The sequence below is a fragment of the Balaenoptera musculus genome, chromosome 1, assembly GCF_009873245.2.
Source record: "Balaenoptera musculus isolate JJ_BM4_2016_0621 chromosome 1, mBalMus1.pri.v3, whole genome shotgun sequence".
NCBI lineage: Eukaryota > Metazoa > Chordata > Mammalia > Artiodactyla > Balaenopteridae > Balaenoptera > Balaenoptera musculus.
Genome location: NC_045785.1, coordinates 118,118,607 through 118,589,249, shown reverse-complemented (window position 1 = coordinate 118,589,249; position 470,643 = coordinate 118,118,607). Strand labels below are relative to the sequence as shown.

Genomic DNA, 470,643 nt, shown 5'->3' with positions numbered 1-470,643 from the left:
TAAATTTATGTAAGAGAATGCATTATTGCCATAATTATATTTCTGATTTTGTCCCATAGTGCTAACATACAATCGCCCTTTCCTCTATATTGCCTACTCCCTATCTGTTGAAATTACTGCTCAAGATGTAGCATCTTCTGGGATATCTCCTTATATAAAATAAAGCTGATGACTAAGATTAATCACATATATTATGCTGTGTAAACTTTATTCATAAATATTAGTAAGAACCAAAAATAATTTGCACTGAGGAAATGCACCACTAACCTTTTTATAAATACAGGACATGAAAGTCTAATCAGGCATGTTTGACTCTTTGAATGTCACCGTGGTTTTAATATGCATCATAATGCACTCTCTAAAACCTGGCACAGGAACTCAACAACTAAAAGGCAAGACCTTAAGTACTTCATTTACATCTCATATTCCCTCCTGAATTTAAAAAGTCTTCTGAACTCCAAATGGCCTTTTTTTCTAGATTAACTTGGGTCCCACTAGACTGCTACATTTACCAGAATTTCATATCTAACTCTGTAACACATTCTTTGTAGACCAGACACAAAAAAAGCTAAAGCCCCAAAGATATTTCAGGATCTAGTATAGAGACTACTACATGGTAGACATCCAATAATTATTTATGGAATTGAATAATAATAATAGCTAATATTCATTGAGCTTTCTCTATGTGTCAGGCATTGTTCTTAGAGCCTTGCCTGTATTATCTCATGTATTATTCACAACAACCCTTAGGTAAGCCCCATTTTATGAAGAAACTGAGGCAGAGAGGGCCACATAACTTGCCCAAGGTCACACACTTAAATTAGAAAGAAGCCAGAATTTGAATCCAATTCTTTGTCAAGAAGTGTTTCCATCGGCCTGGATTGCCATGGAAATCTTATTGCAAACGACATGCATATCAAATGCAGGGTCCATGTTTTATTTGGGTGTATTTTGTTGCTAAGCTATATTTACTCCACTTCAGTTAGATGAAATCTTCCCAGAAGAAGAGGACTGCCTTCTGCTTTGGCCTACACCTAATATAACGTCAGAGCCACACAGGCACAAAAACACCCTTCTTCCAGAAACAATGGGCATCCAAAGTAATTTCCTTTTTTTTAAGCAGTGATTTCAATCTTGTTTTTGCACCTTTAAATACAAGTGAATTTCACCCACAGCATTTCCAAATTTTTTTTAAGTTTTATTTCTTAAAGTGAATGATAGGTACGTGTATCACTTTCCATATCCTTCTGTATTTTAAACATTGCATAATACAGTTTTAATCTGAAGTACATTTAATTAAAATATAAATTGCTAAAGCATACAATACTTCCTATGTTAAATTTTATTAAAACTTTGTTTAAAAATGAATTGGAAAAAATCCTAACACAGAACTTTAGAACTGGAAACTACTCAGAGATCCTCTAATCCAGCTCCTTTATAAAGCCAAAGGAATAGAAACCCAGAGAGGTTAAGTAATTTGCCTAATCATCACTATAGACTACATCTCCTAACTCAGTAATCTTTTCATCACATGAATATGGGTTAAAAATAAATTGCCAGCAAACTTTATTTGTAGCACACAGTTGGAACTGAGAAAATTAATTTGCTTTTGATCATAAAATACCTGCTTTTCTATGCTAAGCACTTCCTGTGCATTGTCTCACTTGACCGTAAGAAGTAGGTACTATCAGTATCCACATTTTACAGATGAAGAAACTGAGGCTGACAAGGAAAATAGCTTGTGTAGGTCATAGAGCGGTAAGTCCTAAGACCCCTTTCATGACTATAACCAACAAAGAATGAAGAGTATGTCAGCTTGCTCAGTACTCCTCAGATACACACAAAGAACTCACAAAATCTTTGTATAAATAATAATATTAAATATTAACAACATGGAATGATTTCTTTCCATTAGCTAACAGTTAACTCCAAAAAGCTCCAATTATTTTTTCATGGCACCATTTTTACCTGACACTGTTTCCCCAGGCATATAGATTTAGAAATCATTAGCCCATTCTAACAGGTGGCAGTAAAGATGTTAAGTGATTTCTCTGCCACACCCCCCCCAAACATCCTCTATCTCTAATAGTCCCTGATCCAAGGTTGTCTTATTATGATCTTTTCTTATGTAAGCAAAGATTAGGATGTTGGCCCCATAAAAAAGATTATTCTAAAAGGTATCACATATTCTCATGCTGGCCTACATATTTTTCCCCTTAATTGAAACTGACTCCCCCACTTAACCCCCTTTATAAGGTCAAGCCGCATTTCCTATTGAGTCATTTATTTCTGTTTTAAAGGTAAATCTTTCTACAAAATTATGCAAGTTATATTTTTATAAATTGAATACTCTTTCTAATCAACTCCCAGACAGGTATAACTTTTGGGTTCCAAGCTCTCCTCAACAGCTCACTAGTGCAGGCAAAATTAGAGGAAGAGGGAAGGCATGTTGAGTGGGAAGAAGTGGCAGGAGATCCCTCCCTCCGTAGCACTTTCCTCACACATCCCTGGACCAGAAAGGCATGAAACAAACAGATTGAAGGGTATGGCTATTTTCAGAGGGGCCGCACGCAGGCTGCTTAACAGCCTTCTTCCTCTTGGAACACCTGTGGAGAATTAAGAGCTCTAGAGAAAGGAGTAAGATCTGAAGAATTTTGAGTTGAAGAAAGAAAGTTGGGTTTCCCTTTTTCTTATACATTCTTCTAAGACTCTCTCTTGGATGGTGTAGCCATTCACTGCTTCTAATTCAAAAGATTCTTTTTCAAGTTAAAGTTAATAGCTGGGCTTCTTAGCCCTGCTTAATATTTCAGGTGAGAAATATTTATTGATTCGACAGCTTTTGGTCAAGAAGCCTTTCCATCAAAGGCAATAAAATAATATTTAACAAATATTCCTGCTATAATAGTTTCCCAGGAATAGCAGGGGTTATAAGAGAGGTATATACACCCTTAGTGCAAGAGACACTTTTAAGTGCAGAAGGTATTCTAAGTATGATCAAAGTAAAAAGTGAGAGGCACCATTTCTAAGTGTCATGGGAGGGAAGGGAAGGAGAAAACTCATTGGGACCAGCATGGTTAGGAAAGACTTCAAGAAAGAGGTGAGGCTAATTATTGGAAAAATGCAAATCAAAACTACAATGAGATACCACCTCACACCGGTCAGAATGGCCATCATTAAAAAGTCTACCGGGGTAGACGCCTGTGAAGCCCAGGCAGAGCCCCTGGTACACTGGGTGACGTGGGTGGCGCAGATGGCCTGGCTCTGACCTGGAGGACACCAGTCCACCCAGTGCATCTCAGGCCACTGCCCTGACCCTCCGGCAGCTCCGGGTCCCCATTGCTGCACACCAGCCAGGCGGTTCCAGGGATTTCGATGTCCATGTCTTTGGGGGACCATTACTTCACCTGCCACATGCTTGTGGGATCTTGGTTCCCAGGCCGGAGGTTGGGCTCAAGCTCCTGTGGTGGGAGCTCCAAGTCCAAACCTCTGGACTAACAGAGAACCTCAGACCCCAGGGAATATCAATCAGACTGAGGCCTCCCGGAGGTCATCTCAGCACCAAGACCCAGCTCTATCCAACTGCCTGCAAACTCCATTGCTGGACGTCTCAGGCTAAACAACCAGTAAGACACCACCCATCAAAAAATAAAATTAAATGACAAAAAAATATGTTACAGACGAAGGAGCAAGGTAAAAACCTACAAGACCAAATAAATGAAGACGAAATAGGCAACCTACCTGAAAAAGAATTCAGAGTAATGATAGTAAAGGTGATCCAAAATCTCAGAAACAGAATGGAGAAAATACAAGGAACATTTAACAAGGATCTAGAAGAACTAAAGAGCAAACAGTGATGAACAACACAATAACTGAAATTAAAAATACTCTAGAAGGAATCAATGACAGAATAACTGAGGCAGAAGAATGGATAAGTGAGCTAGAAGACAAAATGGTGGAAAAAACTGCCAGGGAGCAGAATAAAGAAAAAAGAATGAAAAGAATTGAGGATGCTCTCAGAGACCTCTGGGACAACATTAAATGCACCAACATTCAAATTATAGGGGTCCCAGAAGAAGAAGAGAAAAAGAAAGGGTCTGAGAAAATATTTGAAGACATTATAGTCAAAAACTTCCCTAACATGGGAAAGGAAACAGTCAATCAAGTCCAGGAAGCACAGAGAGTACCATACATGTTAAAGCCAAAGAGAAAAACGCCGAGACACATATTAATCAAACTATCAAAAATTAAATGCAAAGAAAAAATATTAAAAGCAGCAAGGGAAAAGCAACAAATAACATACAAGAGAATCCCCATAAGGTTAAGAGCTGATCTTTCAGCAGAAACTCTGCAAGCCAGAAGGGACTGGCAGGACATATTTAAAGTGATGAAAGGGAAAAACCTACAAACAAGGTTACTCTACCAAGCAAGGATCTCATTCAGATTCGATGGAGTAATTAAAACCTTTACAGATAAGCAAAAGTTAAGAGAATTCAGCACCACCAAACCAGCTTTACAACAAATGCTAAAGGAACTTCTCTAGGCAGGAAACACAAGAGAAGGAAAAGACCTACAATAACAAACCCAAAACAATTAAGAAAATGGTAATAGGAACATACATATCGATGACTACCTTAAGTGTAAATGGATTAAATGCTCCCACCAAAAGACACAGACTGGCTGAATGGATACAAAAACAAGACCCATATATATGCTGTCTACAAGAGACCCACTTCAGACCTAGGGACACATACAGATTGAAAGTGAGAGGATGGAAAAAGATATTCCATGCAAATGGAAATCAAAAGACAGCTGGAGTAGCAATTCTCATATCAGACAAAATAGACTTTAAAATAAAGACTATTACAAGAGAAAAAGAAAGACACTACATAATGATCAAGGGATCATTCCAAGAAGGAGATATAACAATTGTAAATATTTATGCACCCAACATAGGAGCACCTCAATACATAAGCCAAATGCTAGCAGCCATAAAAGGGGAAATTGACAGTAACACAATAATAATAGGGAACTTTAACACCGCACTCTCACCACTGGACAGATCATCCAAAATGAAAATAAATAAGGAAACACAAGCTTTAAATGACACATTAAACAAGATGGACTTAATTGATATTTTTAGGACATTCCATCCAAAACAACAGAATACACTTTCTTCTCAAGTGCTCATGGAACATTCTCCAGGATAGACCATATCCTGGGTCACAAATCAAGCCTTGGTAAATTTAAGAAAATTGAAATCGTATCAAGTATCTTTTCCAACCACAACACTATGAGACTAGATATCAATTACAGGAGAAAAACCTGTAAAATATAAAAACACATAGAGGCTAAACAATACACTACTAAATAACCAAGAGATCACTGAAGAAATCAAAGAGGAAATGAAAAAATACCTAGAAACAGATGACAGTGAAAACATGACGGGGGGCTTCCCTGGTGGCGCAGTGGTTAACAATCCGCCTGCCAATGCAGGGGACACAGGTTTGAGCCCTGGTCCGGGATGATCCCACATGCAGTGGAGCAACTGAGCCCGTGCACCACAACTACTGAGCCTGCTCTCTAGGGCCCACGAGCCACAACTACTGAAGCCCATGTGCCTAGAGCCCATGCTCTGCAACAAGAGAAGCCACCACAATGAGAAGCCCATGCACTGCAATGAACAGTAGCCCCCACTCACCACAACTAGAGAAAGCCCGCGCGCAGCAACAAAGATCCAATACAGCCAAAAATAAATAAATAAATAAAATAAATTTAAGAAAAAAAAAGAAAAAGAAAACACGACAACCCAAAACCTATGGGATGCAACAAAAACAGTTCTGAGAGGGAAGTTTATAGCAATACAGTCCTACCTCAAGAAACAAGAAAAATCTCAAATAAACAACCTAACCTTACACCTAAAGCAATTAGAGAAAGAAGAACCAAAAAAAAACCCAAAAGTTAGCAGAAGGAAAGAAATCATAAAGATCAGATCAGAAATAAATGAAAAAGAAATGAAGGGAAGGAAACAATAGCAAAGATCAACAACACTAAAAGCTGGCTCTTTGAGAAGATAAACAAAACTGATAAACCGTTAACCAGATTCATCAAGAAGAAAACGGAGAAGACTCAAATCAACAGAATTAGAAATGAAAAAGAAGTAACAACTGACATGGCAGAAATACAAAGGATCATGAGAGATTACTACAAGCAACTCTATGCCAATAAAACAGACAACCTGGAAGAAATGCACAAATTCTTAGAAAAGCACAACCTTCTGAGACTGAACCAGGAAGAAATAGAAAATATAAACAGAACAATCACAAGCACTGAAATGGAAACTGTGATTAAAAATCTTCCAACAAACAAAAGCCCAGGACCAGATGGCTTCACAGGCGAACTCTATCAAACATTTAGAGAAGAGCTAACACCTATCCTTCTCAAACTCTTCCAAAATATAGCAGAGAGAGGAACACTCCCAAACTCATTCTATGAGGCCACAATCACCTGATACCAAAACCAGACAAAGATGTCACAAAAAAGGAAAACTACAGGCCAATATCACTGATGATCATAGATGCAAAAATCCTCAGCAAAATACTAACAAACAGAATCCAACAGCACATTAAAAGGATAATACACCATGATCAAGTGGGGTTTATCCCAGGAATGCAAGGATTCTTCAATACATGCAAATCAATCAATGTGATAAACCATATTAACAAATTGAAGGAGAAAAACCATATGATCATCTCAATAGATGCAGAAAAAACTTTTGACAAAATTCAACACCATTTATGATAAAAACCCTCCAGAAAGTAGGCATAGAGGGAACCTACCTCAACATAATAAAGGCCATATATGACAAATCCACAGCCAACATTGTTCTCAATGGTGAAAAACTGAAACCATTTCCACTAAGATCAGGAACAAGACAAGGTTGCCCACTCTCACCACTATTATTCAACATAGTTTTGGAAGTTTTAGCCACAGCAATCAGAGAAGAAAAAGAAATACAAGGAATCCAAATCAGAAAAGAAGAAGTAAAGCTGTCACTGTTTTCAGATGACATGATACTATACATAGAGAATCCTAAAGATGCTACCAGAAAATTACTAGAGCTATTCAACAAATTTGGTAGAGTAGCAGGATACAAAATTAATGCACAGAAATCTCTTGTATTTCTATACACTAATGATGAAAAATCTGAAAGAGAAATTAAGGAAACACTCTCATTTACCACTGCAACAAAAAGAATAAAGTACCTAGGAATAAACCTACCTGAGGAGTTAAAAGACCTGTATGCAGAAAACTATAAGACACTGATGAAAGAAATTAAAGATGATACAAAGAGATGGAGAGATACACCATGTTCTTATATTGGAAGAATCAACATTGTGAAAATGACTATACTACCCAAAGCAATCTACAGATTCAGTGCAATCCCTATCAAATTACCACTGGCATTTTTCACAGAACTAGAACAAAAAATTTCCCAATTTGTATAGAAACACAAAAGGCCCTGAATAGCCAAAGCAACCTTGAGAAAGAAAAACGGAGCTGGAGGATTCAGGCTCCTGGACTTCAGACTATACTACAAAGCTACAGTAATCAAGACAGTCCAGTACTGGCACAAAAACAGAAATATAGCTCAATGGAACAGGATAGAAAGCCCAGAAATAAACCCACGCACATATGGTCACCTTATTTTTGATAAAGGAGGCAAGCATATACAGTGGAGAAAAGACAGCCTCTTCAATAAGTGGTGCTGGGAAAACTGGACAGCTACATGTAAAAGAATGAAATTAGAACACTCCCTAACACCATACACAAAAATAAACTCAAAATGGATTAAAGACCTAAATGTAAGGCCAGACACTATAAAACTCTTAGAGGAAAACGTAGGCAGAACACTCTGTGAGATAAATCACAGCAAGATCCTTTTTGACCCACCTCCTAGAGAAATGGAAATAAAAACAAAAATAAACAAATGGGACCTAATGAAACTTGAAAACTTTTGCACAGCAAAGGAAACCACAAACAAGATGAAAAGACAACCCTCAGAATGGGAGGAAATATTTGCCAACGAAGCAACTGACAAAGGATTAATCTCCAAAATTTAAAAGCAGCTCATGCAGCTCAATATGAAAAAAACAAACAACCCAATCCAAAAATGGGCAGAAGACCTAAATAGACATTTCTCCAAAGAAGATATACAGATTGCCAACAAACACATGAAAGAATGCTCAACATCACTAATCATTAGAGAAATGCAAATGAAAACTACCATGAGGTATCACCTCGCACCAGTCAGAATGGCCATCATCAAAAATTCTACAAACAATAAATGCTGTAGAGGGTGTGGAGAAAAGGGAACCCTCTTGCACTGTTGGTGGGAATGTAAATTGATACAGCCACTATGGAGATCAGTACGGAGGCTCCTTAAAAAACTAAAAATAGAACTACCATATGACCCAGCAATCCCACTACTGGGCATATACCCTGAGAAAACCATAATTCAAATAGAGTCATGGGGCTTCCCTGGTGGCACAGTGGTTAATAATACACCTGCCAATGCAGGGGACACAGGTTCGAGCCCTGGTCTGGGAAGATCCCACATGTCATGGAACAAATAAGCCCTTGAGCCACAACTACAGAGCCTGCGCTCTAGAGCCCGTGTGCCACAATTACTGAGCCCACGTGCCACAACTACTAAAGCCCACACACCTAGAGCCCGTGCTCTGCAACAAAAGAAGCCACCGCAGTGAGAAGCCCACACACCGCAAGAAGGAGTAGCCCCCACTCCCCACAACTAGAGAAAGCCCGCACAGCAACAAAGACCCAACGCAGACAAAAATAAATAAATAAATTTTTAAAAAATATAACAAAAAGAGTCACATACCACAATGTTCATTGCAGCTCTATTTACAATAGCCAGGGCATGGAAGCAACCTAAGTGTCCATCGACAGATGAATGGATAAAGAAGATGTGGCACATATATACAATGCAATATTACTCAGCCATAAAAAGAAACGAAACTGAGTTATCTGTAGTGAGGTGGATGGACATAGAGTCTGTCATACAGAGTGAAGTAAGTCAGAAAGAGAAAAACAAATATGGTATGCTAACACATATATATGGAATCTAAAAAAAAAAAAAGGTCCTGATGAACCTAAGGGCAGGACAGGAATAACAACACAGACGTAGAGAATGGACTTGAAGACACGGGGATGGGGAAGGGCAAGCTGGGATGAAGTGAGAGAGTAGCACTGACATATATACACTACCAAATGTAAAATAGATAGCTAGTGGGAAGCAGCTGCATAGCACAGGGAGATTAGCTCGGTTCTTTGTGACCACCTAGACGAGTGGGATAAGGAGGGTGGGAGGCAGATGCAAGAGGGAGGTGATATGGGGATATACATATGCGTATAGCTGATTCACTTTGTTATACAGCAGAAACTAACACAACACTTTAAAGCAACTATACTCCAATAAAGATGTTAAAAAATAATGTCTACTGGGAATTCTGTGGCGGTCCAGTGGTTAGGACTCTGCACTTTCACTGCTGAGGGCACGAGTTCAATCCCTGGTCAGGGAACTAAGATCTCACAAGCCACACAGCCAAAAAATAAATAAAATAAAATAATAAAATGTCTACAAATAACAAATGCTGGAGAGGGTATGGAGAAAAGAGAACGTCCTACACTGTTGGTGGGAATATAAATTGGTGCAGCCACAATGGAAAACAGTATGGAGGTTCCTCAGAAAACTAAATATAGAATTACCATATCATCCAGCAATCCCAATCCTGAGCATATACCTGGACAAAACTATAATTCAAAAGGATACATGCACCCCTATGTTCATAGCAGCACTATTCACAATAGCCAAAACATGGAAACAACCTCAGTGTCCATTGACAGATGAACGGATATAGACGTGGTAAATATATACAATGGAATACTACTCAGTCATTAAAAAGGAACAAAATAATACCATTTGAAACAACATGGATGGAACTAGAGATTATCATACTAAGTGAAATAAGTCAGAAGGAGAAAGACAAATACCATATGATATCACTTATATACGGAATCTAAAATATGGCAGCAATGAACCTATCTACAAAACAGAAACAGACTCACAGACACAGAAATCAGACTTCTGGTTGCCAAGGGGAAGGGGGGAGGGAGAGGGATGGACTGGGAGTTTGGGGTTGGTAGATGCAGACTATTACATTTAGGATGGATAAACAACAAGGTCCTACTGTATAGCACAGAGACTTATATCCAGTCTCCTGGGATAAACCATAATGGAAAAGAATATTTTAAAAAGAATGTCTGTATGTATAAAACTGAGTCACTTTGCTACACTGCAGAGATTGGCACAACATTGTAAATCAACTCTATTTCAATGAAGGAAGGAAGGAAGGAAGGAAAGAAAGAAAGAAAGAAAGAAAGGGAAAGAGAGAGAGAGAGGGAGAGAGGGAGGAAGGAAGGAAGGAAGGAAGAAAGAAAAGGCATCCAGATTGGAAAAGAAGAAGGAGGAGGAGGAGGAGGAGGAAGAGGAAGAGGAGGAAAAGGAGGAGAGGCTTGAGTCCGGCTTGAAAAAGGGAAAGTATTTAATAAAGAACAGAGCAGGAGGAGAGCAGACGACATGGAAACAGGGTGTGAAGAGACATTAGTCTGCAAAGTGTCTTCAGGGAACAGTGAGGAGATATGCTTGCAGGATGGAGTCCCTACTGGAGCACAGGGGTGATAAGACTACCAGCAGATCTGGAGGCAGCAGAGGAGGCCTTGACATGTGGCTGAGATGACCGCGCTCTGTGGGAAATGTTTGAACTGGGATATGACCCAGGGTGCTAATTCAGCAAGATTACCCTCCTCCCCCCAACCAAAGAAAAGAAAAGAAAAGAAAACAGCATATGTTTCCTGACCCCTTTATTTAAGCTACAATTGAAAAATGGCACTTAAAGCAAATGATTGGATTTTCCATATTATAAGAGCGTGTGGAGAGTTGACCGGACGGTCCTTGCGCTGTTCTCCTGCACCCACAAATAAAGGATGAGAAACACAGAAAAAGCTGCAAACAATTATGCCTCAGGATCGTGGGTTCCAAAGTACCTCCACCCTGCTCACTTCCAGATGCTAGTTTCTAATTCTTTTTTTCTTTTTTTAACATCTTTATTGGAGTATAATTGCTTTACAATGGTGTGTTAGTTTCTGCTTTATAACAAAGTGAATCAGTTATACATATACATATGTTCCCATATCTCTTCCCTCTTGCGTCTCCCTCCCTCCCACCCTCCCTATCCCACCCCTCTAGGTGGTCACAAACCACCAAGCTGATCTCCCTGTGCTATGCGGCTGCTTCCCACTAGCTATCTATTTTACGTTTGGTAGTGTACATATGTCCATGCCACTCTCTAACTTTGTCACATCTTACCCTTCCCCATATCCTCAAGTCCATTGTCTAGTAGGTCTGTGTCTTTATTCCCATCTTGTCTCTAGGTTCTTCATGACCTTTTTTTTTTTTTTTCCTTAGATTCCATATATATGTGTTAGCATACGGTATTTGTTTTTCTCTTTCTGACTTACTTCACTCTGTATGACAGACTCTAGGTCCATCCACCTCACTACAAATATCTCAATTTCGTTTCTTTTTATGGCTGAGTAATATTCCATTGTATATATGTGCCACTTTAGCTTTAGGCCTTCTCATTGGCTGACAATTTGAGTATTATTTATGTGGGCCATTAGTTTTGTTTGATTTATTTGTTTGTTTGTTCATTGGTTTGTTTTAGTGCTCCATAATGGCAAAGAGAATTTAGTTTAGCTGCTCCACTGGAAATTGATTTTAAGACCTTCACTTTTACCCTTCCAAACTTAGATCTCTGTTCCTAAATCTGGGATGACTTTTCATTAACTATCTATTTAAATCACCAAGTAAGCCCAGCTGTTAAAATTGGAGATTGTCTGCTCGACTAAATCTACCCTGTCATTGTAAATGATCTCGGTTCCTCTTTATAAAAGCCACATTCTTAAGATAAGATGACACAAGGGTTGTGAGAAGACTATGGAAACATTTGGAAATGCAATATAAGTAAATATTTTATTTTCAGCTCTCTCTTTGAAGGTGTAAAGATTTTAAGCAGCTTTGTAGCTGCTTAAAAAATAAAGCTTCCTCCAGACCCCCCACTAGTGTGCTTAAAAAAAAATAAGGAAGAAAGAAAGAAAAATACAGATGTGCAGTGCACCCAGGTGCATTTGGGCATTTAATTCTTCTTCCCAGGTCCTGGATCGCCCACTTGGGGCTTTATGTGTGAGATCTCAGTTTCAGTTACCCCAGACTTCGATTAGCATAACAGGTTCTTCCCTCCACACTCTGATGTTGTCTTTTGAAGTACACACAAAGGGAGTGACACAATATGTTTTTTAAAAATTACAAGCGTTTCAGGATAACTAGCAAATTAAATGTTCAGGCCTTATCCAGATCCAGCTTTAGCAGTTTTCCACCATTAGCAACTGCCCCATTCCCTTAAAAGGTCTTGTAATCTCTTTTATAAATCCCTTGACATCAGCAGCTGGCCCCTCTCCACACCACTCAGAGCATTTTTCCTGAAACAGTGCTGGAGGGGCCTCAGAATTTTCCACCTCTCTGAGCAGCCGTGCTGTGCCATTTACTGGCCAAAGGCAGCCTCTGTAATTTGAGCTCCACAGACATGATAACTGCAGCCAAGCTTAATTCAGAACAAATGTGCCTCAAGTCCATACCTTTTTGCAAAAGCAGCCCAGTCTAAGATCTAGAGCAGTGACGGGGTTGAGGTGAGGGTGGGGTAGGATTGGCTGATGGAAATCTGACTGTCCAGATGGACGTGCTGGGCACATTACTAATGTGTACTGGGGCCCAGTTACCTGCCTCCTGGTGGCCCCACGTCCATTCCTGAGACAGAGGCATCATTCCCTATCACTGTCTCGTGTCCATCCACCCCATATTCCAAGAAAGGTCCTTAGCAAGCCTAATGGTGGAATGGAGTATTCTAATTACTCAAATTTTCTGGTTAGTGGGAAGTTACCATGGATCTAGGGTTTACCAGTGAGAATAAGTCTATGATTTAAAAAACGACATATTTCTGAACAGGTATTTGTACACCTGTGTTCATAGCAGCGTTATTCACAATAGCCAAACGGTGAAAACAACTCAAATGTCCATCAAAGATGAATGGATACACAAAATGTGGTGTATACATACAATGGAATATTATTCAGCCTTAAAAAGAATGAGATTCTGAGGCAGGCTACAACATGGGTGAACCTGAGTACAACACACTAAGTAAGCCAGTCACAAAAGGGCAAGTAGTGTGTAATTCCATTATATGGGGTGCCTAGAATAGGCAAATTCATGGAGACAGAAAGTACAATAGAGATTACCAGGGACTGAGGGGAGGGGAGAATGGGGAGTTATAGTTTAGTGGGTATTGAGTTTCTGTTTGGAATGATGAAAAAGTTCTGGAGATGGATAGTGGTGATGGTTGTACAACAATATAAATGTGCTTAATGCTGCTGAATTGTATATTTTTAAATGGTTTAAGTGGTTTTTTTTTTTTAAAGAAATTCACGTTCTTTTATTTATTTATTTATTTATTTATTTATTTATGACTGTGTTGGGTCTTCGTTTCTGCGCGAGGGCTTTCTCTAGTTGTGGCAAGCGGGGGCCACTCTTCATCGCGGTGCGCGGGCCTCTCACCATCGCGGCCTCTCTTGTTGCGGAGCACAGGCTCCAGACGCACAGGCTCAGTAATTGTGGCTCACGGGCCCAGCTGCTCCGTGGCATGTGGGATCTTCCCAGACCAGGGCTCGAACCCGTGTCCCCTGCATTGGCAGGCAGATTCTCAACCACTGCGCCACCAGGGGAGCCCAAAGTGGTTTTTTTAAAGCATGTTTCTGAAGATATTGTATCTTTAAACAAGGTATTTGGGTTTCTTGACTACAGGGTCACTGCTGCAAATATCAGTGACCATTCTGCTGATGAGCAGAAAAGCTCTGATTAACCAGATCTTCTAACTGAGATGATCTTAAATCATCACACATGCACTCTACTTTGTGACACTTCAAGTTCTTCTGGAGGCTAGTTGGGATATTAAACAGACAAAGAAAATGACACATTTTGAAATATTAGAATACTTGAAACACCTTGAGACCATCTCATACCCTACCTCAAGGCAGTCTTTACGGTTATTTCCATGGAAGTTTTGCCAGATTTTAGGACTCAAAGGGTTGTGTGTAACTGGTTTCCACCTAAACATCAAGGGTAGGGTTAAAAAGACTCTTGCATTTCCCAGCCGTGGGAGATGGATGTTATTGCATTCAGTATGCATTTGCCGAGTGCCTACTATATGCCATTGTCATGAAATACATCATTTATTCAACAGATATTTATTGGTTGCTAATTGTGTGCCCTGTGAAGAGCTCTGAACAGTAAAAAGAATAGATGAAAAGATTCCTGTTCTCGAGGAACTCACTCTGATCTATCAAAGAGTTAAGACTGGTATTCAGATAGTACAGACATAAAGCAGCAAAAGTAGGTACACAGGTCATGTCATAAGGGTTCAGAGTGAGAGAAATCACTCTGTATGGCAGCCAGGGAGGGGTGGTAGTGGGTGGTAGGGTGTGACGTAGGGAAAGCTTTGTGGAGGTGGCAGGATGTGAGCTTGGCATTGAAGGCTTATATTACTTCCATGGGCACGATCAGCAAAGGGCATTCCAGGCACAGGAAACAGCCAGTCAGACTTGCTAACCATCGCTTAATGTACTTGAGGCTGCAGTGCCCCACTTCCCAAGCCTCCCCGGCAGATGCATCTTGAGGTTACCTGAGACTTCTCTGTGGTCAGTCAGTGAGTCCTGCTCAATTGTCTGCTGAGTTCTGCAGTCCCCAAATTAACTCCAGGGGACTGGCCACAGAAATTCCAAAGGGGATGAACAGGACTGGCCAAGACCTCCATCCTGTGGCTTTGTGTCCTTGGACCAGAGAATGACAAGGATCCCAACAAAGGGCTTTTCCTCCTGTTTTAGCCAAGAAGAGGGAAAGGAGATAGAACAAGTAGTTGCTTGTTTCAGGACACAATTCTTTATAGAAAAGAAAGTAATGTAATGCTCCGGGCAGAGAATGAAGCCTGAACTTTTCTACAGGCTGGTCTTACACACTTGTGCACGCACATGCACATGCATACACACACATACATGATTTCAGGGGCAAGAAGGAATTGCAACACCTCTGTTCTGCACTCACCCACAGCCCACACCACAAGGCCAAAGGATAAAATCCTTTATTTCACAACATAAATCCCCCAGAGGGATTACACATTGACCTCTGAGAGTCATACTCTGATAGAGCATGTTTTCTTGATGTTTGCTTCTGTGGAGAGAAGGTGGGCCTGGTCCCCCAAGGAGGGGAGGAGAAAGCACACATAATGCTCTCCTGCCACATGCTAGGAGGTGTCTGGCACTTTCACTGACTTTATCTCATTTAATCCTCACAACAACTCTGGAGGTTGGGGATCACTGACTCCAGTTGCAACTAAGAACTAAGGCTTCAAAGTCATGCCCATCTGTTTCAAATTCCAGGCAGCATCCAAGAGTGGGAAAAAATGTAGGAAGAGGCAAACTTTTCCAAATGCACTTTTCCAACTTGCCGGAATTTGACCTGATGTGTGTGTGTGTGTGTATATGCAAACACACACACAGGTGTAGCAAAGACACAAGTATGCGCTCAACCATCACGCTGCCTGAGTTTAAATCCCGGCTCCATCACTTAGGAGCTCTGTAATCTTGGTAAGATAACCTCTCTGTGCCTTTCCATCTGTAAAATGGAAACAAGAGTGGCATTTACGATATTAGAGATATTCTTCAAAATAATACGGGACGGAGAATTAGGTATGGATATAGATAAAACAAGAATGCCGGTGAAGGGAGTTCCTTAGCTGTCCAGTGGTTAAGACTCTGCGCTTCCAATGCAGGGGGCACGGGGTTTTATCCCTGGTCGGGGAACCAAGATCCCACATGCCCTGTGGCATGACCAAAAAATTAAAAACTTAAAAAAAAAAGATTGGCTATGAGTTGATAATTATTGTACATGGGGGGGTTTATCACATTCTTTTGGTCTACTTTTGTATATGTTTGGAATTTCCCATTAAAAAAGTTTTAAGCAGTATTACTCACAAGAGCCCAAAGGTGGAAACAACTCAGATGTCCATCAACAGATGAATGGATAAACAAAATGTAATATGTATAATACATACAATGGAATATCATTTGGCTTTGAAAAGGAATGAGGGACTTCCCTGGTTGTCCAGTGGTTAAGACTCTGTGCTCCCAATGAAGGGGGCCCGGGTTCGATCCCTAGATCCCGCATGCTGCAACTAAGAGCCGCAACTAAAAAAAGATCCTGCGTGCCACAACTAAGACCCAGTGCAGCCAAATCAATCAATAAATAAATATTTTTTAAAAATTTTTAAATAAATATTTTAAAAAGCTAAATCAATCAATAAATAAATATTAAATAAATATCAATAAATAAATATTTTAATAAATAAATAAATATTAAAAATAAATATTTTTTTAAATATTAAAAAAAAAGAATGAAATTCTGCTTTCTTCCCCTTGGGGGCCCAGTGTGCAATGGCTGCAAATAGCAGCCTCCTCAGTAGTGTACGCGGCCTATTGCCTGTACGGGCTGCCCTAACGGACCTTGGAGACAACCCTTTCCAGTGGACATTCATGACTGGCATGGTGTCCCCAATCTAGACTCCAGACAGGTATGCGCAGTGCCTTTGGAAAGCTCCAGGGCACAGTGGCCAGGGTTCACACTGGCCAAGTCACAATGTCCATCCGCACCAAGCTGCAGAACAAGTATCATGTGATTGAGGCCCTACGTAGGGCCAAGTTCAAGTTCCCTAGTCGCCAAAAGATCCACATCTCCAAGAAGTGGGAATTTACTAAGTTTAATGCAGACGAATTTGAAAACATGATGGCAGAAAAGCGGCTCATCCTGGATGGCTATGGGGTCAAATACATCCCTAATCACGGCCCCCGGACCAGTGGCAGGCCCTGCACTCATGAGAGACTTGGCACTGTCCCCTCCTTACTCACTCCCACCAATAAATCCTACTTTCCTGTCAAAAAAAAAAGGAATGAAATTCTGACACACGCTACAATGTGCGTGAACTTTAAAGAATTATGCTAAGTGAAATAAGCCAGTCACAAAAGGACAAATATTGTACGATGCCACTTATATAAGATACCTAGAATACACAATTTCATGGAGACAGAAAGTAGAATAGAGATTGCCAGAGCCTGGGAAGAGGGAGGTAATGGGGAGTTATAGTTATTGGGTACAGAGTTTTTGTTTGGGATGATGAAAAATTTCTGGAGATGGGTAATGGTGATGGTTACACAACATTGTGAAAGTACTTAATACCCCTGAATTGTACACTTAACATGATTAAGATAGTAAGTTTTATGTATATTTTGCCACAATAAAAAAAAAAAACAATGAGATCATGCATGTAAAGTACTTAGAGTTTTGGGTACATCGTAAACTCTCAATATTAGTTATTATTATCAGATGCACATCCAGTCTCTTAGAGACATGTTCTGGGACTGTGTTGCATTGTCTGGCCCCCAGGATTTCTCTTCCCAGACCCTGTGTCCAAACCTGTGCATGTCTGTATTACATGGGTTTGTCTAGCTTGCAAAGCCCTCTTGTTTTTATTCTCTCACCGAATCCTCATGAGAACCTTCTGAGAGAAGTGTGAGTATGGTCCCCATTATGCAGATAAGAAAACTAAGGATCAGTCAGGGAGTAAGTTATGGGGTTTTTCCAACAGCAGGTAGGCAGAAGCCAGGTCTAGAAGGCAAGCCCTCCACTCTTACTCCACACCTTCTGTGCATTCCTTCTCTTTAGTCCTTGACTCCCATACCCCACTCCACTGTAAACCTATCCGCCTGTGGGTCCTTTGATGGGAGGGGGCTTCCGGAAAAGGCACTCTTGCAAAGCCAAGACCGAAGACTTGGTTCTTTGCCTTCATTATGGCCCCTCAGGGGGAGTGAGGAACTCTGTAAACTGGGAGAGCAATGCCCTCCCTGAAAGGTTTCCAGGGATCCCCCTGCCCTAATGCCCCTCCCGAAGCAATCGCAATCTCCTTCCCCACACTTCTATCTTGCTTTACTGACCCAGTCCCACGTGACTTCCCTGCAAGCCGAGAAGTGAGATGTCTGGTACTGCCCCCAACAGAGTGATAGTGTTGTTTTCCCAGCGTTCAGAACATCTCAGGTTGCCTCGACCTCTACCTCTGGTGTTTACAACATAGGAGACCACTTTTCTCCATCCACCACATAGTCTCTTTACAGTCCTTTGTGACACCCTGGTCTCTGCGTTTAACCTACATACACGCACCATTGGGACAATGGACTAGACCCCATTGACCGACCACCACGCTCTGTCTGCTCGGGAGCCAGAGACTAACACTCTGAACAATTGTGCCTGAATCAGAATTGCCTTCACTATCCTCACAGCCAAGACTCTTCCCCTCGGTGCTCACTCTCTTTCAGTCATTGACTCGTTCATTCATTTCTTCAGGAACGACACTACATGCACGCATCTCATCTCCCTACCCCAATGACTTGTTGTGAACCAAAATATCACCCACAGCTTGGGTGTGGAAATGAATTGTCAGGGAAAGCTCATCTGTGCCTGAGAATACTATTGAGACGACCGCCCATGTTTCAACGGGGCTCGTGAGTGATACTCAACATTCCTGAGTAGGTCTGGGTTATCCTGTGCTTCATAGCTGTTATTTCACACACAGCTAGACTGCTTGGGATAGTTACAAAAAAAGGTTATCCAATCTTTCTCCAGATCCTGCTCCTAGTGTCGTCTAGGATCATGGATTAAGGAGACCTTGTGAGATTTCCACCTCCAATTTATCTGCTGAGCTTCATTCTCCTCTGTGGTCATTCAGAGCCCTGATATCACCCCCATCCCAGCCGTCTTGCCATACTTGCTCCTGGTCATGCTAAGGTCTATGCCCAGGACAGGAACACTTTTTTATTTTTTTATATAAATTTATTTTATTTATTTATTTATTTGGCTGTGTTGGGTCTTCGTTTCTGTGCGAGGGCTTTCTCTAGTTGCGGCGAGTGGGGGCCACTCTTCATCGCGGTGCGCGGGCCTCTCACTGTCGCGGCCTCTCTTGTTGCGGAGCACAGGCCCCAGACGCGCAGGCTCAGCAATTGTGGCTCACGGGCCTAGTTGCTCCGCGGCATGTGGGATCTTCCCAGACCAGGGCTCGAACCCGTGTCCCCTGCATTGGCAGGCAGATTCTCAACCACTGCGCCACCAAGGAAGCCCAGGGACACTTTTAAAGGTTCCAGGAAATAAGAATCTAGGCTGTTCTATCATTTCCCATTTTCCTTATTATTTAGAACGATTTTAATAAGCTGGAAGAACCTGTCTGGTTTCCATCTAGGCCCCATTCTCTACAGCAAAGCGGTCTCTGGTGCCCTCAAGGGGCAGAACCGAGCAGTGGCGAACAACTCCACTGACAGACAAAGCCAGGAAGCAGCCTGACAAATGAACCCTCTGATTCACCTCCACCCCAATTTTACAGAATACTTTGGATTCACCTTTTTATTTTAAAGATCATGAAACACTTTTAAGAATATCAAAATATGTTTGAAACACACACTGCCCCTAATACTCTCAAAAACATAGACTAGACCCAGCCCAGACCCCATGTGAGAATTGGGGAGTCCACAGGGCCATGCCAAATGCCTGCTCCCCAAAGAATCTGAACTTGAAATGTGTGAGCATAAGGGAAAAGTGATGAGATGACTCTCAGCTGGAGAAAGAGGTGCTCATTTCCTCCCTCCTGGTCCTCCGAGCCACAGGGCTGCCCTCCCATTAAGGACGGGAGGAGATGAATGCTCGGGGCACAGAGCACTTGATGAGCAGTGGGGGCTGATCATCGAGCAGGGAAATAGGCAGCAACATCTCCCCGGTGGAGGCCAGAAACCCTGACCTCCTTGAGCAGAGATGCTGGGAGGGCAAGTGTGAGGATACTGCAGGGATGTGGGCAGAGAGGAGGAAGGAGGAAAGGGGACCAGCAAAGCGGTGACCTGGATGGGAAGGACCGCTAAAGGAAGAGTCGGGAGTCCTGGGAGTTCCCAGAGCAGCAATGACGGGAGGTAAGACCCAAGCTGTGGGCTTCATTTCTAAGAGCTGTAAGGAACCCAGTGCTGTCTCTGTGTGTGCTTGTTCTGTGAGAGACGGACATCCAGAAACTGTGGCCTTTTCTCTACTAACCACTGACATAGACTATATGTAAGCAAAATTAGTTGTTCTATCATCTGTTCCCATAGCCCTGTTTGGGCACGTTATCTTGTGTTGTATCTTGTTTCATCTCTGACGCTCAAACTATCCAATTCAACAAACATTAATCAAGTGCCTCTATTTGGCAGGCACTGTGCTGCCACAAGAGGCTTAAGGAACTCTGATTTGTCTCTGAACCTCGTACATGGCCAGCACAACGCAGCTTGGTAAGTATTAGATTTGAGTACTGTTTTTTAGGCAGGATGATTAGAGATACGGATTCCCCATGTTAAGTATGGAATTCTTGGTACCTGGCTTTCTAGTTATGTGTGTTGTTCTTACAAATGTGACCAGTGGGGGCTTGTCCCCTTCTTCACCCCCTTTTGTGGTTGATGGTTGTATGAGCCAGGGTAATTGACTCTAGCTGCTATAACAAATCATCCCAAATCTCAGTAATGTAGCACACAATAAAAGTTTATTCCTCACTCACACTAACGTGAAGTGGATGTTGCTAGTCAAGCAGCTCTTCTGGGCAGCTGTCGTCTAAGGTGGTGACTTGAGATCCAGGCTCCTTCTGTCTTGGGTCCACCTTGTCATCTCCATTGGATTCTCTACATGCAGCCAGATGATGAAGAGAGAGATGAAAGGCCATGTACCTGGAACTTAACCAGCTCTGCCAGAGATGACACACATCACTTCTGCTCAAGATCTTTTGGTGAAGAATAGTCACGTGGTTCCTGCCACATACACTAGAAGCAGAGACCTGGGGGATCTGCTGGACAGCTTCTTGCCAACAGTTACTCTTCATCTTGGAAGTGAGCATGAATTTTTGGGCTAGTCAACCCTGCCAAAACAGCACTTTAGGATAATTAGGCATTAAAGTTATCCTCTGAGAGACAGAGAAATAAAAAGAAGGATTGTTTGACTTATAAGTACTTTATTCTGAAAAATCTAGAAGACAACCTGTTCCTGGGAAGATTTGTAAAAATAAAAAAAAGCAATTTTAAACCCAAGGATCCTCTGTAGCCCTCCCAAGATCTCCACAGTTGCTCGTCTGGATCACCACCATTGGTGCTGGAACCAGAGGGTACAAATAGAGAAGAGGGGGAAAGACCCAGATGCCTTTCAAGGCTGAAAGAGAGCTTGATGGAAAGACAAAGAAACTTTTTGTGTTATCCTCTGGGAAGAAGATTATCTTCTTTCTGGTAATGGTTCTGTTTCTTTATCCACTTCTAGGCATAACAGGGCATAAAGACAGGTCACAGATAAAAGTGTGCTCCCTGTACCAGAAATTCTGAGCCGAGAAAGACAGATGACTGTGTGAAACCTTTGGCACTAAAGGAAGAAGCAGTTTGAAGAATCAGCTAGAGATGAAAAGGAAGGCCTGGCCTCCTCTAGGTTCTTTCACTAGCCCAGGAAGAACTGGATTTGAGGCCTCTGGTGTCTACATCTCTTTCTTTAAAACATGAGACCTAAACATCAAAGGGTTTCTGGTCTGAGATGTAGGTTTGGCATAACCTAGAGGTAATGACTTGTCAATGATACATGTTAAATTAAGTGGCAATTAGGCTATAGGGAAGAGTGTAATTAAAACTTAGAGATAGTCCTAAGACCTATGTGAAGACCTGAAACAGTCTGTTTTGGATAAAAATGAATATTATTTCACTCTCCCCTCAAAACATAGATACAAATATTCCCCAAGTCTCAAATCCTGACCAACCAGCCCCTTTGTGTGGACCTAGGGGAGAGGGGACAGGGGAAGGGTCAGTTTGAAGATTGTATGATAAGTTTTGTGGGATGAACCAACTAACTAGTGAGAAGTGAGCCCCCTAGAGGTGAGGGGAATCCTACAGTATGCACCTTCTACCTTCCCTGGAGCTACCAAAGACAGAGAAAAAGAGGGAGGGGCCAAAATAGATATTGACATCACAGCATCATCACCCTCAGTGCTGAACCCTGGACCACTGACCTGTAGATCCTGAAATTCTCCTTTAGCAAGTGCAAGACTGATCTGAGAACGTAGGTGAGGATTGACCTGTAAGTAGGAGTTGGGAATCTGTAGCTACAAAGGGTATAGAGCAGGAACTTGGTAGGCATTACATTATCATCATCAGAGAATGCAGTGTCAAGAACCCTGTGTGGTTAGTGATGTTTAAACTAAGGTTACTAAACTGTCTTCTAGGCCAGTGATGCAAACTTAGCGCACATAAGAATCATCCTGGGGGCTTCCCTGGTGGCGCAGTGGTTGAGAATCTGCCTGCCAATGCAGCGAACATGGGTTCGAGCCCTGGTCTGGGAAGATCCCACATGCCGCGGAGCAACTAGGCCCGTGAGCCACAACTACTGAGCCTGCGCGTCTGGAGCCTGTGCTCCGCAACAAGAGAGGCCGCGATAGTGAGAGGCCCGTGCACCACGATGAAGAGTGGCCCCCGCTTGCCACAACTAGAGAAAGCCCTCGCACAGAAACGAAGACCCAACACAGCCAAAAATAAAATAATTAATTAATTAATTTAAAAAAATAAGTGGTCTTATAAAACCATATTTATTAAAAAAAAAATCATCCTGGGAGTAGGAAGGAGAGTGTATTAAAATGCAAAGTCCCAGGGAGCAAACTAGAAAAGAGGTTTGGGAGGGGACCAGAAGTCTACATTTTTAAATCAGCACGACCAGGTAATTCTCAAATAGGTGCTGAGACATAGCTGAAAACAGCTGTTGGCTAAGAGGCTACAGTGGATTTGACAGAAATAAAAGATTTCTATCACCATCCAAGAAAAATTTTAATATTGTTTTTTCTAAAAGAAAAACATTCTTGTTACTTGATATAATCTTATCATAGAGCTTTCAAAAATCGAATATGCATATTTCATTTATTGGCAGTGAACACTTTACATTTTAAAGCAGTGATCTATTTTTTTACTTCTTCAGGCTGATTTTGTATCTTGAGAAAGCTGAATATCAAGTTGTTCATTTAGGTGCAGGAGTCACTGCAGGTGAATGTTTCCAACATGGCAGGGGAATCGTGAGCCTTTTTTGAAACAGGTGGTAGAAGGTCAACCACTGATCCTATAAAACGCAGTTATACAAAATTGTTCTGTTTAACTAAAACGTATATGAATTCAAAGGTGGTAGTGATTCTAATTAAATTGACCTACAGTCAACTTTTTTAAAACTCTTGTTTTTAATTTGAAATGGTTCTTTATGCAGGGAGAATAGCATGAAATACTTCAAATGTTAGTTTTTGTAGGAATAATAAAGTTCTACATATAATAGAATAAAATAACAAAAGACTCTCTGAGTTGAAAAAGACCTTGAAAGTAAACTGTTCCAGCCACTCATCTGACGCTTATCAGCCTGTGGAAATGGAAATAATACAGGCCTTGGAAACATGAGACCTGAGTTTCAAATCATCTTTGCCACTTGGAGAGTAGCTGTATAATCTTAAACATGTAACTTAAGTTTTCTAGGCCTCAATTTCCCCATCTGTAAAATGGCATGTTGACCACCACGGTCTCTTTCATTCCTAATATTCTGTGATTCTCTTCTACAATTTCACCTTCCTCTTCATGTTTATTCATAATCTGAAGAAGGAATATGAGCTGATTTTCACTTTGCAAATTATCCTTCAATTTAGAATGAATGAATTAGAACATACATATGTACAAAGATTTTTTTAAAAATTAGACCTAAAATTAAAATTTCCTCAATTAAAATGCTTAAAATATGAATAAATTAACTCCCAGTAAAATCAGAAGGAACATTCTCCAATGTGATGCTTAAAGTAGACGGCGGCAATTACCAAATCAGTGATGCTACTCCATAGGTACAGCCTATATTTGAAGTGGAATTCTCCAACACAGATAAATAGAGCCATCAAGTGGCATAGTTGTTATTGCAAATTATCTCTGGAGACACAAACCCATGCTTTAAGAACAAAAACTCAGCATCTTTTTGATGCGTAATGGGATGTGCCATCCTGATTGAACATTATTTCCCATCAGTAAAGGGACTTCCTCTTATCTTTCTAAGTGAGCTGCACAAGATCCTTTTGCAAACCTTTCTTAAAAGATAACATGGGTATCATCTTAATTTTAAAGCTATTATTAATACAAATAAATGATTTTAGTTCAGTGCTTTGCACTTTCAAAACACAGCACACAGTATGAACTCAATAATTGTTTACTACATGAATAATTTAAATTGAATAAAGCACTAGGCACTTGACAAACTGGATCATTGGTACAGTTGAAATAGCACTGGCATTAGGGTCTTGACCACCTCTTGCTAGCTGCATAATTGTAGGCAATTTACACAACTTCATTGAGCCTCAGTATTCTCATCCGTAAATGAGATGATGAGAATTCTCTTCCCAAACACTAAGCTTAATGGGAGAATTAAAATAGATAATACCAAAAAAGGGAATCTATGAAAAACTTCAGCTCACATTATTCTTATGGTGAATGTCTGATTTTTTTTCTCCTAAAGCTTTCTAATCATCAATTCTAATGTGTGGGATTTTCTCCCCTCACACCAAGCAATTCTTGGCCACTAGCTGAGTGTCCAAAAGTCAACTCAATTCTGACACTATCTGCCTGGAGATAACAGTAGATTCCACAGATTAAGGGTTAAGTCCCACAGGACTGCTCCCCAACCCTTACCCCACTTCAGACACCAATCACAAGTCCAGGTTATCACTTGTGCTTCTGACCAGTTGGCTGTAAATCAGAGGTTCCCACACCCCCTCCTTGGGTTTGATTAATTTGCTAGAGCAGCTCACAGAACTCAGAGAAACACTTTACTTACTAGATTACCAGTTTATTATAGAAGGACATCACTCAGGAACAGCTAATTGGAAGAGATGCATAGGACAATGTATGGGGACGGAACATAGAGCTTCCATGCTCCTCTGAGAGGACCACTCCTCTCAAATCTCCACATATTCACCAACCCAGAGGCTCTACAAACCCTGTCCTTATGGGTTTTAATGGAGGCTTCATTACATAAGCATGACTAATTAAATAATTGGCCATTGGTGATTGATTCAACCTCCAATCCCCCCCACCCCCATCCCCAGAGGTCAGGAGAGTAGGAGTAAAAGTTCAAAGTCTCTAATATCATGGTTGGCTCCACTGACAACCAGCCCCATCCTTAGGTGGGGTCCAAAAGTCACCTCATTAATATAACAAAAGACCCCTTTAATGCATTCATCGTTTAGGAAATTCCAAGGGTTTTAGGAGTTTTGTGCCAGAAATGGAGATGAAGACCAAATACATATTTCTTATGATAAATCACATTATCACACCTCCTAAGACTGGGAACAAGTCTGCTCTCACGTCTATTCAACAGCATACTGGAAGTCCTAGAAATAAGGCAAGAGAAAGAAATAAAAGGCATACAGATTGGAAAGGAAGAGATACTGTCTTAATTCTCAGACATATGATCATCTACATAGAAAGTCCTGAAGAATCTATTTTTAAAAATGAACTACAATTTGTATGGAAACACAAAAGACCCTGAGTAGCCAAAGCAATCTTGAGAAAGAAAAACGGAGCTGGAGGAATCAGGCTCCCGGACTTCAGACTATACTACAAAGCTACACTAAACAAGACAGTATTGACAGTAATCAAGACTGGCACAAAAACAGAAATATAGATCAATGGAACAGGATAGAAAGCCCAGAGATAAACCCATGCACATATGGTCACCTTATTTTTTATAAAGGAGGCAAGAGTATACAATGGAGAAAAGACAGACTCTTTAATAAGTGGTGCTGGGAAAACTGGACAGCTACATGTAAAAGAATGAAATTAGAACACTCCCTAACACCATACACAAAAATAAACTCAAAATGGATTAAAGACCTAAATGTAAGGCCAGACACTATAAAACGCTTAGAGGAAAACATAGGCAGAACACTTTATGACATAAATCACAGCAAGATCCGTTTTGACCCACCTCCTTGAGAAATGGAAATAAAAAAAAAAAATAAACAAATGGGACCTAATGAAACTTCAAAGCTTTTGCACAGCAAAGGAAACCATAAACAAGACGAAAAGACAACCCTCAGAATGGGAGAAAACATTTGCAAATGAAGCAACTGACAAAGGATTAATCTCCAAAATTTACTCCAAAGTAGCTCGTGCAGCTCAATATGAAAAAAACAAACAACCCAATCCAAAAATGGGCAGAAGACCTAAATAGACATCTCTCCAAAGAAGATATACAGATTGCCAACAAACACATGAAAGGATGCTCAACATCACTAATCTTTAGAGAAATGCACATCAAAACTACAATGAGGTATCACCTCACACCAGTCAGAATGGCCATCATCAAAAAATCTACAAACAATGAATGCTGGAGAGGGTGTGGAGAAAAGGAAACCCTCTTGCACTGTTGGTGGGAATGTAAATTGATACAGCCACTATGGAGAACAGTATGGAGGTTCCTTAAAAAACTAAAAATAGAACTACCATATGACCCAGCAATCCCACTACTGGGCATAGACCCAGAGAAAACCATAATTCAAAAAGAGTCATGTACCACAATGTTCATTGCAGCTCTATTTACAATAGCCAGGACATGGAAGCAACCTAAGTGTCCATCGACAGATGAATGGATAAAGAAGATGTGGCACATATATACAATGGAATATTACTCAGCCATAAAAAGAAACAAAATTGAGATATTTGTAGTGAGGTGGATGGACCTAGAGTCTGTCATACAGAGTGAAGTAAGTCAGAAAGAGGAAAACAAATACTGTATGCTAACACATATATATGGAATCTAAAAAAAAAAAAAGGTTCTGAGGAACCTAGGGGCAGTACAGGAATAAAGACGCTGATGTAGAGAATGGACTTGAGGACACGGGGAGGGGGAAGGGTAAGCTGGGATGAAGTGAGAGAGTGGCAGGGACATACATATACTACCAAATGTAAGATAGATAGCTAGTGGGAAGCAGCTGCATAGCACAGGGAGATTAGCTCAGTGCTTTGTGACCACCTAGAGGGTTGGGATAGGGAGGGTGGGAGGGAGATGCAAGGCGGAGGGGATATGGGGTATATGTTTACATACAGCTGATTCACTTTGTTATACAGCAGAAACTAACACAACACTGTAAAGCAATTATACTCCAATAAATATGTTAAAAAAAATGAACTGGAACTAATAAGTGGGTTTATAGCAAGTCACATAGAGAACATGCAGGAGGAGAGAGTGTTATTGGGAAACTCAGAAATCTAAACAATAGGTGGGTAGTTTAGACAATAAAAGGAAGCTAGGCCCACCCAGTCATGGCATGTATCCCACACCCCAGTTTCACGAGAATTGTGTACACTTGGTATATTTTCATAAGCTTGCCTTGAAAGGAAAAATTTAAGCTTTTTGAATGAGCAAACATATCTGTGAGATAAGCTAGTTTGCAAAGTCAGTCTCAATAATGTCCACAATTTTACAATGATGGGTTCCTTCTGGAAGTCCTGAAGTTCTTCTTGCAACTTGGATAGACAAGAGAGGGCTTTTTTCTCGTGAAAGCCACTGAACTTCAGTATGAAACAAATGTTGCTTATGGACACCACCTATCTGACAAAAAAAGTCAAGAATGTATTGCCTTGCTCTTAACGTGACTGACAATTTAAACAGATTTGTTAAATCTTCATGCAGTTCTCTGGTAGGAAAGACTCCCCTGTGTTTACATCAGTAAGAAAATTTTCCTATTGCTGCAACAGATTATATATGAGAAACAAGTCTTCTTATTGATTTTGCAAATAACTGCGAGTTTATGGAAGAAAGACTTCACTATTTTCCTGAAAAGCATGCAAAAACTCAATATATGAGAATCCATATAAGTAATCTATATCATTGCTAACATCAATAATTTTACATAACAGAAGATTCGGTTACTCTAATTTGGAAACATCCATATACTTGGTTGAGCATATCCTATGTTTTATGTGTTCTGACTAAAATAGAATTTCATGGTTCTAACTACCTTAACCCTGTCCTATGCAAAAGCCTGAGAAATCAAAGTCTTGATGTATAATTAATTATATCTTTAAGTACACATTTAACTAATACAACTGTTAAAAATGTTTTCTCATTTATCACCTAAGATAACCAGACATATCACCAGTGGTTTGCATACCAACTTGGGAAACACTGGTATAGTGGGAAAAGCACTATAATTAGAGGCAAAATACTTACATTCAAATTATGGTTCCTTTGCTTAGTAGTTCTGCAACACTTAAGAGTCACTTAACATTTCTGAGCTTCAGCCATTTTAAAAGGAAGAAATGCAATAAAAAGTATACTGGGGGATCATCTGGAACGTGATCGTATAACCAAATACTACCACATATTTCCAGGCCTGTGTTTGCATTTGCATTTGCACAAAGTGGACTGCAATGCAGTCACAGTGAATAAAACCTTGCTAGTAGTTCAAACAGAGAAAAATGGGGGGAGGACTGAGTCACAGAGCACAGGCATGATGAACTCAAACTAATCTGCACTTTAGGCATCAAGACTATACTCAAGTGATTTACTTCTTTAGAAATATGAAATGCATTCGTGGCAAGGGTAGGCTAGTTGATGTTGTAGCATGAATTACCATTGCAGAAGAAAAATTTTGTCCTTAAACTGTTAAAAGAATTCAACATGGTAATAATAATGGGTCAATGATCATTTTGACATCAGAACATATCAGACTTTATTACAACACATTAAAAATCAAGCACTGTCACTTAGGGGATCACCAGTTGACAACACGATCATAAACACCAATGTAAATGTGAGCCCTGTTCTAGAATATCCTTATATCTGACTTTTAAAATATTTTCAAAATGAAAATATAAGATTAAAAATTGTGATGGGGAGGGAATTCCCTGGCGGTCCAGTGGTTAGGACTCCATGCTCTCACTGCCGAGGGCATGGGTTCAATCCCTGGTCGGGGAGCTAAGATCCCACAAGCCGTGCGAAAAAAAAAAAAAAAAAAAAACTGTGATGGGAAGATTTAAATACCACCAGGTTTTCCCTTATCATGACATCAGACCATCATCATGTCAGCTTTACTCTTGTCTTACTCTTACATTTATACAAGCATCTATGTGCAGGGTGTTTTGATAAAAACATTTATATATGAGCATATGGATTGATACAATCACCACACTAATTATGTGACCAAGAAAATAAATTAATATAGAAAATTGCAATGAGGTATCAGATCTTTAAGATAGTATCAGTTAAAATAGGCAATCTTCATCTTTATTTTGGTCAGAGTTTGCTGATTCATTCTTGACCCTCAAAAGATACATGAATATAGCCCAAGAAAGGGAAGTATGTCCCATTCCTACAGCTGTGACGAGTGAAAATCTGGACTTATTCACCTAAACCTTGTGCAGACCCATTCTATTAGTTAGAATGCTTATAGCGGCAGGAATAGAAAATCCTCATTCATTTTGTCTTTAACAAAGAGGACTTGTACTTTTCCCTATAATAAGCTGTTCAGTGGTTGGGAAATTCTGTGTACGATTCACCAGGCTCCAACTCTTTTTCTTTGTGGTTCTCCTGGTAGCAAGATGGTTTCAACAGTTCTAAACATGGTAGTTAAACACAACATTCAGAGATAGAAAAGGGATTGTCTCTCCTAGTGTGTCCTCCTTAGGAGTGAGAATAACTTTTCCCAGAAAAGTCTTAGTAGCACCCACCACATTTCAATGGCACAAATGTGTCACATGCTCACCCTTAAATAAGAGATTTGCAAGGGAAATGGGACTAATATGAGTGACTTAAACTAATCAGGACTTAACCCTGAGCAGGGGATGGGGTTACTTTCTGACGAGTCACTTGGGTAAAAGATAGATCACTGTGAGCACGAAAAAGGAAGGAAATTGGTACTAAAGGGGCACAAATACACTAACAAACAAACCATGTCTTCCATTCACCAAAGTGCCTGAACTGGACATGAAAAGAGTAGTTGGCCAGTTTATCTGTATAGAGATTTAACTATATTGTTTTTCACACCTGGGGAGGTGGTCTACTTTCTGTTCAGTCTCCACTTTTGGTTTTTTAGCTGTACTGGGTTGAATAGTGTCCCCCAGAATTCATGTTCACTGGAACATCAGAATGAAACCCTATTTGGAAATAGTATTTGCAAATATAATTATAGTTATGATTAGGTCATACTAGATTAGGATGGACCTTCACCCCATGACTGGTGTCCTTATAAGAAAAGAAAACAGAGACACACAGACACACAGGAGAATGCCCACTGATGGAGACAGAGATTGGAATGATGCATTTACAAACCAAGGAATGCCAAAGATTACCCTAAACCACCAGAAGCTAGAAAGAGGCAAAAAAGGATTCTTCCCCACTGCCTTCAGTCACCTTGACCCTGCTGACACCTTGATTTCAGACTTCTAGCCTTTAGAACTATGAGAAAATAAATTTTGGCTATTTTAAGCCACTCAGCTTGTAATACTTTGCTGTGGCAACCCTAGAAAACTAATACGTTAGCTATGTACCTCTTAATCTTATTTTTCAGGCGTTGCTTTAGAGTTTCCAATATTTTTAATTCATCATAGTCTACTTTCAAAATATTACACAATCTCAGCTATAATTTAAGAACAACAGTCTACTTAAAATTTCCCCTTCCCATCCTTTGTGCCATTCTTGTATTTCATTTCTATTTATGTTATAAACTTCAGAATACATTGCGGTTTTTAAAGATTTGCTTTAAACAATTACATTTAAAGATATTTTAAATTAGGAAAAGTCTCTTCTATATATACAATATCTCTTAATTCCTTTTTGTATATCTGGCTTTCCATCTGGTATTGTTTTTCTTCACTCTGAAGAGGTTTCTTTAGCATTTATTTTAACACAGGTCTGCTGGTGACAGATTTTCTCAGCTTCTGCTTCTCTAAAGATGTCTTGATTTTGCCTTCATCTTTGAAGGGTATTTTTGCTAGATATAAAATTCTAGGTTGATGGGCTATTGTTAAAAATTTCAACACTTAAAATAGGTCATTCCATTGTCTCCTGGCTTGCATTATTTATGGTAAGAAGTCATTAAATTCTTATTTTTGTATTCCTGCATATACTGTCTTTTTTTTCCGGTTGCTTCTAGGATTTTTCTCTTTACTACTGGTTTCCAACAATTTTTCTATTATGTTCTTTTGTGGTTTTTGTTTGTGGGTGTGTGTGTTTATTCTGCTTGAGTTTCATTTAGCTCCTTAGATAATTAGGTTTCTAGTTTTCATCAAAATGGAAATTTTTCAGTTATTGCATTTTGAAATATTTTTCTTCCCCACACTATGACTCCAATTACACATTTATTATGCCACTTGATATTGTCCCACAGGTCACTGTGGCTGCTTGTTGTGGGGTTTTGTTTCCAGCTTTTTCCCCCTCTGAGGTTCAAATCAGATAGCTTCTACTGCTGTCTTCAAGTTTACTAATCTTTTTTTCTATAGTTTCTAATATGCTATTAAGTTCATCCAGTGAATTTTTCACTTTAGATATTATATTTTTCAGCTTCAGAGAGTCCATTTGATTCTTTTTTCATATCTTTCACTTCTCATATTCATATTTTACAGTAAATCTTTTTTAAGGCTTGCTTTATATATTTGTTTGTTGTATGGTACAATCTATATATTTTTTTCCATTACATCTTGAAAGTATTTATAATACCTGTTTTAAAATTTTGTCTACTAATTTCATCTGAGTCTCTTTCTATTGACTGATTTTTCTCTTGGTGATGGACCACACCTTCTTGCATCTTCGTGTGTTTAGTCATTTTTATTAGATGCTGGATATTTAAAATATTACATTGTTGATTGTATTTTGATGCCTTTCTTTAAAGAAGATTTAATTTTGTTTTGAGAGGCAGTTAAATTAATTGCAGACCACTTTGAGACTTAAAAAAAAACTTTCATAGGGTAGACTTTGAATAGGCTTTACTCGGTGGTATTGAGAGGCTTTTTTTCTCCTGACACCAACCAATTCTGACTTCAACTGGGTGTCCTACAATGCAGTTCAGTTCTGACACTAACTACCTGCAGTTTGTGTCAGACTCCACAGGTTTCATTGCTTAGTCCCACAAGATTGTTCTCACTTCAGACACCAATTGCAAGTATTGGGTCCCCAGGTTACCTACACTTATGTTCATTTTGGCTATAAAGTTGAGGGTTCCCATGACTTCTCTCCCTTCGAGTTCAATAATTTGCTAGAACATCTCACAAAACCTAGGAAAGCACTTTACTTACTATTACTGGCTTATTATAAATGATACAACTCAGGAACATTCAAAGGGGAGAAAGATAGTGGGGCCCAGTGTGGGGCACACCACCCCCTAGCACATTAATATGTTCGCCAACCCAGAAAGTGCTTCAAACCCCATTATCTGGGGCTTTTATGTAGGCATGACTGATTAAATCACTGACCATTGATGATTAACTCAATCTCAAGCCCCTCTTACTTCCCCAGATGTTGGGTAGGGGAGCTAAAAGTTTCAAGCTTCTAATCAAAGCTTGGTCTTTCTGGCAACCAGCTCCCATCCTGAAGCTATCTAGGGGCCTGTCAAGAGTTGCCTCATTAGAACAAAAGACACTCCTAGTATTCTTAACACTTAGGAAATTCCAAGGATTTTAGGAGCTCTGGGCTAGGAACCAGAGACAAAAACCAAATGTCTTTCTATGACACCACAGGTATGCTGGTAAATGTTTAACAACCAGTTTTCCAGGGGAAAATAAAACAACAATCCGGATTTGTAGTGTATGCTGATTTCCTTGATGTAAATATTCCACAATGGCTCATGACCACCTACCAGCATGATGTCACTGAAGGTGGAGTTTGGAGGAGATATGAACAATTGGCTCCACAAACTAGTTTGAGCCAGCTCCAACACACCACTGCCTTAGTCCAGTTTAGCTCTAATACTAAAGGATAACTATCTTGGGGTCTCTACTGAATGCATAGGTGTTGGAAGAGGACCACTCTGAATGGTCAGAAATTAAACATCTGCCCAACCTGTGTGAGCTCTAGGAAATCACTCGTCTTATCTCTCCAGTAATTGTTCCTTCTCTCACAATTTTATTTGGAGAGGCTTCATGAAGTTTTGTGGGGTTTTTTAATTTTATTTATTTATTTATTTTTGGCTGCATTGGGTCTTCACTGCTGCGTGCAGGCTTTCTCTAGTTGTGGCGAGCGGGGGGCTACTCTTTGTTGTGGTGCACAGTCTTCTCATTGTGGTGGCTTCTCTGGTTGTGGAGCACGAGCTCTAGGTGCGAGGGCTTCAGTAGTTGTGGCTTGCAGGCTCTAGAGCGCAGGCTCAGTAGTTGTGGCGCACAGGCTTAGTTGCTCCATGGCATGTGGAATCCTCCCGGACCAGGGCTCGAACCTGTGTCCCCTGCATTGGCAGGTGGATTCTTAACCACTGCGCCACCAGGGAAGTCCTCTTCATGAAGTTGTATTCTATGTATGTAGATCTTAATGTTCAGCCAAGAATTCAAGAGGAGCCCTTATGCAGATTTCTGAATCTCTTTCTCTATATAGCTCCCTTCTTTCTGGTACTCTGCCTTGCATATTCAAGCTGCCTTGGCCTCTCTGAACTCTGTCTCCTCAGCTGCAGGCTGCTGTGATCTTCTTGGGTTTCCCACCTCTGCATCACATTCCAGAAAGTGCCTCCAGGCAGGAAACTGTGTTAATTGTAGGTTTCACCTTATTTGTTTCCTTTCTCTCAGGGATCACAGTTCTGTGCTGCCTGTTGTACAATGTCTGTAGCAGTTGTTTCACACATTGTGTCCAATTTTCTAGTTGTTTACAGTGGAAATACAAGTCTGTTATCAGTTACTCCATTGCAGCCAGAAGAGGGAGTCATTCTGCTTCTATTTCAGTGAAGCGGATTCCTTCCTTATGGGGAGATATTACATTTCTGATTTCATATTTGCCTTTTATGAAAAAAGGGAGCTTATCTTATTTCTGTTTTCACAGCAACTATCAGCTTGATACTCTTCTACACTACCTTGCTTTAGTGAATGGATTGTCCACGCACCCTGGAATAAGCCTTGGGAAGGCAGCATTCTGAAAGAGGCACCACTCATCCGGCTTACACTCTCTGAGCGACAGACTGACTGCTGTACTCTGGTGGGGACCCTTGGGTCCAGAATTATCCATAACAATATCAGAAGAGTTCTTTACCTTAGGAGATTATGAAAATGGCACGAGGACTAATTGCAAGTAACTGAACTCACATCAACAAAAGAGAATCAAGTACAATTTGTTACAATAAGTTCAGGATAAAATAATCACTTAACATCTGATGTATTTTTTTTATATTCACTTCAAATTTCTCCTATGAGGAAAGTAGGAAAAAATCTTTAGCCAGGTATGCCTAAGAGGTTTGTGTCGGTCCTGGTGTAATCTGGATTTCTCCTTTCTAGCATTGCCCAGGCTCAGCTGATCCTCTTCTGAGTGTCCCATACTGTTCTTTCTCCATTTGAGTCTGTGCTGGAAGGAGGGTTCTTTTTATCAGTGCCTTTCTTGCCAGATGCACAACTATTTTTCAGTCTCTGCCAACAATTGTCAATGTCTTGAAAACCAAAACCATAATGAGATTTTTCTTTCTTCCAATGTGATCTGCAAAATGTCCCCATTGGTTATTTGTCATCGGGGAATGGCTTGTCTTTTTAGCAGTGTGGTGTATTACTTTCCTGTAGCTGCCATAACAAATTATCACAAACCCAGTGGCTTAAGATAATAGAAATTTATTCTCTCGTAGTTCTGGAGGCCAGAGGTCTGAAATCAGTTTCACTGGATCAACATCAAGGTGTTGATAGGGCTGTACTCCTTCCAGAGGCTGTAGGAGAGAGTCTGTTCCTTTTCTCTTTCAACTTTTAGTGGATGCCGGCATCCGTTGCCTTGGGGCCACATTACTCCAGTTTTGAAGGCCAGCATCTTCAAATCTCTCTCTGCTACTTCCTCACATTGCTTTCTCTTCTGTATGTATCAACTCTCCCTCTGCCTGTCTCCTTTAAGGACATTTGGGATGATATTTAGGGCCTACCCAGATAATCCAGGATAATCTCCCCATCTCAAGATCCTTAATAACAACTGCAAAGATGCTCTTTTCAAATAAGGAAACATTTACAGTTTCCAAAGATTAAGATGTGGGTATCTTTTTTTTGTGCAGGGGTTGGGAATGGATTTTTCAGCCTACCATGTGGGGAGTTCTGCTTCATGTCCAAGTGTATTACCTCAATTGCTGTTGAATTCTGTGAGACAAGTCTTCTGGCCATGCTGTGGTAATTTGGGGACAACATCTGAAGAAAGAAAAAACTGGAAAAAATGAACTGAGTAGAAATATGGATGCTATAGTGTCCCTGTGTAACACCATTAAGTTAAATACTCTTTCTAGGGCTTCCCTGGTGGTGCAGTGGTTAAGAATCCGCCTGCCAATGCAGGGGACACGGGTTCGAGCCCTGGTCCGGGAAGATCCCACATGCCGTGGTGCAACTAAGCCCGTGCGCCACAACTACTGAGCCTGTGGTGCCCAGAGCCCGTGCTCCGCAACAAGAGAAGCCACTGCAATGACAAGCCTGTGCACCACCACGAAGAGTAGCCCCTGCTCGCCGCAATTAGAGAAAGCCCGCACGCAGCAGCAAAGACCCAAAGCAGCCAAAAATTTAAAAAAAAAAAAGTTTTCTGTCTGCAGTAACAAAAGATTTTTCTTTTTACCCATTTTGGACCAACTCTAGTCAGGGTCCCCCTACATCTATAAGAAGTACAATGACATAGCCCAGAGAGTGTTCAGATGACACTACTATCTCCTCTTGTTACATGATCTTCATTTATTCTAGAATTGTTCTGCACAATTAGCCTCAAGAGAACCTAGATCAGCCAGGCAGTGCTCACTGCCACCATTAGTCACCCAAGAGTTTAAATGGAGAAAAAAAAAAAAGAAACAGCTAAAAGAAAGATCTGGGGTACAGCTAGAAAGAGATGAAAAATAATAAAGGAGGAAAAATAAAGGAAAGAGATAGCGCCATCTGGAGAGGAACAGTCAAGCAATACGTGAACAAGCATTTAATGAGCAACCGTAATGCAGAAGAATGTACTTGGCCCTGTTGAGGGAAAGAAAACAGGTATGACATCATCCTTGCCATCAGAGAGCCTTCACTCTAGGAAGACAGAAATGTACAAATCTAACTATAATATAAGGTGTATTAATATAAGGACCATACGAAAGAGTCAAAGTAATGTGGGAAAGTTCACACCTGCTTAAGAGGAATCAGGGAAAGCTTAGTGAAGGAGACAGTGTTTGAGTGATACCTAGAATTGGTATAGACAAGACAAGAGAGTGCACATGCTGTGAGGCTGAGGCCTTTATAAATCTTCATGGTCTGAAACCTCAGTGAAGCAAGGCTGACTCTAGGTCTTCACAGTTCCTCTTTCATTCCCCTACAGCAACTATTTTAGACTCTCTTTACTCTCCTCGAGCTCCCTACCCCACCACCTCCCCCTATTTCTCAACAGAGAACTGTTGGTAAGAACATTTCCAACTTCTTTCCTCCATCTATGGGTCTAACTCCACCATTCTCATTCCTCCTACCTCAGGGAAGAGGTGCTCCTCTTTCTGTGTAAGGCTGATGAATGACCACTCCACCCCAAGCTTGGAATTATTCCCCCTTCCACCTCTTAAGGGACTCTGCTCTGCTGGTTATCCCCTCTCTCTTGTATGAAGTGGTTAAGTGTGCACACTTGGAGTTGAACAGCCTGGGTTCAAATCTCAGCTCTACTTCCTTCTGGCTCTTACATGAGTACATTTCCTCTCTGGGCCTCAGTGTCCCTATCTGTACAATGGGAACAGCTATAGTACCTACTTTGTAAGGTTGCAGAGAAGACTGAATTAATTATTCTTTATTAAACAGAGTCAAGACTCTGGCCCTAGGAGGTGTTCAGAGGGTGCCAATATATATATCTTTAACCTCCCCCTCAGTGAGCTCTTTAATCTCTGCCTTAAATCATGTTCAAGTCATTGCTGCTCATCAGAATAAAACTCTCTCTCTGATCATCTCTTTTACCATTTGCTCTATCTCTCTACTTCTCTTTATAACCAGCCCTCTTGAAAGAGTGGTTCATATATGTGGAAGCAGTGACTTGAGCTGCAGAAAGCCTGGAGCATGATTGAAGAACACAGGAATAGTGGAAAATGCCAGAAGGGTAGCCTGGGGCCAAGTCATGAACAGGCTGAGGTGTTGGGCTTTATCCTGCAGGTCATGGGGAACTATTGGCAGAGGAGTGATCCGATGGAACTATACTTTAAGAATATTAATCAGGCAGTGATGTGTAGGTGAGAACTCTTAAGAAAGTTATTGCACTGGGAGAGATGAATTTATGAGCCAAAAAGAGGCAGTGACAAGAAGGGGCAAGACACATAAAATCAACACAAGTCACACTGAGACACCTTGGCAATGGATAGGATGTGGGAGGAGAGAGGGAAGAAATTACTGGTGATGACTGTGAAGTTTTCAACCTGATACCAAGGCTGTCTGCACCCAAACAGGGGATTGAAGGAAAGGAGGAGAAATGGTTTGGGGATGGAGACGAAGCACTCAGACTGGGATTTGCTGGGTTTGAAGAATGACACCAGACACCAGGTGTCACTCTACTCCTAGCCTGAAAATCTCAAAACAGACACGGAGCTAACAAAGGGCCATAAAAAGCTGTAATGATTGCCACCTCCTGGCTCAGGTTCCTGTCCTGACTTCCCCTCCTGCAGGCCTGGTACAGAAACTCCACATGCATCAGAGACTGATTCACGGTGCGTTACAAACATCCACACCGCTGACGGCTCCTTGGGAACGCTATACTCTGAAATCCCACCGTTGAAGAACCAGTCCGTTGGGCCTTTAAGGATTTTGACCTTGGGGACGATAAAACCTCAAACCAGGGGTCACAGCCTCATATGCCTTCAGGAGCCTGGAGTTAAGAAGGATGGTGTTATGCAGAGAAGTGAAGTCTGAGAAAACTAGAGTGTGTCCTCCCTGAAGACATTCAAATTCAGAAATTAAAAACAATCACTGTGCTGGCCTAACTAAATACATCTGCCGCCAATCCCTTTGCAACCTATGCCTTAGGCTTCTCACTCAAGATACCTGACAGCAAAGCTTTAGATGCATAGGAGACAGGATGGTGGGGGTGGGTTAGATATTAGAAGTGGGATAAGTTGAGCTTTGGCCTATTAAGTCTTCTGTATACACAATTTGTTTTTCTCCATTCAGAGGGATCCAAATGCCCACGCGTTGGGGACACAGTGCCAGAGGCTCAGGGAGGCCATAGTCCTGCTCTGTCCTCATGGAACCAGTGAACATTGAAGAGTATTATCTGATTCAGCAGTCCTCAAGCCTCAGGTGTTTGTGAAGTTCCCATCTTCACAATTTTTGCCACATCACCTGGACTGACTTAACCCTTTTCTTAAATCAACTCACTTTTTAATTTGGACACTTCCTAAGCAATATTTAATAAATAGCAAGTTTTATGTGTGTGATTTTTTTTCTAACACACTTGCAAATAAAAAACATAACAGTTAGAATTAATGAATTACTGGGTACCATCTAAAATATCCTCAAGTACCCCTAGCAGTATGCATGTCACATGCCGGGAAGCAGTGGTTCAAGCCCTTCAGTCCACAGATGAGGATTATAGCACTGGTTCTGAATAAATAAGCCCAAGTTCCAATCCACAGTCTGTAATTTTGGTTGTACTACTTGTACTTTCTGAGTTTCTGTTTTCTCATCCATAAAGTGGAGAAAACTACAGCTGTCTCCCAGCAATGCTTTGAGAATTAGTGACAGTATGCGTAAAACCATGAAGAACTGGTACTATCGTGAATGCTGCTATTGTTACTGACTCTCTCAAGTTAGGACCCCAACAGTGGTCCTTGTGCCGGTGTCATTCGAGCCAGTAGAATGAGACTGAGTTTGGCTGAGAAGCAAAGAAAAGCTTTACTCTTTGATCAGAGAATGGAATGGTGTGAGCTCGTGCTATAGGGTCCACCCAACAGGCTGACAGACCGTGGGCAGGGCTGCTTTACAGGGATTGCCGGGAGGGAAGGGGCGGAGTCCTCACGGGGCGCACAGGCGAGCGCAGGCGTGTTGCTCACCCTCCAGATGGCAGTGCCGAGTGCAGCGTCTCTGCACGCAGACCACCACCGGCATCTCGAATTGCAGTGTCGTGGGCAGTGCTTCTGCACACGGTCCCTGAGCTGAGGTGCCAGGCACAGCCATTAGGCGCTAAGAACCCCGGTCTGAAGTGCCGGGTGCAAGGCCTCTGCACTTGGACCCATATGATGAAGTGAAACTAGACTAAGCACAAAAGGAAAGAGAAAAAAAGGTTAGACTTTATTTTATTACCCAGATTCTTTTTATTTTTCCGGGAATTGTTAATAAGCTTTGCTGGTGACAAATCCCTCCTCTATCTTTTGTCCTGCTCCTCATTCTTTTTTTTTTAATTAATTTATTTATTTATATTTTATTTTTGGCTGTGTTGGGTCTTCGTTTCTGTGCGAGGGCTTTCTCCAGTTGCGGCGAGCGGGGGCCACTCTTCATCACGGTGCGCGGGCCTCTCACTGTCGCGGCCTCTCTTGTTGCAGAGCACAGGCTCCAGACGCGCAGGCTCAGTAGTTGTGGCTCTCGGGCCTAGATGCTCCGCGGCATGTGGGATCTTCCCGGACCAGGGCTCGAACCCATGTCCCCTGCATTGGCAGGCAGATTCTCAACCACTGCACCACCAGGGAAGCCCCAGGCAGATTCTTAACCACTGCGCCACCAGGGAAGCCCTGCTCCTCATTCTTGAAGGGCGCAGGTCTGTCTTCTGTAACTGCTTCCTGCTGAGTCTGTGCGTGGTCATAACCCTGGGTGCCTGGGTGGAGGAGCAGAGCTTCTCCCCAGCTGCCTTTAGATGTGTCTGGCTGTCACCAGGCCTCAGCCCTAACTGTTCATCTCCTTGAGCGACCACCATCTGTCTAACCATTTGTCAGACAAAGGACACCAGACAATTTAGGATGCATGGAGCAAATGTTAGCAAGAGAATAATGCTTACATGTCAATTTTTTCCTAAAAATGCAGGTAGCTAGGTCTTTTACCTGTAGGCACAAGTGTGCCCTGATGTTGAGGCTCTGCGTGGCCTGAATATCCCTGGTCACACTTTGTTGTTTTTCAGAAGAGAAGCTTCAGGTCAGAGAGAGGTTCACGTGAGTAGTCAAGAGGGTTCATTGTCCCAGGTTGTCTCTCCCAAGGTTGAGGCTCCGGGGCCACTCACTTGAGTGTGATGTCCCCATGGAGCGACCCCTGTAACTTCAGGGCAGAGTGAGTGGTTAGGATCACCAAGTGGGGTCTCTTCCCCTTAGGACTGAGCTGATCTTGCAGGCTGCTGGTTTTCCAGGTTTTCAGGTACAACCAGTCTCCTGACTGGAAGCAGTGGAGGGCCAAGTCAGTGGGTGCAGGCAGCACCTGGTACCATATTCTGTAAGGGCTTTCATGGTTTCTCCTACCTGGAGGGCATACATGAGTTGTTCCATTTCAGGAGGGTTAAGGGTTCCCTTCTTCGGGCTCGGGAATGGGTCTACATATATGAACTTATCCCTTGGGGCTAACTGCATGCAGAGCAGGGCAATTGGAAGCAATTTAATCCAGTTTCCTTGAGTTTCCTAACATAGCTTGGCTAAGGCCCATTTCTAGGTCTGTTTGGATCTCCCTACTTTCCCAGTCTCCAGGCTGCCGGAAAGGTCCATTTTATGCCCAGGGCACTCGTTATCCCCTTTGTTACTTGAGACACAAATGCTGGACCATTACTGCTTTGTAGGGATCCCAGGAGCCCAAACCTGGGGGTTATTTCTTTTAGTAATGCTTCTATCCACCAGAAAACGTGTCTACTAGTACCAAGAGATACCTGAAATCGCCCAGAACTCTCGGCATGACAGTGACATCAATCTGCCAGTCTTCCTCAGGATATGTCCCTCTGGTCTGAATGGACCTTACCTGGGGGCCTCTGGGGGGTCTGGTGCTGGGGTTGTTCATTGTGCAGATGGGGAAGGTCTCAACTATCCGACTGATTATACTTTTCATGCCAGGAGTTACCATCACCTCAACTAACAAGTTATATACGACTTCCCTCCCATACTGAGTTCTTTGATGAGCCTCCCTGATGGCTTGACCAAGGTACAGTTTGGGGAAAGAAGTACTGCCCATGTTTATTAACTAGCCACACATAGCCTCCTAGATCTCTACTAAAGCCCCATTTTCAGGCTTTGTCTAATTCTTCCTTTGTGTAGATTGCAGAATAATTGTATAAATCTGGCCTTTGAGACGTGAGGGGTAGTTGCCAAGTTACTGGTTCTAGGGCAGTTGCGTCCACCCTGTTTCCTTTTATCACCTCCACATCCCCCTTTCAGTGACCCCCTGCAATGAATCATTGCCACCTTCTTTGGAAGCTGTACTGCTTCTGTTACCGAATGCATCAGGTCTCGCTGCTCACTGCTTACAAAATCAATTACACACACCAATGGTAGAAGGGAAAGGTGCCTTTAATCAGAATGCTGGCAATCTGGGGAGATGGTAGACTCAGTGGCCCCCAAAAAACACCTCCGAAGATCTGCTCAGCCATGAAAGTTTTAAAGGAAAGGAGGGAAGTAGTCTGAGTTAGCCACTGAGATAGGGGGTCAGAGTCGTCGCCATCCCCCACTGCGTGCAGGCTCGTTGACTTCTCGTGATCTTCCACTAGACGCTATCTTGTTCACACAGTTTGGTCACACAGTTTGTTCGGAAGATTACTGAAGGGCAAGCTAGGGAAGAGATCTGGTCATATGTTAATTATTTATTCTTCATTTTTACTTCTTTGATCTGCAGAAAGAGCCAAGTTAGGCAAGGTATTGTGTGATTGAAAGATTTGAAAGGTGTGCTTGGGTGGGAGATGAGTAGAGAGAGCATGGGGGTGCCTGGTATAAAAGTTGGTTACAGTATAGCTTTGCTAAAGCAACAAGAAAAAGGGCTTCCTGCTGAGGGTGGTTTCTTGCAAAGAGCTGCTTACACTTCTAAGAGCTTCAGTATGCTTAAGCAATGTTTTACCTGTTTCTTCTCTGCAGTAAGCATACCTCTTTCCTTTCAAGTAGCCGTGTGCATGTAGAATGGCATACACATATCGGGAATCTGTGTAAACATTTAAGATCTTCCCCATTCTGAGCTCTAAGGCTCCGGTGAGAGCTATCAGCTCGGCCTTTTGGGCAGAAGTCCCTGGAGGTAGGCTTTGTGCCTCTGTCACCTAGGTCTGAGAAGTTACTGCATACCCCATCAGGTTTTTTCCCTCTCTTATAAAACGGCTCCTGTCTGTAAACCAGTCCTCTTCGGCGTTCAGGAGAGGCTCACCTCCTAGGTCGGGGCAACTGGAATAGACTGTGTCTATTGTTTCTGTACAATCATGTTTCAAGGGCCGTGTTTCTTTAGGTAGTAAGAGGGCAGGATTTAGTGTGTGACAGGTTTTGTGGTAACCATTGGGTTCTTTAAATGCCCGTTCTTGGACCTTCCCTTGATACCCCCATAATTTTATAATGCTTGTGACCAAGTTTGCCTGATCTGGCATTCAGAACCAAGAAAGTGGCACCGGTGTTGACTAAGCATTAGACTGGCTTTCCCCCTTTGTCCAGTGTCAGCCAGGGCTTCTCGGGGACAACTGGAGTGCCAGCTTAGGAGCCCCTGGGCCCATCATTCTTCATATATTTGGACCATCTGCCTTCCAGGGGAGAGGCCAGGATGTGCCATTTCCATCCCCTTTCAGGGGCAGTGAGGGCATTCTCCCTTGCAGTGACCCTCTTGTTTACATATGGTGCACTGATTGGGTCCTAGTCTCCTTGGCTTGCTGTCCCTCCTTGGGGGCTGGGGGTCACTCACCAGAGTCAAGAGTCTCCGTGGGCACTTAGTCCAGATTCCCGTGACCCGTTGACATTGGAGGGCAGCAGTCAGTAGGTAGGCTTGCCTCTGGGCCTTTTTATCCTCTGGCTTGTCCTCCTCTATACCTCGGTTATTAAGCACCCAGTAGGCAACCTCGACCAGGCCAGAGGTAGGGGTATCTTGTTTCCAGTTTCCAAAGTTTACGCCTAATGTTGGGGGCACTTTGGGAAATGAAATATGACCTCTGGACTGCATTCCCTTCCAATGACTCAGGGTCAGTGGTGGTATAGATTCAGAGGCACTCTAGGAATGCTGAAGGGTTTTCTGATGGCTACCAATTGATTTCCTTTATTTTATCTGACTGACAGGTAGGTGAGGGTAGTGGGTGTTTCCTTCTCTTGCCAGCAGCTCAAGGGCTTCCCAATAATGGGGTTCCTAGTCTTGTGAGCGGCTCATGGGGCTCCCCAGCCCACTTAGCCTGGATTCCCTTTAGGACCATATTTTTATAATGAGTCAGCCTCTGTCTTCCACCCCATTCTCCATTATATTGGTGGTCCCAGTTAGGTTTGTTATCTGGGATCGTTTGATTCCCTGCATGACCTGCATTGTTTTTGTTCTCTTTGTCTGCTTCCTTTTGGGCTTTTGAAAAGATCGTGGCCTTTTCTTCCCCGGTTAGGAGTACATTGAGGCTGGATGTCAGCCCATGTGAGGTTATGGGTCTGAAAGATTCCCTAATCAGATTCAGGAACCCCTCTGGATTTTCCCTCAACCCCTTACTATGACTTTTCCCAACTACCGAGGAGGCAGTTGGAGTGATTTGCATTTCTGGTTTGGCAAATTTGGACTGTTAATAGACTCCTCAAGGGACCTAAAGAGGCAGCGTCCAAATGGTGTGGAGTCTGATATAACTGGGGGTCCCCCTTGAATTTATAAGGGTGTGTGCTTGAGAGAGTTAGTCCCTCCTCAGTCAGAATATCCCACAGGAGTTTAGACAGGACTGTCTCTGGCCCAGAGCAGTTTAGCCACGTTAGTTCCTGACCACCTTGGTCCCTTAGGGAGTAGCACAGCTGCCTGAGACAGGGGTCTTCTCTTTCTTCCTTTCAGCCGAAAAGGAGTTTTTAGACTTCCCACTGGGTGAGAGCTAAAAGCAGTAGGGATTCCCACAGGGTACTCACTAGACCGCTGGGGCAGCTAGTATTCTGTGCTGCTACCAGGAGGAGAGCCCGTGGAACCTTGGTCAACAAAGAATCACCCAAGTTTCGCCTCACAAGCAGAGGGGGAGGAGAGGTCAGGCAGTGGGTGTTTCCTGTTCTCACCAGCAGTTCACAGGGCTCCTCAGCCCACCAGCACTCCCCAGAGAAACTAGTGCTGACCGGAAGAGGTCAAGTCACCGGTCAAGTACCTACCTTGAGACCCTTTCACACTCAGGTGTCCCTGGTGCCTTTTCCTGAGCTTGGATCGAGCATCCTTGCTCCATTTTGTCAGGTGGTCCTTACTACCTGGGCCTTTTCCCAGTCGTGCCTCTTGGGCTCATGGGGCTGGCCACTTTCCTTTAACAAACTGAAAGTGACTACAGAGAATGCTACCATTGACTCCTGGAGATCAGTGAGGAGGGCACAAAGTCCTGGTGTGGCCGCTCCTGCCTTGTACAGGGGTCGAAAGGACAGCACTACTAGCAAGACAGTGGGCAAGACTGCTTTGGCTCTCTCGCGTCCACAGGTGCCCACTGTCCCCAGGGTGTCCGGCACTGCGGGAAGGCCAGCCGGACACCGTGGGCAGTCGTGTGAATTTCAGTCCCCGATCCCCAATGATGCCACAGTGTGATCCCCTCGAGGGGGTGCAGTCCCGATGACCCTGGGGCCACCGCTGTGTGCGCACCACACCAGGGTTCAGGTTGCTGGTCAGGGTCGCTCTGAATCTGGCCAAGGCTGCCGCCGTTCTACCCCGTCAGAGTGAACTCAAAGACCAGAGTCAGTCATCCTCAGGCAAACCTCCAAAGCCTTCGCCGTCCTCCCACTGGAGCAGAGTGGATAAGTGCCGGTGAAAAGGCCATGGTCCGTACCTTCGTGGTCACCAGAATTTTTGTTACCGACCTTCCTGGGTTGGTTCCCAACAAGGTTCCTTCTGCCCAGTGTCGTTCAAGCCAATAGAATGAGATGGAGTTCAGTTCAGGAGGAAAGGAAAGCTTTAGTCTTCGATCAAAGAATGGAGAGGGGCCAGCTCATGCTCTGGAGTACGTACTCTCCCCAAAAGGCCTGTGGTGGGGCTGCTTTATAGGGTTCTCATCAGTAGGGAGGGGAGAGGGGTGAAGTTCTCGCCGGTCAGGCACAGCTGCGCTGATCACAGCTCCAGATCGCGGCGCCAGGCACAGCGTCTCTGCACACGGCCTGCCATCACCATCTTCAGCTGCGGTGTTGTGCACAATGCTTCTGCACATGGTCCCCGAGCTGAAGTGCAGAGTGCAGCCATTTCCCACTAGGAACTCTGGTCTGAAGTGCTGGGTGCAAGGCCTCTGCCCGTGGTACCCTATGAGCAAGTGAAACTAGACTAAGCACAAAGGAAAAGGGAAAAAAAAAAGGTAGATTTTATTTTATTACCCGGATTCTACTTTTATTTCCTGGCAATTGTTAATGGGCTTTGCCCACTATTGCTATCACTATCACTGCTTAGCTTGTCCCCATCCCAGAGTGAGCCGATCTAGAACCAGACTGTTTCTCCTGCTGCCCGGGCCAGGACACATGCTCCACAGGGAGTGACCCACCACTTCTGACCAGACCAGCCAAATTCCCAGCAGCACGCCCTGGGGCAGCCCTGATGTTCCTCCCTCCTCTCCCACCTGTCTTCAGATACAGACTGCACACCATGGCTATGCAATCACCATGCTACAATTTGAGGAAACCCAGAATGCACACATGTTGTGGAATGTGTCATGAAAAACACGGGATGTCTACCCTTCTCACAACTCAAATAATCAACACTTTCTAGAGTGACTGATGGCCTTACAGAAATATACAAAACAACTATTTTTCTGTGGGTAGCTACATTCAAGCCAACTGTTCAGAACACAGTAAAGAAGTATCATAAATCAAGCTGCTTGGACCGAAGAATTCAGAATTTTAGGGTTGAAAGGGACCACCTTGGAAATCACTCAGTCCAACCAGTTCTCTTGGAAAATAGACCAAACTAAAGCCCATGACTTCCCAAGTTCACACACACAGCTAGAGTGGCAGCATTTGGACTAGAAGCCAGGTCTCCCAGATGGGACATCTCACTGCCCACAGCTTCTGCAGTCGGTTGTTTTTACGTAGATGCGCCACTTTGCCCCTAAGAGGTTGGAGAACCCTAAGTATGGAATTCTAGAAGGGGAGATGGCACGTGGGTGAGGAGATGAATTTGGGTTTTAAAAGTTAAATGTTGTAGGATGGGGTATGATGAACAGCATGAACCTGGAGTCACTGAGATCAAAAGCTAGCTTACCACTTATAAGCTGTGTAGTTTTGTCCTCTGGCACGTTTAATCAATCTCTCTGCTTCAGTTTCCTCACCTGCAGCCTGGGGGTAATAACACCTCCACTGCAGGATAGTTGTGGTAATGAAATGAGATGCTTGCACCTGGCCATGTTAGGTGCTCAAACTGTGCTTCACCCCAGAGGACACCATTTACACTGTATGGTTCCCCTGGAGTTATACAAAGGTAGTGTGTTACTGGACATACAATTCTAGGTCTAAAAGCAGTGAAGCTCAGACACTGAAAATCTTCTGTGAAGGAATGGAAAACTTCAATAGCACATGGCTGTTCAGGAACCCCTCTTACCACTTTCAGATAACAGAGCTCTGAATGGTTTTTTTCCTTGCAAGAAGGGAGGAAGGAGGAATAAGAGGAAAACAGAGCAATATCAACGAGATGAAGAAAGGCTGAGAATGATGCGGGCAGGAGGGAAGATCCCAGGAAAAACAGGAACGAACTTGGATTGGGTTTTCAAAAGAGAGTAATTTTTTAGAGGAAGGGGGAGAAGGAATGTTGGCAGGAGTTGGAACTCTGGGGTGGCACCACCCTCACTCAGTTGTGATGCTGCTATTTTAGGTGCCTCTCTCCTTGCATGGGAGTGTTGGCTTTCAGAGCGCATAGCTGGGTTTCCTCCGGTCGGAGTGAGGTGTCCCTTGGTTTTCACTCAGAACTCAGTGTCAGGCCAGGGCTGTTTGTGACAGTCTTGCTTTGCTCACCACCTTGCTCTGGGTGATGCTGTATGTCCCCCCAGACAAGCCCCCTGCCCTACCCACTTCCACCCCCATCCCTATTTCCGCATTAGAGGTAGCATGTCTCTGGGCAGCTGCAGCTGCCAGATATGCCTGGGCTGCCCTGCCAACAAAAGCAAGGGGCTGGCAGCTGGCTCCAAACACCTCAGGAATTGCTCAAACTTTAGAAAGTTACCTTCTTAAAGTTTAGTCCCCGGAATGAAGCAAACCCAAAAAAGGGAAAAATTTGTTTACGTAAGTCACAATCACCAAATGGAAGGAACAAAGAATCGAGAACGATAGTTTACTCTTTCAGAGAAGTAAACTGAGGCACAGAGGAGAGTTCTAAGTTCACATAGTGAGTCAGAGACAGGAGTAATAATATCCCCATTTAATAAATGGTTATTATTTTATCATTCATTCGACATGCAACAAATATTTGTGAATGTGGCAAGCTATGAGCCAGGCCTTTTTTTACATCTCTAATCTCCACAACGATCTAGCAATGTTAAAAAAACTAAGGCTCAGAAGACAAAAACTTGCCCGAGGTCACCTGCCAGATAGGTGGCAGGATTAAGATTTGAGCCCAGCAGAATATTTCCAACATCTCAGAAAGTTCGCTCATGCCCCTTCCTAGTCAGTACCTTCCACCCTCAGGGGCAACCACTGTTCTGATTTCCACCACGTTACTTTGGTCTGTTCTAGAACTTGATATGAGTGGAATCCGACAGCATGTACTGTTTGCCGTGTTTGGTTTCTTTAGCTCAGCATAAAGTTTTTGAGGTTTATCCATGTTGGTGCATGGATGGGTAATATGTTTCACAGAATTTGTATACTACTCAGCAGAGTGGTATTCCACTGTATGGATGTACCACAATGTGTCTTTCCATTTTCTTTTCTTTTTTTAAACCCATATCCTTTATTTTTTTTAATAAATTTATTTATTTTTGGTGGCACTGAGTCTTCATTGCTGCACGTGGGCTTTCTCTAGTTGTGGCGAGTGAGGGCTACTCTTTGTTGTGGTGTGCAGGCTTCTTGTTGCAGAGCACGGGCTCTAGGTGCGCAGGCTTCAGTAGTTGTGGCACACAGGCTCAGTAGTTGTGGCTCGCGGGCTCTAGAGTGCAGGCTCAATAGCTGTGGCGCACGGGCTTAGTTGCTCCGCGGCATGTGGGATCTTCCCAGACAGGGCCTGAACCTGTGTCCCCCGCATTGGCAGGCGGATTCTTAACCACTGCACCACCAGGGAAGTCCCTATCCATTTTCTTGTTGATGAAATATGGGTCATTTTCAGTCTTTAGCTATTGTAAATAAAGCTACTGTGAACATTCTGTACAAAAACAAACAAAAAAAAAGATTTGAGCCCAGGTCTGTGGTTCTAAAGCCCCCACAAAGCTCAGACTAGAATCATCTCTCCTGCTTACAAGCAAACCTTCACCTTTGTATCAGTGTCTGGCTTTCCTCTCGATGCCAAATCTAAGACTTCCCCTCTCAGTAAGCCTTTTGGGATCTTGATAGTCCTCATGATTTTTAGCCTTAGAATTGGGGCTGGAGTTCATTCCCGCCCGGGTCAAACAAGGAACACGTGGTGAGTGCATAGTAAGCAGCAGAGGATGCTTACATGACTCCCAGGTTAGAATGAGGGGACCGAGGCTCACAGAGGTGAAGTGGCTTTCCCAAAGTCCATAGTAAGTGTGGTAAATCCGGGATTCCACAGACCATCTGTCTGACCTGAGGCCCAGGCTCCTGCACGGCTCCAGGCTGCCTGACACGGCTAAAATTAAATGACATTCAGGCACCCCAGTGAACAGAAGGGAGTATCCTGAAAAGCAAATGTATGGATTACCATTTTCAGTGGCTCATCTACCAAGTGAAATGTCTACACTGAGCTGAGAGCTACTGTACATACATATACCAGCTTAAATTTATCATTGAATCTGGTGGCTGTAGGATGGTGAGAAGTCACATCTGGACTAGATTCAAGCCATGCTGGAAAAGGTATCACCTGGAGATGTGGACACATAGAAGAGTTGTCATTCTTAGATACTAATCTGGCTTGTCTCCTCTGTGGGTACATTTTTGCTTTTCTCTAAGATGATTAATTTATGCTAAGTAAGTGCATCTTGGAAGCAGAGGGGAGACAGAAAGCCAGCCAGCCATGGGCTAGAATACAGTGGATACCTGTCTATTTGCCTGGTCTATTAGCCCCTCCCTGGGACCTGCCCTTCTTCCCACTTCTACACAGTGACCTGACCCCCTGCACACACACCTTAGGTGATCAGTTCAGGACTGGGCACCTGATGCATGTTGCACCAGAGTCCCTTCCCTGGGCATTTGGAATTGGGCCTGAGAAGGAGAAAGCCTCACACTCTCTTCATGTAACTATGACCTGTACACCTTCTGTCTATTGTGTGGAGAAGTCCTTAATGACCCCAGTGACACTGCAGCCCTTGGGTTCTGTGAGAAAATCTTATATCCTTATAATGAAGTCCCCTTCCTCACCCCTTTTCTTTGATTAATCTGTATAAAATTGCTTTATTACTTGCAACCAAGAATTCTTAATAATACTTTCACCCTACTCTTTCCCCCATATCTAGACAGTCACCGAGTCCTATTATTTCTACCTCTTTCTGAATCTCCTACCCACCCCTTTCTCTCTATGCCACTGCCTTCATCAGAGCCTTCCCATCTCATGCCTGGAGTTCAACAACAGCCTTCATACAGGTCTCCCTACTTTAGTCTGACCCTCCGACCCATTCTACTGCCATGACCATCTACCAGAACTCAAGTTTAACTACTTCACTACCTTGCTTACAGCAATTTTGGGGTCTCCCTCCCAGAGCCTTTGGCTCAAAATCCAAACTCCCAGCACAGTACAGAGGTCTGGTGTGATCTGCCCACCATTCTCACCTCTGGACCTCCATGCTACGTCCCCTTCTCTTCTGTCTGTTGTAACCCCCATGCTCCAGCTTTGCTTGCATTTCCCAATAACTCACCGCAGTTTTACCATCTCTAGGCTTGTACCTGGAGTGCTGTCTCCCAGTCTTTACTGAACCAGCTTCTATGCATCTTTAATAATCAAGAATGAGTCCTCACACCTAATTTCTAGGCTAGGTGGTAAAGCATGGACCAGGCCTTTCCTTTCTCCACATTCTCCTCTCTGGCATTGTCCCATAATGCGTCCTTTTGACTTTGCAGTGTTTTCCCACTGCTGCTTCCCTAGCAAAATCTGTTATCAGTTATTTATTCCCTGGTATAGATTTAAGGCAATGCATTGCCTCTACCAGAAGTATTCATGTGTAAAGACTCATCACTGAAGGCAGAACTTATTAAAGGGACATCAGACTTCTATGAAAAGGCAGGGAAGGCATGTGAATGCCCTGAAAAAGCCCACCACAGGACAGCACATAATCTGTGCCAGCGCTGCTCTCTGCTTTTAAGCATGGACGTCTCCTGGAACCAGGAGAGAGGGAGAGGGAGTGAAGGAAGAGAGAGGGGTAGGGAAGAGAGAGAGAGAGAGATCATGGTGTGTAGAAGCCACAGGCTGTATGCAGTGTTCCTGGCCTGTCCCAGGACAGTGTTTGGTGGTTGCCGGTTGTACCTGCACAATTTTGGGGGGCTCCACTCACGTAAGCTATGATGGGAATTGTACCTCTTGGAGTTCTGCCATGTAGCAGCCATGGAAAATTCCTTGCGAAGGCAAAGGGCCTCTGCCTACCTACCCCTCCTTGGGTCAGCACAAGTCATAGAGGACAGGGGAGCTTCCCTCTGAGTCAGAGCAATGACCCATCCAGCACAGGACTCTGGCTTGGGCAGAGCCAACCCAGGAGGCCAGGTGATCTGCAAACAGAGAACTATAGTTATTGTATTGCCTTTCCCTCTGCTTTCTACTCTTCACCACATGAGTGATTCATCTAATCTGCAGATCTGACTATGGCCATTCTCCTGGCCCAAATCTTTTAATGGCTCCTCACTGCCTACCTCTCTTGCAGTTATGAACAACTTTGTTTTTACTAAAATACCTTTGGAGGGAAAAAAAGCCTTTTGTATGCCTCCCCGGGATTACATGTAATCTTTATAACATGAGCTCATAAAGGCAGAGGTTCTGTCTTCTTCATCTTTTGTGTTCAGCAGGCCATAGAGCACCTGGCCCATAATATACATTCAATAATTGAGTTAAACTGAATTTAAAAAGGGAGAAAACCTAGAAGATCAAAGGCAAAATAAGAAGCTGAGAAAGCAGCAAAGCAGAGTGAACAGGGGGAAAAAGACTTCATTTTCGGCCAGGCTTTCCATAATCCCTTTCCAGCATTTTATGGCAGTTCCCTGGCAGGGCTCCCACCCTGCAGTGAGCCAGGGAAGGGAGATGGCAGAATGATGGTGCGCGTGGGATTTTGCCCTGCTCTTTGATTCTGATGCTGTGGGGCAGGTGCCTTTTCTAAATTACACACTAAGGTGGCAGGTCATTTCTAGCCACCCCAGCCCCACCTGGCAAAGCCTTGGTTTTCAACAGACGGGCATTTCAGAGCAAAGTCTGGAGGCTCCCAGGTAAACTGGAAAACAGATGCTCTTGCCAGAAGGAAACTTGGCTGGGGAGGCCTGGTGGATACAGCAGCTGAGGAATCCCCAGAGCCCGGCAACCTGCCCACTGGCCAAAACCTATAAAGGTCCTGGGTCTCAGGTTGCTGAAGTGGCATGCTCAGGGCTTTCTGGGACCCTGTTCTTTGAACTTTTCCACAGTAAGTATGCCCCTCTTTGAGGCTGTTTCCTCATTTGTATAAGGGGATGATACTACTTAGCTCAGGGGTTTTTTTTTTTGAACATCAAATGACGCATGCACACAGTAAGCACTCAGTACAGAGCGGTCATCATACAGCTCATTGTCTTGGTGCCTCAATGATTTCCTCTGCACAAAGGGAGAGCAGTACTTACTTTACATGAATACGCTGAGGATCAAGTGAAGTGAGATCTGTAGGCACCTAGCAAAGACTGCACAGAGTTTATGTCAACTTGGATGCTCTAAAGCCAAACCGAGGTCATCTCAGGATCTTCAGATCAGGTTATCAGACTGGCAGGTGGGAGGAATGCCACAGTATATCTGGATTTCTAAAAGTCTGTCAGAAAATGCTTTTAGACATGATGAAAACACATGGCCTAAGCACCAATGCCTCTGACTGCCTGAGCAATCACCAAAAAAGTTAATACCAATAAGGAAAGATTTTTCCTATTATGGGTAGGGCTCTAGAATATGAATGAATATGACTTTTTAAAATTATTGAGTTGCATTAAGACAGAAACTAGGCTTATTGAATTCGGAAATTATCCCAAACTGGGACAAGAGCAAAAACAGCAAGATTTCAACAGAATGAAAAGATGGGCCAAAACCATCATAATATTCAATGGGAAAAAATGTAAAGGCTGGCATTTGGGTTAAAAAAAAAAAAAAAAAGAACATCTCTGGAGAGCACAAGATGGAGAAAACAAGTATAAAATTCATGTAAAAGAAAAAAGAACAGGAAAAAACTACATTTAAAAAATAAATCAGGGCTTCCCTGGTGGCGCAGTGGTTGAGAATCTGCCTGCCAATGCAGGGGACACGGGTTCGAGCCCTGGTCTGGGAAGATCCCACATGCCACGGAGCAACTGGGCCCGTGAGCCACAATTACTGAGCCTGCGCGTCTGGAGCCTGTGCTCCGCAACAAGAGAGGCCGCGATGGTGAGAGGCCCGCGCACTGCGATGAAGAGTGGTCCCCACTTGCCACAACTAGAGAAAGCCCTCACACAGAAACGAAGACTCAACACAGTCATAAATAAATAAATAAAAGAACGTGAATTTCTTTAAAAAAAAAAAAAAAGCAAACTGGGCTATTCATTTAAAAAAAATAAATAAATAAATAAATAAATAAATGTGAATCATTGGTGTAATGTAACTGCCAAAAAAACAAAGGCAATCTTTGGCTGTATTAATAAAACAACAGTGCCCAGAAAAAGAGAAGAAATAGTTTCAATATGCTCTAACAGATACTCAAACTGGAGCCTTTCTAGAGAAAAAATAACCAGAATAATAGAAGGTCTAGAAGGTCATGTGGTCTGAGAAACAGGTGAATAAAAAGGAGATAAAAGGTGAAGAAAGTGGGGGACTTCCCTGGTGGTGTAGTGGTTAAGAATCCACCTGCCACTATATGCCAATAAAATGGACAACCTGGAAGAATGGACAAATTCTTAGAAAAGCACAACCTTTCAAGACTGAACCAGGAAGAAATAGAAAATATAAACAGACCAACCACAAGCACTGAAATTGAGACTGTGATTAAAAATCTTCCAACAAACAAAAGCCCAGGACCAGATGGCTTCACAGGCGAATTCTATCAAACATTTAGAGAAGAGCTAACACCTCTCCTTCGCAAACACTTCCAAACTCATTCTACGAGGCCACCATCAGCCTGATACCAAAACCAGACAAAGATGTCACAAAGAAAGAAAACGACAGGCCAATATCACTGATGAACATAGATGCAAAACTCCTGAACAAAATACTAGCAAACAGAATCCAACAGCACATTAAAAGGATCATACACCATGATCAAGTGGGGTTTATCCCAGGAATGCAAGGATTCTTCAATATACACAAATCAATCAATGTGATAAACCATATTAACAAATTGAAGGAGAAAAACCATATGATGATCTCAATAGGTGCAGAAAAAGCTTTTGACAAAATTCAACACCCATTTATGATAAAAACCCTCCAGAATGTAGGCACAGAGGGAACTTACCTCAACATAATAAAGGCCATATATGACAAACCCACAGCCAACATCATTCTCAATGGTGAAAAACTGAAACCATTTCCTCTAAGATCAGGAACAACACAAGGTTGCCCACTCTCACCACTATTATTCAACATAGTTTTGGAAGTTTTAGCCACAGCAATCAGGGAAGAAAAAGAAATAAAAGGAATCCAAATCGGAAATGAAGAAGTAAAGCTGTCACTGTTTGCAGATGACATGATACTATACATAGAGGATCCTAAAGATGTTACCAGAAAACTACTAGAGCTCATCAATGAATTTGGTAAAGTAGCAGGATAAAAAATTAATGCACAGAAATCTCTTGCATTCCTATACACTAATGATGGAAAATCTGAAAGAGAAATTAAGGAAACACTCCCATTTACCACTGCAACAAAAAAGAAAAAATACCTAGGAATAAACCTACGTAAGGCATTAAAAGACCTGTATGCAGAAAACTATAAGACACTGTTGAAAGAAATTAAAGATGACACAGACAGATGGAGAGATATACCATGTTCTTGGATTGGAAGAATCAACATTGTGAAAATGACTCTACTACCCAAAGCAACCTATAGATTCAATGCAATCCCTATCAAACTACCACTGGCATTTTTCACAGAACTAGAACAAAAAATTTCACAATTTGTATGGAAACACAAAAGACCCCGAATAACCAAAGCAACCTTGAGAAAGAAAAATGGAGCTGGAGGAATCAGGCTCCTGGACTTCAGACTATACTACAAAGCTACACTAATCAAGACAGTATGGTACTGGCACAAAAACAGAAATATAGCTCAATGGAACAGGATAGAAAGCCCAGAGATAAACCCACGCACATATGGTCACCTTATTTTTTATAAAGGAGGCAAGAATATGCAATGGAGAAAAGACAGACTCTTCAATAAGTGGTACTGGGAAAACTGGACAGCTACATGTAAAAGAATGAAATTAGAACACTCCCTAACACCATACACAAAAATAAACTCAAAATGGATTAAATACCTAAATATAAGGCCAGACACTATAAAACACTTAGAGGAAAACTTAGGCAGAACACTCTATAACATAAATCACAGCAAGATCCTTTTTGACCCACCTCCTAGAGAAATGGAAATAAAAACAAAAATAAACAAATGGGACCTAATGAAACTTCAAAGCTTTTGCACAGCAAAGGAAACCACAAACAAGACAAAAAGACAACCCTCAGAATGGGAGAAAATATTTGTAAATGAAGCAACTGACAAAGGATTAATCCTCAAAATTTACAAGCAGCTCATGCAGCTCAATATCAAAAAAAGAAACAACCCAATCCAAAAATGGGCAGAAGACCTAAATAGACATTTCTCCAAGGAAGATATACAGATTGCCAACAAACACATGAAAGGATGCTCAACATCACTAATCATTAGAGAAATGCACATCAAAACTACAATGAGGTATCACCTCACACCAGTCAGAATGGCCATCATCAAAAAATCTACAAACAATGAATGCTGGAGAGGGTGTGGAGAAAAGGGAACCCTCTTGCACTGTTGGTGGGAATGTAAATTGATAGAGCCACTATGGAGAACAGTATGGAGGTTCCTTAAAAAACTAAAAATAGAACTACCAAACGACCCAGCAATCCCACTACTGGGCATATACCCTGAGAAAACCATAATTCAAAAAGAATCATGTCCCACAATGTTCATTGCAGCTCTATTTACAATAGCCAGGACATGGAAGCAACCTAACTGTCCATCAACAGATGAATGGATAAAGAAGATGTGGCAAATATATACAATGGAATATTACTCAGCCATAAAAACAAACGAAATTGAGTTATATGTAGTGAGGTGGATGGACCTAGAGTCTGTCATACAGAGTGAAGTAAGTCAGAAAGAGAAAAACAAATACTGTATGCTAACACATATATATGGAATCTTAAAAAAAAAAAGGTTCTGAAGAAACTAGGAGCAGGACAGGAATAAAGGCGCAGACGTAGAGAATGGACTTGAGGACACGGGGAGGGGGAAGGGCAAGCTGGGACGAAGTGAGAGAGTGGCATGGACATATATACACTACGAAATGTAAAATAGATAGCTAGTGGGAAGCAGCACATAGCACAGGGAGATCAGCTCGGTGCTTTGTGACCACCTAGAGGGGTGGGATAGGGAGGGTGGGAGGGAGACGCAAGAAGGAGGAGTAATGGGGATATATGTATATGTATAGCTGATTCACTTTGTTATAAAGCAGAAACTAAACTAACACACCATTGTAAAGCAATTATACTCCAATAAAGATGTTAAAAAAAAAGAAGACACAGACGTAGAGAATGGACTTGAGGACACGGGGAGGGGGAAGGGCAAGCTGGGACGAAGTGAGAGAGTGGCATGGACATATATACACTACCAAGTGTAAAACAGATAGCTAGAGGGAAGCAGCCGCATAGCACAGGGAGATTAGCTCGGTGCTTTGTGACCACCTAGAGGGGTGAGATAGGGAGGGTGGGAGGGAGACGCAAGAAGGAGGAGTAATGGGGATATATGTATATGTACAGCTGATTCACTTTGTTATAAAGCAGAAACTAACACACCATTGTAAAGCAATTATACGCCAATAAAGATGTTTAAAAAAAAAAAAAAAAGCTATCCTCTGGCTGGAGGTTTTACCAGGTTCTAAAGCTACCGCAGGCAAGCAAACTACCAATGGCGCTAAGTTCAAAGCTGCCAAATATCTTCCCAAAGTCAAGTCAGGGAAAAGAAACGTCCAACAGCAAATGTTCCTTCTCTCCTCCAGATGCAATAAAAGGAGGATGCTGGGGACCCATCCATGCTTGCTCGTGCTTGGAGAGAGTTCTCGGTGCCTACCTCCCATCCCAGAGGAAACTCGCTCCTCTCCGCGAGAATGGGCACAAGAGATCTCCAAATTTCAGGGATCCCGCTCGGGGTAATTTCTCTCCCTCTATCATTTGCGGTCAGATGAAGGAAAGGGGCGACCTTCCGACGCCCCCCCCCCCCCCCCCGGAGGGCGTGCGCAGCAGCTGAGGTCGACTGGGGTTGGGGGGGAGCGGGGTCGGCCGGGAACCCCTCCGCCCGAGCCCCGGGCGCTTCCCGGTCCTCCTCCTCCGCGCCGTAACTGGCTGCATCCCCGCTGCCCGGCACAATAGAGGCTCCGCCCTCCCTCCGCGCCAGCGCTCCGCGGCGCAGTCGCCCAGCAGCCCTCGCAGCTGCCCGCCCCACACGCCCACCGGGTCCCCTTGCGCCCCCAGGCTCCCAGCCGCCCGCCCCCGCGCGCCCCGCCCCGCCCGCCTCCGCCTGGACCCTTTCCTTCCACCTGAGCCCTCTCCAGAGGACGGCGCGCTCGGCTAGCCTTACCACCTCCACCTTCCCCGTCACCTCCTCCTACCCTGCGCCCCACTCTCTACCAGGGCCGCACGGTCGGGGCTGATCGAGTTGGGAAGGAGATGACCAGGGTCTCTAGGGAGCATCTTCCCGCCCCGCTCAGCCGCACCCAGCTTTAGAAGGCACTCTGAGCAGCCACTCTCGGGCTCCAGCCAGACACTCTCTCCTTAGTCCTTGCTGAGACACCCCCCCTCCACCCCACCGGACCCCAGCCATTCTCCGAGGGGGCCGAGCTCCCTCTTGTCGCGTCCCTCATGGCCAAGTCTTTGCTGCTAGTTCTCTGCTTCGCTCTGGTTATGGCTCTGGGCTCGGGGTACAGCACTCCCCCGACTGGGACGACCGAGCCCCCAGATGTACAGACGGTGGCGCCCACGGAGGACGAGACTCTGCAAAACGAAGCGGACAACCAGGAGAACGTTTTATCTCAGGTAGGCTGCGAGTCCCGTGCCCACCCCTCTTGCCCTGGGTGGTGGCAAGAGCCTTAAGACGGTCCTCGCTGAAGCGTTCGGAAGCAGCCGTTTCTCCCTCCATTACCAAAGCGCGGGGGGGGGGGGGGGGTGGGAACACTTGCTTTTCATTTATCAGAATATTTTCTTAAGCAAAGGAACATGGGTCCTCCTCTCAAAATCATAGGGTCTTTCAAGGTTACAGAATCAGGAGAAAGGAGAGGAGAAGGAAGGGAAGACACCACACAACTCCCAGAGAAGAAAAAAAAAAAAAATTCAAAACCTTTTGGTTGAAGGGCTGTAGGAAGTATGACCATCTCTTGTCTGTGTGGCTGGTTGTCAGAATTGGAATGTTGTCAGAAAACAGGCGGGCATGCTGGACAGGAGGCAGATGGCGTAACCCATGGGGAGATATTTCATTGCTCGGAGTGAGACACCCAGGGAGAAAACAGAACAGCAGCAAGCGTGATGAATATGAGGTGACCGCCAAACAGAGGGACTGATGACAAGTGCCCCCCATATTGAGGAGGTAAAATGGAAATGCAGATCTACTCAGGTCTGGCAGATGGTGGGGGGGTGGGGAGGGGAGGGAGTGACAGCTGATAGGGACAGGATCTGTAACATATCCTTTCACGAAGTACTTTCACTTGTTTTATTTGACTCAATCCCCACACAATCCTGATTCCCATTCTATAGTTAAGGACCATGAGGCTTAGAACGGTAAAGGGCCCTAGAGATGGGTAGAGCCGGCTCTTCTGACAATCTCATGGTTGTCCCAACCCAGATCTCATGACTGGAAAAGACAGTTCTCTCTAGAGTGTTTATTTCATGCTTTCCAGAGCCTGCATGATGATTGTGTGGTGGGTGTCGCTATAATCCTAAGGATGAGGGATGGCTGAGAAAGGGCTCCTATAATGCTGCCTGTACCTCTGCTAAGCCTTGGGACTGGGGGTCCTGGACTCCTTCCTGTAGAAACACTTGGCATTTATCAAACACTAGTCTCCTCGCCCTTCCTTTAATAATTATGCTAATACGTGCCCCATACTCACCCATAACCTCACACTGACCCCCAAATCGAAAAGACATAAAAATCCTTCACATGGGGCTCTGGAGGACCATCAACAAAAGCGTTCCTGAAACCCGAGCCTCCTGAAATGAAGGAATCCACCCAAGCTCTCAGAGCAGGGATGTGTAGGAATCTAGGCAGAGTTTCAGAGAGCAGACAGCTACGATTTACTATCAGCCCATAAAGACTGGCCAATTAAGTCACCCTGAACTACAGCTCCTTCCACTGATCCATTCTGCATTTGACAACAGTCCTAAAACAAATATTAGTATTAGCAGAAACCCAACCCTTGTAAGAAAAACATAACGAGACTTCTTCCCCCCTCCGACAGCATCCCAGGAACATATCCACTCCAACAAGCTCAAAGCTTGCCTGACAGTGTCATTAGTCAAATGAAGGGAACCCTTCTCTGTGCCCACAAAGGGAGCCCTAACTTCAGGGATGTAGGATGTCTTGGAGAGGAGCTGGGGAGGAGCCTTTTCCCCAGCAAGTGCCTAGGATCGTGGTTCCAGAAAACCTGCTGTTGCGTGTTTTCCTGCCTGGGGAGGCCGGCAGGGGAAAGCACTCAGAAGGAAATGTTTAGCACTGAAGAAGTAGCAAGTGCTGCCAGTGTGCTCTCCTGGCTTTGGCTTGGGGTTTGGGTGCAGAAGCTATTCTAGGAGCCAAATGAAGCCTTGGGCTGAGTAAACCTTACTGACATTTGGATCTGTCTCTCTCCTCCCAGTTTCTTTTCTCCAAATCTAACCCATCCTTTGAGACCAGATCAGATACCATTTCCTCCAAGAAGTCTTCCCTGGTGCCCGGCTAGAGCCACTCTCTGTGGCCCTCTGTTTGAGCTCCCGCTGCACTCCCACTTCAGGGGCACTTATCACTCCCTAATTGGTGTGACTGTTATTTATATGTCTCCTGCACCGTAAGCTCCTTGAGAGCAGTCTCTCTGTCTGGCCCATTGCTTTACCTCTCACAGCACCTAGCTCAGTCCCAAGGTGGCACTCAATAAATGGTGAATGAATGAAGGAGGACAGAAGCCAGTAGTCTTGAAATTGGAATGTCAGTTTTCCAATCCCTCCATCAATCCCTTCTCCTTTCCTTTTTAAATGTAAATCTGGATTCTAGCTAAGGCAAGGACTACCGGAAGAAGGATGGGGCTCGTTTGCTTTTTTCCTTTAAATGATGAAAGGCTAAGGCCCCCTGAGAAATGCACAGCTTTCCAAGATAAACGAAGAGAGCTGAACTCTGAGTGCCTCCCAGGAAATGCTAGAGTCAGCAAATTGTGTTGCGATGACCTTTTCAACTCCACATCAGAGCTGTCTGAGGTCTCTGGCTAGCAGGACATCTGACAAAGTGAACGGAGAGCCTTCTTCAGGACCCTAACTGATGCCTGTGTTTGCACACCCCCAACCTGCTCTCTCTCTCTTTGTCTAGTTGCTCGGAGACTATGACAAAGTCAAGGCCGTGTCTGAGGGCTCGGACTGTCAGTGCAAGTGTGTAGTGCGACCCCTGGGCCGAGACGCCTGCCAGAGGGTCAACGAGGGGACCTCCAGGAAGGAAGACTTCTACACTGTGGAAACCATCACCTCGGGCTCATCCTGCAAGTGTGCCTGTGTTGCACCGCCATCCGCCCTCAATCCCTGTGAGGGAGACTTCAGGCTCCAGAAGCTTCGGGAGGCAGACAGCCGGGACTTGAAGGTAGGACCTAGTGTGGGTTGATGCCTGGGTGAGAGGGTGCCTTAGGGACCCATGAGTCTGGCAAGGCTGTTGCTGGGGATTGTGGGCCTTTGAGTAAGTGGGCTCTGTTTTAGCCTTTAAAGGAGGTCAGGCCCTGGCCTGAGAGTGTTGCGTGTGGACCCAAAGCTGATGATCTGACAAACTGGTCATTTGCAACTCTAACGTCTGAGGGAGATGCCTAGAGCAAAGTGTGCCCGCCTCTCTTATGGAGCCAAGAAAGCTGGGCCTGGGAGCAGCTGCCCGACCCAGCCGGCCAAAAGAACTCAGCATTCTTCTCCAGGAGAGTTACTGCCACGATTTTTTTTTTTAATTAATTAATTTATTTATTTATGGCTGTGTTGGGTCTTCGTTTCTGTGCGAGGGCTTTCTCTAGTTGCGGCAAGCGGGGACCACCCTTCATCACAGTGAGCGGGCCTCTCACTATCGCGGCCTCTCTTGTTGCGGAGCACAGGCTCCAGACGCGCAGGCTCAGTAATTGTGGCTCACGGGCCCAGTTGCTCCGCGGCATGTGGGATCTTCCCAGACCAGGGCTCGAACCCGTGTCCCCTGCATTGGCAGGCAGATTCTCAACCACTGCGCCACCAGGGAAGCCCCACTGCCACGATTTGCTGTCAGCACAGAAGGCACCCCAAAGACACACCAGACACACAGAGAGAAGTGAGCCTTTAGTCCTCAGTGCAAGGGCTGGGTGACCCAGAGAAGAAGAGGCCTGGGGCCTGCTCTAGGTCCAGTCATCAAACTGCAATCCTGTAATTCTGGTCCACAGGGTGGGGAAGCTCAGGCCCTACCTGGGGCAGCCCAGTGGGTCAGCTGAGGGCTTCATCTGATCCCTGCAGTGTGGGGTCGTGGGATGAGCTTGGTTTGGAGTCAGACTTGGGTTCAAATCAGTGCTCTGCTACTGCTTGCTGCGTGATGCTACTCAAGTTACTCACCTGGTCTGACCTCAGTCTCCTTGAGTTAAACAGTAGGAAGAATAACATCTACCTTTGGGGGTTGTTTTGAGAATCGATGAGATGACAACTATTGAGTACTTGGCACAATACCTGACATATAGTTGGGGCTCAATAGGCACTAGTTCCATTAATGAATGACCATGTAAAGTGCTACTGCTGTACCGGCAGCTGGTACACACTCGGTAACTGGTCATCATTGATATTCCTTTAAGCAGAGTAGAGTTTACCAATAAAATGAGTGTCCCAGGATTCAGCCACATCACTCAGAACTACAGCTCTGCCGTGAAACAATCTCTGAACCAAAGGCATAGTTACCCAGTTATAGGATTGGATTCTTGGGGGATTCTGAAACAACAGTACGCAAAATTTTAGGAATCAGAAAATCATCACAGTACATATTAATCAGCTACCCTCCCTTGGCCCTTACCCAGGATTCAGCTATCTTCCTCTGAGGAGGAGGAAGGAGATCTTCTAAACATGAGCATTTCGTACGTTGAATTCTTCATCTAATAGAAAAGCTGTTACTGGAGGAGCAGAGTAGCACAATAGTGTACAACAAACTCTTCAGGGATGGTCCTTGGCAGGGAGGCTCAGTTAAAGCATCTCTCATCTGCTTCCTTAACCTGCACTTTGCATGCCTTGCATGTTACCAGTGCCTCAGCCACCTTCCTCCCAGTGGCTCTGTACTGGCAGGAAGGACAGTGTTGAAAAAACTGAGAGAGCTGGGTACCTACCCTATGACAACTTGCCGCCTCAAAGATGGGCCACTGGGTCTTGTTTACCCCAGGGGCAGTTTTGCTTTTAGTGCTAAGGAAAAGCTTGTTGGTGTCTTCCAGGGACTTCAGCAGACAATGCACGTGAGTGTTTCAGATCACTTGTTATGGGCCAAGTACTGTACTAGGTATCATGGGTAATCAAAGATGAAGATGACATAGCACTACTTCCAAGGCGCTCACAGTCTAGTATGAAAGACAGACATGCATGCAACAGATGGACTTAGTAAAAGAAGTATAAACAGTTTGGTGAAGCTCTCCAGACCTCAGCTGACTTGTTCTTGTAGGATTCTCCCATTTTCTTACCTGCGTATTCCAATAGACAGAATACACCTACGCCATTGGGTCTGCTTATGTGCCCACCCACACAAGTGCTGCTTTCTGAGGGCCACCTCTCAATTTCTGGCTAGTGGCTTCCCTGTCCAGCCTCCAACATGGAGATCTAAAAGGAAATGCCTCCCTCTGGACCTGTCTGCCCCAGCCTTGGACTAACGCCTGCCCTTGTTTCATAGCTCTCCACAATCATAGACATGCTGGAAGGAGCTTTCTATGGCCTGGATCTCCTGAAACTGCATTCGGTTACCACCAAACTGGTGGGGAGAGTGGACAAACTAGAGGAGGTAAGGAAGAGTCTGGGTTTCCATATCTTTCTCTTGATCAGGCCCCAAAGTGCATCAAAAACTTACCATACTCTTTTCTTCAGAAAGCATGTACCCTGGCTGTGTTTAACTCATTGTTCTTTGGAAAGAAAAAAATATACACAAAACATAAAACACTCATGCAAAATCATGCCAAATTGTTGGTGACAAAGAGAAATAGTGTAATATAAATGTAAATACCTACTTTTTTCATATATAAGAACCGTATAACCAATGTATATCTATTTTCCCCTTGACTTCCAGGGAACTCAGAGTTAAATAAAATGTAAAAGTGCAATAAGCATCTTACTTCCAGTTTTAAGGTGGAGTCATGTCTCTTCTGGGTATATGTTTGTTAATTTCTCTTTTTAAAAACTGTTCTGGTGCATGCCTCTGTGTGTGTGTGTTGGCGGGGGGCGGTAATCCACCTCAAATCCATTTTAGAGAAAGAAGACATAAAAATGATTACTAATAAATAATATTCCTTATTGCAAAACATTCAGGCTGATCACCCACAGGAAGAATACACTAGTAATTTAATTTTCATAGACAGAGATACCTCATTTGTATGACTGAGTTCTAGAGAGATGCATAGCTGGAGCTATGGTTTTCAGCTGGTGTGTGATATGGTGATGGGAGATAAAAGTCGTTATAAACAATCATGTTGACATTGTTTTGTTGCTGTAATGCTTTAACATATAAATAAGAAGTCATTTAGTTACCAGAAAAGGAATGATCATCATTCAGCCTGATTGGTAAGAAGCTTATGGATGTTTCTTCGACTGGCATCCAGTTCTGGAATGGATACTTGAAACAGTGACTCAAAGAGCTGCTGCTTCAAGTAGAAAACTATTTAATTTTTAGAATTTTTTTAAACATTTTTTATTGGAGTATAGTTGCTTTACAATGTTGTGTTAGTTCCTACTGTACAGCAAAGTGAATCAGCTATACGTATACATATATCCCCTCTTTTTTGGATTTCCTTCCCATTTAGGTCACCACAGAGCACTGAGTAGAGTTCCCTGCGCCATACAGTAGGTTCTCATTAGTTATCTACATTATACATAGTATCAATAGTGTATATATGTCAATCCCCGTCTCCCAATTCATCCCACCCACTCCCCTTCCCCCCTTGGTGTCCATACGTTTGTTCTGTATGTTAGAATGTTAATATAAGAGGTACATTTAATAATGGGATGAATGTAAACATATCAATATATTCCTCATGAAAAAGTGGGCTTTTGGGGGTCTCTCATGGAGGAGCTGAGGTCCCCTGATGGGTGATTAGTAGGTAGGATGAGAAAAAAGTAAGGATCTTTAGTGTGGCAGAAAGGGAACTCACTGGACTAGGAGTCAAGACAGAGGGAATTACTCTTTGTTTGCCGCTACCAAGGAACCATATCTCACTTTCTCCATCTGTGAAGTGGGAAAGGTCCCCTACCTACTGCGTATGATTGCTGAGGAGATAAAAGTTGAGCTAATCGTTTTGGAAACACTTTGAAATGCTAAGTAAAACAAAGCACTCAGGTTATGACCAAGGAGTGAGTGTGGGCAAATGTCCCTCTGTTGCTTTGCCAAGAGAACTGGCCAAAGGATGATGAAACGCTGTGATTTCAAGGATTGATTTCAGCACACTTCCTACACTCCTAAAGATGTTCCCTGGAAGTGAACACCAGATCCTTCTCAACCCACCCTTAGCCTTAGCTCCCCCGGTGCTGGGATGAAGTGTTTTCTGAACACGGCCATTTGCTCTGGGAGGGTTGGTAGGTCCACAGTCACTTCAGTTACGAGGTCTAATGAGCGGGGTCAGGACATTGGAGCCCAAGCTTGTAGGCAGATCAAAGTGGCCAACGGGATCATGGCAGTCCACTCTTATCACCCCAGTCTTCCTGGAGGGGCTCCCTGAGAGAATCAGGCCACTTGGCATCTCGAGTCTCTCCTGATGTTGACAGCTGGAATGATGGGATTCGGAATGGTCAACACCATCCTACTACCAATGGACTTCACGTGGGCTTGGGATTCTTTCTGCTATTTAAAACCACCTTCTGATTCTTTCAGATGGGTTCAAAAGGAATTAAACCAAGATCCCATTGGACCTTCAAAGTTGGAAAGTGCCTCTCTTTCTCTTGGCCCCATTGCACATCCCAAATGTGCAATGCCCCTTTAAAAAAAAAAAAAAGATTGATCTTCTACAGGAACAAGGGTGATAGCCGCCTCTCCTGCACCTGACCTTGGCAGCCACGTGATTTTCTTTCTGTCTGGAGAACACAGCCTGGGAAAGATAGCTCTGGGGGTACAACACAGTGTTCATGAGGCCAAGGTCAGGCACTCAGCCTCTGAGAAGGCCAGTGGGCTGAGCTTTGTTCAAGGGCTATAATGTTTCCAGTCTTGTCTAGCAGCTGAGCCCTCCCTGCTGGCAAAGGGTAGGAGTGTGGATGAATTTGGTGCAGTGCCACTACCCAGCAGGATGTATCTTCTGTGCAGTCGTACAGTCACTGGGTTTTTGCCCAAACCAACCTTAGTTATATCGATGAGAGTTACCTCTTTTTCAAAACTGTGGAATGATTAGTAGCAAAAACTGGACCTTTATGATAATAATCATCATCATCCCTTATATTTATATAGCATTTGTGGTTTTAAAGCATCCCATATACATTTCGCTTATTAGTTCCTGTGAGCTGGACAGGATATGAGGCCGAAGGAAATTAGATGACTTTCCTTCAGTCACAGTGCTAGTGAAGTATAGGCTGGAGCTCAGGCCTTCTGGTTCCTGGTTCCTCAGGACTCTTTCTAATCAACCTCATAAGTTTCTTCAAATCGTTGCTGGCTGCCCTGGGAGCATCAGTTTTTCCTCACCAGAACTTACAGCAATAGCTCTTCCAAGGGAATTTCTAGGCAGAACCATGGCCATACCCCATAAATCCTGTTAAACAGGATTAAAGTTAAGTTAGAGAAGGTCCCACCCAGTGAAAGTTTCCCCAAGCAGGCAGCCCAAGATGACAGGGTGCTTTGGTGTGACAATAGATACAGATGGGTCTGGGCCCTGGGCCCACAGACCAGAGCAATGTCTCTCAGCTTCAAGTCCAGCCACTCGTCTCCTGGCTCTTTGCTGGCTGACTCTGTCTGCAGTCTGCATGCAGTGAAGAGGCAGAATGTTGGGTAAATGGAAAAAACACTCCTTCTCCAGCCTGGCTCTGTAGGAGGAATAGGAGTGAAACTCTGCTCCTGGTCTTTGCATCTTCTTGAATCCCAAAGCGAGCTCTTTGGAGGTCAGACCAGACAAAAGGGTCAAATTAGAGGGACATTTTGCCCAGAGTAAGATCAGTACTTGGCAGAAGAAGTAGGCACGCACATGTGTGTACATTCGCCTCAGCTATTTAGGAGGATGTAAGAATGGAAACTCCATTTGCAGATGAAAGAGGGAGAAAGGAGAGATAAATGGAATCTGAACTGTTGAGAATCTCACCTCTTGGTAAAATCAGCTCTGGAAGCTCTTCTTGGTGGAGTGATTTCGGTTGAGCTTCTGTTTTAAATCGTGAAAAATAACACATGTGTAGAAAAGTGCATAAACAATGAATGTACAGCTTAGCAAATTATCATAAAGCAAATACCCATGTAACCAGCACCCAGCTCAAGAAACACCCCAGAAACACCCCAAAAGCCCCCCACATGCCCTCTCCCATTCACATCTCCCCCGAAGGGAACCTCCATCCTGACTTTATGTTAATCATCTTCTTGCTTTTCTTTGCAGTTTCATCACCTAAGGATGCATCCCTAAATACAACAGTTTTGTCTGTTTTTGAACTTTAAATATGTAGAATCCTACAGAAGTGCGTGTCTATGTGTGTGCATGTTGGGCTTCTTCCACTCAACTTAATGTTTTTAATACTCACCTATGTCATTTTTTGGCTTGTAGTTCATTCATTTTTATCCTTGTGTAGTATTCTAGTGTGAGATTATACCACAATTTATTGATCTGTTCCACTGATGGCGGATATGGGGGTTATTTTTAGTTTTGTAATTCATAGTAACCCCAGGGGCATCCCTCTATATGCACATCCCATACATGCCTACATTTCTCTATGATATATAAGTAGGAATGGAACTACTGGGCGATTAGTTATGCTTATCGGCAACTTTAGGGGATACAGTTGGCCTTACACATCCACATGTTTCTCATCTGTGGATTCAACCAATTTGAATTCACATGGAATTCAACATTTATAATTACTTGGATGTGACCGTGTATACATGTGCCTTTGTATATGTGTGGGTGTATATCCCAGGCTCTTAAAATAGATGCATGCCTACGATTTGATTCAACCACAGGAATTTTAGGGTGATCGAAAATATTCCCCCCCAAGTTCCAGAAAGCACCAAAAAGCACAACTTGAATTTGCTATATGCCAGCAACTATTTACATAACATTTACATTGTATTAGGTATCATAGGTAATCTAGAGATGATTTAAAGTATATAGGAGGATGTCTGTAGGTTTTATGCAAATCCTACACCATTCTATATAGAGGACTTGAGTGGATTCTGGTATCTGTGGGGAGTCCTGGAACTAATCGCCTGCAGAGGCCATGGGGCAACTGTATTGCCAGGCTGTCCTCCCACGTGGTAGTACGAGTTCATGTTGCCTCCAGCAGGGTGTGAACTCTCCACGCAGATTCTTATCGAAACTTGGTATTGGCAGACTTTCTAATTTTTATCGATTTGGAGCATGTATCTTAGTAGGACCCTTTCACTGTGTGCCGCAAACTTACCCCCCAAAACCTCTTTCCTATTCCCCTAGTGGAGGCCTGAAACCGCATGGGCATTCCTCTAGAACTTGTCCAAGTGGAACTAACATCCAAGGTGGTCAGTGGTCCGAGAACCTTCTATGGGGTAGATCCAGGCTGACACTCTTCTGAAAGTGGCTGGGAAGGGATAAGGGATTCAGGAAGGACCGGTATGTATTGGAGCTGGGGTGGGTTTAGGCACAGAATATAGGTGCCAGGAGAGATAGGAATTAGAAGTCTAGAAGGAAAATCTGTAGCTTCCAAAGGCAAAGGCAGACCCTATTCATTACATGCAGACCTGTCGTTGGCACAGATTCAGCTCAGAAGACTTTTGCTCTGAGCGCTGAGTGCGCCCAGAGACACAAAGACTTGTAGGCTGCCCAGGCCTAAAGATGGATTCTGATAGCAGCAGGACAAGAGGCAGAGGTACAGGCCTAATACCACGTACTGCTTCCAGGAGTAGATTTATCATCCAAGTAAAGAAAAAGACAAACAGAGGGGCAGGTCGTTGAAATGATTTATTCCAGCATCAAGGCTTTAGTTGAATTAAGTCATGCCCATAAAAATTGCAAATCTTTGTGAAGAAATGCCCTACCTCCACTTAGCTGCAGTACAACTGGCAACATTTATAATTACTTGGATGTGACTGTGTACACATGTGCCTTTGTACACGTGTGGGTGCATATCCCAGGCTCTTAAAATAGATGCCTGCCTACAAGCTCCCCAAAGTGTGATTTCTGTTGCCCAAGTGTGTGTGTGAGTCCTTTTCTCTCGCACCTACCCGCTGGAGTTTGCAAACCCCATCCGTGAGTACAGATGGCACTGTGGAACCTTGTGTGTCATCTGAAGCTTTTTCTTCTGATAATGTTGTGTCCGAGTGGGATTTAAAGTCTACAATGGATTTACCAGACCCAGAACTGGCCCTCTCCCCAGAATGTGCTGGCACAAGCATTACTGAGGGCTTCTCCCCCAGACGTAAGGATTTGGTGGCCTTTGTGTTTCTGGTCTGGAAGGCAGGATCAAAGGATCATTCCTGACTCTGGGGGATATATCTTTTTACCAACTAATAGCAAAATGTAATTTTTGTCTGTGCAGACCTGGCCATGAGTTAGGGGAACTGTCTCTTTCCAAGCCTCTCCTCTCTGCCCTCCCTCCACTCACATCAAGACCCCCCAAGTGCTCACTCTCTCTCCTGATCAGATCTGCACTCACAGAAGGGTTTGCTGTAAATCATTTCACTCTTCTCCTTACTCAAGTGCAGCCTTGGAGAGGAGTGTCACTCACCCTGTCTGACCATAGTGTCCTCACCTGTGAAAAGGGAAAGGGCTGGAGATAATATTTCTAAGATACATTTCAGCCCGAACGTTATTTAATTCAGTTTACATCTTAGTATGGGTTCAGGTCAATATATAACCTCTCCTGGGTTTTATATATACTTCAAATCTAATCTGTCACTGTGGCATGAAAGGTTTTCTTCTTGGCTAAAGGGATTTAAGGTGTGCGCCTCAGCCCTCCATCCGCTGGCCTAGGAATAGCTTGTAGCTGTCAGCATGTGAGGGAGCGTGTGGCTGTGTTTATGGGCTTCATCATCAGAGGCCTGGGACTTCTGGCTCTTTACTTGTTTGACTGTCTTCCAGGCTCTGGACTCCTTGAGGACAACCTGGGTCTCTAAGTTGTCTCTGTTTGCCAAAGTTTAGCCCAACGTGGATGTGGATCAGATGCTCAACAGCTGTTTGGTTGGGGGAGTGATTGAGCACGTCAGCTGGCCGACCCCTGCAGCCAGGCCGGCCCGCCCGTCTCCATCGTCTGTGGTCAGGGATCGTGCTGCGTCCTGCCTGTCCTGTCAGCTGGAGCGCCAGCTGTTTCTAGCTGCTCCCCCCATCCAGCTGTCTTACAGGGGCTGGAGACAGCTGTCGCCTAGGGTGTCTGTCCCAGGCCACCTGGTCCTAGTCGTGTCTTGGAGGGTTCTGAGCGGGGGGAAGGGCAAGGCGAGCTATGGGAACTCCGAGCCCTCCCACCAGGTCCGGTTACTCCCACACTGTCTCACTTCACTCCCGCAAGGAACCGTGCTCCCTCTGTCCTCAGGCTTGCCATCTGCCTCTGAGCCTTGTGCACACCCAGCCATCTACCAGTGGGGGCACATGCCTGCTGCATGACTTGGGGCCATGGTTTGGCTCAGCTGCAATCTTGCTTAGTCTCCTTCTACAGGAGTCTGTTTACAACACACCAGCTTTGGGTCCTCGCCTTCTCCCCTGTCCCAGCCACACCAAAGCTTAGCTCCCCTCCCCCTTTCCACCTGTGTATCTGCTACTGAGATCCCATGAGTCCGTCCCACTCCACCTTGGGCGACGCGTGTCAAGCCCTCTTTTGTGTGCTGTGCCACATACAGTTCTTCATTCGTTCTCCAGACCAAGGCTGGTGAGGTAGGTATCATTATTCCTTCCTCCTCTAACTGATGGGGCCTGGAGAGGTCCCATCACTTGCCTTATGTAGTTACATAAAACCAGGTAGTGACTGCGGTGTGGGTTTCATACCTGGTCTCCAGAGCCAGCACTTTGCCCACCACACCTCGTCCCTGGTCCTGGTTGGGAAAACAAGACCACAGAGAGCTGATAGAGCTTTGCACTCTGGTTGTCTTTCCCTCGGGTCCCAACGCTTTTGGCTTAAGCTGCCCCATGGTCTCACCCAGGCCTGCACACACTTGTCCAATAGCTGGACAAGGTCAGGACACAGTCTGTGCCCATGGAACAGCCTTTCTGCACATGCCCGTTGCACCAGTCTGCACATCTGCTTGTGTTGTCCCTCCATGGCTCGTTAAAGCTGTCCTCTGACCAACTGTGCTGCCCAGTGCTGACCGCCAGCTGTACCCTCAATTCCACCTACATCCAGTTCCACTTTTCCCAGGGACTTGCCTAGTTTGCACACTTCCTCCCCTCTGGCACCTGTGCATCTGACTGTGGTCAGCACAGGACACCTGTCCCCATCTGGCAATGTGGGCTTGCTCTCAGTAGGCACCCTCCAATGCCCTACTACATGCCCCCAGCACATGGCACCTGTTCTGTGAATACCTCTCAGTTCCTTGGCTCTGTCTAGCCCAAGGACCATGACACAGTTCCCAGATCTTTATTGCCCTGGCTGGCTGTGTCCTGCCTTCTGTGCCAGCCCTCTATCTACCTGCTCTTCTTCCCTCCTTCTTTCCCTCCTCACAGCACCAGGATCCTTGGCAGGGACCATGTGGTGTGCTCACCCCTGGCAGACAGGTACCCTTCCCACTTCCTCCGCCACGTTGCCAGTGCCATGCACAAGCCAAGTTGCACACACCATAAATGTCACAGTCACAGTTCCCCCAGAGGGGAAGAGCCAGAGGCATGAGGTCACGGGGTTCACCCTTCTCCCAGGGCAGGATCGAGAGCGTCTTGTGTGGGCACCATCCCCGGTGCCTCCTGAGATGTACCCCACAAAAGGCCCTTGGTGTGAGGAAGGCAGAGCCCCAGGGAGGAGTGGGGAGCCCTGCAAGGCCAGCACCCCTGGGGAAGAGGTGGCTGAGTGGGAGGCGTGGCCGCTGCTCTGCTGCCCTGGGGGACATCAGCTGGCTTGGCACAGCAGGCCGCTGGGGTGATGCCACCACCAGCCTGGTGTTTATTCAGGTGGCTGGCGGGCTTTGCTGTTCCCACGAGGGAAATAAAGAATATTGTCCTCTGGGGTCTCAGGGCCAGGCCTGTCTCAAACCCTCCTCTGTGGAAACTCAGAATAATGGCTCCTCACTAAAACCAGAAAGGGTACTGGCATTTCTAAATCAATGAGAGGGGAGCCTTCCAGGGGCCTAGAAAACCCAAAATCTGGAGGGCAGGGGCTAAATCTGTGGGGTTGCCCCTTTGCCTCACAGCGAGTGCAAGGACCAATGCTGACTCTTTTGAGGTGTTCAGGAATTGGGTGGGATCTTGTTTTAGGCTACTTAGGCCAAACCATTGGGTCCACCCAGAGAGGGGTCCTAGGGCCATGGCTGGGCAGCAGTTGTGGACATGCCTCAGTCTCCACCTCAGACAAGTGTCATTGATCTTGCCGATGAGCTAGAATCTGCATCTGTCACATCACTCTGACTTGCTTTCCTTCATTGCACTTTTCACTAGTTGATGTTTTCTTGTTTATTTCTTATTTATTGTTTACTTCCCCTCATGGAGGGTGGTCTTCATCAGAACAGGATCCTTGGTGGCCTGGCTTACCCTCAGTGCCCAGGGCTGAACTCATGAGTGCATTAGTGAAGAAGTACTATATCGAACACCTGAACCTTCTGGGGCTTCATTACCTGTCACAGGATGTGAGAGTTACAGGAGAAGACGCACAGGTGCGGCTCTTAGCAGGTGCTTATAGATGTACAGAAATGCTTGAATCCCACTCAGGGACCAGGAACTTTTCCTGTCGGCCCCAGAAAGAACCTGGTTCCTGTAAGACAGTCTCTCTCACACATTTGGGCCCCCTTTCCATTAGCTTTATCCCAAGCTTCCTACATTTAAGACAGTGCTTCTCAAACTTTAATGTGTATGCAGATTGCCTGGGCATCTTGTTAAAATGCAGATTCTGATTCAGCGGGTCTGGGTCAGGGCGGAGCTTCTGCATTTTAACAAGCTCCTGAGTGATGGAGTGATGCCTTTGCTGCTGGTCTCTTTGAGTAGCAAGGATTTATGGGGATCCAACATTTTTATCTTTCTCTGTATATGCATATCCTATTGTATATCCTGAAACCAAACTGACAGTGTTCGCTGGCCCCTGTCATGTGCTCAGTGCTGCTTGAGAGCTGGCTGAGTGCCAGGAACCTCTCCTGGTGTTCTTAGTGATCCAGCAAGTGAACTGAAGAAGCAAGGGCCAAGAGGCTGGGTGCTGGATTCAGTTCTGCCACTTTTTTTTTTTTTTTTTTTTAAATATATTTATTTTTTTTTTTTGGCTGCTCCAGGTCTTAGTTGTGGCACACGGGATCTTTGTTGTGGCATGCATGTGGGATCTAGTTCCCCGACCAGGGATCGAACCTAGGCCCCCTGCATTGGGAGCGACGAGTCCTACCCACTGGACCACTAGGGAAGTCCCTGCCACTTTTAAAAATGATCATGGGAAAAATCATATCCTTACTCTGGGCCTCAGTTTCCTCATTTGTGAAATGAAGGGTTAGGCTTGAGTTCCGGGGTCCATTCCAGCTGTGACATTCTATGAAAAATAACAACCACTCAGTACGTCCCATGCACTTCCACATATAGTTTAACTCATTTAATCCTCATAACAACCCATAGGGCAAGTGCTCGTATTAACCCCATTTTACACATGGGCAAAATGAAGCACAGGGTGCTTAAGTAATCTGCGCAAGATAACAGATCTAGCAGTAGCACCATTGAGATGTAAACCAGACAGTTTCCTCCAGAATTCACGCTCTTAACCACTGTACTTGACTGACCCTGATAACACTTATCAGGAATGACTGCACCCTCAGTAAAACCACCTATTCTGGGTATTCTTGAAACAAGACCTCTTCTCAAGGGCTTTGGCTCTCATAGTTAATTCTGTGCAGTTTAGAGAGGTTGGCTTGGCCTTAGCCCCACAGACACATTGAGCCTTTCAGTGCTCAAAATCTGGCGTGCACTGAAGTGCTGTAAGAATAGCATGGCCAGTGGTCTAGATCCTGGTTAGTTATAACTACCACGTCGTGGGCTCCTTTGGGCAGCCCGCGTAGGGCCACTGGAGCCACAGTGTCTGGGTGTCACCATCTGCCTACACACCCCCTAACTCTGAGCTACTGTGGCTTCCCTCTGGGACATGAGTAGCATCTTACCAGGCTGCAGACTGTGCCCGGCAATGCCTGAGCTTTTGCACTTCTCATGTCTGTCTGTCAAAGAAAGATGAAAAGTGAATGCATCTTCTATTCTTCCATGGTTACTTCCTCTATCGCCCTCATAAACAGGGCTCAAAGGAGAACATCCCATTTAAAAATTCAGATGCTCATGGAAACCTTAGAATGGGGGCCAAGGCTGGACAATGTTAGATCTCAGTGCAGTAAACTTCTCTAAGAATAACTGGAGGAGAAAGGATACCTCTACGCCTGTTGACAGCGTCCAAGATTCAAATCGCAGTCAGCTTCGTCTTCTCCAGGATGCTGCTTCTTTTGCGTCCAGTGCCCTCCCTCCCTTTGAACCCATGTTTGGCCCTTACAGAACCTGACATGGTCGGTCATCTTCTTTCTGCAGTGTGGACCCTGTCTCCCCCATTACAGTTGTCCTCCCACCGCGCCCGCCTCCGTCCCAGGACAAGAACCCCCAGGGGAATTAGAGGCTTTCTTTCTGCCATACTGTACCCTAGACACACAGGAGGCACTCACCAGTGTTGGTTGACTGAAATGTAGCTTTAGTCCTTTCTGGTATGAACTACGTCTGGAACATGCCTAATTTGCCAAGCCATTTAGGGAAACTTTTTAATGTGTGAATAGGAAAGTTTAAAGCCAGCCTATCAATTTCCTATATTAATGATGCTTTTAAAGTGCTGGGGAGCCATAAAAAGAGAGTGAAATATTGCCGTTTGCAGCAACATGGATGGACCTAGAGAATATCATACTAAGTGAAGTAAGTCGGACAGAGGAAGATAAATATGATATCATATCACTTATATGTATAATCTAAAAAATAATACAAAGGAATCTATATGTAAAACAGAAACAGACTCACAGACATATTAAACAAACTTATGTTTACCCAAGGGGCAAGGGAGGGGGGATAAATTAGGAATACGGGATTAACAGATGCAAACTGCTATACATGAGGTAGATAAGCAATAAGGATTTACTGTATAGCACAGGGAACTATATTCAATATCTTGTACTAACCTATAATGGAAAATAATCTGAAAAAGGTATATATGTGTGTGTGTGTGTGTGTGTGTGTGTGTGTGTGTGTGTGTATAACTGAATCACTTTGCTGTAGACCTGAAACTAACACAATATTGTAAATCAACTATATCTCAATTGAAAAAGAGACTTTTAAAAAGTGCTGGGGAATAGTTTGTGCTCATTAGAAAAGCATACTATGTAGATTTCTTTGGCCACCTCTTTTAAAATTGCTCAGAAAATCTTTCATTAACTGAGCCACTGGTTCACATGTGTGGAGGTGCAAGCGAATGGAATTTTTCTGTAATGTTACTCGTCACTGGATAAGAGCGTACTGTGAACAAAGGGTGGAAAAATAACAGATGTCCCAGTAGCCCAGGGACATGGCAGTGTTATTATTAGGAAAGCCGTGGTGGTATTGGGAAGCACTTCCAGCAGAGGACGTACCTGAGCCAAGCTGTCCTGGAAATGCCGCCTGGGACCGAGCTCCGGTCCTCAGCGCAGGGCTGGACACACTCGAGGGCCCCAGTTGTTTCTGGCTGATTTCTCAGCCTGTCTGTTGAGTCTCTGTGCTCTAAGCAGAGGCTGGCTGCCAGCTCCCTCCTGTTGGCCTTCAAAGCACTTTAAAGGACTCTCTTTTTAAAATTTTCTCTCTTCTTAGGAAGTTTCTAAAAACCTCACCAAGGAAAATGAACAAATCGAAGAGGACGTGGAAGAACTTCGAACCGAGATGAACAAGCGAGGCAAAGAGAACAGCTCCAGTAACATCCTAGACAGCATGCCGGACATCCGCTCGGCCCTGCAGAGGGACACGGCTGCAGCCTACACCCACCCCGAGGTACAGCCCAGCCTCCAGGGGCTCTGACCACAGACCCCCGGAAAGCATACTCCCAGCACCTCCCACGTGCATAGAGCTTGCAGGCTTCAGCCCTTCCATGGGCATGGTCTCGTTTCATCTACACAACAGTTCTATAGGTCTGATGCGGCAGGGGTTGACCCCATTGTACTTAATTAACACTGAAGCCCAGAGAGGTTCAGTGAGTACTGAAGCCAGGACTCAAATCTGGGTCTTTTGACTTTCAGGCCCCATTCTTTTTATTATACTCCATCCTGCCTTTTCGAGTACTACGTCTTTCATCATCATACCGTGTGGTCTTCACCACAGCTCTGGAAGGCAGGCTGGGGCAGAGATCAATATCCTCACTTTGCAGATGAGAAAACAGATCCAGGAATGCTCACAGTCTCCCTTGCTCAGCCGGGAAGTGGTGACGGGGGTCTCAAACCTCTATCTCTTCCCACTCAGTACTGTCTGGAACACAAAGTCACCTGTGCAATGAAATGAAACACTATCTAATGTGATTTGAGTGATGCCCGAGGACCTATTTGCTTAAAAATACCTCCTCATTTGATACCTGTTTCTTTTGGCTGTAGTTACTAAGTTACGTGTATGTGCAAATATTCAATAGTTGCGTGTGTGATTACTTAATGTATTGGACTATCTCGTAAATTGATGCCTGAAAAACAGGAGCTAACCCCAAAAAAGTGGAAGAGGAAACGGGTAAATTCTGGCTTCAGGACTTGAAGAGTGTGGGTGCTATTAGCAAGGCAGGTCTGGATGAAGTATCGTAGGAGGGGTCCCTGGCAACCATGGGATAGCTGCAGTTAAGAGGGGTCTTGCTCACTTCTACTGGGCCAAGGGTTGGTGGCGGACGACAGAGCTTGGATTCCAGGTGAACCATTGAGGGATCCCCTCAGCCTGGGGCAGGCGGGCAGGGTGTGGATGGAGCAGGGCCTGGGACAGGGGCTGTCAGAGCCCCTGAGCTGTTGCATGTGCTGTGACATTGCAAAGGGCTGGGAAGCATCGCTACGAAGGATCCCGTTGCCTGGGTCATTAAGAATCGGGGTAAGAAAGGAAGTGAGACTAGGCGTGTGGGCTTGGAACTCTTGAGCAAAGAAACTCCTCAAAGTGGCGCCAAGCAGACAGCAGCTGTGGGTTTGGGGAACCTTGGGCTCATGTGTTCCGAAGGCAGGAGAGCAGGCAGATTAGGACTTTGGAGGCAAGAAGCCCTGAAGAGAGTATGGTGCCTGCGCCCTGCCCCATTTGTAACTCAAAATAAAACCAATTCCAACCCAGAAAATAAGTACAAGGGAGGCCAATTTTCTGGCTTAGCCCATGATGACTACTTTGATGGGGTTTTTTTGGGAAATACCATATTCCTTCCAAAATTATTTTTATTCTCATTTTTGGGTGTCCCCAACATGCCAGCTACTGAGGGTGTGTTTAGTCTGCTTGGTGGGTCATCCCTGAGCAGGTCTGAGTTTGTCAACCAAAGAGCCAGAAGACATTTGGGCCGGAAGGGAACTTGGAGGCACCCTCGCATCACACCTGGGGCCCTTCGGCTCCCATCGCAGCCCGTATGGCAGGCATCCTCTGCTGGCCCAGCAGCCCAGCAGAGTTAGGCACTCCCTGTCCTCTCTGGCTTCCAATTTCCCAGTCGGCTGAGCTTGAGAGTTCCATCTGTTGTCTTGATGACACGTCATGTGGTATGTTCAGGAACCCAGCTCAGATTTCCTGAAGGCAAATCAACCACACCGAACTCTTTTTCTCCTTGCTCAGCAAAACTTTCTGCCTCCTGAAATCCCCATTCACACATTGTGGAAGTTAGCACAATCCACCCAAACCAGGGCGGTGGGGCAGAGCCAGGGCCAGGGTGCGACTGGAAAGGGGGAAGTGGTGAAGGAGGAGAGGCTAGGATCTTCCTCTCCCTTTGCATCCATCTGTCTCTTTAGTGAACCCTGTGCTGAAAAAGGGGGTGAGTGGGGTGTATGGGTTTGGCTGTTATTTTCAGGGTTCTTACAGATGATGTCAGGGTTTCTTGGAATGGTGAATGGCACTTTGTTGGAGGCCTCTTTCCAGGAAGGTCCTTGCCTGGAGGGTTGGCAGGGGGCTCTGGGGGGTGGGTTGGGAGTGGAGAGGGCAGGGTGGGATTGGGAAAATTGGGACACCAGCAGTTGAAGTCATACAACAGTTTAACAGAGAGAGGAAATCAAAGCTTGTGGGGGCCACTGCCTCCCAGTGCAGCCAGTGAATCCAAGGAAATTATATGTTCTCTGGCAGAGGCTGTCCATGGTCTTTCTCCATCTTCTTGGCTGGGAGAAGGAACTGCAGTTCCCGCTCGTCCCTAAGAGCTTGGATTAAAGACAGTTCCTGGGGTTTGCCACGAAGAAATGACAGCTTGCTTTTGCAATGCAGAGGGAAACCAGAGTCTGGCAATTAGATGGCCCGCGGCGTCTGAGTCAAGGGCTGGGGCCTCTTGTCAGCCTCCCAGGCAGCTCTTTCCTATGGGAAATGAGGGATCCCCAAGTCTGCTGGGCGCTGGCCAGACCATGGCCCTCAGGACTTGGGGATGTAGACAAGTTTTTGGATGGCAAATGAGTTAGTCCTGTGGTCACAGCTGAGGACAATGTGGCTTTAATGTAAGGTAGAGCACAGGCTCTGAAGGCAGGCAGCCCTGGGCCTATTTAATAGCCGAATGACTTAATAAGTGCCCCTCTCAGCCACTTAATTGACTGACCTTCAACCAAGTTGCTAAATGACTCTGAGCCTCTCCTTCCTCATCTGTAAAATGTGGATAATAATATCTACCTTGCCCCAGTATTTTAAGGGTTGAAAATAATATAAAGGGGCGTGTCTGGCCATAATAGGTGCTCTGTAAAACGTCATCAGCACCAGCCAAGCATTCCCTGCGCTTCTGATGGAGGTCACCTCACCAGCCAAGAATGGGAGGTGAGAGAGGGGCAGGTAGCAGGAGTAGGGGCTGTCCGGGGCACAAATCTGCCTGTTTCTTCTTGGGCAGCGCTCTGGCCCCAGTCAGGGGAGGCTGGCAGAAAGTGTCCCTTGTCTTCCAGGAGTCGGTCAGCTCAGGGGAGCAAGGAACCCATATTCAGGAACTGCCATGTCTGCTGTGCCATCTGGATAAACTCTCTTGTCACGGGAAAACCAGTACAGACTTGGGGTGTGGTTGGCAATGAGGACTCTAGGTTTTCTCCAGGCCAGATTTTAAAGGTCAGAACAAGAGCCTGATTTGCTTCTTCTTCCTGTGCAAAGCGAGAAAGTTGGCCGTGATAGCTGGATCCCTGCCAGCTAATGTTCAGTGAACCTGAAGGTCCTGCCCTGCCCCTCAGGACACTGGGCATCAAGGGACAGAGGTTTTGTTTCCAAGTGGACTCTGCTGTCTGGGTGGATTTCACCAAGGACTTAAGGGAGCTCGCCCACCTCCTCATGGCGAAAAGGGGGAGCTTTCATGGCTTAGATGACTACAGTGGCAACCCCTTCATCATTCAGCCACTGGAGACCTCACGAGAGCAGCGCTGGGCCACACCCACTTAGGTCCCTGCCTGCTTTACCGATGGAGCCACTGCCCCTCAGGAGCTGGACCCCCTGTCCAGTGGCTCTGACTTTCAGCACAGCTAGCTCGCAGGCCCTGTGCCCAAGGCCCTCTGCTTTCAAAGGTGGGCGATTTGTGATCCTGGGTGAGGGGACATGGCTAGATGGACCAAGGCAGGACCCAGAGACTCTGCCACACTGTGGACACAAGAGCTCAGTTCCCAGGCAGCAGCTCTGTGGAGGACAGGGTAGTCCTTCCATGTGACCAGAACCATCACAAGAGGCCTTCTGTGGTACCATCAAGATGCCCAGGTCATCGGCTACCTACTTTAAAGCATCATCTGATTTGACAAAAATCCCAGTGCTAGTCACAAATGTAGATGGTTGCTTGGGGTTTGTTATGATTCAGAAATTCAATTTAACCAGCATTTAACCAGGGGAATTAAAGATGAACAAGAGGTGGTCTCTGCTCTTCCAGTTGCTCACAGTCAACAGAGGCAACATCCTTAAATAATGCCTGTGGAAGGCAGGCTGAGAAAGGTGTTACAATAGAAGTACAGACTTGTATCCATTAGGAGTTGTGTTCCGCTTTGAGTAAGAGACCGAAATACAGTGCATTCAACAATAGAGGGGTTGGTCATTCTTTCATGTAGAAGAGCTCTGGAGGCAGGTGGCCCAGGGCTGGTATAGTCAGCTGCAAGATGTCATTAGTGATATCCATCCTCAAAATCCCCTCATGATCACAAGATGATTGCTCAGCTCCAGCCATCCTGTCCATAGTCTCCTGGCTGGAGAAATGAGGAAGAGTGCAAAAGATGCCTTTCAGCTGAGTCAGCCCCACGTCTTAAGAAACTTTTCCAAAAGCTCTTCCCACCAACTTCTACTTATACCCTACCAACCAGAACTTAGTCCCATGACCACTCCCACAAAACCAGTTTCTCATTAAGTCAGGAACAAGGAGACAGGGGATTTGGGTAGTCACTTGGAAGTCTCTGCCACGAAGTGCAAAGTGATGATTGAGAAAGAAAGATTAATTCTGAATGAAAAGGGCTGGGAGTATTTCCTTGGGGTCCTGAGATTTTAGCCAGGCCTTGTAAAATGGGTTGATTTCAAGAAATAGCTATATGGGGGGAAGAGAATGGCCTTCCAGACAGAGAAAACAGTCTGAGCAAAGACCCAGAAGCTCAGGAGAGCCAAGAAGTTCAGGAGTCAACCAAGTGCCTGGAGTACCGGGGGTGTCGGCGCTGGGGGGTGGAGCAAGAGAGAAGAATGCTGAGCTGGGCCAAGTCGATTTGAGTTCTGAGCGCCAGGCCAAGGACTTTGGACTTTATTCTGGATTCGTTAGGGAGGGCTTGGGGCAGTTTGTTCTAACAGCATAAGTAAAAGCAGTCATGATTCATCCTGAGGTATGCATCTTGGTCCTCAGCCTTCATGTCCCAGCCGCATGGACCTCACTAGAAACAACTGATACCAGATCTAAGTCACCCAGCATCCCCAGGCCAGAGCTGAGAGGACAACTGCACTCTCTGAGAAGTATAGCATGGAGGTTAGAGACAGAATCTGGAGCCAGACTGCCTGGGTTCAAATCCTGCCTCTACCACTTACCTGCTATGGCACCTTGGGCCATTTACATAACCTCTCTGTGCCTCAGTTTCCCAATCTGTAAATGGAAATGATTAAAAATGGTTCCTACCTCATAGGGCTGATGAGAAGATGAACAATGCCTGGCTCTTAGGAAGTGCTTTTAGGATTAGCTGTTGTTATTAGTATGGCCTTGGCTCCAGCATTGTCTCTGCCCGACCACTGCCTCTCTGACCAGTGACCTGACCTTCCCTTGTGTCCCCTCTGAGGAGCAGTATGAAGAGAGGTTCCTGCAGGAAGAAACCGTGTCCCAGCAGATCAACTCCATCAAGCTCCTGCAGACGCGGCCACTGGCTCCGCCAGAGGTGGTGAAGCCTCAGCGGCCCCTGCAGAGGCAGGTCCACCTGAGGGGCCGGCCGGCCTCCAAGCCCACCGTCATTCGGGGCATCACCTACTACAAAGCCAAGGACCCTGAGGAGGAGAATGACATCGAAGAGCATCGTGAGTTGGGGGTCAGCAGGGCCGTCCCCCCAGAGGCAGGGCAAGGGACGGAGTCTCCACTTGGACCCTGTGGAGGTGCACTTCCCGTGAGGCACACACCCTTTTTGCAGTTTGATTACTACTGTGGCCCCGCAGAGCCAGCTCGGTTACCTGAGAATTCCCTGCAGTTACAAATTATCCAGAGTTCTTACGGCCTTTCCTCACCACTTGCTGAGCGCCCTGGGGCAAGTCACTTGCCTTCTCTGGGCTTGCAGAGGACCACAAGGCAGAACATGGCTGAGCCAGAAGGGACTTCAGTGCCCTAGAGTCCAGTCCTTCCCATTCGCAGATGAGGACCCAGAGGCATAGAGGCGGATGACTCACTCCCCGCCACACAGTGGGCTTCTCCCACCTGTTCCTTCTCCAGGGGCCCTGGGCTTCCTGACCGAGACTCCAGCACATGCTGGACCCCTTTTATCTCTGTCCCTCTTATTTTTTCACAGAAAACAGATAACTCCCTTTCACCTCATCTTTATCTTGTTTCCCTAACACTTCCTCTTCCTGTGCTTCTCTCCCTGCCACCGGCCCCTCCCTTTTCTTCTGTCTCTTCCTGCCCAGCACCTCAGGAGACCCCACTCTTCCTCTCTCTCCACTGGAGTGCCAGTTCCTCCCATCAGGCCCTCCTCAGCAGACTCCTGACTCGTCCACCTGCTCTGCCTCGACCTCCTTACAGTTTCTGCTCACCCAGTCGCTGGCGTAATCATTTTCCCCATTTTCAACTGTTTGTAGCCTTTTTAAATTGTTAACTTGTGGGAGTTCCCTGGTGGTCTAGTGGTTAGGATTCGGCGCTCTCACTGCCATGGCCCGGGTTCAGTCCCTGGTCCAGGAACTGAGATCCCACAAGCTGCGCAGCGTGGCCAAAATAAATAAATAAATAATTGGTGTGTGGGGTTTTTATATTCTGGAACAAGCCCTCTGTCAGGCATACATATTGCAGATATTTTCTTTCTGCCCTTGGCTTGTATTTTCAGCTCCTTAATGGTGTTTCTGATGAGCAGATAAACTCCAATTGACCAATTATGTCTTTTGTGGTTAGACCTCTTTGTGTCCTTCCTAAGAAATCTCTGCCTCCTCATATTCCTTCTCTGCTCAAAACCCTGCAGACTGCCCCATTTCACTTGGAATAAAAACGGAAGTCCAAACACAACGGCCAAACGCCACGTGACTTGGCTCCCGCGTCCTCTCTGACCTCTGTCCACCTCACTGCTCCTCAGCCTCGGCAGATATGTTCTGGCCCCAGGGCCTTTGCACTGCTACTATTCCCCCCCTAGTATACTCTTCCCCTGATAGCTGCTTGGCCAACTCCCTCACTCCTTCAAGCCTCTGCTCATCTCTCCATCCCACTGAGTCCCATCTTGACTACTTTATCCATTACTGCAAGTTTCTCTTCCCTTCCCTTCTCCTCACCCTACTAGACTTTTTTTCATAGCACCTTCAAATGTACAATCTATGTATTGTTTGGTGTCTCCACCTCTAGATAGAAGCTTTGCGAGGGCAGGATCTTTTTTTTGCTCATTGTTCTTGTGCGTGCTCCGTAGATACCTACTGAATGAATGACTAACTTCCTCCCAGGTTTCGTAGCCCGTGGCTATGTGTCCTCTAGGTGGCCCCTGGGTCCCAGGTGGAGGATAGCAGTAGACTATTCAGAGAGACCCTCCAGGAAATGCTTCCATCTGTGCTCCTTTTCACCTGCTTCTCCTAAATCCCACCTGGGCTCTATCTCTAAATCAGGGCATCATGTTGAGGAAAGAAACCCTCATTAATCTGCCACATACCACATGCTCCCAGTTCCTCTCCCCCAGTCACAAATGCACCTGTGTTTGTTTCCCAGAAGACGAGTTTTTCAGCGGCGAGCACGGAATGGATTTGCTGATTGAAGATCAGCTTCTGAGACACAACCACCTGCTGACCAGTGCCACCCGGAGGCCAGTAGCCACCCGTCACAATGCTGCTGTGACAACTGATGCTGGCACTCAGACCACAGCCCTGCTTTCTGCACAGCCGCAGGCCTCGACCTCAGCTGCCAGCATCCCTGACCCTACTCTGTCTGCCTCAGTTGAAAAATTCTCAACACCACTCCAAACCACCTCAGTGTTTCCAGATCCCACAGGGGAGGCAGTCCTTAAACCTTTTACTCAGGTACCAGCCACGACCGTGGCCCACACAGCCACCCAGCGACCTCCAGCCTCAGCGCCTCCATCAGTGGCTCCCGAGGATGCATTTGTAGAGGCTACACACACAGCCCCGGTGCCTCCCCCGCCAGTCAGGACAGACTCACTGGGGAAAGATGCTACTGCTGGGCAGGGCACAGCCCCCCTTAGCCCCACCCTGAGCCCCGAGGAAGAAGATGACATACGGAATGTCATAGGTGAGTTCATTCTACCTGGCTTGGGTCTCCTGCTCAAGTGAAGGGCAGAGCCTGGAAATGGCTTGAAAGGAGAGGGAGGATTCAGATGGTCCAACTGCTTCATAAAGAAAGGCAAGTGGAGTTACGCCTTGGCCAATGATCACTTTTAACATCTAGGGTCTATCTATTCAAAATGTGCCAGTGATAAGAGTGGGAAACTCCTTTCTAAAATATAAGTAAATTAATGGAGCCAAGATCTCAGCTTCATTAATAAATTTTATAAACATTTGTCAAGTGCTGGTGTACTAGGCTTTGTGATGGGTATTGGGTATTTGGTTATTTAGTGACGACTAAGTTTTCTGCAGTATGTTTACCAGGCCATGAACTAACAATAGATTCTTATGTGGGCAGAGGGATCCCAGAATAATAAGAATGGGAACAGGGGAATAACCAGTGCAGTGGGCCCCGGGGAAAAATCTCGTGAGCCCTCAGCCTTAGAAAGCATGGAAACACTGTGGCATCATGTGATAAATGCTGTAACAGAGGAATGGAGAAACAGAGACATGAAAGAGGGAGCAGCAGCTTGGCCTGGCTGCTAAGAAGGCTGGGGAAGCTTTTCTAAGGAGGTATCCTTTGAACTGGGTTTTGAAGGATGAACAGGAGTTTTCTTTTTATTTATTTATTTATTTATTTATTTATTTTTGGCTGTGTTGGGTCTTCATTTCTGTGTGAGGGCTTTCTCTAGTTGCGGCGAGTGGGGGCCACTCTTCATCGCGGTGCGCGGGCCTCTCACGGTCATGGCCTCTCTTGTTGCGGAGCACAGGCTCCAGACGCGCAGGGTCAGTAGTTGTGGCTCACGGGCCTAGTTGCTCCGCGGCACGTGGGATCTTCCCAGACCAGGGCTCGAACCTGTGTCCCCTGCATTGGCAGGCGGATTCTCAACGACTGTGCCACCAGGGAAGCCCAAACAGGAGTTTTCTAAGTAGAGAAGTCTTCTATTAGGTCTAAAGGAGCAGGGTATGTTCCAGAAGCACAGAGAATACAGCCCTGTTCTGTGCCTGGGAGCTCCATGGCCACAAGATGACTCTGAGAACAATGAACTGTGAGACTGTGTGTGTGGGGTGGTCAGGGGGGCAGGAGGAGGGGGAGGAACAACTAGAAAAGAAAATGAGACCTGCCTACAGATGTCTCTTCCAAAAAGAACTAAACCAAACATTCATTACATCACCATCCATAGTGATTGAGAAATAACACTGTTGAATAATAATTTCATTAAAAATATACTTGATTTGACGGAAGACGTGATTTGCCTTATACCTGTCTTTCCCTTCTTCCTATTTTCTGCTCCCTTGGCAGCCTCTTTCCCAATTCCTCCTCAGAATAAGGTGCCAGCTACACCAGACAGATGGTGGAAGGAGCACCTGCCAGGAGCCAAACACCTGGTTATAGCCTGGTCTCTGCCGCTGACAGCTGTGTGACCTTGGCCAAATCTCTGCCCATCTATGGGTCTCAGAAATTTGCTAAAGACTGTTTTCTCCATTATATTCTGTGGTTTTCTGCAGTAAGTTTATCAGGCTATGGTATAGCAAGGGATTCCTATTGGGTGAAAAATCCCAGAATAATGGCAAGGAAATAACCAAATGGACCCCAGGGCAAAATCTCATGAACCTTGGCCTGGAGGAAGCTAAGCAAGAAGACAGTTCTTGAGCCACAGAGGTTGGGGTGGGAGGAGAGAATGTTTTTCTTTTCCTTTCTTTTGCTTCCATGACGGGAGCAAGCTGACCATAGAGCAGAAAAGGTCCATTCCTCACTGCATGGATAATCAATTCTAAAGCTGCGGGTCCTGCTCAATTTCTGCAGAACGCCCCAGGGTCTGAGCAGAGGTTCCCAGTTCCAAACTGGCTCTGGGCAGCCTTGACCATGTTCATGGGCCCATAGCCCCTGAGCCCAGCACTCCATCTCCTCTTCTGCCATGGGAATGAGCTCCCCGGGGGGCCCCCGTACCACCACCAATTGGGTGGGAGGGATGGTTCCTCCAGAAACTTAGACAGCTGCGTGCCACTATCCCTCCACAGATGGATAGAATACTAACAGTGAAGACAGGCTACGGGTACATCTGCACGCCTTGTATGTCCTCAGCGATGGTGTTTGCCAGCCTGGAAGCCTCTTCCCTTGGCGACTTCCTAGCCAGGGGTGGAATTCTCCACTGTCTCCACAATCCACCTGCCTACCCTGGGTGTTGCCACCAGTGGGCTTTTCTGGTGTTAACTCCCGACATGCACCTTTCTGGGGTTCTTAGGACGCCACCCCCTCCATTAGCCTGACTGAGATGCTGATGCCCAGACAGGAGAAACCCTGTGTCCTAGCCGCTGTTTACCTGGTGGTAGGAATGGGAGACAGGGATACATTTTCTCTTGTTGTTCAATATTCTATTCAACCAGAGTAACATTGTCACAGAGGATGTAAGCTTCTGCTTCAAGACTGGCCTGTAGGATTTTTCAGAAGAGCTGGGGTTCTTTTTTTTTTTAATTTTTATTTTATATTGGACTATAGTTGATTAACAATGTTGTGTTAGTTTCGGGTGTACAGCAAAGTGATTTCGTTATACATATACATGTATCTATTCTTTTTCAAATTCTTTTCCCATTTAGGTTATTACAGAATATTGAGCAGAGTTCCCTCTGCTATACTGTAGGTCCTTGTTGGTTATCTATTTTGAATAGAGCAGTGTGTACATGTCAATCCCAAACTCCCAATTTATCCCTCCCCCCACCCTTCCCCCCTGATAACCATAAGTTCATTCTCTGTGAGTCTGTTTCTATTTTGTAAATAAGTTCATTTGTATCCTTTTTTTTTTAGATTCTACATATAAGTGATATGATATATGATATGATATATGATATGTATGATATATGATATATGATATGTCATATGATATATGACATATGATATTTGTCTTTCTCTGTCTGACTTATTTCACTTAGCATGATAATCTCCAGGTTCATCCATGTTGCTGCAGATGGCATTATTTCATTCTTTTTAGTGGCTGAGTAATATTCCATTGTCTATACGTACCACATCTTCTTTATCCATTCATCTGTCTTACACAGAGGATGTAAGCTTCTGCTTAAAGACTGGCCTGTAGGATTTTTCAAAAGAGCTGAAGTTCTTGCCTCTTATGTCTACTGCAGAAAAAAAACACAGGGACGTGGACACAGATATAAGTGTTTCTTCAAATACCAAGGGATGAAAAGAGGGGGTGGCACAGAGAGAAGGGTGGCTCTTTAGGCAATGTGGAGTCTTGGCAAGTTTTTTCAGGAATCACTTTTTTTTTCTTCTTTTTCTTTTAAAATTTATTGATTGATTGATTGATTTTTGGCTGTGTTGGGTCTTCGTTTCTGTGCGAGGGCTTTCTCTAGTTGCGGCAAGCGGGGGCCACTCTTCATCGCAGTGCGTGGGCCTCTCACTATCGCGGCCTCTCTTGCTGCGGAGCACAGGCTCCAGACGCGCAGGCTCAGTAGTTGTGGCTCACGGGCCCAGTTGCTCCGTGGCATGTGGGACCCTCCCAGACCAGGGCCCGAACCCGTGTCCCCTGCCTTGGTAGGCGGATTCTCAACCACTGCGCCACCAGGGAAGCCCCAGGAATCACTTTTAATCATGTATCACTGTCAAGTGCTTCTCTCGGGCTGCTGTTAGTGTGGATGGGATTTCTTTTCTGGAACCTTCTCTGCAGACTTCCTGCCTGCCTGTGCCTGGCAGAGTAGGACTACATGTAGTCATCATTTCAATAAAAATCATTTGGCTGAAACCAACACAGGCCACCGATTTGTTGCCTGTGAAAGGTTGCTTGCTGTTTACTGAGCCTGGCAATTTTGACTTTGAGCTGTCTGAGTGCTTTTAAATGAGGCTGCTTTTAAAAGGAACATCCTATCCCATGGTTTCTAAACCTGGTTTTGTAATACCCTAAAAGGTCCACCATCTTCCTCAGGAGAATTGTAAAACTGTCAGAAAAATTCCCAAAACAAGCAAATTGGAATTAACTTTTGGCCAAAGCATAATAGCTCTAGGACAGGCGAGGAAAAATGCTGTCAGTGATGGGAGCCGGGGCTCGGGAAGTGAAGGGACGGGACAGGAGCGGTCACCATCCTCAGTGTCTGGGAGAGGTCTGCTCAGGCTACCGCAGAGGAAGAGGACACTTGTGCCACGTTGCCAAGGCTTTGCGGAGTCCCATACTTTAAGGACTGCAACTCCTGCTGCACGTTTTAGAAGAGGCTGCTTTGGGGCGGGGGTGGGGAGTGGGAAGGCGCAGACAAAGAGGACAGTCAGGATGACAGCACCACCAGAGAGCCTGCCTCATGGTCGAACCTAGGAAATACGATTGGCTAAAGACTGTCTCCTTCACAGAGTAAACCACCTTAACAATCCCCGAGGCCTGGCCAGCCACTGGCTGTGGGCACGAGATGGCCAGCCGGCCTGGCACATGTCAGCGGGCCTGGTGTGAGGCAGCCTGAGGAAGGTGGTGCTGACACGGGCAGGGGCAGGGCTAGCTAGATCCTCCACGGCACCCAGACTCGGGACCAAGAAGTGTGCCAGTTGGCTGCCCTGAGTCACTGGACGGGCAGCTTTCCCGACGCCCAACTCCACAGACACACTCTGCTCTCAGTCTGTTTGCTGGGGCACCTCACCAGCCCCCTGAAACCACGAGGAGCTTCAGTCAGAACACAGAGGCCGCTGGCCCTAGAAACAAGGCGAGAAAGTGGAGACGCTCCTTGTAAATGGATCAGGAATAAAGTCTGTGCCTCTCTACAAGGATGAAGCGCCCACTCCTAATTCACTCAGCCCCACGCCGTGCTGGCTGTGAAAGGGAGTGAGCTCTGGTCACTTCCGCAGAGGGGTCACCGTGAGGGGGATACGGGCGACTAAAGTGGCCAGGGTTGGCAAGCGGCAAGGTGTGCAGTCCAGTGGAGACTGTCTTTGGTTCTGAGGGTGGAGCTCCATTTCCGAGTGTGGTCCCCAGGGCAGAGCTGACAGCATGAGCCTGTGCGGGCATGGGGGGTGGGAGGTCAGGGGGATTAAAGAACGCCCATCGTCCTGGCATACACAGGGCGACATAAGGGAGGGGGGCCTGCTGATGAAGGGAGTGGGACGTTGGGACTTATATCTAAAAGTGGTACAGAAGGTTCTAAGCGGGAGGACTATATTCAGATTTGTCAGTTTAAGGAAAGTACTGGGTGCTGTTGATGCCCAGGTTCTGTAGGTGTTGGTCGTGCAAAGGCAGATGAGGCAGCGTCCCTGACCTGGAGTTGCCGCAAGCTTGTATATGAGACACATAAACACCATTTCAACTCAGGGTGGTGAGTGAATGCATAGGGTGCTTTGGGGTCAGAGACACTCTCTTCTGAAAAGAGAAGCTGACCTAGCTGTCTTGAGGGATGAGGAAAAAACAGCCAGGAAGGAAGGTAGCACTGCAGTGAGAAGGACCAGAGCCGGCAAGAGCCCCAGAAGTGAACCAGTTTGGTCAGGGCCAACTACGCATTTTGTATAGCCCAGGGCAAAATGAAAACAGAGCCCCTCGTTCCAGGAGCAGGAGAAAAGTGCCATTGAAGATAGTCAGTATAAAGCTGTTTCCTTTCTTCTCTGGCCTCTCTCTCTCACTTGGTTTTTTTCTTTGGATTTCATGCGATTGTAAGTAAAGGAATATTAAAAACTTGAATAGCATGAATTTTATCATATTGTGCACTGCCGGTTTTCAATGCAAAGGTCAGATTATTTAACTCATGCGGAATCCACCAAAATGACAGTTGGTATTTCATGGCTGCTACATTCATATGCATTTTGTGCCTAGCAGACCAGTGGAAACACACAAAACTAACTCATCTGTTTCTGTTTCACTTTTTTTTTTTTTAATTATTATTTATTTATTTTTGGCTGTGTTGGGTCTTCGTTTCTGTGCGAGGGCTTTCTCTAGTTGCAGCAAGCGGGGGCCACTCTTCATCGCGGTGCGCGGGCCTCTCACTGTCGCGGCCTCTCTTGTTGCGGAGCACAGGCTCCAGACGCGCAGGCTCAGTAGTTGTGGCTCACGGGCCCAGTTGCTCCGCGGCATGTGGGATCTTCCCAGACCAGGGCTCGAACCCGTGTCCCCTGCATTGGCAGACGGATTCTTAACCACTGCGCCACCAGGGAAGCCCTCACTTCTTAATATGAGTACACTTTACCAGCACTCCCTACTGAGTAAGGAAGACTAAAAAGGAAAGGAACTATGAGTTGCCCTATCTTTCCCTTTTCTATGTCATCTTCAGCATGAGTTGTTGGCTAATATGAGGAAATAACACAAGTAAGAAAGAATATGATAGGGTTATTTGGTTATTTATACTTCTTAGAACACCACTGCCTTCTTTCTGCGTTCAAAACAAGTTCGGTTTCAAATGGAAATTGTGGCCTCTGGGGCTGTCAGGCCCCACTTACTCAGTCATAGGGACAACACACCTGCCTTGTTTTCACTTTGAGTCTCTCTGGACTCCCACGCGCAGTGGGTCCACCTGTGTTCGCTGGGCATAGCAAATGCTGCAGAGGTGGAGGGAAAGGGCAGAGAGATGAAGAGGTGGGAGACAGCGACCAATGGGTGTGTGGGTGGAGGAGAGGGGGACATCAGGGAGGACCACAAGGTTCCAGGCTTGGTTAACGGTGTGCCATGCCTTTCTCCAGGACAGGAAGTACAGGAGGAACAGGCTGTGAATTGAAGCAGAGGAATTCCATTTTTAATCCATTCAGTTTGAGGAATCAGGAGGACACACAGGAGAGAGATGTCTAGTAGGGGTTGGATGTCTGGTGCTCAGAAACAAACGCCGGGCTGTATAAGAGCTGAGTGTGCCCAGGGAACACAGGAAGAACAAGAAGATAAGGGGCTAAAAGTGGGGCTCTAAGGGATAACGTCTGAAAGGTGGGCAGGAAAGAGAACCAGCCAAAGGCAGCATGACCAGGGCGGTGAGCGGGGACCAGGAGAGCGGGGTGTGAAAGCCCAGTGAGCGAGGGAGGTGGGGGGAGGTGGGCGGGGGTTTCGGACAAAAGCCAGGCTTGACTCGAATAAAAAGACCAGAGAGCATCCCTGCTGGACAGTGTGTAAGCATTTAAGGCAGCCATCAGGTGAGGAGTTGCGGAGTGTGCAGGAGAAGTCTGCCACGAGAACTGAGAGCCCCGGAGGGCAAGGGAGCCTCTTGTTTGCTGATTTCTTTGCGTTAGATGGCAAGATTTGAGCAGGTTTATATGCTGAGAGGAAGAGCCCCTACTTTTCAGACCCCGGGGACCTTTGATGCAGGGCCAGCCGTCTCCCAGGACTATCGATGGTTAAATGAGTTAACACATAGAGACGGCTTGGGAAGTGTTCCCCGTCACCATGCTTCGGGGGAACACTTCTAAGATGAGTTGCAGGCAGTACTCTTTTCTCTTCAGTGCCTTCGAACTATCTCCCTCCCTTCTCTCATTACCCTTGAAAAGGAGTAGACGTGCTGCGTCTTCTCTCCAAGGCTGACGGTTTGCTGCCAAGGGTGGGAGCATCTGAAGGGCCCCAGATTCTCAGACCTGGGTCTGGGCCTCATGGTTTACTGATCTCCCTTGAACCTGTCTTCAAATGCTCTCAAACCACCCTTGTCTGTCCCACTGTTCCTGCCTGGGCTGGACCACCCTGTGGGATGCCGGCATTTGCTCTGAGGGCGTGTGGAGATACAGCCTGAGGTCCTGGGTATCAGGACTTTGAAGCTATAAGCTGGGACTCCCCTCTTCCTACAGAAATAAAGATGCCAGAAGCTGACACCATCTGTATTAGTTTCCTATGCTTCCTGTAACAAATTACCACACACTTAATGGCTTAAACAATAGAAATTTATTCTCTAACAGTTCTGGAGGCCAGAAGGCTTAAATGCGTCTTATAGGACTAAAATCAAGGTGTCAGAAGGCTGGTTCCTTCCTGAAGCTCCAAGGGATAGTCCATTTCTTGCCTTTTCTAGTTTCAGGTGGCTGCTGGCATTCCTTGGCTTGCGGCCTCATCGCTCCAATCTTTGCTTCCATCATCAGGTTGCCTCCTCCTCTGTAGTCAAATCTCCCTCTGCCTCCCTGTCATGAGGATACTTGTGATTGCAGTTAGGACCCACCTGGATAATACAAGATAGTCCCCCTATCGCAACGTAGTCTCTTTTGCCATATAAGGTCACATTCACAGGTTCCAGGAATTAGGACCTGGTTACCTTTGGGAGCCATTACTTGGTCTACCATACCATCATCAGAGTGCATTTTCCAAGCGCTCTTGTGAAGTAGGTAGGGCATATATTATACTTGTTTTACTGTGGAAGAAATGAAAGCTCTGTGACCTTTTAAAAGAAACACAGACTTTGGAATCAATAGCAGGGCCAAGACCAATGCCAGGCCTCTGTCTGCCAACCTGGGGCGCGTTCTATAGCCTCACGTTAAGCCCCTCTCATTGCAGAGCCTTAGAGCTGAGACAGGACCCTGCAGGGATTTGGAGGGCTGCCTGGGGCAATGCAGTACATCGAAACTTAGATGAGTCCTGGCTTCCAGGAGCTCATCTGCAGTTTCCATATCTGGGCAGAGAGGTGGCATAACCATGGCAGAAACCCCTGGCCTCGCACAGCCATTTGTAGGGCTCTGGGCATGGGTTGGGGGCTGCCCCTCAGACAGGGAGTTGATGTCCTCACTGGGCTTTTCCAGGGGAAGGGGGCACATAAAAACGCCCCTCCCTGGGGATGGCACACTAGGGCTCACCTTAGTTCTAAGGAAGCACAGCTTCTCCACTGGCAAGCCAGGGCCCTGCTCGGCGCCAGGGAATGAGATATTTTCCATCAGACCTCTGTTGCCTGGGCTCAGCCAGAGCCTTCTATTTTATTGTCTTCAGCAGATGAACTCATGTGGGGGAATGAGGCTTTGGCTGGTAGGCTCTGTTGTTTGTCTTACAGAGGCCAAAACCCTCTCCTCTCTGTCGGACCAGGACCTAATAAACCCCACACGGAGATGCCTGAACCCTGCCAATTGCACCCAACTGTGGGCCCTGCCTGAGAAAACAATGTTTATCCTACTTTCAGACGCCTGGCTGCCCCAGGCATGGGGCCAAGGGCACAGCGCCTGCCCTGTCCTGCCAGCTCAGACCGCTATGCGGGAGCAGAACGGATGGAACAGACTGCAACAATTTGGAAGTGGGCGTGGCCTGGAGTTTAGAGAACCCTGAATCTGAATTGTAGCTCCTTACTCTTTGGTCCCACGTGAATGTCAGGAACGAATTACTCTCATCACTGTTGCCCATTTGTGCACCAGTCTTGATGGCAGTTGGGGGTTATTCTGCTGGTCCCAGCTGCCAGGAGGAGTAGGAGGAAGTTGTAAAGCCTGGATTAATCTGCTTCTCCCACTGCCCCCTCCATTGTCCTCTTCCCATCTCCTTCATAACCCACTATTGCAGAGACAAAAAAAGCACATGCTCTCTGTAGTCTCATGTGATTTCAGTATCCTTCAGGGCCATGTTCAATAATAATACTGCATATTAAGCATGCAGGCAGGCTTTCAACTTGATTTAGAACCCAGCATGGTTCTAGTGGTCTTTTAGGGCCTCTCATGGGCACCAGGTCTCTCCAAAGAGTCACTCAGGAGGACATTGCAGAGTTCCCTTAAAGCAGACTTGACCTTTGAAGGAGTCTCCTACAGCCAGAGTAAGCTCCTCATGTGGGAACTTGGTCCCCGGCCCCTCCAGTTTCCCAGAAGGGGGGCCCTGGCATCCTGCCCACAGAGGCATAGGTTTGAGGACAGCTCTCTAGGACCCAGAAGGTGGGCCTCAGGGACATGACATACACTGCACAGTCAGGGCTGGTCTCTGCTGGTGGCCTGGGCCAAGCCCCTTGGGGTAGCTCAGTGGCTGGTGAAGCTCCATGTTCCTGGTCATACCTGTAAAGTCCTCTCCTCTGGTCACATGTCTCATGCTGCCGTGTATTCATCCAAGTTTCAGAACATCTGCTCAGTGCCCGTGGCCTGCCAGACACTGTGTATTCTGAGGACTGAGGACACAAAGAGGAAAGCCACAGACCCTGCTCCCTGGGGCTTATGCTCTGGATGGGGATGGGCTTTGAATCAGGAGAGAGATGCACAAACACTGGTGAGACATAAGATGACATGTCCTGTAAGAGAGCTACATTCACAGTACTATGGGAGCAGGATGGAATCCAGTCAAAGGCTAGAATGGTTTTTCAGAGGAGGATGTGGTGTCAGAAAAGGGCATTGGAGCTTAGATCCTTGAGGGGTGAGTTTGTAGGATTGAGAAATAAGAGGACAGCAGGAGCAAAGCATGGTGGCATGTAAGTGGCCCAGGATGGTGACAGTAGATGGCTTCATAGGAGTAGAATATAGGATAGATGAGAGGAATAGCAGAGGATGATGCTGAGAAAATGTCTGGCGTCAGGTTGGCTATACAGGGCCGTAGAAGCCTGCAGAGGAGTTCAGGCTCCAGGTGGCGGAGCCAGCAAGGGTTTTAGGGGCGGGGTGTTCTTCGACCATCCCAACCTCTCCATCCACCTCTCCCCCATCAGGAAGGTGCAAGGACACCCTCTCCACAATCACGGGGCCAACCACGCAGAACACATACGGGCGGAATGAAGGGGCCTGGATGAAGGACCCCCTGGCCAAAGATGAGCGGATTTACGTAACCAATTATTACTATGGCAACACCCTGGTAGAGTTCCGGAACCTGGACAACTTCAAACAAGGTACGTGATATGGGTCCACCTTAGGGGGGTTCCTCCTTCCCCACTGTCCTCTGTTTTAATCATGGCCAGATCTCTTAGGGAGGAGACAGTGGACAGGAAGGGCAATGCCTTCTTCTGATGGTAAAAGGACCTTCTCTGGTAGCGGGATGTCCCTCTTCCACACTCCCTCACATTCTCTGCTCTCTCATCTCTCAGCCCTGCCCCTCCTTCCCAGTCCCTGGGACATGGGACAACCTGGAGTCTGGTCCAGAAAACAGTAGTGAGACATCCTCCCTTTCCCATGGCCTTTGACAGTTTACAAACCACGCTCACGTACATTAGCACTCTGGATCCTTGCAACAGCTCAGTGAGGGGAGTGGAAATCGTTATTTCTAAATGACAGATGAGGATGCCATACAGAACTAGGAAGTGGCAGAACCAAGACACAAACCGTGGGCTCCAGACCTCAAGCCAACGGCACGTCCCGTCTCTCTGGGCTGCCCCCTCCCTGCCTGGCAGGCTGTCTCTGCACCGTTGCCCTCAAGCCTTCTGCCTTCTCACTGCCCGCAGGTCGCTGGAGCAATTCCTACAAGCTCCCCTACAGCTGGATCGGCACGGGCCACGTGGTGTACAATGGTGCCTTCTACTACAACCGGGCCTTCACCCGCAACATCATCAAGTACGACCTGAAGCAGCGCTATGTGGCCGCCTGGGCCATGCTCCATGACGTGGCCTATGAGGAGGCCACGCCCTGGCGGTGGCAGGGCCACTCGGACGTGGACTTTGCTGTGGATGAGAATGGCCTGTGGCTCATCTACCCGGCCCTGGACGACGAGGGCTTCAGCCAGGAGGTCATCGTCCTGAGCAAGCTCAACGCCGTGGACCTGAGCACACAGAAGGAGACCACGTGGCGCACGGGGCTCCGGCGGAACTTCTACGGCAACTGCTTCGTCATCTGCGGGGTGCTGTACGCCGTGGACAGCTACAACCAGCGCAATGCCAACATCTCCTACGCCTTTGACACCCACACCAACACGCAGATCATCCCCAGGCTGCTGTTCGAGAATGAGTATTCCTACACCACCCAGGTAGACTACAACCCCAAGGACCGCCTGCTCTACGCCTGGGACAATGGCCACCAGGTCACCTACCATGTCATCTTTGCCTACTGACACTCCTGTCCCCCAGAAGCAGAAGTGCAGAGGGGCTACTGGCACCTTGTGTGTGTGTGTGTGTGTGTGTGTGTGTGTGTGTGTGTGCGTGTGTATGTGGCTGTGTGTTGTTTAAAAAATATATATTATTTTGTATAATATTGCCAATGTAAAATGACAATTTGGGTCTATTTTTTTTATACGGATTGTAGATCAATCCATACGTGTATGTGCTGGCCTCACCCTCCATGGTTTATATTTTTGTGCAAATGAACTTCTCCTTTTGACCAGTAACCACCTTCCTTCAAACCCTCAACCCCCTCCAGCTCCCACATCTCGATCGGAGAAGGTTTCTTCATCTGGGTCTTGCAGGCAGCTGGCACCAGGAGCAGGAGTGAAGGAGGCAAGAAGGAAGTGCTAAGGGGCGGGAAAAATTGTTTTATGTATTAGAGAAGTTTTTTTAAAAACCCGGAAAAAAATGCTTTTTTTTTTTAATAAAGAAGAAATTTAAAATCACCCCCCAGTGCGTTTTTGTTTAGCACTGATATGACTGGTGGGCTTCGATCCCTCCCCCAGAAGGAGGTGGGATCTGTGTCCCATAGAAATACCCTCATGCTGAGCTGCCCCAGGCAGCTCCCCTCCCCTCCTAATGAGGGGCTTCCTTGTGGCGGCAGGAAAGGGGGTGTTAGAGATTTGGAATGAGCTGACCCCTGCACTCGCTTTAATTTGGGGGCATTGATCCCTTTCCGTCTCTTCCACTGTCTCACCAGCTTCCTTGTGCTGTTCTGCTTTTTTCTAGTCATTAACCAAGATAGGGGAACCTGTTCATTCCTTATTCCTCCTCCGTGTGGCCTGGTGGTTGGCACTGCTGAAAATACAAAGCTGAGTGTGACCTTGACCCTGTCCTTCTTAAGAAGCTTACAATCCATCAATCAATCTTTCCCCTCCCCATGATCCTCTCCTCTGCCTCATCCTGAACGTTCACCTTCAGCCAGCCTTCCTTCCCAGCTTCCCCTCCAGGAGAAGGGCCTGGTTCTGAAGCGAGGCCCCTGAGGGAAGTGTTTGTAGGATGGGAAGACCTGCTGTCCCTCCCCATGCACGGCCCGGCCCTGTGCAGTGCCTGTTGCCCACAGCTTGCCCTTGCCTCCACGTTACACAAAACAGGAGACAGAAAAGTGGGAAAAAACCTGAATGGGCGTCTCCTGAGTTTATGGGTGGAGGGCAGAACCCAAGAATGACGTGGGAAGACAAGCACATCATGTCACCACACTGTCCCCGCCCTCTCCACCCCACGCCCCCCATATAGGGAACAGCTGCTACCTGCTGAGTCCTTCCGCACAGACACCCTCCCCCTCCACGCTCCGCAGGCGATCTTCGCGCTGCTTACACCTCCCTGCACGGTGCGTGGCTTCCACGCCCACCCTGCTAGCAGCTTCCTCCACTTAGCCCATTTCAAATAACAAACATCCAATGACTTCACTTTGTCTTGGGGCTGTTTCGGTCAAATTCTCCTGAGCAAGCGCAAGTGCCTGTCAGGCTTGGAGGCAGCAGGAGGGTTTAGAGGCAGGGAGATGGTACGTCCAGGGTTCAAAGAGGCTTTGGTGGGGGCTTCCCTGGTGGCGCAGTGGTTGAGAATCTGCCTGCCAATGCAGAGCACACGGGTTCGAGCCCTGGTCTGGGAAGATCCCACATGCCGCGGAGCAGCTGGGCCCGTGAGCCACAACTACTGAGCCTGCGCGTCTGGAGCCTGTGCTCTGCAGCGGGAGAGGCCGCGATAGTGAGAGGCCCGCGCACCGCGATGAAGAGTGGCCCCCGCTTGCCACAACTGGAGAAAGCCCTCGCACAGAAACGAAGACCCAACACAGCCATAAATATATATATAAATAAATAAATTTAGGGGCTTCCCTGGTGGCGCAGTGGTTGGGAATCTGCCTGCCAATGCAGAGCACACGGGTTCGAGCCCTGGTCTGGGAAGATCCCACATGCCGCGGAGCAACTAGGCCCGTGAGCCACAACTACTGAGCCTGTGCGTCTGGAGCCTGTGCTCCGCAACAAGAGAGGCCGCGATAGTGAGAGGCCCGCGCACCGCGATGAAGAGTGGCCCCCGCTTGCCGCAACTAGAGAAAGCCCTCGCACAGAAACGAAGACCCAACACAGCCATAAATAAATAAATAAATAATTTAAAAAAAAAAAAAAAAAAAAGAGGCTTTGGTGGATGTTGAGGGTGGTAAAGCTGCCCACGTCCAGAGGCCTTACCCGACCAGAGGAGAGAGAGAGCATTTCCTCCCTAGATCCTGGCCCTTCTGTCAGGCCCCAGTTGGAGACCACAGCAAAGTCAGCCTGAGCCCAAGGTAGGGCTGCTCCGAGGGAATCGGGTAAGCCGGCAGGAGAGTTGCTGGTGAGCAACTCACATCTCAACGGAAATGTTTAGCTACCTATCCATCCATCTATCATCGACCCAGTCATTCATCCACCAACCCACCCATCCATCTATGTAAAGTGATATATTTACAGTTGCCAGATTCCCAGACCAGGGCTTGTCACCCCAGGGCACACTCACCCCACCTGGGACCTCACTGCTGGGTGGCCCAGAGGCCAGGGCTGGATGTGTGCCTCTCTCCCACTTGTGCCTGACCCACAGCTTACTCTCTTTGCTGCTGTCCATATGACACCAAGGCCTCCCAGTCTGCCTGCTCCTCAGGTTTCTGCACGAACCTCCTAAAAGTTGCCCTGCCATGTCAAGAAAGGGAGTTCTCAGACTTCACGTTTCCAGAGCGAGTGACCTTCGATAATGGACCTCAGGAACAAGCAATCAGGGTCAGTAGGAAGTGGTCAGGGCTTGGTCAGGGCCCCAGCTGTCATGCAAAATAATTAGTTCTGGGAGGCCTGCCTCACAAGTGCGGGTGTAGGATCCCAGGCCATGAGCCGCGTCCCCTGAAAAGCCAGAACCCAGGCTGAGGAGCCTCAAGGCAGGAGGGGCAGAGCAAGGGCCAGGCAGCAGTACTGCCTAAGCCACAGGAGTGGCTGTCCTAGCCGTCCGTGGCCTGGATCCGTGGATCCCAGGACAGGTGGTCAGCAGGCAAGGAGGGCTGCCCTCCACCCCTCGGTGACTCTGGGTTGAGGCTCCAACATGGAAACTCACGTGGCCGCTTGCCCAAGAGTCAGTTTTCCTGCCCTAGCTCCTCAGAGCCCCCTCTGTAGGTGGTCAGGAAACTCCCCCCGCCAGGAGAGCCAGGGGGCCATGAAGATCAGCCTCTGCGGATGCCAGCTGCAGCCTCTCTGGGCGATCTAATTGCCCTGCGGCCGAACTGCCCACTCGGGCCAGGTGAGGATCCTCTCCCCAGGTACCTCCCACACGCTGCAAGGAGGAAGCAGTGGAAGGGGTGACCTCAGGCCTGAAGCCGGGTGGTGGGAAACAGTTTCCCCGAGCACATCCAGGACTTCTCCAAGCAGCTTTCTCATCGTGGGTTTGAACTTTGGAAACATGAAGAACTAGAGAACGAGATTCTCAGAAAGTTGAAGAGACCGAGCAACAGTCAGGTATGTACCCACCCTCCCTGGCCTTCTCCCCACCTGTGAAATGAAGGGGGATTTTCCAGCTCTCAGATTTGCTGAGGCTTCTCCGGGCTTTGTAACCTCACACCGAACCTGAGGCATTTTAATCACTTGATACTGACGGGAAAATAGATTTACTTTTGTTTTCCTATTAAAGTGTTTCCCAACAGTATCATTTTCAAAAGTGGAGAAAAATAAGACTAGCAATTTATCCTACATTCTTTTTACCTTCGTTTATTCATGTATACATGTATTCATTCAACAAATATTCATGGAGTCCCCCACTGGGGATCCTGAGGGACCAAGACAAAGTCCCTGACCTCAGAGAGCTTATATTCTGGAGTGGAAGAGAGAAAAGAAATAGATTTATATGTGATATGACAGGTGGCAATAAAATAAAGCAGGGAAAGGATATAGAGAAACACAGGTGGAAGAGAGGGCGTGGCTTTTTGTGTAGGCAGGTGAGAGAAAGCCTGTGTGATATGGGGACATTTGGACAGAAGCAGAAGATAGCCAGGGCTGAGCATGCAGACCTCTGGAGGCTGACAGCGGGGGACAGGACCAAGCCAAAGCCCTGCAGCGGTCCCACTCAGCCGTATCAGCCCAGAGTCCCTCCAGGCACAAGGTGAGGCTGGCCAAAGCACCTACAACCAACCCAGCACCCTGGGCAGTGAGCAAGTTTATTCTGCAGCCGCTCGATATGCTAACTCACCTGAACACAATTGGGTGATGGCGTGCAGGCCTTTTTCTCACTTGCTACCACCCAGTGAAGAGGGATGTCTGCTGGAGGAAACTGGGTCTGGGTCCTGACTCCCCAGCTTGGCCTTCATGTGACCTCAGACAAGGAGCACACACTGCCTACAAGGAGGGTAGGTGTACGGAAGGTTCAAGCAAGGCAATGCAGGTAAAAGTAAGTGAAGAATATTAGCCAAAGTCCTTATTTAAATTTCTCAAGCAAGCTCCTCCTCTTGACTTCCCTGATAGTCTCCTGATCTCTGGGATATAAGCTTTAGGCTCCTTTCTTAACTCTCCCGGACCCCACAAGATACTGTCCTTCCACCCGAGGTAATATGGGAGGCAGTGGGTACTTGTGGACAAATCTTGGCTCTTTCCTGTTCTGGCTGTGTGATCTTGGAAAAAATACTGAACTTCTCTGAGCCCTCAGTAATGGATCTGTCATATATGGCTGTTTGGGGACTTAGTGAAATAACATCTAAAGCACAAGGCAAAAAATAGGCACACAATAGTTTTTATTGTGACAACTTTCAATCAATCAGAAAAATACAGAGGAAAGTATAATGAGCCCCCATAACCCCAACACCAATAATATAATAATTATCAATATTTCATTATATTTGCTTCAGCTTTTTAAAAAATTTTTGCTGACGTGTTTTAAAGACATCATGACATTTTACCCAAACTTACTTCATTTGGCATATTTCTAAAAAAGGACATTTTTCTACATAACTTCAATGTAACAAGATTAACAACGATCCCTTAAAATCGATAGCACCCAGCTCTCATTCAATTTCCCCAGTTGTCTCAAAAGTGTCTTGTACATTTGGACATTTGAATCAGATCAGTCAATGTCTACACATTGATTTTATGGTTTTGCATCTTAATTCTCTTTTCTCTCTCTCTCATAAATTTTAAATGTTGGAATAATTTAAGATTTACAGAAAAGTTGCAAAGTTAGTACAGAGAGTTCCCAAATACTCTTCACCCAGTTTCCTTTATTTGTCAAAACTAGGAAACCAATATTGGTACGTAACTCCTAACTAAATTCCAGTAGATCTTTTAGTCTAGAATAGTTTCTTCCTGTTCTGCTCCCTTTCTTTCATGCTTTGATTTGCTGAAAAAAATCATGCTGGGTTTTCTGCAGAATATCACTTTCTGATATTATCACTTATCTGATTGCTTCCTTCAGCTATCATTTAATTTATTCCTCTCTCCCTTGTTTTTCCTTTAAACTGGAAGTTAGATCTGAAGGCTTGATTAGATCCAGGTTCAACTTTTTTGGCAAGAAGACTGCATGGTGATGCTATGACCTGGTGTTCAGTGTTTTCCATACTTTCCCTACTTCTTCCACGGCCCCTCTTCAGCCTCACCACCCCAGGATGGCATACTGCAAACACCCCCTACCATTTCTACTGCATCCTGGGTCCTCTCCCACAGATCTGTCAAGCCCATGGCTGACAGATGAATCTTGCTTTGATCATGTCCCTGTAACTGTCAAATTGAACAAGAGTGTCTCCAGGGCTGTAATCATCAGGCACCTTTATTTTTCCTACCAATATCCCTGTACATTTTTTTTGGTGAGCCTTGTCTTTTCCTGCTCTCATATGAAAACCTGGGCAGGCCCTTTGACGTTTCTGGGAACTCTTAGGTACCAAAAAGTCCTATGGCCGCCTTAAATAAATCAACACAGATTCAGCTGAGTAATTAAAACGTCCAGTCAATTTTAATAATCAAAATTTTGGACTTGACTTCAGCCACATCCCTGCTTCGGCCTGTTGGAGGCAGGAATCCTGCTGATGGTGGGGGGGGGGGGGGTCATCGACTCTCCCAGGTGGCTAACTTTGGTCCAGAGTTGAATAGGAGGGAGAGAGGGGAACAAACGGGGCAGGAAAATTATGATTTGACTGGTAAAGTCATGGTGGTCCAGCTCTGTTGGGAGGCATTTAAAACACTCTCTCTCGGGCACCTTTGTGTGTCCTTTGAAGAGCATCTTCCTCTTTTGATAGGGATGCTTTGTCGTTTTCTCTTCGCAAGGACTAAAGCATCTCTATTCTGGCTGGTCGTCCACCCCTTCCCCAGCCCCTAGGATTCTAGTGATACCTCCAGCAGCATGCTGATAAAATCTCTATCCCTCTAAAATGGCCACTTGGATCGAACTGAAGATGACCCCACGTATGACAACATCTGGTCCACGGAAAATTTTCACACATTATTTATTCTGACCAAACCTGGGAGTGCAGATTGGCCTCCAACTAAGTAATCTTTGCTCTACTGAAAAGTAGTTACCCAGCCCATCTTCCCTCTCTAGGTCTCCCAGATGGGAATCAGTCACTTGTCCACTGTGACCCCCCCAAAATACAAGGAACATGGATTAAGTGTCCCAACTGGTCCATTTCAAGCTCTCTTCCCTTAGCCTTGAGGGGAAGCCCAGGGGGGAGGGATGGGCCTCTGAAAAGCTCTTTCCAAAGGAATCCTCTTCCAACATTCTCTTTAAAAATATCCAACTCAATTTAAAAAAAAAATAATCTAATGTGGGTGAAGAGTTTAAAAGTCTCTACCCAGTTTCCAGACACCTCCTTGGTGAATACATCATGCAGACTTGCCCCTCCTTTGCAATGAGAGATCTAGTGTCTCCTGGGGTTTCGGCTGGAAGCTCTCACTTTCAATTCCTATAATACTTCCCAGGTTCCCTTCTCCTAGAATGCCTTCCCAGCCACCACCCTCCTTCTCTTCTTGTCATGTAGACTCTCTTCAGTGTCCAGGGTAAGGGAAGTCTTGCCCAACTCCCCAGCCAGAGCAACCGTAGCCCTGAATACCGTGCATGGCACCAACTACATTTGTCTTTTATTGCATTCATCTGTCAGCAGGTCTTGTCCGCTCAATGAGGCGTCCCTCTCCTGGAGGGCAGAGGCTGTTCCCTATTCACCTGGGACTCTCCACTACACTTAGCACTGAGTCTGGTTCATAATGCCTGTTCATTAGAGATCTGCCAAATGAGTAAGTAAATGAATGAGGAATTCATTTTTACTGCACAAAATCCAAGGTCAAATTAGTGACTTCACAAACAGGAACCTGACCAGATTCACAGGTTTCCCTGCGGTATATATTCAGGGAGTTATTTTTCTCAAGGTTGTCCTGCCTGCAGACTCTTAGTACAATGCTCAGCAGACCGGGTGGTCTGAATATGGTTGTGCTGAAGCTCAGGGAAGTTAAGACTCGTACAATGCTCAGCAGACCGCGTGGTCTGAATATGGTTGTGCTGAAGCTCAGGGAAGTTAAGACTCGAGGAGGGCAGACTTCTGGACACCCTTGGAGAGGATCCCTGCTGGGGCCACCAGTCTTCACCCAGTGGTTGTCCCTGAGCTCAGGACATGTCCAGCTCAACCCAGATTGTCAAGGCCTCATTGAGGACAATGGGTTGCTTTCCTTACTTTTAACCAAGAGACACAGAATTGTGCCCAGTTTCTCAACCAGTTATACAATTAACAGGAAATATGGTGATCTGGGTCTTTACTGAGCACAGGTGAGTCTCTGAAGGCTTGATCCTGAGTAGGTTGGTGAGGACCTCAGCCCTCCTGATCACAGAGCTTCCCCTGGCTGCCCACGCACACCCACGGCCTCAGAAACATCCTCCCCACCTCCTCCACTAACTGCTGACTTTCTCAGCCTCCCCTCCACCCCACTCTTGTGAAATCACAAATGGACAACAATAAAAGTCTTGGGATTTTCAGAGAAGGAAACTTGGGATAATATTTCCTTTTTTATTTTTAATTGAAGTATACTTGATTTACAATGTGTTCGTTGCAGGTGTACAGCATAGTGATTCAGTATTTTTGCAGATTATATTCCATTATAGGTTGTTACAAGATAATGGATAAAATTCCCTGTGCTAGACAGTATATCCTATTGCTTATCTATTTTATACATAGTAGTTTGTTAATCCCATACCCTAATTTGTTCCCCTCTTCTCTTCCGTTTGGTAACCATGAGTTTGTTTTCTATGTCTGTGAGTCTGTTTCTGTTTTGCACATACATTCATTTGTATTACTTTTTTGATCCACATATAATTGGTATCATGTAGTATTTGTCTTTTTCTGAACTATTTCACTAAGCATGATATTCTCTAGGTCAATCAACATTGCTGCAAATGACAATATTTCATTCTTTTTATGGCTAAGTAATATTCCAGTGTGTGTGTGTGTGTGTGTGCGTGTGCACATATACACATAGACACATACATGCATACATACATACCATATCTTCTTAATCCAGTTGTCTGCTGATGGGCACTTGGGGTTGCTTCCATGTTTTCATGTATTGCCTATTATAAATAGTGTTGCTATGAACATTGGGGTGAATGTAACTTTTCAAATTAGTGTTTTCATTTTTTCCAGATATATACACAGCAGTGGAACTGCTGGGTCATATGGTAATTCTATTTTTAGTTTTTGAAGGAACCTCCATACTGTTTTCCATAGTGGCTACACCAATTTACATTCCCACCAACAGTGTACAAGTGCTCCCTTTTCTCCATATCCTCTCCAACACTGGTTATTTGAAGACTTTTTGATGATAACCATTCTGACAAGTGTGAGGTGATATCTCATTGTTGTTTTGATTTGCATTTCTCTAATAATGAACAATGCTGAGCATCTTTTCATGTGCCTCTTAGCCATCCGTATGTCTTCTTTGGAAAAGTGTCTTTTCAAACTTCTGCCCACTTTTTGATAGAATTGTTTTCTTGATATTGTGTTGTATGAGCTGTTTGTATATTTTAGATATTAACCCTTTGTCAGTCGCATCATTTGCAAATATTTTCTCCCATTTTGTAGGTTGTCTTTTATTTTGTCAATGGTTTCCTTTGCTGTGCAAAAGCTTTTAAGTTTAATTAGGCCCCATTTGTTTATTTTTGCTTTTATTTCTTTTGCCTTAGAAGACTGATCCAAGAAAATATTGCTATAATTTATGTCAAAGAGTATTCCACCTATGTTCTCTTCTAGGAGTTTTATGGTTTCAAGTCTTACATTTAGGTTTTTAAACCATTTAGAGTTTATTTTTGTATATGGTGTGAGAGAATGTTCTAATTGCATTGCTTTACATATAGCTGTCCAGTTTTCCCAGCACCACTTGTTGAAGAGACAGTCTTTTCTCCACTGTATATCCTTGCCTCCTTTGTCATAGATTAATTGACCAAAGGCATGTGGGTTTATTTCTGGGCTCTCTATTCTGTTCCATTGATCTATGTGTCTGTTTTTGTGCCAATACCACACTGTCTTGATTACTGTAGCTTTGTAGTATAGTCTGAAGTATGGGAGGGTTATGTCTCCAGCTTTGTTCTTTTTCCTCAGGATTGCTTTGGCATACTGCATCTTATGTGGGTCCATATAAATTTTAGTATTATTTGCTCTAGTTCTGTGATAAATGTCCTGGGTATTTTGATAGAGATTGCATTAAATTTGCAGATTGATTTGGGTATTATGGTCATATTAATAATATTAATTCTTCCAATAAAAAGAGCATGAGATACCTTTCCATTTCTTTGAATCATTTTCAGTTTCCTTCATCAATGTTTTATAGTTTTCAGAGTATAGCACTTCCACCTCCTTGGTTAAATTTATTCCTAGGTACTGTTGGTTTTTTTTTTTTTTGGCTGCGTTGCATCTTCATTGCTGTGTGCATGTTTTCTCTAGTTGCAGTGAGCGGGGGGCTACTCTTAGTTGCGGTGCATGGGCTTCTCATTGCGGTGGCTTCTCTTGTTGCAGAACACAGGCTCTAGGAGTGCGGGCTGCACTAGTTGCAGCATGTGGGCTCAGTAGTTGTGGCTTGCAGGCTCAGTAGTTGTGGCTCGTGGGCTCTAGAGTGCAGGCTTAGTAGTTGTGGCCCACAGGCTTAGTTGCTCCTCAGCATGTGTGATCTTCCCGGACTAGGTATCAAACCCGTGTCCTTTGCATTGGCAGGAGGATTCTTTACCACTGTGCCACCAGGGAAGTCCCATAGGTATTGTATTTTTTAATGAGGTTTTGAATGGGATTATTTTTTTTACTTTCTCTTTCTGGTATTTCATTATTAGTGTATAGATATGCAACAGATTTCTGTATATTAATCTTGTATCCCGTAACCTTGCTGAATTCATTTATTCTAATAGTTTTGGGGTGGAGACTTTAGGGTTCTCTATATAAAGTATCATGTCATCTGCAAACAGTGACAGTTTTACTTCTTATCTTCCAATATGAATACCTCTTATTTCTTTTTCTTTTCTGATTGCTGTGGCTAGGATTTCCAATACTGTGTTAAAGCAGCAAGAGTGAGCACCCTTGTCTTGTTCCTGAATTTAGCAGGAAGGCTTTCAGCTTTTCACTGTTGAGTATTATGCTGCTGTGGGTTTGTGGTAAATGGCGTTTATTATGTTGAGATAGGTTTCCTCTAAACCCATTTGATGAAAGTTTTTATCATGGATGGGAATTTTGTCTAATGCTTTTTCTGTGTCTATTGAGATGATCATGTGATTTTTGTCTTTTCCTTTGTTAATGTGGTGTATCACATTGGTTGATTTATGAATGTTGAACCATCCTTGTGACCCTAGAATAAATCCAATTTGATCATGGTGTATGATCATTTTCATGTATTGTTGCATTTGGTTTGCTAATATTTTGTTGAGGATTTTTGCATCTATATTCATCAAATATATTGGCCTCTAATTTTCTTTTTTGTAGTGTCTTTGTCTGGTTTTTACCCTGGCCACCAGGGTAATGGTGGCCTCTGAATAAATTTGGGAGTGTTCCCTTCTTTCAATTTTTTGTAATAGTTTGAGAAGGATAGGTATAAGCTCTTCTTTATATGTTTGGTGAAGCTGTCGAGTCCTGGACTTTTTTGGCTGGGATTTTTTTTTTTTAATTACAGATTCAGTTTCACTTCTAGTGATCGGTCTGTTTAAATTGTCTGTTTCTTCTTGACTCAGTCTTGGCAGGTTGTATGTTTCTAGAAATTTGTCCATTGATTCTAGGTTGTCCAACTTGTTGGCATATAACTGTTCATAGTATTCTCTTATGATTTTCTGTATCTCTGTGGTATCAGTTGTTATTTCCCCTGTTTCATTTCTTTTTTTATTTGGGTCCCCTCTCTTTTCTTCTTGGTGAGCCTGGCTAACAGTTTATCAAATTTGTTTATCTTTTCAAAAAATCTCTTGGTTTCATTGATTTTTTCTATTGGTTTTTTTAATCTTTGTTTTATTTCATTTTTGATCTTTGTTATTTCCTTCCTTCTGTTGACTTTGGGCTTTGTTTGTACTTTTTTTTCTAATTCTTTCTTGTGGTAGATTAGGTTGTTTGTGATTTTTCTTATTTCTTGAGGGATGTCTGTATTGCTATGAACTTCCCTCTTAGAACTGCTTTTGTTGCGTCCCATAGATTTTAGAAAGTTGTGTTTTTGTTTTCATTTGTCTCGAGGTATTTTCTGATTTCCTCTTTGATTTCATCATTGACCCATTGGATTTTTTAGTAGCATGCTGTTTAGTCTCCACGTGTTTGTTCTTTTCCCATTTTTTCTTTCTGTAGTTGATTTCTAGTTTTATTTTTTATTTTTATTTTTATTTTTTTATAAATTTATTTATTTATTTATTTATTTTGGGCTGTGTTGGGTCTTCGTTTCTGTGCAAGGGCTTTCTCCAGTTGCGGCGAGCGGGGGCCACTCTTCATCGCGGTGCGCGGGCCTCTCACTGTCGCGGCCTCTCCCGTTGTGGAGCACAGGCTCCAGGCGCGCAGGCTCAGTAGTTGTGGCTCACGGGCCTAGTTGCTCCGCGGCATGTGGGATCTTCCCAGACCAGGGCTCGAACCCGTGTCCCCTGCATTAGCAGGCAGATTCTCAACCACTGCGCCACCAGGGAAGCCCGATTTCTAGTTTTATATTGGTATAGTCAGAAAGGATGCTTGATATAATTTCTATCCTCTTAAATTTTTTGAGCCTTGTTTTGTGACCTAGTATGTGATCTATCCTGGAGAATGTTCCATGTGCACTTGAAAAGAATGTGTATTCTGGGTTTTTTGGTTGTAGTGTCCTGTAGGTATCAATTAAGTCCAACTGGTCTATTGTGTCATTTAGGACCTCTGTTGCCTTATTGATTTTCTGTCTGGATGATCTGTCCATTGATGTCAGTGGGGTGTTAAGTCTCCTACTACTATTGTATTATTGTCAGTTTCTCCCTTTATGTCTGTTAGTATTTGCTTTATATATTTAGGTGCTCCTGTATTGGGTGCATATATGTTAATGAGTGTAATATCATCTTCTCATATTGATCCCTTTATCATTATTTAATGCCCTTCTTTATCTTTCACTGTAGCCTTTGTTTTAAAGTCTATGTTGTCTGGTATGAGTATTGCTACCCCTGCTTTATTGTCATTTCTATTTGCATGAAATATCATTTTCCATATCCTCACTTTCAGTCTATGTGTATCTTTCACCCTGAAGTGAGTCCCTTGTAGGCAGCATATTGAAGGGTCTTGTTTTTGTTTTTTCTTTAACCCAATCAGCCACCCTATATCTTTTGATTGGAGCATTTAGTCCATTGACATTTAAAGTAATTATTGATAGGATATACTTATTGTCATTTTATTCCTTGTTTTTCAGTTGTTTTGTAGTTCTTCTCTGTTCATTTCTTTTTTGTTTGTTTGTTTCTCCTGTTGTGGTTTGATGATTTTGTTTTGTAGTATGCTTAAGTTCCTTTCTTTTTAGCTTTTGTGAATCTATTGTTTATTTTTGATTTGTGGTTACCATGGAGTTCAAGTACGTTAACCCATAACTATATCTACTTACTTTAAACTGATAGTCATATGAGTTCAAACACATTCTAAAAGATCTACATTTTTCTACTCCCCTCCCCCAATTTTGTGATTTTGATGTCTTATTTTACATCTTCATTCCTGTAATTATAATCACTTTTACAATTTTTTGATTTTTTTGCCCTGGCTTATGTAAGTGATCTTCCATCCTTTTATATATTTGCCTTTCCTACTGTGATTTTCCCTTTCCAATAGATTCTTGCTTCTTTTCTATTCAGAGAAGACCCTTTAATATTTCTTTTAGGGTAGGTTTAGTATAGCTGAATTCTTTTAGTTTTTGCTTATCTGAGAAATTCTTTACCTCTCCTTCTATTCTAAATGATAATCTTTCTGGGTAGAGTCTCCTAGGTTGCAGGTTTTTCCCCTTCAGTATTTTGTATCTATCATGCTACTCCCTTCTGGCCTGCAAAATTTCTGCAGAGAAATCAGCTGATAACCTTATAGGGATTCCCTTGTAAATGACTCTTTTTTTTCCTCTTGCTGCCTTTAAAATTCTTCCTTTAACTTTTGCTATTTTAATTTTGATATGTCTTGGTGTAGGTCTGTTTGGGTTCATCTTGTTTGGTACCCTCTGTGCTTCCTGTATCTGGATATCTATTTCCTTCTTCAGGTTTGGGAAGTTTTCAGTCATAACTTCTTCAAAAACATTTTTAACACCCTTCTCTCTCTCTTCTTCTATAATGCAAATTTTGGCACATTTTATATTATCTAATAGATCTCTTATGTTGCTTTTGTGTGTTTTTGTTTGTTTGTTTGTTTGTTTTTCACTTGTCTTTCTATCTGCTGCTCTGATTGGGTGATTTCCATTATTCTACCTTCCAGATCACTTACACATTTTCTGTGTCATCTAGTCTGTTATTCATTGCTTCTAGATTGCTTTTTATCTCAGAAGTTGAATTATCTATTTTTGATTGGGTCTTCTTTATAGATTATAGTTCCTAGTTAAAATAATCTGTGCTTAGATTGATTCTCTTTCTTAATTCAGTTAGCATTTTTATTACCAACTTTTTAAATTCATTGTCTGGTAGATTGATGGTCTCTGTTTCGTTATTTATTATTTCAGGGGTTTCCTCTTGCTCTTTCAGTTGAGAGTGGTTCCTCTGCCTTTTCATTTTTCTTCACTTTCTCTGTCTCTCTGTATTTAGGTGAAATAGTTATCTATTGTGGTCTTGAGGGGATTTTATGTAAGAACATCCTTACGTAGGCTGTGTGTGTCCAATGCCTTTGGTAGGAAGGTTGGATTTGATAGGGATGCTAGTAACGTCTTTCCTCAGGGTGTACTGGCCACTATTACATTGGTAGGGGATGTGGCTGGTTTTGGAGGAGCTAGAACCTGTTCAGGGTGTGAGGTGGGACTTCCTCTCTGCTCAGTGGCAGTTGACACCCTGTCAGGAGTGGGATCTGATCTCAAGTCTGGAGTGAATGCCCTGAGGGTTGGGCTCTAGCTGGCTCTGTTCCCTTTAAGTGTGTGTTTTTCCTTCTCCCTGTACTGTGGCCTTTGCCCCAAAGGAGGGGAGTGCTGAAGCAAGTGGGGCTTGTGTGGCTTACAGAGATCTGATGTTCTGCCTGTGTAGGCATCTGTGGCTCTGCCCAGATGCAGCCCAAGGTTGCATCCTTCCCCCTGTTGTGGTGGCCCCAGATCTAGAGCAAGCTTGTAGCATGGAGTGAGCAGGGCCAGAGCATTTCCTTGGCTGGCACTGGGCTTAGCTGACACTGGGGATCACTGCATTGTGGTTGTGGGAATTGAAGTGGCTGTACTGCCATCAGAAGTCTGGGCTGCTTCTGTGGTCCTGTTTGAGTAAGTGCCAACAGTGGCCACTGTTGCCCCACCTAGAAAACACCCCAGGCCCCTGGGTCACCTCTGAGTCCCTAGATCGAGTCTTTTCCTACGTCCTGACCACCCTACAGCCAGTGCCAAGCTGCGGAGTGGAGTGAGTGGGGCCAGGGTATTTGCTCAGCTCGAACTGGGGAGCATGGCAAGGTGGCAGCCAATGGGCAGGCTTCTTTCTGCCCTGTCTCAGGATAAGCCAGCACCCATACCTTCCTCACAAGTGGAGCGTAGGCTTCTCCAGCCTTTCTATCTGTCCCAGTGGTTCTCCAGGCAGCCGATGGGGCTTGTGTCCTATGCATAGGACCCCAGGACTGGGATGTCCAGTCTGTGGCTCAACCATCTTACTCCCCAGGGTGAGCATCTGCCTGTGTGATCTCCCTTTTCCTCTTAGTCCCTCTCAGGGCCACAGGTCCTGACCTGATGCCATCCTACCCGCTTACATGGGAATCTTTCTTGCAGCCTTGGTTGTTTAGTTCTTCTGCCGGTTTACAGTTTTCCATGAGAATTGTTCCACATGTTGATATATTTTTGATGTGTTTGTTGGAGGCGGTGAGCTCCATATCCTCCTATTCTTCCATCTTGATCCCCCTAACATTTGCTTTTTGAGAACATTCTCATATTCCATATGAACTTATTAGCATCATATCTTTAGGAGTCCTTGGTTGTAAGCCATGGGAACAGATTTTTGTTAGCTTCAGCTAAAAGGAATTTATTGGAAGGATACTAGGAAGTTCACATACTCAAGGAAAACCCAGAATGAGAAGGACAGAACCAGTCCAGCTCTGGGGCTCAGGGTAGCAGGATGTTGTGTTGAATGGTCTTTTAAAGATACCCTCATGGGAGCCTCTGCTTTAACCATCTACAGTCTCCAGGTGTCTCCACTCAAGATGCAAATTTCTAGTAGAGGGTATGATTAGTGAGCTTGAGTTCCAAGCCTACCTCCATAACCATGGTGGGATTCTGTGATTGACAGCTCACCGTAGTCACACCACATCAGGAAAGGCCAGTGCCCCAGAAGAAGTGCTGCTGAGTAAACAAAAACAAAAACAAACAAACAAAACCCCAAAACCAAAACCAGATGTCTCTTAAAAAACGTTTCTTCAATAGCGACCTCTGCTAATGTATTTAAACTGTGATTCAGTTTGCCAAAATTCAGTTTATACGTGACTCTTTGTGTAACTAATCAAATTTCTCTTTCCATATTAGCTGCTGGAAAGTGTACAGCCCTATTGTGTTTTACCCGTAGAAAGCATGTAGAATTCTTATGGTGACCATATTGTCTTTGCCTCTCTCCTGGTTCTTTTTTACATTTTTGATGTTCCTTTTTCTTTCTCTCTAATTATGCTGTGGGTTTTTTGTTTTTTGTTTTTTTTTTCTGGAATAAGGCAGCATATAAATGAGTAGATTTATCTGTGACTCTTCAGGAATGTGTTATGGTGTAAAGCAAGGTTCATCTGTATCATGAGTTTTTCCCATTGGGAGGGCTTGTAATCTGAAAGCCAGCAGTTAGAAAGACATCATGGCACAGTATCCTTGGAGCTCTCTACTTGGAAAGCTTTCCCAGAGTGATTAGGTGCAAAGAAGTTGTATCAAACTTTCACAGCACAGCACTCCTATATTTAGAAGAATGCAATTTGACCTGGTAAAACAGGCCAGTTTCACGTAAGAGAGAGAGACAGAAAGAGCAGGAGAGAACAAAGGGAAGCCTGCTGAAGCAGCTTGGGGCCGGGCTCTGCTCATGGGTTATTTTCCGTGTGACCTCAGCTGAGCTCGCTCTCTGGAGGAGATTGCCTGGCCTGGGAGCACCAAGGAAAATTTGGCAGTGCCTGCGGGGGTTAAAGCGCAGCCAACAGCAGCAGGTGCCAGGAATGGGGTGGAAAACTCTGGTGAAATTCCCAGTCGCATAGCAGCTTCAGTTCGGGTTTGGAGAGACAGAGCTGGAGTTGGAAAGATGGGAGGTCTGCCTGCTGCCCTCAAAAGAACCCCAGCTCCACCCTCCAGCCTCCGTGATAAGCTGGATTTTCCTGCCTGAGCCCAGAGGCGAGGCAGGAGGGTAATGTTCTTTCATCTCAGGATCTCTTGGTTGTAGCGAGCAGAAACCCACTCAGGCTAGCTCACATGGAAGACAACTGTTTGTATGGATGCAACAGGCGGTCTTGCAGATATTCAGGGAGGTATCACGATCCTCTCAGGGGCTGGGACAGAAAATTCAGGAACTGTCAATCCTCTCCATCCCTTGGAGGCCCTCAGAGAGCTCCCTCACTTCTGCTTCTCTGGGCTCAGTCAACCTGCACGTGGCCCAGCATGGTGGCAGTGTCAACCAGCTCTCCAAGCTTGAGTATCCACAGTTTGCTGTCCCCGGGTCTCCTTCTTCAAGCCTCCTGATTGGTCCAGCTCATCCGTTCATACTGAGCCCATGGCTTGACTATGTCCACCCCTTGTCCAGCCGGCCATGGCTAGGAGGAACAGGTCTCAATAAATGTTAGCTCCACTGGAGGGTGTTGATACTGGCTTCTCCCCTAGTTGAAGGGCTGCTGAGGACCCTCCAGGCCTTCAGAGTCCAGAGGCCTCTTGTCAGGAGTGATGTGGAAGGAATTCCTGCACCCCAGGGCTACTGGGCCCAATGACTCAGAGGACCGTGAGGTGTATTCTGGTTGCCCAAGCACAGCAATGCTCATGACGTCCAATGAAATGCAGACTCACTTTTTTTTTGTTTTTAAATCATATTAGGTGTTTTTAAAAATATTTATTTATTCATTTTTATTTTTGGCTGCGTCGGGACTTAGTTGCGGCACGCAGGATATTTCATTGCGGTGCACGGGCTTCTCTCTAGTTGTGGCGGGCCGGCTCCAGAGCGTGTGGGCTTAGTTGCTCCACGGCATGTGGGATCCCAGCTCCCCGACCAGGGATCGAACCCACGTCCCCTGCACCGGAAGGCGGACTCCCAACCACTGGACCACCAGGGAAGTCCCCAGACTCACATTTTGCAGGTTGACACCTAACTCTTTCCTGCTAGGGAACTCCTCAGAGTATGACTCTCTTGAGATAGAGCTATCCAAGTTCAAGGAACAACTTGGGGTTATTCAAAACCAGCATCAAAGAGGTACTTTGAGATGCTGAAAGTTATCTACCAGCTGGCTTCACTCCTCCCTGGGCACAACAAGCCTTCAACACGTGAGGCCACACTGGCCCACATGCACCGTCCCTGCTTTTGCTCAGGCTGTTCCTCCCCTTGAAATGCCCTGAGAGGTGACCCTCCCCAGTCACTACCTGACTGAATTCTCCCTTCCCTTAAGGCCCTACCCCAAGCCCACCTCCTGCAAGAAGGGCCCCCCTGGCTCGCCTATCCTCACCTCCCCTCATCCCCTCTTCACCTGTGTCTTAGCACACACCACATCTGGCGCCTCTGAGTTGCTCTCGGCTGCACGTGTGTTCCTCCCAAGCCTGACCGTTGCCGGAGGACACCTCTGTGTCCCTGTGAGAGCACAGGGACCGGCTCAGAGTAGGTGGACTGGTGTGCTGACGTGTGTGCTGCCACCCGACAGCCCAGCTCCGGTCACACAGAAGGACTTCTGACCCTTCCAACAGCCCCTGGAATGCCCCAGGCTCCAGGGGTCCCTAGGTCACCCTGACACTCCCAGCCTTCTCTGCCAGCAGTGGACTCGCCCTTCCACAAACACCTTAGCCCCGTTCTGACTCCTCCACCCCACAGTGGCCACTTCTGCTATGGAGGGGCCACTGCCCTCCGTGCTGCATCTTCAGAACAGACAGGGAGCCCCTGGAGCTGCTGCATTCTTACGGGACAGACTGCCTAACCCACTGCAGCTCTCAGGAGACAGGGGCCTGACTCTGGGGTCCCTGGGTGCCCCCCACCTCCCTCCTCTGCCCTGAAAAATAAGGGCCAGTGGCTGGCTTCAGCTCCCAGGCTTGCTTGCTGTCTTTCTAACTCTGAGGAAGCCAGTCCACTTTTTGATCCTCTGCAAGGCCAGGCCAGTGGTCAGGAGGGACGGGAGGCCGAGCGGAGAGAGGGAGGCCTGCCAGTGAGTGGAGAGCCGAGGCCCCGGACCGCTCTCCCACAGGAAACCGCTGGCTGGAAACGCTGGAGCGCTCGGAGGCAGCTCCCAGCTGCACGGCTCAGAGCGCTGTCGTGCGCTCCCACAGCCCCCCCAAACTGGCTAGCGAGGCACTCCGGTGGGGTCAGCCTGAGCAGCGGCACCGAGGGGACCGCGCAGCCTGGCACGGCCCGCGGTGCCCAGGGAGGAGTGACACTGGCTGGTGGAGAACAGCCAGCATCTTGAAGCACTCGATGTTGGCACTAGTCTCCAATAACCCCACACGGTTCCTTGAGCCTGAATAGCACATATCTTGACGCTCTCCGATGGGAGGGACTGCAAATCCCGAGATGGGGTGCTGGGGGTCTCCGTGCCCGCTTCGTCCCGCGCCATCTCAGGAGCCAAGGTGGGACCCGCCTGCCCAACTCCCAGGGTGTGCTGAGCATCACAGGGGCCACATCACGTGACACGGCTGGTACATTTACTTGGTGGGAGGCTCGTCATAGGCATGTGGGTTACAGTCACACCCGGTCAGGAAAGTCTCCTGATTTTACAAAGTAGGTGTGAAATCTTTCATCCAGGAATTGAAGCGCCTGTGTCATTTTTCCTGGTTTTGTCTGCAAGGCTTTTTTCTCTTGGTGACTCAATATTTGGATGGCTCGCCCTGAGGGAAGCCATGAGAGTGAGATCTAAGAATCAGGGGCTGGTGCCAGGCTCAGGGCAGGGGAGATGCCCCCAGGACCTCCAGGAGCCACAGGCTCGGGTCCCTCAGGGGCGCTGCCCTCTCTCCCTCGGGGAAACAAGAGGAAGGGTCTGGCTTCCCAATGTCAGGCCCAGAGCTCCTTCCTCTGTGAGGCCTGCAAAGCCAGGAGCGGAGGAAGAAGGAAAGGGGACACACTGGCAACTGGCTGTGTCTTGTTCCTTCCCCTGAGGGGCTGTGTGGTGAGAAGCTGCCCCCTCAGCCTTCTCCTGGGAAGCTCTCCATCTGGCCCCAGCCCGAAGCTGGGTGGGTTTGGGTCAAACACTGTGTGTTTTTCTTTTCTTAGCGGTAGATCCCTTCTCTCTCTCCTGGCTTCTCTTTTCTTTCGTTGCTTCAGCTTCTTTTGGGTCAGCAGTTGCCCTCTTTAGCCATTCCTCATGCCAACCCAAAACACCCTCTCCTCTCCTTGGTGCATCTTTTCACGTCTTCTTGTTCTTTCTCCAGTTCTCCAGAAGCCTGAGAGCGAATCAACCTCCCGTGTTCCCTCTGGCCTGGGGCCTCCCCTCTCCCCTCCTCTCTCCTTTTTTTTCCCTTCCCCCCCCTCCCCTTCCCTCTCCTCCCTGCTCCCTCTCCTTCCAAGAACATGCGATTTCACAGAAAGTTCCATTTCCACAGCCACGGTTTTTTTCATGTGTTTCCTGAGTTCTAACATCGCAGAGGAATGTCTGACATCATCTCCACCAGTGGATCCAATGCTCACAAGCCCCCACCCCTACCTCTCTCCTCTCCTTTCTTCACCAGCTGTTTGCTAAGTCTGGAGTCTGTCTGATGATTCAAACACATATTATTCTTGTCCTTGGAACCCTGCTCTACCTTCCACCTTTAGAACTATGTTCCTCCCTAAACATTAGACACGAGCTGGGTCTTGGCCTCAAGAGAAATTGTTCATTGGTTCCCAAACTTTTGTGCACATTAGAATCACCTGGGGAAATTTTAACACTCCTACACCCTCTACCAATTAAATCAGAACATCTGAGGGTGGCAGTCGGGCAGCAGTATTTTTTAAAGATCCCCAGGTGATTCCGATATGCAGCCAAGATTGGGAACCACAACCCGGTGCTGTATGGACGGGGGTTAGAGCCTGCAGCCAACTGAGTAAACCTCATGGACCCCGGAGCTCAGACCTTCTTGTCTTCAGAGCTGTGAAGTCGAGAGATGAGGGGACAGGTCCCAGGTCCCCAGCGGGGCCAGGGGCAGTCTCTCTGGAGTGTCCCCGCACTTGTACTGGGGGCTCTCCTAGCCTCGAGGTGAGGACCTGCTCTGGCGAGGGCTGACAGAGGCCCAGGAGACCTCCCCCTTCCTCAGCAGAGGGTGCTGGTTCCAGGCGGGACCTCTCAGGAGCTCAGTCCCCAGGAGAGCCTCGTATCTGTGTGGGAGGCAAGCAGCTAGTTCTGTCCCTCTTTCCCCAATGCAGCCCTGAGCCCGGGGAGGCTGACACACTTCTGATTAAGGGCATGGTCCCGATTCCCACCGTGCGGGCAGCCCCGATTCCTGCTGCTCAGCTGAGCGTGAGGTCACCCAAGGTAGCAGGAGGCCAGGTGATGTGACAATGCATGCGAGGCTGTGGATGCTCAAGGTGTAACCTCTGTGGGCTTTCAAAAAGAGAGTGACAACACGGAAATTCTTTCCTGCTATTTCCCTAAAGCCCCAGTGATGGCAGTCCCGGGAAGGATCACCTCGGGCAGAAGTATGATATTCTCACTCCTCTAGTCTTTCTGACAGACATCTACATGAGTGGTTCTTAACGTCATATCAGAATCCTCTGAAGAGCTTGTTAAAACACAGATTGCTGGGCCCAGCCTCAGAGTCTGACTCAGTGGGTCTGGGTTGAGGCGGGTGGGTCTCTCAGTGGGTCTGAGAGAAGTTGCATTTCTAGCAAGTTCTGCAGTGCTGCTGCTGCTGTAGAATGAGGGCCACACTTGTAGACACCCCTGGTCTAACAGCCTCTCCCCAGGACACGTCCAGTTTGCCACAGACTGAAATCAGAGGAAAACAGTAGGAAGAAATAAAAAGGGAAGGGGAAAGCTGACGTTGCTTTCTCTGATGAGGGAAGGCAAGGCTCTCATCTTGTGTGTCCCTCCTGCTCAGCGCTGGGCACGGTGCCTCTGAGTCGTGAGAGCACCGTGAATATTTGCATATGGTGATGTACTGGTACATGCAAACGCAAGTGACAAATGCTGGTCTATCACGTATGCTCCCGGAAAGAAAATGTCTATCTGTGGCTTTCTAAGAGCTCAATAATTCAACTCAGCAAAAAACAGAGTTAGCCTAAAATGTCCGAAGGACCATATCCTAAGCACATCATGTCAGAACACTAGTGGGGATAAAATAGTGAATTAGACACTGACAGGGTTCCTGACCTTCTGGAGTTTATTGTCTTTCAGAGATGACATATGAAACAAGAAATTGCAGAGGTGAAAGTTTGGAAAGGAAGCTAACTTTCTAAGAGCAGGTTTTTCCCTCTTTGGACTGTTCACGCCCTGCTGACTTGTACCAGATTATAAATCTTGGGGAGATGGAATTAGCCCCAAATGTGCTGCTGGTTGTGTTCACCTGAGCGGTGACCCATACAGCCACTTAAAATAAGAGGTTAAATGTTTCAGCATCTTTCCTGCTCATACTGTTTAAATTAAGACGAATTTGCAGTTCCCCCCAGCTGAGGATTGGATGGAAACAGCCAGACGAGTGGTGTGGAGGTTGCTGCATTTCTGTCTTGCTTGAGGCTGCCAGGCTGGAGGGGGCAATGTGTTGGTCTGATGCGAACAAGTCGCTGAGCAGAGCATTCCAGCATGTTCAGGAAACCAGAGACAGTGCAGTGAAATGCGCCATTGTGTGTCTTAGGACCAGCAGCCAGGTGAGTGGGTGAGCCCTGTGGCCACGGCAAAGACATTGGCCAATGAATCTTCCATCCCAAAGCTCTCCTGAGAGCAGCTTGTGTCTAACTATTTTTCAGGCTGACCGGAAATCATGACCTCTTCTGGAAATTATCTTTACTCGTCTGTGGGAACAGAGGGGTGACCACACAGACCCATGGAAGAGACATCATTCACATGTCTTTGAGGACAAAGAGGTTGTCTGGTTTATCTGTATAGCATCCCACAGATCAGTGGTAGTTGCCAAAGCTTGGTCCACCACTTAGAATCTGTGACAAAGGTTTAAATTCTGGGGCCACTAGCTCTAGCTATGGAGAAATTCAGTCCAAGAATCCAAGTTCCACTGGGTGCTCAGGCAATGCACATAACCCCAGAGGCTTCGGAAGTCTAGAAGGACAACAAAGAAATGAGAGTCAGGGATGGCTTTTGAGGCTCTCAGTTCTTCCTTTTCAACCAGCTAATGTATGCCGAAACAGGGCTACGCCTGTAAACAAGTGGAAATATTTTTTGGTTAGCTTCACATGGTCCCCCCATCTAAATGAGCACAGTTTTTAGGAGTGACAGGGTTGCAAATAGTTAAACTTACAAGATGACCCATTTCTTAATATGGTGTGTTGCATCTATTTTAAAGATATGTCCTTCACTTCTGGACCAAAGCGTTTCAGTTTTGGATCTGGGGATTAGTGATCTCTTACAAAAGCATCTCTCACCATCTCGTAGTCCAGCATCCACACTAGAAGTTAATCCTGCAGTGAAAAGTTTCCAAAAACAACAGAACTTGTGATCAAAAGAGTAGTCAGTTGGATGCACCCAGGGGATGAGGCTGAATGGTCACACTTGAATGCTCTTGGACCTGAGCAGAGTGGGAGTATTGGCCGAGCCCGGGATCTTCAATTGTGGGAGCTCCCAGCTTGTCTTTACCCCACTGGGTAACTCACCCAAGACGAGAACTGCAAGGACTGAGGTTCAGCAACCCACCGTGGGCTCCACATGCAACCAGCAGTGAGTATATACTCCTTCAGAGGGGATGAATTGTTCATAGAAAACCCACCAGCATCATTGGACTTTGCCTCTTAGCTATTGTCTCTCTTTCCTGACCATGCCTCAACACCCTGGTTGCCCATGATGTGTGGCTTGGTTTCTTCCTCTCTACTTTGTCTCCTGTTGCATCCTTTATGGCTTTAAAGGATGAGTGGCAACATACTATAGTAGAAAGAATGTGGCTTTACAAGCAAGGTAGACTTAATTTCAAATCCCACCTCCGGTATGTGTTAGTAGTGAGTTCGTAGGCAAGTTCCTTATTCTTTTGTGCCCATTTTTTTCATCTGTAACGTGGATAATGATATCTATTTCATAAGGCTGCTGTAAAGTTTAATGAACTAATGCTTGCAAATGCTTAGCATAATGTCTGTTAGAGGTTAAGTCTTCAAATATGTATCAGCTGTTATCAGGAAGTCAACTAAGGGAAGGATTGTCTTCAGGCAATTGTACAGATGACACCAAATGTGATGGAGTGAATAATATGGTATAGATTTCCTATGGTTAGCAAAACATTGGAAGTGGTCTAAATTTCTAACAAAAGAGAACTAGTTAGATAAATTGCAGAGTATGCGCTAGAAGAACCCTCTATTTCGGGCACCATGTATTGTGTAATCCAAATGTCAGTTGTGGTTATCCTTTGAGATCCCAAAATTGGCTTGAACAGTATCCCACATACAGTGGGAAGTCCCGGAGGCACAATCCCATAAGGATTTGGTGGCAAGGTCCCATGAGGGCGAGGGTGTGGCGGGAGCGATATTTTCCTGGTCACCTCTGTTGCTTCACTGACTTTTCCATTTATGAATTATCTTGCTTCAGTATCTGCAAGCTTTTTTTCTGCATTAGTCATACCACACTGAATCCTACTCCCATTCTTTCACCCCCCCAAAACAACACTGATTCAAAGCTGTGTGTGCAACAGGCTTTTACTGACTACTTGAGACAATGAAGAGGATTTACATTTTAGCACCACAGTTTGAAGGCTTTTTTTGCCCTCCTGCCACCAGGGAGTCTTTTCACGAGTCCCTGAGAGGCTCCAGCATCCAGAGACCAAGCCCTGTAGCTTGGGTCCACTTTTCCTTTTCTGCTGCCCAGCCCCCTACCCTCCATTGTGTACTGACTTTCTCTGCAGAAGAAGGGATTTGGGGTCTTACTTTCTAAAGAAGCCTAATAAGGTATCTTAGGAAACAAATGTAGTTTTGCCTCAGAGAAAGAGAACCCTGACGTTACTGTAATTTTGTATATTTGCGTATTTGACCCCACAGGCCACTGTGAGCTCTTTTAGGGCAGGAATCTATGCCCGATCTCTGTCTCGCGAGGTTAGGAATCCATGTGCTGAAGCTAAAGTGCCTGGGTCCAAATACTGGGTCTATTATTTACAAGTTATGTGACCATTGTAGGAAATGAGTCGTAGGGAGGATTGAAATAAAAGAGCTAGTGAACTTCTTAGTGCCTGAGGCATACACCGGGTACTCAGTAAATGCCTGCACTGATTATTCCCAGAAGGATTCTTTGCTGTCAGTCTTCAGTGACTAGCTTCATGCTTGGAGACATGTCATTCTAAGCTGAGAAGAGGTTTTGGTGTGATTAACTCGGTTTCCTGATGTAGAAGGACAAAGTATAAGAAGTTTTTAGACAATTTTTTTTTCCCTTAGTAAGACTGTAGTTCAAATATTTGGACACAATAAAGGAAACTTTTACTTAACCAGGTTGGGAAAAAGAGTGGAAAAGAGCTCAATTGTTTCATCTAAACAGTAACAGGCCACAAAACCATTTTAGGCTTCCCTTCTCATTACTAATCACTTAACACTGAAGATTCATTTTGGGTCTTTTTTTCTCTTTTTACACACAAAACAAAACAAGGCAAGTTTAAAAATTCTTTATTTGAACTTTAGACAAGGAACAAGTATTGCATTATAAAGACTTGCTTAAAAGCATGACATAGTCTGTTGTCATTGTTTCTTTATGTGTTGTAAACCAGCATAAATATTAAGGGAGAGAATGGTACATCTTTCCTCTGCATCTTTAACCCATTCTTAACTGAGCATGGATACAACCCTCAGAAAGAAAACCCTGGTGAAATGGCATCTCTAACACTCTCTCCTCAGGTTCTAATGGCTCCAGGGGAGAAGCACTGTTGGTCTTAGCCTAACCATATTGGCAACATGACAACAAGAAACTAGTATCTCTAAGGCCAGTAGTGCACAGCAGTTTCCATCTAAAGTTCTATTTCTTTTCCCACCATCTTCTATGAAAATGACTGACCTAGAAATTAGGGCTGAGTGTGAGTTAAAATGGTCCAATATACATTTACTGTGAGAGTCAACCTGCTAATCTCTATCTGGGATGGTCCTATTGGGGGATATGCCAAACTTCCTGGTTTGCTTATTAACTAATGGTCACTGACACCACTGGGGGCAAGCAGCAAGACAGTGTGCTGTTTGTTGACCTTGGCAAATGATAAACTATGATTTATTTACTCCTTGGTTCCCCAACTTAATATAATGTAAAGTCTTTTAATGTGCTAAAAGTCTCTAAGGCAGCAAACTAATATGCTGAATACGGTGTCCACTATTTCACAGTGGCTAGCCATCACATGATTCGTACGTAGGATCAAGTTTCCTGATCAAGACACCTTTGTCATCCTTCTTTTTATAAATTCTGACAGATATCAACATAGATATTAACACACAGATATTAGAATAAACTGCTAAAAGTGCTAGTCTTACCCAAAATAAACTTTGTTTTAAGCTTAGTCTTTAAAAATATAAGTTAACAGGATACATTCTGATTTCTTTTTTCAGGTAAGAGAGAAAACTTTTTTTTTTTTTTTTTTTTTTGCATAGTTCCATCTGGACTCCAGCAACATTTTTGGGGGTAGTCCAATATTCTGTTTCCTAGAAAATTACAAATCAACCACAACCCCTAGGGAAACAGGAAATGCTCCATCCCAAATATTGTCAGGGGTAAGAATAAAAATGTCTTACATTTCATTTTCTTTCTTTAAGCTTTATTCTTGTTTTTAAGGTAAAAGTTATAATTAGTATTCCTATTAGCAGCAAAGATCCTAATTTCTGTAAATTAAAATGACTCAGGACTGACAGAAATCACATTTTCGCAAAGAATGAGGGATCCATAGGGGGTAATAAATGTCTATCAATTTGGTCATTAAGCAATCTTATTTGAGAGGTTAATTCGTACGAAAACGGCCAATAGTATGCAAGGTCTCATTTGAAGTTCAGGCCTATGACTCTGCAGCAGGAAGCTGAGTTGGCCCAGCAGTATGCAGTGGAAAGAGGGCTTTCATGGTGGAAAATTTCCATGTGGTCAGACTGAAGGGGGCATGGGCTCTTACTCTGGCTCGTCAGTAAAAGTGGTTACTTCTAATAGATAGTTGAAAGTGGAAGCTGCTTTGAAACTTTTCAAAGTGTTGTTTGTTAGAAAGTCTAGTACAATTACAAGTTTTTCTGATATTCTGTCAAGTTGCACAACCTGAGCTCAGTGAAATGGCAAGAATCAGAAAATAGTACAAAAATTGCAAGGAGCTTGAGAGTTCTCCAGTTTTAATCACTCCAAATGCCACAGCAGCAGCACCTTATCAGAGTGTCACTGCTGTGACTACTGGGGGTTCATTCCCAGGAGGAAGAGTCAAGCCAGGAAAGTTTGATCAGGACAGTGTCTCTTTTAAAATGCTAGAAAAATCAGTTTGAATCCCAAGTTTCTTGTCTGTTTCTAAGTAGTGTTTATTCAGAACACTCAAGAATGACTCATATAACACTGCTGCTTTCAAATACCGCCATGTCTGCTTCCTGCTAACAAGACAAGGCAAAGAAATGCCAGCTTTGTTCTGGGACTGTAGTCATTAAAAAAAAAAAAAAAATTAGAAGATGCTCTGAGCTTTTATAATCACAGGGGATTTTTCACTTGTGAAAAGAAAGACAAACCCCACCCAATAACCTAAACTGCAAGAATGGTAAGCAATACATTTGTTTCAAGATGACCCTTTCACAAACCCTAACTGTGGACAGAGGCGTTTTACACTGCTGCCCTAATGGAGCTGTGTCCCTGTTCTGCTGAGTGAGTTAACCCCACAGGGAAGAAGCTCTGACTCAGTAGACCGCATGAGGGAACATCCACTTCCATTAAGCCTTAAAAACTTGGAACTTGCAACCAGGTGGAAAAACCATTCCCAGCAGTCTCTGCCATCACCTCCCAAGACAGCAGTACTGGTGGCCCAGAGGGCACAGAGTCACCTAATAACAGGCGGACTTGCCTCCTCCATGAGCTTATCTAACAAACATTCTCACAAGCTTGCAAAATGCCACTTAAAAACTCAATAAATTAAAAAATTATACACACACACACACACACACACACACACACACCACACACACACACACACACACACACACACACACGTCCCCCATAATTCCTGGCTGCAATCCCCAAAAGGCCATCTCACCAAAACAATTAAGCCAAAAGACCAGCTTAATTTATTCATCAGGCAGAGCAACTTTCCGTTTCCTAAAGGACCTCGAGCTAATGTACAGACATGACAATAAAAACTACCCTTGTGCCCAGAGATTAACAGTAGCCTTGACAGCAGTTTAAAAAGTAGAATACTTGTCAGCTGCCTTTCACTCATTTCCTGAAACTTTACCCTGAGGAGAATCCTGTTCCCTCATCTCAAAAAGATCAGTTCAAGAACGGGTCATGACAAGGGGTGGAAGGGTCAGTGAGTGAAAAGAGAAGGAGGCAAGGCTCCCAGACTGCTTTTCATGGTCACTTCACAGGTACCCTTAACCCACACTTTCACCTGAAAGAGAGGCATTAACGTGACATAACATACTTAAGTCTTCAGTCTGACCAGTTGGTAAAATGCACACAGGAAAAGCTGGGAATAGAGGGATAAAGTAAAAGCAAGTGCCCCAAACAAGAAATCCACGTGATGGTTTGTTTTTGTGTGATTCAGTGCAAAGGAGAGGAAGGAAGCACCATCTACAGTCACTCCACACACACTGTATTTGCATCCACCGTGATAACTACGACAGTTGCAGGAGAAGATTGGCAGCTTGGGAATGACCGTGTTGCCACTGCCTACTAGCCATGGTAGCAGCCTCTTGTTTGGCTAATTCACAGGACAGAATGGGAAGGAGCAGGGCCAGGAGAAGACATTCCATGAGAAGACTGCCCTGCAACCTAAAGGTCTTCTGGGCACTTGCCTTCTATTCGTTGGCGCCCCTTAGAAGGAAGAGTGGTCCCCAGGGAAAATGGTTCTTGTCTGAAAACTGTCTGGGGCAGCCCAATCAGAGAGGAGTGCTGCCCTGACTTAAAATAGTTTGTACATGGCTAATGGATACTTTTCAAACTCCAGATTCCCAGGGAATAGAGCAAGAGTCCCCTTCTTCCCCTCACAAGAGTGAAACTGATTTCCTCTGAAAGCGTCTCATTGGCTTGAGCAGCGAGGCACCACTGTCCAGACAGAAGTGCTGGTGAGTCTTCAAAATTATTTAGGAGCCACGCCTAATTTCACAGGCAGAAAACTATCTCACTAAAGGTAGTCCTTGAGGAGTTGATATAATGTCTCTTTCCTTTTCTTGCAAGGAGGAAGAGATTGATACAGTGTGGAATGGAAGGGAAGAAATCTGACAAGAGCAAGTCCATTAGGACAGGAAGCAGTGTTTGCAGAATGAATTCTATGGAGAAATTCAAAAGTTTCGTAGGAGAGGGTAGAAGACTCACCTTTAGAAGCTGAAGGTAGAAATCACAGAGAAGACAGTCAAAGTACAGGTGAACAAAGTAAGATATTTTTCTGTTTTGTTTTTGTTTTTAATAATGGGAGGACAAAAGAGTTAATTCCTTCACTGCCTTTTCACTGGAGAATTGAAAATGATTGCAGTACTATGGGATGCACTCGACCAGCAGGAATCTAACTTGCCTGTCTGCATAGTCTTAAAGGAGTAAATACTTAACAATTCTCAAGAGAAAAAGCTCTTGTTTGTTTAAATGTAAAGTCACCTACATGCTCCTTAGCTGAACTGGGTATCATATCAATAGAAGGTGTGTAGTGTGTGGAGATTCACAATAAAAATGAAGTATTTGTCCTGTGGTCCTTGAGGATCTGAACCAGATTACTAAAGAGAAGACGTAAGTACGTGTGCTAACACTCAGTGGCCCATGGCCCTCAGAATAAACGGTAGCTGTGGCTTTAATCTTAAACTGCAATCACATCAAACTTTCAGTGTTTTAAACATATGTATTAATGAAGCTATCTCCTCTTTCACAGCCCGCCTTCTCTTGCATTTCATTCTCGCCAATTTGCTACCCACCTCCGACCCCAATACAGTTGTTCACATGTAGTCTCAGGTGTGAACCGCAAATCGCAAGATAAACTTTACCACCGGGGGATTTTCCCCTTTACCTGAGACTCCAAATTGTTCTGACTCTTTTGGGGATGCTTTCGGCTCTTCTGGTTTTGACATTTGCTTTCCAATAAGCACACATCCACAATTGGTTTTCATTAAGTTGATGAAAGATCTAATGAGTGGAAACATCTGGGTGCTGTTAAATAAAAGTCTCTTTACCATACCAATGAGTGAAATGGCAGAGAGGGGAAGTGGATCTTATTTGAAAGGATATGACTATTTAAACACAAAACGAATACAGAGGGAAAAGCAATTCAGAAAGGTACAGAAAAAAATATCTAAACCAGACAACAGTGGAGGATGCAGGGCTACACGTGCCTGTGGAGATATGCTGCTCCCCTTGTGTCTGAGTTCCAGTGCTTTCCAAGTAGATGGGCAGATGGTGAAAAATAGAGCAGCTTCTTTTCTTCTCTTCTATCTCTTGAATTCTATTATGAGGCAGTTCCCTGCTTGCCACCAAGGCAGAAAGAAGCATTTCTCTCATCCACTCACCGGTCCGGCAGGGTCCCACCCTTAGTTTTCCATTGTAGCCCCTGGGTGCTACTGTCGTGACTCAGGGATGGTGCTGACAACGTGGGCTGCCTCTGTGGCTGCTGGAGGGGAACCAAAGAAGCTGTTGGTTTGATTCCTCTGCTGATCTCGGAGGTAAGGAGGAACTGACGAGCTTTTGATGTGGAGGATCCTGGTGTCCATCACCTGACAGTCAATCTGCATCATCACTTCGTAATCCTGCCCATTGATCACATTCTCTGCAGAGAGAAATAAACACAAGGAATAACTATTCAACAGAATGTGCAATTCTGCTATAAGCTTCAATCCCAGAAAGACATCAACGCGCTTCAAGGGTGTGAACTGTCAACACGCTTTCAAGGGTACAGAGAGACTTCATCAGTCACCAAGCAGAGCTACAGGGCCAGGATGGCCTGTCCCCTCCTCAATTCTAGTTCCCAAACAACCTGCATTGGCTCAATAAAGACTGGGGCCACTGTCAGAGTTAATACCACACACTGTCTGTCCACAGATATTATATGTCTTGTATGCTTTCCATGCGGTGTATCACCATGGCTGGAGCAACTGGAACAGCAGGAGATTTTAGTTGGGGGAGGGGAGGGTGGAGAGGGAAGAATACTTAAGTTCTCCCCTTCCCTTTCAACAATGGGAAGGGATAATTGTCGAAAGGACCGCCATATCATGCGAAGGTAAGGAGACCTTGGCCAAGACTGCTTGGCTCCTGTTCATCAGTAATATTTCCAATTTCATTAAGACATTCCCAACTATGAATTTAAAGATTTGTGCTTAGGAACATAAAATACAGTGAAGACTGACAACAAGTTGTAGACATCTGACAATCATGCTCTTTCCCAGAGGCCACCGTCACTTCTGGTCCGTATTAAGGCAGTCCTTAATTTCAGAGTTCTGGATTCCAGGTACAAAGACAGCAATACATTTCCAATTTGGGATTAAAAGGAATGCTATAAGGACTTCCAGGTAAACTAGAGGCTATTGGCATAAGGGAACGGGAAAAACCATATAGAGCCACGCTTAACACATATGGGGTAACTTACTATCCTGAGTTTAATATACACAGACATGTACTACACTCCATTCTTCCTGTGAGGACAAAAGCTCTTTATTTTCGGGAGAAGGCCAAATTATTCCCCGATTTGTAATTCTAGGTGGTCATTTTCCAACTTGTGGTCAATGAAACTTGGGCATAAAACTGATGGAAGAATTATAAATAGATAACATCTTTCAAGACCAGCTGGACATTCATAGCAATGCAGTTAGAAGATGTGTAAACTTGGAAGAATGCGGGGAGTCAACGTGGCACCTCAGTTTGCATTTTCAACCATGAATCCAGAGCTGGGTGTGGGACCAGGAAGAATGCTGGCGAAGGCCTAGTCCTGTACTGCCTTTTCATGAAGATGATATACAGCCAAACAGTGATTTCAAAATTAAACATTTGGCTTCTCTAGGGCAAAGAATTGAATTTAAAAGTAGAATTCTTTCTATTCCATTATCTTTTCTTTTTTTTTACTACTACACCATGCATGCCAAGTATTACAAATCCAGAGGAAGAAAATCCAAAGTTTGACATTTGATCCTCAGATTCCATTATGTTTGGGAAAATTGAACTATGGAGCTTGTAACTTAACGAGGCAGGAAATGAGTTAAGGAGATCATCTAATCCGGGGTGTCTTAAATTAGGGTCTAATGCACAGACTTCAGGGAGTCCATAAGTTCCCTGAAATTGCATGCAAAGTTTTATTTGTATGTGCATTTTTCTCGAGAGGGGGTACATCAGATTCTTAATGAGGTCTATGACCCCCTAAATGTTAAAAACTATTAAATCTAATAATCTATCAACTTTAAGTGCCTTGAGCAGATCATATATCCCATTTTAAAGCCAATGGAAGACATCATTATTCCACTTCTATTGGTTGATCGCCTGTGTCAATCTCTAAAATAGTCTCCATTGATGGTGAATTTCCCATTACAAGTCTTATAAATCTCTTCAATTACAGTTGAAGCTAATTTCCTTCTTTCCCAGCCTTACCAGCAACGAAGAGCAGTTGGTTGCTGCTGCGTATTAACTAACCCTACCTATTCTTTAAGACCATTGCTATGGACACTTAACTCCAATATTACAACTCCTGCCACTTTGTAATGGCTATCAAATCATTTACTTATCTTTAGAGAATTAAATCTGATTGGCTGTAAGTTAGTCAACGTTTCCTATCAAAGTGTTTTCTTTTCCAAAAAGTAGGCAATGGAAGAAAGACAACCTGTTAATGTATTTGGAGTCACTACATTCAGAACATGTGACAGGGTTCAGATTTCAAGGTGCCACACTAGTCATTTCCTTTTGGAACCATGGTCCCTCTCTGTTTTAGAAAAACTGAAAGACTGTGTGCATATACACACACACACGGACACACTGAGACACAGATGACTAAATAATGAAAAACACATGTATAAAAGACATGTAATATACATTACTAATTTTCACTACTTTCCTAGATTAACTCGGAATCCAGATGACAGTTTAAGATCAAGACTATGTTCTGTCATATAGCCCATACCACCTGCAGAAGTTATTAGGGCCCATGCGCCTGCTACGGTTTAAACAGATAACTGGAGTTCTTTAATATCTTAAATGTTGGGAAGAGATGAAAAACTTGGTGATATGTGCTCAGATGCTTGGGGGAAAACTAAAGCTGCGACCTGATTCCAAAACCTGGGAGTCCCTAGTCATGGCTGAAATGGTACTGTTATCCTAAGCCCAACCGAAGGCTCATGCTAGGTATGGTTTGGGTGGCTTTAAAATGGATTCTGTTCTTCACTCCTTTCTGAACTTCTAGGCCAAGGAAACTGTCAGCATTACTAGAAGAAGATTCTACCAGATAGGATATGAATGCCTTAAACCGAATTTAGGAAGCCCCTTCTGAATGACAAGCTGGAAAATTTAGGTTTAAAGTGACACGCCATGAGGAATCCCAAGTTACCCAACACCTCTAGAAAATAGTTAAAGGGGCTACAGCAATTTCTTTTCTTCAGTCTACTCTGTGGGACCTTATAGAAGTCCTTTGGGTGTTTCAGTATTGACCCCCTTGGATAGTGAGTGAGGTGGTCTCTATTATGGATGAGGCTCTAATTATTTTAATTAAAGGAGGACAGAATGGGAAACAGCTTATGATCACTCGTGGGCTTCACAGGGCCCTCCCCTGCGCTGTCGGGCATCTGTTCACATGATCTGCTTCCAGGAGCAGCAGAGAGGCTCCGAAACCCCTCCCACAAGTGGCAGACGAAGCTCCCGTTATCCTTTACTTTCAGACTTTGAGCACAGTTAATAACTGACCACCCTTGGAAAGGACATTTTCAACTGTTGCCTATAATTTGTGCCTCGGTGTGAATAAAATAAACCAGAGGAGGTTCTAACTGGAGAGATGAGAACCTGAAAACTCTGGTGGCTCAGGCAGGGAGGAGAGGAACAGCCTCTGAAGGAAAACCCAGGCAGGGTGCGAGAGGCTGAGGACGGACAGCACACTTTCATTAAGGGCCAGGCCTCCATTATGAATGGGCAGTGCCCCAGTAATAAGAGAAAACATCACAGCTCATGGGCTTGCCGACAAGAGGGAACAAAGTAAACAACTAGGGAGTTGTTAGAGCTGAGTTATGTGAAAAGACTGCTGAAGGATTTTTGTGTACTTAATGAAGAAGACAGTGACTATTTGGGAAAAACAGAACCAAAAGTTACAGTATGGAGCCCAGATGTTAAAGGTTCACTTTTCCTCTTCTATTAGCAAACATTTGGGTACTGCACAAGCGATATAAATAATCTTATGTTCTGGGACTTATGAAGTAAACAGAATGAGAAGAAACACTGACCTGAGTCAGGAAAAAGATGTAAAATATGAATACTTCAAATTCAAAATTAATCAGGCAAATAAAAAGGAAAAGAGATGACTGGCTTCAAACATGAGCACTAAAAAGTGAGTCTGAATGCCCAGAAGAGTTGGGAAAGCAAGAAAAAAAGTGCCTGGACACTGGAGGTGGAAAAACTCTAGGCAATGTGGAATTCTGAACAGCCTGTAAACACACAATAACTGAATGAAGAATGGCCTGCCAAGAGGCTGTTAGCTGGGAGATGACTAACACGCACACCAGGACCTTAACCATAAACAGAATTTAAATACCCCCACATTTCACAGAAAGTTCAATTTTAAAAAATGACAAGACTTCACCAGTGCTTTGCAAAGACTGTGTATGATAAAACAAGATTTCTGTTCAGAATCAGACACCAATCCTAACAAGAGGCAGTTTGCTCTGTGTAAGCTAGGCTGGTGACAGGCAGTGACAGGCTGTCAGTACCTGTGCCTGAATCCTATAGGGTGTGGGGTATGTGTGTGTACATGGGGGAACATGGAAGGTAAATAAAAATCCCCCCTTCCACTGATCACAAGAGATACCTGCACCCAAAACAAACAAGTGGAAAAATCAGGAAAGAAATCCAAAAGGGTAAGAAAGAGGCGACAAAGGAGACAAAGGGAAAGGAAGGCGGGAATACAATGAACAATAAGGGGTAAAACATCACATTTTTTCGGTGGCTTTCAAAAACTTCCAAAGCTGACTTCACTATGTCTAACCAATCTTATCTCCAATTTTTAACCGGAGTCCTGGTTTTGACCATCCCAGAGCACCATGCATTGTATCTCTGCTAGTACTTTATCCTCTGCTTGGAAAAAAAAATAAAAAAGCTCTTTCTGTTCTTCTCTACCCAAATTCTCCATCCAGTCAATTTCTATTAACCCTTTAAGGCCCATTTCAAATCCCACTTCTAAGAAACCTTCCATGAAAACTCCAGTATTGATCTTTTTCTTTATAACCAATATATAAATGTTCCATGTCACTGAATATGTTAAAATACTTATAGAAAAAGGTTTGTCTCCTTTAAGAAACGTCGGGCATTTCTGAAGGTACCGGGTGGGGGATCAGTGGTAGAACTAGATAGAACCTCTCCCTCATCAGTGGGGAAGAAGACTGAGTGAGTAAGTACCAGTCGTATTGCAGATGGAAACACAAAATATGCTTCCGACTTGAACAATCTTTCTGGAGACATAAGGGAGAACACTTGCAGGAGCAAAGAGCTCCTAGCAACCACCATGTCTGCCCTTTGCCGTTTCCGGGACAGTGGAGAGATTTCAGGCTGTGAGTGTCCAAAGGCAGGGAGGGATGGTGGGAGGGATATTATTTGTTTAACTGCAAGACAAATCAGAATTTGTTAAATATTTTAAAAATACATGTGTATATTTTTTTATTGAAGTATAGTTGATTTACTACATTACATAAGTTTCAGTTGTACAACATACTGATTCAGTATTTTTATATATTTGACTCCATTTAAAATTATTATAAAATATTGGCTATATTCCCTGTGCTGTATAATATATGCCTGTAGTTTATTTACTTTATACATAGTAGTTTCTACTTCTTTATTCCCTACCCTTATCTTGCCTCTCCCCCTTCCCTCTCCCCACTGGTAACCACTAGTTGGTTCTCTGTATCTGTGAATCAGTTTCTGTTTTGTTATATTCAGTCATTTTATTTTTTAGATTCCACATATAAGTGATAACATACAGTATTTGTCTTTCTCTGTCTGACTTACTTCACTAAGCATAATACTCTCCAGGTCCATCCATGTTGTTGCAAATGGCAGAATTTCCTTTTTTTTTATGGTTGAGTAGTATTCCATTGCAGATATATACCACATCTTCTTTATCCATTCATATGTTGATAGACGCTTAAGTTACTTCCATATCTTGGCTATTGTAAATAACGCTGTCATGAACATTGAGGTGCATGTGTCTTTTTGAATTAGTGTTTTCGTTTTTTTCAGATATATACCCAGGAGGGGAATTGCTGGATCATATGGTAGTTTTATTTTTATTTTCTTGAGGAACCTCCATACTGTTTTCCATAGTGGCTGCACCAATTTACATTTCCACCAACAGTGTACAAGCGTTCCCTTTTCTCCACATCCTCTCCAACATTTGTTATTTGTGGTCTTTTTGATGATAGCCATTCTGATGGGTGTGAGGTGATACCTCATTGTGTTTTGATTTGCATTTCTCTAATACTGAGTGATGTTGGGCATCTTTTCATATGTCTGTTGGCCATCTGTATGTCTTCTTTGGAAAAACGTCTATTCAGGTCTTCTGCCCATTTTTTAATTGGGTTGTTTGTCTTTTCAAAGTTGAGTTGTATGAGCTGTTTATATATATTTTGGATATTAACCCCTTACTGGTCATGTCATTGCAAATATTTTCTCCCATTCTCCCATTTTCTCCGAAAACGCCGTCTTCTCATTTTGTCAATGGTTTCCTTTGTTGTACAAAAACTGAAGTTTAATTAGGTCCCATTTATTTACTTTTATTTTTATTTCCTCCGCTTTAGGAGACAGATCCTAAAAAATAGTGCTACAATTTTTGTCAGAGTGTTTTATCTATGTTTTCTTCTAGGAGTTTTATGGTTTCTGGTCTTACACTTAGGTCTTTAATCCATTTTGAGTTTATTTTTATATATGGTGCTAGAGGATGTTCTATTTTCATTCTTTTATATGTAGCTGTCCAGTTTTCCCAGTACCACTTATTGAAGAGACTGTCTTTTCTCCACTGTATATTCTTGCCTCCTTTGTCATAGATTAATTGACCGTGTGTGGGTTTGTTTCTAGGCTGTCTATTCTGTTCCACTGATCTATGTATCTGTATACAGTACCATACTATTTTGATGACTGTAGCTTTGTAGTATAGTCTCAAGTCAGGGAGTGTGATACCTCCAGCTTTGTTCTTTCTTCTCAAGATTGCTTTGGCTATTCGAGGTCTTTTGTGGTTCCATATAAAATTTTTAGAATTGTTTGTTCTAGTTCTGTGAAAAATGTCATGCGTATTTTGATAGGGATTGCATTAAATCTGTAGATTGCTTTGGGTAGTACTGTCACTTTAACAAGATTAATTCTCCCAATCCATGAGCACAGGACATCTTTACATTTATTTGTGTTGTCTTCAATTTCCTTCATCAATGACTTATAGTTTTCAGAGTACAGATCTTTCACCTCCTTGGTTAAATTTGTTCCTAGGTATTTTATTCTTTTTGATGCAATTGACTGTATTCTTGAATTCTCCTTCCGATAGTTCATTATTAGTATATAGGAAAGCAACATATTTCTCTATATTAATCTTGCATCCTGCAACCTTGATGAATTAATTTATTAGTTCTAATAGTTTTTTTTGGTGGACTCTTTAGGGTTTTCTATATAGAGTATCATGTCATCTGCAAACAGTGACAGTTTTACTTCTTCCCTTCCAATTTGGATGCCTTTTATTTCTTGTCTGATTGTTGTGGCTAGGACTTCCAATACCATGTTAAATAGAAGTGGTGAGAGTGGGCATCCTTATCTTATTCCTGATGCTACAGGAAAAGCTTTTAGCTTTTCATTGTTGAGTATGATATTAACTGTGGGTTTGTCATAAATGGCCTTTATTATGTTTAGATATGTTCGCACTATACCCACTTTGATAAGAGTTTCTATCATGAATGGATGTTGGATTTTGTCAAGTGCTTTTTCTGTGTCTACTGAGATAATCATGTGATTTTTATCCTTCCTTTTGTTAATGTGATGTATCACATTGATTGATTTGTAGATATTGAGCCATCCTTGCATCCCTGGAATAAATCCTACTTGATCATGATGTATGATCCTTTTTATATATTGTTGAATTTGGCTTGCTAATATTTTGTTGTGGATTTTTGCATCTATAGTCATCAGAGATGTTGACCTGTAACTTTTTTTTTTTTTTTTTTAAACTTTTGGGTTTATTTTATTTATTTATTTATTTATTTATGGCTGTGTTGGGTCTTCGTTTCTGTGCGAGGGCTTTCTCTAGTTGCGGCAAGTGGGGGCCACTCTTCATCGCGGTGCGCGGGCCTCTCACTATCGTGGCCTCTCTTGTTGCGGAGCACAGGCTCCAGACGTGCAGGCTCAGTAATTGTGGCTCACGGGCCTAGTTGCTCCGCGGCATGTGGGATCTTCCCAGACCAGGGCTCGAACCCGTGTCCCCTGCATTGGCAGGCAGATTCTCAACCACTGCGCCACCAGGGAAGCCCCTAACTTTCTTTTTTTGTAGGGTCTTTGTCTGGTTTTGGTATCAGGGTAATGGTGGCCTCATAGAATGAATTTGGGTGTGTTCTCTCTTCAATTTTTCAGAACAGTGTGAGAAGGACAGGTATTAGTAGAATTTGTTAAATATTACATGGGTGTTACATTCCTGAACAATGGGGAGGCAGATGAGAAAGAGCTTATCTAGTTAGAAGATCTATAATAATTTCATTAAAAAAGTGTATGGGCCTAGAACAATGTATACAAAACCCACCAACCCTTAAGGAGCACTTGTAGTGGTCATGATGATTGAAGGGAACTACTAAAATTTAATGGGCAGGGGCCGGGAAGCTGAACAGTCTGTAATGCACAGGGACAGTCCCATGCAAAACTGTCCTGTATCTCATACAATATTCACACAGGCTAAAAAAAACACCCTGATTATTACTATAGTAATAAACTCACTGTTTTACATTTAAATATAGAGCACTTTTACATGGGTTTTATATACACTAAATTTCCAGGAATAAACTACTGAATAATAATTTATTTATTTAATAACACTTCATGCTTCTGTATGCCAGACACTGTTCATCTAATTCTCAAAACCACCTCCTAATTCAGGTATTATTATTATTATTCCCCATTTTATAGATGAGAAAACTGGAACATAGAAACATCATGTGATTAGCCACTCAGCTGACAAATGGTAGAGCAGGAAGTTCGAACCTAGGCAGTGTGTCTTTACAATACATTCTTATAACCGCTCCACTATGCTGGGAATATTGTTTTTTTCTGAACTTAACCAAGAATTATTCATCATTTCAGAAAATCACATCACCAGTGGCAAATACAATCTTGGTATCTGGGTCACTATCAGGAAACTCTAGTATCAGTTTGCATTTGTAGCTGTTGCATTCACAGTGACAGTACATATTGGTTCAAGCACCTGACTTGCTCACTGTGTCTTCTAATGCAATATAAGCATAATAATATATAATGCCTGAACACTATATATATTTATTAATTCAACAAATATTTACTGAATTCCTACCATGTGCCAGGCACTGAGGAAACAGCAGTGAACAAAACAGAAGAAAAAACAATCCTTGTCCTCATAGAGTTTAATTCTTATAAAAGGTGAAAGTGAGAGGGTAGGGTCAGAAAATAAATAAAATAAATATGTTTAGTATATAGAATGTTAAATAAGTGGTATGGAGAAAAATCAAGCCCAGAAGCTGATCAGGGAATGAAAGTGGGGGTGTGGGAAGTGGTTTGCAGTTTTAGATGTGGTGCCCAGGGGAGGTCTCTCTGAGAGGGTGACCTCTGAATAAAGACCTCAGGAGGTGAGGAGTGAGCCATGCAGCTGTCGAGGGAGGAGTTGAGTGCACATATGTCTGAGATTCCGGGACATTTTAGTGCAGAGGACAGGCAAGCAGTAGGAAATAGGGGTAAGGACTGATTGGTAGGAAAAAACAGGGCTAGAAGACTGATTGGCAGGAGAAAACAGAGCTAGAACTGTAATTTTGGAGTTATCTGCAGACAAGACAGATGGAGTCCTGAAACCAAATGGTACTCTTGGGGAAAGAACGATGGGAACATGTGTGTTAAGAAGGATGGGCATGAACCCACAGAATGGAAGAAAATATCTGCAAACAAAGCGACCGACAAGGGATTAATCCCCAAAATATACAAACAGCAGATGCAGTTCAATATCAAAAAAACAAAAAACGAACAACCCAATCAAAAAATGGGTGGAAGATCTAAACAGCCATTTCTCCAAAGAAGAAATACAGATGGCCAAAAAGCACATGAAAAGATGCTGAACATCACCAATTATTAGAGAAATGCAAACTAAAACTACAATGAGGTATCACCTTGCACTGGTCAGAATGGCCATCATCAAAAAATCTACAAACAGTAAGTGCTGGAGAGGGTGTGGGGAAAAGGGAACCCTCCTACACTGTTGGTGGGAATGTAAATTGGTACAGCCACTATGGAGAACTGTATGGAGGTTCCTTAAAAAACTAAAAATAGAGCTACCTGATCCTGCAATCCCACTCCCGGGTATATATCCAGAGAAAACCATAATTTGAAATGATACATGCACCCCAATGTTCATTGCAGCACTATTTACGATAGCCAGGACATAGCAGCAACCTAAATGTCCATTGACAGAGGAATGGATAAAGAAGATGTGGCACATATATACAATGGAATATTACTCAGCCATAAAAAGAAACGAAATTGAGTTATTTGTAGTGAGGTGGGTGGACCTAGAGACTGTCGTACAGAGTGAAGTAAGTCAGAAAGAGAAAAGCAAATACCATATGCTAACACATATATATGGCATTTTTTAAAAAAATGGTTCTGATGAACCTAGAGGCAGGACAGAAATAAAGATGCAGATGTAGAGAATGGACCTGAGGATACAGGGGGTGGGGGAGGGGAAGCTGGGACGAAGTGAGAGAGTGGCATGGACATATATACACTACCAAATGTAAAACAGATAGCTAGTGGGAAGCATCTGCATGGCACAGGGAGAAGAGCTCGGTGCTTTGTGACCACCTAGAGGGATGGGATAGGGAGGGTGGGAGGGAGGCTCAAGAGGGAGGGGACATGGGGATATATGTATACGTATAGCTGATTCACTTTGTTATACAGCAGAAACTAACACAACACTGTAAAGCAATTATACTCCAATAAAGATGTAAAAAAATAAATAAAATAAAAATGAAGATGTGGTACATATATACAATGGAACATTACTCAGTCATAAAAAAGAATGAAATAATGCCATTTGCAGCAACATGGATGGACCTAAAGATTGTCATACTGAGTGAAGTAAGTCAGACAGAGAAAGACAAGTATCATATGATATTGCTTATATGTGGAATCTATAAAAAGGGTATGAATGGACTTATTTACAAAACAGAAATAGAGTCACAGATGTAGAGAACAAACTTATGTACCAAGGGGGAAAGCAGGGAGGTGGGGGGAATAAATTGGGAGACTGGGATTGACATCTACACACTACTATATATAAAATAGATAACTAATAAGGACCTACTGTATAGCACAGGGAACTCTACTCAATACTCTGTAATGACCTATATGGGAAAAGAATCTGAAAAAGAGTGGGTATATGTATATGTATAACTGATTCACTTTACTGTATGCCTGAAACTCACACAACACTGTAAATCAACTATACTCCAATAAAAATAAAAAAAAAAAAAGAATGGGCATGAAGGAAAAGGGTAGGTCTGTGGTTTCATCAGATCATTGATTACTTTTAACTGAGAAACCAAACTCAGTTTGTAACCTTGATTCATTCATTCAACAAGTGTTTGCGCACTGACTATGTGCTAGGCATGGTTACACTCTTATAAGCATTTAGATCCCATTTTCTGTATCCAAATTAAACAGAGGGTGAGTTTTCTAAAGAAAAATGGACACCATATGATGGGTCACAAAACTGTCAACCAACATTTACTGAGGGCCTTAAACTGTAAGGAATTATAGAAGAAAATGAGGTTTCTTCCCTTATGCAGCTTACAGGAGTGTTGCAAAAGCAGCAGAATTACATTTAAAATATTGGTAAAACATCAAACAAGTGCATTTCCTCAGAAAGGCCTTTTCTTACTACCAAAAGTCAAGTACCATCCCCAAATCATGTCAGTTCTTTTCCTTCATAGCACTTATTACAATGTATAATTAAACATTGGCTTGCTTACTTGTTTACTAATGTATGCCTCCCCACTAGACCATCAACTCCATAAAGTCAAAGAGTATGCCTGTTTCATTCAACACTGCATACCCAGAGTTAGCAAAGTCCCTTCTCAGCAGACAATGAAAAATACAGAACATGGTTAATAAGGCTGTCCTTCATACTTGCTAGTCATGTCATCAGGTAATTCTTTGCTTTATGAAAGTTCTACCATTCTTTGACCCAACTTGAGAAAGTGCCATCCTAGAATAGTTCCAGACATGGTGGTAGCAACAAAGAATTTCTAACATCCTCAAACAAAAAAATAATCCTATTAAGACCTCTGAAACACAGCCAAAGTCACTTCTCTTCAACCTCAAGCTCATATTTTGAATTCATAACCATCAACAGTGACTCTTTCAGAGATGACCAGATGAAATTTATCCCCTGGGAAATTTAGGGGCTTATGCTACAGAGGTCTAAGCTATATATGGTCAAGTGCCTACTTTTTCTCAAGTTCAGCTCCTCTAGGGCTTTTGATAGTTTCCTAGGATGATTTCAGGAAATCTGGCTAATTCCATAATTGTTCAAAGACTAATGGTATTAGTTTTGCTTTACCCTGGACTTGCCTACTCTTTCCCTGAAAATGCTGCCCACATATGTGAGAGGTTTTTTCATCAGATCATAGAAAAGAGTTACAGTTCACTGATCTCCATCAGCCCCTGAAAGGTCATTAAAATGGATAGGACAGGGGCTTCCCTGGTGGCGCAGTGGTTGAGAATCTGCCTGCCAATGCAGGGGACACGGGTTCGAGCCCTGGTCTGGGAAGATCCCACATGCCGCGGAGCAACTAGGCCCGTGAGCCACAATTGCTGAGCCTGTGCGTCTGGAGCCTGTGCTCCGCAACAAGAGAGGCCACGATAGTGAGAGGCCCGCGCACCGCGATGAAGAGTGGCCCCCGCTTGCCGCAACTGGAGAAAGCCCTCGCACAGAAACGAAGACCCAACACAGCCAAAAATAAATAAATAAATAAATAAATAAATAAATTTAAAATGGATAGGACAACATTATTACTTATTTCTTCAAATTGAATTTCTAAACTACCAAATTGAAATCTGATTATGTAATTTCAATTAGTGCCTCAAAAACTGAAAACAAGTGAACTTCAGGTATGAGTGGCAACAAAGGGACCCATGAGAAGACTGGGTTGGGGTTAAAATTCATTCTGAAAGCTGAGTGAACTAGACCTAGGACCTGATTTGCTGCCCTAAGACACAGTTTGGAGTTTTAGCCTAGGGCCTGGGCCCAAGTCTAGGGATGGCCAATAACTTTATCGCTTCTAATGATTAAATCACTGGCACCAAGTACTATAAAACTGTTTAGTGGTGTCACAATCTGAAATTTGAGAACCATAAGAACTGAACCAGTGTTCAGAAGCACTTCCCTATAAAACCAGAACACGTGGAATAACTACCCCGCAGGCAGATTAAGGACCAAACCTCTGCAAGTACTAACATTGGGTTAAAGAGCACTCTTTCTTCTGAAAAATAGTGGCTCTGTAATTGCATTTAAAGTTAATATGTGGGAATTTTACATTCTTCCCAGAGCATTAAAATGTCTTTCTCTGCAATATTTCTGCCATTGTGTTGGGCAGGCTCAGCTTCTAAAAGGAACCACTGAATCAGAATTTTAGAAGACCTGATACTGTCATTATTACTCTCAGCCTATTAAAAAGTCTAGCATACTTTTTATTCATAAGATGGAACCTTAAAATATTTTGGAAATGATAGTCACACAATACCAACTACATTCAGAAAAACTCACTCACACGCTAGAAACAACTGTCAACAGGTTAAGATGAATGAGACCTGACGTGGTATTGCAATTGCAGACTAAAAACCAGTCAAGTGAATCATTTATATATGGCCAGAAGGCAGTTTGTATAACACTGAAGGCAGCCGTTCTGCATTTTTTTTTAATAGGAGGAAGTGTCTCTTCCCTTCCACATTAGCTCAGATATAAAACCTGCTGGAGGGCACAGAAACAGGTTAGGGGGCTCTGTAAACTCCTGAGGCTTCTCAGAGACACCCACTCCCGAAGCGCCGTTCAACTTGGACACCTCCTGGGAGGAGCCACACTAGAATGTCAGCTCCCTGAGAACAAGGCACTTCTATCTGTTTCTTCATTGCTGAATCCCCAGTGTCTGGCACACAGAAGGCACTCAATAAACATTTTTTTAATAAATGAATGAATGAGGCCTCGGCTGTGTGGAAGTGGCCCCACAGGACGCTGACTTAAAGAGGGTGCTGTTAGTATTCCCTGCCGCCACAGTCAGAGAACTGAGCTAAACAAGAATTAGAGTAAGGCAGCTCCCTCAGGAGAGACAGGCTGTCCTATGGATTCAGTTTTTAACTAGAGAAGTCCTTCCCCCTCAGAAGAAGAGGCAGGAGTGGAGGTAAAAGGGAAGTGGAGACCAGGCTCACAGGTCAATATCCACAACATTATTTGCCATTCTGTGTCTCATTTTCTCCACTGAAATGTCTGCAGTTCTCAGTCTGCAGTAAAGCTGGCTGCTTTTCAATCACATAATGTTCAGAAAAACCTGGACATTTGAGAACTTTCATGTGTTTACTCCCCTCAGTTACTTACAACTGATAGTTTTGTAGGCTTACATAAGTGAAACCCAGGGAATAAGTCTTCATAAAGGTGTCTGCATTTATAAATAGTTCTATTGCGCTGTTCAAGCTCTGTAACATGCAGCCCTGCCTGCAGGCAAGTTTCATTAACAATAGCTAAGGCCAAATATATGTTGAGATTCTGAGATTGCTAATTCAATCTCATCCTTAGTCGAAATTTAAGCAAGTGTTGAGTCATCTAAGATTTTACTTTTTCAGAACTGAAAAAAATTTAAGTTTATCTTTTAGACACAGAGGTCTTTGATAACAAATAGGATTTTTAAAAAAGTCTTGGTTAAGAAACTAATGCAGATATCACTCGTAGATATCTGGAAAAGAAATAACTGCTGACTGATGCCTTTTTAGACATTCCCATAAATGACTGAAGCTCACTGTGGCATTTTCAGCGTTCACTTTACTCTTGCAGATGAAGTAACCAGAAAATTACTGGAAAAGATTTTTCCTTTTGCTACTATTGGAAACCAATCTGGAAAAGTTGTCTAACAATTGAGGAAAGATCGCTGTATTTATTTAGAGGAAACAAACTAGAAGACACATAACTGAACAGCTGATAGAGGTCACTGACAAGTACAATTAAGGCTCTGCTGTGAACTGATATCCTATCCCCATCCCCCCCCCCCCCCCCCGAAAAAATTAGAAATGGACTGGCTTTTCCTCTTCTCTCAGATTCTCAAAAGAAGCGGCTTAGGGACTATAGAATATTTTTGATTTCTATAACACAAAATAATTTGGAATATACTATTCCATGCATCGAGTAATTTTTCCATTCTGTGAATTCTGATACACTACCACATAAGTCTACAAATAGTACCACCTATGACTCCTACAACAAATACCTCTTTTCTAAGAATTTATCATGAGTTCTGAATTATTATAAAGTGGGATACAGACAAACCATCTCTTGCTATGATTGTACTGTTATTCTCTGAGCCATAAAAGCTGCTTCTCTTTTTTGGCAAGGAAGCCATTTTCTCTCAGTCCTATTTCTATTTCTTCCAGAAAAAGGAAGCAGTTGTATTTACAAAACTACTGAGTAAATCCCGGTACCATACAGGTCTTTGGCAAGAAGCCAAATGGTATTTTGGAAAATTTAGAAATGAATTAACCATAAAATGCTCTGATCAATAAATGTCATGTGACTTGCTGAGGAAAGAGTGAGAACAGGGAGTGAAGGATGATACCCAGGGATGAAGTCCAATGGAGAGAAGTCTCTTGCTCTCATTTTTTTACAAACTAAACTCACAAAAGCAAAGAGGTTGTTTGTTTTTTTAAGATAAGACCTGCTACATCGAAAATGACACTGAATGAAAAATGGGTATACTTGGGTAAATGTCACATTCCAGTGTTCTACTCAGCTGCGAAGATGACAAACTCTGCTGAAAACCAAAAACTAAGCCTGCTCTATCCCCCAAGGCCTGTGTGGAATGTATGCAACAGATGCTCTGAGAATAGCTTCAAGGCCAAATTCCCAGAGATTCCTGGTGTCAACTATGATACTCAAACCATGAAGAGATTTTTTATCAAGGAATTCATTTTGATTTTTTGAACTCCAGAGCATTTCTCATGCTGTCTCATGGAACAATTCCTAATAGGTGTCACTGCTACAGCCAAAGCATAATCTTCTTAAAGGATCTATAGTTGTTCTCACAGGAGTGTTAACATCAGGGATACAGGGCCCTCCTCACACTCCTGTTTGTTAAAGACTCTGCAGGTTTGCAATCAAGAATCCTGTGCTGTCTTATGTAAATACTTGGGTAGGAGACACAGAAAATGTGCTCATAAAAGCTACTGGCTGTGGGTTCGGTGGACCCAGAGTGGTATCAGGGCAGGGACTGCTTTCAGCTGAAATGTCTAACCAAATTCCTGATTAGCTGTGATCGTTCATAGAATCAGCATGTGTTCTGCTCCAAATGATTACATAGCACAGTTTCTATCTGTAAGTAGTTTACAATCAAGTTGGCAGACAAAATACATAAAGAAAACACTAATAACAGTTCAGAAGGAAGATATTAAAAAATTACAGAAAAATATAACAATTTGCCTATATGCAACAGAAATTAACAAATGGTAAACTTATTAGGATCCTATTTGTAGTTCTGTTGTGACAGATAATTATACTTTCTCCCAGTGAAAAGTCATTTAAGAATAAATACAGGGCTTCCCTGGTGGCGCAGTGGTTGAGAATCTGCCTGCCAATGCAGGGGACACGGGTTCGAGCCCTGGTCTGGGAGGATCCCACGTGCCGCGGAGCGGCTGGGCCCGTGAGCCACAATCACTGAGCCTGTGCGTCTGGAGCCTGTGCTCTGCAACGAGAGAGGCCGCGACGGTGAGAGGCCTGCGCACCGCGATGAAGAGTGGCCCCTGCTCGCCGCAACTGGGGAGAGCCCTCGCACAGAAACGAAGACCCAACACAGCCATAAATGAATAAATAAATAAATAAAAATTAAAAAAAAAAAAAGAATAAATACAGTAGTGATGGGTTGGTGTTTTGGAAACTGCAAGACTTATTTGTGAAATCCAAACACTAGCTGGTACGGCGACAAGAGTAATGGTTATAATAAATTAAGGAAACTTCAGTTCAAGCAAAGAAATTAACAGAGTTGCCTTTAACTAAGTGCAGCTATAAAAGTGCTCAGGGATAAGGAGAAAGAAGAGATTAGTTCCTTCTAGAGCAAAGGGAAACTGAGTAAGAGAAAGGTGACTGAGGATGCTGATGTTTTGTTTTATTTTCAAATAATAGTTTTGATTTGATTACCGATCAAATCCCACATTCAGTAATTAACTTGCCATTCTTACTTTCTCAGATTTGTTCTATCTTGTCATGGTTCATGGCAGGTTAGTCATAAATCATTGTGCAAGCAGTATAATAGGAGTGGGAATCACAAACCTCACTCAAGTTGTGCATTTAATAATTAATTAATATTTGCGAAGGAGCTTGGGAAGCTGCCTTCAGCTCATAAGGATATGTACACCACCTCCAGATAAATGTACTCTCTCCATAGAGAGAATTTTACCAAAGAAATGAACAGGGCTGAGATACACTGCAAAACACTGCATTTAACCTTCTTTGCCAAAACTGTTGTACAGAGTTGGACAACCACCAACCTGACTTACCAGTGCATTTCTTTTTTAGGTCTGACAGCCTGGTGCATGTCCTTAACTCAGAATGGCAACAGTGTGGGACCATGCTGTAGACTTACTTCCTTTCCTAACCTGTGTGTCACTGTACTATTCCTGATTTAGTTCCCCAGCCTTAAGTGGCCTTGCCTTCTGGTTTGCTTGCCCCTTTGATGACTCTGAGGAAGCACTGGTAGAGTCGCCCTGCAGCAGAGGCCGCATGAGAGGCCGGCATGCTTGCCAATCCTATAACGTAACACAGTGAGCTGAAAATACTAGGTCTATGTGAAGTTCGATACCTCTTCTCATTATTCCTGCTGTGTGGAGACAGTCCAAAGGAAGGACTGGTCTATGTCCGCTATGACATAGTAATTAATGAAACAGTTGTTTTAAAAGTACAAATTACATAGAAAGTATTCCTAATGAACTGGGTTTTATGTTATAAAATCACTTATAACCTCTTCTGGATTTTGGCCCGGCTCAGCTCCAAACTGAAAAAGCATGGAATGTGGATCAGAAGACCAGGGTCAGCTTAAACTCTTGACACTCTGGGCCGCAGCATTTTCTGGGGAAAATCACTTTACCTTTCTGATCTTCCACTTTCTAATTTCTTTTTCATTCACTGAATATTTTCAGGGTGCTTACTGTGTGCCAAGCCTGTTCTAGGTGCTGGAGTTGAGAAGTGAACAAAACAGACAAAAGCGTTTCTTCACAGCATTTTCTCACAGCATGTCCACTCTAGTGGGCAGGAGGAGGCCAACGATAAACAAGAGAAGTAAATACATAGTAGCTTTGAAAATGATGCACATTAAGGACAAGACGAAAGCATGGAAGGGGCATATGAAAAGCTGGGGGCTGGACGAGAACTTTACAAAGAGTAGTCTGGGAAGGCCTGACCGGGAAGATGATTTTTGGTGAAAAGGTGACTTTCTCGTCAAGACCTGACAGTGCTAAGGCAGCTAGTCATGCAGGTCTCTGGGGAAAGGGCATTTCAGACTGAGGAACAGCCACTATAAAGGCCCTGAGCATCTGAGGAACAGCAAGGAGGCCAGTGTGACCGGGGCAGAGAAAGGAGGAGGCATGAAGCCAGAGAGGGGCTAGGGGACCAGACTCCTTACGGGTCACACAGATTTGGGCCTTTACTCTAATTAGATGAGACACAACTGGAGAGTCTGAGCAGGAGGATCACTGACTGACTTAGGTTTGTTTTTTTGTTTTTTTTTAAATTAATTAATTAATTTATATTTATTTATTTATTTATTTATTTTTGGCTGTGTTGGGTCTTCGTTTCTGTGCGAGGGCTTTCTCCAGTTGCGGCAAGCGGGGGCCACTCTTTGTCGCGGTGCACGGGCCTCTCACTATCGCGGCCTCTCTTGTTGCGGAGCACGGGCTCCAGACGCGCAGGCTCAGTAGTTGTGGCTCACGGGCCTAGTTGCTCCGCGGCATGTGGGATCTTCCCAGACCAGGGCTCAAACCCCTGTCCCCTGCATTGGCAGGCAGATTCTCAACCGCTGCGCCACCAGGGAAGCCCCTGACTTAGGTTTTAATAAGATCATTTTGACTCGTGTCTTATTTATTGCAAAGGGTATAATAACCATTCATATTTTCAAAGATACTAAGAATTAAATGTGATAATCTTTGTGGAGGACTTTCAGGCTATAAAGTGATAAGATAATAAAATGTGACTTACTGTCATTGTGTGGAGTCAGTGTGGCACAAGGGAGAGAGGACAGACTTTGGAATCACAGACGTGGGTCTGAAGGCCAGCTTTTCTAATTAGTAGCTAGCAAGTTTTTGTAACTTCATCTGTAATAGGGATGGTGATACCTAACCTGTAGGGTGGTTGTGAGAGTTAAACATATTAATTCAAGTACCTAACACAGCACGCAATGTACACCTCTCTAAGTAGCAGAACAGAAAGGCATCAGAGCACAGGGAAGAGGCCTGGGAATCAGTGATCCCAGGGTCTAGCTGTGACCTTCCACTGCCTCATGGTCTTGTGGTGAGGAAGTCAACTGCATTCTCCATAGTTAATTCATTTTCTCCATCTCTCCAATGGATGGAGATTACAATGACTACCGTTTTCCTGTGGTGGTATCAGGGTTAAGGAGTTAATACTTGTGACACCGCTGTATGAAAGGAGATACTGCAGAGTGTTCCTATTGTTAATACAAGTGTGACTAAGACTTACTTTATGGAGACAGTGAAAGAATCCAGAGGAAGGTGCTGCATTAGAAACAATGTGGGATTTATCTGTTTATCTTAAAAACACTACCCAGAGCCTTTCAAGTTCTATGACTTCGTATTTTAAAAAAAAGGAAAAAAGAAAAGAAAAAGGAGACAGGTTTGCAACAGCAGATCTCTATCACACCGTAGAAATTGTTCCACAAGGGAAATTTTGGCAAGTATTAAAACCTTCTTTAAGTCTTCTTTTAGTGCTAAGAAAGCACTAGAAAATTTGGCAAGTTTCCTACCGCTTTTTCAAGATAAGTTTTCCCAACCTGCTTTTGGTAACTTGGTACTTCTCACCAGGATCCGTGACATCTTTCTGGGTTTCTTCAATGAAAATCTTGGGGTCCTTCCTGGGTAAAACAACTGGAACGACCACATAGTTTATATAGGTCACTGTTAGTCTCTACGGGAGCCAGGCTGAAGGCTGAAAACTACGCTGGTTTATGACTTAGAAAATGCAGGCCATAAACTCTCTTGAAAGAACCTATATTTCTTGGGATTTTTTAAAAAGCAAGACTTTCAAGCAGAGAAGGCCTGCTACCCAATCTCTTCCACAGACCAACAGTGACTTGCTACTTTTACACTATTAGCTCATCTCATCAAAATACCACCAAACACAGAAAGCTACGCTAGACTGCAGCTGGGCCTCACACATCCCAAACAACTGTAAAGTGTCGTCACTACTATGTTTTTGCATTAGTAGGCACTATGTAATCTTAACAGAGCTATGAATATGCTCAATTTAACCTTTATTTTTTAAGCAGGGACTAAAGTATCCAATTTAATATATAGCACAGCAGCTCTCGATTAATAGAGTGTAATAAACAAGGGCTTTTCTCAGATATATAAGGCAAGGCAGATGTTCTCTCAGTGGGAGTTTGTTCATATGATCAATATGATTCAACTACATAAATATTTACTTAGCAGCTGTCATGTGTTGGGCACTGTGCTGTGTACTGGAGAAAGAGAGATGAGTAAGACCTGGTCCCAGATCAAGGCGTTTACCATGAAGTAAGGGAGGCAGCTATGTAAACAGATAACACGCAGCATAAATGCTATACGGGTATACATATGGTGTAAAGAGAACAAAGAGAAGGGGTGCCTTCCCTGGCCTGGGGGGTGAGGAGGGGGCAAAGGACGGCTTTCTGAAGGAGGTGCCACTTGAGTTGAACTCTGAAAGATTCTTCAGCCTGGTTAGAGGTAGGGGAAATTCTAGAGAGGGATAAGCATTAGTCAATACATGAAGTCATGAGGCAACATTCTGTGCAAGGTGTTGTTGAAGTTACACTGTGAGGTGGAAAGTTGGGATGTGAGTCTGGAGAGGTGAGTCTGGGTGGTTCACACAGACCTTGGAATTTACCCCAGTGGCAATGGGGAGCCACTGAAGAGTTTTAAGGAAGAGAGAAACAGGGTCGGATATGTATTTTACTTAAATAAGTCACTAGCGGTAGTGAAGAAGATAGAGCTGGTGAAGGATGGAGACAAGAACAAAGGGACGATTCAATCTTAAATTTTATACATCTTGACTTTTTTCCTCTGGAGTGAAGAGGTCCATTAGTTTTGCTTTATATCTGCCAGTGAAGATAAAAGTATGGAACAAATATTTTTAATGTATGCCTAACATTCCAGAGCATATCCCGCTTGATGCACAAGTCACACTCTGTCCTTACTAGGTCTCCTTTGCCTCTAATAAAGATACATGAGCCCAATGTAAGAGGAGTCTCAAAAAGTCCAATATGGCTCTTAGACCCACAGTGAAAAGTCTTCCCTTCTTTTTTTGTAATAAAGTGGCAAAAACTAGTGCAAAATTGTTTCCCCTTAAGCAGAATTTTTATTTTTTTAAAACATTCAAAATAGACTACTCAAAACGGATTTGGAAAAATAAGGAATTATCGAGGGAATAGTGAAGAATTTGCTACATTTCCCACATTGCTTCCAATTCCTGTATTGTTCCCTATTTAACTAAACTAACTTTGGTTACACTATTAAAGAACACACAAACATATCAAGATACTTCTATGGCTATAGCTGCTCTAGAATTAACACAATTGAACCAAACAATGGCAGTAAATGGCTTTATTAGGGAGGAGCAAAGCAATTTAGAGCATAGGGAAGTGGGAAAGGATATGGAAACAGGATGGGAACTGTACCAAGGCACCTGGCATACACTGTTTCTTTTAATCCTCATGACAGCCCTGGGAGGTACCTACTGAATCCTCAATATTGACACATGGGAAATCTGAGTCTGAGAGATTTATATAAATTGCCTCAAAGCACAAAGCTAGTGAAGTAGAAGAATCACATTTGAACTCAGGTATGATTCCAAAGTCTGAGTATTTTTTCCATGACAGCAAGACTATGAGACCTTTCAAGAAGAGGTAGCATTCAAATTTTATCAACATATACTTAATTTGGGCTCAGAAAGAACTTTTAGGTTAATTAAAATGCCCTATATTTTAGAAATGTCTCCATTCCTTGTTTGCATTTTCTTTTCACTCTTCTAATCCCGCCTATCTCTAGCTGTGTGAAAGAGTAGAACGAGACACCACTAGTTAGGAAGGAATTACAGTTGTCCTGCTGAGATGATTGATGGTGGACAGATCAGAGTGACGAAGTGGAGATGATGAGAAGTTGTAGGACTTAGTGTTACTTTGAAGGTAAAGTTAACAAAACTTACAGATGGGATTGGATGTTGGGTGAGAGAGAAAGAGAGGAACCAAGGTGGTCCTACATTTCTGGCATGAGCAGCTGGGAGAAATAACATGAGAAAGGGGTTTGGGAAGAAAAGTAAAGAGTTCAGTTTTGGACATGCGGGTGTTTGGGGAGGTTGGAGAGGCAGTTGGGTAAAGAATCTGGAACTCAGGGCATAGGTCAAGGCTAGAGATACAAAACTGGGAGACATCAGCCCATAGATAATACTTAAAGCCACGTGTGGTAGAAATTGCTCCCTGTCCACCAAAATCCATTATCATCTTTTTCCTCTAGTAAAAGAATTGCCAATTTTTCGCTGGACTCCACGGCTATCTGACTAAAGACTACATTTCCTAGAGGACCTTCAGCAAGTTGTTGTCACGTGACTCAGTTCTGGCCAGTGGGGTGAAAACAGAAGAAATGTTTAACTCCTGTGTCCTCAAGGGTGGGGATGTGTCCTTCACTTCCTATCTTCTTCTTCCTGCTGGCTAGAACACAGACATGATGTAGAGGCTGGAGCGGCCATCTGGGACCAGGAAATGGAGGCAGCATGTTGAAAACAGCAGAGCAACAGGAAAGGAAGAGTCTGGGTCTCCAGCACTAACAAGCTATCATATCAGTGGGATCATCTACCCTCACTTTTATAGGAAAGGAAAATAGACTTTCACCTTGTTTAAGCACCTGCATTCTGGGGTCTCTTTGTTACAACAGCTTAACCTACACTGTAATTTAGATACCATGGGATAAAATGAGATCACCTAGGTGAGAGACCAGGGCGAAGCTTTAAGCCCTGAGATATTTCAACGTTTAGGGTTTGGGAGAAGGGAAAGAAAGAGTCAACAGATGAGACCGAGAAGCAGCTGCTAGTGAAATAAGGTGAAAAACAAATATCACATTAACAGTACGGATGCTATTGATATACTACAAATGGAAATGGGGGTAATTGATGGGACTCTTTCTTATTTGTAACTCAGTACCTACAATTAAAAAAAAACTTTTTTGATAGTCTGACAACTTTCGTCTACAAACTTTTTAAATCTACCTTATACATTTGGTACTAATGAATTAAAAACTTTGGTGTACTTTTTCCATTGGAGAAATCTGACCATTTCCCTGAAAATCCTTATGCTCTTGCATTCCCTTAGATTCACAGGGAAATCTCAAGTACTGTGCGAATCATTAACATTTGGTAGAAAAGGAGATGGGGGAGGAATCTAACTGTTCACACAAAATACTATATAGAGGCAGTTACTTCTTCAGATGTAATTCCAACATATTCATTTATGTGAGTCCAGAAGCCAAATCTACAATTGCCATTAGTCATAACTTCTGTTAGTACACAGAGTCTCATATAATATGTTAAACAAAGAAATGACAGCTGGAAATTTCACAGGAAAGATTCCCAGACAATAAAAGAGATGAGGAAAGTGCACTCTGGGCAGAAAGAATAGTAAATACAAAGGCCCTGATGTGGGAGTACCCTTGGCATGTTCTGGGAACAACAAGGAGGACACTGTGCATGGAGAGGAGAAAATGGGTAGAAGAGTAGAAAATGAGATCAGAAATGCAGCGCGTTTGTGTGTGTGTGGGGGAGGGGGGTCAGAATCATGTAGGGTTGTGCAGGCAGTTGTCAGGGCTCCAGCTTTTATTCTGAGTGAAATGGAAAGTGATTGTTTTGAACAGAGGAGGATTACTCCAGCTGTAGTATTGGGGAGAGGCTAAAGAGGGCAAGGGTAAAAGCAGAAAATAATAGGACTCTATTGAAGGATCCAGGTATGACGTGATGAGGTCTGGTCCAAAGAAGCAGGGCAAGGAGGTGAGATGTAGAAGAGGTATGATTCAGGATATGTTCTTAAGTCAAGCTGGCAGAATTAGTTGAGGGATTAGATGTGGAGCCTTGGAAGACAAAGAAAGGAGATGAGGATGACTCCAAGGTTTTTGGCTGTGCAAACTGAAGGATGGATAGGCCGTTAACTGAGATGGGAAGACTACGGGAGGGGAAGGTTGGGGGTGGAAATGAGGAAGCCTGGTTAAGTGTGAGCTGCCTAGGAGTCATCTAAGTGGACATATTAAATAGGCAGTTGGATAAATGAATCTGGAGTTTAGGGGTTAGGTTGAGGTTAGAGGTATATCATTCAAGTGTAGATATTGAATACATATTGAGGAAGTGCATAGCCAAGTCACTCACTGTCATAATCAGGACCCCAAAACAGCTTGATAGGCTAGGGAAAACATGAGCAAACTCTAACAAGATGAAATTATTAAGTCGAAATGTAAAATTCTGTACAAATACATGATGAGGGATACAGAGTGACTAGAGACATGTTTGAAAAAAGATTTGGAGGTCTTAATCAAGTATATAGGTTTGATACATCAAAGGTGAAATATAACTCTCCCCCCCAACTCATGCCAACTAAGGTTTTGTTGAGACCACAACCCAAAAAATGAGAGTTCTATTCTCTCCCTGTTGATCAGAGCACACTTACAATGTTGTGCTCCATTCTGGGTTGGTTTGAACCCAGGCTGTGACAGAGTAGATGAAGGAACAGGATTCCTATGAACTGAGGGGGAGGAGATGCAGGGGTACAAAGCAGCCATTTTCAAACATCTCAAAGCTGACCATGTGGGAAAAGGGATTAGACTTCTTCTCTGAGGTCTAAGAATACTGAATTAGAACCAATAATTGAAAAGTACAGATTCTGGAGCCATACAGAAAGTAATTTCTGACATTTATAGCTGTCTGAAAACAGAATGAACTGTCTCTAGATATAATCAATGCCCTTTTATTAGAAATATTTGAGCACTGTCACCATAACTGAGAATCTATTATAAATGCTTTCATATGCTGGATATATTATTAGGCAATTTACACAATACATTAAATCATTCTTTACTACAACCTCATATGAAAAAATTTCAACTCAGAGCAAAGTGAACAAATCACAGAGTTAAGGAAGAGCTGGGATTCACACCTATGTCCATCTATTTCAAAAGCCCATGCTTATATGCATGTCTCTCTGGATATTTTTCAAGCGTGCACATTATTTTTCAAGAGAGTATGCTAAAACTAACATGGAGTAAAAAAATATCCTGCCTAGTTTATAAGTACCTGTTAATCTAAAGAGCTTTGTGATAACTTCATACCAATTACTGAAACCCATCTGCATCTTTCTTTATAATTGTGTGCAGTACATATCAGATTTCTCTGTAAAGTCAGATTCTCTCTAGCTATCTATAATGGAAGGTCAATTGGAAGGAGGGTAGAGAGAAGTATTGTTATCTCTGGGAGGAAACTTCCTGGGAGTGGTTATCACAGTGAGTGATGATGCCCCAGGAACAAAGCCGAGAATGTGAAAACTAGTCATGACTCTTGCCCTGCCCCCAGGGAAACATAGGAACATAGTTTTAATTCTGTCAGTGGTAGAATGTGCTTACTCCCTGGAAAAGAAAGCATTTATAACATGCTAAGTGCCATGGAAACATATTTGTTCCTTCCACAAGCATATGAAAAATACAGGGAAAAAATAAATCACTGAGCTTAAGAACCAGAGGAAAAACAATTAGAAGAAAACACTAAATCATAACTCCTATTAAAAAAATGCACACTCCTGAGAGTTATGGGCCGTTACATAGAGGGTGTTGGCCATATATTTTCCTTAAAAGGCCTTTGGGGAAGTATGTGGTGCATCCAGCAAAAGCTCTGCCAATACCACGAGGAACCAAAGGAGTCTCGGGAGCAACAGAACTTTGAAGAACTCACTCCTTCCTCTAGCTGAGGCCCTACTTCCTCAGTGGGTTTTATTCCTGATAAAGAATTTCCTGCTGCTTCTTTGGCACCTCTTATTTTTATCAACCTTTTCTTTATCAGGCTTTGGGTTGTGAAGTGGCTCTGTTAAAGGAGTATGAAGGAAGGCAGCAACAATCTATTGACATTACAAACCAGAGGGAAGATCTGGTTTTCACAGGCCATTTGTGTAGCTTTACCCAAGCCAAAGGTGGTCTCACTACTGGGTGGCTCACCAGGGTGGGCTCAGATTCCAAGGAGTCCTCACGTGAAACAGACATACTTGCGTGGATGGAGCTTTTGCTTAGTACGGGGGCATTAAAAGGACATGTGTGTGGCTTCAACTACTGTGTCCTGATTAAAATTTTTCTTCATAGAGCAACATGTGTTATCTCCACACTAGCTAGTGAGTAATTAGCCACTAGCACTTACCCACTGGCTCAATCTGTGCTTAGCTTCCAACTGTCACTCTATACATTGTTTCACATAGTTTTCAGGTGACTCTTCTACCATTTATTGTATTGTTTTCGCACTAGTGTCTATGCTACTCCCTAATATATGGCCTGTATTAAAAAAGAAACCTTTACTTCCCTACATGATGATAATAATTGACATCATATTCTCACAGGTAATCACACAGATGATTGTGAACCTGCCAGGGAAATCCTAGCACAAAAGCTGGCCTCAATCAAGTTTTCACTAACTTCCTTTTTTAAAAACTGCATTCACTAACTTTCTATTCTTTGACATTTATTTTCATGATAGGATCAACTGAATTAAATATAAGACTGTCAAATTCATCAGTTTAGAGGACTGGAAGATTCTTCAGGTTGACCTACTCACCCACAATATCTCTGTGATCTTGAAAACATCCTCAGCACAGATGGGAAAGAAAAAAATATACACATATATTTATATATACATATATATATATAAAGAAAAACCTCACATATATTCCAGAAAACATGAAACCAAAATTAGCACAACAAAAATTGTCTAAAAGAATACCTAGGCTTTTGGCAGGCTATAGAGACAGGCAGGGGAGCTAGCCAAAATCACCACAGTAGCACTGAATACTTGACATGAACTCTGAAAAAATCCATGAGACTTCTCAAGTGTAGACGCAGGAAGAGTGGTTTGTAATCTCACTGAACATACAAAGATAACTGGATTGCCAGCTCAGGGAAGACTCACGCTGCTCATTCCTTATAATAGGTAAACCAAAAGGCTAATAGCAGATGTTTTCCATTTACATTCATAGAGAGATATTTCCCCTGTGCTAAATAGATATGATCACAGAGTAACCATGGAATGGAGATCCCAGTATCCTTCATCAACATGACACTTGTGTTCATGAGGGAAGCATTCCTCATGAACAAGTCTCCAAGGCAAAGGCAATAAAATGGGCAAAATTTATGCAAAAAGTTGAACAGGATCCTTTAAAAGTGAGGTCAATTAAATGGTCAAGAAAAAATAATGTGGTTTTGGCAGATTACGTGCCATCTTCTGTAGTGTCTTGTGTTCTGCTTACGAGTACATCATCCTAACCTTTCTTTCAGGTCAGATCATTATCAATTCACACCTGAATGAGTGTGAAAGTTCCTAACTGTAGCCTCTGCTCATCCATGTCTAATCCAGCCTCTGTCTACATACAAGTCATCTTGTACACTGTCAGGAGATTAATCTTTCTCCAATATCACTTTTATCATGTCCCTGACCTTTGATGGTCCTTATGATATTGTGAAGGGTGGTGAATGAATGCCTCTTTATGGTAATGATGCTGGAACAGAGAAGTAAATGAGGAGAAGGAGTGAGCCAAGTGATGATGTGAGGCAAGAGGTTTCCAGAAAGATGGAAAGGCCTGAGGCATGAACAAGCAGTCAGGCTGAAGACGAGCAAGGACTGTGTGATGGAGCAGAATGAACAAGAACAGGGGTGGTGGTGGTGATAGAGGAAATGAAGTTGGAGAGATGGACAGAGACCAGTTAAGCTATGGAGGCCAAAGTTAGGAGCACGGACTCCATTACAGGTGTAACTCACAATGAGTTATGAGAGTAACTTAATAAGCCCTCCCTGCCTGTTGAACAAATGAATGCTTAAAGTCCATGCAGAACTACTTATTTTGTTAAATTAGAACTGAAGTTTATACATGATTTAAGAGAAAGAAAAATCTTCTTTTGCATGTTGAACATGTTTAAATTAAAATCATCTTTACATTGGCCAAAGTTTTCCATTACTAAAACTGAATAATGTCAATCTTTCTAAGTCAAGGGAAAAAACGAAGTTACACATAAAAATTTCTAATTGTGTCTCAGAACTTCAATGTCATCTCTTGATAAAGTGGATTAATAGTGGATATGCACATTTAAGATGCTTTACAACATCATACATACATACACATATTTTAGGATGGAGAGACCTGCTGATAATATATATTTTCTGAAAATAAAATTATCACTTGTTTGCATGACAGAATCACATATGTCAATGTTCTACCTAAGAACACCATGACTTTGGGGTACTCCACGATTGGACAACAGATTCACTGAGTGTGATAGGTAGCCTCTAAGATCACCTCCAGTGAGCCCCACATCCTGGTATTCACACCCCTGGTACTCCCTCCTATTGAGTGTGGACTGTATTTAATGATTTCCTTCTAATAAGTAGAATATGGTAAAAGTGATGGGGTATCAACTCTGAGATTAGGTTACAAAGAGACTGTGGCTTCCACCTTGAGCACTCTCTTATTTGCTCATTCTGAGAGAAGTCAGATGCTGTGTTATGAGCTGTCCTATAGAGAGGCTCATGTAGCAAGTAACTGCGGGAGGCCTCTGGCCAATAGACAGTAAGAAATGAAGCTCTCAATCCAACAGCTCACAAGGAAGTGAATCCTGCCAACAACCATGTGAGTGAACTTGGACATGGATCCTCCCTAAGCTGAGCTTTAAGAATGAGACTGCAGCCCAGCCCCAGCTTGACTGCAACCTCATGAGAGACGTTAAACTAGAGGCACCCAACTAAGCTACCCCTATATTCCAGACCCACAGAAAGTGTGAAATAATAAATGTTTTAAGCCACTAAGTTTGGGGATAATCTGTTACACAACCATACATAACTAATACATTGAGCTACTTACACATTTTAATGGAGATGTAGATCAGTTAAATTTTTTAACAGTGGCTAATACAAAAGACATTTAGAATGTCTGAAATACACATTTAATTGCTTTGTAATAGCAAGTTTGCCTTTATAATATTTTTTAAACTTTGATTAATATTCGAATTAGTTTAAAAGGGCTAATTTGCAGGGAACAGCCAAAAAAATCCAAAGGTTATATTAATGAAAAAATTTGGTCAGAAACTAAGAAATTCCAGTTTCAAAGAGGCAGAAATCTAAGAGCAGAAGTGAATGACTGGGTTCCAACATAACTGAGAAAAATCTAGGGATTGTTATCGGATGAAAAATGAAGTTGTAAAATAATATTGTTTTTAAAAGCATGACAGTGGAATATAAAGACACAATAACCTGCACTGGCATTCCAGCTTTAAAGCACTGGCATTAGTGCTTATTGATTTTGTGCAGTTCAACTTCTTCATGCCTGTTTCTTCATCCATGTAACAGGAATAATAAGAAAACCTACATTTTAGGGTTGTAAAGCATTCAGCACAATGCTTGGTACATGGTAAACAAACAAAAAATTTTGGTTCCTATAACAATTACTATTTTCTATTACAGTCTTAAATTAGAATCTAGTTCTACTTTCACAGAGTTTCAGGTTACTCTGCTTGAGACATTTAAAAAATTTAGCAGAAAGTTCAGGAAACTAAACTTTAACTAGAGTTAAGAATAAGGCTTGTTCAAGAAAGTGAAAAGACAAACCCGTAGAATGAGTGAAAATCCTTGCAAATCATGTATCTGATAAGGGACTGAGACTTGTATCTAGAATATATAAAGAACTCTTACAACCCAATAATAAAAAGACAAATAATCAAATTAAAAATGGGCAAATGATCTGATTAGACAGTTCTCTGAAGAAGATACACAAATGGCCAATAAACACATGAAAAGATGATCAACGTTATTAGCCACTGGTAAAATGCAAATCAAAACCGCAATTAACATACCATTTCACACCCACTAGGATGGCTATAATCAAAAGACAGACAACAATAAGGGCTGTCAAGGATGTGGAGAAAATGGAACCCTTGTACACAACTGGTGGGAATGTAAAAGGCATGGTTTTTGGTGGAAAACAATTTGGCATTTACTCAGCTGATTCACTTTATTTTAAATGCACAATTTGCTACCATCTCTATCACTGAATCAATTGAATCAAAAAAGAAAAATAGCCGACCAGTGGATACAGAATGTCTACAAAATCCTCCACCTTATTTATAATAAATGTGAAGAATCCATTTTATAATAAACGTGAAAAATCTTGTATTTCATATTGAGACAAGACTATTTTTGAAAGAACATGATAACATTCTAATTCATTATCGTAAATGCAACTTAATCCACAAATGTTAAATCAGGTATGCTATGGCTTAAAATCTATTTGAGAAATAGATTACTGGAACTAGGAAACTAAAGAGGCTCTCATAAAAATAGAAGCCAAAAATAATGATGACAAATTCAATGAGTACTTCCCCTGCTGCAACTTGAATGCCTAAGCAGTACTGTGTGGGAAAATAGCATTGTCTTAAAATAAATAAATAAATTAAAAACTAAGTGGGAGTTGAAGATTTAATTATGTGAGGTCATGGAAATTTACCATCATCAAAAAATAAGCTCATGATTTATTTACCTTCTAAGACACACAATCCATTTAAGCAAAGACATTAGTTGTCACTAGTCTATTATGTAGAAGTTATAGAACTTTAAAGATCACCTACCTCAACCTTCTCATGTTATAGATGAGGGCATTAAATTGAACATCTGGTTAAGGGCTGAGCAGGGTGAGAACTAAGAGTTTTGGCTCTAAGTGTGGGTTGTTTTCCTGGGCATTATGCTGAGACCAACCCTTTCCAAAGAGATGATAGCTTCTGTATCTGCACAGAGATAATGGACCTCAAGTGGAGTTACATTCTTTAGGACCATATTAACTTCTGAGAATATCAGTTATCACCTAGAGTTCCATTTAATGAGTTTTATCAAATGGTTCAGGAAAACAGTTTTTTGTTGTTTTTTTTTTTAGTTTAATGATATGAAGTAAGGTCAAACTCACTATATTTCTCCTTTGGTTATTGTTTCCTTCTTCTCGCCTCCTGTGTTTAACCTTCTCTGATTATCCAAAATGTAGCTGATAGAAGTTTTTGCTCACTTAGCATCTAACTATCATCGTAGGTTTAGAGAATCTCCTATGTTATGAGGCAGAGCTTACCTCCCACTATATAAGTTTAAATTTCTGTGAGATAATAGAAAATATATATTAGTCTCTGCCCCTGGTTCCTGGCACAGGGCTCCTGAAACCCTTGGAATTTCTTAAGTGATAAAAGCACTAGAGCATCTTTTGTTCTAATATTTGGTCTTTGACCTTGGTTCCTGACACAAGACTCCTGAAACCTTTTACTAGGTGACAGGAGTGTCTTTTGTCCTAATGAGGCCACTCTGGATTAGCTCCTGGATGGCTCCTGGATTAGGGCTGGTCACCGGAAAGACTAAGCCATGACGAGAAGTTTGGAATTTTCAGCCCTGCCCCCCATTCTCTTGAGAAGGGAAAAGGGCTGAAAACGGAGTTAATGATCGATCATCATGCCTATGTTATGCATGAAGCCTCCATAAAAATCCCAGTAGTACGGGGTCTGGAAAGCTTCCAGGTTGGTGAACACATCCATGAAATGGGAGGGTGATGCATCCCAATTCCATGGGGACAGAAGCTCCTGTGCTCGGGACCCTCCTAGACCTTGCCCTATGGATCTCTTCATTTGGCTGTTCATTTGTGTCCTTTATCGTATCCTTTAACAAACTGGTAAACCTAAGTGTTTCTCTGAGTTCTGTGAGCCACCCTAGCAAGTTAATTGAACCCGAGAAGGGGGTCGTGGGAACCTCTAATTTGTAGCCCAGTTGGACAGAAGTTGTGGGTAACCTGGGGGGCCTACTACTTGCACTTGGCATCTGAACTGGGGTGGGAGCAGCCTTGTGGGACCAATCCCTTAACCTGTGGGATGTGACACTATTTCCAAGTAGACAGTGTCAGAATTGAGTTAAATTGTAGGACACCCAGCTGGTGTTGTGGAGAATTACCTGGTGTTGGGGAAAATCCCACACATTTGGTGACCAGGAGTGTTGTTAGTGTTGTGTGTGAGAACTAAAGGAGAAAGCCACAGGAAAGGAGAATCATAGGTTTTTTTCAATACGGTACCAGATACTTTATTTCTCAGACTTCCTTGTAACTAGGGTGTGGGCATGTGACCCAGACATTGCCTACAAGATGCACCAGCTCCAGACTGCAAAGAAGCCGTGGCTATGAAGACTCTTCTGGAGAGGGTGGTGGCCCTGGAAGCAGTAGTATCTAGTAGCATCAAGAGCCAGCTGTGGCACTGGTTCTGGAAGCAGAGTTAGGAAATCAGTGATCTCAATGGTGCAAGCTATGCTCTATGACCAGCTCTGTGGTGTAATTTGGGGCTTTGTTTTTGTTTAAGGGACCTCCAAGTCTGATTCTCTGGTTCTCCTAGAAATTCTGCTTAAGTTACCCAGAGTTAATTTCTGTTACTTGAAACTAAGAAAAATGATGACTAAAAGTAAAAAACAAACAAAAGAAAAAAAAAAAAAAAAAAAAGAAAAAAAGAAAGGAAAAAAACCACTCTATTGTGAGTTTATCTGGGGCAGGCACTGTATGTAGTTTTTTTGGGTTTTTTAAAATATTTATTTATTTATTTGGCTGTGCCGGGTGTGTGTGATCTTTAGTTGCAGCATGCAGGATCTATTTCCCTGACCAGGGATCGAACCCGGGCCCCCTGCATTGGGAGCGCAGAGTGTTAGCCGCTGGACCACCAGGGAAGTCCCTATGTGTAGTTTTTATATTAAATAGTATTTCTCAGCTCATAAGATAATGTCTAGCCTTAATAAATGTGGAATTGAACTGGCTATTTACAAAGGTAGTACTTATTGATTAACTGCATGCTGAATGAGACTCCCTGGGACAAAAGGGAAAAGAAAGCACCAACAGGATAGTACATTTGCTAAAGTGTGTGAGAACAGCTCAATTAACCAAACTCAGAGTAGGGGGCAGGAGATTTTTTTATGTTCATAGCTTAGCTCTTCTAATGGAACTTTCTAACTATCTTAATCTGAGTATAAGCCTGTTTTCCTGGGAAGATACATGGCTACATCTATAGAAATGTAGACAGTAAATTCATTAGTGAGCAGACAGACTGTTTATTTTTACTATTAAATGACATGTTTTATTTTAAATGTAGAACGGATCTGTTGGTCTGGGACAGACTAGGTTAGGGAAATGACTAACACTTACTTACTAGAAAATGTAAAACAAGGCTTTTGTATGTTTAAACACCATGGAAAAAACAAGCAAACTTTGAAATCAATGTTCGCTAAATTTGGATGGAATGAATTTATTTAAAAAGTGCTTAATTAGGTAAATGTATGATGCCGAGAAAGCTGGAACTTACAGTTTCTCAATTTGTTTCTTCACATTTCAATATATTGGTGAAAAAGTCTTTATGGCTTATCATGGAAATTCGGGGGAACTAGTTTGTGAGCATGTCTATCTTATTATGAACATAAATACTTCATCTTTTTGTTGGCCATCATACCAAATTATGTGCTTAATACTAAATATTTATAGATGACTGGAACATAAACACAGCAGCTGTTACTCTGAAATTATGGTAACATAAACTGGCATTTAGTTCTACTGTTTTCACTTAGTCAAAGTAGGAGCCAGTGCTTGGGCTAAAGGAAATATACTGCAAGGACTGTTCAGAAAGTTCAGTTATGGTTCTCTTAATTTCTCAGCCATTTCAGCTGTAAAAATAGGGATAAAATTATACCATGGAGACTGTGTGAGGACCAGATGCAACTATATATGTTAAAGAACCTAAAAATATGCTTAATATACATGGTGGGTACTCAAAAAAAGGGAGGAACTAAACCTGAATTTGCAATTTAAACTATTTAGTAGCACAGGCAAATCTATGTCAAAAAGCATTTTGTTTGGGAAAAAAAAATTCCAAAATATTTTAAGTTGTGATATATGCTGAATAAATCTTATAAATGCTTTATTTATTTTTACCCTCTCATTATTCTAACAGTTTAGCTCATACTTACATACTATTTTTACTCATGATTTATACCATAATTCTTACTTTATTTATTTAACCCTGGACATTATCATTTTAATACGGGAAAATTTACGTAAACATCTCACTGTCATTTGGGGTGGTCCCTGCTTCAATAAACTGTAAGGTATGTGACACTGCTAATTATTTTCTCTGGGTTTACTAATGTATTATAATTTAGCTCAAAGTCATATAGTAATCAGTGACAAAGTGAATTGGTCTTTTAAGAGAAGATAAAAATGTTTTCTAAGATATTTATGTCTCATCTCTTCCATGTCAAATACTAAGTCATTTTGCTTCGAATATAAAAATGGTTTATGTTCTCAAAGAATGCCCTTGGTGTAAATAAATCACCTTTCACATTTAACTAAAGTGCCGTGTCTGGGGATCTGGAGATCTGGGCTCTGGTTACAGCTCCATCAGTAGCTGGGTTGGATCAGCCATTTGCCCCCTTCAACCTGTTTTTCTTACCTGTCTCATGAAGCTGTTGTGCTCAACTGTCACTAAGTTTTCTTTCAGTTCTGAGATTCTCTATGATCTACATATGTCCTGCTTCCCAGAAAGATTATTAGTTCTCGAAGGCATAAATCACATCTTAGAGTTCTTTTGAAATTTGTACATTACTTAGCATAGTGCTATGCACTGAATATCTGTAAATCTGAACTGCAATTATATGACACTATAAAACAAATATGGAACAAGATTATTCTATCTTATAGTATAAAACTAAGCACTTATTGCAAGGTAACCATTATTTAACATTTACAATGGGGTCCTATCTTACATTTCAGGCAAGCAAATGCTTCCTTTACTTGCTCTAGGTAGTAGGAAGCTGGGAGGAATGACTAAATAGGATAGTTTCTATATGAAATATTTTGTCCTCTTATCTCCGTAAACCATCAAAATACTCCTGAGTTCTAGACTTACTCTTCATACACTGTCATACGCCAGTGTGGTAAGCAGCTTCAATATGTTCCTCAATGATCCCCACTTCCTGGTATTCACACCCTTTTGTAGTTCCCTGCTACAATGAACCAGGGTCAGTGTATGTAACCAGCAGCATGCAGCAGAACTGATGGCATGTCACTTCCATGATTAAGTTTAAAAGACTGACTGCTCTCTTGGGAGCTCTCTCACTTGCTCACTTTCTCACTCTCATGCATAACTTACTTGGAGGGAAGTCCCAGGGAGAGGCCCACATAGTGAGAAGCTGCAGCCTCCTACCAACAGTGCGTGAGCTCGGAAGCAGATCCTTCAGCCCCAGGCAAGTCTTCATCTCCACCAGTAGCTTGACTACAACCTCAGGAGAGACCTGGAGCCAGAACCACCCTGCTCCCAGATTCCTGACCTTCAGAAACTGTGTGAGATGATCAACGTTTGTTTTTTCAGACTGCTAGGTTTGCAGGTTCTACCTATCTATCTATCTATCTATCTGGCATCCTTTTTTCATATGAAGTATTCATCACTTATTTACTTCTTACCTAGATGATTATAACATCCTAACCGTTGTCCCTGTGAAAGCATCAGCCCCTCTAATTCATCCTTTCCACGGCTGTAAGGGAAATATTTGAAACATGAGTCTGTTTGTGCCTCTCCGCTGCTCAAAAAATTTTAGTAGCTCCCTATTATTGTTAGGATATTCGTAACTCCATACCATGTCATGCAAGGCCTTCACCAACTGGCTTCTGCCGTCCTCTCTAGCTCCTTCTACACCTCAGTTCCTGTGTTCTTTAATCCTACTTCAATCCCCCAAGTTGGCTAAGTATGTTTCTTTTTCTGATATCCCTATTATACTGTTCCCTCTGCCTTGAATATCTCATCCACTTGGCCAATCCTACTTATCCTTCAAGACTCAGCAAGTATCACTCTGTGTGTGTGTATTTATTTAATTAATTTTTTTTTTCCTCGGATACTCTATACAAGTGCCTGGCTTGTATAGATGCTTTATATATTTAATTCAATTCGACAAAAAAAATTTTGCGCACCAACTATGGTTAGGCACTTATTTTTTTTTTAACATCTTTATTGAAGTATAATTGCTTTTACAAGGGTGTGTTAGTTTCTGCTTTAAAACACCGTGAATCAGTTATACATATACATATGTTCCAATATCTCTTCCTCTTGCGTCTCCCTCCCTCCCACCCTCCCTATCCCACCCCTCTAGGTGGTCACAAAGCACCGAGCTGATCTCCCTGTGCTATGCGGCTGCTTCCCACTAGCTATCTATTTTACATTGGTAGGGTAGTGATTATGTCCATGACACTCTCTCACCCTGTCACATCTCACCCCTCCCCCTCCCCATATCCTCAAGTCCATTCTTTAGTAGGTCTGTGTCTTTATTCCCATCTTGCCACTAGGTTCTTCATGACCTTTTTTTTTTTTTCCCTTAGATTCCATATATATGTGTTAGCATACTGTATTTGTTTTTCTCTTTCTGACTTACTTCACTCTGTATGACAGACTCTAACTCCATCCACCTCATTACAAATACCTCCATTTCATTTCTTTTTATGGCTGAGTAATATTCCATTGTATATATGTGCTACATCTTCTTTATCCATTCATCCGATGATGGACACTTTGGTTGCTTCCATGTCCTGGCTATTGTAAATATTGCTGCAATGAACATTGTGGTACATGACTCTTTTTGAATTACGGTTTTCTCAGGGTATATGCCCAGTAGTGGGATTGCTGGGTCGTATGGTAGTTCTATTTGTAGTTTTTTAAGGAACCTCCATACTGTTCTCCATAGTGGCTGTATCAATTTACATTCCCACCAACAGTGCAAGAGGGTTCCCTTTCCTCCACACCCTCTCCAGCATTTATTGTTTGTACATTTTTTGATGATGGCCATTCTGACCGGTGTGAGATGATATCTCATTGTAGTTTTGATTTGCATTTCTCTAATGATTAAGGATGTTGAGCATTCTTTCATGTGTCTGTTGGCCATCTGTATATCTTCTTTGGAGAAATGTCTATTTAGTTCTTCTGCCCATTTTTGGATTGGGTTGTTTGTTTTTTTGTTATTGAGCTGCATGAGCTGCTTGTAAATCTTGGAGATTAATCCTTTGTCAGTTGCTTCATTTGCAAATATTTTCTCCCATTCTGAGGGTTGTCTTTTGGTCTTGTTTATGGTTTCCTTTGCTGTGCAAAAGCTTTTAAGTTTCATTAGGTCCCATTTGTTTATTTTGGTTTTTATTTCCATTTCTCTAGGAGCTGGGTCAAAAAGGATCTTGCTGCGATTTATGTCATAGAGTGTTCTGCCTATGTTTTCCTCTAAGAGTTTGATAGTGTCTGGCTTTACACTTAGGTCTTTAATCCATTTTGAGTTTATTTTTGTGTATGGTGTCAGGGAGTGTTCTAATTTCATACTTTTACATGTACCTGTCCAATTTTCCCAGCACCACTTATTGAAGAGACTGTCTTTTCTCCACTGTATATGCTTGCCTCCTTTATCAAAGATAAGGTGACCATATGTGCGTGGGTTTATCTCTGGGCTTTCTATCCTGTTCCATTGATCTATATTTCTGTTTTTTGTGCCAGTACCAAACTGTCTTGATTACTGTAGCTTTGTAATATAGTCTGAAGTCAGGGAGCCTGATTCCTCCAGCTCCATTTTTCGTTCTCAAGATTGCTTTGGCTATTCGGGGTCTTTTGTGTCTCCATACAAATTGTTAAATTTTTTGTTCTAGTTCTGTGAAAAACGCCTGTGGTAGGCACTTATTTTTGTAAGGCATTAGGAATAACAAAAAATATTAAAACAAACAAGGTCCCTAACCTTAAGGGAGACTACAATTTAGCATGGAAGTTAGACAATGAACAACTGATTACAAATGATATGAATGTGACAAAAATAAGGGAGTTCAGAGTATTCTGGGCAGATAAGGTGGGGGAGAGGCCCCAAACTTATTCTATGGTTTTAGGAGAGCATTTCCTAAATGTCTGCTGAGTAGGGGATTTAAGAAAAAACTCTATCCAAAAGATGTTAAGTCAGGATAAAAACACAGTCCTAAACTTTAGCCCACAAATCAAAATCAGCAAGCAAAATGGAGACATGACTTGGTAGTAATATATGTGAAAAAGAGTAATGAACTATATTTGACAGAAAGCACAATGTCTGATGTAACTGGAAAAAAACACTGTGGTTTCATGAATAGAAATACACTATACAGATCTTCCTCAACTTACAATGGAGCTGCATTCCAATAAACCCATTGTAAATTGAAAATATAAGTCAAAAATGCATTTAATACACTTAATCTACTAAACATCATAGTTTAGCCTAGCTTACCTTAAATGTGCTTACAACACTTACATTAGCCTACAGTTGGGCAAAATCATCTGACACAAAGCCTATTTTATAATAAAGTATTGAATATCTCATGTAATTTATTGACTACTGTACTGAAAGTGAAAAACAGAATGGCTGTATGGGTACAGAATGGCTGTAAGTGTGTCAGTTGTTTACCCTCATGATCACGTGGTTGGCTGGGAGCTGCTGCTGCCCAGCATCACAAGAGTAGTACATCACCAATATCACTAGCCTGGGGGAAAAATCAAAATTCAAAATCTGAAGTATGGTTTCTACTGAATGCATATCACTTTTGTACCATCTTGAAGTCAAAAAATCGTGACGTCGCACATTTGTAAATGGGGGACCGTCTGTATAGAATTTGGAGATACTCCATTATGCTCAGCATTCACAGTCTCTTTAAAAAAGAGGTGGGAAAAGCAGAGCCCATTCAGAGGAGAATGACCAGAATTGACGCACCTTGAACCCAGGTCACAAGAAGAATAGCTTCTGAAAACTGCAAGTCCTTGGTATGTGAAGACTCAGAGGGTACACAGTGTATACATAGTTAAAGGTCTGTCATGTAGAAGAAATATTTTATATTTAATCCTGTTGATTTATGGGTAGAGTAAGGAAGAGACAGAAAAGAAACAATTCGCAAACTGCCAGGGCTATTTAAAGCAGGTAGGCTTCATCCCAGGAGGTGACTGCTTCTAAACTTGTTGGCCACTGAGCAAAGCGCTGCAAAAGGGAATCCAAACACTGGAAGGGAGTTAGCATGTATGACTTTGTACTAAAGCCTTTTAAACCCTGATATTTTATGGTTTGAATACATGAATATTAATGTGTCTTTCTTTGTGCTAATCTATACTGTAGTGATGCCAAGTAGATCACATTTCCCACAAGGTTCTGTCCTACATAGTAAGTAGAATGAGAACAAAGAGATGGGCTTTAGATATCCTCAAAGAGTCTATCTATATGGCCTTCCTAGCAACTCTGCTCCTAGCAACGAACTATTTTATAGTTCATCTGTCTCATTATTTAATCTAAATCTTATGTTTAAGGCATGCATTTGTTTCTATAAAATCTGTAATAAATCTGGAGGAAAATATCTCTATGGATATTTGGTTGAGTTCAAAGGCAACTCTTGCCTGACATACTCAAGATCCCCAAGCAAAAGTTCTCTCTAATTAACTCTAATATCTGTATCCGTATTTTCAATTTCAACGTCTGGATTCAGAAAAATGAAATACAGATTTCTTCAGACTCTCTAACCTTTATTTGCAAAAGCCCAAAAGGAGGAGTATTTCCCAGTGTGAACAAAAATTACAATGTCTTTGACATGTATATCCCTGAGATGATGCTGGTCTTTCACCCTGTCCTCAGCTTGTGTCTTAAATATCAAAGAATTTACCATGCAAATGCTAAAAGAATGGTGCAACACTCCATAGAAAGTTATGATACCCAGTGTTTCCAATTGGTATCATTGCAAAAGAGAATACACAGAGGAGTTGAACCTATGCTTGTTAAGCAGGTCTTCTGAAAAACAGAAACTTGAGATTATGTGAAATGGCTCAATCTTCTGACACACTTACAAGGTTCTTAATTTTCCAGTACAAAGATAAATCCATTCTGAGTTCAATATGTGTACATAAGAAATATTTCAGATTTTGGACAGTCAGTAGGAGGTTCAAACCAATTTTGTTGGCTAAATAGATGCTGATCTGTAGTTTTTATTAGTTGAAAGCTAAACCATCTGTTTGAGTAGAAACAGATTTTTGCCACAAGGGAGAAAGAGTGAAAGTGATCTCACTGAAGCTAATGGGACTCTGAAGGTCAGTTAGGTACAGTGGGCTTGGCAATAGGCTCCTTTGGGTCAAGGAAGTCCTAATATCCTAGAAGATGCAGTGCAAACTGGTCTAATTTAAACCTCTGAAGTCTTGTGAAAGCTCCAATAGATTAAATGGTTGATTAGTAAATTACATACAAAAAAGACAAACTACTCATGGAAAAAAATTACCTGTACAACTGCCAATAAATCATCAAAATAATAATCATTCTTCACAAAGTGATAAGTATTCCAAGTACATAAAGGCAGATATACCATTAATCCTGGTTTTCTTCTATTTTAAAAATCTATTTTCAGATTTACTTTGTAGAAGAGGGTTCAGAAGAGGCTATACCAAGTAGGAATACCTAATGGTTTGGAAGGAGTTAAAAACAGATACCCTGATGACTTCAAAAAGTAAAAGAGAAACAAAGCCAACCAGAGGAAATGAGGGTGGCAAGAAACAGCAATAGGACCGCTATTTCAAGATCATGGAATCAGCTTTTACTTCTCTCTCCTTCAGTTGCCAAGCACTGTAGATTTTTCCTTTAAATTTCTTTGGACATTTTCTTTTCTTTCCATTCCAGGCCTTTAATGACCTCACCCCAAGATTGCTGCAATGTCTCCTAGCTCATCTTCTCTGAAGCTTCAATTTACCCTCCCCTTCTCCCTGGCTCAGCTTCCCTCTTATTTTTTTTTTTCTATTTACAGACCTCAGCCAGATCAACAGTCTCTTAATAGAGCTTTTATAGTGTTTTCTTAAATTTCGATAGCTTATTAAAGTCACTTCCTTAACTCATTAATGACCTAAATCATATAACTGTATCCCATGTAATAAATAAACACTTATTCCTCATCTCTCCTCAACATGAATCCTCTCTTTACTGTATCCTCCTAGACACCTTGCTCAATCCCAACACAGCGCATGATGGAGCGCTGCAGCAAGCAGCAGGGGCTAGTTTGTCCACAATATCCATTATTTCCGTACTAAGAGAAGTCCACATTTTTTTCAGATCACAGTGTGCCTAGTTAAAACATTACATTTCTGAGCCTCCCTTGAAGCTAGGCATAAGACTGTGACACAGTTTATATCCAATGAGACATAAAGTCTGCTAGAAATTTATAGACACAAAATCTGCTAGAAAAAAGGTACCAAATTATGTTAGTCACCAAGATTTTACCATCTATCATATTCCTCTAATTGTTGATCCTATACCATAGGCATTGAGATTTATAACTACCCAGTACCTAATTGATCTCTCTTTTAAAAAATCAATCAGCGTATTGTTTATGGTTTAGAACTGATCTAAGTCATCACTGTTGGTCTAGATCCACTTGCTAACTTAGCATCAGTGGATGCTATAAGCTAAAAAGGGACCTAAGGAATTGAACCAAATTTTACCCAAATTCTAAAGACAATTGGAGTCATACTCTGTCTCCCTTAAGTGACTCTCTTCTCACTAGAAAACTGCCAACTCAATCTGTGGCTCAAAAGGTAAAGTTAGGTCTTTACAAAGGTATTGCTTATCATAGTATAGTAAATGCTATTTACTGCTCATCATTTTACTTGTCAGTTATTACTGTATAATACATAATTAACAGATCTCTGTATATATTTTGAGAGAAAAAACTTCTTTTTGTTCAGGTGAATAGTGTGATTTTTCTCCTTGCCTTAGTAGAAATTCTCAGTATGGGAATTTTACTAGTGGTTTTAATACTGAGTCAAAAGTGAGAGAACAATTTGATAATGCATTTTAAAAAAATTGAAACACGGTTTCAAGAGATGACTCCATTTACTCAATTAGATACAATTACATAACACTGAAATGGAATGAACTGCAGTGAAAATGCAAAATTGTAAATATATCTAAAAAAATAAATAGCCTGTAGGCCTTTAAGGAGAAATGAATATATAAGAAGAAAAGGTACAACGTTCAGGCACAACTCTCTTGGGCAACCAGCCTGCTTGGGCAGAACAAGTCTAAAATAGGACAGTTTCCAAATATACTTTCTTTGGGATAGCACTTCTATGAAAGTGATTATCAAAAGCAGTTGTATCAACATTCTCATTATTAAAACCAATCCATTTATTTGGTTGGTTTGCTTCCTGCCCTTCTGTTATACCCTCTCCAACTAAAAAGATGTTTCATTGTTAGTGACGTCTCCTAGATTTTCTTTACATGGAAATTATTTTGAGATTAAATATAATTACAGTTTAGCCTTGTAGGCATTTCTTCACCCGCTCGGACCCTTAATAATGATAGGGTAGAAGTAGAGTTGCAGTTTTATTTTTATTACTCACCTACAACATTAACTTAGCTACATGGCATACAGAGGGAAAGAGAACAGTAAAAGCAAATCAACAAAAGCATTGGTCAAACTGTGAAACATATCTGCTAATGGCTGTGTTCATTCCCTGATAAAAGATGTCTACCAAGTAGCTACCATTAAAAAAATTCTTCTTTGTTCTATGTTCTATTTTGTTGAATTACTTATCAAGAGTGAAAGAAAGGTGGGGACACCCCTGGTGGCGCAGTGGTTAAGAATCCACCTGCCAATGCAAGGGACACGGGTTTGAGCCCTGGTCCGTGAAGATCCCACATGCCACGGAGCAACTAAGCCCGTGCTCCACTACTGAGCCTGTGCTCTAGAGCCCATGAGCCACAACTACTGAGCCCGCGTGCCATACCTACTGAAGCCCGTGTGCCTAGAGCCCATGCTCCGCAACAAGAGAAGCCACCACAATGAGGAGCCCACGCACCGCAATGAAGAGTAGCCCCCGCTCGCTGCAACTAGAGATAGCCCGCGCGCAGCAACAAAGACCCAACGTAACCGTAAATTAATTAATTAATTAATTAATTAATTATTATTTAAAAAAGAAAAAAGAGTGAAAGAAAGGAAATGAGCAATTTTACTATGAGTGGAAATAATTTAAAAGCAGGAAATGTTGACTTATGGTACAAGAAGACCTTCCAGAATCCTTTTCAAAAAAATAGCAATAGCTTTTAATTCATCACCAACTGCTCTGCCATCCATCTGCAATCATTTTTTTAAAAGCTTTTTCAAAGTATACCTAGAATTTCATTTTACTTCAATAATCTTCGGTGTGAAGACTTCCCCAAAGAAACACTTTCTTTCTTACAGCTTCAGTAACCTGTTTTCAACTCTCTTATGAGACAAGGGAAATTAAATAATAAAGAGAATTCAAAATGAAGAGTAATAAACTACAAAAATTAAATATGGCATGGAGAACACAGAATGATATGACTAGTATTTTCTAAATGGCATTAATTTCACACCCATATCCTACTCTCTTTAGCTATTTCTTTATATAGACTTTTTTCCACAGCTCAAAGCCACAAAGTAGAATCATTATACATTATAGTTTAAGGCCAGCCATTGACCTGGCAATCTAATTTACTTTGCTAAAATTGGAAAATCAAATTCCTCTTCCCAAATATCTCTATCCAGGATACTACAAAATCCAGTTGCTCAATAAAATCTGACTTTATGTCCTCTACACCCTCTCCAAAATTCTGCAGGCTCCACTTAAGTCAGAGAGAGGGATCAAACCCACAACTCATGTTTTCTTTCCAAGTTACATGTAACTTTTGAATTCAGAAATGGCAGAAAATATATTTTATTCAACTTCCTCAAGTCCTCATATTACTCAGGATGAAAAACTTTGATACTAGTGATGTCCTCACAATGACTTTGCTCAAATAAACAGGTGCCCAAATGTTTTTGAGCCCATATAACTTATACTCTTCAGATTATAAATGATATAATTATCTTACAGCTTGTCAAATTCATCGCCTAATAAGTCAAAGGAATCTATCTCTGAATCTTGGACAGTTTTATAGTTCAGTTTTTCACATGTGTTTTCCTTTGTAGAACAATTATTGAAAGGAGGTTAATAATTTCAATTCACTCTTTACTGTGAATTCCAAATTTTTAAAATAATGTGGTAGAAAGGTAACCTAGTACATATTTTAATTATTTTATATTTGAAAAGATTAGACTAAACTGTGCTTGCCAACTGTTTTTAATCAGAGTTAAAATAGTAAAGTCTTTCAAGTGACCACAAAGTAATGACCAAATAACATTTACCTCACTTACTCTGTCATTCAACAAACATGTGCCTGTCAAATCCAAAACATTATATTACATTGAATTATATTGCTCTCAATAAATGCACTTAACCTTTATACCACAGGGACAAAGTGGTATAAAAGTCTATCTGAAATTCTGGAGTCCAAATATTTTTAATATTTGCACATTCGTCTTTAATATTGATTTCATCAACAATATAATGATGGTCAAAATATATTTTATACAATGTACTTAGATCCTGGCTCTCCATTATGTAATGGTTGAATAAATGGTATGACTACTTCCATGAGCTTTAACATCTTAATCTGTAAAATGAAGATAATACTTAGCTGGCAGCTGAGCATTACATAAAGTAACAGAGATGAACATCCTGCAGTGTTTCCTGTGCCAGACACTGCTCTAGGTGCTGAGGTTATGGTCATAAGAGCAAACATAAGAAGCAACATTCCTGTCCTCACAGAGAAGGAGGAGCTGGCTAAGCTGACCGAGAAGGAGATACAGGAGGAAAACTAGACAAGCTGTGGTATCATAAAAGCCTACAAAATAAAGTGTTTCAAAAAAGGGAATATCAAAAATGAACTTGAGGTGACTGACTGCGAAGGGGCACAAAGAAACTTTCCGAAGTAGTGAAAATGTTGATATCATGATTGAAGTGGTGTTTCACAACTGTTTCCATTTGTCAAAACTCATTAAACTGTACACATAAAATTGGGTGATTTTTATTGTTTCTAAAAAAATGTATATGTCTGAAAAACAATTCTAAAAAGGCAGAAGAACTGTTCTAGATGAAAGGAGACTAAAGAGGTGTGACAAGTAGATGCCATGTATGACCTTGGACTGGATTCTGAATCCCTCCCCCCAAAAGCTATAAAGAATATTTGGGGGCAAGTGTGGAAATTTGAATATGGATTCTATATTAAACTCTATTGTATCAGTGTTAAACTTTGGTGTGGTCATTTTATTGTGCTTACATAGGAGAACATCCTTTTTTTTAGGAGATGCATATTCAAGTATTTACGGGTGAAGTGTTAAAATGTCTGCAACCAACTCTCAAATGGTTCAGAAAAAAACACATGTGAGTGTAAACAGATAGATAAAAATGAAGCAAATGCGGAAAAATGTCAACAATTGGTGAAATCTCGGTAAAGGTTCTCCATATACTCACTGTACTCATCTTTCAACTTTTCTGTAGATTTGAAGTTTTTAAAAATAAAAATTGGAGGACTGAAAACAAGAGGGAATAGTCAACCATGTCAAATACTGTTAAGAGGTCAGGTAAGATGAGAATGAAGACATGACCTTTGGCTTTGGCAAGATATTGGTCATTGGTGACCCTTTTGCAAGAGCATTTCAGTAGGGGCAAAAGCTAGGTAAGAGTGGGCAGAGGAGAGAATGGGAGATAAGCAAATGGAGGCAACGAGTGCAGGTAACTCTTTCAAGAGCTTTGCTATGAAGGGTAGCAGAGAAACAGAACGTGGAGTTAAGAGAGTCTCCCTACACCAAAAGGAATATTAAGACATTTTGTACGTTGATGGGGATGATCCAGTAGTGAAGAAACTGATCATTCAGGACAGAAAGACTAAAAATGCGGGAGCAAAGTCTTTGAAACTGTGAGAAGGACCGGAATGCACAATCCAAAAGGAAGGAGTCACCTTAGATAAGGGTGATGATGATGACAATGACAAAGGTGGTAACAGTGACTAACCTAACAGCTAGGCACTATTTAAAGCATTTTTGCTCATTTAATTCGCACACAAATCTAAGAGGAAGGTATTAGTAATATCTCCTTTTACAGGAAGCCAAGTACAGAAAAGTTAATTAACTTGCCCAACTATACTTATCCAATAAGTAGCAAAGTTGGGATTTCGAACTCCATGGAAGATGCTTTTCTCCCAGTGCAATAAGAAGGAAGGCAGAGTTTGTGGGTGTAGATGCAGCTGGTAGCGGAAAGATAAAGTAGCTCTTATACAATTACATCTATTTTCCCAATGTAGCATTTGGGTGAGTTCATCAGCTGAGGGGGTAGGGAGAGGGGATGTTGGAGATGTGAGAAGAGAAGGTGAGAAATTCTTGTTTCAGACGGAAGGCAAGTGAATTTACTAGCAATGACAAGAGGTTTTTTTTTTTTAACATCTTTATCGGAGTATAATTGCTTTACAATGGTGTGTTAGTTTCTGCTTTATAACAAAGTGAATCAGCTATACATATACATACATCCCCATATCTCCTCCCTCTTGCATCTCCCTCCCACCCTCCCTATCCCACCCCTCTAGGTGGTCACAAAGCACCGAGCTGATCTCCCTGTGCGATGCAGCTGCTTCCCACTAGCTATCTACTTTACATTTGGTAGTGTGTATATGTCCGTGCTACTTCTCTCACTTCGTCCCAGCTTACCCTTCCCCATCCCCGTGTCCTCAAGTCCATTCTCTACGTCTGCATCTTTATTCCTGACAAGCAGTATTGAATGCCCCTTTGGAATTCACGGTCATAAATTTGAAGTGAATCTACTTGTCCTGACTGGATGATATTTTGTAGCAATTTTCAGCTGCTTGAGAGCAGGCATAAAGAGGATAGCTGGGTTTAACTAGGGTGGGATTTTTACAGGCAAGTGGGACCTAAGAAAAGAGGAGCCAGGAGGGTGGTTTGCAAGAGAGTGGTGATAGTATGGGACATGGAATGTAGGCTGGGTAAGGAGGGGTGTATGGCCATGATGGATGTAATGGACACAGGAAAAGCGGTAGGGTCAGAGGACTGGAGATCTGTGAGGTCAAAGAGTAGCTGGAGTGTGGGTATTACAGTAGGAGAGTAAGTAAGAGTCAGAGGGGGATGCCTGAAGAGGAGATTTCAAATGGAGTGCCATTATGGATGATGATACGGTCTATAGAGTATGACCGTGTGGATGGGAGGCTGAGGTGGTGCAGAAATAAAAGATGACTGGATCTAAAGAGGCCAGAGTGCTGGATGAGTCCTCTCTGTGGATGCTGAAGTTTTACAGAGAGCTGACAAAAGCAGTGGTGGAGAGTCATCAGTGAAGGCGGGATAGAAGACAGCAACAAAGAAGGGTAAGAGGAGTGTTATAAACTTGAAAGATGTTAGGGAGACCGAAGAAAAAAGGAGAGGTCATTTGTAAGTTGTAGTGGGGAGCAAAGATACTACCCACCCCATCTGCAGGCTCAGAGGTATATGAGGTGGGGAAGAAAAATCAAGCTCTAATTTGAGAAGTAGCCCCAGTTAGAGCAAGAAGGTGAAGAGACGGTTCAGAAAAGAGGCTGAGGATGCAGCACAGTACTGAACACATGGTATATACTCAATCAGTATTTCCTGAATTTGAATCTTAAATTTTCTAATAGTATACTATATCCTAAAAAGGAAAACAAAACTTATTTACAAAGAAACCCAAACCAGATTAAAAAGGAAATGATCCTCTAATTATTGTATTTTTCAAATCCATGAAAAGGCTCATTTTCAAAAATTAGTCCCCTGGCCAAGAAAATCAGAATCAAACAGCATCTTATTGTTCTTGGCTTAATACAAACGGATAGCTCAGTGTTATGCAAGAGAATGCCTGGTTTTATTTTATAAGAATCTGAGATCAGAACAACAAAATTAAGTGAATTCTGCCTTGTTGAAGCTTAGACAATAGCCTTTCTGAGCATAAGCTGACCAGAAGTTAAATCTATTACGGTTCAAGCAGAGAAACCTAGGTACCTATGGAATAAGATTTAATAATATTCCCTAAGTATATTCTTTGGAGTGTAATATAGTACACTTTGAAATATACTGTTCCACTTGAAGTTGTAATATGATTGCTCCATGAAAGCTTCAGAGGTATGCCTTTACTGAAGGAAGATAAGTTCGTCTCAATGTTATAGTTTGTTTCTTTAAAAAATTTGTTGTCTTTGTAAGACTAAGAAAATGTCATAATTCTTTTATGCTTTAACAAAAAAAAAAAAAGTTTTATTTTGTGTCTATAACGTTGCCTCCCAAGCATTTCTAATAAGCTGTCTATATACAGCTAACTGAAATTCTATAGTCCTCTATGGTCTTAATATGTACAATGAATATCTAATACTTTTTCTCTAAGACTAAATTTTATTGGAGTTTATATAGAATCCCAGTGTTTTATTTTATAACTGTATTTGGTGGCTTAATCATGATCATCAATCAGAATGTGGATTGGTTCAACTGCAGGTTAAAGGGCTTTTCATTTTCGTCTTACTCATTAAACTATGAGGTTCCCGTTACTAGACAGAAAATTTACCAGTAGTTCTATTACACCAGATAAATGGACTTGAGAAGGATAGCCAATTCTCCTAGTTTCATTAGAGCCTAATATGATGTGTCAGAGGAAGTAATCAGCCAACAATATACACTGTGCTCATTTACGACACACAGCTGGTATTGGGAGTGAGAGATTTCTCTTTTCCATAAAGAACCCAGCTGGAAGTAATCTCTTCTTTACTGAATTTCTTTAGTACTTTCTTCATTCCTTATGGGACGTTCTCTTAGGGATACAGTGATTTCTGTGCTCATCTTATTTTTCCTCCTAGACTCTAAGCAAGTACGCTATGCCTTAACATCTTTGGATACTCTCAAAGTATTAATGGTATTATTTGTATTTTATCTAATACCCAGAACTAGTGGGAGAACAAAATGCAATAGTAATACTATCAATATCAAATTCATCAGTATTACGGATTAAATATAAATAGGCTTCTTAGGTTTGGTCTGGGAATCATATCACCATTTATTTGATATAGGAAACTGCTTTGAGTTCCAACAACCTAACTTACAAATTCACTCTCAGAACATAGCAGGGACTTCTTATACATCATGTATTACCAGAAAGGCCCCAGACAACAAGTGTATAAATCAGTAAAGATGTTAACTTTTCCAATTTTGTAAATAAAAGAGAATGATTTTTTTCTTTTAAAAATATAGTAATTTAAAAAGCAACTTTAAATTAAATCCTTTACTTTTTAAAAGAGCACAGGAATTTAAAAATAATATTTTGTGAAAACAGTGGGAAAATGTTTCAGAATTAATGCATGGACATATACCTAACCAACTGAACATTTTAAGTGTCTTTTAGTTTAATCCAGAGAATCTAGGTTAAACAAAGCAATTGCATGTCGTTCATAAACCAAAATTTCAACTTACCATTTATGTTTATTGCTGGTAATACAATTGACATCTTTGGTCTTGTAGTCTTGTTATGGGTGGTAGCTGGTAGCAGCAGGTGATCCTAAGAATAACGAAGAACAAGTTGTTACTCATAACAATTGGCTTAGTCCTATAACAAGCCAAATTCAGAGTTCCTAGGATGCCAACATTTCATCGCGATCATAAAAAAATGACAGTTTTTATTTGAACCTGGCTTTGGGGGTAATTAACTACAAACCATTTTACGATTCATTCATTCATAACGCAATAAACATTATGAATTACTGAATGACTATCATTACCAGGTACTATGTATCAATAGTATTCTTAGAATATTCCTAGGTTCTGATAACATATATGCTGCAGTCTATACTATAAAGAGTATTGGTCAAGCAGTCAGAACGGAGGGATTTTAATTCTAGCTCTGCCGCTGAATAGCTGTATGATCTTGGTCCGTTTCCAGTCCTGTAAAATGAGGAGGCTAGACTAGATAATGTCACAAGATACTAAAGTTATCTATCTAATAGAGTCATTTTCAAACTTCTTTTTTAAAGAAGAGGAACATTCCCTCCACCCCAAAAAAAGAATTTTGATCCCAAATTACTGATATATAAAAGAGAGATTCTGACTGAAGCAAGGCCAAGGCTGAGAGCCTTGCCTGCTTAGCCTCCTCTTCTTCCTTTGAAGCAGCCAGTGTTAGACTTTTCTTTTGGTAAGCAACAGGTATATACTGAAGAAGATACATAGTTCTTGCCCTTAAAAAGCACACAGCATAGTGGAAGGGTTAAAAAAATTACAAGTGCATGTCTAGCATAACTATATAATTCTAAATGTGATATTGCCAACCTTTGATCATCTATAAATGACCCAGGGCATTTGAGGTTTCTAGTTTCCAACCACACAAATACTGCAGTAAGAATGAGCCAAGAGGAGTTTAGCTTCAAAAACAGGGTAGTATGAGTGTTTTGGAAAAGATAAACACATCTGTAGGTATTCCAAAGCTGATTATGAATGACTTAATGACTTTGATATTAACTACTGTTTTCAGTAACTCCTTTTTCCTAGCAAAAACATGGGAATTGTCACAGCAAAAAGGAAAAAAAGAAAGAAGTATATATATATATAAGTGTTTCTATTTAAAGGAGCATGATTAAACTGAGATAAAGCTGACACACAGTCTAACTCCTCTTGCTTTCTTTTCTTGTTCGTTTCTCATTCATTCAACAAACTTGCTATATGGAAGGACTCATCAAAAAGTAGGATTTGACATAGCTGAGAGTGATAAAAATTCAATGCAACTTAATTCAAAGTCAATGTAATTATGAAATGTAAGTATCGACAAAGCTAAGAAAAAAATCTGTGAAAAACAAATTGAAATTAATGTACATGAACAGAACTGTACAGAAAACATTTGCAGTAACTGCTTGTGCTTTGTCTAATTCAAGGCAACATCTCCATGAGAACATACATGTTTTTTTAAAAAGAGGCGAAAAGATGAGTGAAATTGTTCTTTTAGAATTCCAGCCTTGCAGCATGAGAGGTTTTTTTTTTTTTTAAGTGCATTGTTAGACACAAAGATCACACGTTTCTGAGAGTAAGATAACATGATAGCCAAGACAAAACAAAACTTGCGGATCTTCATGCCATGAAAATTATAAATAGCTAAACTCCTATAATTAAAATACTGCTTCAGGATCCCCAAAATTGAATGAGAAAACAAACCAACAAACTTACAAGCCCCAAATTACGGCTACTGTAAAAATAAACACACTTAGATTCCATTGGTCATGGGTTAAGGTCAGGCTCAGACTTACAGCTGAGTTTCCTGCTAAGATCTTACGATTTTCCAAACATAATGCCTCCTACTTTCTTCATTAAATTTCAAACAAAGCAGTTACTTTTGCAGCAGAAAACCAAAAATCACATTATTATTTGTGAAAAAGAAGAATCACATCTTGAATGCATAAAAACTATTACAGTTAACCTGCCTTACCTCTAATTATTAAAGGTTTGCAAAATGGGAGGAAAACCTATAATTTAAAGTGCTTGTTTACCAAGAGGCCTACAGGTTAGAACGGCAGGGAATCAAAGCTGGTATACTACAAACTCTAATTGTGCTTATTTTATATTAAAAAATAATTTGTATACACACATGCCTGGGACAGCGTAGTTGTTTCAGTTAACATTTACTTCCTCTTCCTCAAGTTAAATGTTTCTTGCCATAACAATGAATTATCAATCATTTTTTTCTCTCCAACTATGTTCATTTCACTTTTTATGGCATTTCACTAATCCTAACAGTGACATCTCCAGAGAAAAGGAGCCAGTCAACAAGTATTTATTGACTTCTTACCATTCATTAAAAAAAATTTACCGAGCATAGTGACCTGCCACGTATTCAGCACTGTACTACAGACGATAGTTTCTTTTAAAGAACATAAATTCAAGCTTTTATTTTGTTAGGGAAAGAATGCTAATTGTGGCAGGAACAGTCATTTGTGCTCAATATCTGCTTTCCCTTCTATAACATTAGAATAGAAATAGGACCTTCCGTTTCCAATGGCATTTAGTTGGGCACAAAGCCATTCAGAAAAAGGACTATATTCCTTTGCAACCAAATGAAGCCATACATTCAAGTTCTGGTCAATGGACTATAAGGAGAAACGGTGCATGAAACTTTGTCAAGGTGGTGATGGTGGAAGGCAACCTTCCTCCTTCCCTTTTCTCTTCCCTGCTAGCTAGAATGCAGGTGTGACTGCTAGAACTGGAGGAGCCATCCTGGACCATGAGATAGAAACTGCAATCTGAGATTTATGGACCAATAAGATAAAGGAGCTAGGGATCCTGATGATCAAGGAGCTACTGTAAGATCTCCAGAACTTCACATGAGAGAGAAGCAAAATTCTAATTTGTCTAAGCCACTATCATTTTGGATTTTCTGTCCCTCGTAGCTAAACACAACCCTGATTACTTGTTATATTATAAATTTGTGAAATAATACTAATGGTATTTACTCAAGAGAAATCTCAATAAGGGTTAAAGTAATCAGAGACAGCTTTACTCTATTTTTGACAGCATTCCAAAAACCACATTTGTTATCTGATATTACCTGATATTATCTGATATTGTTATTCTTAATATTACCCCCCCCCCCTTTTACTTATTTATTAAAGAACCTGTATAGGAAATTCAATCCTGGAAAAATACAGGTACAATTAGATGAATCTGAACAAAACTCTTTCTTTCCTATTAAGTCAGTTAATATAATCCAACTGCAACAAAGGTGAAGCTACGTAAAAATAAAAAGGAAAAGTAGAAAAAAAGATGTTGCCATAGAGATAAATATGATATATTTTGTCACTGTCATTCAAAACTATGTTACTAACTTTAAGATATCTTCAAACGGACTCCTGAAAAGACTTTATAGGACTGAGATACCACGGGATATCTTCAGGGAGGAAACTATGTGCACAAACATTATAATCAAAGCTTTGTTATTTTTATTCCCAGAGGAAGTTAGAGAAACACTGGTGGGAAAACACCAAAACATTTCACTATGAGAATGAAGCATCAGTTTTCCAATGTTATGCAATATTGTGTTTGAGAAAATACACTATTTTCATACAGTTCTCCCAATCCCCTCTTCCAAGCACTTTGTTAGAAAAAGACAGAATATTAGTGTATAATACAGCATCCAAAGTTATCTGTTTCTTCTCTTTTTAAGACAGCTAAAGCATTGGAGACTACCTTATCAGAAGAACAGGACCACATTTTGCTCAGCTGGAGGTTATGATGGTAAAACACAATAAAACTGAGGTCCTACTAAGTTTTGCCAAATGTTGATTCTACATATCTGTGTAGAATAGAAACTGACCTTAACTTAAACTAACTCACTAGGATAAATGACCCTTCCCACTCCCCTCTAAAACTTACTGACTGATGCCCCTAGCACACTGAACATTCATGACTAGTTTTTGTATTTTGCCAAAACTACTTTTGCTAATTGCGTTTGTTACTAATTGTGTAATTTAATAAACTACTATGTAACTGATAAGATACAGTGTGAAAAGAGAGCACTGTGAGTGGAGTTTATTGCAAGAAAGACAACATGGAACTTTAGTAGATCTGGACCCAAAAGGAATTGGCCCTACCTCAAAACGTGGCGAATGAATGCACATTTATATAATTAACTGAAACAAAATAAGATACATATACATCTTTTTAAAAAAATGATCCCCTGCTTTAACCAATTTTGTTAATTAACAGATTACCCACTAGTCTCTGTTGTACTAGGTAAAACAGCTTTTCCTATATTAGGAAACTCTGACTCAAGGCTGGAGTGAGTGAGTGAGTGAGTTATTTATTTATTTATGCTTTTTTAAAATTTTTATTTATATTTGGCTGCGTTGGGTCTGCATTGCTGCACGCGGGCTTTTCTCTAGTTGCGGCGAGCAGGACCTACTCTTCGTTGCAGTGTGCGGGCTTCTCACTGCGGTGGCTTCTCTTGCTGTGGAGCACAGGCTCTAGGCCCACGGGCTTCAGTAGTTGTGGCACGCGGGCTCAGTAGTTGTGCTCACGGGCTCTAGAGCGCAGGCCCAGTAGTTGTGGTGCACGGGCTTAGTTGCTCCGCGGCATGTGGGATCTTCCCGGACCAGGGCTCGAACCCGTGTCTCTGCATTGGCAAGCAGATTCTTAACCACTGCGCCACCAGGGAAGTCCCTGGAGTCCTTTATTTTTGATAGAAAAGAAGGTCCTTAATATCTAATGATGCCCTGTAGGAATGAAGGAAACTCAATCTGCAACAGGTGGCACTTCTGACACTAAGCAGCTTTCACTTAGATCAACATGTCAAAAAGTTTTGCAAATCATGTCCACATTAATAACAATAGACTCTTAACATTTTATATTTGATCCATATACACTGGATTACATAGATGGGGTTGGTTTTCCAACACAGAAAACTGTTAAAACCAGACCAAAAATAAAAAGAGCATCTATCCTCATTTGAAAAATAGCTTTGTATTAAATTTTCTCTGATCTATGTTCCTACCCTAGAGAGCTTTTGTTTTCTATCACTCTACCTCATTTACCTTACCAAGTATCTTTCAAACTGCCAAATTGAAGAGCACATCAAATCTTAAAAATAAGAAGGTCAAAGTAGTAATTAAAAGTAGGCCTTTCACAGTTATTTATCAGATTCACAACATTCTGAACTAATGTTAATTTCTAGTAGTTATACTAATTGTTGATCAGAAACCAAATGTGTCCCTTCATTTAAAGCAATTAAAAAGCAAAAGCAATTAGAAAATTTGAAATCATTTAAATACACAGACACACATAGGGACATATCCTGAAAATAAGAATTGCAAAAAAAAAAAAAATTATAGGTGGTAAAATTAAGTAGAGTGTAATCATTTAAAAGCCTATTAAAATGTCTATGATGTAGGACTTCACATCATAGTAAAAACATAGGCAAAGTACATTACTTACCCCCAAACTAGAAACAGTTAATAGAAATAGCTATATGAATGCAGTATTTGTGCCACTAATGTATGCAATAAAACTACAGACCAATAAAAGGAAATGTAAAGTTTGCATCTGCACCATTAGCACACACGTCAGCCAGAGGCAGAATAAATCAAAACTATTAGTGCACAACAGATGGCCCAAGAGTGAGCCAAGGTTCACATTTTGACAAGAGGAAAATTTTGACACTAAATTCAAATTTGATAATGCAGGCAAGGTCACCAGAGGAAAAATTAGCTTGAAATCCTAATAAGTACAAACTCAAGTTTAAGAGATGGTTCTCGTATCAAACTCTATAGGAAGCCCCCAGAACTGCCCAACTGATCTTGAACTCCCCTTTTATTCACACAAAAAAGTGTATGACTGAAGCATACAAAACTGTCATTTTTGTGAGTCAAATCTCAGTAATTTCAGGGGACCGCGGCTGCGCAGGCCACACGAGGCCAGGTGCAGATGTATGGCGGCTGCCTTAAAAGATGCAGGTGTACAACCTGAAGAGATATCCTATATCAGTGCACATGCTACTTCCACACTATCGGGAGACGCTGCTGACAACAAAGCCATCAAACATCTTTTCAAAGACCATGCACACGCCCTTGCTGTTTCCTCTACCATGGGAGCCACCAGACACCTCCTGGGGGCTGCCGGGGTGTTGAGGCAGCTTTTACCACCCTGGCTTGTTATTATCGAAAACTGACACCTACTTTAAACCTAGACTGTAACAGAACCACAATTTGATCTCAATTATGTTCCACTCAAGACGCAGGAATTGAAAACTGAGAAAAGATGTATTGGACTCGCCAATTCTTTTGGTTTCGGTGGTACTAATGCAACACTTTGTATTGCTGGCATGAAGGACAAATCATTTGCAGTTAAATACTGATTTTTAAATGTTATAAACTGCATTAAGTTGAGAAATAATGTTTACATAAATGCATATTTTTATATATGAAAAAAAATCTCAGTAGTTTAATAAGGTTCGACCTAACAGTTATATATGTCTCTTTTTCAAACCCAGAATTAATTTTGAGTTTCATGGTCAAAACAAGTCCTTGTAAACTTTCCCAAGAATAAGACAGTAGCCTCCAAATCACTCTTCTCTCTTGATGAGAGTTTCAGGGAAAGTGTTTATAAACCTGGGTAGGATTGTTTTCCCTGAAGAAAGCTCTTAGACAAAATGTTGGTTACGTGCTTTGCACAGGTAGAGGGCTAGGAAGTTTTTGACTCTATACTTCCTATTACTTCATTCAATAATTTGAGCTCATCAAATTTCAAAACTTTGTCAGCTATAATACAGGGTTTCTTCAAAGGCTGGACCGTGTGTGATTTAGGAAAAATACATTAGGATTCCTGAAACTTGTTATCAATCATCATTTGTTGAGTGCCGAGAGTGGGGCAATCAGAAAAATGTCTTATTAAGCAAAAAGATCAAACACTAAATGCATAGAGTTTAACCATATGAGAATTTGTCAGACGTAATGTTTATAAGATGTTTCATTTTAAAAATTGACTTTACTCAGGACTACTGGCAGGAAGTGAATTTCCTGAGAATTAAATTGCATCCTACAGATATGCTACCAAAGCAAAGCATGGGGAAGGGACAGAGGGAGGGTCTGAGGCTATAGCAAACTGAGTCAACAAGTTTTCTGAAAAAAGAGATTAATTAGGAAACACTTCAAGGAAAAAGTTAGATATTGATATCAAAGAGAATTACTTTACTTTTTGTTGGAAAAAATGGGGAAAATGTTGGGTTGAGGCCCCCCAAAAATGATTTTTTAAAGTTCTAGGCAGAGGCTCTAGAAATGGGGTAAAGTTGTACAAGAGTAGTCTCAAATGCCCTAGGTGTGTAAGCAGGGGACGGGAACACAGGGAGACATTATTCTAGGTGATTCCTTTGTATCAATGATTCTACAACCTTCTAGAGGTGGAGGAAGAGGGGTCCTACTTAATTTATATTTCTAAAGGTATCTTTCCTTGCATGATTCTCAGTGTCTGGATATTTCCCCAGTCTTCACTACAGATCTTGATCCTTTTCTTTCCAAAGCAGTTTTTTTTTTTTTTTTTTTTTTTTATTTATTTATTTATTTATGGCTGTGTTGGGTCTCCGTTTCTGTGCAAGGGCTTTCTCTAGTTGCGGCAAGTGGGGGCCACTCTTCATCGCGGTGTGCGGTCCTCTCGTTATCGCGGCCTCTCTTGTTGCAGAGCACAGGCTCCAGATGCGCAGGCTCAGTAATTGTGGCTCACGGGCCTAGTTGCTCCGCGGCATGTGGGATCTTCCCAGACCAGGGCTCGAACCTGTGTCCCCTGCATTGGCAGGCAGATTCTCAACCACTGCGCCACCAGGGAAGCCCCCCAAAGCAGTTGTGATCTTGGTTTCACACAAAGAAATAGGGAGGACTGTAAAATATCCATAAAGAACATTTTAGGAAAGATTGGACTTGACAAGACAAACTACAAAGTGGAAAAAAAAAAAAAGTATGTCCCTTAAATTTCTTTTAATGCCCTTAAAATTTTAGTCCATAATCTGCAATAATCTGATTTATCTACCTTAGTGGACAACATTTCTCTTGAGATCTCACATTAGCAAAACAGCCACACTGAACACTTGCTCACACTAGAAGCTGAGCTTTATTGCCAGCTGCAATCCTTGCTAAGGACGGAGGTATGATACTATATAGACCTGTTCCATAATTCAGAGTTCTCTTTTCAGATCACACAGGGTACACTTTCTAGAACCTATTACAGTTCTCTCCATTCTCATCATACATGGAACAGCGTGTTCTCAGTTTCCATTCAGTTTTAAAGTGAATTTTTGCATTTAAATGCATTTGTGGCAAAAGAGTGAAAATTTTGTTTTCATTGGTCAGATATTATTCTAAGAAAGGATTTCAACTACATTTCAGGTAGAAATGATTTAACAAGACAACTATGGTACAATAGTATAAATTTTAAGTTCTGCAATAATAAGGTATCTCTCTGAAAGCATTTAATCTTATGCTCAAAGGAAGCCAGGATCAGAAGTGAACATGGTGACAGTACTAAGTCCTTTCGAAACAGAAGTTCTTAACAAAGGATACAGAGAATCACCTGCAGGACTTTACAATAGAAATACCCAGGTACTCTACTCCCTGAAAAAAAAAAAAAAAAAATGTGGCATGGTAAGTCTGAGGTGGGCCAAAATATTGCATTTTTAACAAGTATCCCTGGTGATTCTAATGCAGACCGTTCCAGGACGCTGATTTACAAGCACTGGCCAGCATGACACAGATAGAGGTAATGAGCATGGACTCTGGACCTGTACTGCCTGGGTCTGAATTCTGCCTCTACCGCTTAATCTCTAGCTGTAGGATCTAAACCAAGTTCCTTCATCTCTCTGTGCCCTCGTTTTCTCATCAGTAAAATGGGGACAGTAACAATACCTTTTGCATGGATTGTTCATAAAGATTAAACAAGTTAATACTTTAAAGCACTTGGAATAGTGACTTGGCACATAGAAAGCACTATTAGAAGTGTTTGGTAATTCCTTTTTAAACAAAGGATTCAAAAGTTTGAGGTCAGAGAAGTCCTTGAGGAAGTGCAACAGGTAACATGAGCATGGGCATTGACACTGCTGTCTGGGTTTATTCCTTTCCACCTCGCAGTGGAGAGCCACGGTTCCACTGCTGAATAAAGGAAACCAAGGGTGACAGGCACTTACAACTGATCCAAACTCCTGAGCCTAGGAATGAAAGCACTTTTATAATTTGAGCTGCGGCCTTTGTGTGACAGAAGAGCGACTGGGGCAGTGACTCTGTGTGTGTGTGTGGGGGGAGGGCAATGGGGACATTTTGCTGTCTGTTGTTTGATTTAATACTCCCTTTAAAGTAGCTTCAGTAGACTCCATTAAAGAGCTACATGACTTATCAAGTTTTGCAAGTTTGGGATTTGTATTTCTTTTGGATGTGTCAGTATGCCAAAATTAGTCTTTTAAAAGTGCAAGCAAAAAAGTCTAGTTTTATTTGAATTACACAGATAAAGGGTCTGTTCCTCTGTGGGGAGACTTCATAATGGTCTTCTGGCAGGGAAGCACCTTTAAAAATCAAGTTAAATCCTAGTACCAAAAAAAAAAAAAAAAATTTCACAGGCCTAGTTATCTGAAGAATTTGGGCAGCCACTATCTGTGCAACACATGCCTTTCTCTGCTTCCCTCCACTGATAATGTCTCCTACCCCACCCAATCCCTGGCCTGGCCCAGCCACTCAGCTTCTGCTGTGGCCCAAAGCACGTTTCCCCTAGCCTCAACCCAATTTGCTCTTCTGCAGAGTGGTATTTTTCTCTTTCCCCTCCAAAGGGTCACAGCTACTCCTAATATCCATCCAGGTCTAGCTGAGACTAATCTCATCCCTAGAAATGTGCTCCTACTAGTAGTTTCAGTAGTGTTGCCTCTATTTAGTGTGATCAGGCTGCCATCATGAATACCAGTGTAGGTTATAGGGGCCCAGAGATTTGGGAGAGAGGACACTGAAGGGCCTATACTATATGGTACAAAGCAGGAGAGATCATAGCCAAGTTTTTAATTTGATACTCTTGATATTTAATATTGGTAAGGCAAGCCATGGATTACATTCCTGAGCTGATTAAATAATTTTCATTTTGGTCATGTGAATTTCAAATTAGTTTCCCTAATCTTTAAGATTTTGTACTTAGTTTTTATAGTACTAGCTGTTGGTTTGGCTATCCAGCATTCCAATAGCTTTTCTATTTGTTGGTATCACCACTGAGTGTGTTTTTGTGAGGGAAATATCTCCAACTACAGAAGCCTGAAGCAATGAGACACAGCCTCTCTCCCAGCTCTCCGGCAACTAGAGCATGGACATGTGACCTAAGCTTGGCCAATCACATACTCCTTTTAAGTTCAAAGACTTGGGCATTAGTGAATAAAGACTCAGAGAGATACAGATTATTCACAGCTGTGAAGAGAGTCTGCCACTGGCAGCAGTGCTAGCAAGCTGTGGGGTGCTGAGTGGTTGGTGGTCCTAACCCAACTTCTTGAGCTGAGACAATGGCTGTGTTCTTGGCTGTGTGGCCTCCTTTGGTTCCCACCACGTTTCAAGCTGAATTCTCCAGCCTTCCATGGAGTCTGTGAACTAACAAATGGCCTTCCAATAAATTCCTTTTCTGCTTAATGTCTGCAGTTTCTGCTTTAAGTTACAGTAGGTTTCTGTTGTTTACAACCAAGAAACATTACTAGCACAGAGCTGTAATTTCATTTCTGACATATTTGATACTTCCAGTTAATGTCTGACCTAAATATTAATTTTAATTAGATTAATCATGGCATTATTTTAGGTAGATAAAATACAATCGAGTGAGTCATAAATCAATGGACCTCCTTATTTCCCATTTGATGCCCAAAGTAATGAAAATTGACTCTGTCACTACCATTCTACCGTAACCGTACTCATAAATATTATATTCTAATTGACAAAGCCACTTGCTTTTACCCAGTCCTCACCCTAGATTTTTCTCTGCAGCATTTGACATGCAACTTTCCCTTTTCAAAATCTCTTAGTTCTCATTCCCCTCCAATGTTTTTGTTGTTGTTGCCTTCTCTTACACCACATCCAACATTAATTACTCGTGTTTCTTACAGATGAATCTTTTTTCTTTTTTTAATTTTTAAAAAAATTTATTTATTTTTGGCTGCATTGGGTCTTCGTTGCTGCGTGCAGGCTTTCTTTTCTTTAGTTGCGGCGAGCAGGGGCTACTCTTTATTGTGGTGCATGGGCTTCTGATTGCAGTGGCTTCTCTTGTTGCGGAGCACAGGCTCTAGGCGCGCAGGCTTCAGTAGTTGTGGCTCGCGGGCTCTAGAGCACAGGCTCAGTAGTTGTGGCGCATGGGCTTAGCTGCTATGCGGCATGTGGGATCTTCCCGGACCAGGGCTCAAACCCGTGTCCCCTGCATTGGCAGGCAGATTCTTAACCACTGTGCCACCAGGGAAGCCCCCCAGATGAATCTTTTTTCAATCCATATTGTCACTTGGCATTCTCATCTAGTCCCATGACTTGAAGTATATGTCTGGCTCAAACCTCTCAAAACGTAACTGAAGACCCATATTTACAACTGTTCACTAAACATCTCCACTGAAATATTCGTTAACAGGGTATTTAAACTACAATTTATCTTCCCCCTGTGTTTCCTATTTTAGTTAACTCATCTATTTCTATCTAGTTATCCAAACAGAAACCTAAAATCATCTTAGACTCCTCCATTTTTCTTACCCTCAACACTAAATATGCCCCTCATTCCCAAGCATAAGCCCACATTAGCTCCTCTCGTATACCTCTACTCACTCCTTGGTAATCTCATTTAGTCACAGGGTTTTAAATATTATCTATATACTGATGACTCCCAAATTTACATTTCTAGTCCATCTCACTCCCTTGGCCTTGACTCCTATATACAACTGCCTACTCAAAATATCCCCTTGGACATCTCATGGTTAAGATATCCAAAACTGGGGCTTCCCTGGTGGCGCAGTGGTTGAGAATCTGCCTGCCAATGCAGGGGACACGGGTTCGAGTCCTGGTCTGGGAAGATCCCACATGCCGTGGAGCAACTGGGCCCGTGAGCCACAATTACTGAGCCTGCGCGTCTGGAGCCTGTGCCCCGCAACAAGAGAGGCCGCGATAGTGAGAGGCCCGCGCACCGCGATTAAGAGTGGCCCCCGCTTGTCGCAACTAGAGAAAGCCCTCGCACAGAAACGAAGACCCAACACAGCCATAAATAAATTAATTAATTAATTAAAAAAAAAAAGATATCCAAAACTAAGCTCCTGGTAGACCTCTCAAATGTACTTCTCCCATAGTGTTTCCCACTGAGTGGTAAGGCCATTCTTCTAGGGTGCTCAGGTCAAAAATATTGTAGTATGCTTCTCATACTCCACATCCAATCCATCAGCAAAACCTACTGATTCTACCTTCTAAATATATCCAGAATCTACCCATCAGTCCAAGCCATCTTCATCCATTGTCTGTATAATTACAGTAGCCTCTTAAATGGTCTGCCCACTTCTGCTCTTCCCTCCTTAAAGTCTATTCTCATCACAGCAACCAGAATGATCCTGTTAAAATGTACATCAAAATGCTCCAATGACTTCCAATCTCAGAGGAAAATTAAAATAACCTCAATGGCCTTTAAAGATGTATATGTTATGACCCACCTAATTACTTCTCTGACATCATCTTCTATGGTTCTTTCCTTAATTATGCTCCAGCTGCAACAGCCTCCTTTCTTGTTCCTCACAAATGCAAATGTTCTTGCCTCAGGGCCTTTGCACTTGCTGTTCCCCCTGGAATATCCTCTCCTAAAATATGTGCATGGCATGTACCTTCACCCCCTTCAAATCTTCACTCAAATGTCAACTTCTCAGTGAGGCCTTTCTTGGCTACCTTGGTTAAATTGTACAACACATCCCCACCAAACACACTCAAATCCTTTCCCTTCTCTGCTTTACTTTTCTCCCTAACGCTTACTGTCTTTATCCTTTATAAGCAAGCTCTACAACAGCTGGCATTTTTATCTGTTTTGTTCATTGGTGAATCCCCAGGATCCATTACAGTCTTTCACATGATAGATACCCAAAAATGGTTTATAATATAAATAAGTTAGCTACAGGAGAGTTTTAATAATAGCTTTTTAACTAGCTCTCTGCCTCCAGGAGGCAAGGGCCCCTAAGACCCTTTCAGCAGCTCTGTAAGGTCAAACTATTTTCATAATAATAAGAAGACATTATTTGCCTTTTTTCACTCTGTTGAAATCTGAACCAATGGTGAAAAGGCAAGGTAAAACTGCTGGGCCTTGGCATGAATCTATGTGGTAGCACCAAACTATAATAGTAATCATGTATTCTTCACTGCCACATACTCATAGTAAAAATGAATCAATGAATGAATAAGTAGATGAATATAAAAACTTTAAAAGCCAATTCCAATTAAGAATATCCTTGTCAAAGCAGTAAAAATTATTAATACTCTCTGTGACGGGAAAAAAAAAAACTTAAGTGACTAAGTTGCCAGCTGAACTACACACTTTATTTTTTTTTAATATTTATTTATTTGGCTGCACCGGGTCTTAGTTGTGGCACGCAGGATCTTTTTTTTTTTTGGTTGCAGCATGCGGGTTCTTTTAGTTGTGGCACGCGGGATCTAGTTCCCTGACCAGGGATCGAACCCTGCACTGGGAGCACGGAGTCTTAACCACTGGACCACCAGGGAAGTCCCATGAACTACACACTTTAACTTGAAATAGTGACTGACAAACTACTGTTACTCAGGCTTGGGTATTCACCAGACGTTTTTGTGAAAGTAAGAGAAGCAAGCATGTCACTTCAAAGAAAACAGTCAACAATATGTATTGCAAATGATAAAATTTGAGCTGTCAAGCAAAAATCAGAATTTTGGAAACATAGTATCCACCACCATGAGCATGACTTTCTTGATGTGATTAGTAGTGATATTAATGAATGTGATTTTTTAAATATTGTATAATGAAATATGTTAATATCTGGAAGATATGGATAGTTCAGTGAATCAATATTTTTCAAATGACCGGTGGATGATATTACAAAATCATCCATAGGTAAAAGTTCCATTCAAAGTACAAGACAGATCGATGGCTTTTAATGTTACAGAGTATACAAGTTACACTGATATGATGTCAGATTCCATCTTGAACTAATCTTTTAAGAAATGATCACTTGTTGAGCTTTGATGCTGTATCAAAAAAATAACCCACAATTATCTGAAAAGAGTATTAAAATACTCCTCCCTTTTCCAATTACATAACTGTATTTTCTTCATATATTTCAACCAAAACAACATATTACAACATAATGAATGCAGAAATACATGAGAATCCTGCTACTTTATTAAATCAGATTAGACATTTGCAGAACTGTAAAACAATGCCACTCTTCTCAGTAAAAAAAATTTTTCCTCTTTAGTATATAATTATTTTTCATTAAAAATGTTATCGACCCCGAATAGCCAAAGCAATCTTGAGAACGAAAAATGGAGCTGGAGGAATCAGGCTCCCTGACTTCAGACTATATTACAAAGCTACAGTAATCAAGACAGTTTGGTACTGGCACAAAAACAGAAATATAGATCAATGGAACAGCATAGAAAGCCCAGAGATAAACCCACGCACATATGGTCACCTTATCTTCGATAAAGGAGGCAAGCATATACAGTGGAGAAAAGACAGCCTCTTCAATAAGTGGTGCTGGGAAAATTGGACAGGTACATGTAAAAGTATGAAATTAGAACACTCCCTGACACCATACACAAAAATAAACTCAAAATGGATTAAAGACCTAAGTGTAAGGCCAGACACTATCAAACTCTTAGAGGAAAACATAGGCAGAAGAACACTCTATGACATAAATCACAGCAAGATCCTTTTTGACCCAGCCCCTAGAGAAATGGAAATAAAAACACAAATAAACAAATGGGACCTAATGAAACTTAAAAGCTTTTGCACAGCAAAGGAAACCATAAACAAGACCAAAAGACAACCCTCAGAATGGGAGAAAATATTTGCAAATGAAGCAACTGACAAAGGATTAATCTCCAAGATTTACAAGCAGCTCAATAACAAAAAAACAAACAACCCAATCCAAAAATGGGCAGAAGACCTAAATAGACATTTCTCCAAAGAAGATATACAGATGGCCAACAGACACATGAAAGAATGCTCAACATCATTAATCATTAGAGAAATGCAGATCAAAACTACAATGAGGTATCATCTCACACCAGTCAGAATGGCCATCATCAAAAAATCTAGAAACAACAAATGCTGGAGAGGGTGTGGAGGAAAGGGAACACTCTTGCACTGTTGGTGGGAATGTAAATTGATACAGCCACTATGGAGAACAGTATGGAGTTTCCTTAAAAAACTAAAAATAGAACTACCATATGACCCAGCAATCCCAATACTGGGCATATACCCTGAGGAAACCATAATTCAAAAAGAGTCATGTACCAAAATGTTCACTGCAGCTCTATTTACAATAGCCAGGACATGGAAGCAACCTAAGTGTCCATCATCAGATGAATGGATAAAGAAGATGTGGCACATATATACAATGGAATATTCCTCAGCCATAAAAAGAAATAAAATGGAGGTATTTGTAATGAGGTGGATGGAGTTAGAGTCTGTCATACAGAGTGAAGTAAGTCAGAAAGAGAAAAACAAATACAGTATGCTAACACATATATATGGAATCTAAGGGGGAAAAAAAAAGGGTCATGAAGAACCTAGTGGCAAGACGGGAATAAAGACACAGACCTACTAGAGAATGGACTTGAGGATATGGGGAGGGGGAGGGGTGAGATGTGACAGGGTGAGAGAGTGGCATGGACATATATACACTACCAAATGTAAAATAGATAGCTAGTGGGAAGCAGCCGCATAGCACAGGGAGATCAGCTTGGTGCTTTGTGACCACCTAGAGGGGTGGGATAGGGAGGGTGGGAGGGAGGGAGATGCAAGAGGGAAGAGATATGGGAACATATGTATATGTATAACTGATTCACTTTGTTATAAAGCAGAAACTAACACACCATTGTAAAGCAATTATACTCCAATAAAGATGTTTAAAAAAAATGTTATCTATTTTAAAATATAATTGTTTCATTATTGTTATTGTCAAGTGAATCATTAAATAAATACTTTAAACACTTCTTAGTTTTAATTTCTACTAATGGCTAATGATATTGAATATCTTTTTTTGTGTTATTAGCCTTTTTGTATATCTTCTTTGGAGAAATGTCTACATAAATCCCTTGCCCATTTTAAAATTGAGTTGTCTTTTTATTGTTGAGTTGTAAGATTTCTTTATATATTCTGGATATAAGTCCCTTATAAGATATATGATTTGCAAATAGTTTCTCCTATTCTGTGAGTTCTCTTTTCTCTTTCTTAATAGTGTCCTTTGAAGCATAAAAGTTTTTACTTTTGAAGAAGTCAAATTTATTTTGTAAAATTTTCTTACTTGTGTTTTTGGTCTCATATCTAATGCAGAGTGGCTATATTATCTTACATTCCCATCAGCAATGTATGAGTGATCCAATTTCTCCATATCCTTTCCAGCATTTGGTTTTGTCACTGTTTTGATTTTTAGTCAACTGTTAAGGTATAATTAAAGTATCAACTCCATTCTCAACCTTCTGGGACCAATCCTACCCACCCACTTCTCTTTGCGTTTCCATTCTCTACCACCTAGGCCTAGGCAAAATTAACTGCCCCTCATTTGTGTTTCCACAATCCCCCCCCATTAAATCGCTTAACATATTATAGTTTATGTTCATATGTCTGTTTCTACTGGGCTGCATTCCTTCAGGGTAAGATTCATAATGGTGGGCTCCATGGGCTTCCTTAAGTTATAAGAGACTTTCTACTTAAATATGTAAATACATTTTTCTTGGGAGAGGGAAGCGGTCCATGATCAAAAAAGGATGATGAATCACTGCTTTACAGAGAAAACATCTCTCAATTCCCAGCATCTCAGACTAAAGGTACTCAATAAATATTTTAACATGAATGATTTCTTTTTAGTGAAAAAAATTATCTCACTCAAAATTGTTTCATATCTTGTAAACAAATGACTTTCACGCTATAACAATTACTTTATTTACATTGAAACAAAAAGATTCACTTATAGACAAAGTGTCCTTAAATGGTTAGATTTCATTTACAGTGAAACACTGAGAAATCTTTAGTAAAAGCATTTTATAAGAGACTATTCTCGCAATTAATGACCATTTCATTTCAGATTATCATTTTCTAACATCCCAGACATGATTTAATAGAAAATTGTTGATTTAATAGATTAAATTGCTCTGGTCAGTTTGTGGTTATTCTATCATCATGGTTATTACTCACTCATATCCTTAGAAAATCTTTTTAATCTTAATCTCTTTCCAACAATTAAATGCACTCTTTTCCCAATACATCTTAAATTCCACCAAAACAAATATTATTCCCGATCTGTATTCTTAATAAGATGAGATACACTACTACGAATAAAAGGAATTTAGGGCTGGTCACTACAAAGATGACTTAGAATAGGCTGGTCACTACAAAGATGACTTAGAAGAGATAAGAAGTTTGGAATTTCTGTACCCACAGCACTAGAGTAAATTGGGCAAATAATAGAAACTCATTAAAACTTAAAAAAAAGTGAATAAGTGAATGGGTGAATCCTTTTTCTTATTGTTACAGGGAGTCAAGTCAATAGAACATGAAGTATACTCATTTTAAGAGACTTATATGTCTAGAGATGTTATAATGTTTCTTTACAAACTTCCTTAGTTTTAAAGATGGCAAAAACAAAACAAAGCAAAACACACATGCATAAAATAGAGAAAGGAGAAAGTTTAGGGCACCCAAATAGAAAATATCTTCCTCATCAGAAACAGTAAAATGAGGAATACAACTGGAGGAGATCACACTTATTGGAAACCACTTACTCTCCTCATCAGAGTTCAGCTGTTAAACAGATGCCTCTAAGAAACAGAAGCCATCATTTTAAGATACTGCCCAACACTTACCTATGGAAACACTCAAAACAATGTAACAAGAACCTAAGCTGGAGTTCACTCTGCAGTGTGAGACCTTCACAAGTGCTGATATGAGTAATTAATGGTGAAGCACTAGAGGAAATAAGATGTGCTGAGCCCTGCCCTGGAATGCCAGGTCACACAAAAGAGGGTTCCTCATAATCAGACTCTGAATAGATGGGAGACCTTAGGCAAGATACTATACAAAGATAATGTTCCTTATTCTAGAAGGGTTTTTTGGGTGGGGGCAGGGGGATTTTTTTCTCTGAGTTTTGAATCTTTACTCCCAATAAGTAAATATTTTATTAGGAAATATGGTTATAGATATGCTCTTTAGATCTATCAAATGGTTGTGAGCTCTGACATTCAAAGATTGTAAAAAATCATCTACCAACACAAAACTCAAAAGATGTGTAGAATGACAATCTGAAATGCCTGACTGAAGTATCAGGCAATTATAAAGAGGATCAATAAACTAAAAAGGAAAATAAAAGACTAACAATAAGGAAAACAAATAGGTACTATTTTAAAAAACCCACCAAGGAAAGTGTTTAGCAAGTGAATACCAAATAATAAAGGCAGGAAAAGACATTCAGTTGACTAATCTGACCCTTTTCTTTGTTTCAACATACTCACAATTATTAAGCAAACATACCAAACTGCTGCTTTCTAAAATGTTAAAAAAATAATAATAATAATCCAAAGCAATCTAACATTTTCCTGAAGTTTTTCTATTTCCCAACTTCTGCTATATATGGGACATTCAAAAAGCATATAAATATAGAATACATATTTAACTAAGAAGGTGATAGCCAATAAACTGAAAATCTGGTCCCAATTTCCTTCTCCAACCTTATCTTGTACAGTACTCCCTGAAATTTAATAAACGCAAAAGATTTCCTTTATTTCCTTTCTTTCCCACCACATTCTTTCAGGTATACTTAACTTAGCAGTGAGGGTCCTTGTGTCTGTATTGCCCTTGATCTTTATTATTCTGTGCTGGGATTACCTTTCCACCTTACATGACTTAGCTCATACATTTCTTTTTCTTTGAAGGCTTTATGATCATCTCCCTCCTGACCCACAAATCTCATGTCTCAAGTCTCATGTAGGAGATTTTCTTAAAAGTCTGCTATTACATTCAAAAAGTCAACCAAAATATGACAGAAATTTTATTAGCAAAATCACAGAGTCATAGGGCAGGAAGAGACCTCAGAGATCTTGCAGCCCATGCCCTCATTCAAAAAAATTGAGGCCTAGCTGGAACTTAGACCAAGCTCCGTCGATAACAATTTTATTCAAATATACCAACAATCACCACATCAAAATAAATGTTTCTAAAATCACCAAGAAAAAATGACGGTGAGACCTCCAAAGAAGAAAATACAATTCACTCATGAAAGGCAATTTATCAAATTGCTAAGGGTGCTGGATTCTGCCCATTACCTAGATAGGTTTCTGGGACGTCCCTAAATAAAAGGAAATCAATATCCATCAGCAATTTAACCAACATAATTATCTAACACGTCGTATTTGTCTATAACATAAAATTTCCACTCTTTCCCTTGTGTACTTCTCGTCTCTCTTTGGTGTGTGATCAGGAAGCATATGCCACCTGTAACATAACTCTGAATCATATAATATCAGGATGTTAAATACACTGGGAAAAAAATTTTTCATCAGAGATAATCTTTACAGCCTCTAACCTATATGAATGATAGATAATTATATGAAAGAAAGAACTAGGGATGATTATAAATAAAGGTGAGTATAATTATTTCAATATTATCAATAGGATCCTAAAATGCATTTGCATGAACAATTCTAACACAGTCACATATTAAAATGTTAATGTCAAAATAGGTATAGGCAATCTTATATGTTAGGAATTATTCTTGTATGTTTTAAGTCATGAGTAGTGGAAACAGTCCTATAAATCTTTGAATCTATTATTTCCACAGCTCCTAGGATATATCTTGTTCATGAAAAGAATTGAGAATTGTTAAACGATTTTCTTTGTTCACAGAGAGGAAATAAATGTGTGGCTATATTGTGGGCAGTCAAAGAATGATCAAAGTACAATTGGATGACAACTTTCAGAATATAAAACTTTTCTAGAAAATAAAATCACTCCAATATAAAATAGTAGGTTAAAATTATAGTATAGTGGTTTTATTTTTTTTATTTTTTATTTTTTTTAAGTTATACAATTTTTATTTATTTATTTATGGCTGTGTTGGGTCTTCGTTTCTGTGCGAGGGCTTTCTCCAGTTGCGGCAAGTGGGGGCCACTCTTCATCGCGGTGCGCGGGACTTTCATTATTGCGGCCTCTCCTGTTGCGGAGCACAGGCTCCAGACGCGCAGGCTCAGTAATTGTGGCTCACGGGCCTAGTTGCTCCGCAGCATGTGGGATCTTCCCAGACCAGGGCTCGAACCCGTGTGCCCTGCATTGGCAGGCAGATTCTCAACCACTGCACCACCAGGGAAGCCCTAGTATAGTGGTTTTAAACCACCAAACTTCAGGTGAGTATATACCTTAGCTATTTATTTATTTATGATCCAAGAGCAAGTTCAAAATCTAAAAAATAGCTGCTGTCTGCTGCACACATTAGTATTGCCAAAACTATGAACAGAAATCCAACTGATGTATTTCTTAAGTTTACTGGGGATGGGGGTAGGGAGGAATGTTGGGACTGAAGAATATGCTTGGTCATTCAAGAGTAACTGGCTTTAAAAATTACTTCGCATAAATACATTCAAACACTTCATATGTATGACAAACAGGAAAACCTGTTCTATGACAGTTAAGAATAATGTTTGTTGGTTAACAGGACAGAATAATGTTTGGGTGATTGACACAGTGGTCTCTCTACTGTAATTTTATACTAAAACATCATAACGATGTTACTAAGGTTATACAGCAAAAGTATTGCCAAATGTAAGTCAGTGAATGCATTAATACTAATGGTGAGCCCAAGATCATGTACAGAAAGAGTTTCATATACACTTGAACAAAATAACAGATCAGTAAATCCTCAGGATATGTTAATCAATGGGCAGGTACAATTTGATGGTTTAATGAAATAATACTGCTTCTTTAAATTACTGAGAAGAGATCAAGTTTGGGATTAACATATACACACTACTATATATACAATAGATAATCAGCAATGACCTACTGTATGGCAGAGGGAACTCTACTCAATATTCTGCAATAACCTATATGAGAGAAGAATCTGAAAAAGAGTGGGTATCTGTATATGTATAACTGAATCACTTTGCTGTACACCTGAAACTACCACAACATTGTATATCACCTATACTCCAGAATAAAATAAAAATTAAATTAAAAAAAATTAGCCATTAATCTGACAGTGTAGCTAAAACTTTCAGAACTAATTTCAGAGTAAATCTAGTTAATTTAGAAATTAATTAAGTTTCAATGAGACTAAATAATTAAAGGAATAACTATATCCTAGCATTAGTTCATTAAAAGGAACACCAATCTGCCTCTTGTATAAACATATACTTAGAATAGTACTACTGTGAAGTAATACTAAAAGTCTCAAATTTATTTTCTAGGCAGAACTTTTATATTAAACCTTTCTGAATAAATTTAAATAATTTCTGAGGTAGGAATGGAAGAGCTAAAAGAAATATTTTATATTTATTTAATATTTCTTTCTGACTACAATAATTCTTAATAGCCTTTGCTACGGGAATTATCAAAGTTTTCATTTTTCAAATGTCATTTTTAATTTTCAAATTTTCTTATGGGGCTAAAGTTCATTAGTTTTACACAAAAGTTTTACAGAATGAGCATGTCTCAGGTAATACATAAATTTATGTACTTGAAAAGCAAAGAATTAGCACATACTATAAGATTAAGGAGATATTCTTTTAATAAACTACAATTATTTGCTTCCTTTAATCAAGCTATTCTGACTTCATTTGTTGCCATTACTCTTAATTCTTTCTAAAAGTATAAACAGAAATTAGATTCTTAAGTAACATTTAATACTTCCTACCATATGAACTATGTGGTCTTTAGGACTTCTTATAATACAGTGCAATAATGTGGAATTTAAATGCAAAAGGTTATATTCAACTTATTGGTTTCTTATTGAAAATATTAACCCTCAGCTCATGAAACTCATAAAAATGGCCTTTTCATTACTCCTCTACAGAATAGCAAGCATATTAGTCTGTCAAATTTCTTCAGCTCCAGATGGGTGCCTAATAGAAGTACTGGAGTAAGCTATGAAATATATAGATAATGGGTTCAATAATTTTGAGCTTGTCTCACAGCATAAAATGTAGGAAAGAAGCAGAGAAAAATGTTCACCGATATTAAAAAAGTAGAGGAATAAGACAGTGATGGTTGAGTTCACTATACTTTTCAAATTGTTTAAAACTTATGAAATAATTTTTAACCAGAATGCTTTGTCTTTATATTTATTAGCAAATAAAACTTAAAATCTAAGAGAATTCTAATACTTAAGAGAATACTTTTTTAAGTATTTAATAAACTATGTAACTTTTAAGTATTTAAGAAATTATTTAACTTTTTAAATACAGAAGTCTGGAAGGGTAAAGCATTATGTTCATGACCACAGAGAATCAGTTTTGAAGAACAAAATTCTTCACTCTTTGATACACTAGACTTATTTCTCCATAACTCTTGGTTAGAAAAGTAGTAAGAGAATTACTGATGCTGTTAATGGGGTGAGAGAATTGTTTTCAAATGGGCTTACACAGCATGGGAATTCAGTACACATGTTTGGAATAACTTGCAGCTGTTGCAGGGTGAAAGGCTTAAGGAAATCACTGGGAATATTGAAGGAGAATTACCAGAAGTACTTTAAAACATTTATATTATTGTGATAAGAAAAAATGTTTAATTAGATGCCTAAAATTGGTCTTTGTTTAATTCTGAATCAAATTTTTAGATGTCTCTCGTCATTACATATTCCTGGGTATACATCCACAAACATGCTCAATTGTAACAAAGTGGCTCACTTACTATATGTCTTATGAGAAAACAATTTCCTTTAGTTTGATCCAGTTTTGGTTTAGTTCAGTGTAATTCAAAATACTTTATAAATTTACTATATGCAAAACACCATGAGAGATAAAGAGTGAAAGACCCTCACTCTTCTCAAGAAACTTATTTAGAGAAAATAGACATTATATATTATACAAAAATAATACAAAGAAACAGTATTACGGGAATTCAGTGTAATTTTCGGGATTTAATTGAGTGCTCAAATGCTGCTCCCTGAGGAAGAGCCTGATTTTGCCTGTAGGTATTTGTAGGTACCAGAGGTACATTATTCTTTCATCCAGGTAAAAACTGTTAGGAAAGTGTCTCAATCATCAAAATAAGATGCTAACCTTGTCATCTATTTGGTTTCTAAAGCATATGGAGTCACCCTGAATTAGCAACATAGAATATCAGTACTCTAAGCTCTCGCCGTAAGTCTGGATAAGAGATATGATATTTAGAAGGTATGCTTAAGGGGCACGCTAGCCAACCACTCCTTTAGGCATTCCAAGTTCCAAGATCAAGCTGAATTCTGAGAAGGCTTGATTCACTTTTACTGAATTGTACATTATGAAAAGATGACAAATCAATGTCTACGGTTAATGTCCCCATCATATATCACTGTAGGTTTTGGTTCAGCTTCAAGACTCATCCCAATTACTTTAGAAACCTTAGCTCTAGAGCATGCTGTCTAATGCAAATATACTGCAAACCATATATGCAAGCCACATGTAAACTTACTAGTACACAGTAAAAAGTAAAAAGTAAAAAGAAATGGGTGAAATTAATTTTAATAATCTATTTTATTGAACCCAATATATCCAAAAATATTATCATGCAACACGTATGTAATCAATGTAAAAATTACTGAGATATTTTACTTTTTCTTCTTCAAGCTCTTAAGTCTTCAAACTCTAGTGTGCAGTTTATACTTACAGCACATCTCCATTAGGACAAGTTACATTTGAAGACTAGTGGCTACTGTAGTGAACACAGTGCAGCTCTAGAGGATAAACTTCTTTTGGGAAATGGCCCTTTGAGCCTTCGTCTCCAACAAAAAACTACAGCTCCTCTGCTTTCCCCCTTTATTCTGTAGGTTATTAGGGACAGAGCCATGACAACTCCACTTAGCAGTTCTTTGGTGGTGAAGAATGAGGGTTGGGGTACTGGGTCAGTAGGATATTTTAAACCCATATATTCAAAAGTTAAATAAACAAAATCGTGTACTAAACTTCTCCAAATGCTCTAACAGCACCTCCTTCCAACACAAGTGGCGTAGCTGATAGTATAGAATAATGCCTCCTCAGAAGGAGAAGTGGAACTGGAGGTATTGAAACTCCTGAGTTTTGTTTAGTAAGGGTCATTTTTATGACCCAAATAAAGTTACAGTTAACATATAAATTTAGAGATTGTTTTAGATTTCTTTATATAATCTTTAATTAAGTAAAAATATTACAGCCCATTCTGGTTCAGAAACATTTCAACTTCTCTTAAATTTCACAGAATAAAATAATACACCAGTTCATAGGGATATGTTAATTTATGGAATTCTACTGGTTTGCACGTTTTTAGAACTCCCTTTTAACATAATCTCATTTATTAATAAAAAGGAGGTAGTACAATGCAGTGAAAAAAGCACTAGCCTGAAATGGAAGATGATTTGGCTTCTAGACTTTTGTCACACGAGTTGTGTGATGTTATATAATTCTCTGGATCTAAATTTCTTCATCTGTAAAATTAATGGGGCAAAAGTACATCCCTCAATCTCCAAAATCTTAATTGGAAACTATATATTTATTCAAGAATTTCAAAATGCTATATTATCTGAAGCAAATGGTATTTCCAATGTAACGCTGTAAAACTTTGTAAGAGTGAGATTAAATAACAAAGCCAAAATAAATGGCCAAGTTGTAAAAGGGACTCAATTCTGATTGCAGGTTTAATTCCTGTCCATTAGCTCCTGCTAGCTTTTCACCAATAAGTAAAAATAACACTTGACATTCTCTATGTGAGAGAATTCATTAAATTCAGTTTAGTACTGAAATATTTTAAATTTGAGTGACGGGGATCACTAAGCTTCACTGGTAAGATTCTGCTAATTGAACTTTAGGAACTTGAAGACTTATCACAATAAAGAAAGCAAAGAAAAAATATATACAAATGTATAATCATCTAATATTAAATACCTATTATTGTTGATGAAAAGAAAAGTCATGAAACTTCTATATTTCTATTCTGCTTCCCATGGATAATTTCAGTTCGAGGTAGGCAGATAATGTGTTAGCAGTACAGTGTTGTAATGCAGAGAACAAGGGTGGTCCAGCACCTGTTTCTGTAACTGACTGAGTCCTTTGTTTTTTCAAAAAGATCAGGAATTTTTAAAAAATGCCTTGATGTCAGTGCACAATAGCATCTTTCAGAAATGTTTAAATGTTGACAGAGGAAGTAGGGTTCCCTCCTACTCGTACCAAATCATGTAAGCAGGAACAACTCATCTAATCAGTATAAGACAATGTAATTGCTTTCTTGAACATATTTATAAGGTAATAAAAAAATTTTTGAGGGGGGAGGGGATTAACACTAAATAATAAAATGGCTAATGCCATTATGGAACCTCAACACAAAAGCAGAGTAAAATCCTAATATAAATATCTAGACATTCTCATCGTCGTCTAGGCAACATGTCTTCCTTGCTACTTGATCTCTATTTTCCATACTCTACTCAAAACCCCTGCCCTAGATGAATATCATTCTCACAGTTAGGTAACAGAGCCTTAAGAATCCTTGAAAGACAAAATGAAATGGGGTTTATTGCTATCTGGATCTGGGGATATCGGCCAAATGAAATTCTAATTAGTAAAACTGGGTTTATATATAAATGCTTATCTGCTACAGAAGTATGTATAATCTTTGTTGCAATAATATAAAGACATGTATGTATTCTTTAAAATAAATGAAACCCACAAATACATTTCAGTAATTTTGTTAAACTAGTGGGTTATGGATGATTTCTCCCGGTTCTTCAAATTTCTGAGCATTGAGATAGTCCTTTTGAAATTGAAAAAACATTTTAAATTGATAGCATAGTTATCTATTAATGGCTGAGGTCATTTGGTAAGAGTTCTGTAGAAATATGAAAACCTCATAAAGACTAGAAAAAAATGTTGCCTCTAGGGCTTCCCTGGTGGCGCAGTGGTTGAGAGTCCGCCTGCCGATGCAGGGGATATGGGTTTGAGCCCTGGTCTGGGAGGATCCCATGTGCCGTGGAGCAGCTAAGCACCACAGCTGCTGAGCCTGCGCGTCTGGAGCCTGTGCTCCGCGGCAGGAGGGGCCGCGATAGTGAGAGGCCCGCGCGCAGCGATGAGGAGTGGCCCCCACTTGCCGCAACTGGAGAAAGCTCTAGCACAGAAACAAAGACCCAACACAGCAATCAATCAATCAATAAATCTTAAAAAAAAAAAAAAATACAATACCATGTGCAATTGCTCAAAAAAAAAAAAAAAGGACTTTAGGTATAAACCTAGCAAAACACGTACAGGACTTGTATGTTGAAAACTACAAAACAAGTTTTCTTAAAAAAAAAAAAAAAAGTTGCCTCTAACAAAAGAATTTATAAACAATTCAATAATTTTAAAAAACCCTCTAAGCTCCAAAGTTTAAGAACTTTAAAATTAAACCTCTTCTATATCATTTATATGGCTTAAGAAAGGTATTTCACTCAGTTCTAAAAACCAGATCTACCAATTTTAGAATTTCCAATCAAATCTGAGTTAGTAGTTTTCATGAGTCACAAAAAGAACTTAAAACTAAAATTATTTAATTTCAAATGATTTTTTCAAACCATTTCCTAAGAACAAAACATCATTACACACATTCTTTCTCAATTCAGCTGACTTTTAAAAAGGAATTAAAAGGGGCTTTAAGTGCTAACAATTAGCAAATGATTCATATTGGATACCATGTTTTGACACCAGTTCCTATAATAGGTTTATTATTATAAAAGCTTTTGCAACCATTTGCAAGAAGGGGAAATAATAAAGGACTTGATTTTTGCAGAAGTAGGGACTTTATAAAAGCAATCCAGCTCCAATTTTGATATAGTGTTAGAACAGGGAATAAAATGCAAATACCAGAATTCCTTAACTACAAAGGACATGCATATTTTTTTAGTAAAAGACATGTTTGGGTATTAGAGACAATTTATTTCAATCTGGCATAGGGTTTGACAGCTTAAGAGTATAAGGAACAAGCAAAAGATGATGGTTGTATTATATATGGAACAGATATTTTAAACCTTAGATGATTAACTATGGTTGAAAAACAAGCAACAATTGGACTTCCCTTACATCGTCCACTACACACTGGCATGCAATTAAATGCCTGTCAAATGATATGAACTGATGTAGGATTCCTGGCACTTATCTGAATCAGATTTAATACCTTACAAGGAAAATAAAAAGAACTCTTTTTTAAATTTTTATTTATTTATTTATGGTTGTGTTAGGTCTCTGTTTCTGCGCAAGGGCTTTCTCTAGTTGCAGCAAGTGGGGGCCACTCTTCATCACAGTGCGCGGGCCTCTCACTATTGCGGCCTCTCCCGTTGCGGAGCACAGGCTCCAGACCCGCAGGCTCAGTAATTGTGGCTCATGGGCCTAGTTGCTCCGCGGCATGTGGGATCTTCCCAGACCAGCGCTTGAACCCGTGTCCCCTGCACTGGCAGGCAGATTCTCAACCACTGCGCCACCAGGGAAGCCCAAGAGAACTCTTGAGGAAGAATGTTAAATGCAAACAAAAGTCTTTCTATTAGGCAATATCTTTTGTTGTTTTATAAGGTGCAATGTGAAAGATTCAGGCTTTTCAGAAGTTCAATGAAAGAATAAACTTGTTTTACCGTGGCATCATTTTTTAGAAGTTCACTTTGAAAATAAAGCTTCCACTAAACCAGTTACAAATTTTTTCTAATCTATATAGGTCAGAATAGACACAAAGTCATATTCATTTTAGTAAGGACAGGCCCAGTTATAAGGTTATAAGTTATACAGATATAACTGTAAGTGAAAATTTTTAAAAAGGTGATTGAAACAGAATTTTATCTCTAATTCACTTCACTCATGAAGAAACAGTTGTTTTACTCCTTCAGGTCAAACAGATAAGGAAAATGAAAAAGCAAAAGAAAAGCCAAAAATCATTAGGCACTTCCTGGGTAGACTCAGGTGGTAGACACCACCTCAGAAAAAACTTAATGGGCATCACTATTCACCCTAGAAAAACAAAAAAACCACCCGCTAGAAATGTGGTGTGGTCAGACTAAGAAATATTTCTTTTTTTAAAAAAAGATGTAAAAGGGGCTTCCCTGGTGGTGCAGTGGTTGAGAATCTGCCTGCCAATGCAGGGGACACGGGTTCGAGCCCTGGTCTGGGAAGATCCCACATGCCACGGAGCAACTAAGCCCGTGCGCCACAACTACTGAGCCTGCGCGTCTGGAGCCTGTGCTCCGCAACAAGAGAGGCCGCGATAGTGAGAGGCCCGCGCACCGCGATGAAGAGTGGCCCCCGCTTGCCACAACTAGAGAAAGCCCTCGCACAGAAACGAAGACCCAACACAGCCAAAAATAAATTAATTAATTAAAAAAAAAAGATGCAAAAGAAAACATCTCTGCTTTCATCTTAAACAATTCTTGCTGTTAAATAGGAAATGCTTTCATAGCAGCTTTTAGAGTCAAGTCTGTATAATAAAGGTTTGTGCTGGTTTTCACCCTTGGCAACCAAAACGCATTGTTGAAAAGAAACTCCTAAATAGTCTCATTCAAAAGTGATTTCGCTCATTAAATGGGGAAAGGGGAGAGGGGAGGGATGATTAGGATCAATTAAAAGAGTAGACAAAATAATCATGTTTTGACCCTATCTAAAGCAAGATCTGAAGGTAGTTTCATTTGTAGCAAGAAATATATTCCCACAAAGATATTGCACAAAGGGGGAAAAAAGGTAGAATTATGTAAGTTTCAGTAATAGATTCTGGACTCTGACTTATATAGTTACCTAGTTTCAGAGGGTCTTACATTTTGTGGAAAAGAAATTTCAATAGGAAATAACATTCTCATTTCTCACAAAAAATAAATTTAATTCCTCATAATTTCCCTACCAATAACTCATTTGAGAAATAATTTATTGCATGAAAATACTACTATAAAAATACATTAAAAGATTAAGCTCACAACTTACGTATGTATACAGTCTTGAAAATATTATAAGGATTCAGGGTGCAGTTAGTTGAATAGGAAAAAGAGATGAAGCTGTCACTTGTACACAGGGATAATCTCATTCCTATCTATAAAAAGGCTCCCGCTCTCACTTTTTCTAAGTGTGTATTATGTAAGTTCCACAGGTGGTGTTTTTGAGTGATGAAGATCCTCAAATAATACTAAAACTGAAAAAAGAAATGTTTCAATAAATACACTTCAGCTGGCTGAAGTATCTTCATCATCAAAAAAGATAAAATTCTGAACAAAAATCACTACGGAAGAATGATTCATCATATCACGTCACAAGAAATTCTCTGATGCAGAAGGTGACTCGGGGTACAGTAATTTATCTTACCTGCAAATGAAATCTGAAAATGTTGGACTTGAAATATACCAACAGTATAGATCACTATTGAGAAGACGACAACAGTTTCCCCTCAACCAGGCAGCAAAAGCAGTCAGGAGGAAAAAACCCAGTCACATTTTAGAGTATTTAGATTTTTTAAATGACCCATATAATTTGAGAGGAAAACTCTTATGAGAGCCTATAAGAAATATCTTAAGAGACAAAAGGGGAACGGAGATGAAAATTGGTTGAGAAAAAAATGTGATATAAAGCTTGAAGGACTTGGCAGGGACTTAAGAGGTAAATGGATACATAGAAGAAATTCTAAATTGTGTGTAAAAGGAAAGTAGAAGACACTGAGATGGTAGAAGGTTGTGCGAGGAAGCCGCTGTCACAGATTTCTCTTCATTCTAAGGGAGGTATGGATGTCCATTTCTTTAGAACAGTTAAGACCTATGGCTCCTTACATGCTCATTTTTCTTACGCATCAGAGTTGAAAAATATCAAGGGTACGAGTCCAGCTGAGGAGAAGGGAAACTATACATCTGAAAATTAAAGTTCAGATAAGCACACTTAGGCCATCAAAATACGGTAAAACTAAGTTTTATTTCAATCTGTTAAATTGAAAGCATACAATGACCTAAACACATCCCTTTAAACTCCTTTTCTTGCAAAAAAGAAATGATGGTATAAATGGAGAATTTCTGACGTTTGAACAAAGTAACATAGAGTGGAACCTTAGGAAAACCTTCATTTAACTTTCTTTTAAACTTTAGGGTTTTTTTAATTAACCCCTGAAACCATTCAATGTCACCAATGCCATAAAAAAAGAAACCTTGGCCAACATTCATCTACAAAGCTACTTTTAAAAATGGCAGTCCTTTCTCCCTGTCCAACCCTACTACCTTCTACCAGATGGCTTCTTCCCATTCTCTCTCCTGGAAGAAAAATCAAATAAAAATCACACCAAAAGAGGATTCAGTATGAGGATAAGCTATACGAAACTGTCACTAAAGAGTAACGCACATTTCCAGTCGTTTCATCACCTGCAGAGTCATCAAGAACCAGCCTTCCAGCTGCCTGAACAGCTCAGCCAACTCCTGAAGGAAAGTGGGGTGGAGAAAGGTCCTCGGTATAGGTTGTCGGTGTTGGTGCTCCGAGGGGTCTCGATCTTCTCAATGTTTTTGAGGGTTACATCGTGCAAGGTGGCATACTGGTTCCGTACATGGAGCAGGATCTGGCGCACACTCTGGTACTCCTTTTCGTTGACCTCGGCTACAGTGCGGCGATAATCTTCCACCTGGGGGTATTTCACTGTCTTGGATACCAACTTGGCCTGGGTGTTGTAATAGGTGGAGAAGCGGCGTAGATAGGAGGCTGCTGTGCTCTCCACGGTCCACAGCTGGTCTGCGGTGTCTTCCTGGATAGACACTCCGAAGTTGTTGCCGTCCTCCGCCTTTGGGAGGAGCAGCTGCACCCACATCCGCACGGTGTTGCATTTCTCTCTCAGCAGCTCGATCTCGGGTTTTACGTGCTGAATCAGCTCCACCAGATGCTGGTTGCTTCGCAGAAGCTGCCCCTCGCCGCCTGGCAGTACTAGTACTTTGATGGAGGACTGGGTCTGCAGAGGCAGCCGATCCCGGTTGGGCCCATCCCCCGCAGTGTCTGGGGAGACGGGGGTCTCTGGGGCTGGCACCGAACGTATTATGGATAGGTCTTGCAGGCAGAGCTCCTGAACCCAACTATCCAGCTCTGACAGCTTCTGAGGGAAGAAGGTGGACACCAGATCCTCGGCCTCCTGGGCGATGCGGGCCCGAAATGAATCTACTTTCCCCTGCACGTCCTGCTCCAGCTTCAGCGGGGAAGCCATGACCTCCAGGGTCGTCGAGTGTTGGGGCGGACACGGCCTGAGTTCCTCCCTCCTCTGCAGGCTGGGTTTGCGCTTCCGCCGCCACCACCAACTCCCAACAGACCAGGCCCTGCCAGGGCGAAAAGACGTCCCGGAGGTCCCTGCGGGCCGGCGCGCGGAGAAAGCGGGAGCCACACGCTGACCACGCCCTCCGGACGGCGCCCTGGCCAAGAGGCTGGCAGACAGGCTTCGTGAGACCAACCTAGGCTTCGAGTGCCTTGCCGCTAGAGCACCGAAGACCACGTGTTAGGGGACCCAGCTGGATCTAGTTATCTGAGCTGCGCCTCCCCTACCTACTGGCCTGGCTGGCGGGAAGCCACTTTCAAGAACATCGTTAAACTTAAGCTGTGAAGACCAGGCAATGACAAGTCGGTGCGCTTTACATAGGAGTTCAAGGAAGTCCACAATCCCTGGATCCAGCAAACACGATCTCTTTTGAAAGGCATCTTACAAAATGGGCTCTCCAGAGCAAGGCTCACTTCTGGAGAGCCTCAAGTCACACCTTTACAGGTAACCTGGGCCTATCCATGCTTTCCTCTTAGAAAGTCAGAAGTGAGTTCACTTCACTATTGTATTTCAATCAAGTTAGTAGACTTCTGAGATCTTCTATGGCTTACTTCATACAATTTTTAGTTTAAATTACAAATGTTAAGTTATATGACTCTTCTTAAAATTCATCTTTTGGGGAACAATTAACAATTGAATCTGGACTGTAAATTAACGTAACACAGTCAAACTTCCTGAATTTGATAAGTGTATGGTTGTTACAGAGGTTATGTCCTTGTTTTTAGGAAGTACACACTACAGTATTAAGGGATAAAGTGACATGATATATTTAATCTATTCTCAGATGGTTCAGAAAAAGTGTGTGTGTGTGTGTGTGTGTGTAGAGAATGAGAATGCTAAATCATGTGGAGAAATGGTAAAAATTGATGAATCTGTATAAAGAGTGTATGAGAATTCAGTATTATTCTTCTAACTTCTCTGTAAGTTCAAACTTATTTCAAAATAAAAAATGAAAAAACTACCTTTTCCTTAAAGGTTTCCAGAATCATAGAGACAAATTCTGTAAACTTCTAAACTTTCACCCTATTTATTTATATTCATTTTCCTTTCCCTGAAATATTTTCCTTTTGTCCTCTGCAGTACCACAGAGCAAAATCCATGCCTTTGTGACTTTTATTCTAAAATTATTGAAGTATAGTTAAAAAAAGGATTTTTCTAAAGATGCTATAGTATGGTTTCAAATGTAATTGTCACCTCAGTCAGACTGTAAACTCCTTCAGGGCAGGGGCCAAGTCTTAATTCATTTCTTTTGCAGCTGGCATGGAGCAGGTGCTCAATACATGTCTGATGAAATGATCCTGACTTAGTAAGATTTTAGCTAACTATAACTTCACAAAATCTAGAACTGAAAGGGAAAAAAAATCAACAAGACAAACATGTTACAGGTTGGGTTCCCCAGCAAGCAGAGAAGTTGCTTACAGGAGGTTTATTAGGGAGTGCTCTTAAGATAAACACCTGCGGAAAGAAAGAGACAGAACAGGGAGAAGTTGGATTTCGATGCAATCTCAAGGCCTCAACTGACCCCATGGGGAACTGGGAAATGCCCTTCAGAGTTGTCCTGAGGTGGGGTCAAAGCAGTTCCTGAAGAGGGCTCTTTGGTAGCAAGACTTTTAGCAATTGGGAAATAAAAACTTTAGTCCTGAGGAGGGATCTGGGAAGCTCATCATAGCTTCAACTACACATGTAAGATATTAAGATACCTATACTAACAAACTAGCAATTAAGTTGTTCAGCCCCAGTCAGGAGTTGAAAATTCAAAGATGGTTTCTGTGTTCAGATCAATTCAAGTCTCTCAGGAATGACAAAGAAGGTTGTGGTGACAGTAATTATATGTTCAGAGGTGGGGCAGGGGAGATAAAGGTGTGTATGTATGTGAGGGAGGTAATGGGGGATTACTGGTAAATTGGATCTTAAGATATAAGGGAAGTGGCAGGAAATGAGGCAGGAGAAGTAAGCAAGGACCAGCTCATGGAGGCAGGGCCCTATTTGCCATGCTTTAGGAACCTGGATTTAATAAAAGCCAATGAAGGACATTTAGGCAGGGAAAAAATACACACAGAGATGTATGATTTCAATGGTGGAGGTGAATTTGAAGAAGAAACTAAAGGAAGAGAGACTGTGCCATAATCCAAATGAGAAAGTATGCCTCATTTTAAGTGGTGGTGATGGGGTTGAAAGAGAAGCATCAAGAATATCTTAGGAAAAAAAAAAAAGAATATCTTAGAAGTAAAATTAACAGTATGTAGTGATCGTTTTAGATGTGGATAGATGAGAAAAGGCAGAATTCAATACTATGTAATTTTTTGGGGGGGCTTAGGTAGATAATTTCTATTTATACTTATATTAAACCTCTCCTAAGAGGTGAATTAGATATACATTTTTACACACACATATTTACATTCAACTTTATGGAAATTTAGATAGGGCTATCAAACAGAAAAGAAAAAGCAAATCTTAAAACATGACCACAATTTCCCATATGTTGATTTTCTTCATAACTTTGGCTATAAAAGATTACGATGGTGCCAGCATGGAAATTCCCTCTTATACCAAAAACACCCTCAGTGGTATATATGGTTTAACAAATGGTTACTCTGTTTTCAAACAGAAAACATTTCTAGTTGCTCTTTTAAAGAAGTAGGGAAGTTTCTTTCTACTTAAATTATGACAGTGATTAATGAAGCCATTTATATGAAATTATTTTCTTTAGTTGTCTAATGATAAAATATAAAATCCTTTGGGGGATTCAGCTGCTCTTTTTTCTAGTGGGACGTAAGAGTTTTATTTTTTCGTAATGTTTCCTGTCCTTGTTAATGAGATAGCAGTTGGTAGGAAAGTAACAGCTCCTAATTTTTCTACCCCCATCAATCATCAGCAATCAGTGGTTGTTTCTAAAAATTATTTAATGCACTTGCATGCCTTGATTTGACCCATGAAATTAACACTGAGTGCCAACAGGTGGAGGAAGGCCAGGGACAGCTGTGTGGAGTATTGTCTTGTTCAGGTCAGTTTCTCCTTTCTCCACAGCCCAGCAGGGTTCATTATGTACTGATGCCAATAACTGACACCCCACTCTTCTTTTAGGAATGCCTACAGATTTATGGATTGGTTTATCCTTTAAATATCCTCCAACTCTGAAACTATGCCCTGTGAAGAAGGGATTCTGTGGTCCTGTGTATGGGTTCCATTTACCGAACTATTCTAAGCAACTGTTGTGTCAACTATCGGAGATACCTGTAAGCTTGAGATATGGATTGAAATTTAATCATTCAAAATAAGCTGTTTTTCCCACTGATTTCTTTCTATCTATAAAAGTTAGGAGAAATATAATCAGTGGTGCTAAATCTAGATAATCTTAAGGCTCTGGTGGATGGTAATATTTATCCCCTTATATTTATAAAATTTTTCATCTCTGGGTTGCAGTGGATCTTACGTTATCTAGACCCTCAAATGAGCAATTTCTAGGGCTGACAAATATATCACGTCCTCTTCCTTCATTCTTCCTCCTAGATTGCTGCACATAAAGGTACAGAAATAAACGATGTAGAGGTACTCACTGCAGTGCCCTTTTGTCAGAATCAGCCTCCACATCTAACATAAGCATGGCTCTAAATGAAGAGGAGTTGGCAATATAGCATTGTGGTTAAAGTTACGAAGTTAGTCATGTTCAAATCCTAGCTTTGCTACTTACTACCCATGTGACCCTGGCTAAGTTATCTAATCTCTCTGTGCTTTATTTTCTTCATCTATAAAATAAGCATTATAATAATACCTATAAAAGTTGTTTTGAGGATTAAATTAGTTAATACATGTAAAGAGTTTAGCACAGTGCCTCAAACATGTTAATTGCTCAATAAATGTTAGCTGTTATTGAAGGAGAGTCTATCAACAATCCAAAATCTCCCTTCACTCTTTGAAATGGAGTAGAACTGTGTATTCTAGACAAACCAATATATAATTTTCTTGTTCACTATCTTGTTATTTAGCAGTAGTGACTAATTGCACTACACAGTTGAATATAAGTATCTTTTTTTAATGGCTTGAATTTCTGAGATCATCAGTATTTAGAGACCATATCACAAAGGGCATAGGTGAAGCAAGCACAAAGTTTTACTGGCTACCTTGGCTGAAAAGTGCATTTCTGAATAGAACCCCTTCTGGCAAAAGCCATGTCTTCATCAAGTTCACATTATTTTATCTTACAAATTACATAATTGGGATAGTTTGGAAACAATGATGTCTACTGTCAAGGGTCCTTAAGATCACTGATTTTAACAAAAAAAACACTGATCTCTAGGTCCTAGATTCCTGACTTTTTAAGATGCTTTGGCCAATGACTCTCTACCCAAGTCACTGATAGCTTCCTTGTTTACAAAATCCCTGGATCAATAACGTACTGGATGAACAATGAATCTTTTAGTTCAGCATTTTTCAAATTGAAGTCCATCGGTTCCCTATAATTATTTGTGTGTCTTCATTTTGATGATTCATTAATTGATGTAAGCATATTCTGGGTCATATTATAACTGACATGCAATTTGGGCCAGCGATTACATTTTTATGATTGTGACAGCACGAAGTACATCTACCTTAATTGATGAGAGAGGAGCCTATTAGGTATGATTATCCTTTTTCTCCTTTTCCCAAATAACTGTAAATCAGATAGAACAAAGGTTTTCTTAGTGGTTCAAATAGAGAAAACTGGAGGGAGAATTACGTTATCACAGAGTACTCAATAATATGGAAATGTTTAATTAATTGAAAAGACTTGCACCATGAGAGTCAGTATCACCTTCACTTATCAGTAGCGACACAAAAACATGGTCTATTACATAAATTCAAGTTGTTGATTTGTATTTTATCTGTAATATTATTTATATTTAATTTATATATTTACATAAATAACATTTATATTATATAATTATTTTGGTTTTGTAGTTGCAAACTAAAAGTAGAAGATGTTTCAAGTTTTGTGTTTATATGTACTTAATAAACATAAGTCAGTGCTGGCAGATAATTTATTCCTTTAAAAGTAAAACCCCTCTTATAATGCCTTGTGCAAACAATTCCAGAGCTCTCTTCCTGAAATGCGTTTTTGATCATATTTCTATCTTCTACAGTGTCAGGACCAAATTCCTTAAGCATGGTCCACAAGTTCTTTCATGATCTGGATCCTGCCATCTTTTATTTCCCAGAAACTACTCTACATTCCAACAACAGTACTCTCACATGTCCTATGGTTTACATATTCACCTCTCTCTGCATAAAATGCCCATTGTATCATCTTCCTCCCGCTCTCTATCCTACCAATTCATCCTGCTGTAATCAACTCAAGAACTGTTTCGGAAAAAACCTTCCCTAATACCACCTTCTCCCTTCCTAGATGAAGTTAGTGCTCCTGGCACAAGTTAAATAGCATAATAATATCTACCTCATAAAGCTGTTGAAAGGATTAAATAACTTACATAAAACAGCTAGGACACTAAATTCTTCATAAATGGTAGCAGTTTTATTTGTATCTCAAAGTATTCTGCATAAATCTTTTTTACAGTTCCTATCACAGTGTTGTAATTTTGGATTTACAAGTCACTTTTCTCTACCATAATAAATTCCTTGAGGACAAGCATTTTAGTTTTTTCATTTTTATATGTTCTTTGGTAGCAGTGTGCCAGGTAACAATAAGTGTTCAATGAATATTTACTGAATAAATGAATTAATTAAAGAAATAGGATAAAATTTATCAGACAGGACCTGACTAGCAGAAGAGATGGGACTCTCAAGCAACTTATCTTTTTCTTATTTCCCCTGAAAAGTTGCTAGATCTAACAGCAGTTTTCTGGGCTGAATGCTTTAGGGATTTATAGGAAAAGTAGGAATTATATTTCTTTTTTTCTCCCATCAACAGCATGCAGAGTTTCACATTCTGCTTTTGACTCTGGTAATATTCCAGAATTCTACCAGTCACAGTATTGCTTAGTTCTGAAAAAGAGCACTCACTTAAATAACTGGAGTTGGTCTGCAGAACAGTAGTTATGCATTACTACATGTTTGTGCAAAGTGAACATATCAGGGAGTACCAGAGAGGTACACACACAAGAAATAAGGGTGGTGCTGGCTCTGACTCATGCTCCTACTGCTTATTTATAGCTTCTTATTAGTATGGGATTTGTTTTATTTGGCAAAAATACAAGATCTAACTGACTGAGAGAGGAAGATGTAAGAAAATGCCTAAGCATAAAACTTCTACAGCTGAATAATAATCTGTAATTCAGTGCTGTATCAACAGACTCCCCAGGGGCTGGTGCAAGCGGAAACCACTCCAGAATTACAGACTTCATGAGCTGCAGACTTTACTGCTAAATGTAAAATAGTGGTTAACTAAAGATTTTATTCCTCCATAGACACTTCCATTTATAAATGCTAAATTCACCAGTTAGGGCTAAATTAAGTTAGTATACAAAATATGTACAGTGAGTTTCTAATTTCTCTAAATAATTTTCACCAGCAGAAATAGTCAAAAGTAAATTTTAAAAAAACAAGCCAAAGAATTTATATGCTTCAACCTGAAAAAATGTACTGTCTCTGTATTCATTTAAAATTACTGACATTCACAGAAAGACAGACAAGATGAAAAGGCAGAGGGCTATGTACCACAGGAAGGAACAAGATAAAACCCCAGAAAAACAATTAAATGAAGTAGAGATAGGAAACCTTCCAGAAAAAAATTCAGAATAATGATAGTGAAGATGATCCAGGACCTCGGAAAAAGAATGGAGGCAAATATCGAGAAGATGCAAGAAATGTTTAACAAAGATCTAGAAGAATTACAGAACAAACAAACAGAGATGAAAAATACAATAACTGAAATGAAAAATACACTAGAAGGAATCAATAGCAGAATAACTGAGGCAGAAGAACGGATAAGTGACCTGGAACACAGAATGGTGGAATTCACTGCCATGGAACAGAATAAAGAAAAAAGAATGAAAAGAAATGAAGACCTAAGAGACCTCTGGGACAACATTAAATGCAACAACATCCGCATTACAGGGGTCCCAGAAGGAGAAGAGAGAGAAAAAGGACCCGAGAAAATATTTGAAGAGATTATAGTCGAACACTTCCCTAACATGGGAAAGGAAATAGCCACCCAAGTCCAGGAAGCGCAGAGAGTCCCATACAGGTTAAACCCAAGGAGAAACACGCCGAGACACATAGTAATCAAACTGGCAAAAATTAAAGACAAATAAAAATTATTGAAAGCAGCAAGGGAAAAATGACAAATAACATACAAGGGAACTCCCATAAGGTTAACAGCTGATTTCTCAGCAGAAACTCTACAAGCCAGAAGGGAGTGGCATGATATACTTAAAGTGATGAAAGGGAAGAACCTACAACAAAGATTACTCTACCCAGCAAGGATCTCATTCAGACTCGATGGAGAAATAAAAAGCTTTACAGACAAACAAAAGCTAAGAGAATTCAGCACCACCAAACCAGCTCTACAACAAATGCTAAAGGAACTTCTCTAAGTGGGAAACACAAGAGAAGAAAAGGAACTAAAAAAACAAACCCAAAACAATTAAGAAAGTGGTCATAGGAACATACATATCGATAATTACCTTAAACGTGAATGGATTAAATGCTCCAACCAAAAGACACAGGCTTGCTGAATGGATACAAAAACAAGACCCATATATAGACCTAGGGACACATTCAAACTGAAAGTGAGGGGATGGAAAAAGATATTCCATGCAAATGGAAATCAAAAGAAAGCTGGAGTAGCAATACTCATATCAGATAAAATAGACTTTAAAATAAAGAATGTTAAAAGAGACAAAGAAGGACACTACATAATGATCAAGGGAATCAATCCAAGAAGAAGATATAACAATTATAAATATACATGCACCCAACATAGGAGCACCTCAATACATAAGGCAACTGCTAACAGCAATAAAAGAGGAAATCGACAGTAACACACTAATAGTGGGGGACCTTAACACCTCACTTACACCAATGGACAGATCATCCAAACAGAAAATTAATAAGGAAACAAGCTTTAAATGACACAATAGACCAGATAGATTTAATTGATATTTATAGGACATTCCATCCAAAAACAGCTGGTTACACTTTCTTCTCAAGTGCGCACAGAACATTCTCCAGGATAGATCACAACTTGGGTCACCAATCAAGCATCAGTAAATTTAAGAAAACTGAAATCATATCAAGCATCTTTTCTGACCACAATGCTATGAGATTAGAAATGAATTACAGGGAAAAAAACGTAAAAAGCACAAACACATGGGGGCTAAACAATACGTTACTAAATAACCAAGAGATCACTGAAGAAATCAAAGAGGAAATCACAAAATACCTAGACACAAATGACAGTGAAAACACGATGATCCAAAACCTATGGGATGAAGCAAAAGCAGTTCTAAGAAGGAAGTTTATATATACAAGCCTACCTCAAGAAACAAGAAAAATCTCAAATAAACAATCTAACCTTACACCTAAAGGAACTAGAGAAAGAAGAACAAACAAAACCCAAAGTTAGCAGAAGGAAAGAAATCATAAAGATCAGAGTAGAAATAAATGAAATAGAAATGAAGGAAACAACACCAAAGATCAATAAAACTAAAAGCTGGTTCTTTGAGAAGATAAACAAAATTGATAAACCATTAGCTAGACTCATCAAAAAAAGAGGGAGAGGACTCAAATCAATAAAATTAGAAATGAAAAAGGAGAAGGCACAACAGACACCGCAGAAATACAAAGCATCCTAAGAGACTACTACAAACAACTCTATGCCAATAAAATGGACAACCTGGAAGAAATGGACAAATTCTTAGAAAGGGATAACCTTCCAAGACTGAACCAGGAAGAAATAGAAAATATGAACAGACCAATCACAAGTAATGAAATTGAAACTGTGATTAAAAATCTTGCAACAAACAAAAGTCCAGGACCAGATGGCTTCACAGGTGAATTCTATCAAACATTTAGAGAAGAGCTAACACCCATCCTTCTCAAACTCTTCCAAAAAATTGCAGAGGAAGGAACACTCCCAAACTCATTCTACGAGGTCACCATCACCCTGATACCAAAACCAGACAAAGATACCACAAAAAAAGAAAATTACAGACCAATATCACTGATGACTACAGATGCAAAGATCCTCAACAAAATACTAGCAAACAGAATCCAACAACACATTAAAAGGATCATATACCATGATCAAGTGGGATTTATCCCAGGGATGCAAGGATTCTTCAATATATGGAAATCAATGTGATACACCATATTAACAAACTGAAGAATAAAAACCATATGATCATCTCAATAGACGCAGAAAAAGCTTTTGACAAAATTCAACACCCATTTATGATAAAAACTCTCTAGAAAGTGGGCTTAGAGGGAACCTACCTCAACATACTAAAGGCCATATACAACAAACCCACAGCAAACATCATTCTCAATAGTGAAAAACTGAAAGCATTTCCACTAAGATCAGGAACAAGACAAGGATGTCCATACTTGCCACTATTATTCAACATAGTTTTGGAAGTCCTAGCCACAGCAATCAGAGAAGAAAAAGAAATAAAAGGAATACAAATTGGAAAAGAAGAAGTAAAACTGTCACTGTTTGCAGATGACATGATACTATACATAGAGAATCCTAAAGATGCCACCAGAAAACTACTAGAGCTAATCAATGAATTTGGTAAAGTAAAAGGATACAAAATTAATGCACAGAAATCTCTTGCATTCCTATACACTAATGATGAAAAATCTGAAACAGAAATTAAGGAGACACACCCATTTACCACTGCAACAAAAAGAATAAAATACCTAGGAATAAACCTACCTAAGGAGACAAAACACCTGTATGCAGAAAACTATAAGACACTGATAAAAGAAATTAAAGATGATACAAACAGATGGAGAGAAATACCATGTTCTTGGATTGGAAGAATCAACATTGTGAAAATGACTATACTACCCAAAGCAATCTACAGATTCAGTGCAATCCCTATCAAATTACCAATGGCATTTTTTATAGAACTAGAACAAAAAATCTTAAAATTTGTATGGAGACACAAAAGACCCCGAAGAGCCAAAGCAGTCTTGAGGGAAAAAAACGGAGCTGGAGAAATCAGACTCCCTGACTTCAGACTATACTACAAAGCTACAGTAATCAAGACAATATGGTACTGGCACAAAAACAGAAATATAGATCAATGGAACAGGAGAGAAAGCCCAGAGATAAACCCACGCACCTATGGTCAACTAATCTATGACAAAGGAGGCAAAGATATACAATGGAGAAAAGACAGTCTCTTCAATAAGTGGTGCTGGGAAAACTGGACAGCTACATGTAAAAGAATGAAATTAGAACACTCCCTAACACCATACACAAAAATAAACTCAAAATGGATTAGAGACCTAAATGTAAGACCGGACACTATCAAACTCTTAGAGGAAAACATAGGAAGAACACTCTTTGACATAAATCACAGCAAGATCTTTTTTGATCCACCTCCTAGAGTAATGGAAATAAAAACAAAAATAAACAAATGGGACCTAATGACACTTAAAAGCTTTTGCACAGCAAAGGAAACCATAAACAAGACGAAAAGACAACCCTCAGAATGGGAGAAAATATTTTCAAACGAATCAACAGACCCAGGATTAATCTCCAAAATATATGAACAGCTCATGCAGCTCAATATTTAAAAAAAAAAACAACCAAATGCAAAAATGGGCAGAAGACCTAAATAGACATTTCTCCAAAGAAGACATACAGATGGCCAAGAAGCACATGAAAAGCTGCTCAACATCACTAATTATTAGAGAAATGCAAATCAAAACTACAATGAGGTATCACCTCACACCAGTGAGAATGGACAACATCAGAAAATCTACAAACAACAAATGCTGGAGAGGGTGTGGAGAAAAGGGAACCCTCTTGCACTGTTGGTGGGAATGTAAATTGATACAACCACTATGGAGAACTGTATGGAGGTTCCTTAAAAAACTAAAAATAGAATTACCATATGACCCAGCAATCCCACTACTGGGCATATACCCAGAGAAAACCATAATGCAAAAAGACACATGCACCCCACAGTGTTCATTGCAGCACTATTTACGATAGCCAGGTCATGGAAGCAACCTAAATGCCCATTGACAGACGAACGGATATAGAAGATGTGGTACATATATACAATGGAACATTACTCAGCCATAAAAAGGAACGAAACTGGGTCATTTGTAGAGACATGGATGAATCTAGAGACTGTCATACAGAATGAAGTAAGTCAGAAAAATATCACATATTAACACATATACATGGAACCTAGAAAAATGGTACAGATGAACCGGTTTTCAGGGCAGAAATTGAAACACAGATGTAGAGAACAAACGTATGGACACCAAGGGGGGAAAGCCGCTGGGGGGGTGGGGGTGGTGGTGGGATGAATTGGGAGATTGGGATTGACATGTATGCACTGATGTGTATAAAATGGATGACTAATAAGAACCTGCTGTATAAAAAAAAATTAAATTAAAAAAATAAAAATAAAATAAAATAAAATTACTCTCTGTCCTCTCATTTTGATTTTCCTTCTTAGCCCTTATCACAAACTGATATTCCATTACATATTTAGTTGTATATTTGTTGTGTCCATCTTTAGAACATAAAAGCAAGGGCTTTTTTGTTTTATTTATTGGATTCTCTGCAATGAGGATAGCCTGAAACATAATGGCTACTCAATAAATATTTTGTTGGATGAATGACAGCAAAATTGTTTAAATCTCTTGAATAAATAATAATTCTTTGAGGATAACTGCATTTTGAAAAACTTTTTTTAATTATAAAAGTAAAGCAATTATTCAAATAGACAGTCACAACTTAGCATGAATAAAGTTTTTTGAATAATAAAATCAATCCTTAAAAGTTTGAAGAAAAAGACCTTTTATATTATGAAGATATCTCATACTTATGTTTTCTCTCAAAGAGCAATAAAGGAGACGTTACTTGTTTTTAAAAAAATTGGATTTTGCTATTTATCACTTCCATTCACCTTCTTAAAATACAAGTGTTAGTTTCAAAATGAAACTGAGATTCACATTTTGATAGATAGAAATTATGCCTTCTTATCTTTCTATTTTCAACTAATGTGAACTACACCAAATTGCAGTAAAATCAAAAAAATATAGATTAAAAACAATTGAGTCTGGACTTGTTTTGGTTCTAATAAGTATTTTGCTTAAGGAGATACTGTATTCTCCTGAATCTAAGCTGAACACACAGTTGGTAAAATAATCCTTGGAGGATAATAGTTTTCAAAAAAATCAGCAATCATATATGCACAGAAATTAGGTTGACCACTTCTTTTTGTATGGTATAATAATACATATTCTTACATATTTTACTAAAAAAAATAAGATAAACTGTATAGCTAAAAAGCTGATCCCAAAGCCTCAGTCTTAAGTGAAGCTGTTTCATCAGAATAGACTTGAATTATTTTATAATCTGAATTCAAATTATTTTATTATTAATTTTTGATCTACTTAATAGCCTATGAACTTCCATTATATATAAAAATGTCAGGTAACAGGCTTCGTCTAAAAATGAGCAACAGAATTGGAAGCCTGTACAATAACATCTGTTAATAATACTAAACCTATGCTGATGTAACTGTTTTAAAATCTGTGATTTTGTGTATGTTATTAATACTTACAGGAAAACAAGACTAGTTTTATCCTACAAATATGTAATGTTTATTATATCTTCTGGATGATCATATATACAACATATCAGTCATATGGCTCCTATCTGATATCAATATGGAAAGGTCAGATTAAAGACTACAGAGTTTCTTTTCAGTTATCAGCTGATGTCACTAAATCCATCAAAATGAATGTGACATAGTCAATTTGAATAAACCCTAAAAACAGCTGAAAACCTGGTGTCTTCTGTTACTTAGTTTTCTGTCTGTAATCTAAGTATCTAGTTTCTATCGACATCACATGAAATGAACATTGAAATAGAGTCAATTCAGGAAATCACTCTAAAATCACTTTTTAAAAGGCCACTGTAAGAGGTTATAGACTACTGAGGGAGATTCTGGCTATCTTTCTGTTTGGAAGAGCTCTTCCTTTCAAATTTATGATTCCCTTTACCCCAAAAAGGGATAAAGGGTAGGTCTAAATTATCTAAATAAAGCGTTCATAAACCTAATCAGATAATGGAGAGTAATATAAAAGTCACTTGTAAAATCTTGCACATTTCATACTCTTTCCAAATGTGCTAATTTTATGTCTGTTGATGGATGATAATGGCGTTAAAATGCATCTTTATGGGGAGTTGGGGCTGGGATGGGATCATGGATGATTGTGCTATATCTAATGAAAAACAAACTCTTTCCCCTTGTCCTATCCATTTATGGACTCTTCAAACTGTAGCCATAGGCTTCAAAAGGTCAGTCCCCTGATGACAGAGAAACAGACATATATTGAACACCTACTATGTGTTAAGTACTGTTCTAGTACCTGATTTATTATTTTATTATTCTGTTTAAATTTCTTAACCTATGAAGAGATAATTATTAATATTGCTGTATTAGAGATAAGACACTGAGGCTCTAAAAAGTATTTCCCTAAAGTCTGAGTTTGTAAGCAATAGAACAATGCTGGTTGAAATCCAACTTCATTTGACTCCAGAGCCTATGCTACATGATTGCCTACAAAAAAAGAAAAAAAAAAAAAAAAAAAGGAGGCTGTCTCAGCACCTCCAAAGTTATTTTCTCCACTAAACTAAAAGGTAATGACTCATAGCTGAGTGGAAAACCCTTTTTTCTTATTTCTGAATAAGGCTGCACAATGCTACAGGATAAACTATCTATACCCTCTGTCATTTTTCTATTCTTTAAGCCAATGCCTAAACTATGTGTATGTCATGTGTATGTAGGAATGTGTATGCACACACACACACACACACACACATTCATACACACATAACATATATTTTTAAAAGATTAATTCTAGGGTCTAATGCTGTAGCTCTCTTTTACTAAAAAAGGGGGAAAACACTAGTAGATTAGACAAAAAGTAGCAGATAGTTCTTTTAAAAACTTTATAGTTAGTTCCTCTTTCACTTACTTTTCTGTGTATTTCTTAGCACTGTGATCTATATAGGCACATGTTATGTGTTTATTTCGTCTGGTCTCCAGAACCTTGGTTTGGCAATATCTTCTGCTACCCATTACACTTTTGCTATAATTATCTACAGTATATGTTATGTTTCCAAAAGAATATATAAATAACAATTCATTGGTTAAGTATAAAGACGGGAAATTTGAGGTTGAAGGAGTTCAATCACAGGATACTGTTTTAAGAAGTTCCAGCAAAATGTACAACAAGAAAGTTTTAAGGATAACACAAGAAAACTGACAGCCTACCCTTTTAAGCTTGGCTTTGCTTTAACTCTATTAAAAGCTACGGGACACAAGGAAAAAAGTTTTTTTCTATTTATTTAATTTTGTATCTATATGAGATGATGGATATTCAATAAACTTATTATGATAATGTTTCATGATGTGTGTAAGTCAAATCATTATGCTGTACACCTTATATGGTGCTGTATGTCGATTATATCTCAATAAAACTAGAAGAAAAAAAGCTACTGGATGAAAACACAGCATTGAATATTATACAAAGCTGGATATCCATATGCAAAAAATGAACTTTGATCCATCCCTGCACCATATACAAAAATTAACTTAAAATGGATTATAGACCTACATGTAAAACCTAAAACTACAAAACTTTTAGAAGAAAACATGAGAAAATCTTTGTGACCTTAGGTTAAAAACATGATCCATAAAAGAAAAAGATGATAGATTGGACTTCATCAAAATTAAGATTTCTACTCTTTTAAAAACACTTATAAGAAATTGAAAAGAAAGCAACAGACTGGGAGAAAATATACCCAAATCATGTAACTGACAAAGGACCTGTATCTAGAATATTTAGGAACTCTCAAATCAATTATAAGAAAACAATTGGGCTTCCCTGGTGGTGCAGTGGTTGAGAGTCTGCCTGCCAATGTGGGGGACGCGGGTTCGAGCCCTGGTCTGGGAGGATCCCACGTGCCGCGGAGCGGCTGGGCCCGTGAGCCACAACTACTGAGCCTGCGCGTCTGGAGCCTGTGCTCCGCAACAGGAGAGCCTGCGATAGTGAGAGGCCCGCGCACCGCGATGAAGAGTGGCCCCCACTTGCCACAACTAGAGAAAGCCCTCGCACAGAAACGAAGACCCAACACAGCCATAAATAAATAAATAAATAAATAAAAATTTAAAAAAAAGAGTTCTCATCACAAAGGAAAAAACTTAAAAAAAAAAAAAGAAAACAATTACAACCCAATTAAAAATGGGCAAAAGATTTGAACAGACACTTCACCAAAGAAGATATATGGATGGCAAATAAGCACATGAAACGATGGTTTAAATTATTTGTCATTAGGGAAATGCAAATTAAAACCTGAGATACCACTACACACCTGTTAGAACAGCTAAAATCAAAAAGACTGGCCATATCAAGTGTTAGTGAGGATACAGAGGAACTGGAACACTCATATACTGCTGGTGAAAATGCAAAATGGTACAACCACTTTGGAAAATAGTTTGGCGGTTTCTTAAAAAGCTAAACACATACATACCATATAACCCAGCCGCTCTACTCCTAGGTATTTCCACAAGAGAAATGAGAGCATATGTCTTTACAGAGACTTGTACACCAATATTCATAGCAGCCTTATCTATAAACTCATGATGGTCAAAGGGTACAAGTTTCCAGCTATAACATGAATAAATTCTGGGGATCTAAGATACAGCACGATAACTACAGTTAACAATTATGTGTATTAGTCAAAAGTGGAAGGTGAATGGATAAACCAATTGTTATATCCCTACAATGGAATACTAAGCAATAGAGGACTGAACTACTAATAAAGCAACAATATAGATGACTTTCAAAATAATTATGCTGGAAGAAAAAAACACATAATGTATGATTTCTTCATATAAAATTGTTTTAAATGTAAATTAATTTATAGTATCAGAAGGAAGGTCAGTGGTTGTCTATGACAGGGGAAAGAATGGGTGGGAAGAAATTACAAAAGGGCAAGGGAAATTTAAAACTTTCAGGAATGATGGGCATGCTGATTATCCTGACTATGGTGATGACTTCACAGAGATATACATTTGTCAAAACTTATAAAATGGGCAATTAAATATGTGACATTTCTTAAATGTCAGTTATACCTCATTAAAGCTTTTTTTTTTTTTTTTAAACAACAACAATGACTAATGCACCATGGAAAACAATATGGAGGTTCCTCAAAAAATTAAAGATAGAACTACCATATGATGGAACAATCCCACTTCTGGGTATATCTGAAAAAAATGAAATCAATATCTTGAAGAAATATCTGCACCCCAGTGTTCACTGCAGCATTATTCACAATAGCCAAGACATGGAAACAACCTAAGTGTCTACTGATGAATGAATGCAAGAAGAAAATGTGATACACACACACAAGTGGAATATTATACAATAAAAAGGAAATCCTACTATGGAGAACAGTATGGAGGTTCCTTGAAAAACTAAAAATATAGTTACTATATGATCCAGCAATCCCACTCCTGGGCATATATCCAGAAAAGACAAAAACTCTAATTTGAAAAGATATCTGCAACCCATGTTCATAGCAGCACTATTTACAATAGCCAAGACATGGAAATGTCCACCGACAGTGAATGGATAAAGAAGATGTGGTATATATATGCAATGGAATATTACTCAGCCATAAAAAGAAATAATACCATTTGCAGCAACATGGATGGACCCAGAGATTATCATACTAAGTGAATTCAGACAGAGAAAGATAATACTGTATAATCGCACTTACATGTGGAATCTAAAAAAGCTGAAACAGAATAGAATGTTACTCATAGAAACAGGGTAGAATGGTGGTTGCCAGGGGCTGAGGGGTGGGGGAAATGGGGAGATGTTGGTCAAAGGGTACAAATTTCCAGTTATAAGGTGAATAAGTTCTAGAGATCTAATATACAGCATGGTAACTGTGGTTAACAATACTGTATTATATACTTGAGAGCTGCTGAGAGAGTAGATCTTAAATGTTCTCACTACAAAAAAAAAAGACAATTATGTGAGGTGATGGATGTGTTGACTAACCTTATTGTGATAATCATTTTACGATATATATGTGCAACTAATCATTATGTTATATACCTTAAACTTACGCAATGTTATATATCAATTATATCTCAATAAAGCGCGGGGGGGAGTGGAGAACGCTAATCTTCACCTTAAAAAAATGGCATTACGTGATATACAAGATCTTACTATCAACTTTAATTACAAACTATGTTAAAGAATAAGTCTTTGCTTCATATAGCAGAAAATTAAATTCAAACCAGTCACAAGGTTTTATTCTTGTTTTAAGAGAATTAGAGTCTTCCAAGTGGTATGGTTCCCTGATTGCTAATAAGGGTAACTCCTCAGAAGGCCATAAGGCAGAAATCCAAGTTAAATGCTAAATGTTCAAATATTCCTGATTACAACAGCATAAAATTAGTTAGAAAATGATAAAAGAAAAACACACCAAATAAAAACAAAACAGTATTATTAGGTTGCATCTACAAATTCTTGTAATTTTCTAGCTTCCAACAGCTGGAAGAAAGGTGTGAGGGGAAAGAAGAGGGATAAAGAAGAGAAGGACGGCCCTTTTTCTCACAACATCTCAAAGTGTTAATGAGGTGCCTGATGATGTTAGCAGAAAGAAAACAAGCTACTGCATCAAGATGTAATAATATAGTTGTGACTATCACACCGTCTAGAATATTCTTGTCACCATGAACTAAGATGTAATAGTTTTAGGTAAGGTATCTCAGAGCAGTCAGGTCTCAGCTCTTAAGTCTCCAGGAGGAGTTCCCTGCACAGGACTGTACTGTAATTATTTGGCTTTCATTCTCCAGATTATAAACTCCTTGAGTGCAAGAGCTGTGTCTTATTAATCAACTGTAACCCCACACCTAGCACCTTCTTGCAGAGATTTCAGTTATCGCATACTGCAAATTGGCACCCCACCATGGCCTGGCAATCCTACTGTTTCTCTGGTAGGCACACAATCCGTTAGTTAAGACGACAATTTCACACCTGCTCCTCTCTCCTCAAATCCCCTATCCCTCCTCCAACAGACTCACCTGCAGCTGATCACATTGTACTTCAGTGGGAAAACAGAAGCCATCAGAGATGTCTTATCTTCCTAGAACCAAACGTCCTACCTATAAACTGGCCTAGCCTCTACCACAAGAGAAGAAAGGTCTCACCTTCTAGTGCAAAGGGCAGTCTTTCTACTTTTGATATGAATTCCACCCTTCTGCCCCTCCTCAAGGACTTCATCACTTCTCCTATTTAACACTGCTCTCTTCCTATCCACTGGTTCATTCCTTTAAAATTTTAAATTGTTATTTGGGATTAAAAAAACAACAATTACCGTTTCTCTGTTCCCTTTGTCAACTAAAAAAAAAAAAGCCCAACCTAAAAGTTGAGAATTACGTTTTATTTGGCGGACAAAACTGAGGACTTAAGATAGCTGGGAGACACTGCTCCAAAGAGGTAAGGGAGGAGCCAGGATATACAGGAGTTTCTGCTGCAAAGACCAGGTGGTTGGAACTTCAAAAGACTACTGTGAATTAAAGAAAACCAGACATCTCAAGTTGAGAAATTTAGCGCTTTTCTATGTAAGGGAAGATTCAAGAGTCTGGGCTCACTGAAATCATTCCTTTGATATGCACTGCACCCTAGCCATCCAGGACCAGTATCCTGTGCTTTCCCATCCTGAGTTCCCTCCAGGCTCAAGGTTGGGGGGGCCATAGTGACTTGATGACTGCAACATCTTTTATTTACTGATACGGCAGGCAACAAATTTCATTCACACCTTGTATAGGCAGTTCTCAAAATAGTTATGCTGTCCTCATTTCCTTACCACCTAATCCATCCTTAATCTCACTTTCACTTCCATCTCATACCTAAGGGCTCTTGTGAAGGATACCAATGACTTTCATGTTGACACATCCAGGAGATACTTACCTTCATCTTACCTGACCTTTCAGCAGTATTCAAATCAAGTACTCATTCCCTCTTGAATCCATCTCTCTTGGCTTTCTTGGCTTTCCTCCTACTTTGCTGGTTGCTCTGTTTCAGTTTCCTTTGCAGGCTAGCCTTCTCTAATGGAATCTCTAATTCAATCCTGGGCCCTCTTCTCCCTCTACACTCTCTTCCTAGATGAAATTCGCACAGATATTTCAAAATTAAATGGTTCCAAAAAGAACTCAATATTCATATGAAATATATTATCCTGCCCTACACCAAATCGTTCTCATCTCAGTAAATGGTGGCACTATCTATCTAGTTACCCAAGCCAAAAATCTGAACATCTCCAATTCCCACTGAATCTATCTGCAAAATGTATTTAGAACCCATTCATCACTCCATTGCCATCATCATATTGCCTGGACTACTGAAAAAGCCTTCTAATTGCTCTCTTTGCTTCTACCTTGTCTCCTTCTAATCCTCGGCCCAGAGAGCAACTAAAACCATCCTACAAACTAAATCATTCATGTCATTCAGCTGCTTAAATCCCTTAATTGGCCCTCAGAATAAAATTGAAAATCCTTACCATAGCTCACAGACCTTGTGTGATACGGCCCCTTCCAGTCTCTCCAACCTCATTTTCATAACTCAGCCTCACCTCCCAAACCATTCATTAAGTCTTCTGGAGAGGAGTTTCAAGATGGCGGAAGAGTAAGATGCGGAGATCACCTTCCTCCCCGCAGATACATCAGAAATATATCTACATGTGGAACAACATCTACAGAACACCTACTGAACGCTGGCAGAAGAACTCAGACCTCCCAGAAGGCAAAAAACTCCCCACGTACCTGGGCAGGGCAAAAGAAAAAAGAAAAAACAGAGACAAAAGAATAGGGACGGGACCTGCACCAGTGGGAGGGAGCTGTAAAGGAGGAAAGGTTTCCACACGCTAGGAAGCCCCTTCACTGGTGGAGATGGGGGATGGGCGGGGGGAAGCTTCGGAGCCACGGAGGAGAGCACAGCCACAGGGGTGCGGAGGGCAAAGCGGAGAGATTCCCGCACGGAGGCTCGGCGCCAAGCAGCACTCAGCAGCCCGAGAGGCTTGTCTGCTCACCCGCCGGGGCGGGCGGGGGCTGGGAGCTGAGGATCGGGCTGCGGTCGGATCGCAGGGAGAGGACTGGGGTTGGCGACGTGAACACAGCCTGAAGGGGCTAGTGCTCCACAGCTAGCCGGGAGGGAGTCCGGGAAAAAGTCTGCAGCTGCCGAAGAGGCAAGAGACTATTTCTTGCCTCTTTGTTTCCTGGTGCACAAAGAGAGGGGATTAAGAGCGCCGCCTAAACGAGCACCAGAGACAGGTGCGAGCCGAGGCTATCACCACGGACCCCAGAGACGGGCATGAGACGCTAAGGCTGCTGCTGCAATTACCAAGAAGCCTGTGTGCGAGCACAGGTCACTCTCCACACCGCCCCTCCTGGGACCCTGTGCAGCCCTCCACTGCCAGGGTCCCATGATAGAGGGACAACTTCCCCGAGAGAACGCACGGCACGCCTCAGGCTGCTGCAACGTCACACTGGCCTCTGCCGCCAAAGGCTCGCCCCGCATTCCGTACCCCTCCCTTCCCCCAGCCTGAGTGAGCCAGAGCCCCCTAATCAGCTGCTCCTTTAAACCCGTCCTCTCTGGGCGGGAACAGACCCCATCAGGCGCCCTACATGCAGAGGTGGGGCCAATCCAAAACTGAACTCCAGGAGCTGTGCAAACAAAGAAGAGAAAGGGAAATCTTTCCCAGCAGCCTCAGGAGCAGCAGATTAGATCGCCACAATCAACCTGATATACCCTGCATCTGTGGAATACCTGAAGAGACAACGAATCATCCCAAACTGAGGCAGTGGACTTTGGGAGCAACGATATATATTTTTTTTCCGTTTTTCTCTTTTTCCGTGTGGATGACAGGGTCTTGGTGCTCCGACCGGGTGTCAGGCCTGTGCCACTGAGGTGGGAGAGCCGAGTTCAGGACACTGGTCCACAAGAGACCTCCCAGCTCCATGTAATATCAAACAGCGAAAATCTCCCAGAGATCTCCATCTCAACATCAAGACCCAGCTCCACTCAACGACCAGCAAGCTCCAGTGCTGGACACCCTATGCCAAACAACCAGCAAGACAGGAACACAACCCCACCCATTAGCAGAGAGGCTGCCTAAAATCATAATAAGGTCACAGACACCCCAAAACACAGCACCAGACACGGACTTGCCCACCAGAAAGACAAGATCCAGCCTCATCCACCAGAACACAGGCACTAGTCCCCTCCACCAGGAAGCCTACACAACCCACTGAACCAACCTTAGCCACTGGGGGCAGACACCAGAAACAACAGGAACTATGAACCTGCAGGCTGCAAAAAGGAGACCCCAAACACAGTAAGTTAAGCAAAATGAGAAGACAGAGAAACACACAGCAGATGAAGGAGCAAGGTAAAAACCCACCAGACCAAACAAATAAAGAGGAAACAGGCAGTCTACCTAAAAAAGAATTCAGAGTAATGATAGTAAAGATGATCCAAAATCTTGCTAATAGAATGAAGAAAATACAAGAAACGTTTAACAAGGACCTAGAAGAACTAAAGAGCAAACAAACAGTGATGAACAACAAAATTAATGAAATTTAAAATTCTCTAGAAGGAATTGATAGCAGAATAAATGACGTAGAAGAACGGATAAGTGACCTGGAAGATAAATAGTGGAAATAACTACTGCAGAGCAGAATAAAGAAAAAAGAATGAAAAGAATTGAGGACAGTCTCAGAGACCTCTGGGACAACATTAAACGCACCAACATTTGAATTATAGGGGTCCCAGAAGAAAAATAGAAAAAGAAAGGGACTGAGAAAATATTTGAAGAGATTATAGTTGAAAACTTCCCTAATATGGGAAAGGAAATAGTTAATCAAGTCCAGGAAGCACACAGAGTCCCATACAGGATAAATCCAAGGAGAAACACGCCAAGACACGCATTAATCAAATTATCAAAAATTAAATACAAAGAAAAAATATTAAAAGCAGCAAGGGAAAAACAACATAACATACAAGGGAATCCCCATAAGGTTAACAGCTGATCTTTCAGCAGAAACTCTGCAAGCCAGAAGGGAGTGGCAGGACATATTGAAGTGATGAAAGGGAAAAACCTACAACAAAGGCTACTCTACCCAGCAAGGATCTCATTCAGATTTGATGGAGAAATTAAAACCTTTACAGACAAGCAAAAGCTAAGAGAATTCAGCACCACCAAACCAGCTTTACAACAAATGCTAAAGGAACTTCTCTAGGCAGGAAACACAAGAGAAGGAAAAGACTTACAAAAACAAACCCAAAACAATTAAAAAAATGGGAATAGGAACATACATATCGATAATTACCTTAAACGTGAATGGATTAAATGCTCCAACCAAAAGACACAGGCTTGCTGAATGGATACAAAAACAAGACCCGTATATATGCTGTCTACAAGAGACCTACCTCAGATCTAGGGACACATACAGACTGAAAGTGAGGGGATGGAAAAAGATATTCCATGCAAATGGAAATCAAAAGAAAGCTGGAGTAGCAATTCTCATATCAGACAAAATAGACTTTAAAACAAAGACTGTTACAAGAGACAAAGAAGGACACTACAAAATGATCAAGGGATCAATCCAAGAAGGAGATATAACAATTGTAAATATTTATGCACCCAACATAGGAGCACCTCAATACATAAGGCAAATACTAACAGCCATAAAAGAGGAAATCGACAGTAACACAATCATAGTAGGGGACTTTAACACCCCACTTTCACCAATGGACAGATCATCCAAAATGAAAATAAATAAGGAAACACAAGCTTTAAATGATACATTAAACAAGATGGACTTAATTGATATTTATAGGACATTCCATCCAAAAACAACAGAATAAACTTTCTTCTCAAGTGCTCATGGAACATTCTCCAGGATAGATCATATCTTGGGACACAAATCAATCCTTGGTAAATTTAAGAAAATTGAAATCGTATCAAGTATCTTTTCTGACCACAATGCTATGAGACTAGATATCAATTACAGGGAAAGATCTGTAAGAAAAACAAACACATGGAGGCTAAACAATACACTACTTAATAACCAAGAGATCACTGAAGAAATCAAAGAGGAAATCAAAAAATACCTAGAAACAAATGACGATGAAAACACAATGACCCAAAACTTATGGGATACAGCAAAAGCAGTTCTAAGACGGAAGTTTATAGCAATACAATCCTACCTGAAGAAACAAGAAACATCTCAAATAAACAACCTAACTTTACACATAAAGCAATTGGAGAAAGAAGAGCAAAAAAACCCCAAAGTTAGCAGAAGGAAAGAAATCATAAAGATGAGATCAGAAATACATGAAAAAGAAATGAAGGAAACAACACCAAAGATCAATAACACTAAAAGCTGGTTCTTTGAGAAGATAAACAAAATTGATAAGCCATTAGCCAGACTCATCAAGAAAAAAAAGGGAGAAGACTCAAATCAATAGAATTAGAAATGAAAAAGGAGAAGTAACAACTGACACTGCAGAAACACAAAGGATCATGAGAGATTACTACAAGCAACTATATGCCAATAAAATGGACAACCTGGAAGAAATGAACAAATTTTTAGAAAAGCACACCTTCCAAGACTGATCCAGGAAGAAATAGAAAATATAAGGAGACCAATCACAAGCACTTAAGTTGAAACTGTGAATAAAAATCTTCCAACAAACAAAAGTCCAGGACCAGATGGCTTCACAGGAGAATTGTATCAAACATTTAGAGAAGAGCTAACACCTATCCTTCTCAAACTCTTCCAAAATATAGCAGAAGGAGGAACACTCCCAAACTCATTCTACGCGGCCACCATCACCCTGATACCGAAACCAGACAAAGATGTCACAAAGAGAGAAAACTACAGGCCAATATCACTGATGAACATAGATGCAAAAATCCTCATCAAAATACTAGCAAACAGAATCCAACAGCACATTAAAAGGATCATACACCATGAACAAGTGGGGTTTATCCCAGGAATGCAAGGATTCTTCAACATACACCAAATCAATCAATATGATACACCATATTAACAAATTGAAGAATAAAAACCATATAATCATCTCAATAGATGCAAAAAAAGCTTTCGACAAAATTCAGTACCCATTTATGATAAAAACCCTCCAGAAAGTAGGCATAGAGGGAACTTTCCTCAACATAATAAAGGCCATATATGACAAACCCACAGCCAACATCGTCCTCAGTGGTGAAAAACTGAAACCATTTCCACTAAGATCAGGAACAAGACAAGGTTGCCCACTCTCAACACTATTATTCAACATAGTTTTGGAAGTGTTAGCCATAGCAATCAGAGAAGAAAAAGAAATAAAAGGAATCCGAATTGGAAAAGAAGAAGTAAAGCTGTCACTGTTTGCAGATGACATGATACTATACATAGAGAATCCTAAAGATGCTACCGGAAACTACTAGAGCTAATCAATGAATTTGGTAAAGTAGCAGGATACAAAATTAATGCACAGAAATCTCTTGCATTCCTATACACTAATGATGAAAAATCTGAAAAAGAAATTAAGGAGACACACCCATTTACCACTGCAACAAAAAGAATAAAATACCTAGGAATAAACCTACCTAAGGAGACAAAACACCTGTATGCAGAAAACTATAAGACACTGATAAAAGAAATTAAAGATGATACAAAGAGATGGAGAGATATACCATGTTCTTGGATTGGAATAATCAACATTGTGAAAATGACTATACTACCCAAAGCAATCTACAGATTCAATGCAATCCCTATCAAACTACCACTGGCATTTTCACAGACCTAGAACAAAAAATTTCACAATTTGTATGGAAACACAAAAGACCCCAAATAGCCAAAGCAATCTTGAGAAAGGAAAACGGAGCTGGAGGAATCAGGCTCCCGGACTTCAGACTATACTACAAAGCTACAGTAATCAAGACAATATGGTACTGGCACAAAAACAGACATATAAATCAATGGTACAGGATAGAAAGCCTAGAGATAAACCCACGCACATATGGTCACCTTATTTTTGATAAAGGAGGCAAGAATATACAATGGAGAGAAGACAGCCTCTTCAATAAGTGGTGCTGGGAAAACTGGACAGCTACATGTAAAAGAATGAAAGTAGAACACTCCCTAACACCATACACAAAAATAAACTCAAAATGGATTAAAGACCTAAATGTAAGGCCAGACACTATCAAACTCTTAGAGGAAAACATAGGCAGAACACTCTATGACATACATCACAGCAAGATCCTTTTTGACCCAGCTCCTAGAGAAATGGAAATAAAAACCAAAATAAACAAATGGGACCTAATGAAACTTAAAAGCTTTTGCACAGCAAAGGAAACCATAAACAAGACCAAAAGACAACCCTCAGAATGGGAGAAAATATTTGCAAATGAAGCAAGTGACAAAGGATTAATCTCCACAATTTACAAGCAGCTCATGCAGGTCAGTATGAAAAAAACAAACAACCCAATCCAAAAATGGGCAGAAGACCTAAATAGACATTTCTCCAAGGAAGATATACAGATTGCCAACAAACACATGAAAGAATGCTCAACATCATTAATCATTAGAGAAATGCAAATCAAAACTACAATGAGATATCATCTCACACCAGTCAGAACGGCCATCATCAAAAAATCTACAAACAATAAATGCTGGAGAGGGTGTGGAGAAAAGGGAACCCTCTTGCACTGTCGGTGGGAATATAAATTGATACAGCCACTATGGAGAACAGTATGGAGGTTCCTTAAGAAACTAAAAATAGAATTACCATACGACCCAGCAATCCCACTACTGGGCATATACCCTGAGAAAAGCATAATTCAAATAGAGTCATGTACCACAATGTTCATGGCAGCTCTGTTTACAATAGGCAGGACATGGAAGCAACCTAAGTGTCCATCGACAGATGAATGGATAAAGAAGACGTGGCACATATATACAATGGAATACTACTCAGCCATAAAAAAACGAAATTGAGTTATTTGTAGTGAGGTGGATGGACCTAGAGTCTGTCATACAGAGTGAAGTAGGTCAGAAAGAGAAAAAAAAATACCATATGCTAACACATATATATGGAATCTAAAAAAAAAAAAGGTCATGAAGAACTTAGGGGCAGGACGGGAATAAAGACACTGAGGTAGAGAATGGACGTGAGGACACAGGGAGGGGGAAGGGTAAACTGGAGCGAAGTGAGAGAGAAGCATGGACATATATACACTACCAAATGTAAAACAGATAGCTAGTGGGAAGCAGCCGCATAGCACAGGGAGATCAGCTCAGTGCTTTGTGACCACCTAGAGGGGTGGGATAGGGAGGATGGGAGGGAGGGAGGGAGACACAAGAGGGAAGAGAAATGGGGATATATGTATACATATAGCTGATTCACTTTGTTATAAAGCAGAAACTAACACACCATTGTAAAGCAATTATACTCCAATAAAGATATTAAAAAATAAGTAAATAAATAAATAACTTAAAAAAAAAGTCTTCTGCCACATTGGTTTTCTTACAATACCTCAAATAACGCTTTATTCTATGAGGCCACCATTACCCTGATACCAAAACCAGACAAAGACAGTATAAAAAAAGAAAATTATAGGCCAATATCTCTTTGATGAATATAGATGCAAAAATCCTCAACAAAATATTAACAAAACAAATCCAAAAATACATTAAAAAGATCAGACACCATGATCAAGTGGGATTCATTCCAGGGTCACAAGGATGGTTCAACATTCACAAATCAATCAATGTGTTACACCACATTAACAAAAGGAAGAATAAAAATCACATGATCATCTCAACAGATGCATTTTTTTTAGAAAATTCAACATCTATTAATGATAAAAACTCTCCAGAAAGTAGGTATAGAGGGAATACATCACAACATTATAAAGGGCATTTATGACAAAGCAACAGCCAATATAACACTCAACTGTAAAAAGCTGAAAGCCAGGAATTCCCTGGTGGTCCAGTGGTTAGGACTCTGTTCTTCCACTGCAGGGGGGCAGGAACAAGACAAGGATGTCCACTCTCACCACTTCTACTTAACATAGGGTTGGAAGTCCTTGTCACAGCAATCATACAAGAAAAAGAAATAAAAGGTATCCAAATTGGAAGAGAAGAGGTAAAACTGTCACTATTTGCAGATGACACGATACTTTATTAAGAGAACCCTAAAGAATCCACCCCAAAACTTATTAGAATTAATAAATGAGTTCAGCAAGGTTGCAGGACACAAGATTAATATACAGAAATCTGTTGTGTTTCTATACACTAATGATAAAGTATCAGAAAGAGAAAGTAAAAATAAAATCACGTCAAAAAGAATAAAATACCTAAGAATAAACTTCAGCAAAGAGGTGAAAGCCCTATACTCTGAAAACTATAAAACACTGATGAAGACTTCTCTGGTGGTCCAGTGGCTAAGATTCCACGCTCCCAATGCAGGGGGCCCGGGTTTGATCCCTGGTTAGAGAACTAGATCCCACATGCCACAACTGAAGGTCCCGCATGTGGCAACGGAGATCTCGCGTGCTGCAACTAAGACCTGGCACAGCCAAATAAATAAATATTAAAAAAAAAAAAAAACACTGATGAAGGAATTTGAAGATAATACAAAGAAGTGGAAAGACAGTCCATGTTCTTGGATTAATTTATATTGTTAAAATGGCCATACTACCTAAAGCAATCTACAGATTTAATGCAATTCCTATCAAAATATCCAGGACATTCTTCACAGAACTAGAATAAATAATCCTAAAATTTATATGGAATCACAGAAGACCCTAAATTGCCAGAGCAATCTTGAGAAAAAAGGAACAAAGCTGGAGGTATAACCCTCCCAAACTTCAGACTATATTACAAAGCTACAGTAATCAAAACAGCATGATATTGGCACAAAAACAGACTCATAGATCAAGGGAACACAACAGAGAGCCCAGAAATAAACCCACACACCTATGGTCAATGAATCTATGGTAAAGGAGGCAAGAATATACTATGGAGAAAAGAGAGTCTCTTCAACAAGTGGTGCTGGGAAAACTGGACAGCCACATGTGAAGCAATGAGATTATGACATTCCTTCATATCATATACAAAAATAAACTCAAAATGGTTTAAAGACCTAAATGTAAGACTAGAAACCATAAAACTCCTAGAAGAAAACATAGATGAAACACTCTTTGAGATAAATCATAGCACTATTTTCTTGGATCCGTCTCCTAAGGCAAAAGAAATAAAAGCAAAAATAAACAAATGGGACCTAATTAAATTTAAAAGCTTTTACACAGCAAAGGAAACCACTGACAAAATGAAAAGACAGCCTACAGAATGGGAGAAAATATTTGCCAACAATGCGACTGACAAGGGGTTAATATCCAAAATATACAAACAACTCATACAACTCAATATCAAAAAAAAAAAACACAAACAAAACAATCCAATCAAAAAATGGGCAGAAGACCTGAATAGACATTTTTCCAAAATAGACATACAGATGGCCAAGAGGCACATGAAAAGATGCTGAACATCATTAATTACTAGAGAAATGCGAATCAAAACAACAATGAGATATAACCTCACACCTGTCAGAAAGGCTATCATAAAAAAGTCTACAAATAACAAATTGCTGTAGAATGGATGTGAAGACAAGGGAACCCTGTACACTGCTGGGAATGTAAATCAGTGCAGCCACTATAGAAAACAGTATGGGGATTCCTGAAAAAACTAAAAATAGAACTACTATATGATCCAGCAATTCCACTCCTGGGTATATATCTGGAAAAAACGAAAACACTAATTTGAAAAGATATATGCACCCCCAATGTTCACAACAGCACTATTTACAATAGCCAAGACATGGAAGCAACCCAAGTGCCCATCAACAGATGACTGAATAAAGAAGACATGAGATAAATACACACACACACACACACACACACACACACACACAAACAGTGGAATATTACTCAGCCATAAAAAAATGAAATACTACCATTTGTAGCAAAGTGGATGGACTTAGAGAATATTATGCTTAGTGAAATAAGTCAGAGAAAGACAATTACTGTATGATATCAGAAATATGTGGAATCTAAAAAATAATACTAGTGAATGTATACACAAAACAGGAACAGATTCACAGATAAAGAAGACAAACTTGTGGCTACCAAAGGGGAAAAGGAAGAGGGGAGGGACAAATTAGGGGTATGGGATTAACATAGATAAACTACTACGTATAATATAGATAAGCAACAAGGATATACTGTATAGCAGATGGAATTATAGCCATTGTTTCATAATAACCTATAATGGAGTATAATCTGCAAAAATACTAAATCACTATGCTATACATCTGAAACCAATATAATATTGTAAATCAACTATACTTGAATAGAAAACCAAAAGATTTGCTTCCTTAACCCTCAGCCATACTGTCTACAACTCAGATGCTGAAAAAGATAAAACTAACGTACTAGAGAATTCTGTGACTCATGGAAGGGCAGAATCTACCAAGAAACTGGTTGAAACTGTTAATAAGAAATGACCATATGCTGAAAGCTATCTTCCTCTTGCGTTATAGGTGTCAATAATCTATCTTATTGTCTCTTATGCAACAAAACATTTCAAATACTATTAGGGTGTCAGTTAAGTTCCAGTGTTATTCTGAGACCAATCATGTAGAGTTTAAAGACCACTGAAATATCTTACATGGTAAATGCTGACAAAGTACATTTACCTGAGAGACTAATAAAGTCTTGGATAGTTGGCCTTGCTCAGTGCCTGCTGGATGAAAAGTCAGTGAAAGAGATCATGGCACTGCTACTTTCTAATCATATAATAACCCATCAAATTAAAGATTAGCTGCAAATATGAAGACTGAATTAATATTTCCAATACAGAATTGTGCTTTTGTTTTATAAATGAAAGAACCTACAGACTGGATGTTTTGTTTGTATTCATTGAGTATGAGCACCAAGTAATCAGGAACAAAGATCTTATATCGGAATGTTTGGCAACAAACACAAGCAGTACTAAAATATTCAGTGTTGAATAATGTTTTTGAATCTCATCACTTATCCTAGAACAACTGTGTTGATATTTACACTGATGGTACAAAATCAATTCTGATACCTTAGCCTGAATCAAGACAGTAGTACCAAACTGTATTAGAGTTCACTGCATTACTCATCACCTCATGTTCAGATACACACACACATGCACACACACACACAGACACAAAGTCAGTTTAAGGATATAAAAATCATTAATTTTATTAAATCTTGACCCTTGAGTAGACTTCTTTTTAATATTCTGTGACAAAATAGGAAATACACTTCTGCTGCATCTCAAAGTTTTTTGTTTTGTTTTGTTTTTTGGCCGTGCTGTGTGGCTTGCAGGATCTCAGTTCCCCAATCAGGGACAGACCTGGGCCATGGCAGTGAAAGCCTGGAATCCTAACCACTAGGCCACCAGGGAACTCCCTAGCTACTTTTTAGTTAATGTAACACCACTTTTACTTTAAAGAATGTCAGATAGACAAATTATAGTTATTTTGACTTGGGTATTTGATAGACAAATGAATTAAAGGAAGCTGCCACTTGAAGGAAAACAACTGACAATCTTTTCAACAGTGACAAAATTTGAGTCTTCAAACAAAAACAAGAATTCTGAAAAACCTGCATCTGCTACCATGAACTTAACAGCTTCCTAATATTAAAGACTTTTCAGATAAGACTTGTGGTGGTATTAAACAATGTGATTTTTTTAAATATTGTATAATAAACCATGTCAACATTTAGAAGATCTCCATGTCTCAGTGAGCCAATTTTTTCCAACTGACCAAAGTGTGATGTTACAAAATCATGCATGGGGAAGAGATCCACTCAAAGTGCAAGATAAACCAATAGGTTTTTTTTTTTTTAAACATCTTTATTGGAGTATAATTGCTTTACAATGGTGTGTTAGTTTCTGCTTTACAACAAAGTGAATCAGCTATACATATGACCAATAGATTTTAATGCATCAGAGTGCTAAAAGTTCTCAGATTTGGCTTCTACACTGCAACTACCCTTTAAGAAACTATCTCTTGTTGAATTTTGGTGTAGCATCAAAGAAGAATACCCACAATTATCTGAAAAGGCTTTAAAAATATTCCTTCCTTATCCAACTACATTATCTGTGTGAGGTCAGATTTTCTTCATATATTTCAACTAAAAGGAAATGATTAATGCAGAAGCACATATAAGAATCCAGCTGGCTTCTACTAAGCCAGATATTAAAGAGATTCATAAAAATATAAAACCATGCCACTCTTCTCACTAATATTTCTTTGAAGTGTTTTGGAAAATATAAGGAGTTCTGAAACCAAAAAGTTTGAAAACCACTGATCTACATCAGCCTAAGGACCTCTACTTTCTTATTACTCAGTTGAGTCTGAAGCCTGATTTTTTAGGCAAAATAGAAGCCTGGAGATCAGAGTCAATTATATAGAAGATGAGTGGATAAATATCTGATCAGATAAATGTCTGACTGCAAAACTCTGAGTTGGATATTTTTTCATTCCAAAGCCAAGGAAAAATTATTTTTTGACTATATATCATTCTCTTTGTAATGCTTGTACCTCCACTCGAATAGATATCCGAAAGTTACTAATTCAAAGCACATTTAAGAGGAAGAAAGCAACCAGTCTCTTTAAGGAACTTCAAATTAAACATTTGACACCCCCTCCCAAGGCAGATTCATACTTAACAGAATAAAACTTATTGAATTTCTATTCAATAACAAATGGAACGAGAAGAAAAATAGCTATAAAACTTAAACTGAATAACAGAGGCCTTTTATTCTGTATGATGTATTTTAGTTTTAAGATTTATTTCTAGGTGTATTATAATCAGACATAGATGACTCTAAATTATTTGAAATATAGGTTATGGGAGATTCGTTTGACAAGCTTTTCTTGAACACCTTACATATTCAAATTAAACACTGTGCAGGAAATAAAAATGCTAATATCATCCCATCCTTCTAGGACACCAAAGACACACATTATAGATGGGTCTCTATACACATGGAGTTTATTCAGTCTGCGGCTTATTAATTCCAGTGCTTAAAATGGCACTACAGTCTGTTTAACACCCTAATTGAAAAAAATCTTCTCTATCCACGTACTACCAGGCTCAATGTTTCAACTCTGAAACACAGAGAAGACCTTACTGGGTATACAGTTCCCTCATGCAACATGGTACTTAAACTTTTAAAAATGCGTTTATTTATTTTTTTAATTGAATAGTTGATTTACAATGTTATATTAGTTTCAAGTGTACAACATAGTGATTTAATATTTTTATAGATTATATTCCATTTAAAGTTATTATAAAATATTGGTTATATTCCCTGTGCTGTACAAAATGCATTTAAATTTACTAATTTTCAAAGACTGATTTCTAGATTTACCATGAGACATAGATGGCCCTGATAAAAGTAGTTAAGAAGCTGGTCTGTCACAAATTGTCTATCACATCATGGTGATGGTATAAACTAATTTAGAATATGGCATGTCAAACTGATGGATTTTGTATCCAGTTTGTTCATTCATTCATTCAATATTTACTGAATACCTGATAGATGCCTGGTACTATGCTGGATACTAGGGATAGCATGATGACTAAGATAGAGATGGTTCTTGCCCTCAGGGTGCTTAAGGCCTGGCAAGGGAAACAGACATTAAGCAAACAGTTGCATAATTATTTAGTTAGACATATACCACACTCCTGGTCTCAGCTAATCGTCCATCCTGCTGGCTTCCAGTGTGATTCCTATACTAGGAATTGGAAAATTCCTCAAAGCCCATCCATAACAGACTCTTTCTAGATTAGCATCAATGCCTTGAAATAAATACCACATACCTATTAGAGCCTTAGGATCTTTCAAGAAAAACCAACTAAGTGTCAGTGCTCAGATTTGCTGATGGGGTCAAAGTTAAACAAATCAGAGTCCAGAAAAAGAAATCACTACATATGGGGGAGGGGAGGACACAAGCATTTCAGATCTTACTCCTGAGTCAGATGATAAATCATCAACTTTTCCTAACTATAGTAATTGCTTGCTCCATATTTAAGTTTTGTAACATTATCAAAAAGCTTGCATCAAATTTTGTTTAAACATAAAATGATTTAACAGTCTACTTTGCTAGTTTTCTTGACTTTATATGAGGAAAAACTCCAAGACCATCTATGTATTAATTAAATTAGAAATAGTTCTATCAACTTTTATATTTTAAAAACATTTTACCATTATTAAAAGCCAGCTCCTTATTTAAGATTTAGAAGACTTTTGATGTCTCAAGGAATACTTTAAATATGATTTTATTTTTTAGAAATCTGGTTTTAATTCCACATTCTCTTTTATTTTTTATAGTCCTACTGCAAATAAACAAAAATTTTTCTTTAACTTTCTTCATGTTCTGATTTAAATAGAAAAACATTAATATAGATGAGGAACAAACATTGACATGTTTATTTTCCTTTAAAACATCTGTCAAAAATAAAATATGCACTCCATTCTTACATTTATATGCATATAAATTAACCACAATAGTCTCTCTTTACTTCATACTTTACCTTTATAGCCCTCCTATCCTTAAACACACGCACACACGCACAAACACAAACACCTTACACAAAGGGTTCTCTTCCCTTTACCTGTCTCCAGGCTATTTCCCCTTCCCTTCAATTCCAAATTTACCAAGCCCACCGCTTTATTTCCTTCACAATCTCTCTTAGCCTCTAATCTGGATTCTGTTCTGATTACTCTACCATAACTGTAATCTCAAGTCACCAACGATTTCCATGTTTATATAGGCCAAATGGGCTTTTCTCATTTCTCATTCTCAGTGAGCTCTGTGACACCCAATACTGCTGACCACCTCCTTTTTGAACTCTTCTTCCTTGACTTCCATGTTTTAAAATAAAATAAAGTTGATTTTTTTCCCCTTTCATCTGTAGCACTATTCCAATTCTCCTTCTATATCTCTAATCATTTCCTCTGTGTTTCCCTGGTAGCTCTTATTCCTCCTACACTATTACTCTGCGTAGCATGGTTCTTGGTATTTTTTTCCACTGGGCTTTATCTTTGGTTTTGCCCTCTTTGGAAAATGAACCTAAAGCAACTCAAATGATGTTTTGAACAGACAGATCAGTGGAATTAAATTCCAAGTTGAATATTCTGAAGGATAAGGCAGCATTTGGACATAAAAGTGCTAGAAAGGCAATATAGGCAAGTGGCCAGAAACACCGACTCTGGAGCCAGACTCTCAGTTAAATTCTGGCTCGGTCACTTCCAAACTATGTCACATTGGACAAATTAATTAACCTCTCTGTGCCTTAGGCTCCTCATCTGTAAAATGAGGATAATAATCGTACCCACCTCAGGATTAAAGACTGGCATATTATAAGCGCTAAAAAGATCATTATTAAATAAATTACAAGACCACCATCTATTAAAAAATCAAACTCATTAATTTATAGGTCTACCTTGTAACTCGACATTTTGTTTTTGTTATGGTTGTTTTTCAAAACCCTTAAAATGTTGTAACTCCAACTGACTGAGAGTCACTCTAGTAACTTTAACGAGTTTTAACACAATACTATAGATTTCTAAGAGGACAGTGTTCACACACAGAAACATATATACACACATATACCTACACACACACACACACAAAGAGTTAGAAGAATACTATAAATTTCTAGAGATAAAAGGAAAATGTAAATCTGCTCTAACTTTATCATTTTACAGATCAGGAAACTGAAGATAGGAGAGACAAGTGATTTGCCCAAAGTCAAAGTGACAGTAAGTGACAGAATTGGGGCTAGAATGCAAGTCACTAAGGCCTGTATCTATGAATTATTTAAAAAACATTTTCCCTCACATATTTATAATGTGAAGAAATATCTTTTCTTAGAATGCAGTTTTGCTCTCAGGAAATGTTTTCTTCCCTCATTATGAAAAATCTGAAATTTTATGAGAAGGAAACTATCAAAACTTTAAACTATCAATTATTAAATCCTACCTGAAGAATCAGGGTAACTTTAGATGTCTTTCTTTAGAAGTCATTCTATTCTATAGCTAAAAGTTTGTCCACATCCAAGTAGACCATATATTTTAAATTTTTTCATGGTATTCAATATACAAAAGTAATTTTAAACATTCATTGAGAAAAATTTCCTTCTTTGTCTCTGCAAACTCCATCTCTACTAATCTTTTGAACAGTAGGACATAAAAAATAAGGTAAAAAGGCACAAACAAACAGCAGTTTGAGCCCTAACATTTATTTAGGACTTGCTCTGCACAGTCTGCAGTACATTGCAACAGACCTTGTAGAAAGACAAAACAGAAGGAATAGACTTTATCCCTGCCCAGAGAAAGCATGCAACCTAAAAAAGGAGCTTAAACAAATGCATATGAAAAACACATTATAAAATAAAGACTATTAAATAGAGCACAAGAATAACGAACAGTTGGAAAATTTTCCTGACTCAGATGGACTTGCCCACTATCCTGAGAATTTTGAAGACTTCAAATTATTCATGAGTTATAAGTTCTTTGTGCCCATGGCTATTCTACTTACAAGTCTAGTTACAGAGACTGTTGAACAATCATTTTTCAAACATAAAACAAGTTATATTACAGTATGCAATTGAAAAATCCAAATAACAGGTTGTTGTTTTTTTTCTAATGTTAGCTAGGAATCTGTTACAGAGCCAAGGAACAAATGACTAAATCCCCTAAAACCACACAACAGTAACTCATATTTAACAAGGAGCTTGAGATCAAAAGTTTCTGATCTCAAGAATCCGGCATGCCATATAGAGAATGCATAATAAAATGCATTTACACATGCATAAAAACCACTCTTCTCTATGAGAAGTTCTAGGGTACCAATCATTAAAATACTGTCTATTTTGGCTAAAGTACTTCCTTTTTAAGACACAGAAAAGATTTTTTTCCCTCAAATGTTTTAAAAAGAAACCAGAAACTCTCAAAGCCTATTTATTCTATTCTCTTGGTTTGAAATCTGAAGCTGTACTATAACCTTTCAGACCATTAAGTTATTCTTTACTATTATCAAAGTGTAACCTAATAAAGCACTTAATCTACAATCAGGTAATTAACAAACAAAAAATTTTAATTGTTATTCAATAACTCCAGCAAAAACTGTCCAGCAGATTTGGCAACAAAACATGGTTGGCTTCGGAGGAATAGAGTAATTTTGCTATTTAAATATTCTGCAATCTAAAATGCAGCACCAGAATGTAAAGGAAAAAAAAATCATTGTATTAAATTAGAACACTTCAATTATTGCCCTAGTTCTACTGCTTACCATTTTTGTGTCCTTAGAGAAGCTACTTACCCTCTCTGTGCCTCAATTTTTCCATCTGTAAAACAGGACTAGGAATACTTACTTTATTATATGTAAGGAACTAACAAGATGATATATGTGAAAGGGGTTTGTAAACTATAATGGCCGTATACATTAAAGGTGTCCGTATTTGTATATAAATGAAAGAGAAAATGGATATATAATGTTACTGATGTAATCATTAAGTAAACTCAGGTTAAGTGGATCCTCAGACAACTCTGTTCTATTTTTTACAATATGCTTAAGACCTGGATAAGAGTAAATCTCAAAGTAAGCTAACAATTATTTAGAAAAAGCCCTCTAAAAGAAGGTTTTTCAAAAAGTCTTTAAAAAGTCTTCTAAGATAAGGCTTTTTTTAATGCAAGTATCTTTCCAAACTCATTTAGTCACATTTTTTTTTCCAGCCAGAGAAAGAATCTGGCTAAAAGGCCATGAAAGCAGAGATAAGAAAATGGCCAAACTCCAAGATCCATGTGCACACTCAAGTTGTGAAGTTCCAAAACAACAGGAGCTGTATCCTTTTGAAGTAGACTTTATAAACTAATTTCCTTTGATTTCTAAGGAAATTCCTCTTGCCTCTGAAGATTTTATATAAAGTTATATATACTAAACAAAAATTTCCAAGAAATAAATAATATACATTAAGAAAATATGCCATTCTTCCAAGCATGTATTAGGTATTAATCTAGGCATTAATTTAGAAAATATCATTGCCATTCTGTGAAACTCTTTTATGGCCTTCCATGGGAATAAACCTTTGGCAAACCTTTTGAACCAATAACATCACCAGTCAACCTTTCTGCATTAATTAGCATCTTTCCTATTCTTTGTCCAAAGTTTCAAGTTTCTGGCCCATGCTGCTTGAATCTGTAGAGATACTAGACACCATCCTGTCTCCACAAAAGAAAGCAGTGAGGTCTAACAACAATCCACTCCAAAATGATTCAGCCAAATATTAAAAAACAAGGATGCAAGTACCTCAAATTTCTCCCTATTGACTATTAAACATTTCACAGTCAAACATTTCACCAAGGTGATTTTTTTTAGCTCTAAAGCTTAGATTCAGAAACAAGCGCAAAGCTGATGCATCTCTGGCTAGTACAACCATAAATAAAGAAAAGACAGGTCATCTCTAACTGAACTTTCTGCTGGACTTCAGCACTGTTTGTTACTTCTTAGATCAGTAAAATAGATTTAAATTTCTCCAAGCAAAACATGTAAATATACCCTTTAAATGATTATGGAAAACAATGAACTTCCATCACTGTGACTTCTCTTAGTGAATCATACTTAAAATTGTCCTGTTTAATAAGCACTGAGTGGCTAGCATTGTGCTGAGTGTCAGGAGTGGTAATAAAAAAGCACGTGGCACTTCCTGCCTTTCAGAGGCTTATGATACAGATAAGAAGACAAGCCTTTTAGATCAAACAACTAGGGAACAATACAAGAAAGAACTTTTTTTTAAAGCAGGTGTTGTGTAGCATAATAAACAGTTTATGAAGCTCTAAGGGCCCACCACAATCATTTTCTCAGAAGAGTGGCCCAGGCTGTTCCTTCTGCATAGCTGCTGGCTTACAAAGCAAGAGAATAATTTAATGAAATCAACCCTATTTCCCTGGTCACAAAAGAATGGACCACGGATCATGAGCCAAGGTTATCACAGCAATTCTACCCAACTATATATATAATCAGATCCTCTTTCTGCTTGGGGAGTCTGAATGAGCAATGCGTGAAAAAGACTAAAATGGAATTACTGGAGCTGCTGTTGAATCAGGAATGACAACAAGCCACTATTCCAATTCTCCATGAGGACAAGTGTACGTTGCAAGCTATGAAGCATAAGAGTTGGTTTATTAAATAATGGTATACTAAACAGTCAACAGCTACATCTACTTTTTTAGATATTAAAATATTTTGTTAAACACATGTCCAATTATACAATAAAACCACATGGTTTGCTTATTGGCTCTGTTAAGTCTGGTTTATACTAAGCAAAACCTTGAGGCATGAGAATCCCTATATTTCTTAATTTCTAATGTAATTGCACAGCATCAATTACAGTAACTTCTGTCAATGAAATTAAGAGCCTAAATGAAAGAAAAAGTCTACATCTTTCTACACAAGAAATGATGCCACTTGCCTTTTTGATGAAACTGTTAGAATATTTTATATGGAAAAATGAAAAAAAAACTAAGCATGAGATCATTATGTCTTTCATTTTCATTTTAGCAAGAAAAGAACAATCCAGTATTTAAGAATCAAATTCCTGTCCAATGACACAATTTATAGTCATGATGATAAAATTAACTTCCTTATCCCTACTGTTAAAACAAAATAAAGCAAGAAAGAAAAAGTGAAAAAGGATGCTGTCTCTCTCTCTAACTACTGTTATCTAGTTAAGTTCATGCTTATCCTCACTTTACCTTGATATAAAACACTAAGATATGATAAATCAGTAATTAGGAAATGAAAAACTCAAACAGAATGTGAAAGAGAGTCCTAACAGTTTTCTTAAACATGAGACTGTTTCTTCTACAACATCAAAGGATTGGAGGGAGGGTGATAAATAATTTTCTAGTAGCACTTTTCACAGCAAACTAATGAGAAGTAGCTTTTACAAATGCAAGAAACGCAATGCATTTATTTAAAAAAAGAACACCATTCATCTTCCTTTGTAAAAATACAGTCCCTTTAAGGCTAGGATAATTTTCTTCATAACAAATACTTGTTCTCTTCCCTAGAAAAATGTTACTAGTCATGAGGTCAATCTGTGGCTGGACAATTGCTACTTTTAATATATATTGTACTGTTTTCATCAAATAATAGAGAAATTATCCCAAACCTAAGAAAATGTATTCAGCTATTTCAGTGTTAAAAATATTCTTTTGTGGTAACTTCCATAACATATACTTCAACACATTCATTTTAACATCTATCAAGTCTCTTCTTCATAGTGCTGGATCCCGTCTTAAAAAGTTTACTCCCCCCCGCAATCCCCCGCCAACTTTAAACATGATTGTGTCAACCCAAAGCTTATACTAAGTTCTGGTCAGCCAATACAGTTGGAGCCTTGCTGAAACCCTGTTCTCAGCTGCCCCCTTGCTGCTGAAAATGAACTTGGAGGCTGGCACAGTATAGAAATATACCAACTGTGTCTGAGAGAACAGGCTGAACACAGGAAATTTTTGAGAAAAGGCAGAAATCATGAGATACCATCACTATAGTATTCCAAATCTCCTTAACATATTTGATTAATAACTAAAAACACATGAAATGTTTGGTTTCCCTAATCTTCAAGTGTCAAAGTTCTCTGGTCCAAAATTCTGAGCTGCTAGATATTTATACCTTAGGAAAAGCATTGAGTTAACTGAGAATTTCAGTGACAGTGAGTGGTGACAATAATCAGAGAATGAATCGTTTATTGTTAGCATATGCTTATTTCTATCATACACTCTCTACATTCTTTAAAAAAAAAGACAAAGAAAAAGAAAAACCTAGGATACAAACTACCAAGGAATTCTAATTCATTCATGTGTTACTGGATTAACATACAGCACTGTAACCGAGATATTCATATGGCAACTCTATGCAGAATGTATTTTCATTTTAGAGGAAAAGCAGATGGAATGAAAGTAAGCTATGCATTTTTTTCCCCATTTAGTCTCACATTTGTAACATTCAAAAGTGCTCGTATAAACATTTACTTTTGTATAAGCTAACTGATTATCTTACACATTCTTCACTAACAAGAGTAAATGCTTGATGAAGGACAGAGAAAAGAGGGATAGAAAGTCTCAGGAACATAGCCTAACAAGACATTTTTATGTTTTTACTTCTCCGTTGGTTATAAACAAACAATATGGCTATAGGGATAACAAAGAATAAAAATCAATAAGCAGCTTATATTTTCTAAATATTGCCTGACATCAACTCCACGTTCCTCTTCATAACCCTGAACAGCTCAAAATCAAGCTTGTATTATAGCACTTAGACTGTTCCACTCATACAATTTATTTTATATTGCTTCCTATCTCTCATATCTTTTTATCTTCCACAGCATTCAGCTCAGTGCCTCGTATATAGCAGGTATTCAAAAATATTTCTTTTATTCTTTCAAAGTGAACTTACCCTTCGAAACGACACAACATAAAACGTGTCTCCCCTTCTGCGGATGGCTTCAAAAAAGTCTTGATAACTTCTGGGTGAAGCATAATATACCTGTAGCTCACTCCCTGAGTTCCTGCTGAAGTGAGAAAATGGCAAAGTGTTCTTTAACTAATAAATTTCTATCCTCTCAAAAATGCTTCCCATTCTAAGGTAACATCTGAATTATAAGAATCTCTCTCAACCAAAATATTAGTAGCATTTTGGCAGTAATTTTTATAGTAACATTTTGAAAAGCTCAAGGTCAGGATATTTGTAAGATCCAATTCACTAAAGCCAAAAGTCTCATTTCTGTATCAAGGCTCTAAAATGTACCAGTCAAGTGCATTGCAAAGCATGTAAAAAAAATAGAAGTACCAGAAAATAGATTTCTGCATTGGTTTGCATGATTTTAAAATTTTGGTAACACAAATTAAGTCTGAGGAAAAGTTATTTTTCACCATTCTGTCAAATCTGTGAAGGCGCACTTGTCTATGAGGCTGTGTGAAAGGTGAAAAGCACTTAGGATTTGGAAACAAATAGACCTGGCTCTGAACTCCTGCTCCACCTCTCAACTGGGTATTCTTGGGGAAATCAATCTCTGAGGAACCTCAGTTTCCTCATCAATAAAATGAGGGTAACCACATAAACCTTTCAGGGCTGTTACTGGGGTCAGAGATGTTAGTACCAAGCATGGGTCCTCTTCCATGGGAGTCACTCAACAATTGCTAGCCATAGATATTAAAAGTACCATGTCAGTGCCTTGGTAAAATTATAACTAAAACTATATTACCTCAAAGCACATCTTATCCCCAAAGATATACTCAAATGATATTAATATAGTTCTTAATAATGTTTTCAGGGTCTTTTATTGTTTCGCACAATAGGCCAACACCCAAAAGTTAAGAGTTAAAAACAAATACTTCATTTTTCTGCAAAAAGAAAAATCATATATATTTCTTTCCTATATGTTCTTTTATGTCTTCAATCAAACTTTTATTAACTTAAGAGGAGGGCAAGATTGACCTAAAAGGAAATTATAACTGAGTCATAAGAACTTCCTTTGAGATAATTTCACGTGCTCAAGAGGCCATCTCTGACTATAATATTTTAAATATACAGTCAATTCTTATTCTTTATGGTAGTTATAGTCCTATAAAGTCAGTGCAAACACTGAATTAGCAAACACTGAACCATTCTCCTAAGGGAAATACAGGTTAGGTTCCTGTGAACGCTTAGTTACAGCATCTTTTTTTCCCTGAATTTTTTTTAATTTATTTTTTTATACAGCAGGTTCTTATTAGTCATCAATTTTATACACATCAGTGTATACATGTCAATCCCAATTGCCCAATTCATCACACCCCCACCCCCACCCCCATGCCGCTTTCCCCGCTTTGTGTTCACATGTTTGTTCTCTACATCTGTGTCTCAATTTCTGCCCTGCAAACTGGTTCATCTGTACCATTTTTCTGGCTCCACATATATGCGTTAATATACGATATTTGTTTTTCTCTTTCTGACTTACTTCACACTGTATAACAGTTTCTAGAGCCATCCACGTCTCAACAAATGACCCAATTTCATTCCTTTTTTATGGCTGAGTAATATTCCATTGTATATATGTACCACATCTCCTTTATCCATTCGTCTGTCAATGGGCATTTAGGTTGCTTCCATGACCTGGCTATTGTAAAGAGTGCTGCAATGAAGATTGGGGTGCATGTAGCTTTTTGCATTATGGTTTTCTCTGGGTATATGCCCAGTACTGGGATTGCTGGGTCATATGGTAATTCTATTTTTAGTTTCTTAAGGAACCTCCATACTGTTCTCCATAGTGGCTGTATCAATTTACATTCCCACCAACAGTGCAAGAGGGTTCCCTTTTCTCCACACCCTCTCCAGCATTTCTTGTTTGCAGATTTTTTGATGATGCCCATTCTAACTGGTGTGACGTGATACCTCATTGTAGTTTTGATTTGCATTTCTCTAATAATTAGTGATGTTGAGCAGCTTTTCATGTGCTTCTTGGCCATCTGTATGTCTTCTTTGGAGAAATGTCTATTCAGGTCTTCTGCCCATTTTTGGATTGGGGTGTTTGTTTCTTTAATATTGAGCTGCATGAGCTGTTTATATATTTTGGAGATTAGTCCTTTGTACATTGATTCGTTTGCAAATATTTTCTCCCATTTTGAGGGTTGTCTTTTTGTCTTGTTTATGGTTTCCTTTGCTGTGCAAAAGCTTTTAAGTTTCATTAGGTTCCATTTGTTTATTTTTGTTTTTATTTCCATTACTCTAGGAGGTGGATCAAAAAAGATCTTGCTGTGATTTATGTCAAAGAGTGTTCTTCCTATGTTTTCCTCTAAGAGTTTTATAGTGTCCGGTCTTACATTTAGGTCTCTAATCCATTTGAGTTTATTTTTGTGTATGGTGTTAGGGAGTGTTCTAATTTCATTCTTTTACATGTGGCTGTCCAGTTTTCCCAACACCACTTATTGAAGAGACTGTCTTTTCTCCATTGTATATCCTTGCCACCTTTGTCATAGATTAGTTGATCATAGGTGCGTGGGTTTATCTCTGGGCTTTCTATCCTGTTCCATTGATCTATGTTTCTGTTTTTGTGCCAGTACCATATTGTCTTGATTACCGTAGCTTTGTAGTATAGTCTGAAGTCGGGGAGTCTGATTCCTCCAGCTCCGTATTTTCCCTCAAGACTGCTTTGGCTCTTCGGGGTCTTTCGTGTCTCCATACGAACTTTAAGATTTTTTGTTCTAGTTCTGTAAAAAATGCCATTGGTAATTTGATAGGGATTGCACTGAATCTGTAGATTGCTTTGGGTAGTAGAGTCATTTTCACAATGTTGATTCTTCCAATCCAAGAACATGGTATATCTCTCCATCTGTTTGTATCATCTTTAATTTCTTTTATCAGTGTCTTATAGTTTTCTGCATACAGGTCTTTTCTCTCCCTAGGTAGGTTTATTCCTAGGTATTTTATTCTTTTTGTTGCAATGGTAAATGGGTGTGTCTCCTTAATTTCTGTTTCAGATTTTTCATCATTAGTGTATAAGAATGCAAGAGATTTCTGTGCATTAATTTTGTATCCTGCAACTTTACCAAATTCATTGATTAGCTCTAGTAGTTTTCTGGTGGCATCTTTAGGATTCTCTATGTATAGTATCATGTCATCTGCAAACAGTGACAGTTTTACTTCTTTTCCAATTTGTATTCCTTTTATTTCTTTTTCTTCTCTGATTGCCGTGACTAGGACTTCCAAAACTATGTTGAATAATAGTGGTGAGAGTGGACATCCTTGTCCCGTTCCTGATGTTAGAGGAAATGCTTTAAGTTTTTCACCATTGAGAATGATGTTTGTTGTGGGTTTGTCGTATATGGCCTTTAGTATGTTGAGGTAGGATCCCTCTATGCCCACTTTCTGGAGAGTTTTTATCATAAATCGGTGTTGAATTTTGTCAAAAGCTTTTTCTGCATCTATTGAGATGATCATATGGTTTTTATTCTTCAGTTTGTTAATATGGTGTATCACATTGATTGATTTCCGTATATTGAAGAATCCTTGCATCCCTGTGAGAAATCCCACTTGATCGTGGTGTATGGTCCTTTTAATGTGTTGTTGGATTGTTAGCTAGTATTTTGTTGAGGATCTTTGCATCTATATTCATCAGTGATATTGGTCTGTAATTTTCTTTTTTTGTAGTATCTTTGTCTGGTTTTGGTATCAGGGTGATGGTGGCCTCATAGAATGAGTTTGGGAGTGTTCCTTCCTCTGCAATTTTTTGGAAGAGTTTGAGAAGGATGGGTGTTAGCTCTTCTCTAAATGTTTGATAGAATTCACCTGTGAAGCCATCTGGGCCTGGACTTTTGTTTGTTGGAAGATTTTTAATCACAGTTTCAATTTCATTACTTGTGATTGGTCTGTTCATATTTTCTATTTCTTCCTGGTTCAGTCTTGGGAGGTTATACCTTTCTCAGAATTTGTCCATTTCTTCCAGGTTGTCCATTTTATTGGCATAGAGTTGCTTGTAGTAGTCTCTTAGGATGCTTTGTATTTCTGCGGTGTCTGTTGTAACTTCTCCTTTTTCATTTCTAATTTTATTGATTTGAGTCCTCTCCCTCTTTTTCTTGATGAGTCTGGCTAATGGTTTATCAATTTTGTTTATCTTCTCAAAGAACCAGCTTTTAGTTTTATTGATCTTTGCTATTGTTTTCTTTGTTTCTATTTCATTTATTTCTGCTCTGATCTTTCTTTCTTTCCTCCTGCTAACTTTGGGTTTTGTTTGTTCTTCTTTCTCTAGTTCCTTTAGGTGTAAGGTTAGATTGTTTACTTGAGATTTTTCTTGTTTCTTGGGGTAGGCTTGTATAGCTATAAACTTCCCTCTTAGAACTGCTTTTGCTTCATCCCATAGGTTTTGGATCGTCGTGTTTTCATTGTCATTTGTCTCTAGGTATTTTTTGATTTCCTCTTTGATTTCTTCAGTGATCTCTTGGTTATTTAGTAACATATTGTTTAGCCTCCATGTGTTTGTGCTTTTTACGTTTTTTTCCCTGTAATTCATTTCTAATCTCATAGTGTTGTGGTCAGAAAAGATGCTTGATATGATTTCAATTTTCTTAAATTTACTGATGCTTGATTTGTGACGCAAGACGTGATCTATCTTGAAGAATGTTCCGTGCGCACTTGAGAAGAAAGTGTAACCTGCTGTTTTTGCATGAAATGTCCTATAAATATCAATTAAGTCTATCTGGTCTATTGTGTCATTTAAAGCTTCTGTTTCCTTATTTATTTTCATTTTGGATGATCTGTCCATTGGTGTAAGTGAGGTGTTAAAGTCCCCCACTATTTGTGTGTTGCTGTTGATTTCCTCTTTTATAGCTGTTAGCAGTTGCCTTATGTACTGAGGTGCTCCTATGTTGGGTGCATATATATTTATAATTTTGTTATATCTTCTTCTTGGATTGATCCCTTGATCATTATGTAGTGTCCTTCCTTGTCTCTTGTAACATTCTTTATTTTAAAGTCTATTTTATCTGATATGAGTATTGCTACTCCAGCTTTCTTTTGATTTCCATTTGCATGGAGTATCTTTTTCCATCCCCTCACTTTCAGTCTGTATGTTTCCCTAGGTCTGAAGTGGGTCTCTTGTAGACAGCACATATATGGGTGTTGTTTTTGTATCCATTCAGCAAGGCTGTGTCTTTTGGTTGGAGCATTTAATCCATTCACGTTTAAGGTAATTATCGATATGTATGTTCCTATGACCATTGGGGTTTGCCTTTGTAGGTCCTTTTCTTCTCTTGTTTCCCACTTAGAGAAATTCCTTTAGCATTTGTTGTAGAGCTGGTTTGGTGGTGCTGAATTCTCTTAGCTTTTGCTTGTCTGTAAAGCTGTTGATTTCTCCATCGAGTCTGAATGAGATCCTTGCTGGGTAGAGTAATCTTGGTTGTAGGTTCTTCCCTTTCATCACTTTAAGTATATCATGCCACTCCCTTCTGGCCTGTAGAGTTTCTGCTGAGAAATCAGCTGTTAACCTTATGGGAGTTCCCTTGTATGTTATTTGTCATTTTTCCCTTGCTGTTTTCAATAATTTTTCTTCGTCTTTAATTTTTGCCAATTTGATTACTGTGTGTCTCAGCATGTTTCTCCTTAGGTTTATCCTGTATGGGACTCGCTACGCTTCCTGGACTTGGGTGGCTATTTCCTTTCCCATGTTAGGGAAGTTTTCGACTACAATCTCTTCAAATATTTTCTCGGGTCCTTTCTCTCTCTCTTCTCCTTCTGGGACCCCTATAATGCGAATGTTGTTGCGTTTAATGTTATCCCAGAGTTCTCTTAGGCTGTCTTCATTCTTTTTCATCCTTTTTTCTTTATTCTGTTCCGCAGCAGTGAATTCCACCATTATGTCTTCCAGGTCACTTATCTGTTCTTCTGCCTCAGTTATTCTGCTATTGATTCCTTCTAGTGTAGTTTTCATTTCAGTTATTGTATTTTTCATCCCTGTTTATTTGTTCTTTAATTCTTCTAGGTCTTTGTTAAACACTTCTTTCATCTTCTCGATCTTTGCCTCCATTCCTTTTCTGAGGTCCTGGATCATCTTCACTATCATTATTCTGAGTTCTTTTTCTGGACGGTTGCCTATCTCCACTTCATTTAGTTGTTTTTCTGGGGTTTTACCTTGTTCCTTCATCTGGTACATAGCCCTTTCTCTGCCTTTTCATCTTGTCTATCTGTCTATGAATGTGGCTTTTGTTCCACAGGCTGCAGGATTGTAGTTCTTCTTGCTTCTGCTGTCTGCCCTCTGGTGGATGAGGCTATCTCAGTTACAGCATTTTTATCAACTGATCAATATTGAATCTTTTTTATGTGTTTCTATTTAAAGACACTTTCTTTAACAAATGCTGTTCACTCATTAACACTGAACTCAGAGTCAATAGCACTATAACTCATGCGTGAATGAAGCTTACCTAACATGTGTATTTTCTCCACATGGCACAATACAGCTTTCTCAAGCTTATGAACACTAGGCAGCACTTCAGTACTATGCTTGGGGGCCATTTTAAAGGAAGAATTCACAAGCAAAAATCATAAAATGTGAAAAATATGGCACTAAATAGACCTCAAAAAGGACAACTGTTTACAGTATGAGAGCTGAAACAGGAAGGCAAAGTATTGCTTTGTTAAACTTTTGGGAATGCAAATGACCATGAAAGCACTTTCAGTATTGATTTTGGGGGTACAAATAAATTTTTGCAAGTATGTGGATTCATAAATACAGAATACATGAATAAGCAAGGTCAACTATAATTCACTTTAAAACATTTTTTAAAGACTATTTTTTATATAGCAGTTTCAGGTTCACAGCAAATTTAAGAGGAAGGTACAGAGATTAAAAACATTTTTAACTAATGAAGAAATAATATACATATATTTTTAAATATACATATAGTAAGTGAATGAAATATTCTGGTTACAGAGAACTGTTAGTTTCTACATATATCTGAATTATCTATTTCTACAAGATAATGATGAGAACAAGTTTAAGATGGAAGAGAAGTGTGTATTTCAACTTTACTGAAATCCTAGGTATTTAAAATTCCTGGGACCTCCCTGGTGGTCCAGTGGTTAAGACTCCACGCTCCCAATGCAGGGGGCCCGGGTTCGATCCCTGGTCAGGGAACTACATCCCACATGCCACAACTAAGAGCCCACATGCCGCAACTAAAGATGCCACACACGGCAACGAAGATCCCAGATGCCACAACTAAGACCCGGAGCAGCCAAATAAATAAATAAATAAATAAATAATAAAATTCCTTAGCCAAGAGCTTCCACACTTTCTTACCTGATACTAGTCGTTTCTGTGTATTGGACAGCCATGAGCTGAGAATTTGAGCCCTGTTCCAGAGCACCCTGAAAGAAAAAAAATGGTTAGATGTCATATAATGAAATTATATGAAAAGCTTCCTATATTGACTCATTCTACATTTACTAAACTTCATTAAAGCATCCATAAACTTTTTTTGGTTTTTTTTTTTTGGCTGCTTTGGGTCTTCGTTGCTGCACGCAGGCTTTCTCTAGTTGCAGCAAGCAGGGGCTACTCTTCGTTGCGGTGCATGGGCTTCTCATTGCGGTGGCTTCTCTTGTTGTGGAGCACAGGCTCTAGGCACACAGGCTTCAGTAGTTATGGTGCACAAGCTCACTAGTTGTGGCGCACGGGCTTAGTTGCTCCACGGCATGTGGGATCGTCCCAGAGCAGGGATCGAACCCATGTCCCCTGCATTGGCAGGCAGATTCTTAACCACTGTGCCACAAGGGAAGTCCCCATAAAGTTTTTTTCATGAATATACTGACATATTAAGTTCACATAACTAAACACCAATATAGAAATTAGAACTCTTTTGGTCACATTCTGGGCTGAGAGATGTGTCTTACAGACAGTAAGACATTTAAGGCACTTCCCACAAAGATTAAAGAAATAGCCCAAAAACTTAGTCCAAGTATCACAAGTTTTATGACCAAGTCATACAAGTTATTACTGAACATATAACAACTTACATTTGTCTAAAATAATTATTTTCCCAATGAAAATTTCCTGAAGTATGAAAGGTCCATAATGAAACTAGATCCCATTGTTTACTGAGTTAAACACAAAGATCTTCATGCTTAAATACACGTGTGGACTAATCCATCATTAAAGAGATCTCATCAATGATTCTTGGCCAGAGAACAGTCCAATCTGGAACCATTAGTGGTCCACACAGACGACACTGGAAACCTGTCTTCCACATAGCACCTGCTTTGCACTATGCCTTCTTATATACCCCAGCAGCTTTGTAAGCTGATCTTCAAAAGTTTTATAAGAGCATCAGAGTTCAAGAGCACATTACCAATTATTATGTTAGGAAGTGACCTTACTATTACCCTGTCAAACAGTGACTTGAATAACTGTTTAATCATAAGATTACTAGCATTTGTTCATAACTATATCCATCCATCCTTCCTTCAGCAATCAAACTTTCATAGAGTGCCTACTACATGTACTGGTGCTACAAAATTTAACATTTGACTTTCACCCTCTAGAAGCTTGCAGTTTAACTGGGAAGACAGATATGTGGAAATGATATAATGTGATGCTAAAGTAGAAGAATATACAAAGGGTTAAGGGAAGAGAAGAGGGAACAATTTTGTTTGGTGGTAGATGGAACCAATATGCAGGGATGAATAGAGGGCTTCCAATTTCTGGCTCTGTAACAAGTCAAGGGTCTAATTTTATGAAAATCTAATGTCGGTCTTACATATAGTAAGTTTAAAAATGTGTTAAACAAAAATAAAAAGAGCACAGATAAAATGAAAAGAAAAACAAATACATTTAAATAATAAAATACTGTATTTATTGATATGCTTATCAGCTAAGTAGTAAATCAAGCCAAAGTTAAACTACAGCTAGTGGATAAATATAAAATTTAAAATAAACAGATTAAATAGCTGGTGAATTTTAAATGATTTTGCTACTCTGGCACACATGAAATTAGCAGAGAAGTCTGAAAGAAGCCAGACTTCTTTCTCTAGGCTCAGAAATGAGTGGGTAGGCTTTAAGGAAAGCTGAGTTACAGAGACATCAGGCAAACAGCAACTGAATATGCCATTTACCTATCCAAGATTTACACCAATAAACAAAGGGACTTCTGAAAACTTGGCCATGAACTTCAGCATTTTTAGCTATGTGGATTTAGCAAAAGGTCACAATCAGCAAAAAAAAGTGAGACAGACATTTACATAGAAATGAGAAAGATGTTAAAATCTCCAATTATGTTGCAGATTTATCTGTTTTTCCTTTAGTTCTGTCACTTTTTTGCATTATGTTTTTGAAACTTTGTTACTTGGAGCCTATACATTTAGAATTGTTATGACTTCTTAATTTGTCAAAATATAAGGCAAAAAACTCATTTAGGCCAGTAATTTTAATCTAATTTTTCATAAAGCCCATTTTACCAGCTGTGTGGAATTCTCTACTGGCAATTATCTCTTCCTGCCTCCTTTTTGCTCTTCCCCTGTATAACAAGGGATGAAAGCCTGAAAACTATATTACCCAAACTTTTTTGCTACCAGGGTCTAGACATAATTTAGGTTCTACAAATAATATATACTTGCACCAGATTTGGAAAGCAGAAGGGAAACAGAGTCCATTTTTCCTCCAGCCATGGAGGCAGCTAACGTGTAGGCTTTGGCAGATTGGACACTGTATTCCAACGTCAGTAAACAGCTTTGGGACTCTGAGGTAACTGTGACATTAGTAATGAAGTACTAACAACCAATAAAGATGCCATAATAGGTGAACAAAAAGTGCCGGAGAGGCCCAGAGAAACACATACTGGATAATAATGGAATCTCAAATGTCAGAGCTTAAGCTCATTTAGACTAACCCTCATTATTTTATAGTTGAAAACAGTCCCTTAATGGTTAAAAAAAGTCCATGTTTCTCAACATACTTTTAATGTACTTAGGAACCTATCATGTGCTGCTTCCACTTAGTCTCCAAATAATCAAATAGCTAAGGAATTTCCATTAGTAGATAAACAGGTAAACCTGGTGAAAGATATCCCATCCCAAAATAAAACCTCTTCCTTGATTCTTACAGCTACTCCATTTCTCTGTTTCCATTAATGGGGATCATCCTGAAACAATTTTCTCTATTTCCTCATTTTATTTTTACTTCCTGAACCCACATCACTCAGACTTTTGTCATCACCACTCCAATGAGATGACCTTCATCAAAGTCACTAACAAGTTCTAATAATCAAATCCAATGGTAATTTCCCAGTCCTCATCTTAATCAACATCTCTTAACCTTTGTAACAGTAAATCACATCCTCTTCCTTAAAAACTTTCTTTGCTTGGGTTTTTGGATACAACTATCCTACATTTTTTCCTATTCTACTGGCCAGCCACTCCTCTTCCTTCTCAAGTGCTGATTTTTCCTTGTCTTTCAGCCTCTAATGTTGAAGTTGTTCCAGGGTTCAGTTCCTTACCTCTTTTCTCTTCTTTTTACCTTCTCTCTAGGTGATATCATCCCAAATTAAACTACCAGTCTCAACCTCTCCCCTATACTCCAGACCTGGATATCTGAGTGCCCACCTGACTTCTCCACTTGAATTTCTAGTAGCCATCTCAAACTTAATATATCTAAAACTCTTTTTTCTTGCCTCCAACTCCTCCTTCCCTACTCTCAGTCTCAGTAAATGGCATCATCATTCATCCAGTAGCTATAGCATAGGAATTATCACTGTTTCCTTTTTATTTTACAACAGCAATTTCTATAGTCTATACTTTCAAAATATATTTGGCATTCAAGTACTTTCCTCCACCTTCAAATCTACCGCTCTAGTAAGGGCCGCAATAATCTCTCACCTAGACTACTGAAATGGCTTAACTGGTCTCCCCTACATCCACTCATGTTCCCTGCTGTGGTCTACTCTGGGTAGCAGTTAGAGCAATCTTTTAAAAATATAAATCAGATCAAGTCACAGCCTTGCTCAAACCTCTCAATGCTGTCCTCTCACACCTAGGATGAAAACCAAAGTTCTCACCATTGCATGTGAGATTTGATATGATTTAGCCTCCTCTGTCTTTCTGACATCATCTTTGGCTACTCTCCCTTAGTCACTGTAATCCAGCCTTACTCAACTTCTTGATGTTCCTCAAATATGCAAACTGTTTCCTCCTGAGGGTCTCTATACTTTCTATTCCCTTGGTCTAGAAGCTGTTTCTCCAGATTTTCTCCTAGACCTTTACATTTTCTACTTCATTTTCTGCCTATGGCAAAAGCTATGCTCTCACCGAACCCCTTCTTCATCCCAAGCACATAGGAAGACTACATTTGCCTAACCTTCTGCAAGGGAGGCTGGGAAAACTGACAGAGTTTTAGTCAACTGAACATTGACTAAAGTCCAGGCCTGATCCCTAAAACATGCTGCATAATCTTCCAAACTTTCTTCCCCAACACCCAAAGCTAAAAGCAAAGGATTTCAAGTTGCTGGGCTACAATGTGGAAGAACCTGGATTCCTCAGTCACTGCTTGGAGGAAAGCCATTCTAGAGAGCTACCTCAAACTCTGGGTGAGAAACAAATTTTTATTCCATTAAACTACTGAGATTTTGAGGCTAAATGTTATAACAGCTGGTAATAATTACCTTGACAATACCTTACTCATGTGGCATCTCTTTAGAGAACGATTCTCTAACCACCCAATCTAAAATAGCCACTCACCTCTCAATTCGAACTCTAACTTCCAACCCTGCTTTTTCTTTAGAGAACTTCTAATTTTTAGTATATTTATTTACTTGTTTATTTATCTTTTACTTTAATTTTTTCCCTCATGATGAGAACTTTAAAGAACTTTAAAGTCTTAGCAACTTTCAAATATACACTACAGTATTATTAACTATGGTTATCATGCAGTAAACTACATCCTCATGACTTCTTTATTTCATAACTGGAAGTCTGTACCCTCCACCCACCACCTCTGGCAACCACAATCTGTTCTCTGTATCCATGAGTTTGTTGTTTTTTTTTTAAGATTCCACATGTAAATGAGATCATATGGTATTTGTCTTTTTTTGTATGACTTATTTCACTTTACTTGTTTATTGTTTATCTTTCCCATTAGAATGTAAGTTCCACGAAGGCAGGGATTTTATCATACCCTCTACTGTATTCCCAGGGTCTAGAACAGTACCTGGTTCATTATTACTACCACAGGTAACATTTGCTGGGAGCTTGCAATGTGTCAGTCTAAGTGCTTCAGAAGTAGTAATAAATAGTTGAATGACAGAAAGACTATAAATGGTGCTTTGTGGTAAACAATATTAAGATAGAAGCCCAATTTAATAGGTTCTAAATAAGAGCTGTCATTAACCTGTAGTGCTTCAAGTCTAAGTACAAAAATGCCCTCCATGAAGATGTGCCTTCACTTCCAAGCTGTCCTACATTTGAAAAGCTCTAAGAACAGGGGAGATAAACAGTATCATTTATTATATTATTTGTGCCAAAAACATGTCATACAGATGTCCATGCATAAAACCCCTGGCTTGAAAGCAAATTTGAGGGAGAGAGCAGGAAACAGCACTGTGCCTGAGCAGGAAATACTAGTGCTATAAAACCTAAATGAGTGCTGTGAAACCTGGGAGGAGGGCTTCAATGGCAGTGACACCTGCTTCAGTAGCAGCAGGAGGTAATGGGAAGTGGCTAAAGTTCAAGCTTCCCAAATGTTCCAAGGAAGAGAGCAACCCATCTGCAGGAAGCCTTCTAACAAATATGCCAACTATTGTTCAAAGACAAGCAGAAACAAACCTGAAGAATACGGGTTTTCTGTTGATTATTCGTCGTTCTTCTCGACTTCGTCCTTTCCACTTCGTGTCTATGAACCCACCCTCGAAGTTCATGATTTAACCTATAAAATAGCTTAATTAGTTAAACATATTTCATAGAAACAGATGTCTCACCTTTGGTTGGAAATGAATTTAATCATATTCTGAGGTTCCAGAGAACATTCCAAGTGCCTAATGGTTCAATGTTCTTTTTTGATTTGAGAAAGCTAAGACACTTAATGTTAAGTTGTTTTTAATGACATGCATTTTTATATGGTAGCCTCCTCAATCATGAGTTCAAATTCAAAGAAAATTAGAGCTAAATACCTGGCAAACATCAATATTGGATGCAAAGGTTTTTCCACAAAAAAGTATTTCCTGTTTCTGCTCTTGGACTATGTACACACAAATACTGGAGACACTGGAGAGCACAAAACAAGTCACAGGACTCCTAACAACAAATGGATTCATTAAAGCCTTTGAAAATCATGCTTTTTTTGGGAGTAGAAAAAGAATGAATCAACTGCTCAGGAGGAGAAATTTTAAGGTACTATAATCCAAATTTTCCAACACTGGAAATTTCAAAAAAAAAAAAAGGCCAGTTCAAATATAACTTCCCTTTATTCTGTTTACTCTTTAGAGCAGTTGTGAAGATGTCAGACTATACTTACTTAACTATAGTTGATTACTACGTATCACAAAAAAACTGAAGCAGTTTTTGAGGTTCAAAGATAGGATCCAAAATCACAGGAAAAAATTCAAGGGAAAAGTAGATAAAGAAAAGTACACTAATGTGAAAGTGACTCCAGAATCACATATCTTCAAATTATTATCTTCCTAATTTGAAGAAAAAGGTACTTTCCACTATGAATGTTACCACTGCAAGTCTAACACTTACCCTGAATTTTTATATTAATATCATTCTTCAGTTTTCAAATAAGACATATTTAAGTATACAACCCCAATACCATCACATGAAATAGACCCATCACCATCTCTATCAGGTTGGTGGGGAAACTGGACAACAATTAATATGCCTATGGTTATTCAATAAATAATTCAGAGTTTTCTCAACCACTTGGTTAATCTGAACAAATACTTTTCTAGGTTCCAAAGCTAAACACAGGAACCCACTCAGATATATCTGCAACAACTGACAACACTCACCTGAGAGATTCTGTTGTGTTAATCAGGGGCTGACAGGGAGGTGGAGGAATATAGAGTAGTGGTTCTTCAGTTAGCACCATCAGGGCTTTGTCATTTGAAACAGAATGATCATATCTGAAACACAGATTTACAAAATGTGTTGCCTTCTGTCTTAAATTCCTAAGAAGATTGCTATAAGAAAGTCATTGCTAGTATTAAGTTTTCATGGAAATAAAAATATTGTATAAACAACAAAGTCCTACTGTATAGCACAGAGAACTAGAGTCAATATCCTATGATAAACCATAATGGAAAAGAATATGAAAAAGAATGTGTGTGTGTGTGTGTGTATACATATAAAACGGAATCACTCTGCTGTACGGCAGAAATTAACACAACATTGTAAATCAACTATACTTCAACAAAAAAATTTTTTTAATATTGTAAATAGAACATACTGCAAGAAAGAAGTGAATGTAATTTAAAAAGCAGGGAAGTATAGACCACATAGCACAAATTTCATTTTCCAATTTTCTACAGAGATTATCATGGTAGTTCACATTTACTGCTCAATTATTATGTACCCGAAACTAGGGATACAATGATAACACATGGCTCATGTCTTCAATGAGCTCAAGGCATACACAGTGCTGCTGGAACAGAGGTGGTGACAAAGTAAGAGGGGAAACTGGGGGAAAGACCCACTGATTGATAGGAAAGACTTATGACTGATAGGAAAGTATTATTGTAACCAGGACTGAAGTTTTGTGGTCATTCTCAACTCTGTGATAACAGAACTGAATAGTCTCCTTAAAACAGTGTGTGTGGTAGGGGAAAGGAAAAGCATAAAATACTTGGCAGGAGAAAAGTAAAAGCCTTGAAAAGTTAAATATAAATTTTAGAATCCCTAATAAAACACCAGAGTGACATTAACCAGTTATTCTATTAGCTTCAAAAAATAAACTTTCCTAATCATCACAGTGATCTATATCATGCGAATTCATATCCAGGGTGTGATGTAGGGAGTAAAATCTGAGTTGAAAATTAGAATCTGAACTGAGAGCATTATTGTTATTTATTCCCTTCAGTTGGCTATTTTAACCTTTCTCACTAAGAAATCTTAGCTCTATCTTGAATTTCTTTACATACAATACTCTGGATTTAGAAAACTGGATATATTAAAATCCAAAAAGAAAAACTATAAACACAAAATTGGACATAGCTAGATTTGTGCTTTTCATTAATTCAATCAACAAATATTTACTGAATACCAACTGTGTGCCAGGTACTGTGCTAGGTGCTGGAAATCCAATAGGGAACAAGGGAAATGAAGTCTCCATCCTCAAAGACCTTAATGGAGAAGATGGACCAAATACAAGAAAACAAACACATAAAATAAATCCAAACTGTGGTAAGAGCTATGAAAGAAATAAACATATGGTTGAAATAGAAAACCAACAACAATGTCTACTTTAAATAAAATGGTCTGAAAAGGAGATGGTATTTAAGACAAGGCATAAAGGATGAGAGGAAGCCAGCCCTATAGAAACTGGGGTAAGAGCATTCTAGACACAGGCAGGTGGGGCAAGGGAGGGTTTAAGGAACTTAAGGAAAACTACTCACCAGCTGAAGAGTTGTGAGCAGTGAGGGAGGCACAAGATGAGGTTGGAAAGACAGAGACCAGATTATGATAAGGAATTACTAAATGTAATAAGAAGCCACAAAAGGGTGTTAAGTAGAGAAGTGATATATTTTAATTTACGTTTATGCCTTGCCATTGTTACCAAAAACAGTTTTGATAGAGGCAAAAGGGGAAGCTGGGAGACCAGCTAGAAGAGATCTATAGCAATCTGGGCAAGAGCTGAAGATACTATGGACTAAGGTGGTGGCAATGAAGATGAAGAAGAATGAACCAATTCAAGATAATATTTGGAAGGAACATCAACAGCACTTGTTGAAAGGGAGGAACCAGGGTTTCTGGCTTGAGAAACAGAAATGAAGAAGCCTGTTGTAAGCATTTTATCCTGGGTTGTCTGGTGGGCGAGTGGTGAAGCAGTCCTCTCAGAGATGAGGGAACATGGTGCTGCTCCCAAGTGCATCGTAGTCTCTGTGTGTACAGTGTCCAAACCACAAGGCTTGATTGATCCAGTTTCACTGTTTCCACCTGAGCTGATAAGGGCCTGCCTCTCTCAGGATCCTTGTGGAGCAGTGTGGCTGGCAGGGTCTTGGTGCTCCGGCCAGGTGTCAGGTCTGTGGCTCTGAGGTGGGAGAGCCGAGTTCAGGACATTGGTCCACAAGAGACCTCCCAGCTCCACGTAATATCAAATGGCAAAAGCTTTCCCAGAGATCTCCATCTCAACGCTAAGACCCAGCTCCACTCAACAACCAGCAAGCTCCAGTGCTGGGCACCCTATGCCAAACAACTAGCAAGACAGGAACACAACTCCACCCATTAGCAAAGAGGCTGCCTAAAATCATAATAAGATCACAGACACCCCAAAACACACCACCAGACACGGTACTGCCCACCAGAAAGACAAGATCCAGTCTCATCCACCAGAACACAGGCACTAGTCCCCTCCACCAGGAAGCCTACACAACCCACTAAACCAACCTTAGCCACTGGGGGCAGACACCAAAAACAACAGGAACTATGAACTTGCAGGCTGCGAAAAGCAGACCCCAAACACAGTAAGTTAAGCAAAATGAGAAGACAGAGAAACACACAGCAGTTGAAGGAGAAAGGTAAAAACCCACCAGACCAAACAAATGAAAAGGAAATAGGCAGTCTACCTGAAAAAGAATTCAGAGTAATGATAGTAAAGATGAACCAAAATCTTGGAAACAGAATGGAGAAAATACAACAAACGTTTAACAAGGACCTAGAAGAACTAAAGAGCAAACAAACAATGATGAACAACACAATAAATGAAATTAAAAATTCTCTAGAAGGAATCAATAGCAGGATAACTGAGGCAGAAGAACGGATAAGTGACCTGGAAGATAAACTAGTAGAAATAACTACTGCAGAGCAGAATAAAGAAAAAAGAATGAAAAGAATTGAGGACAGTCTCAGAGACCTCTGGGACAACATTAAACGCACCAACATTTGAATTATAGGAGTCCAAGAAGAAGAAGAGAAAAAGAAAGGGACTGAGAAAATATTTGAAGAGATTATAGTTGAAAACTTCCCTAATATGGGAAAGGAAATAGTTAATCAACTCCAGGAAGTGCACAGAATCCCATACAGGATAAATCCAAGGAGAAACACACTAAGACACATATTTTTTTTTTAAGACACATATTAATCAAACTATCAAAAATTAAATACAAAGAAAAAATACTAGAAGCAGCAGGAAAAAAGAACAAATAACATACAAGGGAATCCCCATAAGGTTAACAGCTGATCTTTCCGCAGAAACTCTGCAAGCCAGAAGGGAGTGGCAGGACATATTTAAAGTGATGAAAGGGGAAAACCTACAACAAAGACTACTGTACCCAGCAAGGATCTCATTCACTTTCGATGGAGAAATTAAAACCTTTACAGACAAGCAAAAGCTAAGAGAATTCAGTACCACCAAACCAGCTTTACAACAAATGCTAAAGGAACTTCTCTAGGCAGGAAACACAAGAGAATGAAAAGACCTACAATAACAAACCCAAAACAATTAAGAAAATGGTAATAGGAACATACATATCGATGACTACCTTTAATGTAAATGGATTAAATGCTCCCACCAAAAGACACAGACTGGCTGAATGGATACAAAAACAAGACCCATATATATGGTGTCTACAAAGGACCCACTTCAGACCTAGGGACACATACAGACTGAAAGTGAGGGGATGGAAAAAGATATTCCAGGCAAATGGAAATCAAAAGAAAGCTGGAGTAGCAATTCTCATATCAGACAAAACAGACTTTAAAATAAAGACTATTCAAGAGACAAAGAAGGATACTACATAATGATCAAGGGATCAATCCAAGAAGAAGATATAACAATTGTAAATATTTATGCACCCAACATAGGAGCACCTCAATACATAAGGCAATGAGAAAACCATAATTCAAAAAGAGTCATGTACCACAATGTTCATTGAAGCTCTATTTACAATAGCCAGGACATGGAAGCAACCTAAGTGTCCATCGACAGATGAATGGATAAAGAAGATGTGGCACATATATACAATGGAATATTACTCAGCCATAAAAGGAAATGAAATTGAGTTATTTGTAGTGAAGTGGATGGACCTAGAGTCTGTCATACAGAGTGAAGTAAGTCAGAAAGAGAAAAACAAATACCGTATGATAACACATATATATGGAATCTAAAATTAAAAAAAAAAAAGGTCATGAAGAACCTAGAGGCAGGATGGGAATAAAGACACAGACCTACTAGAGAATGGACTTGAGGACACGGGGAGTGGGAAGGGTAAGCTGGGACAAAGTGAGAGAGTGGCATGGACATATATACACTACCAAATGTAAAACCGATAGCTAGTAAGAAGTAGCCGCATAGCACAGGGAGATCAGCTCAGTGCTTTGTTACCACCTAGAGGGGTGGGATAGGGAGGGTGGGAGGGAGAGAGACGCAAGAGGGAAGAGATATGGAGATATATGTATATGTATAGCTGATTCATTTTGTTATAAAGCAGAAACTAACACACCACTGTAAAGCAGTTATACTCCAATAAAGGTGTTAAAAGAAATAAAAAAGTAAAATAAAAGGATCATACACCATGATCAAGTGGGGTTATCCCAGGAATGCAAGGATTCTTTAATATATGCAAATCAATCAATGTGATAAACCATATTAACAAATTGAAGGAGAAAAATCATATGATCATCTCAATAGATGCAGAGAAAGCTTTCAACAAAATTCAACACCCATTTATGATAAAAACCCTCCAGAAAGTAGGCACAGAGGGACTTTCCTCAACATAATAAAGGCCATATATGACAAACCCACAGCCAACATCGTTCGCAATGGTGAAAAACTGAAACCATTTCCTCTAAGATCAGGAACAAGACAAGGGTGTCCACTCTCACCACTATTATTCAACATAGTTTTGGAAGTTTTAGCCATAGCAATCAGAGAAGAAAAAGAAATAAAAGGAATCCAAATCAGAAAAAAAGAAGTAAAGCTGTCACTCTTTGCAGATGACATGATACTATACATAGAAAATCCTAAAGATGCTACCAGAAAACTACTAGAGCTAATCAATGAATTTGGTAAAGTAGCAGGATACAAAATTAATGCACAGAAATCTCTTGCATTCCTATACACTAATGATGAAAAATCTGAAAGTGAAATTAAGGAAACACTTCCATTTACCACTGCAACAAAAAGAATAAAATACCTAGGAATAAACCTACCTAAGGAGACTAAACACCTGTATGCAGAAAACTGTAAGACACTGATGAAAGAAATTAAAGATGATACAAAGAGATGGAGAGATATACCATGTTCTTGGATTGGAAGAATCAACACTGTGAAAATGACTATACTACCCAAAGCAAACTACAGATTCAATGCAATCCCTATCAAACTACCACTGGCATATTTCACAGAACTAGAACAAAAAATTTCACAACTTGTATGGAAACACAAGAGACCCCGAATAGACAAAGCAATCTTGAGAAAGAAAAATGGAGCTGGAGGAATCAGGCTCCCAGACTTCAGACTATACTACAAAGCTACAGTAATCAAGACAGTATGGTACTGGCACAAAAACAGAAATATATATCAATGGAACAGGCCAGAAAGCCCAGAGATAAACCCATGCACACATGGTCACCTTATTTTTGATAAAGGAGGCAAGAACATACAATGGAGAAAAGACAGCCTCTTCAATAAGTGGTGCTGGGATAACTGGACAGCTACATGTAAAAGAATGAAATTAGAACACTCCTTAACACCATACACAAAAATAAACTCAAAATGGATTAAAGACCTAAATGTAAGGCCAGACACTATCAAACTCCTAGAGGAAAACATAAGCAGAACACTCTATGACATAAATCACAGATCCTTTTTGACCCACCTCCTAGAGAAATGGAAATAAAAACAAAAATAAATAAATGGGACCTAATGAAACTTAAAAGCTTTTGCACAGCAAAGGAAACCATAAACAAGACAAAAAGACAACCCTCAGAACGGGAGAAAATATTTGCAAATGAAGCAACTGACAAAGGATTAATCTCCACAATTTACAAGCAGCTCATGCAGGTCAGTATGAAAAAAACAAACAACCCAATCAAAAAATGGGCAGAAGACCTAAATAGACATTTCTCCAAAGAAGATATACAGATTGCCAACAAACACATGAAAGGATGCTCAACATCACTAATCATTAAAGAAATGCAAATCAAAACTACAATGAGGTATCACCTCACACCAGTCAGAATGGCCATCATCAAAAAATCTACAAGCAAGAAACGCTGCAGAGGGTGTGGAGAAAAGGGAACCCTCTTGCACTGTTGGTGGGAATGTAAACTGATACAGCCACTATGGAGAACAGTATGGAGGTTCCTTAAAAAACTAAAAATAGAACTACCAGACGACCCAGCAATCCCACTACTGGGCATATACCCTGAGAAAACCATAATGCAAAAAGAGTCATGTACCACAATGTTCATTGAAGCTCTATTTACAACAGCCAGGACATGGAAGCAACTTAAGTGTCCATCGACAGATGAATGGGTAAAGAAGATGTGGCATATATATACAGTGGAATATTATTCAGCCATAAAAAGAAATGAAATTGAGTTATTTGTAGTGAGGTGGATGGACCCAGAGACTGTTCTACAGAGTGAAGTAAGTCAGAAACAGAAAAATAAATACCATATGCTAACACATATATATGGAATCTAAAAAAAAAAAATGGTCATGAAGAACCTAGGGGCAGGACAGGAATAAAGATGCAGATGTAGAGAATGGACTTGAGGACACGGGGAGGGGGAAGGGTAAGCTGGGATGAAGTGAGAGAGTGGCATGGACATATATACACTACCAAGTGTAAAACAGCTAGAGGGAAGCAGCCGCATAGCACAGGGAGATCAGCTTGGTGCTTTGTGACCACCTAGAGGGGTGGGATAGGGAGGGTGGGAGGGAGGGAGACGCAAGAGGGAAGAGATATGGGGATATATGTATATGTATAGCTGATTCACTTTGTTATAAAGCAGAAACTAACACACCATTGTAAAGCAATTATACTCCAATAAAGATGTTAAAAAAAATAGAAAAAAAAAAAGAAGCCTATTGTAGAGAAGTGGGTGGAAACAGAATACGGAGAAGGACCTCGAGTTTCACTGTGCAGGTGTTAAGTTTGAAATGTTAAAAGAGAATTCAAGGAAACTACTGGATATATGACTCTAGAGACTCAGAAGTCTGGACGGGAAACATAAATTCAAGAGTCATCAGGATATATAGAAATGGATTGTGTGCTAAAATATGGCAGAAGGAAAACAAGAAAAGTTCACAGTTCCAAGCCTTAAGATTTGGATAGCGGAGGAGCCTGCAAAGATGAAGCAGAGCCCATGAAAAAAGAGGAAACTAAAAATGTAGCAATACAAAAGGAGAATGCTTCAAGGAGGAGTGATCTACACAGCGAAGTGCTGAGGAAAGATCAAGTAAGATGAAAACAAGTTTTCACTGAATTTGACAGTGAATTCACTGGCCCCCTTGACAAAAATAATTTTGGCAGAGTGGAAAACTAACTTCAAGATAAAAGTCAGAGACTTCTCTGTATGCCACATACAAGGGGAAAAAAGCAACAGCTGAGGGTATATAGATGATTCTTCCCTGCAGGTTGCACCAGAAACATTCTTGATGTCCTTTCTTCTGCCTGTTAGGGTTAAGTTATTTGAAATAAAACAGAGATGGTGGTACACAAGTAACGACTGCACACACAAACGGAAATCAGCCTAAACTAGCTGTTGAGGGAGAAGAAAAAAAACTCTGCCTTGCACTTGGTAAATTCTGAATGCTTATAAGAAAAGGCTGTTTGCCACACTAAAAAAAAAAAAAACACTGCCAAGAACAAAGATCTGTCACATACTTGTTATTTTAAATATCAGGCCTGGGCTTCCTTGGTGGCGCAGTGGTTGAGAATCCGCCTGCCAATGCAGGGGACACGGGTTCAAGCCCTGGTCTGGGAAGATCCCACATGCCACGGAGCGGCTGGGCCTGTAAGCCACAACTACTGAGCCTGCGCATCTGGAGCCTGTGCTCCACAACAAGAGGGGCTGCGATAGTGAGAGGCCCGCGCACCGCGATGAAGAGTGACCCCCCCCCCCACTTGCCACAACTAGAGAAAGCCCTCGCACAGAAACGAAGACCCAACACAGCCAAAAATAAATAAATTAATAAATAAAAATTTTAAAAAAAATAAAATAAAATAAAAATAAAAATCAGGCCTAAAATAGAAATGCTTAAGTCCATCAGAAAAGTCTAAAACTACTATTGAAAATGTAATTCTGATTTATAATTTTATTTCCTTGTGATAAACTCTAGTAATGATTTCTGCACATCTGTGCCGACTGGCTTTGTTCTATCAGCCAAAAATATTCTTTGGAAAGAAAAAAAAATCTGATAGGAAAAATATCAGGAAAGGGACTGGGTGGAGTTGAAGGGGAAAGAAAAGGGGGAACCTCAGCCAACATGCAATCTGGAGGCAATTAGATCCACACTAGGCCTGAGATGGTCAGGGTTCTAGGCTGCCTGCAAACCATTCCATACCAACAGAAAACATTTCAACAAATAAATCACTAAAGTGAAGGACAGTATTAAGGAGCTAGAGTGAATGAGAATTCCTGGACTATAGGTTCTGGCTGATGCCTTATGTGTAGGGTGACTATCCTTTTCCCTTTATCTAAGACAGTCCTGATTTATGCCTGCCGTCCTGACATAAATATTACTAGCACCACCTTTCATTCTTAGAAGTGCCTCAGTTTGGTTGACAAACTATATGGTCATATTATTTATATACGACACATTTCTAAGACTGAAAAAATATATGCAGTTAATTATTAAATAAAAGGCAAATGCAATATTATAAATTACAACATCAACAATCTACTCCTTTTTTATTTGAACCAGTTCTCGTAACTCTCCTAAAAAATGTGACATAACATAAAATAAGCTGCATTAAAAAAATAAATACAAATGTCATGGCTGAGTATAAATACACCACCTAAAATTCAGTTTAAAACAAATTCATACTTGGTGCTTCCAAATGTTTCACAAACATGTTTTTGGTATCTGTTATTCAGTATCTATAATAATAAAAGAAAGAACATCAAATAATGGACCAACACCTAAATCTCCCAAGTGCCTCAATAATAACCTTAGATATTTCAAGAGACTTACACGTAACCTTTACAAGAATCGATAATCACATCCATTTTTTACTAAGACCAGTAACCCAGATTATGCACAGGCAGTGGTGACTCTGGGGTCAGGGACAGAGAGATGGCTTGCATTTCATGCACTACTTTGAAAGCTGATAAATTACAGCCTAAAAGTCATCCAGACCTCTAGTTTGAACTAGTACAATCAGTGTACTGTGCTTTCCGGGAACCACCATATTACCTTACTCACACATATAATGGACATGTAATAAGTGAAGGCTTCTATTTATTGTAGTTAGTGCAAAATAAGTAATATTCTTGTCAAGCTTACCTGAACGGTAATTTCTGGTGTCTAATCTCATTCCATTTTTAGCAACAAGCTATACAACCTAAGCGGCACACTCTCAACTCTCACACATCCAAAGACTATCTATTAAAAATGTAACCTTTGCTGGATCTCATGTAGACAACAACAGAACTCAAAATTACAGGACATGTAGGGCAAACTTGGAAAAATTATTTAGTAAATTAAAAATTCTATTAAACTCTAGCAATATTCAGGGACACTCTTATATGATCACTAAGATCAGTATTTCAGAAGTATGGTTAATTTCGGCACGTAAAAAAAGAAAGGCAGGAAATGTTAGGTTTTCCAACATCATGGCATCTATCACATTCTATGTTGCATTACAGTCACTACCATATAATTCTTTGGATCCTCTGCCACATTTAGCATAGTACTTTGCACACTGCAGCTTCCTAAAAAACAAAAAATGAATACTAGCATTTTTTCCAGGAAGACTAAATGAAGACAAGCCTGAAGGACTATGGTAATAATCTCATTAAATGGTATGGGTGTAACAAAGTAAAAATCAGGAGAATGATTCCCCTATGCCTTTGGCCTGTAAAACCTTAGTTAAGAGTAAACAAACCTTTAATGATTTTCAAGCATTATTCTGTGCCACAGTTGCCACACTATGACCTCCCTTTGCCTTGTTAGTCAAGGACCTAGCTCCATTTGGCTCTAATAACAATTACAAATAACACAGGGAAATGTTTATCAAATAGTATACAGGTCTGAAAAGGTCCACTATAACCTTCTTCTAGTTGACGTAACATAGAAATTGTATTTTCATAGAGTTAAGTCTTTTACTATTGACAAGCTATATGGAAATTTACCAAGACAGAATTAAATTATAACAAGGGAAGGAGATTCAACAAAAATCACAATAAACAAGTATAAATGATTTTATCTAATGACTACAAATAGGTTCAACCATATCATTCCACCAAATCATATCTATCACAGATGATATAGTAACAAATATTAAATACATTATATGTATAAACATATGATAGACAGATAAAATAACTATATTAAAGACATTATATACAATATAATATGTAATATTGTATGCGTTTCAATCTGTATATTAGTGCACACAAACTGAGATCTTTAAGGTCACATCTCTATAAGAATTCTGAAACTGGGACAGCTTTTAAAAAGTATACTTATTCTTAGAACTGATCTTAAGAGTAAAATTAATGAATGTCCTTGTAACTTGTTTGCTCTACTAGTTAAAATTGTGTATAAACAATTTAGATGTAAATCTAACCTGTAGCTGTTTTTCTGGATGATACCATCTGATGTGTCTTGCTCCTCTTTAGCAGAAAATTCTAGAAGATGCCTCCTTTGATTTGTAGGGTTCACACCAGGATTCATTCTCCTGGAATCTCGTTCCAACATACTGAAAAGTTTAAAATGTTAAGAAATAATTGAAATAAAAATATGTCATACATATGCATACGACATGTAGCTCTGAAGCAAATCAAAATTCCTTTTGTAGCTCTATACACACAGCAAGAATACTAGGCATAGAAGCAAGTCAAAACAGCTTACTGATATGGTCAAATCCCTAGCTTGGCATCCTGTACATATATGAAAAATAATTTTGAAAATAATTTTTATAAGTATAGAAATACCTTATTTATAACCTGTTTAGACAAAGTCAGTATTCTATATGCTTTAGAAACTATAATTATGTTATGTGTATATATATATATATATATATATATAAAGTAGAAACAGGTACATAAAAAGAAATAGGTACATATAAACAAATTCTAAACTCAGATAACAACTGGAATAAGAAGTCTTGCTAGATGCTGCAAACTGATTATTTTCAATGAGGAAATACTTCGAATGAAATGGGAATTTTTCTCTTTATCAACAGCCAAATTCTTTAGATTTTCACAATCCCAGAAGGCAGGCTATCAAATAAAGCTAACAGAAATTTTTTTAAAAGCCTATGAAAATTTCCTATTTACTTCTTTCTCCCCACTCTCCCTAATTCCTTCTTCATGTATTTGGGGCAAACATATGTATATCAATATCAATCAAATAATGCAATAGTTATTTAACACTTTTATTCATTCATTCATTCATTTATGGCTGTGTTGGGGTGTTGGGTCTTCGTTGTTGTGCGTGGGCTTTCTCTAGTTGCGGTGAGCGGGGGCTACTCTTCGTTAAGGTGTGCGAGCTTCTCATTGTCATGGCTTCTCTTGTTGCAGAACATGGGCTCTAGGCGCGCAGGCTTCAGTAGTTATGGCACGTGGGCTCACTAGTTGCGGCTTGCGGGCTCTAGAGCACAGGCTCAGTAGTTGTGGCACAGGGGCTTAGTTGCTCCATGGCATGTGGGAATCTTTCTGGACCAGGGCTCGAACCTGAGTTCCCCTGCATTGGCAGGTGGATTCCTAACCACTGTGCCACCAGGGAAGTCCCAACACTTTTAGCTCATTAATCAAGGGCTTAGAAATTTGGCTCATCAATAAGATATCTTGTGTGTGTGTTTAATTTTACAATGCCACACATATAACTTACACTAGTCATAATCTTCTTGAAATTCAACACAAAGGGAATTTCCCTAGAGAAGCACAAAAGAAGGGATACCAGATTCTATTTAGAGGGATGAAGTAGAGGAGGAAAATAAGGCTGACGAGAGCATCACAGTTAAGGGTCCTGTGATTCTTAGAGAAAAGGAGTTCTTTGAGGTTTAGTAATTTGCCTCCAAATTTGGGGAAAGGGATGTCAGGTGGAAGCAAAAAGCAGGTATACCTCTCTAGACTCTTTTTCTGATATCTTATTATGTTCCCTATTCTCCTCAATTCTTTACGCCCAGAATCACTGCCTTCCAGCGGTTCTCACAGGCATGCTGTGGCACTTTGGCATACTACAAACTCTTCAAAGGTGTACCACCAAATTATGACCACTGTGTAAAATTTAATTTTGCTACAACTGAGGCTACATTTTGTTACAATTGTATTTTTCAGACAGAATGTTTACCTGAGTGGTCACAAACAGTATAAACCCTTCTGCAAATGAGGTAAGAGGCCTAATGGAATGTCCAACTAAACTCAGGAAAACTTAGTTTGGTGATTATTTTAGAAAACATGAGATAAGCAGTAAACAAAACAATTTTGTCAGGAAGCCAAATGAAGAATGTGATGATAACTGCAGAATATATTTTTTCTTTTCGAAACTTATGTTTTTGAAAAGTGTTTACTTTTTTTTTTTTTTTTTTTTTTAAAACATTGCTTTTATTTATTTATTTTTGGCTATGTTGGGTCTTCGTTTCTGTGCGAGGGCTTTCTCTAGTTGCGGCAAGTGGGGGCCACTCTTCATCACGGTGCGCGGGCCTCTCACTATCGCGGCCTCTCTTTTTGCGGAGCACAGGCTCCAGACGCGCAGGCTCAGTAATTGTGGCTCACGGGCCTAGTTGCTCCGCGGCATGTGGGATCTTCCCAGACCGTGGCTTGAACCCGTGTCCCCTGCATTGGCAGGCAGATTCTCAACCACTGCGCCACCAGGGAAGCCCAAGTGTTTACTTTTTAATCCTTTCAAGTGTAATGCTAAAAATTCTACTTAGGAAAGTATGCAGTGAACAAAATCAAAGTTAAGACCTTTCCTGGCAGTTTACAGCATCTCAATTAATTCATCCCCTACTGGCCCACCCCTCAATTGCATTAGTGAAATATCCACATAGTAACATTCCTGTTTGGTGGAAGTACCTCCCTCAACCCCGCCAATCCCTAGGAGAAGCTCTATCACCCTAACTCTTTAAGAATTGCATATGCGGCCCACCCACATTTTATTTCCATTGGACAATGTTGAGCTAAAGCTCCTGGGAAGGAACGGTGTTTGGGAGGGGAGCAAATTCTGGGTGTCCCTCCCTGGGATTCACTTCAATAGGGTCCTCTTTTTTTTTTTTTAACTAGAAATGCTTTAACTAGTACCACCAGTCTTGGTACTAGTTCTGGACTCTGTGGCTATTCAGAACAAGTCTAAGCAAGCCTTCTTCCAATGTCCAAAGACACCTAACGTCCCCCGCCCCTCACTCCAGGCTTTCTTTTTCAAGGTTTTAGTTTCTTCCATACGTTCCTCTTTATAGTACAGTCTTAGGTCCCTTCAGCATATTTGGTCACTCCCCTATCAATATGTTTCTCAGAGATGGGTCCAGAACTGGCCACACTTCTGAGGTAGTATGACCATTATAGGATGGAACAGGGTAATTCCTTCCCATGTTCTAAATATTATTCTTCCACCAATATACCTAATATCAGGTAGGCTTTTTTGGCAGTTACATCATACTCTATATTGAGGCTGGCTTAATTAAAACTCCAACTGTTCTCACAAACTGATTTTGGACTATTACCTCCCCTTCTTTTCCTCTCTCACTTCCAATTCTGAAGTTATATAATTGAGCTTTTTGATCCAGCTGAATAATTTACATCAAATTCCTCTTAAAATATCATTCAAGAACTTTTAGAATCCTAATTAGCAAAAGAAATTCTCCTTCTAAGCAAGGAACAACATACCATCAACATCCTCAACTGAGTTGTTATTAAGATATCGAAAAGAACAGAGCAAAGAAATTGAGCCCTGCAGCATGCTCCTAGGGAGCGCCTTCCAAGTTTGTAAAAACATAAGTTAAACCACTTATGAATTAATTGTAATATATCCTAGACCAAAATTCCCTGTCTTGACCACAGAGATATTACAAGACTGTTAAACATTCTTCTAAGATGCAAATACAGTATAACAGCAGCAACCATTTTTTGAGCACCTACTGTGTACTAAGGAATGAAAGCTCAAAGAAAGTTGAGGCTCAAAGAGTTTAATCAGTTTGCCCAAGGTCATGCTGTGATATGGTGATTTCTTTAAGAAGAAATATATATTTGGTCACAACATTTTCCTGGCACAGAGCTCCTAAAACCCTTGGAATTTCCCAAGTGATAAGACCCATAAAAGGTGCCTTTTGCTATGTCAATGAGGTGACGCTGGAAGGCCCTTAGGTTACCTAAGGATAGAGAGTAGAGAGAACCATAAGAATAGAGAGTTGGAACTTTCAGTCCCACCCATCACCCCCCAACTCCAGGGAGGGGAAAGGAGCTAGAGATTGAGCTCAATCACCAATGGCCAATGACTTAATCAATCTGTCTCTGTCAAGAAGCCTCCATAAAAACCCAAAGGGAAGGGATTCAGGGAGCATCTGGGTTGGTGAAGATTCAGGGACAGTGGTGAGCTTGAAGAGGGCATGGAAGTTCCCTGTCCATTCCCCCATACCCTGCCCTATGCAGCTTTTCTATTTGGCCGTTCCTGAGTTATATCCCTTTATAATAAAAAGGTACTCTAGTAAGTAAAATGTTTCTCTGACTTCTGTGAGCCACTATAGCAAATTAATTGAACCTGAGGTCATGGGAACCTCTGATCTATAGCCCGTTAGCCAGAAACACAGGTGACAACTTGGATTAGCGATTGATGCCTGAAGGGGGTGTAGGGTAACTCTTGTAGGACTGAGCCCTTAACCTGTGGGATCTGACACTATCTCCACACTGTCTGTGTCAGAATTAAGTATAACTGTAGGACACCCAGCTAGTGTCTGAGAATTGCTTGGTGGTATGGGAAAAACCTCCCCACACATTGGAACTGGGTGATCAGAACCCTTAGAGAGAACTGTTTGGTGGTGTGGAAAAACATACACTGGAATTGGTGTCAGAAATGTACGTGCTCTGAGTAATTAACAAAGCCAGGATTTGGGTCCAGGATTAGAACATCATCACTGCATTATGTTGACAACATTTCCCAGAATGACTGATTGATTCACTCATTTATTCAACATGTACTAGATACCTATTATGTTCCAGGAATCATATTTGATGCTAAAGACTCAAAGATAAAAATCAAATACAGTGTGTGTGTGTGTGTGTGTGTGTGTGTGTGTGTGTGTGTGTGTGTGTATGGTGGGGGGGGGGAAGAGTGATACAGACAAAAGATAATAGAGGGATTAGCCGCATAATAGGGGTTAATGCCGAATGTTATGGAAGCATATAGCTAGGGCATTTGATCTTTACCAAGAGGATCATGAAGTTATCTTAAATTACAAGCAGTAAATAAACAGGTGGAAAGGAGGATGTGAGTGAGAAGGCATTTCATGTAGATAGACTAGTATATGAAAAAGGACACAGTCATAAGAGAGTATGTTTTGCTCAGGGAATTGCAGATAAAGCAGGAGAGGGTATGTAAGTGGACATGTGCATGTGCAAGCACAGTGAGAAAGGGATCATCTCAAGAGAGAAGGAAAAGAAAGGAGACTAACCGTATTGCAAGGCTAGATTATTTATGGATGGCCCTGTCTGCCACATTATCATTAAGTCTAGCAATTTATTCAATAAAATAAACAAAACTGGTATGTTTTGTTCTTGTTTTAATTGTGGCTCCCAGTTAACATATCCCTTTCTATATCAAAATCTTCCCTATGAATAATATTAAATTCCCTGGTCTAATGGGGAAAATCTACCTTCTTTCTTTTAAAAACTGGTATTACATTTGTCTCCTATTCATCTAGACTACTTGATGATTACCACTGCCAGAAAAACAGCAGATTACTAGAACGGTTCCTCTGCTTTCCTATTTCCTGGCTAGGGATCTTAAAGCTGTTTGCAAGGCTCTCATAGTTAACTGCCAAGTCAAAGTGGCTGCTATGGCTGCTAGGAGTAGCTTCTACACTTTTCCTTTCTTGAATCCTACTGTCAACTAGCAGTTAACACACTTTGTTAGTTCCTCTGGGTCAGAATGCACCTTCCCCTAGCACAGTGATTCTCAAAGTGTGGTGCCTGGACCAGCAGCATTAGCATCACCTGATAACTGGTTAGAAATGCAAACTCTCAGGCCCCATTCCAGACCTACTCACCCAAAAACTCTGGGAGCGGTGCCTAACGATCTGTTTTAATTAGCTGTCCAGGTGATATACGCCAATGTTTGAGAGCCACTGTTTTAAACTAATCTTGTTTCTCATAACATCTTTCCTACCTCAATTCCCTAAAAACTACACGTTGTCCACAATAAATCCAACAGAAGTGGACAGTTTGGGGAAAAAGATGGGGAAGTCAGACGAGAGGGATGTGGAAGGACACAATCAAAAACGATTTATGTAGGCTTCCCTGGTGGCACAGTGGTTAAGAATCTGCCTGTTAATGCAGAGGACACGGGTTTGATCCCTGGTCTGAGAAGATCCCACGTGCCGCAGAGGAACTAAGCCCGTGTGCCACAACTACTGAAGCCCACGCACCTCAACTACTGAAGCCCGCGTGCCTAGAGCCCGTGCTCCGCAACAAGAGAAGCCACTGCAGTGAGAAGCCTGCACACCGCAACGAAGAGCAGCCCCCGCTCACCACAACTAGAGAAAGCCTGCGCGCAGCAACAAAGACCCAACACAGCCAAAAATAAATGAATGAATTAATTAATTTTTTAAAAAATGATTTATGTGGTTTATGGATGATTTACGGAGTAAATTACAAGAGTTCACAATCATTAGTACTTGGAAGTTTTTAAAGAGCTCTTCTACTGATCATTGTTCTTTTGATGATTTTATTACCACTGTGAAAACTGGCATTTCAACTCACAATTTGTGACTGTTACAAGCAAATGCCTTGAGTTTAACTATCAGTTTAGGTTATTCCTTCTGTAATTGGACTGTGCTATAATCACTTAGCAGCTACAATTCCTAGGAATCAGTTTTAATGTTGATTGGTTTGGCTCATAAGTGATCACTATTTTTTCCCACTGCCCAGGTGAGTAATGATTTTCACAGTGTAATGACAATATATGTTTAACCATAGCTACTTTAGTAACTTTTACCCTTTTTTAGCCTGAAGGGTCACTCAGATCTCATTCAATGGACTCCACAAAAAGGATCTTCACAACACTTTTATTATACGGAGTCAACAAAGCATTTTAAACAAGGAAGTGGGTCAGAGAAGAGGCAAAAATAAGGATCCAAACAGTCTATAAGTCTCAATTTTATTATCTACCCATTGGGCCAGAATGTATTTTGAAAAGGCAATATATTAAGAAATTTTAGAAAGAATCTTTTAAAGTTTTTCACTTTTTTGTTTTTGGTTGTTGTTGTTGTCATTTGGTCCCAATTCCTTGTAAATTTTTTTTGAAGTCTTAAAATGAAATTTCTAAAAAAATAAATTAATTAAATAAAGTGAAATGAAATTTCTCTTAAGCTAAACTACAGAGAAGCTGACTGTCCAATTCAGCTCAAAACAACTATATATGCTTGAACCTATGAAATGACCTATAGAAACTAATTTTAACCATCTAAATAACTGCAAATTTACATTTTCCTTGTTTTTATTAATATCTGAAAGACATAAAGGAGCTTTATTTTACTGCCAGAATTCAAGACTGTCTTAGTACAATTTGGACGACACAAATATTAAGAAAGGAATTTGACAGTCCTTATAATGGCCAAATGTACAAAAGAGTATGAGAAAATTACTGTTGATATGAACTTTTAGATTCTTGGCATGAGTGTTTTACATCATTCAATGTCCCTTTTTGTTAATTTTGGGAAAAATAAATTTCCAAGAACACAAGGAGATGACTCAGAGTCACAATAAGAATTAGTATAATGATTAACTGTTTATAGATCATATATTAATATGGCAATCTAATCACTTTTCATAATTAGCTTAAATCAGATTCTATTCAGTATTTTTAAAGAAACTAATAAATATTTTTTAAAATAGAAGTCTCTATGACCAGAAACATGCTACCCTGTAAGAATCACAACCGTTTTAAGCCTTAGAATAATCATTACACCAATAAACCTTGCTCATGTTGTGGGTCAATGGGCCTGAAAAGCACAGATTAATAAAACACAAGTAATTTCAATTTCCCCAAAAGTCTGGAAAAAGTGTTATAAGAACTGTTACTTTACTGTTTCATTTATGAAATTCTAAAAGCCAACAACTGTTTTAGATTATTTATGAAGCCAACTTAATCCTTAAGATATGATTTCAGATACCCAATGTTCATACCAAGTAGCTGAACAAAAAATGGCAAATCCTCCAAATCTATTCTTCCCTTTGCAAACCTGTTTCCTTATGGTACAAGTTGGTCAATTTTAAGTTCAAGCCATGTCAGCAGGTAAGAATCGTACTGGTTCCCATCCCCGAAAGAAATCCATATGCTGCTATTCCTCTCCCTGAGAACTGCACATGAAAAAGTGAAATCACTTTAAGCTGGAAAGAGCATGAAGATCCTCAGGTTTTAATGTGGAATAGAGGAAAGAACACAAAATTTGGAGTCAAGAGATATGGATTCAACGTGTGGCTATGAGACTCCCCAGTTGAGTTGCTCTGGGAAAGCTGGTTAACTTCACTGAACCTCCAATTCCTCACATGTAAAATAGGAAAAATAAATATTTCACAGGGTTTTTCAAAGATTCAAATGAAACGATGGATGCGAACATGCTTTATAAATCGGAAAGTGCTATGTGTCCCACAGATGACACAGCAGTTAGTGGCACAGCTTGTCTTCCTGCCTGCCAGGTTCAGGCTATTCTCAACATAGCAACTGGAATGATTGCTTTAAAATCTAGGTCAGATTACTATGTCACTCCTCTGCTCAAAATCTTCAGATGGCTCTTCATTTCTATCATGGTAAAAGCCCAAATCCTTACGATGACCAAGGCCTCACTAAATTTAACCCCTCCTTCCACCGTATCTCTCTGGCATCATCTCCTATTACTCTCCCCCTTGCTCACTTTAGTCCAACCACACTGACCCCCTCGCTTTTCCTTGAACATGCAAGGCACACTTCCACCCTAGCACCTTTGTACTGGTTGTTCCTTCTGCCTGGAATGCTCTTCCTCCATATATCCATATGGCTATTTATCACCTTCAAGCCTTGGTTCAAATGTCTACTTTACAGTGATCACTATTTAAAACTACAGTTCCAACAACCACTCTCACACTTGTAAAACCATTTACCCTACTATATTTTATCCCTTTGTTCTATTATTTCACTTATTATGTTTGCTGTCTGGATGTCTCTGTAGGTACAGAGACCTGTTTTGTTTGAGGACAATGCTTAACCCATAGAAGGCATTCTTTTTTTTTTTTAAATAACAGATAAATGAATTTTATGTAACATTCTGCCTCATGCCAGGAGAAAAAATCCAGATCTTTATTTTAGGGAAACTAACCCACAACTCAAGAACAGCAGGTGGTAAACTCATTATTATACCATCTCCAGATCCAGGAACAGGAAATTATGTTAATTTTCATTGCAACTGAGGCTAAAGACAGGGAGTTCCCAAGGGAGCTCTCCAAATCTTAAAAAAGCTATTTTTCTCTGTTTATTGAATGGTTCACAGATGATTTTTGCAGACTTGTAGTAAATGGGGGTAATTTACTAGAAACAGAAATTTGACTGAAGGAAGAAATAGATCAATAGTTGAGATTTTTTTTTTAAAAATCCTCTAAATAGCAGTTCTCAGAACCAGGGATTACCAGACCCTGAGAAGAAACACGTACTTTACAGTGGCAGTTTGCCAAGTGAGCCAACAAGAGCAAGAAAACAACCTGAGATTCTTTCATCCATTCAGTGAACAATTATAAAGCAAGCACTCTTCTAACAGGCGATGATCAGTCTTGGAACCCAGCCACTATACTCCGAGGAAGGCCAAGCAGCTTGTGGAGAGGCCCAAATGAAGAAAAACCGAGACCCTCTAGCCAATAGCCCTGGCTCAGGTCCCAGCTCAGGCCAGCACCAACCTGCTGGCCTGATGAGTGAGCCAGCTCGAAAGTAAGGTCCTCCACCCTGAGACAACCCCGTTGATACTCCATGGAGCAAAGAAGCACTGTTTCTACTGAGATGTTGAATTTCCCAAACTGCAGATGTTTCAGCAAAGTAACTGACTGCTATTGTTTTAAGCCTTTAAGTTTTGGGGTGGTTTGCTACACAGCAATAAATAACTAATACACTATAGTTATTAAATTGCTGAAGTCAATGAGTCAATGTTTAATACAAAAAGTCTGTGTGCAAACAACTCTTTGGTATCCTCTCACTTGGGAAAGGCACACTCTACTCATTCTCAATGTCAAAAAGATGCCTGTAAATTTGAGTGCAATCTCTTCTATTATATTCCCACCAACCCCATCAACCCATAAAATATATATTTTCTCCTTTCACATCCAGTCTTAAGCTTTAGGAAAACGGGTGAAGTTATTGGATGGAGTCCTAACTCCTCTATCTGTAAACACCAGCTTCTTCTCTGCATGGATCACTGTTGTTCTATTAATGACTAATACAAGGGCTCCAAAGGCAGGCTGTGAATCCTAGCTCTGCCAAATGCTAGCTGTGACTTCAGTTTCCGCATCTGTAAAATGGAGATAATAACACTTACCTTAGAGTTCAAGGAGGAATTGATTTTGTATAAAGTGCTTAGACTAGTACTCGGTGCAGAGCAAATGTTTGATAAATAAAAGCTTAACACGACAAAACACACAAAAACTGCTACCGTTACCAACCAAGCACAGGTGGTATCAACATACAGCCAAACCCAGATTATTTTGAAACTGCCTTCACTTTTTTATTCATCTTCTTTTTTCCAACGGTCTTATTTCCATTTATCTCTCATTTTCAAATTCACATCACACAAAAAAAAAAGGGGGGAGAAGGAAAAATGAAAGCAAGTAATGCTGTTTTATTGAGAATTCCAGTAAAAGAGTTGAGATAGAAAGCCATATAAGGCATACAGAGTATCTGTGATTCCCCAATATTAGCTCCTCAGAGCTCATGGATTGTGACAAACTGCCTGGGAACATAAGACATCAATGCCAGCTTATGTTCACAACACACAGACACCATGAAGTCTAGATGCACAGCACACACAGTTCATGCTATACTAGCCATAACTCTGTTAAAAACAATCTGTAGAATAACCCTTAAAATATGTTTCAAATGCTTACTGAAATGACGGAACAGGTCAAATCTGGAGAAAATAAGACATTAACGGCAAACTGCCTAGAAGTGATAAATAATTACATATATATTTTGAAAAATCAAAAGTTTCAAAGTTATCTTATACTACCTTAATATTAGGCTAGACCTTCACTTATTACAAAGTAAAGCTGTGTATTCCTCTATTATTTATGTTTTGCACAGCTCAGTACTGAAAATGGTGCTTGAGAAAGCTATTTCAGACGAACCATCCACTGGTCCTTGTTTTATGTTAAACTAAGATTTGTAGTCTAAAGAAAATATCAAAGTAACCAACTTAAACTCTGACAGTTTTCTCATCTGCCCTAGTCTCTCACTGATGCCCTCTCACAAGACAGAAGCAGCAGAAGTTACCACATTATCTCCTTTTATCTTTGAAAGTGACATAGTGACTTATTCAAGGTAAAGAAGGAAGTTAGCAAAGGATGTACGTTTCTGATTTCAACTGCCCTTCCCTTCACTGTAACAAATCAAGTCTGAGGGGGAAGGTAGCCAAGTGATATATGATAAAGCCACTGTGATACCTCCTCATAAGCCTCCCTATATATAACTCACACGAAAGCCAAAACTAAAGAAAATCATCAACAGAATTTTCCACGCCCTCAAAACTCAGCTCTTCACTGCTGATAGACTCTAAGCCATTTTTTTAAAGGATGGAATCCACAGGGGCTAGAAGAAAAGAGAACCAATTACTTTGTGCAGATACTTTTTTGAAGAACATGAGTAAATTAGACTATTTGGGAAAAGAACTGCCCTTAGCTCTGCTACCTCTCTGCAATCCCAGATTCAATAACACCTGGTATTTAGATGTATTTCTTCAGTTTATGTGTCACTTTGATAAATGTGGAAAGTACTTTTAGCCAAAAACTTGAACTAGATTTCATTTAAAAACCTGGCTGAACAAAACCATGTACACTTGGTGGTTTGAAGTCTGACATTTAAATTATACAGTAACTTTTAACTTACAGCCAATAGTGATATCATGCAGCAAAGTGTGCTCAGCAATTGAATAAGGAAAAAAAACTGAAGCCAGATTTGGGGACAGGCTCATCTCAGGATAAAAAGCTAGAATTCTTCCTATAAAAATAATGAAAAGCTGACAAACTTGGAGAATATTGGAATTAGAGACATTTTATTTCTAACCAGTTTCAGGCCACTCAAATTCAATACCATATTCGCTGTGGTTACCTTTCCCCTATAACATAGTCTCATAAGAAAACCACAGAGTAGCTGGTCCTTAAGTAGTACAATTTGCCCTTCCTCATCCAAGTCTGATGTCTCAAACTGTAAAGATTCTGGTTCTTGTGAGGGGACAGCACCCAACCAGAACAAACAAGGGAAAAGTATTATCAATTTCAAACACTTGTTAATTTTTTTTAACACCTAATATATTTAAAACCGCCTCGGGATGTTGCCTTATTATTTGCAGAAAAGGAGAATGGTTATAGTGACTTTTTAAATAGTAGAAAGGGAAAAATGTAACAAAGGAATCTATATACTGAAGTCTTATGTGCCAGGAAGAAGTTCCTCTCACAGGGTTCTGTAATGATTCCTGTTCTGTCCAAAACACAGGTCCATAAATTTCCTCAATTATATAATACAAACCTATGACTATACAAGCGTCTGTCTAGAGATTTAATAAAATTTCTCTTATATATATATCATCTTCTAATTTAATGGATAAGTGCTCTTACAATTACCATAGGGGTCAATATATAGAAAGAAATATAAAACTATACACAGTAGTTTTCAACCCTGGACATACCTCAAGATCACCTAAAGAAAAATACTTTGTTTAAAAATAAGTGATTTAAGGACTTCTCTGGTGGCACAGTGGTTAAGAATCCACCTGCCAATGCAGGGTACATGGGTTCGATCCCTGGTCCGGGAAGATCCCACATGCCACGGAGCAACTAAGCCCATGTGCTGCAACTACTAAGCCCGTGTGCCGCAACTACTGAGCCCGTGTGCCGCAACTACTGGGCCCACGTGCCACAACTACTGAAGCCCGTGCACCTAGAGCCCATGCTCCACAACAAGAGAAGCCACCGCAATGAGAAGCCCGCGCACCACAATGAAGAGTAGCCCCCACTCGCCGCAACTAGGGAAAGCCCGCGCACGGCAACGAAGACCCAGTGCAGCCAAAAATAAAATAAATGAATAAATAAATTTTTTAAATAAAAATAAATGATTTAGACCCATCTCACTAGATTCCATAGGTTTGGGGTAGGGCTGAGTTAGCTCTCTTTTTAAGATTTTGTAGTGATTATGTACAGGAAAGGTTGAAAACCACTATGAGAGAATTTACCAAAAAGTCATCCAAACTGTTAAGGAGAAAAAGAAAATTAGCAAAACATCAGACAAATTTCTATGATAAAAACTGTAGCCCTACCATTACTCAACAGTCAACAAAACTCAGAACATAACAAAGCTGATAATAAACAACAGATTGCAAGTAGCATTTAGACTGATGTTTTTCCAACTAGCTCTTAATCACCCTGTTTTATAAAGAAGGAATTATTTTTAACACAGTTTGTTGCTGGTTAAACTTTATGTTGATAACAGAATCTTTCAGAAATTCTTTTCTTTCTATCAAAATTAATCTATTTTCCCTTCTTCTTCCCTTATTTCCCCCTCATTTCTTAAATAAATTCAGCTTCCCTCTGCGAAGAAATATTTTTACCAGTGTCTAAAATGAACACTGCTCATTTCCCCTACCTCACTGTATTTCCTTGGTATCTGTACAAGTCTGAGATTTACATCAATCCTTGGGGTCTGGGAGCAAGTTAAGCTTACCTAATGTCAAAATAGTGATGAAGTGCAAACTTAAAACAACAACAAAACTTACAAATCAAACAGAAACACAGCATAGAGAAGTAATGAAAAACCATGCCTGTGGTATGAACAACATCAGGTATGAACTTTGACCACTGCGTTAAGGAAGTACGAACCCAAGAGGAGGAAATTCTAAAGATTAAGTCCTCTCCCTAACAAAGAAAATATCTTTCTCAACCTCATAAAATTTAAATGTAATAACGATTTATACTGTACCCTATCCAATTTCAACGTCTGTTAGAAGGTTTAGTGTCTGAAAAATGACTAGAAGAAACTACATTTATAGTGCAGAAAGTAGTAGTAATGAGATAAAGAGAACAGCTATGAAAATTAAGGTTATCTTAGAAAATGTACAATCAGAAAAACATAAAGAAAATGGAACCAGTCATACAGAGTGAAGTAAGTCAGAAAGAGAAAAACAAATATCGTATATTAACGCATATATGTGGAACCTAGAAAAATGGTACAGATGAACCAGTTTGCAAGGCAGAAATAGAGACACAGATGTAGAGCACAAACGTATGGACACCAAGGGGGGAAAGCGGTGGGGGGGTGGGGGGGGGTGGGGGAGGTGTGATGAATTGGTAGATTGGGATTGACATATACACACTAATATGTATAAAACAGATAACGAATAAGAACCTGCTGTATAAAAAATTAAATTAAATTAAATTAAATTTAAAAAAAAAAAGAAAATGGAACCAGTCATAAGAGGCCCAGGACTCGAAAAAAAATTTTTTTTGCCATTTTTATTCTTTTAAGAGGGGGGACAACTTCTCTTCCATTTCTGTATTATACCTTGGTTACTGTCATGTGTCACACACTTCCCTTGGAATGTCCTTCTCTCCTTCTCTCCTTCTAAATCTTTAATTCTACTTTCCTCTGTGAAGTCTTTCCTTATAATAACTCTCTCCATTTATCTCCCTCTTCTCAGTACGACACTCACAACATACACCACATTACTTGGTGCTCACTATGACATTTCCTTGCACTAGTCACTGTTTCATGCTGTTCTCCTTTACAGTGAACATGATGGCCTATGTGACCTGAACACAGCCTACCCTTTCAGCCCAACTGTTTACCATTCCCCACCATACATTCTACGCTCATTAACATTCAATCATTCATTCAGTCACTCAACGATCATCCAACAAATATTTATCAAGTAGCTACAACACGTCAAGCTCAATCTAAAAGCAAGGTAAGCTCTAGCCATCCGTGACTGCTTCTTACTGTGGGTAAAAGCCATCTTCTTTCACCTCTCTAAGCATTTGTTCAGAATATTGCCTCTGCCTGGAATGCCCTTCCCTCTCTGTCACCATGACAAAAACCTTCTTTGCAATTCAGTGCAACATGTGTCTACCATGTACTGCATACACTATGCTAGATGCTGAGAATATATAAAAAAAGGAATAAGGCAGAACTTCTATTCTCAAAAAAAAAAAAGGAGGGAATTCCGTGGCAGTCCAGTGGTTAGGACTCAGCACTTTCACTGCCAGGGCCCAGGTTCGATCCTTTGTTGGGGAACTAAGATCCCACAAGCTGCTCAGTGAGGCCAAAAAAAAAAAGAATGGTCCATGGGAAACTGTGGAATCTCAATAAAGTAAGCACCACAAAGAATTAAAAAAAGGAAAAAGGAGTCTATAGTGATGAAGACAGATACACCAACAAATAATTAGTAAAATATGATACATTCTATTATATGTATACAGGATAATTTGGGAACACCAAGAAATACTCAGCCCAGCCTAGGGGTGAGCTGAACTTGCTCAATGCCACTTTTGAAATCTGTAATAACAATTCCCTTGCTTTTCTTTATAGCTATACCATTTATGCACATGCATTCATAATGTACAGTTTTTCTGATCTGAACTTTCTACAAATGTAATCATATTGTACATATTTTTCTGCAATTTGCTTTTCCCACACAGTATGGTACTTTCTACAAGGTCTGATAAATAGCATTTTAATACCATAATTTAAAACCAAATTTCATTATGACTTCTTTGATCTATGGGTTATTTAGAACTGTGCCTTTTAATTTTTAGTAGTATAGGAGTTCTTTGTTTCATCTATTTGTTATTGATTTCTAGCTTAATTGCACTGACAGTAAATGTAGTCCATATGTTAGTTTTTGAAACTTGCTGATATTTCCTTTATGACCTAGTACAGATTAATTTTTAACACTTTCATATATGGTTGGAAAACTATGTGTTGATAGATGCCATATATATACATAAAGCCACTAGATCAAATTTAATAATGACAATAATCAAATCTTCTGTATCCTTGCAGATTTTCTTGTCTATGTGGTCTATCAATTACTGAGAGAGGTATGCTAAAATTTCCCACTATGGCAGCAGAATGTCAATTTTCTCCTGTAGGTCCATCAGTTATTGTTTCCAAGCTATATTATTAGGAACACACTAATTTAGAATTATTATATCTTCCTGATAAACTATACTTTTAAATCAGCATGTAGTGACTAGGCCTAATAATACTTTTCTCCTTAAAGTATATGTATCTGATATTAACAGAGTAACTCCAGCTTTCTTTTAGCTACTGTTTGCTTTTCCATCCTTTGATCGTCTACTTTTCTGTAGCTTTGTGCCTTTAGGTGTTTCTCTTATAAACAGCATGAAGTTGAATTTTGCTTTTCTCCCACATCCAGTCTGACAATCTTTGCCTTCTAAATGCACAGTTCAGTACATTTCCATTTACTGTGATTACAGATAATATTCTAGATTCACTTCTACTACAATGTTTTGCGCTTTCATAATCTGCTTGTTCCTCTCTTCATGCCGTCTTTTTGACTGAATCTGTCCACCTCATTCCACAATACTACTTCTAACAGATTTTGAAATGATATATTCTAACTATATTTTGTTAGATGTTACCCCTCCAAACTTTAAAATGCCAATTAATTTAACAAGTCTAAACATAGTCATTATCTTTACCTACTTCCCACACAATAGAAACTTTGAGTGCTTTAAGTTCAGTCACACCCCTCACAATGTATCAGATGTTATTGTCCAGAAATTATAGTAGTCCCCCTTTACCTGTGGTATCACTTTCCGCGGTTTCCTTTACCTGCGATCAACCACATACTAAAAATATTAAATGAAAAATTCCGGAAATAAACAATTCATAAATTTTAAGTTGTGCACTATTCTGAGTAGCATGATGAAGTCTCGCACTGTCCTGCTCAGTCCCGCCCTTTCAAGATGTCAATCATCCCTTTGTTTAGTGTATCCCACTGGTTTAGTCACTTAGCAGCCATCTCAGTTACTAGGTCAACTGTCGCAGTATCAGTATTGCAGTGTTTGTGTTCAAGTAACCCTTATTTTACTTAATAATGGCCCCAAAGTGCAAGAGTAGTGATGCTGGCAATCTGTATATGCCAAAGCCGTAAAGTGCTTCCTTTTAGTGAAAAGGTAAAGTTCTCTACTTAATATGGAAAGGAAAAAAATCATATGCTGAGGTTGCTAAGATCTACGGTAAGAACAAATCTTCTATCCATGAAATTGTGAAGAAGGAAAAAGAAATTCGTACTAGTTTTGTCGTCACATCTCAAGCTGCAGAAGTTATGGCCACAGTGTGTAAGTGCTTAGTTAAGATGGAAAAGACATTAAATTTGTACCATAAGCTATTTTGAGAGAGAAAGAGGTCACATTCACATAACTTTTATTACAGTATATTGTTATAATTGTTCTATTTTATTACTAGTTACTGCTGTTAACCTCTTATTGTGACTAATCTATAAATTAAACTTTATCATGGGTATGTACGTATAGAAAAAACATAGTATATATAGGGTTTGATACCATCCATGATTCCAAGGCATCCATGCGGTCTTGGAATATATCCCCCAAGGGTAAGGGGGGAATACTATACTTCCATCTTTATTTGTTTTAACCTTACAAACTAGACATTGTTAATGTTTTATACCATCAACTTTTTAAAAAGTTTCATTCACATTTATTATTTTTGTTGTTGTTGGCTCTTCATTTCTATATCTCAAAATCTTCTTTGAGGTTATTTTCCTTCTTCCTTAATACCTTGACACTTTTGAAGATTACAAAAATATTTTAATGTCCCCCTCAATCTGGCTTTATCTGATATTTCTTCATGGTAAAACCCAGGTTATGCCATTTTGGCAAGAACGTCACAGAAGTGATGTTGTGCCCTTTTCAGTGCATCACATCAGGAGGTACAAGATGTCAGTATGTCTCATGACTGGTGATGTTACTTTGATTACTAAGTTATTGTAGTGTAACCCCATAGTTATGGTAGTGTCTCTTAATATCTCTCAAGTTTTCCATCTCTATGTCTCTCTGTGTTACATTCTGTATAATTTCTTCAGATCCATCTTCCCATTTACTATTTCTTTCTTCAAATGTGCCTAATTTTTTGTTTTAACCTGTGCATTGTTTTTCTAATGTCAACTTTTTAACTATCACATTTCCAGATTCTTTTTCAAAATGTCCTGATTAATTCTTATAGTCTTTTGTTCTTTTGTCATACTTCAATTCCCTCTTTTATTTAACATATTTATTTTACCTCTAGTATCTGTTAATTCAAATATCTGTAGTCTTTCAGAGTTTTATTCTGTAGTTTATTTCCTCTAACTCTTATTCATGGTGGCCTGTTTCCTGGTGTGTTTAATAATCTGGGGGAGGTGAGAGGATGTGGATTCATGTTCAGTTGGAACCCTACCTTTGGCAATTTTTTAGATGTCTGTTTAAAGTGCCTTTCTCTGAGAAGGATTTACATTTGATCCTGCCAGGAGACTAGCAGTACCACCAACACAGGACTGCTTAAACTAAATTTCTGTCTTGGTTTTTTTGGGGGCCACACAAGTGGTGTAAATTCAGGCTCAAACTAACTGCATGAGTTAGGGCTTGTGGTAAAGAGAAAATTCTTTCTTTATTTCTACTCTACTCAAAGCCAATACCAAGATAGGTACTTACCAACACTCTCCCTATGTGGTATGGCAATCTACATTTTTCTCTTTTAGCAACCAAGAATGTCATTCTTTGGAAGTTCCGGCTTTATTTGGGTGGGGGTAGGAGGGCTTCAGTTGTGACTTCTCACCTTGTTTGGATCCAGAGCTTTCTTTCCTCTTCCCAGATGCTAGGACAAAAGGATGAGGAAATAACTCTAGGACAAGCACCACTTCCAATGTTAGCTTACCATTATGGATTTATGTTACCTTAATATTCTGGCCTCTGAGAAGTGCTTCCTTTTCCTCAGTTCAGCCATGAAATAAAAGAGTTTTGATTTGTTTTTTAATCCAGCATTTTCCGGTGTACTAAAATGCAAAGTTTCTCTGTACCTCTAGCCCACCATACTGCCAAAAACAGAAGTCCTTAAGGTTTCTTGAAGAATGGTAGGAAAAAAAAATGCTTTATGGTTTAGTAGAAAAGGCAGAGTTTTCAATGATCATTTCTTAAAAAGAGATCTGGGTTAAATTTCAGGTTCTACAACTATAAAATACGGCTAATGATCATAGAATCAACCCCAATGAGTAGTAAGTAAGAAGAGGGTTTCCTACCAATTCACATTTGTCCTGTTAAGCCATTCCGTGCTGCCTAGAGTTACTATTTTTATAGACCACCCAGAGTAGGCCAGTTCTTTGAATCCTGTGCCAAAAATAGCTAGATGCCTTCTTTACCATCCACACAATATCAATAAGGTCAGAAAAATTAACCCTTTTAAGTCTACTTAGTTTATTTTCTTTTTCTGTGTGATGACTATTCAGTAACCCCAAACTCTCCAAACTAGTCAGTTTTGCTACACATTACTTTGACAAAACTCTCTTACTTTAGATGTAAGATGTATTTACATTTCATCACCAAGTGCCTTCAGGAAATGTTTCTTAAGGCATACCTATATTTGGCAAATGTGTGTTATATATTTTCTCACTTGGACCCATACCAGTAAGGCACAAAAGTTCAATTCTACATTGAACATCTGAAACAACATTAACAACACTACTATGGTAATGTGATCTCTTCTGAAAGAGTTTAGCTTCCTAAATTTAAAATGCTTTCGAAATCTCTGATTAAAATGTCTATTTGTCTGGCCAGACTTAGTTTTGTAGTACCTGAGAAAAGCTGAGTTAGAACTCACAATCTATTATTTAAAAGCCTATGCAGTTTCTGCACCAATTAAAACATAATAATGCTTGCTTTATAGATATTCAAGGCCACGGATGTGAAAGTTGTTCAATAAATATCTTCCAGGTGGTACTAATAAGGTTCAACTGGGGATTTCCCGCTCCTCTGGCAGATTCCCAGGTCTGAGAAGATCATTGGTTTTGCAGTGAAAAGACTGCAAACAATGAGGTCAATTAAGAGATGCTTCTGAATAATATACATGATGCAACATCTCCATTCCCAACATTTGGTTCAGGGGTAGATTTCAGTCTTTCAGACATTGTTGCTCTCTGAGCTTTGATATTTCACTGTGCCAAATTTTCTCCAGAAGAAATAGTTCCTGCTTTTCATGAGTTTCATAGCCAGTTTCTTTCCTATTTCCTTCTTGGTATCTGGAGATATTCCAACTTGTTAAGACATTTTGATATTTCTTCATTCCTTCTAGCTCTTCTCGTTGTCGTTTTTCTTCAATCTAAGCCTTTTAACATGTTTTTAAAATCTGAACAGTTCCTAATATTCCCACTACTTCTTGGCTTTCTGTTCCTAAAGCCTTCACACAGAGACAGACACAGATTTCCTTAGGTTGTTGCTCAGTATTTTCAAGTATTTAAACTGTCTCCTATTCTTAATTCTCCTTTTTGTACTGTCCATCTAATTTTTTTAAACACAAACCTTTATTAATAAATTGAGACCATTATCTCCTCCATCCATAATGGATCAATCTACTTGCTCATGGAAATAAGACCCAACCCGTGATACACCCATCACTTCAGCATCAGTGAAGATCATTAATTCATTAAAAATTTTTGTTCCAGTCTTATTTTTCAAATCTCTGTTGACTTATGAGGGCTTTCACAGCAAGACGTCCCCAATACCATCCTCACTTCCTGCAGCATAATTCCATTCTCTTTATTCGTTCATCAAATGCTACTCCATAAAGCCTCTGTGACTACCATCATCAGAGTCACTGATGTTCCTTCAACAATATGCCCCTAATGGGAATTCCCTGGTGGTGCAGTGGATAAGACTCTGCGTTCCCAATGCAGTGGGTCTGGGTTCGATCCCTGGCCAGGGAACTAGATCCCACATGCATACCGCAACTAAGAGTTCGCATGCCACAACGAAGGAGCCCACGTGCCACAACTAAGGAGCCCACGCGCCGCAACTAAGGAGCCCACCTGCCGCAACTAAGGAGCCCGCCTGCTGCAACTAAGACCCGGTGCAACCAAATAAATAAATAAATACTTTAAAAAATATATATATATTAAAAAAAAAAAAGAATATGCCCCTACCTTTATACAACAGCTACATAATTCTTTTTCATACTACAGTTGTTTACATATGTGCTTCTCTTACTAGACTTTTATTCACGTTTGCATTCCTGGCTCCTTGCTCAGTACCTGGCAAACAACAGTCCTCTAAAAATATTTGCTGTATGTCTGACTGAATAAATAATGAGTACCTCATATAGCCTAGATAAGAAATGAGGAACTAAAAGCACACAGCTTTTGAGAAATAGCAAATGAACACACATAACTGTGTATCTCCTCCGGGATGAACACTGTCTTGTCTCTACAGGACAAAATTAAAGAACTAGACAACATGATCTAAGACCTTATACCTGTGGCAAAATATGCATAAGAAACAATAACAGCACAAAGCACAACTTCAACAAGTGGGAGAAAATGTAACAAATTGATAACTGGTGAGAAGCAGTTGAATAAAGCAATATCAAGAATGTCAGTGGGGAGAGACTAAAACACATGAGTTGAAAGACAGAAGGAAGTTCTTTCAGTTTAGGAATGGTGTACATAAACATACAAAAATAGGAATTAGTAAATATATGCAGAGTATGGCAAGCAGGTTACTTGTCAATAAACACTAGATACGTGTTTAATACATGCAAGTAGGTTTATAGCAACTCATACCAAAAGAAAAGATTTTTTGGTCAAGACTACAAGTAATCCTTTTAAAAGAGAAATACAACTAGCTAAAGACTTATCAAAAAATAACTTACTACTAATGGGGGGCGGGGGTAGGGGGGAACATATTCATTCATACCACAAATATTTATTGAGAGACCACTATGTGCCAGGCACTGTTCTAAGCACTGTAAAACAAAAAAGAGATGAAAATCTCTGCAAGGAAATAAAGAAAATAAATAAGTAAATTATATAGTATACTAGAATAGAAGAATCTTCAGGGTATAACTACTAATGGTCACCTTTAAAAACTGGTATTTAAATATAAGATAATAATTGAAACCTATGGCTCTGTTATCCTCAATGGCTGTGGCAAAAGTCACAGAGGAAAGTCAGTGGAAAAAGTCATTATATAGAAGAGACTTTGAAAGGAAGAAATGAGTGTAGCTGGAGAAGTTCTAACAAATGGCCTACACCCATGAAGCCCCCTCTGGTACTGAGGGTCCCAGTATAAAACGCTTCATTTTGAGAGCTGCTGGTGACTCTATATTCACTCCACAGTAATCTGATTCACTTTATTCAAGGAATTTAATTATATTCAAGTTCCTAAGTCAGGATGACAAAGTTTTGATTAGCATGTCTCTTTTCTCCTTTATTAATCAAGAGATAGATCTTCATGAATAAAGAAGTCCCAGTCCTCAAATACAAAAATTAAAATGACAAAATAATTTTAATATGAAAAATATGGGTAAAATGTCAAGAGTAAATAATGAATAAAGTAGTAAAATAATTTTTTAATAATTCAAATACTTACTCCAGGCATCTCTTCAGCATATTCTATGTAACTTGTCTAATGTAGTGTGAACTTTCAAAAATAAGTCAACTCAGAATTATGACTTCTTTTCACTGAGTTGCTTTAGTGAACTAATTAAAAAGTAGATAGGTCTCTGGGGCTCCATGATGAGATATCAAATGCTCTGGGGAATTGTGCTAACACCAAACAATAACAAAAGTCCAATACGAGATCTATATTTTATTTTTTAGAAACCAACTACATAGGAATAAAATGGGAGTGACCTAGTTTGGCCATCAAACATATGAAAAAGGGGGTCATTATACAATTTTTCTCTAATTTCTCTGTTTGAAAATCTTCATAATAAAAAGTTTTATTAATAAAAAAGAGATTATTCAACTTACAATTTTCAGTTCTCAACTAATTTTAATATAGATTTCGCTCCTATCCCTAATAAATCTGCTTTCCAAGATTACTACTGACCTGCTAATTACCAAATTCAATGTTCCTGTCTCAGCGTTCTGCCTCTCTCAAGCCCTCAGCATATGATATCACTGCTCAAGCCCCTCTTGAAACTCTTTTCATCCTTAGCTTCAGAAAACCATTCTCTTCTCATTCTGTCCCTAACCCTATTCACTCTAAGTTTCTTTTCCTGAGTCCATCTACTGCTCATGCTGATTCCCTCAGATTCTTATTACTCTTCTTCCTCTATTTTTCTCCTTGGATAATCTCAGCTATTCCACTAACATCTCTGTTTGTCTGTCTACCTATCTATCATGGTAATTCCCAATATCTAGTCGCTATCTCAAATTTCCCATACTACTAATAAAAACCATTGTCTTCCATCATAAAACCATTATTCTTTCTATGTTGGCTACCTCATATTACAGCATCACCATTCAGTCCCTCAAGATAGAAATTTTGGAATTATGTTTAATTTCTCTCTTTTCTTCCTCATGTTCCACATTGTATTCGTCATCAAATCCCACAGAGTCTATCTCAGAGATGTACCCTGAGATAGTCCATCCTTTCCATCACCATAGTCTAAGTTCAGGCTCTCATCTATTACCTTAAATACACCAACAGCCTCCTAATGCTGTCTCTACCAATAGTTTCTCTTCCATCCAATCCATTCTCAATACCACCCTCAGAGTCATCTTCCTAAGATACAAAACTGATTGTTACCCTCTGCCTAAAAACTCAGGAATGCCTGGTTTATAGTAGCACTGTATATAGCAGCATACAAGGCCCTTCATTATCTGGCCCCCACTTATACTGCTAGCCATATTTCCTCATACACAGTCCCACATATATAAAAATGCACTGAATTTTTCATTTTTTTCCTGAAAATGTCAGGCCATTTCATAATTGTGCCTTTTATCATGCTGCTCCCTCTGCTTGGCATGCCTTTCCCATACTTTCCACCTGGCAAACTGTCATCACACTTTAAGATTCAGCTTCCTCTATGGGATGTCCCTTACCATTCTGTCATTCAACAAAAAAAATGTTTTGAGCATCTATCAATATGACATGAAACTTCTCCTCAAGGAATCCATATTCTCATTTATATTCTCTTAGTACTTTGTTCATACTGATGTTATGACATTCATCACATTATCCTGTAGTCATCCTTTTACATGTCTCTCCTCCAGCTGGATCACGAGATCTTTAAAGGCACAGCCCCTGTCTAACTACTCTTGACTCCCCAACACCTAGGATGCTAATTTTGTTCATGTGTTGAGTGTGCCATGGTTAGTGGGAGTCTGAAAAAGATGATTTCTAAGATCCCTTTGAATTCTAGTATTCTATGACTCCAACACAAAAGCAGCATTTCTCAGTTGTGATTTAGCTGAAAACCTGAACCAAGTTCAGCTAGAGGCTTAAAATATTTATACTGATTCCCATTCCAAATCTACTAAAGAAGAAACTGAGAATTATTGCTCTACCTACTTATTTTATAGCTAGGGAGGAAGCCACCCAAGTGCCTTATAATCTCTGATACTCAAGTATCATAGTATTGAGGTAGGTAATATTATTCTTATAAACACATTTTAAAAGTAAGTAACTGAGGCATACAGAGATTAAGTAACTTGCCTAAGACAACAAAGTTACTAAGTGGAGGAGATAGGATTTGAACTCAGGCAGTCTAATTTCAATGCCCATGATCTTAATCAGTTCATTATTTTGCTTCATCAGTGATCTGTTGAATAACTTAAGGCTTTCATCATTAAAAAAACATGAACTTGGGCTTCCCTGGTGGCGCAGTGGTTAAGAGTCCGCCTGCCAATGCAGGGGACAAGGGTTCATGCCCCGGTCCGGGAAGATCCCACATGCCGCGGAGCGGCTAGGCCCGCGAGCCACAACTGCTGAGCCTGCGCGTCTGGAGCCTGTGCTCCGCAACGGGAGAGGCCGTGACAGTGAGAGGCCCGCGCACCGCGATGAAGAGTGGCCCCCGCTTGCCGCAACTAGAGAAAGCCCTCGCACAGAAACGAAGACCCAATATAGCCAAAATAAATAAATAAATAAATAAATTTATTGGGAAAAAAAAAAGAAAAACATGAACTTTCTGCCAGACCTAGGTGAAGAACAAGGAGGAGGAACCAATCTTTCTTCTCCCTTCTTGTCTCTGAGAAGAACAAAACAAATCCATTTTTCCCTAGCTTATGACTAGAGCTAGAATAATAACAAGAATTAAAATTTTTAGCATTAGTATCCAAAATAAATATCTATACACTTACCTCATGGGTCCATAGTTCAGTATTACAAATGCCAAAACTATCATCACACAGATAGCTCTTCGCTTTGGACTGGGAACTTTAAGCCTCTGGTTCTAAAGAAAAGGACCATATTAAATACAATTGAACTACACATCCCTCTCACAAAAAGCAACAACTCTCCTCTTCACCAGTTATGTGAATACTTAAACCAAAAAACAAAATGCAAATGTGAGGAAATAGTACTTTTCAAAAGACTAGAGCAGAACCTTCCAGAGAGAGAGAAAAGGAGAGTAGCAGGAGAGAAGAAACATAGCAGCCACACTGTGGCAGAGGCATCCTCACCCAAAAGGAAATAATTCAACAATTTTTATAATTTTATGGATCTTCAAAGAATCCTAAGATACTTCTGTGGTTTGTCTCCCTATTAAATCATTGTTTTCAGTAACATAATGGAACATTCCCATACGCTCAAGGAAAGACAGAAAGAGCAATATAAGAAGCCCCACTCAGTAGGCAGAGGCATCAATTTGGTTCAGGACAGCACTGCAGTAGGAAATCCTGAAAGCAGCAGATTTCATCAACAGAACTGAGGAGAAGATTAACCTCGTTGGGACCAGCATGGCAACAAAACAGAAAACATAATAGTGGGCATGTAGACCAAGAAAACATTAACAATTTTTTATTTTGTATTGTTTTCTTCTTTAAAAGGGACGACCTAGTGGGACTATTTAGGAGCCTCAATGTGATTCATTTAGTCAAAAAAAAAAAAAACAAGAGAGTGCTATGGTAATAAGTGAGGAGAAACCCAGGAAAAGGAGACAACTTTTGTGTACAGCTTGTGAGGTACAATTCAAAACCTCCTCTTGCCAATACTTTATCCTTACTACAAATGTTTTGGGGTTTACTGGGCCTGCCTTTTCCTAGTACTATTATTTTACACAATTTAATTTAAAATATAAAATTTCCAATTGATTTATCAGAAGAAAAGAACACTTTAACCCATTATCCTGGCTCTATCACTACCATCACTCACCTCTGATACAACTTCATCCAGCTGCCGCTTCAGGGATCCGTTCTCTTTCTTCAGCTTCTCATTCTCCAGAAGGGCAGCCTTTAACCTTGCCTCTAACCCTAGCATGTATTCTTTCTTCTTCTTGCGGGACTGACAAGCTGACTCTCGATTTTTTATCATACGTTGCTGTCTCCTTAGCACAGCAATCTAGGAAAAGTTACAGTGAATCAAAATATTTGGATTTTAGGATCAGATCAGTTAAGAATATACTGATTTTTACAATTATCTTTAAACAAATTGTTCAAAACACAGGTTACTGGTTGTTTTAAAAAATATTACTCAAACTAAGTAAATTGAAATCAAATGATTAAATAAGGCCTTCTAAAACCTGTTAAATGTTTTCTTCCGGTGTTTTCTAAGGCTTATTTATTGATCTTCCAATTTTCCCTTTAGAAACACTATGTATATATGTATGTATATATACATACACCTTTAATCTATATCGCAGGCCCTGAATTGACTATTTTTCAGAACCATATATCCAATTACTTATAAGGCCACTTCTATTTGTAGAGTTACCATCACTTGAAATTCACTATGCGCAAACTGAACTCATTATCTCCCTCTATTTTTTTAAAATCTATTCATTTTATATCAGTGGTATCTCTCAGGATATAATGGAAGATGTGACGAGTAACCTATTTTTCTTTCATTGTCTAAATTTACTCCCTCTCTCAACCTCCCACTTACTCACTAAATATGTACTGAGGATATACTAATGACCAAGTTTCTTACAGTGAAAGTGTCTCTCAGTCATTCCTTTCTGTTTCCACTGCCATTCTCCTAATGCAGGCACTCATTAACTCATCTCTAGACTACTACAATAGCCTCCTAACTACTTTAATTGGCTTCAGGCTCCTTCTGTCTACCATTTCTAAGATAACTTCCTTCCCCTAAAAACATTTTAATCTTGCTATTCAATTGCAAAAGCAAGCTAGTCATGCATTCTAGCTACCCACCTTTGCTTTCAAAATCTTCCATAATGTGACCACCCCCTACTTCTCTAACCCCACAACTATTCACACCACACCCTCCAATCTTAACATTTAAGGCTACTCCATGATCTTCATACACACCTAACTCGTTCCTTTATTCATACTGTTTGTTCCAATTTGGAATGCTGTCTCCTCTACTAAGTTAATATTAAGGACCATCCAAACTCTAAATATGATAAACCACTCGGAGTTTTTATATTGTCTGAATTTCTTATGCCCTTATAATTTGGCAGATACACCTGAACACTCTAATGGTCTCAACTGTTTCAAAAATGTTGACTCTCTCTCTCTCCACCTAGATTTTATACCCTGGAAACCAAAACCATGTAATATGACCCACAATAGCTACCATAATCAAAACTTACTGAGCAAAATTATTTTTGTCATATTTTCTAAACTAAGGTGTGGAACCTATTTGTTTTAATTTTAGTCTAATTTATTTGGGAGAGATGGTGAGGTAGCAAAAGTCCATAAAAAGCACCAAATAATATTACATTTATTATTGTAAGAATACAGATGACTGAATTACTGAGTTCTCTGTTTTGTAAAGGACTTTAAAAAAATAAACATTTTACTGTGGGTGTTTAATAACGCTTAATCAGATTGGTAAATAAAATTAAATAATTTAATACTGATTTCTTTTAAAATAACAACACAATTCCCACCCCATACTACATTTGCTAGAAACAGAGGTATACCAAAGCCAACCAAGCAATCAGAATCCACAAGGAAAAGAAACATTATATGAGATGTCAAGAAGAGTATTTTTTCCTTTTTTTTTTCTTTTTTAACTGAAACTTCACAACAATGCTGACTTATATAACCATCTACAAAATTTACAAAGTTTCCCTGTGGAATAACTATCCCACTCTTCAGTAATGCTAAACACACACACACACACACACACACACACACATACGTGCGCGCACACACACGTGCGCGCACACACACACACAGAGGTGGCAAAGCCACGATGGATTGATTATTCATCAATTTCAAACTATTCTCTGGACAATGCCACTTTGTTCAAACTACTGTTACTCTCAGTGATCTTCATTGTTACTTAGAATGCCAGTATCCATAATTAATACTTAATACTAGAGTGCTTAAGTACACAGAACGCTGAACAAACACATAAAAGAGAAGGTTCCCAGATGGAAGAGTTTATACTAAAAGTTAGATAAAAGGTAACCTTACTTTAAAGGCTAATTAATGTATGGAATTTAGGAAGGCTTACAGATGGCACACCATTTAATAAATTTCAAACAAGGATTAAGGATTTCTGTAAACAATAAAAGCACCTGCATATTATACAGCATAAAGTTTCAAAGGCTGTCAATGCACATGCCTCATACTAAAAAAATGAAAACCACCTGTGGCCAAATATTCATTTCTTCCCATAGAAAAAGATACAATAGCTCTGAAAATGCAGTAAATACTCAATATTACCAACAAATACAAAGGATAAATACAGTAAAAATATATAAAATCCACAGGAATCACCAAACACAGAGTTCCAACTTTACATTTCAGCAAGCTGTCTTCAGCTATCTAAATAAATAATATTTAAATTATTCTGTATATTCTAGGCAAAAAACCATAATTTTCAGATTAAACACACACATACTGTTTGGTTTTTTTGATGGGGAACGATATTTTATACGAAAAAAAGGATTACACTATAATAACTGTTTTGTAAACTGATTTTTCCCCCCAATTTTTATTTATTTATTTATTTATTTATGGCTGTGTTCGGTCTTCGTTTCTGTGCGAGGGCTTTCTCCAGCCGCGGCAAGTGGGGGCCACTCCTCATCGCGGTGCGCGGGCCTCTCACCATCGCGGCCCCTTGTTGCGGAGCACAGGCTCCAGATGCGCAGGCTCAGCAACTGTGGCTCACGGGCCCAGTTGCTCCGCGGCACGTGGGATCCTCCCAGACCAGGGCTCGAACCCGTGTCCCCTGCACCGGCAGGCAGATTCCCAACCACTGTGCCACCAGGGAAGTGCCGTAAACTGATTTTTTAACATACAGTGTATCATGATCATCTTTGACATGCCATGAGAATGGCAGCATAGTATTTCAATTATCTTGGTGTTCCATAATACATTTAATTAATCTCCTCCTGTTGAAATTTTTACAGTTTTCAAGATTTTTAAAAATAAGCCTTATCATTTGATGCTGTTAGAGAGTAGAAGAGCCAAGGCTAGAACTTAGGACTGTTGATTCCAAGCCCAGTGCTTCTGACACAACAGCTCCACACTGCTTTTAAATACCAAACAGGAAGTCTTGCATCACAGTATGGAACTCTAAACTCAGTGAGCTGTATGGTTACTTTAATTATGTGCCTGTTTGAAATTGAAGGCTTACGGAACTGCTTGAATAGAAGCTTACTCTCCTCTATTAGCAGTCTGCAAACATAAAATCAATACTCTGGCCCATTAATCAATTGACACATCTCCCTTATGGGTGTATGAGAAGATTCAACATGACTCAAATGAGTGAACAGCTAGCAGTTCACTAACAGTCACTGCTAACAGCTAACAGTCACTGCTTCTGGTCATCCTGCCTTCAGAAAACTCTTCCACCAAGCATTGTGCCTTGGAAAAAGAAAAAAGAAAAAGCTCCACGGCAGCAAAATATTCTCCCTTTAGTGACACTGCACTATAAAATATGGTGTTTCATTATCAAACAAACATTTATTTGACTGTAAGAAAGAATCTCGTAAAGGGAGAACTTCCACAAATGGACTAGTACTTTTTGAAGGCTGGATCAATTTAAGAGTCAAAATTCTAAGTCTCTTTCCATTATGTTTTTTAATTTTAAGTTAGTGACTGATAAACACTATAAGATATTATGTTCTTCTTACAAATAAAATAAGACTATTTAGACCCTTGATTCTGTGATGTTGCTAAGAAATAAGCTTCAAAGTCCTGAATGGCTATAAATTAAAGGTATTAAAATAAAATATTTTACTGCTAAGAAATACATCCTAACATCACACACAAGCTCAAGAGAGATCAAGTACTGGTAACATACAGGTGAATCAATCACTGGCTTACTGCACATCTGTCAATTCTAATTCTCATTTTGCTGAATCTTTCCCTCTAAACTGACGTATGAAGCAGAAACTGTCACTGATTAACCTCTTCATCATATCAAACAAAAATTTTTTTCAATTAAATAAAAAAAAGAAATAAACTTTGTTTATTTGAAATTGATTTAAAAGGCAAAGGAGTAAATTTTCTTAAATACTTCTTTTAATTTACATAACTATTATATTATTGTATATCATAGTAAATATACTTATTATAAATACATCCTAAAAAAGATGTACAGCAAAAATCAATGGCAAATTTAACTTATGGCAACCTTATTTTAAATATTCAAATAAATTAAATATTTTAATTTGATTTCTCTTAAGAATCTTAAGTACACTCCTTTTTTTCTCATAAAATTATTTAAAACAGAAAAACAAAATCTTTACATCTACTTTTCTCAAATCTTATGACAGAAAGCCAGAATTTTATTTTACTCTCTATTAAGTTGTGTGTGTGTGTGGTATAACCTTTTCCTACTCATTAAAAGTTAAATAAAGACTCTTCATTACTGGTAACAGGAGCCATTAAATTGGCAGAGTCAAGTAGATAATTTTCACCCCGAAGTTTTCCTTTCTCTCTCCCTTTTTTATTTCTGAATGAAGAATGCCTTGTGGCATGTAGTATGATTTCCAGAGTGAGAAAGGATAACAGACAAAATCCCTACTAGATTGTAGGTCCAAGCTGCTCTATCCAATCCTATCTTCTGAGTGAAAAGAAAGAACTGGTAGAGAGGCAAAGACAAGAGTATCCACCAGATCCCTCAGGAAAGCCACACTGCTGGCAGAGCCTCCTGAAGAATGGAGGAATCTTAGTCCTGTGCACAGGATCTTCAAAGATCCTCAGAGCAGTTTCCTGTGCCTTCAATTAATGACTCCTCTGCTTCATATGTCCCTAGAAATACCTGGTGTAGCTATATAAGAGTAATAGTAATTTAGTCATCAAATGACAACACTGGGTGCTTCCCTGGAGGTGCAGTGGTTGAGAATCCGCCTGCCAATGCAGGGGACACGGGTTCAAGCCCTGGTCCGGGAAGATCCCACATACCGTGGAGCAACTAAGCCCGTGCGCCACAACTACTGAGCCTGCGCTCTAGAGCCTGCGAGCCACAACTACTGAGCCCACGAGCCACTACTACTGAAGCCTGCTTGCCTACAGCCCATGCTCCACAACAAGAGAAGCCACTGCAATGAGACGCCTGTGCACTGCAACGAAGAGCAGCCCCCGCCCACCGCAACTAGAGAAAGCCCATGCACAGCAATGAAGACCCAACACAGCCAAAAATAAATAAAACAAAATAAATAAATTTTTTTTTAAAATGACAACACTGGAAGTCGGGAGTTTTTTTTGTTTTATGATTTTTTTTGATGAGGACCTTTTTTTTTTTAAACATCTTTATTGGAGTATAATTGCTTTACAATGTTGTGTTACTTTCTGCTGTATAACAAAGTGAATCAGCTATATATATACATATATCTCCATATCCCCTCCCTCTTGCATCTCCCTCCCATCCTCCCCATCCCACCCCTCTAGGTGGTCACAAAGCACTGAGCTGATCTCCCTGTGCTATGCGGCTGCTTCCCACTAGCTATCTATTTTACATTTGGTAGTGTATATATGTCAATGCTATTCTCTCACTTCGGATGTGGACCATTTTTTAAAAAAATATTTATTTATTTATTTATTTATTTAATATTTATTTATTTATTTGGCTGCACCAGGTCTTAGTTGTGTCATACGGGATCTTTACGTGCGGCATGTGGGATCTAGTTTCCTAACCAGGGATTGAACCTGGGCCCCCTGCATTGGGAGCGCAGATTCTTAACCACTGGACCACCAGGGAAGTCCGAGAAGTCAGAAGTTCTTAATTCTTGTCCCAGCACTGCAATAAATTAATTGGAAGATCTTAGAAAAATCATTTCTTCTCCCAGAGTCTATTTAAACATTAATAAAAAGAGGGAGTTAGTAAGAGCTTATCTCTTGTTTCATTAGACTGTGTATGTCAAGAGAAATGTAAAATACATTTCTTACTGTGGATTATGGACAAAAAGTTTAAAGCCGCCGCTTTAATCCTCTAAAGGTCTCATCCAATCCAAAAACAAAATGGTTCTAGCACTGATGTTAAACATGTGTGCTTAATTACCATGTAGCACAATAATGACTACTGTATCATAAAATATGGATGATATTAACTTTGCTGTTTTATTTGATACCAGATTGTTCAAATAAGGTCCATCTTTATACTTTGTCTCTCAAGACGTAAAACCATCTGCTTGAATTTTTTTTTTTAATTAAGAGAATACATTTGCAGAGGGAGAGAAAAGGGAGCAGCAAGTTTCAAGACGTAGGTAATTTGAAGTTTGCACTGCATCAGGGCTGCTTTGAAAGTAAAGCCCCATTAATGGAGCACAGAGTAATGACAACAGCACTGGACTCAGAGAAGGCCTAGGCTTGAATCCTAACTCCATTATCGCAGGTCATATGATTGAGGTGAGGATCAAATGAGTAATGGACATGAAGGTTCTCTGTAAACTATAATGTACCATACACATAAGTGTCAGTAAAAAGAAACATCCTGCAGCTATGAATAAACTGGGTGAGGAGGCAAAAATTCTTAATTCCAACAACAATGTGCCTCACAGCTGCCCTGATAAACTGCGCAACTAAAGTAATATTGAAAATATCTGTCCTCACTCCATCTCCTATTTTTACACATTTCAAATTTTAAATATCAGACTAAAACAAAAACAAAAACAGACAAAATCTGGAAATCTCATTTAATTCCTACAAAAGCAGAAAAACAGAGCCTAAGAATAAAAATCTAATCTCCTCCCAAGATCGCTCAGTCTGCTCCTTATTCTGTATTTATCGGGACTTTCATTCACCTCAAAAGGCCAACAGGAGGTTTTATGCACTTAGAAAGTATCTGGCACATACCACTTTATCAATATTAGCCATCTAAGTAATATGGCCTTGGCTGAAATATTTAACCAATTGATTTCATTCAATGGTAAAATGGGAATAAAGCCTACTTTACAAGGATTCTGTGAGAATCAAATAGGACTATGCAAAAATAAATGTGAAGTACTTATCAAAACTATATTAGAGGGACTTCCCTGGTGGCGCAGTGGTTAAGAATCCGCCTGCCAATGCAGGGGACACAGGTTTGAGCCCCAGTCCGGGAAGATCCCACATGCCGCAGAGCAACTAAGCCCATGCGCCACAACTACTGAGCCTGCGCTCTAGAGCCCGTGCTCCACAACAAAAGAAGCCACTGCAATAAGAAGCTCACGCACCACAACAAAGAGTAGCCCCCACTCACCACAACTAGAGAAAGCCCGCGTGCAGCAACAAAGACCCAACGCAACCTAATTAATTAATTAATTAATTTAAAAAAACTATATTAGAAAAGAGATGAATTTCTCAAAGGTGTCAAAAAGACAAAGGCTGTGGAAATGTTCCAGATTAAAAGAAGCTAAAGAGACATGACATCTATATGCAATATCTGACCCTAAACTGGATCCTGTATTGGAGGGAAAAAAACTGAACTGATAAAACTGTAACATTGACATTTGAATAAAGTATTTTATAAACATAAATGTATGGGTCTGTACTACAGGTATTTAAGAGAATATCCCTATCCTGAGGAAATATACACTGAAATACTTAGGGGTAAAGGACTATGAGGTATGTAAGTTCCTCTAAAATAGTTCAGGAAAAAATGTGAGTATGTATGTATTGATAGATGGATAGACAGGCAGATAGATAACATGAACTAATAAAGCAAATGTGGTAAAATGTTAAGAATAGGTGAATCCAGGTAAAGGCACGTGGGTGTTCTCTGCACTACTTTTGTTTTTGCAACTTTTTAAAATTTGAAATTATTACCATATACAAAGTCTAATACACATGTACACACACACACACACATACGGCTGCAGTGCACACATAACACTAAGGAGTTACAGGAAACGAAAAAAGAAACTTTCCTTTAGAACTCATAATCAAGGGGGGGTAAGAGCCACAGAAAATTTTAACCATAACAGGTTTAATCCTTGAGTATCATTTGTTAACCACCTTTAACCAGTCAAAAGTCCTCTTCTGTTAACAATTAATATTCTTTCACATATTTGTAAAGCAGTAATGTTCTGGAGAACATACACCTTCTAAGACTATACAGCTATTGATCCTTTCATTGAAATCATTTGCCATTCTCCTTTGTAAATTATCTATTCACTTATTTTGTCCATTTGATGGCTGGATTAACTTGCATTTTTCTGATTTGTAAACACTTTATATACTAAAAATGGTTTTTAAAAGACTATGAAAACTTGTACATGAATGCTCAAAGCAGCATTATTCATAACAGCCAAAAAGTGGAGACCATCCAAATGTCCATCAACTGATGAATGGATAGTCCAAATGTGGTATATCGGAACAATGGAATATTATTTGGCCATAAAAAGGAGTAAGTAAGATACATGTCACAACATGAATGTCTCTTGAAAAATATGCTAACTGAAAGACGTCATATACAACAGCTACATCCTGTATAATTCCATTGACATGAAATGTCCAGAATAGGCAACTCCATACAGAGAGCAGATCAGTAAGTAGTTGCCAGGGGCTGTGGAGGTTGGGGGATGAGGAATGACTGCTAATGGGAATGGAGTTTCTTTTTAGGGTGATGAAATATTCCGGAATTAGATAGCAGTGATAGTAGCACAACTCTGGGAATATACTAAGCAACCATTAAATAGTACATTTTAAAAGGGCAAACTCTATGGTGTATGAATTTTAGCTCAGTTAAGCTATTAGAACACCAAACAACCAAGGACTTTCATTCACCTCAAAAGGCCATTAGGAAGCTATGGACTCTCTTTCCAGACAAATGTACATGCACACAAAGTATTACAAATAATTATGCAAGGAATGAGTGAGGCGAAGAAAAGGGAACTTGTTTATGTAAACACTGAAACCTATCTATGGGTTCCATTAAGAAACCCTGTAACTGTCACTCTCATGCGCTGAAAGTGGAAGAACAAATTACAGCTGTGTAAAAGAACAGTTTACCCCTAAGGTGAAAAACTACCTACCTTCTGACTCTCCAATTACAGGAATTTCTCCTACAGGTATACTTGCGCATGAACAAAATGAAATAAGTAACAAGTTATTCAGTGGAGGAATGTTTACAAAGAAAAAACCTGCAAAACTCTTAAATGATTATGGCACCCCTGTGAAGTAAGACTACCATGCATCTATTACAAAAATAGGAAAACTTCTTATGTACTGATGTGGAAAAAATCTCTAAGATGTATTAAGTGAGAAAAGCAAGGTGCAGGACAGTGTTTATAGTATGTTACCATTTCCATAAAATAGGTAAATAGGTAAAAAGACAAATACTTATATATTAAAGAACTGTCTCAGGAAGAATGCATAAAAAACTAGTAACAGTGACTGCTTCTGAACAGGGGAACAAAATGGCTAGAAAGCATCTAGGGCATGGGAGGACTGTCTCCTTAAGAATGAGTCTCCAGGGACAGGTTACAGGAAGGGAGATCAGAGAAAGGAGAGAAGTATTTAATTATTTATTGATATAAATCAGCACCCCTCTAAAAATAATTATTTATTAACCTTATCAAGATGCTACACTGAAAAATACAGAATAAAGAATGTTAAAGTCGCCACGACATAAATCTAACCTAATGCAACACATCACGGAAAAAAAGAAAAAACCTTCTGTTCACTTCCCATTCCAAAGATACTGTAAACACAAATGAGATTACTTGTCAACGTCTTTATTCAAGATAAATTTTTAGAAGCCCCAAATCTCCATCTAAAAAGGAACTGCAAATATTTTAACAAGGCATGTTTTTCTTTTATTTGCAGAGTCCCTGGTAGCAGCAAAGCCAAAAAGTAGTCAACACAGAAGTGATTTTTTTTACTAGAATGTGGATAGCTTTTCAGATCTCCAAATCTTCCTGTTGAATTTGTTCTGATGGATTCCTCTACTTTATAGCCTAAAGAAATATCATAATCTCCATGTTTCTGTTACAGACTTTAGTCACTAAAAAGTATCTATTCATTATTTACCTTCTTAGATCTGAGGTACCCACACAATTTAAGGATATTCAGCTCACACCTTGACCCAAAGAGTATCTATTCTTGGGTGTTACAGATAAAATAAGCAGCTTAAGTGTCAGTAAAAGTTACACTTTTTTTTTTTTTCTGAAATAGAACATAGGCACTCTCCATTTTTCTAAGAGTTTCTCTGCACTGCTTTGCATTGTAAACAGATTATTTTAGATTCATATTTTCCTTGGAAGATACTCCTTTAGGGGGTCCCCTGTGAGTCGTGCTACTACATGTCCTCCTGGGTACAACAAGAATACAAGGCCCTGACCACTCTTTACCTAGGCCATTTCTCAGGGTTGAAACCTTGAGAGATGAGGTAACATCTCCCTCGGGACAATTAGGAGGCTTGCTTACTCCTTGCTGTAAAGGTAGTCAATCCCCAAGTTCAGCATTCCTCCACTGCAATAAAGGAACACTGTGTGCACAGCCCCCATCTGGGCCAGTATCACATTACCTCAGTGGTGACAATACTAACAATACCTGAAATCTTGAACTTAACTGTATAACACTGTCTCCACAGGAAAGAAATACAAAGTTTTAATTTGGTATGTATGCTAGCGGAATCCCCTTCACACCATTCAAATACTTGAAGGACAGTGGAAAGGGATCCCCCCAGCAACTACCTTCTCATGATGGCTCTAGTGACCCAGGGCAGGGACTTCCAAAGGATAGGGACTGGGATGGAAGAGGTCAGGTCACTAAGTAAAGAATTAGACAGAGGGTCCAAAGTAATAAAGGGTTTGGAAGATGTTCAACAGAGTGAACAGGCTGAGAGGAAGACCTGGGCCTCCTGTCAGTATAGCCTGTACCCCTTCATCAGCCTCCTATCTGATGTTATTTCTAGTTCTGACCTAGTTCCTGATCATTTTCTTTCCATTGTTCCCACCAACTGATTTCTATTAAGGGTTTTTGCTCCACCTTGACCCACTATGCGACATGTAGAATAGAATTTCACCACTTTTTTTTTCCTGCTCTGTTGTCCCAATCACCAGAAAAATGTAGCTCCACAGCCTTAAAACCAGGGCCGTAATGTCTCATGAACTTTATGGAATTACAATGGGTAGGCGGAAGTACTAAATGCAGATTTAAACGGACTGCTGTTTCCAAGCCCTTGGTTTGATGTTTGGTCACATTCGATAGCACTTTAAAGAAAGATAAGCGTGCTCTCCCATGAAGGCATCTTTGTAGTTCCAAGATTACCATTTACTAAGAAACTGCTTAAGAGAATGTCTACACTGAAATAAGAGACCATGTTCATTTTTTCCATCAGGATCACAGCCAAAAACCAACCATATTTCTTGAAAACTTAGATGAGCTTTCCAAGAGTTAAACAGAACAGATTTACCAGCAAAAGGCAGAAAGAGTGAGATTATAATTTGAACCATGCAAACTGTTTCATAACAGAAAATGGGGCACTTAATGTAGTTTGCAGAATATGGTATGCTAAAAACGCTACTTTATGGCAGTAGCAGGCCTCTAGAGAGTGAAACTAGCCAAACAAAAGAACAAAAAAGGTAGAAAAAAAGAAGCCATGTCAGCAATACAAAGCCACAAAAGACTGATGCACTTTTTTTTTTTTTTTTTTTTTTTGGTGCTGAATTACAACTTTTTCACCAGACCTTTGGTTTAAAAACACAAAAAACACTTGATGAAAAAATTTTCATTTTGGCCATTTTAAACCAGGAATTTATACTAACTCAAATTTATCCTACTTTAACAGGACTTGAGTCTAACAAACACATGCACTATTGAGGTCACAGAAGACTATATACATGAGAAGATCAAAGGTTTCTGCAGCTCCTTCTGGAACAGATTTACTCTGGGTTCCTGAATGGCTTGGCCAGCAGATAGGACAGACTGATGTTTCTTTACTTGAAATAAACATTAAGTCAAAACCTCTACCAGAAAACTCATACTGAAAAGGCTTGGCTCATTTCCTGATGTGCTAGCCAAGGAAAAATAAGCAAAAAAACCTCCGTGCAGGTTGACCAGAAACTTTATTCTAATCGTCTTTAGGTCTCTTGCACCAGACACACAGTACTTGAATCTTTCTTGTGTATTACTGTCAACTCTAAATTTTGAAAAGTAATAAGAATGCTAGTCAATAAATAATGCTTAAAAAAAAGCTAATACTTGTTGGTTCTATACTTTCTCATCTCACACATCCCCCAGTTCTTCAATGTTGACTGAATTATTCACCAAAGTTACATCAGTAAATTATTCACCAAATTTACAGAGCACTCTTAAGAGTGCAAAAGCGGAACAGACATAGTCTTTCACACCAAAGAACTTCTAAAGGATGTCTGGCTAAAAGACCAACAAATAATTATAATTGAAATGTTTAGAGATTACAGAATGGGTCAGTGACATACAATGACTGCCAACATTAAGATGCTCACTATTCAGATATTAAGCCTAGAAAAAAAAAAAGACCCCTTCTGGTTTTTAAATATAGTTCCTATATCAAAGAATCTTAGAATTAGAAGAAACTTTTCTATAACTTACCTGAACCTGTTCTAGATGAGTCCTCTGAAATAACCCAGAACAATTATCTTATTTTCCGCATGACAACCTTCATTTCCTAGAAGATAGCTCTACTTTCAGTCTTCTCTCCTTCAGCTTACTGAATCATACCAACCCTTAAACCATTCCTCTCCCCATGACATGGTTTCTAGACCTCCTCCCCATCCTAGCTATGTTCCTCTAGACTGTCCAGTGATTGAATGTCCTAATTCTATGAACGTAGACTAAGAATATACTAATATTTTTTAACAACTGTGATATACTGTTTATATTTTTTAAATATCTAATTAATCATTACCTTTTTCATGTCTAAAATATTTCATAATACATATTTTAAATGTCTAAACAAATTACATAAAGACAACTTTGAATATTTTCTATTGCAAGTTCTATTTGGGAATATTATAGAAGAAACATTCAAATTCACAATTTAAAGAGTATTAAAAGAAAATTTTAAGGGATCATTTTAAAAATCCTTCTTCAGGACAGAAATTATTTCAAGCATCTTATCTGACCACAAAGGTATGAAACTAGAAATCAACCACAGAAAGAAAAATGGGAAAAGAACAAACACATGGAGACTAAACAACATGCTACTAAAAAAACAATGGGTCAACAATGAATCAAAGAAGAAATCAGAAAATACCTCAAGACAAATGAAAATGAAAACATAGCTTTCCAAAATCTATGGGATGTAGCAAATGCAGTTCTAAAAGGGAAGTTCATAGTGATACAGGCCTTCCTCAAGAAACAATAAAAATCTCAAATAAACAACCTAACCTGCCCCCTAAAGGATTTGAAAAAAAAGAACAAACAAAACCCAAAGCCAGCAGAAGGAAGGAAGTAATAAAGATCAGAGAGGAAATAAATAAAATAGAGATCAAGAAACAACAGAAAAGATCAATAAAACCAAGAGCTGTTTTTTTGAAAAGATAAAATGGACAAACCTCTAGCCAGGCTCACCTAGAAGAAAAGAGACAGGACCCAAATAAACAAAATAAGAAATGAAAGGGCTTCCCTGGTGGTGCAGTGGTTAAGAATCCACCTGCCAATGCCGTGGACATGGCTTCGAGCCCTGGTCCAGGAATACTCCACATGCCGCAGAGCAGTTAAGCCCGTGCGCCACAACTACTGAGCCTGCGCTCTAGAGCCCGCATGCCTCAACTACTGAAGCCCGCGTGCCTAGAGCCTGTGCTCCACAACAAGAGAAGCCACCGCAATGAGAAGCCCGCACAACCGCAACGAAGAGTAGCCTCCGCTCACTGCAACTAGAGAAAGCCCACACGCAGCAACAAAAACCCAACTCAGCCAAAACTAAATAAATAAATAAAATAAATTTTTTTTTAAAAATCCTCTTTCATCATTCTTAACTTCCTCAGTCTCCTGTGAAAAACATACTCTTTTTTTATTGGTTGTACAACTTTTTAATTGAAAATATCATGAAATATCTTTAATCTTTGTTATTGTTGTTCATCTACTTATTGTAGAAAATTTACCAAACACCAAAAGGAAAGAAAGATTACATACCCAACTTAAATGATTACCAACATTTTGCCAATCATGTTTCCTCTATCCTGTGCTCATCATCTCCCCATAGAGTATTTTAAAGCAAATTCCAGCTTCATATCATTTCATCTTCAACTGAAACACACACTATGCATTAGTGCCTATTATGCCATAAGCACTGTGCTTACCTTTTTTAGTCCTCAAAATAAACTAACATAATAGTCAAGCTTAATCCTGTACTATCCATGTCTGTTCTCATATGACACTAATGTTCCTCCTTCATGTTTTGGCACACACTGTTTTCAATACCTATGTAAACTGTGGGAATTACTATAGAACTTCGATGTTCTACTTCCAGTAGATAATATTCTTTTGTTATGGGTCCTTACAATATTTCTCATGGAGATTACTTGGTTGTGTTTATGCAACAGTAAAGCAATTTCACAACTAAATGGGCTACCGACGTGCTAGTTAATAATTCTGGTAGACAGATCAGTCAGTAGTATGATAAACAACCTTACATAACTCACAGGATTTTAAAAGTACTTTGCAATACCTAAAGAAAAGGTGGAGTAGCAATATTAACAACCAGTAATATCCACTTTTATTTTAAAGAAAACTTATAGGCTTTGCTTTCCCAATCACAATTTTAGAGAACCCACTTTTAGACTGATTATTTAACTTTCATTGAACTTTAGGACCATAATGTTCAATTACTATTTAATACATAACATGAGGTATTTTGTATCACTTTTAAAGAAAGCAAGAGTTAGCTGGCAAGTACTATAACCGGTTCTAGATTGTGACAGATCTTAGGAAACTTTCTGTGATTCATAAATTACAAGAAGTCCCTACAACAGAAATTTTGAAGTTTTGCAAAGATGGGAAAAAACTAAATAATCATTAAGAAACAGAATTCCTGGGCTTCCCTGGTGGCGCAGTGGTTCAGAGTCTGTCTGCCAATGCAGGGGACACGGGTTCGAGTCCTGGTCTGGGAAGATCCCACATGCCGCGGAGCGGCTAGGCCCGTGAGCCACAGCTACTGAGCCTGCGCGTCTGGAGCCTGTGCTCCGCAACAAGAGAGGCCGCAATAGTGAGAGGCCCGCGCACCGCGATGAAGAGTGGTCCCCGCTTGCCGCAACTAGAGAAAGCCCTCGCACAGAAACGAAGACCCAACATAGTAATCAATCAATCAATAAATAAATCTTTAAAAAAAAAGAAACAGAATTCCTAAGAATAGCTAGTCATCATTATGCAGTGGTGAAAACCCTTCAATAAGTCAAGAGAGAAGATAAATATAAACCCTGACTAGAAAGCAGTCTACAGACTCTTATCTGGGGAGTTGCCAAAAACATTTCAATCAGGAAACATGAAAGAATCCTGTAAAATACTAGTGTATGATTGAGTTGGGGGTGACAGTCTGGAGGAATGTGATGAAAAGGTTCAAAAGAAGGGATTAAAGAATAGGGAGGTATGCATACTTCTCTTTTCATCAAACCACTTCAGACTTTTTTAAACCTTTTCACTTAGATTCTAACATAATAAGCCTTACCCTAATTTTCCACCAAAGACTGGATCTGCAATTTCAGCACATTTGACACAATATAACAGACTTTAAAAAACAAAAAAGTGTTTCGTTCCTTTTTCTGTTTTCATTTTTTAAATCAGGCATTAAAAAAGCACTAAGCTTCAAAACTTACATCTGAACCCACACTTCTCATGGTACTTTGTAGGACAGGTTTAGTCACAGAAAGTTTTCCATTCACTGGGCTATTTGCCACTGGGGCTGGTACCACGTTCACCACGTGATTAGGTAGCTGTGTGGTTGCCCCAGTGACAGCAAGGACTGGTTGAGGAGGGGACAGAACTCCAGGTGCCTGGAGTTGTACCATGGTAGGCTGAGAGAGCACCACGGTCTGACCTGCAGTAGAGAAAAAAGAAAAGGAATCAGAGGGTGCATAACTACTGTGGCAGGAGAAGCTATTCAACATTTAGGTCTCTTCTGCAGATATAATAGGTAAGACCAAACAGAGGGATTTGAAACCACCAATTAAAACACAATCAATAGCAGCACACATTCATACTGACTTTTGTTGTGTTTTTAATGAAACCGACTAAACTCATTCTCTTTGAAGTTATCATTAACGATGTATTTCCACGCTTTTTTTCAGCTAACACATATCAAATTTGCTAAGTTATACATAGATTTCTCTAAGTATTAACCTCTGAAATTTATTAGTGCTAAAAGTATTTATCATATTACAAATATCAAACCTTCTATTCTGAACATAGAATCATATATTTTAAATTAATGGGATTTAGAAATACATATAACACCAAAAATATATGACAGAGATTCAGTAACTCAATACTTGGAAGAACCTGAGGCTACAAATATCAAAAATGTTCAAACCACTTAGCTAACATGGGAAATGTAAACCTGTAATTTAAAATAGTCTGCAGATAATATTGACTCCCCTACCCACCAAAACGGTCTACAAATCTTTTCTTAATCTTTACATTTAACCTTATTTTAAAATTACACTAATCTGAGGAAAATTAGTATCATTAACCTAAAGAAGGCTCATACAACTCATAACACTGGTCTATTAAAATTTTTACTTGCCTGCTGAGTGTTTGCTTTCAGATCTGGCCAGTTTTATAAGGTGTTGAAAGCCTCACCTAACATCCACAACTGCTTGAGCCTATTTAGCAAAATAAAGGTACTAAAGTAACTGGCAACTAAAATTTCATATAGTATATTTATACTCTTCTTTAAAGGAAAAAAAAATACTATACTTTCAGACAGTGTAACATGATCCATGTAAAACTCAGCTCAGTATTTCAAAGGATCAAGGAAAACTAAAAATCAAAATGATGCTTCAGAACACCTGTTTGTTAAGAACATCTGTCTCAGCTTAAAAAAAAATCACTTGCATAAAATCAAAGTCTTTATGTTTCAGAAGGCCTCAGAAAGCATACGAAAACTAGAATTTAATTAATAGCATTTTATCCCAGGTAAATTAGTAAGAAAGACCTAAAAATAATTTCACAGATTTGTAATATATACAATTTATTTGAGCATAAATGATCACTAAATATTTTTATCTTCTAATTTTCCCTTGGCATAATTTATTTTATGAGATGAAAACATATAAAATACAGAAATGACTCATAAGCAGATATATATTTGCTTATGCCAAATATTCAAATAAAAATAATTAACAGGGAATTCCCTGGCAGTCCAGTAGTTAGGACTCTGCGCTTTCAGTGCCGAGGGCCCGGGTTCAGTCCCTGGTCAGGGAACTAAGATCCCGTAAGTCGTGTAGCGCGGCCAAAAAAGAAAATTTATAAGTAAATTTATAAATAGCATATTTATTTAAACAGTAAATGTTAAGTTTTTTAATTACACTTATTGAGATATTACAGTCAATCTGGTACTATGAAAAGACATACTCATCAGAATGTAAAACTTAAACCAAGGGTTCCCACCCTGAGTATAAGGACCCTTCTTTAATAGCAAAAATATCATGGTCACCCAAGATGATCATGGCTGTCCTTTCAGTTTTGTGGATTGAGAAAATACGTGATGAGAAAAGGCTGTTAAGAATTTAGTAATGATTTTAAATGAATTTGGAGTTTAGTAATCAGAAGTATAACCACAAAATTTAAAAACATCAGTACAAAGATATATGAAACAAATTATTTATTCAGTCTACAGAAAATATGGATTTGCAGATGCCCTGCAAAAAGCCAAAGGTTACTACTACTCCAACCGCACATATCCCAGGGCCCACTGTCTACAGGTTGAGAACCACTGACTTAAACCAATACTTTGAGAAGAGCATTATCAGAAGCCGTGTTCCATATCTTCTGAGTTTAAAAATTATGATAAAAAGACCCTAAAAAACTAAACAATGTTCAATGAATTGTGGGATTCTTCCAAAGAACAGAGAAGGTGGTAAACATAAAGAATTAAGTCATTTCAAAGAAAGGATCCTACTTCTAGCTCCAGTTACAGATTTAAAATATTAGCAGTTAACATATGCAGATAGCTTTGTAATATTTCTTAAAACTAATTGAGAAAAATAATCCAAGTCTGTAGTATCCAGTGTCTGGTTATCACCATTCTCGTTGCTGAAAGAACTGCAACACGGAGTGAGGGAGATGGAGCAATGTCAAGTCAAGGTCTGCGTACCAAATGTGGCTACAAGTCCTACCAGGCCACTGATGCCTCCTTTTTTTCCCAAAATGCACATCAAGCCCTTTCATCCCAGAGTGCCTAACTAACCTCAAATTATTGAGCACCTAAATCAAAGATCCTATAAATATACTAGGCATGTTTGGGTTCAAGACAAAATGTGGAGAAACAACTAAATTTCCATGACAATGTGTTCAAGGTGACTTGCTAAACCTGACATGCTAGATGCCCACCAGAGCACAAAATGCAGTGCAAAGGACTGTTTCGGGTCTTAAATAGTTAGCAGCTGAACATAGTTACTACTGTTCCTAGTGTGGAAACACTTAAAAAGGACATATCAAAAGGCTGTTTATCCATTTCAGCATGCTCAAAACCCTCTTTGGCATTACACACAAATCCCCCTTAATGGACCACGGCTGGTTTCAATGCTGGATACTTTTGACTACGTATGACTCACTGATAGTGATAGTCAGTTTCTTCCTTTTCAGTTACCTTCAAAGATTTCAAACTTTGTATCAAACATTTATTGAATGCCTGCTTTGTCTAAAACAGTATGGCTGTGTGACAGTAAATTTCTCTGTGTATTAATTTTCTCATCTATAAAATGGAGATGATAATAATAGTACCCATCCTCACAGAGTTGATGTAAGGATTAAATAAGATAATGCACTTAAGCACTTAGAACAGTGTCTGGCACGTAATAAGAGCTTAAATGTTAGCTAGTATTAATTATTTTTATTATTATTAATTACTATTAACCTCCTTTTATGTATAATAATAGCTTCTATAAGGGTACTGCATGTATTATCAATTCATTAGTTCTCATAGTTACTGTTATTTAACTATTGATATAAATTTGTTAACTCCCCAATTAGACAGAATTCTTGAGATCAAGTACCACATCTCTGCATTCTTTTAGAGGCAATAGACTATAGTGATTAATTACACAGACTGAGCCAGACCACCTGGGCTCAAGTTGTGACTCTACTGCTCATTAATAGAATGACCTGGAACAAGTTATTTTACCTCTATCCTCCATTTCAATGATTTGTTACCACTATCTACCCAAAAAGCCCAAGACAGGATACCTTCCTCTCTATCCTCCATCCCCCTTTCACATGACCTAATTACCAAGCCCTGTGATTCTACACTTTTTAACATCTCTACTGTCTGTCCTGGCTCTTCATTTTCATTGATATTCCAGGCTTTCATCATCTCTCACCTGCACTACTTGTACAAGTCTTAATGGATGTATAGGACTTAGATGTAGAAGTAGGCAGAAGCTGTTTCAGGCAGATAGAATGGCATGTCAAGAAACGAGGAAAAAAAAGAAAAGTTAAGGGACAATGGCCAGATTAGTTGAACTAAAAGATTTATAGAAAGGAGAGTTATTATAAGGTAAAGTTAGAAAACTAAACTGGAGTCAAACCATGAAGGGTTTTACATTCCAGGCCAGAGAATTTGAACTTAATCCTGTAAGAATTACTTCTTTTTTAATGGCAAAATATTTACTTCTGATACTTATATCGATTAACTGTAAAATGCCTTTCCTATATTTCTCTTCTTCTTCCCTCCCCATTTTCAAATAAATGGAAGATATACACTTAAATCTATATGTTATTACAATATACCTCTCCAGATTGTACTATAAAAACAGACAAGTGCCCTATATTAGCATATGCTCCCCCAAAATAAAACTGTCTTCAGATAATGGGAAAGCACTGAAGTTCTGAATAATGTATGATTCAGGTTTCTAAAACTGATAAACTGCTCAGAGAAGTTTCTCTTCTTGCTATAGGTGGGAACTTCTATCATTCAAACATAGCCAATGGTCTGCTAAGAGCAAATTCTTACGAATACCCCTTGCTTTACATACTTGTCATATTAATATCAAACTTTTACTTTTTATACATGTGTTTTAACAGCTTATGGGAACTATAGTGAAGTTCTTCACAAGTTTAGATTCTCAGCCTTTGGGAAAACACAGACCCTTTTGAGATCCTGATGAAAGTTTTGGAGACTATCCCTAGAAAAATCCACAAATAACATACACTAAATCTTGCATTTTATTTCAAGGGGTTTATGAACACTTAACATCCATTCACAGGCCACAAGAATACCCATTCTACAGGACTGCTATTTTTCACATGAAAAAGGCAGTAGTTTTCACCCTGTCCTAAGAGGGCAGGTATTTCAGGTTTGTTTGGTTGGAGTTTTTTTGGTAGGGATTGGTGGATTTTCACGGATCCATCCAGTCTCTCGCCTAGTTCTTTTTATCAATGTCATATTGTCTATGACCATGGAATAGAATAAAGATAACAGAGTACCTGGAAACCAAATTTATGACCTTGCCCTCATTAAAACCATGCTCCAAAGAAATGAGCTAACAATCCACAGCTGGAAATACAGCCATAAATGTAACACTGGTATTTATTTACAACCCATTCCCCATTGACCCCAGTCCTACTTGGTGCCAACAAGCTAAATCCAGGGAAGGAACGCTGCGCAAGTTTCCCTTTAGTCATGTGTACACATATCAGTGTAAGTACAATGATGAATAATCTTCCCAAGAGATCTCTATGCGCAAATGATTCCTATATCTGAAGAGTACCAAATCCTCAACTTGAACTTCTTTCAGTATAGACCTAAACTTCTTGTAGAATCAACTATGGGAGGCCATCTAGTGGACAAAATATAGAAACACACATTCTTAGCTACTTGAAGACAAGAGTTTCAGGTTTCTTCTTAATGCCCCATACAAGATCATGTTACTAAACAGTGCTGCCTCCTCAGAGATTAAGAGTCTGACTCTATTGCCAAAACACATCTATTAGACCTGAAATGGACCATATTATTTTAAATACTGACTTCTCCTTAAAAACAAAAAAGTTCATGGACACAAAAATCTCAGAATAAAATGGCACCGAGAAAGTTTCCCAGATCTTCTTCTTCGTTACAAGTGGTTATATAAAACCACAAGCCTTAGAGACAGGCGTTTTCATAATTAAAACTGTGAGAAAAAAGAACTATCAGATGTAAATAATCTCGATAGCTATCTCCCTTGTTAGGATAGGAACCACATCTCTACAACATCCTCAGAACCAAGGACAATTCTTGACACACAGCATGTGCTCAGAAATTATAACCTGAATTAAAACAAGTCATATGACACAAGCCTCAGTGCCCTCCAATTAAACATACACAGCCTCAGATTCCATTCAGGTACCTTTAGTGGGTGCAGGATGTATACTGATAATTGGTTGCTGCTTCGCCAATGGCATAAGTGTTGGTAGTGTTTGAATAATGATGGTTTTTGCTGGAACGCTGGGGTTTGTTTGAGTCTTGGGTGCTGCTGGAAGTAATAAAGGCTTGGGATGAATTGAAGGTTTTGAATTCATCTGAATTTTTTTCTTTGGAGTCAGTCCATTTTCTGGAGAAAAACCAAACAAACCACAGATCAGTTTAAGGGCAATTAAGCAAATCCTAGAAAGCAGATTCTATTATACACCTTTCCCTAAACATTATCTTGACCTCTGACTACCCTTACTGAAGTTTAAGCATAGCCACTCTATATCTTAATGGACTGAAGAAAAGTCCTCAGTCTGAGGTCTTCCTTTTTGACCAAGCTGCAGCTTTGCCAAAGGGACACATGAACCAGTAAAGAAGAATAGCTAAAATCCCTGAATAAAGCATTGAGGTGAATAAGGTTAACAAATGTCACAGCCAAATGGCCCTCACATTCAATATCTTTAACTGAAACTTTGAAATTTCTCCTGAAGATGGTGGGGCCCTAAATCTATTTAAAGTATCATTCACCTATAAAGACAAAAACAACCAAAGAAGATTATTTCTTCCCTTTCGTCTCCACATTAATCATCCACAACAAACAAAACAGGTCCACTAATTTAAAAACAGCAAGCCAGCTTAAAAAACATACACTGAATCCAACATTTTCTTTTAAGAAATGGAGCCTAAGCTCAGTCTAAAACAGAGATAACAGAAGTTAGGAGATGGATTAATACCAGTTTTGCTCTTAGGACTTATGATGGGCTTGTCTTCCTTCAGTGGCTCTGCTGAGCAGGGACTATTAAAGCTTTCGCCATATAAGGAAAAGGGAGACATCTGGGAAGTAGAAGACAAATCCAACTCCTCCTGTAGCAAAATAAAACACAAACAAATTCATTCAGAAGAATACTATCCTTGAGCAGAGAATTGCTTACAAAGAGAGGCAACATCCATATATAAACAGAGAAACACTTCAAGACAACTTCAAGGCAAAGGTGTGATATATTAGAACTACGTCTATATATGAAGTACTAAGAGATGATGGATAAATCAACATTATCCATCTATACTAAAGGAAAAATAACTAAAAATGAAGTATGTCTATTTCATCCTCTTATATGAAAGATATGAATCACTGATCTGATCTGCTTCTACATTTTCTCCCACAAACTTTCCTAGTCATACAAACATTTAGTATCACTACAGAGTTACAGTTAAAATGCTAATATCTTTTCCCCGCCATCTCTTATTCTGTCTTACAGGAATCTCAAAAGCAAATAATTCTCACTATTTGTATCCTTTTCTATTTCTTAACACTGCCTTTGTCCCGAATGTTTTGAAAGAAAAACACTGAAAGGAGCAGGGCTATTTTATTTTATTTAATGGGTAAACTAATAATACAGAGGGACTTCCCTGGTGGTCCAGTGGTAAAGAATCCGCCTTACAAAGCAGGGGACATGGGTTCGATCCCTGGACGAGGAACTAAGATCCCACACGCTGCGGGGCAACTAAGCCCACGCGCCACAACTACTGAGCTCACACGCCTCAACTAGTGAGCTTGTGTGCCGCAAACTACAGAGCCCACACGCTCTGGAACCTGGGAGCCACAACTACAGAGCCCACACACCCTGGACCCTGTGCGCCACAACTAGAAAGAAGCCCGGGCGCGGCAACGAAGAGCCCTCGCACCACAATGAAAGATCCTGCATGCCTCAATGAAGACCCCGTGTGCCACAACTAAGACCCAATGCAATATACAAAAATAATATTTTAAAATAATAATAATAAATATTTTTTTAAAAATACAGATATATAAATATTAATATCTTCTAAAAGTCTTTTACTATTCAGTGGATCTTCTCATTTTGTTAGAATAAAGAAGCTTAATATAGGATAAAAGTAGCATTCCAATTCCAAGAGAAAAAGATGTTATGTATAACAATGGAATGGGCACAAGTACATAAATACATACATCATACCATCTTCAAAAGAATCTATAAGATTACTGAAAGAAGAATTAAGAGAATACTTGTTTACTCTCAGCATGATGTAGGCTCCCTTACATCAAAAAATCCAGAAGCGGGCTTCCCTGGTGGCACAGTGGTTGAGAGTCTGCCTGCCGACGCAGGGGACGCGGGTTCGAGCCCTGGTCTGGGAAGATCCCATGTGCTGCGGAGCAACTAGGCCCGTGAGCCACAACTGCTGAGCCTGCGCGTCTGGAGCCTGTGCTCCGCAACGAGAGACCGTGCTGGAGAGAGGCCCGCGCACCGCGATGAAGAGTGGCCCCCGCTCACCACAACGAGACAAGCCCTCGCACGAAGACCCAACACAGCCAAAAATAAATAAATAAATAATTTAAAAAAAAAATCCAGAAGCCATAAAGGAAGAAGAAATAGATTTGAACAAATAATAATTAAAATATTTTATAAGAAAAAATAGAACATAAAGTTAAAAGATACATATTGGGAGAAAATATTTGCCAAAAATGGACGAAGTAAAGAAACCACCATTTCATTGAAAAGGAAATGTAAATGGTATCCAAAGGCAAATTTAAAAGAAAATCTTTTTTTTTTAAATCATCAGATAAGAAAAAGTTAAAATGACCTGAAAGAGTATATGGGAGAAATGGTCATTCTCAGTAATGCTGGTGAGAATGAGAATTGTTTCATTTATTCATCCTCAACACCTATTCAGCATGTAGCCATAAGCAGGGCTGTATGAACCTTACAGAGTATATTATAACAATAATATATTTGGAAAAAAACAAAGACTATGAGATAACACAGGAGGAAATGATTATCTTCATGGCCTTAGTTGCCTACAAGGTATTTGATAAAATTCAGCAAAGATTCCTCATAAAAGTCCTAAAAAATAAGGACTGGAGGGACACTTTCTTAACATTAAAAAAAAAAGCTATGCATAATTGCATAGCCAAAGTCATACTTAATGGTAAAATACTAAATGCTTTGCCATTAAAGTCAGGACAAGAAAGAAATAATTGCTTTTTCTGTAATTCTAGCAAACATAATTATACTAGAAAATGAAATAAAAGGAATAAATATTAAAATAGAAGAAACAGACGTGCCTTTGTTTGCAAGGTGATATGCTGTCTACTTGGAACACATTTAAGAACCAACTAACAAAATTTTCACTATGAAAATATTGTATTAATAATCACTTAGAAAATATAATTTAAAATAGTTCACTCATAATAGTAATAGCAATTATAAATACCTTGGAATTCATTTTCTAAAGAATGTGCAAGACCTATATGAAGAAACTTAACTGAGAAGCATAAAAGAAAATCTGAGTAAACAGAGAGACATATAATATTCTTTAACAGAATGATTATAAGGGTGATACAACTGGGAAAACTGGTTCACTTATACAGTGAAAATTAAAACTAGATTTGTACCTAACACTTCATACTAAGGTCAACTCACAGGCCCACAAGGGGACATTTTTGACAATGTTCACTGTGGTGTAGGTGAAGTGTTGTGCAGTTACATGCAACAGATTTTGATGTAGACAGAGCAATATGACTTGATCTTAAAAAAACAATGTGCTAATTTTGAAAAGTAAGAAATAAAGAGATCTGATATAATAGCATTTACATAAATTTAAAATACGTACACAAAACTGAAATCAGTGAGAAAAAGATGAGCTTTTTAATAAATGGTGCTAAGGACTTCCCTGGTGGCACAGTGGTTAAGAATCCACCTGCCAATGCAAGGGACACGGGTTCAAGCCCTGGTCCCGGAAGATCCCATATGCTGCGGAGCAACTAAGCCCATGTGCCACAACTACTGAGCCTGCGCTCTAGAGTCCATAAGCCACAGCTACTGAGCCTGCATGCCACAACTACTGAAGACCGTGCGCGTAGAGCCCGTGCTCCACAACAAGAGAAGCCACCGCAATGAGAAGCCTGCCCACTGCAACAAAGAGTAGCCCCCACTCTCCACAACTAGAGAAAGCCTGTGAGCAGCAACGAAGACTCAACGCACACAAAAATAAATAAATAAATAAAATAAATTCATTTTTTAAAAAAAGAATTGATTTAATAAATGGTACTGGAACAATCCTTCTGATAGTCATTTGGGAAAACAAAAAACTTGGATTCGTATTTCACATCATAAACCAAGATAACTCCAAATGGATCGGAGATCTAAATATTAAAAATAAAACCTTATGAAAAATATGTATTAACAGTCACTTGGAAACTACTACTTCCTGAATAATTTGATCCTAAGGCCACTAGATGGAGCAGTGCAAGACCAGCATCCATGCAAAGAGGCAGGCTGGTGGAGTATCAGAGTCTAAGGAGAGGAGGTAGGGGCAGGCAGCCCAGCACAGGGAGTCAGAGCAGATTACCCTGCTCATATTGGGTCAGCTTGATGCAGGTGTCAACGCCCAGCAACACAGGAGTCAGTGTGAAGGGACCTGCACTGGCCAAATCCAGGATAACATAAGAATCAGAATAAATAATTATAGTAATAGGTTATAATCTGTTGAATAAACTAGGAAACCATGAGTCCATACTGATATAAACAAATAAATGAATAAATTTAAAGTCTGATGAGAAACAGGTTATTTTTACATAGCTTTAAAGTACCTCCTCATAAAATACTTATTTTGGGCAAAGGAAGAAAGAGCAACTTCACAGTGGAATAGCCTGGCAGACACCACCTTAATCAAATGAACAAAGTGAACCTCATCAGTAGTAACAGGACAAATGAAAACTGTGTGCCATCACATCAAAAGTAAATGAGACAGACACAGCATCACTTCTGTGATATTCCTGCCACAAACACAAAACCTGAATCTCATCCTGAAGAAACATCAGACAAACCCAACTGAGGGACATTCTACAAAATAATTAGTCTTTAATCTCCAAAAGTGACAAGGTCATGAAAGTCAAGGAAGAAGGAACTGTTTCAACTGAAGGAGATTAAAGAGACAAGACAGTCAAATGCGATGCGTGATTCTAAACTAGATCCTTCTGCCCAGTAAAGGACATCTTTGGGACAACTGGCGCTATCTAAATGGGAACTGAAGATTAGATGATAGTATGGTATAAACATTCATTTCCTGATTTTAATGGTTTTATTGTGACTAGAAGACATATCCTTGCTTGTAGGAAGTAGACACTGAAGTATTTGGGGGTGACAAGGCATCAAGTTGGCAACTTTCAAATGGTTGAAGAAGAAAAAAGTTCTTTGTAATGTACTTGTCATATTTCTATAAGTTTAAGCTTTTTCAAAACAAAAAATTAATATAAGCAAGAAAACAAGAATAAAAATATTATAACCTATGAGTGGTGAAAACCCTCCTTTGAGTAACAACAACAAAAAGCAATAAAAGATTGATAATTCAGCTATGGAGAAAATAAACACCAGAAATAAAGCTTAAAGACAAATGACAAATTGGAGAAAAAAACACTTGTAACTTATTTCACAAACTAAACACTAATAATCCTAATATGTAATAAAGCACTTTAAAAATTGAAGAGAAAAAGACCAATAAAATCCAACAGAAAAGTGGACAAAAATTTGAACTGACTGTTCATAAAAAGAAATGCAAATAGGCCTTAGACATATGAAATATACAAAAAGATGTTTAACCACACTTATAATAAAAGAAATAGAAAACAAAACATGCTGTGTAGTGATGAAGGGAAAATTGGCCCTCTTACATACTGCTGGTCAGAATACACAACCGTACAACCTGTGGAGGGAAATCTGGCAATAAACAGTAACATTAAAAAAGTATTCACCCCGATCTCAGCAATCTCTCTTTAGGATAGCTGCCGGTTGGAAGATATCCTGGCAAAAATACGAAGTGACTTATGTGCATAGTTATTTATTACAGCATTGTTTGAGTCCAGAAAAGACCGAAAACAACACAAATGTTCATCAATAAGGAAATCACTGAATAAAGTATAATATAGCCACACAATGGAACACTTATGCAGCCATAAAAGGGAATGAGAAAGATTCTATATCCTGAAATTGGAGTTACCTCTGGGATATACCACTAAGTTAAATAAGCAAGGTGCAGAGCAGGGTATGTAGTATGCTACCTTTTGTATAAGAAAGGATGGAAAGGAAAGAATAGGATAGAAATCAGGCTTCTGTGAATATACCTTGTTATATATTAATACTTTTGACTTCAAAAGTAAATTAAGTTTTTAAAATTAAATCACTGGAGAAACTGTGGGACCACAGAGAACTGCCAAGAGCGGCAATCAGAGAAAAGCTTCATAGAGAAAGTAATGTTTGAACTGGGACTTAAGGATGAATAGGATTTTTCCAAGGAAGAAAAAAAATGAGGCTATTTCAGGCAGAAGGAAGAGCATGTACAAAAACCTAAGACGGTAAGAGCAGAGCAGAGATCTCGCTGCTCTTGTCCACGGACGGTGTTTGGCACAGTTCCTGGCACAGTTGTTGAATGACTGGAGCACACAGGAGCTCTCAGGGTTAAACCTAAGGGGAGTGTGAATGTAGGAACAGGAAGGGTAGTGAGAAACAAGACTGGAAAGGTAAACAGGAGCCAGAACATGGAGGGCCTAGTACACTGGCAATTGGAATTTTGTCCTTGCAAGGGTTGGGAAGGTTTTAAGCAAAAAACCGGCACAATCAAATTTGTGATTTTGAAAAATTTCTCTTTGAAGATTCCTCTGCTAAGAAAGGTTTAGGGAGTTAGGAGGCAGAGAGACCAGTCAAAATTCTATTGCCTTAATCCAGATGAGGTGATGATGGCCTGGCGTGTGTGGAGAAGATGAATCTTAGAGATACTAAGTGGATAGAATCATCAGGATTTAGTAACTGACTACATGGAAATTACGCCAGAATGAAGATACCTCAATTTACAGCAGATATAATTCACTGAAACAGTAATTAGAATTTTTCTTCTTATATTTTTTCCTTTCCCCATTCCAAAAAATACCTAAGCCCTTTGGTACTTTCTTTTCCTGGCCTCAGAGCTTTCGTCTAGATGAAGAGCAGAAGCATTTTTAAGGTGCTTTTGTAAAAAACCTTATTAGCTCATTCAAAAGGTAGTACTAGGCTTTCCTGAACTAAGGAGACCATTCTAGGTTACATGGCTAAGGAGTTACAGAAACAGACCATCTTACAGTCTTCCATGTCCTCAAAGAATGTATATTCTAATGGGGAGTAAAGAAGGTAGCAGGGAGAAAAGACAGTAAGTCAATAAACAAAAAAAATATTGGGTACTGGTAAGGTGCAATGAAACAATGAAATTATGAAGACAAGAACATAAGGGAAGGAGGGCAAAACCAAAGAGTCTAACAGCTTTCTAGCTCCCTCAAGGCCCTTCCTCAAGATTCAGCTTCCTCAGGATTAAATGAGATAATAGGACTTATATTAGCACTTAATAAATGTTAACTGCCTCCCACACATACATATTTTCCAGATTCCATTGTAACCAAAATCACTGTAAAAGACTGGTTACTTACAGGAACATGCTGAGTTGAAGAAAAAGAGTCCACTGACTGAGGAGATGAGATTGAACAACTTGAGGAGGCTGGAGAAAGTGGCTGAGGTTCTGCCTTAATATCTTTAACTGAAAAACAAGGGGCAAAAATATTCCCACTGAACAATATAAACTCAGAATGAAATGAATAAGAAAGAAGGTAAAATCTGCTTTTAAAATTCAATGATATAGAAGCTAAGGTCACCAAAATATATCATCAAGTGAAAATTCAAGAGCAGAAAATAGTAAATCTAGTATGCTTCCATTTGTGTAATAAATTACACATGTGTATACTATTATCTGCATTAACTCTCTTGAAGGATGAACATAAGAAATCGATAACAGTGGTTGTCTCTGGGAAGCAGAACTTGGTGGCTGAGGGACAAGAGCCAAAAGAGACACTTTTCTACTCTACAGACTTTTTGTATCTTTTGAATATTATGCAATATGCAAAATTATAGACTCCCTCCAAAATAATTTTAAAACATAAGAAACAGGAAAGAATTATTGTGGAAAGCATTTTTGACAATACAATTAAAACACAAATATGTTCCTATCTTTTGAACTATGTATTTTTAAAAATGTGCTGAGCAACTATAGCCTAGGTATTCCTAGGTGTCAAATTTATAACAGGGTAGGAATGGGGAAGAGAAGAATCTCTGTGGCAGATTGTGTTCTCCAAAGTTAGGTGCAAAATATCTACCATATCTCATGATCTATAATGTGATCTTGCCACTTCCCCATCAAGAAGTAGCCACTATTTTCTCCTCTGTTTGAATCTAGGTGGGCTTATGACTTCTTCAATCGACAGAGTATGGAAGTAATGCTATGTGAATCCCAAGGCTGGGCCATATAGAAAGGTGACATGTAAGCACTCAAGTTGGCAGTCCTAGTCTTCAAGTCATTCCAGACCAGGCATCAGACATGTGAGTGAAGAAACCTTAAGGTAATTCTAGCCCCCAGTGTCAAGCTACCCCAGCCTTCAAATCTTCCCAGATGAGGTCTGGACACCATGGAGCAGAGACAAGCAATTCCTGGTGCATCCTGTCCAAATGCCTAACCCACAGATTCTGGAAGCCTAATAAAATGGTTGTTGTTTTAAGCCACTAAGTTTTAGAGTAGTTTGTTACACAATGGTAGGAACCAGAACACTGGCCTTGTGTAGCTCTTATTCTGTGAGGGAAGACAGGAATTGAGCAAGATATACAAATACATAAAATGAAAGGGAAAAGGAAATGCAGCAGTGGGGAGGACTGCAATTTAGATGGGGAAATGTGCTGGTTATTTACACATTGTCTCTCAGCTCTAAGTCTACCTTCTATAGTCTGTGATACAAATTATTAATACATGTCTCAGCTGGCTTCCTTTTAGGTCCTGTCAATAGGGGATACCAGAAGGATGCTAAAGGGTAGAAGGGAAGAAGGGACTTCTTCATCCTCCCATCAGCTTCATCCCAGAAGGGACAGTTTGCTCCAGGTTCCAGCTTTTTTCAGCACACCTAAAACCCACCTCATTAGGCCCCTTAAAGATACTAGCATTAGCCGGGTAGGGCCTCCTCCTCAGATGTGTATACACGGGATCCCTACACTAAGTTCCTAGGTTCTAATAATCCCAAGCTTCTTCCCTTTGAGTCCCTAAATTCTGTCTAATTCTCAGATAGGTTAATCTCTTAGAGATTATTACATATAATTTGAAATCAATATTTCTGAATAATAAATTTTTTTTTCATTATGTGACTAACACATAACTATGAAATTCTTTATATCTATTTTGGCAAGAAATTTATGTATGCCTTGCTACACCAAAGTAGAATGTAGTCCCTGGAAAGTTTTGGCCTACAGAAGTAGCCCAGTAACCCCACCTAATTTTGACTATTACCAAGCTACAAAATAATATGGACCCATTTAAATTTTTTATCAATGAAATACATCATTACCTGTACAGAATTGATTGTTGATGTCCCAAATGCCTGTCTCCCAAGGCATCAGATCAAAATCAAAATCAAGATTATCAAAATTATTTTCCTGTAGGTTTCAAATCAGCAAAAGAATATTACAAGATTAAAATATATACATCCAGAAATCAAACTAACAGATGCAATTTGCCATAAATAATATAATTGTGATTACCCAACTTAGTAAAAATAACTTGCTAAGTTAATCAGTTCATCTTGAAAATACATCTTGGATAGCTTAGAGATAAACCAATTTAGTTATTTTAAGCACAGTAGTAACAACTAGGAAGGAGGTATTGAAGTCAACATCTATCTGAAAGATTCAGTTGGTCTCATTCTTTTCAGTGGAAACAGACCTTTACAACAGTCACAAAATATGTGTTTTGTCATAAAGGAGATTCAGCAAAATAAGTTTTCCCATTGCAACAGTCACAAAATACGACAGTCACAAAATATGTGTTTTGTCATAAAGGAGATTCAGCAAAATAAGTTTTCCCATTGCCATTAAGGAAAAGAAGTCACAGCAAATGCCTATTTACAATACCATCTCTATATACAAGGGAAAGAATATAGATGTATCCAAAAGACATGCAGGAATCATAAAGAGACTTTAACTGAAACTTCAGATATACCAAATATTAAAATGCTTATGGGAGAAGGAAGAGATCCATAGGAGGATGGGTAATTTTATATTTTTTACTGTTCTGTACTTTTCAAATTTCTAAAATAAAATTTCTAATTTTTTTTTTAATCCTAGAAGATAAAACTAAGTTTCTCAAATAGGGGTCAGTAAACTTCTTAGAGGGGCTCTTAGTTTCTTTTCATTCAGATGACAATTTTTTAATTTAAATATAATCATATTCTGGGTCATCTGGATGACCATCTTATACCATATATATTAATAAAGAACTGCCACATGATTTCAGAGCCCTCATATGAGTTTAAGATTAAGACAGTAACACAACTATTTTAAATGTTTAAGGTTACAGAGATAAGAACAGAAGTAAACTTAAGATATAAACAGTACAACAAAGTTAAAAGGTAGTCAATATTAACTTAACGTGACAGATAATAAAACAGCAAGAAAGCAAGCCTCAGGAAAAAAGTAAAGATTAATCTAGTTATCAATAACAACAATTTGGAAATAATTTCTAGAATATTATCATTTCAAATGTCTATTCTGTGGTTTATTTTTATTGAGAATATAACAGAAGGAGAGAAGGGAAACTTTTCTTATCATACTGCCCTAGACTGAGTAAATATTATTGCAAATTATATAAAGAGAATGTGTGAAAGTTCACATAAAAAAAAAGAAAAAACTACTTAAATTATGAAAGAACCACCTTTTAAATCAATCTCCTTTGCTTTGTTCTCATATTTGAATCTAGACATCAAATAATTAAGCAGCCTCATACTTTCAGCAACGAACAATCTTTAAACTTTCTTAGTCTAAGTAAATTGAGCAAGGATATTTGCCTGAGTGCTAGCAATACTTTTTAACATGTTCAATAGTGGCATGACCTACTTCGAGGATGCTTCATACTCAATCTTCAGCCAAAAACGTCAAATACATTTTACAGCATAAGAATTTTATCTGGTTGGAAATTTCACAGACCCATTTTATGTAAAGCAAAACATACTGGTACTTATATACTCTAGTTCTTCAATGACTTCTCAAGGGAAACTTGTACAGCCATGTGAAAGAAGAATGACAGTTTTAAAGCTAGAATGGGCCCTCTGAAACCATTTAATCCAATCTCTTATTTTATACCAGAAAAACTAAGGAACTGAAAGATTGAGTGACTTGTTTGAGGTAACAGAATGTTAGTTATAAAATCAGGCTCATATTTCCCTGAATCTTTCAAATTTACTATATTGTTTCTTGACGATGTTAGGCTCTGGAGGTTATGAAAAAATACCAGTTGCTTAAGCAACCAGCCAATATTAAAAGCCAATTTAATCAATAGACAACATTGTAAAGCATCTCACAGAGTAAATGAAACCATTAAAATCTCATGCATTGATTTTAAAAAATATCATGTGTTTCACTCCCTTCTATTGATTCATGGTAAAACAACTGCTAAATTATTCTTTGAGAAATGTCTTAAACTCACTGAGCAAGCTTTATTTTTAATAAGGGCTTAAAAAATAAGTGATAAATATTCAACCTGATTGATATGCATATAAAATCACTCTGTTCACTTGAACTACTTCCCAAGACAAACAGCACCTCATCCATTAAAGAATAAGACAAAGTAAGAGTTCAGGCCAAACAGCTTCACATATACTAATCCAGAAAAGAAAAAAAAAAAATCTAAAATATTTTTGAGAACTTAAAGTGCTATAATAATAGCTTTTATGCATACTTCTAACCACTCAAAGGCAAAAATTAAGGACATTTCTAAGTTTCAGAGCTTTCAACACTAAGGATACATAACTTTAAAAAAGGAAGTTGATAAGTTCTCTTAACTAGATCCATGACACACATACTCCTTAACATCACACTGTTTCCCTTATGCAGCAAAATATCTGTAAAAACCAAGAGGTAGGCAGTTATGTAACTCTTCCAAGGTTACCCACCCCTGGGGCCAAAGGTAGACTTAGAATACAAGTCTTCTCACACCAAGACCAATGCAATTTCTACAATCCTACATTCACTGACAACAAAATGGCTACTAACTTTCATACTTAATCTTAAAAGTTATTTAAACTTAAATAACTAGCCTAAACGTGTTATCCTGAAATCTTCCTGCAATAGTTAAAGATTAAATATCACATTATTCAGCATTTCTCCTCTAATAAATACTTACATAAGTTTCATTTGCCGCATCCAATTGCAGGTCATCATAGCCAAGTTCAGCAAAGAGGGTAGAATCTTTGGACAAAAGAAAAGAATACATATTTACTGTTAATTCAATGTTTTGACAAAAGAATAAGTGCTGTATCCTTATGCCAGCTCTATTAGGGTTTCTCATTAGCCATTACTATTACTGATAAACTCCAGGAGTGTGAATGACAACCAATTCAAAGCTGGTTTCTAACATATGTATTGTTTTCCACATAATTTTTATCTTGTGAACTAAATCATTATACCAGGGATTAAAAAACAGGTTTTATGTCCTGTCATGTCATCTTGGACTAACTGATAGTGACTTTCTGGAACATTACTAACACAAATTCTGAGGCTTCATCTGGGTTCAGCACAAGAAAAAGTGACATGGTTGATCAGCAGTGATGACAGGAGAGGAATATGGCAACACATGTACCAGGTATTTGCCATCCTTGCCTTAAGTTAGAGGTACAAACAATAAAGAACTCACTCATCTAAACCATTTCATTTATTTCAACAAATCTAACTATGTTCCAATTTCCTAATAAGATTTCCTTATAAACCGAGAAATATATGAACACAGGTCAAGGTGCTGATAAGGCCAAAGAAGACTGATTACTGTATAATCTGTAAAGTGTCTATTTTCTTTAACATTTTCAGAACTTCAAGCACTTTGAAGAGTTTCCCAATCTAAGTCTGCCTTTGTACTCCCTACTATCATGCCACTGAAATTTGCTCTGGTGATTTCCTTACTTCACATATATAAGAACTACACTACCAGTCTCTCATTGACTTGGCCAATGGTAGAAACATTTCACCAGCCTAAAACAAAATAGTACATAGCACATTTTTTTGTATGTAGTGATAATGAAAGGTTACTCATATAACTCCGAGAAAAGGACTACCTTAAACTCAGCTGCAGAGCAAAACAAAACAAAACAAAAAATCCATATAAGTAGATGACTGTGGCTATGTACCTCATACACAGGCTAAAACTCCTTGAAAGAGTTCTTTATCTGCTGCCTCTCATTTCTCTCCTCCCTTTCCTTCTTGAACCTATTCCAATCAAGCTCCCCCCCAACCAACACATACACACGCATACACATCAGTTATTATGTCACCAATGACTTCTCCTCTGCTAAATGCAAGGGTAAATTCATGGTCCTCATCTTACTCTCAACAGCATTTGAAACAGTTGATCTTTTCATATTAATTGAAGCATTTTCTTCACTTGGCTTCCAAACTACCATACTCACCTGGTTTTCCTCTCACCTCAATGGATGGCCCTACCTTACTGGTTCTTCTTCATCTTCTTAACATGAAATTGTCCCTGGGCTTAGTGCAAACTTTTCTATCTATTCTACTCCCTTTGTGATCTCAGCTGAGCTCATGGCTTTAAATAGCATCTATATGCCAAGGGTTCCTAAATATACATCTCCAGTCCATACCTCAAGACGCATGTACACAGTGAGTACTCTACCTCTCCTCTTGGATATCCAAAAGGCATCTCAAACTTAACACATCCAAAACTGAGCTTCAAATCATCCCTCACCAAACCTCCTACTGGTTCGTCCTCATCTCAGTTAATGACAATTCAATTATCCCAGGAGCTCAGGTCAAAAACCTTAGGAGTCATTGCTTACTTCTCTTCCTCACTCTCTGTATTCAATCTACCAGTAAATCCTGTCAGCTCTGTCTTCAAAGTATGTATTGGTAATCTGGCATCTTACCTTTCCCTTCCATTCTTCCTTCCCTTTCCATCTTTCCTTTCCTTCCCTACTCTTCCCAACACAGAGATGTCAGCAGAGCAAGGAGGGTGGTGGGGTTTTGTGTGTCATCCTCTGTGGCAATGTGCCTGGTACCCAAGGAAATAGGATGATACAGGAGGGGAGGTGCCTTGTGGAGGTGGCAGCATGCCTCAGATGCCAAAAAAATGGGGCAGTGGGAGGAGGAACAGAGTGGCAGATGTAAGAAGCAGCCTGAGTGGTTAGGAGAGTGGTAATACCGAACAAATATGTTAATTGATGGAGCAAATGATAAGATATATTAGAGCTAGGTTTCTCACTGTCTGAGAAAGGATTTAGAAACGTGAAAAGGGAAGAGAATAAAAGAACCCTAAGATGTTGCACTGGAATTAGAAGTATTAATATGAACACATTTTTTAAAAATATTCATACACAGAAAGAATTATAGATGTTTGTATATGTGTATACACATATACATACATGTATGTCCTAGTTCTGTCTGCTAACAGGTCCTAGAAACGAAGACGTCCCACCAGCACTGAAAAATCCTATGTTTCCAGACCTTGGATACTGAATACCATCCTCTACTAAATGGAAGTCCACTAAAGGGCTCCTTAGAAAAAGAGCTGATTCCAGGGCTTAGGCAGAGAAAGTGCAAAATAGGCCTGGGAAAATCTTGTTGTGCCAGAAAATAAGGAAATCCTCAGAGAATGATGGAAACATGTCAAAAGAACAAAGGAGCTGATATGAATGGACTCTTACTGGTCAATTCTCGGAAAATCTGAGCATCAAAATAAAGTCAGATTACAACCCATTGAATCAAATAGGAATTAGTGAGCTCATAATGAAATAAACAAAGAAACAGAGAAAGCTTTTTCTTACAGTATAATGTCAATTAATAAATGTAGACAGAATGTTAAGAGAGAATCACCATTTGGCATTAGAGTGGTAGTTGATATAAGCTGGAGTTATCAATGGAGGCCAGGGCTGGTGAGTGAAGGTTTAGTAAGGAATAGGACATTGATGGCATTCAGATTATCTCCCCCAAAATACTGGGTTAGCCAAAAAGTTTGTTCAGGTTTTTCCGTAAGATGTTACAGAAAACCCGAAGGAACTTTTTGGCCAGCCTAATACAAATCAAATGTAAAAGGGGGAAATAGTGACTTTACAGTGGAGAAATCCAGCAGATATTAACTTGACAATGTGATCAAGGTGAACATCACCTTGGAACAGGTCAACATAGTGTGCCTCTATCATTTCTCTAGCATTCCTGCCACGGACTCATGGCCTGATTCTGGTCATGAGGAAACAGTATATAGACCTAGGTTTAGAGTCATCTTACAGAATGAAAGAGCTATACTCTTTAAGACTGTCAAGGATACAAGAAACAGGAAAAGACTAAGGAACCATTCCAGGTTGAAAAACTCTAAGGAGACATGAAAAGTAAAAGTAATGTGTGTTTGCAGGTCGGGTCCCAAACTAGAAAGGAAAAAGAGCCATTATTAAGACATACAGCAAAATATGAATGGCATCTGTGAATTGGATAGTAACGCTGTATCAGTGTTCATTTCCTGACTGGAAGGAGTGTATGACAGTGATATAGGAGAGTATCCTTGTTTGGGGGAGGAGGGGATACACACTGCAGTATTTAAGGGTAATGAGTTAACAACACATTTCACTCTCTTTTTCTCTCTCTAAAGAAGGAGAAATGGGGCAAATACAGCAAAATTTAACAATCAGGGAATCTGTGTGACGGGCATGCAACAGTTCTTTGCACAGTTCTTATAACTTTTCTGTAGGTTTGAAACTATTCCAAAACTTAAATTTTGAATAAAAAATATACATGAGGAGCTTCCCTGGTGGTGCAGTGGTTAAGAATCCACCTGCCAATGCAGGGAACATGGGTTCAAGCCCTGGTCCGGGAAGATCTCACATGCCGTGGAGCAACTAAGCCCGTGTGCCACAACTACTAAGCCTGCGCTCTAGAGCCCGCGAGCCACGACTACTGAGCCCGCGTGCCACAACTACTGAAGCCCGCGGCTAGAGCCTGTGCTCCACAACAAGAGAAGCCACCGCAATGAGAAGCCCGCGCTCGCCACAACTAGAGAAAAGCCCATGTGCAGAAAAAACCGAACACTGCCCAAAATAAAATAAATAAAATTAATAAATTTATTTAAAGAAATATATATGTATATACACATGGGTATATACATATGCATATGTGTATGTGTATATATCCACAGTCAACCACTTCCATTATCTCCACTGCTCCTATCATAAATCACTTGGATTGATGCAGTAGCCTCCAAATGGTCTCTCTGCTTCTGCCCTTGACCCTCTTTCAGTCTATTTTCAACAGAGCAGCTAAAGTGAGCCCATAAAAACATAGGATGTTATTGGGAATCAGGATTTACACAGTAGGAAAAGAGAAATTAAAGTATATAATGCAAGAAGGTGAGAAAGAACTCTGTGGTACTGGCTTTGAACTGTGGGTATTATTAGTATGAATTCATGTTTTTTAAAAATACATATTTCCTTGTTCTTAGGAGATACACAGTGAAGTGTTTAGGAGTTTCATATTATTTGCAGCCTGCTTTCAGATAATGAAAGAAGAGGGAAGTGTGGGTAATACTGAGAGAAAAAGTGAGTATGGCAGGATGTTAACAGTTGGTAAATCTAGATAAGGGAAATACAGGTGATCGCTGTACTGCTCTTTTAACTTTTCTGTGGTTTGTGAATACTTAAAAAAACGGAGAGTGGGTTGATAAATACATTTGTATACTACAGCATACCTTAGAAGGATCCATAAGAAAGTGGTGGCATTGGTTACCTATGAAGTATCTCTAAAATATATTGCCTACTTCTATATCTTTTTCACCAATCCCACACTACCTACTATATAGATTTCTCCTAACAGTAGTAAACTACGGTAGCTATTAGTTTTTGTTTGCTCAGCAAGCTTTCCCACCTGACTGCCACTCTGACCATTTATTTATTCCTTTACTTCTTGTAAGATGAGAAATGGCCACTGGAAAACAGTGGTGACCTTAGAAAGAGCAGCTTTGGTGGAGTGGTGGGGCCTGACTGCATTGTGTTCAAGAGACAGTGAAAAAAGAAAAAGTGGAGTCAGTGAACATGGACGTTTTTTAAAAAAGAATTCTGCTGTGAAATAAAAAACAGAAATGTGGTTGAAGCTAAAAGGGAAGTAACATCTAAAGAGGGTTTGGGGGTTTTTCACTCTAGACAAGAGAAGCAACTACATGTAGGAAGGGAAATGAAGATTCAGGGAACAGAAGGAAGAAGAGCTTGAGCAATATTCTTGAATAAAGGGGGGGGGGGGAAGGGCATGTCTAGGGACTTCCCTGGTGGCGCAGTGGTTAAGAATCCGCCTGCCAATGCAGAGGACATGGGTTCGAGCCCTGGTCTGGGAAGATCCCACATGCCATGGAGCAACTAAGCCCGTGTGCCACAACTACTGAGCCTGTGCTCTAGAGCCCGCGAGCCACAACTACTGAAGCCCACGCACCTAGAGCCCATGCTCCGCAATAAGGAAAGCCACCGCAATGAGAAGCCCGCGCACCACAACGAAGAGTAGCCCCCGCTCACCGCAACTACAGAAAGCCCGTGAGTAGCAACAAAGACCCAACACAGCCAAAAATAAATAAATAAATTTTTTAAAAAAACCAAACAAAGAAGGAGGGGTCTAAAGCACACATAGAAGTGATCAGCTCTAGCATTCCCACCAACGAAGAGAAGGCAAATATACTGGTACATGGGTAGATGAGGTAGTAGGAGATTGCAGCAGTTCTCTTCTGATTCAAAGAATGCAGGAGGAGGTGTTGGAGGTTTGAGGAGAGAAGAACCTTTATAAAAACGATCATCAGAGTGAGAGGACCAAGGAAATATGATCAGCCAGGTAATACTTAATGGTCTATTTCAGGTTAGTATCATAAATTTAAAGTGAGACCAATCAGCATGGTTGAATTTTCTTTTTTAGCCACTTTCAGCTACTTGAGTGCATTCATGGAGTAGACAGAGTTGGATTTAACCAAGGTTGCAGCTGATCAAAGAGAGAACTACAAAACAAGAGAGAGACAAGGATATTGAGGGTGTGAGGGAATGATTACAGAGATTGTCCATGGAATTTAAATTGGATAAGGGGAAAGTGATAACATAAAGGGGACAAGGGACAGTGAAAAGATGGCAGAATCTCAGCAGTGTTGGAGGTACCACTGGAATTGGAGTACTAAAGAGAGTGAGCTGGTAAGACAGAAGGTGATGGTCAGAGTGGGATGATGGAAACTGAGATTATGTTACTAGTACCGACAAGGTTTAGGTTTATGATTGGGGAAGAAAATGCCTGAGACAGGGTGGAAGGTGGAGAGGAGACCCAGGAAATGAGAGGTCAGCGTATTTGAAGGATTTTCTCTGAGAATACTGAAATCAGCCAAGAATCATGATGGACGGAGTGTTAAAGAAAGTGACAATAAGCTAGGAACTAAATTTTTTCAAAAAGTGAGGGAGAGTGAACCAGAAATCAGCAGATGACTATAACAGGGAGAGGTAGAGGACAGCATGTGAGACAATGTGAAATTTAAGCCTGGATGTTTTTAGGGAGGATGAAAGGAGAATGATCTAAAAGTAGCAATGAAGGACAAGGAAGATAACTAACCCACTTTCAGAGGCCCTAATGGTGAAAAGGTTTTGAGAATGAAAAGAGCTACCATTCACTAGGACTTCAGGGAAAACCGTGTCATCAGGGGAGTCAGGTTTTGGTGAACACAGAAAGGCACAGAGAACTTTCACAGAAGACACTGAATTTATCAAAGAAACCACAGTGGCAGATGGAAGCTTCTGATCTTGGTACATATATCTTATGTGTGGCAAAAAAAAAAAAAGTGGCTTTTGCAAAATGTAAGAAAAAGAAAGGGAGGGAATGAGAGAGGTAGGAAGGAAAGAGGAAAGGAAAGATATACAAATGACAAATAAAGCATATGGGGACTTCCCTGGTGGTCCAGTGGTTAAGAATCTGCCTTCCAATGCAGGGTACATGGGTTCAATCCCTCGTCAGGGAACTAAGATCCCACATGTTGCAGGGCAACTAAACCTGCGTGCTGCAACTACTGAGCACGAGATCCACAACTACAGAGCCCACATGCTCTAGAGCCTGCGCGCCACAACTAGAGAGAGAAGCCTGCACGCCACAACGAATATCCCGCATGCCGCAACTAAGACCCGACGCAGCCAAAACATAAATAAACAAATATTTTTTAAAAGACCTTCCCTTTAAAAAAAATAGATAAAATAAAGCATACGAAAAGATGCTCCACATCACATGTTATCAGGGAACTACAAACTAAAATAATGAGATACCACTACACCCCTATCAGGATGGCTATAATCCGAAACACTGGCAACACCAAATGTTGGCAGGACTGGAGCAACAGGAATGTTAAATTCACTGCTGGTGGGAATGCAAAATGGCATAGCCACTCTGGAAGACAGGTTGAAAGTTTCTTACAAAACTGGACAAACTCTTACTGTATGATCCAGCAATCATGCTCCTTCGTATTTACCCAATTTATATGAAAACTTATGTCCACATAAAAAGCTGCAATGGAGTTCTCTGGTGGTCTAGTGGTTAGGATTCGGCGCTTTCACTGCCATGGCCCGGGTTCAATCCCTGGTCGGGGAACTGAGATCCTGCAAGCCCCACAGCGCAGCCAAAAAAAAAAAAAAAAAACTGCACATGAATATTTATAACAGCTTTATATATAACTGCCAACATTTGAAAGCAACCAATTTTAATTCTCTGTGCAGTGTCCATCACTGGAGAACAGTTTTTGGCTGTCCCTTCACTGCATGTAAGCCCTTTATAAGCTGGAACCTGTCACTCTTGTCCCCCATGCCTGGACCTCTTTCCTGGCCTCAGTCTGTCTTTAACTGGTTTTGAGACCCTAGAAGCAACCAAGGTGTTCTTCAACAGGTAAATGGATAAACAAACTGTGTGCTATGGACCAAATTGTGTCCCCCCCCAAAATTTATATATTGAAGCCCCCAAGATGACTGCATCCAGAGGTAGGGTGGTCTTTAGGAGGTAATCAAGGTTAAACGAGATTACAAGGGCGGGGCCCTAATCTTCTAGAACTGTGGCCTTGTAAGACTAAGAGATAGGTCTACCTACCTACCTACCTCTCTCTCTCTCCCCCACCTCTTCCTCCTTCCCTCCCTCCTTCCCTTTCCACCCCTCTGCCTCATGAGGACACAGCAAAAAAAGTGGCCATCTATAAGCCAGGAAAAGAAGTCTCAACAGAACCTGACCATGCTGGCACCTATACTTGGACTTCCAGCCTCCAGAACTGTCAGAAAATAAATTTCTGTTGTTTAAGCTTCCCAGGTATTTTGTTATGGGAGCCCAAAAGACACTGTGGTACATCCATACCATGGAATATTATTCAGTGCTGAAAAGAAATGAGCTATCAGGCCATTAAAAATAGAGGGATCTTAAATGCATTTTGCTAAATGAAAGAAGCCAAATTAAAAATGCTACGTACTCTATCATTCCAACAATATGACATTTTGAAAAAGGCAAAACTAGGTGACAGTGAAAAGAACAGTGGTTCTTGGGGCTTTGGAGGAGGGAGGCAGAGACAAATAGGTGGAGCACAGCGGATTTTTTAGGGCAGTGTAACTATCCCATATGATACTGTAATGGTAGATACATGACATTATGCATTTGTCAAAACCCACAGAATGAACAAGAGTGAATCTCTATATAAACTATGGACTTTAGTTAATGATAATGTATCAATACTGGCCCATCAACTGTAACAAATGTACTCCTCTAATGCAAGATGTTACCAATAGGGGAAACTTAGGGGGCGGGGGAACTCTGTACTATCCCCTCTATTATTCTGTAAATCTAAAACTGTACTAAAAGTACACTCTATTAAGTATTAAAAACAATTACATGAAAGAGAATTTCAGCATCCATAAATAAAGTTGTTTTGGAACACAGTCATGCTCAGTTTACATTGTCCATGGCTGCTTTTGTACTACAACTGGCAGAGCTGAGGAGTCAGAACAGAGACCACATGACCACAGAAGCCTAAAATATTTACTATCTAGACCTTTACAGAAAATGTTTATAGGCCCGTTCTAAATTTCATCACCCTACATAAAGGGAAAATGCACATGGGATGCACATCCCATCATAGGCTGTTCTGAGTAAGTCATTTTTAATTATACAAAGTTGTTAAGAGTCACAAGTACTAATTACATAATCTGATTTTAAAAATTTAACTGGCTAGCTTCTAACATAGAAAAAAAAAAAAAAAGTCAAATAAATCAGTGAAGTACTTGAACACCCAAAATGGCAACTCCCAGAAAAAGAATCCATATTCTACTGAGAAATGCTAGCAAACAGTAACCTTTCACTCCAGTGCCTACAAAATCTGTCCTGCTTACTGAACACCTGAGGAAGCAGAATTAAAGTGTTCCACTAAGAAAAGATTGTTAACAGCTTGAAAAGAGAAGCTTGGAAAACCATGGGAAATGGGCATATTCAGGGAGGGGCAGGGCAAGATACCTGAGCTGAGTCAGTGAACCTACTACAAAGAACTGAATGCTCTGTTAAAGAACATTAAGACTAGGAGTCAACTGATCAGATTAGTCAGGAAAATGCAGCCTGGGTAACAGAAGACATAATAATGCTATCAGGAAGTGCCTCACAGTTATAGTTTAAGAAACATCATGAAAATATAATAGTTGACTAGCTGAAAAAACAGATCATAACAACCCAATATACTGAAGTAGATTTGTTAATAACTGGGGGGATCTTGGTGAAAATCAAATCTGTAGAAATAACTTAGGAAAGCAATATAGAATAGTGACTAAGTGCACAGGCTTTGGAGGTAGACAAACCTGCTACTGATCCTGTTTCTGACACTCACTAGCTATAAGACTCTGAGCATTCATTCTCTCTCAGCCTCAGTTTCCTCATCTGTAAAATAACAATACCTCACTGGACTGTTGGGAGGATTAAATAAGATAATGCATGTAAGAGCTAAGCAGGGCACCTGACACAAATAAAGTGCTTACCGGCAATTGTTCCTATTACTACGACTACATTTGGCTTGGGATGTAAGAGCTAAGCAGGGCACCTGACACAAATAAAGTGCTTAACGGCAATTGTTCCTATTACTACGACTACATTTGGCTTGGGAAAATACATTTGGAAGAGATAGTCTAAAGTTTTTCCAACAACTCATAGAAAACCTATCCAAGAATTGAAATAAATCTCTAACACTATGTAATTTAAGAGAAGTTCTGCCCTTGGAAAATCAAATGAGGACTTCAGTTCAACAAACAGAACTGAGATTACACTCTTGCTACTGAGAACGATGGTCCAAGGGGGAAAAAATGAAGGTCAGTCTGGGTTTCCTCCAAATTTTAAAGGTAGTGAAGGGTGTAGGTTCACCGCAGGACACATTCAGGGACGTATACAACCCCAAATTCATACTGAAGCCCAAGAACGGTATTAGTACTGTGTCTCGCAAACAAGGGAGGAATATAAGTTTCTTCTAAACACTTAGATGATAAAGCTTCTCCACTCTCATTTCCACTACATTCCATTCCACTCTTCCTGACCACAAAGCCAAACAAAATATCCATAACAAGAAAATTCATAGTTGTATCCGGAGAGCAATCGGGATTATATCCGTTTATAAGCGTTAGGTCTACGTAATCAGGGACCTGAGGTCAGGTGCTGGGGTGCTTTGCTTCTCTGCCAAGATGGGCATCAGCCTCGATCAATAGTGGAAGTTTCGAGATGAGGACTCACATTCTCTCACACAAACCAAACACGTACACGTACACTCCATGGCAAGCATCTCCCACATCCCACACTCTGAGAAAATAGCTTGCAGCCTTTTTGATGGTCACAGCCATCCTGCCCTAAGCTTCCTAATGACGTCGTTTATCGCCCCACAAAATCATCACCTGGTACTTTCCCAGAGGAAACGGTGAAACACGATAGTAATTCCAATCAGGCAATATTTTACGCTCGCTGTCGCCAGGGCAGAAACCGACAGGTTCTGCTAGACTCTACTAGGACCACGGACGGAAGGAACGAGTGGCCCTCGCTCCCCCGGCAGGGTTCGTCCACACCTGTCACCACAAATGCGCGGAAGTAAGGAGGAAGAAACCTGAAGCCACCCCTGGTACAGTCTCAGATCCCACTCACCCCACTCTTCATCCGGCCGGTGAGGGAGTCCCAGACTAAAAGGTGACTCCATGGTGCCGGCAACGCCAGCCGGCTCCGCCGAAACACACGTTCCCCTGCCCTGGAACTCGGCGACTAATATCTGGGACGGTGGCCGCAGATGGACAAAATACTCCGTAACGCTGACACGACGGTGGCCGAATGAAGACAAATTGCTTCTGCGCGAGTGACGTCAGAGACTAAGCTAATTTTAAGCAAATCTCTGAGTAAATATTTTCCTTTTGGAGGTTTCGGCATTTTCTGTCCCGCTGTTTTAGGGAAAAAGAAAGAGAGGTAATCACTACTTCGGTTAAATAAGATATATTGATATCATTAAAAATGGGGAAAAAAATCCATTCTGAACATACTGGCTCGTCCCCTGAGTATCATTCTCAATACCACAGTGTAGAGATATCAGAACAAAACTAGAGACTAAGAAAGTAAAGTTGGTTTAATTTTTACGAATAACTCACTATCAATGTAAAAATTCTCCGTATACACAAGTGTGTGGAAGGAAAACACACAACTATTTTTACCACATTCGTTTGACCTGCCTCTCCACTGGCACAGTACCTGAGATAAGCAAAAGTACTATGAATTGTACTTCTAGAAAGACTACGTTTATTTAAACAAATTTTAAAAAGTAAATATAAAAGATAAACTCCCCAAAATCAAACTCACCTCCTTAAACATACATTTCTAAAGCATGGTACCTAGTAGTGAAAGTCCAAGCTACCCTACCCTAAGACCTACAATAAGGTAAATTCCCAGTCTTTTTATTACTAAAACTCAAGAAACGGTTTTGTTTAGAAAAATCCACTTACGTCACAAACTCTAACTGAAAATTTTAACTAAGTTTGATGAAGCAGTTTCAAGAACGCTACTTAATAGAATTTCTTTTTAAAGCATTTCAGCAGTTGAATATTTAAAATACCTTAAGAACACATATCCCCAATGGAGAAAAGACAGTCTCTTCAATAAGTGGTGCTGGGAAAACTGGACAGCTACATGTAAAAGAATGAAATGAGAAAACTCCCTTACACCATACACAAAAATAAACTCAAAATGGATTAAAGACCTAAATGTAAGGCCAGACACTATCAAACTCTTAGAGGAAAACATAGGCAGAACACTCTATGACATAAATCACAGCAAGATCCTTTGTGACCCACCTCCTAGAGAAATGGAAATAAAAACAAAAATAAACAAATGGAACATAATGAAACTTAAAAGCTTTTGCACAGCAAAGGAAACCATAAACAAGATGAAAAGACAACCCTCAGAATGGGAGAAAATACTTGCAAACGAAGCAGATTTTAAACAAAGGATTAATCTCCAAAATATACAAGCAGCTCATGCAGCTCAATATCAAAAAAACAACCCAATCCAAAAATGGGCAGAAGACCTAATAGACATTTCTCCAAAGAGGATATACTGATTGCCACAAACACATGAAAGGATGCCCAACATCACTAATCATTAGAGAAATGCAAATCAAAACTACAATGAGGTATCACCTCACACTGGTCAGAATAGCCATCATCAAAAATCTACAAACAATAAATGCTAGGGAGGGTGTGGAGAAAAGGGAACCCTCTTGCACTGTTGGTGGGAATGTAAATTGATACAGCCACTATGGAGAACAGTATGGAGGTTCCTTAACAAACTAAAAATAGAACTACCATATGACCCAGCAATCCCATTACTGGGCATATACCTTGAGAAAACCATAATTCAAAGAGTCAGGTACCACAATATTCATTGCAGCTCTATTTACAATAGCCAGGACATGGAAGCAACCTAAGTGTCCATTGACAGATGAATGGATAAAGATGTGGCACATATATACAATGGAATATTACTCAGCCATAAAAAGAAACGAAACTGAGTTATTTGTAGTGAGGTGGATGGACCTAGAGTCTGTCATACAGAGTGAAGTAAGTCAGAAAGAGAAAAACAAATACCGTATGCTAACGCATATATATGGAATCTAAAAAAAAAAAAAAGTTCTGAAGAACCTAAGGGCAGGACAGGAATAAAGACCCTGAGGTAGAGAATGGATGTGAGGACACAGGGAGGGAGAAGGGTAAACTGGGACGAAGTGAGAGAGAGGCATGGACATATATATACTACCAAATGTAAAATAGGTAACTAGTGGGAAGCAGCTGCATAGCACAGGGAGATCAGCTCAGTGCTTTGTGTCCACCTAGAGGGGTGGGATAGGGAGGGGGGGAGGGAGACGCAAGAGGGAGGAGATATGGGGATATATGTATACATATAGCTGATTCACTTTGTTATACGGCAGCAACTAACACAACATTGTAAAGCAATTATACTCCAATAAAGATGTTTAAAAAAAGAACACGTATCCCTCTAGGACTAAGTGGAATCTTTCCCTAGGTTACTAAACAAAACAAATGCTTCCCAGAATCCTCCAGACTCCTCGTGGCTGGATGATTACTACAGATTACACAATCCCCAATGTACAAAATAGCCCTGGGACCCAAACCCCGAAAAAAATCACGAAATTCCCTTACGTTAAAGGTGATTCCTTCTGTCATCAGCTAACTAATCAGTTTTCATTTCAGGTGCAATTTATAAGATTTTTATCCTTACCCAACTGCAAATTCGAAAATTGGCATAAAACCGAAAATAAAACCAGCAAGAGTCTTCTGTATCCACCAGACAACTTAGTCTTTTTTTAAGAAAATCACCATGACTGAACTCCAATAAGTTTTCATTTTTTTAATTTTCAAAATTTTTATTTTTTATTCAAGTGCAGATAATTACAAAACAAGCATTTGTGTACTTATTGCCAAGAATTAACAAATATTAACTTTTCCATTTTCGTTTCAGATATTTCATAAGAAATTAAACACTGTAGATAAGGTTGAGGTCTGCATTTTCCTCTGCTTCATTTCCCTCCCTCCACATAGACAACTTCCATTATAAATTTTATGGTAATCATTCAAAGCCATTTTTTTATTTTTATCATGTTTAAATATGTGTATAGATACATACATTTAGTGCTGTTTGGGGGTATTTTAATTTACATAAACTTATAGCACTAATGTTCTCCAAGTCACTTTTCTCATTCAACATTACTTTTTGATGATCTGTGTTTTAACTGTTCTATGGTATTTCCTTGAATATATACAATATATAATATAGACTTTTCTCATTTCCCTACTGATGAACATTTGGATTGTTTCAACTTTTGACTGTTATATAAAATATATCCTTCTATGAGTTATCCTTGTGCATATATGCAAGAATGTCTTTAAGATATATGCTGGATCATGCAGTAGGAGTACTGCTATTTGCCAAATTATACCAGTTTACACTCTTGTTAGCAGTGATGAATTCTCACCAACACTAGATGTAGTCAGACTTTTATTCTTTGCCTGTGAAGGGTGTGACTATAATTTACATTTAAATTAAATGTAAATTAAAGAGGTGGTGCATCTTTTCATGTTCATTAAACCTTATTTCCTCTTCTGTGAATTGCCCATTCTTCTCTTTTATAAAATTTCCTATTGGATTTTCTTTCTCTCAATGATGTGTACACCTTTAGATAGTCTATTCATTTAACCCGTATGTATATAGCAAATACCTTCTCTTAGGTTGACACTTGTCTTTGTTTATGGGGTTTTTGTCCTCTAGGTTTTAATTTTAACATAGTCAAATTTATCAAACTTTTGTTAATGATCTCTGCTATTTGTATATTGCATAAGAAATCCTTCCCTCTACTGAGGGAAGTTTTCATAGTTTTATAGTTTCAATTTACACATCCTTTTCTTTAAAAAATTTTTTTTTTAAATTCAGTTATTGCTGGGGTATAGTAACACTATTGACTTTTATAGAGCAATTTTGTATTCAAAAACCTTATTGAATTATGTAATTCTAATATTTTGTCTGTAAATCCTCTAGAATTGTCTGTGTAGACTTACTGTATGCAAACACTAACATTTAAAAATCTATTTTATTTAACATCATCATTTAAAAAATTAATATTTAATATGGAAAATTTCAAACAAACGAGATAAGAATCTGTCACTTGCAGGAATTCCCTGGTGGTCCAGTGGTTAGGACTCTGCCCTTTCAGGGCTGAGCACTTTCACTGCCTCACTGCTGGTGTCCGGGTTCAATCCCTGGTTAGGCAACTAAGATCCTGCCGTGCGGCGCAGCCAAAAAAAAAGAGAATTTTTTATTTGTCCTGTATAATTTCTCACTTTGTGATTCTGCTGATTGTGATATCTAGGGGCTTGATTGGTTTTGTTTTTTTGTTTCCTCATTTGTTTTTGCAAAATTTTTTCCTGGAAACTTTTTTTTAAATACAAGGAAACATTTTCAATTATCATTAAGAAATGTGCTGTTTGTAGTTTTTTTTTTTTGTATGCACATTGTTTAAGGAAGCTTCCTTCCATTCTAGTTACCTTTTTTTTTGTCATAAATATTGAATGTTATCAAATACTTTTTCTTTCATTTATTCATTTGCTTTCAACTTAAACCCTTGGCAGAGAAATAAAATTTGAAAGAATGTTATGTCTAGATCCATACCTAGGACTTTACTCTGGCATCTGGTAATGTCTCTTCCCACAGGTTAAGAATCCATGATGCCAAAGTGATGTGCTCAGCCACGACACATGGTCCCTTTCTAGACACACTTCTGACAACCAACTAGCCCAAATAGCTCCAAGCCTTGCTCAGGCCTCTGACAGAACTGTGCCAATAGTGTATGCCAGGAGTGTAGACAGAGCTTAGAAATGTGAGGTGGGGAGTCCACATATACGTATACACCACGGTCCGCATGAACAAATCCAGGGGTGGGAAAAGGGGGGCAGTCTGTAGGTCAGGGGCCAACTCTCACTGCATTGCCATATTTTGTCATGAAACTCCATGAAGTCAGAGAATTCTAAATTCAAACCTTGTCTTCCAGGTCATTATGAAGATATATTTGTCAAGAGAAAAAAACATTTTATTTAATAGTTTGGTAGCTTTATTTATAACTTTTAAGAGAAATAGAATGTAGGCCTCAATTTGTACCCTGCAAATGTTGGTGGGATGCCTGACTAGTGAATTTATAGCTTACTTAAAAACTGCATTTCATCAGTACTATTAGATTTTACAACCTGATTGACATTTTTAGTATGACATCTTTAAGACAAATACCACCCTGAACAGTGAACCCAAATATTAGAATATAGAGGTTAAAAGCTCAGATTTTGGAGTAAGCCAAATCTTGCTTCTAATCTAGGTTCATTTGCTATGTAACTTTGAGGAAGTGACTTAATCTTTCTGAGCCTCAATTTCACCTGTAAAATGGGAATAATAGGATCTATCTCACGGCTGTTTTGAGGATTAAATCAAATACACATAAAGTGTTTAGGATAGTGACCGGCACGTAAGTGCTCAATAAACTGCAGCTATTTTAAGGGAAAGGTTTTTTTTCTTAAGAATGCTAATTTTAAAAAAATGTTTATTTGGCTGCGTCGGGTCTTAGGTGCAGCACGCAGGATCTTCATTGCAGCACGCAGGATTCTCTCTAGTTGTGGCGCACGGGCTCTAGAGCGCATGAGTTCAGTAGTTGTGGCACGCGGGCTCCAGAGCCTGCGGGCTTTGTTGCTCCGCGGCACGTGGGATCTTAGTTCCCCAATCAGAGATTGAACCCACATCCCCTGCATTGGAAGGTGGATTCTTAACCACTGGACCACCAGGGAAGTCCCTTTAAGGGAAAATGTTGACTGCTACTAGCTAGGCACTATACTAAGTTCTTTATCTGCAGTGTATCACAAAAATCCTTGTAATAACCCAGATACTACTGTTATCTCCATTTTATGTAAAAAGAAATTAAAGCTAATGCAAATGATCTTTCAACAACCCTGTCAGGACAGCAGAACATATATTAATCCCATTTTGTGAAGATGAGAAATGACTCCCAATTTTCAAAAGACCTGCTCACTTCCAGGAAGATGGTGATCAGTAGAGCCAGAATTATTAGAGCCACTCGCTGACTTCTACTTCAGTACTGTTTTCACTGTACCACACTGCCTCTGAAGGTTAATATTGCTATTTTCAACAAATGTGTAAATTCAAATGTTTTACATTGATATCCCTAAATATTAAAAAGAAAGTATTCCTTTTTTGTTATTTTGAGAACAAAGGCATAATGGATTTACCCCACTCCCAAAATAAAACATTAAAAAGACTTTAAATCTGAAAATCTTGTTAGTGGATGTTTCACAAAACTTCAAAATTTACATAAAGAAAAGTCAAGTATCCCCAAATCATTCCTCCTTGGCAAATACCAATTATCTTTCAAAAAAGATACTATTTTGTCAATGTCTCCTGGCTAGAATATAAATTACAAGGCAGAGGTTTTATCTAGTTTGTTCAATGTATCACCTAGAATCGTGTACATAAAAGGTGCTTAGTAAATATTTACTGAATTAACAATTATAAATTCAAATAAAATCTATGTAATTTTCTCTGTGATAGATGCCACAGTGTTATGGATAGGTATTAGCTTGAACCATATACAAAACTACTGCTACTCAATTACTTTTCACCTACAAAGAGGCAATTTCATATGGTTCAACCTAAATGTTTTTAAAAAGCTTTCTGGAGTATAACATTACAAAGTAAAGAAGTAAACAGATATTGTGAAAGCTAAGACAGAAATGGAGAAATTTTTTCTCCTAAGAAAAATGTATTATACGAAAGCTGCCAAAGGCTTCAGGTCCTATGCTGAGATATTCTCAAGAATCATCTATAACACTCCCACACTTTTAAAGAGGATCATGATTCACATTTAAAATAACTCCCTTTGTGGTGTTTATGCACATATACACTTACATGTGTAAATATGAAAAACGTATTAAGAACATGGACTATATTTCTCTTTATTAGCTAATTCTGATTTCATGTAAATGTTCAAGTATCTAATTAGGTATAATTCTAACTATTATCAATGAGTAAAATAAATTCCAGTCTCCAGAGATCACATTAAAAAGCTAATCTGGACATATTACCTTTTCCAATACTCAACACATCAGGCTAAAAAAGGTGATTGAAATGTAGTTACTCCACATTTAATTTTCTTCATCATTAGAAATATACCTAACATTAATACATTTCTTTAAGTAGATTACTTCAAAAAGTATCATAGGAAAACCACATTTTAGTCAGTGTTTTACTGATGTCCTTTTCTTCTACATTTCCAAGAAAAACCCAGACTAATGTAGCTTTACTAATGTCCCTTAAAAGAGAGAAAGAGAAATGTCAAAATATGTCCAAACAAATCTGCTTTACATTTCTAGAAATAAAAGAATGTCACTTAAACATGAGTTTCTAATTTTTATACACAATTTTGTCCATCTAGACCTTAAGATTACATAACTAACATTCCAAAAATCACAACTTTTAAATATATATGAAATAAAGAAAGTATCTGGGTTATAGAAGATCTTAATATCAAATAAAGTGTAATTTACATGATTAAAAAGTTTTGATTTCCATTCTACTTAAATAGTGTAAGAAGCTGACAAAGTATAGTTTCTAAGTCACATCAAGTGATTTTTATCTTCTCATATTTCAAATGAAATGTTAATGGCCTAAAAACTAAACAATCTGCCATGAATGACAATAAGCAAGGGTAGCACATATCATCAGCAAGTTATCAAATGTCGCAAGTTTATATTTTTCTTGTTTGTGATCCCCAAACTGGCAGCATTTTCATTTCATCCACTCTGTTCTTATGTATTTGAAAAGCAGGTGTTATCCATCTACCACATGAGCACTGTTCACCATACCAGTTGAAAGAACCCAACTTGGCATTGCATTTGGGGCAAAGAAGCTGAAATAAAATAAATGTGTTACTTCATTCATTCACTTTTATACAAAACAAATAATTATCTTTGGTAATATATGATATAAAAACAGGTAAGACATGGCTCATACCTTCAAGGAGTTGACCTAATCAGTGAGATGTAAATGGCAATTTACTGTAATAGATAGTAGACTACAATAACTGTGTAAGAAGTATGTTGTACTCTGGGAGTTTAGAGGAGGAATAGATTAATTCCAGCATTAAGGGAGAAAGGTGAAGGTTGAGATGTGAAACAGAAGGTTATGTGACTGTTCTGTGACTGTGGCACATGTGTTGGCTTTTAAATCATCGACGAGCTATATAGAAAGTCTGGGCATAAAACTCAGGAACTAGAATTGATTACATAAATATCTTAAATTTTAGTTTGACAAAATATACCACATTCCTCAAAACAATTAAACATAGAGTTACTATATGATCCAGTAATTCCACTTCTAGGTATATACCCAAAAGAGATAAAAGCAGGGACTCAAACAGATATTTGTATACCCATGTTCATAGCAGCATTATTCACAATACCCAAAGGGAAGAAGCAACCCAAATGTCCGTGGATAGATGAATGGATAAACAAAATGTGGTAGCCTATACATAAAATGGAATACTATTCAGCACTAAAAAGGAAGGAACCTCTGATACATGCTATAACATGGGTGAACCTTGAGGACATTAGGCCAAGTGCAATAAGCCAGTCACAAAAGGACAAATATATGTGTAATTCCACTTTATGAGGTACCTGGAGTAGTCAAATTCATAAAGACAGAAAGTAGAATGGTGGTTGCCAGGGCCTGGCGGGGGTGGTATGGGGAATTAGTGTTTAATGGGTATGGCATTTCAGTTGGGGAAGATGGTGGTGACGGTTGCACAACAATGTGAATGTTCTCAATGCTACTGAATTATACACTTAAAAATAGTTAAAATGGTAAATTTATGTTATGAATATTTTACCACAATTTAAAAAACCCACATTCACAATATATGTATGTCATTTATGCTGTATACCTTCAACTTATACAGTGCTGCATGTCAATTATATCTCAAAAAACTGAAGAAAAAAATGTATCACAAAGCTGAGATAAGCAACAGACTGGAGAAAATATCTGCAATATACTACACGAAACTCTAGACTATATAAAGAACTCCTACAAATCCATTAGAAAAAGACAAAACTCACAGAAAAATGGGCCAAGGACATGAAGGAAATTTACTGTAAAAGAAATATAAATGGCTCATAAGTATATAAAGATGTTGGTCTCAGTAGTAGTCATGGAGATTCAAATTAAAACATTTTAGGATTAACATTTTTCATTTCACAGACTGACAGATTGACAAAACCTTACCAATTTTACAATATCCATTATGTCAAGGGTATGGGGAAATGAGTACATGCATTCAACACTAGTGAAAGGCAAATTTGTATGGGCATTGTTAATGTCAGCCCAGACTATCAGTAATATTTAAAATGCACACACTCCTCAAGCCAGGAATTCCACTTTTAGGTATATATTCTATAAGAAAATTCAAATAAGTGTACAAAGAAGTATGCACAAATGTGATCTAGAATATTTCACAAAAGCGCCTTTATCTTGTGTGTTTTCCAGGTTAAATAAAAGCAGCAAGGGAATTCCCTGGCAGTCCAGTGGTTAAGATTCCACACTGCCACTGCCGAGGGCCCAGGTTCAATCCCTGGTTGGGGAACTAGGATCCCACAAGCTGCAAGGCACGCCCAAAAAAACAATAAACAAAAGCAGCAAGGCAAAAGCACAAGCCACAAAAGAAAAAAACAGATAAAGTGGACTTCAACAAATAATATCATCAAGAATGGGAAGTGACTGCTGTACAAGGTATATTTGGTAGCGATAAAAATGGTGATAGTTGCAAAAACCTCTGTGAATATACTAAAAACCACTGAATTGTACACTTTCAATGGGTAAATTATATGGTAAGTGAATTATACCTCAATAAAGCAGCATTATCTGAAACCGTGGGTTTGAATATAGGGTACCTCTTTCTAGGCAAGACACTAACTAATGCAAACTAAGTTTCCTCACATATAAAATGTGAATATATATGTGCTCGATTTTATAAAGTTAGTGTATTCTTCAAATGAAATAATACAGTGAAAAGGTTTCATAAAATACTCACCATACAAACTTATACAAACTTTAAACATCATTATATCTTAGATTTAGAATATCTTTAGATTAATATCATGTAAACCTAAAGAATTGTGGCTGTCACAGGATGCTCATATGAGCTGCATTCTTTAGAATTAACAGGAAATGAAAAAGAATCTCATAACAAACATACAAAACTGAAAGATCAAGAAAACAAATACACGGAGCCAAAAGAGAAAAAAAGGAAGATTAAGAAGAAATTTAAAATCTAATTTTAAAATCCGTGATTTGCCCTACTTCTTACAAAGTTCAAGTTTTGTTAAATATATTCTAATTAGTTTGTTAGTCTTAATTTGAAAAAATACAAACAATAGCCTTAAAAGGAATTAATTAACTTAGACCAACAGCTTTCCACCAAAAGTGGTTCACTATTTTACGTCAGCTGGTTTTTATTTGACTAATTTATCTTTGATAAAGTCTTGTCTACATTAGAAAGATATTAAACTTTAGAAAGAAAGCAGTTAAGATGGAGTAAAATGCTAGTTAAAATATGGTTTAAAATGAAAGGAACAAAATATAGATGACATAAAACCGTAGAAAGTAAAATGTGTTCTCACCTGTCCATCCATCACTCCCAACAAAGTGGATTCCATCCACTGCACAGGTTCAATGAAATAAGATGTACACTGAGCCTGACTCCCTGTAGTAAGCATGAGGGATGGTGTCATTCTCTTGTGGGCAAAGGCTATAGGACCACTTCCTTCATTATGATCCAAAATGCTAGAACTTCGAAATAAAGATCGCCTGCAACCCCCAAACAAACAAAAACATTAATGACTTGCAAAAGGATGAAAAAATAGATTAAATGTGCAGTATTTCTTAGGGGGCAAATTAATATAACATTGATTATGCTACTTTAATTTTCAATAACCTCAAGTAACCACATTACTTTTACTTTTAAGAATTCATATTCTTCTTGAAACCAGATTTGAATATGAAATTTCTGTATTATTCAATTAAACAAATTCCTCCTACAAGATTTTAAGAAACTGAAACTTTCAGTACTTTTCAGCTACTGAGACAAAATAAAATCTCCAGAGGATACAAAATATTTTACCTGCACTTTCTACATTTGTAGAGAACCCCATCTTTCAATCCTTGTGTAATGGCGGATGGGTCAACAGCAAAGAGTTCTTGAGGTAAGTTCTGCAATTCTACATGACACAAAATGTATCCATTTGTCAAAATCAACTCTGCATTTTCAGACAAAATTCAGCTAATGTCAAATTGAGGCAAGTAGTGCTAACTTCAGAAATTAAAAAAAAAAAAAAATTGTCCATTGTTGAGAAATCAGGATGAGGTAGGAGGGCACAGTGATCAAGCCCTTGGGTTCCAGGCACAGATTGCCTGAGTTCAAATTCAAGCCAGCCACTTACAAACCTTGTGACCCTGAACAAGCTATTTCTTGCTAAACCATGGTTTCAAAAGGAAATAAAAGTACCTATCTCAAGGGATTGCTGGAAAAAGAGATAATGCACCTGAAACATTTGGTGTCAGAGTAAAACAGCATCTGGAAAGGACTGAACACATACTACCAATTATTACTCACCTGGATACTTCTCTGTAACCTTTTGTAAACGATACTGTTTATAAACTGCACTAGAGGTATCTACTTCACATCCCATTGCCTGGTATAATTTCAGTTGCCACTCAAACCCCTCATTCATCCTGCAAGGACAAACAAACATAGAGTTAATTTTTCTTTAAATAAATAAAATCACATCACAAAAGCAGAATTATTACTACGACAAAAAACTCACTTAGCCTCTGGTTTGATAGTCTTAAGGTTTTCATAGGCTTTTTCAAAGGTAAGTTGGTCAGTCTTCATCATAAAAGCAGTCATTACAGCCACACTTCGACTGACCCCTGCGTGACTGAAAAAGAAACCTTTAAAATATCAAATAGCAACAATTAAAAAAACCCAAAAAAACCCAGCCCCCCATTAACGGTAAAGTTCAGTTCCACTTCTTGTTTGCTTCTTCTACTCAAATAAACCTTTTGCCTCTGAATTACCATGGCTGTACAAAAGAATTATTCCCTTATTTCCTTATTCATTTTGAATTCTGAACCATATGAAGGTATTACGTATTCAAAAATAATTACACTAATTTTTTTTAACATTTTATAATGGCTTCAGAAAAAATCTAAACTCCTTTGCTGGCTTAAGGGCCCTGGAGATCTGATCCCAGACTTCTTTCCCTTTTATCACTACCTTATGTCCTTTATGTAATATTTAGAACAAATGCTGGCAGTAAAAGTGCTGGCTCAATAAATGTAAACTATCGTTATTCCACTCTTTTTGCCATTGCTATCACCTACGCCATCTTTCCCCTAGGGATGGCTTAGGGATCCTTTGCGTCCTAACCAATTTTTCTCTCCCCAAACTTCCCCTACATCAGCCACCACGGCTCAAACAAAAGCAATGAAAAACATCTCCTCTTCCTCTGAAGTTTGAATAACCTTAACCTTTGTTAATCTCTTACTACACACCTCGCATCCTAGTCTGCATTACAATAATCTGGGTATGTGTCTGGCTTCTCGTGAACAGATTTAACCTCTGTAGGTGCAGGGACTTTGTCATTCACCTGAAGATTCCTCCTACCTCCGAAACAAAACTCAGCGGCTGCAGAATGAACCAACACAAACTGAATGAATGAAAGCCTGCACGCCATCAGGGGCCCGCCTCCTGCCCGATCCTCTCTCAGACACAAGCCTGTGCGAGAGGGAGGAGGAGGAGGTTCTAGTGGCTGACAGCCCCTTCGTCCTCTTCTGGGGCCTGGGAGAAGGGTGAGGGGGGGCAGGCTGGAAGCGTGGCGGGGTTGCTCTCCCCACGGACCCGGCCACTCACCAATGCACCAGCACCGCGCGGCCCTCGGCGCGGGCCTGGCCGAGGAAGGCCACGCACCGGTCCAGATGGCTAAGCAGGTCGGTCTCGGGTTTGTCCAGCGCTGGCACGAAGAGACTCCGTAGACCCTCGACCCCAGCCCCCGTGTTGAAGTTGGGCTCCTCCGAGTCCACCGTCAGCACGGCCGTGATGCCCGCCTCTCTCAGGTGGTCCGGCTCCGCGACTGCCGCAGCTCCACCCAGGAACAGCCCCGGCCGCACCTCCAGCATGTGCTCAGCGGAGCTGGCCCGGGTCCGGCTGCCGGCCGTTCGCTCGCAGCCATGGCTCCCGTACTGAGGCTCCAACATGGCGGCGCCCGGAGGCCGGACTGCGGAGGGCCCTACCATCGAGTAGGGGGTCGGCTAGAACGTCCTTCATCTAGGACCAGCCGGCCTGAGTTGCGCCGCCGCTCCCTCGGGGGACCACGTCGACCGCGGGAATGTGGATTTACTGGGGGAAGGTGACGTAACTGCGGCTGGGGCGGAGCTAAACCTCGTTGAAAACCACTTCTGGACCCTTGTCTCTACCCGGCTACCCCAACTTGGTGGGAGAGGATAAACTAACGCTAATACAGGGCTTCTCAGGCTCTTAGTGTTGAGATTTTCTGGATTTTCTGCAGGAGCAGAAAATGGACTCAAACTGAAATGATGGTCCCATCAACTGAATCAGCAGCATAATTTTATGCATTTGAAATAAAACATTTTTTCAATGCTTCAGAAGCCATTTGTTTGTAGTTCTTCTCTTGTGACTATTTTTCCTTTTTTTTTTCTTTTTGTTCCGTTTTTTATTGGTATGTGAATCCTTTTCTTGTTGATGTATACTGTTCTATATACTTGAAGATATTAATCCCATGGTTTTGTGTGTCAGTGCCCTCCAGCCAAAGACCACCAAGAATCCACCTGTAGTTAAGTAAATTGGGTTTATTACTCAACCATGAACTGGAGAATTTTGGGAAATCTAAGTAAGAGAGTGTTAGGAAGACCCTATTACAGGATTTGAGCTTGTATTAGATGTGTTTGGGCTAAGGGTCTAAGGAACGAAGCGTCTAAAGAAGCAGGACTTTGCTCTGGATTGGATGCTGTCAGGAAGTGGGGGTGATTCTATGACTGGGTATCTTAATAAATCTTACCTAAGGGAGGGAAGGCTAGAGAGACACTAAAGCTGTAATTGGTCAAGAAGTAGCAGTCAGTCATGGTACTGGCATAAAGACCGAAACATGGACCAATGGAACAGAATAGAGAGCCCAGAAATAAACCCTCACATAGATGCTCAAATGATCTTCAGCAAGGGTACCAAGACCACACAATGGTCTGGGCAACAACTTTTTGGTTATGACACCAAAAGCAGTAAGTGGGACTATGTCAGACTAAAAAGCTTCTGCATAGCAAAGGAAGCAATCAACAAAGTAAAAACAATCAAACCTCTGTAGAATGGGAGAAAATACTTGCAAACCATAGATCGCATAAGGGGTTAATATTCAAAATATATAAGGGACTCACACAACTCAACTGCAAAAAAAAAAAAAAAATTAGAAAATGTGCAGAGGAACTGAATAGAGACTTCTTCCCAAAGAATACATACAAATGGCCCACAGGTACATGAAAAGATCCTCAGTATTACTAATCAGCAGGGAAATATCAAAACAAATCAAAACCATGGTGAGCTATCACCCCACACTTGTTGGTATGGCAATTTTTAAAAAGACAAGAGATAACATGTTGGTGAGAATGTGGAGAAAAGGGAACCCTTGTGCACTATCGGTGGTAATAAATTGGTACAGCCACTATGGAAACAGTGTGGAGATTCCCAAAAAAGTTAAAAAATAAAACTACCATATAATCCAGCAATCCCGTTTCTGGATATATGTCTAAAGGAAATGAAATCAAAATCTTAAAGAGATATCTGTACCGTCATGTTATTCACAACAGCCAAGATATGGAAATGACCTAAATGTCCACCTGTGGATGAATGGTAAAGAAGATGTGATTTATATATGACATCTAAGTATTATTCAACCATGAGAAAGTAGGAAATCCCGCCATTTGTGACAACATGGATGGAACTTGAGGGCATTACGCTGAGTGAAATAAGTTGGAGAGAGGAAGACAAATACTGTATGATATCACTTATATGTGGTATCTAAAAAAACTGAACTCATAGAAACAGAATAGAATGGTGGTTGCCAGGCGCTGGGGGGAGGGAGAATTGAAGAGTTGTTGTTCAATGGGTATAGAGTTTCTGTTTTGCAAGATGAAAAAGTTCTCTAGATCTGATACACAAAAAATGTAAATACAGTTAACACCACTGAGTTGTACACTTAAAAATGATTAAAAGGGTAAATTGTATGTATTTTTTCATCATAATTTTTTTTTAAGTAGCAGTTAGTCATTTGAGCTAAAATAGAGGTATGTTTGGCATTTTGAAGTTGGACAATGTTCATGTTTTATCTGTGTTCAGACATGATTACGGTGGTCTTGTTTTTGTTTTAAGGGCATAAAAAGATTTATTACTCACATAATGAGGCTTTCTGGAGATAGCAGGGTGACTCACAAGTAGGTCCAAAAATGAATTGAGAAAGCAGAGACAGAAAACTGGCTTGGGGTTTTTACTGCTGTTAGAGTATGGGCCCAGAGTGAGGATTCCCACGTGGGCAGGGAATTTCATGGTGGTCTTGTTTTTGTCTTTCTTCATCATGAACTCAGTGTTGCCTTGTCTGGGGTTGATGTCCTGTGAAATTGTTTATATTCAGCAGGAGGGGTAAAACACCTAACTGTGAGTGCCCGGCCAGCTGTAGCAACACTAAGGAAGATCTACCTCATAGTTCCAGGCCAGTTCCTGGATGCCAGGGCCTGCTTTTATCTTTCTCATATATAACTTTATAATTTTCAGAGAGATTGAGATTCGGGGCAGGGACACTTGAGCCCCATCCAAGTCAGATGGAGGAAGCAGCAAATGCTTCTGCTTGGGAACACTTAAGTGGGCAGCCTGCAGGGATAGAGGAAGAGTGCTATTTTCCCTTACTCCCACCACAGGCTGTGAACCTCTTCAGGGTAAGGACTTTGCTTTTTCATCTTTGTATCCCCCACAGAATTTGGGCTAATGGTGCTGGTTACTCCATCTTTTGAATGTTAGAAATGGAAGGGAAAGGAGTACCAGAAGAGACACTACTTCCCTCTCAATGCCATTTCCTTCCCCATCCCAAAGGGTTTACCTCAAGGGCTCACTTAGTGTTTTTGCCTGGAGAGTCATGTTAGCGGTCTTCTGAGCCCCCAGTTGAATCAACTCAACCTTTCTCACTTTACAATCCTGGAAACGTCTACTATGTGTCGGGCACTACAGTAGATGCTGAGGCTACAAAATGAGTAAGAGTCTTTGCCTCGAGAAACTTAGAGAAAAGCTGGAGTAAAAGATAAGTAAATAGCCCAATTATTGTTCTGATAGAAGTAAGGGCAGATTACTAAGGATTACTAAGGTAGCATGTGGGAGCTGGGCATCTAACCCTAATGGAAAGGGAGTAATCAAGGATAGCTTTCCAGAGGAAGTGATGCTTGATCTGGGTCTTGCAAGATGAATGGAAATTTGTCAGGCAGAAAGGAGGGAGGTGAGGCACTTGCTTAATTCTCCCAGCACATTCCAAAGAGAAGTCTGTCTTTAGGAGGACTGCCCTTGACCAGCTCCTGGGAGACGATCTCTGAGCCCCCAGAATAACCTGACTGATAAAAGTGTTTTTGAATGCCTGAAGCCCTGGGCCATGGTGTATCAGTTTGACATCTGGGAGGCTGGAGATTGAGTAGTTACGCTCAGTCATGCAGGAGCTGCATGCCTATGTGACTGGCCCCCAATAAAACCCCTGGATACCAAGTTTGGGTGAGCTTCCTGTTTGGCCATACTTCAAGTGTGTTGTCACACATCATCACTGGGAGAAAGAAGCAAGTGCCTCTGTGACTCCACTAGGACAGGGTAACTGGAAGCTTGCACCTGGCTTCTCTTGGACTTCACCCATGTACCTTTTCTCTTTGCTGATCTGAATCTGTATTCTTTCACTGGAATAAGCCATAACTTTGTATAATTGCTCTTCTGAGTTCTGCAAATCCTTCCAGTGACTCAGCAAGCCTGAAGGAGCCTGGTGACCCCTGACACAGCATCCATTGTCTAGTATAGTGAAAAACTAGAAACATCTAAATAAATACAAGTAATGGAGTGGTTTAAGAAGTTGTTTTATCCATTCAATAAAATACTAGGCAACTATTTAAAAAGATAACAAAGGAAGTGGTTGATGCTAGCTATATTATAAAATTTTTTAAGATGGTTTACAAATAGAAAGCATGTCTGAGCATATATATGTCTATATATATATATGTATGTATGTATGTATATGTATATATACATATAAACTGTTAACAGTGGTTATTTCTGGGAGCTGGCATGAGGAGACTTACATGATAGGCTTTATACACTTCTTTCTATATAGTTTTAATCTTTTTTCAACAGGTATTATTAAAATTATTCACTGTTAACAATCATAGATATTGACATTCTGGAAAAATGGAGGGAAAAAAGAATTTTAAGGGTTAATTTCCTGGACATTTTATTAAGATATCCTAATCATTCCCTCAGCTTTATTAGTTTTCTGTTGGAAATGAGCTTTTCTTCCTCAACTCCCTAAAATGAATGTAAGTTCCTTCAAGGATGGGAGTAAGAGACCCTTCTGAATTGTTGTTGAATACCCACAAAGCCCAGCTCAGTGAATATCTGTATCAGGGGGAATAATAACGCCTCAATTCCTGAGGCTGAAGTGTATTTACCAGCTTCTGTATTTTTACTCCTAGCCACTAGTTGGCACCATGTGCCCTTTGGCAAGATACATTTTCTGTACCTCCCTTGAAACAGGGGAAAATGAATATGTCAACGTGCAGAAAAGCAGGATGTTAAGCCCAGGGAAGGAAATTCGTCTTTAAAGGGGCGGCTGGGTTGCTTCCTGTCAAGGAGAAGAGAAGAGGCTCTATGTCCTAGCACTGGTAGGCGCACGTGTGCACGCACACACACATGCACGATGTATCAGTTCATTTTATTATGAGCAAGCCTACGTCATTGATAAGCATGAATTAGGCAAAAATTCTAAGAGACAGTCTAGTATGGTGTGGCTTGCATTTTAAGAAGACACCCACCCATTCTATGTAACGTGGCCTAATCAAACGAGAATACACATCACCCAGCCTTCCCGTTCTTTGGTTTTCTTCTAGAGCACAGTCACAAGTATGATTCATCAGTTTCATCTTTAAAATTATTTGCTGTTAGTGCGTATCTGTGCTGAGCAATGAGCAGGGAAACTTCCCCTCTTCTGCCCCATTGCCTCCCTATCATGGTCCAAAGACAAGTTCCTCTTTCTATCTCCAGCATGTTGCCTGGGCCCTCCTACACCCAATGAATTATCAGTAAATGTTTGCCAATTACGTTCTTAATGGGACTTAAGATCTAGGACAGTTATGAAGATACACATGAAATGTACTTTAAGATCCCCAAATCAAAATGTTGAAGAAAAATATAAATGGGTGATAACAACATAATTCTGTTACTTTTTCTGTGTTCATGAATAAAAGGTGTATACTTACAAAATGATGAGTTCAGATTTGGTACTGTCTTTGAGGGGCACAGTCTGAAGCCAGAGAAAACCCAAGTCTGAATCCCAAACTGCTTCTGACCCTATTACCTACCAATATGTGATTGTATGCCTGTAGAAAGTTATATGATTTCTCTAAGCCTCAGTTTCTTCACCTGCAAAATAGGAGTAATTATAGCCATACTACAGAGTTCTAACAAGAATTAACTCATCAACATGTGTTATTAGTGGGAGAAAGAAATCCCAAGCTGAACCATTGCATCAGAAGCAGCTCGGAGAGGATTCCATGCAGGAGAGGCTGAGCTGTGGTGAGGGAGAAATGGCTGTAGATGGCTTGTCTTGAGGAAGCTGTTGAGCAGAGATAAATTGCTGAGCGTGATCAGTCCAGGAATTCAATGGTCATGAGATTTAGCAGAAAGTGGATCCTAACTACTCATCCAGCTACAACCACACCCTGAAGTCCACTTATTAGTGTAGAGTCTGTGTCTTGGTAAAGATGTGTCCTCCTTCCCTAGAAGGGCATCTATTGTCAAGATTCTGAGGGAGTAATTTCAGCTCCACAAACCCTGGGACCAGAGATGACTGAATAGAGTAGAAGCCCCCTCGTTATGTAAGGACAACTTGGTCAACTGATCCAACAACTCCTCCTGCCTTATTCCCAACTGCGTCCCCCACCCACCCCCAGTATTTACAAACTCATCACATTGTAGGCTTATCCATATGAGAAATACTGGGGGAGGAACTGGCTGGTGATATCTGGGTCGTGCTCTCAGTTCCTTTTTTGACTCAAGGAGAAAGTGGTAAACAAAGAGTCAGATGAGTAGAGCAAAGGAGACCACAGATGTTCCCTGTTGCGTGTCAGAGGTTTGCTGGGTTACATTTTGCAGAACTCCTCTCCCTCCATTCTTCCCCAGACAAACAAAATACAGAGAATGGCCACAGTTGCCCCTTCCCAATGCCACAACCTTTGGAGATCTCTTGCAGTCTAAATGTAGTCAAGTGTGTTGTAATGGAAGGAGCTCTGGACTTGTATGCACAAGTCCTAGACTTAAGTTTTGGTTCCATCATGTATTAATTATATAACGTGGCCAAGCCAGTTAAGCCCTCTGAATTTCAGTGGCCCCACCCCAAAAAGGCAAAGCTAATAATGCCTGCTCTAACATTCCCTAAATGATTTTAAACTATAAATATCAGAAATCCTATAAACTTTTGGTCAGTCCACAGAATATTTCTAAATCCTTTAAAATGTTGTTCCTTGCCCCTCCTTCCTACCAAATATACTCTGCTGCTGCTTCTAAGTGTGTTTCATATCCACTGTCTCATATTTTTCAAGATGTATTTCTTTGCCCACGGCTACCAATAATTGCTCAACACCAGCCATGAGAACTGAAAACAGAGATAGGCCATTTATAAACGTTCAAGCTGGCAGGACAAAACTGCCCAAATAAAGAGAAAAAAACTAGATTTGGATGTTCAATAGAAGCATTTTTATATGGTCCCAAAGTGGGGATGCAGCATGGAATAAGATGAAGCCCTTAGACTCAAGTTTCCACTCTGCAGACAGGGGTGCGAATACGCAAATCATGTGTTAAACTGACAGTACAAACAAAATGCTTGGGGGCTCAGACAGGAAAAAAAAAAATAGTAACTTATTTTGGCTGGAGGAAACTGGGAAAAATTCTCTGGGAAGGTGGCATTTGAGTTGGGTCTTTCCCACAGGTGAAGGAGAGAGAGATGAGGGAGAAAGGGCTGGAAAGGTGGTGGAAAGACAGGGATCAGTGAGGGGGAGGGCACAGGGGTATGAGGGCTAAGACACTTGAGAATGTTTCATTAAGTATATGCCCAATATGTCTGAAAATGAACGATTTGTTTTGAGACTTCACAAGCGATCCTGGGACATGTGTTCAGTCTCACCAGCCATGTCCAGTCCTAATAGCAGCCACGCAGAGTTGCAGCCCTTGTGGAGGGAAGGGCCTACTACATGTCCTGCACAGGCCTCACCTTTCCACAGCCCCTTTCACGGAGGGTCTCAGAATCCCTTAGTGGGGTCACTAAACGGAAAGTGGATAGTGGGGTATTAAGTGGATGAGCCCCATCTGCTTCTATACCTTTAGGCTGTCAAACCATTACTGGTTGCCTCTAATCCAAAATGATGCAGGTTAATGCAGGAATGTCTTGTAAGTACTTATAAAAAGAAGCAGCTATATTAGCTCTAATATTATCAACTATAGAAAGCATGGTGACTCTAGTTAATAATACTGTTTGAAAGTTGCTAAGAGAGCAGATCTTAAAAGTTCTCAGCACCAAAAATAAATTGTGTAACTATGTATGGTGAAGGATTTTAACTAGACTTATTGTGATGATCATTTTGCAACGTATACAAATATTGAATCATTACTTACAGACCTGAAACTAGTGTAATGTTATATGTCAATTATCTTACCTCAACTGAAGAAGGAAAGGAGGGAGAGGGGAAAGGGAAGAAGAAGAGGAAGGAGGTGGGGGGGGGGGGGTTGTGAAGGGGGAGGTGTGAGGAGGTGGAGGAGAAGAGAAGCATCCACTAGGGGCCAGCATGAGCTTACCAAGGATATTCTTGCCCTGATAGCCTGTTCTTTTTCTGACAATGACTAGACAGGCAGATTAGGAGAAATGCTCACCCACTGAATCCGTACTTCTCCAGTCTTTTAGACAGATCTCCTTGTAGATAAGGGTGAGAAATATAGACTGGATATTAGAGCAATTGAATAGGTTGGTAATTGGTTAAACAATTGGACCCAAAGAGAGAAAAATGGATCCATGGCAATCATGAGAGAAATTTCTAGTGAGATAGAGCCATCATCTAAATTTCTTTAATCTGTTTGATTCTACTTTTTTTTTTATAGTGATTTGGATTACGGTGCAGAAGACATGCTTACTAATCTGCATGTGTTACAGCTGAGAGGGACTACATTGGGATCCAAAATTGTCTTATTAGGCTAACAAAGACAAAATTCAAAAAAGATAAATATAAGATTCTGTACTTTGGTCCCCCAAATGAACTACATAAATATAAATTGGGGGTCGAAGAGGTATGCCTTAGATGAAAACAGTGTCTTGGGTGGGTTTGCAAGCAATAAGCTTAATGAGGCTGGACAATATCACTTGCCTCCTGGGAGAGTAGTTATTCTTTAGGTTACACTGAACTCCTTGTCAAAAGACCTGAGCTCTATTTCTACCCTCACCACTCACGAGTCATTTAGTCTCTGCGTCTCCATCTCCTGATCTCTAAAATTAACAAATTGGACTAAATCTCTAGGTCCTTTACAGCAGTAAAAGCCTAGGTAGGACTCACCCCTTTATTGTCTGTGGAGGTGGGGTGAACATCCACTTCATTACCTTCTCAAGTGCCTTTCTGAACTGCAGAGCCTGGAAAGCTAAAAGGGACTGAGACTCCCTTGCAGCTAGGTACAGGGTGTAACTTAGGTCTGGCCATTCAGAAACCCTTGGACAACATATGGAAGGTGAAAGTGAGGCAGAGGCTATACTTGTGCAGCTTCCGGAACCAGTTTGAGGAAGCTGTTGGTTTTTTCTGCAGTAGCAATAGCAGCGATCCCAGTGTCCAGGCACTAGCTCTGTGGTGCTGAGATGAGAGGCAGACCCTGAGCATCCATTTCTTGGACTATAGCAGACAGGATATGTTGAAAGCACAATTCATGGCGTGATCAAAATGCACCTTTTTTTTTTTTAACATCTCTTTTGGAGTATAATTGCTTTACAGTGTTGTGTTAGTTTCTGCTTTATAACAAAGTGAATCAGCTATACATATACATATATCCCCATATCCCCTCCCTCTTGCATCTCCCTCCCACCCTCCCTATCCCACCCCTCTAGGTGGTCACAAAGCGAGCTGATCTCCCTGTGCTATGCAGCTGCTTCCCACTAGCTATCTATTTTACATTTGGTAGTGTATATATGTCCATGCCACTCTCTCACTTCATCCCAGCTTCCCCTCCCCACCTCCCCGTGTCCTCAAGACCATTCTCTACATCTGCATCTTTATTCCTTTCCTGTCCCTAGGTTCTTCAGAACCATTTGTTTAAAAATTCCGTATATATGTGTTAGCATACGGTATTTGTTTTTCTCTTTCTGACTTACTTCACTCTGTATGACAGACTCTAGGTCCATCCATCTCTCTACAAATAACTCAATTTCATTTCTTTTTATGGCTGAGTAATATTCCATTGTATATATGTGCCACATCTTCTTTATCTATTCATCTGTTGATGGACACTTAGGTTGTTTCCATGTCCTGGCTATTGTAAATAGTGCTGAAATGAACATTGAAAGTGCACCTTTTTTAAAAAAAATTTTTTGGCCTTGCCACATGACATCTCATTTCCCTGACCAGGGATGGAACCTGGGCCCCCTGCAGTGGAAGTCCTAACCACTGGACCACCAGAGAATTCCCCCAAATGCAGCTTTTTTAATCTTCTCTAATCCATTTAAAATTCATTCAGTGGGGTAATCCCCTGCTCCCCTTGCTTCTCAAAGTGTGACCCAAGATGCCAGCACTGGCATCAATTGGGAACTTGTTAGAAATGCAGATTCTCAGGCCCCACCCCAGACCCACTGAATCACAATCTGCATTTGCAGAAGAGCCCGGGGTGATTCATGTGCACATTAAATTTTGAGCCAATCCCTGCTTTCTGTGCTTCTCTTGATAATGGATAGTCTTTTAACAACTTTAGGTCACAAGCATAGTTTCAATTTATGAATTAGAGTGCCCAGTCCTAGATGTTAATCAGACCTTCAATCTTAATTCAGAGTTAACTCTTTGTCCTCCTACTTACTCAGTTTAGCTCCTGACTTGGGAAAGGAGCTTGACTGGTTTCTCTCTCTCTCTCTTTCTCTCTCCATACCTCCTCCCTTTCTCCTTAGCGTCTGTTTCCTTTTCACCTCACCTAGGCCAAAGTAGGAGAGAATAGAGAAGGGAGGGAGGATAGATAAGGAAGTAGAAAGTTCTTTGGCTGGGCAAATAACTTCCTGCTCTCTCAGCTTGGAGGTGATTGGCCAATTCTTTCTCCCATGGGCACTTCTGCGAACTTTTTAGAGGTGTTTTTTTGGGGGGACTGCTCTCCTCTATTCAAGGCAGATGCATCTTTCTTCCAGGAGTGCACTTGCACCTCTTTCCTCAACCCCTAAGAATCTAGATTCACCTCCAGCTTTTTGGTGCTTTTTTCAACCCATCCTTATTGTACGGGAACCCATGCCAGCTCTCTGTCTTTCATGGACTATGGAAATACATACACACGTGGCTTTGCCCCAGCAACTTCTGTAGTGCAGAATCCCAAAACAGTCTCTTCCATCCTACAGCCACAATTCACCTGAGCTTTCTCAGGGGTGAGTCAGGCTTAGTTCCCTGTGTCTCCCTACTGTGGGCAACACATTTCAGACCTCTCTGGGTGAGTCCATGGGCATCTCCCTTATTAGGCTTGATGAGGAGAGGGTAAGCTTTCCAAAACTCCCCACTGTGAGTAAGAATTGTGATGAAGACTATTCACATGGCAAAGAAACCTTCACAGACCTTCTCTCTCCTCCATACTCTGACCCCTTTTTATCTGCTTGATGTGATTTCAGAGTCCAAAAGTCAGGGAACAGATCCTTAACCATTTCCTTTGTAAATTCTGGGTATGATGATCCGGCTTCAGAATTCCATGTCTCTTGTATCATGAAATATCACTTTTGACATCCTGTCACAAGTGCAATTGCTTAATTGTAAAAAATAAAAATAAAATTCTGCCTTCCTGCCTCATTCTCCCCGGACACACCCACCTGAGAAACGGCATTCTGTTGTGGGTCCCACATTTTAAACCAAATATAGAGAAATTGGAGATGTGCTCAGAAGAGCCAGGATGGGGACTTCCTGGTGGCACAGTGGTTGGGAATCCGCCCGCCAATGCATGGGACACGGGTTCGAGCCCTGGTCCGGGAAGATCCCACATGCCGCGCAGCAACAAAGCCCGTACGCCACAACTACTGAGCCTGTGCGCCTAGAGTCCGCATTCCACAACAAAAGAAGCCACCGCAATGAGAAGCCCGCGCACCCACGCACGGCAACGAAGAGTAGCCCCTACTTGCCGCAACTAGAGAAAGCCCGCGCAGCAACGAGGACCCAATGCAGCCAAAAATAAATAAATTAAATAAGAAAAAAAAAAGAACTCTGAATATTAAAAAAAGAAAGAAAAGCCAGGATGGAGAAGGAACTCAAAATTAGGAACAGTTGAAAACACTGAAACAAAGTATCTTTAAGAAAACTAAGCATAACCTAAGCAGTGTCTTTAAACATCTAAAGTCCTGACAAGAGGACCAGGAATTAGATCTGCTCTGTGTAACCCTAGGAGGCACAGTGAGTAGAAGATATAACAAAATCATTTTGCTCATTATCCATAGGAAGAATTTTCTAATTACCAGAGCTATCCTGAGATAGAGTGGGCTGTCCTTGGGAGGTAATAAGGACCACATCCTCACAAAAAGTCAAGTGTGGCCACATGGCAGGAGAAGTTTAGAAGGTCTCAATAAGTGGTTTCTTGGTTGAACTAAACAGGCTTTAAATTCCTTTCAGATTTTTGAGAACCTCCACTTCAACTCAAAAGAAGTCCACCTTTAGTCTCAGGCTACATGTAGTGTCATATGTAACTTTTTTTCTAGACATTTTAAAATTTGCTCTCCTAGATTTGCTTTTAGGGTACATTTTGTATTTTATTAATTCTAAGAAATAATTTTTTTCAAACTACATTTAACATCTTTGAAACCACGATGCATCTTATAATTGTTGTCTTGTCATAGTTTTCATTGCTTAAAGCAAGCATGAACATTAAAGTACTGGCATCAAAATTTAAGAATGGGTGTGAGCATATTGGGAGAAATTTCTAGAGATGAAGGTGAAATATTCATAGGTTGTGAGGAGAAGTGGAGTGAGTGGTGACGCAGACATGTTGAGCAACATTCCTGAAGTAGAAGTCAAAAATAAGCTAACTCCAGATAATTGCAAAACCAGCCTAAAAGTCTGGCAACAGTAACTGTTACTCTTGTTAAGCCTTCTTTTAAGAAACGCTGCGTTACTAATGCTCTTCACAGGAAAGAGTATGTTACAAGAATGGGAAAACACAGACTTGGCTAAATCTAGTGGAAAAGTGTTTCAGAAAAGTCAGACTCTGAAAGTGAAATAGTTTTAGGAATACCTTACCCAATTTATTTCCCTTATAGTGTCCTTTTTTATGAATATTTAGAGTGATTCTGATTTTTTAATTTTCTGTTTCTAATTAAGCCTAAAAGACATCGTGTGGCTACTTGGCCACAATTTCCTTTCTTAGTGCTCTCTTTAATGGTGCAACCTACAGTCAATGTCATTTTAGATTCAGTGAATTACAGTCATAATAACAATTTACTGCTTCTACCAAGTATGTTACTTGCATAATCTCTTTTAATCCTTCTAGTAGTTCCGTAAGGAAGATACTATTATAATTATGCCTTGCAGATGAGGAAACACAACTTCAGAGACAGAGTATCTTGCCCAAGGCTATACAGCTGGTAAGCAGTAAAAGTGATGTTTGAACCCAAGTCTATTAACTGCTTAGCCAGGGTTCTTAATTTCTATACTCTGTCACCTCTAGGTCCAAAGCTAATTAGCTTGGCTATTACAACTTAGCATGCTACATTAAGAGCATATTAACTGTAAAGAAAGGGGAGAGTGGTCATTTCCCACATCACTGTAATGAGATTGGCTCCTTTGAACTGAAAAAGGCTAACGTGTACTATACCAATTCTTCAGCCTCAGATGTTAGCTGAATCAGGGATGTACAGTTATATGAGGCCTCATTATAATTAGAATGTCAAGCATTGAAACCAATTATCTTTGCAGGTGTAATGACTGGGGAATAAACTAAACCAATATGGGCAAACTGTAGTACATGTTGGGAATTTGGTGAAGAACCAGGATGACGTGGCTTGGAATAAGAGCTCTACTTGGCAGAAAGTTCTCATTTCATAAGGAAATATAGACAGAAGTACATTTCTCTTAGTTAACTGCAGACCAGCTAACAAGAATTCAGAAGACGGGTGGGTTAGGATTACAAACAGGGATATTGACTCTGGAAGGACTGTACTGCTGGGCTGTTGCACAACACAAGGTTAGTAATGTTACCAAGATCCAACTGGGGGAATTCAATGGCAGATAAAGAGTCAAGAGGTTCTCTGGGTCTAATTAAGAAGCATATAAGTATGATGATGTGCTATCCTGACTAGGGTAAGAGAAACAAGCTCTCTCATGGATAATTTGAAAATATCTATTAAAATTAAAAAAGACTCACATTCCTTGATTCAGCAATTCTACTTAAGTCTAGGAGTTTATCCCACAGATATGCTCAAATATGTGCATAAAGATATAGGTGTAAGGATATTAATTGCAGCATAATTTAAAACAGCAAAAGTTTAAAAATCATCTAAGAGCTCATCAGTAGGAACTGGCAAATGTCATCTCTCTGGTAAGTGATTTGTGAACCTCCACGCTGAGCTTAGTGCCCCTCCTCTGTGCTTTTAAGCACCTTAGCATCCCATGTCTTAAAACCTCTAGTAATGAAAAAGTCTGTTCATTTGTCTGTCTCTCTCTGTAAGGGTACTCTTATTTCCCTCTTTTGACAAATGAGAGATCTTGAGCTCAGAAGGCATGTGCAGCCCACTCCCCACCAATAGAGGTTGAGGCCAAAGTATATGTAAAGGCACAGAGGCATGAAAGAGGGTGGTGTGCTGGGGAAAGAGCAAGTGGTCAGTGTGACTGCTCTATATGTCATGATAGGGAGTTTGGACTTTAACCTAGAGGATTTGATTCACTCTTTTAGGGAAAAAGTCATAAGTGTAGAACCCAAAGAGTTGAGTTCCTTCTTTCCATAGAGTTAAGTCCAGATAAGAAACTTAAGACTCAGGGAGGACAGAATGAGAGAGTAAAGCTGAGATCCAAATGAAACTTGCCAGAACCCTTTCTGCTCTCTGGTGGAGGACATTTGGGTTCCTTGCCTGGTATCTGGTATGGACACCCACAGGTTTAGGGTCGAGGTCTGAGTCTGAGACACAGAAGTGATCAGAGAACCAGAGAGAAGCATCTTCCTCCCCAGGTTTCTCCAGAATTTTGTTGCTACTCTTGCTGCTCGGGAATGAGCCTGAGATTCTCCTTAGGCAGCCTGGGCTAGCCCAGTGTTTCCCTAAATGCATGCTGGAACCTGAAACAGAAGCTGGATGAGGACTTTTTCTTTTTCCCCAGAGGAGCATGGCCAGTAAGCTGCCTGTCTGATATCTCTTGATATTTCCTTAGTGCAGGTCTTCCCGGGAGATCATTAACATTGTAGGGGAAGATCAACGAGAGCTGGGGGGCTTAAAGACAGTGGAGACTAGAGGGCATAAAATTCACTCTTTCCCCCGCCACACACACATCATTCTAACCCATAAGTTCTTGTTCTTCCCCACTCCCCATATCCCTAGCCCTAAATGGAGGTATGTGGCAGGACAGGAAGAAAGACACTGTGGCTGCTAAAAAGGTGTGAATGAGGAGATACTGAAGAGATAAAACTCTCTTTTGAATGGCTATTTCACTCTTTTGCTCTCTTAAAAAATGATCAACTGAGTTTTTAAAATTAATTTTTATTGGAGTATAGTTGCTTTACAATGTTGTGTTAATTTCTGCCGTGCAGCAAAGTGAATCAGTTATACATATCAACTGATTTTTTTTCAATGACTCGATTCTTTGATTACCTAGACTCTTGATACTAATGCTAGTCACTTCCTATCTAGATCAGGGATGGCAGAAACTTCAGGGGCCACGGGAGTAGAGTGGGGTTAGCCAGGGAAGGTTTGCTGAAGGGAGAGTTCTGAGAAGTGAGCTAAGCCTGCATTAGAAAGCTGGAAATCAGAACCACAAAGACCCTTGTAAACCAGAACCCCAGTACTGGATTATAGGGCCTGGACATACCTCCTCAGGGTTAAGCAAGTGTCCACTGAGATCAGTTTATTTGATTGCTCTTTTGTAATTTTAAATTAGCTTCTCCTCCAGTAAGGCTTATTGATGCCCTCAATAAGGAATGCTTCCAAATATCCGTCCCAAATATCCAACAGGTTAAAGAACCTCTTAACAAGACTTTCATGTTCTGATCCCTTTCTACTTCCCCATGTGCATCTCCTGCCACCTTCTCCCTAAAATACACCCCCCCCACACACACATGCATAAATACACATACTTCTCCAACCACTTTCAATTATTTGCAGGTCTACAAACACACCATGGTCTTTTATGTCTCTTTGCCTTTGCACCCTCAGCCTGCATGCCCTGCCCCTCAATCTTTTCACATCTCTACTTGGTGAAATCTTGCTCTTCGTTCAAGATTCAGTTTCCTCCTCTGAATTCCCAGTGTTTCATAGAGCACTTATCACATTGCACTGTAATTTATGTGTGTACCCACCTGCCTCTCTCTTTTTTATAATTTCAGTGACTTTGCAGTAATAACATGGTGAAGATAATACTAAGAAGAAAAGGATGAAGGATGTTGATGTTATTCTGGTTAATTGTTCAAAAAGAAATGGGAAATTGCATTGTGACTGAATATGTATCAAGTAGAAGGATGGGAGGGTTGAGTTGTTATCAGTTCTAAGCCTTAGCAGTAAAGGTTAACTGATGAAGGGTAAGGACCCAATGAGAAATAAACCTCCTGGGAATAATTCACACCAGACTTGCAGAAAACCAATAGTTTTAGTAGGCAGATGAGGGACTTATAAAAATTGAATTGTATGTTAGTGTTGGAATGGCTCTTAGGGAGGTAAGAACCTGCTAAAAACTAGAATTCAGCAATTTTGAGAATTTGTCTTAAACTTTCTTCAAAGAGATTTCTTGATGCTAATAATACCTCTTGTTTAGTTAGGCTAAAGTGAGCATGGCCTGCCTGCTGCCACCAGAGCCCATCAGCCTGTCTAGCTATGTTGGTGCAGGAGGTGCATCTGGGTGAGTCTAACAGTATGCTGACCCTTGTAACCTGGAATGGAGGCCCACACAGGTCCCTTTCCCTCTCTAAAACTAGCCCAGGACTTTGAGGGTATACACTCATCAGAAACAGAACTGAAAGTCTTTTAAAATTTAACATTAAATTCATGATGAATAATTACAACTTGACCCTTAGACGTTCCAAAGAGCTTAGTACCAAATAACCTTAAGTACCAAAAAATTGCCTGTGCTGAAATACATGTTGGGTGGATTTATATGAAAAGCTAAGGATGACTGAATTCAACTTCCAAACATATACCTCAAAGTAGTAAATAACAGGTTTCTCCTTCCTTACTGAAATCTGTGAGGGGAAGGAGGCCATCAGAGGGAAGGCCTTGTGGTTACAAGGATGTGCTGTGTTAGACGGACATGGCAGCCACCACACTTTATAAGCCACAGTAAGACAGAGGGATGCAAACAGAGACGGCTTTGTAGGGTCTCCACGTGATGGGAAGCAGGAGAGACCAGGGATGGATACGCCTGGAGAGGGGGCAGTAGCCACCCCCTCCCTCAGCTCCCCACAGCAGCGGTCTCAGGGGTTCCCTGACTCACAGCAAAGTGGGAAGCGGGGATCTCGAGTGTGTCCCTGGGCTCTGGGAAGGCCTGTGGCTCCTTTAATTCCAGGACCACCCGGCTGAGAAGGCCTTTGAGCAGCTGCATTTCTCGGAGCAGAAGGTCCACGTCGGGTTTTAGGGCTCCAGTGGTTTGTTCCAAGGGGGTCAGCGGAGCGCAGGCCGGTGGCCCAGCAGTGGGGGCTCCGCCCGCGGGGAACAGCAGCCCGGCTGAGGGGGTGTTAGGGACGGAGGTGACCGACGGGACCGATCTGGACAGCGGGGGCTTTCTGAAGGAAAGCGGCTTGTTACCGGGCGCCAAAGCCGCGGCCTGTGGGACCGGGACGGTGGTGGACGCCACGTCCAGGGGAGAACCTGTGAACGCAACACAAAGAGAACCGCACGGCTGAAATCCTTCTCCCAAGGCCTGCGGGGTGAGGAGGGGGCAAGGGATGGGGGTGGTGGGGGTGGGAGAGAAGCGCCGGGCCGGGGAGAGGAGTAAGGGGAGTGAGGAGGGTGGGAACAGAGGTGGAGGGGAGGAAAGGAAGGGGTAGGCGGGCGGAGATGGGGGATGGAGATGGAAGGCGCGGGGAGAAGGGGCGGGGCTGGGGAGACAGGCGTTCCGGAGGGGCGGAGGCGGGGCTACCCGCCCGGGTGGGCTTCCGAAAGGGCAGTCACTCACCCCGCCCCGGAAGCTGCAGCCAAGGGCTGCGTTTCCGGACGCTGCGGGTGGCCGTAGCAGCCTCGCACCAGTGCGATTCCAGCTCCTCGACCTCGGGCTCGGGGACGGTGTACTCGGCGCCCCAGTCGAAGCGGCGCACGGCGCGACTGTACTTGTAGAAGGCGAACTGCAGCGGCGTGTCGCGCTTCTGAGAGTGCAGGAGCGTCTCGCACCGCAAGACCACTCCGCCGAGGGCCGCGCCGCGAGTCTCCACCCGGCCCATCACCCTCAGCACCGGCGCCTGGAACAGCTCTGCGGAGAGGAGGCCCAGTGGCTAAGGATGCACTTTAGGCCGGCGCAGGGGTCCCAGGGAACCGGCTGGTCCACGGTCCCACGACCCCTCTCCCGGTTTCCCACAAGGGCCCGTAGCCGACCAGGGAGGAGGCTGTGTGTACACGTGGAGGGAGGAAAGTCTTTTGAAATGTGGGGAACGAGTCCACGAGGGAGGGGAGAGCTTGAAAGGAGGCGGGACCAGGTATGACGCTTCGTGTCACCTCCCGACTGACACCCAGCTCGGGTTCTCCAACCTAGAAGGGGGTCGCTGCGCCTGCTTCGCAAGACGCTCAGGAGCAGTTCCCTCGCCCCAGTCCCACAGTGATCCCATCTACTGCCGCTGTCTTTCTGGCTGGGGCTGCGGAGAGAGCTGCCCCCAATATGGGGGCCTCTACCCGGAGTAAGAAGCCGGATGTGTATCGGGGAGAAGGGACACCTGCCCCCACGCAGGCTACAGATCAAGTGCGACTTCACTGAGGAGGAGGAGAGGAGAATGTGTACTTGGTCCCGCAGAGAAATCCGCCATGTGCCAGCTACTGTAACCTCCGCCCCTCCTTTCCCCGCCTGGTTTCTGTCCCAGAATTTCCCAGAGCTCGTTTGCCTCCCTCCCCGGCCCCAAGTCTCCCCCACCTTGCACGGTCACGGCCACCTTGGCGGAGAACATGGGCGCGCTCTCCACCGGGATGCGCATGGTGCCGGAGCACTGGTAGCGCCCGCTGTCGCTGGCGCGCGCCTGGGGCACCGTGTAGTTGGCGCTGGAGTGGAAGTAGCGCACGGGTTGGCCATCGTGGTAGTAGTGAAGTTTGTAGACGACCTTGTCGTACCAACCGCGGCAGCGCATGACCAGCGGCTCGCCCTCGAACACCGCAGCATAGGGTACTTGCAGGATCAGCCAGTCTACGACAGTCAGCACAGACAGACTCCAAGAGAAAGTCCAGCCCTTGAGGCCTCCCATACTTCTCCGCCTCCCTGCTCCCCCCTCCTCTCCCTTTCTCCTCACCAACTCCCTCGCCCCTTACTGCGCACCCCAGGAGCCTCAGAACAAGAAGCATCAGAAGGTGAGTGGGAAGGAAAGGGGAAGGCCAGCCTTTTATTAGGTACTAAGAAGACAAAGATGCCTGAGACTTGGTTCCAGCCTCAAAGAGTAATGCCCGTCAGAATCCAGTTTAAACTCCTTAGGATGGTATCAGGGCCTTCCTGACCTGGCCCCTGCCTACCTTTTCAGCACCATCTCAGGATTCTCCCCTGCCCCATGTCTCCTTTTCTCTCTCCACCTTCCATTCCTAATGCAGACTAAGTCCATACGTACTGGACTGCTGGGAGAACTGGCCCTGCTCTGAGCCCAGAGTCTTTGTACCTGCCAAGAAGACCCCTTCACCTGCTGTAGTTGAGGCCTACTTATCCAGCAGATCTGGGCTTAGATCCTGTCTCCTTGAGAAAACTTACCTGACCCCACCCCCAGCCTTAGGCACTTCCCCCAGCACCCTTATTTACCTGATCACCATCATCATCATAGCCAACACTTACATAGCCCTAGTGTCCGCTAGATGCCACTTCAGGTGTTTTACATCGAGAAAGAATTCCGCAAGTGATAGCCACAATCTCTGTGCTACTCACAGTTCTGCAAGCAGTAACTACCGTCTATCATATTCAATATCTTATCTGTACTCGCTATCAATTTCCAAACAAGAAACCACAGAGTATGGATGTGAAGTATAAGTGCTAATCTGAACACTGAGTGATGATCTTTAAATTCTGAATACAAAATATAACCTACCAGGCTAAAATGACATAATATTCCCTGCAAAGTAGCCAATCCTGTGCCCTAATGAACAAATTACTGTTATTTCTCTTATCCTGTTTGGCAATCCTTTTATCCCCCAGGGAATTAGTTTAATTGACTCTTATGTACACATGTGTACATGTCGATAATAAAATTTTGCTGAAGTGCTTTCTTCATCTGCTTTTTTCTTTGAAAACCTATCATAATTCATTTTTAATCTTCACAACAACCAAAGAAATAGATACTATCATTGGCCGTATTTTAGTGATGGGAGGCACAGAGAAGCATCACACTGTTCAAGCAGGAGTAATTCCCCCAGCTGCACGCAGCCTGCCCAGGGACCCTCACTTTTCCTGCTTTGCTTTGCCCTTTCTCTCCCTACCCAACCCCCCTCCTCAGAAGTTCTCTATTCAGTATACCAGGTCCTTGGAGCCTCTTCTCTTCTGAGCTACTAAATGAACAGAAATGTTTATTTAGTGTCCATTGTGGCAGGATGGTAAGGGAACTTTTGGGGCCACGCAAGGCTTACTGCATCTCTCACATAGTGCCAAGCAGGTCCCTGCCTGCCCCCAGAGACTCAATATAACCCCCTCCTTCCTGCCCCAATGGGAGTGGCCCAGTGTCCTCCCCCACAGGAGGGCCACCACTACCAGAGGACATGTGTGCTGCCCTTCTCCCATGCTCAAACACTCACCATTGGATACAGAGAGGTGGATGGGGTCACTGACAGGTGCTCCCCGTGTCTGGCATCGATACACCCCTGGTGTCTGCACCTCGATGCTCTTCTTGTGAGAGGGCAGGAGTAGGTGGCCCAAATACCAGAGAGTGCTGCTGGGTCGGAGCTCCAGGAGCAGAGGGTGGTACCCATCACACCGCAGGGTTACCCTTTCCCCCTTGAAGATTGTGGTCCAGGGTGGGTGTAGAGACAATATGGGCTTCTCCAGAGTAGCTGGGAGGGTGGGGTATGGGAGGGGGCAATGTGAAAAAGAGAATCACGGTGAGGTGCCCAAAGATGAGGTCTGAGGTTGGGAAATCTCAGAAAACGCTAGCTTCCAGGACCCATCCCTGCGAGAGGAGAGACCTCATCGGGCTACAAACAAGTCTCTTGGTCAGCACCATTTCTACGTGCCAGTGCCTACAGGCAAACTGAGTCACTGGGATTGAGGAGCCATGAGAAGAGTCACTACCCCAGAGCAGCTTAGAAGTGGGGAGTACCCAAGCAGGTCACTTAGGATGGTTGGAGTGGAAGTTGTAGAAAATTTGGATGAGGGATGTGTAAGACTCACCAGCTTGCCCACTGCTTGGAACTGCAAAACAAGAAATAAAGAAGCAAGAAGAAGGAGGATGTTGGAGATGAGAGGAAAGAAAGGGACTCTCTTGACCATAGGAAAGATTCAACAAGTCTCAAGACCTGTTTTTCTTCTGCCTTTATTTCTCTCAGCTCTCAGCAAGCCCCTTCCTCTTTTCCTCTCCAAAAATAGGTAACGAATCGAGGATTGAATATTCCCCCAACACGCACACGCACACACACACACACACACACACACACACACACACACAGAAATACCCTGGCCCCCACTCTTCCCCACACCCAAAGTCCTTGTGCCGCTGTTACCTCACTGAGGACTCACCCAGGAGCAGGAGGGCTGTCAGTTCCCACATGATGGATCTGCCAGCAGCAGCTGCAGACCAATGGAGATGCACCGGCATGGGATGGGGGAAGAGAGAGAGAGAAGATGGCCAGTGCTGACCACTGAGTACTCGGAGACACTGCTGCTTCTCCCACCCATTTCTAATTCCTGAAGACGGTGGGCTGGAGAGAGCAGGAGACAGGCTGGATATGTGTCAACTCTCAGGTGTCCCAGGCACCAAACATCGTCCCACCTACAACCCCTGAAGCCGCCTCACATCTCAGGCCAGCCCCAACTCCTGTAGAGAAGGCCTGCTGAGCAGAGTCTGTGCCCTTTGCAGCCCACAAAAGCCACACAGAACCCCAGACTCTGGCAGGTGACCCTGCCACCTTCAGGCTCCCCTAAACATCCCACTCCCATCCCACCTCCTCCCCATCCTCCAGCAGGCTCCATAAGCCTCAATTGAGAAAGACATCTTCATGTCCTTGAGGTCCACCCAGGACGTTTATTCTGCTCACTTCCTGGTGACAGACATTGGCGTGAGGCCTAGTGAGGCTGACACTGGATTGCGTGCACCCAGAGTTCACATCCTCCCATGGGTGAATAGACAGAAAAGCATGACTCACCAACCACCTTCTCTGTCACTGTCTTACAGTGTCACAGTCAAGAATAGAAATGTTTTGTTTCCCCTTTCTCCCTTCCTGGAACCTTAAACCTTCAGAAGTTAGAAAACTCTTCTTTCCTACCCATCTCAATGATCTCACCCTATAGCATCTCCACTCACTTGTGCCTTCCTTCCTTCTCTCTGTCCCCAACCATGCCCCAGTTCTAATAGTTCTTACCTGTGTTAGAGAAGTCACTGCATCAGCCCCTTAGAAGCGTCTCAGAACCGTCCTCCCAACTCTACTGCTTGTGCTTTCCAAGCCATGTGATCATACCCTGAGCAATGGGGAACCTGAATTCTCCTGTAAATACTTAATGAATTTTCCAACCTGATAGTATGTCTCCTTGGACCGTCTTCTGTCCTCACCCGTGGCTGTTTAATACTGGGGCATCTCCTTCCCTTGGAGCTCTGGCAGGAAGGAGATCGATTTTCAGACCCTGTCAACTCTCTTAAAGACAGTCCCTTCCCCTCTTCCTTGCTGATGCCCAAAGCTTCCCTCGGAGAATTCCCTCATAGTTTCTCTTAATGTGCTAGTCCTTGTTGAAATGCAGGTGCCCCTTAGGGAAATGTGATTGGTCCTTTAAATTAAGCTGGTCACTTCGGATCCTGTTTTGAGAGCATGTTTTGATAAAAGAGAGATAGAGTCATATTGGTCTGAACAGTAGGGAGGTAATTGATAAGGTGCTCAGGAGTGGGGGAGGGAGAGAACTAGATACCGGGAACAGAGATTATAACTGCCTGCTTTGGGAGGGTCCAGGCTAGGCAGTGCCCCCAGCTTCCCCACCTCCTGCCTGATGCCTCATCCGGGGCCTGTGTGGGCCTTCCCACATCATCTACAACCCGCCCCCAAGGTCTGACCTCTGCACCAGGTCACCACCTCTATGATAAGAATGTAATGCACCCATCAGCTGTCCCTTAGTCTACACAAGCCGACTCTGTTTTGGTTTCTTATCACTCAGAAGACAGATCTCAGCCTCTTCACCTGATTCCATAAGAAACTTTTTTTTTTTTTTAAGTCACTGAAGGTGATTCATGTATTTAGGCAGTTGAGCTGGGTTTTTTAAAAAATATTTATTTATTTATTTGGCTGCGCCGGGTCTTAGTTGCAGCACGCAGGATCTTTTTTTTTTTTTTTTTGAGTTGTGGTTTGCAGGATCTTTTTAGTTGCAGCACGTGGGATCTAGTTCCCTGACCAGGGATCAACCCGGGCCCTCAGCATTGGGAGCACGGAGTCTTAACCACTGGACCACCTGGGAAGTCCCTCCATAAGAGATTTGATTACACTCAAAATTTGTGAGGTGTCCGATCTTCCCTGAAAATTTCTAGAATCACCCATAGGGTTCATATCATACAGTGCTCAAATTTTGGCTTGAAGAATGTCCCACCCACACTTCTGTATTCTAGGCTTTCTTCTAAATTTTTCCCAAATTGGATCTTTTTCTCCATCCAGGACTTTTCCCTGCAGAATTTCTCATTCTTCACGCCTTTACTATGCAGAGAAATTTAACAGTTATCATTTGTTAGCTGAGCAATTGTTTGAAGCCTATCATGACATAATTTCTGGACAAGATATGCCGTCATCTGATAAGAATTCTGAGGAACAAGATGTTTTCAGTGATGATAATGGGATATTGCTGCTGTTGCTATTGATGATGACACCAGCTTACTTTCAGTGAGTGCTGCAGCCGTGAGCATGTCGCCTGCACCACGCCAAGTGCTTCACAGATGTTACTTTATTTAATCCCCACGAGGGCCCTCTAAGGAAGGATTATTATTATCTCCATTTTACATGTGTGGAAACTGTGGTGATAGAACTGGAATTTGAATAGAAACCTGTCTCACTCTAAAATCTGCTCTGTGTCTCGTGCTCACGGCAGACTGTCATCACTAGTCTTTTCAAGTCTCCTCTCATTTTATTATGATTTTTTACCTTCATTCACATTACCATTCTCTCCCCCACATGAGCACCCACTATATAATGTTTACAATCCTTTATACATGCACATACTTACGCTTGAGAAATATTTTGTATTATTAATTTACATAAATGTATTGTGTTTTAGATATTATTTTCTCTTGTAGAACAAAAGCCAGGGTTTAGAGGAATTTACCTCTTTTTTTTTTTTTCCTCCCTCGACGATTGAGCTGAGACATCTCACCTCATCTTCTCTGGCCCTTGAACTGGGATTTACATCATTGACTCCCCTGGTTCTCAGGCCTTCGGATTCAGACTGAATTATCCTCTCCTAGGTCTCCAGTTTGCAGATGGCAGATCATGGGACTTCTCAGCCTCCATAATCTCGTGAGTCAATTCCTCATACTCAACTTTCTCTCTCTCTCTCTCCCCCAGCCCCTGACAACCACCATGCTACTCTTTGCTTCTACAAGTTTGGCTATTTCAGATTCCACACATAATGAGATCATGCAATATTTGTCTTTCTGTGTCTGGCTTATTTCACTTGGCATAATGTCTTCCAAGTTCATCCATATTGTTGTGAATGGCAGGATTTTCTTTTTTTTATGGCTGAATAATATTCCATTGTGTGTATAATAGATATAATACATACAATATATAGTGTATATAATATAATATATATACACATATATCACATTTTCTTTATCCATTCATTTGTTGACATTTAGGTTGTGTTCACATCTTGGCTATTGTAAATAATGCTGCAATGAACATGGGAATGCGGATGTCTCTTTGAGATACTGATTTCACTTCCTTTAGATATATATCCAGAAGTGGGATAACTGTTCATAAGGCAGTTCTATTTTTAATTTTTTGAGTAATCTCCATACTGTTTTCCATAGTGGCTGCACCAATTTGCATTCCCACCAATAGTGCACAAGTGTTCCGTTTTTTCCACAGCCTTGCCAACACTTGTTATCTTTTGTCTTTTTGATAACAGCCATTCTGACAGGTGTGGGGTGATATCTTATTGTGGTTTTAATTTGCATTTCCCTGATGATTAGTGACATAGAGCACCTTTTTATAATATATACCCATTGGCCATCTGTATGTCATTTTTTGGGAAATGTCTATTCAGATTCTTTGCCCACTTTTTAATCCGGTTATTGGTTTGTTTGCTATTAAGTTGTTTGAGTTTCTTATATATTTTGGATGTTAACCCCTTATCAGATACAGGGTTTGCAAATATTTTCTCCCATTTCACTCTGTTGATTATTTCCATTGCTGTGCAGAAGCTGCTGCTTCTTCTCATAGATGTACAAAGGAATAAAGAAACATGTAATATAAACAACTTAGACTTTTAAAAAGCATCCAGTTAAAAGCTTTAAAATGATTGACCTGAAGTTGAGGTCAAAATTATTTTATTATACCTAGAGAACTGATTTAGGAATAGAAAAATAAATGGGTTCTTCTCTTCAGAAATGCATAAATATTGGGATTTCTAAGAGTAGTGTCAGGCTGGGCTTTAAGAATGATCTAGTTCAATAATTCTCACTTTGGTCTGTAGATACCTGGGGGTTCTAATGACCCTTTAAGGGGCCTGCAAAGTCAAAACTATGTTTATAATAATACTAAGAGGTTATTTGCCTTTTTCACTAGGTTGACACTTGCATTGATGGCATAAAGCAACAGGGGATAAAACTGCTAACTCCAAAGCACAATTTAAGGCAGTGGCACCAAACTGTATTTTTCACCATTATGTTACGTACTCACAGTAAGAAACCAAAACCAAAACAAAACCTTGATGAAATCATTTTTAAAATTAATTTTATTAAATATTGAACTCAAAATATACATATTTTTAATATTCTGTGTGATGAACTAGGAAGTATGCACTTCTGTACTGAAATACAAAGGCTGTCTTCATTGAAAGCTGTTACACAATTGAGTTCGGAGCTGAACCAGAACAAGCTACTCTTTTTCTTGGAATATCATTTTTAATTGAAAGAATGACTAAAAAACTATGGTCAAATGAAGCAACTGACAAAGGATTAATCTCCAAGATTTACAAGCAGCTCATGCAGCTCAATAACAAAAAAACGAACAACCCAATCCAAAAATGGGCAGAAGACCTAAATAGACATTTCTCCAAAGAAGATATACAGATGGCCTACAGACACATGAAAGAATGCTCAACATCATTAATCATTAGAGAAATGCAAATCAAAACTACAATGAGATATCATCTCACACCGGTCAGAATGGCCATCATCAAAAAATCTAGAAACAATAAATGCTGGAGAGGGTGTGGAGGAAAGGGAACACTCTTGCACTGTTGGTGGGAATGTAAATTGATACAGCCACTATGGAGAACAGTATGGAGGTTCCTTAAAAAACTACAAATAGAACTACCATACGACCCAGCAATCCCACTACTGGGCATATACCCTGAGAAAACCATAGGTCAAAAAGTGTCATGTACCACAATGTTCATTGCAGCTCTATTTACAATAGCCAGGACCTGGAAGCAACCTAAATGTCCATCGACAGATGAATGGATAAAGAAGATGTGGCACATATATACAATGGAATATTACTCAGCCATAAAAAGAAATGAAATGGAGGTATTTGTAATGAGGTGGATGGAGTTAGAGTCTGTCATACAGAGTGAAGTAAGTCAGAAAGAGAAAAACAAATACAGTATGCTAACACATATATACGGAATCTAAGGGAAAAAAAAAAAAAAAAGGCCATGAAGAACCTAGTGGCAAGACGGGAATAAAGACACAGACCTACTAGAGAATGGACTTGAGGATATGGGGAGGGGGTGGGGTGAGATGTGACAGGGTAAGAGAGTGTCATGGACATATATACACTACCAAATGTAAAATAGATAGCTAGTGGGAAGCAGCCGCATAGCACAGGGAGATCAGCTCGGTGCTTTGTGACCACCTAGAGGGGTGGGATGGGGAGGGTGGGAGGGAGGGAGATGCAAGAGGGAAGAGAAATGGGAACATATTGTATATGTATAACTGATTCACTTTGTTATAAAGCAGAAGCTAACACACTATTGTAAGGCAATTATACTTCAATAAAGATGTTTAAAAAAAAAAAACAAAAAAAAACTATGGTCATTCAGACTTGGGTATTTCTCAGACATTTTCTCAAAAGTGAACAAAGTGAGTCTGTCACTTCAAGGAAAACATCTGACAGTAATTATTGTCAATGATGAAATTCAAGCTTTCAAGTGAAAATTAGAATTTTGGAAAAATTTGTATTCATGATCATGAGCTTGACAGCTTCCCAGTAATTAAAGACTTTTCTGATGATATTGGTGGTGATATTAAATTCGATTTTTAAAATATTGTATATAGTGAGATGGTATCAACATTTGAAAGATCTGTATAACTTTGTGAACAAATATTTTCAGCCGACCCATGCATGGGTGAAAGACCTGTTTAAAGTACAAGAAGGACGAATGAATTTTAATGTAACAGAGTAAGAAATGCTTGCTGCTATGGTTTCAGATTCCATAATGCAACTCCTGTTTAAGAAACTACCCCTTGTCGAGTTTTCAGGAAGCATCAAAGAAGAATATCCACAATTATATGAAAAGGCTCTTAAAATGCAACTACAAATCTATGAGATGGGATTTTCTTCATAAGCTTCCATTGAACTCTCCTTTGAGAGCAGAGATCATGTTAAATTTGTCTTCTTTTTTTCTTTTAGAACCTTGCACAGTACTTTGCACATAAATGTCAAATTAAATGAAGGTGCTTCTGTACTGACAAAAATTAGTTGTCTTGTCTGGCTGGGAAAATGTGTGAAACATCTACAGTCATGCCTTTAAGGTCAACAAAAAAATGTTCACCAAATCCAGCAATACTAAGGGTATACTGGGGGCAATCTTTAGTAAGTTGGGGTTACTTGGGGATCAGTAAAGGAAAGAACTACTTCATACTGTAGGTAATAAACTTGGCTTCTTATTACCTCTAAGAAAAGACAATGGCAGAAAATATAAAGGAATTTGAAGATGATTTAGAGAAATATATATATATTTAAGGAGGCCTAAATTCCTACTCTGAGAAGATTTTAAAAATTAATAATTTAGGGCTTCCCTGGTGGCACAGTGGTTAAGAATCCGCCTGCCAATGCAGGGAACACGTGTTCGAGCCCTGGTCCGAGAAGATCCCACATGCCGCAGAACAACTAAGCCTGTGTGCCACAACTACTGAGCCTGCACTCGAGAGCCCATGAGCCACAACTACTGAAGCCCACACGCCTAGAGCCTGTGCTCCACAACAAGAGAAGCCACTCAATGAGAGGCCAGCGCACCGCAACAAAGAGTAGCCCCTGCTCGCCGCAACTAAAAAAGCCTGCGTGCAGCAACGAAAACCCAATGCAGCCAAAAATAAATAAATAATTTTTTTTAAATTAAAAAAATTAATAATTTATATCTACCTATGTGCTCCTCCCCGATGGTTTCTCCCATTAGCCCCGCAGAGGTAACTACTATCCTGACCTTGGTGTTTCCATTTTTGTGCCTTTTTAAAAAGGTTTATCATATGTATGAGTGAATGGTTAAACAATATATTCCCTTGTGTAAAGGGCATCAAACCATATGGTGTCTTCTGGGACTTGCTTTTTTCACTGAATGTTAATATTCCTGATATTCTTTTATGTTGCTGCATTGTAGCTATGGTTCATTTATTCTACTGTTGTATAGTATTCTGTTCTGTGAAGATAGCACAACTTACCCATTTTTCCGTTGGACAACTGAATCGACTCCAAAGTTTTGATTTTACAAATAGTGCTATTATGAACATTATTGTACTTGTCTTCTGGTATACATGTACTCGGCATATATACCCAGGCATGGAATTCTGGGTTATAGGGTATGCAAGTATTCGCCTTTACAAGATAATAGATGTGCTTTGTATCTAATGTTTATTTCAGAGATAACATCCAGTGTAGCTGCATTAGGACCTCTGTGGGTTACAGAATCCTAAACTGCACAGGCCATAAACCCAATCTAGTATAACAATTCCTCTTTCCCACCCCCTCTCCAACTTCCCCAGGACAGGTAGAGACAGATAAAAGCACTCTCACTCTCTCTCTCTCTCTCTCTCTCTCATTCTTTCAGTTATGCTCTTGCCTTCCTCATCCCTGATGATAGCAGATTCTCTCCCTGAGGCTTCCAAGTTCCTGACCTAATCTGGGTCCCCTGGGGAGAATCTGGAGATTTTGCTGATGCCAGACATACCACTCATCCTTTAAGGTTCAGCTTAATTCCCATCTTCTTCACGATGCCTTCCCTTATTATGCTGACCCAATTCAATTCAATGAAACAAAATTTACTGAGAGTTTAAATATGCCTCATTAAACTAGACATCAATGAGTCAATGTGGAACAGAGAGCTCAAGGAGCTCTCAAAGAGCTCACCCTCTAGTGAGCAGAAATAAGGTAGTAAAAAATTAAAATGCAGTGTGACGATAGAGGTCCACACAGACACATGGATGAGGAGTACAGAAGTGAGACACTTAGCCAGCTGCACCCATTTCTTCCTTCCTTGATCTCGGTTCGCTTTTATTGTCTGTACATGACCTCCTTATTTAGCATGAGCTTGCAGGATGCGTTCATGAACATGGTACCATTAGCTGAAATCAATTCCATGTAGAATGGTTATAACATAGTATCTTTGGAGGTCCAGCATAGCCCACTGGCAGTTGAGCTTCCACTTTGGTCATCCACCAAATGACATATCTGGTCATCATTTCTTGCAACTCCCATTCATACAGTTGTTAATCGATCCTCTCATGCTGCAGTGATATTTGTGGACTTTTACCAATTTCCAGTTGCTTTCTGATCTTTCCACTTGAAGGTGTTAGGAGCCACCGTAAAACTGGCATTTTAGAGGGAGCTAGGAACCACCATAATACTCGAATTTTAACATCCAGCATGATTCTATTCCTTTATTTCTCTGTGGCATGTCTGAAACGATCACATGTACATATTTTGTAGATCACTGTGGGTCCAAACTACACACAGAATAAATGGCACAAAGAAAAAGTACACTGGATAACCTCATACCACATGATTTAGGAGAAACATGGTAGAATGCTCTTTGGCTGAGGTCATAAAATGGTATGCTAACTCACTGACCAAAGGTTACTGTAGAATCTGGCAGGCTAGCTCTCATTGTCTGAGAATGTACAATAACAGTCCAAGCATTAAAAAAAAAGTATTACTATGGTACCAAAATAGATTTATGTATATTTTTAAAGAAAAATATTTCAGAGATGGATTAAAACAAATAATTGCTGCTCTGGCATTGTTCTACTCGATCACATGTTTCTGAGTCCAGTAGGATCCCATGGGGAATTTTTATATACCCTGCTTTAATTGTTTAATGGGTAGGAGTATTACTGCCCCTCCATCCCAAATTGTAAACTTTCTATAGACAGACACTGTCTTATGGGTATACTTAACATAGCATCAACTTGGGTATGTAGCAGAGAGCAACAAAATACCAGCACGTAGTTAATATTTGCTGAATAAGGCTAGGAGGAGAGAATAAGTAGAAGAAGAAAAGGTCCATTCCAGAGTCCAACACCTCCGTTAGGCTGGGGTTTCCCAACCTCAGCACTATTGACATTTTGGACCAGATAATCCTTTGCTGTGGAAGGCTGTTCTGTGTGTTATAGGATGTTTAGCAGCATCCCTGGCTTCTACTCACTAGACGCCAGTAGCACACCACCTCCCGCAATGTAACAATCAAAACTTTCTCCAGACATTGCCAAATGTCCCCTAGGGTGGGGAGGGATTGCCCTTGGTTGAGATTGCTGCATTAAATCTATCATCTCATTGCTTCTCTTTCAATCACCAGATTCTGGTCTGGGCAACAGAAGGCAACTCCTGGTCTAGATAGAGCAGGAATATGTTGTCATGTTAAGGAAGAATATACAATTATAGCTAAACTCCAATTATCACTTTGTACACATTTATTTATACTCACTTATCCCTGTTACTCTAACAAAACACTGGGCAACTTGTAAAACTACTTATGCTTAGGTATGGAACAGAAAGAGGAAAAATAGAAAGAGTTGGATTTATTGGGGGTAGTTGAGCAAAACGGCAGGTGAATTGTTTACTCATATTTGGCAGGACCCTTTGTGGTCTTGAGCTTCAGGTGGCTAGACAAGTCCCTCAGCTCCATGACCAGGTGACCAAGGATGACCCTCATATCCTGCATTTGTTTGAGGAGAACACCCATCTGGTGATGCAGATGGGGATCTGGGAACTGCAGAGGAGAAGAGGAGCCCAGATCCTTAGAAGAAGGGGTGGGCCGTGGAGGCAGAGGCCCAGGGGGCTCCGTAGAAGTAGTTTCTGGAGCAGCTGATTTCTGAGGAGCTGGATTCAAGGTGGGGGGTGCAGCAGAGCTGGAGGGACCTGGATTATGGGATAGGAGACACAGACACAGAGTGAAGTCTGACTCTGGCCCTACCCTCATATTCCTGGTCAGTCATTCTTATTCTCTGAAAATAGCTGTGGGGCCCAATGGCATCAAAATCTTGAGGACTCTGGTCCAAATTTGAATGTGAAGTATAGTTACTTCTGCTTGAAAATCTTCCACAATGAGGCCTCATCATTAGAGGGCTATGGATATTAGCCAATTCTTCCTCTTTCAATCTAATTCCTTGCAACATGCATGTGGTAACTGGCCCTAGGTCAACCTCTTATTGTATATGACATTAGTGTAATTCCTTATCCTTGTGCCAGCCTTCAGTGTTTTGAGGACACCTCTGCTGGCCCCTCGAGTCACCTCCTCTTCAAAATGAGCATTCCTCCCATTATTCACCTTATGACATGACTCAAGCACCCTCACTACCCTGGACACCTCCTCTGGGTATATTTCAGGTCAAATGTAGCCTTCTTAATGGGGACTCCCAGAATTGAATAGAAACTCCAGACTACTTCATCCTCGCACTAGATACTCTATTCCTACAATTGCCCAGAGGTCATGTAGGGAGTGTAAAGTCTATGGGGAAGCAGCTGTGGAGTTGGCTCAGGTCTTCGTTTGATGAGGTATACACCACAGTCTGAGGGAGAAGTTTCCTATTTGTGCTTTCTTCCATCACTAGGGACTCTGGCTTATTGGTCCTGCCTCCCATGTGTCCTTTCTTAACCTGCTTACACTGAATCTTAGCTCAAAAACCCAATCGTCCTATTTCCCCCCTTCCCCTGCCTTTTCACACACACCAGACATATACACACTAACTCACCCTGCACCCTGATCTCCAGCTTAGGGCTCTGTTTCCAAACTTGGTTGTCCTCAGTGGCTGCTTCACACCAGTAGGACCCAGAGTGTGCCTCCGAAGCAGTGGGGATTTGGAATTCTGAGGAAGGGCCCCTGCTGCGCACTGTCCTGCTGTCCTTGTAGAAGGAGAAGAGGAGGCGGACAGCCGACCTCTGCAGGGGCAGCTTTGTCTGACAGCTCAGGGTTACCGGGCTTCCCTCTTGGGGCTCAGCTGAGGGTGTGGCTCTGAGAACCGGGGCTCGAAACAGTTCTGGGGGAGAGATAGGTGAGAAAGAAGAGCTCAGCCATCCTACATTCAGGTGGACCCATGACAGGCAAAGAACCCCAGTCACACTTTCCTTCCCCTATTTCTATCGGGAAGGAGCTCTCTTAGAAAAGTTCCATTTGAACATTTCAAGTCCTATCTCTCTTCAATAGACAGGACTAGAAAAGATCTAGAGATGGGCAAATCTGACTGTAATCCAGATGCCCAGTCAGTGAACATTGGGAAGCATAGAACTGTAGGACAAAGCAGCAGGAAACATGCTGAACTTGGAGTTGGGCTAAATGACTTGAAAAGGCAATGCTAAGATGCTGCCCCTTTTGAAGCCCAACTTGGACGTTTGCCAGCAACCTACTCCTTAACCCTTCAGTGACCTTACCATCTCTAATGAGAGACATTTTTGGCCCCTCTGTCTCTCCCCACCTGCCTCTGCCACAATGACACTGCCTCTAGCTCTTACCTTGAACTGTGATAGCCACGGGAGATGCTGTTTCTGGGCTCCCAGGACCAGGGCTCCTGAAGATAGCACTGCAGTGGTAATGCCCGCTGTCTTCCTTTTGCACCACGGCGATGGAGAATTCCTTGTTAGGTCCAGGGGGACCCAGGGCTGAGCCATCTTGGTAAAAGGTGACCTGGGTCAGTGGCCAGTCTTGCCAGGCCTGACAGCGCAGAACCAGAGGGTCTCCTTCAAATATAGGCCAGGTTGGACTTTGGAGGATCAGCCAGTCTGCGGTCCAAAGCAAGGGCTGAGTGTGACCCACTGCCTTCCTTGGGAGCTCCCTCAGTGCTGCCCACAACAGACCCCTCTAATCTTTCTCTGAGGGGCCGGGTAACTTTCACCACTGGTTGGGAGTATGGAACAACTTCTCTAGGGCCTAGCACAGAGGGCACCCTGGCTTCTTGGGCTGAAGATGGGGCAGATGATATCTCATCCCATGGCCAGTTTCAGGGGGCACCTTCCTGAGTGGGCTGTGGGGCTGAAAGGAGAGCTTTGGGAAATGGGAGAAAGACCTGGCCTGCACTGGTCAGTCCTTCCTGGGACCTCACCGTAGGACACAACCAGATGGAAGGGTGCGCTGAAAGTGTAGCCCTTGACCTGGAAGTCAACTTCTCTTGGGTCCGTCAAGTCATCCTCAGGGTGGCAACTGCTCTCTTGGGTGCTGACAGGTCCTTCGCACTGGAGCGCCTCAAAACTGGCAGCTGAGGAGGGCGTGGTCCGAGAAGAACCAGAAACTGATGCTGTGATTGGGAAAGAGGACAGGAAATTGCTTTCCACAAGTGTTCCTCCCTCTCCTCAGGGAATTATATTTTTTAGAGTAGAATAGGAAGACATCAAAACATTTTTTCCAAGAGACCCATATGGATCTCTCAGAGGGATACAGCTGACTTGATTCGCTGGCTTCCAGGTGCTGTCAGTGAATGGACTGTGGTTTGAAGAAGGGGTACGGGGGAGAGAATGGTGAACTCACCAGCATGACATCCAGCTGCAGGTGCAGGAAACCAGAGGCCAAAGACAACGAGGACGCCAGAGCAGGCAGACACAGGACAGGAGGGAAAGGGAGATGATCAGATTCTAACATTTGTTGGGTGTTTACCACATACCAGACACTGCCAGGCACGTTCACACCTTATCACACAAATCTTGCAAGATTTCTAGGTATGTGATTTCACTTCCATTTTATAAATCTTAAATGAAACAGGTTTAGAGAAGTCAATTCATTTACCCCAAATTTAAAAAGAGAGTAGGGAGCGGAGCAAGAAACTCAGGTATGTCTGAGTCCAAAATCAGTGTTCTTTTTACTTCATTGTTCAGACGTGATCTACTTTAGTCTTCAGACCGTCCTTGGGGGCTTTCTTCCAAATTTTCATTTACCCAAATTCACTTGGTTCTTCATCCTTGAATATGTTATCTACAAACTAGCTTTTAGTATCTTCTTCCTTGCTCCCCCTTTCAGGTCTTCCTTTTTCAACCATCTCTACCTTAATATCCTCTGTCCCTTGAACTTTCCCTGGCAATGGTAGAGTCCATCCTGTGTCTTTCTCTCTACACCTGAACCTCTACTCCCAGTCTGTACTGGTAACTATGGAACAATTCTTTCTTTGCTTGGGGTTGAATAGAGTTACAGATTTCTCACCACATGTCTCCTCAACCTCTCTCTTAGTTCCATGGTTGACCAAGGCAAGGTAAATTTCTCCCATCTCCATGACTACTTCGTGTCCCTCGTAATGCCTCTCCTCCTCTTCTGGCTCCATGGTCATTAACATGTGCTCAGTTCTTCACTCTGTCCTTTCCTATCCTACTTGCTTTTGTTCCCTTCCACTTCCAAAGGCCCAGGACTCTTCTTTGACCTTGTAACTTCCCTTAGCAAGGCCCCTCTCTACTTCCTAATTCTCATTACATCAGTACCAAGTGCTTTCTTTAGATCCTCTCTCAGCTCCCTTCACCACTCTGCTACCCATTTTCAGTTCCTCCACTGTCATTCAACTAGACTCAGCCTCCTGTCTTTTTCTAAAATAAAATACTGTTGGGCTATCAGGCACTTTCACTCAGTAAACTATGTGGTAGTTATTATTATTCTCATTTTATGGATAGGAAAACCAAATTCAGAAATATGAAAAGTGACTTTTTCAAAGTGGCATAGAGCTGGTAAATAAAAGAAGAGGGGCTTGAAAACAGAGCATCTGATTCCATGTCTAGAGTTCTCACAACAATACTACTGCTGTATCTTAATACAGTCACCCAGTCCTGTCTCTATGAGTTCAATAAAACAATTCAATAAAACAACTATTGTGCAGCGATAAAGCAGGTGCTGAGAATTCAAAGATAAATAAGAGAAAGTTAAAAAACAAACAAAAAGGCATTGTCCCTGACTACAAATAACTCTCAGTTCAGTGGATGCACAGGCATGTGAAGAGATTGTTTCAACATGAGGAAGAAAGTAATATGAAAGAATTATCACAGGCAGCCATCAAAGCAGAGAGGAGGGTTCAAGGAAGATTTCCTGGTAAAGACACCACCTAAGCTGAGTCTTTAAGGATGCCCAGAAGTTTGTAAGTGAGAGAGGAATAGGGAGTAATGGGGAGAGCTCATTTCAGGCAGAGGTAGCAGTATGAGCAAAACTTTGGAGGTAGGTAAGAGTCTGGTGTGTGAATATAAGCAAGTTGGGATTTATTAGAGAATAAATTGCAAGGCTCAAAGGGTGAGAGAAGAGGCTGAAAAGTTTTAAAAGAGACCAAGTTATGGTGGACCCTTAACGCCATGATAAGGAGCTTAGGCTAGCAGACTTGAATTTTAGAAATCACTCTGGCTGCAGAGTGCAGAATTTATTTCAAGGACACAAGGCTGAGATATGAAGATTAGTTAGGAAGTTGCTGGACTAGCCCAAGACAGAAATGATGAGGGCTTGTCCTAGGATACTGTTAGTTATGTTTCAGGGAAGAGACTGGCTCTAAGACCAACTTAGAAGGTAGACATTGCCAAACTTGATAATTGATCATGTGTAGAGGATGAAGGAGAAGGAGGAATCTAGGTTGTCTCCCAAGTTTTTGACCGGGATATCTGGGTGGATACCATTAACTGAGATCAGAAATAGTGAAAGATGAAATTAGGAGAATTCCCTTGTGGCCCAGTGGTTAGGATTCTGGGCTTTCACTGCCATGGCCCAGAGTTCAATCCCTGGTCAGGGAACTGAGATCCCACAAGCCCGCAAGCAGTGCGGCATGGCCAAAAAAAACAAAAAAAGATGAAATTAGGAGAGGGAGGGACCAAGAGGACAGAGCTCTGGTCATATTGTGCTGAGATACCTTGAAACATACAGGTAGCTATGTCTTGTGCAAAGCTTGATGTTTGAATGTGAAACTCAAAAGCATGATTAGGGTTGGAGATATGATTTAGAACTCTTAATTGTAGAGTCGTAGTGGTAAAAATTATACAGACAAATAGCTCACTAAGGAGACTGTAAATTAAAAAGTAGGGAGGCAAGGATGCAACTGTAGAAAACACCAGTCTTTAAGAGAAAGAGGGACTTCCCTGGTGGTGCATTGGTTAAGAATCTGCCTGCCAATGCAGGGGACATGTGTTCAAGCCCTGGCCCGGGAAGATCCTACATGCCGCGGAGCAACGAAGCCTGTGCGCCACAACTACTGAGCCTGCGCTCTAGACCCGCGAGCCACAACTACTGAGCCTGCATGCCACAACTACTGAAGCCCGTGCACCTAGAGCCCACACTTCACAACAAGAGAAACCACCGCAATGAGAAACCCGTGCGCCAGAATGAAGAGTAACCCCCACTCGCCACAGCTAGAGAAAGCCCATGCGCAGCAATGAAGACCCAATGCAGCCAAAAAAAAAATTAAATAAATTAATTAATTTAAAATAAATAAATAGGGGCTTCCCTGGTGGCGCAGTGGTTGAGAATCTGCCTGCCAATGCAGGGGACACGGGTTCGAGCCCTGGTCTGGGAAGATCCCACATGCCGTGGAGCAGCTAAGCCCGTGTGCCACAACTACTGACCCTGCATGTCTGGAGCCTGTGCTCCACAAGAGAGGCCGCGATAGTGAGAGGCCCGTGCACCGCGATGAAGAGTGGCCCCCGCTTGCCGTAACTAGAGAAAACCCTTGCACAGAAACGAAGACCCAACACAGCCAAAAATAAATAAATTAATTAATTTTAAAAATAAATAAATAAATAAATAAAATAAACATTTTTTTTTAAAAAAGAGAAAGAGAAAAGGAGCTACCAAAGGGACCAAGAGAGATACATGGAGTACAGGGAGAAGCCAGGGGAGTAGAGATTGCCGAGGGAGAATAAGTGATCAACAGTGCCCAATACAGAGAAGTCCAGCAGGATAAGATTTTAAAAATGTGCAGTGTCAATATAAAGGTCATAGCACCCTGACCAAAACTGACTCCAGTGGAAGCCAGACTGCAAGCATTGAGGAGTGAGTGAAAAGTGGGGAAGTGGAGAAAGCAAGTTCAGACTACTCTTTCAAGAAATTCATCTGAGAAAAGGAAGAAAAGAACTGAGATTGTAGCTAAAGAAGACATCATAGTCAAAGGGACTTTTAGGATGGAAAAAGTTTGAAGATTTTTATATTCAGAAAGAGCCGTTCAGTCCTGCGCACCAAACTTTCTTATACTATCCTTCTTATCCCACCTGAACACGGCTTCTTTGGAGGGCTGAAGTTAGTCCAAGCTTCTTTCCTTTGGGTCTTTTCCCCAAAGTCAGGAATATCTCCATTTCCACACATTCAAAGATTTTACTTACCCAGTAGCATCTGGGCTGCCCAGAGCATAGCAGGAGAAAAGTAGAAGGCCCCAGCCATGAGGACACAGCCCAGCTTCATGGTGACTGTGTTTAGGCCTCCTGAAGCTTCTAACACACTGATTTTCTTCAACACGATACCTCTCAAATTAGAAAAGGGGAAGTAAATCTAACTGTCTGATCTCCTTTCATATGGGACCTATTTTTAAAATTTATTTATTTATTTATTTATTTTTGGCTGTGTCGGGTCTTAGTTGTGGTGCGCGGGCTTCTCTCTAGTTAGCGCACAGTATCCAGAGTGCGTGGGCTCAGTAGTTGCGATGCACGGGCTTAGTTGCCCCGAGGCATGGGGGATCTTAGTTCCCTCACCAGGGGACAGACCCTGCATCCCCTGCATTGGAAGGTGGATTCTTAACCACTGGACCACCAGGCAAGTCCCTGGGGCCTATTTTCAGCTTTGCAATCAGCTTTCATCCTTCAGATTGACCAGGTTGGTTCCAGCATCAACAGCACCCTTAGGGTTGTGGATGAAATGATAGCCCTTTCAATTGCTCAAAAATTCCCCCATAGAGTTCAGAGACCTTCCAAAGCACACAATTGTCTGATATCCCACCAGCCTTCACAAACTCTGGGAAAGGTCAGTGCAACAATCATCCATTTCACTGATGAAATAACTGGGGACAGGAGGCAGGAAATTGCTTGAAGCCTACCCAGAAAGTCACAGGGAGAGCAATGGTGAGAATTCAAGTGTCCTGCCCTGTCCTGCTCCAAGCCTTACATGTTTCTAGTAACCAGACTGCAGCAGGACAGAACGGGGAAGAAGATTGGTAATGGCACCAAATTAGATATCAGATTAGTCCCCTGGTATAATCCTACCATCCAAAGCCCACACAAATTATTATTATTTTTTTTAATTCAGGTGTTCCCACCTAAGCCCTGGGCTCTTTTTTTTTTTTTTTTTTTTTTTAGTATTTGTTTATTTATTTATTTATGGCTGTGTTGGGTCTTCGTTTCTGTGTGAGGGCTTTCTCTAGTTGTGGCAAGCGGGGGCCACTCTTCATCACGGTGCGTGGGCCTCTCACTATGGCGGCCTCTCTTGTTGCGGAGCACAGGCTCCAGACGCGCAGGCTCAGCAACTGTGGCTCACGGGCCCAGCCGCTCCGCGGCACATGGGATCTTCCCAGACCAGGGCTCGAACCCGTGTCCCCTGCATTGGCAGGCAGATTCTCAACCACTGCGCCACCAGGGAAGCCCCCCCAAAGTCCACACAAATTTGTACATAAAGTTTTCTAGACTCATGCCTCAACTCTCTGTTTCTAGAGTATGACTAAGGCTTTTCAGTCTCAGTGGAAATCTGAGTACAAGGCAGAGAGAGTCCCCTGGGAAAGAGCAGAGGGGGGGAAAAAGAAAGTCAATTTCCAGAGGACCTAGCAGTAAGCCCAGGCCTCAGGCGCATGGCCAAAGTACAAACCACTGATCCTGAAGAAATTAGAGACAGAAGGCATCTGATAGCTTGAGAAACCTGAGGAGGGTCAGGAATAGGGGCAATATGGAGGCCACAGCATCTATCTTCAGTTCCAGGGTGCCTTATGGGAACCATTGTCCCTGCCTCTGAACGTTTGCTGTTTGACTGAGGTCTCCTCAATGGCAGGGCCCATGCCTTTTTTCACAGGGACCACACTCCTCTCCCCTCCCCATCATAATACCCACCAGGCCCTCAGCTGGTTACTTGGAGATGAAATGAGCCATCATAAATGGGGGAAGGCAGTCCTGCCTGAAGGCAGAAGGAGGGCCAGCATGACCCTTCAACTGTGCAAAAACCACACGTCAGAACAGACATATTAGCAACGGAGGCATGAGAGAGCGGATACTTCTCAATCTAAAATAAGAATTTAGAATAAATTTTCCATTATCTGAGAGACAAATGTTTTTGTGCAGGTGGCCCCGGGGAATCTGGTTGGAGTAGGGGGTGAATATGGTTGTGGGGGGAGGCAGTGAGGCAGTAAGCCTTGCAGGTGATGTGATGTGATGTGAAAGAACCAGCAGCCTCAGAAGAGGAAGAGAAGTCTAGGCCAGAGCTAATGAAAATTAAGAAAATGAAATGTGTTCAGATGGACATCCACCCCTAGCACTCCCTACAATATAGACTCTCAGCATTAGGTCTTCAAGGGGCTTGCAAACTAACCCCAGAAATCTTTTCCTTCTCATGCCACCCCTTCTCCTTAACTGTCCTTACCATTGAGTCGTACCTGAATAGAGGCTCTCATCTATACGTACCGTCTGCATCAACTCTCACAGGATCCTACTCTCAAAATGGAAAGCAAGAAGGTCTCTGAACATACGGGATGAAACTATCATGTTCTTTACACTGAAATTTCTACTAAGCCTCTAGAAAATTTTACTCACTTGAAGCCTGATCCATGAGCTATTTAGAACAGATGTGATTCACTTGGAAAAGAGCAACACTGGGTCTGTTACATGCTTATGGAGTCCAACCTCAGTTTCTTGAGTTAGTTCTGCCATCAAGATCACCCCAGAATTTTCACAGGGCAATGGGGCAAGTCCCCGTCCTCATCCTATCCCAATACCAATTAAACCTTTGATATCATCCCCAACTGCTCCTGGCTTGTCACAAGTGGGCTGATGTTTATTTTTTCTTTATTTTTAATTGGGTAGATAAAAGATATTTATAAAAGATGTGAAGGTATAAAGAATAATGATGCAATGCAGACTTTTGCACCCTAGCCCAGTTGAGGAAATAGAGTATTACCATTATCCTTGAAGTACTGTGTGGGTCTCTTCTGATTTCATCCTCTTCCTTCCCTGTGACAATCAACCACAATCCTGATCTTGCATTTATCACTCCCTTTATTTTATTTTTATTTTATTTATTTTTGCTTTTTAAATTTTATTTATTTACTTTAAAAATTGAAGTATTGTTGATTTACAATGTTATGTTCATTTTCTGGTGTACAGTAAAGTATCACTCCCTTTATTTTACAGTTGTAATAAATATAATTTTGCACTATAAACTTTAGTAAATTGAATAATATTGTATTTATTGTTCTGAAACTTACTTTCTTCTCTTTTTTCTGTGAATTTCTTTATTAGCCTTTTGGTGGGGACAAAAAGTTCTTAATTCCTTTTCTGGCACACTTCAGGTCAGATGTGTGTGTGCATGTGTGTGGGTGCGTGTGTGTGTGTGTTTCATGTTTGAAAACTATTTTTTAAGAGGAGTTTTAGATTCACCGCAAAACTGAGGGGAAGGTACAGAGAGTTCCCACATCCCTCCTGCCCGCACACATGCACAGCCTCCCTCTTTATTGCCAGCTCCCACCAGAACTGGTATCTTTGTTAAAACTGATAAACCTAGTACATCATAATCACCCAAAGTCTACAGTTTACATTAGGGTGCATTCTTGGGTTTGTACATTCTATGGGTTTAGACAAATGTATCCATAATTATAGTACCATACAGAGTATTTTCACTGCCCTACAAATCCTCTGTGCTCTGCCTATTCATCCATCTACTTCTCCAACCCCTGGAAACCACTAATCTTTTTACTGTCTCCATAGTTTTGCCTCTTCCAGAATGCCATATAGCTGAAATCGTACACTGTGTAGCCCTTTCAGGTTGGCTTCTTTCACTTAGCAATATGCACTTGTTTCCTCCATTTCTTTTCATGGCTTGATAGCTGATTTCTTTTTAGCCCGAAATAAGATTCCAGGGACTTCCCTGGTGGTCCAGTGGTAAAGAATCCGCCTTACAATGCAGGGGACACAGGTCCGATCCCCGGTCAGGGAACTAAGATCCCGCATGCTGCAGGGAAATTAAGCCCGCGTACCACAACCACTGAGCTCACTCGCCTCAACTAGAGCCCGTGTGCAGCAAACTACAGAGCCCACCCGCTCTGGAGCGTGCACGCCACAACTAGAGAAGAGAAAACCCGCACGACACAACTAGAGAGAAACCCACGTGCCACAACGAAGAGCCCGCGCTCCTCAGTGAAAGATCCCACATGCCTCCCTCCACAAAGATCCCATGTGCCGCAGCTAAGACTGGACACAGCCAAAAATAAATAAAATAATTAATTTTAATAAATAAAGCTTTAAAAAAAAAAGATTCCACTGTTTAGATATACCACAGTTTATTTTTCTATTCACCTACTGAAGGACATCTTGGTTGCTTCCAAGGATTGGCAATTATTAATAAAGCTGCTATAAACATCCATGTACTAATGATGCGGAGCATCTTTTCATGTATTTATTTATTAACTGTATATATTCTCCTTTTTTTTCCTGTCTAACTGTATATATTCTTTAATGAAGCACTAATTCAAATCTTTTGCCCATGTTTTAAAGTTGGGTTGTTTGTTTTCTTATTATTGAGTTGTAAGAGTTTGGGTTTTTTTTATTCTAGATATATGTCCTTCATCAGGCAATATGTTTTAGAAATATTTTCTCCCAATCTGACTTGTCATTTTATTTTCTTATCATTGTCTTTCTTTTTGGAGGGGTATCATCAAAATAATTAGTGTATGTGTGTTTGTGGGGTTTGTGTGTGTGAGGTCCAGTATTTCTTTTCTTTTTTCTTTTTCTTTTTTTAAAATTTATTATTGAAGTATAATTGACCTACAACACTATGTTAGTTCCAGGTGCACAACATAGTGAGTTGATATTTCTATGTGCTACAATGATCACCACTCACTGTCTTTTGAAAAGCAGACATTTAAAGTTTTTATAAAGTCCAATTTATCAGTTTCTCTTTTATAGAATAATTTTTTCTTTTATATATTGTTTTTTAATCATATTTAATAAATCTCTGCCAAACCTAAGGTCATTAAGATTTTTTGCTGTTTTCTTCTAGTTTTATGGGCTTAGTGCTTACATTTAGATATAGGACCCATTTTAAGTAATTTTTTAATTTATACTGTGAAATGAGGGTTGAAGTTTAATTTTTACATATGGCTATCAATTGTTCCAGCACCATTTGTTGAAAAGATTATACTTTCCTCACTGAATTGCCTTGGCATCTTTATCAAAAATAAATTGGCCATATGTTTGTGATTGTATGTCTGCACTCTCTTTAACTTTGTTCTTTTTTTCAAACTTTCAAAAGCTATTGCATATAAATTTTGCATTTCCATACAAACATTGTTGCACTTCCATATAAAATTTTTAAACAGCATGTCAACTTAAAAAAAAAAGGGGGGACTTCCCTGGTGGCGCAGTGGTTAAGAATCCGCCTGCCAACTCAGGGAACGCGGGTTCGAGCCCTGGTCCAGGAATCCCACATGCCACAGAGCAACTAAGCCCATGAGCCACAACTACTGGGCCCACGAGCCACAACTACTGAAGCCCACGCGCCCAGAGCCCATGCTCTTGCAACAAGAGAAGCCACCGCAATGAGAGGCCCATGCACCGCAACGAAGAGTAGCCCCTGCTCGCGGCAACTACAGAAAGCCCGTGCGCAGCAACGAAGACCCAACATAGCCAAAAATAAATAAATTTATTTCTTAAAAAAAGCCTGCTGGGACTTTGATTCCATAGATCAATTTGGAGAGAATTGACATCTTAACAATTCCAAGTCTTCTGATCCACGAACACAGCATGCTCTCCATTTAAGTCTTCCTGAATTTCTCTTAGCAGTTTTTAGTATATATATATCTTGCACATATTTTGTCAAATGTATCCCTAAATATGGCATATTCTTCATGCTATTGTAAATGGTACTTCAAAAAATAAATTTCTGATTGTTCATTGTTGTTGTATAGAAATACTAAACGGTTTTGTATGTTGACTTTGTAACCTTGCTGAACTCACTCATTAGTTATAGGAGTTTTAAAATATAGATTCTTTGGGATTTTCTACATAGACCATTGCGTCATTTTCAAATATGGAAAATTTTATTTCTTCCTTTCCATCTGTGCATTTAAATTGTTTCTTTTATTGCCTTATTTCACTAGCTAGAACTTCCAGGACTATGCTGAATCAGAGTAGTAAGAGCAGACATCTTCACCTTGTTTCTGATCTTGGGGAGAAAAGATGCAGTCTTTCACTATTAATGACTTTAGATGTAAGTTTTTTATATATGCCCTTTATCAGGTTAAGGAAGTTTCCTTCTGTTCCCACTTATTATTTTTAAAAAACAATTAATGGGTGTTGAATTCTATCAAATGCTTTTTCTGCATCTATTGAAATGATGATTTTTTTTTGCTCTATTAATACAGTGAATTACATTAATTGCTTTTCAAATATAAAACCAACCTTGCATTGGTCAAGATATCCTGTCCTTTTTTATACTGTTGGGCTTGCTAAAATTTGGTTTAACATTTTTTGCCTCTATGATCATGAGAAATATTGGTCTCTAGGTTTCTTTTCTTATAATGTCTTTGCCTGGATGTCTGAGTTGAGAAGTGTTCTTTCCTCTTATTTTCTGGAAGACTTTGTGTAAAATTAGTATTATTTATTCCTTAAATGTTTGTTAGAATTCACCAGTGAAGCCATCTGAAACTCGAGGTTTTTATGTGGGAAAGTTTTGATAATAATTTCAATTTCTTTAATAGATATAGGGCTATTGAGGTTATCTATTTCTCCTTGAATAAACTTGGATAGTTTTTGTACATCCAGGAATTTGTCCATTTTGTCTAAGTTATCAAATTTATTGGCATAAAGTTTTATTGTCCTTTTACTATCTATAGCAACACTGTAGCTATAGAGTGCTTGGATGACTATTTGCAAAGCTATAGGATCTATAGTGGTGCCACCTGTCTTATTCCTAAGATTTGAAAAGGTATTGCAGTACACTAAGTTACTCCTCACATCTTGACTTAGCTTGTTTTTATATTTCTTCCAAGAGAAAGAAGGAACAAAGGAAGGGGGGGAGAAATGAGAGAGAGAGGGAGGGAGGGAAAAAGGGAGGAAGGGGGAGGAAAAAAGAAAGAATACACTCAGGTCCAGTTTCAGGTTGCTCAGGTAGAAGCTGGACATCTCCAGACATGCCAGATATGAATTGACATACCCCTCTTTGGATGCCTGTTTCACCTACAATTAGAGGGGGGGATTTTTTTTTTAATCATTTATCTATTTATTTTTGGTTGCGTTAGGTCTTCGTTGCTGCACACGGGCTTTCTGTAGTTGCGGCGAGCAGGGGCTACTCTTCGTTGCGGTAGGCAGGCTTCTTATTGCGGTGGCTTCTCTTGTTGTGGAGCACGGGCTCTAGGTGTGCGAGCTTCAGTAGTTGTGGCACATGGGCTCAGTAGTTGTGGCTCGCGGGCTCTAGAGTGCAGGCTCAGTAGTTGTGGCGCATGGGCTTAGTTGCTCCACGGCAAGTGGGATCTTCCTGGACCAGGAATCAAACCCGTGTCCCCTGCATTGGGAGGCGGATTCTTAACCACTGCACCACCAGGGAAGTCCACAATTAGAGTTTTAGAACACACATTCAGAAAGCATGTACAAAGATACTCTGAGCTCCCCGATGCACGAGACCTCTCACGCTATTGTTTCTCTTCCAGGAAGCAGTTCCCTGTTCCCAAATAAAGCCAATTCCTTACCTCCAGGAGACTAGAAGTATGAGGAAACTCACCCTGCTGCCAAGTGGACCTCATTTTCATAAAGAAAACTCACATATTCCTGGAAGATAGTGCTTGGAACTATTCCTTTAACCTGATTGCTGGCAGCAAATAAAAGAATTAAGAGTATTTCAGAGGATAGTGCCCTGGGCTCTTTCTCCTTGAGAAAATGAAACTGCTTGAGGTTCTTGGACCACAGAGGATTAAACAATATATTTGTGTGCATTTTTTCTTACTCTCTTTGTTATTTGTTTATTTTTGGCTGCGTTGTGTCCTTGTTGCTGTGCGTGGGCTTTCTCTAGTTGTGGCAAACGGGGGCTACTCTTTGTTACGGTGCACAGGCTTCTCATTACAGTGGCTTCTCTTGTTGCAGAACATGAGTTCTAGGCACGCGGGCTTCAGTAGTTGTGGCTCACCGGCTCTAGAACACAGGCTCAGTAGTTGTGGCGCACAGGCTTAGTTGCTCCACAGCATGTGGGATTCCCGGACCAGGGCTTGAACCCGTGTCCTCTGAATTGGCAGGCAGATTCTTAACCACTGCACCACCAGGGAAGTCCCTTAGTCTCTTTGTGATGGCTCTGCAGATTGATTCAGCAAAACAGAGTTATTCTGAGCTGGCAAGAGGTACATCACAGAAGCAAGCAGGCTCTTGCTGGTGCCCAGAATGATGGTCTATCTGCCTTCTCTTTGCTGCTTTATTGGGGCCTGTCAGCACAGAGCACAGCCTTCAGCTTTCAGCCCCACATGGACTTATTAATGTAATTTGTTAATTAATTGAAATAAGTCTCTCAATGTCTTTGTTGAAGGAGGCTATCTAGCAGAACCATAGGCTTCTTTCCCCCGACACATGACCGAGAAAGTGTAAGTGTCAATAACTGCCTCTTCTTTGACAGAGCAATTTTATAAGTATTTATTCTGTGCAGGAATACAGAGATGTCAATTACATTATCGCCCAAGTAACAAATTATGAAATAAGATAACCAAATAGAATTATGCATTTCAGATTTTTGATATTCTTATCAAAGTCTTCAGTTTAACAATGTATCAAATTGGATTCTTTGAGCCAGCTTTATTAGGCAGAAGGATAATGCTCCCTCTGTTGATCCAGGAGAGAGGGGACATCTCTTTCTGAGACTTCTTTTATTAGTTATGAAGATGCATTTTTCAGATTAGAACCTGCAGTTTTAATTGTTTAGCACTATAAGCAAAAAGAAGGCCTAGAAAATTCTATTTTGCAGTAGAAGTGATGTAGAAATGGATACGGTTTTACTTCACAATAGTAACATAAGGCACATAGAACATTGAGCTTCCAAATATAATTTATAATGATACATGCTAATTGTAGAAAGTGTAGAAAACACAGAAAAAGGAAATAAAGAGAAAGTCACACATAATTCCTCTACCTAGAGACTTTTCCTATGGAGAGTTTGGTTGGGAGTTTTTCCCCACAACAAGTTCAGGAGGAAACTATAGCCTATGATTAACTCTATATATTGATAGAAAATATAAGTTTAAGTATGCATATTAAAAATAGAACGCTTCAGACATCTTCTGGGAATGTGGGTAAAAGGCTCTTTTCCCTATTCCTCCTACTAAGCACAAATAAAAGTCCTGGACATTACATATAATGTAATAAGATTCTTAAAAATTGGGGAGAAGAAAGTAGACCAGCTAGAGACTTTAGGACCTGAAGAATGACACAGTGGTGTGTTCCCTGGGTTTTCTCTTTGCTTTATATCTCAAATTTGGAGTTGAAAACCAGAGACCCAGAAATACCAATGGCACAGCCAAAAAAAGAAGCCCCAGCAGAAGTATGTTCTCTCTAGCCAAATGACTAGAAAAGGACCAGCTTAGCATGACCAAAAACATTCAGACAATAAATGCTCCACTCCAGCAATATCTCAGGGGAAAATGTGGCCCCATACTACCCACAAAAGCATCAGATAAAGTAAACTTCAGAGCAGAGGATATTACCAGAGACAGAGAGGGACATTATATAATGATAAAAGGATCAATCCACCAAAAAGACCCTACATTAATATGTAGCAAACAGTAGAGCTGTAAAATATGTGAAGCAAAAGTGATAGAATGGAAGGAGGAGTTGACAAATCTACAGTTACAGTTGGAGGCTTCAACATCTCTCTTTCAACAATCGATAAACCAACTAGACAGAAAATCAACAAGGATATGGAAGAACTCAACAACACCATCAACCCATAGGATCTAGTATTTGTAGAACACTTCACCCGGTAACAGTGGAACACGCATTTCTTTTCAAGTGTCCATGGAATATATACCAAGCTGGATCACATCCTGGGCAAAAACAAAACAAAAACAAACAAAAAAACAACTCAACAAGTTTGAAAGAATTGAAATCATAAAGAGCATGGTTTCCAGACACAATGAAGTCGAACAGAAAAAGAACAGAAAAATCTCTAAACACTTGCAAAGTAAACAACATACTTCCAAATAATACATGGGTCAAAGAGGAAGTCTCAAAGGAAATGAAAAAATACATTGAACTGAATGAAAATGAAAATACAACATATCAAAATTTGTAAGACACAGTTAAAGTACTGCTGAGAGGGAAATTTAGAGCATGAACCACTACATTAAAAAATAGAAAAATCTCAAATCAATCATCTAAACTCCCACCTCAAAACCTAGAGAAAGAAGAGCAAAATAAGTCCAAAGTAAACAGAAGAAATGAAATAATGAGAAGAGCAGAAAACAATGAACATAGAGAAAAGATAGAGAAAATCAGTGAAACAAAAAAATACAGAAAGTTGATGTTTATTGAAAAGATTAAAAAGAAATAGACAAACCTCTAGCAAGACTGACCAAAAAAAAAAGGAAAGAAGACACAAATTACCAATATCTGGGTGAAACAGGGGCTATCACTACAGAACTTGCATATATCAGAAGGAAAATTTTTAAATACTACAAATAATTTTATACACATAAATTTGACAACTTAGATAAAATGAAACAATTCCTTGAAATGTACAAGCTACCACAATTCACCCAAAATGAAATAGATAATTGAATAGCTCTATAATTATAAAGGAAATTGAATTTGTAACTTTAAAATTCCCCAAAAAGAAATCTCCAGGCCCAGATGGTTTCACTGGAGAATTCTGCCAAACATTTAAAGAAGAATTAACACCAATTTTTTACAGTCCCTTCCAGAATATAGAAGATGAGGGAACACATCCCAATTCATTTTAAGAAGTTACCTGATACCAAAGCCAGACAAAGAATACACATTATTTCTAAGTGCCCATGAAACATGTACCAAGATAGACCATATCCTTGGCCCAAAACAAATACAGGTTTAACACACATATAAAAAGAAAATTACAGAACAATAACTCTCATGAATATAAATACAAAAATTCTTAAAAAAATATTAGCAAATAGATTTAGCAACATATAAAAAAGAATTACACGCCATGACAAAGTGGGATTTATTCCTGGGGTGTAAGGATGCTTAAATATTTAAAAATTTTTTCAGTGTAATTCACTACATTAACAGGCCAAAGAAGAAAAATCAGATGATTATCAATTTTTTAAAATTTTATTTATTTTCTTTATTCTTTTGGCTGCATTGGGTCTTAGTTGCCGCATGCGGGGTCTTCGTTGAGACGTGCTGGATCTTTTGTTGTGGTGCAGGCTTCTCTCTAATTGTGGCATGCAGGTTCCAGGGCACATGGGCTCTGTAGTTTGCAGCACACAGGCTCTCTCACTGAAGCGTGCAAGCTCAGTAGTTGTGGTGTGCAGGCTTAGTTGCCCTGTGGCATGTGGGATCTTAGTTCCCCAACCAGGGATTGAACCCATGTCCCCTGCATTGGAAGGTGATTCTTTACCACTGGACCACCAGGGAAGTCCCAGATGATCATCAATTAATGCAAAAAAAACCACTTGACAAAATCAACACCCATCGAGATAAAAGGTCTCAGGAAAAAAAAAAAAAAAGAGGAATAGAAAAGAACTTCCTCAACTTGACAAAGAGCATCTATAAAAGGCCTACAGCTAACATCATACTTAACAGTGAAACACTGCTTGATTTCCCGCTAAGATAGGAAACGAGGCAAAGGTGTCTGCTCTCACCACTCTTACTCAACATAATGCTAAAAGTTCTAGCCAGTTTAATAAAGTAAGAAAATAAAATAAAAAGACTTTCAGATTGGGAAGAGAGAAATAAAAATATCCCTACTTGTACATGATGATTGTCTATGTAGAAAATCTGAAGAATTCATAAAAAACTCCTAGAACTAATAAGTGAATATACAGCAAGTTTGCAAAACACAGGTAAAGAGTAAAAAATTAATTGTATTTCTATATATTTAGCAATGAACATGTGGACTCTGGAATTTAAAATGCAATACCATTTATAATCACTGAAAAGAAATAACAGGTGTAAATCTAACAAAACATGTACAGGATTTGTATGATGAAAACTACATACTACTGATGAAAAAAATTTTAATATAAATAAACGGAGAAACATACCATGTTTTATGGATTAGAAGATTTAACATAGTAAAGAAGCCATTCCTCCCCAAACTAATATATTGGTTTAACACAATTCTTGTCAAAATCTTAACAAGATAATTTTGTAGTTATAGACAATATTATTCTAAAATGTACATGGAAAGACAAAGGGACAAGAATAGTTCAAAATAATGTTGAAAAAGAATAAAGTGAGAGAAATAAATCTACAGTAATCAAGACTTGATTGGCAGAGGAACAGACATATAAACTAATGGAACAGAACATAGACCCACACAAATATGCCCAACAGACTTCTGACAAAGGTGCAAAAGTAATTCAATGGGGAAAGACTTTTTAAATAGATGGTTGCTTGAGTAGTTGCTAATTCATAGCAAAAAAAAAAAAAAAAAGAACCTCAATTTAAGTCTCACACCTCATAAAAAAAAGAACTCAAAATGGATGATGGACTTAAATATAAAATGTAACACAATAAAACTTTCACAAAAATACAGGAGAAATGTCTTTGGGATCTAATACTAAGCAAAGAGTTCTTAGACTTGATATCAAAAGCATGCTCTATTAAAAGACAGAGATTTTCATTGCATATGTGGAAATAATAAATTGAAGAGTTTAATTTATCTAATAGTTAAGTCTTAAGTAATCTTGTTGATATAAATACTTGTATAATTTAAATACTCCGATGAAATTGTGCTTTTCAACAAAAATAAAAAAGAAATTAAGGAATATTTAATTCCAGTGGACACAGGAATACAATAAACAAGAGACTAGTGGAGCAAATATCATAGATGGCTTTATACATATTCTTTGGTATTAAAAAAATGTAAAATTAGAAATAAGAAAGGAGATATTATTCAAGAGTAAAAATTATTACAAATATGGAAGAGATTTCAATGTACAAAATAAAAAGCAAACAAAAGACTTGATCAAACAATCAAAAGTTAATTCTGTGAAAAGAGCAATGAAATAGACCTTTGACAAGTCTGATTAAGATAAACAGGGGTATAAAGATGTCTCTTTAGTATTCAACCATTTAACAATAATATTTTATTTAATATCTATGAAGCAATGTTGGGATGACCACAAATCTTAGTCATGCTGTTATAGAAAACTGAGTCATAGGGAATTGATTTTATTTCCCTAATGAGGGGAATGGTATTGAGAAGCAAAACAATTTTCCTGGAAGTTCCCAGAAAAGTTCAGGAATTGGAGGAATTGGGTACAGCACAAGATGTGGATCAGGAATGATTTTGAAAATAGGAGATAGCTGGAAAATCTATAAAAGGAGAAGTTAGACTCTTAGGGCCTCTCTCATATCCAGGGGGAGCAGGTGTTTCCAGGTGACTAATTTTCCTTTACCTTAGTTTAATTCTCAGGAGAAATTGAACCAGCCAGCAAGTGCAGGTGAACTCAGGTGAGTTGAGTGAATATGAGGTTGGGCATCAACGGCATCTCTTGTATCACCCATACACCCTTTCTCAGGACACATGGCAAACTTGCTCCAACCAAGTAAATCAAGAAATGGGAATACATAAAATTCAGGAAAAAGGGGTTTAATACAAAAAACAGATGAAGGGAAGTCCCAGGACAACAGCTGTGCAGGGGGCCTAGAGATCAAACAATCCAAATTAGTGTCAAAGAAAGAGATTTCCAGGAGAAACTTCTTGCTGATGGGGAAAAAAAGAAGAAGAAGAAAGAAAAAGAAAATGAAAAAGTATTTGGTACATTTGCCCACATGGGAAATAGCATTAATCTGCTTCAGAAACTTTTTGAAAAATTTGGAAAAAGCTAATAATAGGCACATAGAAAACTAAGCACGTGACAAAAATGAAGCAGTAATTATCTCTAGATGGAAAAAGAAGATTATTCAGGAGAAGAAACATAATCAGAAAATACTATTTGTCTCAGGAATAAACAGTAGCCATAAAATGGTGATAAAACTATATTGGAGCACTGGGTAAGGAAAGTGGGAACTGAGTAACCATGGTATAATAAGAACAGTCTTCATATTCTATAGTAGGAAAGCAAATGAATAATATCTAACATTTAAAATCAAGAAATCGTAGTATATTGTATTATTTGGAAATACAGAGATAAATTAACAGACTACATATCTGAAATTGTTGAAAATGATTGCCTCTGGGGAACAGGACTGAGGAGATGCGAGGGAAGGGACAAGAATCAGTTATTTCTTGTTATATGCCTTGTATTCTGCTATATAATTTAAATTATGTGTGTATTACTTTAACAGAAAATTTAAAATTTATTTTAAAATGAAAGAAAGCATTGTCTTCACATACACATTTAAAACATTCACATGCAGAAAAATCATACAGACCACATCACTGTGCAATAAAAGTGGAAAATAACAACAAAAAAGATAGTGTTCATTCCCCTTGGAAAGAAAACAAACAGACAGAATGAAACACTCATTTAATAAACCTTAAGTTAAGAAGGAAATAAAACAAAAGCAATAAAACAAATAGCAATGACAGAAATACATATCAAAAATCTAACAGATGTGGCCAAAATAGCAATAAGAGGAAAAGTTATAGCCTTTTGTGAATTTGTTTAAAAACAGAAGTTTAGAAATAAATGAATAATACAGTAAATCTAAATAAAGTAGAAGAGGGACTTCTCTGGTGGCCCAGTGGTAAAGAATCCTCCTTCCAATTCAGGGGACGCCAGTTCAATCCCTGGTCGGGGAACTAAGATCCCACATACCGTGGGGCAACTAAGCCTGTGCACCACAACTACTGAGCTCGCACGCCTCAGCAAGAGAGCCCACATGCCACAAAGTACAGAGCCCACACGCCCTGGAGCCTGCACACCACAACTAGAGAGAGAAAACCTGCATACCACAACTAGAGAGAAGCCCGCACGCTGCAACGAACAGCCCACGCGCCACAAGGAAAGATCTTGCACGCCATGCATAACTAAGGCCGGATGCAGCCAAAAAAATTAAAAGAAAATAGATAAAGAAAATTTAAAAATATTTTTAAAATAAAGAAATAAAGCAGAAGAAAGAAATACTACATTAGAAAACAAACAAAAAGGGGACTTCCCTGGTGGTCCAGTGGTTAAGACTCCACCTTCCACTGCAGGGGGCGCGGGTTTGATCCCTGGTTGGGAAAGGAAGATCCTGCATGCCACACAGCGTGGCCAAAAAAAAAGAAAAAAAGGAAAAGAAAAGAAAACAAACAAAAGGCAAAGACTTGATCATTAAGTCCAAAGTTGTGACAAGACCAAAAAAGACAAACATTTGGCAAGCCTGATTAAGGTAAACAGATATAATGGTCAAGGTCGTTGACTCTTCAAAAAATCATTCCACCTCAAAATGATTAAGCTAAATTAGGTTATTCCCCTTCTAGTGATTGATTTAGAAATGGACATATTCCTGACCAATATGATGTGATGGGAAGATTGCTGCAGAAAGGTTTTCTCACTCTTAAGAAAGAGACACATAGAAGAGAGAGTTAGTCCCTTCTTCCTATAAGTCTTTGGGAGTGATGCCTGGAACTGCTATAATCATCATGCTGCTAGGCCAAGGACAATGCCCAAAGGATTGTAGAAAAGCGGATCCAGAGTCCTGATGCACTGGAGACACCCTGTCTCTGAACTTTTTGTTGTGTGAGATAATACATTTCCTTATTGTTTAAGCCAACTTGAATCAGATTTCCTGTTATTTCCAGTGGAAGTCATCTGACAAAAGCAAGCAAGCCCAAAAGCTAGGTATGAGAGGGGGGATGTAAGTACAGACACAAATTATTACCAAAAAATAGAAGAAAATACAGTGTACAGCTGCATATCAATAAAATGGATGATTTTCTAGGAAAGTAACATTTTTCAAAATTGACTCCAAAAGAGACAGAAAAGCCTGATCAGACCAATAATTACAGGAAAAAAAGTTTGTCAAAGGTCTATCCTAAAAAAGGTATTAAGCCCATAGGATATTATAGGAGAATTCTATCAAATCTAAATTAACTGATATAAAAGGAAGTTGAAGGATCTTAGAAACTATAAGAAACAGGGCCAGTTCAGGGCTGTAGGAAGTTAGTCTCATCTGGGCAGTGCCATTGGGATGAATGAACTTCACTTGTTTTCAGTCATAGTGTCACTCTGCTCAAGATTTAAATTCCAGGGAAACAGCTCCTGATTGACCCAGTTTGGGGTGCATGTTCTCCTCTAAAATCAGGCATGAAGTCAGCCCACCTACCCACATGGACTGAGGGGAGGTAGAGCTATTTAGTCAAAGGGAAATCAGGCTCTGTTATTGGAATCAGGGAAAATTCATGCTGGATAAGAACACTGTCCATTATAACTGGATTGGCAAAAATTAAAAACACTCAACATTGACAAGGGGGTCAGGAAATGGGTACCCTAATATGTCCTCCTTTGGGAGGACATGTAAACTGCTTTTTTAAAGATTATATGAGAGTATCCTTTGAGCCAATGATTCTACTGCTAGGAATTTATACTGCAGAAATACACGTGTAGTCAAAATAATCATCCAAGAATGTTGGTCATTGAAATATTGTGTATAACAATGAAAAAGTGCTAATATTTAAAATGTTGGTTAAATAAAATATGGCATAGCATTTGTTCTATAGAATACTATATAAACCTTAAAAAAATACTTCCATGGAAGAGCTCCATAATAAACTATTAATCAAAATAAACCAAATGCATAAGCATATGTAAAGTGTGATCCCATTTATGGCCTTAAAAAAACTATAAATATGTATTGGATGCGTATCAAAAATAAAAACAAATATACTCCAAATGTTCGACAGTGGTTACCCACAGAAGGGGGAACAGAATGGGGATGGGGGGCAAGGACAAAATGGAACTCTCAATTTTCCTCTTTATATTTCTGTTTGAGTTTTCATGCTCACAATGAGTATGAGTTTTTGCCTATGTGTAAAAACCTAATGTGATCCATATGCTTATACATATCGCTATAGACAGGAATGTGGATTGACATCTTTTAAACCTTAGCATTAGATGCAAGCTTTTATATACAGAATGGATAAACAACAAGGTCCTACTGTATAGCACAGAGACCTATATTCAATATCCTATGATAAACCATAATGGAAAAAAATATTAAAAAAAGAATGCATATATATGTATAACGGAATCACTTTGCTGTACAGCAGAAATTAACACGATATTGTAAATCAACTATACTTCAATAAAAAAATATTAAAACCGAAAAAAAAAACTTAGCATTGATTGTTTCTGATTTGTGAATTTATAGGTAATCTTAATTACCTTTTTTGCTTATCTGTATTTTAATTTTATTTTAAAAATTAGCAGAGTAAAATAATTTACATAGAAATAAAATAAGTTGCTACCTTGTAATGTATAAATAAAGGGACATACATTGTTACTATAAAAATGGGCATGAGTATGTGAGCAAGAAAATCGCAAAAGAAGAACTATAAATGGCCAATACTCTTAAATGCTCTAATTCTAAAGCATGTAGTTTGGCATAAAGTAAGCCCCTCAATAACCCAGTAATTGCAATTACTATTCCTTATTATTATAACAATATGTGAGTATGAAATACAATATGTGAGTATTATAGAAAGTTATGGAAACTACCCAACAAAGGAAGCAGCTAAATCCTGATTGCAAGAATGTTGCACAGTGAAGCTCTTAGAGTCCCAGGAAAACGAGCCCTCTCCGAGGGCACCAACCAAACTCCCAAGGAAGCTGTCAGTCACGTTTCAAACCTACCGGGAACTTCTCTGAGAAGTTCACATCCTTCTGGTGACTATAATAGGAGAAGAGCAGGGCAGAGTCAGCAGTCTCCACTGAGGACTCATCTGAAGTTTGGCTTCCTGAGAACTGGTGTTTATTTGTCATTGGAGGAAGGGGAAGAAGACATGAAAACAAGAACACAAATTCACTGGAAGACGGATATTCAGTTTTTAGAAGAGGGATACTCGTCCTACACTCTAAATCTTTTCTCTCCCTCACTTCCTACCCATTACTACCTTCCCAAGATTCTTACCATTGAAAAGAAACAGACCCCAAATCAGTCTACACTCCAACCGGTACAGCGTTTAAAAGGTAATGCTGTTACTGTAGTATTTTATTATAAAAGTAATACATGATCTGTACAGAAAAATTAACAGAGGAAATGAAAATCACCAATAATTCCACCACCCTGAAACAATCACTTTTAATATATTGGCATATGTTAGTCTATCTCAACATTTTTGAAATCATACATACTTATCTAATTTTTCTCGTGTAACCTGTAACATAAGCATTTCCCATGTTTCTACAATCTCTTAATAAAGGTAATTTTCACTGGCTTTGTGGATGTATAACAGAAGAGTCCTGATGGCGAGAAGTGCTGAAGCACAGAAGAAATCAGCAGTCAGTTAGCTGAGACCATATCGTCTGTGGCTTTCAAAACAGGGAGCTTCAGGATTCACATAGATAACTCTGGAAGAGTCATTCTCCTTTAGAACTGCAGCAGCCTCTTCTCCTCCTTAAGAGGAATTCAGGACAGAAGACACCAGATCTTGGCCTCTCTGATTCTCTTCCCCAAGTCCCAGGCAAGACAATGAAAACTAAATGTGGTTCTGGTAATCCGACGACTCTGTTTCTTCCTCTGCAACTTCCGGATACGAGAGAAGTGAATAGGTGACTGTATTCTCAGCCTAGAGAAAGCAGAAAGGAGCAATGGGGATCCACAGAGAGGTCACAAGAATGAAGGCAACAGAAGCAGCGGCAGGGGAGAAGGAGAAGGGAGAAGGAAGAGCAGGTGGCTGGGACAGCTCACCTCAATTTTGGCAGCCTCTTCAGCATCAGTGAGATTGGCTGTGGGCAAAAAGAACAGAGATCAGCGGGGGCACTGCCTACCCGCGCTGCTGCTTGAGGACCAAACCAGGCTTGAGGTGAGGACCACTGAACCCCAACTCAGGCCTGCAGGCCAAAAGCTTCATCCCCTACCCGCCCTTGGTATCCCAGACATGGCCTCCCGCACGGGCCACACTAGCAGAGGGAGGCGATCATTTGTGCTGCACTCATTTCAGAGGATCACTGGGTTTTCCTCAAAGCAACCAGGCAGCTTTGGGGATCGGAGATATACTGGGGAGGAGATGGGGGTGTTGAGTATTAGAGTGAAGTAATCCAGATTTTTGCCAGCCACAGATGGTGGCCTTTCCACATTGGCCAGATGTGGTATATCTTTGTTGGAACTTTGAAGGATCTGACACTCCCTGATCTCATAAAGAAAGAAAGCATGAGAGTGAGAGTGAGCAAGGAAGGCTGGAGGGAAGGAAAGAAGGAAGCAAGCAACCCAGCCAGTACTCTCCCTGGTAAATATCTAAAAACACATCCAAATGTCCTCATGCTTTTGCCAATAAACTCACTTTGCCAGTGCGAAAAGCAGCCTCAGTAACTGCAAAGCAGCATTCCTCAGGAAGTGGGGAGGGAGTCTGAGACAATGCATCTAGTGTCTTCATTCATCTCCAGGACACAATGAGTCCCTGTGTGCCATGCTCCAACTTCTGGAACAAACCACGTCCTGAATTCTCCTTCTAATGCATCCCTCAACCATCCCGGCAACCTAGCTGCGCCTTTTGGGAAACCATCAGCCCCAATGCCTTCCTGTGAAATAAATGCCTTGTGAAAGATATTTATGCCAGTGTAGGTAGAACCAAACATCAAAATGGCTAATCCACTTGTGTTTGGACTTTCTTCTACAGCAGTTTGGTCCTGGTGAAGACTCTGGTCCATATCCCCATTTGGCCTGGCCACAGGACACAGGGGCCTTGCTCAAAGCGCAGCCGGAAAGCTGTGCCATTTTGCTCAAGCTCTCAAACCTGTTGGCTCTGCTCTGAGTCATACTCCAGCCATCTGAGGTGGAGTCCTCGAGGGCTTCTTTCTCCTGTCCGTTTCTGCTGTCTGGAAGTCCCCAGAGAAAGCTCCAGTTTCCTTCGTGCTCTGGCTTTTAACTCCAGTCAGGAAGTCGCCTGGAATATTACTGCTCCTTTAACACGTTCCCACTTGGGCCAGGGGTTGGATGCTCACTGAGTCTCAGAATGTCAGACCTGGAAGGGCTTAGAGATCATCCAGGCTAACCCACTCGTCTCCTCAATGAGGCGACTAAACCCCAAGAGGGGGAATGACACTCAAGATTCCATTTTATGATAGTGACAGAGCTAGTGCCAGGCCTGCATTTTAATAAACCTACACGAGTGGGCGTTAGAAACAAGCTTTGCCCACAGAGTAAAGCCCACTAATGCACCTAGTACCCCAGAACTTTCTCAGGCCAAAAATCTCCTCTTAATGTTCCACTAAGAGCTGAGCCCTGTTACCCTTACCCAATCATTCCACAGAGACAGACTCTGCAGCAAATCTAAGTTTTATTCCTTAGGCTCTTTCTCCTTTCCTCTAGAATTTTATCCCCTTAATTCTATTTGCCTTAGTCTTACGACGTCTAACCCCAGTCCTCTGCCAGCTCTTCCAAAGCTCCACAGAAAGACCTAAGTATCTCTGATGTCCTGCTCTGGAAATATCCCCAGCATTTCTGACCCTGGAAACTCAGACAAGGCCCTTGCCTCTCTATCTAGGACAGGTGTTCATCTTCTCCTTATCTCCAGTGAGGTCCTCTTTAGGCCCAGGAGTTAGTCTCAGAACTGACCAAGAGATTTGAGCCCCTGCCCTCCTCCCACTGCCCCCTCCCTCTCCTGTGCTCCCAGCAGAACTCACACAAGCAGCTTCTTGATGCACAAGGCAGGGTGTCACTGAGCCCCCAGAGCGGGAGCTGCACTCACCTGGTTCCTCAGGGAGGGTCTCTCCCATTTCCCTGTGCTCAGGGGTTCCTGGGAGAGCTAGGAGGGGCACATAGGAGGTTAGTAGGATTATGGGGTAGGACCCGAGTCTTCAGGACCAAAGACCACCAGAGGCAAGATCGGGTTAGAACCAACACACCCCCTTCTCCCACACAGACGCCTCCCCCCTCCTCCCCACTCCCCAGGGACTGCCCTAGCCTGTAAAAGGGCTGATCTAGAGAGATGTAAGTTGCCTAGGTTAACAGTAGGGACTCCTGGGACTCTCAGAAAGGCCATTCTATTGCATCTTTCTTAAGCTTGCTCTGCCTTTTAAAAAACACCTATTTCTCTCTCTCGGTATCTCTCCCTGAATCTCTACATTTACTTATCATCAGTAACTGAGGTCTTGGCTATGAACCAATTGCAAAGTGCTTTGTGAGGTATTAGTAGTATTATTTTCTCTTTGTCAATGGCTCTGGGTCTTTTTTCCCCTTTACTTTCTCTGTATCTGGCTTATCTTAAGCGCTTTCTCCCACCAGCAAGCGAGCTTTTCAGTGTTATGAATTGTGACGATTTGCTTATTAGATTTGTATGCCACCTTCCCTTCTCTCTTGGCTCTTTTACATTAGTACTATGGGGGAAGGAGGCTGCTTTCCAAGAGCTGAAATTCTTCAGCTGATCAGTCAGTGAACAAATGTTTATCGACCATCTTGCTGCGTGGCAAGCACGTGCTAGGTGCTGGCGGGGGGGCGGAGGAGGGGGGAGCGCAGAACAAGGAGACGTGGTTACTGCCCTCCTGTGCTCTTGCCAACCCCTTTGGAATACAGCTTAGTTCTTTAAAGGTAGCCTACGTGGATTCCATGACCTGGAATACATCCTTCTGCCCTGCTTCATCTCTCCTTTTTTTCTGCCTCGTGATTTATGGCTTCAATGGCATCAAACTGCCTACAGCAACCTCCTTACTCGTCCCATGATCCCCATCCTAGCCACAGTGTTTCTCATTTCCATGTCTTGGCCCCATGCCTGGGATGCTCTTCTAGCCCTCTTTGCCTGGTTAACTGCTACTCTCAAACATCAGAACTCTCCTCCATAACGATAACTCATACTATGTGTGATACTATGTGATGTTTGCTGTCTGTTAGCTGCCGACTCATTCACCCTCATAACCCTAGGAAGTAGGTTCTATTCGTGGCCTCATTTCTCAGATGAAGAAACTGAGGCACACAGAAGTTGAATGTGATGAGAAAAACAACGTTTATTTTCCTGAAAAAACAACTTTGTTTCCCTGAGTTGCTGCCTAGGCATTTTACAGTATGATAACCTGCTTACACCCAGAATCGGAACATTTAAGATAAGGACTTGAATTTAGGATTCCCGCCATAAGTGCTCGCTTTGCTTTTCCTGGGGCCCCTTTTAAAATAACCACTTAGAGTTAAGCCCGCAAAATAGCGTCCTCCACCCCAATCACCTTATAAGTAATAGCTGCTTGCTACACTGTTCTCTCTCTCCTGCTCACCCATGACCTGGGACAGAGGACTGCCACCCCCCCTTCCCATTTCTGGGATCTGTAAGTAGCAAGTCTTGTGACTCTACTTCCTTTGCGTGAGTGTACCGAAACTGTACTTTCAATCAAAATGACCCCGGGGTTTTCACTTTCACCAATCTGGGAAGTGAAATCAGCTGCTGAGGGAGCTGCCAAGCCCATGTGGGTGGCTTGTGCCTCCTCTTTCAGCAGGTCATGATCGGCATGTTCTTAAATTAATACACCAACTCCATCTTCTCAACATATTGCATAACTCACCCAACGTTATCCAGCTGGTGACCTGAGGAGCTGGGATTTAAACTCAGGCAGTCTGGCCCCACCAGGTGTGCTTCAGTCACGACACAACACTGCATTCCTGTGAAGCCTTCTCTAACTGCCCCGGCCCATGCTGGGTTGCGCCAGCTCTTCTGTCCCCCGTCATAGCCTTTGCATTCTCTAATACTGGTCTTATCCCCTCTAATTATACTGATCTATTTGCATTTCAGTCTTCCCCACAATATTATGAATTCCCTGAGGGCAGAGACTGAACTTCTTTGTCTTGGCATCATCCACAGAGTCTATCACAGTGCTTGACACATAAGCAAGTTTGTTCAGGCCTGTCAAATGAATGAATGAATAAAATATGGGACTATATTTGAATGCTAAGGATTCTCTAGCCCAAAGATATGGGTTCTAGCAATGTTTGGGGTTAGGGCCTTGGCTAAGTAGGGACTGATGACAAGAGGGACCAAGAGGAGGCACAAACCTGAAATCTGCTTTCGCCTGAGGCAGAACCAGGCTACTATGGCACCAGCAATAGCCACTGCAGCAATCCAAGCGACTACAGCCACCGCTATCGTCACCGACAAGGAGTTGCTCAAGCTGGACCCTGGGGAACACAGGCGTCAGAACAGGCAGTACCCATCCCTGTCCTTCCTCCAACGCAACACGCACTTCCCCCCTCAACCTCGCCTGCACAGGATTTCTGGAATTGGGCTTGTGCCTATCCTATACCCACGTTTCTCTGCTAATCAAATGAAGGCACGCTGTTGAGTGTGTAAGGCAGAGGGAAGGGTTCCTCTTAGTCCTCGGGGATGGCAGGGAGGATGGACCTGACGCCTCCACCACTGTACCCAGCACAGCCTTGAACTGCCAAGGACATGCCATGCCTTTGAGAGTGAATGGGCATATCATGAGACATGAGAAGAAATTAGGAAAACCTCAGCTCTTAGGAATGTCCAGGAGCTTAGACAGCTTCTGCACCAATGAGATAGCTCTGATCCACTGCTGGGCTTGGTGCGATGGGCCCTATATTTCAAAGTGGAACAAGAGCCTTGTCACCTATCACCTGGAAGCTGAGGGCTCCAAGCTCTGGCCAGTACTTAGCGAGGTGCCATGCCCCTGTCCTTTGCCCCAGAGCCCAGGTTTGCTGCTAGGGCATTTCTCAGATCTCCCTGTAGGTCCATGTGACCTTACCCCTAATTGTCTAATCCCTCTTCTCCCCTCCTTTCATCTTCACAGAGTTCCCACCTTGGACAGTGATGGTCACAGGCTGTGATGAGTGCAGTGCCCGCCCGATAAATCCCGTGCAGTGGTACTCGCCACTGTGACTGAGGTTTGCTTGTGGGATAGAGAAGTTGGAACGCAGATAGGAAAACGTCTTGGATTTTCCATTCTGGAAGAATACGACCTTATTCAGAGGGCTGTTTTTCCAGCTGTGGCACCTCAGCACGATGGGCTCCCCTTCCTGGAACACGAGGCTAGGGGTCTGGAGCAGCAGCCAGTCTGAAAGACACAAAGGGACCACAGGACTCAGGAGGTCTTGACTCAAATCCGAGACCCAGACCATCCTTACTGGTGGGCCGCTGTGTATGGAGGGAAGAGCTTAAGTTTGGAATCAGACATCCCTGGTCTCTAATTCTGGCTCCATCACGTATGAGCTCTGTGATCTTGGGCGAATAATTTAAGTCTTCTGGGCCTCCGTTTCCTCGTATGTGAAAATAGTCACAATAATCCCATTAGCTATCTACAGTAGTTCCTGGCACATAGGAGGTGCTCAGGATATGCTTGTCTTCCCTTTCCTGTCCTGCCCAACAGGCCTCTGCAGGAAGGATACAGGAGACCCAATAGTACAGTCCCTTCCCTGAGGGAGGGAGGGAGGGAAGGATCCAGTCTGACATAGGAGACAACATGTGAGGGGGACACAACAGAGTCAAGTGTCTTTGGGGAAAGTCACGGACATCTAACAAATATTAGCTTATTTGGTGCATGTTAGTAAATGTGGAATTTCACTTCAGCGGGGACTTTGTCTAAAGGCAGCAGTGACATGGGTGGGCCATTAGCCTGCTGTGTACTCTTTTCCTCCGATTTTCATCCTTTTACTGAGGAAAGAGATATTTAATTTCTTTGTCGTATAGGGAATAGAGGCTAAGGTGGGTACTTATAATCTGACCTCAGCCCACGCACTCCTTTTTCCTAAAGCCATAGGACACAGTAGAGTTGGAATTGGAAAGAAAGGGTAGAAAACAATAGATACATTGGAAGGGAGCCGGGACATGAGAAAGAAATGACAACAGCCACACGTGTGCTAGTCAACCACGCTTAGCCCCTTCAGCAGATCGGAATGATGCCAAAAAAGTCTCTACACTGGCTGCTGAGCCTGCCACAAATGCAGGTGAAAATGTTCAATACTGAGGGAGGGAGTGACAATGAAGAGAAAACTCTGGGCCACGGCTACAGTGGGACAATCCAGAGGGAAGGTGGGGAGCACCAGATCTTGCGACTTGGGTCACACAAGCTAGAAAACCCCACCTCTCCCACTGGGGAGGCACCCCTGCATTCCACCCATTTCCTCCCATACCATCCTGTGTATTCCTCCTCTTGAGGAACTCAGGCCCTGGCTAGACATTCCACTCCAGGATTAGGTGAGCAGTCCTGGTTCCCTAGACTGCCTCTTTTATAACGGTTGGATTGGGGTAGGTGGGAATGCTGAGAATTGTGAAGATTTTTTTAAATGAAGTAGAACCCAGAGAAAATGTCAAAGCTGCTTCCATGTAGCACCAGCAACCAATTCTTGCACTTCTCCTCCCTGTCTGGGTAATCCCCTCTACTGAAGTTGCACATCATATGAACAGCACTTTCTTCTCGGCAAAGTCTCTACTGGTACCAGGTTGTAACCTGGACAGTGGAAGTGCCAGCCTTAGGCTGGTTTGTGCAAGAGGGCCACCTTAGGTCTCCTCGAGGACAATTTCTTGGTGCCGATCTTGAGGGCAGGGCCCAGCTTCATGTTCACGTCACTCACAAGGTGTTCTTTAAGTCAAAAAAGGGCCCTTCCATCCATCTCCTGGGAACAAAACTCCTCTGCAATCTCCTGGAAGCCTAGTAGAGAAGCAATAAACTCATATACCTCCTCTGCACTCCAGTGGCTAAGATTACTGGACAGGAACACAAGGTTGATGCCATGAATCCTGGTGTAGGCACAGCTGTATGGAGGTTCCCTGGGTCACATTCCCTATGTCCAGCTCTCACCGATAAAGGCCCAGGGACATTGGAGAGAGTCCTTTACCATGACTGGAATTCTCTGAACCCCAGCTAGAGTCCTCTTGACCCCTGTGGCACTTGCCCTGGATCTTAGCATGGGTGATGACAGAGGAGCTGCAGCTGGGTCCGCACTGGTGAACACAAGCATAGTGGGCTTCCTGAAACTCTTTCATGTTTCTCCTCTTCAACCAGAACTGGCAGCTACAGTTCACACTCTACCTTTTAGTACAAGTCATGGAGCAGAAACTCTTGGAGTCACAAAACTGTTCTCCAGGACTGTACTTCCCACAGTGCTGGAACTTCAGGAGATTTGTCTTCTTGACTACTCAGCAGATGGGCTGTCCCCTCCCCAGGGGCCACCTGACTGATTCTCATTCAGCCCTGTCGGGAGACCAGTCTGTAGTGGCTTTTCAGAAATGGAGAACAACACACTGGGACAGGTTCTGCTCCATCCTGGATACCAAAGCCCTCAATCACTTGGGTGAGCATCTGGGGCTTCACAATGGCTTGTGGAGGTTTGTTTGAGTCACCATTTATCTGGACCCCATGGCTAGTGTAGGAGGAGGTGCTGATGGGCAGGGGCCACGGCTGCTAATTCACTGCTTGGTGAATTAGCATTACCACTGGTCACTAGTTCAGCTTCTTCTCCAAGCCTGCTCTCCTCCTCCGTGGCCTTGGTGCTCTCTGCTACTGGAGAAGCCCTGGCAGGAGCACGGAACCCAATGTGGACACATCATCGCCCTCCTCTTTGCATTTGACAGCCAGCGTCTGGGTTTGCCCGGCAGGTGCACGGACTGCATGCAGAAGACAACAGGGACCTGGGGGAGGCTCAACAGGGGAATAGCGTTCTGGGTGGATCTTCGGGCTGAGCCTGTTGTCCCTCAGTGCCAAGTTCTTTACCTGAACTGCATCTACGTGGACTCCAGCAGCCTGAGCAGACAGCCCCTCCTGCTAGATGACTGCCACTGCCCTAATAGGCATCAGGATGCGTTGAGAAGCTAGAGGCACATTCTGGGCCAAGGTCTGGTTTACCTGGAATAGGTTTCCCAGCTGTGGTCTTAGATGCATCTGGGCCCGGGACAGGTTGAGGGGGAGGAGGTGGCGTTCCCCAGTAGCACAGATTGGGTCACAGTGGTAACACTGGGAGAGCTCGCTTGGGACTGGCTGGTGAGCTGGGAGGCTGATGCAGTGGCCAGACTGACTGAGGCCGGGGTGGCGCTCAGCTGCTGCGTTGTGCTGGTGTCTGGGGGAGCTGGCCTGCTGACTAGCAGCAGTTGCGGCCACTAGATGGCAGCCAGGCTGTGCAGCTGGGCCTGCTGAGCTGCTGCTGGACACGAACTGGTGGAGATACTGAGGCCCACGGAGCTGCCCCTGCAGTGCCTGCTCTGCCTGCTGTTCAGACCGTGGCCCTGAGCTGTCTGGGAACGAGCGCCACCACCTGAGTACGGACTCCCATCGGTGCAGTCGGCGTTCTGTTGACTCTAGTCTCCATGACAGTGGCTCAGGGTCCCCATGGCTGGTGCTCTGGCTCCAGGCCTTCACATCTAGCTCTTCACCTAGGTCCTTCAGGGCGGTGTCCACCTCATGGGCCAGGGCTCCTTGTCAATGCACCTGCTCAGTCTCGGGGGAGGGATCCCTCACCTCCACCCCTTCCTAGAGAGGCAGAAGCACTGAGGTTGAGGCCCTGCCAGGCCTCTGGGGCTTCCCTCCAGGACTGTCTTTTCCTGCTGAGCACAGAGGGTAGAGATTGCAGGCCTGGAGCTGCAGGCCCACCGGGCCTAGATACCTTTGAGGAGAATTTGAGAATTGGGTGAGGGAAGGGGACTAAGTGAAGAATAGCAATGACAATATTCATCATAATCACACTGCAGCTTTTCTCTGTGGAGAACGTATTTCTTGCCAGGAGCTTTGGAGGATCATTGATCGGTTCAGCAAACATTTATTAAGCCCTGTCCTGTGCCTGGGGGCTGGATATAAAAGGTGGTTAAGACACAACTTTCACCTCAAGTTGCACAGAGGGCAGGGGGGCAGGGAAATGCTGATTCTCACCGGAACCTGATGGGGGAGGCAGTAGTATCTCCACTGAGCAGATGAGGAAACTGAAGCTCAAAGGTAAATGAAATTATCATGTTTACATGGCTAGCAATTTCCAGGGCTAGGATTCAGTTGTGGTCTGTCTGTGCATTCGACTCTGCCATAAAAATGGAAGGATTTCTGTGAATTAGGGATTTCCTTCTGCTTCTCTCATACCCAGCTGCCTGTCAGTGGCCTTGTCACCTTCTTGCTCAATCAGCACCGAGACAAAAGAGCCCAACATATTCTGAGAAATCTCTTAGGAACTTCCACCTCACCACACATACTAAGCAATGGGGTGCGTGAAAAGGGAAATGAGTGGACAAAAGCCCCTTCAAACAACTCACAGCCATGCTTCCCAGTAAGCAGGCAATTCCCCTTTCCGAAAAACCTCTCCCATATAAGCAGATTCCTTCTATCCTTGTTCTCCCAGACTCTCCCAGGCCTTCCTCCACTGACCGGAAATCACATCCAGATGCACAGGGTCGCTGAGGCTGGTCTGCTCTCTCTGACACCTGTAGTCTCCGCTGTCATTGCTGCTGGCCTTAAAGCTATAGCTGGGCTGGTTCTGGCTCTGGATGGAGCTCCCATTATGGAACCACAGGGTGAGGTTGCCTTCATACAAGTTGGTCCCCTGACACATCAGCGTCACGTCATCCTCCTTGAGCACATTGATCCACGCAGGTTGAATGTTCACCACAGCCTTCGGGAGACCTGCTGAGGGGCAGAGAGAGAAGGCAGCATGAGGAAAGGGACCCCAAGGGCCTAAGCAGACCCCAAATCGCAGATGATGGAAAACTGTGGCCATGCTGGAGACATCAAGAGAGGAACCCAACGCAGAACTGTTCTGCAACTAAAGGCAATTCCTGCAACTCATGCAGCCCACACAGGAGCCCCCAGGAACCCAGGTTCTCTCAGGGAGCTTGGCTCCTACTCAGGGGAGAGGACAAGAGGTAGGGGAATGGGAGAGGGGGCAAACACACATACACACACGCACACACATACTACACATACATCGTTTGGGGAATCACTTTCCTCCCCTGTAAGCTGAGGCATTTGGACACTAGTGGATAAACTCTCTCCACAGCTGGAAGAAGACAAATGGGGACATCTGGTGGAGGTGCCAGGCTGAGAGTCAGGCATCACGTTTCTGTTCTGAGTTCTTCCATTCTTTCTTTTTTTTTTGGAATAAAAATTTTTATTCGTATAGTTGCTGTGCAATATTATATAAGTTACAGGTATACAATAAAGTGATTCACAATTTTTAAAGGTTATACTCCATTTATAGTTTTTATAAAATATTGGCTATATTCTGTTGTACAATATATCCTTACAGCTTATTATTGTTTTTTGAATTTTAGAATTTTATTTATTTTTTTATACAGCAGCTTATTATTAGTTTCTTTTTTCCTTAAGATGTATTTATTTCTAAATAAAAAGAAATAAATACATTTTAAAAAAAAGGAATGGAAGAAGTCAGAACAACAAAAAAGTTGTATTTATTTATTTATTGTTTGGCTGTGTTGGGTCTTAGTTGCGTCATGAGGGATCTTCATTGCGGTGCGGGATCTTTCCTTGTGGTGCACGGGCTTCTTTCCAGTTTTGGCGTGTGGGTCTTTTTTTCTCTAGTTGCGACGCGCAGGCTCCAGGGCACGTGGGCTCTGTAGTTTGTGGCCCGTGGGCTCTAGTTGAGGCACGGGCTTAGTTCCCTGACCAGGGATCGAACCTGAGTCCCCTGCATTGTAAGACAGATTCTTTACCACTGGACCACCAGGGAAGTCCCCATTTTTTATCCTTTAGAATAGACCTGTCCTGACACCCAAGCACAGAGGAGTCTCTGTGGCCTCAGAAGAAAAAGAAAGAGGAGAAAGGCTGGCAGGCCAGTCTAGGGAGCCCTGCGTTCAGTGGCCCAGGTAGAGTCCCACCCCACTACCAGTCCTGGGAGGTGGAGAGGTTAGTGGTGCAGAGAAAGCAGTGCCCAGCAGTGTTCATCCCACCAAGCTGCAACCAGTGGTATCTCCTGTTTGTGTCCAAGGGAACAGGCCCTGAAGCCTTCAGATACATGCAAAGTAGAGGATTTATCAACCCATGGGGTTAACCTAAGCAAATCATGTGATTTTGCATGTGGCTGAAACTAAAATGGCCTGGGTTCGTGATTTAGTTTGGAGAGAGGAAGGCAACTGAGACAGAAGACAGTTATTTTCTGTGACAGAATCTGTGAGGTCTCACTGGAACAGGAACAGAAAGGCTGTGCCCCGTGGCTGCCCATCCCTGGCTTCCCTGGGAGGAAGGGAAGGAGGAAGGAGAATCGGGCAGGGCATCTTGCGGGAACAATTACTCTTTCCTGGTTCTACCTCAGTCCTGGGTTGCTGGTGCACCCAGAGCACCTCCAGACAGGGTGCAGGGAGCAGAGACAGAGGGTAGCTGGGGGAGGGAGAAGATGTGGTGAGCACTTACCAGGTTTCCCAGCAACAGGAGCTGTAAGAGAGAAAGCAAAGATCAGCCTACTTTCTCATTAGATATGATGATTCATCATTATAAATAATCACCTCCTTGCAAATCCCCTTAACTCTCTTGCCAGTCTCTGTCTGCATTACGTTCCACCTGGGTTGTCCATGCCTTTACTTCTTCAGCCGTGTGTTAATGAAATTACCACATAAGCAGGCAGGTTGGTATCTCTGTAAATTTACTGTCTCCATATTCAAAAGGACACTAAACTGCCGTTCTGACACTTTTCTCTAGTATGTTTGCTCTGCGGCTCTTGGTAGGGACACTCATTTTTTCCTCACTCCTCAAACTGTCCAGTCCTCTGCCTCCCGTCCCGTCTCACTCAAAGATGATGCCTTCCTTTATCCTTCACAGAGAAAACAAACGCAGTTAGACGGGAGGTCTCACATCTTCCCCCAACTAAATCATCTAACCTATTGCATCTCTATCCATCTTCCTTTCTTGGTTTTCACTGGGGACATCTCTCCTCCTATCTGTGGTCAGTCTCTATCCTGGGTCACATTCCCTTTCACCCGCTCAAGGATTTTCCCCTCTCTGTTATTCCCTTTCTCCTCTGCCTCACCCATTTCTCCTTCTCAGCTGGACCTTTCCTATCAACATAAATATATTCCAGAATCTTTCACTGAAAGGAAAAAATCTCACTTGACACCACATATAATTCCAAAATTATTTTTCTGCTCCCTTTCCCAGCCTGATTTCTCAATTCTTTTTCTACAAAGGCTGTCGTCATTTCTTCTCTTTCCAATCACTGTTTCATTCTCTGCAATTTGAACTCTGCCCTCCCCAGTCCACTAAAACTTTTCTTGTCAAAATCACCAATGATCTCAATGTCAAATCAAGTGGACACATTCTATTTCTCTCCCAGGTTCCCCCATGTAAGTGTATATCTTCACCATCTGCCCAGGTACTCGTGCCTGAAAACTCCACGTCCTCTTTTATTCCTCTCTCTCTCCCAAACCCCATCGGCCTTTGCACCGGTAAAGTCGTGATCATCTTGCTTCCAGTTAGTTCTTGAATGCGTCAGCTTCAGTCCATGTCCACACTATTTTAGGTCACCAGCAGCTTTCTCCCATCTCCTAACTTATCCCTTCCCTTATTTTGTTCCCCCGACAATTCATTCCCCATAGAGAAGCTAGAGTTATTTTTTAAATAACAAATCAGATAATATCACCCTCCTGCTTACAAGCCTTCAGTGCTCTTCCTTTGCTCTGAAAATAAAATGTAAATATTTACAAGGCCACACCTGACACAAGCCCTGCTCACCTCTCCAGCCTCATCTCGAGCCACACTTCCCCTACTCATTGAGCTCCAATAACACCAGACCTCTTCACATTCTTCAAACTTGGGGCTTTTCTGTATGCTGATCCCTCTGCTCTAAACCTGCTTCCTTTGTATCTTCAGATGGCTTAATCCTTAACATGCTTCAGGTCTTAGCTTAAAAGTCATTTCCTCAGAAAACTCTTGCCATATCATCCTGTTAATGTAGGCTGTTCTCTCATGTCCCCGGCAACAAGTGTTCTTATCAGAGTATCCTGTTGACAGCTTCATAGCCATTTTCCAATTCATATTTATGCATTTGTGTTCCTTTATTTACTGTTTATATCCCTCAGTAGAATGTAAGCTCAAAGAGGGCAGTGGCCATATTAATTTTATTTGCCAATGCTCTGGAAATCATTCATCGAGTCCATCTAGGTGGGAGATAAGAGAGCCAAAAACTGTGTTGACAATAGAACGTAAAGATGAGGACACGGGCATGAGAGAAATTTAAGAGGGAGAGAGAACGTGGCACTTGAAGAGATATGGGGGTCTTGTAAATGGGTGACTAGGAAAAACATTAGTTGTGCTCACACAAATATAAATGTTAGGAGGAGAAGAACATTTGTGAGGGGAAGATGATAGTTGGATTTTGAATGTGTTTTGTTTCTGAGCTGACAAATCAATTTGGAGGTCTCCCACCAGCAGGTGGAAATATGAAATCGTACTTGACACAAACAAGAAAGATAGGTTTGGAAATCATTGACACAGAAGTGATAGCTGAAAAGCAGAGTGTGTAGGGCTGACAATGTGGCAGTGCAGGGAACGGGTAAAGAAGTAGGACTAAGAGGAGGAGGAAGAGAAGAAACAAGTAAGAGATGAGAAAAGTAGAGAGAAGTCACCTTCCATTTATTCATTCAACAAATATTAGTGAATACTAAATATGTTCATACTCAGTATAATACTGTCACTGTGAAGGAGGCAAAGACCTTGTGCTTTAGGTCAGGAAGGCCGTCTCTCTTGTTCAGTGATAAATCTCCAAGTCCTAGAACAGAGCCTGCACATAGCATTTATTTAATGTTTAAACAAGGCAGTTTGTGGAATCTTGGAAAGCAGAGAATATGTGTACACACTGCCTGGCTCTAGATGAGAATCTACTTTTAAGAGTAGAATTGGAGCTTTATAAAGTAGGCAATGGAACAGCACTGAAGTCATTTATGAAGTACAGTGACTCAGCCATAGCTGTAGTTGAAGAAGTCATGGTCTCAGCGTGCAGCATGGATTCGGAGAACAGGAGACAGGACAGTCAAGACTGGATCAGAAGGTGGTGTAAAGATGGAGTTACTGAGCAATGAAGACCTAAATATGGCGGCCCAGACGAGAATGGAAAAGACGGAGTAAATCCTTGTGACTTAGCAAAAGGGCAAATGGATAAAAATTCCAAAAGTCTCTCCCAGGAGTCTTGTCTAGGCATCACATTGGTATCACTACAGCAGAGGTAGGGAAGCATGCCACTACTCCAGGCCTGAGCTTCTCCATACGAAAAGTGAGGTAGTTCAGTGCTCCTTTTTCATGCTATTCTGCTTCAATCCATTTCATCCTGCTCATGGGAGGATACTCTCGCTTCCTCACCTCCACCTCCTGCCCCAGTATCATCCAGTATTGAGGGCCAAGGCTCCCAGAGCTGAACAGATTTTACTATCGATCATAGTACATAACTTGGAAAGTGGCTGCATGTCCTCTGGGACCACACTGAAGCAGATTTGAGGGTAGATACTCTAGAAATTGAGTTTGGGGAGACATTCCTGGCAATAAGGCTCCCGTACTCGGCCTTCCCTAGACTCTTCCACCCACCAGCACTATCAGTCCCTGGTCCCTAGCTCACAGCTGAGAACATGGTCAGAAAGGAGCGCTCAATTGCAGCCTAAGATCCTGTCTTTCTTTTCGAACGGTGACAGGACGTATCCCCGTGTTTGTGCAGTGCAAAGAGACATGCATGATTCCTCTGGTCCCACAACTGATTTTAGAATTGCCTGGCTTATGTATTCTCTGATCCCCATTCCCTGGATAACCCACACCCTCCTGTGCTTTTTCCCAGGAGAATCTCCTTTCACATAAAGAGAATACGCTTCTGCTGCCTGAAGTGGTTTCAGGAGCACAGAGAACAGCCACTGCCCCCAACCACAATGTGTTCCCCCCACCTCCTATTTGCCTAAGACAGCATTAGCCCTCCCACCTAAGATATGGTCCCAGTGAAACACAAATTTCTAAGGAAGGTAAACACCTTGGCCACTCATTAGTCCTTCAAGTCTAGGTCACTAGACTTTCCTCACAGCTGGCTCCACTCTGGGGGGTGGCAGAGCACCAGGGACTTTGGTGCTGAGTGAAATTGGGCAAAAGACTTTAAAAAAAATGAATTCTTCCGGGCTTCCCCGGTGGTGCAGTGGTTAAGGATCCACCTGCCAATGCAGGGGACACGGGTTTGAGCCCTGGTCCGGGAAGATCCCACATGTTGCGGAGCAACTAAGCCCATGCGCCACAACTACTAAGCCTGCGCTCTGGAGCCCACGAGCTACAACTACTGAGCCCACGCGCCACAACTACTGAGCCCGCGCGCCTAGAGCCTGTGCTCCACAACAAGAGAAGCCACCGCAGTGAGAAGCCCATGCACCACAACAAAGAGTAGCCCCCACTCACTGCAACTAGAGAAAGCTCGCGTGCAGAAAGAAAGATCCAACTCAGCCAAAAATAAATTAATTAATTAATTTAAAAAAAAAGAACTCTGCCAATTTCCTAATTTGCCAAGGCCAGCAAGGTTGTCAGAATCTGATTTTTATCAGCCTGCCTTCACCCTTCTGACTTTCCTGACGTGCTTCCCGCGCCAGCCCTCATCCTTGCCCAAAGCTCAGCCCCAACCGAGGTGACAGCAGCTGAGTTAGAAAAGCATGCCTGCTTCTGTCCCTGCTCCACTGTCCCTCCTGGGACCCTGCCTCACCCAGGAATAGCAGAGCCGTCCACAGTAGCATGTGGCCCAAAGGATGGCAGGATGTGCAGTCAGCTCGGTCACTCCTGGCAGCAGGGAGGGCTAGGAATGAGGGGATCCCCATCACCTCCTGGAGAGAGCAGGTTGGCTCTGACAGCCCAGCACGGCAGACACAGACTTCTCTCAAGGCTTGACAGATTCCACCCCAGAGAACAAATTCTGGAGTCCAAAAGAGGAAGTGAAAAGAAGTGTTGTTTTTGTCATTGGCTCCTCCTCTTCCACCCTCTTTCATCTCAACTTTTCCCTCCCAGAAGTTCAGGGTTTCCCAGAATCAATCTGGCTCAGTCCCACTCCAAATTCACAGAAAATGTGGAAACTGGGAAACAGATTCTCCTCTTCCTCTGGGGCCACAGCTGGGCTCAGCCTCTGGGAGAAGAGGGGAATAAATGGTCACCCAAACTCAGCTCAGAACCTCCTGTCTGTCTCTCTGCTTAGAAAAGGCGATGGAGGAGAGTGAGTCAGAAGACTCCCCATACTTCTAGATCTATTTAGAGGCGCAGACACTGGCATCAGACCCCTCCTGAGATCGAGCATAGCGACTTGTGGCCACCCCCCACCGTTTGATTTTCTTTATTATCATAATCCTGACTCTGTTTTGGATTGTGGAACAAGGACAAAGACGTGTGTCAGAGTGGCAATAGGATGATCACACCCATCCTCTTATTCCCCTTTGTCGTTCACGCTTGTACTCATTCCTCCAACAAATATCCTTGAGCAGCAATTAGTGCCCTGGTTCTTTATCTTTCTTACCCATCACTGTTCTTATCACTATGGCATGGTCAAAGAGCAGGGCTTTAGAGCTGTGTAAGTCTAATTTTGAATGACAGGTAGCTTCTCAGAACTACAGATTCCACATCTGTATAAATGAAGATTAGCGTGCCTGTCCTTCAAGCAGGGTTTCTCAGCCTCAGTACTATTGACATTTGGGGCCAAATAATTCTCATTGTGAGGACCTGTCCTATACACTGTAGGATGTTTAGCAGCATACCTGACCTCTAGGGGCACCCCCTAGTTGTGAAAAAAAAAATGTCTCTAGACATTGGCAAATGTTCTCTTGGGGACAACATTGCCCCTGGTTGAGAACCACTGCACTCAAGGTTTTTGAAAATCAAAAGAGAATTTGCGTGCTAGCAAAGTCCCTGGCGTGTTGTGGGTATCCAGTCAATGCTAGTTTCCCTTTTTTGATTTCTGTTGTCATCCTCATCAATATTTGTTCACCCTCAACATCCCCAGAACATGAGTTGCTCTGTGATCTCTCTTGGGGCCCTCTGCTGGGGCCTCTCTCCCAAAAGCTCTCTCAGGAAGCAAGCTGTAATACTCAAGGAAATGACGTTGTAAAACCTGTTCTTACACTCTGTGGTCTTCAGAAACCTCAATAGCCCCACTCCTTTGGCCAAGGCTTTTCTACTGGCCCCGTTCTACCCCACCTCCCACCCCCAATCTACCTCCAGCCATTATCTGATTTTTAGGTGAAAAAAATTCTTTAACCACTGAAAAGACTCCAGTGAGCTGACATCAACACTTTAAAGGTTAATTTATATAATGGGACCCACACATTGGAACCACCCAGTGGACCAGACCACATCACAAATCTAAACCTAAGTCAGCCTGCACTTAACAGGAAAAACCTGTCCAGAGACGTAACATACACCAATCACAATCCTCCAACTCAGCTTTAGCTAGCTTACCTTACTCTAGAAATCAGGACCTGTTAGTCTTATAAGGAAATTCCCAACCTCCTAGCCAGTCATGCCCTGTCTCCACATTGCCTCTTCTGAAGCTCTATAAAACTTGGTCTTGCCCAAATCCCTTGGGAAGAGTACTCCACTGCTTATGAGGAACTGTACTACCTCAATCCATGGCTTGTTTTCCCTTGAATAATCTTGTAACTAAATTGTTTTAGTTTTATCATTGGACAGGTCAGGCATATCTCATTTTATTGTGCTAACTTAACTGCACTTTGCAGATATTGCATTTTTTACAAACTGAAGGTTTGTGGCAACCCTCGTTGAGTAAGTCTATCAGTACCATTATTTCCCAACTGCATTTGGCTCACCTTGTGTCTCTGTGTCATATTTTAGTAATTCTCACAATATTTCGAACTTTTTCATTATTATTATGTGTTATAATGATCTGTGATCTTTGATGTTATTATTGAAATTGTTTTGGTATTTTTAGCAATAAAGTCATCTTAAATTAAGCTATGTATGTTGTTTTATAGACATGAAGCTATTGCACACTTCATAGACTATGGTGTAAATGTAACTTTTACATGCACTGGGAAGCCAAAAAATTTGTGTGACTCATTTTACTGCAATATTGTCTTTATTACAGTGGTCTGGAAGCAAACCCGCAATCTTTGCAAGGTATAGCCTCTACTGTCAACGAGGTGTGATGTGAAAACAGCTACTGAAGATTCCCGGGTTGGCTCCTAGATGAAGGTGAAGTTTCCTACAGAGCCACTTTAGTTTGCTACCTCTCCAGCTGCTCTCCAGTCTCTCTGGTAATTTCTCTTAGACCGAGCTCCACCAAGTTCCCATTTGAAGCTCAAGTTTGTTTGTTCTAATCTTTTTAGGTGGAAATTTGGGGTGTGAGGGACTTCAGATATTTCATGGTGAGATCTAGTAGGCCACAACATTTGAGTTTATGCCCAATCTCAGCTACAGTGTAAACACCTTCAGGAGGCACTGACGGATCTCAGGAACAGTGCTCAAGCAGTCAGAAACAGTAAGTCTGGTTGAACTAGGGAGAATTATTTAAATGAGGGAAAATAATAGGAGCCCTTGAAGCAAAAGAAAGCTTGATGGCATCCATTAGGAAACTCACAAAGCTTGAGGTAAGTCCACAGCATGAACTGCTGAGGGACTTGGGGAATTAAATTAAGACAATAAATGTGGAGTGTACTGAGCGCTCACCACCTCACTCTCAGACTCCTGGGCTAGGATAAGTTGGTCAAGGCATGGGTTAGATGAAAAGTAGGTCACATGCCAACCTCACGAAAATTTCCATGTAACAAGGTACACTGTTAAATACCACATAATCGGGGCTTCCCTGGTGGGACAGTGGTTAAGAATCCACCTGCCAATGCAGGGAACACAGGTTCAAGCCCTGGTCGGGGAAGATCTCACATGCCACGGAGCAACTAAGCCTGTGTGCCACAACTACTAATCCTGTGCTCTAGAGCCTGCAAGCCATAACGACTGAGCCCACGTGCCACAACTACTGGAACCCACGCACTTAGAGCCCCTGCTCCACAACAAGAGAAGCCACCACAATGAGAAGCCCACACACCGCAACGAAGAGTAGCCCCTGCTTGCCGCAACTAGAGAAAGCCCACGTGCAGCAGCGAAGATCCAACGCAGCCAAAAGTAAATAAATACATAAATTTGTTAAAAAAAAAAACAAAACCACATAATCTGGTGGCAGATCCCTATTAGGCATTAATTTGGCTCTAAGAGATCCAAGGCTTAGCTACAGAAGTGGGACCCTCAAATATCAAAGAATTAAGCTTGTCACCTTCTGGCACACCTGCCTATTTTATGTCTGATAAATGCGGTCCAAGAAGCTATAGATATCTACAAAAATGGCAACATCTTACTAAGACAACCTAGAATGACAACGGCCATTATAGGGACTCTTCCAGTTAGACAAGATGGCTCATTTAAGAGTGCACTTGAAAGTAAGAGCCCTCAAATCAAACAAACAGAATGGGATACCTATTTTAATTGGTATGCCTCCAAAAGGCTTCAAGAGTCCCAGAGAGCTTCATTGAAAGATTCATTGCAAAAGGGGAACGTAAAAGTAAAGACACAAGGGCTTCCCTGGTGGCACAGTGGTTGAGAATCTGCTTGCCAATGCAGGGGACACGGGTTCGAGCCCTGGTCTGGGAAGATCCCACATGCTGTGGAGCAACTAGGCTCGTGAGCCACAATTACTGAGCCTGCGCGTCTGGAGCCTGTGCTCCGCAACAAGAGAGGCCGCGACAGTGAGAGGCCCGCGCACTGCGATGAAGAGCCGCCGCTTGCTGCAACTGGAGAAAGCCCTTGCACAGAAACGAAGACCCAACACAGCCATAAATAAATAAATAGATAAATAAATAAAATTAAAAGAAAAAAAAGAAGTAAAGACACAAGAGGTACCTAAAACAAAAGACTACAAGCCTGATGTGACTCCTACTACTCCCCTCTGTCCTCCTTTACCTGAGTACCCACACTCTGCTAATCCTCTATCTGAATTGCCTTTCCACTCTGAAGAGACTATAGAACTGTAAACAAAAGTCTGCCAAGTTAGTGGCCTTACAGATACCCCGTATCTACCCTCAAAGAAAGGTCACCAAATGGCCCCTCTCAGGGTTGGTGAGACTCTGAGGGCGTCTCTGGTAAACTGCTACCAATTATTCCCTTAAACAGCCAAGGGGACACTAAAACTAAGATTAATGGAAACCCTTGTTAAATTCTGAGAGATACCAGAGCTACACTCTAAATACCTCATGCTCCAGAGCCTCCAGAAGGGATCCTGGAAAGACTGGCAGAAGCTGGTGAAGGATGAGAATTCTTACCACAGTCAGGTCTCCCAGATCTCTGTAGTGCCTGGTCAAGAGAGGAAAATTAAATTTCATGTTGTCCTTTCTTTTCCAAATTCAGGCTTCTTTGATTTTGGTTTTGGGGTGCCTATTGGTTGTCAATTCTTCTCTCCCAGGGACAGCTATTTTCTTCTGTTTGTCTCATTTTGTGTTGAGAACTTGACTTGGCAACCATCAGGTTGGGGCCCCCAAAATATGGCCAGGCAGAAATATGGGTTTGTAGTGTAAGCCCTGACAGCTTTCTTCTTTTTTGCAATACAAGTGGCTGACTTAAGCTTTGATTGCCAAGGCATCCATTTCAAGGGGCAGCCCTTTCAAAGAAGGCTATCTCAGCTAAACACAGTACCAACCACACAAGTAGATAAAGAGCCAGGCCACTTCCACTTACTGAGGCTCCTTTGTTTTAGAGATTTTGGTAGATTTAAATAACTGACCAATTGGTCTACATGGTTTTTGTTTTTTTCCATCCTGTCCTTTAAATTCCTGCTCTTATGTTTTAAATTCACCAATAAAGAGTGAGCCCCCAAAACCCTAGGACCCACCCTCAGCCCCAATAAAAGCAGAACCCCAGGCCCACGTGCACTCTGTCTCCCCATGACCTTGCTGTGTGGCCCCAGGTGTGCTGTGTAATTTCCAGGTGTTATAAGTAATGAGCCTCTGTTTTTTTCAAAGTTTCCTGATGGTTATTGCTGAAGGGCATCTTGCAATCATTATAAGAACCCCAAGAGCTTGTCCAACTACAACACTGGTTATTGATAGGCTGAGATCAGCACAAAACAGGGTTGCACCCCATTGGCTTCTGGGGTTCTGCTGACTTTTGCCAGCTCTCAGGGGAATTGTCTAAGTCTTCTTTCTCGTGGCTATCTCTGTGAGTCACTCTGGACCTTGGGAGGGTTTGTATCTTTTGTATCCTCTTTCGGGACACCCTTGGGTTCATGGGGTTGTTCAATACTGTCAGAAATATTTACTATTTTTCCCAGCTGAAACCTGACAAGATATTTGAAAGAATTTCTTTAAAGTAGCTCTATGGTCAGAAGTCGGTCAAATTGGAAGCTGATATTCAGGGTCTGATAGGATCTTTTTTTAAGGCCTTCTCGCCTAAGCTGAATGAAAGAAAATATTCCAAAAAAAAAAAAAAATCGACAAATCTAGAACATAGAGTTCTTTTGATTTGTATCTTAGTTAAAGATTTCCCTGATATAAAGAAGCAAAATGAAGATAATGTATAGTTGGATGGGTGGGTCAACGCTTTGAGATCATTCAGGCTTCAACCCAATTCTTTGAGGAATTAAAAACAACTGTCCTAGGACTTCCTGGTGGTGCAGTGGTTAAGAATCTGCCTGCCAATGCAGGGGACACAGGTTTGAGCCCTCGTCTGGGAAGATCCCACATGCCACGGAGCAACTAAGCCCATGTGCTGCAACTACTGAGCCTGAGCTCTAGAGCCCATGAGCCACAACTACTGAGCCCTCATGCCACAACTACTGAATCCTGTGTGCCTAGAGCCCTTGCTCTGCAACAAGAAAAGCCACCACAGTGAGAAGCACGCGCACTGCAACTAAGAGTAGCCCCTGCTCACCGCAACTAGAGAGAGCCCACGCACAGCATCGAAGACCCAACACAGCCAAAAATTAATTAATTAATTAATTAGGGAAAAAACTGTCCTTGTCTTGTAAGATCAGAAACGCAGCTCTAGAAAAAATTCAAAGCCAACCTATCCTTTTTACCAATTCCCAAACCTCCCCATTCATCTCAAAAAGCTTGTAGGTATCATAAAATTCTAGATATAGAAAATAAAAGTCCTTCTTGGAGGAACTTGCATTCTTTCCCTGTGCCATTTTTTTGAAATTCAAACTTCAGAGAAGTAATCCTTACTAGGAAAAAATATTTTAAAAAAAGGAAAGGCTATTTGGAAACTACATACATGAAAAATTTTCAGTCTTCACAAATATTAGTAAAAAATTTAAGCCATCTGAGCAGCTAGTTTTAACTTATTCCACCTGCCAGAAACACAATTTTGACCCAACTGTTCTTTTATAAACCACTGAGTTTTGTATTATCATAGCTGTCTCATGGCTAAAATTTTAAAATGAAAGTTGTAAGACTTCTGTTTGCATCTGTCTGTATGTTTATGTATGTCTATGTATATATGTTATAATACATACATACATAGGTTTTTTTCTACCTTCAGGTGGTACTGCCAAAATTAATTTGTAACGAGCTCTACTTAATTGGCTTAAAGAAATTTAAGCATTTATATAAATCAACTATACTCTCAGTAATACAGAAATTAACCCAAATGTTTGCCAAGGTCACATGATGTAAGATAAGCTTCTGTAAAATAAAGCTAGTTTAAATTTGTTGGTTTAATTCAAACAGGCATGTCTTCAGAGTTACCAGCATTAAATACAATACTTTTATTTTACCTAGGTTTACTAAAAGTCAAATAAGCTCACTTTATCTCTGTTAGAGAATTTGTCAGCAAGAAAGCTAACTTATGATGATGGTTAGCTGTTTAAGGTCTCTTAAATTGTCATGAAGAATCTAAACATAAATGTTCAGAACAAGTAAATTAAATATATGTAAAAAAGATACAAGTTTGTAAGTGAACTTTTCAACAATTATTATGCTTTTGGTACATCTACTTAAAAACAGTTTCCAAAATTATTTTGGTTATTTGAATCCTAAAGTTACACTAAGGTAACTTAAATGATGGATATTTGCTGAATATCTAGTTCATTTCCAAGTAAGATAAAATACTGAAACATTAAGTACTGAACATAGATTTATCCACTTTTGACTTCCTTTTACAGAGGAACTAAAGATATTTTGATCTCTTAGTAAACATGGTTTGTGTCACACTGAAAAAACGTGGTATGAGGAAGAATATGTTTCTCAAAATTAGGAAATGTATTTGCAAATTTGCCAATCAACAGAATTGGCAAGTGACAGTCCACAATTGCTTACTTTTTAGTTTTCACTAGGAATCAAGGGATTCTTAAGGATAAGAATTATAATTAATATAAAACTACTAGAAATAATAAGGGAAACATTTCTATGCAAGACATGGAGATGTGTTTTTGTTAGGGAAAAAAGAGTAATTTTGTCCTAAAGTAAAATGTTTATTCCAGAATGAGAAAGAGGAAAAAAAAAGAAAAAGGAAAAAACAGGACAAAACTAGAATGGATATAAAAAGTTGGAGAATATTTGTGGAAAAGGATTCTTGGAAAAGAAATTTTGAGTGTGGTCAAGCAGGAAGGTGTGGCTAAGATCGGAAAGGATCTATTTAAATTTTTAAAAAATGAATTTTAATATCAAAAAGTATCCTGGGGCAAAATTAGACTTGGTCTTCTGTCTGTTAAAAAAAACAAAGTTTTATTGTACTATTGGTCTGCTCTTAATATAAAAGGCTGTGAAAGTTTATTGTTATTATTTTTTAATCTTTCTGATAATCTACCTGGAAAGCAAATGTTTTGCGTCTTACCAAAATAATTTCCTGTGCTTCATGTTGCCTTTATCAGGTCACTGACTACTTAAGAAAACAAAGTCTTCTCAATATTAAAAGAGCTAAGTTTTGTTCATAACTATGCAACCTTCTGCATTTGCCTTTAAAATCTTTTATAGTCACTTTAAATAGATAATTATTTTTTCATAATGATCTGTGATCCTATTTAGTCAAATGTTCAAACCTTTTGTCATTTTCACATTTTCCCAAAATCAAATTCTAAATGCAGCATTTTTTACCTCAGAGTTAACACTGAGATTTCCCAGAGACCCCTTGGAATTCTCAAGGGATTTGTCTCTCAGCTTGTAAAGGAGAGATGTTGAACTAATTAGGTTTATTTGGTATGCTAAATTACATGGGAAGCATTGTCAAATAAGTGATGATAAACCTTCTTAGGTTATATGTGTATGGATATATGTTACTGATACAGGTATTCCAGAAATTGTTTAAAGATTCTAGAATTGTATCAATATACTCAGTGTCCAATTATCATGCTAACTTATTGTATAACACAGAATTAACTACATTTCCTTATCAAATGAATTATCAGATTTTTATCCATGGGCATTTTAAGTCTTTTGTCATTAACAGACAGTTATTATTTTACTCTAATGCTTTTGCAAAAGTGAGACTCATGGAAAGGACTCTACCAAGAATCCTTGACCACTGACACTGTTACCAAATTACAAGGTTATCAAATCTTGCACGTATATTTCACAACTGAAAAAGGCTCCACCTGACATCTGGTCCTGTACAAATGCTCAAAATCAAGTTTACTTGAATGAGAAGCTGCTGATTTCATGAAGTAGAATGCTTCCACCCGAGACTTTGGAACAAGAATCCTGGTCCTTTCACTCTCTTCATGAAATACCTTCTCCCCTTTGTACCTGCTTCACCACTCTTCTTTTTCTTTCTGTCACTTGTAAAGATAATGCTAGCATCTGTATTTCTGGGGCTTTTGCAAAGGGGGAGACCTATTTGATTGTTGGGTTTGCCACCAAAGACCCCAGTTGGTCTATGATGCTCGTGATTTTGTAGTTCTGCCTGTTACAAACATCTCCCTGATTTCCAATGCCTCAGTTTCTCTGGACCAAATGAAGTACCCTCTATATCCTTTTAGACTCCTAACCTTGACCCTGTAAGTCAATTTCTCTGCGTCCAGTTAACAACTAATACAAAGAGAAATCAGAACAACTAACAGAAAGAGAAATCAGAACAATATTCTCTGTGCAGTCTACAGACCCTTAACTCTTAAATCATAAATCATCTGACCTCCAGGGCTTGGCTGATCACTCTGCACTCCTATTCCAATATTCTCCACCATGGAATACCTCTTTTGGTGGTGCCATCTGTGCTCCTCCCAGGTTTATCTTTATCTGTGGAGGATAGTGCCCCTGCATGCACGGGAAGCTCAATGTTTAAGTAATTGGGAAATGGTGGGACACTATGGTCTGAGCTAACTCTTTATGTCTCTGACTGCCCACAATCAAACCAAGGCTTCACGTTGGGCTGCTCCTCTCAACTAAAATTACAGATCAATTGAGAATTACCAGGAGGCATTCTTGATTCAAAATTTGCTTCCTGTGGCAGATTCCTACTTCCCTGATTAGGAGGAAGTGTAAATGAGGCTGTGATCAGGAACCTCTCCTTAACTCTTAAAGTTATCACAGAAGCTACTGGCAAACCAATAGCTGCCTGACAATAATCTGTAGACTCTCTGGCCAAAGTTGTTCTTGTAATAGAATAGGCCTTGATTATCTTTTAGACCGAAAGAAGGTGTCTGTGCTCTAGCCAACACCACTTGCTGTACTTGGAGTCACAGTTCTGGGGAAGTTGAAACTCAGCTACCTAAGATTACTGAAAAAGCCATTTGGCTTAAGAAAGTGTTTCCTATGACAAAAACTTGCCAGAAAGTGAGCATAGAGGGAAACTACCTCAACATAATAAAGGCCATATATGACAAACCCACAGCAAACATCATTCTCAATGGTGAAAAACTGAAAGCATTTCCTCTAAGGTCACAAGACAAGGATGTCCACTCTTGCCACTTTTATTCAGCATAGTTTTGGAAGTCCTAGCTACAGCTAGGACTTTTTCAGAGAAGAAAAAGAAATAAAAAGAATCAAAATTGGAAGAGAAGAAGTAAAACTGTCACTGTTTGCAGATGACATGATACTATACATAGAAAATCCTGAAGATGCTACCAGAAAGCTACTAGAGCTCATCAGTTAATTTGGTAAAGATGCAGGATACAAAATTAATACACAGAAATCTCTTGCATTCCTAAACACTAACAATGAAAGATCAGAAAGAGAAACTAAGTAAACAACCCCACTAACCATCACATCAAAAAGAATAAAATACCTAGGAATAAACTTACCTAAGGTGGCAAAAGATCTGTATTCAGAAAATTATAAGATACTGATGAAAGATCAAAGATGACACAAACAGAGAGATACACCACATTCTTGGATTGGAAGAATCAATATTGTCAAAATGACTATACTACCCAAAGCAATCTACAGATTCAATGCAATCCCTATCAAATTACCAATGGCATTTTTCACAGAATTAGAACGAAAAATTTTACAATTTGTATGGAAACACAAAAGACCCTGAACAGCCAAAGCAATCCTGAGAAAGAAAAACGGAGCTGCAGGAATCAGGTTCCCTGACTTCAGACTATACTACAAAGCTATAGTCATCAAAACAGTATGGTACTGGCACAAAACCAGAAATATAGATCAATGAGACATGCTGGGAAAAATGGACAGCTACATGTAAAAGAATGAAATTAGAACACTTCCTAACACCATACACAAAAATAAACTCAAAATGGATTAAGACCTAAATGTAAGGCTGGATACTATAAAACTTTAGTGGAAAAACATAGGCAGAACACTCATACATACATCGCAGCCAGATCTTTTTTGATCCACCCCCTATAGTAATGAAAATAAAAACAAAAATAAACAAATGGGACCTAATTAAACTGAAAACCTTTTGCACAGCAAAGGAAACTATAAACAAAACGAAAAGACAACCCACAGAATGGGAGTAAATATTTGCAAACAAAGCGACCAATAAAGGATTAATCTCCAAAATATACAAACAGCTCATGCAGCTCAATATCAAAAAAATTAGCAACCCAATCAAAAAATGCATGGAAGATCTAAATAGACATTTCTCCAAAGAAGACATAAAGATGGCCAACAAGCACATGAAAAGATGCCCAACATCACTAATTATTAGAGAAATGCAAATCAAAACTACAATGAGGTATCACCTCACACAAGTCAGAATGGCCATGATCAAAAAATCTACAAACAGTAAGTGCTGGAGAAAGGGGAACCCTCCTACACTGTTGGTGGGAATGTAAATTGGTACAGCCACTGTGGAGTACGAAGGTTCATACACAGTATGAAGGTTCCTTAGAAAATTAAAGATACAGCTACCATATCCCGCAATCCCACTCCTGGGCATATATCCTGAGAAAACCATAATTTGAAATTATACATGCACCCCCGAATATTCATTGCAGCACTATTTACAATAGCCAGGACATGGAAGCAACCTAAATGTCCATCAACAGAGGAATGGATAAAGAAAATGTGGTACATATATAAAATGGAATATTACTCGGCCATAAAAAGGAACAAAATAATGCCATTTGCAGCAACATGGATGGACCTAGAGATCGTCATACTTAGTGAAGTAAGTCAAACAGACAAAGACAAATATATGATATCACTTATATGTGGAATCTAAAAAAACGGTACAAAAGAACTTATTTTCAAGACAGAAATATAGTCACAGATGTAGAAAACAAACTTATGGTTACCAGGGGGAAAGTGGTGGGGAGTGCTGAGGGATAAACTGGGACATTGGGATTGACATCTACACACTACTATATATAAAATAGATAACTAATAAGGACCTACTGTATAGCACAGGGAACTCTTCTCAATATACTGTAGTAACCTATATGGGAAAAGAAGCTAAAAAAGAGTGGATATATGTATATGTATAACTGATTCACTTTGCTGTAGAGCAGAAACTAACACAACATTGTAAATCAACTATATTCCAATAAAAACTTTTTTAAAAAATTGTCTTCTTCAATGCAGTCTTTCTTTGATCTATTTGATCTAAGTTGTTTTGGGCCATGGGGACTGTGGCTTTGGAGCGGGAATTATTCTGCCTATAGTCATTTTAATAGTCTCCCTTGTGTGCTGTGTTGTCTCAAAAGCTTTAAGTGCAAATATGTAGCCACTGGCAATGAGACAAATGATCTCCCTTTGCCTAGAATGTCAAAAATGAGATGAAGAAAACAGTCAACTAAGGGACTGAGACCTCCATATACTAACCTATGGAGAGAGTCAACCTGACGCCAACATCGACAAGAAGTGATAGCTTAGAGTGGGGCTAATACCTTACATTTTGATCAATACTCTCAGTGCAACTGAAAGTTTGATCAAAATGTGGGGAATTGATACAGTTAATTAGTATACTGGGATCGACAAAAATGTCAGCTGCCCCAGTGGCCTGCCACATCACAGATTTAAACCTAAGTTAGCCTGCACTTAAGAAAACACCTATCAAGGAAACCTAAAATACATCAACTAGAATTTTCAAACTCAACTCTAACTAGCTTACCTTTTCCTAGAAAATAGGACTTTCCAGGCTTATAGGAAAATACCTGACCTCCTAGCCAATCATGCCTTGTTTTCACATTGCCCCTTATACTTCCCTATAAAACTCACTCTTGGGGGCTTCCCTGGTGGTGCAGTCGTTAAGAATCTGCCTGCCAATGCAGGGGACACGGGTTCGAGCCCTGGTCCAGGAAGATCCCACATGCCACAGAGCAACTAAGCCCATGCACCACAACTACTGAGCCTGTGCTTTAGAGCCTGTGAGCCACAACTACTGAGCCCACGTGCCACAACTACTGAAGCCCGTGAGCCTAGAGACTGTGCTCCACAACAAGAGAAGCCACTGCAATGAGAAACCCGCGCACCACAACAAAGAGTAGCCCCCGCTCACCGCAGCTAGAGCCCACACGCAGCAACGAAAGCCAACGCAGCCAAAATAAATAAATAAATAATAAATTTATTAAAAAAGAAAACAACTCACTCTTGCCCAAAATCCCTCAGGAAATGTGCTCCACTTCTTGTGAGGCACTATACACCCCCAATCCAAAGACTGCTTTTCCTTGAATAAAAATCATCAAACTTGTTCTTTAATTGTTTTAGTTTTGTCATTTGACAAGACAAAAGCAAAGAGCAATATATAGTTTACACACTAAGAGACCAAAATTAATAGTTAGTATGTAAGCATATGAATGCTTACTATGGAGGAGGCACTTTACATATATTACCTCTAATACTTACAATTTTGGAGGGTAAATTACATCATCCTCATTTGCACACAAACTATTGAGAGATAAACTGATGCGTATTAAAAATTTTTTAAGAGTTTGAGCAAAAATCAATTCCAATTGGGCAGTGATGAACTGAAAGTGGTTAGGAGTGCTCCACAAATAGGAACTTGGAGAAAGACTTTTATGGAGAAAAGGTGACAGCAAAGCAAGGAAATTATTTGATTAGCTATAGCTTAAGCATTTGCATTATTTGGAAAAGAGCAGTTGGCTGTTTGTAATTCATTGTGAAGGGGAGCAGAATATGCCATTCCAAAACATGCTTCTTTGGCATAAGAATTACCTTGATCTGGTTATTTTTAAGAAATAGCAGACACTGGAAAAGTTCTGAAAACTGAGAAGTTACTGGTTGTAAGGGAAATTTACATTTATAAGGGAAATCTCCACTATAAGGGTGTCTATATATACCAGGAAGAGAAAGATGACTCTAAATCACAAGAAACTCTTATCAATGGAGAAGTCACAGACTTAAATCTGCATAACAACCTTATTCTTTACCGTGCCTTTCTTGATAACCTCCCAAAACTGGCTCCCCCAACTCCAAAATCTTTCTTTTGCCTTTAGCAGAAGATAGTATTTAAGGTGATGGCTTTGGCCATTTCAGGTAGTCACTCAGTTTTCCTGGGTATCTCCCATGTATATAGGAGTTATGCCTATTATTAAAATTCTGTCTGTTTTTCTCCTGTTAATCATTAGGGTGGGGGGATGTCTCAGCCAAGACCTTAGAAGGGTGGAGGGAAAACTATTTTTCCTCCCTGGCAGAACCAAAACAGAAAGAGGAGTCTTTCTTTCCCATCAGAGCTGGGGGAAAAGACAAACAAACAAACAACAACAACAAAACTAAAGAAAGTACAAGGAGATGTTTCTAAAAGAAAGTGATTATAAATACAGGGGCGCACAATTTATTCAAAACTGAAATATGCCAATGAGAAAGGAGAATTCTTTAAAAGGAACAGCTCGATTTAAAATGTATATGTCTGAAGTAAAAGCACATCTAGGCACAAAATAAAAAATAAAAAACTGCTTTAAACTCAAATACAAACAGAAAAATTGTAAAGCAGCCAGAGAAGAAAACACATTCCTTCAAAGAAGCAACAAGATTTACCCCAGACTTCTCAACAGGCAGTATGGAAGTCAAAAAACAATATAATGATATTTTTGCAGTGTTGAAAGAAAACAAAAGTGTCAACCTAGAAATTCTGTATCCAGTGAAAATATCCTTAAAAAGTGAAAGAAAAATAGAAACACTTTCACCCCCAAAAAATAAAATAAAATGTATATGTCTGGAGATAGCAAATGTATGAATAACTCAAAAGTCAGAAAAGTCCAGTGATTAAGAGTATGGACTTTGTAGACAGGCAGACACAGATCAAAAGCCTCATCCCTTACCAGCTGTGTAATCTTAGACATATTAATCTTCCCTTCTAAGCTCCGTTGCCTCATCTGTAAAATGGAGATTACTTTACTACTTACCATATAATGCTGTGAAGATTAAATGAGAAAATCCATAAATTGTGCTGTTAATAAATAAAATTCAACAGAGTAAAATTTAAATATCTTATTGGCTTTATTCAATAATTCATGAATCAGGCAGCATGCAATCTAGCAGATAGAAAGGAGTTCTGAGGAGCTGTACAAAATAAAAGACTTTTATAGGCAGATAGGAGCAGGAACAAGGAAGTTGTACTAGGCCAAAAAAACAGATTGGTTATGGCAGGGTTACTTTCCTTTAAGGGATGGCAAGGGTCTATCAGGCAGATTACCTAACTGGTGCTTATTAGGTAATTCCTGATTGACGGGTTTAAGATTCCATTTCTGGGAGAGCCAAAACTGCAGTAAGTCTCAGTTTCATGATGTGGTATTTAGCATAAGTGACTCCATTTTGGGCCCATCGTTTTTACCAGTGTTTCATACAGAACCTGGCATACAAATTTAGTCTTTATCATTACTGTTAAAAGACTAGGAGATGATGAAAGAAATTAAAGATGACACAAACCAATGGAAAGATATACCATTCTCAGGGATTGGAAGAATCAATATTGTTAGATAGTTCATACTACCCAAGGCAATCTATAGATTCAATGCAATCCCTACTAATATATCAATGGCATTTTTCACAGAACTAGAGCAAATAATTCTAAAATTTGAATGGAAACACAAAAGACCCTGAACAGCCAAAACAATCTTAAGAAAGAAGAACAAAGCAGGAAGCATCACACGCCCTGATTTCAAACTATACTGCAAAGCTATAGTCATCAAAACAATATGGTACTGGCACAAAAACAAACACATAAATCATTGAAACAGAATAGAGAGCCCAGAAATGAACCTATACTTACATGGTCAGTTAATCTATGACACAGGAGGCAAGAATATATTATAGGGAAAAGACAGCCTCTTCAGTAAATAGTGTTGGGAAAACTGGATATCTATATGCAAAATAATCAAACTGGACTTTTTCACACCATATACAAAAAAAAAATACAAGATGGGTTAAAGAATTAACTGTAAGACACAAACCATAAAAATTCTAGAATAAAACACAGGCAGTACACTCTTTGACATCAGTCCTAGCAATATTTTTTTTGATATGTCTCCTCAGGCAAGGGAAACAAAAGCAAAAATAAACAAATGGGACTACATCAAACTAAAATCTTTTGCACAGCAAAGGAAACTATCACCAAAATGGAAAGGCTACCTACCAAATGGGAGAAGATATTTGCAAACAATGTATCTGACAAGGGGTTAACATCCAAAGTATACAAATAACTCATACAACCCACAACAAAAACAAAAAACAAAAAAAACAAACCAATTAAAAAATGGCAGAGATGGGACTTCTCTGGTGCTGCAGTGGTTAAGACTCCACACTCTCAATGCAGGGGGCGCAGGTTTGATCCCTGGTCAGGGAACTAGATCCCACATGCATGCTGCAACTAAGAGTTCACATGCCACACCTAAGGAGCCAGCACAACCAAATAAAAATAACTAACTAAATAAATAAATAAAAATTAAAAACGACAGAGGACTTGAATAGACATTTTTCCGAAGAAGACTTACAGATGGCCAACAGGCACATAAAAAGATGCTCAACATCACTAATCATCAGGGAAATGCAAATCAAAACCACAATGAAATATCACCACACACCTATCAGAATGGCTATTATCAAAAGACAACAAATAACAAGTGTTGCTAAGGATGTGGAGAAAAGGAAACGCTCATACACTGTTGGTGGTAATGCAAATTGTGCAGCCACTATGGAAAACAGTTTTTGAGGAGATTCCTCAAAAAATTAAAAACAGAACTATCATATGATCCAGCAATTCCACTCCTGGGTATTTCAAGAAAATGAAAACACTAATTGAAAAGTTATATGCACCCCTACATTCATTGCAGCATTATTTACAAAGCCAAGATATGGAAGCAACATTAGTGTGCATCTATAAATGAATGGATTAAAGAAGGTATGATGTATATACACAATAGAAGATTACTCTGTCATTAAAAAAAAAAGAAACCTTGCATTTGTGACACCATGGATGGACCTAGAGAGTATTATGCTAAGTGAAATTTGTCAGAGGAAGACAAATACTATATAATTTCACTTATATGTGGAATCTACAAAGCAGGACAAATGAACAAACATAATAGAGTCATAGACACAGAGAACAGACAGGTGGTTGCCAGAGGGGAGGGGGGTGCCAAAGAGAGAAATAGATGAGGGAGACTAAGAGGTACAAACTTTCACTTGCAAAATAAATGAGTCGTGGATATGAAAGGTACAGTGTGGGCCATATAGTCAGTTAAAAAAAAAAGACTAGGAGAATCTAGTCCACTGCTTCCAGTGGGGGATGGTGTTTATGGACCCACTTCGGGAAGGACAGATAAATGCTAGAAACTCAATTGACCCCACTCTAGATACTCTCAGATTCCAGCCACTTGAATTAGAAGCTGCTTTTTTCTTTGTTTCTCTGCTTGGTTGGGTTCTGTTCTCGTCTTCTTAATACCCTGACCACCCTTTCAGCAGATCTCTGTAACTGCTTTATCACAGAGCAGTTTATCCACAAATCAGTCCTTTCTAGGGTTTCCTTGTTACAGCCACTTCCTCAAGAGCCGAGACACCCAGGCAACACTACAATCAACTGCTGACCACAAAGGAGGAGGAAGTCTGGAAGGAAAGGCAACCACAGAAGGGAAGAGGGAAGAACAAATGATGGAGTTATAGAAGCCCTGGTTTGAAGGGGCTCAGCCAGGTCCACACACTAGCATCAACAGTCCAGCCTGAAAACTTCCTTTGGGAATTCAGGTCTTTGCGTTAAAGCATTGTCACCTTTAACAAACTTTTAGAAATGCAAATACCCTAAGCTATGTTGATCGTTAACTTCAGAGTGAGGATCTGCTCACCAGTCACTCTTTTTCAGAACAGCAGAGTGCTGAAGAATTTTGATGAGAGGAGAGAGAAATAATATGAGAAAGGAAGGGCTATTTCTCAGGAAGCAAAGACCCATGACAAAGTGAGGGGCTTAGACAACAGAGGGCTATTTATCTCTGAGGACCTAGGTTAGGAAGGGAGAGATGAGACCAGATTTCAGAGCCATCTTTGCCACAGTGTGGTATTGGGCAAGGCACTTTGCTTCTCTGGACCTCAGTGAAATGAGGGGAATGGACAGGATGCTTTTTATCAGAAATGACTTTTGCAAATATTTTCTCCCAGTGTGTGGCTTGTCTTATTCTCTGAACAGTCTTTTGCAGAGCATAAGTTTAAAATTTTAATAGTCAAGTATCAATTATTTGTTCATGAATCATACTTTTGATGTTGTATCTAAAAAGTCATTGTCATACCCAAGGTCATCTAGATTTTTCTCCTTTGTTATCTTTTTTTTAATATAAATTTATTTATTTATTTATCTATTTATCTATTTATTTATTTATTTATTTATGGCTGCGTTGGGTCTTTGTTGCTGCGTGCGGGCTTTCCCTAATTGCATTGAGCGGGGACTACTCTTCGCTGTGGAGCACAGGCTCTAGGCGTGCGGGCTTTAGTAGTTGTGGCTCACGGGCTCTAGAGCACAGGCTCAGTAGTTGTGGAGCACAGGTTTAGTTGCTCCGCAGCATGTGGGATCTTCCCAGACCAGGGCTCGAAACTGTGTCCCCTGTCCTTTATTATCTTCTAGGAGTTTTATAGCTTTGCATTTTACATTTAAGTCTATGATCTATTTCGAGTTAATTTTTGTGAAGTGTGTAAGGTTGGTGTCTAGATTTTTCTTTTTTTTTTTGCTTGTGGATGTCCAGCTGTTCCAGCACCATTTGTTGAAAAGACTGTCTTTTCTCTGTTGTATTGCCTTTGCTTCTTTGTCGAAGATCAGTTGACTATATTTATAAGGGTCAATTTCTGGGCTCTCTATTCTGGTCCAGTGATTTATTTGTCTATTCTTTTGCCAATAATAGGATGCTCTTTGAGAGCTCTTCCTGTTCTAATCAGTTCTTCCTGGTCATTAAACTATATGTTAATGAAGATAAACATTGGTTCATTTCCAATTTTACCCAGTTAAGGCTCCAGACTGTACTTTCTCTTCAATAGTGATTCCTAGGCTGAGAGTGACCAATCTTCCACAACCTGTCAAGGACAAGAGAGTGTTGGGATCCTAGGTCACACCCAGGCAGGCTGCTCTTTGGGGCAACACACAGAAGGGTGGAACAAAGAGATAGCTTACCATAACTGCTATCCTAAGCAGGTGCTGTGCCATGAGGAAGGAGGCACGCCATCACCTGGAGAGAAGGAGAAGAGTGAGGAGCCAGAAAGGCCCGTTAATCAGGTATCCAGAGCAGAAGTACTGGAGGATGAGAAGTCAGGAAGGTATCCAGAGAAGTGGTGGGTCAAGATTCAGTTTGGAACAAATCTTGCCACAATGAAGTTCCCATCATTCATTCCTCTCATGCACTGGTTGGCAGATTGCTAGGAAAGGACAGATCCTAAAAGGATAAGAATATAAATAAAGGAGATCTCCTCTGACCATAGCAGTTGAGTAAAGTTGCAAATATAAAACTAGTGTTGTTTCTGGTTGAGGAGCCTTATGGAAAAGTTCCTCCATGGGGGCCACTTTACCAATCTAGAAACTGGGAAGTTATTTTGTACAAGAAGACAGTGGGAGTTCTCAGCTTAGCATCTGTTCTTTCCTGTGGCCCCTAGTCTCAGTAGAGGACCCCAGAAAAAGAGTTTTCTCTGGCAAAGGTGCAAAGCAGGTGGCAGGCTGGAGTAAACTTGGGCCCTGGCAGAATTGCAGAAGTGAAGCTAGGTCTTCTGGGACAACTGGATACTGAGACTGGCAACAGCACCAAATGCTGTGCAAGGGAGAACTTGCCCACAGGGAAGCGATTAACTAGAGACTGAGTGACTCAGTCAACACCCACTCTGCTGATAAAATGGGGTGATTAAACAATAAGGTCCTACTATATAGCACAGGGAACTATATTCAATATCCTATGATAAACCATAATGGAAAAGAATATTAAAAAAGAATACATATACATATCTGAATCACTTTTCTGTATAGCAGAAATTAACACAACATTGTAAATCAACTATACTTCAATAAAAAATAAAATAAAATGGGGTAATGGTGGGAGGAGAAGATGAAGAAAGAAATAGAGGCAGGAGTCTCTGCCCTGAGGAACTCTCATTATAATGGGGAAGACAGGATACATGCAAGAGACAGGTATAAAGCAACACAAACACGTCCTGTCTTTCACCTGTATTAGCATAGTAGAAAGGAGCTTTGAGTTTGTGACTGGAATTAAAAATTGGGGAAAAGTATGAGTATTAGACAAGGTAATTATTAATTGTAGAGCCAAATCATTTTAATCAAAAAGGGATTTGATTTCAGACACATTTGCAGGTTAGCTGCAAGGTAGGTCTGAGATCAAGCAGTAATAACATAAATGTGAGAAAACAATGAAGACTACAGCAGCTAAGAGAGGCAGGTTTGCACCATAAAGGGTTATGGTAGTCATAAAATTGAAATCATGTTTGTGTTACAAACAGTATAGCCTCAGGGAAAACCAAAACCAATATCACAGGTGGTGAAAATTTAGCAAAAAGAAAGATTGCAAATTGAAGTAGTGACGAGAAGAACATAGAGAAATCCTGCCATTATAGCATGGCTCCTGCTTGTGTAACACCCTAGTCATAGTTAGGGTCTAACTCTTAGTCACTTTTGATGAGGAGCTTTAAAACACACCATTTCAAGACAGAAACAGGAGGAAAAAGAAACGATGGAGATACAAAACAACCAGAAGGCAAATGATAAGATGGCAGTAGTAAGTCCTTACATATCAATAATCATGCTGAAGATAAATGGATTGAATTCACCAATCAAAAAATACAGAGTGGCTGGATGGATTAAAAAATAAAAATGAGCAGAACAAGTCCCAACTATGTACTGCCTACAAGAGATTCATTTCAGCTCTAAAGACACACATAGGCTCAAGGTGAAGGTATGAAAAAGGATATTCCATGCAAGTGGAAACCAAAAGAAAGGCATAGCCATACTTATATCAGACAAAATATACTTCAAGCCCAACACAGTAACAAACAACAAAGACGGTCATTACGTAGTTATGAAAGGGTCAATACATCATATACACACCCAATATCAGAGCACCAAACTATATTAAGCAAATACTAACTGATATAAAGGGAGAAATAGACAACAATATAATAATAGTATGGGACTTTAATACCCCATTGTCAGCAATGGATAAGTCATCCAGACAGAAAGTCAACAATGGACTAGAACAAATTGACTTAGCAAACACATATAGAACATTCCATCCAACAGTAGCAGAATACACATTCTTTTACAGTGCACATGGAACACTCTCCAGGACAGATCATAAGATAGGACACAAAACTTAGCAAATATAAGAAAGTTTAACTCAATCCAACTATCTTCTCTGACCATAGTGGTATGAAACTAGAAATCAACAAGCGAGGAAAGTTGGAAAATCTACAAATTTGTGGAAACTAAACAACACACTTGTAAACAACCAATGGGCCAAAGAAGAAATCAAAGGGGAAATAAAAATGATCTCTAAGCAAATGAAAATGGAAATACACCATATCAACACGTGGGATACAGCAAAAGCAGTTCTGAGAGGACAGTTAGTAGCAATAAGTTCATTTATTATGAAATTAGAAAGATCTCAAATAAACAACCTAAATTTACACCTCAGGGAACTAGAAAAAGAAGAACTAATTAAACTCAAAGTTAGCAGAAGGAAGGAAATAATAAAAGTCAGGGTGGAAATAAATAAAATAGACACCAGAAAAACAACAGAAAAGATTGACAAAACTAAGAGCTGGTTCTTCAAAAAACTAAACAAAATTGACAAACATTTAGCTAGACTAAGGAAAAAAAGAGAGAAGACTCAAATAAAATTAGAAATGAAAAAGGAGACATTACAACTGACTACAGAAATACATAGAATCATAAGAGACTATTATGAACAATGATATGCCAAAAAATCAGATAATCTAGACGAAGTGGATAAATTTCAAGCATACAACCTACCAAGACTGAATCATGAAGAAATAGAAAATCTGAACAAACCAATAACAAGAGATTTAATTGGTAATCAAAAACCTCCCCACACAGAAAAACCCAGGAACAAATGATCTCACTGGACAATTACACCAAACATTCAAAGAACAAGTAACACCAATCTTTCTCAAACTCTTCCAAAAAATTGAGGAGAAGGGAATACTTCCAAACTCATTCTACAAGGCCAGTAATACCTTATACACCATAGCCACGTGGGATTTATCCCTGGAATGCAAGGATGGTTCAATGTATGTAAATCAGTAAGTGTAATATACCACATTAATAAAATGAAAGATAAAAATCACATGATTGTCTCAATAGACGCAAGAAAAGCATCTGACAAGATACAACATTCTTCCATGATAAAAACCCTCAGAAGACTGGGTATAGAAGGAATATAGCTCAACATAATAAAGGCCATATATGACAAATCCACAGCTAACACTTTACTCAATGGAGAAAAGTTGAAAACTTTCCTCTAAGATCAGGGACATGAAGAGGATGCCCACTCTCACCACTCTTATTCAATATAGTACTGGAAATCCTAGCTAGACCAATTAGTCAAGACAAATAAATAAAAGGTATCCGGATCAGGAAGGAAGAAGTAAACTTTCACTCTCTGCAGATGATATGATTTTGTACACAGAAAATTCCAAAGACTCAACCAAAAAACTTTTGGAACTAATCAATGATTTCAGTAAAGTTGCAGGCTACAAAAGCAACATACAGAAATCAGTTGCATTTCTATACACTAATGATGAAACATCTGAAAAAGAAATAAACAAAACTATTCCATTCACAATAGCTTCAAAAACAATAAAATACTTAGGTATAAATTTAACCAAGGAAGTGAAAGATTTGTACTACTGAAACTATAAGACTTTGCTGAAGGAAACTGAAGAAGACATAAACAAATGGAAGGACATTCCATGTTCATAGATCAGAACAATTAATATTGTTAAAATGTCTATATACCCCAAGTCATCTATAGATTCAATCCCCATCAACATACCAACAGCATTCTTCATAGAAATAGGAAAAAAATCCTAAAATTTGTATGGAACCACAAAAGACACCAAGTAGCCAAAACAATCCTTAGGAAAAAGAACAAAGCCAGAGGTATCACACCTGATTTCAAACTATACTACAAAGCTACAGTGATAAAAAGAGTATGGCACTGGCACAAAAATAGACACATAGACCAATGCAACAGAATAGAGGGAAAGATAGGTGCTTGCAAGGAGAGCTAGGAGATGAGCACTGGCTTACCTGTAACAAAGCATAGGAGGAAGAAGGACCTATCATACAAATGGGTTAGAAGAATTCAGCTAATGTTTTAAACAAAGCCCAGCATGGCCAAGAACTGGAAGCTGCTGATTCAAGAGGAGTTCACACCCATTTAAAGTGTCTTCTCTGTGGACCACTATCCAGTACTCATGAAAAAGCTGGGGTCAGGGAGGGAGACTAGAGAAAGCCTCCCTGGTGGCACATGCCTAGATAACAGGAGCAGCTGCCCCTGTGGGAAGGGCACGAAGCCCACCTAAACCATTTTCCCTAAGGAACAAACACCTTAAATTATTAGGAGAAGGACCCAGAGCACAGATAAAAGATCATTACACCTGGAGGAAGGGAAGAGAAAAAACCCTCTACCCCTGGAGAAGGAGATGGAGTGCAACTGGAGAGGTACAGAATCACTGGAGAAAGTCCCATCCTCAAGATCCAGGGATAAAGGGCCTGCCTAAGACTGAGGTGAATCCAGGACAACAGGTAAATCTCTGCCCCACCTCCAAGGCTAGCAAGTCCTGAAAAAGAAGCAGTAGCACAGTACTGCTGGAGAGAGACCATCTGAGGTGCAGGTACACAAGGAAGGCCTAAAGTTGAGGGTGGAGCAGGAACACTGAGAAAAAAACCCCAGGAAAACCAGACCCCACCCCAAGCACAAAATAACACTAGAAGAATTGAAGGTAAATATGGCAAAAAGAAAACCCAAACCCAGCTCAACCCCTGACTGAATTGTCTCAACCTCCACACTAATAACTTAACAGAAGAAAGGAGTGCCCATTTCCAAGCATAAGTATAAATAACCTCAGTCTCTACTGTCCTGTATATGATATTTAGAATTCAATTAAAAATTATGAAACTGGGGCTTCCCTGGTGGCGCAGTGGTTGAGAATCTGCCTGCCAATGCAGGGGACATGGGTTCGAGCCCTGGTCTGGGAAGATCCCACATGCCACGGAGCAACTGGGCCCGTGAGCCACAGCTACTGAGCCTGCGCGTCTGGAGCTTGTGCTCCACAACAAGAGAGGCCGCGATAGTGAGAGGCCCACACACTGCAATGAAGAGTGGCCCCCGCTTGCTTGCCGCAATTAGAGAAAGCCCTTGCACAGAAACGAAGACCCAACACAGCCAAAAATACATTAAAAAAAAAAAATTATGAAACTACCCAAAAAAGCAAGATAAAAATAACCTTGTCAAAAGAAAATTCAAGCAAGAGAAACTGTCTCAGAGATGATCTAGATGTTGACACTAATTATATGTTAAAGGCTTTGGTAGAAAACATGGACAACATGCATGAACAGATGGGGAATTTCAATAGAGAGAAACTATAAGAAGAGTCACATGAAAATGTTAGAAAATGTTAAAACATGGTAAGAGAGAGGCAGAATATGTTCAATAGGCTCGTCAGTAGACTCCAAACAGCTGAGAAATAATCAGTACCTTGAAGATGGATTCACAGAAATTACCCAAACTGAAATTCAAAGGAAAAAATGTGAAAAAAGAAAGAAAATAGAACATCTAAGAAGTGTGAAATAATTATAAACTGGTATAATGTATGTGTAATAGAAATCCCAAAGAAGAGAGAAAAAATGGGGCAGAAGAAACATTTTAAGAGATAATGGCCAAGAATTTTTCAAAAATAATAGAAGTTATCAAACCATAGATCCAAGAAACTGAGAGAACTATAAGCAGACTAAATACATGCACACACACACACACACACACACACACACACACACACCACCTAAACACATCATATCCAAACTCCTGAAACCGGAGATAAAGAGAAAAATAATCAAAACACCAATAGATCTTAATTTTTAAAAATCTTAGCTATGTTATCAGTGCCACCACCATAGCCAGCCACCAAAGGCATAACTGCTGCAGAGGCTGTATTAGCATAAATGTGAAGACATTTAAATCTTTCTCTTGACCAATTCACAATTGTCTAGAAGGTTTAAAAAGAACATTTTTTTAAGAAATGGAAATGAAAAAAAGAAGAATGTCAGAACCCAGTTTCTAAAGCATGCCATACAACAATGTCCTTCCAAAATAGGTGGGAACCTCAGTGGTGTCTAGACCTTATTTTCTAGTCTTCCCTTCAAGATGAAAATTTTAGGTCATCTCCTCAGGCTCCAGGGGGCTGCTCTGCAATCTTCCTTATCTCTTGCCTTGAAGAGGAAGTACCTTTTCTTTCTGAATCTCCAAGCTTCCTCCCATGAGCTGTCCTAGATGTTGCCTTGGGTCCTGCCACATAAAACTCTCCCTTCATTCCAAGCCCAGGGAGTACTCAAAATCCTCTCGCTTCTCTAAGAAATAACTTATGAACCCCAGTGGCAGAATGTGTCGTTGCAGTTTGCAGAGCCAAAATACTTTGATGTTGTACAGCATCTCTTTCATCAAGACGGGGTTCTCCTGCTGCCCCTCTGATGCCTCATTACTTTCTCTGAATGCTCCTCTATCTTCACCCACCCATTAAATATTGGTGCTTGTTCATCCCTCTGTCTTCAGTGTACTTTTCTCTCCTCCAATGATTTTCTAAATGGGGAGAGACTGCCCCAGGGGGTGTATCAGAATAGGAAGGGGAAAGAGAGGTAGCGGTGTAGTTTGAAAAGATTATTCAGCATTGAGATACAATTTTATACTTGCAATTTGACAAATCAATTTTGAAACTTAAGAAAAGATTAAAGGAAGATGAAAAATTTTATGTTTATGTTTAAAAGGGTTGAGAATAAACTTTTTAAAATTGGGAAACATGATATTGTATATTTCTCATCTCTTCTAAATGATTTTACCCACACACATAGCTTCTACTAGACCAGTGGTTCTCAACTAAGGTGATTTCCTCCCGGGGATATTGACAAATGTCTGAAGATATTTTTGGTTGTTACAACTGGGGAATAGTCCTCCTCGCATCTACTGGGTAGAAGCCAAGAATGCTGCTGAATATCCTCCAATGACAGAACAGTCCCCCACAACAAAGAATTATCTGACCTCAAATGTCAGCAGTGCTGAGGTGAAAACACCCTGCTCTGCTCCCTGTATGCTAATGACTCCCAAATCTTTATCTCCAGCCAACACTTTTCTTCTGAATTCTAGAAAAGTATAATCAACTATTTATTAGGCATTTCCACTTCAAATTTTTTTTTCCGAAATGAGACTCATTTATTCCTTCCAAACTTGCACTTCTTTCTCTATGATCTGTTACCTAAGTCAAAAGCCTTCAAGTTATCTTAGGTCCCTTACTCTCCTTCATCATTCCTATCCAATTGATAATTAAATTTTCTCAAACTTCTTTCCCTCTTGCCAGTTATTAGCAGTATAAAACCTTGAGAAAGTCACTTAATCTACTTGTGCCTTGGTTTTCTGATTTGTAAGATAGGGACAATAATAGTTCAACCACCTCACAGGTTTGATATAAGGATTAAATAAGTTAATTATTTATTGCTTGGAATGCTTAGAATGGTGCCTGCACATAGTAAGTGCTATGTAAGTACTTGCTATTATTATTATTATTAATTTCATGTCCTAATTACTCCTTGCCTAAAATATTGAAACAGAATCTTAACTAGTTTGCCTTCCTCAGTCTTGCTCCATTCTAATCCATCTTCTATAACTGTTTTCAAAAAGACTTATCAAGCTTTTGTTCATCAAAAGACAACACTTAAGAAGTGAGTGACCATAGACTAGGAGAAGATATTTGTAATAGGCATATCTAACAAAGGATTCATATCAAGAATACATAAAGAACTCCTACAAGTCAATAAGAAGACAGACAACCCAGTTAAAATGTGAACAGAAGATTTAAACAGGCACTTCACAGGAATTCCCTGGCAGTCCAGTGGTTAGGACTCTGCGCTTTCACTGCCAGGGGCCCGGGTTCAATCCCTGGTCGGGGAACTAAGATCCCTACAAGCCCTGTGGCGCAGCCAAAAGTAAGTAAATAAATAAACAGGCACTTCATGAATGAGGATATCTAAATGGCCAAATAAGCACATGAAAATATACTCAACATCATTACTTATCAGGGAAATGCAAATTGAAAACGCAAGATATCACTATACTCTGTTGGGGTTCAGGATACACTGTCCCAAAATATGGTAGCTTGGCATATTGAGTATTTTAAGCTGAAGGAGTTTTTTTCTTAATGGCAGAAGCTGGAAGGTCACTCTGACCTCCCTACCACACCCTTCTTCCCTGAAAACAGGAGATAAATACCCCAAGTAAAAGGTACCCTCCCTGTACCAGGAGAAAGGGAGACATTCTTATCAACAGAGATGGGAAGTTTAGGGCCAAGAAGGCTATATAAACAAACCTTGTTGGGCTTCCCTGGTGGCATGGTGGTTAAGAATCCGCCTGCCAATGCTGGGGAAACAGGTTCAAGCCCTGGTCTGGGAAGATCCCACATGCCGCGGAGCAACTAAGCCCATGCGCCTCAACTACTGAGCCTGCGCTCTAGAGCCTGTGAACCACAACTTCTGAGCCTGCGTGCCACAACTACTGAAGCCTGTGCACCTAGGGCCTGTGCTCCACAACAAAAGAAGCCACTGCAATGAGAAGCCCCGCAACAAAGAGTAGCCCCCACTTGTTGCAACTAGAGAAAGCCCGCGTGAGGCAACGAAGACCCACCGCAGCCAAAAATAAATAAATAAATTTATTAAAAACAAAAAAAAACCTTGTTTATTCTTCACCATTTACTACCCATAGCCCAACACCACCCCCCTTGTCAATTCTTCACAAAATTGTTGTTTCATTGTCTGAAAGGTATAAAAGCTTCCTGCTCTGTTTACTTCTTTGAGTCTCATATTTTAGTGGAGCTCCCATACACACATATGAATGTACAAAATTAAATTTATTTTTCCCCTGTTAGTGTGTCTTATGTCAATTTAATAATTTAATAATTAGGTTAGCCAAAGACCCTAGAGGGGAAGAAGGGGAAGATCCCTCATCCCGCGCTAAAAGATACCGCCTGCTGCAACTAAGACCTGGCGCAGCCAAATAAATAAATAAATGAATATTAAAAAAACAAAAAACGAAAACTGAAAACCAAAATTGCCTCACAAATCAGGTCACTGCTCTGCTCACAATCCTTCAATGACTTCCCATTGCCTTCAGAATGATGTTCAGCCCTTCAAGATGACATCTAAACCCTTCAGGATGGCACATAACATCTGAGAGTGCACCTATCACTGCCATACCCACCCCAATCCTATGTTCCACCAATACCAAATTTCTTGCTCTTCCCCAAATTTGCCATGTGTTGCCATATGTTCTCCCATGCTGTTTTCTGTGAACAGAGCTATTTTGCCAATTGGTGCTCCTTCCTCAAGACCAGGCTCCTTCTCCATAAAACCATAAGTTGCACATAGCTAAACTCTTGTTTGCAAGAAGAGTCACCTAAGTTCTGCTGACTCTCCAGCAATGGCCCTGCCTCCACAAAGATCTCTCCCATTCATGAACACATGAAGCATGATGTGCCATATTTTGGGTACCTTGACGTTGGGATAATGTTGTAGACTGACTTGTTTTATTTTTTTCTCGGCTTACAAAACCAGGCTCTTTGCTGCTCTCTACTGCCCTCTTTTGAGACAAAGTGGATAATGTGAGTCTCCTCTGCAGGGTGAAATACCCAGTTTTCAAAAAAAGCTTAAGAAAGATTTGAGTGGTTTAACAGAAGAAGCAGCCAGCTAACGGGCTAGGGTAGTGGGAGTCAGGTTCAGGAGCAAGGAGAAGCTGGGGATGCTCTTTTTTAAGCCACCTGCTCTGCTCTTGTGCTTGAGTGACCCTTGACCTCAGACAATGGCATCAACGTCTTGCTTTCATTCACTTGCACTCTGGCTTTAGGCCCTTAGTGGTAAGGGCACAATTTGAAGCGGGAGTAGAAAACTAGGAATTAGATCCCAACATCTAGGGTCTGCTACTCAAATGGCTTAGAAGCTCCCCCTCAGGCCTGCCTTGCCCTCTAACTGTATCAAATGCATGGTCTTCTGCAAGGGTAAAGATTCAGGAGGGTAGAAACACTGTCTTAAGCCAAACATGCTGAGAGTTGCTGGAAACTGTTCCTGGGGAGGGCCGAAACTGCCCAGATCAGTAGCAAGTAAATATTTGATATGAACATTTGAAGAACTATAAATGAGGTTCTAAGTGATTAAAAATTATCATCTTGTCACTGGAAATAGACCTACCTCAAGGCCTTAGCAAATAAAGGAATCACTTCTATGGCTTCCAGTTAATTTCCTAAAGCACAGTTCAGCTTGAGGCCATGTCTCTAGTTCTAGCCCATACTTCTCCTTCCAGATATCCAACTGATCCTGACCACTCCACTGGTATGTCCCACAGGCACCTCAAACTCAGAATAGCCGCACCTGAACTTATATCTCCCCACTCCATCCCATCTAAACTCATCATATTTCCCACTTCAAGGAATGGCACCTCCTAAGCCAGAAATCTAGATATTATTGTGGTTTCCTTACTCTCTTTCATAACCCACATCCAATTTTGCCTGTTCTCCTTGCTAAATATCCAAACCCAACTACCATTACCTTGGTCCCAAGCCATCTTCATCTGCCACCAGGACTACTGCAAGAGCCTAACTCATCTTTCTACGCCAGTCTTACTCCCTCCAACCTCTTTAGAAGCTGCAACCAGAGTAATGTTCAGACACACTAGAAATCAAAGAAATGCAAGTTAAAATGACGAGACCCCATTTTTCGTCTATTAATTGCCTAAGATTAAGAAAAAGAATGTGATTAAGTGGATTCTCATAGATTTCTTTTTCTTTTTTTTTTTTTTGGCTGCGTTAGGTTTTCTTTGCTGCGTGCGGGCTTTCTCTAGTTGCGGTGAACGGGGGCTACTCTTAATAGTGGTGAGCGGGCTTCTCTTTGCGGTGGCTTCTCTTGTTGCGGAACATGGGTTCTAGGTACGCGGGCTTCAGTAGTTGTGGCTCGTGGGCTCTAGAGCACAGGCTAAGTAGTTGTGGCACACGGGCTTAGTTGCTCCGCGGCACGTGGGATCTTCCTGAACCAGGGCTTGAACTTGTGTCCCCAGCGTTGGCAGGCGGATTCTTAACCACTGCACGACCAGGCAAGTCCCTCTAACAGATTTCTGAATGCAGTGTAAACTAAAACAATTGTTTTGGAAAGAAATGTGGAAATACTATCAAAAGCTAAGAAATATGCATGCCTATGACATCGTAATTTCACTTCTGGGAAAATGGCCTTTGGAAAAATGCCAAAATATTAAAAAAAAAAAAAAAAGAAAAACTATTGTTCTTTGCAGCACTATTGAAAATAATGAAAATTAGAAAAAACCTAAAAATGTCCAAAATCTGACTTTAGGTAAATCGCTCTACAACTACATCACCTGGGCACTGAGAGAGGTGTATGTATCAGTTAGGTGACTTTCTGCAGCAAGTACCAGGAAACTCCTCTCAGATGGCTTAAACAAGAAATATTTTTCTATGTCACATATCAAGTTGTCTGAAGATAGGGCAGTTCCAGGGTTGGTTAGTCTATAACTCAATAATGTCATCAGTCACCCAGATTTTTCTCTTTGCTTTGCTATCATTAGCATGTTAGCCACTCCCTCATGTAAGCAAGATGGCTGCAGCAGCTCCCAGCATCACATCCTTAAACATCACCATCTTAAAAGACTGACAGAGAATTTATTACTTCTTATGCCCCAGAATCCCCCCCAAGCAGATTGCCTCTGAGGGTTCATTGTCTAGAGCTGTATTACATGTTCAGTCCTAAGTCAATCACTGGCAAGGGAATTGGTTCTCAAAGTGTGACCAGCAGTATTAACATCATAATCTGTTAGAAATGCTAATTCTGGGGCCCTACCAGAATCAGAAAATCTGACAGTGGGGCCCACTAATTTGTGTTTTAACAAGTCCTCCAGATGACTCTGATGCAGCTCAAATATGAGAACCACTGACTTAGACTAACCAAAAACCACCTCCTGGGGCTAGGAAAAGGTCTAGCCTTCTCTAAAGCTCATGGCCACCATATATCTGAACAAAATCAGGTTCTGCCAGTCCGGAAGAAAGGGAGACGTAGGCAAGGTCTGTACAGGAGAAAGCCCTGTTCTAGTGTTGATAATGAGTCTCTTAAGGATACAAGAAAGTCAATGGAGTAACACTGTCTCTTCCTTTCCACACACTCCTCAAAAATACCTATTTTTTTAGTATGTTTTCTTCAATTAAAAAATGTGAGGGAGGGACTTCCCCGGTGGTCCAGTGGTAAAGAATCCGGCTTCCAATGCAGGGGACGTGGGTTCGATCCCTGGTCGGGGAACTAAGATCCCACATGCTGCAGGGCGACTAAGCCCGTGCACCACTACTGAGCTCGCGTGCCTCAATGAGAGAGCCCACGTGCCGCAAACTACAGAGCCCAGGTACCCTGGAGCCCACGTGCCACAACTAGAGAGAGAAAACCCGCATGCCACAACTAGAGAGAAGCCCACACGCTGCAACTAAGACCCGACGCAGCCAAAAAAAAGAATGTGAGGGAATTTCCTGGCGGTCTATTTGTTACCAACCAGGGTTCTTGGCCTTCCCCAATCAATAGAAATTAACTAGAGGCCAGACAAGAAATTCAGGCAAGGCTTAACTGGGGCCCCTGCTGCAGCAGGAGGGAGCAAGGAAAAACAACGGGTTCCCTTGCTTGCTTGCCCGAGTGGGGGCGAGCTTGTTCCTTATATGGGGTGAGGGTAGGGGTGCATCCAGGGGTCAGGCCAAAGGGGTGGCTTAGTTGCTTTGCCCACCCCCTAGGTGGTGTTGTGTGCAAGGAGCGTGCTCAGTACCCTGTTTTTGCTCCAGGCTCTTCAAAAGTGGCACTTGGACTTTTTGGTCTTTTTGTACATTTTGGGTCCAGAATTTGCCCCAACTGTGCATGCACGTAGTTATTTTTAATCCCATACAGTTTCTTTGTATTTTGTTGCTTGACGAGAGGTGTGTCCAGGTGCAAGCATTGCAGCACTGCAGCAAAGGTCTCAGGTCCCAGCAAAGGGTCCCAGGTCCTAGCCTGTCTCATTCTCCCCTGAGAGATTCTACACCCTTATTCTTAAGGGGTAAGGGGCCAGAGTTCTCTTCTTCTGAAACTTCTTCCTGCTGGACAGGGGCCACAGACCCTAGCCTACCCTAGAGGTGTAGAAGTCCCTCGCTGACTGTTCCAAGGACCTGTAGGTACCTGGGCCACTTTCCGCTGGAATGGGCTGAATTCCTTGAGCCATCATGAGCCTTACTTCAAACTGTTGGAGGCTAAATGACACAAACTTAACCAAAAGGTTAAACAAACAAGGGCTAAAAAGGAGAAGAACATTGACAGCCATTAAAGGGCCTAGTAAGGGAAGGAACCCGGGTTAACTCTGGGCTTCCTTAACTGCTGGCCAGACAAGGGAGGCAAAATCACCCCGCCAAAATCATGAAGCCACTCTGCCTTGTTCGGCCAGAAGGTAATCAAGGTCCAGACGATCGTCAAGAACCACATCAGCCAAGGAAACAAGAGAGGTCCCAAGTCCCATTAAGGCTTCAAATAGGAGCCAACCCACTACATCATTTTACTTATCTATTGATGGTGCCTGTCTTTTGAATAGGTATCTTAGATCTTCCACTGGCTCACAGGTGTATTGTTCTGTTGTGACCTGCGGGGTTTCTGAAGGTAAAAGCTTTAGTCTGGACAAATGTACCCAACTAGATACCCCTTGAAGTTTGACAGCAGTGGGGGTGGTTAAAGTTACTTTATAGAAGCCCTTCCATTTTGGCAATAGTTGGTCTTCAAGGGGACCCCTCTTTCCAGGTTTTAAGAAGAACTTGGTCCCCAGGGTTTATTTGTGAAGGAACTGTTCCTTCCTCTGTACTTTTAGTGGGAGCTGGCAGTGCCTTGTGGGCATAGTTCTGGATTGCCTTCTGAACTTGTCCTAGATTAATAATATATCTCAGGGCCTGGTTCACTTCCTCATCCAGTAGAATGTCAGTAGTAAGGAAAGGCCTCCCATAGGTCATTTTAAATGGGCTAAGCCTCAGACCACTCCTCGGGGTTGGTCCAGGGTTCATGAGTTTTTTGGCAGAACTTTGCTAAGGTTTTCTTTAAAGTATGGTTCATTTTCTCTACCTTCCCTGAAGACTGGGGGTGCCAAGAGCTGTGTAGCTCATAGATCCTATCCCTAGGGCTGTTGTGAGTCCCTGGGTGATTTTGGCTATAAAAGATGGCCCGTTATCGCTCTGGAAGGACTTTGGAAGTCCAAACCGAGGAATTATTTCCTTTAAAAGGGACTTACAGACTTCCATAGCCTTTTCAGATCGGGTGGGGAAGGCTTCAACCCATCCTGTGAACGTATCAACAAACACAAGAAGATATTTATATCCTGATCATGGGGGCATTTGGGTGAAATCTAACTGCCAGTCTCCCCCTGGATATGTCCCTCCTTGTGGATTGGCTTGAGTAACGAAAAGGAGATTGGATGGGTCTGTGGGTTATTACGGGCACATAAATCACAGGCAAGCATTACTTGTTTTTCTGTTCTTTTAAGTCCCGTCCCTGAAAAAGCCTTTTGCATCAAGTCCCATAGTATATCCCGCCCATAGTGGGCGGCATCATGTAAGCTCTTAGTGAGTTTCCATTGTTGGGCCTCAGGGATTAGAACCTTATCCTCCTTTTTATACAAGCCTGTGCTTCCCTTCTCATAGCCCCATTTCTCAGCATTTTCCTGTTCCTGTGGGGAATACTGGGGGAGGCTAGGGAGTTCAGGGGGGCCAGTGAGTAGAGCCATAACTTGTTCAGGTTCCTGTAGTCGAGCTGCCTGTTTTGCAATTTGATCAGCTTTGCTGTTCCCTTGGCTCACAAAGGATCCATCCCTCTGATGGCCCCTACAGTGGATTACTGCTACCTGGGTCGGAAGCTGCACTGCTTCTAAAAGAGCCAGAATCAAATCTTTAAGTCTTATGGGGGAATTTTTAGCAGTTAACATTCCTCTTTCTCTCCAAATGGCAGCATGAGCATGTAGCATGTGTAACCCATATTTAGAGTCAATAAAAATATTTAATTTCTTATCCTTCCCTAATTGCAAAGCTCTCATTAATGCAATTAGTTCAGCCTTCTGGGCTGACGTCTGGGGTGGCAGGGCCTTGGCTTCTATGACTTCATCTAGACTAGCTATGGCATACCCTGCCTCTCAGGTTCCCATTTCTACAAAACTGCTCCCATCAGTAAACCACCTGACCTCAGGGCTGTCAAGAGGCTCATCTAGAAGATCAGGCCTGCTGGAGTAAGTCTGTTCTATGGTCTCTATACATTGATGCAGTAAGTCTCCACTCTCGACTGCTGGAAGCAGAGTTGCTGGGTTCAGGGTTTGGCACCCCTTTAAGGTAATGTCTGGGGCGTCCACTAGAAGGGCCTGATATCTTGTTAACCTTCCTCCAGTCAACCAATGATGTCCTTTGACTTCCAGCACAGATTGTACCTGATGAGGGCTTAACACATCTAAGTGTTGTCCCAGGGTGAGCTTGGAAGCGTCATTAACCAACAGGGCTGTGGCGGCTACTGCCCTAAGGCAGCTTGGCCATCCCAGCCCCACTGAGTCCAGTTGTTTTGAAAAGTAAGCCACTGGTCTCTGTTCCGGTCCCAGCTTTTGGGTCAGGACTCCTAGTGCTACCCCTGACTGCTCACGAACATACAGGGTGAAGGGCTTGTCCAAATTTGGAATCCCCAGTGCTGGTGCACTACTCACCTCAGTCTTTAGAATCTCAAAGGCCTGCTGGTGGTCCCTATTCCATGGAAGGGGTTCCCTTTCTTCTCCCTTCAGAGCCTCATATAGGGGTTTTGCTATAAGGCCATAATTTGGAACCCAGGTACGACAGAAACCAGCCGTCCCGAGAAGCCTCGGAGGTGCCTCTTTGTGGCTGGAGATGGTAAAGCACTAATAGCTGTTTTTTGATCTATGGCCAGGGCTCGTGCCCCTAGGGTCAAAACAAATCCTAAATATTGAACCTGTTGCTGTGAGATCTGAGCCTTGTTTGGAGACACTTTATATCCCCTTTTTGCCAGAAAATTCAGGACCCTAACAGTATTTTGATCTGAATCTTGTTTGGTCTCACTACTTATCAATAAATCATCAACATATTGTAGCAGAGTCCCCTTCTCAAGGCTCAGTTCCCTCGTTCCCTTGCTAACGCATTTCCAAAAAGATGGGGGCTGTCCCAAAAACCCTGCAGAAGCACTATCCAGGTATACTGGGTAGCCTCCAGGGTGTCAGGGTCCCTCCATTCAAAGGCAAGAAGGTATTGAGAGTCTGGATGTAGGAGAATACAGAAAAATGCATCTTTGAGGTCCAAAACAGAGAAATACTGAGCGCTCCCTGGCACTTGGGTGAGGGGGGGTGTATGGATTTGGCACCAGTGGGTGAAGAGAGGTGACTGCCTCATTCACTGCTCATAATTCTTGCACAAACCAATACTCCCCGTTAGCTTTCTGAACAGGGAGGATTGGGGTGCTGCAAGGGGATCGGCAGGGCCTAATGAGTCTGTGTTTTAGGAATCTGCTGAGCAGCAGTTGGATTCCCCTCAGGGCCTCAGGCTTTAAAGGACAAGGATATTGTCTCTTCCAGGGGTATTTTCCCCAGGTTTAACCTTATTTTTATAGGGGGAACACATTTTGCCCTTCCTGGCACCGAGGTATCCCAAACTGTAGGATCTACCTGTTCTCTAATTCCTTGGGGGATGTCTTGGGGAATATTTTGATGCCCAACAGGTGGGTCATCTGGGGCTACTAATAGACACATTCTCTGTTTGAATTATTTACCTCCTTGGACTTCACCCTGTCCTAAGAATATAGTAGCTCCTAATTTATTTAACAAATCTCTCCCCAGGAAAGGGACAGGGCATTCTGGCATATACAAAAAGGAGTGAGTAATAATAATGGACCTGATTCTGCAGGCAAGGAGAGACGTAAATCGCCTTACCTTTGGCTGTCCATCAACCCCTGTCACAGTACAGTCACGGTCGGAGAGGGGGCAGGCTGGCCAAGTCAGAACAGAGCAGGCGTCTCCAGTGTCTACAAGAAATTCAGTTCTCCTACCTGCCACATCAAGGGTGACCCGAGGCTCCGCTGGAGTCATGAGGATGGATCGAGTGGGATCTGGAGGCTGGCAGGCGCTCAGGCCTTATCAGTCAGCGTGCGGGCATCTCTCATCCGAGAGATCCGCAAGGAACTGGGACCTGCTGGGGTTGCCCCTCGGGCATCCCGCAGGAGGGTGCTCAGGACATTCCCCCTTCCAGTGCCCCCCTTCTGATAAAAGTCACACTGGTTCGGGCCAGGCAGCTTCTTGGTGGTCTGTCCAGCCTTCTCAGCCCTCCAGGGTCCCCTCGAGGTGGTGGGTGAATCAGAGCAGCCAAAAGCTGCATTTTATTAGCCTCTTATCCTTATTGGTCACCTCCATTAAGCCTCAGTTGTTATAGACCATGAAGGCCTGCTCTACCAAGGTTGACAATGGGGTTTGGGGCCCAGCCTCAAGCTTTTGCAATTTTCTCCAGATATCAGGAGTAGCCTGGGTGATAAAATGCATGGCCAATAATGTCCTCCCTTCTGTGGACTTAGGGTCTGTATTGGTGTACTTCCTGAATGCCTCTGTCACCCGGCTCAGGAAGACTGCCGGGTCTTCATCTTTTTCCTCTCGGACCTTATCATAATTTACAGGCTTCACCATACACCTTTTCATTCCTTCTGACAGACAAGTAATATAATGTCTCATCCTAGCCTGGCCTACACATTCTTCATAGTCCCAGTGTGGGTCATGTTCTGGGACTGCATCCCCACCCGATAAATTTGGTGGTGTGGATTGGCGGCCAGCAGGCCATCTGCGTGTTCCCTGGCCTTTCTCAGTATACGCTCCTTTTCATCCAGGGTGCAGCAGTGGGCCAGAATATCCGTGATGTCCTGCCAGGTGAGAGAGAATGTCAACCCCAACGTGATAAATTCATCCCGAAACTTGTCAGGGTTCTCTGAGAACCTGCCAAACCTCTCCTTACAGATTAACCCAATTTGTTTAGGATCTCTCTTTGGGATGTTCCAGGGGTCCCCTGAAGCGCCCCAAAGTTAACTGGAAGTCAAGAGAATTTCAATTAGAATTAGATATTTGGGAAGTCTGCCAAAAACTTGAAAAACTTTTAAAACACCTGGTCAGAAAGAGTCGCAGGTCGCTGTGAAACCATTATTCCTTGAGCTAAGGTGGGAAAAAAAATATCAAAAGTAAACACAGATCACTTAAAGGCAGAGAAACTCACACAATCTGATATCAAAAGGAGTATTCCAGGAAAACTTTGTTCTCTTATGAGAGAGGAAAACCAAATCCAGTCCTGTATCAGCCTACTCTTAATAAAATCCATTTACCTAATTAAATTTAATGCAACCTTAGAAGACTCTGACTACATACAAAATTCTTTTCTCAATGTTCCCCTTCCGCAAACCTTCTATAACTTTCTGTACCCATATTTTGTCCCGTATTCTTTCCATTCAGAAATAACCAGCTCAGACTTCCCTACTGGTGCAGCGGTTAAGAATCCACCTGCCAATGCAGGGGACCCGGGTTCGAGCCCTGGTCCGGGAAGATCCCACATGCCACGGAGCAAATAAGCCCGTGAGCCACAACTACTGAACCTGCGCTCTGGAGCCTGCGAGCCACAACTACTGAGCCTGCATGCCACAACTACTGAAGCCCGTGCGCCTAGAGCCTGCCCTCCGCAACAAGAGAAGCCACCGCAGTGAGAGTCCCGCTCACCACAACGAAAAGTAGCCCCTGCTCGCCGCTACTAGAGGAAGCCTGCATGCAGCAACGAAGACCCAACACAGCCAGTAAATAAATGGATAAATAAAAATTTTTTAAAAAAGAAAAACTTAAAAGACACAAACAAGAAGTTTTCAAAATAAAGGGGACGGGGGTGCAGGTGTGAGGACCAAGGGAGAGGTAAAGGGAGGAGGGACAGAAAAGACTGAAAAAGAGAAAAGAGACAGAAAGAGAGAGATTGCCTTTTCAACCTGCCCCCTGCTGGTGTCTCTTCAGGCACCAACCTCCGCGCTTCGAGAAAGGGCCAGTGAAGGAGGCAGCACCCTGTCCACTGCCCACCGGGGTGATCAAGCCCAGAAACCAGCCAGTTTTACGTCGTCTGCAGGACTGCAACCCACAGGGGGGACTCTCACCCATGTATACAATTTGTACGTTGTCTTGTACGAGATGGATGGGCACCTGGGCCAGACAGCTGGTGTTTGTCACATGGAGTAAAACTGAAGCTTTGTTCTCACCCAGACACTCCAAGGACAAAGCCAGTGGCAGAGCTGAGCTCTGCTGAAGTAAAGAGATAAGGTGCCCACTCCTGAGGTCAAGAAAAACCTCCCTGTCTACACATGCGCAGGAAGGCTCCTTGGGGGTCAAAAATGGAGGGGGGCACCACCCCATAATAAGTGTGGACATGCACCCACACACCTCTGGGGTGGGATCCATCTTAGCAAAAAGTTGCGCACGCATGTTGGGGAGGGTCCTGGGACCAGTCAGGTGTGAAAAAAGAAATGAGATAATTGGCCAAAGGTAAATGGAGACCCGGAAGAACTGTCCTATACAAGGGATTTAAATCACCTCTTTACTGCCCCTCTCCTCATTAGCGAGGACGCCCATACCCTTTCTCTCTGGGCGTGTTATTTCTGCCTTGCTTCTGTCTTAGATAAACAACCTGCTTCTCTGTGTGCTCTCCCCATTCCTTGTGCTGTGCCCTTAATAATAAACTTTGTACCTGTTTTAACAGTTTTTGCCTCCTTGAAACATTCTTGCTTTCAAATTGGGGAAAGAGCTAGGGCCACTTCACTTCTAACCTCTAGCCCCTGGTGGCCTAGCAGTTAGGATTCCTGGTTTTCATCCAGGCTACTCAGGTTCAATTCCTGGGCAGGGAACTAAGATCTCTCTTCAGGACCGCTCACCGATGTCCCTCTGAGATCAGTCTGTGGGTCCCCAACCCACAGACGGGACTCTCACCCACGCGTACCCCAGTATATAGAAATCTGCCACTTCAGCCCGTTCTCAATGGGACTTCTCTTGGCGGCAGGAAAATAAAGGGGAGAATATTGGGACAATCGGACTTCCAGCCAGTACACGAGATGAGGTTTGAACCTCTATCACG

At 40.8% G+C, this 470,643-nt stretch overlaps 7 protein-coding genes and 1 non-coding gene across 19 annotated transcripts; 2 read left to right on the top strand and 6 right to left on the bottom strand.

Moving 5' to 3' along the window:
- Window positions 1-16,624: 16,624 nt before the first annotated feature.
- Window positions 16,625-16,759, top strand: LOC118887230. The gene has a single exon (XR_005017931.1). It is a non-coding gene; the product is annotated as a small nucleolar RNA SNORA70 (small nucleolar RNA).
- Window positions 16,760-57,606: 40,847 nt separating this feature from the next.
- On the top strand, window positions 57,607-96,214 carry OLFML2B (olfactomedin like 2B). Of its 3 annotated transcripts, none has more exons than XM_036832351.1 (8): window positions 57,607-58,142; window positions 60,652-60,915; window positions 63,193-63,300; window positions 75,626-75,802; window positions 81,205-81,433; window positions 83,304-83,840; window positions 94,400-94,576; window positions 95,126-96,163. In XM_036832351.1, the coding sequence occupies exons 1-8, from the start codon at window positions 57,969-57,971 to the stop codon at window positions 95,725-95,727; spliced, it is 2,268 nt and encodes a 755-aa protein (XP_036688246.1). In that variant the 5' UTR covers window positions 57,607-57,968; the 3' UTR covers window positions 95,728-96,163. The 3 variants fall into 3 exon arrangements, with proteins under 3 accessions (XP_036688246.1, XP_036688239.1, XP_036688256.1); XM_036832344.1 differs by having other exon boundaries at window positions 81,202-81,433; XM_036832361.1 differs by having other exon boundaries at window positions 57,608-58,142; window positions 81,208-81,433; window positions 95,126-96,214.
- Window positions 96,215-121,250: 25,036 nt separating this feature from the next.
- ATF6 (activating transcription factor 6) lies at window positions 121,251-345,356 on the bottom strand. Of its 2 annotated transcripts, XM_036844316.1 has the most exons (17): window positions 345,232-345,340; window positions 334,223-334,287; window positions 331,395-331,482; window positions 329,442-329,548; window positions 322,705-322,834; window positions 321,909-322,112; window positions 316,182-316,402; window positions 300,191-300,376; window positions 299,179-299,270; window positions 292,662-292,700; window positions 273,994-274,125; window positions 263,047-263,160; window positions 261,863-261,962; window positions 256,356-256,423; window positions 248,981-249,095; window positions 176,390-176,474; window positions 121,251-126,561 (listed from the first exon to the last, which is right to left on the bottom strand). In XM_036844316.1, exons 1-17 carry the CDS (start codon window positions 345,281-345,283, stop codon window positions 126,353-126,355), a joined length of 2,007 nt encoding a protein of 668 aa, XP_036700211.1. In that variant the 5' UTR covers window positions 345,284-345,340; the 3' UTR covers window positions 121,251-126,352. The 2 variants fall into 2 exon arrangements, with proteins under 2 accessions (XP_036700211.1, XP_036700219.1); XM_036844324.1 differs by lacking the exon at window positions 292,662-292,700 and having other exon boundaries at window positions 345,232-345,356.
- Window positions 206,629-208,047, bottom strand: LOC118890917 (proteasome activator complex subunit 3-like). The gene has a single exon (XM_036844334.1). It carries the CDS (start codon window positions 208,022-208,024, stop codon window positions 207,212-207,214), a length of 813 nt encoding a protein of 270 aa, XP_036700229.1. The 5' UTR covers window positions 208,025-208,047; the 3' UTR covers window positions 206,629-207,211.
- A 5,535-nt stretch (window positions 345,357-350,891) lies between the features above and the next one.
- DUSP12 (dual specificity phosphatase 12) lies at window positions 350,892-358,824 on the bottom strand. The gene is made up of 6 exons (XM_036830164.1): window positions 358,160-358,824; window positions 357,072-357,185; window positions 356,861-356,979; window positions 356,369-356,465; window positions 355,869-356,055; window positions 350,892-353,104 (listed from the first exon to the last, which is right to left on the bottom strand). The coding sequence occupies exons 1-6, from the start codon at window positions 358,540-358,542 to the stop codon at window positions 352,943-352,945; spliced, it is 1,062 nt and encodes a 353-aa protein (XP_036686059.1). The 5' UTR covers window positions 358,543-358,824; the 3' UTR covers window positions 350,892-352,942.
- A 14,704-nt stretch (window positions 358,825-373,528) lies between these two features.
- FCRLB (Fc receptor like B) lies at window positions 373,529-379,867 on the bottom strand. 5 transcript variants are annotated; one of them, XM_036863296.1, is made up of 6 exons: window positions 379,837-379,867; window positions 379,492-379,512; window positions 378,900-379,154; window positions 377,053-377,319; window positions 376,111-376,401; window positions 373,529-375,803 (listed from the first exon to the last, which is right to left on the bottom strand). In XM_036863296.1, exons 1-6 carry the CDS (start codon window positions 379,865-379,867, stop codon window positions 375,388-375,390), a joined length of 1,281 nt encoding a protein of 426 aa, XP_036719191.1. In that variant the 3' UTR covers window positions 373,529-375,387. The 5 variants fall into 5 exon arrangements, with proteins under 5 accessions (XP_036719191.1, XP_036719202.1, XP_036719210.1 ...); XM_036863307.1 differs by having other exon boundaries at window positions 375,471-375,803; window positions 376,111-376,256; XM_036863325.1 differs by having other exon boundaries at window positions 375,639-375,803; window positions 376,111-376,297.
- A 9,695-nt stretch (window positions 379,868-389,562) lies between these two features.
- On the bottom strand, window positions 389,563-396,339 carry FCRLA (Fc receptor like A). The gene is made up of 6 exons (XM_036871619.1): window positions 396,261-396,339; window positions 392,464-392,478; window positions 392,042-392,194; window positions 391,455-391,721; window positions 390,698-390,982; window positions 389,563-389,864 (listed from the first exon to the last, which is right to left on the bottom strand). The coding sequence occupies exons 1-6, from the start codon at window positions 396,337-396,339 to the stop codon at window positions 389,563-389,565; spliced, it is 1,101 nt and encodes a 366-aa protein (XP_036727514.1).
- An 18,067-nt stretch (window positions 396,340-414,406) lies between these two features.
- LOC118895655 (low affinity immunoglobulin gamma Fc region receptor II-like) lies at window positions 414,407-431,224 on the bottom strand. Of its 5 annotated transcripts, none has more exons than XM_036853073.1 (8): window positions 431,028-431,224; window positions 426,728-426,748; window positions 424,730-424,987; window positions 420,188-420,442; window positions 419,424-419,546; window positions 417,139-417,195; window positions 415,140-415,177; window positions 414,407-415,017 (listed from the first exon to the last, which is right to left on the bottom strand). In XM_036853073.1, exons 1-8 carry the CDS (start codon window positions 431,137-431,139, stop codon window positions 414,928-414,930), a joined length of 954 nt encoding a protein of 317 aa, XP_036708968.1. In that variant the 5' UTR covers window positions 431,140-431,224; the 3' UTR covers window positions 414,407-414,927. The 5 variants fall into 5 exon arrangements, 3 of the variants coding, with proteins under 3 accessions (XP_036708968.1, XP_036708944.1, XP_036708953.1); XR_005019993.1 differs by lacking the exon at window positions 417,139-417,195 and adding an exon at window positions 415,732-415,869 and having other exon boundaries at window positions 414,967-415,017; XR_005019994.1 differs by lacking the exon at window positions 417,139-417,195 and adding an exon at window positions 415,732-415,866 and having other exon boundaries at window positions 414,967-415,017.
- Between the last annotated feature and the right edge of the window lie 39,419 nt (window positions 431,225-470,643).

Coding starts and splice junctions, on each gene's coding strand:
- LOC118890917 (XM_036844334.1), bottom strand. CDS start 208,024: ATGGCTTCCCCGCTGAAGCTGGAGCAGGACGTGCAGGGGAAAGTAGAT.
- DUSP12 (XM_036830164.1), bottom strand. CDS start 358,542: ATGGTAGGGCCCTCCGCAGTCCGGCCTCCGGGCGCCGCCATGTTGGAG. Junction 356,466..356,860: donor GGTTACAGAGAAGTATCCAG/GTGAGTAATAAT, acceptor TGTGTCATGTAG/AATTGCAGAACTTACCTCAA. Junction 353,105..355,868: donor TGGGAGTGATGGATGGACAG/GTGAGAACACAT, acceptor ATTTTATTTCAG/CTTCTTTGCCCCAAATGCAA.
- LOC118895655 (XM_036853073.1), bottom strand. CDS start 431,139: ATGGGGATCCCCTCATTCCTAGCCCTCCCTGCTGCCAGGAGTGACCGA. Junction 424,988..426,727: donor TCCTGTTGCTGGGAAACCTG/GTAAGTGCTCAC, acceptor TCTGCCCCTCAG/CAGGTCTCCCGAAGGCTGTG. Junction 420,443..424,729: donor GCATCTGGATGTGATTTCCG/GTCAGTGGAGGA, acceptor TGTGTCTTTCAG/ACTGGCTGCTGCTCCAGACC.
- ATF6 (XM_036844316.1), bottom strand. CDS start 345,283: ATGGAGTCACCTTTTAGTCTGGGACTCCCTCACCGGCCGGATGAAGAG. Junction 292,701..299,178: donor CTGAACTATGGACCCATGAG/GTAAGTGTATAG, acceptor CTTTTGTCCTAG/CATCTGGGAAGAGGAAAGAA. Junction 261,963..263,046: donor AACACAACAGAATCTCTCAG/GTGAGTGTTGTC, acceptor GCTATTTTATAG/GTTAAATCATGAACTTCGAG.
- FCRLB (XM_036863296.1), bottom strand. CDS start 379,867: ATGTGGGAACTGACAGCCCTCCTGCTCCTGG. Junction 379,155..379,491: donor TCCAAGCAGTGGGCAAGCTG/GTGAGTCTTACA, acceptor CCACCCTCCCAG/CTACTCTGGAGAAGCCCATA. Junction 377,320..378,899: donor CCACCTCTCTGTATCCAATG/GTGAGTGTTTGA, acceptor TGACTGTCGTAG/ACTGGCTGATCCTGCAAGTA.
- OLFML2B (XM_036832344.1), top strand. CDS start 57,969: ATGGCCAAGTCTTTGCTGCTAGTTCTCTGCTTCGCTCTGGTTATGGCT. Junction 83,841..94,399: donor TGACATACGGAATGTCATAG/GTGAGTTCATTC, acceptor CTCCCCCATCAG/GAAGGTGCAAGGACACCCTC. Junction 94,577..95,125: donor CCTGGACAACTTCAAACAAG/GTACGTGATATG, acceptor CACTGCCCGCAG/GTCGCTGGAGCAATTCCTAC.
- FCRLA (XM_036871619.1), bottom strand. CDS start 396,339: ATGAAGCTGGGCTGTGTCCTCATGGCTGGGGCCTTCTACTTTTCTCCT. Junction 390,983..391,454: donor CGTGGCTATCACAGTTCAAG/GTAAGAGCTAGA, acceptor TCTCTCCCCCAG/AACTGTTTCGAGCCCCGGTT. Junction 389,865..390,697: donor GCTGGAGATCAGGGTGCAGG/GTGAGTTAGTGT, acceptor CCCATAATCCAG/GTCCCTCCAGCTCTGCTGCA.